Below are 576,716 nucleotides of genomic sequence, written 5' to 3'. Positions count from 1 at the left end.
AATATTAGTTTCAGACAAGCAATATAGTGATCCAGCAATTCATACATCACCCAGTGCTCACAAGTGCACTCCTTACTGCTTCCCACCTATTTCACCCATCCCCCCACCAGCCTCTCCTCTGGGAACCATCAGTTTGTTGCTATAGTTAAAAGTCTGTTTCTTGGTTTGTTTCTCTTTCTCTCTTTTTCTTCCCCTTTGCTTGCTTGTTTTGTTTCTTAAATTCCGTACATGAGAGAAACCACATGGTATTTGTCTTTTGACTGACTTATTTTGCTTAGCATTATACTCTCCAGTCCCATCCATGTTGTTGCTAATGGCAAGATTTCATTCTCTTTTATGGTGGAATTATATCTCATTGTGCATGTATCTACTACATCTTCCTTATCCATTCACCAATCGGTGGACACCTGGGCTGCTTCCATATCCTGGATTGAAATAATGCTGCTATAAACATGGGGTGCATGGATCCCTTCGACTTAGTGTTTTTGTATTCTTTGGGTATTTAATTATTATCATTATTTAACTAGTTTCTAACCCTGAGTTGTGACGGGAGAAAGAACTACGAGAATTCCTTATGTATAATTTCCTTGCATTGTGGACGTTTGATGTTTTCCCATGGGAGAACAGAAGATAATGTTGAAAAGAGGGTAATGAGGTTATGAAGAAAAAGAGATTATTTCCAATAATCAACACTCATTAAAGAGTGAGTTAGACTTAAAAATACAGGATCTAATAGTGTGAATGCTACCTTGAGCTAATGCCTCTTGAAGTCTGGTAGGGAACAGGCATTAAGCAAAGATCACATTCAATTATAATAATGAGGAATGCTGGGGGGGCGGAGTGGATACTATATGCTGGAATAATATACAGTTAGGCATTTAACCTAGTCTGGGAAGGATGGGGCACACTGAGGAAGTCACATTTAAGCTGAAAGATGAGAAAGAATTAACAGCCCTGCTCCCAGGACAAGAATATTCCAGGCAGCAGGCAATAGTGCGTTTACTCTTGAGAGAGGAAGGAAGCAGTTAAGTATAGCTAAAATTGTAGTCTCTAAAATGGCATATTCAATGGGTGTGCAAAGAACATGTTAGAACTTCTATTTCTATTTACTGATTGCCACCCCTAAAATGTTTGTTTTTATGTTCTTTTATAAGACGTGCACTGTATTAGTATATAAATAAACACATATTAGGATTTCATGCTCAAAATATTTACTGATAGGCATGTAGAGTAAATAATGCTTGAGAACTACTGGTTTTAGCAACTGCAAAAGGAACATGATGAGTGAACTCAGGAGCTGGTGGTGATGGGGAAGTGAAACAGGAAACTACCCTGGAAGACCCTGGAGACCATCCACACAGGGCCTGTTGGGCCAGGTCAAGGAGTCAAAGTTTAACAGCAAAGGAAAGCAATGGAGAAGATTGAAGTCAGGACAAACACATTTAACTGTCTGGCAAACAATCTCAGATGGCTACCAATTAAGACTATTTAGAAATAGGTTAGAGAAGACAAAAAGGTAAGCTTCATAGTGGATTCTGAATGTGTCTTTTAAAAGTGAATTTGTATGCCTTTTCTATCTCTTTCCGAATGAAAGTCATGTGCTATAGACTGAATGTGCCCCCTGCTCCTGGAGAAAAGAAAAAAGAAGGAAACTCCATACGTTCAAATCCTAATTCTCAAAGTGATGGTATCTGGAAACAGGGCCTTCAGTAATAATTAGGTCATGAAGGCAGAGCCCTGATGGTGTGATTAGCCCTTATAAGAAGAGAGGGGAGGGCTGACTTCCCCTTTCCGCTCTCTGCCATGTGAGGATACAAGGAAAAGACAGCCATCTGCAAACAGGGAAGCACATTCTTACCGGATACTAGATCTGCCTGCACTTTTATCTTGGACTTCCCATCCTCCAGAAATATAAGAGATCCATGCTTTTCGTTGAAGACATCCAGTCTCTGGTAATTTGTTACAGCAGCCCAGACTAAGATGCCATGTAAAACATGGTTGTTTCATCCATCACCTTTCTGCTCCTTTTATACAAGCTGTCATATATCCCCTTCAAACCGGCAGCAGAGTATCTGGCCTAGAGTAAATGTGCAGGAGGTTTGGTGTATGAATTACATGATGATCTCAGGCTTAACATATTCTGAATGGATTTGCTTTTTCCTCCCAAAACGTGCTTGTGCACCTATATTCCCTACCTCTATGAAGGGTGCATACCCACTCAGGACTCCAAGTTAGAATACATAGTTCTCCTGCCTTACATTTAGATTATATCTAAGGGAAGCCCCCTTAACCTCACTTGTCCTTGTGCCATCTCATGGCTTTTGCCATAGACCTCACAATTCTATTTAGTAACTCAAATCCAGGAAACCGGTCCCCTGCACTTCTTAACTGAAGTTTATTGGATTCCAAGTATGTGCCATACACGTTTAAAGCCTTAACTGTATTATCTTCTTTAATCCTCAGCATAATCCAATGAGGAGAGCACTGTTATACCTATTAATTTATTTTTAAAGGAATTAAAGTTTAGAGTTGAAGTAACTTTTCCAGGTTTGGCCAGTGGTTAAGAGATGGGGCGGCTCTTCATACAAGCGCTCTTACCTATGGCTCATGTTTCACCTACTCTACTCTTCTCCTCCCATCCCTGGTTTATTGCAACTGCAGCGGATTCACCAGGGTTGACTAGTATATAAATAAACACATCATGCATTCATTTCTTCCCTCCTTCTATTTTTTTACCCATTCACTTACATATACATCTAATGAATGATTACTCACTTTTATCTATTTTACATGTTATACGGCTCAGGTGAAATCTAGACACTTGTGAAGCTTACTGTCTAGTAAGGGGCAAACATTAAGCCAAAATTACTCAAATAATCATTTACTGGCAATAAATATTAATCTAGAATAAGATCTTTTACATATAAATCGGATAACGGCATTCATACCGCTGCCACTGAAGAAATAATTTTCTTTCCCTCAAAAACCTTTCCCTTTTCTCCACTTTAAAAAAAAAAAGTCATCTTTAAATACTCAAATGTCTCAAATGTACAACTTCCTGTCACTCCCCTGTCAGGATTCACAGTCTCCCCTTTGCGTCCTCAAAGATAATACTTATTAAAGCCTTTATTATAGTAATTATTGAGCATTACAATTCCTTAGGTAGGTTTATCAGCATTCTTCAATTTACTTGGGAATTTTAGTGGTATTTCATAGTTTTTTGGTTAATAAAAAAGATAATGCCTTGTAAAGCACCTGGTTTATTCTAAATTATCAATAAATGCTAACTATATATGTAATCTATTTTACCTATTAATATGTCAAAGCTCCTCATGGGTATAATTTCTGTCTCCATTCACACACACACAAAGTTATCTACTACACATAAGAAACTATAATCATAGATGATGTAGATAAATCTATGTAATCACTTTTGTTGAGGTGTCTACATTCCATTACCTGTTCTTTTTCTTTTTGTCTTTTCTATTCTCATACTAATGCTGACATCACAATAAGGGCTAGTTACTACAGAAGGTTGAAGTTTGGTTATAATCTCTCATCCCCTAATTTTCCTCTGCATCCCTTTAAATCCATCAGAAAGTCTTATGGCTTCCTAATAATTACATCTCAGATCTTCACTTTGGATTTTGGAAAGCATCTGATAAAAGCTGTGAAAAAGAATAACATAGATCCTCTTAGACTGGCATAAACACAGGTCTAAGAGATATGATTAAGGAAATATCCTTTAATTTCAAATATTATGTCTAGTATTCAATGAGACTGAGAGAATGCATGAGTAAATCTTTTTTTCTTTGCATCTTGATTACTACCATCTTAGTGCAGGTAGACGAGGATCTCTTCATATAACTGATTTCTATGTCCCTACTTCTACTTTGTCTAATATGCAGTTTCCCATCCAGTGATAAGAGTGATTTCAACATATAAATTAGATTATGTTCCTCCACTGCTGAAAACTATTCTATGACTCCCTATTCCATATGGAAAACAAAACACAACAAAAAGGTCTACAGATCTCTGCCTTTTATGGCTTCTGCCTAGCCCTATTACCATATATTGTGCCCCTTCTCTGAAATCATGCCAGTCTCAATTTCTTTCAATTCCTCAAAGATGCTGAACTCATCAGTAGTTTAAGAGTCTTTGTACTTGCTGTTACTGTAATTGTCCTGTAATAACTTCTGTGCTTCTCTTCAAATGACTAGTTCTTTTCTTCCTGCAAGTCTTGTCACCATGTCACCACATCACCAACTTAGAAAGAGCTTCTCTGATCATCCTACCCAAAGGAGGGAAACTCTCATCATCTTTTTCCACTGAAAGCTTTTATTTGTTACCTTACAGTGCTCAATACAGTTGGAAAATATTTAACCCATTCACTTTTGGTTCTTTTAAAATTATTTGCCACTTACTTTAGTTTGGGTATTCCCAGAAGTAGTAGAACCCGAGTCAAGGATATGAACTCAACTTAATTTGGGTATTATTCCAGAAAGCACCAATAAGAAAATGTAGATATGAAGGATGGAAACTAATTCATGTGCATTATTGGACAGGCTACTGTTATGGGCGAGTGATTCTTAGTCCCACAAAGGAAGTTTGGGGGAGAGTGTAGACATGCCTCAGAGTGGGGTGAGGAAGCTTGGATATTTATGTATTCAGTCTCATTTCACTAGTTGAGAGCTGATCTCTGACGATACAGGGGATAAATCAGCTCCAGTAGTTTTCATCAGCCAGAGAAATTTCTGAAGCAAATCACTGCAGTGCTTAAGTCACTGTGCTTGAGAATAATGAGTGTGGAGAGAAGATGGCTGGGGAATGAAGGCATCAGCTCCTACGTCTCTTGAGAGTCTAAGTTCCATGGAAGCAGTGCAGAAGTCTTGTTCGAGATTGCATACCCTGGTACTTGGCACAGAGCTGATGCTCCACTGATTTAAATGAAGGAATAGAAAACAAGGCTAATAGATACTAATAATTTTTTACAATATAGAGTTTAAAAAGATTAGTGAAATTGGGTTGGTTTTATAGCTTATCTAGATCCTGTTCACGAGAAGAGAATCAGACAATTCAACTTTGTGATGTAATAATCAGAGCTCATTCTAGTAACGACTCACTTATGTTACAAATCTGTATTCATTTCCTTGAGCTGCCATATCAAAGTACCACAAACTGGGTGGCTTTAAATAATAGAAATTTATTGTCTCAGAGTTCCGGAGACTGGAAGTCTGAAATCAAGGTGTCAACAAGGCCATACTCCCTCTAAAACTTATAAGGAAATCCTTCCTGTCTCTTCCCAGGTTCTAATGTTTGCTGACAATCATTAATGTCTCTTGGATTGCATTTGCATGTCTCCAAACTCTGTCTTTGTGGTCATATGGTGTTCGCCTATAAGGAACAGTCATACTTGATTACGGGTCCATTCCACTCAGATCTATTCTCTTTTTTACTTAACTAATTACATCTGCAAAGTAAATTTCCAGATAAGGTAATAATCAGTTATATCAGGATTAGGAGTCAGCATAAGCTTTTTAGAAAAGACAGTTCAACCTATAAAAATATCCTTGAAGTTAAAATCTAGGGAATAACTTATTACATGGTGAAAAATAGTGTTGTTGTGCTCAAGTCTCAAACCAGCCTTCAAAGTCAACCAAAAAAGTGTGTGTTCCAGGAAAGGGAGGAAAAAAATATTTCAGGATATTAAATGGTCTATGCTCACATATAACGTAAGGGTATGTTGGTTGCATCTCTGCTTGCCAGGAGGCAATCTGGTCTGTGCAGTGAGTTCTGGTTCCAAAGGGACAATACAGGGAGCATGTGGAAAGAGGGGCAAGATTCAAGGGCAACTCTTGGATACCCCTGTGATCTCATTAAGGAGACAACTCCAGGGCTTTCTCAGAAAGAAAAAAAAAATTCTTTATTCCTAAATTCCCACATGCTTGCCATAGGTTTTCAGGAATCAGATATTCTAGTATTAATTTTCAAAAACTATTGCTTCTGCTCATGATAATTTGTAGATAATTACTCCATGCATGTAGTATCTATTAACTATCTGTAAGGCTTACTAGAGGAACAAATAGAAATATTTACGTTCAGATTTACTACATAATCAGATATTTTTCTATCCTTACAAGTAATTTTCATGAACTCTAAAAATAAAAGACTATTTTGTACTTAGCTGCTAAGACTCATTTTGGCACTTTGTATAACACCAAAATGTTTGATCATGGATCTCAACTTCTCTTAGAAATCAATGTGACACTTCAGATAAGAGATACTCAATGTAAAATAGACAACTATATTTAATATGCCAAAGCCCATTCTTGTTCTATACGGATAGCTGTAATGATTCTAATTTACCATTTAACCCATGATTTTCAGGCAAATGGAACTGCCTTCACTTCTTTAAATTATTATTATTATTTTTTAAAGATTTTATTTATTTATTTGACACAGAGAAAGAGATCACAAGTAGGCAGAGAGGCAGGCAGAGAGAGAGAGAGGGGAAAGCAGCCTCCTTGCCAAGCAGAGAGCCTCATGTAGAACTCGATCCCAAGACCCTGAGATCATGACCTGAGCCGAAGGCAGAGGCTTAACCCACTGAGCCACCCAGGCGCCCGAAATTATTATTAATTTTTTAAAGATTTCATTTATTTATTTGACAGAGAGCGCGCACAAACACAAGCAGGGGGAGTAGCAGGCAGAGGGAGAGGGAGAAGCAAGCTCCCGGCTGAGCAGGGAGTCAGATGCAGGGCTGGATCCCAGGACCCTGGGATCATGACTGGAGTGGAAGGCCAACACTTAACTGAGCCACCCAGGTGCCCCTTCACTTCTCTAACTTATTAATAGCAATGTTAAAAACAATATTAATGTGTCATTATATAGACAGAATGACGTGATGAATAAAACCAAATATAGCTAATAGTCAGGATTTAGGTTTTGTGTTTTGTTTTTAATAACTGAGACTAGTTTGGGTCAGATGGCTGATAGCTCTGCCCACATATTTATTAATCTATGTTTTATAAACCAAGTAACAAAATTAAACTTAAATTTGAGGAAAAAAATCTTGTAATATTTTAAATGTTTTCAACTATTTCAATAGCTTGAAAGTAATACTTGCATAGAAAAAATAAGGTTATATTTGAACAAAATTTTGCATGTAAGTTGAATGACTTTATTCAAAACCAAAATCTTCTATTTGTATACCACAGCTTTAAGTGTACAAATGAACAAAATGTTTATAGAAATTAAACAACCCTTACTAAGAATATGCTGTGCCATTATGTTTAAAAAGAAATATATTTTCTTCACGATCTAGAAAAACAGAAATGGGAGGTGTTGATGAATAGAGAAGAGAAAACAATCTTCTGTGTGATACCTACTGTTTTTCATAAAAAAGTTTAATGCCTCACTCTATTCTATTTTAAATATTTCACTTTCCATCCCCCAAAAGAATTTATATCTTATACACATACATATAAAAAGTGAAAAATCTCATTTCATTCTTGATCCCATAATAACCACTGGAATGGTTGGTCTATATTTTCCGGGATTAGGTGTACATGTGTGTCTATGCATATTTTAATGTGCATTTTGTAGGTTTATTATTTATATGTTTTACCAGATTTAGAGCAGTGAAAATAATGTTTGAAATCACATTTTTTCTATGTAACAACACATTCTATTTCCCATGTAGAGATTAAGAGGAATTATTTTGCAACATTATCCTCTACTTCACAAATTGTACACCATTCATTTTATTACATATGGATACTAAGGTTTTTTTTTTAATGTCAAACCACATTTGATTTTTCAACATTATGGGGAAGTGGACACAAAAGTTTACCTTGTTATTGTAATTGGGAATGTTGTTTCAAAATGAGAGTGGAGGGTAAAGCTTTAAAGCCATGGACTAAAAGGAGATAGTAAAATGAAGATATATATAAATTGAGTTTCCTGTAAAAGAAGAGGAACAGAGATACAAAGAAGGGGAGAGATAAGAGCTCAGTCTTAAGAAGAGAGAAGGAGCCAGGCAATAGGAAGTCTAGAGTCTGCAGAAGAAAATGATTACTCAAGAACTGACATTAAAAGAGTGAGTATAAGACATTAAGAACTAATATCTATAACCCAATTTTAAGTTTCATTTCCCTAAAATCTTCAGAAAGGCCTCCAGAAGGAGACATATCTGGATGAGAACAATGAGAGAAAGCAGAAGTAGGATGTGAAATCCAAGCGAGACCAAAGCTCAGAAGAAACAGAAACTCAAAGCTGTAGGCAACCATGAGAATTCAAGGGGGCTCAGAACTATCATGGAACACAAGGAAGCCTCTGTTCAATACTTCTAAATTATTTGATATTCCTAAAACTGAGAGTGACCTCACTGAGAACCTAGATTACAAAAACATTCATTGAGATTCAACATAAAACACAAATGCAGCCTATAGTATGTTGTAAATGAAAGAGCAGTGAGCTAAGAATTGGAGGACCAGGTTTCAATGCCTCATTATCTTCCTTCTGATGGCAATGTAGTCTTGAGACTCACTGGTATAGAAACCCATAACATCTGTCCCTCATTGGGTGGCTGTGAGCAATAAATCTAAACTTGTATGTAAAGTCCATATAAAACATGGCATCATTATATTAAAAGTATTACCACCAACAATAGCTAATTTTATATTTGTATTTCCTTATTTGCAGCAAAAGAACCTATATCTTCAACCATGTCTGGACAGAGTTAAAAGTTACTTTGAGTCCCCCTTCGCCCCTGCTATTGGCAGATCTCTAAAATAATAATAGACACACATCAAAGAAGGACCCAGAAAAGTTTTCTAATTAGTGCTTGCCTTCCACAGAACCACTGCCACCAACAACTGAGCTGTTTTTGAAGCCTGTTGGAGTAGGAGAGTCTAAATTTATCTTCTATACCCTATCCCAGGGTTAATCAACCTCAACTATTATTAAGCCTTTCTCCATTCAATTCAAAAGGATTGGGAAATATATCACACACTTTCAAAATTAGACTTTGGAACCAAATGGCTTCTATTTCCATCTTTATGCCATTTTCTTCAGTTTCTTAGTTTGAAAATCATGTGACAATCCTAGTTATGAAAGGGGATTTCTTTGTACAAGTTTAATATACAATCTCTCTTCCCCTCTGAGATAGCTTAGACTCTAGCTTTGTTTTCTAGATGTTCATATAATTGTCACAGCAACACTCTTGAAATTTGTTTCATCCCTGTACAAATTAAACAGAAACTAAATAAGCTCTGCGAAGTAAAATAGACCTTTGGAAATGTAAACACTTCCTGTGGGAATATTAAAAGATTTCCACTTTTTTCTTCAAAGCGGCATTACTTTAGATTACAATAAAAAATAAATGAGACATGGGATTTATTCAACACTATCAGCTCTGAAAGAAAAAAAGTAACTTGATCTCAAATGCCTCTCTACAATCCTCTCTGTGAGCTTTCTTTACCATGTCAAGAGTGATGACAAACTCTACTAGACATTTACATCCCCAGGGAGGGAAGACCATTCACACCTCTTCACAGTTGGGAGGAATTCTGAAGAAGTAGCACGTAGAGTTGGGGATTCCTCTCAGTAGAGTTTCCATCAACTCTGGGATGCATTATTCCATTGAAAGGATGCCTGAAGTTATAATAGATATGTCAAAAGATTGACTAGTTATCAGTGGAATAAGAGCAAATGCAAACACTATTTCTCTACTGTAAAGAGTGCTTTCTCTATTATATTGATTTTCTATTTTCTTTTGTATCAGTTAAGCTTTCTTGCATCCATTCTCCATCATCAGAGAAGGAAAAGGATTATCCAATATGGACATGTCTGAATGACCTCAGCCTATCTTGGAAAGTCCTAACTGTTTTATGAAGAGTGGCTTAACATTAGTGCAGAGTCAGCCTCACTAATAATGATTCCTATCTGTAAGGCATAATTCTTTTATACTACGGGAAATACTTTACATTGATCTTCTTTATCATTGATTTATCATTGATCCTTGCAGCATTTTTGTCAGAGGAATGAAACATTTCTCAAGGCAAAAAAAAAAAAAAAAAATGGTGGAGCTTTGAGATGCTGGACATAAAATAATTCATTATACCTAAACAGTATGATTTGTGCACCATCAGCGTTGGTGATAACAAGAATTTTGTGTTATTAAAGAATGTTATTACTCATTGCATAAGAGCTTTGTGTCAGTGTTGTTTTATAGCAAAGCCCTCCTGCTAACCACTGATTTTAAACAGGTTTATTTCTAAAGGTGGAGGTCTCCAAACTCAATCCCACTCAACCCCAAACAGTCTACTGTGAATGTAGTCATTGTCAATGACTGCAGCAGGCTCAGAAATTATAGATGCAGAAAATCTGCTCTTCGCCATGTTTGCTATTCCACTGAAGCTGGGGGTTGCTATTTTAAGACTTATGTTCATTTTTGAACATCATTATTTCATGAATGAATCATTGCAAATATGATAAGTGATGGCCATTTTGCAGTGCAATAAACATTGAGAATCAAGAAATATGGGTCAAAATGTTGGGCTATTTGGCAGGTGTGTGCCTTGAGAATTCTTTGGAGTATTCTTACAGTTTGAGTAAATGATCTCTAAGTTTCTGTGGAGGTCTCCAATTCCATGACTCAGATTCAACTTACTGGTTTCTGCCATTGGAAAGTATTCTCATGGGTTCAAGTTTTGTCTGTATTACACAGGGAAGATAAAAGAAACTAACAAACCCCCAATTCAATATGTTAGTCTTTCCCTTTGGATGGAAATAAAATTAAAAATACACTGGAGCAAGCAAAATAAGTATTTTTCCAAATAAAATCTTTAATTTTTGGCCACCTGCTCTACACCTCCCATTTACTAAAAATTTCTATGGTTTTTAATCCATTTGTAGAAGACTTGTTTACCTAAAGCAACCCAGTCAATAAAAGTGTCATATATACAAAATGGAGGGCACCTAGGTGGCTCAGTGGGTTAAGCTGCTGCCTTCGGCTCAGGTCATGATCTTAGGGACCTAGGATCGAGTCACACATCAGGACTGCTCTGCTTAGCAGGGAGCTTGCTTCCCTCTCTCTCTCTCTGCCTGCCTCTCTGTCTACTTGTGATCTCTCTCTGTCAAATAAATAAATAAATAAAATCTTAAAAAAAGTGGAAATAATCGGTTTAAAGAGCTGGTAATTATGGTAATTACACTGCCTCTTTTGTAAAGCCAGGAAGGGGTGACTTTTCAGAATATGTACTGGGGATTCAGCCATGTGTCACCCATTAAAGTTAATTGAAATCACAATCTAATCCCATCCATTACACTGAACTTTATTTCTAAGATTTACTTATAAGGCTGGTGAGTGATTTGCTTTTCATCAAAATTTTCTTTAATAATAGTAGAATATATTTTTAAATTGTGTGTGTACACACACACACACACATACATATCATTTTGGTCATATTGATTAAAATGATCCTCATTTATTTTCAGATTTTTACCTCAAACTATATATGCACACACACACACACACACACACATCCATATACAAAAAGAGTAACATTTAAGATATTATTTTAGTATTTAAAGGAAAGATACTAGAATAATTTATAACCCAGAAGCCATACTAAAAATGATTGACAGATAAGATTGTAAAATTTTAAAACTTTTATCTTGACCTTCATTTTTAATGTTAATAATTTAATCAATCAATCTTAGGAAAATTTAAAGTGGTAAAATTTTTTACATTTATTCATAAAATATGATAGTCACAGTCAACAAAAGACGATTCTAATAATTTTAAGTGTTTAAAATGAAAAAAAAACACTAAGAAAATATTACATCATAAGGATTTGTCAGGGTCTTATGCATAAATAATAAAGAATGCATGATATGAACAAGACAAAAAAGAATGAAAGTTGGAGAGGCTCTGGGATCTTGCTGGTAAAACTGCCAGACCATGCAAAAAGAAATATTAAACAAAATAAATTGCTGTGTGATAAAATATTTAGAAAAGGAATATGTGCTGGTATCCATTGTTTACTGACATACCGTATTCAAATTTCTCTCTTGAAATTCCCTTGTTCCAAAGGTGAATAAAAACCAGGGAGCTATAGAAGTACTAGAAGACCGACTCTATGTACATGAAATTGAATCAGAAATTAGAGGTTTATGGAAGTGGAGTGGTTTTCACTCCTTTGTTGGAAAAAGGTACAATGATAGCTACACACATATATGAAGGCATATAGATATATAGATGTAAATAGATACATATTTGTATATTCGAAGATAAAACTATTGTTTTCACTATTGTATAACCACATAAACACGTGATTCTCTGACTCATCTACAAAGGTGGTGATTCTCTTAAACACCTAAAAGAATTCCATTCTTATTAAGACAGTGCTAAAAGTGGCTGAAAAATTAATTAAAAATATAATTTCTTGAGACATGAATCTCACACTGTTTTTTCTTCACTCCTTCTCTAGAAATTCCAGTTACAAAATGTAAAAAGAGAAGCCAACCAAACTCTATTTGCATGCATAGTAAATAGGAACCAGCAAAAGATAGTGTAGCTTATTAAATTTGCAATGTCTTTTATGAACCGGTCTGCTCATTGTCTGTCTTGAAGAGCTTTGCATTTCCTGTAAAGGATGATAAATATAGCAGTAGGTTCCTTTTAAATGTTTTAGTTCTGGAGACCAATAAATAGCTTCTCTGTTTCCTACTGGAAATTATAAAAGTAATCATCATGCAGATATAAAAATGGCTGCATTTTTTCCTCTAAATGGGTTCTACCAGATCAGCTGCAGGAAGCTAAAGAAATGACAGTAAAATGGTGATTAAAAATGTATTTTTTTAGTCTAGCTCCACATACTAGCAAATCATCTCAAAACTAAGCCTTTTAAAAAGTTTAATATACATCATCAATAATCCCTATGTATTTCAGATAAAAATGAAGCAGAGATCACTATTTGTCAAGGAAAATTCAATGAGGATTCCCTCAGTGGCAAGGTTCGGAATTTTGGCAAGAACTCAAGGCCACTGAATATCACTTAGGAGCTGTCCGTGACAGGGTAGTAAACGACAGTTTAAAGCAGCAGTTCCCAAAGGGTGGACAGAAAGCTATAAGGCTCCTCCTGGTGGATTTTAACCTTGCATATAAACCAACTGGAAACAAAAAAAAAAAAACTTGGTTCAGATAGACAAGGATGCAAAACAGAGTACTGATTAAAAGAAAAGGCTTTCAGGACTCAGAAGACCAGGTTTGAATACCAACACCGCCACACTTAACTCTACATGTGACCCTGGAAAGGAATTTGATTCCTCCATATCTGTTTCCTCCTCTGCATAATGGGAAGAAAAATACACAGTACGGAACTCTTAGAGATTTTATGAGGATTAAACAAGATAATGAATTTATGGTATATAGTCCAGTACCCAAAACATAATAATTAATAACAGTTGTTGTTATTGCTCTTATTGTATAATTACTTATTACAAAGGGCTACTATCAAGTAACCTCTGAGTGAACTATCAGAATTATTAAATATATTGATTATTTAAAATGTAAAAGTCATTTGACTTTATGGAGGACTTCTTTCCTTCTTAAAAGTCATATTGCCATACATTTTTAGCACTATTTTGAATATGTTTACTTAGGTGATTAGAATATTCACAATTTTTAGTAACTTTATGATCATTATGGTGTTGTACTGATCATGGTTTTCCATTGTTATTATACATTTATTAAGTTTTAGTCATCATTTTTTAAAATTTCTGTGGTATTATTACAACAATGGTCATTGCAATTTCTCTCCATTTATTATAAGTCATTCTTTATTCCCACTAGAAAATGAAAATTGTGGGATAGATGGTCTCTGCATTCATTATCTCACCTATGTTTGTCTTAGGATTTTTGCTCTTCCTAAATGGTGGAAGTCAGAAAAAACTAAGAACCACTATTCCAGAGACATAAGAGAGTCAATGGATTTTCAGGTAACATTCAACTTTTTCCCTAGGAGAATCAACACAATGTGATCTAGCTACGTATTCCTTGAATGGAGATCTGTTGTGGGGTGCCTGGGTGGTTCAGTGGGGTAAAGCCTCTGCCTTCAGCTCAGGTCATGATCCCATGGTGCTGGGATCAAAACCCCAGCATTGGTTTCTCTGCTCAGCAGGGAGCCTGCTTCCTCTTCTCTCTCTCTCTGCCTGCCTTACTGCCTGCTTGTGATCTCTGTCTGTTAAATAAATAAATAAATAAAAATCTTAAAAAAAAATAGAGATTTGTTGTGACTTATTCAATTCTTAAAATTCATTCCACCTGCCAGTGACTTCATTTTTGTCCTCTTATGCTCTCTAAACTGAACTGCTACAAAGCCCCATCTTCCTTTTCCACTGCTAATCTCTACTTTTTCCTTTCTACCTATTCACAGGAAGCACTTTCATTTCCAAAGAGCAAACCCTTGATATTTCAGTTTGATGGCTACCATTATATATGATGAGTTTGGCAAATGCAAGCAGATATAAAAAATGACCAACAGATTTTGCTCCATACAATAGCAATTTTTACTCCATAAGCCAGTGTGTTGTGTTAGATATTCACAAAATCAATTATTAGGCAATCACTACTAACCAAAAAGGTGAGTGGCCATCTTCATGAAGAATATGAAGGTAGAATTTTTCTAGGTTACTAAAATGTTGCAAGACCATAGTTTAGTCCACAATGCTTAAAAAAAAAAAAATCATTATCTCTAGGAATTCTCTACTAAAAACTCTATTTTGTTGGGAAGAAAAATATGATACAATGAACCATTATTAGGCATTAATGTCTTACTTGAAATCAATTTCTATATTTATCAACCACTTAGCAATACCCAAGCAAAAAAGAATAAGATCTAGAAAAACATTTTAGAAACTCCATTCTAGAAATTTCCTTCCTTCTCTCCATCTCTACTTCCTTTACTTCCTCTTTTACCTAAAATTTTGCTTACTGAGCTCTAAAATGTACCAGCTATTTTCTTTGATTTTCTTTTCTTTTTTTTTTTTTTTAAGTAAGAACACATCCAAGTCATTGATTTCCAGGAACGTTTTTTGGGGGTTGAGAAGTAAAACAAAGATTACAGATAGAGGGAAGACTTCAGAGGTAAGGTGAGATTTTGCCTTAGTCTTAGAAAATGGCAGAATTTTCAGGTGGCATCAGGGTAAAGAATGTACCAGGTGAACAAAACAGCTAATAAATTCATAGTCAATTCTCTTATCTTGTGGACCCCTTGAAGGAATTTGACACTGTTTATCAGTCCTTCCCTTTCGAAACCCTTTGTTGGCTTCCTGGTCACTGTTCTCCCTTTATTCGCCCCTAATGTAACTGGTTGCTCCTTAGGGGTCTCATTATCTGTTTCCTCTTAAATGTTTGCCTGCAGCCCACACCTCTCCCCTAAACCCTCATCTAGGATATCCAAATGCCCACACCACATCTCCATGTAGATGCCTAATAGGCATCCTAAGCATAATTTTCCCCAAACTGAACAAATGTAAAGCCTCTAAGGAGAAAAAATGCTCATTACATTCAAGCAGAAGCAAGAAAGCCAGCTTTTTTGGAGCAAAGTAAGTGAAGAGTGATAGCAGAGAAAGTCTGAGAGTGACCCTGAAGCATGATTTTTCTCTACCCAGCCCATCCCTGCTTACATCTTCTTGATGGCTGCATATTACTGCCAAATTTAAGAAATGGTAAAGTCAGGTTTCCACGTGCTCAGGGAAAATGTTTGGAGATATCTTTGGGTCCCCAATTTCTCTCCTACTCCTGTCCTCAAAACATACAAACCAACCAACAAACAAAAACAATAGCATTGGTTCATCCTTTAAAATGTATGCAAAATATAACCGTCACTAACCACTCCACTGTTAATACTTATTAACAGCCAAAATTATCTCTTCCCTGGATCACTGAAATAGCCTCTTAATTGGTCTCTGTTTCTTTCTTTTTTAAGAATTTCTTTTTTTAATTTAAGATTTTATTTATTTATTTGTCAGAGAGAGAGAGAGAGAGAGAGTGAGCACAGGCAGACAGATGGCAGGCAGAGGCAGAGGGAGAAGCAGGCTCCCCACTGAACAAGGAGCCTAATGTGGGACTCGATCCCAGGATGCTGGGATCATGACCTGAGCTGAAGGCAGTTACTTAACCAACTGAGCCACCCAGGTGTCCCTTGGTCTCTGTTTCTATTCTGGTTCCTTGACACTCTGTCCCCTTCATACTGGCTGGAGAGATCTTTACACAGACAATATCAATCCATCCAAAACCTTGTGGGACTCCACTCAAAAAGCCAAACTCCTCATCATACAAGGCCCTATATGCTCTAGCCTTGTTTAGGTCACTAATTTCACTTCCCACCCTTCTTCCTGTACCAACTCTGCTCTAATCTTTAGGATCTCCTTGCTGGTCCATGACATTCAAAACCTTGGAAATTATCATCTCCTTGGATTTAATTACTCTTTCTCCACATATCTTGTTTTCATTCAAGTCCCTCTGAAATGCATGACATCCTGCATGAGAGAATATTACCTGTATTTCTTTATTCTGCATTAGAGAATATTACCTGTATTCTCTATCCCCTTTATCCTGTTTCATGGTTCCAAATAGCGCTATTGTCATCTGGCATATAGTTATAGTTATTTGTATATTGTCAGTAGGCCTATCACCTATACAGTCTATCAGGACATGGGTTACTCCATTCTCTGCTGTATACAGGCCCTGGGTCTTTGCCCAGCTAATAATAGTTGCAGGGAAAAAAAAGTGTCTGAATAAATCTTACCATTGTAGGCGTGAAGATATAACATGAAATTATTTGAGCAGTATTATAGAGTTTGGAAGCAGAGGGAAGGTCATTCAAGGCATGTGAAGCTTCAGTCAGTTAAGGAATCCATAGAGAGTTTTAGGTATCATGAAAATACGGGTTCAGTGAAAGTGGAAAGTAACAGGGGTACAAATGTAAGGGAAATAAAATAGGTATTGCTCATTTCAAGTTGTGCCCAACTTCACCACTAGCTGTTCTTATAAATAAATCTAGCACATCCATGATCATATGTAAGGGTAGGTATGCTTTCCCATCTTCTTTTTTTAATTTCTATTCGCCAGAATTATTCCTTTATACTAGTGTGGAAGATGATAAATGGAAATATTTCCAAAACATGATTTTCATCCTAAGAAACTTAACTGAAGATTTACAATTGGCTTGCAATAAAATTAATAGAGGCGATTTATTGCCAAACCCCTTCTTCTGTATTATGTTAGGCTGGTTATGATGGCTCTAAGGTCTTTGAACAATTTACTCTAAGTACCTCTTACTTTCCTATGGCTCATTTATTTCTACTATATCTTGCTTATGCTAGGAATAATTTGGTTTTCTTCCTCTGTACCTGCTGATTCTTTCACAATTAAAGCAGTTTCTTTTCTCTGTCACATCCTGCCCTAGGCACCTTCTCTTTGGTAGGTATGCTGACATTCTTCCAAAATGTCCATAACAAAAATATGATGCTATTATAGCCAATAGGTCAATTAATGTCAGAAAATTCTATTGATTTGTTTTTTTTTTTCATGTACAGATTGACATCATCAATTCTCATTCTTGAGAGCAAGAGGTCACTTTGAAAAAGGGGCAGTGAAGCCATATTTTTTTTTTTGTCATTAAAAAAAAAAACCAACCCTGAACCCTTATGGTTATGTTCCAACTGCCAAGATCTAGACACTCATTATGATATCTTCCAATCATAAAGTTATTGAATGAGAAGAGGTCATTTAGACTAATCCTCTCACTTGAGCTATAAAGACACTGAGATATGAAGTTACTTGCCCAGGGTTGTATTAAGAGAAACAAGATGAGAAAAGGGTAGCTTCAGATATGATAGCAGATACGGCATCTTTCAGGGAACTAAGTTGCTCATAGTGTTTTCAGATAAGAATTAGGGGTGCCTGGCTGAGTCAGACAGAAGAACATGTAACTCTTGATCACAGGGTTGTGAGTTTAAGCCCCATGTTTGATATAAAGATTACCAATAAAGATAAATAAAAACTTAAAAAAATAAGAATTAGAAAAATAAGAATTAGAAAGTCACCTTAATTGGAAATACTATGTTATTTATATGTATACACACACACATGCACACACACATACACACACACAAAATATATAAATATTTATATATATTTGTTGTTGTTGTTATTGTTTATTTATTTATTTATTTGACAGAGAGAGAGAGCACAAGTAGGGGGAGTGGCAGACAGAAGGAGAGGAAGAAGCAGGCTCCCTGCTTAGCAGGGAGCCTGATGTAGGGCTCAATCCCAGGGCCCTGGGATCATAGCCTGCGCCGAAGGTAGAGTTTAACGGACTGAGTCACCCAGGCATCCCTATATACATATTTATACATAAAGGTATAATGTTTGTATGTTTTCATATATTACTATATGTGTTCATGTGGTAGAGAACAGTAATACTAGTGCTATGACTGCACAGGCAAATGAAGAAGAGATTGCTGATCAATATACGTCTATATCCCAAGTCAATGTACTGTTTTCAGACTTTCAGTTTACTGTGGCCTTTAGGCCTATTCTGCATCCTGTGTGTCGGTCTGCATGAAGGAGGCTCCATGGGTAAAATCTGTTTGTGTTAACATTTAAATTTAAGCATTTTATAAAAGGAAAACAGTTTTATTTTTTCAATTTTGTATCTACTCAAGCCTTTTTACAGCTGTTGGAACTGCTGAGTATAAACTGTTGAGGTTCAAATCTATCCATGTATAAAGCACTTTTATATTTAGGTAGTCTCTCTCTCAAGTTTTAATTTTTAGTGCATATACCTATAAACTCTATTTGCAACTTTAATGACACTCATTTGCATTTCAAAATGACAAGACAAAATACCCTAAATTTAGCTTATACCCAAATTTAGATATACTTTTGTTTGAAGATCAAAGGACTGACAAAATGATCCATGATTCTTCAGGTAGTGTCATGTCCTTTGTGAACAAATTTCATTCTAAAATGGAAACAAGGGGTATGAAATGGAAAATCTCACACACACACCCTCAGAAGAACAGAACTTAAGAAATGAGAGAATGATTTTTTCTAAATGCCTGATTTATAGCAGATGGAAACTTGTCTCTTGGTCAATGAACATCCACCAGCGATTTCTGTCCGTCCTTAAGGCAATGAACTCACTGCTTGTACTCTGGCTGGGCCTCCCTGGTTTCTGTACTCCTTTCTAATTACAGTTTGCCTTACACCTTCAATGGACTCACTGTAGCTTGCTCCCAGCCTGTGTTTTTGGAGTTGCAATTCCTTTGTTATATTTCTGAATAAACTCAGTTTCTGGTAATTCATTCTTGCTTCAATTTTACTATATATTAGGTTGACATCTTATTTCTTGGTATAAGTTCATGAATCTTTCGACAAGGAAAGAAAAAATCCCAGCTGATGTGGACTGTGTTGACTTCAAAACATATTTGAAAATGTTTTAAAAATTGTTTTCTGAAAGTAAAATGGAATATGTGCAGAATAATAATACAACTTGGAATCAACATATATTAGTCTCTGCAGGAGTCACAAGAAAGCATCTCAGTGTAACTAACATAAGTAATTAAAAATTATTTCTAATATATACTTCCCTCAATCCTTATTCCCTCCTATGAATCACCTTATTCTCAGACCAGTTCTGGTCTTTCTTTTTCTTTCAACTTTTCATCATCTCTTTTCCTGATTTTGTATTCCAAAAGACCAGAGATTATATGCATAGATAAAATCCTCCTAATGGAGATAGGGAAAGGATAGGGGCTGAAGTCAAGGGATAGGGAGTAGAGAGTCATTTATTCCTCTTCTGTCAAGTGGATTTGCAAATGCTTGAATTATTATGCAAAGGAAGAGGTAAAAGACCTCAAATGGTATGTAAGAAAAGATTGTAATGTCACTTATAGATTTGCTAAATTGTCCCAGAATGGCAATACTTTACATGAATGAGTCAAATTCCAGAATAGGATTTCAAATGACCAATAATGAAAAAAATATAATAAATAAGTATATAGTTTGGGACATGAGATCAGCAATTAGACCATTGAACCTATGACAGGAATATGATTTGAGCAAGGTAATTTAAATGGATAAGAAAATGTAACTCTTTTTTATTGGCCAATGGCATGATTTGATTGGCAATACACTGTGACCAGGAAAAGTAGAAGAAAGGAAGGAGAGATGGCTGTGAGATGAGATCCTCTATCACAAACTGTTAGGGGTTGTGCCTACTTGTGTGAAAACATGAACACACTCAGTAGAGAGGTACTAAGATGCTGACTAGACTAGAAACCATGACAAATTAGAAAGCATGTCATATAAAAAGAGAAGACAGATTTAATAGCTGTTTTCAAAATCATATCTAAAGTTTCATCAGATGGAACTCAGAATAAATTTATTTTCTGTGGCTTTCATGATATAGAACTAGAGTCAATTAAAGAGAAAGCATGATTCAAATGGAGGGGCATTTTCTATTCCAGATACTCTAACAAGGAAAGATGTACATCGGGGAGTACTGAGTACCAGACACTTAATGAGAATGTTCGGTAAAGAGAAACAAGGTTGGAAGAGGAAGAACCTGAAAGACTAACAGTATCTCCTATTCTTGAGAATTTTAGATTAAGTACACTAAGGTGATCACATGGAATAAAATGTTCTTTATTCTAAACAGATTTTCTCTTCAAAAATATGTGCTTTTTTCTTTTTTTTTTTAAGGCTTTTAATAAAATTTTTTATTTTTTATAAACATATATTTTTATCCCCAGGGGTACAGGTCTGTGAATTACCAGGTTTACACACTTCACAGCACTCACCAAAGCACATACCCTCCCCAATGTCCATAATCCCACCCCCTTCTCCCAAATCCCCTCCCCCCAGCAACCCTCAGTTTGTTTTGTGAGATTAAGAGTCATTTATGGTTTGTCTCCCTCCCCCCCCCTAAAAAAATGTGCTTTTTTCAAAGAATTCAACATTTTAAAATTTCATCTCCATGAGAAAAACATATCCATCCAATTTATGCCATAGATATCTAAATGCATCATAACTGAAAATATAACCATAGCAACAAAAATAATAATAAAATTTATTATATATGGAGCCCCCAATAAATATACATCAGGCACTAAACACTTTACATCCATTTCCTTCATTAACCCCCAAAACCTCTCACGTAGGTAAGGATTAATGAATTTGACAGGACCCAAAGCTGGTAAGTAGCAAGCTAGAATTTCAGCTCGGGTTTGTCCAAATTTAATCACTACAGCTATTATATTATTGTTATTCCCTGTTCCATAACGCTTCTTTAAGTGAAACATGAATAAATGGAGCATGGAAGCCAACATTATAAAGCAGAGAATTTGTTATACTACCCAGATATCCCCAGGTATAGACCTGCAATTCATAAATTTTCAAAAGGCACTCAGTAACAATGTGGACACCTGTCTTTAAATAAGCCTCACAAGAGAACCAAATGGGCATTTTATGATATAAAAGTCAATTCCTAAGATATTACCTCCTAAGCTTAATGCTATCAATGCTCATATGAAAAATCAGGAATAATTTATTACAATTCCCCAACGAGGTGAACTAGTTCATTATAATTCATAAATATAGAAAGGTTTCTACATCTTTTAGACAAAACTAGTTGTTTCTCTGCATCCCTAGGAAGGAAGCTAGTCATGCCATAAAGATATCTTCATGGAACTTTATAGGATAAGGGGAGAAGTGAAAGAGGAGTACTTTTGCCATTTTCTGCTTCTTAAAAGAAATTCTTAAAAAAAAAAAAAAGAAAGAAAGAAATTCTTGTTGAACTTTTAGTAAGGTATAAGGGGCAGTGATTTTGTTAACGTAGATTTTTCTTTGAATTAAACCCTAACTAAAAGAGTAAAATTAGAGATGATGATAGCATGTAGATTGAACATAACACAGCCATTCAACAAGGCTTCATATACGGTAATTTTTCATGTATCCAGAAAGTAATTAGTAATTTGAAGTGTCAAAATGTAATTGAGAAAGTCAGAGTAACAACAACATCACCAGCAAAATGTGAGCTCAAAAATCTGCACCCCATGGCTGAGTCATTCTACCTAAGTAAACTTATCAGGTCCTCCTTAGATCCCTTTATGCCTTGAATACTGATTCAGAGCAGTTTGCAAGACAGAAAAGTATTGCTATAGGCAGTCAAATCAATAGTCTAAAATAAAGAAAGAAGAGAAAAATATCATACCGTTGTCCTCAACAACTTAAAATATTCATTTGACATAACATATTTTTGGAACAATAAATCCATATTGGCTGATGTGATTTTCCCTGGTCTCCCACCTCCCCAGAGCAGAGGGAGAGGCTCAAGACAACATTTCAAACTAAGCCTTCTCTGTTCTGGGACTGGAAGACAGGTTGTTGATTCACTTCAGTGATGCTGCTTTTTGGCACTGTGAAAGTGGTCTGTACATTGGCCAGTACACGAGTAAGCTGTGAGAAAAAACATCCACCATGTCTAAAGCACCCACCCACAGCCAGAGAGAAGAAGAAGAACATTCAGAACAAACATATCACAAAATTGAGCTGTAGGAAGCAAAAGATAACAACTGGAGCAAAAAAGTAGTCAGGCCAGTGGATGTCTAAACAGAGCACAAAGAAACATCTTAGAACTGTAATATCTGAATTTGGCAAAAGCAATCAGTAGGTGAACAGAAAGCCAAGTTGTTAAGAAATGGTAACAAGGACAAAAATAATTCAAAATAAACTTTCCAAAAATTAAAACAACTGTCACTGCAAATACATAGAGATGGATGGATAGAGCTCTGATACAGTGATATTTAAATGAGTAGGTTCAAAGCTTGATTCTGATACAAGAAAGCAAGTGGCTTCATTTTTTCATCTGAAAATGGAAACTGTATCTACTCTGTCTACACTACAGAGTAGTTGGGAGAATCATATGAAGACATCTCAAAATGCTTTGAAATTTGCAGACTGTTAAAAAAATGTGATGATGATGATGATGATGATGATGATGGTGATGACGATGATGAAAATATGCTGCACAGATGGGCAGAGCTCCTCATAGGAAAAAAAAAATGCTCTCTGGAAAGTTGAGTTATGCGGGTGGTATGAATGTAAAGCCAAGTTGGTGATTTTATTTATGTATTTATCAGCCATAAATACCACAACACATTCGAATAGAAATGAAATATCTTACAAAGCAGGGGGAAATAAACTTCAACAGTTTTCTTTCTTGATTGGGTGTTCATGTTAGTCAGAGTCAGGGCCATACGTCAAAAAATGTGTTTTTTTTTGTAATTCAAAGTTAGAAAATATTATTCCAGGAAATGAAAGATGAAGAGGAGTTTTTCTAAGAAATAAATGTGTTGGGAAATGATACTATTTTTTTTTTTCTTTCTTACGAATGTGCTTCTTGGATATGAGAAATTCTGTCAGGAAAAAGAAATATTTTAAATTTGAACTTTCCTTGATATAGCTTCTGTTTTGGGTCACAAGAAATGGAAAAAAGGTCACACGATTATTCCCTATTCCTTTCTCCTTCAATTGCAATTGATTTTTATTAGTAACTATAAGCATCAGAAAAAGAGTTTCTGTTTCTATTAATGAACTGAGGTGTGTAGGTGCATATGATATGTTCATATGAACCAGGGCTGTAAAGTGTGCCGATTCTCCCCAATTTTCTACAATATTTTCTGTTTCTTATCATTATGACTAAATAACGATGGCAAAACTAATGATGCCATTACCCTGTAATTGGGAATTGAGGCTGTTTAGCAATGATAAAGCATGCACTGAGCAGAGTTAATGGGCCAACCAGACAGCCCCACTGGGTAGCTAGTCCACAAAGCAAGAAGACTGAATATTTGCAAGGTAGGATGTTGTTCATAAAAGGCAGTGAGCATCAGGAAATGTTTCTTCCTCATTATTGTCTACTGCTCTATCAGCCTAGGGGAAGCTAAGAGAGCTCAAATAAAGATTTGAGGTAATTCTTAATATAAAATATACAGAGCCCTTTTCTTCATGATTCAATCATTTACAGATATCTCACTGAAATTACTTTCAATAAAATAATTCATTGTTTTAATCTAACCGTATTCCATACTTTTTACCTCCCAATTTGCATGGGGATGATGTTATAGATTTTAGGGTCTTAAGGCATATGTATTTGTCTATGATACTTGTTCAAACACAGTCCCTGGAACATAGTAGGTTAGCTATTGGTTCAACCAATATTCTCTCTCTCTCTCTCTCTCTCTCTCTATATATATATATATATATATATATATATTTATACAGGCAAAGTTATACCTATGCTCAGGAATATACCATTGCTCAATTTAGTGCAAGGAAACTGAAATTCTTTGAGGTTTTAACATTAAAAATATGTTTTGCCCACAACAGACAGGTTACAAGGAAAGCAGGATTCTGTTGGTTCAGAAATTAAGACTGGGAGCCATAGAGAAAAAAAGTACAGAGTAACTTACCCCTGAAACTCTTCCCATGATTCTGATGAAGTAATAGTAGGAAGCATTCCCCAAGGGGCCATCGCCTTTTTACAAACAAGACGTGTTCTATAATTTTTTTTTTTCCCAACCAGGTTAAGCAAAAAGTGAAATGTCACTAGCATTATTGAAACAATGCCTCCTGTTTAGTAATAATGATTACTTTTCGATGCCAGGTATTATGCCAAACACTCTAGATGAATTATTTTATTTATTTCTCACAATAATCCTGTGAGGGGAGTTTGATTAGCTTCCCCATTTTTCAATTTGGAAACATAGGGCTTAGAGAGGTAAAGTTAATGTGTCCAGAGATAAACTGTCAGTAAATGAAAAAGAGAGAGAGAGAGTGAGAGAGAAATACTTAAGAGAAGCCTGACTCAATTCCGTGGTCTTCCCATTTGACCATATCATAGCACATCATGCAAAGTGCTTGCCGTGCATTGTCTCAGGTAAGCCACTCAATGTTTCTTCAGTTAGGTTGACTGGTGCTTTAAGCTCCATTTTACAGATGGAGGTTTAAAGAAGTAAATAACTTGCCTATGATTTAAACAACTATCAAATCACAAAGCAGGTTACACAATCCATCTTTTCTCTCTCAGAAGCCAGTGTTCCAGGATGTAAAGTGCATTACATAACTCCTACACAATCCTCGGGTCAAGTCTTCAGCACTAAATGTTACAGGAAAGGTCTTCATACATGAAAGCTCTAAATGCCAGAAGCTTCATCCTCACCTCTGTGTCATTCTTTCCTTCCAATAAGAGAGGATGATGCATCCTGGGCCCAAGGCTACCTCTCTTGTCTCTTTCAATCTCTTCACTTGGTCCTTCTTGCACTCTCTTCCCACACACATCTGAGTCTATGCATTCATTTTTTCAGGTCATTTTAAGGTAGATCTGTTATCAGAGCTTCTAATTTTACAGAATGTGAAAGGACATTCTGCTCTCAATTATACCCACCAGAATGGTTGTTCTTCATCCTATAATCCCTGGGAGGCACCTCTCTGTGGTTTGGGGTTTCAGACATTAGAGGAAGCAGCTGTGAATACAGTAACATTCACCCAGTTGCTACTGTCACTCTAACAATCACAGAAGCAAGCTGCACCACATGCTACAGAAGCAGAGAGTCATAGCACAGATCCTGGGGACCCTAGGGGAACATGCAGCAGCCAGGGAAAACCCTATTAACCTTCTCCAAATTTTGTTTTACATTTTTTAATTTAATTTTTTTATTTCACTCAGAATTGCCTAAATTATAATAGTATGCTCCATACTCGCCAGAAATAATTCAGCCAAATATAACAGGTCAACACAAAACTTCTGACTAAACATGTCTCTATCCAGGGAGGAAATTCAAATATATTTTCCCTCCATTGGATTTTCTAGGATTTAAAAATTTTTGGCCTCTATTATAGACATGTGTAGACACATTCTGGGCATGTAAATAAAGAAACAGTGAGAGTATAATCAAGCACTCATGGATGTGTATGTTTGAAGCTGGGCATATAGATACCACATAGGAGATTTTATGATAGTTCTTTTTAACCTAGGAACCTTTACAAATGGAGACCTGACTGAGATTCCCAAGGAAGTGTCATAGATTATGACAGTAATACGCACAGCCCCAGGTCCATGCAGATAAAGGCAAGTCAAGTGTTGGCAAGGGGAAGCCTAAAAAGGTGACAGATCCAACGAACATGGTTCCTTCTTTTTTGGTTCTTATTTTTTTCTTCCTTCCTCCCTTTTTCCTTCTTTTCTTCTTCTTTTCTTCTGCATTTTCCTTTTCCTTTTCCTGAGCTAATGTTGATTAGGAACTTTCTGCCTCCTTTTTGCTTGATGAGAAAAGTTCATTTAAGAATGACTTTATAAACATTGGGGTACAGATGGCTCTTTTTTTCACTACATCTGTATTTTGGGGGTAAATACCCAGGAGTGCAATGGCAGGGTCATAGGGAAGTTCTATTTTTAATTTCTTGAGGAATCTCCACACTGTTCTCCAAAGAGGCTACACCAACTTGCATTCCCACCAACAGTGTAAGAGGGTTCCCCTTTCTCCACATCCTCTCCAACACATGTTATTTCCTGTCTTGCTAATTTTGGCCATTCTAACTGGCGTAAGATGATATCTCAATGCAGTTTTAATTTGAATCTCCCTGATGGCTAGTGATGATGAACATTTTTTCATGTATCTGATAGCCATTTGTATGTCTTGATTGGATAAATGTCTGTCCATATCTTCTGCCCATTTTTTGATATGATTGTCTGTTTTGTGTGTGTTGACTTTGAGGAGTTCATTATAGATCCTGGATATCAACCTTTTGTCTATACTGTCATTTGCAAATATCTTCTCCCATTCCGTGGGTTGCCTCTTTGTTTCCTTGACTGTTTCCTTGGCTGTGCAGAAGCTTTTGATTTTGATGAAGTCCCCCCCCCACAAAAAATGAATGACTTTATAAATTTTTTCTTATAAACACATTTTTCCCTACTCTCTTTCAATAAACTACATCAAAGAATCCTGATTATAGGTTACTATTCAGGATACCATGGAGACTTAGTTCCAACCATTCATGTGTCCCTCAAAATATTGATTAATTACCTACTCTATTCTGAGCACTTACTGAGCATTGGATAATGATTTTCGAACAAGCATTACTGACAGTCAATGAGTTTCTCATCAAAAACTTATTTTTGTGCTTATTTTCACTTACACATATTCCAGAAGCAATCATTTATTTACATTCTAGAGAGCACTGATATCATTTTATTAAGATATGCCATTCCAACAGGGGTAGTCTTGTCATTTTGTCTTATGATCTATATTCCAGTTGAAGGAATACTCTGACTCTGCTATCTTATTACTATGTTTTGCTGAAAGAAAAAAAATGCTAATTTAACAAGAACCCTACCATTAGGAAGTGTTCAGTTTAGAGCAGATATTGCCATCCAGATATGATCTTTACTCATTGTCTGACTTATCACAAGTAAAATGTGGTATGAAGTTTAATAATCTTTTTTCAATTGTAATTTACAGTGATAATCTTATTTGAGTATTGAAATAATTTTTTAAACTAGGGAAGGAAGTTATCATTAGTGGTGATAATAATGGTGTTAGTAATAGAAAATGGAAGCAAGAGGAAGAGAACTTGCACAAACTTTCACCTTCACAACTACCCCCATCCCCATGTGAGCAACTATACCTACCTTCTCTGCTTCCATTCCTCTTACTGAAGCTACATTGTCCATAGACCTAAGACTAATTCTCAACATGCATACAAGGCACCAATCCTTTTCATCTACTCAAAACCATCACTCCACCAACTTGCATTCCCACCAACAGTGTAAGAGGGTTCCCTTTTCTCCACATCCCTCCAACACATGTTGTTTCCTGACTTGCTAATTTTGGCCATTCTAACTGGTGTAAGGTGATATCTCAATGTGTTTTTAATTTGAATCTCCCTGAGGGCTAGTGATGATGAACATTTTTTCATGTGCCTGATAGCCATTTGTATGTCTTCATTGGAGAAATGTCTGTTCATATCTTCTGCCCATTTTTTGATATGATTGTCTGTTTTGTGTGTGTTGACTTTGAGGAGTTCATTATAGATCCTGGATATCAACCTTTTGTCTGTACTGTCATTTGCAAATATCTTCTCCCATTCCGTGGGTTACCTCTTTGCTTTCTTGACTGTTTCCTTTGCTGTGCGGAAGCTTTTGATTTTGATAAAGTCCCAAAAGTTTATTTTTGCTTTTGTTTCCTTTGCCTTTGGAGACATATCTTGAAAGAAGTTGCTGTGGCTGATATTGAAGAGATTACTGCCTATGTTCTCCTCTAGGATTCTGATGGATTCCTGTCTCACATTAAGGTCTTTTATCCATTTTGAGTTTATCTTTGTGTCTGGTGTAAGAGAATGGTCGAGTTTCATTCTTCTACATATAGCTGTCCAGTTTTCCCAGCACCATTTATTGAAGAGACTGTCTTTTTTTTCCACTGTATATTTTTTCCTGTTTTGTTGAATATTAATTGGCCATAGAGTTGAGGGTCCATATCTGGGCTCTCTACTCTGTTCCACTGGTCTATATGTCTGTTTTTATGCCAGTACCATGCTGTCTTGGTGATCACAGCTTTGTAGTAAAGCTTGAAATCAGGTAGCATGATGCCCCCCATTTTAGCTTTGTTTTTCAACATTTCCTTAGCAATTCGGGGTCTCTTCTGATTCCATACAAATTTTTGGATTATTTGCTCCAGCTCTTTGAAGAATACCGGTGGAATTTTGATCGGAATGGCATTAAAAGTATAGATTGCTCTAGGCAGTATAGACATTTTAACAATGTTTATTCTTCTGATCCAAGAGCATGGAATGGTCTTCCATCTTTTTGTGTTTTCTTCAATTTCTTTCATGAGTGTTCTGCAGTTCCTCAAGTACAGATCCTTTACCTCTTTGGTTAGGTTTATTCCCAGGTATCTTATGGTTCTTGGTGCTATAGTAAATGGAATCAATTCTCTAATTTCCCTTTCTGTATTTTCATTGTTAGTGTATAAGAAAGCCACTGATTTCTGTACATTGACTTTGTATCCTGCCATGTTGCTGAATTGCTGTATGAGTTCTAGTAGTTTGGGGGTGGAGTCTTTTGGGTTTTCCATATAAAGAATCACGGGAATGCAAGTTGGTGCAGCCTCTTTGAGAACAGTGTGGAGATTCCTCAAGAAATTAAAAATAGAATTTCCCTATGACCCTGTAATGGCACTCCTGGGTATTTACCACAAAGATACAGATGTAGTGAAAAGAAGGGCCATCTGTACCCCAATGTTTATAGCAGCGATGGCCACAGTTTCCAAACTGTGGAAAGAACCAAGATGCCCTTCAACAGACGAATGGATAAGGAAAATGTGGTCCATATACACTATGGAGTATTATGCCTCCATCAGAAAAGACGAATACCCACCTTTTGTAGCAACATGGATGGGACTGGAAGAGATTATGCTGAGTGAAATAAGTCAAGCAGAGAGAGTCAATTATCATATGGTTTCACTTATTTGTGGAGCATAACAAATAGCATGGAGGACATGGGGAGATAGAGAGGAGAAGGGAGTTGGGGGAAACTGGAAGGGGAGGTGAACCATGAGAGACTATGGACTCTGAAAGACAATCTGAGGGTTTTTAAGGGGCAGGGGGTGGGAGGTCGGGGTACCAGGTGGTGGGTATTATAAAGGGCACGGATTGCATGGAGCACTGGGTGTGGTACAAAAACAATGAATACTGTTATGCTGAAAATAAATAAAAAAATTAATTTAAAAAACCCATCACTCCAGCAAATCCTCTTCCTCTCTAATTATCACTACTGTCCTTTCTCTATTGAATCATGCCAATAAGTGTATAAATACTGTGTTGTTCCTGAATAAGCTTCCACGTTCTTGACACTGCCATTTTATTTGCTGTAATACAGCTTTTTAAAATAGTTTATATATTCTGGCTCAATGAGATTCTTACCCTTACTACCCTCTCCCTTACCCAAAGTCAGCTAGTTATGATAGCTGTGATTTCCTATTAATAAACCCAAAGTCAACTCTCAGCCATCTTATTAATCTAGCAGCAACATGTGCCACAGCAGAGATCCTTCTTCCAGAATACTCCTTTCTTTTGATATACTAAATTTCTCTTTCTTCCTCTTCTTCCCCATCCCTTCCTCTTCTTCCTTCTTCTCCTCTCCTCCTCTTCTCCTTCTCCCTCATTGGCAGCTCCTTTTTATTTTATTTATTTATTTTTCGGGTATGCTCCACACCCAACATGGGGCTTGACTCACAACACTGAGATCAAGAGTCATATGCTCTGCCAACTGAGCCAGCCAGATGCCCCATCATTGGCAGCTCTCTCTAACTATTTTTCTCTTTTCCCTGACCTCCTAATGGTGGATTCCACAAAGAATCATTTCTTGGACTACTCTATATATTCCCTTTGTGACCTCATACAGTCTGAAGGCATTAAACACTATTCATATGTTAATTATTAACAAATTTACAAATATAGCCTGGATTTCATGGGTGAACTCCAGGTTTCTTCATTCCTTTGCTGACTTGGTTCTTCTTGGATGCTAACATATACCTCAAGTATATGAGAGCCTAGATGAGAACAATTTGCTGGAACAATTTGTTTAACAAACTAACTCACATCTGAGTGTCCAATTTTCCCCTTAATACCTTCTTCAACTATATCACAGCTAATGAGAGGTCAATCTTTGCAGGTACCCCCTAAATTGAGTCGCTCTTGATACATCTCTTTTTCTCACACTAAATAGTCCATCATTATTTTGCTGGTTCTACATATCCAAAGTCAAATATTTTTACCCACTGCTAACAATATCAACTCTCCATTACAGTATCATAACCATTATCTCTGCTTCTACTCTTGATCATCTTTCACTGTTTTCAGTTTTTCCAAACACAACAACCAGTAATCCTTGCATAAACACCAATAACTCCTTTTTTCAGTCCCAGTAAAACCCAAATCCTTGAAGTAGCCACTAAATCATAAAATAATCTGTTTCCTCCCCTCCTCTGTTACCTCTCTAACCTCTTCTAATATTACTTTCCCCATGTTCATTCCACTCCAACCACATTTTTCTCTTCTTTGTGCCTCTGGCCCACAAGACATATTTCTATCCTAGTACTGGCTAATCCATCACACTGGAATAGACTTCCCACAGATATCAACAGTATAGAAAGCTCATTTCCTCACTTCTTTTTAAAATAAAATTTATATCTGAGAACAGTTTAAGATTTACAGACAAATTGTGAAGATAGTAGAGAGAGTTCCCATATACCCACACTCATTTTCTCTTATTAACATCTTACATTAGTGTGATATATTTGACACGATTAATGAACCATTAATGATACAGTATAATTAACTCAAACTCATCCTTTATCCAGATTTCCTTAGTTTTTACCTAATGGCCATTTTCTTTTCTAGGCTCTCATCTGCAATACCACATATATTTAGCTGTCTTGTCCACTTAGGCTCCTCTTGGTTGTGACAATTCCTCAGACATTACTTGTTTTTGATGACCTTGACAGTCCTAAGAATTTTATATCTGTAGGGAGTCCCTATACTGGGATTTGTCTGATGCTTCTCTTATGATCTGATTTGTGTTATGGGTTTTTGAGAGGAAGACCATAGAGTTAAAGTGCCATTTTCTTCATATCATATTAAGGGTATATATCCTCAACACAACTCATCATAATTGATGTTCACTTTGATCACCAGGATGAGGTAATAATTTTCAGATATTCCACTGTAAAGTTACTCTATTTTATCTCCTATTTGGTACTATGCTCTCTAGATGAAAGTCACTACACAGTACACACTTAATAAGTGGGAAATTATACTCTACTTCCTTGAGGGTCAAGTTTTCCATAAATCCTTTGCATGGGAGATTCTTTTGCACAGGATATTTGCTTCTTCTCCCTCATTCATTTATTTATAACAGTATAGATTCATGGATATTTACCTTCTGCTTTGGATTATAATTCAATATTATGTTCAGTTTGTTAAACAAATTGTTCCAGCTTTGTCCATTGAGAGATCTTCCAGTTGGCTCCTACGTTCCTTTTATAAGCTCCCTGTTTGTATTTATGTATACAGGTATGTGTGCATTTTGAGTCATTCTTTACTTTCTGGGACTACAAGATGCCCCAGTCTCCTCTTGTATATATTCTGTCCCAATTCCACAATCACCCATTTTTCCAAGGAGCCTTGATTCTTTTCATTAGAGAATCATATATAAACCAAAAAATGGGTGCTAGGTATATTTGCTGTTGCCAAGAGGAATGATTACTTCTACTCTTTTTCAGCTGACAGAGGAAAGAAACACATGTCTGTATATTAAATTGTGTATATGTACATATTTGTATATTTAACCATCTCTGTCTACAATAAAATGGATTAACTTCTGGCATGGCAACAAGAGGAGAATTGCTGACCTGTTTCATAGTGAAACTAGAAGCAAAAAACCCCCCAAACAACAACAACAAACCCCACAAAACTCTCTCAAAATAGTCCTAAGGGCAAATAGCAAATAAACAAACATCTATTTAAGGAACCCTATTAAAATTTAGTAAGAAAGTTGAGTCTGGAATATTTGGGCCAAGAATGTTACTTGCACCCTTTGTAGCTCAGCAACATAGGGATGCCACTCTAACTGTAGCCACAAACACAGGATTCCCTCACCTCCTAGCAAACTTTTGCAAAACTTCAGCATTTCTCATCCTGCCCCAGGTTCCTGTTGCTCAGGCTAAGTCTCAGGAATTACAAACAAAAGGTGGGTGTTCCCTTGTTTTGTGAACTCTCACTCAAGGAATAAAGGCTCTATCTTGGGTACAGTGCACTGAGAATACCACTGCCCCAATCTCCTGTGTCTTGGCTCATAAGATAGAGATTCCATGCAAAGAGGAGCTAGCCAAAAAGATCTCAGCGTCTGCTTCCCACCACTCCACCTGGTGCTCAGTGACTAGAGTGTGGGTGTCTCTAGGAAAAAATTTGCCATTGTTCCCATCACTGGCTTTAGAGCCCTAGCTCAGATTTTGCCTGGGTAAAGAAGCAGACCTTAATACAGATAGCTTTTATGTTCTCAAAGGAACAGACTTCATTTGCAATAGAGTGTAGGAAAGTTTAAGGATGCAGGCATTCTCAAGAACACTAGAGGTTGTGATGAAAGGAAATTAGGAAGAAATGTGTAGATTTAATGAAGATACAGCCTAGACTATAGTCTGGCTAATTTGCAGGGGAGAACCAGTGAATGAGTTGAGAGGGGCCCTCCTAGGGTCAGAAAAATTATGATGTACAGACTTCAGAAATTATTCCTTCAAAGGAGACACAATTTTATTAGATTCATTTATAGAGCAATTTATACTCCAGAAAATCATTGAAACGGTAGAGCAAACCAGTGCCCAGTGGAGATTCACATCTGGGTGTGGTCAGGAAAAGAGAGCACTACCCAAACCACTGTTATCCTAGGATGACTGTAGGCACACCCAGAACTATGCATCACAGGCTTACAATTGTATATTCCTGAGGTGAAGAGTTAGACTTCACTAAAACCATCCAGGCAGTCATTAAAAATAAATAAGCATATTATAACAAACCAAGGACCTTAACATGGACAGTGGGTGTGAGAGGGAGGAGAGAACCAACAATAAGTTATTACAATATATTGTCTAAAAATTTCAGTTTCCAACAAAAATTTATGAGTCATGCAAAGAAACAGAGACGTATGCTTTTTACATTTGAAAAAAAAAAAAAAAGAGAGCAGACAAGACAAACCGTCTGTGAGAGTGACCCAATATAAGATTTAATAGAAAAAGCCTTCAATACAATCATTATAAGCATGTTGACAGAACTAAGGGAAAGCAGATGTAAAAGAAGATATAATTGATGATTTATATCAACAATGATAGAACTTATGAAAAAGCTTCACATGGAACTTGTGAAGTTGAAAAGTATAACTCAAATTTTTAAAAAATCACTAGTGAAGCTCAACAATAGATTGGAAGAGACAGAAGAAAGTATTAGTGAACTCAAAAATAGGTCAAAAGAGATTTTGTAAGATTAGGCAAACTAAAGAGCAGAAGGAAAAATAATAAAGAAAAATGAACAGAATCTCAAAGGTTGCAAACATATGCATAATAGAAATAGAGGTAGAGGATAAAGAAATACAGGCAGAAAATGGTAATAAAAAATAATGACTAAAAACTTCTAAAATGTATAGAAGAACAATAAACAACACATCAAGGAAAACTCAACAAACTCTAAGTAGAATAAATTTTAAAAGATAGACAAACACATCATAGTAAAAATGCTGATTGTCAGAGACAAGAGGAAAATGTTGAAACCAGAAAGAGAAAAATAACATCACTCACAAAGGGACTCCAGTAAAATTAACAGCTAACTTCTCTGCAGAACAATGAAACCATCAGGTAGTGGAATAATATGCTGAAAATACTTAGAGATAAAAACTGTCCATCAGGAATCCTATATCCAGAAAACTATCTTTAAAAAGAGGAAGGTGAAATAGACTTTGCCAGATAAATAAAAACTTCAAGAATGTGTTGCTACCAGAACTACCTTACAATAAATACTAAAGAAATCTCTTAGGACTGAAATTAAGTGTTTCCAGATAATAAAGCAAATCCACATGAAAAAAGGACACTATTTAAGTAATTATATAATTACGAAAGACAGTATAAATCATATCTTCTCTTAACTGATTTTAAAAAGTTTTAGGGCACCTGGGTGGCTCAGTGGGTTAAAAAAAACTTTGGGGTTAAATGTACAAGTGTACAAGATATTTCTGGTCATATAAAACACAGAAATGCAATCTGGACAGCACTTAAGATGGTGGAGGAGTAGGGAGACCCTAGGCTTGCCTCATCCCTCAAACACAGATAGATAAATATCAAATGATTTTGAACACCCAAGAAATTGATTTGAGGACTGAGAGAGTAAAAATGCACAGCCAGAGCTGAAACAAACAAAGAAACAAAAAACCAAAAAAACAAGCAACAAGAACAAAAACAAGCAACAAAATGCCACTTTGTGGAAGGCAGGAACTGTGAAGAGTTCGGGGAAGAAGAGCTATGGGTGTTGCAGTGGGAAGGAGGCCCTGATCACAGAGAGAGGAACCAGAGAGAAAGAATAAAAAAGAGAGGGAAAGAGTGGAAGTACACCCAGGAAACTGCACAAGAAAAACTCTCCTCAACACCATTGATGGGGAAAAGGAGAGGGGTGGACCACCACATATCTTTATAAATAGCAAAGTGCAGAGTCTGAAGTGTTAGAGTCCTGTTACATCTCCAGGGCCACCCCTGTCAGACTTAGCAGTGCTCTGGTAGGAAAGCAGGGCAGAGACTCAGGAGCAGAAAGTGTGGTCTGAGGATGCTCTAGGTCACATGGGGAGAGGCAATTCCCCTGCTTAGAGTGCATTTGGGAGAGGGGTTGTGACCTCTCTGGGGACAAGAGACTTGGCAGGCATCAATGAGCTTCCCCACTCACTAGCATATGATAGGAGGTGCAGGCTGAGGGCAGTGAGACTTTGTACTGGCTTTCTGCTGTGCTTTGCCAGATATTTAAAGAAGGGTCAATACCTATTCTTCTCAAACTGTTCCAAAAAATAATGGAAGAGTTTCCATAAAACCAGACAAAGACCATATGAAAAGGAGAATTATAGGCCAAAATCCTTGGTGAACACGGGTGGAAAAATTCTCAACAAGATACTACCAAATCAAATCCAACACCACATCAAAACAATTATTCACCATGATCAAGCAGGATTTATTCCTGGGCTGCAGTGGTAGATCAATATTCAATAAATCATCCAATATGATATACCACATTAATAAAAGAAAGGCTAAGAACCATGATCCTCTCAATTGATGCAGAAAAAGAATTTTACAAAATACAGCAACCATTCTTGATAAAACCCCTCATCAAACTAGGGATAGATACAATGTACCTCAACATCATAAAGGCCATAGACAAAAGACCCACAGCTAATGTCATCCTCAATGGGGAAAAACTGAAAACATTTCCTACATGTCCACTCTCACCATCACTATTTAACATAGTACTGGAAATCTTAGCCTCAGCAATCAGATAAGAAAAAGAAAAAAAAGACATTCAAATCAGCAAGGAAGTCAAACTTTCACTATTTGTAGACAACGTGATACTCTATGTAGGAAACCACAAAGAATTCACCAAAAAATTGCTAGAACTAATACATGAATTCAACAAAGTCACAGGATATAAAAACCAATGTACAGAAATCTTCCATTTCTATACACAAATAATGAAGCAGCAGAAAAAAAAATCAAGGAATTGATCCCATTTACAATTGCACCAAAACCACGAGATACCAAAGAATAAACATAACCAAAGAGGTAAAAGATCTGTAGTCTGAAAATTATAAAACACTTATGAAAGAAATGGAAGAAGACACAAAGAAATAGAAAAACTTTCCATGCTCATGGGCAAACATAGTTAACATGTCTATACTGTCTATACTACCTATAGCAATCTATATATTTCATGCAATCCCTATCAAAATACCAACAGCAGGGCATCTGGGTGGCTCAGTGGGTTAAGCAGCTGCCTTCGGCTCGGGTCGTGATCTCAGGGTCCTGGGATCGAGTTCCTCGTCGGGCTCTCTGCTCAGCGGAGAGCCTGCTTCCTCCTCTCCCTCTCTCTCTCTCTGCCTGCCTCTCTGCCTACTTGTGATCTCTCTGTCAAATAAATGAATAAAATATCTTAAAAAAAATACCAATAGCAATATCCAGAGATCTAGAACAAACAATCCTAAAATCACAAAAGACCCCAAACTGCCAAAGCAATCCTGAAAAAGGAGAACAAAGGTGGAGGCATCATGATTCTGGACAAGCTCTATTACAAAGCTGTAGTCTTTAAGACAGTATGGTACTAGCACAAAAACAGACATAGATCAATGGAACAGAATAGAAAACCTAGAAATGGATCCACAATTATATAGTCAATTAGTCTTCAACAAAGCAGGAAAGGATATCCAATGGAAAAAAAGACAGTCTCTTCCGCAAATGGTGCTGGGAAAACAAGACAAGTACATTCAGAAGAATGAAACCAGACCATTTTCTTATACCATACACAAAAATAAATTCAAAATGGATGAAAGACCTAAATGTGAGACAGGAAACCATCAAAATCCTAGAGGAGAACACAGAGAGTAACCTCTTTGACCCTAGCTGTAGTAATTTCTTACTAGACATGTCACTAGAGGCAGGGGAAACTAAAGCAAAGTTGAACAACTGAGACTTCATCAAGTTAAAACACTTCTGCACAGAGAAGGAAACAATCAACAAAACTCAAAAGCAACCTTTGGAATGGGAGAAAGTACTTACAAATAACATATCTGACTAAGGGTTAATATCTAAAATATATAAAGAACTTATCAAATTTAACACCCCAAAACCAAATAATACAGTTAAGAAATTGGCAGAAGACATGACTAGACATTTTTCCAGAGAAGACATCCAGATGGTTAACAGATACATGAAAAGATGCTCAACATCACTCATCATCAGGGAAATACAAATCAAAGCTATGAGATACCACCTTAACCCTGTCAGGATGGCTAAAATTAGCCACACATGCAACAACAGATGTTGGTGTGGATGCAGAGAAAGGGGAACTCCCTTGCACTGTAGGTGAGAATGCAAACTGGAGCAGCCAGTCTGGGAAACATTATGGAGGTTTCTCAAAAAGTTAAAAATTGAACTACCCTACATGCCAGCACTTGCTCTACTAGGTATTTACCCAAAGGATACAAAAATACAGATTCAAAGAGGTACATGCACACAGATACTTATAGAAACATTATCAACAATAGCTGAACTATGGAAAGAATCCAAACAACTATTGATGGATGAATGGATAAAGAAGATGTGGTACATACATGCAATGGAATATTACTCAGTTACCAAAAATAATGAAATCATTGCCATTTGCAATGATGTGGCTGGAGCTAGAGTGTAAAGCTAAGCGAAGTAAGTCAGTCAGAGAAAGACAAATACCATATGATTTCACTCATATGTAGAATTTAAGGACAAAACAGATGAATATGGGGGGGTAGGGAAGGGAAACATACCATAAGAGACTTTTTTTTTTTTTTTTTTTGACAGGCAGAGATCACAAGTAGGCAGAGAGGCAGGCAGAGAGAGAGGAGGAAGCAGGCTCCCCGCCGAGCAGAGAGCCCGATGCGGGGCTTGATCCCAGGACCCTGAGATCATGACCCGAGCCGAAGGCAGAGGCTTTAACCCACTGAGCCACCCAGGTGCTCCCGTAAGAGACTCTTAAAGACAGAGAACAAACTGAGGGTTGAAGTATGGAGGTGGTTGGGGGATGGGATAGATGGCTTATGGGTATTAAGGAGGCCACTAGTTCTGATGAGGACTGGGTGTTGTATGTAAGTGATGAACCACTGAATTCTATTCCTGAAACCAATACTGCGCTGTATGTTAACTAACTAGAATTTAAATAAAAATTTGGAGACAAAAATAAAAAATAAACCCCAAAATGTTACTAAAGATAAAAAGGACATTTCACATGGACAAAATCTCAGCAGCAAGCAGAAATAAGCATTTGCTTATTATATATAGGCTAGTTTGGGCTGCAGCAGCTTCGTTGGGGGAAGGGGTCTGTACCACATGTTCACTCCTTTCCCTCAACCAGCAGACAGTCCTGGGTATGTTTTTCTCACTGAGCTGATAGAGTTGAAGCCAAGCAAGTGGTTTACACAAGAGGTCTTTTAAGGTGTTGATACAAAGCTAGTTCACTATCGTGTCAGTCTATATTTATCCAATCAAGTTACAAGGAAAACCTAATGCCCAGCAGCAAGAACTAATGAATATTAATTATCTTTATCTTGCACAAACTAAAAAGTTACATTGCAATGTGTTTGAATATAGGAAAGGATGAAGATTGGGGCCAACAACACAATCCCTTTTCCACAGTGCACCACCTCCACTATTGAAGTGGTAGTGGCAATGGAACCTGCCTGCTCCTTATGAATCCTCTTTCCCCCACATTTTTAAATGTATCAGGCCAGAAGAAAAGCCGAAAGCAGAGGGAAGCAAGAGAAAATCCAAAGCCTGTGTGAGGTTGGCAGTAACCAAGTGTCCATCAGGCTTGCTTACTTGTCCAAAGCAAATGATGAAGTTTCTTTATTTCAGTGATCTTTGCCCTTTGAACCTATGTTGGAGGCACCATGGTTTCCCCACAGCGGGCAATTTCATTTAGTGACCTCGTAACTCAAAGATGAAAACTTTCAGAGAGGGTGGGATGCTATTCCACATTAACAATCAATCTAAATGTATTTTCTTTTTAAGATTTTATTTATTTGTTTGAGAGAGAGAGTGAGAGAGAGCATGAGAGCTGAGAAGGTCAGAGGGAGAAGCAGACTCCCCATGGAGCTGGGAGACCAATGCAAAACTTGATCCCGGGAGTCCGGGATCATGACCTGAGCCGAAGGCAGTCACTTAACCAACTGAGCCACCCAGGTGCCCTAAATGTATTTTCTTATTACATAAAAATACATTAACTGATGCCATAAGCTGATATTTATTTTCAATATGTGGTAGGCAACTTTGAATATCTACTATTCTGTTAATCTAATTTTTAAACAAATAGTATAGTGTACAGTTAACACCTGAACAACACTGGGGTTAAAGGTACTGACTGACCTCCATTCAGCCAAAAATCCCTGTATAGCTTTTGAGCCCCCCAGAACTTGACTACTAATAACCTACTGTTGACCAGGAGCCTTACCAATAACATAAACAGTCAATTAACCTATATTTCGTATGTTGTATGTATGATATGCTATATCTGTATAATAAAGTACCTAGAGAAAAGAAAATGTTATTGAGAAGATCCTAAGGAAAATAATTTTATGGTATTGCACAGTAAAAAAAATCCATGTATAAGAAGACCTGCATAACTCAAACTTGTGTGGTTCAAGGGTCAGCTGTATTTCCTTTTAATCCATCTTCTGCAGATCTTAAATTTTCCAAAAAAGAGAAAAAAGAAAGAATTACAAGTATAAACAATGAAAAGCTACCCCTAACAAAATGACGTTTGCTCTCAAATGAACATCTCTTACTAAAATTGCAAAAAGCAGAAATATTATATTTTTCATATGGCATTTGATATTGGACACAAGTATCTGTTGTTACAAAGCAATATGGTTTGAACTTAAACTCTTCTTTTTTTTAAATCACATAGTTTTAGTTCAGCTTATAGACTATGAAAATGTATGAAGGTTACTCTGGTATTCTTACCAAGTATAAAATATGAATCTGAAACATTTAAAAGATAAGGCCTAGAGAATTTCATTAAGAGCCCACTGTATACTTCAAATGACACTTCATGTATTTGAAAGTGAATTGAGGCTTGGGTGTTACAGAAGTGCAAAATCATCCATAAATTATCTATGAATGTGGTAAAGCAAATGAATTCTCAGCCTTTGATTATTTTTAGAGTCTTCAACTCTACATAACATGCAACCATGAAACAAAACACAGGAACTTCCTAAGATATAGTTTTTCAGATACCATTTTAGAAACGTTGTTTTATACCTGGGACTTCTCATCAAGATAGAAAAGCATTATCTCAATCTACATTAACTTTGGTAATTTCTTAATAATGTCACCTATATTAAAACACAAGATGCCAATGTTTTTGCTTAACTATGTGATCTTGATGATTGACACAAACACCCACACAAATATGAGTAAAGGTTTCTCTATATACTTATTTTATCATTAGCCAGTGAAATCAATTAATTCATGGTTGACTAAATTAGATAGTTTGAGTTAAGAACAGATGCTTTTTCAGAGGTAGAAATGACTTAAATGATTAGACTCTCCAACTTTCTCATTTTACATTATGCAAATTATGCCCATGGATGGACAGTGATTTACACAACACCATGCCAGAACTACAATCTAGATGTTCATATCCCAATTCAGCTTTGATCTTTATGGATACAATTTATGTTTTGGTTAGGATTTTCCTTTTACATATTTAATGATTTTTTTGGTTAACATTTATAAATGAATGAAAGTAACTTAAAGCATCACTCTAGAGAAAAAAGCTAAATTCCCTTCCTCCTTTAAAAAGATCAATGACAGTAAAAATCATCCATAGTCCAACACCAGGCATTTGATTCAGATACTAACTACCCAGACTCTAGAGTTTACTTATTAAAGTGCCAGTCAGAATATGTACTCTTTATAATTATTACCCAACTTAATCAAGAAAGTGGTATTATATTAGATGAATGATGGCTATGCATGTAAAATTATTTTATGGTTACTGTTATTGCACTTGATCTATTTTCACTATTTTATCTATTCCTCCCACATATCGTAAATATATTATCATGTTATCTCAAATTCAGAAATTTTCAATTCTCTTTTTGGCTTGTGGTACTGCGTGATGCCATCCATGTTTATAGTTATTCGGTTCCAATCTACTTCAAACCTCAGATGTGAAAAGATGACATTTCTTACACATTAAGATAAACAGTGCATTCTTTCTATCACTTTAGGGAATATGTTATTCAAGTGCTATAATTTTTGCATTTTTCTCTTTATAATATTAATAACTATGCAATAAGAAGGATACTATTGAACTGTCAAAAATGATTTGTTCCCAGATGTTAGCATAATTTGCCAGCTGTCAAATTTTAATAATTTTTATTTGCCTAAAATGTGACACTTAACTTTCATGGTAAATCAAAACATATAGCAGAACTTATTTGATATTACAGAACCTGAGGGAAAACTAGTGTGTGGCTTGAATTGAGCATACACTTTGCACATGGTACTTCAAATGCATCTTTTTGTCATAAGTTAGGAAGTTTGGGCTATATGTAGAGCTAGACAACTTAGGTCTTCAATAGTAATAAAGCAACAATTAAAATATACTTCCAGATAATCTCATGAAGATACAGAAATAGAGAAAAAATTATCTCTTAAAATAAACATGTATTAATATTTCTACTGTTCAGCCTCCAAACATCTCTCAAATTCATCCACATTCTTCCTTCTCCACTGATGTCATCCCAAATTCAGCTCACAATTTTCTCAGTGTTGCTATTCTAACAGCTGCCTAATTTTAAGCAGATAGTTCACTGTTTTTATTGAAATATTCTTACTGTTTCTTTTAGTATATTTGAGTTATTTTTCTAATGGCTTCCCTAAAAATTAAAATTAACTTAATTCTTAACTTTCTGAATTCATAATTCTTAATTCATAACGTTCTTGTTTGGATAATTACCAACTTGATTTCAATAGTGTATAAAACCTTATTCCTCTATAGCTTCATTCCACTCCTCCTCCTTTGCTTTTTTTTTTTAAGACCAAACTTCTTTTTTTTTTTTTTAAGATTTTATTTATTTATTTGACAGAGAGAGATCACAAGTAAGCAGAGAGGCAGGAAGAGAGAGAGAGGGAGGAAGCAGGCTCCCTGCTGAGCAGAGAGCCTGATGCCGGGACTCAATCCCAGGACCCTGAGATCATGACCTGAGCCGAAGGCAATGGCTTAACCCACTGAGCCACCCAGGCACCCCCCCCCTTTTTTTTTTAATGTAACTACATTAGATACATTTAAAGCTCATCAACATAGTTTTATACTTACTGTTTTATGAAGTTATCTTCCACATAAAATAGGGTGGGAAGATTACAAACAAACATACATTTTTCCTATCTCTTATTGGTATAATTACTATTGCTTTTGTTTTTTCATGTGGATTCACGTTACTATCGAGGGTCTTTTAAATTCATCTTGAAGTATTCCTTTTATTACTTATTTTAGGGTAGGTCTATTATCAATAAATTACCTGTTTTTGCTTGTTTGAAACGCTTTAATTTCTCCTTCATTTTTTGAAAGCTTTATTTTTTTTTTATGTTTTTTATTTTATTTTGCCAAATAGTAAATTCTTTGTTCACAATCTTTTACTTCAGTACTTGACTATATCATCCCACCGTCTTCTGGCCTCTGTGTTATCTGAGAAGGTATCAGTTGTGAATTTTGTTGCCATTTCTCTCCTGTTATTTTCAAGGTTTCTCTTTGCCTGTGGCTTTAACAATTTGATTAGGATGTGGTTAGGTGTAGCTTTTTCTGAATTTATCCTATTTGGAGTTCAGTGAGTTCCTGGTTGTATAGACTAATGTTTTTCATCCATTTGGGAAATCTCTAGATATTATTCCTTCATATATTCTTTCTACATCTTTCTCATTCTTATGTCCTTCTTGGGACTCACATTTATGCTTATGTTGGTATTCTAGATTGTGACCCAGAGGCCTCCAAGGTCTTGTTCATTTTTTCTGTTCTGTAGACTACATCTCCTAACCTATATGCAAATTTGTTGTTCTTGCTTTTGCTAGAAAAAAAGAAGTCTGCTGTTGAATCACTCTATTAAATTTTCATCTTGGTTAATATATTTTCAAGCCCAGAATTCCTGTTTGCAGTATATATATATATAGTTCTCTCTTCATTGACATTCTCTGTTGGGTAGGGAATCATCCTCTTAATTTCTTTTGGCTCTGTAGGCAAGATTTCCCTCAGTTCTTCAAATGGCGAATTTAAAGTCTTTGAAATGAGTCCAGAAGATGGGGTCATCAGTGACACTTTCCATTGATTACTTCTTTTGTTGTATGTCAGCTCTACTTTTTCATTTTTCTGTATGCCTCATAAGTTTTAGTTGAAAACTGGATATTTAAAATAATGCTATATGGCCACTCTGGAATACGGCCACTGGTGTTTGCTGTTGTTCTCTGTTGTTGCTGTTGGTTTATTTAGTGACTTTCTTGGACTAATTCCGTAAGTCTGTAATCTTTGTCATATGGTATCTTGAAATCTCTGCTTAGATAACCTAGTGGCCAATGAATGATTTGACAGTTTTCCTTAAATGTCTGGAACCATTAAATCTACCATTCCTTGCCAGGTATTCTTAGTACTTGTTGAGGGCATGCCTGTAGGCAGGGAGTTTGCAGTTCTTCATTAGTTATCACTTCCTGCTTTTACAAAGCCTCAAGGTCAGCCAGAAGTGAGAGATTAGGCATCCTTAGGTCTTTTCTGGGCATTTGCACAGTCCTACTAATTTTTTTAACCTACCATATCTCCAGATATCTTGGAGTTTTTCAAAGACTTCTGTGGATATATTATTTCCCATCTTTTCCTTGTAAGATTTTGGTCAGTTTCATGTTTGCTACAACTGTTACCACCACCTTTAACAGCTGTAATACTGATTGTTTTAGATTTAAATGTTCAAATGCCCTAGGGAAAAGGTGTATTTAGAGAGTTCATACCTCAAATAATGACAAATTCTGTAAACTGTGGTTTCTAGGGAACTGCCAGATAAGTCAAATCATGACAATTTTCTGAAGATAGGGCTTTGGGGACAGTCAAAACCATTTACTCTTTCTAGTACTGTTATGCTGACTACATGTAATTGACTACAGTAATTGAAAGGTTGCTCATTTTCAAAAGTACTATTAAGCAGGGGAGTGGGGGATAAGAATAGGATGAGCTAAAATGCCACAAATTTCACGGCTATTACTAAGATTTTCTTGAATCAATGCTCCTCAGATTGCTGCCTTTGGTTCACTTCCAGAGTAGATTTTAACAATTTTTTGTTAGTTCTCATTGCTTTTATAGATGAGTAGGTTTTTGAGGACCACTTTTTATTGATATCACTTCTGTTGATATCACTTCTCTGCACGGTTCAATTTTAATCCACACGGCTTTATTTAGAGTGGCTGGGTCTAGGGTATCCACTTCCAAGATGGCTTCTTCACTTACTGGTCTGGCACTTCAATGAGGGTTTTATCTGTTTCTTCACATATCTTTTCATACTCTGGAGCCTCTCCACATCGTGTAGGCCTCCCCACAGCATGGTGATACAATCAGCTAGAAATTTCTGGGGGCACTCACTTGAACCCTGGTGAGCTTCCCACAGATACTTCCCCTGTCCAAACCAATGTTATGGCTGGGCTTACCTTTGGCATTCTTACTATGATTAAAAGGTGACCTGCAGCAATAACTGCTAGGAAACTCTGAAGGAAAAAAAAAATAGCTTAACTTTAATGAGCCCTGTAGTGTAAAAGACATGCCGGGGGCACCGCTGTAGAGAGGGAGAGGGAGAGAGAGTGACTGTGAATTTGAAGCTGTGGGATTAGGAAAAACAAGTGGCCCAATGGTCATTTATGGAAATCAACCAAGATCTCCAAAACAAAAAAGCCTTCAGGAGAAGGCAGCCTGGCTCTTTATCTAGTTTCAAGGCTGACAATGTGTTTATTTGAGATAGCTTTCATTGAAATGCATGCCTCTTTGAAATGGATGCCTCTTTGAAGTGGGTGCCTCAGCAAAGAAAGCTGAAGTGAGGCACTTGCATTGCAAAACAAAAGCCCTTGGTCAGGGCTTATGCTACAGGGTATCACAGTACTTTTATACTTTGATTGATGACTAGCTTTCACAAAACCAGGTCAAAAACTGAGAGCCTTTTTGAAAGAAATGCAGTTTCCATGATAACTTATTGGTTAATGCAGTTTCAGAATAGCCCAGATCCATGAGACTCTAATTGAAATTAATGGAAAGAGTAGCAAATAATTTGTGGTACTCCACAAATCTGCCCCACACACATTGCCAATTTTAATTTTACAAAATTTTATGGAATACATATTATTGTTACCACTTTATAAAAGCTTAAACTAAATTAAAATATATTTAAAAATGAAAAGTGATTCAAATCTATGTTAAGTTAACTAGAATTTGTGTTCTCTAGTGACTGTAGAATAGAGAAGCATTTTTCCCAAAACTTTTTTGCAGAACACAATATTTAAAATTTTTCTGAAAAAGAAAAGGGTTATGTAATGAAGTATTTCAAAAACAAAAATGAAAATCAGCCTAGTTGATTTTTAGAGGCTCACAATGTCTATTTTCATTGAAGGTCCCTCTCTCTCCACAAAATAACAACTGTGTAAATAACATCTATTATATTCTCATGAAAAATTCATGGAACACACTTTAGGAAAGGCTCAGTAGATGACTATTCTTAATATTTACTGAAATAGCTTTACGGCGGGGCATTAGCAAACATCCCTGAAGTTTTAAGACTTCAGAAAATTTTTATGTTTCTAGGAATAAAGGTGAATTATATATTTTTAAAAAGAAGTTGGAAAGGGTAGTGTTTATGCACATATTATTCATTTACCTAATAAATAAGCTTAGCAGAACTCGTTTATTGTGGAAAAGGATTGTGTTCTATGGGTGACTGGGAACATAACACTTAGGTATTATAGACTAGTAAGATAGTAACTGCCACTTCTCAAATCCTGGCTTCTCTGGATAGAAGTATTAGCATTGAGCAAATTATGTAGATTTCTGCCTTTTATTCCTTAGTGCAATATGGGGGTAAAAATAATACTCACTTCATAGAATATTTTAGAGAGAAAAGCAGACATCCTGTAATACTCTGGGCACACTGTAGATAGTCATTAAGTTTATATGACAGTGGTAATTACAAATTTGGGATATTCAAAAGTCCAACAATCTATTGTGTTTACAACACAATTAGCTTGACACAATAAAGTCAATAAACTAAAGCCAGGACAATTTTTAAGGCAGATTTCAACAAGCATAGAGAGAGAAAGGCAAATTAGTTTATTCAGTGGCCTCACACATTTCAAGATACATTTCATAGATCAAGAGTTGCTTACTCTGGGTGTTTATAAGAATAAATTGAAGACGTGAAATTAAAAAACAGAAATGACTTGTTTCACATTTAGAATAACCATGTAAGTTTCAGGCTATGCTCAAATTAACCAAGTATTTTAAAAATCCAATAATTATTGAATTTATTCATGCCTAAAATATATTACTAAATGAAAGGGATCAGCTGCAAACTAATATGTACATGTCACTATTTTTATTACAAAATAAAAGATGCATATAGTAAATAGTGGAGAAATACAGATCAAACTGTTTAAAGTTCTGTATCTTTGAGGAGAATAATGTGGAATCGCATGAAATTACCTTTGCTTATATTTTGAAAGGATTTATATTTTAATAATTATGTAGATACTTTTATAAGTTCAGAAAACATTTATTTTAAAAATTGGAATTTGTTAAAATAATGATTAAAAAAAAATTAAAACCCAATTGCATGAACTCAAATATTAACTAGCTGCACCCTCCCAATGTCCAAATAACTTCCTCTCTGTTTAAATCCAAATGTCTTTTCCAACACTCTGAGAAAAAAACAATGTTGATGTGTGATTATTAAAGAAGAAATTTATTTATTTATTTATTTATTTATTTATTTATTTATTTTTAAAGATTTTATTTATTTATTTGATAGTCAGAGACCACAAGTAGGCAGAGAGGCAGGCAGAAAGAGAGAGAGAGGAGGTAGCAGGCTCCCCACCAAGCAGAGAGCCCAATGCGGGGCTCGATCCCAGGACCCCAGGACCATGACCTGAGCCGAAGGCAGAGGCTTAACCCACTGAGGCACCCAGGTGCCCCAAAAGAAGATATTTAAAATGTCATCTTTATTATATGCAATTGGAAACACAGAAACCCTAAAATAAGTAAATTTAAAAATATGTTTAGCAAATATTTTGTGAGCCATATGAGGACCTACCTCTTAGGAATAATTAGTGTATTGGGGCACCTGGGTGGCTCAGTGGGTTAAAGCCTCTGCCTTCCGCTCAGGTCATGATCCCAGGGTCCTGGGATCACGGGGCATCAGGCTCTCTGCTCAGCAGGGAGCCTGCTTCCTCCTCTCTCTCTGCCTGCCTCTCTGCTTACTTGTGACCTCTCTCTCTTTTTCTCTCTGTCAAATAAATAAAAAATATCTTTTGGGAAAAAAAAAAAGGAATAATTAGTGCATAAAGTTTTTCTACCTAAGCAGCATCGTTTAGTGTCTTCAAAAAAAGATAATTCAAGTAACTGGTGTCAATAATATTATTTTAAACATTAAGTTGAGAAGCTATGATATTTGAATATTTCCTACACACAAATGGTTATGGAGTAACAGAAAAAAACAGAGACCTACTTAAAACAATTGGCTGAGTTCTATCAAATTTATTTGAAAACGATCAGTTTGCCCCCAAAGATTAAAGGCTTATGAATTCATCAATTTAGCAATTTTGTTTCAATTAAGTCAGGTTGAGATTTGCATGTCATTTTAATTCATGTCAGAAAGGCTCATGATAATGAAACTTAGAAAAAAACTCCAGTAGTGAAACAGTCTCAGGAACATCAAACATATTCATTGCTTGCCATAAAAATACAATATCATATAAAATGCAGTGAATATATTAAAAAGGCATCCTATTTATTATAACAATTAAAACAGCAAAAGCTTAATAACTAATAAACCCTCAGAGAACTTTGTCTTCTAATAAATTTTGTGATAACTTTGACAAGCATGTTCCCCATGAAATACCTACAACAGCTATTTATTGTACTAGGTGATGAAAAATACATTTCCTTATATACAAATAGCCTAAATATGCATTCTGCAATCATCTTGAGAAATTTTAGCAAAGTTTAATTAAATGTTTCTAATTAAAATTGTGTAGATAGGCAGGAAATTAATAGCTTTGTTTGAACTATTTGTTTATTTCATCGTCAAGTGCCTGGATATAATTGCAATGCCAAGAAGAAATCATCAAAATTATTCTTTACCCTGTTGATTTTCTGTTGTATCAATTCATTTCAGAACCTTCATTCTCCCAGCTTTAAAGGAAAACAGAAACAGCTAAATATAAGACCTTGACCTAAGGGATTTTTTTTTTTCCCCAAAAAAACCTATTAGCTAGAGATAACATGTATTCAACAAAATAAAGGTTAAACTTCAATTAAGCATTCTAAATATATTTAGTGAGATATTGAAAAACTCATAATGCTTCTATCTAAACAATTCATCAAAAGCTTAGAATAAAGTAAATTATAACAGAAGCCAAAAGAGTGCTCAGATGGTTTACTGTACCATATGGTTTTTCATAGTAAATTATGATTGTTCTTACAGTATATATGTAGTTGTTTCTATGAGAAAAAAAAAGTATTCTAAAAGTAAATATAAATAAATAAAAATAAATAAATAAACAAACAAATAAATAAATAAACCTGCTTCATACAAGCTACCAACATTGCAGAAAATCTTTGATGGAATAACTGAATTTAAATCCACATAAGTACTTATTTTGTTCTCCCCAGATGTAAAGTTTCTTTCCAGAACCTAAAACCTATGTGGAAACCAGCTCCTGGACTTGTTACATTTAAGCTCATTGTTGCAACTAGCATAGTGCAGGCTTATTCACTGCCAGAACTGTGGGGTTTAATCTATGGCTTCAAAATCAGAACAAAAACTCAGCACTAAAATACAGACTGAGGAGGACAATTTTCCAAGGAGGAAGTAGAGATCATCCTGTGGTCCTGGAGGGAACCATTGTTTCTCTCTGCTGAGAAAGATTCTACTTCTGAGAAAGATTCATGATACCAGCTGGAGCGCAATTTTCTGATTCCTAACTGTGAGCTGTCTTGGCATGTCTTTTTCCAACAAATTCTTCTCTCTGGTCTGAAACAGGTGTTGGGATTTCAGCTGCCAGTCAGAGTGTAGTAGAAGGGCTTCATTAACACAATAGTTTCTGAAACAGTGGCTGAGCCCTTTACTGAAGTTACTCCCCTCTCCAGTTAAGTAGTTAAGATAATTTTGACCAAAATTATCTACTAAACTACTCCCCTCTCCAATTGCTTTGGGTATGTGTTTGTGCCACTCCCCAAACTGCACAACTCTGTAATTTTGCTAAGATTATCCAATAATTTCATGGGGAAAATGATCCAAAGAGTTACTTGGCATCTCATATCTTGCTCACTCCCCCTCTTATTCTGGTGCACTTACTATTGTTGTAGGTGTGTCCAAATAGAGTTTAAAGAGGTTAAGTCACATATCTAAAATCCCGTAAGTAATAATCAGAGAGCCAGGGCTTCCAACCCTAGTAGTCTTATTTTAATAACTGTGCTTTTGCCAGTATATTTTATCACCATAATTAAAGTACTTTTCCTGTTATATGTGTATGTGTGTGCATATGAGAAAGAGAGAGAAAAGGAGAGAAAGAAAAAAACCTTTCCTTTTTCCTAATACTTGGATTTTCTATACTTTTTATAACTACATCTGGGTATCTTTAAAATTTATCGAATTTAACTTTTAGAAAATATGTTGGTACCTGGAATCCTTGAATCATTAGCTTTCGAAGACACACTCTATTTAGATGTGGCAGTTAATACTCTAACATGTTGTGGCGGATTTATTTTGTGTCAGTTTAGCCAACCTGGGACAATGTTTTCCAGATTTTTGTCCCTCACATGTGTAGTATGAAAAAAAGGAGACATTTTACATGAGATTTGAAAGGAAAATGTTGAGCTGTGTGTGTGTGTGTGTGTGTGTGTGTGTGTTATCGGACTTCATTTTTTAGAACAGTTTATGTTCATACTGAAATCTAGTGGAAGGTCCAGAGATTGGCTAAAATCTGTCCCCACATATGCATGTGTGAATCTCCTTCCTTATTATCAACATCCTGCATAAGGGGTTGTTACATTTGTTAAAATTGATCACTCTACATAGATTCTTCATTATCATTCATAGTTCACAGTTCACATAGGGTTCACTCTTAGAGTTGTGCATTCAATGGATATAGACAAATGTCTAGTGACAAAGATATACCATTATAGTATCATACAGAAAAATTTCACTGCCCTAAAAATCCTCTGTTTTCCATCTATGCATCCTTCTGCTCCCATTAGCACTTGAAAATCACTGTCTCCATAATTTTGTTGCCATACATTTTTCCTACACGGAAGTTTGGTGCAGGACATTTAGAACAGTTGTAGCTCCCACAGGCTGTTGCATCTCTTCTATCTACCTTACTTCTTTGGCTTTAAGCAGAAGCAGAATTCAAGTTCCTTCAGCAGGTGCATTATTGCCTCCTTCAGCTTCTCTGACTCCTGGGCCAGGTGTGTGTTTAGATCAGAGAGGAAGGGCACCAAGTTTCTCCTACAGGACGTTCCCCTGATGAAATGTGGAGGCTTGGGAGTGGTGAGAGCCTGATGTCTGTTCTAGTCATCCCTCACAGGTTCCTGTTTGTCCATGCCTTTCCTACATCATGTCCGTCTTTCCTCCCCAACTGCCTGTCCTGTGGATTGCAATCTCCCGCACCAGACATAGAAACAGCAGTTTTGAATAGAATGTTAACCAGGCCTCACAGCACAAGGTCAAATCCAAACAACAGATCTCCTACTAGATGGGGTTGGGAGGTGGGGGGAGTGTGGGTGTGGTGAACACACCGAACACAAGCACACCTACAAGAAAGAATAAACTATCCCACAGTGATTCCACTTCTCTGTCTATTCATCTCTCCATTCCTTATCCTTACCTCCATCACATACTTTGGTTGGTTTTATCACTATTTTTTCCCTCCATACATGTAACAGATTTATTTTCTATTTGGTTTCTTCCTCTAGGGAAATTCAATTTTTGATATGTTTTCTCTCTTCTATCTTCTACTTCTGTTATTTTTCCCCTAACATTGTAATTTTTCAACTTCATATCAATTTTCTGACGCTGATGTTGTCAATCCTTGCTATGGTTTGGAGAGCGTCTTCCATTTTGTTTTTTTCAATGGGACTTTGCTTTCATTGCTTATATCTTCCTTTTCTTCACTAATCTCTTTCAGTTTACTTTTTATGTTCTAATTTTGTTGTTTTATTCTCTTCTTCAAATTTGTTGAAACTTTGAAGTTCTAATTTTCATTATTTTTCAGATATTTTAAGTTATATATACATTATTTATTCATAACTCTTTTTTTTTTGATATTTTATTTATTTACTTGAGAGAGAGAGAGAGAGCATGAGCAGGAAGGGAGAAACAGAGGGAGAAGGGGAACCAGAGTCCCACTGAGCAGGGAGCCTGACCTGGTACTGGATACAGGAGTCCATCCCAGCACCCCAGTATCATGACCTGAGCAGGCACTTATCCGACTAAGCCACCCAGTTGCCCCTCATAATTCCCAATTTAAATCTACTTTGCTACACAGCTTTCATAATTCAAATTGTTTTTCTTCCTGCTATTTTCCATGTCTTTTATTTCTTGCATAGACATTTACATAGGTTCTCTGCATTTGTTGTTGTGGTTACTCATTTTTAAATGAGAGTACTTTTTGTTCCGGACCAGATAATTTTTGGAGAATAGTGTCAGGGAGTAGGTGGGTGTGTGAGGTAGATCAGCATCTTGGGACTTAGTCTGTTGTTTTAGAACACATTTTCAGAAAAAATCTGCTTGATCTCTATTCTGGCTTTGCTCAGAGTGAAACCTCATTTGTTAAAGGTCCTTCTTGTGACTTTGACTGCTAACCACTTTTTAAAAATTATTGTTTTAACGTTTTTTTTTTTTTCTGAAGTACTCTCTATGCCCAATATCAGTCTTGAACTTATGACCTTGAGATCAAGAGTCACATGCACTACTGACTGAACTAACCAGGTACCCCAATTGCCATCCACGTTTAAGGATACTCTGCCATACTGACATTCTGATTCCTGCCATGACACCTTATCTGTATCATTCCTCACTTGGCCCCTGACACTCACATACTATGGTGTTTGAGGGTAGAAGTCAGTAAGACTCTATCAATATAACTAATAGTTTGATGTTCAATAAAAGGAATTTTTTTCTCCTGCAGATAATAAGATAGTTTTGGAAAACTCTGAATTCATCTAAAATATTCATAAACAAAATTCTGGTGTTTTCCCTTGTCTAGTTTTCAATTTTGAAAGGATTTTTAGCCCTTTCTTGATTGGGTATTATTTCCATTTCCTATTTTATGAAAAAAAAAATCTCACTGTTTTCTTTCCTTTCTCCTTTTTACTATTAGCTGGTTTAAAAGATGAAAGCTAGGGGCACCTGGGTGGCTCAGTGGGTTAAAGCCTCTGCCTTCAGCTCAGGTCATGATCCCAAGGTCCTGGGATCAAGCCCCGCATTGGGCTCTCTAATCAGCAGGGAGCTTGCTTCCTCCTCTCTCTCCCTGCCTGCCTCTCTGACTCCTTGTAATCTCTATCAAATAAATAAATAAAATATTTTAAAAAAAAGATGAAAGGTAGACAGAGACTCTTTACTTAAAAATTTTGATGAAAGTTCATGCTATTCTTAACCATAAAATAGAAATAATTAACATGGCCAACTGTTGAATGCTTCTTATCCTTACTATACATCCTCACTAGGAGTCACTTAAGTCCTTCAACCAGCTGTTTTTGTGCCATTTAATCCAATTAAAATGAAAACTGATAAAAAAATTAAGAGTTCAAATTAACAAGAAATTAAGCTCCCAAATTAAAGTCTATGATATGCCTAGAGATGAACTACTTGTCCTTTCTAGAGCCACTCTTCATATTTCTGATTGTTGGCTAGGATCCTGCTTTCATACAACCAAACACACAGCTGGTAGGCTTGTCTATCACAGAGTGTTTAATGGAAACCTGAAATGAATGAAGATGTTGCACATGACTTGAAGAGTATCATCAATATTTGGAATCTTCTGTTGACATGTCTTACCAATCTCATCACTAAGTCTTGGAGAGCTCTACAGAAGTTTGCCCATCAGAAATTGTGACTTAGCCTGCTTGTCAACATCACTGGAAAGACCGATTCTACAACCAAGTTGTATCTCTCACTTCTGGCCTATCATTCCCTTTCTTCACCAGCTATTTTCTGAGGTTCTTGGAATATCCTGCATTAAACCTAAACAAGCTATATCTACTCTATTGTAATGGGGGTGGATCAAGATCAGAGTTTTAATATCATATAATAGACACCAGGTAGAAAGCAAATTCTCTACCATACAAATGTTACTTCTGATAAGAAGAAAAATGAAAGTGATGAGACCAGTTTGGTATTATTCTATACAAGTTGGGAGTTCACCTATATCATTTCTTATGAAAAGATGAGTTGTTTTAAGTCATTTCCTCTACAATGCTAAGGGCTAACCCAGTCACCTGTAACTCCATTCTCGCAATTGCTTCTTCTTCTTCTTCTTCTTTTTTTTCTAGATATAAGGAAAAGGTGATAGAGGACTATAAGTGGTGAATTACTTTTTTCCAGAAAAGCATTTGAATAGTATTAAACTATGTATACACACATATACAGTATCTCATTTAGTCTGATTTGAGACTGCCTGGAGCTGGCATGGATTACCCATTCATGATAAAACTTGTAAGAAGCTCAGAAAGAATTTCTGTTAGCTTAATTAATATATAACTACTTCAGTGAGAAAGACTGTTATGATAATATGCATCCTTGTCCACTATTAAGAAATTTTAATAAGTATTATATTGGCTAGGATGAGTGATAAGGTCCTGATTCCTGCATATGTTATTCATGTGAATTTGCCAAATTTCATTTAATTTTTCATCCCTAGTTTCTTTCATGTTAAAAAAAAAAAGGCATTCTTGACTCAAGGGTTGTGTCAATGGTTAAAGAAGATATTTTGATTAAAGAATAACCATGTATCATTAAGGAAGTATAAATCAAAACTTGGAGAAAGTCTTCAAACAGGAGTTGCCATCTGAACCAGATCTTGAAGGATGAACATAATTTATGCAGATGTAGAGGTTTGGAAAGGGGAAATCGGGCAGATAGAACAGTCTATGCAAAGGTGCCAAGGAAAGATAAGAATGGGTAAAGGGAAAATTTAAACAGCTTGATGTGAATTAGACTGAAGTGTATATTCAGAAGAAATGAGGGAGTTAGACATCAGATAAGTAGAGTCAGAATGTCCCCTTATCTCAAGCCTACTCTTTTAGACCATTTTTACAAATCGTGTTCAAATGTTAATATATTTTTAATTAATTAGTTTTGTATTGTTATCTGTAATTCCAATCTGGTGATTTGTGTGTGTTTGTTCTACATCTAGTACTTTTGTTTGGTATAATTTAAAGACATAAAAGGAATGCTGAAGCAAAGTAGCTATAGGCAGCAAAGAGTTGGTTCTTTCTTTCTTCTTTTTAAATCCAATTTGACAATCATTGCTTTTAATTTGGATGTTTCACTCATTTATATTTACTATGATTACTGAGAGACTTTGGTTTCAATATACTATATCTTGCTTTTTTTGTTATCTATGTGATGTCTGCTTTTAAGTCACTTTTTTCTCTTTTATTGCTTTCTTTTATATAAAGTATAATTTTTATAATTCTATTTTATTTATTTTGATGGATTAACAACACCTCGCTTTGGAGCTTACAGCATAAATTTGTATTATAATAAGCCTATATTTAAGTGATATTATGCCACTTCAGTATATTATTTAAAAATACAATGGACATATTAAAGAACTTAAAAAACTGAACACCCAAAAATGGCAGAAGGCATGAACAAACATTTTTCCAAAGACGACATACAGATTGTCAACAGACAAATGAAAAGTTGCTCAACATCACTTATGATCTGGGAAATGCAAATCAAAACTATCATGAGATATCACCTCACATCTGTCAGAATGGCTAAAATCAGTAACACAAGAAACAACAGGTGTTGGTGAGGATGTGGAGAAAAAGAAACCCTTGTGCATTGTTGGTGGGAATGCAAACTGTTGTAGCCACTCTGGTAAATAGGAAGCAGGTACTATTTACAAAAAGGTGAGAACAGAACTACCCTATGATCCAGTAATTGCACTACTGGATATTTACTCAAAGAATGAAAAAACACTAACTCAAAGGGATACATGCACCCCAATGTTTATAGCAGCATTATTTATAATAGCCAAGAATGGGGAAAAACATATATATAGTGTAATATTATTCAGCCATAAAAAGAATGACACCTTGCCATTCGTAATGATATGTGTGGAGCTAAACAGTACTATTCTAAGCAAAATAAGTCAATCAGAGAAAGATGAATACTGTATGATTTCACTCATATGTGGTATTTAAGAAACAATACAAATGAGTAAAGAGGAAAAAAAAAGAGAGAGAAGCAAGCCAAGAAACAGACTCTTAACTATAGAGAACAAACTGATGGTTACCTGAGGGAGGATGGGTGGGGAGATGGGTAAAACAGGTGTTGGGGATTAAGGAGTACCCTTGTTGTGATGAGCACTGCGTGAGGTATGGAATTGTGGAATCACTATGTTGTACACCTGAAATTAATATAGCACCACATATTAACTAATTGGAATTATTAATAATAAAAAGCATATAGTGGTCTGCTTTCTTTACCACTCTTTGTGCTATTTTTTACATATTTTACTTTCACGCGTTATAAACCACACTCTATAGATTGTTACTATTTTTGCTTTAAACAGTCATCTGTTTAACAGCCTTTAGAAATAGGAAACAACATAATACATTTACATACAAATTTCTATTTCCATCGATTTTCATTTCCCTGTGAAGACAGATTTCTACATGGCATCATTTCCCTTCTGCCTCTAGGATTTACGTTCATGGTTCTTTCAATGCTTGTGTGCTAGTGATAAATGCTCTCTGCATATTTATACCCAAGGAGTCTTTATTCCATCTTCATTATTGAAAAGTATTCCTGCTCTGTATAGAATTCTAGGTTGGCAGACTTTTTCTTTCAGTCCTAGACGCTGGTGCTCCACTGTGTCTGGATTGTTTTGTTTCTTCTGAGAACTCTTTGGCCATTCTTACCTTTGTTTCTCTTTATGTTGTGTGTATTTATTTTTCTCAGACTGCTAATTAGATGTTCTCTTTATCTCTGTCTTCCAGCGACTCGATTCTGATGTGCCTTGGTGTACTTCTCTCTCCATATCATGCCCGTGGGTTTTGTTGTGATTCTTAGATCTGTTTACTTTTAGTTTTGAGCAAGTGTTGAAAACTTCAACTACTGATACATATTTTTCTTCTGCAGCTCTTTCTCTCCATTCTTCTTCATGACCACAATTACACATACATCAGGCTGCTTTAAGTTTTCCCAAGATCAATGATGGCATGTTTTTTTTTAACTTTTTAGCTTTTTTTTTTTCATTGTAAGTAGTGGTTGTTTCTGCATCTACATTTCACCAATCTCTCTCTGGCATCCTTGGACTTCCACCTCCATTTTTCCGCTTAGAGTGTCCACCAGACTCTGTCTTAGTTTCCTGCTCCTCTACGGCTAGGAGCACACACTCTCTATAGAGTCAACTGTTGCCATTTGGAACTCACTTCACTTGTTCACTCTCTCAGGGGTTGCTGCCCTGTGATAAATGATGCTCAATGCAGGAAACAGTTGTTTCACATTTTGTCCAATTTCCTAGTCATTTTTAGGAGAAGGGTGAATGCCTTAGCTGGAAGTAGAAGCATTATTTTAAAACCATTTAAAATGCACAGATTGGCTAACAGTGTAAGGATAGAAAAATAGATATCATTCCTACATTAATCAATACAAAACTGGAGGACTTATATTGATATCAGACCAAATAGATTTCAGAATAAAAATATTCTCTGGGATAAAGAGGGTTTTTAGATTATGATGAAAAATCAATTCAATAAGCTGATGTAACAATCCAAATATTTATTTATTTGGGTTGGAAACAACCCAAATCTCCATGAACAGTAAATGGATAAACAAATTGTGGTATGGGATATTTACTCAGCAACAAATATGAATGAACAGATACATGCAACAGCATGGATGGATTTCAAAATAATTAGATTGCATGTAAAAATCCAGGCCAATAAACCCTACACATTTTTTGATCCCATTTACAGAAAATTCTAGAAATGAAAACTAATCTGTAGTGATAGAAAACATACTAGTGTTTGTCTGATGATGTGTGTGTGTTGGGGTGGGGGAGCAAAGGAGAGGAAGTGACAAAGTGGCAGTGGGGGGAGCACCACTGTTGTGCTCATTATCTTAACGCAGTGATAATTTATGTCTGCATACATATATCAAAAGCTGTCAAATTGTACACTTTATGTGTGGAGCCACTTATTGTTATTATTAATCACAACTCAGTAAACCTGACCAAAATTTAAAACATATATGTGAATAGTTTCAGAATGTCACACCTCTTTGTATTCCCCCCATCTCAGCTCCTTATCAGTAACCTAATAATTCAGACTCATTGTGAGGAAACATTTCACTCCCTCATTCAACAAGTATTTATTGGTTCCTGCAATGTACCAGTCCCCGCTACAAGGTCCTAGACTGATTAAGATTATATTTTTTTGGGAAATAAAGACAAAACCAAGCAAAAATAAAAATACTTGAAATGAATGACACATATAGTACAGTAATAGAGAGGAGATTTCTCTGACTTTTTACTTCTCTGAGTAGATGATGTTGGAGTTGAGCTCTGATGTTTGATGAGTCATGCACACAAAGATAATAGAAAAGTCCAGGTATGAGGCTAGAAAGTATTAAGGTTTGCAAGGAGAATAGGCTAGGCTTTTTTTTTTTTTTTTCCATAAAATGAGAGTAGGCCATTGTGACTCTAACTCTAGCAGCAACACCTACAAGATCCTGATTCGATGTTAATTATTTCATTGTAATTTTGCAGACTGGGCCCTCTTCTCAGAGGCATCCTAAGTACCTTGGGCAACCTTTTATAATGTTGTCCAAAGCATACATTCCAAGCTTAAGAAAGTCACTGTGAAAAACTGGAAAAAAAAAAAAAAAAGATCCAGATCTCTGAAATATTAATAATGTTAAATATGTTGAAAGAGAAAAAAAATCTTGTTTTTATATCATTTTTGCTATACCTGGTGTATAGCAAATCTTAATTTAAAGCAAGAACAAAGATTATTTAATTAAACCAAAGTTCTTCTGGGATTAGTTCCACTCTTAAATTTCTGTAGGGCATCAGAGCCAATACTGGAAAGGATTGAAGGAAGGTTAGAAAGAAGGAGAAAAAACATCAAAGATAAGATTAAAGGAATATATTTACTTTGAAATACATCTTTCAATATTGCCCATAGTACCTTACAATTACCTTTACAAGAAGTGCTAGTAGGTGACAATGGTGTAAAACAGCAGTCTATCTATATGCCTTATCAACAGGAAGGAAGCATACTAAAGCTATCAGCACTTGTGTTCCCACTAGAATAATCAAATATTCTTCATTTGTGAATGGGCTCCAGGAAAGACGAGGATGCTAAAACTGCCTGCCAGTATTGTAAGGTACAATTCAAGGATGCCAGGTGGGTGTTAACAGATGTAAAGCAATCTATAAAGTCCAAAGGTTGCCTTCAAGGAACTGAAGTAATGATTATAAATATATGTCCCAGCTGCCAGGGAGCACGATCTGCTAGACTCACAGGATTGGCTTCCAGAGCAATGCAAAGATTGATATAACCGAGAAACATTTCTATAGAGGAATGACACTACAAGATGAGTCATTTCTAAAAAGTTCCTAGATGTCCCTTCATTTGGTAAAACTTGATCTTAACTATTGCCCAAATCTAAAGCTAGTAAACTGTGGTGAGAAGTCAATTATCAAACGAGGAATCTCTAAAACAGCCATTCGTGTTGTCTTCCTTTGAAATTTCTCTTAAGGACTAGTGCCATAAGATCCTCTGTTCCGGGCACCTGGGTGGTCAGTGGGTTAAAGCCTCTGCCTTTGGCTCAGGTCATGATTCCAGGGTCCTGGGATCGAGTTCTGCATTGGGCTCTCTGCTCAGTAGGCTCTCTGCTTCCCCCATCTCTCTGCCTGCCTCTCTGCCTACTTGTGATCTTTCTCAAATAAATAAATAAAATCTTAAAAAAAAAAATCCTCTGTTCCTGTTAGTTAGCTCAGTAGGGACAGCAGTTTGGAATTACCAGTTAATCCGGACTGACCCCTTACTCAATGGTCAACAGACCAATGATGTCCAACCCAAAGTGGTGATACCAGCCCAAACACGGTATGTGGGCTGGTATGATTCAAATCACTCCTACTATAGGCAAAAGTAGAACCTCCAACACAGCACATGCCAAAAAATAAAAAAAAAAACAACAGTTGGAGTTTCCCACAGTTATTAAAAGAAGCGTAGTAAGAATGACAATGTTGAAGAACCATAGACAAGTCACATCAAGTCACACATACCTGTTTCATTTTTAAAATGAGGCCACGTTTTCCTACTTTACAGTTATATTGTAAGGATTAAATAAGATAAATAATATAAAAGGACATTGTAAATTGTAAAGCCCACACAGATGTTAGTGATTGCTGGGGTCATACAGCCAGGATGGCAGAGTGTTCTGCTTGCCACTGCAGTACTGTGAGGAAAGGTTCTGGCTCAAAATAAATTTGGATGGCAACATAGTTTAAGTCAACCAGTACAGTGGCAGAAAAACAACAGCTGGTTGTCTATATTAGTCTCTTTCGCTGTTTTCTTCAGTACTGATTTCTATCACAGATAATATAGCCCCTAATTATCAAACAGCATGTGGCTTAGAAGGGCTCAGTGGTTCATGGAATAAAAACCTTCCTGAAGACTCACCATGGTCATAAGCTCAAATGGATCCAGAGGGGCTTGTCAAGAGGCAATACATGCTTTAATAACTTTTTAATTTTTTTTTTTCTGCAAAAGAACTGGATTCTTGTGTCTCATCGAGCAAATAAGACTTTGAAAGGAAATGTGCCCCCCCCCCACCACACGCTTATTAAGAGATAAAGAAAAAAAAGAGATAAACCTGTCAGGATGAGCTATATGTGGTTAACATGGCAAGAAAACTTAAACTGTGCCCCAGGATTGAGACCTAAAAGCGATCATGCTATGAGCACTTTTGCATTTTTATATAATTGGAAACCCTATCAAAGCTTTAACCCTATAACATTTTTAAGGCTACATGAGATATTTTTCCTTAACCAGAATTCCTGTGATATTGGGATATACAGGTGGGAATTGATAGAAAGGCTAGGTTAGCACACATCATAACCCAGTATTTGATATCTGCTTCTGTATATTCTTCCAGGTTATTAAATACCAGTCTCAATCAAAGAAAGCTTAGGTGATTTTTATCTATCACATTTTGCTCATTTAAACACATTTTTAGCACTTGATGTGCCTAAGATCCTGAGCCTTGTATGCTTTATTCAGGGGTTAGAAAGACAACAATGCTTAAGTGGCATCCCACAATAAAAGCTGATTTCTAACATAATTTCTACTGCTACCTTGTCTTGGGTGTATAGCTAACTAGTGTGAGTCAGGATATAAATCCCACATCATTACCCAACCCATGAACCTAACTACTAGGTTATCCTGCTTCTCACATATTCTGGAATATATTATGGACAGTGAACCATTTATAAGATCACCCGTGTAAGGATGCAATGGCCAAGCATAGCTATAAAATAAGTCAAAATCTTACCAATCAACAAACATTCATATAAGCATAACTTACTGGTAGAAAGGCTATTTGTCAAAGGGGAATCCCTGAAAATATAGCATTGTTAAAAATCACCAGCACCTGGCTAATTATCCAAGAGAAATCATACCTCAAGGATACTATAAGATTAAAATCAGCATTACCCCTTTCTAGCTGTGTGCCTTGAGACAGAACAATGCTTCAAGCTTCAGTGTGTTGTTACTTAACATGGGGGGCACAACCTCAGTTAACTATGTAAACTACAATATACATGTAAGTTATAAGTAATTTTAAATAAGATATAAAAGGGTAAACATATAAAGGTACAAGTAAAGTGATACTGTAGTCTAAAATCGGTATGGATTTGTCTCGAGTGATAAGTAAAAAAATACCCACATAAAGGTGACTTAAAGATTCACTCTCTCTATGTAATAGAAGTTCTGGAGGAAGGTGGCACCTAGATTGGTTAAGTGGCTTAATAATGGTAGGTCTCTGAATGGACATTTCTGAGATTGTCTCAACAACCCCATCAGAGTGGCAAGTTGGATACAGAAGATCCATATGATGGTGTCTTAGTTCTACAACTGGAGAAGTAGGGAAGAGAAAGGGACTTTCCTTATGCATGTTAATATTACCATGGAAGAAATTCTTCCCTAGCAGACTTCTCCTCATGATCTGTTGGCCAGAAGATGATCACACAGGTAAATACCCTAGTAATAAAGAAGACAAGGACAGTACGTATCTGAAATATTCAGTATCTTTAAACTGGCCCTATCCTTAAAACAAAGGTGAAGTATCAGCTGTTGGTGATGCTATCAAAGCTCAGAGATAGGTGGGAGGTATTCTGAATCATCAAATCATAGAGGCAAAGGTACAGATGGAAAGGAACCACACAGAGGCAGGGTGGGGGTAGTATGACATAGGAAGATAAACATGATGGTTTAATTGGAGTGTGTGTAATTTGAAGGGAAATAACAGAATGAGTTATTTGTTTTTTCTTTCAGTTACCAGTTGCTAATTCTTTTTACACATAGTATAATTGTACCTATGGTCAGATCATGGAAGACCTTAAATGCAAGGTGAAGGAGTTGAAATGATTGTGTTGTTAACGTAGCATTTAAAGTTTTAAAATACAGAGAATCCTAAATACCAGGGCACAAGTGTCAGTTGATTGATATCAAGATGTATTCAGCAATTAGCGACAGATGCATGACAAGACTCAAAAGAAAAAAAGGGGCATGAAGGTTAGTATTTATAACCACTATTTTCTCCAAAGAGCTAAAACTCTCTCAACATTCTCAGTGTGCTTATATATTAGACAGGACTGAGCCGTGGGGCACGCATTGTGTAAATATGCTCGCCAATGCCTTATGCTGTATTTCCCTTTTCTGTTGTTTCCTGGGAGACAGCTGGCTTCTCTGCATTCCACAGGGACCAAACTACACCTGTGGTTGCAGCATGCCATTTTGTATATTCATGAACTTTGTCTCCGGGAGGACCAACAAAAGAGATACACTCACACAGATCTGTCCAGACTACCAGAAACATTCAAAAGATCTTGACTACACTGATGATAGAGTATAATATTTACAATATAAATGTTGTGAGTTTAGACACTTCATTTGTCTTGGGCCCTGTTATAACTCTAGGGCATAGAAGGCAAATAGCACGTAGTAGGAAGTCAGCGAGTGAATGATAAATATTTTATTAAGAGAGCTATTTACTAGTTACTAGTTTCTAACTCTGATATTTTAAAGGATGGAGAACTGCACTGAATGATGATCTCAAAGTGAGCTATTGCCTGGGAATTTAGAGGTATGCGTCCTTTTCCTAGTTCTAAAATGAATTATTTGTGAACTCAGTCCTACAACTTAGCTTCACTGGACCTCAAAATCCTATCTATAAAATAAGGAGATCTGACCAATGATTTCTATATTTGCTGAATTTCATCAAACAGGTAAAATTTATAAGGACGTAAAGGAGTCTCATAACACTGAAGGGCAGAATTTCTGCAGGGCTTCTGAAAGCAACTAAACCAAGGCTTGGGAAACTCAGCAAATAGTCTTTCTTCTTTGAACATTTATTTCCTTTCTCTCGTAATTGTTGATCTGCCCTATCTGTTTCCTAGTTCATAAGCCAAAAAGCCTGGTCACTCACAGATTCTGAACATAATAAGAGGCAAGCACCTACAGAAATGGATTTAATCACTGATCCCACATGCAGAAAATGTTTAGGAAAGAGATTATCATCACATCTAACTTGAATTAATTACCCACATGAGCATCAGAAACGAGGGCTTGGAAGATAGAGGATATATTGTGCGAAATGGCAGGTTGGACTCCACTTGTGCTCAGGTCTGCACAATCACCAAGGAGGCAGGGTTGTTAAGAGCTGATACTTGAATACACTAAGGTCTCCTAACACTAAGGTCTCCTAACCCAAGTAGCTGAAAATACAGGATAGATTTCTTGTGTCCAGCCTGTATCAGCTGTCCATGTAATGCTGCGTTAATCATCACAGAAAAGTAAAAGGAAGAACATGTGACAATTAAGAATTTATAACCTCAAGTTATAACAGTGTCAGCCCAGAGATTATTTTACTCTTGATTATCAAGTAAATGAGCCATGGCATTACATAATCTAAAATATCTGATAATACAGGTGATACATATTTGTCTTGGGGAATGCATTATTTATTTTATTTTATTTTTTAAGAGAACATATTCAACCTTCTAAGTATTTGTTCAGGCTAATATTAAAATTAGTCTGCATTCCCTAAGCACATATCAATTGCTGGAACAGAGTGAGATCAGATGTGAGATCAGGCAAAAAGAAATCAGTCTGAGATTAACCAGTTCTGAATAATTCATACATGGATAATTGAGAGATGATTGACAACTGACAATTGACTGGCAAATAACCTTTGCAGGTATTTATAAAACTTCTGTTATAAGCACAAGATATATTTGAAATGGTGAAGTACCTGGTGACATTTCCCCCATTTAACACCCATTGTATTTCTCAGGGTTCTCTAGAGAAAGAAAACTGATAGAACAGAATCTCTCTTTCTCTCTCTTTTTTGTCTCTGGCTCTCTGTCTCTGTCTTCATTTGTCTGTCTGTCTCTCTTTATATATTTAAAAACATGTATGGTGTTTTTATGATGTAGAGACAGAGAGAGATTTATTATGAGAAAATAACTCATGTGATTATGGAGCTAGGAAGTCCCATGATCTGCCATCTATGAGACGAACACCCAGGAAAGCAATGGTATAATTCAGTCTAAATTTGAAGGCCTGAAAAGCAAGGGAGCCCATGGTATAAATATCAGTAAATACCAGTCTCAGGGTAAGAGAAGATGAGATGAGATGCCCCAGTTCACATAGTGACACATGGATAAAGGGGGGCTAATTCTTCTTTCTTCTGCCTTTTGTTCTATTCAGGTCCTCGATGTGTTGGAAGATGTCCAATCACAATGGAAAGGACAATCTACTGAGTTACATTTTTTTAAAAAAGATTTTATTTATTTATTTGTCAGAGAGGAGAGAGAGCAAGCACAGGCAGGCAGAGGTAGAGGAAGAAGCAGGCTTCCAGCTGAACAAGAGCCCGGTATGGGACTTGATCCCAGGACCCTAAGATCATGACCTGAGCCAAAGGCAGATGCTTAACCGATGAGCCACCCAGGCATCCTTACTGAGCTAAATGTTTATCTCACCTGGAAACACCCTCAAAACACACCCAGAAATAATGTTTAATTTGGGCATCCATGGTCAATCAAGTTGATCTATAAACTAACCATCAAACGAATGGTCCCAGTCTTCTAACACATTAAAGCAGAGGTTGGATAATTCACTGGTTGCTCAGAAGTGCAGGGCACTTGGCAAACTTTAAGCCTTATATGACTTGGTTTTGTTTTTTGTAGGGGAAGTATTTCCATAGGATTGTAACGCCATTTTAGAGATTGTGTGGGTTTACTACGGCTGCTATAACAAAGTACAACCTGGGTATCTTAAGCAACTGAAATTTATAGTCTGGATGTCAGACATCCTGAAATCAAGACGTGGGCTGGGATAATCCTTTCTGACCACTGTGAGGAAATCTGTAGTATGACTCTCTCCTTGGTCTGTAGATGGACTTCCTCTCCATGTGTCTCCTAACTTCTTCCCTTTACGTGTTTCTATATTTCCAAATTTCCTCTTTTCATAGGGATACCAGACATATTGGATTAGGTCCTATCCTAATGACCACATTTTAATGCGATTGTTTCTTTGACAATCTCCAAATAAGATCACATTTGGAAGTACTAGAGTTTGAGACCCCAATATATCTTCTTTGGAGGGACACAAATCACCTTATAACAGAGGAAATTAATGAATCAAAATAAAAACAAATAATGAAGCAAAACAAATATCCATACAAAGTATATAGTCTAACGAAAAATACTTTCAAAAATCAACTCCATGTGCAGCACATAGATAATGTAGGGCATATATATATATATGTATATATACACACACACATATATATGTATATAATATTTCAACTCTGCCCTCAAAGAGTTTATGTATGTGAAAAGTAAAACAATAAGGCTTAAGTTTTAGTTTAAGACAAAGGAATTTTAAAAAATGGGACAGGAAAGTTCATGTATAATAGACTAATTAAATATGCAGCAGTGGATTGCCAGAGTTCAGAAAAAGAGAAATACCCTGTTGATTGGAGGGTGAGATGTTCAGATGCTCTCCAGTAGGTTATAAACTTTTGTTATAGAATTCTAAAATCTATAAAAAAAAATTATCCAGCTGTCCAGTGATTGATGCTGCTGCTAGACTGACCTGCTTAGTTTGCTTGCCAGAGTGTCCCACAAGAGCTGCATTCTAACTTATTTCTTTGCCTTTGCTCTTATCTTTTCAGATTAAGACGTCCTTTTCCATGTCTTCTCATCTCTTCCTCTTCCTGTCCATTTTCTTCATCTTCAAATTCAAACTCATTCTTTAAATTTAAACTTAGAAAGCTCCAACTGATTTCCTCTTCACATGTTTTGTGATTGATGTTCTACATCGCCACATACACCTCCCATCAGACTAATCTAATTATTAGTGATATAATAGAATATTATACTAAATAATGTATTATAGATAAGTAGTTCTCAATTTTAGTTGCCTTAAAGTTAAGGATAATGTTTCACTTGTATCTCCAAATCTTAGCATCCCATTGGAGAAATGATTCTAAAACATAATTTTTAAATACTCTGCATGGGAAACTGGAGAAGCAAAAGTTCCTTCAATTCACAGTTAGATTAAAATTCCACTTTTGAGGTCTTGGAGTGAGCCTGGAATTGTCTACATATTGGCTGGATGAATCAAAGCTCTTAGGCTGCTATTGGCTTGAAAGAGATCAAATGGCCCAAACTCAAAAATCCTGGTTACTAATCCCAAAGCTATGCACATGCACAAGAATGTCTGCTCTGAGGGAAAGTGAGTGATAAACTGGTCTGTTTTGTAACAATCACTGCTCGCCTTTTTTCAAGATTAAGGAAAAAGAAGAAAATCTTTGAAAAATTAAAATTTCCCTGTGAGATATGGATATATATGGATATGGATATTCCCATATGTCTTATCTAGAATCAGACATGTAGCTAGAAATATATTGAGCAAAGAGTTCAGAAAAGGAAAATACATTTAGCTTATTATGACATGTTATGTGGATCTAATTCAGCTCCCTTATTTCCAGATAGTGATAATAACTAACACTTAAGGGCCATTCTGTATGCCAGGGAGCATGCTGAGTGAGCACTTTCAGTAGATGGAGAAAACGCTCAGATTTCATAAAGCTATTTGCAAGCATGTGATTATATGCAAATGCAACTTTAAGAAACATTTTCCATTTATACAACACTATTTCTTGTTACCTGTTGATCAAAAGTGTAAGAGATATAATAAATCAGTTAAAAAATGTTGCCTCATTTTTATATATCATTAAATTCTATCAAGAGAGAATTTTCCTGTGTTTCCCAAGGACCAGATGAAGCTTTCACTAGCATAGTAAACTGAATTTCAAAAAGCCTATGGAAATGAAATATATTTTTTTCTTATATGCAAGCTATAGCATTCTGGAACTACTATTTTTCAATATTAGCAATGTATTGGAGGTAAAACAGATCAATACATTATAATTTCACTGTATATCTCTGCTCTGATGTTTCTGACCTATTAAATCACATATATATTCCTCTTTATATTTACCATATAACACAGTTTCTCTAAATTGGGAGTTTTATGACTATAGTATTTTAATGGTGAGACTGTAAAGAAAGGGGGATATTGATAATTCATCAGACTTGGTCATCTCAGTGAAGATGACCAAAAAGTACCAGAGAAAATCAGGTATGTTTCCAATGCAGATTTTTAAAAAATTAACTAGACCCATTCTAAGGTATATACTAATAAAGATAAACAGAGGGACCAGGTCATCGGTAATTGATTGAATCTATAGTATTCACCTGTTCTGTCATCATCATTTTAGATTGCTTAATTTGAGCAAGAAAGTGGTTATGTCCTGAATTATTTCACCTAATATAAATAAGTCAAAGAGTAAAAAATATCTGCTAAAAATATTTCAGCAGATTTTCTAAGGAAAATGTTTCCTTAGAAACAAGAAAATGTCTTTCCTTGATTTCAAATTATATAGTCAGATACTGTGAATTATTATAAAATCATTTTCTAATATTTTCTTCTTTCATAACTGGTTTAGGTTTTAAATAAAAATGTATGGTCACTCATTCAATTCTTAGATGACCATACCCAGTTCAACTGATCGTTAGAAAATAAACTAGACTTGAGTACCAAATAAAGACATCATTTGAATAGTGAGCCATCAGAATACTGATAGATACATTACTTAGATCTCTTGACAGTGTGGAGTTATTGTATATGAAACTGAGAGCATTTACTGGCTATGACATACAAGAAAACAGCCAAAATAACTTGATAATGCTAAAGGTAGCCCAGATATAGGTAAGGTCAAAGCCCACACAATTCCTGAAAAAGTATATCATTAAAGGCAAGAGCTTCATGACTCAAGCACTTACACTTGGGTAAGTGACTTCCCTTCTCTTGTTTTCTTGCTGCAAAATGAGGAAATTCAAATGAATAAAACCAGATTATCTCACAGTTTGAGGAAACCACTGAGAGCTCTCAACCCAATTTACAGCTAATATAGAAGGCAGACTGTGGATAACCATCATGGCTCAAGCTAAATATAACCTCTCACTTGGTTAAGTGGCTTGTTTCATGAAGAGACAGTTCTAATAGGTATTAACATGTTTGAACAAAGCATTGCAATTTAAAAGATGCTTTCATCCATATTACTTTTGATATTCATCATTTGGATGGATAATCATTTGATTTGTTTTAACATAGCCAGCTTTCAAATACAGGCTTGACAACCCAAGTGTCCATCCACAGATGAATGGATAAACACACACACACACACACACACACACACATACACACAAACACACAAACACACACACGCTGGAATATTACTCAGCCATAAAAAGAATGAGATGTTGCCATTTGCAACAACATAGATTTACAGGTTATAATGCTAAGTGAAATAAGTCAGTCAAAGACAAATGCCATATGATTTCACTCATAAGTGGAATTTAGGAAACAAAACAAGTGAACAAATTAAAAAGAGACAAAAAAGAGACTCTTAACTAAGAAAACAAACTAGTGATTATCAGAGAAGAGGTGGATGGGGGTGATTGGTGAAACAACTAATGGGGATTAAGATTACGCTTATCATGATGAGCACTGAATGTAATTGTTGAATCACTATATTGTATACCTGAAACTAACATAACATTGTACATTAATTATACTGGAATTAACTAATTAACTTTTTAAAATAGGGCTTGATTCACTGACGGATCTCTTCAAGGATCCATTTCCCTGCAACATGTAGATAATTTTTGATATGCTTATAAACATGTTTAATGGAGAGATTGTGGTGGGGAAAGGAATTAGAAGGGAAATAACAATCTTATGTATAATTTTTAAAAAGGCATTATTAATTATAAATACATGACAAATTAAGAAGATTCCATTCTGAATGAGATGTTTAAGAAAATATAAGAGTAACAGTTTCATTTAGTCTAGGAAAACTTCATGGCATGGATTAATATTTTGGGGTATTTGAAATAGAAACTATTCCATGCAGTGACCTGTCTTTCTTATGAACTTTGCAATCTTATTGTTAGACTTCAGAAAAAATTTGTCAGACATAGCCAACAAACTGAAAGAATCTTTCAGGTGTGATGAAACTGGAAGGCTGCTGCCACCTTGCTTCTACCTGTTGCCATGTACACAAGAGAGAAAACTCCATGATTCTCATCGATGACACCTCGACTTGGTGATCTTTTTCCCTCCTAGAAGGTAGTCCAAACAAATGTAACCCTTGTCCATTTACTCTCCAAATACAAATGTAACACCTTTTATGAGACAATTCTGTCACAGACAGTTAGCCAACAACCAAAATTTATGTTACTCCTCCACAGACTAGAGTAATGGCTGGGAACTGTGTGTCAAGGCAGAAAGCACATTTCCCAGCCTCCCTTGCATTTAAATGGAGTCATATGAGTATTTCTTGCTAATGGAATGTGAGTGAAAGTGGCATTTATCACTTATGTTATGACGTGGTTAAAATGTGTGAATGCCTTCTCCATCCTCTTTTTTCCCCTTTATTTTGCTTGAGCATACTAGACTCTGGAACATTAGAGAATAAGAAAGTCCCCAAATAGAAAAATCTGAGTCCCTAAATCTTTAGGTGGAGTAAAGCCATATTCTGAGTAGAAATACCTGCATTTGAACTGTTATTCAAGCAAGAAATAAGCCTCAATTGTGTTATGTCAATGAAATTTTGATGTTCATTTGTCTCATCAACTTTTATTACTCTAGTTAATATAAGAAGACCCTATATTAAGTTGAGAAGACAGGGGAAAAAGTTCTAGGTTTTGTAGATTATTTACTCAATAGGTCATTATTTCTTTTGATGAGTTTCCCAGTATTCAGATCATTCCATATTATATTTTATTTTTTTAAAATGCCAAATCAGCAAATTTTTAAAGTTTAAACTTCTTTTTTGAAGCTTTAAAGGTGAAAACAATTAAACATGTTCCATTATTTAATTTGTCTTGTTCAGGTCCTATTGAAATTTCACATGCATAAAAGCACCAGAAAAGAACATGAATTCACACTTGTCTACCTTTCATTATTTCACCCAGAAAGCATTTGTACCATGACCTATTCCACTAACTTTGGATTCTTTCCCAGGTTTGCTCTCCTACTGTTATAATATTGATTACTAGAACATTCTCCTAATACACTCATTATCAGAGAAGCGCAAAAGATTCTGAAAACAACCCTTAATTGTGTGAGCATTTAAGGTTAATTTGGTCTTCATTACTCCATTTTAAATTAGGCTTCATTTTCATACCAAAATTATTCATACCTTGATTTTATAATGTAACTCCTTCATCCCCTTAAAGGAAAATATGTATTTTATTTTTTAATTTTTTAAATGTATGATCTATCAAGAGATTCCCCAAAGTACAGCAAATGCTATTTAACATATTATTGGCCACCTGTCATTCTGTGAATGGTAGTCAATAATGATTTGTCAAACAATTAACAAAGATAATAAATAGTCACAGAGTAACCTAATCTGTCCGCCACCAGTAGTCACTAGTTGGAAATTAATGTACTGAAACTATTCAGCATCACACCTGATACCCAACCAGATGGAGAGCAAACATGACATAACAGATGATGATTAATGATAAGGATAATATAATTCACTAATAGCATTTTAGGTCCTGGAAATCCTTTCTCTTCTCTCTTTTCATTAAATTTGTAAACATGTATCATATAGTAGAGACTAGGCAGAATGGTACACACTCCTAGCAGTTTTTGCAAAAACATGTATTAATAAAAAAGGGGGAACTAAATTATTATATATTATTATATTATATATTATATAATATGTTTTATGAGGTCTAAATTATTTGGTTAGCAATTCTCCACTTGAATTGTCCCATGATAGGAAAAATTAGAATGTATATTATTAAAAAAATTAAAATTTTATTATTTATCCAAGTCACAGGGGCCCAAGAGTTCATGTTCATAAAACTAAGATTGTTTACAAAAGAAAACAATCAAAAGAGTAAAATCTGAGAATGGGAGAAGAAAGAATAAAATTGAAGAATTAGTCCCTCATCAAACCAGTTACTTCATCTATATCATAGAATCAGAGTTCAAAAATACCTTCCAGATTATCTAATCCAAATAATTCTCACTAAAATAATTTCTCTCAGAGCACCTTTGAGATACATGTTATGTGTGTGTGAGTATTTATAGACGGGGAGTGGGAGTGGGAGAACGGGGAGTATTGCTGATTATTCAGAGACATGGGTTTTTGATCAGACTATCTCAGTTTAAATCCAAGTTCTGCCATCTTTGCTATGACCGTGGGCAAATTATGTGTACTCTATCTTCCATAACAAAAAAATAAAAATAAATAATAATTATCATTATAATTAATAATAATAATAAATTAAGTACGTTAATACATGTAAGTGTTAAGAAGATTGCCTGGCATATGAAACGTACTCAGTGTATACTGTTATCATCCAAACTCCTGAACATTTACAATGCAGAGAACGTCATTTCTTTGCAAGGCAGATTATTCATGGATGAAAATCCCACGTTGTTAGACACCTCTGTCTCATGCTGTGTTTAATATTTTATCCTTGTTAATTTATACATGTTGACCCATGTTCTATCCTTTAGTAAAGCAATTCACAGTGAGATCCCCGACCAGCAGCTTTAGTATCACCTGGAGACTTGTTAAAGAGGTAAATTCCCAGGTCCCACCCAAATGACTGTACCAGTCATGGTTCAACCAGCGAGGCATGTGTATGCTTTTACGTATATATACATATATATAATTTATATTTATTTATATATTACATATACTATATATAGAAGTTGGTTTATGCAATTGCAGGGGTTGGCTAAGCAAGTGCAACATTCTTAGGGGAAGGTAACTGGGAAAGTAAGATCACACACAGGCTGGGAACCCATGGACATGCGCTGAAGTTGTCCACACTGGGAGTCTCATTCTCTGTGTCTCTTTCTGTGCCCTTGTCTTTCCCCTTCCTTTCCTCGCTCTCGCTTCATCTCATGTCTAAATGCTTTTTTGAGGCCTTGCAGCCGAGTAGGTCAGGCCCATCCCCAAATAATCTCCCTAATTCAGCCATCTAGTTAGAGTTATAATTACATCTGCAAAGCCTCTTCACAGCAGTACCTAGATTAGTGTTTGACTGAGTCACTGGGTAAAGTTTTTGTGTTTGGAACAAGTAAACTGCTGCTCCCATTCCTTCCTCCTCCTCTTCCATGCTATCTGTTGTAGCCCACCCTAACCAGAAATATACACGAAAGGGATTCTGGAGGAGGCAGTTTAGCATAGTCAAGCTGACGCTCAAAGCCTGTCTAGTGATTCAGGAACTCTGGAGGCGGCGCCTAGCAGACTTAAACCCTCCAGGTTTACAGGATGAAATTTGAGAACTTGCTTTAGAGCAATGTAACAATGTCCAGTTCTTATTTTCTATGACAACTATTAAATTATTTGAACATGATTAGTATATGTTCTTAAACTATGTGCTTTGACATTCTGTTTGTATGTAAAATCTTTCTGAGCTAGTCAACCAGGACAACATTTTGTCATTTGTTTCAAAAGCACAGGTTTTTTTTTTAAAAAATACTATTTTTCACATATGCTCTCTGATTCACTCTGTACTCCCTACATATTACTTACAGTATTTTAAAATTAGTTAAATTATGTGTTTCCAAGAATTCATGATAATGTAACTCTATTATTTTTTCCATAACAAATACATTATTTGAATTAAATTTCATGCATTATATAATCTATGTTCCTCTAATCATATATCCAGAAATACCAGTTTCAAAAACAAAAATACATAACTGTCTTCATTCAAACATTTGGAAATGATTATGTGTGCCCTATTATATGCTAACATATGGAGGTAAGGCTTTATATTTTAAATGAGAATGACAGAGTCTGTTGAAAAAAAGGAGTAGCCTATAACCTGATCAATTAACAACACTATCCTTATTTTTGAGATAGATCTATTAGGCTGGATTAGTTTGACGCTTTTTAAGCATTAAACTCACATAATTGATGTCTCCTTGTTTTATTTTTATGTTTGCCAAGTACTTTTCTGGTTATAATTTGTCATCCTTTACAGCATTGCCTATAAGGAAAATGTATTATACCTACTGATGTAAGACTGTGGTACACTTTATAGTTATATTTCTTATTGGCATTTAACAATTTTCATAAAGTGATGAATGAGGAACATCTGACTTTACTAAAAAACATAGGAGTAGGAAATGAACTCAGATCTATGGAGAGATTATCAGTATGTTATTTATAAGAATCAACGGAAAATATTCACATGCAAATACTTGCCCTTGTGCACCCAAAGTGTGGGAACTGTGGCATTGTCTTTGATGTTAAGAATGAGACAAAACCTAGTAACTGTCAAAACATAAGTGGCTTATACAATAGTAAACCATACCATGGAATATTATCTTTCAGCTAAAAAGAATGAGATAGACTCACAGAAAGATCTCTAAAACATATTTTTACATATGAATTAAGATATTTTGGAAAACAGTTCATTCTATATCAAGGACTGGCAAACCACTTCTTAAAGGGCCAAGCAGTAAATAGTTAAGACTTTGCAGAACAAGAGACAAAATTGAGGTTTTCAAGTGAGTTCTTATATAACTATTTTTTAAAAATATTTTATTTATTTATTTGACAGAGAGAGAGATCACAAGTAGGCAGAGAGGCAGGCAGAGAGAGAGAGAGGAGGAAGCAGGCTCCCTGCTGAGCAGAGAGCCCGATGCGGGACTCGATCCCAGGACCTTGAGATCAAGGCCCAAGCTGAAGGCAGAGGCTTAACAACTGAGCCATCCAGGCACCCTTTATATAACTATTTAAATGTAACAATTCGAAAATGTAAAACCACCCTTAGCTCACAGGCTATAAGCAAACAGAGGGCTGAAAAGATTTGACTCAGAGGATTTAGTTATCTGATCCCTATTCTATATGATCCCATTTCTACATCTACATAAATGACACATAAATGTCTATAAATACACACAAAATTGATAGTATATGTATCAGGGGGCATAAATGATCCTGGGATAGGAATGTGGTAGATATTGCTTTTTCTATATTATTTGAAATATTCACATGGATTTTACACAAACACCCACACACAGATCAACATTGAACATTCTTGGGAGATGAAAGAAACAAGTAGTAAGCTGCCTGGCTACTGCACAAATCCCAGGGAAGTTTAGGGCATTAAATTCAACTTTAAAGCTTTACCTCATATAAGGGACCTCCTACAGCAACAAAGAGCAGAGGGGAAATTATGTGAAGATTCAACTTCCTCCTTCATTACCTACTCTGATTTGATAGTGTCAAGAGGGAAAGCAAAAGTCAGGAATTGGCAAAATCTCTCTTGAGGGCAAAGACTTAAATTCACCCCTGGGCATGTAACACAATTCCTTCTCTCTCAAGATAGCCTTGTTTCTCTGGAATATAACTCCCTTTCAAAATCCTTTCCAGACTTTCACTCAAGATGGTGGTAACTAGACTATATGCAGCGGTGTTTCTAGTTATTGTTTGTTTCATCTGCATGATGTTATCTTTAATATATTTCTATGCTCATGAGTTAGCATTTGCCCTGTACAGCCTTAACTTAGATTTAACTCGATTTGGTCAGATTTCTGCTGTAATTTCAGTCTTTTTCACTTTTGTGATTAAAAAGATGCACACTATTCAACAAGTTTTGCTTGTTTTTTTTTTTTTATGGTATTTTCCACTTCTCCATAAATTTCTTTTGACCTATAGGTTTTCTCTGAAATTAACTAAATTGATTTCTCTTATTTCCAGAAGCTAACCATAATGCTTTCTCCTTCTCTCAGGCAGCAGATTTTTCCATTGTCTTTCCATTCTAAACAGGATTTCATACTTAATATTGCAAAAGTTTTCTATCTTATGTAATGAGCTATAAAGACAAGAGTTGGTTACTTCATGGTTCTTCCAAGGTGTCAACATATAACATGGTACAGATCGTCCAGAGAATGCCTTCAATGGCTTTTATTTTTATTGTCATCTGTGGTTCTCTTAAAGAAATTTCAAGAGAGAAAAAAAAAAGAAATTTCAAGAGAATTTGATTGATGTTAATTCTAATAAGCAGGACTTATCTTTACCCCACTCAACTTAGTTTATACTCCAGTTCTTTCCAACATTCCATCAGGATCTCTATTATGCAATCTTACCTCAAACTCATTCATTCATTCATTCATTCATTCTCAAACTCCAGTATTTTTTTTTTAAAAAGAATGAAACATACATGAAGCAACAGATTCTTTCCTAGCACTCTCTGTTAAAATTACCAATCACTACAATGATTTCAGAGACACTATGACAGGCTCCTGGAATCATAAGAAAAAGGCTAAAAATCTCTAGATCATAACTTGTATGAGCAAAAGAGTTTAAAACAAACAAACAAAAAAACAAAAAACCCCGACTCCTCTGGATCAGTGCTTCTCAAGCTACATGTGCTGAAGAATCAGGATGTTAAGAAACAAAATCTATGAGACTGTCATGTTCCTTCATGTGCTATGCATGAACAAGACAGCCCTCTATTTCCCCACTATCTTTTCGAGGATGTTTCTACAGTATACAGCCTTGTTGGATAAAGATAGAGTCTCCTTTTGGAATAAAGTACAAGTTTGCTTACAATCTGGACTACAGAAATAGCATTTTCCTTTGGAACAAAGGAGAGGTATGCTTATTGTTCATTATAAAAGATTTAGGTTCACTAATTTCAGAATTCCTGTAAGGCAATCTGTAGCATGTGCAAGTGTAATCTGACACTCTTCATAGATATCATCTGGCAAAAACTGAATCAATAAAACAATAATAATAATAATAAAAACACTAATGCTCTGGCTACTCTCATTGCTTGCTACAAGCAATAAATTGTCCTTAGTCTCTGAGCCCTTGGTCTCTTGTCTTCCTATCAGATCCATGAAATCATAACAGGCTAACCTGTTAAATGGCATACAGACAGAGAATAAAATCTCAATCCCTTCACAGTTCTTACCACAATATTGTTTTCCACTTTAAAAATTTCTATTTGATCACATACTGGTATATTTGTAAAATATAAACCTATCATAGGTAACTTCTAAGATATTTCCCAATGATCCCTGGCTCCTGAGTCATCTTCCCAAAAGGTAGGCCAGATGTTGTGATTTTTCCCTAATGACTGGAACATAGTAAAGGGATATGATGTGACTTCCAAGATTATGTGACAAACAGATTCTGAATTCCGTCTCGAATACCACTTTCTTTCTCTCTTGCTTGTTCACTACAATGAAACCCAGATGCCATTTTACGATTTTCTTTATAGAGAGATCCACATGGCAAGGAACTAATGATAACCTCTGTAATACGGCCAGTGATGCACTGAAGTCCTCAGTCCAATGACCCTCTAGAAACTGAATCTTGCTTAAAATTCTTTGAGTGGGAATGGAAGCAGAGCTCCTTGCACTTGAGCCTGCAGATGAGATTGGAGCCTTGACTGAAATTTTGATTGCACCCTGGCAAAAGACTCTGAAACAAAAGACCTAGCTCACCAATGCCCAGATTTCTGATCTGTAGACATTGATAATAAACATGTGCAGTTTTAGTCTGATACATTTCAGAGGTAATCTCTTAAGCAGTTACACAGTTCAAGGAGTAGCATCAGTTCATGGAGTACCCTTGCCCTTGCCTATAGACAATAAGCTCTGTGAGGGGAGGAATCTAATCTTTCTTGCTCATAAATGTCTCTCCACATACTGAATGGCAGATGAAGGTTACTAAAAATTATTTTTGAAAAGATTAATGAACCACTGGTCAAATTCAATTATAGCGAGCTTACTCGTTAATGAGATATAAACCGAGGATTGAGAAGTATGAGGGGAGGTGAAAGTCATGTGGAACAACTACAGCATAATTAAGAGGTTGGTCCGTGACATGTTAATGGATGGAAGAGGAGTCTGGAAGTAATTGTTTAAGGAGTAATGCATATACATTCATTTTTAATTTTTTTTTATTTTTGTATGAGCTGTATTTTTAATAAGTTTTTCTACTTTTTTTTCTTTTTAAATTTTATTTTATTTTTTGTTTCAGTGTTCCAAAATTCATTATTTATGTACCACACCCAGTGCTCCATGAAATTCATGCCCTCCTTAGTTTGTTTCTCAGAGTCCACAGTCTCTCATGGGTTGTCTCTGCCTCTGATTTCCCCCAACTCACTATATATTCTTGGTGCACACATAAGCATTAATGAACCTAAATACACATATGAGATTTGGCTCAGATACTTGTATCTTTATATTTAAATAAGCCCCTTGTCCCACTTCTTAATTTTCTATCACTTTTAACCTCCATTTATACATATAGCTTTCAGAGATTACTATTTTGGCTACCATTGGTAAAAATCAGTGCTTAAAAACAACTAGAGTTTCAGACTGTTGCTAGTGATTGTGTGACTGAGATTATTTAAACTGTGTGGCCCACAGTGACTGCAACTGTAAAAAAATCACTCAGTTAAATGGTCTCTAATGTCTCTTCTAAAAAGTAGAAATTCTAAGAATTCCTGATCCTCCTACAAAAATTAAAATACACACTGACTTACAAAAATATTTTATGGAACTCTTTAAAAAGCAGGTGTAGGGGTGCCTGGGTGGCTCAGTTGGTTAAGCTTTTGCCTTCGTCTCAGGTCATGATCCCAGGGTCCTGGGATAGAGCACCTCATCTGGCTCTCTGCTCAGCAGGGAGCCTGCTTCCCCTCTCTCTGCCTGTGTCTCTGCCTACTTGTGATCTCTCTCTCTCTTTGTCAAAAAATAAAATAAAAAAATAATAAGAAGCAGGTGTAATTCTAATGTAAGGCAATCCCATAAATGTAATAAACCATGTTTTAAAAAATATATCTAAAATACTTAAAATTAGGGGTGCATGGGTGGCTCAGTTGGTTCAGTGTCTGCCTTTGACTTAGGAAATGATCCCGGGGTCCTGGGATCTAACTGGCATCTGTTTGGGTTCTGGTTCCCTGCTCAGCGGGGAGTCTGCTTCTCTCTCCCTTTGTCCCTCCCCCTCAATAAATAAATGAAATTTTAAAAAATTAAGATAAAATACTAAAATTAGTTCTCAAGGTTAAATGAACTAGTTTCCAAGAAAAAGTAATTATTCAGATCACTACAGTTTCACTGATTTCACAGAGTCACAGGGAAGAGCTCATTAAACTTGGTAACTTCCTTAAAAATATTATCATTTAAAAATTTTAATTCAGGGGCGCCTGGGTGGCTCAGTGGGTTAAGCCGCTGCCTTCGGCTCAGGTCATGATCTCAGGGTCCTGGGATCGAGTCCCGCATCGGGCTCTCTGCTCGGCAGGGAGCCTGCTTCCCTCTCTCTCTCTCTCTCTCTGCCTGCCTCTCTGCTTACTTGTGATCTCTCTCTGTCAAATAAATAAATAAAAATCTTTAAAAAAATTTTAATTCATAACTTATTTTGTTTTAATTTCATGTCTTCTGAGGGGTTTTATGTTTACTTCAATTTGATTTCAGAGAGATTGTCATTTTAGATTGCAGTTTCTTTATTGCCTGATACCTATTCAAGTGAATCTTTGACTTGTAAATAATAAATCAACTAAGAAATTCCATTATGTATTGGTGTATTTATAAAGAAATGCATATTTTGTTGTAATAAAATTATACCTTATTTTCAATTTTCTTTAATGGATTTTCTTATTTTATATATTCAAGTTTTCCCCAGTGGATTTCCTTGATGTAAGATACAACAATACACTTACTCATGCTGAAAGTGTTAAAAAAAATGATGAAGAAGGATGGATAATGTGCTACCTAGGAAAGAAAATCTATTTAGGTAAAAGGCTTAAAAACTGAAATGGACTATCACATTCTAATTCAATAAGAAAAAAGAATATTTATGCTTTAAGAAGTAAATTACTGATTGTCAAGTTAAGAAATATTTCAAATTATCAGTGAACCAAAATTTACAAATGAAACAACAGTAATTTTTTAGGAAATACAACTCACAAGAGAAAAGAAAAATAACAAATTTAAAAGTCTATAAAAAATTTTGTTTCATTAGTGAAAGCTTGTAAATTTTCAGGATTTAATAAATCATAGAGTGAGAAGTGCTGATTTAATAGTGATAAAGGCACTAAAGTTGTAAACCAAAGAAGTTTCTATGATTTTACTTTCATAAAAACAGTTTTTGTGCTGATATAAAGTAAGCAAGCATTGAGAATTTTTATATACATAAAATGGCAGATTTTGATTCTATCCACAAAATTCCTCAATGTGTTGGTTAGAATTTATACAAGGTGCCTTCACTGGGTCCCTTTTCTTTTTATGGCAATGCAGTTATTTTGTAGGTCCTACAAAAACACATTCCCTTACTAGGATATAATTGGACAAACTGAATTTGTGACTGCGAACACAACCAGAAATGTCATATTTTAATATAAAACTCAGCTAATCTGCTGTGACAAGCTCACCATTCGAGGGCCTGGGTTGTACTTCGTATGTGGAAACAATGCTTTAAAAAAAAACCTCTCAAGAAACTCTAAAGCATTAAATATTACCTCCTGGCAGATCAGGGTCATTGGCAAATTTGGAAGGCCTTGGCAGAAAGGGCGAAAATCCTCTTGCAAATGCTAAAGACAAAAACTGGTGGAGATGGATGGTTTTCTGTTCTCAGAGATGTTGACTTTATAAAACTTTATAAAGGGAAAGGAAAAAGAGAAAGACTCTTATCATACTCAGACTCACCATATGGATATTCTATAGCACTGTAGATTTATTGATCATAGACTTAGGGGCTTTTGCGTGTTAATTAACACTTTTTGCGCCTATATGGATAAAATTGGCCACAACAGATAAAGCATACCACACAATGCCACCAACTCATAGACCATATAAAATAGCTACTGAGATTATTTTGGAAATTATTCCCAAATGTGGAGAAGTTATTCAAAGGAATAATGTAACTATATTTATTAAAATACATGTTTTATTTTCAAAATCAGGTATGAAAATGTAATATAATGAATGCTTTAAAAAGTTCTTACAATAATTTAAAGGAGCCAGCATAGAAAAAAAAAAGCAATGAAGAAACAAGTCTATAGAAAAATCTTATCACTAGCGTAGAGTTCCTTTCAAAGCTTGGATTTTAAGGTTTCCAGATGGTTGAAGAGCAAATTCTGTAGTGGTTAAAGAGTAAAAGTCTCATAATATGAAAAAAAGAATTAAATGCCATCCTGTGGATAAGCTGTCTTGTGTGAAAAGAATTTGAAATGAAAAGAAATGAAGACAGGGAAAAATAAATGTTCTTAATTATATTACAGTTTAAGATACCCCATATGGTCAAAACTTCAGGTTTTAGATACTGTGTTAGTTTTTTAGATATTGTGAAAGTAGGGCTTTCTTTTACTTATTAAACTATAAAATTGTCATAATATTATTGACCATTAATGCATTAATAAGAACAGTACAGTTTATTACCCTAAAATAAAACAGTGGAACTGTGATATATCTGCTCAAACAAACCATAGACAATTAGAAAATTGTACTGAAACTGATTTCTCTATTTACGGCCCTCCTGCAATTTATTTCAGTTTTTGGAATAGAAATGCATACTTATTGGGATGCCTGGGTGGCTCAGTCAGTTAAGTGTCTGACTCGACTTCAGCTCTGGTCATGATCTCAGGGTCCTGAGATCAAGCCCCATGTGGATCTCTGTGGTCAGCAGCAGGTCTGCTTGAGATTCCCTCCCTCCCTCTCTCTGTCCCTTCCCCTGCTCAGTATCTCTCTCTCACACATAAATAAATAAATCTTTAAAAAAAGAAAGAAATACACACTTAAAAAATCTTTATTTCTCTATATCTAAATTAAGGCTTCCAAATCTTTTGAAAATGAATGCAACTCTCAAGATAAGCTTATTACACAAAATACAAAAACTGTTTCCTGAACTCCAATGATACCAACAGACCTGAAATGGATTCATTGCTTGACATAAAAGAAAAATGACCAATTCTGCCTCTTGGGAACTCAAAATGTTGCTAAGAAGTTTTGATGTACATGTATAAAACAATACAACACATAATTGAACATTATTAATCTAATACTGAAAAGAGCATTTTGATTACATTTTATGATACACTTAATAAATCACTCAATGAAAAACAAGTAAAATATAATTGTGAATTTCAGGATTAGAATTATTAATTAGTACATTAGTCATTTACTTCCACAAAACATTGTTTTATGAAGCCATTAAACTTACATAGAGCAGTAGAATCTATGATTGTAATGTGTTTTTGAGATATTTGAATGAAATGCATTAAATCACCATCAGTAATGAGCATAATTACTATTTGTCTTTTTTAAAAGTCTGGGAGCATATATGTGAGGGTTTAAAATGAAATGAGAATTGAAATGAACTACAGTGACCACTAGAATATATCACATCTCTCCATACTGTCTCCTCCCCATGTTCAAACTAGGAATCAATATAAAGTTGAGTGGTTTACTATTTACATGATGAATGATATTCAATTTTTAAAGATCTTAATGTCTTACCACAGCAGTTTCTAAAACTGTATTTCATAAACTAATAAAATAATATTATTGAATGGGTCTTACACAGCCTGAACGTTGTGTCCTCTCAAAATGCATATATTGAAACTGAATTCCCATATGATAGTATTTGCAAGTGGGGCTTCTGGGAGGTGATTAGGTCATGAGAGTGGAGCTCACAAGAATGAGATTAAAGCCTTTAAAAAGCTATTAAAAAGGCTGCAGGACTCCCTCAACCCTTCCTTAATGGGAAGACAAGGCAAGAGAATGGACTCTGAGCCAGGAAGCAGGCCCTCACTAGATGTCAAATCTACTTGTAACTTCATCTTGGGCATCCCAGTCCCTAGAACTGTGAGAGGCAAAAGTTGTTTATAAGCCACTCAGTCTATGGTAGTCTCTTATAGCAGCCAGAGCTGACTAAGACAGGACTGTTGTCACAGTTTTGCTCATTAAAAAAATCATCAAGCAAAAACATAATCTAAAAACTGAAGGCACTTTTTAAAATTAAACAAATTTAACTCTATGGGAAAACTTTCACTGAAGGGTCCTTATTTTTCTTTTTGCTGCAAACCTGACTCCCCTGGGGCTGGATTTAGGGATTCTACTGCTTAAGTAGAATTTCTCCCATAATCCACATCTTACCTTCCTTTTTGATGAGGACCAGGCTTTTCATTCCTGATTTATGATGCACAATTAACCAGGGATTTCTGAATATTAGGCAATGTGAAAATGCACTTGAGCTTTAAAATCAGCACTACAAAGGGCACAACTCTAGGAATCACCTTTGTATTGTGTTCTGTGTGAATGCTTCCTCTACTCCAAGAGCATGGAAAGTAAACCATGCCAGCAATAGTTTTGAATCTGAGCAACAATGAACCCATCCCCACCCCTTTGAAATGTAGGGCACCCTGGAATGTGGACAATATTGCCTAATTGATAGATTTGGATTATTAAGAAAGAATACATTTCCCTAAAGACAACAGAAATCTTCATATTGCCTCCCTCCCCTTTTTTAAAGAACACAATGGGACAAATATGATTGAGAAGCAAAAGAAAAACAGTGGGGAAGAAATTACAGAAGATACAGACAACCCTCAAACAACTCAAATTTGAACTGCATGGGTCCACTTACACATGGATTTTTTTTTTTTTTAATATAGTACTGTCGATTTTCTCTCCCTTTTGATTTCTCAGTAACATTTTCTTAAAATTTTTTTCTTTTCCCTAGCTTATTTTAAGAATATAGTAGGTAATACATAGAACATACATAAATATAACATAAATACGTTTATATTATTAGTAAGGTTTCCAGTCAACAATAGGCTATTAGTAATTAAGTTCTGGGGAAGTCAAAAGTTATACCCAGGAAGGAGGAGTTTGGTGGTTCTAATCTCTTTGTTATTCAAGGGTCAACCATATTTTGCAAATGCAATATTGAGATTTTCTATTATAGTATTATTTGTACCAGCCAATGAAAGTGACATATTCTTTGTTCATGATATACTCCCAGGTGTGACTAAATCAGGGGAATTCTCAAAGATTCTGTGAACTGGAAAAGGTTTTATCACCTCAGTATTATCCTAGTGGTTTAAAAACTGATGACATCTTATAGAAATTGTCTAGTAATACTATGACCACTGTTTACATATTCAGCCAGGTAAGCATTATAACATGTCATTAAACTACTAAAAGAGATGGGTCTTTATGACATCAGTAACAGTCTGAAGTAGAATTGCTAAAAATCTTCTATCTAAAACCAAATGGTTTACATAATCTGAAACCCTAATCTTAGAGTTTATATGTGTGAATATATCTATTTCAGAAAACCTAGGTTGCTTAGTAGACTCTCCTGCAACATTCTAAGAAGTTCTAATTAGAAGTTACTATTGGATAACACTCAGTTATAAAAATGATTTAAATACTTAACTGAATTTTAAGTAGAACACCAGGAGAGAAAAAAATTTAAACAAATGCTCTCTTTTTGTCAAAAATACATAAACCCTTTGAAATAGTACCAAACAGACTCTTTAAAACATAAATCCCTGAATGCAGTGATAAACTCTAAGTGTGACTGGTTTTGGTCTGAAGTTGAAAAAAAGACAGTGCACATTAGCTATTAAATGAATACAATTCTTCCATCATGTAATAATAAAGTTATCACCCACACTACCTATACACATTTCAACATTAAACTTTACCTGACATTGGAAAGGATATTTTTGGGGTATTATGTGGACAGGCAAGTTTCAATGCTTACATGTAGGGCAAATCTACACCCCAATTTGTGGATGCTTTGAATGAAGACAAAAGCTATCACTGAGGTATAAACAACTTGTAGAACCTCATAAAATATTTAATCCTGTTTTCTTTTCAGATGTAGATGATTAAAAAGTAGATTCTGCAAATATCACTACAGTCTTATGTAGAGAATTATCCAGAAACAATAATTTAAAAATATAGTTCATGTAATCTACCCCAAGGATGTCCTTGGTCACTTCATTTCATTTCCATTTCCAACATTTTTATTTTTTTGTAGAATTTGTCTGGTATGATGAAAATGCATTGCCAACTCAACTGAAACTGAGAAGTCTCAAAAACGTTCATGAATAAATGCCCAACTTCTTGATCAGAAATAGTCTCCTACTGAAAAGACTAGCATGTGGCATTAAGTCCATAATTTCTCCATGAGAGAAACGAAATAAAGATAAATAATCTCTGGATGGACCCAAAGAGGATGGAAGCAAATGATGTCAGATGACTTCTGAATGCATGGGAGATAAAAGAAATTGAATCCCATTATACGATTATTGCTAATGTACACAAGTGAGAGGAAGAGAATAGTAGAGGACGAAGATGGCTTGATGAAGAAGGATGATTTGAGGCAAACACTGTTGAATTGAATTGGAAAGAACTAAACCAAACAATGTCATACATCTGCTGCTTAATAAATGAAAAGTGAATGAGAAAGAGCTATGTCAGAAGACAACTGCTGAGCAAATGTGAATCAAACCAAGATAAATAATGTTCAAGGACTGTTACTGAGACCAGCAGGGTGAACCAAGACAGATAATATAAAATACCAATCCACAAATGAAATAGTGACAAACAAAGATCAATGTTCCATATGTAAAAATAAACAAAAAAGGGAGTATCCTGTGGTGGAATTTTGAGAGGTGCAATTACAAAAGCTATATCTAGTGGCTCTTATTGACTGCCTACCCCATACGTATCCTCTATCCTCTTTCCTAACAGAGCTTCAACCCAATTAGCTTCTCCACTTCTGGCCAACCCTTCTTAGGTTGGGAAACAGAAGACCTAATTTCCAAAGACCCCATAATATGTGATGGATTAATGTTCCCTATTCATATAGAACTGTACTAGCTATATCATCTCTGGGAAAACTGAGAAATTGTTCATTCAAATTAATTACTGTAGGGTATATATGTCTCCCACTGGATATAAATCGGGAAGTATATTTCTCTAGTAGCTGTGGGCAGTCATCTCAAAACCCAAAATACACCAGCTTTAAGATGAAGCCAAGAGTAACTAGGGCAGAGTATTTACACAGAAAGTATCATTAGCCCTGAATTAACCAATCTGAGCCTTTTTTTTTTTAAAGATTCCATTTATTTATTTGACAGAGAGAGATCACAAGTAGGCAGAGAGGCAGGAAGAGAGAGAGAGGAGGAAGCAGGCTCCCCACCGAGCAGAGAGCCTGATGCGGGACTCGATCCCAGGACCCCGAGATCATGACCTGAACCGAAGGCAGCAGCCCAACCCACTGAGCCACCTAGGCGCCCCAATCTGAGCCTTTTAAGAAAGTCTGACTTTGTGAATTTTTTGTTGTTATTTACAATAGAAAAAATTCTAAATTCTCTCTCCTGAAGTAAAAATAAACCACCTACTGCCACCCTCCAAAACACACACACACACACACACACACACACTCACACCTCTATTTGAATACAATGCTTTTCTTTCAATTTCCTCAATTTTTTACAATGCTTTTCTTTCAATTGCTTAACATTCTTTCAATTGTTTAACATTAAGTCTCTTAATTTGGGCCAATTCTTTAAAGCCCACCAGTATAAACTGTGAAGTCTACAGCTTAGACCTTTTGAGACAGACAAGAAAATTATTTAGAAATAATCAATTTCTGATGACTATGGTCCAGGATATCCCATCCACTAGAAGACCACACTGTTACATCTATTAGGAGCTAACCATCACCACTCCCTCTTTCAAGGCTTTGATTGAGCAAAGACTTTATTAGAATATTTATCTCATACACTTAAGGAGCCAAAGTTATCTTTAGAATCTTATTTGTCTATATGCTTTATGATGAGCTATTTGTTCATGAACAGAAATAAATATCAAGCCAAAGCAATTTTGAGAAAGCAGAACAAAGCTGGAGGTATCACAATCCCAGATTTCAAGATATACTACAAAGTTGTAGTAATCAAAACATTAGGGCATTTATACAAAAATAGACATATAGATCAATGGAACAAAATACAGCATCTGGAAACAAACCCATACTTATAAGGTCAATTAATCTATGACCAAAGAGGCAGGATATACAATGGGAAAAAGACATTCTCTTCAATAAATGGTGCTAGGAAAACTGGACAATGATATGCAAAATAATGAAACTTCCACTTTCTTACAGCATACACACACACACACACGCGCGTGCGCACACACACACACACACACACACACACACCCTCAAAATAGCTCAAAGACTGAAATGTGAGACAGGAGACCATAAAACTCCTAGAAGAAAACATTGGCAATAATTTCTATGACATGGGCCATATCAACATTTTTTAAGATATGTCTCCTCAGGCAAGAGAACCAAAAGCAAATATAAACTACTGGGACTATATCAAAATGAAAAAGCTTCTTCACAGCCAGAAAGATAGCAACAAATTGAAAAGGCAACCTAATAAATGGGAGAAAGCATTTGCAAAGAAATATCTAATAAGGAGTTAATATGCAAAGTATATAAAGAATCCATACAACTCAAAACCAAAAAATAATCTAAATTAAAATGGACAGTGGACCTGCATAGAATTTTTCAATTTTCCAAAGAAATTTTCTAAAGAATACATCAAATGGTGGCCAATAGATATATGAAAAAATGCTCAACATCACTAATTACCAGGGAAATACAAATCAAAACAGTAATGAAATATCACCTCATACCTGTCAGAATGGTGATCTGTAGAGAAAAAGGAACCCCCATACACTGTTAGTGGAAATGTAAACTAATGTAGCCACTGTAGAAAACGGTATGGTGGTTCCTCAAAAAATTAAAAATAGAAATACCATGTGATTCAGTACTTCCACTACTGGGTATTTACCCAAAGAAAATGAAAACACTATTTAAGAAATATATATGCACTCTTTTGTTTGTAGCATCATTATTTACAATAGTCAAGATATGAATAAACCCAAATGCTCATCAGTAGATGAATGGATAAAGACGATGTGATATATATACACAACGGAATATTATTCAGCCATAAAAAGAATGAAATCTTGCCATTTGCAACATGGATGGACCTAGACAGCTTTATCCTAAGTGAAATAAGTCAGGAAGAGAAAGGCAAATATACTATATGATTTCGCTTATGTGCGGAATCTTAAAAATAAACAAGTGAATAAACAAACAAAAAGAAGAAATAGACCCATACAGAGAGCAAAATGATGGTTGCCAGAGGGAAGGAGGTAGAGGAATGACCAAAGGGGTGAAGGAAGTGGGAGATACAGGTTTCTAGCTATTGAATGAGTAAGTCATAGGAATAAAAGGTACAGTGTAGGAAACACAGTTAATAATATTGCAACAGCATTACATGGTGACAGATGGTAGCTACACCTGTGGTGAGCACAGCATAACATATAGACATGTCAAATTACTATGTTGTACATCTGAAACTAATGCAACATTGATACTTCAATTAAATATATATATATCATAAATATCTTTCCATAATAAATAAATTTCTGCATAGCTTTTCGTGATGTAGAAATTTATTAACTGATCCTCTTTTCTTGGACATTTAGATTTTTCATTTTTTCCTATTTCTAATGGTAGTTCCATAAATATTCTTTTTAAAAATTTTATTTAAATTCCAGTTAATTAACATACAGTGTAATATTAGCACTCATCACAACAGGTATCTTCAATAAATATTCTTATATCTCATATACTTCTACCTTTTCTGCTGAGAGATACATTACTTACAAGTAGAATTCTTGGATGAAATGCCATTAACTACAAATACATATTTCTTAAGCCTCCAAAAAAAGGGAAGTAAATCTTAGCATAGGCTCATTGCAGGAATCTTGGAGTACACCAGTACTTCACACTCTTTAGACTCAAAAATCTATTCATAGTCCAGGAATTTTCCACAATTTATCAGTTATACTGTTCTCTTTCATTTTCTTTAACCACACCAACATCTGAAACAGTTGATGACTTTATTGAAATTTCTTTTTCTTTGGAGTTATGGTGAAATGTAAAGAACCTTTGCTTAGTTAGAGACAGAAGGTTTTGCATGCGGTCCCATTTCTACCATCCTAGCACTATAGCTTTCAGGAAGTTTAACTGGAAGACTCCCAACCTATGATTCCTCTTCTGAGCTCCAGATTCATAATTCTAATGAGCTGGATAACTTCAGGGAAGAAACTAATTTCCAGAGCCTTAATTTCCTCCAGTGACTTGACAACTTTACAAAGTTGCACCAGGTATCAAAAAGAACATGCAAATGTCATCTGAAAATTGTAAAGTTCTATTTAGAGCTATGTGAATATTATGAAATACTTCCTTGAAGCTATATTTCCTCTTTTTCTCAATTCTGATCACAGATTGGGTTCTTAGGAAGCAAATGCTGAGTGGAGTTTGGAGTGCAATATATATATATATATATATATATATATATAATTTTTTTTTCATGAATGAATACCTGTGAAGGGAAGGAGGAGGAAGTAGGATTGTGCAGAAAAACCTGAATTGCAATTCAGGCCTCCCTGACCTTGTCTTGGCCAACCATATGGAGTCCAGGAGGCCCTGAGTTGAGTATTATCTGTTGCAAATACCCCCTGTATAGCAAAGATGGCAGGTGTCTGTATGTCTGCCTTGTCCAGTTACCATGTTTGGGCTATTTTTGGCATGTTGTGACGTTGGGTAGACCAGCTTTCCAAAGCTCTGGCAGACCTTAAAGAAGCTGACAGCTGAAGGCTATCTTCTGAATGCCTGCCCACAAAAGGACACTTTCTTTTGAGGAGGGGCTGAGGGACACATCACCAAAATATACCTCTTACATAAGTTTGTTATATCTTTTGTATTCTCTGACATCCTTGACACGGGTCTCTGCAACTCTGAGTCTTTATTTCTCTCATTCTTTGTTTTCTTCTGTGAAGGTCTCTTTCACTTACTGTGTTTGAATTCTCTAAGAAGATGACTCCTAATCAATGTCTGCCCTCTTCCTTGGGTTCCAGTCCATATTTTACTAGTAGTATAAACACCTTTAATTTAACAGTTCCTTCCCATCTCTTTCCATTTCTACCTTTGTCATCTAAATTGGTGCCAAATACTATAGTAAAAAGCCCAACTTATCACTATAGTAAAAAGCCCAACGATCTTATCACCCCTTTTCTGTCTCCATCTATAATTCCCAACAAATTCTTCCTGCACAAGTTTAATTTTCCTATTCGTTAGTTTGACTTAGATGACCTTTTGGATTCTGATCCAAATCTTCATATTCAGAATTTTCCTAAAAAAAAAAAAAATTCTCCAGTCTGAAAAAAAGAAAAAATTCTCTAGTTTGATCAATCTGGCCCAGATACTATCACCTGGAACAACCATAATTTTACATTTGCATATTGGTTCTTGCACTTTTTTTTTTTTTTTTTTTAAGTAAGCTCTGTGCCCAACATGGGGCTTGAACTCACAATCCCAACATAAACAGTCACATGCTCTACTATCTGAGCCAGCCAGGCACCCCATTGCCCTTCTTGTTATGTGAAGTCTTTACACATTCTTCTTTTAGATAACTTTTTGTCTTCATTATCCACCTTAAAAATGCATTTTGGATGCATATTTACCCTTTCAATTTTATATGATTCCTTAATTCTCTAAATGTTGGTAACATTATTTTTACTATTCACTTGAAACAAATGAAGAGCATTTTGATTTTGAAATCAAACCCATATTTTAATAATTCTAAAAACCCCTGTAGAATAATTATAGACCACATGTTATATTAGGTCTCCACATTCTAAAGTGAGGGGGTAAAAAGTCAGTGTACATGTACAGAGTACAATCCAGTGGGTAGAGAGACAATCGATAACCTGATAAACATAATATTGCTATTATGTCATTAGAATGATATGCTCTTAGTACTCTGAATGTACATTAAGAAGGGAATTTGACAACATCAAGAAGGCCAGAGAAAGCTTCCCTAGGAATCAATTATTGAACTGAAGTCTACATAATAGATAGGAGTGAACTGGTTGACAACAGTAGGAAAGAACAAGGGTAGAGAAAATCATGCATGTAAAGATACTGTAATGGAGGATAGCATGAGACTTAGGGGGAATACACAAAAGGTGGTAGAAACAGAAGAGCAAGAAAACTAATGTATGAAATTAGTCTGCATGAATAGGCAGGAGCCAGTACATGGAACACTTTATGCAATACACCAAAAGTTTTTGTTTGGTCTTAAACTAAGGGTACTAGGAAGCCAGTGGGGAATTTTAAGTAGGGGTATAATAGCAGATTTTCAGAGTATAAGTATAAATGGAACAAAACTCACTCACATCATCTCTGGCTCTGGTATGGAGAATAGACTGATGGGGTGCAAAGATGGACCTGAGAAAACTATTTAGGACACTATTACCTTGTATTCAGCAAGTGACGATGGTATCATGGCTTAAGAGTCGAGATAGTGGAAAGAGAGGGATGCAGGTAGATCTGTGTTTGTTTGTTTCTTGTTTTTTAACATTTTATTTATTCATTTGACAGAGATAGCACAAGCAAGGGGAGTGTCAGGCAGAGGAAAAGGGAGAAGAATGCTCCCCATCAAGTAGGAAGCCTGATGCAGGACTCTATCCCAGGACCCTGGGATAGGGACCTGGGCTGAAGGAAGATGCTTAATCGACTGAGCCACCCAGGAGCCCGATTTATGTTGTATTTAGGAGGCAAAAGGTCCAATTGTTGGTGTTCTGTTGGCTATGGGAGTTGGGGAAATAGAGATTCATGAAGGCATTACATCATGAAGATCAGTGTAGAGAACCAACGAAATAATGATCAGGGTTACAAAGAAGATCAAGAGATAAGATGTATGCTTCTTAAGTAAGAGATGCCTTTATGTCCTACAATAAGAGATTTTAAGTAACACAGAAGAAATGATTAGTATGGAGCTCAAAAGAGAGATAAAGCCCAGAGATGTAAATTTAGGAGTTAACTACAGACAGAAACAACATTTCAAAATTCAACTGCATTATTACTGTGAAACAGTGAACAAATATGGCAAATGAATGCACTCCCTAAATCTATGTTTCCTTATGCTTGGACATATGGTCATGTAGCTAGTGTTATGCTTTACAGACCCTCTTGTATCTAAGTGTAACCATATGAGTAAATGCTCACAAACAGAATGTGACAGAATCAATGAGGCCAAATTCTAGGTGGTTTAACTTACTTATTTATTTATTTAGTTTTTCTTCATAAAAATACTTGCCCTGAACTTATTTATCCTCCTCATTCGAGTCGCTGAAATTAAGTACAGGGAGTAAACAGAGCTGACCCATCACCCATTGCTGAGATCCCTGAATGACTTTCTGGAGCAGAGTCTGCTTACCTGCCACAGCCCCTTTAGAGAAATCGACTTTTATCTTGGATCCACTGCAATTTTGCATCTTAGAGGCATGCCTGTTTAATTGTTTACTTATATTTTCAAGGGCTCAGTATAATATAATGAACCTACATATTTGGAGAAATGTATAGGTGTGGGCAAACTACAAGTGATATTTTTAGTTTATGGCACCATGTAAATAATTGCTTATATTTATATCAGTTCTGCAAGTTAGGTTTCATTATTCCTACTGTATACATAGTAAAGTTAAATTCAAAGAATTTTAGTCAATTGCCTAATTCATGGAGGTGATAGGTGATCCAGGATTCAAATACAAGCCCAACTCCAAAGATAACAATGTTTCTAAGACTTTGCATTATGGGTTTATATCTCTGACTCTTCCAATACCTGGAGGGTCAGTACTATGTCTTTTGCTTTGTATTTTCCTGAGGGCCTAACATGAGGACTCACACATGGTTAGAACTCATTAAATATTCATTTGTTTCTTTAGAATACAGACCTAACAGTCCAACTAGAGAATTCACTTCCTTCCATAAAATTCAGTGGTGAGAAAGAGCCCAGAGAGACTTAATTTTATTTCAGAGAATCTATATCTGACACTACATCATTATATATTATAATCATGGTTTATTTGCAAAAGGAAGGCTCTGTTCTAATCTGTCTGAACCCTCAGCTTTTCCACTTTGCTCAGGCATGTAAATCATGCAAGCAAACAAAAAACTTTCAGTAACCTACATAGTTGTACTGTTGTATTATTTGTTCTATTTTTATTTTAACCAACAGGCCTCATTCCCAAGAAGCACATAAACACTGAAATCAGCATTTCTCCAAGCCACTCACTCAACAAAAATAATTAAATAAGTGCTCCTCACCTTTGAAAACTAACCATTTTAAAGAGTAAATCATTTACATACTTATTATTAATATCCGACCACTGCATTTATTGGAATTATTATAATTCCATGTGGGGACTACTGAAAACCTTTCGGTATTAGATTCTGCATGTTTACCCATCTTGACAGCCCTTTGCTTTCATTAGTATTCATGCAGCCTTGCAAATGGAGAAATAAGGTAATGAAAACTTAGCCTAAATCAGATCCATATTCACATGGGCAGGCATGGACTAGGAAGTTCATTTTGGCTGAGCACACAAGCTCTCTGATTTGCTTCTTTATTAATGTTTTCCTTGTAATCATTAATATACTTTTATTGCATCCTGGGAACAATGTGGGAGTCAAATATGGTCGTTAAATAAATTGAGGCATGTGGTTCAGCTTCCTGCTACTGTACAGATGGCAGGAGAAAACACAGAAATAGATGTATAAATCACACGCGTGCAGTTATACCTGCTTCTTTATGCCAATACCATGACTTATCAACAGTTCACAGTGGATATTTAGGGGACTTTTTTTCAATAGCGTACAGTGAATTAGCACATCCTTTATACCCAATTACTAAAAACACTAACAAAAAGGTGTCTGGTAAACAACACACACAAGAGACAAATGATTGCCTATATTGTTTGAACACTGATGAAAGTTGCTTTTGATAGTCTTTCATTTTTTCATTTATAAAAAATGTAGTCACTTTTCCAACTTACACAAAGAGTGTCAAATATTGCCTGGTTAATAATATGAGTGGCATAAAAGAAACCAAATTAATTAGTAGTTTCAAAGAATAATTGCAATCAATTGGTATCTTTATATTCAAGTTGTAGGATGATACCGTGTTGGTCTTACACAAACACTCTCATTTTATCCTCTTAGGCCAAAGATTAATTAAGAATCATATGGTATGATTCCTCCAGTAAGAAAAGTTACCAATGGGCCTGAACTCAGTTTCTTTTAAAATCAATTAGATTAAGACCACTCTCTTATGAGAAGATCCCAAGAGGCAACAGATTAAGTCACCCCCAAAACCCATAAACTTGGTAAAATGTAGCGTAATATTTGAGACTGCATAAATCCAAGGAAAATCATCAGTATATCAACTAAAAAAAACCCCAAACAATTATTAATAGACTAATAACAATTTTACTATTACTGTTTTACTGTATTACTGTATGTATTACTGTTATGAAAGTGTTATGAACACTTCATAACAGTACTCTTCTTTGTGCTTTATATATACTCAGATTTATTCATTAAATATCTAAATTGACCAAAGGGGTAGTAGGTAGGTACAATTCACATGCCCACCCCACAGCTGATGAAATCAAGGACAGAGACCTTCACTAATTTTCCTTGAGCTAATAATTGATAAAACAAAGATTCAAACCCAAATAGTCTGGTTCAAATGTGTGTTCTCATTCACTCTTTTTTCTTTCTTTTTTTTTTTTTAAGATTTTATTTATTTATTTGACAGACAGAGATCACAAGTAGGCAGAAGGGTAGGCAGAGAGAGAGAAAAGGAAGCAGGCTACCCACTGAGCAGAGAGCCCAATAAGGGGCTCCATCTCAGGACCCTGAAATCATGATCTGAGCTGAAGGCAGAGGCTTTAACCCACTGAGCCACCTAGGCGCCCCTGCTGAGCAGAGAGCCCAATGTGGGCCTTGATTCCAGGACCCTGAGATCATGACCTGAGCTGAAAGCAGAGGCTTTAACCCACTGAGCCACCCAGGTGTCCTCATTCACTCTTTTATTAAAAAACAATAATAATAAGATAAAATAAAAAAAATTATTAACATATAATGTATTATTTGTTTCAGGGTTACAGGTCTGTGATTCATCAGTCTTACACAATTCACAGCACTCAATATAGCACATACCCTCCCCCATGTCCATCACCCAGCCACTCTGTCTCTCCCCATTCCCCTCCCTTCCAGCAAACCTCTGTTTGTGAGATTAAGAGTCTCTTATGGGGGCGCCTGGGTGGTTCAGTGGGTTAAGCCACTGCCTTTGGCTCAGGTCATGATCTCAGGTTCCTGGGATCGAGTCCCGCATTAGGCTCTCTGCTCAGCAGGGAGCCTGCTTCTCTCTCTCTCTCTCTCTGCCTGCCTCTCTACCTACTTGTGATCTCTGTCTGTCAAATAAACAAATAAAATCTTAAAAAAAAAAAAAAGAGTCTCTTATGGTTTGTCTCCCTCCTCGGTTCTCATTCAAACTTACACTTCCTTTTCTTTTTATACAGTATGCATCCTACTATCTCAGTGATTTCAGTGATGGCCACATCCACAAAGAGCGTATATCCATGGATTTTCATAATCTATTATGAATTCGAATGACTGTACAGATCACCACTGAGAACACAAGTAACTGCAGATGCCATAAGATCAAGAATCAGAATCAGGGATGCATGTTTCAGTATACACTGGATTTTGAGACCGCAGATACACTTAACTATTAGGAAGAGAAAACTTTCAGAATAAATGCATTTGGTTGTGTGAAATCTTGACAGCAAAAAGAAGTCTTCCTTTTCCCTTAATGGAGGCAATGACAAAATGTAACCACAAAGTGCATGAAAAGTAAAACAGAAAGAAAAAAAAATGTTTTTCCCTCTTCTTTGCTCATAATGGCTTTTTCAAAAACAAGAAGGAGAAAGGGAGGGAAATGAAGGAAGGAAAAGAATGTATGCTGATGAAATTATAGAATAAATACTAAACCAAATTGGTTGTTTAGTAAAGAAAATATTTATACTTCATTATGTTGGCTTGATCTAAATGCAAATGTATTAGGAAAGTAAAATTTAACATATTTATTCAAAGAACCTCATATAAAATTTTTTCAAAATATATTTCCATGATTTATATTTAATATGCACAGATAAATCTATGCCATCCATATACTTTTAAAGTGTAATCATAACATAACTGACAAATGGAATGGTAAAAGACAAGTACCTTTCAGCCTATTGGTTTCAGATCTATTTCCACCTTCTGCTTTGGGTGAAATATTTGTAAAATAAGAGTTTGAACAGCAGAATTCCTTTAAAAATCTGTGCCCATGTTAGTACTCAGAAATATATACATATATTTGTGTATTTAATGTGTGCCTATAGGTATATACGTATATGTATACGATATATATATGTATATATATACACACACAATCCTATTCTAAAAATATATTATTATTTATATACATACACACAATCATATTCTAATAATAGGATATGCACTTCTCATGTATTGTTGATTCTAGTTGTCTTACTTAAGGCCAGGAAAATAGGCAATAAGTTTAAATCAGTAATATTAAACAAGACTAGGTAGATAAGAAATATATGCGGCATTTAAAAATTCTGTTTTGAGATACACTGTTTTTCTCTGAAATCAGAAAGTATTTTTTTGACTTTCCTTATCTATCTCTTGACCACTGCTTATCCTTATTCTTATCTACAAGAGTATTTCAATGAAACACACAAAGGCTATCTAGCTATTTTTCATTTATTTTGGGCCCTGTAGGTCTAACAGGGCAAGTTGCTTATAATGGAAAGAAGCCTGGATTTAGAATCAGACCATCTGGAAATAAAATTCCAACTGGAACAATTACTAGCTGTGTGATTTTTTCAAGTTATTTAAAATATCAGAACTTCAGTTCCCCTTATATAAAACAGCAATACTTTCTACATCTTAGCATTATTGTTAGGATTCTCTGAGATGAAGTATGTAGAAATTTAAAAGAAACTTTTTTTCAGACAGATAATGTTAAATAAATATCCATTGACGAAAATCTAAACTACATAACTATTTATAAATGATATTGGATTTCATTGTTTGAATTAAAAGTTAGCTGTTTCCACTTATCAAAGTGCTGGAAGGATTTTCATAATGTAATCCTAGTGTCTCTTTTGAAGATTCAATATGTTGCATTCTCTTACTCTTCTTTTGGGTCTCTGTCTGTATAGGACTTAATGAGTGTCAGAAATACTGTCCACTTCATGCCTTTCTATTCTGATAATTCTGCATTCACCTAACATAGGAAGTTCATCAGGCCACTTGTCTTCTTTGCCACTCTCCCGCATGGGCAAATTACTTTCAACTTTCACTTTTTATTAAAAATCTTAAATCAGATGCATGCTTTCCTATTGTTCTATACTAGACCTTTGGTAGGGCTGCTATCTCAAGTCTAAATGAAGATTGAACAGTTAAACAAACATTACTGAAAGTTGCACATTTGAAACCACTTTCAGAAACACAGTAGCAGAAATGCTTTGGCAACATGATTTATAACAAAAACAATGTTAGAATAAAAGTGGAAAACAAAACTTTAAGATCAAAAGTCCCCCTTGTGATAAACTAGGTACAAGCAAAACCGAAAGAGAATATGGAATCAAATTAAAAAAAAAAAAAGAAAAAAGAGAAGAAAAGAAAGAAAACAGAAATAAAAGAAAATTTGAAACTGCTTAATAGCAAATGGCTTTTTAGAAATGGTACTCTCTTAGGATATGTTTATGTGCATTCTCTGCCAAACTTCAAAAGCTCAGCATACTTTTTAATGCTTTTGAAGTCAGATCAGTGTTCAGGAATGGTTAGAGTGTGGCCAGAAGCAAAACTGCCACTTTGTTGTTGTTTTAAAAAAAAGTGCAGAAGGCCACAAAGGTACATCCCATTAAAGTAGTTGGGAAATTTTTCTAAATGAAGAATTTTATATAGGTCCTTTAGGCCCCACTCTACTGAAGCAAAAGGCATAAGCAATTAAGTATGACACCTTGTACTATAGTCATAGAGGCTAAGGATATAATTTATATTATTAAAACAAAGCATATCTGGATCGAAATTATACTTCGTTAACAGTCCCAATAAACCTTCTTCCTATTTTCCACTAAAATGTCTTCAAAGCTTCTAGAAAAGATGAACACATTAAAAACAAAACATCATGGAAATAGTGTGATGGTCTTCTGAGAAAAATTCCCAAAAAGAACCCAGAGCCTAAGCAATTTAATAGGAAATTTTAAAAATTCAAAGATGAGACCTCTGAAATACTTATCCAGACACAGAGCAACCTTGATCATTTGAAAGCTGTGGGGAGGGGCACCTGGGTAGCTCAGTCATTAGGCATCTGCCTTCTGCTCAGGTCATGATCCCAGCACCTTGGAGTCAAGCCCCATATCTGTCTTCCTGCTCAGCGGGGAGCCTGCTTCTCCCTCTCCAGCTCCCCTGTGCTTGTGTTCCCTCTCTCACTCTCTTGCCCTGTCATAAATAAATAAAATCTTAAAAAGAAAGAAAGAAAGAAAGAAAAGAAAAGAAAGAAAAGAAAAGAAAAAAGAAAAGGAAAGAAAAGAAAATAAAAGAAAAATTAAGTTGTGGGGAAGATGTTTGGATTTCGTTCATTCACACAACATATACTGAAAACCTATTATTATGTGCCAGGTACTTCCTAGGTACTTCCTAGGTAGTCGAACAGAACAGATAATGTCCTGGTACTGAGGGTTTGCATTTGGTGAAGGGTGGCTGAAAATAAATAGTCAGTTCTTTGTGCAAACATAAAACAAACAGATACAACTGTTCCGGTGAGACTCATTCAGTGAAATCCCCTAAGTATTGTTCCAGAATCCACTTTACTCAATGGTCACTAATTTTCAACTTGAGAACTTCTAGCATTTGTCCATATAACGATGTCCCTATTTGGGGGGCAGGGTTCTCCTGAGCCTGTTATACAGGGATATTCTTTTGTTGACCAAAAGCCTGTTCTTCTGGTTAAAAATTATTTTATTTTTTCAGTTATTAATAAAAACTGCATGTCTTCTAATACCCCTGTCCAGTCAGAGTTCTTTTAATGGCGAGTGGGGAGGGAAGAGAATGGGGAGACGAGGGGACAAGCTCGTATGTCCCATTCACCTGCTGATACACAGAGAGCTGATGTTTATTGCCTTACTTCTGAAGCCTCAGTTACAAGTTAAAAAAAACAACAACCCTAAAAATGTCTTTCTTTTATAATAAGAAAAATTAAAACTACTGGGTGTTTTCATAATAATTATTTTTAAATTTCAGTTACATTTCATAGACATTTGCTCTTACTTCCAAAAGCAATGCAAAGGACAAACAGTGGGTATGTTCTCTTGCTAGTTTTCCTGACAGATAACATTTGTAAAATATTTCAAATAAAAAAATGAAAGCTATGTAAAAATGTAAGATCATTCAATTGTATGTTAACAGATAACAACTATTAAATAAATACATGGTACAATATTAAAGTCTTGTTAATAAAAAAATTGCAAAATAAAACAAAATTACCCCGTTTAGCTTAAATGATCAAAATACATCCTTTAATTTTTAACTTAGTTGTTCCTATTTGTGAAGCTATTAAAACCACATACAGTTGATTAGAAATGCAGCTTAATGTAACACTTGAAGAAAGCAAAATCATTCAAATTTTCATTCCTTTGATATTATGTCTATTTTCATTTTTCCTAAAATAAGTATTTTAAAAAGAAAAATAAACAAATGTATAAAGATACCGCTATGTTTTTAAGAAGAAAAAGATATACAACTTAAATATTTACCAAGAGAATGGCTAAGTAAAAAATTTCATGGTATTTCATTTCAAGGAATAGTAGGTAACTATTAAAATAATAACCATGTAGAGACTACAGAGTAACATGGAAAATTTTTATAAATTACAGCTAAAATTAATATATAGGTATGTATGCTCATATATAAACATATATGTTCACACACATAAATTTTAGGTGAACATGATGCATGGAAACTAAAGGGGAGACACATGAAAATATTTATTTTTCATCCGAACATAATTATGGGTGATTTCTCACTCTATTCTTGCCTATTATTCCTGTTGCTATATTGTCAGAATGTTTATATAACTACACTTTACTAAAAGGATAAAACAAATGGCAATGTATGCTAGCTTCAGGGCCTGTGCTCTCTATTCCCTCTCTTGACTCCTCACCCCTCAGGTACGCACATGGCATTGTCACTCACCTTCTTCAGGTCTTTATACAAAGGTCACCCCCTTAGTGAGGACTGCCCTGATCACCCTGTTTAAAATAGCAAATCTTGCTACCTGCCAAAGGTTCTTGATCGCTGTGTAACTTATTACCTCTTTCACTTGTTTGTCTGGCTTATTTTTAGTCTTCCACATGAGAATATGAAATAACGTCTGTACTTCTTAATCAGGAAAACAGAGCCCTACAAGATCATACCCTTGTCTACTTTTCTGGATGCATCTGTCTCTAAAACACCTTACCTCCTCCATTCTGGTCAAATATTTTTGGAAATCCTCAAAAAAACAAGAAGAATTGGATAGAAGAATTCCTGGATAGATATTTCGTAGACTACCTCTAATATAGGATGTTAACTGCTGAATCCAGTTATAAGTATGTTCGTCTTTTTTTTTTTTTCCCCCATCAGCTTGGTAAGTTTGAAATTTTTCATGTAAAATGCTGGGGAAAATCCCATAAAGAAATGTCATGAAGAGAACATATTTTGACCTGACAGGAACAAACTAACTACAACAACATTGTTTTAAGCAACCAGGGAAACGTGAACAGTGACAGTATCTTAGCCAATAGTAAGAAAATAATGTTATTAGCTTTTTAAGGCATAATCATTTAGCAGCTCTTGTGGTTTTTATTTATTTATTTATCTTTAAGGATTCCATTTATTTATTTGAGAGAGAGCACATGAGTGGGAGAAAGAGCAGAGGGAGACTCCATGCTGAGGGCTGAGACCAACGTAGGACCCAGTCCCATGTTCCTGAGATCATGACGACCTGAGCGAAATCAAGAGTCAGGTGCTCAGTGGACTGAGCCACTCAGGTGTCTCATTTAAGACTTTTTTTTAAAACTCATCTTTTAGACAAATATATTGACATTTTTAAAAAGAATATTTTGTTTTAGAGAGAGAAATAGCCTGTAAAAACTGGTAGAGGGGCAGAGGGAGAAGGAGAGAGAGAGAGAAAGAGAAGCAGACTCCCTACTAAACACAGAATGTGAAGCAGGGCTCAATCCACAACCCTGAGATCAGGACCTGAGCCAAAATCAAGACTTGGATTCTTGGGGTGCCTGGGTGGCTCCGTCGGCTAAACATCTGCCTTTGGATCAAATCATGATCCCAGGGTTCTGGGATCGAGCCCGACCTCTGGGCTCCCTTGCTCAGCAGAGAATCTGCTTCCTCCTCTCCCTCTGCCTGCCACTCTGCCTACTGGGCATTCTCCCTCTCTCTGTGTCAAATAAATTAATAAAAAAAAAAAAAAGCTGGGTACTTAACCAGCTGAGCCATCTAAGTGCCCCTATATTGAAATTTTTAATGGAGGAAGTGCTATTGTGTCTAGGATAAGGTTGAGGAGAGAACAGAGGGTAAAAGATAAAATGAGAGTTTACTATATACTGACAATTGAAGGAGCTGGGTATTGGATACCTTGGTGTTTAACTTGCTATTCTATTTTTGTGTTCATTTGAAAGTTTCCATAATTAAAAAAATTAATCAATACTGATATTTCTCTTCTTTATCATGTCACACAGAATCATACTTAATTCCATCTCTTTTGCAGGACTACAATACAATTACTGTATCTCCAATCCCTGGCAGAGTATCTGGGAACTGTGAAGTAGAGGCTCAGTGAATAGTCATCAATTACTGAATTTGAAATATCAACAGCAGTATAGCATTGTAAATATTAAATGATGTTCTAGTAAAGCTACTTCAAAAGTTTTCATTCTTCTCTCATTAAGTAATACAGATGGAAGTCACTTTGCTGATTTAGACTATTAATAATCCTCAGAATTGTCAGTGAGTATAAATATGTTAAGAACCATTATATAAGGTTTTTAAAATTCTTGTCCAGTACTTCCCCCAGTGATCCTTTGACTTCATAACCACTGTGTTAGCTTTCACAACATATCTTTACTAAGAATCAATTAGTTCTTGATTCTCTGTACTTCCCTTGATAAAACTAAATTTTTTCTCATGTTTTCCTTTCTCTTTTCCCCACCTCCTAGCTAAGCAGGTATACACTATCGAGCTGCACTGGGAAAGTCAGAGCTAAGAGAAGTGCAGGCTCCTTCCCTCCAAAGCTACAAATGAGCAACTATCCTTCCACCTCCTGGATCTTAAACAGGTGCCGGAGTTCACAAACAAAGAATTACCTTGACTCTCAGAAGAATTGCTTCCTGAGAGCTGCTACTACACACACAGTGTGTCTTTATAATGCATTTGACTCTCTCCTCTCTGAGTTCTGCTATACCTTCTGCTCAGTACATACCTGAAGCCTGCAAAGAAACCATGCCTGAGTAGCTCTAGGGAAGCAAATATAAAACAAATTATGTAACTGCATCATCACGAATGATATAGCACGAACAAGTTACATCAGTCAGCCTTAAGGTACAGTTGGTTGTTGATATGTACAGTTGGTTGACAGAAGATCCTGACTTTTCTTTTTTTTTTTTCAGAACAAATAAAGTACATAAACCTTTCTTTAAGCCTGTGTGGCTAGAATGGAAAATTCTAACAATAATGTTTTTAGGGAAAAGAAAGTTGCTTAAATCCTTGTATGACAAACAAATTTACAGCATGCAACTTTCTGCAAAGTATGTTATTTCACTTTTAATTACACATTTCATCATTTGCCTCAGATGTGCAGTTTTCTAAGACATATAACTTTAGTCCCTCCAAGTAAATCAGGAATTAACTTCATGGTGCTGAAAACTAGAAATTATAGAACCAGATGATTAATGAAAAACAAGTAGTGAGCATTAATACAAAACCTTTATGACCTTCCTCACATTCATAGGAATGCTTCTGAAATGAGTTCTATCCTGAAGACCTTTATAAATCTCTAGTGAACAAACAATTGGGATTTTTATTTGGTTGCTGGCACATTTTAGAGACTTATGGAATGAAGTGTGTTGTCTGTTTTCTCAACTGAGCAATTCATAAAAATGCTCCTTTTATTACCTTCCCCTCCAAAAAAAAAACCCCAAAACTCCAGAGAGATGAACTTTATATTTTCAGCAAGTTATAAATTATAACTGGGAAAAATTATCTCTGTCTTGAAGTAGCAATATTTAACATCTAGAGAATACACACTATTATATGATGTTATATTTTCCTTATTCTGCAAATGGAGCTAGTCATGTCTAAAAATTTTAAAATATATCCCATCCATCCCTGTATCTTGTCAAATGACCAGATGTTCAAATCAAGCAAGAAAATATCAACATGACTGATTAAATTTTAAATTTTAATCAGCGTTTGATATTTTATAAATACAAATATATGTTATCCTATCCTTATTACATATATACACTGCATACATATATGTGCAAAGACATAAGTCTTTATAGGTAGGTTAAATACAATTTGGAAAAAATAATTTTTTTTACAAAGAGAAATCACTTTTTACAAATATTATTGGATTTACTATAACAATCAAGGGCATAAAAACAATCACTAATGGAAAGAAGAAACTTCGTCATCATATGTATTCGTGAGGAAGAAAAAAATTACCCTACACCAAAATTCATGTTTAAAGATAAGACAAGCTTTTAATGACTGGTTTGCAAACTTAGGAATGTGACCATGTTAATTCGAAATTGCATATAGTTGATTTAATAATTTTTTGGAGGGGATGGAGAATATAAAATTTGCATTCTATTGTCCTCTATATTATTTATTAACTTTCAAAGACTTTGAAACCATTGATAGGTGGACAGTAATTTATTCACTGGTTTATCATAAAAAAAGAAAGAATTCACACAAGTAAGGTTGTCGTATCTCAGCCTTTAAACCTATAATGAGTGCATGCAGGAGATTATAATCACTAGAGCAGGATTCTCATCTGGAACCTTCTGTGAAACTGCTGTGAAATCTCAGCCTTACTTAAGGAGAATTCAGAGGTATAAGTTTAGTTTGTGACTTTCCTGTCATAATTTCAAGCTGGCTTAAAGATTAAATTTTCCTTTAAGCTAGAGAAGGTAACGAGTTTAGATCATGTTTGTAGGAAAGCAAAATCTGAAAAGAATGGAAGGAATGTGGCATTATAGAACACAAAAAGATTAACAGTATTGTTTTCTAATATCTAGAAAGTAATAAATATTATTTAAAATGTTACCTTAAAGGAACAAATATTCCTTTAAAAAAAAACCTACCACTTTCTGTGTATATATAAGCTATGTGGATACATAAGCTATAATATCATTACTGTTACCTAAGAGAAATTTGTAACTATAGGTCTTTCTGCACACGGAACTGTTTAATTTCTGATTTGAATTATACTGCCATCATTGCTAAACTTAAAAACATTTTAAAGAAGCTTGCAATTGCAAAAGAAAAATGTTCTACTCTACCATTTATACTAGTAGTTACTTTGCTTTTTGTCTGAGGAGACTTATTTTTACAACTGGAGAAAATGTTAGGTCAAATTATAAGTGAGAAAGATGGAGGATGGGGGAGGGAGGAGGGAGACAGAGAGAGACAGAGAGAGAGAAAGTACAGGTGAATGCCGAAGAGGAGTACAGTGTGTCTGAAGGAAATGGTGTTTCATCATTTGTGATTTGATATCATATTTTGCAATGTCTTTCCAAGGGACCATGACTTTCTGAATTCTTGATGGCACCATTAAACAGCTGTGCACCACTCATTCTGAAACAAAAATGCTCAAGCAGGAACACTGGAATTAACTGTGGAGAATACAAATTAGCTAACAGATTTATTCCTCATCCTGACATAATAAACAAATATTGATGGCTTCCTGTGGTGTAATACATCCTTATTCATTGCTTCACAACTCACTCATAGCTCCTTCATTTTCTCTTCAATGCTTCTAAATGGGTGATTCATCCTATGCTTCTCGAAATATTAGTCTGTTTACAGTCTTCAGATAGCTAACAGATTGTATATCATTAAAGTAGTTCTGTGATGGCTCTCACTGTAGATCATTGTTCTCTTTCTATTTATTTGATTTTTTTTTCTTTTAAAAGTTTTTTAAAAAGAAAGGAAAATAAGTGGCATATTTTTTTTAGCAATAATGTTTTCACTGTACATAGTGGTATGACCTCTTTAATAACTTTCAGGTTTCTAAATACCTCTTGCATGGCTAACATAAACTATTCAAAGTAAAAATCCATAACCCAAGTGAGTGTCTTTTCCTCCTTTTCTATGCAATATCATAATCCTTCCCCAGTTGTATAGTCAATTTGGATGGAAGAGCTCTATCCATCCTTCTATTTAGAGCAGTGTTGAGATTGAGAAAATGCTCCTATTTCCCTCAGGATTTTTTTTTTTTTTTGTATAAATGAAGTTCTCACATTTCTACATTAAGAAAAAGAGTTGGCAATGGAAATATGTATTATATTGGCCATCCCTGAATGTTTCATAATTCATTTAAGTTAGAACTGCTCTCTTAAAAATTGGAAGGCATACCATAAAGGGATAAGATGACACCAAAAAAGGGATGTATTATGGAATTATGGAATATTGTCTGATGATTTATATACAATGTATATATATACACTTTCAAACTGTTTTCACATCAATAATTTGTCTTTAAAAGAACTCTATCTTACAGATGAAGAAACTAAAGCCCTGAGTTATTAAGTAATTTGCTTACGTCACATAACTGGTGAGTAACAGCAAGATATCAGAACCAAATTATTTATCATTTTAGTTTTTATTGTGGTATGTTACTAGAGCTTTTGAAAAATCTTCAAGATTATCATGAATGTAATATCATATATAAGCAGCATATAATATATAATACATATTTCCAAAAAAATGTGAAAATCCAGATTTAGGGATAAAATAAAATTAACTGGTTTATTTACATTTTAAGAATTTTCAATGCAATCCTTTTACCTATAAAGACTTTCTAAACTATTTAGTTGCATGTGTTTCAATGTTTCTGCTACAGTTCTATATACCACCATTAGGATTTCATAATAACTTTTAAATACTGCATCTTGAAGTGAGGAACATGTGTAATTTGAAGGTTAATGACCGTTGCTAACAAAATCAATTTGTTCAGTATATTGATTAGTTTATCTACTCAAAGAGCTGATTCCTTTTAAAAGTCACTTTTTAAAGTGAATAACTTTATTATAATTTTAGCTCTGTTATGACATATAAAGAAAACAGTTATAATATTACTAGTTTATTTATTTATATAACTCCTATGGATTTAAAGAATACTCAGTAAGAGCTAGTTGACTGAATAGTGCTAATATAGCAATAGATCCACCACTCCAATCTTGGTTCAAGCCATGATTATCCTCTATCTAAATTATTTCAAGTGCCTCCTAACTAGACTCTTTATTCTGTCCTGGCCCCATTCAGTTTTAAAGATTTTATTTATTTATTTGACACAGAGAGAGATCACAAGTTGGCAGAGAGGCAGGAAGAGAGAGAGGAGGAAGCAGGCTCCCTGCTGAGCAGAGAGCCCGATGCGGGGCTCTATCCCGGGACCCTGAGACCATGACCTGAGCCAAAGGTAGAGGCTTACCCCACTGAGCCACCCAGGCGCCACCCCCCATTCAGTTTTAATTACAGTAGCCAGAATGATGTTTTCTAACCCTAAGACTGATCACGTGCCTCTTTTTCACCAAACTTTCCCCTGGATTCTCATCTTCTTGGAGTGCCAGGCAAGGTTCTCACTTTCACAGCCTCTAATTAGGTCTCCATTGCCTTCTATTCCTCATCCCCTCACCTATTCCAGCAATAGATGCTACTCTTTTCACTACTCCTGGAACTCTTAGACACAGCAACATCAGGACATCTACACTTACTGTTCTCTATACTTTAAATGTTCTTTCTTCCCAGGAACCTTATGGCTCACTCATTTACCTCCTTCATGTCTTTTATCAAATGTTACCATCTTATTAAGACATTCCGTGGACACTGCATTTAAAACTGTACCTCCATTATGACCTTCCTTTTCCCCTATTTTGTTTTGCTTTTTAGTCTAAAGACTCCTGGAATATGTTTTCTTACTTAGTTTTATATTTTCCTCCCTCCACTAAAATGTAAATTCAATGAGGACAGAAACTTGTCTATTTTTGTATCCTCGACATTCAGATCAAGACCTGATACATAGTATGAACCCAATATTTACTGAGTAAATAAATGAATCAATCCACAATATGGATTTATATAAATATATTAAATACACACACATGCATATATAAAATCCAGATATTTTATGTGTATACAAGCCCTAATACGATGCTGGGGGAATCTTCTCAGAAGTTTTGATCTGAGACAAAGTTCCAGTCATCATCCTTTATTCTTACTCTGCTGTCATATGGGCACAAACATTTCAACAGCTGCTGTGTAGACTCTGACAAAATACTTCCTAAGCTTCCCCACAATCTACTGGGAAGTCTGTTGTTCAAGTAGTTAGGGTGGTTCGAAATCCTGCTAAAGTTGTTATAATTCCACTGAACTGATTAGGCTTTTGACCTTTAGAGTTATGCTTACATTGCCATGGCTTGGCTCACATATGATCAGAATTTTCCTAATCAAGAGCATTCATGATTAGCTCCCTCTGTCTCCACTTCAATCTTTATGCTCCTTTCCAGAGAAATCCACAGCACCTATGCTCTAAGGCAAGTTCTCTTACAGAAGCAACATCATTCCTTGTGTATCCCCTCAAAATCAAAGGTTGTCTTTAAAGTCCTATAAATTATAGATAATCTAGCTCTTGTGTTCCCCAGAGAGTTAGTTCTGTCATTGCTGTTCCTCTTTGAACTTCTAAGGTAGGCTCCACATGCCAAGCCATAGCATAGTATCTCTACAGCCATAGCATCTGACTCTCTGGCAGCCATTTCTGCCATTGTCTTGGCAGCCTGTATATTCCCTCCAGGTCCCCTCATAGCCTTGGTGTCTCTATATGGCTGCTTTCTTGGATGAATTTTTTTTTTTTATACCTTTCTAGGCTTTCAAATATGAGGGTCATCCTTTTTTCTGGACTACGTATGAAAGAACCAAGCCTATTTAATCTTGCACATTACCCTAGAGATCCCGTCCTCAGACTGCCATTTCACCTCCTAGAGTTTTAGCCAAAATTTTGCTCTGTGGGCCAAGAGGCACACATTACATTCTGGGCATGTCACATAAATCTGTCTCCTGCCTACTGGGTCACTTTCTAGTTTTAGAACAGGCATGGGGCAGCTTGCTTCTCTATTAAATTTAAGTGGTCCTCATCAAAGTGCAGAACCTCTGCTGTGAGTGAAATTAACAGCACATTTGATGCATTGCTGGCACTCCACTAATATGGATTTTTGACCACACAGCCAAGTGAATATGACTGAAGTGTTCAGAAAGTAAACCCTTTATGCAAGTTCTGTTCTTGTGGTCAGACAGGATCAATATCTGTCCTATAGGTTAAGCAAAACCCATGAGGTTGTGACTGTCATGGTTTCAATTTGGGAGTATGATTTTTTTTTTCTTTCACAGTATATAATCAGCAATGTGTTCATTAAATGCTATCTTTGTACCTGAAACTGGTGATTTTTTTTTTCTTTCACAGTATATAATCAGCAATGTGTTCATTAAATGCTATCTTTGTACCTGAAACTGTAAGAGACTATTTTTTAAATATAATATTAGGTCTCAAGGTGTTCTGAATTTCTTGAGAGATATATAATGAACCCAGAGCCAACAGTCAGAAATTGAGACAAGATGAATTGTAATTAAGGCAAAAATCTATGTAAAATTATAAGGGTATCTTAATAAGGAGACGTCATTTTGAGGTACAATAGCAGGAAAGGCTTTATTAAAGGTATAGGATTTGAATAGATCCTTGCGTTGGTGAAGCAGTGAATTCTGAAATAAAGGGTATGTACTCTTGAAGTCAAATGAATAATTCCAAGTCCCATTGGTCTATTCTCACCTATTCCAGTTTCAAATTTAGCCACATTTTCATGTACACATATCTTTATCACTTCAAACTGCTTGGGGCTTCCAGAGTCCTGTGCTTTCTTACCTTTGTATTTGTTCCTCACCCAAAGTCCATACATTAATTGTTCAGCCCTACTTTTTCCAAACTCAACTTTTTGAAGAACTCTTTCTAAATCACTTGAATCTGAGTGAATTTCTTCTCTCCTTATGCCCATCACATTCAATAATATTCCTGTAAGACTCCTTGCATTTCACTTGGCAGGACATTCCTTTGGTACTGTTTTCCTCTGACCAGATAAAATGTGTGAGTGTTTGTGTTTCTACTGTTTTTAGAGAAGATTGAAGATTTTATGCATTTCTGTAAAACAATACATCCTACATATGCAGGAAAAATAGGGATCTCCTTAGATATTAAGCAAACACAGCTTTTCCATTTCTAATCTTGTGTACCTAGAAACATTACATACCTACCATCTTCTTCTGGAAAATGGCTACACAGGAGTAAAAGCACAAGGAGATTTACAAATTGTGTAAGGAAAAGGCCACCACCTCCTGCCTTTTCCTAGTTCTGTTCCATGATGTAAATGGTAAAGATGAAACATTTCCAATAACAATGGAATTTTACAATGTCCATTTCTAATACTCTCAAAACCTGTGTGGTCAGTAGTCTTAATGAGGACCTTTTTCCAACAGCAAGCTTCATTTCATTTCATGATAGATAAAACAGAATCCTTCTATCTGTGGAATTATCCTTCAAAGAGGCAATCTCTCATTTTGCTTTTGAGACCCAGGCACTGGCCATTAAAATCTAACCTAAGATCTTGTGGATAGATCCTGTTCTCCTAAATGCTGGGGCATATCAGAGTTCACTCTGAAAAATCAGTCATTGCTTTGGTATACCCAAAGCGTATCAGAACAAAGAAATAAGGATCAAGCATGCAACTTCTTTTACTTTTTTTTTCTCTTTTTAGGTCTGAGGTAGACTCTTTAACCTACATTAAGATGTAATGCCGCAAACAAGACAAAGATTCAGCAGCCCCATCCTAATAGATCTTTGGAGCTATGTCATGATATCATTGTCAACATAAAAATATTTTCAAAGACTTGAAAATAAAATAGGCTTTCTTTTTTGTTAATTTTCAAAGTAGGTTAAATTGGTATTAATAATAAATGAAAACTTCCAGAATCTTTCTATGAAGCCAGCATTACCCTGATCCCCAAACCAGGCAAAGACCCTACCAAAAAGGAGAATTTTAGACCAATATCACTGATAAATATGGATGCTAAGATTCTCAACAAGATCCTAGCCAACAGAATCCAACAGCACATTAAAAAGATTATCCACCATGATCTGGTGGGATTCATCCCTGGGCTACAAGAATGGTTCAACATTCGCAAATCAAACAATGTGATACAACAAATTAATATGAGAAGAGAGAAGAACCACATGGTCCTCTCAATTGATGCAGAAAAAGCATTTGACAAAATCCAGCATTCGTTCCTGATTAAAATGCTTCAAAGTATAGGGATAGAGGGAACATTCCTGAACCTCATCAAATCTATCTATGAAAGACGCACAGCAAATATCATCCTCAATGGGAAAAAGCTTGCAGCCTTCCCGTTGAGATCAGGAACAAGACAAGGATGCCCACTTTCACCACTCTTGTTCAACATAGTATTAGAAGTCCTAGCAACAGCAATCAGAAAACAAAGAGAAATAAAAGGTATCCAAATTGGTAATGAAGAAGTCAAACTCTCTCTCTTCACAGATGACATGATTCTTTATATGGAAAACCCAAAAGACTCCACCCCCAAACTACTAGAACTCATACAGCAATTCAGCACGGTGGCAGGATACAAAGTCAATGTGCAGAAATCAGTGGCTTTCATATACATTAACAATGAAAATACAGAAAGGGAAATTAGAGAATTGATTCCATTTACTATAGCACCAAGAACCATAAGATACCTGGGAATAAACCTAACCAAAGAGGTAAAGGATCTGTACTTGAGGAACTACAGAACACTCAAGAAAGAAATTGAAGAAGACACAAATAGATGGAAGACCATTCCAAGCTCTTGGATTGGAAGAATAAACATTGTTAAAATGTCTATACTGCCTAGAGCAATCTATACTTTTAATGCCATTCTGATCAAAATTCCACCGGTATTCTTCAAAGAGCTGGAGCAAATAATCCTAAAATTTGTATGGAATCAGAAGAGACCCCAAATCGCTAAGGAAATGTTGAAAAACAAAGATAAAGCTGGAGGCATCATGTTATCTGATTTCAAGCTTTATTACAAAGCTGTGATCACCAAGACAGCATGGTACTGGCATAAAAACAGACACATAGACCAGTGGAACAGAGTAGAGAGCCCAGATATGGACCCTCAACTCTATGGTCAATTAATCTTCAACAAAACAGGAAAAAATATACAGTGGAAAAAAGAAAGTCTCTTCAATAAATGGTGCTGGGAAAACTGGACAGCTATATGTAGAAGAATGAAACTTGACCATTCTTTTACACCGTACACAAAGATAAACTCAAAATGGATAAAAGACCTCAACGTGAGACAGGAATCCATCAGAATCCTAGAGGAGAACATAGGCAGTAATCTCTTCGTTATCAGCCACAGCAACTTCTTTCAAGATATGTCTCCAAATGCAAAGGAAACAAAAGTGAAAATAAACTTTTGGGACTTCTTCAAAATCAAAAGCTTCTGCACAGCAAAGGAAACAGTCAAAAAAAACAAAGAGGTAACCCATGGAATGGGAGAAGATATTTGCAAATGACAGTACAGACAAAAGGTTGATATCCAGGATCTATAATGAACTCCTCAAACTCAACACACATGAAACAGGCAAACATATCAAAAAATGGGCAGAAGATATGAACAGACACTTCTCCAATCAAGACATACAAAGGGCTATCAGACACATGAAAAAATGTTCATCATCATTAGCCCTCAGGGAGATTCAAATTAAAACCACATTGAGACTCCACCTTACACCAGTTAAAATGGCCAAAATTAACAAAACAGGAAACAACATGTGTTGGAGGGGATGTGGAGAAAGGGGAACGCTCTTACACTGTTGGTGGGAATGCAAGTTGGTGCAGCCTCTTTGGAGAACAGTGTGAAGATTCCTCAAGAAATTAAAAATAGAGCTTCCCTATGACCCTGCCATTGCACTCCTGGGTATTTACCCCAAGGATACAGATGTCGTGAAAAGAAGGGCCATCTGTACCCCAATGTTTATAGCAGCAATGGCCACGGTCGCCAAACTATGGAAAGAACAAAGATGCCCTTCAACGGACGAATGGATAAGGAATGTGGTCCATATACACTATGGAGTATTATGCCTCCATCAGAAAGGATGCGGGGCGCCTGGGTGGCTCAGTGGGTTAAGCCACTGCCTTCGGCTAGGTCATGATCTCAGGGTCCTGGGATCGAGTCCCACATCGGGCTCTCTGCTCAGCAGGGAGCCTGCTTCCCTCTCTCTCTCTCTCTGCCTGCCTCTCCGTCTACTTGTGATTTCTCTCTGTCAAATAAATAAATAAAATCTTTTAAAAAAAAAAGAAAGGATGAACACCCAACTTTTGTAGCAACATGGATGGGACTGGAAGAGATTATGCTGAGTGAAATAAGTCAAGCAGAGAGAGTCAATTATCATATGGTTTCACTTATTTGTGGAGCATAACAAATATCATGGAGTACAAGGGGTGTTAGGAGAAGGGAGTTGGGGTAAATTGGAAGGGGAGGTGAATCACGAGAGACTATGGACTCTGAAAAACAATCTGAGGGGTTTGAAGTGGTGGGGGGGTGGGAGGTTGGGGTACCAGGTGGTGGGTATTCTAGAGGGCATGGATTGCATGGAGCACTGGGTGTGGTGAAAAAATAATGAATACTGTTTTTCTGAAAATAAATAAATTGAAAAAATTAAAAAATAATAATAATAAATGAAAAAAAAATACGTGGGTGAAAAAACAAAAGTACACACACACACACACACACACACACACCCGGCTCCATCTTAATAGCCCTCATTCATCCCCTCCAGAGCTGACAAAATTAAGCAGGACAGGCCCATAGTGGTTACTGTGATATACATCCTAGTTTGTATCTTGGAGAGGTTGTCTTGGCAATTGATATATTTTCCTTTGTATCCTCTCCCTGCAGACTTTAAGGAAGCTCTCTGAGGCTTTGTAAACCCCTCCTTTACATTTGAGGAAGGCTCACGTGATGTAGTCTATAGGCTTATATAATGTTAAAGCAGGAAAGCCTCTACAAGTCATTAAGCCAACCCTCATTTCAGAGACAAAAACCAAAGCTCAGTGGTGGGAGGATTTGCCTAAGTTAACCTAACAAACTGATGACTGCCCCTTCTGGCATACTGACTCAAAGCATGGCATTTTTCTGCCATTCCTATGGCTGCATCTTTGCAGAATTAAGAAAAAAGCTGGCCTTAAATACTTCCTACCCTTTCTCAAAAGCGTAGTGGTTTTTTACACTGTATTTGTTCCTTGTACAAATTCCCATATAAGAAATCCAAGCAGGTTCCTATATGTATCTGACATTTATTTCTCTGCTTTTCTTCAAAAATATCTAATTTGGGTTCCATTCCCTCAGGATCTTATTAGATGACCACACACACCCTGCCCACAAAACCACTCACATCTCAGTAGAGTGCAAATGACAATATACCATATCATCTCTAAGTAAGCATCCAGCCTTTTAACAAAGCCCTTACACAGACTGTGCCTTAATCAAGTATTAACATAACCATGGGAATTTTGAGCCGTTAATTCTCTTGTTTTGTACTCAAAGCATACTTTGTCTATCACCAGCGTGTAATTATCAAGTTCCTTCCATAGGTTAAACCCTAGGGATAAAGTAATGAATGAGAGAGCTATAAATCTTACCTGTTTGGAGTTTGTATTCTAGCTGGAAGGACTGGGAAATGAGGTGGAGGCATGCTACACCAGCCAAGGATATTAGAGAAGGCACTTTGTTATGATAATGCATTTCATTAGAGATCTGAAGAAATGCAAGGGAGGCAATCATACAAAATTCTGGAAGAAGAACATTCTGGAGAGAAAAACAGAGTCAACAGCTTGAGCTGGGAGGATGTTGGCTCCCTGACGGACCTAGTGAAGTCTGAACGCAAGGACATATGCATAATAATGACAGGGGTGCAGAGGGAGGTTAGGCTGGACAGAGAAGGGATGTTGAGCAGGGTTAGGAGTTTAGACCAGATTCTCATTGCCGTGAGAACACTATCTGGAATTGGAAGAATAATTGTCGGGGAGTTTTACTCTTTTAAGAGAAACTTCAGTTGCTGTGGAGGAAACAGCATCTAAGAGGACAAAAGTAGAAGTGGAGAATTAATCAGAGGGTTATTTCAGTGATCCATTGAGAGATGTCAGTGGCTTTGTCTAGGATTATATCCTCAGAAATGGAGATACATGGGCAGGGTCATTATCTAGTCTGAAGAGAAATCAACTTCTGTTTTGGGTGGAATGTGCAATTTACTGATATAGGGAAGATAGATGTTATAATAATCCAGATGATTTTTTTTTTTAACCCTATGGCCACAGACACTTACTCATGTAATAATTTCTTACTGGGCAAGCCACTATAGAGAGGAGAATTATTCTTTATAAAGAATTCATTGGCTCACAAAAAATATTATTTTTAAAGATACATTACTTATTAAGCATTTGTTATGTGTAAGCATTGTGTGAAGCATTTCTTATGGGGTACAACTGGTAGTTACTGGCTTTTGCCTGCCCAAAAATCTCTCCTCTCTCTTTCTGGTAACTTTCCAATGATAGTCAGAAGTGGGTCCATGACACAGAAAGAAAGACAATAAAGTCCTTCCCTGGGATTTTTCTGCTAGAGTTGAAGGGAAGACAGATTCTTCTTTTGGGAGCCCAGTTGTCATTTTTTAAAAAGATGTGGAAATTAGGAGCCCATGGACGCAGTTCCATTGGAGATGAGCTCAGAAATACCTGAAGACTCATGAGGTTCTCTGGACTCTAGAGTCCTGTGATGTGTGAGCTGTCCTAATTCCAGTCCCGTTGCCAAACCTCACTCTCACCACCTCCACATACATTTGCTTAAGAGATTTCAAGTTGTATTCCTATTCCAGCCAACAGAGGTAGGACACACACATCTCATTTCACTCTACAACAACCCCGTCACACTGCAATTATTCTCTCATTTTACAGGAGAATACGCAGAATTAAAAAGGCCAAGTCACAGTCTAAGATGAGCCTAGTTTTCACATGGTGATCTAAACTCTGAATTTTGGGTCTTTCTCTGCTCAGAGTCCATGTTACTGATAATGTGCATGTTACGATGCCCTGTATCCTAGGTGAAAGGTGGGTATGTGTGTGTGTGTGTGTGTGTGTGTATGGGGATCAGGGACTGGAAGCAACAAAACACAGTCAAACCTAGGTCCTGTCCTCAAGGACATTATAATTAAAATGTAATAAACATAGCATGTAAATAATAATAACATGAACATGAAATAAATGTTCTAATAGAGGGACAATGGAAGTGAAGAGGAAGGATGATTAATTCTGATCAGGGTATGAGGAGAAGGTCTTTGAACTGGATCATGAAAGACAAACAGTCCATTTATTACGCCTCCCCAGTCTATGCAAATCGCCTCTTATGTGGCTGTTTTAACTCACATCCTCATCCATCGTTCATGGCTCAAATACAAGTTTTCCTACCAATCATTATTTTCCAATATGGCTCACATGCTTGAATCTAAATGTATCCGTACGCCCCACACTGAAACTCAAGAAATTATCCAGTTCATTTGATCCATAGAAATAAGTGACAGGAAAACATACTTTGATTCAAGAACAAATTAAACTGATACTTGTCAAAGCTGTGCTTTATGCTGTATTGCCCGGTGAAATCTCAGTTGCCTATAGACCTTTATAGTTGTTTCCCCCTAGCCAACTCCTTTTTTTTTTTTTTTCATTTTCTACTGCTAACTATGCTTTTTCCACTCTGCCTTCTTTCTGATTCTCATTCTCTATTCCAACCCTTTTTCTAGCTCATGATAACACTCTTGGCTTATTTGGAAATCGCTTCAGGAAGACAGCACTGCCTCTGCTCCTGTATACTATTACTTAGCACTGAGGAGGGAGTAAAGAGCTCATGAATTCAAAACTTATTTGGAACTCTCTCTCTTCCACATCTGACAGCATGTGGTTTTCAAACATTATCAGTGGTTTTTGTTTTGTTTTGCTTCTGCGTGCATCAGTGATTGATAAATCTCCATTGAACATCACTTCTCATTTCACCCTTCCTGGTGCTCCCATGGGTGACACTATTTCTGTACATACATTTCAGATTGTCCTGAGAGAGAGTAAGACAGACCAAGATATGAATTGCTGGGGCGCCTGGGTGGCTCAGTTGATTAAGCATCTGCCTTTGGCTCAGGTCATGATCCCAGGATCCTGGAATCCAGTCCCAGGACTGGACTTTCAGCTCAGGGAGGTGCCAGCTCCCCCTGCTTGTGCTCTTTCTCTCTCTCTCTCTTTCTCTGACAAAGAAATAAATAAAATCTTTAAAAAAAAAAAAAAAGATACGAACTGCTTCTGTCACTCCTGAGAAATCACTGGGAAGGAAACAGTGTAGACATTCCATACCCTGCATGATCTTTTTGCCTGTTCTCTCTGACTTTTTTGCTACTCGCCTTTTTTTCACCTCTCCAAGACCTTGATTTCCCTTCATCTTCTATCCTTATTTTGTGTAATATTTGTCCTCATCTTGACATTAAACCCAACTGAAAGATACTTTGAAGACAGGTTCCTAATAAAGGTTTGGAATAAGAAAAGGGCACTGAATGACATCGGGCATTTCCCACCGTATCTTGAATATCACAGTTTCGTTTGCTATCAATTTAATATGAAATTCATGAACAACTAGACTGCTTTGAAGCTTCATTAACAACATTTGGTGGTTGTCAGGTGGCCTAAAAAAAGTTAATATGCCTTTCACAGTCTCTCAGCTTTCAAATTGACAAAAGTAACATGTTTTCCCCCTCTGCTCATTGCACAAAGAAGTCAGTTGTTTTTATAGTACTATATCATTGTAATGAAATAGAAAAGAGTGGGAATTGGATTACTCTGGATCATCTTTTCTTATTTTTATTTTTTTATTGTATTTATTTATTTGACACAGAGAGAGAGAGACAGCGTGAGAGGGAACACAAGCAGGGGGAGTGGGAGAGGGAGGAGCAGGCTTCCCGCTGAGCAGGAAGCCGGATGAGGGGTTTGATCCCAGGACCCCGGGATCATGACCTGAGCAGAAGACAGATGCTTAACGACTGAGCCAACCAGGTGCCTCTGGATCATCTTTTATACATAATTACAATCTAACCCTTTTTCCAAATCCTTCAGAAATGATTCTGAATCTGATTATCAAATAATTCAGCAGTCTTATTACAACTGACCAACAAACAATCCTCATTTCCTATAATGGCCTCAACATAAATGGCATCTCTTCATCAGTGGATGAAAAACAAATATTCTCTAAGAAAATTTTCTTATAAAGCTTCTCTAAAATATTTATTTAGGACTGAAACACAAAGAAGATATTATTTTTTAAATACCCACAAAACTAAACACGCAGTGGAGTCAGCTTTAAATACACACACCTCCTGGTTCCTTTCTTTCCAACATTTAACACTGCTTAGTATCAGACCCCCAAGAAGCACTTTCTGACCACCCTCCCTCACCTGGATCAACTTTCTTGCCTCTTGTATCAGTAGGACCCTCTCAATACCTCTAAAATAGCCCCTATCATAGGATGACATTCTCTATTTAAATACCTCTCTCTCCCAAAGAGAATAAAGTATTAGAGAGTAGGAAGTGGGTTTTATGTATTCACTTCAAAGAAAATCACTGACATGAACTTGCTCATTCGTTTCTCACATGAAGTTTGTGCTATTAATCCTACTTTACAGAGAAAAAAGTTAAAATTTTGAGCCTCAACCCAGCCATGGCTAGTAACAGCAGTTACTGAACCCAGGACTCTCTGACTACAAAGTCTACACCTCATCCACTACAAGGCATCACAGCTATCAAGGGTCAGAAAGATTAACGCTACTTTGGTCTGTCTGTGATTCGAAGATACCAGTTGGTAAAACACAAGGCCACACATCAGATAAAATATTTGTATCTACAATGTATAAAACTCTGATAATTTTATAATAAAAAGATAAAAATCCAGGGACACCTGGGTGACTTTTGGTAATGTGCCCCACTTTTGATTTTGGCTGAGGTCATGATCTCAGGGTCATGAAATCAATTCTTGCCTCAGGCTCTGGGCTCTCAGCATGGAGTCAGCTTGAGATTCTCTCTCTTCCTTCCCCTCTGCCCCTCCCTGAACTTGTGCCTCCACACACACACTCTAAATAAATAAATGAATCTCTAATCTTAAAAAAAAGAAAAAGACAAAAATCCAGTTAAACATGGGCAAAGGATTTGAGTATACATTTCACCAAAGACAATTTATAAATGGTTATTAAGCATAAGAAACAACATTCCTTGCTATTAAGAAAACACAAATTAAAAGGACATACCATTTTATATCTACTAGGATGGTTAAAATAGAAAGGCAGATAACAACAAGTGTTGGTAGAAATGTGAAAACTGAAACCACCACAGCTCACTCATGGGAATGCAACATGGGATAGCCACTTTGTAAAACAGGCAATTTCTTAAAAATTTAAGCAACAACTTACAAGACAATGAGCATTTCCACCCACAGGAATCTACAAAAGACATGTGAAAATACCTCTTAACACAAGAACTTGTTAGTGAGTGTTAAAAGCAGGAACACCATTATCCATAAAAGCCCCAAATGGAAAACAATGCAAATGTCCATCACTGGTAAATAGAAGAAACATTGTATATCTGTATGATGAATTACTATTTAGTAATCAAAAGGAAGAAAACATTAATCATGCTTCTACATGAATGAACCTTAAAAGCACTATCCTAAGTGAAAGATGCCAGATACAAAAGGTGAAATATGATATGATTCCATTTTTAGGAAATGTCCATAAACAGCAAACTTATGGAACTATAAATGAGCTAAATAGTTGCTTGAAGCTGGGGGTGGGCCTAGGGTTTGAATGCAAATAGATATAAGGGAATTTTTCAGGGTGAAAGAAATGGTTGAAAATTTAATTGTGGAGATGGTTGTGAAATTCTATATATAATTATGTGAATGTATTATTCAATGATGCTTAAAACAGTGAATTTTATTGTATGTAAATCAGTAAAGCTTTACTAGAAATAAGTGTGGCCTTTGGGATAATTTACTCTTTATGAACCATTTTCAAGATAAGTCTGTCTTTATTTTTAGCGTTACATTTGAAGAGGTTCTTCCCAACAAAACCTATTCTTAGAATTCATTTATCTGGGGTACTGGGTGGCTCAGTGGGTTAAAGCCTCTGCCTTCAGCTCAGGTCATGATCTGCTCTGCAGGGAGCCTGCTTCCTCTTCTCTCTGCCTGCCTCTCTGCCTACTTGTGATCTCCGTCTGTCAAATAAATAAATAAAATCTTAAAAAAAAAAAATTCACTTATTTTCCAAAACTATAACTGCATCTGCTATAACTAGGCTTATCCAACTTATTCTATAAAGGGATAGATAATAAATACTTTAGATTTTATAGGCCAGACTGGCTGTGATGAAACTATCCAATTCTATTGCTGAATATTGATTACATATAGTAATCAATTCTATTGCTGAACAAAAACCAGCCACAGATAATATATAAACAAATGAGTGTCACTGTGTTCCAATAAAACTTTATTAATGAAAACAAGCAGTGGGCAGGATTTGTTCTGTAAGCTGTATTCAGTACACAGATGCTATAGACTAAGTGACCTCTGACCTTCTAGTAGAACTTGGAGTTGCAGTAAATTATATCCTAGAACATGAGGAAACAAAGTCCTCAAAGGATTGTAACTGTGCTTTGTCTACTACTTTTGATCTGCTCTTTGTTAAAAAAAATTATAGTATTTTAATCACTATATTGCACACATAAAACTAATATAACATTATATATTAATGAACTGGGGTTAAAATACAAACTTTAAAAATACATAAATAAAACAAAAAAATCATAGAATTCCAAGGCTAAAATAACAATAGCTATTAAAATTATTGAGGGTGCCCTTTTGAAGCTGGCTCATAAGGAGAGAGGAGCCCCGCAGGTCGCCCATCCCTCAGTAGGCTCCTCTGTCCTCGGGGTCCCTGCCCCGTATTCATGGAAGCAGCATCGAACACGGTGCCTGGAACATCACGGTGGCCCAGCTAATGTCTGCACACTGAATCATCCCTTCCTTCCATAAACTCTGGACTGTGGGCTGGAGGGCGATGGAGAGAGGAGAGAGGAAGAAGACAGTGCCCAGGTCCCAGGACAAAGAAGAAACCCCTCATTATGGAGCAACTACTGTTGACCAGTGCTGGGACAAGTCTGGCACGGAACAAGACAATCCCATAAAATAATACACATGTAAGCAGCCGGCACGGTGTCTGGCACACAATGACTGCTGAGTATCAACCTCACCGAGAAGTGGGTTGACTCAGTGTCAACTTCTGCTCCAGTGTCTGCTTCCAGAGCAGTGGCTGTGTCTGCCCCTGGGTCGCTGTGGAGGGAACCTTCAGCCAGACGCAGTTCCCATGACCTTGGGCAAGTCTCATAAATACTCCGACCTCATTTCCTCACAGCGAAATGAAAAAGCCAGAGGACTTTTTTTCTAACTCCAAGAGGCGAGGGGTCACTGAGTGGTAAAGAACAAGAAAACAAAACAGGACCACATTTTCCTTATCCATTCGTCCATTGAAGGGCATCTTGGTTCTTTCCATAATTTGGTGACCGTGGCCATTGCTGCTATAAACGTTGGGGTACAGATGGCCCTTCTTTTCACGACATCTGTATCTTTGGGGTAAATACCCAGGAGTGCAATGGCAGGGTCATAGGGAAGCTCTATTTTTAATTTCTTGAGGAATCTCCACACTGTTCTCCAAAGAGGCTGCACCAACTTGCATTCCCACCAACAGTGTAAGAGGGTTCCCCTTTCTCCACATCCCCTCCAACACATGCTGTTTCCTGTCTTGTTAATTTTGGCCATTCTGACTGGTGTAAAGTGATATCTCAATGTGGTTTTAATTTGAATCTCCCTGAGGGCTAGTGATGATGAACATTTTTTCATGTGTCTGATAGCCATTTGTATGTCTTCATTGGAGAAGTGTCTGTTCATATCTTCTGCCCATTTTTTGATATGATTGCCTCTTGTGTGTGTGTTGAGTTTGAGGAGTTCATTATAGATCCTGGATATCAACCTTTTGTCTGTACTGTCATTTGCAAATATCTTCTCCCATTCCGTGGGTTGCCTCTTTGTTTTTTTGTCTGTTTCCTTTGCTGTGCAGAAGCTTTTGATTTTGATGAAGTCCCAAAAGTTTATTTTCACTTTTGTTTCCTTTGCCTTTGGAGACATATCTTGAAAGAAGTTGTGGTGGCTGATATCAAAGAGGTTACTGCATATACACTATGGAGTATTATGCCTCCATCAGAAAGGATGAATACCCAACTTTTGTAGCAACATGGATGGGACTGGAAGAGATTATGCTGAGTGAAATAAGTCAAGCAGAGAGAGTCAATTATCATATGGTTTCACTTATTTGTGGAGCATCAAAAAGCATGGAGGACATGGGGAGTTAGAGAGGAGAAGGGAGTTGGGGAAAATTGGAAGGGGAGGTGAATCATGAGAGACTATGGACTCTGAAAAACAATCTGAGGGGTTTGAAGTGGCGGGGGGTGGGAGGTTGGGGTACCAGGAGATGGGTATTATAGAGGGCACGGATTGCATGGAGCACTGGGTATGATAAAAAAAATAATGAATACTGTTATGCTGAAAATAAATAAATTAATTAAAAAAAGAAAAAAAATTATTGAGGGTTTTCCAGAGACCAGGTGCTATTCTAAGAAATTTACATTCATTGTCTCATTTTATCCTATCAAAAACCCAATGTGGAAGACACAAAGAGGAGTTGTGCTATTGTGTCCAAGGTGAAGATAGAGTATATCAGACCCAAGAGATATACTCAGGTGGTCTAATTGCAGAGGTCACATTTTTCTTAACTACTATGCTGTGCTGCCTTTAACTATAAGTCAGTAACTGTTTTTGAAGAACAAACTGGTTCTGGTTTGTTGGATAGGGATGAGTGTGAAAACAAGCAGCTCACTATGATATCTAGAAATTCAGATTACATGCTACTTTCACTCAGAACTAACAACACTCAATACAAGTAAGATTCCAGGTAAGTGGGCTTTGTTCCTAATTAAGGTTCCTTTTATCAGACTAATTAAAAGGGATTTAAGTTCAATTTTTTTAAAAAGACATTGAACAGCAATTTCAATAATCAGAATCAAACTTTGTCTTCAACGATCTTTTCTATTATTTTTTTCTGTCACAGTATACCTTAATGACAGCACTCCCCATCTGCAGATATATGCTATATACAATATATTCAAAACCGTGATCTGCTTTGCAAAATGAGTGACATTAAAAAACAACACCAAAATGCCAATTTACTCATTTTGTTTACCAAATGTAATCAGGGCAGCTACTTTGCAACTCACAAGAGAAGTGAAGCATTTCTAATTCTACAAGTTAATCCTGTGATTTGAGGGATTTGAGGAGAAAAGAGGGAAGTGGTTAATACACTGTGTTAGTAAGACAAGCATCCATGAAAATAAAAGGTTATTAAACTGTTCAAATGCAATATTAAAATGCAATAAGTTTATGGATTAGAGCAGAGTGATTTCAAAGAGAGAGAGGTATACTGTTTCCAAAATATATAGTGCTAGACAGAGAACCAAGGTAGATGCCCTAGGATATAATGCCAATCCCTACAATTTTTGGAGATGCTGAAGCTTTCTGACCTATTATGGCTATTTTAGAAACTGGAGTAGCCCTCATCTTATGGGGGGAGATCATTGGTGAATAAATTGTGATAATAACAGGATCGTGGAAGTTTGTAGAACACTCTTTATGTGTTGGCCTAATCTCACTGGGGGATATCAAAGGGAAGGTGATGAAAGAGGGACGAATATCTTCAGTCCTGTCTAAGTGTCCATCATTTCACTTGTTTTGAATTTAAATTGAAACAGATAGTATGGGATAATGGAGAATAGATTGCAATTAGAGCCTGGAGATTTGAATTCTAATCTTCTCATCTTAAGTAGGACAATTCTCATCTGTGGTGATAATTAATGGTAAATTTTTTTTTTTTAATTCTTAATGTAAGATTTAGCCTGGGTGATCTCCAAAAGTCCTCACAGATTTATCATCCCTGGATTGGATTGTACGATATCAAACATGAGCTGTCAAAGAATGTGTTGTTTTCTCTATAAAAACCTGAAAACTCCATATAAGAAAAACCTCCTCCCACTTCTCTTTATCACATTGTTTTTCTCATTACTCATGATGTAGAAAAACAGTCAAGTCTTTATTGGCCATATTTAGATTATTCTTTAACAATGTTTAATCTCAGACTTGCCTTTTCCCTAGCCTCACTAGAATTGATTGATAAATACCAGGGCATAACATCTCATGTTTAAATATAACCTTAGGCAAAGAATTCATCCTGCCAAATAACATCACAATGACTTTGGAAAAGAGTTTTTGAGTGATCTATGGAATTATTTATGAGCATTTATAACCATAGGTTGACCTGATATGATTCTTATGTTGACATTTTGTCATGCTTAGGAAAGATACATTGTTTTTAAAATAGATTAATACAGAACAGAAGGGCCCTAATGTATTGTCTTAGTTTTCTAGGTAGCAAAACTTTTCTTTTTGCATTCAGAGTCAAAATTATCATAAACAGTACAAAAATAACATTCCTTATTAACATCCACCTTGAATTATGAAATAAAGACCTTGCCTGTATCCCAAGAGATCCAGTGCTAATCATACTGAGCAGTTAATTTTGCAAAAGTTCAACCACCACATAATGCTCTGCTGGCTGAGGGACTGTCAAAGCCCCCATGAAAAGATTCCCTTCAACCACCTTGTGTAATATCATTATAATTAAACACTGGCAAAAAAGGAACATGTTAACCAAAGTCTATACAGGGCAGTCTAAGGATATGACATTTACCACAGCTTTTCTTCTAAACTGTTGTTCATTTCAGTCAAAAATGTAACCACATTGACATTCCACTTACACAGCTTTACCAAGGAAATGCTGCACTGTATTAATGAAATGTCAGCTGCATCCACACCAGTGTGTGGTAGAAAACTTCAGATTTAACAACATTGGAGTCTTGTTACCGGCATGAGTTTCTTTGGATTCTGCACATCTTTTCTTTTTCATTTTAGAGTAATGGGAGATGCCCAGGACAAAACCATGTGGGATATAAGAGAAACAGAAACAAATGTGACAGTTTTCAGGAGCTGCCAGCAATTGTTTCCTCCCCATTTTCTTCCCTTCCTGTTAACCTTTTATTTGACAACATCAAATAAAAACTTTTGCAAACAGCATTTCAGTAAACACTTAAAAAAAATCTACTTTTTTCATAGCCCCTTCAATTGATTACAGTTTCTACTTCTGGCTCAATTTTTCTTATTATATGCTACTACAAGTCAAAAAGTTTCCAGAATCTTGCCCCATAGTTGAATCTCAATATCTAAAACTCCAACATTCACAGTTTTTTATGTGTCCTCCTGTGAGTGGACTCTTTGAGAAAGCCACCTGCAAGGTGGTATTTTTTTTTTTTTATTAAACTCCTGTCCATTGTTAATAAAGTGACTATTTCAAGGGTTAAAATGTTTTCTTTTACTACTTGAACAGTTTTTTTTTTTTACTAGTTATATTTTTATTTATTTTTTATTTAAATTCCAGGTAGTTAACATAATGTAATATTTATTTCAGGTGTACAAGATAGTGATTCCACAATTCCATACGTCACCTGGTGCTCAGCACTACACGTGCCCTCCTTAATGGCCATCACTTATTTCACCTACCCGCTCCCACCTCCCTTCTGGTAACCATCAGTTTGTTCTCTACAGCTAAGAGACTGTTTCTTGGTTTGCCTTTCTTTTTTCCCCTTTGCTCATTTGTTTTCATAAATTCCACAGATAAGTAAAATCATATGGCATTTTTCTTTCTCTGCTTAGTTTGCTTAGCATCATACTCTTTAGCTCCATCCATGTTCTTGCAAGTGGCATGATTTCATTCTTTGTATGAATATACCATATATATATGTATGTGTATATATATATGTACATATATATCCATATATATGTATGTGTATATAGAAGTTAAAAAAGAAGTTAAAATAGTTAAAAAATAAAATAAAATAGTTTAAAAAATAGAATATACATATATATATATATGTTTCTATTTTTAACTTCTTGAGGAAATTCCATACTGTTTTCCACAGTGGCCATGGAGCTTACATTTCCACCAGCAGTGCAAGAGAATTCCCCTTTCTCCACATCCTCTCCAATACCTGTTGTTTGATTTTAGCCATTCTGACAGGTATGAAGTGATCGCTCATTACAGTTTTGATTTGCATTTCCCTGATCATAAGTGATTTGAACATTGTCTTGTTTCTGTTGGCCATCTCTTTGTCTTCTTTGGAAAAATGCCTATTCATGTCTTCTGCCCATTTTAAAAACTAGGTTATTTGCTTTTTGAATGTTGAGTTTGAGGAGTTCTTTATATATTTTGATATTAATCTTTTATCAGATATATCTTTTGCAAGTATCTTCTCCCATTCCGTAGTCTGCCTATTAGTTTTTCCGTTTCCTTCATTGTGCAAAAGCTTGCTATTTGGATGTAGTCCCAGTAGTTTTATGTTTCCCTTGCCTCAAGACACAAATCTAGAAAGAAGTTGCTATGGCCAATGTCAAAAGTCACTGCCTGTGTTCTCTTTTAGGATTTTTACTTTTTCAGGTCTTACATATAGGTCTTTAATCCATTTGAATTCACTTTTGTGTCTGGTGTAAGAAAGTTGTCCAGTTTCATTCCTTCGCATATTGCTGTCCAGTTTTCCCAGCACCATTTGTTAAAGAGACTGCCTTTTCTCCAGTGGATAGTCTTTTCTGCTTTGTCGAAGATTAATTGACCATATAATTGTGGGTCCTTTTCTGAGTTTCCTATTCTGTTTCATTGATCTATGTGTCTGTTTTTGTGCCGGTACTATACTATTTTGGTTACTATAGGTTTGTAATATAACCTGAAGTTTGGAATTGTGATGCTTCCAGCTTTGCTCTTCTTTTCAAAGATTGCTTTGTTTATTTAGGGTCTTTGCGGTTCCATACAAATTTTAGGATTTTTATTCTAGCTCTGTGAAAAATGCTGTGGGTATTTTGATAGGAATTGCATTAAATATGTAGATTTTTTGGTTTTATGACATTTTAACAATATTTGTTTTTCCAGTCCATGAGCATGGAGTGTCTACATTTTTTTGCATTATTGTCAAATTTTATTTTTTCAAAGAACCGGCTTCTGGTTTCATTGATCTTTTCTATTGTTGTTTTCACTTTCTATATCATTTATTTCTGCTCTAATCTCTAATCTTTATTATTTCCTTCCTTCTGCTGGCTTTCAGCTTTGTTTGCTGTTCTTTTACTAACTCCTTTAGGTGTAAAGTTAGGTTGCATATTTGAGATTTTTCTTCCCTCTTGACATAGGCCTGTATCGCTCTTTATTTCCCTTGCTTTTGCTTCATCCCAGAAGTTTTGGACAATTATGTTTTCATTTTCATTTGTTTCCATGTACCTTTAAAATTTCTTCTTTGATTTCTTGGCTGACCCATTTATTATCTGGTAGCATGTACTTTAACCTCCATATATTTGTGATCTTTCCAGATTTTTTTCTTGTGGTTGATTTCTAGTTTCATAGCTTTGTGGTCAGAAAAGATATATGCTGTATCTTCAAAATTCTGTATTTGTTCAGGCCTATTTTGTGACCTAATATGTGATCTCTTCTGGAGAACGTCCCATGTGCATTTGAGAAGAATGTGTATTCTGCTGTATTACATTGGAATGTTCTGAATGTATCTGTTAAGTCCATCTAGTCCCATGTGTCACTCAAATCCATTGTTTCCTTGTTTATTTTCTGTTTAGATGATCTGTCCACTTATGTGAATGGGGTGTTAAAGTCCCTTCTTATTGTTGTACTACTGTCAATTAGTTCCTTTATGTTTGTTATTAATTTTTTCATATATTTGGGTACTCCCATGTTGATGCATAAATATTTACAATTTTCATATCCTTTTATTGGGTTTTCTCCTTTATTCTTATATAGTGCCCTTTGTCTCTTGTTAGACTTTGTTTTAAAATCTAGTTTGTCCACTATAAGTATTGCTATTTCAGCTTTCTTTTGACATCCATTTGCCTGATAAATATTTCCTTATCCCCTCACTTTCAATCTGTGGGTATCTTCAGGTCTAAAATGAGTCTCTTATAAGGAGCATATGATGCATTTTATTTATTTATTTTTTTATCCATTCTGACACCTTTTGTCTTTTGATTGGGCCATTTAGTCCACTTACATTCAAAGTAAATATTGATAGATATGTATTTATTGCCACTTTATTACTTGTTTTGTGGTTGTTTCTGGAGTTTTTTTCTGATTCTTTCTTCTCTTTCTCTTGTGTTTTGCTGATGTTCTTTAGTGATATATTTGGATTTCCTTGTCTTTATTCTTTGCATGTTTATTAATGGTTTTTGATATATGGTTACCATCACATTTGTATCTAACTTATTCTACAAATAGCAGTCTATATTATGTTGATGGTTGTTCAAGTTTGAATACATTCTTTTCCCCTCTCCTCCCCATGTTTTAAGTATATGTTATTATATTTCATATCATTTTTTGTGTGTGAGTTGACTTATTTTTACAGAAATACTCATTTTTATTGTCATTTTTGATCTCTCCTTTCCACCCAAATTTTCCCCTTTAAAATTTCTTGCATGGCTGCTTTAGTGGTCACAAACTCCTTTAGTTTTTCTTTATCTGGGAAACCCTTTGTTTTTCCTTCTATTCTGAATAATAGCCTTGATGGATAGAATGTAGTTGACTGCAATTTTTTCCCATTCAGCACTTTGAATATATCATGCCACTTCCTCTGGCTTGCCAAGTTTCTGTTGAGAAATCTTCAGCTAGCCTTATGGATTTTCCCTTGTAAGTTAAGGACTTCTCTAGTCTTGCTGCTTTTCAGGTTTTTCATCTCTCACCACATTTTGCAAATTTAATTACAATATGTCTTGGTGTTGGCCTGTTTTTGTTGATTTTGATGGGAGTTTTCTGTGCCTCGTTGACCTGAATGTTTGTTTCCTTCCCCAGATTAGGGAAGTTTTCTATGATTATTTCTTGAAATAAATTTTCTTTTTCTTTTTCTTCTGGGACCTTTAATATGAATGTTATGTTTGATGGAGTCACTGAGTTACTAAAGTCTATTCTCATGGTGTATAATTCTTTACCTCTTTTGTTCAGCTTCATTGCTTTCTATTACTTTGTCTTATAGGCCATTAATTCATTCTTATGCTTCTTCTAGCCTGCGATATATTGCATCCAGTGTGTTTCCAGTCTCATTTATTGCACTCTTCACCTCTGATTATTTAGCTTTTTTATCTCCATGGTAAGGGTCTCATTGCTATCTTCTATTCTTTTCTCAAGTCCATTGAGTATCCTTATGATTTTTGCTTTTTTTTTTTTTTAAAGATTTTTATTTATTTATTTGACAGAGAGAGATCACAAGTAGGCAGAGATGCAGGTAGAGAGAGAGAGAGGAGGAAGCAGGCTCCCTGCTGAGCAGAGAGCCCGATGCGGGACTCGATCCCAAGACCCTGAGATCATGACCTGAGCCGAAGGCAGCGGCTTAACCCACTGAGCCACCCAGGCGCCCTGATTTTTGCTTTTTGAGTTATCCATCAGACATGTTACTTTTATCTGTTCTGTTTACATCTCTGGCCATGGCCTTATCTTGTTCTTTCATTTGTGATAAATTCATCTACCTTGGCATTTCATTTGAGTCTCTGCCTTCTTCTCTGTGTTAGAAAACCAGTTATGTCTCCTGATCCTGAAAATAATGGCCTTATGAAGAAAAGATCATGTACTGCCCAGAGCCTGGTACTTCAGGGAGTGTCTCTGGTGTGTGCTACATGTGCTCTGTTGCTGTTTTGGCTGTTCTATCCTTTGGTCCAGTTATCTGCAGAGGCAGTCCTTGCCTGCTGTGTGCAATCTTTGGTCCCTGGCCTGAACGTGGCAAATTTTAGATAGGTGTGCTCTGGTCTGCTTGTGAAATGAGATCTGTCATCACCTCCACCAGATCTGAGGCCCTATAAAACTCTCTGGTCTGAAGACATGGGGTAGGCTGAGGTTTGTGTCAGTCTTCTGGGTCAAGGGACTATCACTCTGGGACATGCATGACTTACATGGGCATTTCCACCAGCCACAGGGGATGGGGCTTGTTGTTAGCAAGTTAGGCAGCCAGTGTAGCCACTGTGCTGCTCTTACAGGTGGTTTTGGGTTTATGCTGAGGGGTGGGGAAGGGAAATGGCATAGGCCAGCTTCTTTCTTCCCAGAGAGGTGTCTCTCTGAATGCTGCCTCTCAGAAATGCACTCTGAGAAGAGCAAATAATCTCCCCACTATGTGCCTCAGGGGCTCTTTAGATCACTGTTTCCATGCTGTCTGCCCCTGGGTTACCTGCCTTCTCTCAAGGAGCAGTGCAATGTCCTGTGGGCTCTATCCTAACTAGGTCTACTGATCTTTAAATGTCATGGTTTTAAGACCCTCTGAGAAGAAGAACTCATGAAATTCAGCTCCTTTCCTTTTCCAAGCCAAGGGCTTTGGGAAAACATTCTCGTTAGGCACTCCCTGTGTGCTCCTCTCTCACCCTTTTTTGTAACCACAGCTTCATCCCCTCTGCAGCAGCTGCAATTTGTCTTTCTCACAAACCATGTCTCTGCACTTCCATCCTTTGATGTGGCCTCTTGTCTCCTTTATTTATTTTTTTAAAAGATTTTATTTATTTATTTATTTGAGAGACAGAGATTGAGAGAGAGAGCACAAATAGGAAGAGAATCAGGCCCCTCACTGAGCAGGGAGCCTGATGCAGGACTTGATCCCAGGACCCTGAGATCATGACCTGAGCCAAAGGCAGAGGCTTAACACACTGAGCCACCCAGGTGCCCCTCTCTTTTCTCCTTTAGTTCTATTAGTCTTAAGGTCGATTTCTGGGATATTTAGGATGATTTGGTAGTTATTCATAAGCTGAGCCTAAGTTACTCCTACTCCATCATCATATTCCTGCTCCACTATTTGAAAATTTTACTTCTCATTTATTGTAAGAGGGTGAACTAAAGAATATCATGAGGGAATACACTGATTAAAATATTCTTAGTGGGAGAAAAGAAGAATAAATTCAATTTCCAAAGCAGATTTTAAGCTAAAATCATTTAATACAATTAAATCTTCAGCTTTAAATGTAGAATTTAAATGAGAATTAAGAGCTTGTGAAAATTACAGATCTTTATAAGTCTGCTAAATGTTGCCTACCTTGAAAATGCCTTCTGGAAATAAATAAATAAAACTAAATCAAACAAACACATATCCCTCAAAACCTAGTTCTGTCAATGTAGGTCAGCAGCATTTATTTTTTTATTTTTATTTTTATTTATTTATGTTTTTATGTTTGAGAGAGAGAGAGAGAGAGAGAGTGCAAGAGTGAGCATATCATTGGAGGGGTTGGGGCCTAGTGAGAGGGAGAGGGAGAATCTTAAGCAGGCTCCATGCTCATCTTGGAAGCTGATGTGGAACTTCATCTTACAGTCCTATAAGCATGACCTGAGCTAAAATCAAGAGTCAGATGCTTTATCAACGGAGCCACCCAGGTGTCCTCATCAGCAGTATTTAGTGAATAGGTCCTAGAAACTATAAAGTGTTTTTGACCAAGACAGCCTTAACATATCCTTCAGCTTAACTAAAACTTAGATAGGTTTCTTCTTGACACTGGACTCTTGGTCTCCTTTTTCTCAAAGCATTAACTTCAGAGAACTTATCTTTGCAAGTCCTTTCTCTCCTCTTTTGAGATATCAGTCCTCTCTCAGCTTATTGCCAGTTTCTCAACCCCGTAATTGCCTTTCTCAAGGACCAGGCACTCTTCCTTTGAACTGTAATCATCAAGAAAGATAGTGCTCCTATTTTCCAGTCTAGGGGAGGATAGAAGCCTAACTTCTATAAGCACCATTTAGCAAACACAGATGTCCAATCACAATGACCAACGTCCATCCTTCCCAGAGCTTACAAGTTTTCTGACCTTTCATTTTAGTAGAGTTGCATTTATTCTCCCTTCCCTATTGCAATGAACCTGAATAAAATCTTCCTTGTCTGTTTTAACTTGTTTCTTGCAATTTTTCTCTAAGAGTCTGGGTGGCTATGTTGCATTTTCTTCTGCTTTGGCTTTCATTACTCCCCCTCCCTCCATATTCTTTCCATTTTCGCTTAATAATGAGAGAAGGGGAGGTAACAATTCAGATTTGGCAAGATGAGCAAAGTGGAAAATATTAGTGATGTGCTGTAAAAATAAAATTGAAAACTCTTCAACAACATTTATATAGTAGAAAGCAGGACAATCTTCCCCTAGAGCTATGTGTGATCAGTCATTTCCTGACCTAATACTTTCTACCTTTCCATTTCATCTCAAACTTTTTTATACATCCTCAAATCTCACTGGAGTTACCTATACTTTCATGTGAAGGTAGTGTCGTTCTTTTATTTTTATTATTATCATAAGTGTAAGCACTCATCAATGTGTAAATTTCAATTAGTTGTTTATACAATCAAGCTTCTTAGGAAATGATTTACAACACAAAAGGATTTTGATCATTCTAGATACTAAGAGGGTTGATGTGGTTCTAATTTGCTAAAAGTGAGGATAGTGAGTGAGCAGGCTTTAATTCCCACAAAATATTTTAAAGAGCTTATTAAAAGAATGGTTGGTAGGGACAAGAAGTACCTCTCTCCTCTACATGGAGTGGAGAAAAAGTGTTACCTGATAGTTTTACAGGCAAAATGTATCAAATCTGTGAGGAATGGGTAATTCTTATGCCATTTAAATTGGTGAATAGCATAGAAAAGAGAGAAAGCTGCTGTACTCATCTAGTAAATTAGTATAGTCACACCCCAAATCTGGTAAGGCAGCAGAAGAAAGAAAGCCAGAGATATACTGTATTTGTAAGAGAAATAAAACATGAATAAAAATAGCAGCATGTTTTAAAAAATACCCTATGACTAAATTTAAGAAATGCAAACATGAGGGGTGCCCGGGTGGCTCAGTGGGTTAAGCCTCTGTCTTCTACTCAGTTCATGATTTCAGGGTCCTAGGATCAAGTGCCGCATTGGGCTCTCTGCTCAGCTTCCCCCTCTCTCTCTGCCTGCCTCTCTGCCTTGTGATCTCTCTCTTTCTCTCTCTGTCAGATAAATAAATAAAATCTTTAAGAAAAAAGAAATGCAAACATGATTAAACTTAAGAAAAATTATATTAATTTAAAATTTAAAATTTAAATCAAAAATTATCTTGATTTATATTGAAGAAGTTTTGATTAGCTTCAGCATCTACTTTAAAATATCTTTTAGCCAATTAGGAATGGAAGGATATGTCCTTGACATAACAGAGCAGGCACACAGAAACCAAGAGTGAAAATTCTTAACAGAACCTCATTAGAAGAATTCTCTTTATTTTTGACCTATTGCTCACTAAAATGGACTGGAAAGGGGCCAAAATGAGCAGAATAATGCTCATCTAGATTTTAGGTCAACCACGAATTTCTCTCCTTTGGGAACAGGTATCTATTTGTACTATTTTTAAGAATTACAGACTTAAAATCCTTATTTCTGGCTACGTTACACTAGTTAGAAAGATCATATAAAACATCCTCACTGTTTCTAGACCTTTTTCAAAAACTTCAGACCAGTGACTAACTCTTGTGATTTTATATATGCATATTTTTTCTCTGTTTCTCTATTAAAAAGTACTTTGGTTTTAAATTTATTGTAAGCAATACAACAAACTTAAATATAAAAATATCAACTATAGTTACTAAGGCACTAATGTAATTCAGTGCCTTTCCGGACCTTTTTTTGCGATTTATGTTCAGTATGAATAAGGAAACTCTTCAAGTTCCTTTGACCTAATTAACTACAAGCTTTACAAATGCCAGTTGAGGATATATGGACAAGTGAACAAACAGTTCATGTGATAAGAGTTTAAATTCCTAGACATCTGTTATTTAAAGGTCCCTGAGATTTAATTGTTTCTTTGAACTCTCTTAACCTTCAAATACTTCCAGATATTGCATGAAATATATTCTGTGACAAAGTTTGACTTCACATGTACATTTGGGAACCAAATATGGTGATATTTTGCCACATGTGAACTTGTAAGACCACAATAGGAAAAAAAAAAGTTTTGAAAACATATGTTTAATTTTTAGGAATAAAACTTTTAGTGCTACAGAAGAGAGTAGTTCACCATTTTATTTTGACTCTACCTCTTTCTCATCTGAGAATATAGATTAGTTTTGAAGTCCTAATCAGGTAAACTACTTACCTCTGTTTCATTAGATTTCCCCAGCCCCTAAGATTTTTGTCTTGTTTTCGATTTGGAACATAGTCCTCTGTTTCTTCATTTTGCTTGACTTTGTCTTGGTTTCCATGCATTAGATGAAACAGTAGCCCCTGCCCCCACCAGGCTTGAAGGAGTGGCCTCCTATAGGAGATGACTCTCATCTTTCAATCCTGCCCCAATTCTTGGTTATTTCTCAAATCTCTGTGATTGTCCAAGAAGCCTCTATTATTTTTAGTGGCTCCCAGTAGTGGAGTGTGTGCCAAGACTGGTCAGTCCCACAGGCGAGGATCTCAGTCAGTACCCATCTTCAGTCTAATTGGAAGCCAGACTTCCAGGCACCAGCTCTTTAAAAATATAGAGTCTAGCGGAACTACAAGTTTAATCCCTGTGGGTTACAAGAGCCAGGCTATCTGGAGGTCCCCCCTGGACAGTAATCACAGAAATTGGACCTCCAGATGAATGTATAAGTTTCCTTCTGAGAGATATTTGTGAGCTATAGTGAGCTAGGGGAAGGGCAGAAAAGGGATGCCCCCCCCCCCATATTATCTGAGAGCCCTCCTGTAGCTTCTAGATATGTGCCAAACCTGAAACCTGCCTTTTAGGCCAGAGCTCCAGGACACACAGAGCCTCTTTCTCAGGAAAACTGGAAGATGTGTATCTGTCTGTTGTCTGTACAGTGGCATGGGCTGGTAACCTGCCAAGAACAGCCTGTCCTGCTGTGATCGTCCCAGGGGACCAGGAGCACAAGGCCCCCTGATCACTAGTGCCAGTCGATCAAGGGGTATCCCCTGGGGAGACACACAAAAATGGGGTCACCAGGTTTTAAAAACTAGGACACCAGACGTGTGTAGAATTTCCCTCTGACACACATTGGCAGAGACATGAGTGCTCTAGAGCCCAACAGAACAGGCAGGGAAAACATGGCACCCTCCGGAAAAGAAAAAAGAAAAAAAGAACAAGAAAGGAAAGAAAAAAGGAGAAAAGAAAAATGAACTCACCAGCTTTAACCATGCAGACAAACAGCAGGAACATGACTCCCACCAGCCTTTTGTCCTGCAGGACATCCCAGACCAGGGCTTCAAAACTCGCAAATGAGTCTCTTTCACATAAGGACAGGCACTTTTCAAAGGGTGGTTTCTGCCGTGGGCCCTGAGGTGAGTGAGAAAGGCGGCCCAGCAGCCCTTTATGAGATGGTTCTCAATTTGCCTCAGGCTTGCGGGTCTCGTGGAGCTGTCCTGCTGTCTGATGGTTTGTAGGCTCCTCTCAGGTGCAGGTCTTAAAACTTGATGATGTGCAATGTCTGGTTCAATGCCTTCCATCTTCAGGGAAGTCAGTCCTGGTTTGGACTTCCTCTCACTTGTGGGCTGCTGTGCTGTGGTGGTATTTATGGCAACATTGTGTCCCAGCCTCTCCTGCCCACTTTGATTTGGTCTTCTTCTCATTTGACTGATGTGAATGTGTCACTCTGCCAGTTCTTAGTGTTTTTTTTTTTTTTTTTTTTTTTGCAGAGAAAATTTTTCCATCTACAGTTGTAGATTCCTTGAGTCTGTGGGAGGAACTGAGGTCAAGATTTTCCTAGTCATCCTCTTAAACTGAAACCAAGAATATAAAGTATAATTAGCAGAAGTATAATTGTTATTCGTATCGGAATAACTGGTTTATTGGTATGAAACCCCAGGAGCTTCCTGGGTGAAAACTGAAATTGGCCCCCATACACAGAGGGCAAGGAGAGACTGAAGAAGAAAGCAGACCACTTCGGTTCTAGGTGGCAGATTTAATAAGCAGGAGGGCTTAACATAGGAGGTTTGATTTGTGGCTGCTGGAAGAGTGGATTTCTGTACCTGCCTGCCGGAATTTTAAGTTTATGCAGATACTCTAAATGGGTTCACTCTCATATACCGCAGATGTTTTCAACAACACACTTACTATCGTAAAGCTTCATCCTGGGGCAGCCTCTAGTGGAGGGCAAGCACTGGGATGCACATTCTAAGGAAAGTGGGTGAAGAGCCTCTGATTCACTGGGTCCCACTCATGGGTCACCCAGAGTCTCAGGTTTCCATGATCTCCTCCAATGTTTTAAAATATTACAAGTATGTTTTTGTGTATTTTCTTTCTTCTTTCAGGCTATAGGAACTCCGAAATGGAGAGTGTGCCTTATTCATATTTTTGCAGTTCAATACATTTAACCTCAGCTCTTGCTTTTCAGACATTTTTATATAGTTTCCATATTAAAACCTAGTATGGGAGTTGCTACACAGTAAATACAAATTAACACTTACTGGATGAATAAAATTAGAACGTGAACCAATGATTATTGAGTACTAATTTGTGCCCCTCAACAAATGAATAGTTACAAGATTCAAATATCTCTTTCTAGATATTAAAGAATACATTAACTTTCTAGTAGCCTTCCAACATATGAACTAGACTATAAGAATTCACATTTTTATCAAGAGGAAGAAGAAAATGTGACATGAGTGTCTCAAGGTACAGGAAAATCTCCTGATAGGAAATTTCAAAAACTAAAATAAGTTGTTTTAAGATAAGAATCTTCTTCTTTAATAGCAATATTCATTCAATCATTAAATGTAATTGTGTCAGGCTAGATACATGAACATTTTCTCTCACTGTCCTTTTTATCCTTTGGTTCTATTATTACCATTCAATGCTTTCTACTCAGTTTTCACTCTAGAATGTTAGTGATGAGAAGATGATGTTTCCCATGATTTGCAGTGTGGATTGTCTCATTGAAATGTAGTCCCTTACAAGTATGCAAAAAAAATTTGAGATGTGAGATCTACACTCAGACGTACTGTACAAATTTCACTCAATGTGTAATTCCTATTATAGTAGTCCCTTCATATCTGTTGTTTTGCTTCCTGTAAATACTGTTACCCATGGTCAAGGGTGGTCTGGAATTAGATGATCCTGCCATATCATCAGAAGATCAGTAGTAGTTTTTTGTTTGTTTGTTTGTTTTAAGGATTCCAAGTACTTATTTGACACAGAGAGAGAAAGCACAAGCAAGGGAAGCAGCAGAAGGAGATGAAGAGGCAGGCTCCCTACTAAGCAGCGAGACTAACTGGGGGCTCAACCTCAGGACCCTGGGAACATGACCTGAGCCAAAGATAGATGCTGAACCAACTGAGCCACCCAGGTCAATAGCAGTCTAATGGTACATCACAGTGCCTATATCCTTCGTCTCAATTCATCTCATCGCATAGGCATTTTATCCTCAAACATCATCAGAAGAAGGATGAGTATAGTACAGTACGATATTTCGACAGACAGGCCACATTTACATAACTATTACTATAGTATATTGTTAAAGCTGTTCTATTGTATTATTAGTTTTTATTGTTAATTTCTTTATGTACCTAATTTATAAATTAAATTTTATCATAGGTATGCATGTATAAGAAAAAAATATGGTGTATATATCGAAAGAGGAGCTACTGTGTTGACAGTCTTTCTCTTGACTTTCCCCAAGCAGGGCTCAAATTAAGTGAAATCTGTCTTACTCATAAAATGATCATTGAACACTCATTTACAACAATTTTATTGTCACATGCATTTGTACGATATTCATAACAAATATCTTATTGCAGTATAATTATGGGCTATATCTGATAGCAATTATTCCTATATTTTTAATCAATCTTAAAAAATAATCAAACACACACACACACGTTGTTTTATTCTCCAGGGTACAGGGTATGTTAATTGCATCTACTATTCACACTTCTTCCCTGAATTCCTCTTCCGTATTTTTTGCTCTCTTTCCCTCTCTTTACTTGCTGAACCCCAGCTGGTCACAGCATGGTTATTTACTACTTTGGAATATTCACATCATTTTAATTCTTTCCTGAAGAACCAGATTTGGGATCAAGTTTAACCCTGCTAGAGATTTACACAGGATTGAGTGGCATGGTTTAAAATTTCTTAGTGAAATAGGTAAGAAATATGCTGCCTTCTTGGATAGTTGAATATGTTTGCTGTGTATGTGAAATATCCTAAACAGCACATCAGTCTCTAGTACTATGACCAATTTTACCCACAATATATATATGAATTTTATGTTAAATACATTCCAATTACTTTTTCTAACATGTGATGTTGACTGCATGTATGGGAGTGAGATAATTTTTAAGATATTCTTGAACCCTGAGAATAGTAATAATGCCACTTTTAAAATAAAGATTTCAGTCAGTATAAAAAAATAAAGGAATAAATGCAAACAATATTCCTCCTAGGTTATCCACTGATGCATTACTTTTAATAGTAGAATACTGCAGCAATCTAAATGTCTTTCTATTGAAGTCTGGTTGAGTAAACCATGATATTACACATGGTAGAACATTGGGCAGCTGTAAAGAAAATGAGTGATCCTGGGGTGCCTGGGTGGCTCAGTCGGTTAGGTGTCTGCCTTTGACTCAGGTCATGGTCCTGGAGTTCTGGGATGGAGCCCTGGATCAGGCTTCCTGCTCAGCAGGGAGTCTGCTTCTCCCTGGGTCGGCTGTTCTCCCTGCCTGTGCTCTCTCTCTCTCTCTCTCATTCTATCACAAATAAATAAATAAAATCTTTTAAAAATGTGATTTCTATAATCTGATAAGGAGTGATTCCCATTACATAATATTGAATAACAAAGTAAAAGTAAAATGCAAAGAAGTATATAGAGTAAGCTACCTTCTGGGGAAAAAATAGAGAAAAAGGTGACTTTGTATACACACACACACACATATATACATATATATTATGCGTGATATAATAAATACATAAATATATATTACATATATATACAATCAGATTTCTTATGTGTGTTTATATGTGTTTGTGTAGCTATACACACCTGTTACCTATTTTATAAAGAAAAATGGAAACAATAACAAAATCTACTTCAAATAGTTACCTCTAGGTGGGTCAGTGGAAACAATGTAGAAGGAATAGAAATGGAAATGAAGCTTCAAGGAGTTTACCTTTTTATATTGTGTTGACTTTAGGATCAGGTAAATGTTTTACATATTCAAAAACAAGATAAAATCAAGACAAATGCAAAATAGGGCACTCCTAAAATTGAATACAAACAAAAGTAAATGAATATATATTTTTATAGTATAAACACAGAAGAAAAAAGAATATTTCAAGTTACATTTCATCAGAGTATAGACTTAGGTTCTTTGAAAAGAAATTTTGAACTTAATGAGGGAGGTTTACTGTCAGTAAAAAGAATGAATGTATTAATTTTGAAAGTATTTTGTATGAATTAAGTGACAGACCAAATGAATAAATACATCATTTTGCTTTGAACCATTTTTTTTTTCTTCCCAGTATCAGAAAAGAGGAGAAAAAAACTGTTGTTAGAATTGAATTTGCTGTGATATACAAATTTGTGGGTTTTTAAAATTTTTAATTTTTTTTTAACTTTAAAGATTTTTATTTATTTATTTGACAGAGAGAGAGAGGGACAGGAGAGAGGGAACACAAGCACAGGGAGTGGTAGAGGGAGAAGCAGGCTTCCCGCTGAGCAGGGAGCCCAATGCGGGGCTGGATCCCCAGGCCCCCGGATCATGGCCTGAGGTAAAGGCAGATGCTTGAAGACTGAGCCACCCAGGGGCCCCCAAATTTGTGTGTTTTTTTTTGTTTGTTGTTTTTTTGTTTTAAATAGAAATACTTTGTAATCTTTACCCTGAAAGGTCTAGGTGAAATGAAATTCAGTAACAATAAGGACACGTAGTTTCCAGAACTTGATTTTTAATGTCCTTCCCTGTAGTGGGAGAAGGGTGGAAGGGGCTGGGAATAGAAAGCATGAACCAAACCTTTTAGGGAAAGTGGTGGTTTTGTGCTTGAACACAGAAGTTACACACTGAGACTGAATTTAGGGCCAGTTGGGACATGTCCTAAGGACAGAAGATACCATCAAAACTTATCATTACAAAAATTAATAGAAAAGCCACGGTGGGATAAAAAAGATCCTAATACATACATCTGACAAAGGACTCCACTCCAGTCCATCTATTCAACAAAGGAATATTTATATAACTAAGCAATGCCTTCAAATTAACAATAAAAAGGAGAAAAGCACCTTAATTTAAAAAAATGAGAAAAGAACAGACAGTTCAAAAGAGAAGATACAGGAATAACCAATAAGCTAAAAAAAAAAAAGGTTCAATATCATTAGTCAATAGGGACATGCAAAATAAAACCACAAAAAGTTACTCCCTGTATCTACTGAAATAGCTGGAAAAGAAATTTAAACAAACAAACAAACAAACAAAAAAACAGAAAGCAAAAAAAAAAAAAAACCTTGATAATATATTTGGGGGAGGTGAGGAGGAACTTGGATCTCATGCACTGCAGGGATGAAACCATTGTTTGGTAGCTTAACATGGAAAGCATCTATCTGTCCTATCCTGCGACACAGAAATTCAACTCTGAGGTATTTGGCCAAGAGAAATGAAAATATTTGTCAATAAAAAGATGTGTAGAGGAGGGGCACCTGGGTGGCTCAGTGGGTTAAAGACTCTGCCTTCGGCTCAGGTGATAATCTCAGGGTCCTGGGATCGAGCCCCACATCGGGCTCTCTGCTCAGCAGGGAGTCTGCTTCCTCCTCTCTCTCTCTGCCTGCCTCTCTGCCTACTTGTGATCTCTGTCTGTCAAATAAATAAATAAAATCTTTTAAAAAAAGTATTTTAAAAAGATGTGTAGAGGAATATTCATGACAGCTTATTTATAATAATTATAAATTAGGATAAATACATATGTCTAACAGGATAATGGATTAAAAGTTATGTTATATTGACATAATAGAACACTACACAACAATAAAAAAGGAGCAATGTATGGATACATGTAATTGACATGGATACATCTCAAAAATCACTACATTGATTAAAAGAGGCAGACACAAACAAGTACGTGCTGTATGATTCCATTTATATGATATCCAAGAACAGGCAAACTCATCTGTAATGGTAGAAGTCTCCTCCCAGGGGAAGTAGTTGGGGGGTCAGCTTGTCTACACAGATGTTTCCACCTCAATGTTGATTACTTCCCCTGGCATCACTCCAGACGTACCTTCTGTTGTTGGTGATGCTAAGTTTGCTCATTTGAATAAGTTGGTGTCTGCCAGATGTATACAGTGTAAATGTAGGATATATAAGAAGAATATATCAATAGAATATATTAGAAAGTATGAGTCTTGAGTAGTTATTACCTTCATTTGTACTGTAATGTACTTATTCATAAATTAATATAATTTAACAGTTGGTAACGATCATGTTCAGCCACTCACAACATTCCCAATAATTAACAATAACTGGCTCTCATGAGATGGTTTAAACTGGCTTCTACACACTACCATGCCTATCCCAATGTTGTCCCACGTAGACACATGAATTATATAAGAACATTGAGAAAAACAAAATCAATACTTATAGCTCAAAGATTTAATAAATCCTGCTTAGAACCTCATACAGACCAAAATATGCAAAGATAGACTGTATGATTAACATGACAAATTATGTCTTCTAATATGTGGCTACCATTCTTGGTGAATAGTCAGAAAGAGAGAGAGAGAGAGATCATTACATAAAACAGAGAAAAAACATCATGCTGCTAAGGACTGTGGCCCATTCACAAAAAGGCAGGCATTTCAATTTAACTCAGCCATACAGAAAGTCTCAGTAAATTCTAAAAACTCAAAATGAAACAAAACACCAACAAAAATCTCTACACTGATTGTTTTCTTTTACTATATTGCAATAAAATTAGAAACAAATAACAAATTTAATAACAAATAAAATTAGATATGGAAATTTGTTTAAATTATATTTTAAAATAATTCTTGGCATAAAGAGAAAAACACACTCTACAGAAAAATATATTTTAAATACATTTGACAGAAAAAAGTCTGAAACTTTTCATTTTCAATTAGTAAATGTATTAAATTTTCAATTTTTAAACCTGGGGGGGGGAAACAGGGAAGGAAACAACAGGTTTATTTTAAAAAATAAAATTTAAAGTTGAAATATTAAAAAAAATAAAAGCAAAAATTAATCTTAGCTTGCAATAACAATAGAAATAACTATAGTACAGACAATCCTTGGACATAACTTAGCAAGGAAAAAGAGAAAAAAGATGCATGTACTGTGCAGAACAGGAAAAAGAGCAGAAAACCAGGTATAGATTTAAAATTTTAAATATTATAAATAATTGCACGCTAATGCACTTCAACACTTGGAATAAATGAACAACTTTCTTGAAAACCATAAAATGTTATATTTAACCACCCCCCCAAATAAAATCTTAAACAAATAAAAAGCTATAAAAGACACTGAAGTAGTGGTCTAAAGTTTCTGTCTTGAAAAACTATCAAGCTCAGATGACTTCAAAGTGATCTGTACCAAAATTTTGAAAAGCCTATCTTATGTGAGTTATTTCAGAATTTAGGAGATGAGATGAAATGAGACCCAATTTCACTATAAACAGATTTTAAAAAATTAAATACAGTATTGGCCAACATATGTCTCTATATCACTGATGTAGTTTGCAGCACTGATAATTCTGCTTAACCCTGCTTCCAATGGTGTTCTAAGTATGCTTGTATGTTTTTGGTTTCTTTAGGAGTCTTTCTTCTTTTTTTATCTCATGTAGCACTTTCTCCTATCAATCTGTTTCTCCTTTGGCTTTCTGCTCTTGTATTAGAAATCATCTCTTTTGAATCCTATTAAAGGTATCAAGCCCTGCTTAAGATTTTTCTTTTATTTCCTACAGTAACTCTTAATAGTTCACTCACAAAAGTTCATCACTTAAAGGATTGGCCCATGAAAAAAGAATGTAAAAGAATAGATGGGTTTGCTCCAAGAAATCGTTAGTGCTAAACATAAGAACAAGATTTAAAGAATATAATTTGTCTTTGAAAGCATATCTTTCAGTAATATGATAATGATTATTATTACTAAAATTTAACCCCCCTAAACTACCAGTTTTATAGTACTCCTTACGTTTCAGAAACAGCTTTGTTTGTTATTCATATTTTACATGAGAACATTGAAACTTAGATAAGGACCCTGTTCAAGAAAGATGACTAGGGGATGTCTGGGTGGTTCAGTTGGTTAAGCTGCTGCCTTTGGCTCAGGTCATGATCCCGGAGTCTTGGGATCGAGTCTCGCATTGGGCTGCTTGTTCAGCAGGGAGCCTGCTTCTCTCTCTGCCTCTGCCTGCTTGTGCTCTCTGACAAACAAATAAAAATAAAATCTTAAAAAAAAAAAAATCAGCTGACTAGTTAATGGTGAAGCCAGAATTTAGATTCATCCAGACCTTCTCAACACCACACATACTCTTTACTACTAAATAATGAGCTCCAAAGTATCATTGGACATATAAGTTTCTTACTCTAGATACATTATAGAGTTACCAATATAAATTCACATTTCTTTTTTTTTCTTTTTAAAGATTTTTATTTATTTATTTGACAGACAGAGATCACAAGTAAGCAGAGAGGCAGACAGAGAGAGGGGGAGGCAGGCTCCTCACTGAACAGAGAGCCCAATGCAGGTCTCCATCCCAGGACTCTGAGATCATGACCCGAGCTGAAGGCAGAGGCTTTAACCCACTGAGCCACAAAGGCACCCCAAATTCATATTTCTAACATTGATTCTTTTTCACCTATTTTATACCTTTTGTATTATCTTGTTTTCCCAGAAGCCTCAGACAATTTTGAAAATGAAATCTGAGATTTTAACATTTTTTTCCCTTAGATTAAGTGTGTATACTTTTAGATAGTGATTCCATACATGGGAGTGTATAATAAAGAAATAATGATGAATGTTAAAGAAAGATAATGCTGCACATTTTTAAAAATATTATAAAATATATCAAAAACATGATAAATAACAAATGTCTTAGAAAGTAGATTAACTACAGTATTGATATACAGTCATTGGAATACTATGAGAGCATTAAAACTGATTTTGTAGGACTTACGTAACAACATGAAAAATACTAATAAACAACTAGGTTAATGTTTTTGTTTAAAAATATTCTTCATTGAAATGTACATTTTGAATGGGTGACTTTTATGATATGTAAATTAATTTTTGATTAAAAATTCATTCTCCTATGGCACAAATTAAAACAAGGGAACATTGGTTGAAGTAGATCTTTTCTTTACCTCTGAAAATCAAATATATACTTCTCTTTACTTATACCTTCTGAATTAGCCATCAACACAATTTCTCAAGCATTTTTGTGCATGAAATATATGTTATCCATGAAATAATGAAATATCCCAATAATGACATTAGCTACCTGTTTGTACCTCTACCCGTGATTATTTTTTGTATTTCCACTTAATGCACCTTCTAATTTTTCCACCTTAAGTGTTGCCTTGCTTTTTAAAGTATAATCTTAAAAATTCTATTCTTTACATAACTGCCAATCCTTCCCCGCAGAGTGGTAGTTGAGAGCAGGAGTTCTCAGCTATGGTTATCGTTTGTTTATTTTAAACAGATTTCTCCTGCTTTGCATAAAATAATAGGCAACACTTACTTATTATTACTAGTGGATTCTTAATTGGCTGGTTGGTTGAGACTCTGCTAAATGTGGCCCGTGGATGTGGAAAGTGTAAGTGTGGGTGGATATGGGCAGGAACAAGGGTGGATGCTCATAAATTGTAACAATACATTTACATTGCCAGGCAGAGGTACACCGTTTGGCTTTCCTTTTCCATTGGACAAATTGAAACAAAGGGCAGTGCAGTGAATTATTTCTTATTCCTGCTTGAAATTAATCAAATACACTTTCCTCCTCATCTACAAAATGGGAATCAAATAATACCAACACAAGAATGATGTGAAGATTTTATAAGATAATGTATATATGAGACATATCTATACTTTTTCAGCATTTATGAAAGAAATCTCAAATAAATATTCTATAAATGTGAAAAGATACTCTTAAATATTTTTCTGTGAAAAAAAACTTGACTAGTCATTAATGGAATAAATGACCCTTAAACTTCAGTCAGAAATGATCTGTGTGTTTATAAATTGAAACATTTATCTTCTGACCTGGTAATACTGATGTTCAGAAAAATCTGGATTGCATGTGGCCGTGAGTGTTAGGATCAGCTTTCCAGAAGTAAACTTATTAGGTAGGTAGCCCATGATTTCCAGGTTGCCTCTGCTAATCTCAATCCCCAAGATTTCTTTTTTATATCAGGAAAATTTAGGAAACCATTTATTCTGGGATTAAAGAGATCGATGCTGGAATCAGAGGAACAGGCTGGATGAGACTTCCTCGAGCACTCTTTTAATGATTTTGGGTCTCAGATTGTTTATCTCTAAAATGAAAATTTTAAAAAATCTAGATGATTAGGTAATTGTGAGGATGGAATTAATATACAGATAGCACTTAAGATAGTACTTATACAAGGTATAGTCAATCAGTATTTGCTACATTGATTACCGTTATTATTACTTTTTTAGCACGTAAAGGAAGATTATTGTACCATTTGCTCTTTCTCAGGAGGTATTCGTTATGGAATGTATTACAGTAACAATGGCAGTTAAAGTTACCCTATCTATGTGAGGCCTTTCATATAAGGCATCCCATGAAATGATTAACTCTTTCATGTTTATGTCTTTAAAAGTTCCTGCAATTAATGTGTGCTAGTGGCAGGTCCCTAAATTATACTTTAAGAATGCTTTATTGTATCTCAACTTCATCTGCAGAATCATTTAAAATTCACAAAGCCTTGCTTTATCACACATCAAATGTCACAGTCTGGCAGTTAATCTTATTGAAAGGTTAGTTATGTGTAGCACCTGCAAAGGTGTCTGAACTGAAGATTCCCAGGATTTGATGCTAAATGGGGATGAAGGTAAAATTAAATTGGGGATTGGAGTGGCAGCTGCGTATTAACTGACTTTTGGGTACGTCACTGTCTTAAAACTTCCAGTGTATTTTTCATTCGTTTTTGGTGACAAAACCAACAATAAATACATATAAATATCAACCTTCTCTCTAAAAACAAGGTAGTTTGGGGGTTTGCTTCTTTCACTACATTACCAGAATAAGCTTGAAAATACTTTTAAATGTGTTTGCCCATAGAATATTTTGTTCTTATTCATCCACTAAACTAAGAGCTTTGTAAAAGAAGTCTAATGCCATAAATACTCAATTAGATATGTGTAAGTTATCTCCATGGTGCAGACAGATTTAAATATTAGTGTATTCCCACTATGCAGAGCATCTGTGACCAGTTTTTGCAAGGATGTGTGCTCAGAGAGTGTAATCTTTAATATCTAACTCAATCCAAATATAATTATGAAGGACAAACTGCTGGTAAAAATGAAGGGAAGATGCAGCCTCTTTTGGATTACACACTTCTGATTAGACATAAATGCCTAGAAGGACAGACAAGGCAGTTAACATCAATGAGTGTAACAGATGTATGTGTTCAATTCAGTGGGACTGGCTGCCTCCTTTGCCACTTCCACTCATGGTCACCTAGCGGGAAAATTAGACCAGCATTACTAGTACCCCTTGATGTGACTCATTCCTTAAAAACACACCAGGAGGGCCAAACCAAAGCTATCTGGAGATTGAATGCGGCCCCAAGGTCATTCATTTATTACTTCTGGTAGAGACTGTGAGGGCTAAACATAGGGCAGGTGCTTGATTTTAAAGAAAAATGCACTCAGACTCCGTAGAAAACTATTGTTCTATGAATATGACTATAGCACAGTGTTCTTGGGAGGGCTATTTGTAAAAAGACATGCTGCTTATGTCTTTATGTGGCAGCAAGTGGTCACTAATGGCATCATGTGTGTAACAGATATTCAGAAATAGGGGGTTTGGCTTACTACTTTCTAAGGGACTCACCAGTGAAAAAGAGTAATACAGAGAGGAATGTCAAGGCATTTCTTGTTCAAGTCCATGAAGGTAAAGGGTTTATTTGAGGTGGGATGTATTTTCTTTTTATGCCAATGCTCCTCCTAGCCACCACCAAACCCATGAATCTAAAATATTTTATGGCAGGGTGCTTGGTTAGGGTGTGGTTAAATGTCTGACTTGTGATTTTGGTTCAGGTCATGATCTCTTGGGTTATGAGATCAAGCTCCATGTCAGGTTCCATGCTCAGTGGAGAGTCTGCTTCGAATTCTCTCTCTACCTCTGTGCCTCCACTCAGATAAATAAATCTTTAAAAAGAAAAAAAAAAAGGTCTTTTTTTTCAAGTGTTCTAGGTCATTGAGGGGTTGTCCAATATTTTGGTGTTGTAGAGTCTATAAACATAGTACAGGGGCAGTGTTTTTTACTAAAATATCAAAAATCAAGCTACTATTACAGGGATTCCCTTCTCAGAATCCAAGGTGAAGTGTGGCCAACAGAGCTCTTCTGCTGGGGCAATGTATGGAATTCACTAAAATTGTGATGGTGGATTTTTGCAATAGGCTCAGGTCCTGTCATCATCACTGAGTCCGGTTTTGGAATTGGTTGCTCTTGCTAGCAAGACTTGAGTGGTTTCAACTTGGTTTCTCCAGATCCAAGAGTTCCTACAAGCACTGTCTTTATATTCCCCCTTCTCTTAATTCATCTAGCAAGAAATGTTCTCTTCAATCTGTTTTTCAATGTAGTGGTTATTAATAATCCTTATATCCTGCTACCTCAGAGTTTGTTTGTGTGTTTGTTTTGGGCAAAAAGCATGGGGGTAGGTTGCGGGGAAAAGAGTAAATGTGTTGAGGAAACCATGGATTGTGCCACTGTGATCTCTCTGAGGAGAACCACCATGAGGAGCATAGCCGTCTGTGAGCTCGAGGCTCACTTCAGAAGGGGCGGACTCCTAGGCTTCTGGGGTGGGGTGCTGCTGCCAGACAATGACTGAGGAGGGCAGGAGTTCAAGTGTCAGCCTACTTCTGCTCAGTAGAAGATTCTGCCATCAGGCAACTCACTTAAGGACTCCCCATTGTTCTGGCAAAGAATTTCTCAGACCTTAGCTGTGGCTTGGGTCTCTTCCTACTCCATGCTTCCTCCACTTTCTGCTTCACAGAAGTCAGACCTGCGTGGTAATCAAAAGACTCTCTCTGCCTCCTTCTCCCTTTCTCCAGTGAATGTCTTAATGAGGCATCTGCTTCTTGTAGGACATATGTGACTGACATATGTGTCTACTGTATATGTAGATATGTGTTTATGTATGTGTACGTGTGTCTTTTCTGTCACCATGTATGTTTCTATAACATAAGCTAGATCACATACAATTCGCATATAGCAGGGGGGAAAAGAAAACCCGAGTAAGATGCAGAAATTGCATTCGTGTATATTTGATTTTCCCAGCATGTGGATATTTTGAAGCCATCTGGGACTTGCTTTTCCAGAATTAAAAAAGGAACCAGGAAATAGGAAATGCCACATAAGTGCTTTCTGTTAGTACCCATGGTGGCTGGCTGAGTGGCTTCAAGAACCATTAGTGTTTCCACAATTTCTCTGCTGAAACTACAAACACAAATGAATCTGCAAAGACATTTCCCATGTGTTTAGAAAAACAAACAAACAAACAAACAAACCTGATTGACCCAGAAGTCTATATTGTACATCACATATTTAATTTTGATCAAAGTGTTCTCAATTGGGAGTATATCCCTCTACCTGAAAGAAGAGGCATGAGCCTTGGGAAAACTGATTATCACCTCAGGTGCCAAAGTAAGTCAAGATTTAACTATGTTAATATTTATATTAGGAGTTTTATTGTTTTTATTCATACCTTGGTTACAAAGTTTAGATAGATTTTAGTATTTTGCCTTTTCTTATCTCCTAGCAAAATCATCTTGCTGTGTGGTTCCGTAGAACAAAAGGTTTTCCCCACATTATATACCCACTCTATATCAACATAGACGTAAGTTTGTTCATTCGTTTTAGAGAGCCAGGATCTGACAAATTAAAAGCCTTGTTTTGCTAAAATTATCCGCGGAATGAGCCTGAGGGCCTAGTTTGGAATTCGAAAGGTGAATGCTGAATTTTTCTCTCTCATTTGTGCTCTAGCAATCCCCTTGCCATGCAGGCAATGGATAATCTAACAGAATTCAGGAAAGAGTGGCATTAAAAGTACAAGGGAAAAGCAAATAAATACATTCAAAGATATGCCTTTACATAAGTTTGTTGGCAATGTTGACTAGTCACTATTCCACTCTTACTCACCCTTGAGCTCAGAGGAATCAAATTTACACAGCAGAAGGGGAGAATATGTAGAGAAGAATGGTAGGCAGTAGAATCACTTGAAGGAAAATGGAATCGGGATCACTTGATAAGCTGACATAAGTGAACACCAATAGTCTCCTGTTTTAAGCAAAGAACAGGAGGAGGGGATAAAAAACTTAGAAAAGCGAGAATGTATTTTATCAAATTCTCCTCACTATATTTTCACAGATACAAAGTATTTTCTCCTCCAGCCATTTAAATGATGATCTTTCTCTAGAAAATTTTCATTCTTTACCTAAGAGAAGTATCAAAACATAAATACATTTTTGGGATTGCAGAAAAAAATAAATTTCATATATGGATTCTTGTATCCTCAGATAAATTGTATGTCGTCTCTAAGAGGGAAGTCAGAGGTGCAACTTCATTAAAGTAAAATCTAGTAGTGAAAAATAGCTTTTCTCTTGCTTCAGTGATGACAAGAGAAATAAGGGGCATATATCATGACATGAGGGATTTGGGGAAAATATAAGGAAGCGTTTTTTGATGGGATAGTCATGAAATACTACAATATTAAAAAGGATTACCAAGAAACAAAGTCAGACATTACAGTCTACAGCAATGTGCCCTAAATGAAGATAGAAGGAAAAGAGAATGGTCATGGCTCACGTGGTCTTAGCACTTAATAAATCTTATCTATCTTCTCTGACTTTAATGATGGGTTAACGTTCTCAAGACCTCTGCTGTCTCATTCTGTTCATGAAATATTTGTTTCATCATTTATATTTTCCTATCCACATGATTAAGAAAAGAGAAAAATTAAAGATGAAATAATTCTCCAACAGTTAATCTGTTAAGAGCAGCTCTGAAATAATGGTAGGCGGTAGAATCACTTGAAGGAAAAAAATATCTATATATCTATATATATAGATAGATAGATATCATGGAACCTTACCCAGCACTTAATAAATCTGATTTTCTGGGTTTGAGCCCAAGCTTCTATCTTTACTTGTTTTTACAGCTTAAAATTCTGTATTTTTCCCCCAAAGATTGAGTTGAAATGCCTATCAAGAACAAAACAGTCATTTTAATTCCCTCATGCAAAATTAAAGAGAAACCATACTATGAAAATTCAAGGCCATCTGGAGCTTGTAAGTTGCATGATGGTCACCTAAAATCCTTAGTGGAAGAGTTAGGGCCTGAATCAAATAAAATTAACTTGGAAGTCACCTTGGTCTTTGTAAAAAACGGACATGACAACGGAAATGTCAAGACCGGGTATCTTAGGAAGAAATTTAAAATGTTTTTAAGGCTGTGATTCATAATCAATTAGGAGTAGGCTTCAGCAAAAGTAGTCACATTTCTTCATGAAAGAGGTGGAATTAAGCATTACACTACAAAATACCTCGTCATTGAGTCAGTTGAGGATCTCTAGAGTAACTAGAATTTACAAGGTCAGTTGGAAGGCGGGGCGGGGCCACTAATGCGAAGTCTCAGGCTCAGAACACTGTCCACGGGAGTATAACTACCTCCTCCAACCCCTCAAAGTAATTCTTAGGTCACTGAGGACGATAAAGGAAGACTTTGGAATAACAAATATTTCAGTAAATGATTCTCTCCTTTGCATTTCGAACATTTGTTCGAGGTGAAACAATTCCCAACACGTCGTCTGAGGTAAACAGTATCTTAATGTCTTTCGTTTTCAGGAAAACCATTCCTGCATTCAAGAGCTGCAAGGAAAGACTACATCAATAAAATGGGAGATGACAAAAATCATTAATTATCTATGGTTTTCCCCATATAGGTTTCTCTTAGAAAGCGAGTTTCTGCATTGCCTTTGGTTCTGGTTATTGGAAGTAACGCCCTGGGCCCGGACCTGGGACGTCTCCACACCACACCCCCATCCACCTCTCCCCCCACTCCCCACCCTCCCCTGAACTTCAAAAGGTGTTTGTAGGATGGACAGTTGCCAGTATGTAGCCTGCTTCCATCCTCCTTTAATATTAGTTTAACAACTGGAAGGATCAGGCTGTTTAAATATTAAGCACATGTTCAATTATTAAAGAGTTAACATGCTTTCCCTGATTATTAAACCTGTATGGAGAGAGCAAGGGCGCTAACGCAGGCAGTGCTGCCAGTTCGGCAGCCGGCGTTGTCACATATGCTAAATTGTTTCTCTACCGTCTGGGGCATCACAACAAGGCTCAGCAACAACAAAACCTAATGGACATGCAATTAAAACTACTGCTCAAAGTTTCCAGTGGGCACAATGGATCATTTCCAAGAGGGATGTTTGGATTATTGCTCAAGGCAAAACGACTACAGATTATTATTTTGCCATTGATCTAACAGGAAAGAATTCCCAGCTAATGAACCTCAGGAAAGAGATTAATTAAAGGAATAAAAGATAGCACCCACCCCCACTCTTTCCAATTGGGAGCAAGTCTAACAATAGGATGTGAGATTCATTAAAATTGGACAGTAAGTCGGGCACCTGGGTGGCTCAGTGGGTTAAGCCACTGCCTTTGGCTCAGGTCATGATCTCACGTCCTGGGATCGAGTCCCGCATCGGGCTCTCTGCTTGGCAGGGAGCCTGCTTCCTCCTCTCTCTCTCTCTGCCTGCCTCTCTGCCTACTTGTGATCTCTCTCTGTCAAATAAATAAATAAAATCTTTAAAAAAAAAAAAAATTGGACAGTAAGTAAGGAAAAATAAATGTGATAAATGCTGAATTTCTGTATGAGTAACAGCATGCCATAAATACTAAGTCAATTAGCTAATGAAGTTCAATACTTTATAACCTTCATGAAATTTAAATATTCAAAGACTTTAATTAATGAGTCTTAAAATTAGGTTAGTAATATGGATTACCTCATTGCAATTGTCGATTGGAGTAATTTTAGGCCCCCCTCCTTCCTGAACAGATAATTGTGATCAGTGTAGTTTACCTTTTTTATTCTCTTCTTCTAGAAACCGGGAAGGGACACAGAAAGGAAATTCGGTAGGACTAGATTTGGAAATAAAATGCCTTGATGTTGCTGCCCAGCCTCCAGCATTTCCTATACACAGGAGCATTCAGCTACCTGTCTAAATAACTACACATATATTTTCTTAAACACTGTATAGGCTAAGCCCAGCAAACATGATAAAAATTCTCAAACATTAATTAATGACTTGCTTACCTTCAAAACATACCCCAGTCATTGTTTTAGTTACTACATGATAACTTCCTATTTGCTGTGTTTCATGATTACTGCTAGGCTGGGCCATGACATACAAAGAATAGCAACCTAAGAAATGTTATCCACCTCTCTGAAGACTGTATATATTGTCATGGGTGGGACAGTCATGTACTGGGGGCAGAAGATACCCACTCCAGTCCTTTGGCCTGTGTTATGTGTCTCTGGGCACACCCTGTCACCTCACTCACAAAATGAGGTGCTGGATTAAATGCTCTCTATTGCTCCTTTTCCCACTAAAATTTTATAATCTATAAATTAATAAAAGGAAATGTGGCTGAGATAAGGTGACTGCCTGGAAAATAATAAGTCATTGACATTTAGCCTTGGGATGTAGCAGTTACAGGAAATTACTTTCATATTTATATTCTGCTTGGGTTTGTATTAAAACTAGTTTCCATTCCCAAGTCGCATCACGTGATGAAGTCAGATGACTCAGCTTTATGCTGGGAAAAAGGGTGAGTCAATCTAGGGATAATTCAAAAGACAGGTGATAACATAATTTAGAGATGGCATTTTATGGGTAAAGAATATGAACTCCCATGTACGATGTGGAGATTCAGGTACAGTCTATAAAGCAAACATTTATTGCCTATTTCGTTTCTACCAATTGTTTTTGAAACTGTGAGACCCAAACAGAAATTAGAACTTACAGTCCTTGCCTTAAGCACATTTACAAATTACTTGAAAACACTCCAAATGTCAATACCGTATGTTATTCAAACTATACACTACAGTTAATTAAGCAAGAGTTAAATTGATAAGCTGGACAGTAAACTCATGTTTCTTAATGTAGAAAACAAAGATGCAACAGAAAGTAGGAGTCATCCTATTACTACCCAAAAGGAAATATCTTGAAATACAATGAAAAATTAGGAAATTAACTGAAAATCTGAAGAATCTTGAAATGGTTGAGGTTGTTCAGATAGTAGAATCACAGATCTGTAATAAGGTATAGACTCAAAGTGCCTGATTCAACTTAAAATTTACCTCTTAAAATAATTTCTTTGTGTGGACTGTGATATGAATTTGTTAGAAATAGGAAGAGACACAGTATAACCTCTACCAGAAGTGGAAAGTTACAATGTCTACAAATAACATAAACTTATATGACAAAATCCTCAAATACTAATTTATCACTTGCTTCCCTTCAATGACAACCCCAGTCATTGTTTTAGTTAATACCTGATGAATTCTTACTTCATCCCCACATTGGTCAGAATAAATTTTGGTTTTGCTATGGCAACAAAACCCTAAACCTAAAATGACAGAGGTCCATTATTTGCTTCATATCTGCTTACTCTGGGACCCAGGCTAACAGAGCAAACTTAAGCTGGAACGTTGGTACATGTCGTGACAGAAGAGAAAGAAAGGAAACCACATGTTGGTTCTGAAATATTCATCTGTCAAAGCGAGTATCATGTTCTAATTTAAGGTCAAAAGAGAGAGGTGAAGCAAATATTTGTAAACAATAGTACTCTTTACCACTGCCTTCCATCAATTGCTTCTTATACAATACTTCTTAATTAAAACTTCCTTCATGAAAGTAATGCATGTATGTACTTCAAAAGAACAATGCTATGAGAGCTTTTAAATGGTAAAAATAAAACAGATAAAAAATAAGGGTTTCCTGGGGCACTTGGGTGGCTCAGTTGGTTAATGGCTGTCTTTGGCTTGGGTTATGATCCCAGGGTCATGAGATCGAGTTCCATATCAGGCTCCCTGCTCAGCGGGTAACTTGTTTCTTCCCTTCCTGCTGCTCCCCCTGCTTGTGCTTGCGCACTCTCGCACGCTCTCTCTCTCTCTGTCAAATAAATAAATAAAACCCTTAAAACACCAAAAACCAAACCAACCAAAACAAAACAAAAAAACCACAAGGATTTTCTGCCCAAACTTCCCTTCACTGAGCCATTTTTCAAAGGCAAATATCTTGTGCTTTCTACACACTTATTCTAATCTATGTCTACATCTGTATCTGCATCTAAACATTTATCTATATATATCTCCACATTTCTAAATAATGAACATCTTAATAATATGTTCATTTTTAAATTGATTTATTTTATATTAAAGGTAGTGTATTTGTCTTCTCTTTCACAGGTTAAGATTTATCATCTTTTTTTAAAAGATTTTTATTTATTTATTTGTCATAGAGAGAGAGCACAAGCATGCAAGCAGGCAGAGAGAGAAGCAGGCTCCCACTGAGCAGAGGGCCTGATGCGGGACTCGATCCCAGGACACTGGGACCATGACCTGAGCCGAAGGCAGTGGCTTAACCAACTGAGCCACCCAGGCGTCCCAAGATTTATCATCTTTAAGCCACCCTGCCGCTTTCTCTGCCCAGTACTTCTCCTTGCAAGCTCTACAGCACAACTATCTACTCAATTGTCAGGGCATTTTTACATCTACAGAATTAGCAGTCACTGTTGGGCAAACCAGCAACTTATTATGTTTCTTTTTTACGTGATACCTTCTTTAAAACCTGGATTAATAATCACCTCTTTTTAATTTTGTTTGCTGGGTATACTATGCACTAATTGATGACCCCCCCAACCCATAATTCTCCAGCAGATACATTACATGGTTATAAATAATTCTTTTGAAATATTCAAGACAAATAATGTATTTCTTCCTTTGCTGGAGACTTTCTTCCTGGATATCCACTTATAGATGCTTCAGTTTGAATAGTTTTCCACACTGGGGCAATTCTGGAATTGATACTTTGGGACTTGTCTTTGTTTCTCTCTTATGATGGATTGCATATTTCCTGTATCCCATGTCCTTCCTTTCTTGTTTCATTCTTCTGTTTTTCTGACACTCACTTTTCAGCTGCTTCCTTAAAGGGGGAGATGGGCACATGAGATTTTCCTGGTTTCTCTTTGTGTATGTCTTCAATATTTATATAAAATGTCAAAACAATTGATTAAGAATTTAGCTGGTTATATGATTCTAGGTTCAAAGTTATTTTGATCTATTGTCTTCTGGCATCCACTCTTACCCTTGAAAAGTCCAAAGCAATTCTGATTCTGATCCTATGTATATGATTTTTTCCCTCTGTGAAAGTGTATTTGAATGTTCAGGCTGCTAAACAAAATAGCATAGGCTGACTGGCTTGAACAACAGAAATTTATCCCTCATGGCTCTGGAGACTGTGAAGTCTAAGATCAAGGTCCCCACCTTGATCTCACCTTTCTGGTGAGAACTCTCTTCTTGGCTTGCAGACAGCTGTGTCCTTGCCCTGTCTTCACAGAGCAGAGAGAGAGAGAGAGAGAGAGAAAGAGGGAGCTTTCTGGTAACTCTTATTGTAAGGACACTAATCCTGTGAGGTCAGAACCCCACACTTACAACCTCATTTAACCTTAATTATTGCTTTAATCCAAAGATAGTCAAATTGGGGGTTAGGGCTTTAACATAAATTTTGAAGGTATCCAATTCAGTCCATAGCAGCAACTATTTAGACTCTTTCCTTTATCCCTGGAATTATGAAATTTTCATGATGTGGGCTTATTATTGGCTAATCCAATTCTGGAGCACTATATATATATATATATATATTTGTTTGTATTTTTTTCCTTTCTCTCAATTCCTCTACTATAATTTCTATCCCTCAAATGCTGTATCTCTTGAATCATCTTTCTCATAATGTCCCACTGACTTTGCCTTTTTTTTTTTTTAAGATTTTATTTAAATTATTTATTTGACACCGAGAGAAAGAGAGAGAGAGATCACAAGTAGGCAGAAAGGTAGGCAGAGAGGGGGAAGCACACTCCCTACTGAGCAGAGAGCCCGATGTGGGGCTCGATCCCGGGACCCTGAGACCATGACCTGAACCAAAAGCAGAGGCTCAACCCACTGAGCCCACCTTTTGTCTTTTTATTCTGTTTTCTAGTCCTAAACTATTATTCAACCTTAGTCTTTTTGATTATCTAACTTTTATGTCACAAGAGCTATCTTTTATTCGCTGACTCTCTCTGTCTTTCTTTCTCCTCACTATCTCATTCTGACTTTTCCTTACTTATGTGAGGATGTTAATTTCAGCTTTTGGAAACATCTTGTCTCACATAATTATGTTTGGTTTTGCCTTCCTTTTTTCTGGTAGTTTGTCCTTAACTCTATTCTTTCTCACGTTGGAGATTTTTATTAATTCTCTGGACATGAGGGGCGTCTGGGTGGCTCAGTGGGTTAAGCTGCTGCCTTCGGCTCAGGTCATGATCTCAGTGTCCTGGGATCGGGTCCCATATCGGGCTCTCTGCTCGGCAGAGAGCCTGCTTCGCTCTCTCTCTCTCTGCCTGCCTCTCCATCTACTTGTGATTTCTCTCTGTCAAATAAATAAATAAAATCTTTAAAAAAAATTCTCTGGACATGATTGCAGACCTGTGAATATTTAAGAACCAAATAAGGAAAATATGACTAAAATGTTGGAGGTCAGTGAGTATTGGTCAGTTCATGGTTTGGTGTGCTTCACAACTGAATTACTTCATGATCTGTTAGCCCAGAAAGTTGTTTTTCTAGGACTAGGCAGTTGTTCAAGAGAAACATTCTCTAATTTTCACTATGTTAATGCTTATATTAAAAGGAAGACCATTAACTTTTTTCCAGTGTCCTGGGAGCAGAGTCTTATGGTTTGGCATTGAGACTCCTCAGGATTCTACTATCCTCGCTCTTCTGACCCCCTACTTCACTCTGGCTTCCACAGTATGTGGTGTCCTCAGACCAGGAGTCTATGTTAGTATCTCCAGAAACTACACATCCTGCTTCCTGTTGGGTAGAGGTTAGATGGACCATGATAACCTTGTGGCACACAGAGTGTGGCCCATCACTAATATAATATTCTTCTTCTTTTTTTTTAAGATTTTATTTATTTGACACTCAGAGGTCACAAGTAGGCAGAGACAGAGAGAGGGGGAAGCAGGTTTCCTGCCCAGCAGAGAGCCCGATGCAGATCTCCATCCCAAGACCCTGGGATCATGACCTGAGCCGAAGGCAGAGGCTTAACCCACTGAGACACCCAGGCACCCCTGATGTAATGTTCTTGAAACCAGTTATCTCCTGGCTTTACTTCCATGTCTTAGTTCTATATCCTGTAGGCTTTGAGTTGTCACTTATTTCACCTTGTTAATTCAGTTACCACCTGTCAGTTTATTTTCTTTCTTTCACAAGTTTGTTTGCATTTCTTATCCACTGTTTTCTCTTCTCTCCAGCCTTTTTGTAGGTTTGGTTGTCACATAGTATTCACATAGGGTGTAGTTTTGGTAAAGTTTTCTTCAGGGATGCTAAATGAAGATATTTTCATTGTGTGTGTTACCTGAAAATGTACTAATTATTTCAATGGCCGTAAAGAACCTATCATAAAACAATCCTCTATCTCTTAAGTAATATGACTTCTCAGTATCATACTTATGCTTTCCTTTTCAGTGAGCAATTAATCTTAAAAAAAAGTCACCTACTTTCATACAATGTTTGATCCTTAATATCTCTTAGTTGTTATATTGTTTTCATAGATAGAAAAATTTATAACTAAATGTATTAAGGGAATCAAATAAAATAAATATATTTAATAATAGCTAATATTTGTGTGATATTTTACCACCTAACACTAAAGATAAGATTGATATACTGATAAGTTCTTAATTATTATAATATGGAAATATATTTTTCATGTATTTGGAAGAAGGCAACTTGAATACATCAGTAACTGGAATGATTAGGGAACTGAATTTTGGAATTAGACAATCCTGGCCTTGAGTGCTTTGCAAGATGAGTGACCTTGGACATGATACTTAAATATTATTTCTTTGTTCAGTTTTTTTTTTTTTTGTTCTAAAATGGGGATAAATACAGGTAAGTATTTTCTTCATAGAATTATACTGAGAATTACTGGAGATAATCCAGGTTCATATCAAAGCATAGTGACTGACATCAAATGAATGCCCAAGGAATATTTCTAACATTAAAGTGATTATAATTAATATTAACAAACTATTGATTGGTTTAAGAGTCCTGGATCTTGAAAAGAAGATCCAGAGAAAGCTTACAACAGTCAAGGGGTTCTGCAGAGTAAAACGTGAAATAGAATTTCACAACAGAATGAGTGTCTAATTCTAGAGCTATGTGGGATGAAGAAATACTAGATATATAATGGGAATGTCAGGACACTGAAGATCAAAAAGAAAGAAAGCCCTAAAGTCAAAGTAACTTTAATTATCCATACTTTGCAATTTGTTAAAAATTTCTGAGTCTTAATGCCTTCATCATTTCACAGATGAAGTTTTCCAACTACATGGTTATTTGAGGAATAAAATTCAACTTTACATTAAAAAACTGAATACTCACAATTTTACAAGAACACCAGGCCTATGCAGAGCTATTACTCAAATATGTATTATATGAACAGAGCATCCGCAATGACTATGTAAAAAGAGAAGCATTTTCTTTGTTTAGTTGACACTTTCATTTATATGGAAAATTCAGTGCTAAGCTTCTATCTATTCATGTTGTGTCACCTTTTGATTCATCTCTTGTAAAAGTCAATATGTCACCATTCCCTGTACGTCAGTGTAGACTGATTGGAGTGCTGACTTTAAAGATAGGTCAGAAAGTCTTTGCAAAAAAAGGGCAACAACCTTTATGGGAACAGAATGATGCTAAATGTCAAGAATAAAAGATTTAGATGCAATCTAAAGACTGACATGCAAAATGTTTAACTGTATTGCTGGGATATCTACGTCATGTCAAACTGACCGAGGCTCATGGGACAGCTGTGCAGAGTCACTCTGGAATACCAATTCCTTCCCAGTTTCTCTGGAAGAGGGATAGAAAGGAGAAATACCCGGGTATCATGAGAAATCTCAACACAAAGGGAAAAAATAATTCCAAGTTCAGATTCTGGGTTTTCCATTCTGTAATCAAGTTTCAAATGAAAATCAGTCAGTCCTTTCTCTGGAGGAGCGGGGTCATTAATGTCATCTTCTTCTTTTTGTAAACACTATACTCATCAAAGATTCATATAAAAGAGACATAATATCTCTAATGTGGGTAAAATTATTGTGTTAAATTTATGGCACTTGGAAGAAGCCTTCAGCCTTCAGTGAAACTTTCCTAATGATTCCTGGAAAAGGCGTTCAACTTAGATCATCCTTGAACCTTCACGCTTTTTGTAGACTTGCCCTGTGTTGAGTAGGTAATGATACTGGAGAACCAGAGTGAACATGGACTGAGACTGAAAGGTAATGTTGCAAATGAGTTATTGTTACATTGATACTAGAGCAGACTAACCAAAAGTCAGGTATATCTATGACTTACATTAATTTTAAAATTTGATATGATTATCTTGCTTAACAGTCCTAACAGGATTGCCTTGACTCTTTTTATGATTTATTCCATTTTAACAAATATATATTAGGGTCCATCCTACATGCCACATACTGGTACAGAGAGAAAAACAAAGAACCAGAACTTTGAATCCAAAATTTACTGTCACATAGGAAGTCAGGCATAAAGCAGGTAATACTATCATCACAGGTACAATTAGGCACAGAATGTGTTAAAACCATGTAGCTGAACACCAGAGTTCAGAGTTGCCTTCCTCAGGAAGGTAACATCTTAGCCAGGTCTTAAAGAATGTGTAGTGGTTATTAAAGAGCATTCCAAGCAGAAGAACTACAATGAACAAAGCTACAGAGACATGAATATGCATGATTCACTCAGATACTACAAGTGATTCAGCATTATTGTGAGAAAACAGTTGTATAGTAAACAGATGTGAGACCACAGAACAGCAATGTTTTATGTTCTATTAGAATTTTTTACAATGATGAAAATATTCTGTATTTGTACCGTCTGACACATAACCACTAGCCACATGTGGCTACTGAGCACTTGAAATGTGGTTAGCAAGCTGAAGAAATGAATTTTTAATTTTATTTAATTTTAATTAGTATCAGTTTAAATGGTCACATGTAGCCGGTAGCTACCATTTCAAGCAGCAAAATTAGAGAAGGTCATGCTATCCATGTACAGCAGGCAAAGGCCCTTGGAGATTATTCTGACAACATTTGGAAAGCCCTTGATGATTTTAAAACAAGGAGGTGGTATGGCAGAATTTATGTTTTAAGCAGATTACACTAACAATAGCATAGAGATGGATTTAAAGGGAAAAGTCATGGGTCAGGAAGAATAATTTTAACACTATGGTTTTTATCTAAATGAGAGACCATTAACAGGGATAAATGGATTGATGGGGAAAATATTTTAAGAAGTAAGGGGCTTGGTGGAAAGGGGAGATGACACTAAGATTCCGGGTTGGGGGACCATGTTTATCCCAGTGCCAATGGCATTTAAGAACTCCATGGTGACTGTGGTAAGACCATAGAAAGGCACTTATATAGTGAGTTTGCTGAGAAGGGGAGAGTATCGAACATTGATAACCACAGATCCCACAAAATAAAACTGTCATCAATCAAAGAATCACAGCACACTAGCATCTGATATTTCATCCTGCTTTCTTTGGGTCAAACTATCATTTACTTATGGGCGATGTTATTCCTTGATCCCATGGACAATGTTCTGAAAATACAGCTAACATAGAAGTACGGCTGAGAGAGATTTCTAATGACTTTTTTTTTTTAAATATCTAAATCTAGTGTTGCTTAAAATCAGACGTTTATAGAATTTTTAGTTGCATGACTCAATAAATTTCCTTTTGTGTGTGTGTGTGTGTGCCTATTTTTGGTTAGATAATCTGTGTTGGCTTTGAGACTCTCAAAAATGAAATTCTCCTGTCTAAATTCTGAACCTTAGTCAGTTGACAGTGACTATTTTGCGGCTCCCATTCCCATCAATGCAAGAAATGATGCTTTGGACACTGTAAAGTGTTTCCCAATATTTTCCCTGTTTCTCTTTGGTGTAGGGCATTTTTGGAGCAATTAGAGATGCTGTTATTTTTGATCAGGATTAGATGCCCATGAAGAAAATTTCCAGCAAGTCTATCTCACCTACAATTGCTCAGTAACTGAGACAACCTTGGCATCTGGAGGCAGGTGATTTTCCATTGTAATGAAATTCAGGTTTTTCTGTCATACTAAAGAAGAGAGTAACTACAGCGAAATCTCTCTTCCTTCCTCTCTTCTCTACTTTTGAAAAAGGCTCAGAGGGTCTCAGGATGATGTTTTTCAAACACAAAATTTAGACCCAAACATATAATTTCTTTAAAACAGCAGCCCTGACATTGTCTTAATATAAAATGACTTTACTCATGCTTTCAAAACTGTTAACAGTTTTAAAAAGTCATTAAATGGCCAAATGAATATTTGAGATATGGTGATATTCCAAATGTATAACTGTCATGTTATCACCCATTACTAGGTTCAAAAGATAGGATCTGGAGTCCTATTGTCTAGATTCATACTTTAGGTACCACTTACTATGTGATATCGGGCAGGTTCCTTCACCTCTCTGTGAGCTATATGTTAAATGAATAATTTTGAATAGTGCTTGACAAATAGAAAGGACTCAAGGCATACTGGTTCTTATACTAAGTACCTTATAGAGATTTGCCAATGAGATAAATGTTTTTATAACTATGCAAGTTGGACATATATAGGTATTTCTGATTTGACTACTTTGGGAGATAACAGATGTAGGGCAAATCATTTCAGTTCAAATAATCAAATAATATGCCTAGCAAGTTAAAAATACAAGGAAAAAATCCTGCCTTAAAATAAAAGGAGCTAAAAGGATAAAAATCTCACCAGTCATTCAGCGATTAATTTAAAAATTCTTTCTATGAGTTATGGTTATAATGTGACTAATGAAATCAAAAGGCAGAGAAGATTCTAGTATACCAGTAGGCAACAGGTGGTCACAACAAGGCCTTGCCCCTTCAGTCATCAACTCAGCGGGTCTGCTTTTCAGTTTCTTTTTTGTCAAGAAGCGTTAGTATCTGATGATCTGTGTGATGATTACTCGCTGGTGATCTCAGTGCAATGTGTTTGCTGGCTTTCTCTGGTTTTAATTGATTGATGTTCCCGTTAGAGGAAACTCAGCTGCACTCCATCCTAAGTGATGTACTGCTGGCAATGTTTGTACAAAGGCCAACGAGTGAATGGACCACAGAGATAGCCTTTTAGTCCAGACGTTACTCCATTCTTCCTGGGCAGGAACAGGCTCGCAGGTGAAGAAACAGAACACATCTGGCTGCTGCAGCTGCCTTTGATGTTTATTTTGTAGTTGGCAAATTTCAAATACAATCAGGGATTAAAATACTTGCTAGTGTCTCCTCTCTGTCATTACTTGGCAGGTTCCGATGGTATTCCCGGATGCCCTTTATTTACATGTTATATATGGAAAATGTGGACCCACTGCATCACTTGAAAGCAGTTTGGTTTTTTTGTTTGTTTGTTTGTATGTTGTTTTTTTAGAATGCAATTCCTAAGTAGTTGGGCTCAGGACAGAGACTTTGAAACCTGGCTCCTAGTTAGCCTGAGCTTACTGGTTAATTAATGGAACCTCCCTGAGCCTCAGTTAGCTCATTTGTTTTTGTTTTTATGATTTTATTTGTTATTTGACAGAGAGAGAGAGAGAGAGAAACACAAGCAGGGAACAGGAGGAGTGGAAGGCAGAGGGAGAGGGAGAAGCAGGCTCTCTGCTGGGCAGGTAGCTGGATGCAGGGCTTAATCCCAGGACTCTGGGATCATGACCTGAGCCGAAGGCAGACGGGTAATGGACTGAGCCACCCAGGTGCTCCTAGCTAACTCATTTGTAAAAAAAGATCAAAATTACAATACCTGCTTCCTAGAATGGCTGTAGAGTTAAATCAGATAAGACTTACAGATGAATGGCACACAGTATGGCTAAATAAATGGGAGGTAATAATAATTAGTATCATCATAAATTACAAACACACTTTCATACAAGAATTATTACATGTTTCAATTTGGTAAGAGTTGTAAAATGTTATTTTTTAAAATGACATGGCTCAGAATTTGCCATTTCCTTTGTCATGCATCAGAGAAAGAATGATATAGAAATTAATAAAAAGAAAGAGAAAAAGATGAAAAAGAAGTAGATATGACTTGGTCATTTTCTCCAATGTTTTATTATAAAAAATATAAAAATTCAGTGCAGTTGAATTTCTCAGTGGACATCATATCACCACTACACATCAGTTTTGTTAGAAATGAAGTATTTTAAAAGGTATTGGGATTGGAAGGCTCATTCTAGTTCAAGGAAGAGCTAAGTCTTAGAAGTTAATGCCAAAACTGCCTGGCCAAGTCTGGGCTGAAGAGCGTGCTTTGGCACAACCTTGGGAATCCACATTGTTAAATATGGGGGACTTCCCATGTTACATCAAACCCAGATCCCCACAACCACCAGTGGAAGGCGAATTTCCAGCTGTGTGGGTGTGGAGAGTTAGGGTCGCCTACACGCATGCTGGAATAATCCAGTAGTTATTTATCTCTGACGGAAAATAAAACAAATGAGTCAGCAGAAGAGGGCAATTCACAGTCACTCTGAAAATGAGAGAGCAATCAGTCTTACTTTTTATTTGCATTTTTAGAAGCACTTTCTCCTTATATTTTTCAACTCCTGCCTACTCGATTTCTGGTTCCTGCCACTATTTACTCCAAGTGGACATGCTACCTAACCCTTGAAACTCTTGTCCAACCATAAACAACCCTTGCCCCTTATTATTGTCTAAGATAGGCTGGTATTTTCATATTCATGCTGATAGTTTTTTATCTGTGTCTGTATCTATATATGCTGATGTATGTATGGATGGATCTGCATAGTTATTTATTTTATTTACCTAGACCTGCACACCATTGTTGTTTTCTTAAATTAAATACCAAGGGAGAAAATTAAAAATGCAAAGAGCTCATATGCAACAAAGTAGATGCATTGACAAGCATGAGAGCTGCTTCTCCAATAGTAATCAGGTGCCAGGATAAATCACAGTCATGCCTGCTCCGAGTTTCCTAAAATAATTACTCTCCCAGATCAAAACCTTATCATGTTTCATTGATACCTTGCCAAGCTTACTTCCTTCTACATTTCCTTCCTATTAACCATGAGAGACCTCTACTTTCTTCCCACTTGTGATTGTCTAAATTGTTTAAAAGACAAACTTCTTCTTCTTTTTTTTTTTTTTTGGACATGCTAGAGGATTAACTTCGTAGAAGTGTCACTTGCAGATTTTCTTTAGTTTTTTATAGGGATGAAAACTGAGTAATTTTCTTAAAAGAATTTTTTTAAGGTTCATTTATTTATTTTAAAGAGATACTATGGTGGGGAGGGGCTGAGGGAGGGAGAGAGAGAGAACATCGAGAGAGAGAATATCAAGCAGATGCCCAGCTGAGTGTGGAGCCTGATATGGGACTCAATTTCATAACCCTGACATCGTGACCTGAGCCGAGAACAGGAGTCAGACACTTAAACGACAGCCACCCAGGTGCCCCCAAAATTGGGTAGATTGCTTACACTGGCAAAGAGCAAGTACAATAATGAGTTATATTTTACCATTGATATAATTTATTTCATAACATGTTTGGCAATTCTATGTCATTTTTCTGAACCTTGAGAAATGTTTCCCAAGGGGCTGGTGAGGGGCACACCAGACCCTATGCATGGGCAACAACCTCTTTGTCCCTTCACTGATGACTTCAAAAGACCACATTTCAGCCTGGTCACACATCAGGCCCTTTAGCTGAGAGTGGGTTGCTGGCACCATTAGAACGTGCACCGTAACTAAAGTGGCATTTCAAGTTCTCCACTTTAATTGTTCTATAGATAGAATAGCAGCTTTCCCTTTAATGTGTCCCAAATATCTGTCTCCACCGCCAACACAAGGATAGCACGGCTGAAACACATGCTTCGTGAGTGGATAAGTGTGTAACAATAGCTTCAGCATGACCTTTGTAAACCCATGTAGTTCTTGCTATCACAGGTTAACATGAGCTCATCGACTCAAGACCCTATTTGGGGCATCCCAGATTTCTTTACCTTTTCCACTTTCACCACCTTACTCTTCTCCTTTTACCTTTTTTTTATCCCCTGCTGTGTGGTAACTATGTCCAGAGCATGGTTCCTCCTTGGTGGTTCTGTAGAACCTCCCTCCATCCCTCCCCAATCCTGCAACAACACTCCTCCCAAGCTTTCTTTCTACTCTCTGAGATTTTGTAAGTGACCCCTATGATCCTTGTGCCCTTGAGCTCCTTGGAAGGCATCATCATGGTGTTAGCCGCATTATCTTTCCCTCAGTCCTGTGTGTGAAAATGAGGAAACAATACTTGCTGTCATCCCTAGACAGATGATGGACTGGGGTAAACAACAGTCACTTTGTACCCAAAACATGATAAACCAGCACTAGTCAGATTGGTCCTCTCCTCTGACCTTAATTCGCATCGATTTTTCTCTTGCTTTTACAAATAACTGAAAGGACTTCAAGTTGTCTTGAAGATAAGGAGCATGATCTGGACATGAGCGTTTCTTTTTTTCCTTTTCTTTATCTTTGATCTTTTTCTGAGCCTGACCGAATTTCCTGATTTACAATTAAGTGGATGGGTGGAGAGTGCCATTTTCCATATTGCAAAGTCAAACTAGATAACGGATACAGACCCGCCTCCTGTGTGGGGTTTATACTAGAGGAACAGAGGGACACGCATGCCTTTTCTATGCTCGTGTGTATTCTGTAGCCTTGTGGCAGATACATTTTATCAGACTGTAGCTTTCAGGACAAGGTAAAAAGCAAAACTTGAAAATTAAAATTTAGTTATCCTAGACCAAAGGATTGGTGAGATGCCCGGGATGGACAGCAATACCTGCACAGATGGATGAAAGTTTACTCCAATTTGTTGGAGTTTATTCCAGTTTGCTGTGAAAGAGAGAAGAAGGCAAGGGGGTCAACACTCGGAGACTGAGACCCTTTGATCTTCTTTGCTCCTGCATTTCTTGGTCCTTCAGGATAATCACAAATCCTTATCGCCATTTCTCAAGCACGTGATGTCTCAAGCACGTGATGTGTGACAAGGGATCTTACTGAAACTGGGAGCATCTGTTTATGGGAAAGATACGATATGCTAAGCTGTGTGTTCTACTAAACATAGCCAAAGGCACAGTGCATGCATCTCTTAGATCGCAGGGTGGCTGTTTGAGCTAAGAAAGTCTCGGGGAAGGCAACTCCATGGGGGCATTCCAAGGGCAGAGTGGTCCCGATCATGCACACCTTGGCATTCCAAAGGCCTCTGCCATTCTCTGAAACTGTCCTTTGTCCCCAAGGGCCTCTGTGTTATATTTTAGCAAGCCAGGTATTATGGCTGATTTCATGCTCTACATTAAGCCCAGCAGTTAGATGTATTACATAATCTCCCTCGTTCTCACCTTAATGTGGGAATGAATGAATAGTTCATTCAATAGTTGAATGAATAGTTTATTTTGATGATTGCTTAGTTAGCAGTTATTGAGTAAATGTCCTATATTAGTTATTTCAATGAATTTCACAGTGCAGAAGACTTAACTTGAATCACTTTATATTATACCCAGAGGTAGGTCTAGCTTTAGGTCAATCTGGAGAAAAAGGTTCCAGATATATCCCCCATAATACAACATTTCTTCATCTCTTAGTGTTCCTTGAGAGACTTTTCCCTCGTGATTGTAGGATAGTTACCAGAAGATTGCTACATCTACACATTTACAGGTTTCAAGTCTAAAAAAACCACTAAGATTTATCCTATGAACAGCTTAGGTCATGCACCCAACCTAGAGCCAATCACCATGGCTTAGAGAATGGGACACACAGGATGGCTTAGACAGAGTCCCTAAACCTTAGAGTTAGGCCCCCTAAGACCACGTGGATTGAGACTGGGTTGCAGATTTTCTCAGGGTAGAAGGAAAAATTGAAATATTCATGCCATTACTTACTATGTTTTGAGATGTGTAGGAGGTAAAGATGAATCCAAAATAGTCTCTGCCCTTAAACATAATGTAAGTTACAAAGAGAAAAACTCCATCAGAGAGTTAGGAAAATGTGTTATGGAGATCTGGGAAAGAGACACTGAGAGGAGAAAGGCATCAGTGAAAGCTTTGGGGGAATGCCATTTCGATGGCCTTGGTAGGATTTCTACATTCAGGAATAAATAGCAAAGACAGGAAAAACAGAACACAGCTTGGACTTAATCACACAGTAAATGGAAGACTGACAGAGAGAGGTGTAAGGCATAAGCAAAACCATAAAGGGTGAAAGCAGCCAACTTTCAGAAAACTATGGAGTTTTTGCCCGTCTTTAAAGTATGTAAAATGAGGGTGGGTTCATCAGAGGTAAGTTTATGGAGGGCTTGGTACCTCTGCATAAGGGGCACTTAACCTTAGTCTGTAGGCAGCGAGAATCACTGAAACTCTTCAACACAAGAATAGCGTGATCAGAGCTGTCAGTGAGACTGATCTAAAAGTGGAATGTAATAGCTTAGAGGGGGAGACAAGCCAGATAAGAAACAAGAAATCAGTGAAGAATTAATGAAGGCTTGAGAGGATTATTTCTAGTTTTTTTTTCTCTTTTCATGGCTACTAGTATATATTTGAGAGAAAGTATGCCAGAAATATTTGAAAATATTGGGTAAAGCAGTGTAAGCTAGAAGGGCGCCTGGGTGGCTCAATTGGTTAAATAGCTGCCTTTGCTTGAGGTTATGATCCCAAGGTTCCCCTGCTTGTGCACTCTCTCTCCTGCCAAATAAATAAATAAAATCTTTAAAATAATAATAATAATAATAAAAAGTAGGAGCTAGGAACAATGCCACCTATGAGTCCCGGCAGATCTGAGTTTGATTAATTTGGAAGCAGCCTGGTAGTGTGGCTGATTTTGTAAAATGATCCGCTTTGCACTGTTTGTGTCAAGGTCAGTGGTTCTTAGCACTGACATCTTTGGATGAGCAAGAAATAATTAGTCTGAGCTGGGGCCCCAGGTAAGGGTATTCCTAAGATGCACCCCCCAGGTAAATCTATTGTGCGGCTGGGGTTGAGAATCACTGATCTAGTGGGAAGGATATTTAATTGCTCACTTAGAAGCTCCAGTTCTAGCCCCTGCTCTGCCTAAATTTGCTATAACTGGGCACAAAACATTTAACTTGTTTGACCCAAAGTAATACGTACAGACATGCTACATAAAGCAACTTCTTGACATTGTAGGAGGACAAAACACTCATTTTAGAATCAGACCTACTTGAGTTGAATTCTAGCTCTACTTCCTAGCTGTGTGACCTTGGATGAATGACTCAACCTTTTTGAGTCTCTCTAAAAGATTTAGGAACTCACCCCGCATCATCTAAGAAATAAGAGGTAGAGTTGGAACTTGAACTCAGGTCTGCTCAAAATGCCCCTACACTCAAACTTTCTTCAGTCAAAGGGAGAGCAAAAAGTGGACTCCTAACAGCCAGAACATGTAAATGGGCTATTTTATCTTTCAGCCTCAGCTCACCCATTTGCACAACGATGAAGCTTGGGCACATGATCTCTTCCAGATTTACAAGAGCAGCAGGGAGCATTTACGGACTGCTCAGTGTGTACCAGACACTATGTAACATGGAAAGCGTGCATAAACTTGAATAATAGGAGCTACAAGCTTGGCGTTGTCACTGTCTCCGAAACACTTGAAAAGTGGTCAAATAACTCACTAAAGATCACACAGCATGTAAGTACAGATTTTGAAGTTATGTGATCTGTTGCCAGAACCCTCACTTTTAATCACTATGTTTAGTTTTAAAGCTTTTGCTACTGCGTATATGTTGTATCAGGTGAAGTCCATTTGAACTGGGAAATGGTATTAGAAGAATGTGCTTTTGAAATAAAATGCTTCTGGAGGCAAGAAATGCCTCATGAAGGATCTGAACACACTAGGCTCCTGACATGACAAAATTTCAGATCATTTTACAGAGTAACCCAGCTCCTCTTCCTGGAAGGTAGCCTCTCACTTTCAAGGGTCGTGGAATCAGAGTCTAAACCGGTATTAACAGAAATGTGTAAAGAACAATAAATCTGCCTCCTGTGCACAGATAGGACAGAAAAGGCTAGTATGCAATGGCAATCTCATAAAAACATTATTAGCAGATAAAACAGCACTATGAAATCTAGTGGGATTAATGGATGGGCAGTAAATCTGACAGATCTTGAATGAGGAGAATTTGGATTTAATGCCATTTAGAATTTGCCTACATAGAAACAGAATCCCTTTGATAAATTATACTCCTGTTAAATGAAGTTTATTCTCCATCTCTCTAGGAAAGGGACAGACAGAATGCTCTGTAGGGAATTGTTTCTGTTTTTGTTAGGGGAAACAGAATGCAAACAAGATGAGAAAAGAAGAGAAGGAATTGCTTGTTCCATCTTTAGGCTAACTGACCCCCAGTAGGCTGTGGTTATGGAAATACTCTGGTTTTACAGAGAAACAGATTCATTGGTGTTCTTTTAGGGGTAGAGACAGAGCATCTTAAAGACCTCATATGAATTCCCTTATTGACTTCCCCAGTTAAAGAGAGCTGAGCCATTAAATGGAATTACAGGTATGAGGCAGGTGCGACAAACATAACAAAGTCAGGGCAGGGAACTCAACTCTGTATTCTTCTAAGAAAACAGTGCTTATGAGCAAAATCCACAATCAGCATCTTAATAGTTTACAAGAATACTTTTGGAAATATGTCATTCATGACTCATGCTATACTTTTAAATGTCCAAAAATACATGTTAAGATGCTTTCTTTTAAGATAATAGGCATCTTCTCAGGTTCTATTAGTGACACAGAAAAACACTGCAGAGGCATCAAAATTATAATCATTTTCCCCAAGTCCCATCAGCTGATGGATGTGAAAGAGAAAAAAATATATATGTAAACATTTTATATTATATATAAACATAAAATGAATTATATCATCCCACTTAGAAAACAGGTGCATTCCAGGTATTTACTCCAAAGATACAAACGTAGTGATTCAAAGGGGCACCTGCACCCCAATGTTTATAACAGCAATATCAATAATAGCCAAACCATGGAAGGAACCCAGATGTCCATTGATAGATAAATGGATAAAGATGTGATATAAATATATATATATAAAAAGATATACACACACACAACATATATACATATATAATATAGATATATATTAGTCATCAACAAGAATGATATCTTGCCATTTGCAGTGACGTGGATGGAACTAGAGGGTATTGTGCTAAGTGAAATGTCGGACTCCGGTAGGTTTTGCGGGCCGACAGGCACGAGGAGAGCGTCGGGGCCAGCCGGTAGCTCCCCTTGGGGCTGAGTGGGATGGCGAGTGTCGCGAGTCCAGGCGCATTAACGAACCACACCAGACTCGGGGGATCTGTCGAAGCAGGATCTCACTTTATTGAGCGGGGTTGCAGCTTATATTGGGTGTTGGGCGAGAGGAGGAAATATCAGAGATATGCGGAACCGAAACCGCCACGTTGGCGCCAATACTGCCACGGTGGCGCCTTTTCTAGCCGGAAGAGAAGGCAGGCCAGCGCCATCTTTGCTGTGCCCAACAGTGAAATAAGTCAATCAGAGAAAGGTAATTATCATATGATTTCACTCATATGTGGAATTTAAGAAACAAAACAGAGGAGCAGAGGAGAAGGGAGGGAGAAAAAAACCAAGATGAAATCAGAGAGGGAGACAAACCACAGGAGATTCTTCATCATAGGAAACAAACCAAGGGTTGCTGAGTAGTGGTGGTGGGGTAACTGGGTGCTGGACATTAAGGAGGGCACAGGATATAATGATATAATATAAAGGATATAATGAGCACTGGGTGTTATAAAAGACTGATGAATCACTGAAATCTACCTATGATACTAACAATACATTATATGTTAATTAAATGAATTTAAATTTATAAAGATAAAACAGGTGCAAACACTAAATTTAAAATTTTCCTTTCTAAGAAAAGAAGGTACATTGAAACAAAATTATTTGCAATTATAACTATAAGCACTTCAAGCCTGAGGTGCATGTCCCATATATCTTTAGGGCCAATGGTGCCTTTGTATACCAAGTTCTGAGTAGATGTTTTGGAGTTTTGTTAAGTGGAGGCAGTTAGGAATTAAATCTACATGTCAGTGCTTGATTACTTAGAATGAATAAATAAACAAAAGAAAACTCCCAAAATTTGTATTTTAATAACCTGACAAGGGTAAAACATCGTAGATGACATTAACATACATTTAATTCACTGGACCACACAAAATATAAATCAATAAGAGAAAATTTTATACACTTCCTCTGACTCCTTCCTGCTATCAGTGCTAGCCAAGTGCATCTCTACTGAGCAGACTTTATAGCATTTCTACTCTAATTAGGCTCTATCAATTTCCTCCCACAGTGAAATGACCTTGAAACATAGAAAGCTCTTTCGTTGCTAGCTTAAAAAATGCTTTCTTGTGAGATTTCAAGCCCTTCTTCATTTCTCAGGCCTAATATCTTTCCAGCAAGGGCATTCTTAAGAATACTCTTTGGAATGAATATGCCATAAATAAACATGTCTAAACTTCACCTCTTCAAAACATGAGAATTTCTGAGAAAAATGTTGTGTTTTTTATCTGAACACTGGAAATTTTTGAGAGGGAGCCAGGAGGTCGTTATTATTTTGTCTGCTCTGATTGACCTAATTTAAATTCTCTCAAAACTGATAAGCACAAGCAGAGATCAGATACGTTATAAAATATTGGTTTAAAATGAAATCTGCATTTAAAACCCTGATCGAAGTAGTATGACCTTAGTAAATATAAAGACTAAGATTGATTACAGATTCTTTGTAAGTTTCTTAATTCCTGGAAGAAGACATTTATTTTTCAGTATAGTATTATGTTTTGTTGCTAGAGAGACAAAACTTTAAAATTTTATGAGTTATAAATGCCAAATGTCCACTTGTCTTCAAAAGAAATCCAAAATAGATTATTTTTTAAGGGATAAATTGAAGAAAACACCCTACATTCTCAAATCTATTTTTTCCTGAAATATATAATTTTTATGTTCCTTTGTAAGTCAATAAAATAAAATGAGACTGAAAATCTCTTGCATTTATTCATATAAGTACAAGATTATTATTTATTGACTTATCAAAATATGGGTGATTGAAAAGCAGAAAGCAGATTTTGCTTAGGTTTTATATGGTAATATATGGATATAGGAAATCATTCTTTCAAAAAAGATCAAGGAGGGACGCCTGGGTGGCTCAGTTGGTTAAGCGGCTGCCTTTGGCTCAGGTCATGATCCCAGCATCCTGGGATCGAGTCCCACATCGGGCTCCTTGCTCAACAGGGAGCTTGCTTCTCTCTCTGTCTCTTCCTGGAACTCTGTCTGCATGTGCTCGCTCTCTCTCTCTCTGACAAATAAATAAATTAAAAACAACAACAACAACAACAACAAAAAAGACCAAGGACATCTTTTTCTCATTTTTCAAGAAGGGGGAATGCCGTCTTGTTCCCTCACAATATTCACTATCATGAGAACCCATGTGCTTTTGCTGGAGCAAATAATTGAGAATTAGTACAGCTTGATATAGGTTCTTGAATTTGAGAGACAACAAATGGAAACAGATACTGGCATCTCCTCCTGGTCTGAAGAGTCCTGAAAGCAAGTAAAAATACTGAAGTAATTTGTTCCAGCAGGATATGAAAAACCCTGTGTGCCTGGGAATGGGAAGGGAACGAGACCCAACACATCCTAAATCTTGCAGGCATTTGGAAGATATGGAATGGATACCTAAATGGCTCTAGCAATTCCATAGAAGTTAGATGAGGGATAAGATCCAGGTATAACCAGAAGGACAGAGAGAAATTACTAACGTTGAGGCTAAATGTTCTGCCCATTTCAGAATACCCTGTGTGTGTAGTGGATAAAGCGAGGAGAAGCTAAAGGCTGCCTGTGAAAACACACACACACACACACACACACTGATAGCAGAGGCTATCAGTTAGATGGAACAGAACAAACTAGAGAAAAGCCTCTTTACCACTGATTAGAGTCTCCATGTTAATTAACAATATCATCCCCAGAGAACACTCAGTTTCTCCTACATACTATTTCTTGTCTAAGAAGTAGCATATATTTCACCATATATTGTGTTTTAAGATAACACAATATGAAAATTACTAGGAAGCTTAGAAACAATTTGACTTTGCTTTTTCCTGAATGTCTTACATGAAAAGGTTTCGGGTTACAAGATGTAAGTAACTATTTCAAAAACAAAATAGTTACATTGCTGTGGCCAAATAATCCCATTAAACTATGGGATAAACAAAGTTAGAAAGGATTCTTAAACAATTAATTTAAAATTATTTTTTGTTAACATGCTACTATGAATTGGGATCCTCCAAGTTATTGATTATTAAACTGTAATGTACATAGGAATAACTTGAGGACTTTGTAAAAGTGAATTAGTAAGCAGTGAGGCCTAGGATCATGAATTTCTAACAAATGACCAGGTTATGTTGGTGTCTGGGAGCTGCAGTCTGAACACCAATGCTCAGAGGGCTTTGAAGGAAATGGTTATCTATTAATCACCATTTCTAAAATTAATTTCAGCACAAAACTCATTACTATTATTTTTGTGAACACCAAGGTTCCCTCATATGCAATCTGGAAGATATCTATATATCTAATCTTCTGGTTAAAGCGGAAGCTAATAAATCTCTTTTACACCACTTCCAGTTCATTTGTAAGTTTGGGTCTAATTCTGGTGAAAGTATTTTAATTTCTATTTTAGTAGAATCTGAATGAGCGAGGTGTTCTGTATAATTAACTAAAGACAGGTCAACAAGAGACATTATAAGGTTGGAGTGAGAATTTTCTATCTTATTTTTTTAAGTAGGTATTTTAGTTTTTATCAAATAGGAAAGAGTTAAGCTCTGTTGAGGGCTCATTCTTTTCTCTGATGGAAAATAAATAACTAGTATTCCTCAGGGCAGAAACTAAACTCTAACAAGGAGAAAGAAAGGACATGCTCCTACTTTCTCATCTATGTAGGCATTCTGATTGATCCCTGGGGACTTTGCTTCATCTGGGCAACTTTAATTGGCCTCACTTGGAAATTCTTTTCCCTTCACCTGGAAGAGAAGTCAGGTCTTAAAAAAAGAGAGAAAACATTTTTTAAAGGGAAAAGAGAATAAAAAGAAGGGAGAGAGAGAGGAAAGAAAGGGCAAAAGAGAAAAAGGAAGGGAGATTGAAAGGGACAGAGACAAAGTATATGATTGTCATTTTCCTCAGGGAATGTGTACAGCTTCCTGATTCCCCGGGATTACCAAAAGTTAAAGGATTATCTCAGGCTCTCTCAGAAAGATTTAAAATAAATAAATAAATAAAGAGGGTGGGGGAAGAGGATTATATACTCCGCCTTCTTAATGATGGTATTCTATTCCATATCTTACAGTTTTAGCATTGACATTAGAGACATTTTTTCAAAGAATCCCTCTGCTCGTTACTATTAAGTAGAACCTACAAGAACCCTTTCGTTCTAAGCTGAAACCCTTGGCCTCATTGACTTTTCATTTGTACTTTTAACACCAAAAGACAAGGAAGAGAAAAATGAGCATTAGAAAGAAGTGATCAAGTGCCCATTCTTAGAATATGTCGGTGGATTTTTTGCAGAGGGCAAATCAATGTGATCATGCATGAAAAATATACTGTCCAAAGGGCTGGTTCACAACCTTGGCCGCAGAGTAGAATCACCTGGGGAGTTTTTAAAGTTCACGTTGCTCAGACCACTCCCGGCTTATTAAATCAGAATCTCTGTGTGGGGACCCCAGGCATCATTGTTTTTGAAGCCTCCCTGCCCCAGTATTATTGTGTAGTCAAGGAAAACCACTGGAAAAGAATGAGGTATCTGTGACAGCTACATATATAATGCATATATAACAATAGTGTTGGTCACTGTGCTAAGCACTTTATGTAAATTATTTTACTTAATCCCTCAAAAGAAGCCTATAAGACAAATTATTTATTATCTTCATTTTAGAAATTACAAACAAAGACTGGAAAAGGTTAAAGCATGTAGGTTTGCTAATATTAGCAAACTAGAGTAAGCACCCTGGTCTTGTCTCTCGACATGACATACCCTCTCTCCATAGTTCTGGTGGCCCTTGACTTCAAACAACTCTGGAAGAGGATGTGGGATAATCACATTGACCTCCGTTGTTACTGCTCTATGTGGGATACACCTGTCTTTACATTTTGACCCTCATGAGTATGCATGTCAGTCATGATTTTTCGGAAAGCTCAGTTTTTCCTGAAACACAGTGTGTCTTATGAAAAGCCTTCTGATATTACTGTAACATTGGTCCATAAGCAGAGATTCTACATGGAAAATTAAGTCAGCTAAAGTGTCAGTTTAATACTTTAATGGTACCAAGTTTGTATGATCTCAATGTTAGTTCATCACTGATGATTTTCCTATATTCCTTCTCCCCAACCCTACACATAAATACTTTCTTTAAACTTTACAGAAAAATAGTGACTAAAATATAAATTCTGTACATTGTCAAAGAAATTTCTTTAGCCTAGTGATGAATTGAATTTTAGAAAATTGTTATCGCACTGCAAAATCTCATCTCTAATTTTAATCGTTTACTTTGAAAATGAGCACCAGAGAAGAATCTCAGTCTTTATCCTCAAGTGTGAGCACATTTGAAATACCTTGAACTATCTAGTCTCTGCAATTTCCATGATTAAAGAAAAATCATTCTATTTTGCCAGGGTCTTAAAATATAAATGGCCTCTTCTAAAAACCCAAGCAATATTAGCAATATTAGCTTTCAGCTATCAGCCTTAGCGTCCTCCAGTGCTTTGTTTTGTAACCAATTTGGTGTTCAAGGATGTTAACGGATTTCTGTTACAAAACAGCAAATCTCTGCCATCCATCTATTTAAAGACTCAAGGAAAAAAGAAGATATTCCAGAAGAGAACACATTTAGCCAGTGATAGCAGCTCCTGTTGTTTAACTAGTGCTAACATTACCTCAGCCCTAGGGCAGCCGCAGTAGTCCACCTGGCAGCTAATTGCCTGATTTTAATTTATGCACCTATTTATTTACAAACTCCGTGGCCCCACAGGGAGGCGAAAGGGATGGTGACTAGAAGTGTGCCAGGACTGAATTTTCCCTTTTGGCTTACTCTACTGTTTTTCTTTTCCTGCTGTTCGCCACTTTCATCATCAACCTGGATTCCAAGCCGTCCTACTTAGCAGGCATTCACTTAACATTTGGCCCTTGGCTCCATTCTGCCTTGGCCAAAAGGTTCGATTGTGGGAAATAACGGCCAAGCCATGTATCAAAGTTGTTTTTTCGGCGACTTAAAACAACCCCAAGTGTGCTAATAATAATTGAAATACACTTGTGTTGAAAGTAGGGATTCCCCACCAGTACATTATACACCTTTCGCCATAGGGTTCTGCAGAGCGTCCCTGAACCTTTTTTGTCCTGTGTTTGACTAGTGCCTGAAGGAGAGAAAGGTAATGGGATAATCCCATCATCAAGCAGGCAAGAATAACTGAAACCCTGGTAAATTTCCTACGGATAAAAGAAAACAAAGTTTCTGAAGCTACAAAAGCGACCCAGTAGGTCCACCTGGCCCCGTTTCCCAGCAGTCGTGGAACACAGGTGAGCGGGACACCTGCCCGGAATATCAGGGGGAGGCTTCGGGAACGTGTGACATGAGCAGTTGTGCAGGACCCAAATCCGTTTAATGCCCTGCTGTAGCCGTCTTAAAATTCCTAGTAACTTTTGAACCAGGGGCCCTGCTTTGCACTGAGTCCCCAAATTATGGAGCTGAAAACAAAGAGTGCTGAACTGTCTCAGGAATAATCATAAATACAGTGTCAGTTCACTTAGCTTTCAACACTGGTCGTCCTTATACAGTGGGTGGAACAGAAGACGCCATGACAGAAAAAAATGAAAACCGAAACAAATACGTCCTTGCCAGACCTGACCCGATGCTGATGTTCACATCGGGATTCTGAAGGTTGGATGGTGATATTATTGGACACAACACTGCAAATGTGTGTCAGTCTTGAAGTCCTGTCAAATTTTGAAACTAAATAATATCGAATAGTGTGTTGTTTGCTGAAAGGAGTCATGACCCCCGTGCTTCCCTAGTTTTTTTCAGTAACCCCAGGACTCCCTCAGCTTCCCACCAGGGTCCCCCAGAACCCTCACACTCTCCCCGGACCCTCCCTCCATTATCCCAGGGCTCCTGTGGAACTTATAGTGTCTCCAGATCCATCGACTTCCCCATGAGATCCTTCAGGCTCTTGAAGGCTCACTCAGACCCTCCAGGCCCCTGTAGCCTCCTTCAGAGCTGCTCAGCTCCCCACAGGCTATCCCAAGTTCCCTGAAGGACTGCAAAATTTCTTCAGTCTTCTCTGGGCCCCGAGAACACCCTGGTCCCTCAGCACCTCCCAGCCCAAGGTGCCCCAGGCTCTCTTCCTCTACAGAGACTATAGATTCTCTCCAGGTGGGCAGCAATGTCCTTTGGTTTGTTAACAAGAGAATGACTAATGTTGAGTGAGGGAGGGGGGCAGTTAAAAAGAAAGGACCACTATTTCTTAGGGCTTATTTGGACTTGGGATATGGAGTAAGCTGCTCTTGAGGCTTTCAAATGCAATGAATGAAGTGTGGCAGGACTGAATTTTCCCTTTTGGCTCATTGTTGCCTGAATGGGGTGTGTTTTTCTGAATCCCCAGAAAACCTTTCTCTTGGAGCAAGGTGTTAAGGAGTTGGGAGACGAAAGGGAATCAGGTCAGAAAATCTTCAAAAGACCTATATTTAAACTTTTGATATTTTTTCCCAAACATTTTGTCAATTATGGGTATGTTTAATATATTTAACATGAACATTTAAACTACTTAATTGTTGTGACCCAATTTTGTTATTTCTTCATTTGTAAGTATCTACTGGAAACCTCAAAGCTGGAAACTGCAGAAATTTTTGGCCATTCTCTACATCTGAGGGACTCCATCAACAAATTCCAGTGCTTAATTACCACTGACTTACCCTTAAGAGCACCAACTCCATCCACTCACTCATTTACTCTTCCTTTCAACAGGTAAGCCCTGAGAACACACTGTCAGCAACAGTACCAAGGCCAAGAAAGGCTGCTGGCATCTTTCCACACATAGCACTGTGGCTGAGACATGCAGTTATATACTGTACTGAGAATTATGAGAAAGGGCTTGGCAGGAGCACTTAGAAAGAAAAGCCAACCTAGATTTGGGGTACTATGTCTTACCAGAGAAGATTTGGGGTACCATGTCTTACCAGAGAAAGAGATGCTAGGTCTGAGACCTGAAGTCTGAGTGAGAGCTTCCCAGTGGAATGGGGTGGGACAGTTACAAGTGAGAGAAAAGACTGTTCATGGTTCCTACTCAAGAGAGAGCATAACACCTTCATAAAATGAATTGTTCATTATGTCTAGACCTTGGATGTTGGTTGGTTGGAAGATGAGAAAAAAACTGGGCTAGGGTCATATGTCAATCTAGGAAAGCTTGGCTTTATTTGAGGGCAATACCCAATGTATTTTGTTTTAAGCCAGGGAATGAACATATTCTCAACTCTTCAGCAATCAACTCTGGACTCGGAATCGTAATTGTAAACGTGAACAACCACAAAATAATAAAGAGGGCTTTTTGACTCAATCATTTACAAAGTTGTACTGCACGCCTGCTTGGGGACAGAGACGATGATAAACGTTGGGCATTACAGTGTGAGCCAAGATATCCTGCCTCTTGCTCTCATGCTGTTGCAGAGCAGGTAGCTTCTGCGCCAAGTGACAATGGGAAGAGATTGAAGCCTTCTCAATGTCTTGGTGCTGATCGCCCCAGCTGGCCGTTAATAGCCAGTTTTGCTCCTCTGTATTGCACAGATCGACGGAAACTGGAGGACTTTCTGCCTTAGCTACCATAGTTCAGAATCAACTGAAGAGCAACTGGCATTCCCTGCTACCTTTTTCAGTCTGGAGAAAAATTTCCCGTGTCGAAGAACAGCTAAATGATTCCTTTTGTGTTTGTCTGATTGTGGACAGCAGGGACCAACACTGTGAAATCAAACCAGAGGGAAACAAGCAGACTCACCAGTGAACTAACAAAGCATTCACAGTGGGTACAGATGACAGGGCACATTTTCAGCACAAAATGAAATCCTTACACCCCACCCAATAGGGAACCTTATTTAATCCCTGAAGTGTTCTATCTCTTACTTCCTTCTGATCAGACTTTGGCAATTTAACTTTGGTAGAAGGATCATTGCCACCCTCTGAATTTCTCAAAATATACTTCTCCTCGGGTCACCAAGTGAAGATGACCACCAGATATACAATAAACCAGCTTTTCTACTCTTGTATGGATTTTTACTATTGTTATAAATATTCATTAAAATACACCAACTTAAATAGAGTTCTACTTATTTAATGTTGAGAAAATAATTCTAGGCATATACAGTGTAATGATACATGAGGTAATGTCCGAGCTTTGGATTTCAAAGAAACCTTTTCAGGCTTTTAAAAAAGAGAAAAAAATTATTACATGAATATGCAAAGAGACTAGTCACTGAATCATAGATACAAAAGACTTTTGGGATTCCAAGTTTCAAAATGCTATTTTCATTATGATTTTGGTGTCAGCCCACAGCAATTCTAGGTACTTGAGTGCAGGTGTGCATTTGTGTGTATATGTGTGTTTGTGTTCTGAGTGCAACTATTTCTGAAATTGTAAAGTATTAAGCCTTTTCGTTCTAAGTGGGACAGTGGAGAAAATTATCTGACGAGCTGAAGGAGAAATGCACTTCATCTTTAAAAAAAAAAAGACAAAAAAACCCAGAGATTTCCATCTTTACACTCAGAGTACATAAACTTGGATTTCAAAAACAAATTATCCACAATTTGCTTTGCTTGAGTTACCAGGATATTGAGAGAGGAGAAAAAAATTAAACTGGATCTTACTCCCATTTATTAATATTTCAGATACTGAGGGAAAAATATTTTGATCTGAATCTTACAGTTAGATCTTGATTTTCTAGTGAGTGGACTTAATGTTGGACTGATAAAGTATTTTAAGTTCTCCACTGACAAAGCTGCATTTATGCAACTTATCCATCATTATTTTCAAGGAATGATTCTTTTAATAATAAATGAAAATTATATTAATAATAACTGGTATTGACTTCTATAAATGAATGACTCATCTTAATTCTAATATATCATCTTAGTTACCCAGAGAACTGAATTTTAGTCTCTGCAAAAATGGAAACATTATTTTTTCTGAAAACCCATTCTGAGAACATTTGCAAACACGTCGTATAGTCCAGATAATTCAGCTCTTCAAAAGCCATATATAGAAATACCAGCTCTTTATTAGGTAGGGGCTTCTAATGAAAACTTTCTACCCTTTACTATATTTCTTCAATAAAGACGTTTACCAAGAAAGTGTTTTCCAGTTGTTTACTACATTAACTAAAATTGACACTCTACAAATATAAGTACTTTTATGTTTCTGTTTGTGTGTGTATGTGTGTGTGTGTGTATGTGTATGTGTGTATATATATATAAACACATATATATATTTTTTTGGTCTGTTGTATTTATTTTACATACAGAAAAACAGAAGTTAGGGTATATTTCACTGAGTCTTGGTCAATATGTATGTGTTTATTAGTGTATTGCTAATTTGTTCTTGGTTACTTTTGCTTAACATAGTATTTTTTTTTAAAGATTTTATTTATTTATTTATTTGACAGGCAGAGATCACAAGTAGGCAGAGAGGCAGGCAGAGAGAAAGAGAGGGAAGCAGGCTCCCTGCCGAGCAGAGAACCCGATGCGGGACTTCATCCCAGGACCCCGAGATCACGATCTGGGCCGAAGGCAGCAGCTCAACCCACTGAGCCACCCAGGCGCCTTTAACGTAGTATTTCACAAATTGCTCTATACTGCATGACTGGGACGTATTTTCCCTATTTTCCTGAATAATTTCCTACTGTATGAACATACAACAATGAATCTATTACATGGACGGTAATTTGGGATGTTTCAATCATTGGGTTTTTATGAATGAGTCTCCTATCAAATTCTTGTACAAATCTTTTATGTACATAGGCTTTCAAATTCCTGGAGTATTATTGGATCATAGATATGATGTATTTAACTATATTAAGAACAAAGTTTCCTTATACTGTATTACTTTATACTCCACCTTCATTATCTAAGTTCAGTTTTTCACATCCTCCTTAACTCTTAAGTGTCAGACTTTTTTACTGTTAACCATTCTAGTGGATGTCAAGCAGCAACTCATTTTTGTTTTAATTTATATTTCCATTATAATTAGTAATGCCAAGCACTGTATGAAGTGTTTATCAGCTTTTTATAATCTCCATGAACTATCTATTCATAAGTGTTTTCCCCACTTTTAAAACTGGGTTAGTCTTACTATAATTGGTTTGTATTCTGGATTACAGTCCTTTGTCAAATGCCTATTACATTTTCTCCCAGTTTATGGTTTACCCTTTTATTTTCCTATCTTGACCTGAGCAAAGATTCTCATTTTGATGAAGTCTGATCTATCAAAAATTTTGCATTGCTGTTGTTTACAGAAATCTTTAGTCTCTGCTTATGCCACAGTTATGAAGATACATTTTCACATTTTCTTCCAAAAGCTTTATAGGTTTAGCTTTTATGTTTAGGTTTATGGTCTAAAATTTATTTTTCTGCGTGGTGCGAAGTAAAATTTAAGATTCCCTCCACCCCCAAATCCCATAAAAGTTGCTTTGGCATCAACTGTTGACAAAACTTTTCATTTACCCATAGAATTGCATTGACAGGTCAAAAATCAAATTACCATAGGTAAATTTCAGCACTTCAAATTCAGCACCTTTATTTGTGTAACTTACATGAACACCACACTCTCTAATAATTGCAGATTCAAAGTGAGTCATGAAATCAGTTACAGTAAGTCCTTCAGCTTTGTGGTATTTCTTCAAGATTGTGTCAGATATTCCAGATTCCTTGGGTCTTCACATAATTGCTAAAACAAACCTGTTCATTGCCTTAAAAAAAAAATTCAAACAAAAAACTTTGGGGATTTTTATTGGGTCATATTGATTCGGTAAATCAACTTGAGGAGAATCAGTATCTTAATATTGTATCTTCTAACTCTTGTCCAGGGAGATTCTCAATTCTGTATTTGTTTTGTCTATCAGTAACATTTTATAGTGTTCTGTACAAATATCTTTTTGCACATGTTTTCTTACATTTATCCTTAGTATTTTTGTTTCTTTTTTGATGTTATTGTAAATGGTATTTTGAAATTTTCTTTTCCTAATTGTTTGTGAACTCTGTGTGTGTGTGTGTGTGTGTGTGTGTTTCATTGACTTGCATTCTGTGCCTATGCCAAATTCACTTATTAGTTCTGTTAGTTTCTTGGTAACAATCACGTTACTGTCTTTTAGCATTATTTGTCTTCTATTTCTTTTTCCTTCCATTACATTAAGCAGGACCTCTAGCACAGTGTTGACTAGAAGCAGTTTGAGGAAACATCTTTGCCTTGTTCCTGATCTTTTTGATGGAAAATACCTGATTTCTCAAATTTAAGTATGATGTATCTTTTAGGATATTTGGGGATGTACTACATTTGAAAGATGGTCTATTTTTTGTTTGCTGAACATTAGTATTTAGTATGAATAGGTGCAGAATTTGTCAAATGCTTTCTCAGCATCTACTGAAATGATACAGTTTTCTCCTTTATTCTGTTAATGGAATGAATACCATTGACTAATTTTCAAATATTAAATTCAACATTGCATTCCTTACTTGATTATAATGTATTATCTGATGTATGTTTTGCTACAAATGTGTGTGTATATATATATATATATATACTATATATATAAATATATATATATAGTGTACACACACACACACACTTTTTTAAAAGACATATTTATTTATTTTAGAGGGAGAAAGAGCACAAGAGCAGGGAAAGGGGCAAGCAAGACAGAGGGAACCTTAAGCAGACTCCCTGTTGAGCAAGGAACCCAATTGTGGGGCTTGATCCCAGAACCCTGAGACCATGACCTGAGCTGAAATCAAAAATTGGATGCTTAACCATTAGAATTACCTAGTGACCCTATATGCCTATATATATATTTTAAAGTTTTTATTTATTTATTTGACAGAGAGAGAGAGATCACAAGTAGGCAGAGAGGCAGGCAGAGAGAGAGGGGGGAAAGCACTCCCTGCTGAGTGGAGAGCCTGATGTGGAGCTCAATTCCAGGACCCTGAGATCATGACCTGAGCCGAAGGCAGAGGCCCAACCCACTTAACCACCCAGGTGCCCCCCTATATGCCTATATTTTTAAAGGAATTTAGTGTCTGTGTTCATAAGTTGTATTGGTTTGTAGTTTTTTTCTTTTAAAATCTGTTATATTTTATTACAGCATACATATTTGTATTATTTACGATGTATTTATAAACACATTATTTACTACATAAGATCCAATGAATCTTATATATAAATATATATATTTCCTTTAATTTTTGTTTTTTGGTATGATATTTTTATCAAATCAGGTGGGAAATTTTCACTTTTATCTTATTGTCTGAATAAAGTTAAAATTAGTATTATGTCTTCCTTAAGTATTTGGTGAATTCACCAATGTAGAAAAAAAAAAAAAGAGAGAGAGAAATAAGCAACCAAAATGATAGGAAGAACACTAAACCAAGCCATTCAGGAGGTCAGAATGAAGGTCTTGGTTGCAGAAAGTCGTAAGTAATCTCAAATCTCATGATGACTCTACCCATTTTTAAATTGTGCCCCTTTGTTCATGGTCTAACTTTCTAAGTTGTTATTACCCATGTTTAAGTCAAATGCCAGGCTTTTGGTCAAAGATTAGGAGGGGACAGGAAAAGGACTGAGATTGGTATTTCCAAGAGGAAAATTTTGTACGTTGGAAGGCTATCCTCGCTGCCCCCCTCCCCCCAAAATAAGTGCTATTACAGAGTTGAAAGAAGGAGAAAGGAGTGAATGAGCAAAACAGTAGAAGTTCATTATAACTCCCAGTTCGTGTGGAGTTCTTTTATCAAGATGCTTGAATTTCATTACTGTAGGATCTGAAAAGAGGGTTGAAATCCACGTGTAGTTGGGAGAAAGGTTCATTTTCTTAATTCTAAAGTGTTCCTATTACAATCTTTCTGAAAAGCAGTTTTGATAAGAAATAGTTTTGGGTTCCCAAAGAAGGTACACTAGAAGTAGCTATACATCTTGAGTAGATGAGTTCCTCTTAACAACCTGTATTTTTTTAAACCTCAAAGTACCCTACAAGCATTTTAATTGCTAGCCTTGTTGGAGTTAATCCTCCAATCACTTTCTAGGCATTGTTGTAAATAATAATCTTCATTAATGCAATGACACTAAACACTAATCTTCTAATTTGCAGTAAGAAGTACAAGGAAAGCATAAAGATCATTACTCAATAGAATAAAATAAAAGGAAAAATATCACGCAATTTAAAACTTTATAGCTAAGAGAGCCTCACACATTATTTAGGATACTTAATTTTCGCAACATGCATGGATGCTAACTTTTAAAACTCTCATACACTAAATGGAATTTTAACTCTCTTTCTGTGTTCTTTCTCTCTGGGATTGTAAATTAACTTTTCCATCAAGAAATGGAACTTATTCTCTTAATTATTTTTCTTAAGCAATTTGAATTGTTCAGCTTTATACAAAATATGAATTAATGGTCCTTGTATGCTGAATTATAAACCTTAATGGTAATGAAAAAGACAGTTGGTGATGGCAACAAAGAGTATTCTGATGTTTGAATATAATTGTTTGAAGTTCATATGTTACAGAAGTTACTGACTTTACCCATCTTCAATCCAAGATTCACAGAAAGTTCCTTCTAGGTGAGATAAAATACTTATTGTGGGCAAGCACAGATGAAAAAAGCATTTGTTCAGTGTCCCAGAATCATAGCATTTATGAGTGAAAATGGATCCTAGTGATCATCCTAGGTCAAACCTCTCATGTCATCAAAGAGAAAATAGTTCCTGAAATAGTAAATGATTTTTCCATTTTATCCAGTTAGCTACTGGATTGAGAACCGAGAACTTTAGATTTTCTCTTCAATATTCTTTTCCCTTGACCTTTGTATGGATCATAAATAATAAAAATGACATCTATAAAATGCTTTTAACATGGTAGGCAATGCGCTAAATGGTTGATATGAATCTCTAAATGAGTCCTCATAATAAGCTTAAGACTTGGGAATGCCACGTTTGCAGATACACATATTCTGTACCCTCCACTTCCTCACAAATGCAATCTCTTCCATGGTCCAGTGCCATTCTCCCCCATGAAGTCTCTTTTTTTTTAACCTAGCTGCAATGATCTTTTAAAAAATTCTGACCTGCTATGAATGACTTTTAACACATTTTTGTTGTCTTTTCGTATGAGGTTATCACATGAGAATAGCACGCTGCTCCATCTTTTTACAGGGGTCCCTTTTCTGCCAGCTGGAGTGTAAGCTTCCTGAGAGTGACAGGGACTGTTACTATATCTCATTAGTGCTCTACACAGTGCTTTCCCTGCATGTGAATTCCCTGGCAATTTCTCTTTGTGGTTTTAAAAGATAGCATAGACAAGAAAGCCAATACAATGAAACTTGTTCTTTTAGACACAGTAGTTTGTTACCTTTCACATGTTTGATAATGTGGCTCAGCATGAGATAGGCTAATTTCCAAGCTCAACTTCCCTTATTCCCCAGCATCTACTCCAAGGACAAGGAATAGGAAAGGGAAATGGGGTAGGCATGAGGAAGAGGCTTTCTGGTAAATAGCAATAATTACTACCAATCTTTTTAAAAGTATACTTTAAGGTCACAGTTTTAAAAAAACATTCTGGAGAGCTGGGTACTAGGGCACAAACCACTTAGCATCTATTACCTAGTTCCATCTACATGGACTGGGAAATAATTTCTTCTAGAACTAGTTTTAATCTAAACACTAACTTTTTGTCAGCTCGAAGAATTGACTTATCTCACTGGATCTTAGTTTCCTCTGCTGTGAGATTAGGAATGTGAGCAAGTCAATCCAGCCTTGTATGGCTCCTTTGAGCCTACAGCTACAAAAGAAATCAGGCACTGCACTGAGGGGGGAACCTGGGATCCTACTATGCTTTGAAACCTATCTCCATATCTTCACACCTGGTCCAAGGCAGCTTCCAACCTCATTGGCTGGCAACCCTGTTGCCTGGTTCTCATTCTGCAGCACAAAGCTGAACATGATCTGTGGTAACTGGCACTGAGTTGAAATTTAACAGGGTGAGTGATTATGTTCCAGGATGTTATCTCAACTTCAGACAAGGAAGCCAATATTTAAGTAGAATCTCTTTGGCAGTCACTTATTCTCATTTATTCAAACAAGGTTTCTCTGAATTGAAACTTCTTTGAAATATCAACTTTCATATCACCTTGTGACCATTAGCACTTGGTAGGAGTAAGTGTTTTACCATGTCAGCTACTACATGATGGACTGAAGGTGGAGATAAACTCTGAGTGGGTAGGAGTTCTGTTTTAAGTATAATTAAACCTTCCTTTGTTATTATAACATAAAAGAATACAATGCAAATTTGAATTATTCCTCATGAAGTGATTTGAAGAGTGACAGGACAATACCCTTATTTCGTCCCTACTTCCATCTTAACCTGTTCTACAAAATTTGTCGTCTTTCTTTTTCTTCCTCTCTCTGTGATCTTTAGGAAAAAAAAAAAAAAATGTTCCGCTTGGACTTAAGTTCTCAAGCTATAAACTCCTAAGACAGATGAGCAGTTGAACAATAAGACATCTGGTATGCAAAGATGCTGCTAGCCAGGGAATCACCATGGAAACCACCAAAGACATGGATTATGAAGATGAACAACTGTGAGTTAATTTCTTCTTGGGGTTGTGGCATTTTGGTTCATTGATTCATATGTTGAGGTGTCTTTTAGAGGAAATGCTGTCAGAGACACAGAAGAATCTCTCAAGATTCATTATGGAGTAAAATTCAGAACAAGTCAGACTCAAGTTCTTCAAGTAAGAAAAAACAACGTTCAAAATATCCCAAAGAAGCATAAATTCTTGCTAAGATATAATCATGTGTGACTTGGAAATTGAACCATTAAGTAAATCCCAAGAAAAGCATTATCATGGGATTGCAATAATTTCTGTCATTTTAGGTGTTAGGTCATAGAATTCTTCCATGTAACAAATCATCAGATGGAGTCCCCTGTCCAACTCCTCATGCTTATGAAATAGCAGTTAAAGCTAAATGCAAAGTGTAGGTTAAATCCAGCTATAGAGTATCACACCTAGTTTGTATTTAGATTATATAAAATGTAACTGATGGCAATGACTTTAAAGTTTAGAAATAAGCTATTCTTTAAGAAATACAGGGAATCCCTTTTGAAGACTGGAAATGTTGTGAGATGGAATATAATTGATTAGTAAGAAAATGAGCTGGAAGGGACTTGAAAAATCATCTGATCCAGCTGGAAGTCTTTAATTTGTACTCCAGCAGTTAAATGTCTAAGCCTTCCAGAACAGAGAGACGCCTGTTCTCTACCTGATGTTCTCTAGGGAGGGAGTCTCAACAAGTTAATTCAATAACCCTTGCCAGAGTTTTATCACCTTGACAGTCTAGAAATTCTTCTTTATATTCCACAGAAATCTCTCCTGTTTTCTGTGGGTGAGTTTTTGGTGAACATAAAACAGGAAATGTTCTGTGTCCTTCTCAGAAACATTGCTCACATACCCAAGTTGTTGCCTCTTAACAGTATCTTCTCTGGGCTAAATTACAATCATCTCTTTGAACACATAGGATATATTTCCGGGTCCCATGGAATTCCTTTTTCCCTGACCATGAATTCTTGAAATGGGAAATGGCTTTACTCTGTCTTATGTGAAGCTCCAGGGAAAATAATAACAGCTAAATTTGTATAGTACTTTGCAATATACAATCCATTTCACGTGCATTATTTCATTAGATCTACAACATCAACCCCGTTAATTAGGCAGAGAATGAAATCCTCATTTATATTCTCAGGATTATGTAAACTAAGTATTCATGTAGATTAAAGTACTGGTAAATAAACCCAACTGAAAATATTGGGTCCCTGGAACATTCCAGACATAGGGCTATCTACTTTGCCATATTAGTTGAAGTATTCACATATTACTTCATGTACTCATCAGAGACTGTACATGCATTTTATACTTAGCAAAGTTGCTTTTATTGTATTCATGGTATATGTTTCTTATAATATTGTATTTATAGTATATGTTTTTCCTAAGCCCATATAGCTGGCAAGCAGCAGAGCTAGGATTTGAACTTGTGTTTCCAGGATTAAGGGGCTTCTAAACAGCTGCCTCTTTCTTGGCATTCTTTCATGGTAGTGAGATATAAAACATAACAAAATAATAAAGTACCATAATGACTATATTAGACAATGTCTGAATCAATGCCTACCATAAGACACATTACATAGTAAGTGTTCAATTAGCATCAGTTCTTAGTATTATCTTAGTTCTTAGTATTATCAGAGCTAAATGCACAATAGAGGAATAAAGCAGTTAGAGCATTAAAATCAATAGAGGTGACTATATCTAATGTTAGTCCAGTAACACTTCAGTAAATATGGAAAATACTTATAATGCAATTCATATTACTTAGGAAAAACCAGATTGACTTAGAGAACTACAATTCAAAAATGCAACACGGGAATTCTCCAGGAACCGAAGAAATTTTGATATTAGGAATAACCAGGAGTCTATATTTCCAAGTGTAGGGCTGCAGATAAATTAGGTAAATTATTATGGTGGACATTAGATACAAATGTCTACTACTGTGAATGTCTAATATTTCAAAGTCATCTCTTTGATATTCTCTCAAAAAGAATGATGAATAATTTATTCATCTCTTGACTATGATCATCATTATGTGATGCTTCTGAAATACAGCTGTCTCATTTTTAACCCCTTTGCTTTTAAAGGTACTCAATCTAATGTATAAATTCTTTTCCTTTCCATTAAAGACCTGCAATTGCATTATTTCTTTCTCAAAAAGTATAACAATCTCTTCTCTCCTAGTACTGAAAATATAAGTAGCTCTTCATACTGTATTTACGGAGAACAATGAATTGAGTTTAAGGATTATGGGTTCTGAATTCTAGTTCAGCTTTGCCACTTGGCTGTTATACCAAAAAGTTGCTTAAATAGTTTCTCAGTCCCCTTAGTGCTATGGACAGAAAGTTTGTGTCTCCCCCCATCCACCACCCCCAATTCCTATGTTGAAACCCAATGCTAAATGTGATGGTATTAGGAGGTGGGGCCTTTGGAATGTGCTTCGGTCATGAGGGTAGAGCTTCATGAATGAGATTAGTGTCCTTGTAGTAGAGACCCAGAGAGTGCCATTATCCCTTCCTCCACAGGAGCACACAGCCAGAAGCTGCCTTCTAAAAGCAAGCAAACTCTCACCAGATACCAAATCTGTTGGGGCCTTGACTTTGAAATGCCCAGCATCCAGAACTGTGAAAACTAAAATCCTGTCATTTAGAAGCTACTTAGTCTAAGGCATTTTTTACAACAGCCCAAACAGACTAAAACATTTGCCAAATAGAAATGCTTCTATACACAGGGTTTTGCCAATCAGGTAATGCAAATGAAAGCACTTTGAAGATAAACCATTATCTTCCCCTGCCCACCCAATAGATGGAGTTTTATAAATATAAAGCACCTTTTTTTTTTTTTTACTGTGCCTTTTATTTTTAAGTCTCCTTATAAACATGTATGTTTATGTTGATTAATTGGCACATACCCCTTTTCTTTCTTCCCTGTCCTTTATTTGACACCTCTGTCTGCAAAACTCTTATACAATTTTCAAGTTTAGTCAAATGTTCCCTCCTCTGAGAACTCTTAATTAGGTTTCCAAGTCTGAGATGGTTACTTCCTCAGTTGGTGATCTCATCTCTGGTCTAATAGTAATGCTGCTAGAGTTCACATCATATATTTAAATATTTGTTTCTTTTATTACACTGAATGCATCATGTTGATCATATCATGTTCCTCTCAAGTATACCTAATGTTACAAGGGCATTTTAGGAGTCATTTATTATAAATGCTAACCTTTACTTACCTTCAGAAACATACATTTGAATTTGAATTTGAATCTCACTCTCATTCCTTCCCGAAATAAGTGTACACCCATGTTATCACAGTCAAAATTAAGTTTATATTATGCAGTAATTATCCCACTGCTCCAGCCACCTAGCTTCCAAGACCTGTGCCGCTCGAAGATCTCCCAGAGATTCCATCAACCCCTCTCCATGATCCGTCACTAAATGTCCTTATTTGGGGTGCTTGGGTGGCTCAGTGGGTTGAGGCTTCTGTCTTTGGCTCAGGTCATGATCCCAGGGTCCTGGGATCGAGCGGGGCATCAGGCTCTCTGCTCAGGGGAGAGCCTGCTTCCTCCTCTCTCTCTCACTCTCTCTGCCTGCCTCTCTGCTTACTTGTGATCTCTGTCTGTCAAATAAATAAATAAAATCTTTAAAAATAAATAAATAAATGTTCTTATTCCCTAGATACAAATGAGGCTCACATGGGCTGCGTAGGTAAGGGCACACATTTTCTGGTCAGATAGTCTTAGATTTGAACCTTGACTCTGCCATGTGTTTTTGTAAAACCTTGAACAAGTTAACCACTTTGGGTCCCTGTTTCCAGATCTGTAAAATGGGGCTAAGGACAGCAGTGTGTTTAAATTACATGTATCTTTGCAGTGGGCTCAATACACAATAGTTATCTTATAAATATGAAGTATTATTATTACGGGCTTTCGAGTTTGACAATTATGAGATTGAACTGATATCCCCAATAATCAGCTGATTTTGGATAAATTCAATTTCTGCATATGTGCTACATACCTATGTGCTACATACATACCCTCTACCTTGTGTGCTACAGTACAAAGAGGAATAACACCATTATATATGAGGAATTTATCTTTGGGGGCGCCTGGGTGGCTCAGTGGGTTAAGCCACTATCTTCAGCTCAGGTCATGATCTCAGGGTCCTGGGATCTAGGCCCACATCGGGCTCTCTGCTCAGCAGGGAGCCTGCTTCCCTCTCTCTCTCTCTCTCTCTGCCTGCCTCTCCATCTACTTGTGATTTCTCTCTGTCAAATAAATAAATAAAATCTTTAAAAAAAAAAAAAAGGAATTTATCTTTGAGTGTATGGGTACAGGGTACCCCCAACACTTTTCTCAATGCTTGTTCCTTGCTAAATGTAATCTATTTAGCATCTCATCGGATCCAGGCTTGCTAAACAGAGGTGTTTGCCTAATAGGAACCCGTTGTTCCACTTCTTGTAGTAGAGATGCACCTAACTTTTAGCCTGAAATACTTTTCAACTCTGTATTTGCTGTCATGTATGTGCTTATTTCTTTTGAACCTCCCATCCACCAACAAGGTGAAGTAGGAAAGAAAATTTATTTATGTTTACTTAAATAATAAAGTCCCCAGAGTTCAAGTAGTTTTAGAAATTTGCCTAGGGTTACAGAACTACTAACAGAATACTAGCAAGCAACCTCAATTATCGTTCATTGAGTTTCTACCATGAGCTGTCCAGCATAATTGGTGTTTTAAATGTTTTGTCTCAATAGTAGGAGCTAGGTATTATGTCCATTTTAAAGCTAAAGCCACAGAGGTTAACATTTGTGAAGTGCTCTGCCCCAAGGCCCAGAGATGAGATTTGAAACTAACGCTGATACCAAAACTTATGTACCATCAAGCATTCTCACAGGCAGCGATGTCCCATAGACTCGTGGGCTCCCATGTGGTTGGAGTGCAGCTGCTGTGATTTGAGTCCTGACCCCATCACACAAGCTGCATGACTGTGGGAAAGCTTGTTCAATTCTGTACACATCTGTAAGATAGCGATATGGTAACAGTCTCAGTCTCAGGGTTTTGGAATAATTCAACATGATAATATGTGTTTAGTAAATAGTAACTTAATAAAGGGTTTAGTAATTAGTAATTTAATAGAGTGTTTAGTAATTAGTAATTTAATAAAGTGCATATTACATTCTGAATAATGCTTTTTCTTCTTCTTCTATCTATTGCCACACCAATTGTCATCCCCATTTCTTGTCCATTTTCTTTCTCATAGACAAATGGCTTTTCAATTCCTTGGATTAATACCCTTGTAGTAAGGCAGAAAATCGTGCTATCATACCTCTCAAGAAGCAGGGAGCAGGGAGCAGCGAGCAGAGAGCAGGTTGCTTTTAAGCACTATTCTTCCCAGTCTGCCCCAAAGACCACTGCTTCTCTCCAGAATTCTTCCACGTGTGCACAGATTTGATTGTTCATTAAAGTTGCCTTCCTCTGAGGAAACTTGCTCCTCTTAAAATGGAAAAGAGGATGTCTATGAGAATGATAATAAAAATGGAAAAGATTATGGACCATGTCTCAAAGGAAGATATCCCTTTTATTAGAAACAGATTAAAGGAAAGGAAATCAATCTTGTGAGATCATGAAAATCTGGAAGAGTCTAAAGTTGATTTATTTATTTAAGATTTATGCCCAGTCTACTTCCATAAAGGATTCAAGGTAGTGGCAGACTGGGCTAAAATCATTTTCTTGTAATATGTTTCAGACTGGAATTAGAAGTTCGTTTTCTAGCAGATGAAGTTAAGCTGATTATACCAAATGAGCTATTGAAAATCAATACCATAAAACCATTCCATTAGTACCTGTACAATCATCCCAGGATTATAAGTAATATTTATATTCTCAAACATTGACATTTTCAGGAAATGAGATGCAGAACATTTGCACGGGGCACAGTCATCTGTGGTTCCTTGGCTTTGATGATTAAACCATGTTGCTAATGAGGCCAAGGTCATGGGCTCACACCCTATATAGCCCAATTATCTCTCCTCTGCTCCCCTTTGTTCAACTATGAATGGAACCCGATTCGTGCAACAGCTGCCTTGCTATAATGGGTGTGGGGGGGGTGGTCACTGAAGCTAAAAGAGCATTCCTGGATCATGAAATACATCCCCACTGTTGGACCAACACTCAAGTACACGGCACAATGGTTATGTTCTTCCTACGGAAGAGATGAAGTACACACACACACACACACACATACAGGCACATCCCACTCTGGGAGATGCAGGTTGATACAGAGGAACAATACCTGGAGGAAAAAACATTCACTTTGTGCAGTCAGAAGGAATTCAGATCAAGTTCCAGCTTTGATATATATGGGCAGCAAAGCTTTGGATAGGTAACTTGACTCCATTTTCAAAATCACAAAAATGGGTGGTATATTTACTTCAGAGGGAAGAGGGTGTATTAAAAGGTATAATACACACATGACATGTGTATTTGACACACCAATGAGTAAAAAACGTATTTTACTGTTAGTATGAACCAGGTATTCTAGTAAGTTCTTTAAATGCATTATTTCATGTAATCTTCGTAACATTGCATGAGGTAGGTTATTGCTATCCTTTTCTTCATGGTGAATTAAAGCAAGAGTTAAAGATTCTCAGTCACTTGCCCAATGCCACAGAATGAGAAGAGTTTGTAACTAGAGTCAAGATCTAAGCCAATCTCACTCCTGAGCCCGCACGCTCATGTACTATCCTATATCCATGCTGCTCTCCCCAAGGATGAACTGCTATTATTATTCCAGACTCTATTAACTGGCCTCTAACAATGTGGCCCATTCTTTGGCACAAAAATATAATTTTGTGTTGTCTGGGATGCCTGCCACTTTAGCACAAATCCTTTAGTGGGTACCATTCCTATCACTCTTAAGGAATCTGCTAGAGTCACTTGTGGTGGTATGTTCCCTCAGGGACCTTGGTAACATAAATTTTCCATCTCAGGAGACTCTTACAAGGAATCTAATGCTAAATATATAAAATAAATCAGAACCACAGATTACCCCCTGCTCTATTTGTAAACATTTATTTTTACCTCTGAGAAGTCTAACAAGATGAATTTTCTAAAGCAGATTTACTGGGAAACTGCACAAACTCTAGGCCATGGCTCATTATCCAACTATGCCAATGACTTGAAATTGCTACTTTTGTTTTTTCTCTTAAGTAGGCTCCATGTCCAATGTGGGGCTCAAACTCAAGACGCTGAGATCAAGAGTTGCATGACTGATTAAGCCAGCCAGGTGTCCCTGAAATTTCTACTCTTGAAGGCCAAATAAGTTATATCACCCTGATAGCGTTGAAATATGCTACGATTGTGAACATAATCCTTTTTTTTTCTCAGAGAAGACATTACAGCTTCAGAAAAACTTTTATAGAATGGAAATTAAAAAAAAAAAAAAGAATGGAAATCCAGAGATTCCCAAATTGACAGAGTTTGTGCTCAAGAATATTGTTGGTTAATAAGAGACTCTTAATCTCACAAAACAAACTGAGGGTTGCCAGGGTGGAGGGGTGTAGGGAGAGGGTGGTGGGTTTATGGACATTGGGGAGGGTATGTGCTATGGTGAGTGCTGTGAAGTGTGTAAACCTGGCGATTCACAGACCTGTACCCCTGGGGATAAAAATATATGTTTATAAAAAATAAAAGAAAAAATGTAAAAAAAAAAAGAATATTTTTGGTTAGCTATTAGAACTAAAGTTTTGATTTCTGAGATGGATTGATGAAGTGGAAAGAACATGAGTATTGGAGTGAACAGAGACTGATGTTTGAATTCTGAACCTGCCACTTACTAGCAGTACCTCTCCTGCTTTCTTATGTGCAAAACTGACCTATTAATTATATGTAATTCCAGTCCACAGTGACAGCTATTAGAGTTATTAGAAGTAATATAAGCAACATGTTTGATGTCAAGTGATTGTTATATAAACTATTAACCATTATAGTTAGAAATTCCTAAAGAATTATGTCTGTTGATTCAGGAGTACGAGGAGATAGAGAATAGGCCAGTCTTCTTCCAGAGAAGTCTCTGATTATTTATTAATCTGCAATGGTAGGAGAGTCAGCCAGGGTCCAGATGGTGTACTCAAAGACAGACAATTTGATGAGGGTTTATGTAAAAATAGACTATTGAAAAAGACACATAACTGGTTAGTTACTTTATTAGTCAGCTATTGCTACATAACAAAAATACCCTAAAACTTAGCGGGGTTTTTAAAAAAGATTTTACCTCTTTGAGAGAGAGAGAGAGGGAGATAGAGAGTGTGTGATTGAAAGAACAAGTGGAAGGAGAAGCAAAGAGAGAAGTGGACTCCCTGCAGAGGAGGGAGTGCAATGAGGGACTCAATCCCAGAACCCTGGGATCATGATTTGAGCCAAAGGCAGACACTTGACTGAGTCACCAGGCACCCAAAACTTTGTGTTTTACAACAACCATCTGGGGCGCCTGGGCAGCTCAGTGGGTTAAAACCTCTGCCTTTGGCTCAGGTCATGATCCCAGAGTCCTGGGATCGAGTCCTGCATTAGGATCCCTGCTCAGCAGGGAGCCTGCTTCCCCCCTTCCCCATCTGCCTCTCTGGTCTGTCAAATAAATAAAATCTTAAAAAAAAAAAAACAAAAAACAAAAAACCATTTATTTTTTCGAATTTTTGTGTAGCTATTTAAACTGGAATCGGCTAGGCAGTTCCTATTCTGGTCTTGCCTGGGGTCATACATTTAGATGCAATGATCTGGCAGATTGAGTAAGATTAGATAGTCCCAAACAACCTCATTCACATTCCTAAAGGTGAGTGCTGGTTGTTGGTTGGGTCAGCTGCTTCTTGTGGCCATTCATGTTCAAGGAGTCTAACCAGGCTTCCACATGTGGTGCTGTCAGGTTTCCAGGAATAGGAGTAGAGAAGCTACAAGCCCTCTTGGGGTTGATGCTCTGGGACTTACTTTTAAAATGCTACTTTTACCACATTTGTGTGGTCAAAGCAAGGGACCAGTTCAGACCAGATTAACAGAATGGGGGAATGGACTCCACCCTATATTGGAAGAGAGAAATGTCACATTGCAAAGGGGTATTCATACAAGGACAGGAGGAATATTGCAGCCAATTCCTAACACAAACCTTTGGCTCAAAAGGAAGAGGAACCATGCGAGAGATAATCACATAGGATCAGTTGCCTTGAGAAAGGCAATGATGGTAGACGGACCTTCTTCCAATTTTCTTACAGTGTCCCCTATTGGTGAAATTTAACAGGAAGTCAGAGACAAATCAGCTAATTCACATATAATTTTTAGAGCTCATCCTCATGGAACAAAGAAAAGGGCAGGATGGGGTGCCTGGGTGGCTCAGTGGATTAAGCTGCTGCCTTCGCTCAGGTCATGATCTCAGGGTCCTGGGATCGAGTCCTGCATCGGGCCCTCTGCTCAGCAGGGAGTCGGCTTCCCCCTCTCTCTCTGCCTGCGTCTGACTACTTATGATCTCTCTCTCTCTCTTAGATAAATAAATAAAATCTTTAAAAAAAAAAAAAGGAGGGGGGGCAGGAAAGGGTGGAGAATGGGTCTGGAGGAGCAAATGGAAGATACCCAGCACAGGAAAAGGACGTAGTATACTACAGTGGATATGGAATATAGATTTTGTAGTTGGCTGGACCTATTTGAATTCCTGGTTTGATCATTTTCCTACATGGTATTTGTAGAACCTTTTCTTCTCTATCAACTTTTGATTTTCATTTATAAAACCATTCTAAAAGAATAATTTACTTGAAAGATGACTGTGAGGAATAAATGAGATTATACATATGCTACTTAGCACAGTAAACAGGCAATGCACAGTTAGCAATTAAAGACTTCTGTGTTGATAATCACTAGAAAAAGCCATCGCATACAGTTTTTGCTAAAATCTACTTATTGTGACTTCTGCAGGTTGCTTAGAGGTCGGGTTTCAATTTCTGACTAACTGTCTCCTTTCTCTTTTGAACTCTGTCTTATCCTGTCTGGTCACTTCAGGCCCAGCAACCTACAGAGACCTCTTCTGCTGCTCATTGCCAAGGTTCACATCCGCTGGCAGAGGCTGTTGCTTCCTCTGGCCTGGTAAGAGAAGCTGATAAGCCAGGGCCTTATATAACCTTGTTTATGCAAAAATCATTTGCATATCATTTACCAGCAATTTCTCTTAGCCTCTTGCTCCACATGAAGGGAGCACATCAATCCCCCACCCTGCAGTGGCAAATATAGACACCCCAGCTGTCAAGAAGAATCGGTGTGTAGCAAAACAAAGAGGAAGCCCTTCTTTTTCTTTTCTTTTCTTTTTTTTTGAAGATTTTATTTATTTTATTTATTTGACAGAGAGACATCACAAGTAGGCAGAGAAGCAGGCAGAGAAAAAGAAGGAAGCAGGCTCCCTGCTGAGCAGAGCCCGATGCGGAGCTCCATCCCAGGACCCTAGGATCATGACCTGAGCCGAAGGCAGAGGCTTTAAACCACTGAGCCACCCAGGCGCCACAGAGGAAGCCCTTCTTTGTGAAAATGGGTCCCCTAGAAGCAGCCTCTTCCCTCCAGTCTATTCAACCTGTACTCTGGTCCCGTACACTAATGGTCTAAACCACTCTTTTCAGTGGAGGTTGAATAGTGCTATCAGAAAACAAGGCTTCAGTCCTGAGGACACAGAGTCGTTAAGCCATTCCTGCTTCCTTCAAGGGAGCCATATATGCTCTGGGAATGACAGCGGTCTTGGGCAATTGGGGTATCATCTCATGCAGCATTTCCCTCATGGGTTTGGGGACATTTTAAGGGACAGTTCAGTGAGATTTTTGTAAATTTATTGTATATAGTGGTTATCAAAGAATTTGGAAAATACTGTATTAGACCAAGTTAATATTTCTTTATTGTAGAACTTCTAGAATCTTTTACATTGATAAAGTGCCTTGTGACACTCCCAGACAGGGGAGGAGGAGCAGCACTTTCTAAATATGATTGACCACAGACAATACCCTTTGGAGAAGGCTCTCCCGGGTTCAGTATTTCACAGTTAAAATATTTGGGGAAATGGTGAATGAATAAAATCAATTACTCTCTCTCTGTGTCTCTATCTCTGTCATCTCTGTGTCTCTCATTCTCTTTATCCAATATGGAATCTTGTAGAGATACAGAGACCTCAGTGAGGTTTTCTAACAAAATGTCGGGAGTTACAGGACAGATGGTCTTATGACTAATTTTATGCTAGCTTATCTTAACGGATTAAAATTCCGTGAAAAATTTAGAAGAGCCTGTGTCCCTAATGCAGCAAACTCTACTTGCTCTTTAAATGTAGGACATTTGTTCTAAACTGAATTATTTTCCCACAGAGATAATCGGGCTGTGTTCATTCATCCCCAGCCTCTCACCTTGCAGCCTCTGGGGCCAATGGTGCATACTTTTTCTTTGCTTTGACCTGCCAAGGCCTTTAGGAGCCATCAGCAACATTCCTTTCACATGGTGGAACAAATGGCAGGTCAGAGGGTGCAACGATGTAATACTAATCTCATGCTTGTGTGGCGCTTTTCACTCTACATAGTACTTTTGCATATTGAGTGCAATTTTATCCTCATGACTCTCTGTAAGAGGAAAGATACAGGTCTAATAAAGTTCTTTAGATACTAAATATTTGTTTTCAAATCAACACAACTGTGAAATAACAAAGATATAGCTCCACGTTCCTATATCCTGAAGCTTCATTCTGTTTTTGTTTTTGTTTTTGTCTAAGTGTACACTTTCATTGAATTTATCTCATAGGATTCTCTATGAAAAAAATTATGTTGTCTAATAAAATTTGGAAATTCTCCTTATTATATAATGTATATCCCTCGAAGAACCATAGAGAGACTATCATACTGAAGGCTCTCAAAAGTCCTGCAATGAAGAAATACCATTAAATTCATTTAACACAGTTTATTAAAAAACAGATAGAAACCCTACATGGTATGTCATTTAAAAGCAGCTTATTTGGGGCGCCTGGGAAGGTCAATCTATTAAGCATATGACTTTGGCTCAGTTCATGATCTCAGGGTCTTGGGATCAAGCCCAGAATCAGGCTCTCTGCTCAGCAGGGAGCCTGCTTCCCCTTCTTTCTCTACCTGCCTCTCTACCTACTTGTGATCTCTCTCTCTCTGTCGAATAAATAAGTAAAACCTTCTTTTAAAAAAGCAGCTTATTTGACAAAGCAAATTTAAGGATATATTGCTTTAAAGCATATAAAGTATCAATGGAGACAGCAGGGACAATGAAAGGAAATAATATTTGTTGAACACTGACACTGTCCTAGGTGATTTACATGCATTGGCTCATTTAATCACCACAACGGCCTCGTGTGGTAAATACTAATGTGTTTAATGTGTGTGTGGTTTTTTTTTGTTTTTTTTTGTTTTTTTTTTTAATGAGAGGAGAATCAAGTTCAGAGAGGTTAAGTGTATGATTCAGTATCATCCAACTGGGAAATGATGGCATTGCAAATTGATCTCTCTTCTTCCTGGCTCTAGGAAGTGGACATTGACTCTGATTCTCTCCAAACATTGTAAACATTTCCTGTAAATGACTTCAAAGCCCAATTTTCAGGAGAGCTTCCCCACCTTTCCATTTATACGTGTTATTCTAAGCTTGTTCTTGGATTAGGACATCCTCGTCTTGATCCTTCACACATTTCTCAATTTCTGGTTGTCACGTTTTGCCCGGTACCACTAGTTTTGATTTCAAGATTTCTCATACATAAATTATGAATAATTTATGAACCATCATTGGTAGCAATTGCAGTCACAAACATTCTCAATACTTTAAAAGAAGGTAGGTACGTACACAGACACAAATACACTCAGAGTAGAAGAAATCCATGATCCACAATCGACAATCTAAGGATAATGCCAGTAGAATCATAATTTCTTTTAAGTGTTACGTGTGTAGCATATCCTCAGCATCTCATAAGACAGGCTATATAAACAGTATTCAGTAGCACTTTGAAACCAAGTTTATCTTAGCACTTTCATTATCATAAAGCTTCGCTAGTTCCAAATAATCAAAATGAATGGAGCAAAACAGTATTGGACGTGTATGTGCATGTACATATATATTACATATATGTATGCATATATATAGTTGTGCATATACATGTTTGTGCTATGTTTATATATTCATCTGTGTGTCTGTGCATGTGTATATGTACATAATTTGGGGGTTGTTTTTACATTGCCAATTGCATAAAATGGGTTTCCTTGTTAGACTGTCTGGATTTTATTTCTAACCCTCCATTCACTGTTTGAACTTGGCAAGGTTTTAACACTTGTTATATTTGCTTCTTATTATTGCTATACCACAAACCTAGTGGCTTACAAAAACACAAAATGAATCTCCATGGGCTGAAATCAAAGTTTTGGCAGGACTTCATTCCCTCTGGTTTCTCTGGAGGAAAATCCATTTTCTTGCCTTCCCAGCTTGTAGAGGCTACCTGTATTCTTTGGATTGTGGTCCCTTGTATCTCCAGAGCCAGCAATGACCCATGTAGTTTTTCCGACACCAGATAACTCTGATTCTGTCTCTTCTTCTTGCCTCTAGCTTCCACCTTTAAAGATCCTTGTAATTTCCCTGGGCCCAACTGGCTAATTCAGAATTACCTCCTTGTTGCAAGATTCATAATCAATCACATCTTCAAAGTCATTTTTGCCATGTAAGATAACATATTTACAGGTTCTGGGGATTAGGATATGGAATGGGACAGAAATGGGGGAACAGGGAAGCTTATTCTGCCCATCATAATGACTTTCTAAGATATTGTATCATCTAAATGATGGGGCCCACATTTCAGAATTTGTATTTAAAATACCTGGAATAACTGAGATAATATCTAATATATATTATGAGAAGAAAGAAATAAACATAAAATTTTTATGTGAAAACCTTTTCATAACAAAACTACAAAAAAGGGGCACCTGGGTGGCTCAGTGGTTTAAGCCTCTGCCTTCAGCTCAGGTCATGATCCCAGGGTCCTGGGATCGAGCCCCGCATCGGGCTCTCTGCTCAGCAGGGAGCCTGCTTCCTCCTCTCTCTGCCTGCTTCTCTGCCTACTTGTGATCTCTGTCTGTCCAATGAATAAATAAAATATTTAAAAAAAAAACTACAAAAAAGTTTTTTAAAGCTATTCTTAGGGTATAGTTGTAACCAAAGTAACATGGTAATTAGAAAACATGTTCTTCTCATCATAGTTGCCCAGAAAAGTTTGTCTTACTGATAACAGAAAAAAAAAATGATGCTTGTTTTTGCTCACTTCTTTAGGAATTACCAGTCAATTTTATTTCATGATGCCAACAAAGTTAGTAGTAATAGCCACCCATGGCTTTCAGTAAGAAGGATTCTGATGTTCAGCAGGAAGGATTCTCTTGTGTACAAGTTGGGTTATACATGCCACATATTGCCACCTTTATTTCACTGGTTTGATGGGGGGAAAAAGTGTAGGTGGATATAAGATAAAGAGACATTGTAAACAGAATTTAATGAAAACTTTTCAGATTTCTCATTTTCTCTTCTGTTAGAGTGATGAGGAAATCTGAAACCTACCTACTAATTTTGATGAATTAGTAGCACAGCAAAAGCTCATGGATGTATTCTATGAAGAAAAAATCTTCTAGAAAAGATTGAAGTAATGATCATTAACTCATTAACTTAACCTCTTAGAATTAAATAATGTGTTTATTAGATACTTATTAGAATTTATTGTTACTCATTTGTTTCTAAATAAATTCCATTCATTGAGAGCTTCCCATGTGCCAGAAACTGGGTTAGGTTCTGGAGATATAATAATCAACCAAAACCAACATGGCCTCTATCCTCATGGAGTTTACAATTTATTAAAAATTATAGGAATTTGGGGCACCTGGGTGGCTCAGTGGGTTAAAGCCTCTGCCGTTGGCTCAGGTCATGATCCCAGGGTCCTGAAATTGAGTCCCGCATTGGGCTTTCTGCTCAGCAGGGAGTCTGCTTCCTCCTCTCTCTGCCTGCCTCTCTGCCTATTTGTGGTCTCTGTCTGTCAAATAAATAAATAAAATCTTTAAAAATATATTAAAAAAGAAATTATAGGAATTAATTTAAAAATAATGCAAATAGATTTTTAAAAACTTCTGGTTTGATAAATGTTAGGGGTTACTGTACTATTGGAATGGGGGAATATATAAGAAGAGGGTTTTATTTACTCAGAATGAATAGCAATTAATTTGGTGAAAGGAGCAAGAATAGATGCGTGAGGGCAATAGGAAATTCCAGGGAGAGCTAATACCATGTGCGGAAGTCTGTGGTGAGATGGGGCTCATCATGGTTGAAGGGGAATGAAGTTCTGTTGTGTTGGCACCCCAAAAGCCAAGGGTACAGTGGTAACAGATGAGTTTAAAGAGATTATTTTAAAAATAAAGTAAATAACAGAGTGATAAGGCAGGAAAATTCTGCAGAAGAATGAAAAAAACAGTATATAGCAGAAGGTGTTTCTCTGACAAAAGAGATTTTGTTCATGGGATGCTCTTTCCCTACAGTTCTTTAATTCCCACAACCTGGATCTTACTTTTCTACATCTCTCTTGTTTTATTGGAGATCCTGTCCCACACCATGAAAGATACTGTACCAAGTGTGGAGGTCATGGTGTCCCTGTTCTCACTAGGAAGTTGCAGATATGAGTGGAGGAAGATGTGCTTCTTATAAGTCAAGTAAGAAACCTTACGCATTTTCTCAGAGAATCATGCTTTTATCCTAAGATTTCGTTCTTGAGTACCAACAGTGCTGCAGAAGGGACCACTTCCAGCAATATTTCTATGAAAAAATAAAAGTGAGCATTATGTCTGAACAACCAAATGATGGGATTCCTAGAACAATACGATTTATTCATAAGCTGGTGACAGTCTGTACCTTGAAAGTGTCATATTTTATCCTGTCTGGAGACTAAAGTTTTGAAACAGCTAGAATTATCCCCACTAGGAATTCACCTAACTCTCTAGGCATGCTGAATGCCAAGAGTGTATAGACAGGTCAGGAGGGGAAAGAAGAATCCATTTAGGAGAATAAATTAAACATTGATCTTGGTGATAAAGATGTCTAAATCATTTTACCTTTGGATATTAACTTGTCTTCTGGACAATGGAGGAAATTGTGGGCAATTTTTTTTTTTGCCTTGAAATATAGGTTTACAGAAAAGAACTGCTTCTTTAATTGTCACAAAGCCATGAGAATTGTGTTATATACAAATTAAAAAAAAATAATTCATGTACAGTCACTTGTCATGGTATCTTAAAATGTTTGTTCATCAGCTTGTTTGAGATATACTAATAAAAAATTCATGTTGATAATAGGCTTTTTTCTTCCTATTTCAAGAAACTCTTTTTATAGTTATTATAAAAAATATTTTGCAGGCAAAACAGAGTATTTAATATTATAATTTTATATTCTTGTATTTAGATCAATCTTGTGCTAAAATATATAGCTGGCAAAATACTCTCAGACGTGTTAGCAAGCAAACAGAGAAATAAAACTCTTTTCATTTCCTCCATGCCCTCTTGTCTCCCTTGGACATTTCTCAAAACCCTACTATGTGCTCAGCATGATCGTTATGTGCCGGAAAATTCAGTGTTCAATTAGTTCACCATTATGTGAAAGAAGATAGAAAGTAAATCAGCAGTTAAAAGACCAAGTGCCAAATGTTGTGACAGAAGTGTATGCAAGGGGCTCAAAGGATAAATGAAGGAGAGAAGTGCACTCACAGTCTCAGAAGGCATGTGGGACAGAGTGGGAACTCGGTGCCAGTGAATGGCATTAGGGCTGGTTACTGAAGACACTGTCAAAAGGAAGGAGGGCATTCTGTGAAAAAAGAAGAGCATAAGCAAAGGTCTACAGGAACAAAATAAAATGCCAGGGAAAAACAAATCATGTGGTTACCCAAAACTTACTAATTCAGAGTTTGAGAACTCTTTTTGAAATAAAGTCAAAGTAATTAACAAAAAAGAAAGAAAGAAAGAAAGAAAGAAAGAAAGAAAGAAAGAAAGAAAAAGCCCACACCTGTAGACATTCTGTTGACTTCCCAATTGGAATTTGGCTAAACCTAAGGAATCTTCCTGTTCTGAATCAATCAGTAATCCCTCTTATTTGGCCAAAGTAGTCTGCAAATGGGCTTTCCCAATTATTTTGAATTATAGTTAACTTTTAATATCATAACTTTGTGTTATACCTGCCAACTAAAAATAATGTCCTCCCCCCTCCCTGAAAATACTCCCTGGTTAAATATATAGATTTAACATTGCAGCATGACAAGATTACTACATGTCATTATAAGATTATTGCATTTCATTATAGTGTATGGTCAGATGTACAGCCTATAGTTAATTTGTCTACAGGCAGAATAGTTACAACGTAGACCTTGGAATGATCCAAATGGCTTCTTGACACTAGCTTGACTGTACAATTCTGAGTAGTGTTTCTACAGACAAACTTTTGAGTATTTTGCCCAGTAAAAATCTTATAGTGGAAGGAGAAGACTTTGCATAATTCTGTAGTGATTTTGACTGAAAAATACTTAAAAATTATTTTAATTTTAGAAGATTTGAAAAAAATGTTTTATATGCAGACAGAGCTACATCAATCATACATCACATTGAATTGCAATATTGTAATATGGACGCTTTACTAAAAGACAGCATTATTAAGGTAAACTTTGCCACTGTTGTAGGAGTGGTAATGAGAGTCTATCAATTTATGCTAACAATGTATGCACACCAATTTATGCTTCCTTTTGGTTGTTTATTCATTCGAAATTTATATTTTGAGCAACTATTAGATGTCAGACACTCCATGGGGTGTGATTGATGCAAGAGGGAATACAAAGATAGGGTCCAGCTCTTCCGGAACTCATTTTATACAAAAGTGAGAACAGGGATAAATAATATAATATATAACATAATACATAATAATAATAACATATGCTATATAATATGACATAAGGCGATGTGAAATAATAGAAACTATGGGAAGTTTTCTGGTGTAGAATATAATTTCACATGGACACATCCAGGATCTTAATTTTTATCAGCAGGTATGGAGTGAATATTAATTCTTCTCCTTTCAATTAACAGCAACAGGTTGTAGGCAATTCAAATTTTCTTTAATTCATTACAATGCATTCTCCAGCAATCAACCAGATTGAAATACCAAGGGATTCCAAATACTGGTCCAAATAATTTAAGCCGCATCCCTGTTTTGCTCTTAAGAGTCTCTTTGGAAACTTTTATATACTCTTTTAAGAATTTAGGATTAAAGTAGCCCCATATGAGTTTGCAAGTCTAAATATAATAGTAATTTAGGATGATAACACTTTCACTTTTGAACAAATAGGGAAAAAGATCTGATTTAGAAGGCCTGTGATATATTCAATTATGTTTTGCTGTCAGCAGAAAATAGGCTGAAGTTAATCTGCTCAAAGTTGGAAGATTTTGTAACTACTGCACTTAAAGGTAATAAAAGTTGCCTACACTCATTATTATTAGCATCTGAGGCCCTTGAGAATACTTGAGGTTTGTTATGAGTAAATATCATTTGAGAAACAAATTCTGTTGCTATGACATTTACTTCACACGCTGAAAATTCCATCATGGATGGAAGTAGATCATTTTGTTTGAAAGAAAATTATGTAGTCCACGCAGGCTATTGTGAATTTGACTAGAATTTCAGTATCTCAAAATTATTACCTTTCAAACTTTCCAATTACTGTTTTCCTCTAGGCATGGTACCTGGTCTCAGTCACTAATGTATGCTTTTTCAAAGTGCCATTGCAAAAAGTCAATATACTTCTGGGAAAAAATCATCATAATAGAAATTATTAGAATTTACGAAATGCTTTCCATCTTCAAAGTGATTTGCAAACATTAATTAATCACCATCCAAGAACAGGGACCTACCCAACACACCATTTAGTTCCAGGAATAAATGATAAATCATCCAAGATTTTACGCAGCATACTTTCCAGTCTTTGTTGGGGATGGGAAACAAAACATAGGATTTCTTTTTTCCCTCACTGAGTTGCGACATACTGCCTTTATTTAAAGTCATCAGATTTGCTTCTCTCATGAGCTATGGTCTGGACAAGGTAAGTATCTTCTAAGGCATGCCTATCCAGATTGTAAAGTATATGTTTTTCAAAACAGGAAAATAATTCTGATGCTTTCTCAAAATTACCATATTCCACAAATTTTATTTTTATTTATTACTTCTTCCAAGAATACCCACCCAAATCTGGAGTTCAGGCCAACTTATTTTAGTCAGGCTATAAAAAAAATACTTATTTTCCTTAGGAAACTGGGGGAAAACAAATCGCCCTAACAGTTGGCTGCATAAATCTGTCCAGAAAGCAAAATATGTGTTGTAAGCATCATTCTCTCTGCCCAGGACTGTACTGAGTGCTGTCAAGAAGAGGAATATTAAAAATAATGGAGCAAATTTACCTTTTTATAAAAATTATTTTGTATATAAAGAAATGAAAGAACTCCTAACAGCTATTATATATATTTTCATGACAGAAAAGAATGTTCATATGGATAAATAGAAAGCAAATAACTTCCAAACTTTAAAATATATCAGAGGAATGCCTGGGTGGCTCATTTAGTTAAGTTTTGAACTGTTGACTTTGGCTCAGGTCGTGATCTCTAGGTTGTGAGACAGAGCCCCCTGCCTGGCTCTGCACTGGACATGGAGTGTGCTCGAGATTCTCTCTCTTCCTGTGTCCCTCTCCCTTGCCCCACAACCCTATGCAGCTCGAGACCATGTGCATGCACTCTCTCTCTTTTTCCAAATAAATAAATAAATAAATAAGGAAATAAGTTAATAAAATAATGAACAAATTCAGGATTTTGATATTCTCTTTTTTTCATTATCTTAATTATATTAATACCTTGTTATAAAAGGTTGACCAGATTTCCCAAACCTGTGTTTTATGTATATAAACAACAAGTCCATAGAACACAGAGCCTTGCTATTCAAGGGATACAGGAAAGGCTGTGACATACAAACTTGAAGTCAGTAAAAAAAGCCAAACCCACTAATTTGATGATAATGAGATAAAGAAGTAAGTGTAAAAAAAGATAGACTAACCATCTTTATTTTCAATTTGATTTTTCTCCAAAGATAAAAGCTTTAAATAATAATAATTGAATTAATTTATATAAAATAACCTACTCTTTTCTGCTAAGTACGAATATTTTAAAATTGAACATGTATAGCAAACCAGAATTCATACTCAACTTCATGTCATCAAAGAGAGGACATTTTACCACAAAAAGGAAAAGAAAGTCGTAATCTCTTAAATAGTTCACAAATTATTCATTATTAAAATCTCATCATACTGTATGAACTTTTCTCATTTTTCACTGAAGAATGAAAGTCCTATCACAGCTTTGCACTTGGGGACCTCTGAAACACACCAGCAATTCTCAATGGAGAGTAGAGATGGGTCAGAATTTCCAAGAGTTCTTTGTGGCTTGAAAAAGCATACTCAATATACCCATTGTTATAGTAATGAAAATTCAATTAACTCAGAGTTAAAGAAATCTCAAGAAAGCTCAACACAATTATTTAGGCTAGTGAAAATATAGAAGTAAATTGGAAAAGCTATACAGAGTGGGTGTGTGTCATGAAAGGTAATGATATACTGCCTCATATTAAAAGTAGTCCACTCTGCAGCTTGAGAGAATTGCAGGGTTTTAAAGGAACTCAGAGATCTTGTAATTCAACATCTCATTTTACAGATGAAGAAACTGAGAAGAATATTTCAATAATTCCATTTCAAAAGTTGATGAGGTTAGAACTGAATTATTTAAATAAATTAAATTATGTTAAATTAAATTAAATTAAATTAAATTAAAAAGTTAAAACTATGAAAAACAACACTGGAATGGTTAATTTTATGTATCAACGTACTGGGCTGCAGGGGGCCCAGATATTTAGTTCATATTCTAGGTGTGTCTATGAGGGAGTTTCTGGAGGAGTTTGAATCAGTAGATGGAGTGAAGAAAACTGCCCTTTCCAATGCGGCAGGACCTTATCCAATCCACTGAAGGCCTAAGTAAAATAAAAGGCTAAAAAAGAATAAAAATCTTTGTGCTAAAACACTCATCCTCTCCTGACTTCATACTCAGAACAATAATTATACCATAGGCTCTCGTGGTTCCCAGACCCAGACTGGAGCTATGCCAGAGACTCTCCTGGGTCTGGAATTCTTCACCTCCATAATTTCATATCAATTCTTTATAATCTCCTCTTTCTCTCTCATTTCATATATGTTTATACATGTGTGCAATTGTGTATACACATACCTGTCCAGACAAACACACATCCTACTGGTTCTGTTTCTCAAGAGAAACCTAATTCAAGTACTGAGTGCAATAGTGATGTGATTACCGAATTCTTGATTCTCTTGAATTAAATATTTAATTCTATAACAAATAACATAATAATTATGGCATATGGGGAATGTTTAAAAGATAACATCTCAAGAAGGAGTCTAGACTGATAAGATATAGAGGCTTAATAAAAGTAGAGTCAATTACAGTAGAGAATAGTTATTTTACTGCATTTGAAATATAGATGGATTCCAGATCACCTCTCACTGCTTGGATTTTCTGTTAAAGATATAGGCATGTTCTCTTATGGGCCACTTTCTGGTGTACACTTAGAAAAGAGACACTGACCTGGGACAATTTTAGTATGAAGAATAGGAGCTCAGAGGACATGGAGCTGATCTGAAGTATTAACTTCGGTATTAATATTACCTGGAAGCCCACAGGTTTATAAAGTTATAATTCTGCTGTGTCAAGTCTCCTAGTCCTTAGTCCCTTTTCCTCCTTAAGCTGTTTCCAGGCGCAACCACATTTTTGCTCCTTCCTGTAAGAAGTATGGAAATAAGTTATCGTGTTTATAAGAGTTTTTAACAGCAATGTACTTGTGGTCAGTAAAGGGGTCGACTAGAAATCCCTCCTAAATATCAGGCAAGTACCTACATCACATGGATTATCTTCCTGAAATGGCTTGATGGAATCATCATTGGTTCCATTCTTCATTTACTCCCATTTAGTGTCGGGCGTAGGTGGACTACTCATTTTTCTTGTAACATTTTTGGATTTTGACATAAATATAGGCTGAATCTCTTTTCATAGTCTATTGGGCACTCAAGGAAATACAATAAATTCTTTCGTTAGGGGTCTAGTTCATACCAACAGATGACAGCAGCTCCATTTGTTGACAGTTTTAAACATTGCATGCATCACACTAAATACTTGTGCACATATGTCCTTTAATCCTAATATTAGCAATAAGGAAATGTTAAAATATGTGTCCAGGCCTCACTCAGAGTAGAGATTCAAATCAATCAAGAGACAAAGCAGATGTTATTGAATATTAATGCTAAATTGGATTCCAAAAATTTTGGTATGGGATAAATATTAGATACTGAATAATGCATACTTTTAATACTCCTACAATCATGAGTGAAAGCACAACTTCAAACCTATAAGAGTTACTGATAAGAACTGCTTTTGCCTTCAGACTTATACACATGACTATGTATCAAATTTATTTAATCAGTGGAAACAAAAATCTCAAAGTATTTTTAACTCTCAGTATCTGCTTTGAGGAGGATGATACAATCTTGTCTCTCACCAAGTTGAGGAAACCACTGAGACCATGTGGGCCTGTATTTCTGGTCAATACAGCTGTGTCGTGGACAGGCAGCTGTTCACATGAGTGTGCCAAACAGCATTTGCTATTGCTTATTTATTTTGCTCCATCAAAGCACAGCCATATCTTAGGGCATGGAGGAGAATAAGGCTCATTAATTTGTACTGTATGCTTGACACACTATTCAGGCAGGGAGAAATTCTGAACTATGAAAAGTCATTGTCCATCTGCTGCCGACTACACTGGGTATTTTAAACAGCTCTAAAATACATCAGAAATGAAAAGGACAAAATCCAATTTTGAGGACTGTGTGATTTGAGGGTTGTGAGGATAATTCAAATATTTCAACATAATTAAGAGGTCGCACCATGTGAAGAAGGCAAAACTAGTGTGACCATTTCTCAATCCTAGCTCCCCAGGACATCAAGTCTGATTGGCTGGCAGTGAGGGCAGACTGCCAGGAGGCCAAACTCCTCAAGGCTGTTCGTGAAGGAAATGGATGGCCCCATGGAATGGCATTAGCCTACTCATTAACCTTACCTTCTCTCATACTGCTTTTTCCAGAATGCAGTTCCAAGAAGTAGGACCACTGACTCAAATAGGTTCTAGAGAAGAGTCAACCTGCAAACATCTTTTTAAGTCTTGGACAGTGTAGGATTATTTTCATAGTTGCAGGGAAGATGGAATATATATATATATACCAAAATGTCAAAAACTTGGTTAAATAATTCTGTTACTAGATTTACTTATTGTATGAAAACAAGCCCAGTTGCATTGCTAACAATTTGTAATAATTACCTGAGATTTGGTCAGGAAACATTTTCCATAGGAGAATTCAAAATTGATTTAAAAAATTAAATTTTGCAGTGAGAAGATACCTGTTATATACCAGAGTTGTTAGATTGTTTTAAAGATTTTATTTATCTATTTGACAGACAGAGATCACAAGTAGGCAGAGAGAGAGAGAGAGAGAGAGAGAGGGAGAGAGAGAGAGGGAAGCAGGCTCCCTGCTGAGCAGAGATCCTGATGCGGGGCTTGATTCCAGGACTCTGGGATCATGACCTGAGCAGAAAGCAGAGGCTTTAACCCACTGAGCCACCCAGGCGCCCCTGTTAGATTATTTTAGATGGGTGCTTATTTCCCTTCTTTTCTCTTTCTTTGCCATAAAGCACTTTTTCCTGTCATTATTATTCCTGAACCTCCTAAAACAGTGAGTCAAAAGGAACATCATGTATATACATTTTTATTGGGTACGAATATTGCCTAGCCTCACCTAACTTAGAGGTAAAAGCACATCATCATCACCATTTGGAATAGCTTACATTTTTAAGAATCCCAACTATAAACAAATAATGACATTTTATTTCCAAGTAGGGTGAACATTTTTAATACTGAAGTAAATTGCCTGGAGCATATAAAAAAATATACATCTTCCCTATGATAACTGCAACCTATTTCATATTCATCATCGTCATCGAGGGGAGTTATTTATATTTCCCATAGAAGTCACTTAAAAGCCACAGCAGTTAAAACTCCAGAGATTATTTGGCACTTTCTGAATGTACGTAATCATGTATGAACTTTAAAATTCAAAAGTTTTTAAAACTGTTTTATTAATGTACCATAGATATTTACAGGTTCTTAATAATATACACTTTTTTCCCCCTTTCCAAACAAGTTTGTATTAATCATGTATTTTGTGATGGGGGCTGGAGAGCTTATTTACAGAATGATTTGCTTTCAAAAAACTCTCAAAGAGTTATGGTTTCATTCATCGTGTAAGTGGCTGAATTGTAAAACAGTAAAAAATGATGACAACTGACAGGAAGTAGATGCTAGGTTCTAAGGCTGGAATTCCTCTGGAACTCAAACCTGCAAAACATAAAAATGAAATAAAATATCTTGAGAAAAAAAAATTGCTTGTTAGATTAAGTTTTCATGCATACTATCATTTCTCTTCTAATAACGTGTGTTAGCACACTTGCTGCATTTACATTACATTTAATTTTAGGAAGTGTCACTAGCTCTCGGTTCTAGGATATCTGTTTTAAATGTAAACATGAACAAGAAAAATGCCTAAACTGGCCGAATCTGACTGGAGAGCAGCTTAGGATTTGCCAATGTGTGGTGGCTGATGATTTCAACCAGCTACAACTTCAGGCAGTTGAGAAAGTGATTCCTATGAAGCAGAAATAATAAACGATTATTACATGCTAAATCTGACTGATTGGTGTTACTTGCTTAGAACACTGTGTTGAGAGGATTTGAGATTTGTGACTCAGCTTGGTATGCATGTCATGATTGATTAGTGATGCCTGCCACAGAAATGGGAATAAGAGTAAATGTACATGTGTTCCATATTTTCTATCCTTACTCCCAGAAGCCTGTGAGTACCCAGAGAAAAACTTTCTGATTTTGGTGCCAATAGAATGAATTCTGCACCAATGACAAACAGTTGTGTGTGTTTTCTTTTGCTTTTTTTTTTTTCTTTTTGAGATTCAAATGAAGAAACATAAAACTGTTTATAATATGTAAGCATGTTGCAAATTTGAGGGATTATTTAAAGAAAACTTGACTCATCACCTCTTGTTCACAACTGAAAATGGAAACACAGACCTTTTATTTTTTTTCACCCAACATTCATAGAGCCTAGATTTCATGCTGCAGCTGTCTAGATTCAAAATCTACAACACCGATGGTGATTCAACTTACTTGACATTTTTGGAATTCTAATTTCCTCACTGCTGCTTCCATCCCCACCATCGCTAACTGTTCTTATTTCAATCAAGTAGTCTTCTTCAAATGGAACCAGAAGCTCAGCCGAGGTATTGTTTGTTTCCAAAATATGTGTTTTACTCTGTCTGTTTTGCCGGTACAGAATCTGAATACAATGGTGAATCAAGTTAAATGGACATGTCACTTTTTTAACGTCCAGATTCTCATGGAACACTATGAGACATAGCAGAATAAATGCTGTACTTTTTGAATGGGAATATCCAGTCTGTGACTTTTCTTTAAATTCAGTCATTAAAAAAAAAAAAAAAAAGATTTTGTCTTTGGCCAATGCTTCTGAAATGAGAATAGATTTCTTCTCTATTAATTAAATAGCTTGAGGCTATTATCCTTGGAGCTCACTGTGAAGTCACTGGTTAGTTTGGACCCATTTCAAATGTCTGAATATGTATTTGCCAGGAGATGTTGTCTATTACCACTGATAGAAATAATTTGCTCTGGGTCCTTGGCTATACTCTTGGTAGATTCTTCTATTGTTATTAAAAGCTCACATCCTACTGCAGCCTAAGTTCTAGAAATTCTATTTGAATATATTCTTGGATTTCATTCTCATCTCACCTTACTACCCACATACACCATCATATTTTGATGGTGAGGGGAATCACTTGAAGAAAAATTAGTGCATATTATAGTTTAATTCTTATTGTTCCATGACACATTGCTGTCCTCAGAACATAAAAATTTTTAATGAAGAATCTGAAAGCAGCAATGCTAAGTATTTTTCAGTTTTTTTTTTTTTTTTAAGATTCCTGTATTTTCAGATGCATAAATTTGTTTCTTATTTGGTTGTAACACCCTTGGTTTCTTAGTAACTTAAATGATATTATTAAAAGAAAAACAAAATACTTACCTTGTAGCCCAATACTTCGGACTCATTTTCCATGGTTTTTACATGCTCCCAATTCAGGCATAATTTAGAGTTTGTCAGCTTCCAGGCAATGTTAGCTGGTGGTTGGCTTGGAGCTTTAAAGAGATAATCAAAGATTCAAATGAATATTAATTAGCTCATGGTTACTGTATGACCCATCAACAAGAAAAGGGAAAATAAGTCCTGGATGATTATCATAGAAGTGGCAAAAATGTTTTCAGTGTCATTTGAAATAGCATATTAATTCTAGTCAGAATAAGCAAATTCATTTAAATTCTGGTCATTTGGGACCATCTTTGTGACAAACTTATAAATTAATAATGGCTTGTTGCATGTCCAGTATTAATTTATTAATCATTGCTGCTGAGTTTGTTTACTTTACCACACATAAACAGATGGAGGGCTCTGTTATCTAGTGTTCCATTTGGTCATCAATCAATGACCATATCACGCAAATTCAGGCTGCAAACCTTTATACATATCAACACAGTAGTGTTAATTCCTAGTAGTCTTTTCCTTTTATCTTGTATTAGTTAGGACTCTTTGGCTTTAAGTAATACAATCAACTCAAGATAGGATAAGCAAAACAGTAAGAGATTATGAGGCATATAGGAGAATTTCTTAGAACTCTTGGCAAAATGCAGCAGAGCTTTAGGAGGGATAAAATTAAAAATGTCAAAAAGCCAAGTTCTTCTTTCCGCTTCCCATGGTAATGTTTGCTGCACCCTCATCTTGCCGTAGACCACTTGTTATTCTCAGTGAATGCGGCAAAAATCATGACTTTCTCTGTATCTGACATTTGAAACCTACTCTGTTCAGAGATAGTCCAGGCTAGAAGTCCCAGGAGAAAGATGAAGATTGACTTAATTTGGCCATGTTTATCTTAGTCTAGTCAGTTGTAGCCGGATAGTGAGAAGAATGCATGTCATTTAATACAGAGCTGTTGGAACCCAGAAAAGAGAAAACCGTCACAAACTCAGTGATCATACCAAAAGGCATTTATTTTAAGTCCAAAATGCAGTTTTTAGTTCCCTGAAATTAAGTTTGTCTCACAGAAATACGGTAAGTAAAAGGGAAGAAGACTTTAGAGTCAGTCTTTGAAGGTAATGGACCTAGTGCAGCTGGAGATTTCTACATACAAGAAAACTAGAGTCCAGGCTGGGAGGCCACTTATCCAAAAGCAAGCAGTTAAAGGGTGACTGAGTCACAACAGAATCCCGGTCTCTTAATTTCCAAGTTGGTGTTCCTCTGTGACAACATGCTGCTTCCCAAAGTTTGAGTCCACATGATTATTTTTGAGATTTAGGAAACTGGAGAGATTAAAAATAATTCAGCTGGAAAGCAGAGGCAAAGATAAAACTACCCAGCAAGATGTTTTTGGCATCTTATTTGAATTTGTGAGGCTGAATGAGCACAATATTTAACTCATTATAACACTGATGGAAATGGAAATGATTTCTTTTAGAGCTTTGGCTCAACTGCTATTTATTCTCTTATATGTCACTGGAAAAGTCTCAGGATGTCTTACATTGCATTATCATATATTCCCTGTTATCCCAAACCTACAAGGACATTATTCTGGTTCACCTAGTTACTTACACCTCAATGGGGACACCGTCAAGAGATAAATGTTTCCCCCTCTGCTCCCAGTGGGGCTCAGTTCATATTTTGTAATGGATTTGTCACGTTGAATTATAGCACAGTGCTTGGCATATAGGAGACATATAATTCATACATGTGGAATAAATGATTATAAAAGATGGCTAAGGAAAAACCACTCAGAGTCCTGAGTGATTTTCTCAGACTATATGACTATGTGCTGTGCCATGTGCAGGCACATAGGTGACACAATTGTGGCCAATCTATTCATCATGCTTTCCTATAATCAAGGTCAATTGCCATGGCCAAACCTACAGCAATTCATATGATTTATAAGATAAACAAGCCAATTGGATTAAACATGCCCTAGGACATTTTTTGTCAATATAAGCCCAATCTTAAAGGCCTAAGAGTTTTGCACTTAGTAAGCACTCAGTGCATGTTCGTCAATATATTTATTTCTGAAAGACTAGATGTCAACCATTGTTTTGTAACTATTCCCCCTGAACTATCCCAGAGTGCCTTCTATAATCTTTTTCTCTGTTATAAAAGAGATAATATAAAAATTCTCACAAGACATCATAGATCTAGCATGCTCTTGTGACACATTTCTTTTACCTTTGTTCTTTAAAATGAAGCACTAACATTAACACCATCATAGAATCAATGCAGAGAAAATATAAATTTACTCCTTTGATGTCACTGGCAGTGATGGACTCTGAAGTTTTCATCTATGTCTGTGTCTATTTTGTTTGCTTATTTAGAGTAAAAGCACTGTTTTCAACACTATGAATCCACTGGGGAAGCTCCAGGCTGGGAGATAGAACTGGCCTCTATCAACCATGGGGACAAGGAGTTTATGACTATGGCCATGACATCAAAATGTTTATATTTGTTTCTTCATCTACCAAAGCATACATAAAATATTCTATGGACATAAAACGAGAGGAGTTTTTTCAGGAATGAGTTCTTGGTGTGAATGGCCAATGGCACAGATCACTTAGAATGCTTTTCTCTCTTGCTATCTAGGAGGTGGGAAGTACTGGCCTTCAAAGTCAGAGAGAGGTGAATTTGCATCTAGTCTCTTCCAAGAGGCCTGGCTTTTCTATCTTTGGAATGAGATAAAAATCTCCTAATTTCCAAGATTTTTAGCTTAAATATACTAAAATGTGAAATGTTCTTCACTTGGTTAGTGGTACAAGTTAAAAAACACAGTAACTGCTAATTCTCCTTCCTTAGAGTAACAATTCTCCACTCCGGTCTTATGACATGATCAATTTTTCAATTGTGTTCAAAGCAGATGGTTAGTAATAATACAATTCCAAAGTCTGCAAATGATCTGCTTCTTAACTCTAACTAGGGTACATAAGATTTGCCCTTAATCATATTGCTCTTCTCAGGTTCTTTATATGCTTTTTGAAAGACAGATAAACTGGTAGAGTTTTAGCTAATTATCTGATAAATCATCATAGTCTATCATCTTCCATATCTTTGTCCATGAGGATGATTCCAATGCCAATGCTTTTTGTCCAGTATTTAAATAAAAAGTTTCTGAAAGCTGCTTTAGAAAGTTGCTTAATATGAACAATATTAACCAATCTGGTTTCAAGAGCTTAATGTACTTGATTAAACTGGATTTCAAATACCTATTATGACATTGAGATTTCTATCACCTTGAAAATCTAAAACACTGTCACATGGATAACATCAAACACAGGCCATGGATGTTTGCATCACATTGGCCAATGGTAAACTCAACAAATAAGCATTTTTCTAATTTAAAAAATCTTTCTGGGCAATTTCCAAAGACTAAATAATTTTCTATTAATCAAATGACAGAGCAACATTAGACTAGCCCTCTACAGCTCTAATGGTTTCCCTGTGATCAATTTTTCTGTAGATGGCATTTATATTCAACTGTAGTTCACACTGTGAACTCAATTCAAAAACAACTTCTTATGTTACACTTCTAAGTAACAGCATGGGGTTGACATTTGGGCAAGAGAGAAAGAACATAAGTGCAAGATGAAATAAAAGCTTAATGCTTCCTTTATGTCTAAATATGGATTGATTGCAAATTTACAGCAAGAAAAATCCAGTACAGAGTATTAGTCCGTCAATGACAGGGACCAAATTGAGCCAAAATTTGCAAACACTTTGTGTTGCTGGGTCTGAATATTTCTTTCTATGTAAGCAGTGTTGTTGCTGTGGATTTTTTTTTCTTTTCTTCTTGGAATTGATGTAAATATTTTTATCCCTTTGATTGTATATCTAAATTCTGTTTAAGTGATATCCCTGTGGATCACAATATATTTGCAATGCTTCTCAGTTGTCTTTGGAAATATATTGTTTTCACTAAGCTATGATACTGTTACATCACTGATAACTACTTAAAAACAACAACAACAACAACAACAAAGCCAACATCAGCGCTAGAAACAATAGTAACAAAGATTTCAGAAGTTTGCATATGCTGTTCTTTCTGTTTGGAGATCCCTTTGTCCACTAGCTCCTTTCATGTTTTATATCATATCAAAATATATGCCCTTCATCACATAGGTCCTCTTTTTTTATGTAGATCTCAGCCTCTTATTTTCTTTGCACCATTTTCCATAATCTATGATGAAATTTTTTTGTTTTGCTTTGTTTTGTTTTCTTTTAGGTTGCCTCTCCACTAAAGGAGAAATTGCCTAAAGGCAGAGATCTCGGCTGTTTTAATCTCCATCAGGCACTAACCTATGCATAGCTCATGGGAGGCACTATTTTCTTGGGTGATTGACTGAATCATCATATTTCAAAAAAAAAAAGAAGGCTCTGTTTTCTGTTAAGCTTACCCAATCAGAATAGGCAGAGATTTTGGTAAATGTGAACTTTCTTTCTGAGAATTTACAATGGATGATCAAGTATCAGACTGAAAATCTAGACATGACAGTATGAATGTGTGATGGATGCAGAATTTCTTGCTGTCACCGCTATTCTGAGGTAATCTTGATGTCATCTCAAGGACATGGAAAATCAAAGTTAGATCCAGGGATAGTATTTGGAATCAGAGCTATCTTCAATGTTTCATTAAAGCCATTCCTCATCTTCACTTTGGCTGTCCTTTCATGACCCTTGAAGAAAATTTCTACAATGATTTATCAAGAGAAAGAAAGCAAAAAGTGCTTTCCAGCTTTAAGAAATGCAGAGAGTGAAATCACTACAGAAGAAGTATAATAATACATGTTACCATGCCCTAAGCTCTCGCTGTAAGGCAGCCTCTGGGGCACCTTGGTGTTCATAATATCCTTTAGTTCTCAGAGCAAACTCCAGAGGAAAGTACCATCATCTCTGTTTTTCAGATGATAAAATGGGTTCTGAGTTATGGGGGAATTAGATCTGCTGTACAGGTAGTACATGGCTGAGCTGAGACTCACAGCCAACCTTCTTCCACTCAGGAGTCCTTGTCTCCTTCCAACATTATCTCACGATGGGCCAGAGTCATGGAACATCCAGAAAAATGCAAATACATGAAGCAGGAGAATATGGGAAATTTACAGATCGGGAGGAAAGATAAGTGACTGTTGACAGGTATAGCAGCAGCATGACACACAGAGAGTACATGCAGTGAGACGGGGCATGTTAAACCATAGTCACTAAGTCTGGGGCTGCCAGGGCTGGAAGAGGAGAGAAAAGGAGTTTCGAGAGACGGTGAAAGATTCTCTTAGCTTTTGTTCTGTGGCGTAGAGGGGACAATGAAATTTTGGAAGACGAATAGGCAGTGATTCCATTTTAGGAGGAAAAATCTAAAGACCATTTGAGGTTTGGACTGAAGATTTGAGATCTGGAGAGAGAGGGACTATTTAGATGGTTAGAGATGAAGATTACAAACTAACACAGTGTTCATGGGATGAAGAGATTCAGAGGATCCATGTTCATAGTGTCTGGGTCTGACAGATGCCCTAAGAACTTCTCTAAGCATTTGTTTTCTTATATTTAGGAATTAAAATACAAAATTCCTTGATTTGTTGTTAAGAATTAAGTGAGATAATGTATGTGGAAAATTAACGCAGGGCTCAGGATATAGACATGCTCAGTATTTTGTAACTGTGATCAACAGAATAAACATTTCCATATACTAATCCCCGGAATTTGTGGGATTAGTATTTTTAAGCATCCCTCTCTTTTCTTGATTAAATCAAAGAAATAAAAACCCTTGTAATTCCTCATTTTTTTTTTTTTTTAAGTATGAGAAAGGGGACTGTGTAGATGCAATTAAATTAAGGCTCTTTAGATGGGTGAACAAGAGAGAGGCAGGAGGGCCAGAGTCAGAGGAGATATGATAACAAAAGCAGAGGATCAGAGTCACAGGCAGGTTTGAAGACACAAAGCTGCTGGCCTTGAAAACAGAGGAGGGGTCACAGCTAAGGTATGTAGGTGGTCTCTAGCTTCTACAAACCACAAGGAAACAAATTTTGGGGGGACACTCTGAAAAGACCACAGGCTATGTCAACACTCTGATTTCCAACCACTGAAACTCATTTCTGACTTCTGACCTCTAGAAAGGTATGATAATAAATTCATATTGCTTTAAACCCTTAAATCATGGAAATCTGAACAGCAACAATAGGAATCTAAAACAGTTTGTATCCCATTTTCACAATGTCAGTGACATAGAATGATACAGAACGACATTAGAGGTTTAATGTATACTCAAACACGATGAGATGGAGACGTGCAGAACTTCTTATTCTCAAGTCCTTGTTGGCTATTTTGATCATTACACTGAAGCATACAGACTGGTGAAAGCCAAATTCAAGAAATATTGAAACAAAATTGCTATCAAGAAATTGGGAATTATAAGGGTTTTTATTTGTTTGACTTAATCAAGAAAAAAGACGAATGCTTAAAAATACTAAACTTCATTTAAAATTTTCTGAATCTCGGGGGGAGGAGTCAAGATGGCGGAGAAGTAGCAAGCTGAGACTGCTTCAGCTAGCCGGAGATCAGCTAGATAGCTTATCTAAAGATTGCAAACACCTGCAAATCTATCGGCAGATCGAAGAGAAGAACAGCAATTCTGGAAACAGAAAAACAACCACTTTCTGAAAGGTAGGACCGGCGGAGAAGTGAATCCAAAGCGACGGGAAGAGAGACCCCGGGGGGAGGGGCCGGCTCCCGGCAAGCGGCGGAGCAACCGCGCACAAAATCAGGACTTTTAAAAGTCTGTTCCGCTGAGGGACATCGCTCCAGAGGCTAAACCGGGGCGAAGCCCACGCGGGGTCAGCGTGGCCTCAGGTCCCGCAGGGTCACAGAAGGATCGGGGGTGTCTGAGTGTCGCAGAGCTTGCGGGTATTGGAACGGGAAAGCCGGCTGCAGAGACAGAGCCGACAGTAAGCTCGCAGCTCCGTGTTACCTTTGAACCGGTCGTAGGCTCGGTGAGCTCGGAGCGCGGCCGGAGGTCAGGCAGACGGGAGTAACTGGGCGCTGTTCTCTGAGGGCGCACTGAGGAGTGCGGCCCTGGGCTCTCGGCTCCTCCGGGCCGGAGACCAGGAGGCCGCCATTTGTATTCCCGTCCTCTGGAACTCTACGGAAAGCGCTCAGGGAACAAAAGCTCCTGAAAGCAAACCCCGGCCCCGGGTAAGGGCGGCGTAATTCCGCCTGGGGCAAAGACACTTGAGAATCACTACAACAGGCCCCTCCCCCAGAAGATCAACAAGAAATCCAGCCGAGACCAAGTTCACCTACCAAGGAGTGCGGTTTCAATACCAAGGAGAGCAGCAGAATTCCAGAGGAGGAGAAAGCCAAGCACAGAACTCATGGCTTTTTTCCTGTGATTTTTTTTAGTCTTGCAGTTAATTTAATTTTTTCTTTTTCATTTTTTTTTTTTTCTCGCCTTCGGGTAAAATTTTTTTTTTAACTGTTACCTTTTTCTTTTTTAACGATTTTATACTAGTTTATCTAATATATATATTTTTTCTTTTTTACATTTTCTTAGGTGTATTCTTTTTTTTAAAAAATTCTTTTCTTTTCTTCTCTTTTTTTTTTTTTTCTTTTTTTTTTTTTTTTTCTTCTTTCTTCCTTTTTTGAACCTCTTTTTATCCCCTTTCTCCCCACTCACGATTTTGGATCTCTTCTAATTTGGTTAAAGCATATTTTCCTGGGGTTGTTGCCACCCTTTTAGTATTTTACTTGCCCCTTCATTTAGTCTTATCTGGACAAAATGACAAGACGTAAAAATTCAACACAAAAAAAAGAACAAGAGGCAGTACCGAAGGCTAGGGACCTAATCAATACAGACATCGGTAATATGTCAGATCTAGAGTTCAGAATGACAATTCTCAAGGTTCTAGCCGGGCTCGAAAAAGGCATGGAAGATATTAGAGAAACCCTCTCGAGAGATATAAAAGCCCTTTCTGGAGAAATAAAAGAACTAAAATCTAACCAAGGTGAAATCAAAAAAGCTATTAATGAGGTGCAATCAAAAATGGAGGCTCTCACTGCTAGGATAAATGAGGCAGAAGAAAGAATTAGTGATATAGAAGACCAAATGACAGAGAATAAAGAAGCTGAGCAAAAGAGGGACAAACAGCTACTGGACCACGAGGGGAGAATTCGAGAGATAAGTGACACCATAAGACGAAACAACATTAGAATAATTGGGATTCCAGAAGAAGAAGAAAGTGAGAGGGGAGCAGAAGGTATCCTGGAGAGAATTATTGGGGAGAATTTCCCCAATATGGCAAAGGGAACGAGCATCAAAATTCAGGAGGTTCAGAGAATGCCCCTCAAAATCAATAAGAATAGGCCCACACCCCGTCACCTAATAGTAAAATTTACAAGTCTCAATGACAAAGAGAAAATCCTGAAAGCGGCCCGGGAAAAGAAGTCTGTAACATACAATGGTAAAAATATTAGATTGGCAGCTGACTTATCCACAGAGACCTGGCAGGCCAGAAAGAGCTGGCATGATATTTTCAGAGCTCTAAATGAGAAAAACATGCAGCCAAGAATACTATATCCAGCTAGGCTATCATTGAAAATAGAAGGAGAGATTAAAAGCTTCCAGGACAAACAACAACTGAAAGAATTTGCAAATACCAAACCAGCTCTACAGGAAATATTGAAAGGGGTCCTCTAAGCAAAGAGAGAGCCTACAAGTGGTAGATCAGAAAGGAACAGAGACCATATACAGTAACAGTCACCTTACAGGCAATACAATGGCACTAAATTCATATCTCTCAATAGTTACCCTGAATGTTAATGGGCTAAATGCCCCTGTCAAAAGACACAGAGTATCAGAATGGATAAAAAAACAAAACCCATCTATATGTTGCCTCCAAGAAACACATTTCAAGCCCGAAGACACCTCCAGATTTAAAGTGAGGGGGTGGAAAAGAATTTACCATGCTAATGGACATCAGAAGAAAGCAGGAGTGGCAATCCTTATATCAGATCAATTAGATTTTAAGCCAAAGACTATAATAAGAGATGAGGAAGGACACTATATCATACTCAAAGGGTCTGTCCAACAAGAAGATTTAACAATTTTAAATATCTATGCCCCCAATGTGGGAGCAGCCAACTATATAAACCAATTAATAACAAAATCAAAGAAACACATCAACAATAATACAATCATAGTAGGGGACTTTAACACTCCCCTCACTGAAATGGACAGGTCATCCAAGCAAAAGATCAGCAAGGAAATAAAGGCCTTAAACGACACACTGGACCAGATGGACATCACAGATATATTCAGAATATTTCACCCCAAAGCAACAGAATACACATTCTTCTCTAGTGCACATGGAACATTCTCCAGAATAGATCACATCCTCGGTCCTAAATCAGGACTCAACCGGTATCAAAAGATTGGGATCATTCCCTGCATATTTTCAGACCACAATGCTGCTCTAAAGCTAGAACTCAACCACAAAAGGAAGTTTGGAAAGAACCCAAATACATGGAGACTAAACAGTATCCTTCTAAAGAATGAATGGGTCAACCGGGAAATTAAAGAAGAATTGAAAAAAATCATGGAAACAAATGATAATGAAAATACAACGGTTCAAAATCTGTGGGACACAACAAAGGCAGTCCTGAGAGGAAAATATATAGCGCTACAAGCCTTTCTCAAGAAACAAGAAAGGTCTCAGGTACACAACCTAACCCTACACCTAAAGGAGCTGGAGAAAGAACAAGAAAGAAACCCTAAGCCCAGCAGGAGAAGAGAAATCATAAAGATCAGAGCAGAAATCAATGAAATAGAAACCAAAAAAACAATAGAACAAATCAACGAAACTAGGAGCTGGTTCTTTGAAAGAATTAATAAAATTGATAAACCCCTGGCCCTACTTATCAAAAAGAAAAGAGAAAGGACCCAAATAAATAAAATCATGAATGAAAGAGGAGAGATCACAACTAACACCAAAGAAATACAAACTATTATAAGAACATACTATGAGCAACTCTACGGCAATAAATTTGACAATCTGGAAGAAATGGATGCATTCCTAGAAACATATAAACTACCACAACTGAGCCAGGAAGAAAAATAGAAAGCCTGAACAGACCCATAACCAGTAAGGAGATTGAAACAGTCATTAAAAATCTCCAAACAAACAAAAGCCCAGGGCCAGACGGCTTCCCGGGGGAATTCTACCAAACATTTAAAGAAGAACTAATTCCTATTCTCCTGAAACTGTTCCAAAAAATAGAAATGGAAGGAAAACTTCCAAACTCATTTTATGAGGCCAGCATCACCTTGATCCCAAAACCAGACAAGGATCCCACCAAAAAAGAGAGCTATAGACCGATATCCTTGATGAACACAGATGCGAAAATACTCAACAAAATACTAGCCAATAGGATTCAACAGTACATTAAAAGGATTATTCACCACGACCAAGTGGGATTTATTCCAGGGCTGCAAGGTTGGTTCAACATCCGCAAATCAGTCAATGTGATACAACACATCAATAAAAGAAAGAACAAGAACCATATGATACTCTCAATAGATGCTGAAAAAGCATTTGACAAAGTACAACATCCCTTCCTGATCAAAACTCTTCAAAGTGTAGGGATAGAGGGCACATACCTCAATATCATCAAAGCCATCTATGAAAAACCCACCGCAAATATCATTCTCAATGGAGAAAAACTGAAAGCTTTTCCGCTAAGGTCAGGAACACGGCAGGGATGTCCATTATCACCACTGCTATTCAACATCGTACTAGAGGTCCTAGCCTCAGCAATCAGACAACAAAAGGAAATTAAAGGCATCCAAATCGGCAAAGAAGAAGTCAAATTATCACTCTTCGCAGATGATATGATACTATATGTGGAAAACCCAAAAGACTCCACTCCAAAACTGCTAGAACTTATACAGGAATTTAGTAAAGTGTCAGGATATAAAATCAATGCACAGAAATCAGTTGCATTTCTCTACACCAACAGCAAGACAGAAGAAAGAGATATTAAGGAGTCAATCCCATTTACAATTGCATCCAACACCATAAGATACCTAGGAATAAACCTAACCAAAGAGACACAGAATCTATACTCAGAAAACTATAAAGTACTCATGAAAGAAATTGAGGAAGACACAAAGAAATGGAAAAATGTTCCATGCTCCTGGATTGGAAGAATAAATATTGTGAAAATGTCTATGCTACCTAAAGCAATCTACACATTTAATGCAATTCCTATCAAAGTACCATCCATCTTTTTCAAAGAAATGGAACATACAATGCTAAAATTTATATGGAACCAGAAAAGACCTCGAATAGCCAAAGGGATATTGAAAAAGAAAGCCAACGTTGGTGGCATCACAATTCCGGACTTCAGGCTCTATTACAAAGCTGTCATCATCAAGACAGCATGGTACTGGCACAAAAACAGACCCATAGATCAATGGAACAGAATAGAGAGCCCAGAAATAGACCCTCAAATCTATGGTCAACTAATCTTCGACAAAGCAGGAAAGAATGTCCAATGGAAAAAAGACAGCCTTTTCAATAAATGGTGCTGGGAAAATTGGACAGCCACATGCAGAAAAATGAAATTGGACCATTCCCTTACACCACACACAAAAATTGACTCAAAATGGATGAAGGACCTCAATGTACGAAAGGAATCCATCAAAATCCTTGAGGAGAACACGGGCAGCAACCTCTTCGACCTCTGCCGCAGCAACATCTTCCTAGGAACAACGCCAAAGGCAAGGGAAGCAAGGGAAAAAATGAACTACTGGGATTTCATCAAGATCAAAAGCTTTTGCACAGCAAAGGAAACAGTTAACAAAATCAAAAGACAACTGACAGAATGGGAGAAGATATTTGCAAACGACATATCAGATAAAGGACTAGTGTCCAGAATCTATAAAGAACTTAGCAAACTCAACACCCAAAGAACAAATAATCCAATCAAGAAATGGGCAGAGGACATGAACAGACATTTCTGCAAAGAAGACATCCAGATGGCGAACAGACACATGAAAAAGTGATCCATATCACTCGGCATCAGGGAAATACAAATCAAAACCACAATGAGATATCACCTCACACCAGTCAGAATGGCTAAAATCAACAAGTCAGGAAATGACAGATGTTGGCGAGGATGCGGAGAAAGGGGAACCCTCCTACACTGTTGGTGGGAATGCAAGCTGGTGCAGCCACTCTGGAAAACAGCATGGAGATTCCTCAAAATGTTGAAAATAGAACTGCCCTATGACCCAGCAATTGCACTATTGGGTATTTACCCTAAAGATACAAATGTAGTGATCCAAAGGGGCACATGCACCCGAATGTTTATAGCAGCAATGTCCACAATAGCCAAACTATGGAAAGAACCTAGATGTCCATCAACAGATGAATGGATCAAGAAGATGTGGTATATATACACAATGGAATACTACTATGCAGCCATCAAAAGAAATGAAATCTTGCCATTTGCAACAACGTGGATGGAACTAGAGCGTATCATGCTTAGCGAAATAAGTCAAGCAGAGAAAGACAACTATCATATGATCTCCCTGATATGAGGAAGTGGTGATACAACATGGAGGCTTAAGTGGGTAGAAGAAGAATAAATGAAACAAGATGGGATTGGGAGGGAGACAAACCATAAGTGACTCTTAATCTCACAAAACAAACTGAGGGTTGCCGGGGGGAGGGGGTTTGGGAGAAGGGGGTGGGATTATGGACATTGGGGAGGGTATGTGATTTGGTGAGTGCTGTGAAGTGTGTAAACCTGTTGATTCACAGACCTGTACCCCTGGGGATAAAAATATATGTTTATCAAAAATAAAAAATTTAAAAAAAAAAAAAAAAAAAAAAAAAAAAAAAAAAATTTTCTGAATCTCATCTCACTTTTTCTCTCAGCAGATATATTCTAAAATTACATCTTGGGGAGATTAATCCTCCTTAATCAAACTGTTTTCAAAGGATATGTTCCACACTCTTTGATGAAGATGATCATGTGTTAACACTCAAACAAACCACCAATAACATTCTTGGCATATAATCCACAGTTCAGTTAAACCCACTTGAAGTATCAAGGACTGAAAATAGGTCAACTGAACAAACTTGAGATCACCACGTCAAAAATGAATTTTTGGGCGCCTGGGTGGCTCAGTAGGTTAAGCCGCTGCCTTCGGCTCAGGTCATGATCTCGGGGTCCTGGGATCGAGTCCCGCATTGGGCTCTCTGCTCAGCAGGGAGCCTGCTTCCTCCTCTCTCTCTCAATCTGCCTGCCTCTCTACCTACTTGTGATCTCTCTCTGTCAAATAAATAAATAAAATCTTTAAAAAAAAATGAATTTTCTACTTAAACATGTAGGATAGGTTAGCATAAACTAATACATGGCTGATTTAAGTTGTATGAACAATCAAACTAGCAAATTCTAGTTACAGAAAAGCATTATTTTTTTAAGTTTTTAAAGATACATACAATGCTTTTAAAGTAGTTAATTGGTCAGGTCTCAGTCCACCTTCAACTGGTCAACAGGAATACATGTAATCTTAAGCCGACTTAAGACTGCTTCAACAACTGCATTATCATGTCTATTTATCATGATACAAATCCGTGAGGTTTTTAAAAATACTATCTTTACACATTTCTAATCACCCTTGATTTTGCCCAAGATAGAAACTGAATGACACACAAGATGTTCTGTGAGTTTGGCATCTCTCAATCAGCTAGAAGGAAGTGCCTGGACAATCTTAAAACTACTGAATGACTGGAAATTTCCATCCAGATTTGCAAATGAGCTGGAAGAGGCCAGACTCCAGAAGGACTCCAGAAGCAAATCATCCATATCAGCATATGGCAATGGCGTCACTGATTTGGTCAGCATGGGATAAAACAGGAAGAGGAATAGAACTATATTTCTAGCTAGTCAGTTCTTGAGGATTGTTCATGACCTAATTTCTCCCCATCTGGGTGGATTGGAAAAGAGCTGGGTTAAGAGCTGTTGGTTGCACATACTCTACCCTTGAAATGGACTGATCCCAGAGGGTTTTTGTTCATCTGTTTGGTTCTTTCTTAGCAAGAAACTGTATTTTCCAAGGTGCTCCTATAATCAGTACCTCTTTTTTGCCTCATCAATGATCTGGGGAGAGTGAGGGCAGAGAGAATTTTTACTTAGCAGATAGGAAAATTAAAGAAGAAAAAGTGCAATGTCTTATCCTGTTTTAGGTCATGAGTCAGTGAAGTATCCAGAATTAGAACACAAGTCTTTGGCTGCTGGCCTGGTGATGTGGACAAAAGTGGATTGTGTATTCTATAATCAAAGATTTAAGAACTGAGATGATTTCTAATTTCTTTTTGGATTGGACAGTATAATGTACACGGGGAAAAAGTTTATATCACTTGATTTACAAATTATGCTCCACCTCCTATTCTTTTTCAATACATAAGAGAGAAAAGAATACTGCATTTAAAAGCAAGATATATTACTCCTGTGTGACCATTTAGTCTTCCTCAAAATTCAGCAACTATATTTGAATCCTCTTTTTTATCATGGTTCAGAGACCAAAGAATGTGTTTTTAAAAGCCTATGAACATGGGGCACCTGGGGGGCTCAGTGTGTTAAAGCCTCTGCCTTCGGCTCAGGTCATGACCCCAGGGTCCTGGGATCGAGCCCTGCATTGGGCTCTCTGCTCAGCAGGGAGCCTGTTCCCCCTCTCTCTCTGCCTGCTTCTCTGCTTACTTGTCATCTCTGTCTGTTGAATAAATAAATAAAATCTTAAAAAAAATTTTCTCTTCTTTAAAAGCCTGTGAACACAATAATTTATGTTCATCTACAAGATGTAAGAAATATACAAATATATAATCATAAATATACACATGGCAGCTATTACTACATCATGTTTGATCACTGTGCTTCATATTATAGAATACTTGTCTGATGCCAGACTCACTCATAGGACAAACACAGCAACAATCCACTATTCATCCTTTATTCAGTAGGCTTTGCCTATGTAAAAGACAGCTGGCTGATTATTAAGGGAGTTAAAGAGAAGCAGAATAGTTAATTCTTAAATGTGAGGGACTTCGAAGTACACTACAGTAATAAGCTACCCTATAAAGAAAGATCTAGACATCTGGCAGTGCTAGGATCACCTCAGAGTACAGTCTAATACTTAGCATGTTCTAAAGGATGTTTTAGATACTTTATATCTTTCATTCTTGAAGAGAGACCTGTGAGAAAATAGGTACGATTTTTCTCTCATTTTCCAGGTGAGGATATCAAGACACTGAAAGTTTAAATAACCACCCAACAATCCAAGGATGAGAGATCAGGTTTTGAACTCAGGTTGGGGGAGGGCATCAGAACCCATGCTTTTAAACATTACACTCTTCTATCTTTAATCTATATATGCAGAATATTTTCTCTTTCAGAATTTCAAAAACATCAAAATGGTTTCTTTTAATTGTTACCAGAAAGTTTCAACAATTGGCAGTATTTAAAAGACAAACTAGCCAAACACTAAGATGATGAGGTGGGAGGAATGAAATGGAGATTGAGCAAATATGTTTCTATTTATAGATGAGTATTAGTCCTTGTTGTGGGATGAATACTTACGAGACTTTTTGGTAGTAACATTGACTGGGGGGCTTGAGGGCCCTGTTCCAGCAGTGTTATAAGCTCTCACAGAAGCAAAGTAGATGGTATTGGCTTTTAGCCCTGTGATGTTTTTGGTTGTGACATTCCCATTGACTCTAATTTTCCCAATTATGGATTCTTTGGAGTCATCTGTCCAGTATAACACCTGATCATTAGAAACAAAAAACAAATAATTCATTATTTCTCAGCAACTATTAACCAAGATAGGTTATGGGAAGAAACAGGAACATAAATAGAAGAATATTTTTTAACTATATGCTTATAAAAACAACAGCAAAATAACCAAAGTTCTAATTTAAAAATACAAATTCACAATAGAAATTAGAAAATCTAGAGTTTTTTTTTTTAGAAAACCAAAATAAAGTGGGGCACCTGGGTGGCTCAGTCAGTTAAGTGCCAGACATTTTATTTTGGCTTGGGTCATGAACTTGGGGTCATGAGACCAAACCCTACATTGGGCTTTGTGCTCAGTGCTTGGGATTTTCTCTGTCCCTCTCCCTTTGCCCCTCCCCCTGCAAATAAAATGAATAAATAAAATCTTTAAAGAAAAAAAGGAGTACCAAAAGAAAGTATTTCATGAGCTATCTAAAGGTTATCAGCTTTAACAAAAGGTATATAATAACTTGGACTAAAAGAAGATTCATACCTTCAATGAAGGACTTTAGTTATGATGTTTTACCCTTGACATTTCCTCTAGAGTTGTTTAAATGACAGGTTAATTAATAATTCAACTTATATCAAGCTCTTTCTATACATTAGTACTGACTTAGGCACATAGAAAAAGACAAAAGAGAATAAAGCTTGCTAGACAGGATTCCCTTACAATCTAGTTAAGAGGTTAGAATATATAGGTGAACAAAAAGCAGAGGATGCATTCCAAAGACGTGATACTGGGGGAAAAAAATGCTCAGGGAACATGAGGAATGACAACATCAGGGAGTGATTAGAGAAGGGTTCAAAGAAAAGAGGAGACTAGAGATGAGGTTCCAGAAATAAATAGGATTCAAATAAGAGGTAAGGCATTTCAGGATTACAGTAGGAAGAGAGACTTATCATATGAACAGAACTTTCTTTTTTTTTTTTTTCCTTTCCCCTTCCTCCCTCTCTTCCATTCTTTCTTCCTTCTTTCCTTCCTTTTTCTTTTACTTTCTTTTTGGATGAGAAGTTGCATTAAAAACAATAACAACAACAAAAAATGTACAAAGTAAAATTTAAAAAGTTTAGAATTGTACATTTATTTTAACTCCAAAAGAAAATAAATGTATTATCCATTTGGGGAGCCACTGGATTTGCAAGTTAAAGAGTAATAAGTAATTGATAAGTCTCATCGCTTGACTGTGAGAGTTAAGGCCCATAAATGTGATTTACTGTATGCTATACAGACTAAAAAAGACAGAGTAAGGAGAATCTGGGGTTTTTTTCTTATCACTTAACTGCCCTTTCCAAGATGACTGTATCTATTCAAGTCATGCTCCAATTCAAAGACAGCTTTCCCAGTAAAATTCTCCTATGGCTTAAGATCATTGAGGATTAGACATTTATTATTCCCCAAGAAACAAATATGATGGTGATTTGAATAAATAAATAAGATAACTACTCGGTCACCTTAAAAATGGCTACCATTTGCTAATTTGCTTGCCTGAGATCATCTAGAAAGATCCCCGCTGCTCACTTCCCTTGATAGCTATAGACATACAATGTTATATGCTAAGAACTAGGTTGGTAGTATAGGCTGCTTAACAAGAACTGCTCTGTGGTTAGCTGGCATATTTACAAGGAAAAGTGAAATTAATGTGGACTACCTCATAGCCCAACACTCTTCCAGTGTTTCTATTCCAGGCAATAGCATTCCATGACACCTCCATTTCCGAAGCAGAAAAACTCTGGACAGAAGTTCCCCTTGGGGCCAGTTGAGGTTCTATCATTTAAAAAAAGACAAAATCATCTTCATGGAAATCAATGCAAAATATGCATACATGCCCAAGTATGACCATTCCATGGCTAACCACAACTTACCATCTTCCCCAGAGTAGACAATGGACACAGTACTCAGAGATCCTTCTCCTTCATTATTATATACACCCACTTTGACTTCAAAGGGAGAGAGGGGGGTGATGCTTTCATTTCTATAAACAAACCTTGATGATTCTACAGACGGTACTCTTTCCTTGGTCCAGGCTGTTGAGCCAACGGGCCGCAACATGATGATGTACCCAAATTCCTCTCCATTCTGTAGTTCTTCTGGAATTGACTTGGGCAGAAGTGATCAATTACTGAGTATTTACAAAAATATTTTATAGAGCTATTATAATTTTTATTGATTATTTGGCATTTCTTTCAATAGACAAACACGGATATTAACCCTGTTTAATGAAACATTGAAAAAACAATAATACTTTTATTTGGACTGACAATTAGGAAAATGATCCCAATTAAAGATATTCAGATAAATAAATGAAAAATTTAAATGGAAATGTAAAACAGGTTTTACATGCTAGTATCTCCATGATTATTCATTAAGTTGCAATAATAAAATGTAATAAAGGTGGTTTAGAAGATTGCAATATTTTATAAGTTAAAACATAATTTGGATATGAATTTTTAACTCAGCACAAAATTAACTTATTAACTATCTCAAGGCTAGCTATGTTTTCTTTTCATGAAATTTTCAACAAATTCTTATAAGACATAGATAATATAACTGTTATATAATAATATTTGCTTTAAGAAATATAGAATATTTCTCAAACACGAAAGGATAAAAGACCTCTCAGTAATTTTTAATACACATATTTTAGTAGTAATATCAGTGTGCACTTTTCCTAACATTTTTTAAAAAACAAAACAAAAACTTTGTTTATTCCCACAGAGACCAAATTCTGTAAGTTTCATTTAAAACCTAACTTATTATTTTTAAAATTACAAAACAAAAATCGATATAAGGTCCTCAGAACTCTACAGATATAACATATTATAAATAATCACATAAAATAAATATATACAAAAATGAATTTCTGCTTGAATTTAGACAAATATTCCACCTGTTTACAAGAAAGTTGTATTCAAAAAACTAAAAATTTAGGTTTTCTTAAAGAGAAATATCTTTCTTTTCTTTCCTTTTTAAAAAATTTTGATAGACTAATAAAGGCATACCTGATAGGACATTAATGCTTGTGTCCCACCTACCTACAGCTCCTTTTCTGAGGTCTTCCTTTACCCATACATATCCATTCATTGTACCAAATTATCCTGAGACTTGGACCACATCTGCTTACCCAGCAATGGGCACCAGAATCAATGGTCCTATCTTAATCACTGTCTGGATGGTGTCCTGGTGCCAAATCTTCATGTTCTAGAGTGGCTGACAGACCCCATCAATTCCTCTCCCCTACAGAGTTTGAATATGAAACACAGGTGGGGGCAACATAAACTTAGAGTAAGCAGTAAAGAGAAAACGTACAGTGAATACGGGAGGGACAATGAGGCAGCAAAAGCCAAGAGAAAATGGAAGCCATAACTCACGTAAAGAGACAGAATGGAGCTGTTAGTGAAGTAGGAAGTCATAAGAAAAGGAAACAGGTAGAACTAGGTGCAAGCATGAGGGACTACTGGAGCAGGAGCTGGATGACCAGAGCGGCTGGCAGCAAACCAGAGCCACCGTGCTCTAGACAATGATGAACGATGTTCCATTTCTTCATTTGACCTGCCTGCCTGGTTATTGAGACTTCTTTTCATCCTCATTACCTCCCACATAGCTTTAAAATAAATCCCCATTAACTGAGATGACCTGAGCGGGTCTCTGTTTCTGGCCATGTGGAACAGTCCAACAAATACAGAAAGTGAAAAGAGGAAGAAAAATATAGGTCCTGAAGTCTGGGGAAAGAGGATGTTCCCTTGTATTAGCACTTTCACGGGAAGATCAGAGTTAAAACTGTTAATTTTTAGTGGAATCGAAGAGATTTATGAGAACTTAAGCTACTTGCTAGAGCATTTGATCTGTTTTTGATGCTTCTCTGCTCCCAGATTAAATCAAGATGTTTGGCTCATCTGAGAAAGTTGAAGGACTTTAGTTTTTGATAGTCAAGTAAAACTAGCGTTTCTCACAATGTTCCCTCATGAAAGACCCGAATCCGACATACACAGTTTAGAAAGGGAAGAGGGGAAGAAACTTACTTAGGGTCTTCATTTTTTCTTCCCATATGCGCAGAGGGGAAGATGATGGAAAATATATATATAGCTGTTTAAGATGGTCAGGATGAAAGTCTCCCTCTTTAAGCAAAGAAAGTGTTTAGTAGAAAAAAGAAATTCAGAAATTCTTCTGGTAGTAAAATCTATTAAGTTGGTAAAGATTAAGAACCGAATCTTTGGTTTAGACCAAGGGCAGCAAACCATGACCTAAGAGCCAAATCTTGTCTGCAGCCTAGATTTGGAAATAACATAGTCACAACTGTCCCTTTATCTACAGTATGTGGGTGCTTTAGATGACAATGGCAAGGCTGGATGTTCTGAAAGAACATGTGGCCCAGAAGCCTGAATACTTTCCCTGACAGACACTTTACAAAATACATATATATTAACTCCCACTATAGGTGTTTATCTCTTCCTCCACAGTATTTTATCCTATTATTCCTAACCTTATCGTCATATTTTATACGACATAGTCACCACAAGTATCTCAAACTTGAGAGGACCTGGGAATATAAATTATGATAAGATGTGAATAAAGATATCCTTAAAAAGGAATTGGCATTTACTACATTCGGAAACAAACCAAATCAAACAAACAAACACAAAATATGCATTACTTTGGCACTGGAGAAAACACAAGGAGGATATTTATTTCAGGCAGATTATACCATGGTGTATTTACATGAGCAGTAACCTGGGATGCCCCGTGAAGTTGTCACCTATAAAGCGTAATGGTAGATTCTCACTGAATTTAAAATGGGCATTAGTTGTGCATTAGTTTTGAAAGCCCGTCAGGTACGATCTTATCTACAACAGGGGTGACTCGGTCCTGGAATGGTCTCTCCACATCCGGTTTCTTTTTCAAAACCTAGTTCTGAGAAGCTAGGGTGGTACTGTCCCTGACCTTCTTCCAAGCTGGATTAAGACTATCTTGTCCTCTTGGCCTCTGAACATGCAGACCTTTCTATAAAATGTATTTTTGGACCCCCACTGCTTGGAACAGAGTAGCTCCTCTTCCGTGAACTGAAAGAGTTCCTGAATGCCTTCTGGTGGCTTGAACTAATGTATGCGTCGCCTTCTAAATATATATAACCTATTCCTTAAAAAAAAGTTTGGGCATCAGAAGGATTTGGCTCAGTAGCTGCATGTATGTGATGCCAAATGTAAGCGATACATGGGAAACTGCATCCATTAATGTAATTTCTGCAAGTATCTATCTATGTATCTGATACTCCAAGAAAAAACACACAGAGCAAATGACTTGGATTAAATTTTTTTTTTTTTAAACAGACTAACAAATGTTTTCTGTAGAAGGCGAGATAGTAACTATTTTAAACAACGGAGAGACATATGGTCTCTTGCAACAGCATGAAAGCAGCAGCACTGTACACCTGAGAGGATGGGTGTGGCCGTAGGGGAATCTGTGTATGAAAACAGGGAGCAGGCCGGGTTTGGCCCACGGGTAATAGTTTGATGAAACCTGCTTTAAAAAAAGGACATTATAAATCATGGAAATATACATATTACATATATGTACACGTATGTGTGTGTGTGTGTATATATGTATATATATATATATATATATATATATATATAACTCACATCCTCTCTTTAAGAATAGTAGACACAGGATTTCCCATTCCTCTCACATACTGAACATGCAAAAACAATTATTTACTAACCTTTAGTAATTTCTGACCTTAGAGGAGAAAAAATAGTGCATGATATCAAGCAAAATTCCCTACATACTATGATGAAATGCTTACTTGGCCTTTGAAATAAATAAACTAATAACCTACTTACCATTATACTAAAGAAAACCTCTTGTAGGCTTATGTGGGAGTCATTGGTTTTGTGGGAAATGTGTTTGGAGGACAGGAATAATTGATTAACCTACTGCCTAAGGCAGATCTATAGGGACTCGTCCACCCTAAACCATGACATCATGTAGGGATAAGTGAAATTCAAATTTAGGACAAAGTAAAAGAGTATGGAGTGAGAGCCCTGTGTTCAAATGCTCCACTGCCCATCACCCAAATCTTTTTTTAAGATTTATTTATTTTAGAGAGCAGAGAGTGGGAACAGGGACAGAGAGGGGGAGGGAGAGGAAGAGGGAATCTCAAGCAAGCTCACGCTGAGCATGGAATCCTATTGGGGGGGTGGATGGGCTTGATCCCACAACCCTGAGATTATGACCTGAGCTGAAATCAAGAGGTGGATGCTTAATGGACTAAGTCACCAAGCAGCACCCCCGCAATGTCACAGTTCTAAACCTGAAAGTGACATTACCCACCTCCTAGCATTGCTGTGAGGACTAAGTGACATGAAATGCCCAGCACAGCTCAGAAACTCTGTAAGTACTCCGTGAGTGTAGTCTCCTCTGCCGCAGGCCTCTGAGAGTTTTTCTCTCTCAGTACCACCCACCCATCCAACAGGTACTCCCATGGCCATGCCACATTCCAGGCACTGTGCTGGGCTTGGAATGTCTATGTGAAACTAGATATCCAGAAGAAAGGACGACTTTTAGAGTAGCTACGCCTGGTTTCCGGCCCTGTCATTTACAACCTTGAGAAAACAGCATCTCTGTGCCTGAGTTTACTCACAGATAAAAAGAGGTTACTACCACTACCACTCTTTCTCTCTCCATCTTTAATGGAATTTTGTAAGGAATAAAATGGACCTTTTACTACTGCAAAATCATTTACAGATACAATGAAGTACTCTTACTCAACAACAGTGTTTCTAAACCTCAGCACTATTGACATTTTGGGCCAGATAATTCCTTGTGGTAGGGGCTGTCCTGTGCATTATAGGACGTTTAGCAGCATTGCTGGCCTCTGAACAAACACAACTCTCTTCCAACTCAGTTGTGACAATCAAACATGTCCTCAGATATTGTAAAATGTCTACCGAGGAATAAAATCACCCTGCCTCCCAATGAGAACTCCCTTTGTACATGTCAGCTGGGATGATTTTTAATTAAAACACCCATGGCCATCATGCTCTTGGTATAACATTAAAATGTCCGAGGAAGTGGATGTTTTGGCAGTATGAAAGTTATTATCAAGATGTCAAAAACATGAACCCAGGCAATGAAACAGGGCAGGGCTCTTTTATCAGTTAAGGCTGGAGCTCAAAGCTGACAACAAGGGTATGACATGATATGCATTCCAAAGAGAGACATCAAACCATTTATAGGCAAAATTTAGCCTCTCCTCTATGACAATGGTCTATCAAAGGAGTGTTTGTTTTTTAGGGAGAGAAGGGTAGGAAAATATTTCTTTTGCGAGAGTTGTGGAAAAAGCTGTGCACCTCCCTCTACCAAGGGAAAGTAATGGGGCCACGAGAGTCCTCTGCCTAACCAGTGAAGAGGCCTCACAAAGAACTACTTGGTATGTGCTCTCTGGAATTTGGGACAGATAGGTCCTTTTAAATGACAATGCCTAATACTTCTAAAGGAGAGAGAGATCTGGACAACACATGGTCGCAGAGTGAAGAGAGAGGCTAAGCAGGTATGCACTATATTCCCACTGAACATGGGAACAAAAGTATGTTTGCTGACGATAAATGTGGATCCCATGCAAGAGGCCTGTCCATGAGTAGCTTGAAAGGAACTTTATCCGCAAAGACCATCTAGAAGAAAAAGACAACCTCCACCAGAAGGGACTGGACATTGTCCACAAGACTCCAGGAACTAAGGAGACATTTTAGCAGCCAGTTGGGCTTGCATCAAGGAATTGTAACTAGAAGTCCCTAGCGAGGGATCTCTTGGATGCCTATCCCCCAACCAAAACACAAAACCAAACAAAAAACAACTACCCTATAAAATGACAGCATCTGATGGTTACTAGAAAGGAAGTGGATTTGGGGATGGGTGAATCAGGTGATGGGGATTAAAGAGCACACTTAGCATGATGAGCGCTAAGTAATGCCTAAATTGCTGGGTCACGACACTATACAGCTTCAACTAATATAACATGTACATTAACTCGACTGGAATCAAAATTGAAAACTTAATAATAAAAAAAAAAAAAAAAACAGTGTCTGGCCATTTGCCACTTGTAGAGTACACCAAAGTCAAATTACAAATGTACTAGCAATCAGAACCTGTTCAGTACTCGTGCTCCTCTCTCAGTCCAAACCCACCACAACTCTGGAGGAGCAAGAGGTACCATAGGGAGTAGGGAAGGAAAATTCAGAATGAAGACCAGATAGAGAACTGACTACACGTTCCCTCTCAAAATGTGGAATCCTTAGACTGAGGCAAGACCAAGCTACTGGAAACGAGAAACATTAGGTTGGAGAAAAGTCTAAAGTTTATGATAATAAAGAAGACTAAATTTTTTAATCGGTATAAAGATGGGCCTATATGTTAATTTGTAAGAATAAGAACCATAAAAGCTATGCCACCTGCCCAAGTTTTTGTCTGGATTCAGGGAAGTGTTTAAAGAATAGTGATAGGAAAAGAATTGTTTCCACCTGCACTCTACTGAGGCTAACTCATGTGCAAGAAAATAGTTCTAGAGGTAATAAATACAAAAATGTCTGGTCCATCAATTGACAGTTGAAATGCTACTGATAAACCTTCAATAGACCATGAAGCTGTTTTTTTAAATTTGGGAGAGAATTGTGTTGAGTTAGTTATACTCTCTCACATTACTAGAAATAAAAGTTTCTAATACCTCCTCTAAGTAATTTCATCATCAGGAGTCTTTCTTACCATGTATTTTTATATAATCTCAGTAGTGATCAAATAAATCTTTTTGTTTTTCAGTATTCTTCCTGGCCAACTAGATCTTTTTCTTTCAAAATAACTCAGTTGGACAGAAAATTACCTCCCACGTAATGACGAGTTCCGACCGACTTCCTCCACCTCCATTGATGTTTGTTGGTGCCACAACAGGGACTGAAAGCAACCAAGAGAAATGTGGGATGGCAATTATTAAAGTACATCTTCATCAGGAAAAATTTTGTTTTTAGATTTCACCTTTCAAAATCTCATGCTGCACATTGTGAGAGTCTTGCATTTTTAATGAACATAAATTATGTTTACACATATCCAAATTTCTCAGAGAGAGGACACAGTTGTGTTTGATACATGAGCACCCTGGCTCCAAAATTAATTAAAAATCGAGTAACATCGTGTATTTGACATTATTATGCATCATCTACTAATTGGCAAAATGATGTTCCATTCAGATGGTAACAGTGACATTGCTGATTTAGTGCCTAATTATACAGTTGTGCTGTAAACAAGTTACCGAGGCAGTCTATTAATTAATTCTTTTTTTAATAAACAAACTAAAATGAGTTTTCTTTTTTATTTTTAGTCATCAAGAGAATTTAACATTTAAAAATGCACTTTAAAAATATGTAAGTATATAAATTCTTGTTATTATAACTCTGTGTTTGAATCTCACATTCTCTCAGTATTGAACAGGAAGGACTTTTCCTCTAACCTTTCACTTGCCAGCTAAGAAGATGGACCCCTGTCAGGGATGTAACAGAGGTGATTTTTTCTGTTTAACTCCATGACTCTAAGAATGTTCCAGACACTGATCATTTTTATGAATTAGAAAACAATTATGCCCTTCAAATATACTGTTAAGAGGACTGATATGACAAATAATGGGTAATTTGAGGTCAATTACAAAACTGATGAAAGTATGTGTTGATCTTGTAGTATAAAATCAGAATGGGACTTTATATATGTGGAAGTACTGAAATGTAATCCTTTTCATGAAATAATGGCAGATGCATCTTAAATCTGTGATAATGAATATATCTGCATGATATATTTTTTAAAGATTGAATTTACACATAACTACCTAGATTTGGCCATTTTTGATCAAGATCCAGAGGTGGGGGGTGGAAGTGCCCGGGTATGTTTGCTGACTGATAGACAGGAATTATAATACATAATATTTTATTGTCCATTTCAAAAATTTCTCCCACTGTGGAGACCAGTCAGACAAATTTAGAAAACTTACTTTAATTATTGCCATTTGACACAGATGTTCAACTTTATAAACAACATAGTGATATGAGTCTAATTGTTCTTCTTAATAATAGCACCTATCAGACATTACCCGTTTTCATATTCAAATTTTCCCTTTATCTGCTTTGATCTTCACAATGAATTTAAAAGACTGCCTTGTACCTACACCCCATTTTTTAAGTCTTCCATGGCCTTTGGCCAAAAACACATAAATCCATGTGGGTTCTACAGCTGCAGGATTTCTGGTACTTGGCAACTTAGAGCGACACTTTTTTAGGACCATTAAAGAGTGTAGATACATAAAGAAATTATTTTAAATTAGACTTTTATTCACTCTCTACAAAGCTTCCAAAGGTCTGGACAACAAAATTCCTTTTTTTTTTTAAATTTCTTTTTCAAATGAAACATACTAAACCTAAAACATATCGAGAAGAAGCTACAGGGGGGAAAAAGGACACACCGGCATGATTAGGAAACTTGGGATAATTATTATGAACACCAGGTCTCATCATGCTACTGAAACAAGAATGTTAGTGGTTAATAGAAGGCAGTACACACTCTTTACTGTAAAACTTTACAGTTAGAGTCAACCCTGCCCAAAGCTACCATGATATCAATCAGCGGTAAAAAAAAAAAAAAAAAAAAGCCTAAAACTCAAGGTAACAGTGATTCATAGGCCACACCACAGAGATTCTCCTCCAGCCAGTTTATGGTAAGGTCTGGGACTTTCTATATTTATACATTTCTTTATGCCAATCTCTTTCTCGTCTAGGCTAAGACCCCTGGTTACGGAGAATGCTGGTGCCCAAGTCTGAAGGTCTGAGCTCAAATCCTGACTCTGTCCAAAACAATCAGCTAAGATCCTGGTCCTCCTTCTCCTCTTCTGTAAAATAAAGGACTCTCCTCTCAGCTCTAAAGTTCTAGGATGATCTCATTTAAGATCTTACAGTAAAATATTTTGTTTTTCAGTCCCAATCCTATAATGAAAATACTTACATTATCTTTAATTTGAAAAGAGACTTAATGGTATCTGACAGTTGTGCACTTAATTGACGTACTTTGTGCTTGTTAAGCTAAACCAGAGACAACAGAGCAATCCCTCATTTATATGACTGAATAGGAAGGTGAACTTTGTAGCTGCATGTAGCAAGCAGATCAAATGTTACCCTGGATGCAAAGTTTAAGAGAAGAACAAAGAGGATCCACTGAATAAAGCTTAAGAAGGGGTGATTTCTGAGCCAGGTTCCACTTGTATTTTGCTGTTCAGTGAACCAACTGATGCTCAATTAGTGCTTCTGTTAAATGAGCTTAGGATTTACCTCATTTGCATGGGAAAGAATTTATACTATTGCTCAATGAAGCTGCAACTAGGTCAGAGTTGAGAAATAGATGGAAATATGTGGCTGATTGCACCTACAGAGTCTCAATTAATTCTTGGCTACAACATTTAATAAAACAAGCAGTAACTCATTTGCATGTAGAAATCTACAGATTCTCTGTTGGAGTTTGGCTAGAAAATTGATGAGATGAGAGGACAACTTCTGAAAAACTCTTATTTTTGACATGCCTGCTTAGCTATAATCATCTCTTATTGAACTTATATTGAGGAGAAAATACTCCCTACTTTGGGTACATAAAAATGTGAAAATGAAAGCTGCTGGTTTCCTGCCTCTGACTTGGGACCCAAAATACTATAAGACCCATAAAAATACTTCTTACTTGTATGCTTTAAGAATGATACCATAAAGGATCTTCCACGTGTTTTAGAAGACACTAATATCTTACCCGATGCTTTGGTTCTTAACAGTTCTGATGCTTTACTTGGTTCTCCAATCCCAATGCTGTTCCCAGCAACGACGCGAAATTCATATTCCACCCAAGGACTCAAACCAACCACTGTTGCATTGTATGTCTTGCCACTGAGAATTTCTGGAACTAAAAAAGAGGAGGGTACTTAAGGCATCAAAACTGGCACTACTTAACATCAATCAATCAATCAATCAATATCGAACATCTGTTTTAGAAAAAACACCTGAAAACATTGGTGTCACTTACCAGTTGAAACAGCCTGCCAACCCACAGAAAATGGTGTCCGAGCCTGTACAGTAAATATTTGAATGGGACTATTATTATCTGAGCCTGGTCTCCAGCTTAGTTGAGAAGTAGTACTGGAAATGTGTTCCACTCTTACATCCTCGGGGGGACCTGGTGGACCTTGAAAAATATGTTTGATGATAACTATATTGAAAATTATAAATTCATTGATTTGAGATGGGGCAGTTCATTCTTACTGGTATACTTAAAAAATAAAATATTGAACATAATGTACTTTTAGCAAATTATTTGAGATAAAACTTTTATTAATTCAGTTTACATGAGGAGAGACTAATTTAGAAATCTTCCTTTGAAGATTAGAAAATTCAGTCAGTTAAGCGACCAACTCTTGATTTCAGCTCAGGTCATGATTTCAGGGTTGTGAGACTGAGTCTTGCATTGGGCTCTGCACTAGGCATGGAGCCTGCTTAAGATTCTCTCCCTCCCCACTAACTCTTAAAAAAAAAAAAAAAGAGAAAGAAAATTCCAATCATGGAATTGTTGATTATCATCCATCACGGAGCTATCCTCAAAAACTGAAAACAACTTTAATATGTTCCTTTTTCAAAAGGTAACTAAAGTAAATGCAGTTTATATGGAGACCTATAGGAATATATGACTTTGACCCTATTCTGATGAATATGGTTTATTATAAATAGAAGGCATGCCTAATTTTTAGGGACTGACACTGCACAATGAGTCTGACCTTTCCTTATAAATACACAAAATCTACTCAATTCACTATCCATATCCATACTACATATGCCCTGGAGTCTTAAAGTTTAGAAAATAAAAAAAAAATCTATATTTTTATCTCACTTCTTTATCATGATGTGGTTGGTTATTCAAAGATTTACCACTTATTTATTAACATTTCTGGATTGAATAAATAATGGCTCATTTATTTTCACTGTTATGCTCACCTCTAACAATGATATCAGCTACAGCAGATAAACTTTCTAGAGTTGTTTTTACCGTGCATAGGTATTTTCCTGAATGATTTAATTGAATATTCCTTATCATCAAATCCCCAACAGATTCCTGCAGATAGAAGATGAAAGGGGGATAAAAACACAATAATTCCCAGCAGGTCCCATTTTTTTTTACAGCTGGATAAATATTAAATATGAGACAACTCTGAAATTAGGAGATATACTAGTATCATTGTATGATCCCTCATATATGATCCCTTTCTCTATCCCCTCTATTATAATTGCATCTAGAACACAAGCATTTGTATGAAATACAGTAAACAAAATAAAACAAAAACAGATGCAGCTTCAGAAACAGACAGTGGTTATCCATGCAAATAAATATGAGGAGAATATTTAAGAAAGATGTTGATTCATGTGAAAAACTTGATTTATCTTAGTAAGTACTTGAAAATTTCATCAACTTACTCCTCCAATCCTTTCAAAATGAGTCACTCCCTTTTTTAAGTCTATGACATCTCCATTGAAAGACCATATAAATACAACTTCAATGGATGGGTCATGGGACACCTGGCATGGTAGGACTATACTCTCTCCAACTGTAACGTCCATTTTGGAAGGTGGAATGGTAATAACAGTCCTCTCTGTTGAGAAAAAATATTATTATTAGAAAAAACTTTTGAAATATGACATATGGCAGCAAAATACATATTTTACATGCCTTTGCAATTGCTTGAAATTATATAAATATAACTTGTAGTTCTCCTATATTCCATATGAATAATTCTATTCCCCCTTTTTCAAATATGTCTGCAGTAATCAGTATAGCTTATTACTTGTAATAAAAGGACAGTTTTACTCATATTTTATATAAAAATAAATAGTTGATAGAAAACTGTGGACTTCAAAAGATAGTATTCCATACATGAAAAATGCACCACACAGTTTTTATTGTTTTTTTTTTTTTTTTTTTTTTTTTTTATTCTGAAGTTCTAGGTGCAACATTACAATCCAGACACTGGTTGCAGCTCTAGTCTGTGTTAATTTTGTATACTGTGAGAAAAATAATTCCATTAAGATCTTAAATACAATATTTTATATAGAGATTTATAATCACAAGTATATATTTGCTGGTGTGAATATAATATCTATCCCATATCTGACATAGCTCTGATAATAATTTTCTGTTTTATCTAAAGACACAATGTGAAGGAGAAAGATGTATGTTGCTCCTCTCTTACCCAGATTTTCCAAGGCTAGAATTCTACATATATCATAAAATACTTCCCATTAGAAATATTAGTCATAGTGTCAACTACTGTTCCATAAATCCTAGCATTTCACTGACCAGAGTTTCAAAGGTCATTTCCAAAAGTGTTCTAGTTGGACTCGAGAGTCCTATATTTCTCTGATTAAAAGAGACTCATAGCAATAGATCCTATTTCTCTCTCTCTCTCTCTCTCTTTCTCTCTCCCTCCCTCCCTCTCTCTCTCTATATATATGAATATATATGTATTTTCTCATAACAAAATGAATAGTTTTCTATTTTAGAAGGTTTATAATTGACTGAAAGGGGAAAATCAGTAAACACAAAGAAGCCCTGGGCATATGTTTGGATTCAGATAGGCACTATTTTACTAAAATAAAATACATTTTAAGGAATTTACATTTAAGAATTAGAAGTTTAGGCAAATTATACTGAAAAAATACTGTACATAAAGACGTTTCAAAACTGTGAAATAAGAACCTGGAGAATCTCTTTCTCTAAAGATCATTTGTGAGATAAAGTTGAACCCTGTAGAAATTAATAATCTTGAGTTTTAAGGTACATATTGATAAAAAGAGGCATGGAAAAATAAAAGCACATTTTATATTTCTGCATATAATGCAGAAAATTGAACTCAACCAACATCAGGTATATCTTTATGCTTGCGTAATTTATTCATTTTTTACATTTGCATAATTTAAAAATGCTCTTTATGAGATATATACACTTTCTAATTATTTTTGGAGAAAAGTTTGAAGAATGATTTTTATGGACTACAACCTTTCCTAATTCCAAGCCCTCTTCACTTCTCTCCCCTAGAGTAAGGGTTTCAAGAACACTTTTTAGAACTAGAAAAATATTTTTCTTCTTGTAGTTTTTGGGAAAAAGAATGTATTGCGAATGTCTTATTTACATTTATGGGAGGATGAGTTGACTAATTGGATGTGTTAGTGCGAAACCACTCTGATTTAAAGTTTTAGATCATGCAATTAAAGTAATTTTCAAACATTAAAAATGACAGCAACTCCTTCCATTTATGGCGCCACAAAGTAGCAAAGTTAGACAAATCATTCCCTGCATACATAGCTCATTGGTAGTATAATAATAATGACTAAGAATTCATGAATAAGAAATATTTATTATAATTTTTAATGTTTAGATGTCATCACTAGTTAATTCATTTATTAAACTAGTATTTTACTGAGCACCTACCAAATTCCAGCCATCTGTCAGGAGGAAAAAAAAAAACAACAACAATATCAAATATAAATCATACAGTGCCTGCCTTCACAGAGATTTAAGTCTAAAGAGAGAAGCTGACACTAATCAAATCATATTAATGGATATGTAGTTACAGCTGTGATAAATGTCATATATTAGAGGTAAATGACCCCATTAAAATGGGGGACCCTGCGGGGTCAGTTTATTGCAAAAGAGTTGCTTTGGCTGAGGATAAAAGGCAAATAGGAGTTAGCTAGGCAAAGATGGCAGATGGGGGAATGATATCTATGTCCGTGACAGGTAGGCACATTTACAAAGGGTCTGTGTGAAGAAGAAACATGGATGGTAGATGGAGAGCAGTCGTTTTGCTGGAAATCCTATTATTAGAGTATAACACAAGAGTGAAGATGGGAAACCGGAAGCTGGGTGATAGTCACAGTAAAAGACATAACTGAGATATCTTTAGGCTCAGCTACATAATCTGTGGGTCGCAATGTGAAATGAAAATGTGGGGTACTTTGGTCAAAAAATAAAGAAGTTCTCTTGAAGATATTAAACATAAAGCAACTTGCTTTAGAAATGTGGCATAACTTATAAAATGTAAAAGAGTAATGGTGATACATGAGTCACAGCATAAACTTGCAAATTGCAAAAAATGTATTTTTGGTGTCAGTTTTATATAATACATGAAATAATGCTTTATTAAAGTTCTATCTTGCTTGCCCTAAGATTTTTCTCACATTTCTGTAAATTTACTTACTGGAATTTGTTTTAAGCAACTTCATTTTCAATTGATGTAACTGGCATCAGTTGGAATGTAAAACCACAAATATTTTTCAATAATTTTTGATTTTGCAAAGGATCTTTCTCTGCTGATATAACTGTTACTGAACAGTAAAGAGTAGTTTATAGCATGTGACAACACTAGAATACAGTTCTGATAAGTTATGTTGAAATACAAATTTTAGAACATCTAGCGCTGGTAATAACACAGAACAATTTTTTTTCTAGAAGATTTAACTCTTCATACAAATCCAGTTCGTGTAAGTCTGAATTAAATTTTAAAAGTACATTTAAACAATGGAACTACAATGTTCTTCTGACATACTCTGTAACTTCTGAGGCCTTACAAGAAACTGAAAGTGCCTTAATGACTTGCATATAATCCAAAATGCCTATTTATGCATTCTATCGCCTTATCTTCAATTACAAGGAAACACTCATTAATAATTGGTCCACCTGGAGCTTCTTCTAAAAATGGTGTTCTTTTGCACTGAGTGGAAAAAAATCTTTAAATTTAATTTCTGTTTCTAAGCCTCTGGATATTCGCAATGCAATGCTGGACAAATTTTAAAAACCGTGTACGCTAAACTCTTTGAAGAATGTGAATAACTTTGTGTGGTGCCTCATTGCGATGCTCCTGCGCAGGCTTTTATTTTATGTCTTTACTGACAAAGTTTACTGCCTGAACCCTGGCAGTTCCTGTCTTGGCGCTCAGGTTGAAGAGTTACTATTTCTGCACACGTCACAGAGATCACAAGCACAGACGCTGGGGACAGTTGGGCAAGTGGCCCCTTCACATTAGATCCCAGCACTGGTCACTTTCTGAGTCCCTTGTTCTCCTGAGACACTTGCAGCAAGCCACGGAAGCTTCTGGGCTGCTGTGACCTTCAGCGCCACCAGTCTGGGCCCAGGTCCTGAGGCCCACCTTCTCAGGGCCTCAGCACTCCTGCCACGACGTACGTGGTCCTGGCACACGGTACAGACTCCTGCGCGTGGATGCTGTCTTTTTGGTGAAGGGGCCCGAGCCCGTTTGCACGTGGGCTGCTGCGCTGCACCATAAGCAGGTGCACGTGCTACCCCCCAGCATACCCCTCTGCTCAAAAGCATGCTCCGCGGTCCCGCACAACTTCAGAGACAAGAGGACTAAGAACTTCAAGACAGTGCCATCAAGGTGATCTGCCAAAATGGGGCATTTCTCAGCACAGGGTCCTGTGTCACTGAGCCACGCACCAATGAAGCCAGTCCTGGATGACATGTTAAGGAACCTATTCTTTTTGCTGACAGAAAATGGGAAGCCTTGAAAGTAGGAGGCAGAGGCAATGGTATAAAGACATAGCACTATCTGTAGGGTGAAAAAATACATTATACACAGAAAGATAGCTTCAAGGACAGTCGACTTTTTATCCAAAAGAAGGGGAGACATTATCTGAGCTTAGTTCCCCGTGAGTACTCTGTGTAGGTAAGGGGGTGCTTGGGCAAGGAATCTTCTAACTACTGTATCCTCTCGCCACACCGCACACAGACCTGTCCTAATCCTGTGTGGGCAGCTCCGCAAGACCCACAAGGCTGCTGAGTGCTTCCCTCAAGCGTTCTCTTCTACAACCACGCATAGCTCCGGGCTCAGATCTCGAAGTGGATACTCCACAGAGACAAAAATCACACTCGCGGAGACTGAGAGTGGTTCTTGTGCAGCAGAAATATACAGAATCTTCGATGCTATTTTAGGAAAAGAACAAGGACTGTGCCTTAGTTCATTAACGAGTCCTCCTGTGCAAACGCTTAAACTCTTAAGAAACGGTAATAGCAGAGATTTTTTTTTTTTTTCTTCAAACCATTCAAATCAGTCTCAGGGAGCAGAGGGATGTATATACACGTATCGACTCTACTCCTTTCCTGGACGTCCATATATACCGGTAGAGTAGGTGTAATAACATGAAGCTCGTGATTAATACGGAAGCATTTCTTGGTTTTTATGGATAAGTGACATCATTAGGGCCTGAAGTATAACAAATTAGAAAGGAAAGAAGTCAACTCTGCTAAATACTATCATCTATGAAACTTTGAAACTTTTTAAACTCTTTCTCTTATAGTTGTTACTTTTCATTCAGTATCATTTCATTCTTCTCGCAAATTCCTTAGGTATTGGTGACTATATATATATATATATATATATATATATGTCTATATATAGGTATATAGACTAGAAATTCTAGTCTAGTAATTTAAACGTTTTAGCATGCATAACAGCTTCTCAGAGAACATGTTAAAAATGCGAATTCCTTGACTCCTACCAGAAATACTAATTCTGGAGGTCTGTGAAGGAAATGGAGAATATGGATATTTAGCAGGCCATTTTAAAAGCTGATTTTGATATGCTTAATCCAGGGACTACACTTTGAGAAATACTGCCTCAGGTTTTGAAATTTGAATCTGAAATTTCTATTAAAAAAAAAAATCAAGTTATGTAAATATATAGTCAGAAACTCCCTAATGCTTTAGATCCAGCAAAACATCCTATGGAGTAAAATGTCATTGATCGGTAACGCTTCAAAAATAAATACACAAAAATGGACTTTGGAGGTTATTTAACTGTAATTAATTCCATATACTGTAACTGCTTTCAGAGTTTCACAGTACATTTTAGCATATTAAAAGCTCAGGAAAATTCTGGATTAAAGAAACTTCTTAAAGTTTCCTACGCTTACTAGATATGAAGGAGTTTTAATCCAGGTAACACCCCTTATTACACCTTGGGAGATAAGAGGCGCGCCTGGGTGGCTAAGTCAAAGAGTCCAACTCTTGATTTCTTCAGCTCAGGCCATGATCTTAGGGTCGTGATATCAAGTCCCAAGTTGGGCTCTGCACTCAGTGGGGAGTCTGCTCGAGATTCTCTCTTTCTCCCTCTGCTCTTCACCCTGCTCACACACATGCATGATTGTGCACACGTTCTCTCTTTCTCTCTCAAATAAATAAAGAAATATATACATATATGTGTATATATATATTTATTTATTTATGTACATATTTATATACATATGTGTGTGTGTATATATATATATATATATATATATATATATATTTCAAAAGGAAATATATTTTGGGATATAAGAGATCCTGAAAAACGATGTTTGAAATTATGACTGTCATGGTGGAAGAGGATTAACACACATTTGTATACACATACATATGTGCTTATCTGTGTGTGTTTATTTAGCACACATACACATATAGAAACACAAGCTCATGAGACAGTCATGTTAACAGGAACTCTAATTCTGGAATAATTATTAATTTTGTAATATAAGAAAGCTACTTTTATTGTTATGTTAAAAAGAGTTCCTTTTCTGTTAAAGACACATTATGAAATATTTACACATAAAATTATGGTGTCTGTGATCTGCCTCTAGATATTTGGGATGGATGCTGAGGAAGTAGTAGGTGAGGGTATGGATCAAACAAAGTTGAGTATGAGCTGATAACAACAACCCTGACTGATGGGTACATGGGAGTTCCTTATACTATTTTTTCTACTTTCCTGTTATTCTCAATAATAATAAATGAAAAAACAGAAAATGATGAGATTAGTAAATATATAGAAAATAAGGAGGCACCTTTCCCATTCAGTTTCTAAAGTGATGAGGATATATTACTTTTTGAAGATTATTCTATATATGAATGACATTCATGAAGAGTTCATAAAACTACAGAATTTTAATGTTTCCATTTTCAATCTATTTTAATGATATACAAATCATATAAAAATAGTTTGACCTAACAATTCTATTCCTGGGGTGGTCCAGTGGTTAAGCATCTGCCTTTGGCTCAGGTCATGATCCCAGAGTCCTGTGATCGACCCCCATTTCTTGTACCCTGCTCAGTGGTGAGCCTGCTTCTCCCTCTGCCCCAGTCCTGCTTGTGCTCTCTTGCACACTCTCTCTCTAACAAATAAAATCTTTAAACAAAATCTTTTTTGAAAATCCTATTCTTAAGTAGTAGAAGGAAAGGTTTAATAAGATATATAATGCTTTTGATGAATAGCCTTACTCAAATTTACATGGTCATAATAGCCAAAGATGCTTCCCAAACACATCTTTAGTTATGAGTACCTCAGGATACATGAGAACTGATATTAAAACTTTTGTCAGAATTGTTCAGCATGATTTCTTTAAACACAAATGAGACTTGACCCTTGTATCAATGGCCAAACACATTATTACATATTTTGATCCCTAACTACAGTTTTAGAAACTAGAGGATAGCAATGCAATATGTAACTGGCCTTTCCTGACCATCCAGAGCATATTCTTTTTGGTACCTTTTAATTTATTTGTTTCTTTTGTATCTTTAACTCAGTTGAAACCTTCACCCGTGAGTAATAATCTTTCAGTGTCACTGTTCACAATAATAACTTCTCAAGTATTTCTGAAGTTACCAACTTCTTTCAAACAATGGACAAAACAGAAAAAAAAAATCACCAACCCTTTCTTATTCAGTACAAACATGAGGTTCTGCCTTCATTTGTCTATGACATTATAGAAAATGTTGCTAAGATACCAATATAAAGAAAACTAGTGTATAAATGGCTTTTCAAACAGGTGACAAAATTCTCTGATATTTTCTCTCACTAGTTAATTTTTGAAGACTACAAATAAATACTTTAAATTTGGTCCTCTTCCTAATTCCTCAGAATCTCAATTTAATGTACGTATTAACATACTAGTTCTTTCCATGGTTGTTAATTTCTTCTTCCATTTACATGCTTCAATCTGAGATCATAGTTTTTCTAACTATAGGAATGTCATCAGGATCATCAGCATTTCTTTAAGCGTGGACTTGATAGTGATGGAATCTCAGAGATTTTGTCTGTGTGAAAACATCTCTACTTTGTATTCATTCAGGAGGACATTTTTGCTGGAAAGAGAATTCTTATCACTCTTGTCTTTTGGCCCATTAAAAAAAGCCATTCCACAGTCTTTTGGATTATCTTATTTCTGTTGCTATCACAACTGCCAGTCTTATTGCTGTTCTTTTGGAGATAATGTATCTTTTTTATCAAGACAGTTTTTCTTTTCTTTTCTTCTTTTGGTTTCACTACTATGTGCTTATTTAAGCTTTCCTTTATGTTTATCGTCATTAGGAGTCATAGAATTCCCTGAGTAGGAGGGCTGCTGTCATTTTCAGTTGTTCTTGTTTGTTTGTTTAATCTTTGGCAAATATTTCTTCAAATACTGCTCATCCCTCATTTTCTTTCTCTCCTCTCCACTCCTTCTGAAACTACAATTTCACCTATGTTGGAATTATTCATATCCAATATACTCCTTAAGCTCCTTAAGAAATTCTTTTTTTTTTTTTGGTCTTCTCCGTTGCATTTGCTCTCCATGTTACAGACTGGATATTTTCTATTCATACATCCTCCATTTTACTAATTCTTTTCTCTGTCATATCTAATCTGGTATTAAAAATCAATCTCTACTGTTCTTAATTTAGCTTTTGTATTTTTCAGTTATAGGTTTCCAGTTGATTCTTTTTAATTGCAGTAGGGTTGACACACAATAGTATACTTGTTTCAGGTGCACAACATAGTGATTCCACAATTCAATGCTCAGCACAATAAATGAGTCACCAACTGTCACTGCACAATGTTATTACAATATTACTGACTATATCCTCTATTCTGTACTTTTTGTTTTCATGACTTACTGGTTTTATAACTGGAAGTTTGTACCTCTTAATCCTCTTCACCTATTTTGTCCATTTCTCTGTCTGCCTCCTCTCTGGTTTGTTCTCTGTATTTATGAGTCGGTTTCTGTTTGTTCCTTTGTTTTATTTTTTAGATTCCACACATAAGTGAAATCATATGGTATTTATTTTTCTCTAACAGATTTTTAATACATGCCATCTTCCTCCTGAAATTCGCCATCTTGTCATTTTTAACATGTTAATCACAATTATTTAAAAACCCTTGTCTAGTAACTTTCATATTCCTATCAGCTGTGACTTATTGCTAATGTCAGATGTTCTAGGTTTTGATAATTTGGTCCTGGTTCCAGCTTTTCCTGATAAAATTTTACCGAATACCAGCATTATGCATTGAAATTTGTTTTATTCTTATTGCTATTGTTTCATATATATATAGTTATAGATATATATAGTTATATATAGTTATATGTAGTTTTATTGTTATATTTTTTTCCAAGAAGATTTCCTTTTTAAATCAGGCAACTAAAAAGAGCAGAGTCCAGTTGGGAATGGATACGAATGGAATCTGAATGTCAGTCAATTTTGTTCTGTTTTCATTACCAGGATAAAGTGCTCTAGGTGTCTCCACTCAAGCTCAAATTGTGTAGTAGGCTTCATTTTATCTGGCTAATTCTGAGTCCCAATTTTTGTCTTCCTTGCACTATGAGGCTACTAAAATTTCTGCTTGAGGCATTTTCTGCTTTCTATTTTTTCTTTTTCTTTTTTATTCCTAATTTGTAGTGCTTGGGAAGTGGCAAGTTTTTGGAGAAAAACACTGGGGAGTTCTGCTTTTCTTTTCTCCAGAATATTGTCCTTCATGTTGCAAACCCCTTGGTTACTGTCATAATTCCTTTGAACTGCTATTTTTATTTATTTTTAAAAGGTTTTAACAATATTTTTGGCTGATAATAGTCTCATAAAGCTGCTTCAACTAGTCAGGACAAAAGTTTCTCCAAATATTATTAATGTTTAATAACAGATTGTGTGTAGGGTTGAAAATATTTAGGCAATTTATCATTAGGATTTTAGATAATACCTTGAACAGTACAATAACTGATAACAGTTGGAGAAAGAATTGAGTATTATTTTCAACAGAAGTAGAAATCCTTAACATAAAAATAACTAATTGCTTATTTGATCTTTTATTCAAAACCACTCAATTAGTATCAAATCCTTACCTTCTTCCAGGTGTACACTAGTATGAATACTAAGCAAATGAAACAACACTGAACTGAGGAGCTATTAGAGGACTTCCATCATGAAGAGGCAAAAAAAAAAAAAAAAAAATCTCATTTACATTTTACCAGGAATATTCTAGTTTCTAGAAGGGAGGCATGATGGAATCAAGATAAATCATAAGGTTGTATGAGTGGGTTTCTCAACCACAACATTATCAACGTTTTGAGCCCGATAATTTTTCGTTGCCTTTCTGTATGGGTGGATTCAGAATAAGGTGAGGAGACTGCCCTGTGCATTCCAAGATACTTAGTGGCATCCTTGGCCTCTTCCCACTAGATGTCAGTAGATCCTTCAGTTGTGACAACAAACATTATCTCCACACGTTGCCAAAGGTCCCCTTGGAGGCAAAATCAACTTGGTGAAGCACCTCAGTGCTGCAGAAACATACCAGGAAAGAGATAGTGGTGGATTAACTAAAGTTTTGTAAGTGCAGCGGTGAGAAGTAGTTAGATTATGTACATTTATTGATGCTGAGGGCCATCTGTTGGACAGTTGGAAATGGTGTTTGAAAGAAAGCAAGGAGTAAAAATGACTGAAAGGATTTGGCCTGGCTAATGTCACTACAGACTGTTATTAATATAAAGTGAGGAGAACCTGGGTGGCTCAGTTGGGTAAGCAGCTGCCTTCGGCTCAGGTCATGATCCTGGAGTCCTGGGATCGAGTCCCACATCAGGCTCCCAGATCCATGAGGAAGTCTGTTTCACCCTCTGACCTTCTCCCCTCTCATGTTCTCTCTTACTCATTCTCTCTGAAATAAATGAATAAGATCTTAAAAAAATATATAGAGGGAAAGACTGCAGTAGGAACAAGTTTTGGGAGTAAGAATTAGGAGGCCAATATTAGCATACAGTAAACTGGTAAGTGAAGATGATAAATTGGTGAGGGGATCTGGGGAATGAGGCAGGTATTTGAATGGAGTATATCATTTTGGAATTAGCTTGTGGATGGTATTTAACATGACGAAACTGAATAAGACACCGAATGAGAGGAAGTAGATATGGCAGAGAACAAATTCAAGAAAAAAATCCCTGGCACACTCCAAATTTAGGAAATGGGTAAGATTAAAAGGAAACAGCAAAGTAAATAGAAAGGGAGTGACGTAAGATGTGGAAGGAAAAGGAAAACCTGCCACATGTAGTGTGCAGGCAGCCAAGTGGGGAATGTGTTTCAAGAAGGATGTGATCAATAGTCTGACAGGTTAAGTAAATGAAGATGGGGAACCGACTGCTGGATTTCACAACATGGAGGTTACTAGTCACCTTGTTAAGAGCATTGTTGATGAAACTGGAGGGGAAAAGCCTGGTCACGTTGATTCAAAAAGAAGTCGGCCAGAAGGGGTGGAAAAAGCAAGCTCACATAGAAAACTTTTGATGAGTTTTGATATAAAGGAGAATAGTCAACTATGGCAGTAGCTAGAAGGGAAGCAGGGTCAGAAAAGGTCTTTTATTAAATGATGAGAATAATAATATGAAAGTATTCTGGTGAGTATGGTGTGTTACACAAAATAAGAGAGAAGAAAGAGAGAGAGAGGTAGACTGAGACTGAGAGGCAGAGAGAGGAAATTGTCCCTAACATGAGATGGAATCATATCTAGAACACAAGTGGAAGACTTGAGTTCATGACCCGTTATCTACCAAACTGTGATTTGTTGATTTCTTGATAAATTTTGTCCAAGTAAGAAATAACTAAAGTTTGGCTTTTTGTAAGTGTTAGTAGAGAAGAATAGTATCAGTATAAAATATGATATATAATATCCTGATGAAGATAATTGATTAATCACAGTCTTTTTTTTAATTTTTTTACAAACATCTAAAAAGTGAAGCCAAAAGAAATTTTTCCGAAGTCCTAAATCCACCAAAACAGAGATCCAAAGGGGAGACAAAATTTGAGAAACTGGAATGAAATGAAATGATTTCTAACTGATCTACCATAAAGCCCAATCCTATGCTGGCTGTGAAGAAGGCCGAGAAGAAAATTCATTGAACATGTCAACTCCCCTTACAGACTTTATGAATAGGAAGCATTTTGGTCTCTGTAGTGTTTTCTCATTTCAGTAGAAGATTAGCAAATTATTCTGAGAGAATACGAAATGGAGAGTCTCTGAACTGCTCCGTAGGAAGCATAGTTGAAGACGAGGGAATCTTAACTAAAATCAGGGAAATTAACAAACATGTATATAGTAAGGGCTGAGATCCATGTCTTTTAATGTCATTTAGTTCTGAGGGTGCTGGCTGCTGGGCCTTCGCTCTCTGGGCAGGAAAGTGGGGTGAGAAGTGGGAGGTGCTTTTCTTAGGGATCTGATAAACCTAAGAGAAAATCCTAACCATAGTGTGTTTACGTTTTCCAAGGATATATACTGGCCAGATCATCTTAGTGTGAAGTCCAGTATTAAATACTCGCCTCATACATACACTTGATCAGAGCTTTCTGTAAGATTTTTTAGTGCCCCATTCTTAAATATGAGCAGATAACTAAGATTCACAAAGTATCCTGGTATACCTCTTAATAAAGTGTAGGGATTAAAACAAAAAAAGAGAAGCAAGCAGTTGGGAATCACAGAGGTCATGCAGGAAAAATAAGCTAGATAAAAGAAAAGCTATGAGCAATATTTTCAGAGGGGGGGAGAGAATGCAAGGTATTATATAAAGAACAGTCAGAAAATAAAAGACACCTAGATATTTTTAAAAAAATAGCAAAGTAAAAAATTCCCAAAGGTAGAAACAAAAAGATATACCATAGATTCTAGGAGAGAGAAACAAAAATATATACAGTTTATATACACATGTACAAAAACTGTATCAGTACCTAAATATAGAAGTATATAAAATATAATAAACTACACACACAGAAGGGAAGCAGGGTCAGAAAAGGTCTTTTTTTTTAAATGATGAGAATAATAATATGAAAGTATTCTGGTGAGTATGGTGTGTTACACAAAATAAGAGAGAAGAGAGAGAGAGAGAGGTAGACTGAGACTGAGAGGCAGAGAGAGGAAATTGTCCCTAACATGAGATGGAATCATATCACATACACACAAACTAAAGTTTAGGAAATCTAGTTTGTTTGTTTTTTTAAATATTTTATTTATTTATTTGACAGGCAGTGATCACACGTAGGCAGAGAGGCAGGCGGGCGGGGGGGGGGGGAGCAGGCTCCCTGCTGAGCAGAAAGCCCAATGTAGGGCTCCATCCCAGGACCCTGGATCATGACCCAGGCCGAAGGCAGAGGCTTTAACCCACTGAGCCACCTAGGTACTCCAGGAAATCTAGTTTTTTCAACAGTTTAGGAAATACAACATTTTCAGTAATAGGGATTATAGAGAAAGCAATGGAATGAATTATTAAATTACCCAGGAAGACATTCCAGGATAAAGTATGAGTTTTCAGGATGACAAAGTATACCAATTGCCCTGTATAAAGGCTGAAAATAGATTTACACCACAGCACATCATCAGGCAATTGTGGAACCCTGGGAAAAAACAACCAAGAGAGACAAGCAGACAGACAGAAACAATGTCATAAACAACAGATCAGAAATCAAGATGGTTTCAGCTTTCAGAGCACAGTAACATCTCCATATTGCTAAGAATAATGATTTCTAATCTAGAATTCTGTTTCCAACTAAGCTATCAATCAAATGTAAGCATAGAATAAATACATTTTCAAACATGAAAAATCTCCAAAACATTGCATTCCTCTTGAATTCTTTCTCAAAAATCTTTTGGAAGATGAAATTCTACCTTTTCAAGAAAGGCATGATGCTTAGACAGCTGGGCTCGTATACAGAAGGACAGGTTGATAGTGAAGGGGGACAACAGAGACAAAATTGAGGAATCAATTATCGTCAAGTCCACAGAAAATTAAGCAAACAAAACAAGAAAATTGCAAACTCTAGGGAAAGCAAATAGAGGAAAATCAAAGCTAGTCTCTGAAATAAACTCTTAACAGAGATAGCAAAAAAACCCAAAAAACAAAAAACAAAAAAAACAAGGAAATCAGTGTGATGGATTCCTCCTCCAGCAAGCCAGAAATGGAGGGGTTTTTAATCTTTATGTTTTTTCTCTTTGCACATATACTTGCGTAAGGCTAAGGTGTTTTCTATTCTCTTAGTCAAGTGCAATCTTTATCTGCTCAGACATGTGTTTTACAGATTAAAATCTGCATGCAGCACTTGGTATATTCCAATACAGACAGAGTATAGTTTTTCATAATTTCAATTATGCATAAAGTAACCATGGCCAATATATCTGGCTTACCTGCAGGTACCATTACCCATTTATCTTTCACCTCAGTATTGAAATGATGTGGAACAAATATGAAAAGACTACCAAAACCCCAGAGTAAAAGAAATAAACAAAGAACAGTCTAGAGAAAGTAATTGTCTAAACTGGAGTTGTCTAAATGAGAAAATATGTCTAAGTATCATGCAAGGTAACACTGAGAAATTCCCTAGCAAGTAATAATGTAAAATGTAAACACAGATCTTCTATATTAACAAGTAATCAAAACAGGGTCTGACATCTATTTAGAAAGAGCATGCACCATAGAATCTGCTTAATGAATTAGATATGCCAACTACTCAGTTTCAAAGCTGTTAATACATAATAGGCAGTGACTATTTATGGCATCATATTTATATCTCTTATAAACAGATAATGTTCACTCTGTCCTCCAACTGTAACTCTGTGCTGGGCCCTACTAAAACATCAGGCTGGAGAATTCTGTAGTTTTCTAGGAAATGGAATGAGGAAATTTTATTTTGCCTGGCTACAGGATCTAGCAAAAAGATGATGTTTTCTTCTGAACATTTATGTTGGAGGTGAGGGAAGACAAAATGGAAAAAAAAAAAAGGCAAGAAGATGAGAAGCAGAGTAAATTGTATTCTTCTGATTCCTCTTCTCTGTTTCCCCACCGCCCTCCTCCACGCCCATCCCTCACTTGGGCTTGAAAGAATTTGCTAGCTGCTTCCTTGAGTATTCAGGATCCATAAGCTGAAAACAGAACTTGCTCCTGAGGGTCTTGTACATCCTACTGATACACATTATCCCTAAAAAATGGCACTAGAACATAAGTGACCTTCGTGCCAGTATAGAAATAGAAGGTTCAAGCAAGGGAGGAGTCTAACAGTTTCTTTTAGCATTAGAATGGAGTCAAGGACATATTATTAAACTTCCAATTCCTAACCACATACTCCGGGCACACATGCAGGCTGGAGAAGGAAACTGAAGACAAAAACATGGACAGTTCAAGACATGTTTTTACTGCAGGGACTAAACCTGCTGTTGGTTAAAGTTTTGTTTCATTAATCTTTAATGAAAAGAGAAAGTAGATACTAGTGGTGTAAGCCAACTGAAAGAAGCCAGATAACAAAGCATATATACTGTATGATGGCACTTGTATGAAATCAGTAACAGAAACAGAACAGTAACAGACAGTTAACAGTAACAGTAACAGAAACAGTAACAGAAAAGAATCCTAATAGTGGTTGCTTCTGTAAGTCAGGTGGGAGCAGGAATTGAGGGATGACAAAGGGCCACAAGGGAAAGTTCTACAGGCTGATGTTAATGTTCTATATTTGGTAGAGTTTAGGATACACAGGTATCCTACACAGGCATGCACTTGCCAAAATTCAGCAAACATTCACTTAAGATTTGTGTATTTCATACCTGTAAAGTTCACCTCAAATGGAAAAGAGTATAAACAGATACTGAATTCTAATAAATGAAAAGCTGAACTATTTAGGAAATGTACTAGTTTTTGCAAGATACTCTGTTTTTATTTCCACTGGACTTCAAATAATGTCATGTGAAACTGAAAGTGTCTCAGGCAGTTATTATTACATAAATTCAACTGGAAGATTAAAAAAAAAGGAAGGAAAAAAGTTCTGTCACTTACTAATACAAAATCCATGGTCAAGTCGTTTTAGCAATCTGTGCCTCAGTTTCCCTTTGTGTAAAAGAGATAATGATTATTTGCTTTACAGTGTTGTGAGGGATCACTGAGATGATGGACATAAAGCACCTACCACAGTGCCTGGAACAAATATTTACTTATTTGTTAATGGTGGTTAATAATAATAGTAATAAAGAATACAACACCAGTAATAATAAAAACAAAAACAAAAACAAAAAACAAACCAAAAAAAAACACAAACCTCTTCAAGGTCTTATGCTACTCAATAATAGAGCTAGTTAATTTAATTCCAAAGTCTGTGCTCTTCATAACTTTGAGGAGTGGTGTATCCTCATCTGTCTGTCTTCCTCCACTTAGCTTGAAAGACTAGCAATATGGTCCCTATTTTTATTAAGAATAAACAAAACTCAACAAAACTTTGACCAGTTTAGGTTTAATCGTTCAATGAAAAATGTCTGGAACAATAAAAAACAAAAGGTGAAAACCTAAAATTCATTGATATCTTTCCTTTACACTATATATTATAAAATACATATTCAGAAAAAACAACTGTTTAACATACCTGAAAAGTTTATGGGAGTGGTGTGTGCTACATTTTTAAAAAGACTGTGGACTGAATTGTTACAAAGACCAAAATAACACTGATATTGTATTTGCTTAAATAAATGTTTTGGGGGTTTTCTTTGTTGTTGTTTATCTTCCTCCCTCCTGCCTTTCTTTCTTCGTCTCCCTCTCTCTCTCTCTCCTTCTTCTTTCCTTCCTTCCTTCTTTCCTTCCTTTTTTACTCGAAGGGACTATGGAATTCAAGTCTCAAGAGTTCACTCAGCATTATTTTCAGTATTAGTGAGGGAAAGAAAATTCCTGGCCAGTGTATGATTTCACTATGTATTTTTTCACCTGAAAAGCACTTCCACTCATAATTTTTAAATCAAAACCTTCTTTCTATAAAAATGCTTTAAACCATTCTTTGTAGAAAACTGGGGTGCGTGATTAAGCATTCTGAGGAAAATATTAGCAGTACTTGGAGACTACTCTGCAGTGGTGTTTTCAGCCACTAAAATATTACTGATGTATTCCAACGTGCCTTGTCATTTCTGTGAAATTGTACTTTCGGTTTACTCAATAAAGCTGAGCTTCTCAATAAAGCTGGGCTCAACACCTCAAATCCTTTAAACTGCCTTTTGAAGCCACAAAGCCTCCAATTATCTACCTATCTTGGTATTTCTCTTAGTAAATAGAGAACCATAATGGTGCACACCATCACTCTGTTGGAGAAAACGGATAGGCCACTCTCCATGCTGGTATAATAAAGACTTCTATCACAAAGAATAAACAACTAAATGAGCGGCAATAAACTTAATTTGCACATTAGATATGCTTTTCCAAGTTCCGACATTTCAGTTGAAAATAATGCTGAAGCAATGAGGCCTATAATTGAACATCCAAAACTTCTCCAGTGGGGAAACAAAAACAAATGTTGCCTGCAAACAAGATCATTTTTATAGCCTGCTGTTACTCTGCTTTTTAATAATTTTTCAAATGCCAGATCAAATCATTTCCCCTTTTACGTGATTTTCATGTACCTCTTAAGTGTATGTACACACTGTAATTTTATGCAAGTCCTCCAAAATGAAAACACCTAAACTCTCTTTTTGAATCCTTGTTTGTGCCTATGGAACATGTCCTCAGATTACTCTGGGCATCGTCCGAGGCTCCGGCAAGGCTGGCGCTAATTGCACTCCCAAACTCCCTGTTTGAATGGAAAATGGCTTTCTCCTACTGCATGAGTGAAATAGAAATCTCTAACATACAGTGCAGATAACTTCAGAATCCTCTTAACGCAGATAAGCCATATCAGCTAAAAACTAAGCTGGAAAATATCTTACTCTTGTAACTATTATCTTTTTACATGTTATCTAACAACAACATTTCTTGCATGACTGGGGCTGATAAGTCAATTCAAAGAGAGATGATTGTTTCATCAGCTTTACTGAAATTTCTCATTTGCTCTTTACCACCTTATTACCAGTAAGGTCACTATATTCTGATTTTGGTGTGAGAAACAAAATTATATTTGACTCTGTAATGACAATCAGATGAACACCAGAGACTAGAAAATACGAACACATACACACACACACACACACACACACACACATTAAATCATCTTAAACAACCAGATGACTATACTCTTAATAGCCAGGAAAATGGTTGAATCAGTGCATATTATTATAATTCTTTTTCAGATTAAAGCTTCAAATTTGTAGGTTGTAAAATAATAATTCTTCATCAGGAATAGTTTAAACATTCTTACTTGAAAGAGAATTAGCGATAGGAGTCCAGTTAAGAGGATATGCTAATGACAGACTTATCTTGGGCCTGTATTTACACAGCAATCCCACAGTTTAATAAAAAATCATAGAGTACATATCAATAAAAAATAAAAAATTCTAAAGATGCTTTTATTTGTAATGTCCACATTTTTTGTTTATGTGGTTATTTTTAAATGTATGTTTTTATGTTACTCTATATGTATTTCTGTTTAACATGGTTCTTGTTAATGGCAAAGAAGCATAGAGATCCCCCTTAAACTGGAACATGGGTATTTCATGAAGATTAAAAATAACAAACACAATTTCCTTCTCATTATTAGATATAAATGAGTGAAAATTACTTGATATTCATGCATACTGATATATGCCCTGTTTGCATATGTAAATGATTCTCTTCTTTGTGCTGAAAATATTGGAACAGTGAGTTCTCTTCATGAAGTCTGTAGGATTTTCATGTACTTCACAATTGATCCTCCTTGCAGAGTAAGGAGTTCTCTATGTATTATAAATACATAACTACAAACCCTAAAATATGGAAAGTGAAAATATTTTAGAAGTTTATTATTTTCCTTTGATGCTCTTTATTGCAAAGTATCCTAAGCTTAATCCCGGAGAAATAGAAAACCTTCATATTTTAGAGCAAGGAAGTCAGAACAGAGATTATCTAAGAACTAAAGAGTGTAGGATAAAATCATCTCACTCAATCAATAATTATTTATTGAACACATACAGTTCCCAGGACTGTTCTAGGATTTGTGACATTTCTGCCTTCTTTATGCTTCCTTCTAGAAGAAGGGAAAGAAGGAGAAAAAAACCATAGACATGACAAATAAGTGAAGTATATAGTATGTCAGAAAATGAAAAATCCTACCAAGGAAGGAAGAGTGGTAAAGATTAAGGCGACCAGGAATGCAGATTAGAATAATTTTGTTCCAATAGCCCCAGTAAAGAACACTAGAAATAAATAAAACTGCATGGAGTTTTTGTGTTTTACTTTGTTTCATTTTGTTTTAAACCTAGCAATCTTATTTATTTCGTCCCTTGTATAGAGAGTTGATTGTGTGTTTTATGGACTATCCCAAATTACAGATGAACTTGTTTCTATCCAAAGAACTGGGAACCTATCTAGAAAAAAAACATGTCTGTGTTAGAAAGCTGAAATATCCAACTGCCACCTTGAGAAATAAGCACAGTCCAGCTTCTCCAGTTACATATTTATGTGAGTCCTCTTTTTTTCTTTTCACCCATTTTTTGCTAGAGGACATCATCATGATGCCAAATGTTTGAAACATTTGAGGAAGAGAAAGTAGTCATTGCAGTCCAATATATAGAGTAGCTTTTATCACTGGAATGTAGGTGATGAAAGGAAGCCCATTACTGTATTTTAGCAGTTAAACCAATGGTCCACCAAATGGATCACCAGTATTCTGCAGAAACTTCCACTGAGAAACTACATTTCCAGCATCAGTACCTGTGATCCTTTATATTTGTTTTAATTCTCTTTAGATTTCTCCGTTCTTGGAAAAATTAACCGTGATGCTGTCTTTCGCTATGTTTTAACCTTCTTCATATTTTAAAATGAATGGCTACCACCTGCACCTTCTTAATTTGAAATGAGGGAATAAATCTTTATTTTTTTTTCTCTTAATGTTGTTTTTCAGTATATGGGTAGTACCAAACATTTGCTGGAGAGATATCCTATCATTAGATATAGCTACAGCACATTCCTTGAAATGTTAAGTCCATCTCTGTCTTAAAAATCTGATGACAGTACAATCTTAAGGAAGTAAAGTTTTTCCAAATGTGTCACACTGATAAGATTTTGACACAAGTTACATCAATCACATTTCCCCTGAGTGTTTCAGACAATTGTCAGCAGGCATAACATAATATGTTTAAGACAATGTTGGCAAAAATATCTTCCAGGGATAAAGGTGGGTATTTTTTTTTCCTTGAGATATTTTAAAGAGTAGTTGAAGTGTAGTAGCTAATTACTTTTTATTTAATGTATTTATTTTTAATAGAAATGATGATAAAGCACTGATTGATGAATTTAATTATTTGGGCTTAATTAGCTGTTCAAACTACTTTATCAAGACAGTCATTTTAATCATCCAGGAGGCAATGAAATGATAAAAGTGACATGTCTTCCAGTAAACATACTAGTTTTATGAGCTGAGATTCAACAAAGTAAAATAGCAAGGATGGGGAATAGATACTTGAATACTAATTATGTCCCTTGGTGATAGATGGAGGTACATTTGTACTGATAGTAGCTTAAAAGTATGAAGAATAGAGTATGCAGTTCTATCATCATAAATTATTTGAGCTTATAGGTTTACCATGATGGCTATAATAATGACTTACACAGACACAGATATTTTAATTTTTTTCTCTTTGAAAGAAACTACTCATTAAAGTGTATGCAAGAGGGTCTGCATCTCATGAGCTATGCACCTAGAGTTATATAAATAAATGAACTGGTTATGAATTTGGCAACCTTATATCCATGGTAAAAATTTCATACAAAATGAGAGTTTCTAAAGGAAACTTAACCAAGAAAAATATTATGATCCGATTTTATCAAAATGTCCATAGCTTCCTACATTAAGGCATTTGTGAAAATTCAAATGTTTTAGGTGCCGGTTTTAATTCTGTCTAATTACCCACTGACAGCATTTCAACTGCTGAAGTATTCACATCTGCTGTGGTATCCCACTGGCAGAGCAAACATACTATTAATGAATATGGGAACACAATTCTTAAATAAATTGTGAAATCAAATATTTCACATATACAACATGATACAAGTTTCACACAATGACAGAAGTTGTGATAGGTACATATATCTCCAATGATCATCAAGCACAAATGAAGATAATAAAATACCTTTTACGACTAGGCTGCCAGTGTTCTTTGCAACGCCAAACTGATTTGTAGCTACGCAAGTATATGATCCGGCATCTGACCTAGTAACGTTATATATCTTGAGGCTGCCATCCTCTGAGAGAAACACTCTAAAAAGAAAATACATAATTAACAGAAGTAGGCTCTTAAAATAAGCCTTAACCATCTATATTCATTTTAAAACATTACGAAGACCATAACCATACTCATTTCCTTTTATCCTATATCCTTGACTGTGAGCTATCTCTGAATCCCCATAGTAGAATAAATGATGTTTGCTCTTATTCTGACACAGTATTGATAATTATCATATTACCACTTGAATTATCATTGTTGATTTTGAAGCCCATTAAAAATAAAATGGATGCTTGATGCTACAATGCCCATTTGCTTGATTAATAACAAATGTAACTATCCACTATGCATTTTGAAAAGTCAACTCTGGTGAAAATTGAACTTGGCATTAGAGAAATGCAAGCTAATTTTCATGATGATTAGTCGTAGCTTTAGGAACCTGCCCTTATTTAATACTTTCAGCCATCAAACAACAGCGTTCTCAATGACAATATCTGCCAGAGCTAGGGAATTGAAGGAACCATCTATATAGTTTTATAGCCAAAGGGCCCAGGCTTATCCTTTTACCCATAAAAAGGGTAAAAACAAAAAGATAATGAATCCTTCATTAATCAGACTGAATTAAACTGTCCTAAAATACATGCAATCATTTAGCACATAATGAAAGGATAGGTGTTTAAGAAATTCTAATCTTTCATAAAATGATTCTTAACTTTTCTCTAGAACTCAGAAGTAATCAAAAGCAAATATCACACCACGGCTATAATCAGGGAAAGCCCAAGATTGGTTTCTTGACAAAATCACTATTCAGTGTTTTAATAAGGAGAAAAAAAAAAGGAAAAATTAAAGCATGTGTCCAATTTTATGTCTTATAAATGTAATTAGCAACTTTCTAAAAACACGAATCTTAAAACACTAGTAGGTAGTCAGGGTTGTACAAAAATAAGTGATGAAAACTAATTTGTCACAACAATAATTTTAAAGGAAAGAAAGATATAACAATTACCATGTATGTCATATCCATTAACAATACTAAACAGTATTTGTTTCATTGCAAATAATATCATTGTGCCTAATATGTGTATCACACAAAATGTAGCTAATATAATTAATTACCTAGTTTGAAACCAAGAGAATATCAGCCAACTACAATTTGTATGAAGCTAGCTTCTGATACTGAGTTTACTATTAGTGATGTGTTCCACATTCTGTCAAGTGTGAAGCTGGGGCCACATCTGAGTTTAGAATGCTCCATGACTTATAATGAGATTTTTGTTTAAACCATTATCTTGGAGTATTTCCCCAAAACAGACATTTGATCTCTCATTTATTTTCTGAAATGTCTAGATTTCTTGGTTGCAATTTACATGAACATTGAATCATACTGTTAATGACACAGTAGTAGTAAAGCTATTCTAATATGCAACAAACTGCTGGCCAAATATAATTCTGTATCTGATTTAATTAGAAGAGATCAATGTGAGAAGCATCTCAGTGTATCATATTTAGAATTTAGAATATCATCTCTAGAATTTAGGAAAAATCAGGAATTTTCAGGAACACAGAAATGTTAAATTTTGGCCAGTAAGACAATTTAAGTGATATAAATTATATATCTGCTGATATCTAAAGGCCACCAGACAAACATCTCAGCTAGAAATGCCAGTGTTTATATGTTATATAATTTTTCACTTAGCTTTCAGAAAAGAACAATTCATATAAAAAGTGGTTTAATATTACTACCCTTCTCAGGCTCATGGTATATGTTCGACAACCTTAATGTTTGTTAAATTGAATTGAAATTGTCATCATTGAAATTGATTATTTCTGTTGAAATCTTCATCAGCCAACCGGTATTTCTCATGTGCCCAGCACTGTTTAAAATACTGAGAATGCAGACCAAGAAAAATTACAATCCGTCCAAGAGTAAATAGCTAATAAGTATTAGAGAATGAATTGAAAGTTACGTATCTCTATATTATCTCTATATTATCTCTAGCACTCATCCTCTTTCCAGAACCATCTATAGTTACTTGCTGTAGACTAATTCTCCATGTTTATTTTGATGTTCAAAAAGTTCCTGTTGAGTCATGATTAGATGCCCTTAGAAGAGTCATCAGTGTTTGCTTCTCAAAATGTGGTCTCATCCCAGACCTACAGAATCAAACTTTGCATTTTAACAAATATCCAGTGATCAGGATGAACAATAAGATTTGAGAAGCACTGATCAATTAATTATAAGTTCAACTTTGGTCTGTAAAGATCATTTTTATTTCTAAGCAAGAATGTATACTTTTTCATAAGATCAATATGCAAAAATAGATAAAAGATTAAAAAGGTTAGATTCAAATATTTTATGAAAATAACCAAAATAGTAATCAAATTGATTCACCACTTATTAAAAACATGATTAAAAAAATAATTCTCCACAGCAACCTAGGATATAGAAAACCAGAGATTTAACTATAACTAAAAATTTTATAACATGGTAAATAGTATATTTCAAATTACCATCTAATTTTTTAAATTAGTAAGAGATGGTAAAATATAGTAAGAAAACTTACTCTATGATAACATAGATGGAATCAAACCACATAATCATAGCCCTAATTTTATGCAGAATAATTATACAAAAAATAGTTTAAAAAAGTGAGAATTTCAAGTTCTGTCACATATTAAAATATGGCTTAGCAGAAATGATTTAAAAAAAAAAGAAATGATTAAAATAAAAGAAGGAAAGAAAGAAAGAAAGAAAAAGAAAGAAAGAACAACCAACTAAAATCAAACTGTACTAAACAGTGAAAGCACCTATAAAAATTAGCTGAAACATTTTAATTCATGGTTTTGTTAATATTCACAGAGAAATATAAGGACTGGCTTTTTTTTATTCTTCTTTTGGAATATTCTAAAAGGTAGTTTAAAATGGTATCTGGAGGAATAGAAAGGACATACTAATGAAATATATTAAAATATTCTATCTTGATTTCATGTAAGCTTCTTTGGTGTTTAAAACAAAACACAGCCACAAGCACTGATAAGCTTGACTATCAAAAAATTTGAGAAAACATTCTGGTAAAAAAAATAAAGATTTTTGTGAATAATTAGTAAAGAGAATATAGTTATAGAGACAGAAGCATAAGGCAATCAAGTGATTACATAAAATATATATTTATATGAATACTAGGACCTAATGCAGACATTATACTACTCATAGACAATAAAAGCCTAAATAAAAAATGTGAGCATCATTTAATGTGGTATGGTTTCTAAAAATTCAAAAGCAATTTAGAAACAGAATAGAAAGCACAGAAATAAACCTGTGATTATAGGTCAAGTAATCCATGCCAAAGGAGGCAAGAAGATTGGGAAAACTGGAGAGCTATATGCAGAAGAATGAAAATGGACTACTTTCTTACAAAAACTCAAAATGGATTAACAACCCAAATGTGAGACTTGAAACTATAAAACTCCTAGAAGAAAATATATGCAGTAATTTCTATGACTCTAGTCATAGGAACGTTTTTTGCTATATGTCCCCTGGTAAGGGAAACAAAAGCAAAATTAGACTCTTGACCATACCAAAATAAAAAGCTTTTGCAAGGCAAAGGAAACCATCAACAAAATGACAGGTTAACCTACTGAATGGGAGAAGATATTTGCAAGTGATATAATCTGGTAAGTGGTTAATACAAATATTTATAAGGAACTTACACAAATCAACACCAAAAAACCCCAAATAATCCTGTTTAAAAGTGGACAAAGGACCTGACTAGACATTTTTTCAAAGAAGACATACAAACAGCCAACAGGAACATGAAAAGATGCTCAATATCACTAATCAACAGGGAAATGCAAATCAAAACCACAATGAGATATGACCTCACACCTGTCAGAATGGCTAAAATGAAAAAGATAAGAAATGACGAGTGTTCGTGAGGATGTGGAGAGAAAGGAACCCTCATACAATATTGTTGGGAATGAAAACTGGTGCAGCCACTGTGGAAAACAGTATGGAGGTTCCTCAAAAAATTAAAAATAGAATTATTATATGATCCAGTAACTCTGCCACTAGGTATTTATCCAAGAAAACAAACACACAAGCGCAAAAAGATACGCAACCATATATTTATTGCAGCATTACTTCCAACAGCCAAGACAGAGAAGGATCCCAAGTGTCCACATCTAAGGGGGTGTGGTATATATGCAATGGAATATTACTTGGGGAAAAAAGATCCTGCCATTTGCAACAATAGGAATGGATCCACAGAATATAATACTGAGTGAACTACTCAGAGGAAGCCAGATATCATTGATTTCAGTCATATGTGGAATGTAAGAAACGAAAGAAAGAAAGAAAGAAAGAAAGAAAGAAAGAAAGAAAGAGAATTGAAAAGAACATTTAATAGCAATTGAAATATATAAATGGAAATGGAGCAATGCTAATACTTTCTTCCTTCTAAACTTACTCAGCAAATACTTATTAGTATCTACTGAGTTCTAGGCAGGATGTTAGATGTTATAATAGAAATAAGAGTAACAGGGTGTTAATTACCAAGAACACACTTCTCTATGAATAAACTCAGTGGTCAAAATCCAAGGAGGTTATTACTACAGGTCGACTCTACACAGGCCCTCTACTAATTGTATAATAAATGTCAACTCAGTGAATCCTTAAGTCAAACCCCTGGGCTTACTATTGGTATCATCCCCAATTTCCTGATGGGGAAACTGAAACAAGGGAAGAAGCAGGAGTGTACTCAAGTTACTCACTAGGTAGTACGGGGCCCAGATTCCAACTTGTCTTTCTCTTTGGATCAGGAAACAACTATCTGGGCAAATCACTTTCACTTCAAGTTTCCAAAGCATAGTTTACCAACAGTATAGTTACTAAGAACACCAACTTGAGCAGTTTATTCATTTTACGTATGCATTCCTTTGTACAGAATAACCTTTAATATTGGAGACTCTACTCTCCCCTGCAGAAAGTCCACGTGCACATTTTCTCAGGGTTCTAAACTGTTGTGACACCTTAAAGGCACGTTTGATATTCTCTACTATGTGAGAGTTTAACCCTAAACATGCAGCAATAATGATGGCAAGACCGATACTAACAATTATTTTTCTTCTTTTCCATGCCATCCTATGCAATAGAGTATTATTAGCAGAGTTATTAGCAAACATGGAGTTTCAGGTCAAACTGCTTTGCCTGTTACTGAATCTGAGCCCTAACATTTAATATTTGTAACCACTGGGCCAAGTTACTCAACATGCCAAGTCCTCAGTTTCTCCTTTGTACCATGTGGATAGGGATATTACTTGTGTCAGAGAGTCATGAGGAGTGAGTGACATAAACTATTTAAAATGCTTAGTTTAGCAGTAGGCCTGACTGCTAGTTAGCAGTCAATAGGTAGGTTCTAAATGAACCAGCTTCTCATTCTGCCAAAGAATATAGGCACTTCTCTACCTCCATGAACAATGAAAACATTGTTTTTTGTCACATTCCATTTTGAAAAAAGAGAACTGAAAGATATATGTCAGGCTCTTTGAAAGGGACCTAATGCAGGGAGACTCTTCCCAGCAGTAAGTTTCACTGCCTGAGACCCTTTACTGAATTCATGCACCCTCCCAATTGTGTTATTTGTCAAGTTACTCTTCCTGACCCACAATGTTCTCATTTTTATTTTGGGAAGGAATACAGAGTTGTTATGATAATTGCATTAATGAAATGTTAGTGATTAATCTCATGCTTACTCTTCATTGGCTTTTGCTCTCCTCCATGACTCAGAGTGGGATTTTTGATTCTCATTTTGGCTCTGACTCATGCCTGATGTCTGAAAACTCTTTTGTCTGATTGGATTCAGCAGTACTATCATGGTTTTAGGTTTTAGGTTTTTTTTTTTAGGTTGTAACTATCATGGTTATTAGTCCTGGACTGTGTTGGGCTTGGTGTCACTGGGTTCTGAAACTCACCTTTCAGGATTTGTATATTTCTTCTTAACACTTCCAATGTAATCAATTCACAATTAAGCGATAAACACCCTTCCTCCCCAGTCTCTATTCTCAAATATTCACTTAATTAGTATGTTTCAACTGTTTGCACTATTGAATAGAAAAATTTCCCCCAAATTACCAAAGCTTAGTACTCTAGATGATTAAATCACAAATTAAGGCATTTGCATTTAAAATATTCTGTAAAAACTAGAATTTAAAGACATTACATGTGTAGATGTATCATGACCATTCAACATTTGAAAAATTAAAGCTGGCATTTGTAATGTACTATGCTATTCGTCTAATTGCATTGTGGGCTTTAGATAGGTAGAAACTCAGTAGCTCAACCTGTGTCTGACAGTTAGGTGACATTGGTAGATTTTATGGTGGCATTAGAAAATAGAACATGTGGAAAACTGAACCACCAACACATGTAAGAATTTCAAGGTTAACTGATAAGTTGAAGGAACACTATATTAAGTGATTGAACATCCAACATTTCAGTCTACCTACTGTCAGGGAATGTTAGGAGCATAAACAGAAAACAAAAGTAATAGTCTACCCATTTGCCTCATTTCATACCTGTTGCCTTCTACTTGATGTGTTATTATGAATGAAATACCAGGAAGATGGACTATCAATGAAATGAACTTGTGGGACTCTTTCATCTGAAATGCATGTCAAATTTCGTGTCATTCTGAGGAACTACAGAAAGACTAATGTGGAATGTTTTTTCCTGTGTTGCGTGTGATAAGCTATCTATTATAAACCTCTTAAATATAATAGAGATTATAATTCACATCTAGTTATGACTACAGTGAATCTAATATATATCCAATCTTTGGTTAACCTACATACAGAAAACAAATCTGTATACGTAGATCCCACATGAATAAAAAATGATGAAGGCTCTATTTTAATTTGTTTGATATTAACCATAGCCCAACACCAAGTTTGAGGATGCAGAAGATTAGCAATAGCTAAATTTCTTAAACTACAAGAAATTAGGACATTGGGCAATTATAATTTCTTATTGCTGAAACTAGAGCAATACTGCTATTTTTATAGTTAGATTATTAACTGGAGTATTGCTTCCAGTTCTGTCTAAAGATAATACTGTAGACCATGAAATTTTAATTGACGGTCTAATTTTACTGATATCTAGAAAATGTAAAATAGATTGGATTAAAATGAGTTAGATATGAAGTAGAAAAGTGTGTATGAATTCCGACTCGACACAATTTAGGTTTTAAGTAAAATGTCCCACTGGAATTCATTTTAGATCAAATATTGATATTACGTTTTAATAATTTTAGCACCCGATTATCATAGCTAAGGTGTGATAGGTATGCCGATTTCATTGCCACTTAATAAACTACCTCTTAAAAACTCCTTATTTTAACAAGCTACAAAAAATGACTGACATGATCTACAAACAAGTAAATATCAAAGCTAGCTCATTTAAATCAAAGTAAAGGTTCTCATTCTCCTCTTTGCAAGGCAATAACTTTAAATGACTCCACTGGTAATTATACACAGGAAATAGCTCACTCCTCTGGCCAAGGGAAATTTAAAGATGTAATCAATGGATTAATGCAACCCTATTTTATCATTCTTTAAAAGACCATCCAAGCAGTAAAAATAAAGCAAGAATGAGATCACATACACACGAGAAAGAGATGAAGATAGAACAAAAATGAAGTCCTATCTTAAGAGATGACTGCATGGGTGATAGAAAATAAAATCTAGTCTCTCTACCAAGTGATATAGATCATTTTCAATACAGCACAACACACAATCTTCAGTCAGCTCTAAATGAGAGGAAACACAGGCTCTTCCCCAGTACCTAGCAGAGGATTTGCCCTCCAATCTGCTTACCTGAATCCCACCCATCTTCCCAAGCCTACTCTGGATTCCCATTGTTAAAGGCCCACCTTAGGTATTCCCTCAGGTTCTCTCAGTACCACTGGCTGTCAGAGGTCCAGATAACACAGCCCCATCATAAACTAGCAGCCAGCATATAAGTCCCTTTTTCTTTCTTTCCAAAGACTGTTCCCACATAGCTTCTGTCTAGAGATAGTCTGTGTGGCTGACTAATGCCAACCTACCAGCTGTGTGTTTCTGTTCTTTTTTTTTTAATTATTTTTATTAGCATAGAAAGTATTATTTGCCCTGGGGTCTGTTCTTAAAATGAGTCCATAGCCCATGCAATAAAAGATGATCCTATATTGTTGCCTCTGTGTACCTGCCTTAGCAGTTCCCCAGGGAACCTGGCTAAAATATGCAGCTTCTTGACCACAAACTGCAGTAGTTTCTCTTCCTTTTTCTCCACATATTAAAGATGAGTAATTTTCTGCACAGCAATAAACTGATATGCAAGGAGGTTTAATACTTTACTTAACCACAGCCAGGATGCAGGTCTTCTGATCCTGAGTCGGTCCTTTTCCTATTGAATCATTATCTGAATCATTATGATACCTTGTATTTTGAATTTAAGTTTGTTTGTTTGTTTGTTTTTTTAAGAGCAGTTTTAGCTTTGCAGTAAAATCAAGAGAAAGGTACGGATTTCCCATGCATAGCTTCTCACGTTATCACCATTCCCACTGATAGTCCATTTTTTACAACTGAGGAATCCATATTGGCACATCATAATCATCATACTCACCCAGAGTCCATAGTTTACCTTTGGACTCACCTTCGGTGTTGTACATTCTTGGGATTTGGAAAGATATGGAATGACATGCATCCGTCATTGTAGTATCACACCAAGTATTCTCACTGACCTAACATTCTCTGTGCTCCACCTGTTTATTCTTCCCTCCTCAAACCCCTGGCAACCACTGATCTTTTCACCATTTCCATAGTTTCATCTTTTCCAGAATATCATATAATGCAATCGCACAGTATGTAATCTCTCCAACAGGCTTCTTTCACTCAGTAGGATGCATTTAAAATCCCACCATTTTCTCTTCATGGCTTGATAGCTCATTTCTTTTTAGCACTGAATAATATCCCATTGTCCAGATGAACCCCAGTTGACTGATTCATTGACTTTAGAGTATCTTATTTGCTTCCAAGTGTTTGCAAATATGAATTATGACACTATACATTATAGTGTGCAGACTTTTGTATGGACATAAGTTTCAAGTCCTTTGAGAAAATATTAACAATAGTGATATTTGGATTGTATGGGAAAAGTATGTTCAGTACTGTAAGAAACCTCGAAAATGTTTTCTCAAGTGCCCATACTATTTTGCATTTCCGCTAGCAATGAAGAAGCATTCCTGCTGCTCCACATCCTAGCCAGCATTTGGTGTTAGTATTCCAGACTTTGGCCATTCTACTAGGCAGGTAGCAGCATCTCATTTTAATTTGCATTTTCCTGATGAAATAAGACGCGGAGAATCTTCAAATACACGTTTGCCATCTCTGTATCTTGTGTGATCTTTGGTGATATGTCTCTTAAGGTCTTTGATCCATTTTTCTATTGGAGTTGTTTTTTTATGAATTTTAATCACTGCTTGCGTATTTTAGATAACAGTTCTTTATCAGATGTATATTTTGAAGGGATTTTCTCCTAGTCTATGGCTTGACATCTCATTCTGTTGGCATTGTCTTTAACAGTGCAGTTGTTTTTTCTCTTTAATTTTAATGAAGTCCAGCGTATTATGTGTTTCTTCCACTGGTCTGCTCTTGTTTTATTGGAAAAGTCATGGCCACACCAAAGGTCACCTAGGTTTTCTATTTCCTTATCTTCTGGAAGTTTTATAGTTCTCTGTTCTACAGTTGGGTCTATGGTACATTTTGAATTAATTTTGGGGAAGGGTGTAAGGTCTGTGTTTAGATTCATTAATTTTTTCTTTTTTTTTTTTTGTGGCTGTTCAATTGTTTCAGTACCATTTGTTGAAAAGACTATCTTTGGTTTGCTGTATTGCCTTAGATCCTTCACCATAATTTTCTTTTTGAACAAGTTTTTACTCCCTAAATAGACTGTACAGTAAAGTTTTTTGAGGCGTGGGATATAGGAGTTTTAAGGCAATCTAAAGTCAGCTTGCCTTTTTTGTGTTCTGGCTCCCCCTTTTTGAGTGTGGTATATTGGAAGCACTTGCTTGATTTTCTTGTCAAATTTACATGTAAATGGGGATAATGGTAATAATAACAACATTGGTTGGTTTGGGAATTAAATTTTAAAATCGAACAAGAGCCCCCAAAATGGTAACTATCACTCTTGATTTCTTTGTATTCTCTAAGAATATCTACAACTTATAGGTACTTAGTAAATATGCTTTCTGACTTTATTTATTCTTAAGTCCTTAGTCTTTTCTTTGTAGTCTATGGGTATATTTATTAATATTATTAGTAAATTCAGCAAACCAATATGAAGTCCCTTAGCCAAATAACCTCTTTGCTTAAAAATAAAAATAAAAATAGGTATAAGCAAACTGCTTATTTGGCCAATCGACTTTCTGTTAGTTTGCTGATACCATATAAAGCAGCAGAAGAACTGAAGAGATATATTTATTTATTTATTTAAAGATTTTTTTATTTTATTTATTTGGCAGAGAGAGAGATCACAAGTAGACAGAGAGGCAGGCAGAGAGAGAGGGAGAAGCAGGCTCCCCACCGAGCAGGGAGCCCCATGTGGGGCTCCATCCCAGGACCTGAGCCGAAGGCAGAGGCTTAACCCACTGAGCCACCCAGGCGCCCCTGAAGAGATACATTTAAATTAATCTTACCAGGGTTAAGACTTGACTATATAGAGCAAACCTTAATCTTCTTTTGTACAATTCAATTCATGAAAGTGAAGGATTAACAAGGCCATCATGAAAACTTTGAAAGTTATTATGTGGATATGGACCCTGTTGGGGGTGGAGAGGGCATTCCTAATTAACTGATTCACAGAAAATACACCAATTATGCCTGTAATATTTTCTTAGCTCCAGACAAATAACGGTGTTTCTTTGGTGTCCTGAACTGAGTTCCATGAAGCACAGTGTGTTTAAATTTATATGTGCAATGGGAGGTGGGTTAAGCATGAAGAGTAAAGACAAAAACCTACATGAAGGGGCATCACCGACTGGCAGCACAAATACATTCAATTTTGCTATGTCTTGTCAGAAAACATGTTTCTCTTGGTGCCTAGGGGAAAGCAGGCATGCATGGGTGCCCTTAGGTTGCCCCTTTCACACCATTCTCAACAAATGAGACGAACATCTATTTTAAACACATTAAATAATAATAAAGAAATGCTTCCCTAGAACTGATTAATGAAACATGATTTGGGGGTCATTACACAACTAACTGAAAGGGTTTACCTTGCAAAGAATTGTTTAGAAGTCCAACCGGCAGATTAAAATGGACTCAAACACCTTTTAATTTACATGGAAATAAAGACATCACTGATGCCAGTGTCTGATTTTTTTTTTTTTTTAATTTCTGGTTTTGGCAGTTGTATTTTATGCCTAATGTGTAATTAACTGGTGTGAACAGCCAATGTTTCAAAAGTTAAGTCCTTGGTTCAACTGTCCTAAATTCCAAAAGCAGAAACCAAGCATCAGATATTCAGACCTTAGAATTCATCAAAATGTGACTCCTTGTTCAATACGCCCAAATAATTTAAGCTCCAGCTTTGTAGTGGCTGACACACAACACAAACACAGATTCTGGGTGACTGAATTGTGACACAAATTAGGAGACAGCAGATAAGAGCACTTGCTAAATAACATAATTATTTGGTGTCATGATGTGTCTTTATTCCGATCGCATGCCAGAGTGCGCTGCTAGGCTGATTCCCATGAAATGTGAAGGAAATGTGATTTAACATTAGCAAAACAGCATCAGATGGAAAGCTTAGCTAAATTAATCCAGTGTAAGAGGCCTAAGAGGAGTATTTAGCTGTTCAGTAGAAGAAGGGAAGGAAAGATAAAAGAAAGCAAAGTGTCTCCATTTGCTGCAGTATTTTGGGATGCTGGAGGAAACACAAAAGGGAATTAATACAGATTCAAATGCTAACATGCCTTACAACCCAAGCAAATCAAAAGAAAAGATGGGAAATTATAAAGCTGACAAAGGACAAAAAAATTTGTAACGTAGGACTTAAGAGATTTTTTTTTTTTAAAGTAGGCTCCTAAAATAACTACAGGAGAACCCATTGAAAACACAATGGGAGAGAGAGCTGTTTAGAAAGGAATGGAGAAGTTCAAACATTGTCAGAACTTTTGGCTACACTTCCATTACATTTATGATGATGAGACTATTGTGTGATTTTTGTGAGACTTTGGAAGTTTGCAAATGTAATGTTGTATCTGCAGCATACTTTGAGATAGACAAGATTCAAATTCAGCCCTGTGACCTTAAACCTGACCTATCCCTGAAGTCCTTGGTTTCCTTCAGGCATTAAAAAATAAAAAAACGTAAGGGACTTGGGCTGGAACATTTATGATTATCACCCCTTTTCATTTTAGCTCTGTCCTTTGTATATTTAGAATATGGTGTATCTGGGAAATGCTTTCCCTGCCATCTTGAATATGGTTTTGGTGATGGATGTGAGCGGAGTTTCCAATTCTGGATCCCTTTTGGCTATTGAATTATTATATTCTTCAAAGTCTATGGAACTAAGCTTGGCTGCTGCGAATGGAATACCAACTTGGATGTGACTCTTCGCTAACTTTAATGATTTCTTCTTCCTAATTATAATACATAATTTCATACCTAGATCATGTCCTTCATGGTACTTTGTGAGTTTATCCTTATTTATTAAATTTGCATATCTATGTCTATATGTCACCAAAAATTATATTGTATGTTACATTAAAAATCCAATCTGTCATTTGAATATTGTAGGTGTAGGAAGCTAAGCCACTAAGAGGACTGATTTATTTTATTGTTGCGAATTAAGTCTCCATCTATCAACACTATGACAAAATATAGACTTATCCTATACTTTTAATTGATGTAAAAGTAGAATTTGACTGTATATACCACTGTTTTGGGAAGAGTTGTAGTTTAAGCAACAACAACAAAAATGAACAAATAATGTGTATGGTATGTTGGTCTGCTTTTAGCTCCACAGACGGGAACTACATGATTTTGGAAAACTCAACTAAAGGCTTACATTGTGGTGTTGAAGATTACACAGAGCTTTGGAGTCAGAACCTCCTGGAATGGAATGCATTTCTGCTACTCACTAGCTGTGTGATTATAGGTGTGATGTTTGACTTTGCTAAGCCTTAGTTTTAACCACCTAAAAATACCAATAAATTTAATACTCCCTTAATAGGCAACTTGTAAAAAGTAAATGAAATGATGTATCTGAGATCTTAAAACACTATTCATCCATGACTGGTCCTATAAGTTGATATTATTACTATGGTTATGATTATTATTTGATGAGATTCAGGGTCAACAATGAGAAAGACAGATTTCTGACTGTATTGTGTAATTTGATCTAAGATAGAAAGAAAAAAAAAATGTGTATAATTCAGTGTCTAAGCATCCCTAAGCAGTCAAAGAATCCACCATTGGATGGCTCACAAAATGATTTGTGTCTGTCCTTAGAGGAATCCTATCCTGCACTGAGGAAGGCAGGTACCTATCCACACCTTTCACCTGGCATCATGTAGGACACTGACTATGCAGTAAGACAGCCCACAGGAAAAACCAGGTCTTCCCACCTCTGTTTTATAGGAAAAATTCCTACATACCCTGCCAGTGCCAGCTGAGTTACCTCCAACCTGCTGAAGGCTTTCTGAACTCCTGTAGCGGAGTCAGTCCTCACCATCTTCTGTCTGTGATGACACACACCCCACTGCACTGGAGCTGTTGACCCGTCTGCGTCCCCCATGAGACTCAGAGCTCATTCACATTTATAAACCCAGAATTTTTTCACAAGGCCTGTCAAATTGGTTTGCAACTGTGCTTATAAATAAATGAATAGCTTGACAAGTCACACTTGAGAATCAGATTTGTCACTCGAAATCAGCAATTCTCTAACTGTGCTCTCAGGAGATCTAGGGCGTTCTTGGGGCACACCAAGGGCTGCTGGGAGGAAGGCAGCTGGTGGAGGCAGGGGGAGTGGGTGGGGCTTGGAGGGGGGCTCTGGTTTTCCCTCTAAAACAGGAGCCAGACTGGTTCAGTTTTAGCCTGTTTTATGAAATGGGCTCTAGCCTAAATTTCATTTGGAAGCAAAACAAAAACACAAACATCCCCCTGGACCCCAAACACAATTCTACTGTGGGGAAAAAAGAACAAAAGATAAAGGAAAATGGGAAATAATAGCCAGTGACTAAAAAAATGCTCCAACAAGCCTGACTCTTCACTATGAAGATATCAACAAGACAGAATTTTACACAAGTGGTTTGGTTTTTACGTCTTCAACTGGATCATAATTTCTATAAGATAGCAATTCTATCCCTCCTATTTATTTCTATGGGTTTATTTTCCATATACCCATCAGCGTCTGTGAGGGGATGAGGGTGTAACACAGACCTGTGGAGCAAATGTTTTCTTTCTAAGCTAGGAGCATTGTACTTTAAGCAAATCAAGTAATCAGATCTCTCCTCAAAAGTCAAACTAGAACAAAAGGTCATTTGTATAAATTGCACTAATAACTGACCTTTTCTGTCTACAAAATTATTGCTGTTGAATATTTATGTAAACTTTGGAAGATATAAATGTCACTCAGAAATTAGAAGCAAACACTAAAGTAAGTAGATATTATTCCAAGGAACTGGAGTCATATTTTCAAAAAGTAGCTGAACTGAGGATTCATATCTCCTTGGCTGTGAGATAAGATGAAGAATCAAGCATTTTAATATAGGAAGCAAAGTTCTAGGGGGAAAGGAGATAAAATGAAGTTTCTATTTTTCAAATAATGTGTTTGCATCAAATCGGTGTTTTTCTAAGGGATATTCAAAAATCTCGGCTTCTCTTGAGAGCAGAGGGTGTGAACTTATGTTAAAAATGCAGATTTCTTGGGATGCCTGGGTGGCTCAGTAGGTTAAAACTCTGCCTTCGCTCAGATCATGATCTCAGGGTCCTGGGATCAAGCCCCGCGTTGGGCTCTCTGCTCAGCAGGGAGGCCTGCTTCCTCCTCTCTCTCCGCCTGCCTCTCTGCCTGCTTGTGATCTCAGTCAAATAAAATCTTTAAAAAAATAATGCAGATTCCTCAGCCCTGCTTCCTACCTACTCACTGAAAATCTTGGACATAGCTCTGAGAGCTGCATTTTTCACAAAGATCTTATGCATGATCAAGTTTGAAGCCTACTGATAAAGACTACGAATTCATAGCAACTCCATAACGAAGCTTATGAATTTCTCGTTTAAAAATACACTGAGTACAAGAATATAAGATGCCATTTATTTGTGAACTTTTTCACTTTGTCATATTTGCCCTTGGTTTAAAGCTATAGGATGTTATTACCCATCATTAAAATACTTTAAATAGAGAACTACAGCAATAACAGTCTAACCCAAGGCGGTAGTGGAAAAGAGCACACACCCAGCTGGGCGGGCTGAGTTTAAGGGCAGGCTTTACATCTTTAATGAACCGCAGCTTTTTCCGACCATGGCAGGCAGGTGGTTTTGCACGCATTGTGTTAAAGGGTCACTGCTCCAGATCGGTGGAGGCCAGTGGGGATAAAGAAAGGAAGATTGGATGCCAAGGGGGAAAAATGAGGGCAAGACTGACAGGGGCACCCAGGATTTCAGCTTGTTAAATCTTTGCGTGACAGAGGCAAGAGTATCGGCTGGCTCTTGACATCTTCAGCATGTATTCCCTTGGAAAGGCTCACCTTAACAAGGCTCTCAGGAGTTGAGTATGAACAATTTAAAATTTTATTACAAAGAGGCAGCACAGAAGGGAGATTGTAATAAGCCTGGCATTATGCAGACTGTCATTCTTCCTTAAACATGGGAACATATGGTTCATTTGCCTATTTGATACTCATGCTACCTGATGTACTAAGCACTATTACATTAAGTAGTTGGTGATACAAAATGAAATTAGGTTTATTTGCTTGTTCCATTAGGAAGCTTTGCAAGGAGGAGGAAGAGATGGAGAAGTCTGCTTGCAGGATGCTATGTTCTGGTTAAAGTGGCACTGAATGGACTTGTGGAGGGGATGCTTTCAAGGTTGAGCACTTGGGAGTAAAGGTAAAAGGAAAAGGAACAGTGGTGATTTAGAAAGCAGACAGTGAAAGATACATAGAGAAGGGTCGAACAGGAAGGGAACATCATATAACTGGCTCCCTTATATTCAGGCAGATGGACTCCCATTAGCTGACGCCCCACAAGGTCAGATGGTCATGAAAAGTCTCCAAGGAGAAAGAGGAATTGGAGCAAAGTGTTGGGCAATGGGCTACGCAACCAAAGGAACTACTTTGTCTAGCTCATTAGCAAAAAGTGGAAAGAAGACAAACTAATTTTTATTCTGCTCATCTTCTGTGTCACTCTGCTAAGCGCTTTCAAATAGATCCTCCCAAGGGTACATTTTTACTCATGAAGAGAATAAAGATCAAATGACTTGCTCAGGAACCATCAATTCTTTCTTGGCACAGAGAACACCCGGTTCCTCTCTTTCATCCTTCTTTGTCTTCTTCCTCTCTCCACTGATTCACTGCCACCTTTCAACTCCCCTTGCTCTCCCCCCAGCCCTTTCCCACAGCTAACATTGTGTTCAGGAGGGAGGTCTCAAGGTGCTGGAGTGGCATGCACATGGTGGGCCTGCTAAATTTTGGGCTAGAAGGCAAAAGTACTGATAAGCACCACTATTAGATTTCCTACTATCTGAGGGGTTCATATGCTCCCATAAAGTACATGCATTGTGCCAAAGGTCCAGGGCCACACAGGGTTTAACAGTATCATTACTAAGGGATAAAGCACACAAGATTCATGGATTTGAGAAGGTCTGTTTGTAACTCTGCCCCTGTCTCCACCGTCTCTCTCTCTCTCTCTGTCTCTGCAACCCCAACTGGATAGAGGTAATAGAATTGGTCCTAGGGCACTCAGCAGTTTTTTAATATCAAATTGGGGAAATATGATCACATTTGGAGAACAAATGCCAAGAGATAGAACCTCTACTTTTCAGCTTGATATTTAGTGAATTAGAAAGCATCTTTGTATTTACCTCTTTGAAACTGCTAAGGTAAAAGTGGTAGAAACATAACCATATGTGACAACCGTGTTCCTCAGAAATGTATCCGCATATGAAAAGAAGTAGCCGGTGATGGGTATTAAGGAGGTCACGGATTGCATGGAGCGCTGGGTGTAATATGCAAACAATGAATCATGGAACACTACATCAAAAACTAATGATGTACTGTATGGTGACTAACATAACACAATTAAAAAAGAAAGGAAAGAAAAGAAGTATACTTTAATTTGGAGAGGTATAAAGTATCTGCTATACTGCTTGACATATAGAAGGTGCTTAAAATGGTTATTTTCATTACTAATGACCACTTGTCTGATATATAACTGGATTTTATTTTATTTTGTTTTGCTTTATTTTATTTTATCTTGGGACACGACAAATGTGGTGGATGTTTTCTTTTTCTTTTCTGACAGATGAGGAAGAAATGTGGTAGATTACTTATTAATTCAGCTATCTTTCATTAATAGGAAAAACACTCTATCTCTTTATTTTTATTGCTCAGAGACTGTGCACTCTGACAAAATCTCAGGTGATTTAGGCATTGTATTTAATGCTGCCCGTCAGGGGACAACTTTGAGCTGTCTGTCCAGTGGGTTAACATTTCCTATTAAATTCAGGAGGTGAGCCCTGAACAGGCAGCCAGCAGTCACAGAGCACAAGGAGATAAATCTAGGCCTTTGATTGCTGTCAGTTCACTTGCTAAGTGGATCCACAAGGAAAAAAAAGAAGTGATTAATCAAACTTAGCAGATGTGGAATTGATTCCCTCAGTCCTGCAGAATGCCTTACAGAAATCAGCTTAATCTGTATTCATCTTGACTTTCAGTGGTCAAGTTTGTGGTTTTTACCTTGGCTGAAGAGGTAAGAATGTGTAACTGGGATTTACATAAAGATTAGCATCACAGGGGTGCCTGGGTGGCTCAGTGGGTTAAAGCCCCTGCCTTGGGCTCAGGTCATGATCCCAGGGGATCATTAATTAATCATTAATTTAGCAACACAGAAAATGTTTATTGAATGTCTATTATATCCCGGGTTGGAGCTGGGTGCTGGGTCTGTGATGGTGAAGGAGAGTGGGGCTCACTAGGCTGTCTTGCTTGCTACAGTTCAGCTGCCAGGGTTCTCTAACCCCTGATCTCTGCTCAGCGGGGAGCCTGCTTCCCCGCCCCCCCACCCACCCCTGCCTGCCTCACTGCCTACTTGTGATCTCTGTCTGTCAAATAAATAAATAAAATCTTTAAAAAAAGAAAATAGGATCACAGCAATAAAGGCAGCCAATGGCAGGAGAGTATACAGATCACCCAGCCTTTCCACACATGCTGTCTTTTCAGTGTCATACAACCATATGGGAGAGACAGGTACTATTTTCCCTGTTTTTCAAGTGATTTAACTGAGGACTACTGAAGTTAAAGGACTTGCTAGAATTTATCAATGATATGAGAAGTAGGGTTGGGACTTGAACCCAGATCATCTGAGTCCCAATAACTAAAAAAAAAAAAAAGTTTTCTTATGGAAGGAGAATATGTCTCACATTCTTGACTAGCTTAACATTTTACTCACAATACCTAGTTTAGTATTGGAACATATAGGGTGTTCATTAAATATTCATAGAATGAGCACATCACGGGCCTATAAATTATTAAGTAAGTTTTGTCTTAAGTCAGGTAGATACAAACAAAGCAAAGTAAATTTTAACCTTCATTAATTTAGCAACACAGAAAATGTTTATTGAATGTCTATTATATCCCGGGTTGGAGCTGGGTGCTGGGTCTGTGATGGTGAAGGAGAGTGGGGCTCACTAGGCTGTCTTGCTTGCTACAGTTCAGCTGCCAGGGTTCTCTAACCTGTGAACCCATCCAATCAGATCGTTTGGGCTGTTTTGACAATTTATAGCAATTACAATTGTCTGGCTCAATCACTTGGTCACCTGAGGAAATCGGTGAAATATATATAAAATTATAACTGTGATAGGAGCTGCAATTTTAACCTGGCACACTAATGTTTTACATTGATTTCTAATATATAATCTCTATGCTGGCAGTCACTGCATGGGGATAGTGTTTAAATAAATCCAGAAAACAGCGACCTCAAAAGAAACAACAACAACAACAAAAAAAACCCAAAACCAAGATTATGCTAGTGGTTTTATCCAAGGTCAGGTCACTCATCAGTGATAGAACTGGGATCAAAATTCCTGTTTTCTAACTCCCAAGGCAGGGCTTTTTGCAATACACCCCCGTTTTCCCCGTAGGAACATACCTTTGCTACTAGAGATGCTATTGCTAAATAACTTGTAGTACCAAAAGAATGAGGTGATGTCATAAGACCATACATTCCCAGCAGGAAACCAGGCAGCCTTTGGACTCTGTAATGCTATCCACCTATTTTTAGTTGTAGGAAAATTTTTCTCCTTGGACAGCATGCCATGAATACAGGCATTTACAAAAACAGAAATCATAAAACAGTCAAGACTTCAATTGTTGCATGCAGACCCATTAGAAACATGTTAATTTCTCTCAGAATTGTTGCTTGACTTAAATTACCAATACATGAAATTAGGTTAAATCATGTGAAAATAGCCCTTCAAAAAATAAAGAATCAAATATGTTTTCCATTATCTGTTGAGTGGAAAAAATCTGGCAACAGAGATGGGCAACTTGGCATAGAGTCCAAGCTTTATCATTTACTACCTAGGTGATGTATCCTGTCTCAATCCACGTAAGAGTGGAGGAAATTGTCAAAATATATATATATTGCCACTATTTTTTTATAAGTAGATAATACAGTAAGATTACTTTGAATAGGCTTCTTTAGAGTCCTTTCAACCATCTCTAGGTAGTTACCCTTTATTGAAAGCAAGAGGTAGTGACAATGAAATTTCAAAGTAGACAGGACCATATAGAAGTTTTATAACAGAAAGTTAAAATGTGCGTTTTCCCACATGGGTATTTCCAAGGTCAAGAACTAAAAATTATTCCTACCTGGAATCATTGTAAATATTTAAGTGTTTTCCATTTGTGACTCTTTAAATCCTTCTACGTATACAACTGTGTCATGTTTTAACGAGATATGAGAGGGTAGGAATTCCATTTATTTTTCTGCTTAAGTGAAATAAGCAGTGTGGCGTTTAAAAATGTATATTGGGACTCAATGTTCTGTCTTTGAGTTTAGGACCTGGTTCTATAAAATTCCTTCTTTCTTTCCTCTCCTAGCTCCCTCCTTTCTTTCCTTCTTTTCTTTTTATCACAACTCTAATTTTTACCTTCAATGTCTTTGGAAATCGCTACGATTAGACGACAAAAAAAGCCATTAAGTCAACACAAACTGAAGCCCAGGTGCTGCATTTCCCAGTAAGCAGCATGAAACCATGCACTTAATGAAACCATCAGGTCAGAAGGCAATAGAAGAGGGGACAGGACAGAAATCATGCAGAGACACAAAGTCTCACCGAACTGGCTGTGTGACCTTTGCAAATTACTGCTTAAGGTAATCTATAACTGGCAGAGATATACCTCTGTAATTACCATGTACTTTGGGGCTTAACTTTATTTTATTTCCAATTTTTTAAGATGCATGTTCAGGAGATAATTTTGTTTGTTTGTTTATTTTCTTTTGTTGAGACCTGTAACGAAGTCCTATAGCAGTGAGAGAACAGAATTACAGAAGAAGCATCTGTGAATAGAAATCGCACAGATCACTCCTTTAATTATAGTGAGACAATGCTTAATCTGATATGCTGTGAGTGACTATTCACACACTGAAAAAAGATCCCAATTCATTCTATGTGGGGCAAAGCAAAACATAAACCTGAAAAGCCATTTTAAAAGCAGTTTTCCTCATACTCTACAAAACTATTTTCCTCTCTTTTTCGTATTTTATTCCAATCCTCTTTCCTCTCTTTCTCCTCCCCACATATACTGTGTTTGAGTTTTTAAAGGTTATAGAAAGTAAACAGCAGTCTTCCCTGCTTAGTTGTGGACCTTCAGTCACTTTAGGAAACAAAGTAATCAATTTATCTCAACTCTCAGTACAGACCGCGGTTTGATACTGTGCTATCTCTTGGGTTGTCCGGTTCTACCACAGTGTATTCAAGCCTCAATTCTATTTCAGCAATCAAAGAGGAAACATCTAAGAGGAATCCATATCCAAAGCTCCTGAGAATGCTTGCAATGATCTGGCCTGTCTGCACCGCGGAAGGAGCCCAATCAGGGCCAGGGCAACAGATCTCCCTTCATCTGTCCTTTCTCCTTAGCTCTGAAGCTTCTGTTCTTCGGTCTCAAGGTGTCTCCTCTAGAAGAGCTTTTCTCTAAAGCTGGTGACATCTCTTACATATTCAAACTTTTTTTTTTTTTTTTGACACATTCATTCATTCCACGGATATTTTTGAGTTTGGGTTCTATGCCAAAGGCATACAGCACGTGCAGATAAATTTGACAAAATCCCTGTCCTGGGAAAAACTTCAGTGTAAGGCTATAGAGACCACTGGAGACAGAAGACAATAAGGGAAGAGAGTGCCCTAGAAAGGTCTTTCTTTTGTGTATCTTGTCATGTCAGGAGAGGGTCTCCGAGGCACCAGATATAACTCCGATAGCCCTCTATACAGCCAGCCCCATTTGTTTTAACCTCCTTTTCTCTACCCCTTAACCATAAAAGCAGTCCTAGGTCAGAAATAACAAGATGGTGTCTCTGCATCCAGTCTTTGGGCATTTTTACTGGCTCAGAAAATTCAATGCCAACACCCCGGTTTCTAGTTTTTCTTGAAATGTTTGAAGTTCTACAACCCTGTCTGAAGTTCTACCCTCCCACAAAACAACATGTGCCTGAATTTGGAGTGACTATGTAGTTTTGGTGCAGAACTCACTCTCCTGGCCATCATAGCTTTGTCTTGTAATGTAAGATTGGCAGACTGCCATTTCTCATCACACTTCAGCTGTCCCTTCTTTTACCTGGCCTGCCTTGTTTGTTGATGCTACCTTCCTGGTCAGGGACGCATGGGAGTTAATGGTACATATAATGCTGGCAAAGAGCTCACTGAAACATTTTCACATCTTCAGCACAATGTCTCATCTCATTCCACTGCGCATCTGATCACACAGTAGTGCACGTGGATCATTACAATAGAGCTCAACTACCCACTAGTCATCTCTAGGTGTACAAGGTTCTCCAGTACAACTCAATGAAATATATTCTAAGTAGAGAAAAACACCTGTTTTGCTCTATCTAAACTCTCCTAGAAAACATGCCAGTGCTGATCCAGGATTTCTCAATCACATCCAGAATAGACAGAAACCTCTCTTCTTTCTCTACAGGAACCTCTCTACATTTTTTTCATGTGGTGAATTCATTTTGTCATGGGGCGAACACCTGTGTGACTATTTAAAGACCACAACACCAGGTGTGTGAATATAAGTGTCTCTCTCTTTTGTGTAATGCTCTTCTCACTGATTTCTCAGCAGGCTGGGTCAGGAAAAATCTTCAAGCTGAATATAGAAAAAGGTCTTAAAGGATTTTAAAAAATATATTACAAGTGCATGCACTAAATATATTGCAACAAAATTATACAAATAGGCCTTAAGTTTATAAGGTTCTTTAGTTTTTGCTACCATGTGGAAATGTTTAGTATCTGTGAGTACCCAGTTTTAGGTTTATCATAAGGGAGAGAATTTTAGAAGACTTAAGATTTGGAAGACACTGTACCACAAAATAGTACAAAATAGAACAAAAAAGAGCTTTATTTACCTTTTGCTTTGTCTCAGGCTCTCCATTCCTCTTTTCCAGGAGATAGTTGCCCTAGGAAAGGCATTTGGCTTGCATTCGATAGTAATATCCCCACCAACTTGAACAACTGAATTTTTTTTAATGGGAATTTTAGAGAAATCAGGAGCTGAGGCTAAAAACAAAATTAAAAACAAAATTGTTGAGTTACATCCTTAATTAACATGTGGTAATGTGATGTGGTATACAAGACAAAATTTGATATTTGTACCCAGAACTCTCAAACTATTTTGCTCACACTGTTCTAGGGCCAGTTACCAACTTGGCATTTTGGAGTTCTATTTTTCATTTGAAAAATGAAGATGACAACAGATAGCACCTCAGAAATTCACTGTGGAGATTAAATGATACAATATCTGTGAAGAAGCATAGCATACTGCCTGGCACAGAATACGTATTCAATAAATGAAATCTGTTTTTGTTTTGGTATAAGTCATTGGCATTAACAAAAGCCAGGTGGACTGAGGGAAGAAGCGAGTTACAAAGAGTCACATTCTTAACAGTGTTTATAGTAAAGAGGGTGAAGATGGTTCTGAAGAGCCAGAGGGGGGATCTGAACCCTGATTAGGGAAATCACCATATCTATTCCAGTCAAAGTAATGATCTTAAATATGAAATATAGAATAGCAATGAATTAGATCATGAATACTCTATCACTATGTCAGATTTCTTCAGGCAAACCTTTAACCAGCAAAATGGAAATACTCTGTCTTCTGTAGAAGTAGGCAGGCTGAGCAGAAATTAAGAAAAAAAAAAAAGTCTTTGTCAGTTTCAACTTTGTCCCCATTCGATAAATGTTGAACAGATACTAGTTCATGAGAGTGAGAAATTATTAGACTGCTCTGAGTTTTTCCAGCTTCATAAATGGGGGAACCCATGTGTCTAATCCCCATCCCTAGTCTAAAGTCTAATTGAGCTGAAATTCTCTCAGATATGCCAAACTCTTTTGTCTCTGGACATTTCAAGTATTGTTTCTTTGCCCTTCCACAGACCTGTGTGTGCTTTTTTTTCAGATCTCAGCTTAAAGAGAATATCCTCAATTTAGGGTTATATTCAACTTGCCATGTAGTCTGACAACAACTACTCAATTATTGACTGTAATAATCATATTTTAAATTTTAGGTTTCTTTTCTCAGTGAAGCTATAGGTTCTATGAAAGTAAAGATCACTTAAGTATTGATAATTATATTTTCAGTGCTTAGTACACATAAATGTTCAATAAATAGTAGTGATTCAAAGAATAAACAAACAAATCAATGACCATTGTCCAACAGCTCTTGAACCCTTGCCTCTTTGCTGGCTCTGTCCTGTCTTTCCTCTCCTTTTTTCCTACCATGAAGAAAAATCTGTGACTAAAGACACTAATGGTTATTTATTGTGACAGATACCACTTAGATTATCATTCTCAAACGGCTTCGATCCCCAATTTTTCACTACCAGGACTTATCTGCCCAGCTTTCTTTGAGGTCTGGATGATCATGTGGCAGGGTTCTAGTCACTGGCATAGAAGGATTTTACTGTAAGGATGGAAGACGATTTTGCATTTTCTAATGAGAGGTATAAATTTGGTCACTTTTGTCCCTACCTTCCCCTTCTCCTTTAAGTAGGAACTTTATTTCTGTAGCAATAGCAGTCATCCCCTCAAGGCTATACGCATGAGGGAAAAGTGTAAAGAAGAACATCATCGATCACAGTCGCATGGCTCAGCTACCACCCCTGAACTTCTTGTTAAGAAAAAAAAATAAATACCTGCTTAAATCATTATAAATTGAGATTTTCCTTTCTTTTCTTTAATTGGCAGGTGAAAACATTTTTTTTTTTTTTAATTTGAGAAAGAGAGACAGAGATATAGTGAAGTGGGAGGGAGCATGAGCAGGGAGGAAAGAAAGAAGGAGAGAGCCCAATGTAGGGCTACATCCCGGGACCCTGGGATCATGAACTGAGCCGAAGGCAGCCATTTAACAGGCTGAGCCATCCAGGCACCCCAGGTGAAAACATTTCTAATGGAAAATTTTGAACTGTACTCAAAACATCATGTGCTAGGATCAGCTTTGGAGGAGACTTTTTCTGGTTTGCATGTACCCAAAAGTGGGCTTCTCTGGAAGTCCTAATGTATTGCTCAAGTAGAATAATAATTATGATCCTGCATTTTTTTAAGTTAATTTAAACATTTCCCATTATGTCAAGGGAAAGCAATCTCTAATTTACAGAAAAATTGGATTCATATTATGTATAATCATAGCTTGCTAAAATGTCATTTTGAATTTTTTGGTTATAAGTGAATGACTTACCTAATACTCTCAATTCTGCATTTGCATAAATTATCCGATATTTGTTTTCTGCAACACACTGGTAGACACCCGAATCTGACACATCCAACATAGTTATGTTAAGTGTCCCATTTTCTATTTGAATTCTTTCCTAATAAAAGAAAAGTCATGTAAAAATGCTAGTATGTTAATGTAGGCATTCTCTTAACCAGAATACATTATTAAACATTTGTGCATATCTACAAGATAGAATATTTTCGTGTATGAGAGCTGATGTTTATGAAGATGAAACTTAATATCCTGTAAGATTCTCAGCAGCTTTTTGAAGTTAAAAAAAAGAAATATCCTTCATATAATTTTAATGGTTAGTATATTTTATGTTATCTCATTTCTTTGAAAATTGGCATTGTCTGCATAGAGTATATGTTACCGTTCTATTATGAGGTATATAAAATAATTTGGAAGATTGTACCATTCCAATTATTCTAGAAAATATGGTCAATAATAATGCTAGACAAGAATATAATGGTTAGAAATTCCCTTGGCTTTCCATCATAAGGTCTCCAAAAGACTTGAAATGTGATGACTTGATAATGTTCTAATTGAGTCATAAGTTGGAGAAGCTAAATTCTCCTTTTCTGCAGCCTGCCATAGTATGCTTAAACAGCCAAAAATCTGTTACAGAGTCCCATTTGGAGGATAGAAATACAATTTTGAGTGCACATAATGAAATAGTTTAATAGAGCAAATATAATTTAAAAAAATATTTCAGTATACCTATTACCATCCCTTAAAGATAATAAAAGTAGGCTGGAGGAAACAGAAAAGGCTCTATGCAAAAGGTATTCAGGAAGAAAATCCCACTAAAACCAAAACAAAGAACAGCGTTATATTCAGCTTCTAAACACCAGATGTTCTTTGTGTCCCTAGCTGTGCCTACAAATACAAAGTAAAAGGGAGAATTAACACAATTATTTGGATAATTTGATGAAAAAAAATCTGTCTCATTTTCAGTATACTCTAGAACAAAAGTATAATTTAGGCTGAAAATGTGGATAACTGCCTCAGTTCTCCACTTCCTATGGGTTTAGAGTCATTAGTTTTCAGAAAAGCAAGATACTGGATAATGTTTAAGATCTTGGATCCTGTAATCAGACTACGTTTAGAATACAAATTCTAACAATTACTAGCTACTGTGTGACTTTGGGCAAGTGACTTAACCTCTCTGAAACCAATCTTCATCATCTATAGAAGAAATAATACTAGCATCTCTCTTACAAAATTGTCACGAGGATACAATAAGATAATGCATGGAAAAATATGTGCACAGGACCTGGAACATACAAGACTTTGGTGGATGTTAATTATGATGACAATGATCCTGATAATGATGATGGTGATATCTGGATGTGAATCTATCACTGACTAGTGTGTAACCTTAAGCTTGTCTTCTCTACCCTTAATTTTTCTCATTTGAACAATGGAGATAATATTAATAGCTACTTTTATTAAATATAATATAAATTAGTATATATGAAGAGTATACTACATTTCCTAACACTGACTAAGCATTCTGAAAACATTAATTGTTGCTGGTAGTAACAAAATTTCCCTAGGAGAATAGGTGAATTTTTAATATTAGCATTGACACTTACCTGTGGATTGAGGCGTTCACCATTCTTTAACCAGGTGTACCAAGGATTTGGCTTTCCACTAGCTTTGCATTCCCAAAACAAGTTGTCATAGATAGACAGGTATGTATTTTGGATTTTTTGTTCCCATTCGGGTGGGGCTGTTTCAAAAATCGACAAGAACAACTACTTCGTAAGTCAATTATCCAAAATACTGTGCAACATTCCAAGGTCTGTACAAAGCAGAAGGACAAGGCCTCCTGGGCTCAATAAGTGCTGCAAACACATGATTTGATGGAAGGGAAATACAGAAGCCTCAATGTGGAGTAACGGAAGTCTTGATATAAATATCAGTGGTCCTTTGGCGTAAGATAAATATTTGCCACTTGTCATTTTGATGCACTTTTACACCAACTTGGGAGTTGTGGGGAAAAGTTCAAATGCAGAACAAGGCCAGAGAATAATTTCATGGCAAATATTAGTGGATAGGTCAAGTTAGAAAATGTATACAATTCTGAGTCCACTGTGGGCAAAAGGCCTTTGATTATATTTTGTCTGAAATGTTGTAACTAAAAATAAGTGTATCTATATCAGATATAATTACAATTCAGTTTGAAGCACTATTCAAATATGAGTCTCATCACGTTTTAGTAGGATTACAGTCCAATTTTTTTTAACCCTAGATAAAACCTTTGATAGACAATGAGTACTGAGGCATTTATAGTAAAGTGCCATTTATGGATAAAGTGGTAATATCCTTACTACCATTGACACCAAAAAGTGGGGTACAGATTAAATGCTTTAAAATTAACATTTCTTCCACAAATATAATATGGGGCTACCTGGCTGTGTCATTTAATCCCTCTCTTTTATTTAGGTCTGGCCTCAGATATGTAAGAGTAGATGAAAAATCCTTCAGAACTGCAGGCTATTACAAGTTAGATGTCTTATATATCTAATTGCAGGTAATTCCCCCTCCAATATTGGTATAGGATTTTTTCAGGGATTTTAGGGAACCTTCTCAAGAAGACATAGTCAAAAAAGTACAGAAGCCCTGAAAGCACATCCTCAATCAAGGGGTTGTGTTCAGGCTGTCTGTTTGGGAATGTCAGCCCTAAGATGGGGGGTCAGGAAAAGGAAGAGTCAGTAAGGAAGGAAGGAGGCAATGCAAGAGTCAGTTACTGAGTTGGCCACCGAGATGGGCCACTGTTATTCTAGCTTCTGTGACATTCTAAGGGTCTTTATAACTGCCTACCCGGGGAAAGGAAGAGGAAGAATTTGTTCACTGGCTCCTGTCCATAGTCATTCAAGAGTGGTAGAGACAGTATGTATTAGAACACCCAGGCTATGGATGCTTAAGTGCTGAGCAGGCTCCTGAGAACAAAGAAAGCTGAAGGGGAGAACAAGGTGGACTTTGTGTGGCACCTGAGATGAGACCCTGTCAGGTTACACCTACAAAACATGGAGCTGCTCACTGCAGTGGTGGCTGAAGTAAGAAGTGGGACTGAGAGTCTTTGAAATGTTATACAAGTATGTCCGACTTCCTGGATTTTCCCACTGCAACATCTGGTTCCATTAAGACCAAAGGACTTTTAGGGAGCTGGTCACTGAGAAGAAGGAAATCAGGATGTCTCACTGTAGTAAAAACTAAGCCTGGGATTATCATCTGTGGAAATAAGGGTGACTTCCGTTTACAGATCATGCTCATCAGTTTTTTTTTTTTTAATAATTTTTTATTGCTCATCAAGTTTTAAGGGACAAATCAAGGGAAGACTTAGAAGAAGTAGATGATGGATGAAATTGAATCATGCTTCTGAATATTAACAAAATTTTATAAATTGTAGATGATTATTTAGAAATTGTCTTAACATATGTTTGGCCTGGGAGAAGAAATTCATATCACATAAAATTCATATAGCTTATAAAAGTATGAAATATATATGGATTATTGTTTAATGCAGTAATTATAACTTTAAAACACATTTATTTATTTTATATGTAAATCCTTTGGATGCTTCAGATTCTGAAGACCAAAGTTTTAAATCTTCAACTACATAGTAAATGCATGAAAGGAAGGACTTAGGATTTCAGGTCAAACATATGGGCTTGGCTTTTAGATTTTATTTTTTTTCCTTATTGAATGGTTATGGGAAATCATTTAACTTCTCTGAATATGTTTCATTTTCTATAATGATATTAATACTTTAAGATTTCTTTTGGAAGTTTCAAAGACATAATATAGAGAGATAGCCCTGAATTATAATTTAAACACAGCAATTTAATAAAACCAATTCTTTTCTTAAAAAATTCAGGTCTTATGCAATTCTCAGATAATTGAGTCAATTACTGAATTGCTCCTTTCAATTACAATGACAAATAAATTAATAGTGAGCAAGAAACATAATATTTGTCTTATTGACCAATTATTCATTATTACTCCACAAGAACCATTTGGACTCATTAAATGACTGATGACATGTATTCCTACCTCTTATTATTGTTAAAAATTATATGAATATATGTTTATAAAATCTGTTGTGTAAGTTAGCAGTTTTTGTAGAGATGTGGAAGGAAGCACTTTATTATTAATTTCTGGTTTAAAGATACACTCATTTTCTGTTTAATCATTTAGATATATCTTTGATTATTTAATAGAAAAATGAAGTATCTATTAAAAACTAGCCAAAGCCTGTAATACTTTGGGGTCACACAAATACTTCCCGTCACATCCTTAATATTTTATTTACAACAGATGCTAGATTCGAAAGATTGTTCCTTAAAACTTAGTACGTGTGTGTGTGTGTGTGTAGCTACAATTGTAGAGAAATAATAAGCAGGATATCATATTCTATATATAAAATAGTACTTTTGATTCAAGGTTAAAATTGGAAATTCTAAAGGAAATGGAAAATAATATAACCAAGGCATAATATGTTCTCCCCATAGGATACTCAATCGCCATTCCTGTGAGGTAATTACAACATCTTAGACTTTTCCAGTTACAAAAAAAAATATTTCTTCAATTACTTTATCATTGATTGTAAACATGTCACGCAGAAGCATGTTACATAGGAAAGTATTTTTGGTCACGTATAAATACAGTCTTAAAGTTCTCCAGTACAGATAAATTAAATTTAGCAAAGAAGTTAAGAATATCTTAAAAATATCAAATATTTTGATATTTCTGGGTGTATTTTGTGGTTTGTTTGATGTAAAAGAAAGAAGTAAATTTTATGCAAGTATGTATTTTGGCCTGGATAAAAGAAGACACGAAAACAATTTTTATATAATACATGCTTTCATTTGAGATTCTGCTAATTGAGACGAACATATATTTTAAGTGAAGTAATGACTATTTTTCTATTATCTACATATGAATAGACAAAATCTGGAAAATAGAAACAAAAACTGAAAACTACCATTCAGTATTATGTTTCTCCTGTCATTTTCTCCTTCTTTTGTGAATGCTACTTAGAATTATAATTAAGATTGTCATGGGCTTTTGCTGCATGTTTTATGGGAAATATATTGGATTCTATGGTACTTTGTGTTATAAACTTTTATTGCTTTAATGTGACACTGCTGATACTTTCAAGGCAATTATAATAAACAATAGCATGCAAAGGCCATGATGGAATTAAAGCTATATTTTAAAAATGGTCATTCCCACCCGTTAGCATCCTCACCTAGCCATGTGTCTTCTTTATTTCTCCTATGGCACTTCTACAACATGCTAATGACTTTCACTACTTACTATGAAGGATATTACCAAACATTTCATGTACTTTTTGAAATCCTATTAGCTTACCATAGAAAATGAGCTGACCCTTTGCAAGGTTTCTTCCTCGAAGGTTGCCTGCAATGCACTCATAGAAGCCTTCATCTTCCTGTTGAAAGTTCGGGATTTCAAGAATAGCTTGGGATTTGCTGTACTTGACTTTCCCTGGCAACGGGTTTCCATCCAACCTCCTCCAACTAATATCAGGAACTGGACTAAACAGTTATACCTCATTAGAATAGAAGACGATTCAGTCTTTATATGATAGCAGGATAAAATAAGAGTGTCCTTAAGAAAAATTCTTAAGGAAAAAATTTTAATCAATCTATTGTATTGTGACTAGTTTTCAGGTCATTCAATCATTCACCATTCACTCATCCAGCAATTTATAACGCTTTATTAAGTGCCTGCCACGTGTAAGTCTTGGTGTTATAATCAGGGAATAAATCAATAAATAAAATAGACATGTCTTTTGCCCTTGAGTCGCTTAAAGACCAGTGGAGAAACATACAATAAATAAATAATAAAAAATAATACATTTGTAAATTGCAGTAAATGAAAGAAAGGAAACAGTCCTTTTAAAAGGAAAAGGAAACAGAAATAGTAACAAGATTATATCAGTGTAAATATGGTGGTCAGGAAATTCTTTATAAGCATGTGACATTTAAGAGTAGACCAGCTTTTTCTATACTTATAGATACTTATAGACAAAAATACAGATTTCTCTATAGTTAAATTGGTACTTAACAGATAACTGAAGACCTATGCGATGGGCGATCTAGATTATCAAGGAGAACCAATACTATATAACAGACCTATATAAACTGGGAGCATAGGTTTCACGGTTTTCAAAAGAATGTACTCGTTTTTACCTTATCTAAAGCAAAAATAACAACAGCAAAAAATCCCCCACAAAAGATAATTTTATTTTGTACCCTATTCCTGTTAGAATTTGTGGAGTTCCTTAATATCTTATATCTGATACCTTTAGTCTAATATGAGTATCTTTTAAAATAGCAAAAATATATTTAAAATAGCTGAACCTAAGTGTTATCAATAAGGGATGAATTTAGAAATTCATAGTGAGAAAGACCTTGCTTCTACAGATATAATATAAAGAAATGCAGGCTATCTGTAAAGTTACAGCTGGAAAGTATTTCTTAACAAACCAATTGTTTGTAGTATCAACCCTCAATCTATTTACATTAACATCTTTCCTTTCCTACTGTCAAGTCATTCTTCATTCCCTTACAGATTTACGGATGATTTAAATGTTTCTATTCTAAATATATTTTAAATTAATAATAATGATAAAAGTAAATCATTTTGCAAAGCCACGCTGTAAACTTTGTCAAAGTTACGGGATTTCTTCAAGTCAACAAAAATAATGCGGGAACTATCCCGTCAAATGCAAAATTGCTGACAAAAATCTGTTGAGTTTGAGCAGTAAACTGCAGAATGTTGGTGATGGTGACTTAGTAGAGACTTCAAATAAAGCAAAACTGATGAACTCCAAGGGATTTTTTTTGTTGGCAAACGATGATCCTTCTGTGCAAATCAAAGGTATATATAATATAGAAAGTCATACCTGTGCTCACATATATTTATCAGAAAACATATCCCCCAATCACTGTGTGATTTGTCTATTTTTCTCAGGATTAGTAACCTGTATTTTGTTAAACACAAAATAAAATAAGTATTATGATAAACTGTAGTTTTTGTCCTCTTAAAAAACTGTGCCACTTACCACAAATTTAGGTTGACATTTCAGTAGAATGGCATATTCCTGCCAACAATTAACCTCAGATAACTGGTTTTCTTATTCATTCATATTACGGAATACAAAACTACAAATAAAAATGAAGTTTTAGAAGAAAATTTATTCACATAGAAAGATCTTTGCCAATTCGGGTGAATTTTATAGTATATGCCCTAGCACCCAAATTTTTAAAAAATATATATGTAGTGCATATGTGAAGATAGTAAGAGTTAATATCTGTGAGTAGTAAGAATATTAATGTCTTTAATTTTTTCTTTCTGCTTATCTCTATTTTCCATTATTTTCCTATAAAAGTATACATTACCTCTGTAATAAAAATTTCTAAGAAAATTTATTTACAAAGAGAAAAACAGAGGCTCTGACACCTGTCTAAATTCATGATCCTTTATTATTTTTATAACAATGTATCTCTGAGGTTTATGACAAATATATGCAGAGTAACCTAAAAAAAGTTTTTAACCTAAGGCATTCAGACAAAAAATAAAATCAGTAAAGACTGAATATATTTCCCATAGTTATAGCATAGCTCTTTATTTTGATTATGAAGACAAAAGTCAATTTTTAACATAACTAAATATCTAAATCTCTGAGTCAGTCTGACACTTAATAATAATAGTAATTATAATAATATCTTAAAAATAGCTTATTAACTTAACTGCTTATTAACCACAAACTATGTGCTCCTTATTATAGATGTGTGCAACATGCACAGATAATTTCATTTGCTTTTCTTACAACCAAAGGTGGCAGAGCTAGGATCTGTTTCCAATTTCTTTGCCTCAAAAGCTATGTACTTACTCATAAGGCAATAAAAACCCACGGCTATTATAAGATCCTCTTCTGATAGCTTTAGTATTTGTGGTTTTACAAGAGTAGATGTCCATTTTAAATGTCCAAATTAAGTGGGAGCAAAAAGAACAAGTCCGACCCATCCCAGCTATTCCTACTTTCCCCCAAAAGAACCCAGTGATAACACTGAAGTCTCTCTGGATAAGCTTATTTCCCTAAATGGATGAGACACTATATTCTATAAAGATACAGAGGTCTAGAGATATACCTTTCCAATAGAAAGAATGCAGCAGAAAATATCAGTACTCTACCTGTGTGCCTTCTGATCCCTTAGCCACCCCAGATCAAGAAGTGTTATTACCTTCAACGGTTAGTATCTATATCTCTTTGTTGACAACTACCCTCAAAATGCTGTAGCTAATTTTCCCTTCACAAAGAAAGAGGTGTAGGCAGCTAGGGATTTACACAACCCTAAGTGCAGCTCTTAATCAACAACTGACCGGGTGCTGTGGTACAAATAGTCCAACTCCTTACCTCTAATGGTTGGAAATCTCTAGGGTATGACCTGCACCCTCTCCAGAGCTCCCCTACAGGACTGAGGCAAATTTAACTTCTTTTGAATTTTGCATGATACCATACTCGGCTTGGCTACTCTCCCATCCCTGTCCCACTTCTCCATTCTCTTATGAGTTCTTTCTAAGAAATCTTCTATCAAATCACTTGCAAAAAGATTATCCTTTCATGGTCTGCTTCTTGGAAAACCCATTTATTAAAATTCCCAATATGCTCTGACCCTTTTTCTACTTTAATTATGGTATCAACTGTAAGGAACCCTTAAATAATTCTCAGTATAGTATGTCCATGGAGCCATTAGACAGACATAGAAATGGTATTCTGTGGTATTAAACATTAATGGAATATGAGACCAAAACTGAGCAGTAGAATCCTTGTGGAAAGCCACAGACTGTGGAACATACAAGGTCTAAATTATACCAGCATAACAGCAAAAGGCAAGAAATGTAGAAAATACACAAGGCTGAACAGAGATAAGTTTCTCACTTAAAAAAGAAGACACTCTAGATTTTTTTTTTTCCTTATCTCATTTGACGTTGGAGTGATAAGTGTTCTTCCCTAAACCATTTAATTATGAAGAAGGTTATAAGATTCAGTGTATTGGCTTCTAACATAACAACTTTCAATTCTGAAGAAGGGTACTGAATTCTCAATCTGCAGTGGGCCCATGTTTATTTGTTTGTTTTTGATTTGTATTTTAATTGTTCTTAAAAACAACAACAACAACAATGCTTCCTATCTTTATATGATTTGAATTGGGAAGACTATTCCTCTGGCTTCAGGAAAGAATACAAGATTCAGGTCTTGCCATTAGAAGCAGGTACACCATAGTCACTGTGATTTGTTAACTGTGGGAACCAAGGCCACCTATCAGAGACAACCACACTCAATTCTGGTACAGCTTTTGGAAGAACTGTTGAAGGGAGAATCTTTCTTCACTGTGGTTTGCTCAGACAGTATAATAGAATCTTAGAACTTTTGGGCAACAATTTCCCACCAAATGGAGAATCTTTAAAAGCCAAAGTTACCACAAAGGAAAGAAACTTGGAGTTCTTTACATGACTAGATCACGACTAACTAGATGGATGCCCATCATTCCCCAAATCTCTCTCGAACAATTCTGTAAGTCAATACATTTTTTCCCCTTCTTTTAAAAAAAATTAACATATAATGTATTATTTGTTTCAGGGGTACAGGTCTGTGAATCATCAGTCTTAACACAACTCACAGCACTCACCATAGCACATACCCTCCCCAATGTCCAAAACCCAGCCACCGTCTCCCCGCCAGCCCCCTCCCCTCCAGCAACCCTCAGTTTGTTTCCTGAGATTAAGAGTCTCTTATGATTTGTCTCCCTCCCTGGTTTCATCTTGTTTCATTTTTCCCTCCCTTTTCCCCATGACACCCCTGCCCTGACTTGGGCTTGTTTGAGTTATTTTCCTGCTGCTTTCAAACCAATCCTCCCACCAAAAAAAAAAAAAAAAAAAAAAAAGACTCAGCAAATAGTTCTGAATGCCTGGGTCTAAATGCTACCTATGTGATTGAATTATACAATATGGAGGATTCCCTCTGGATATTAAGTTTTACACTCCATATATCAGAATTCTCAGGGCAACTAAGCTGTCAAAAAAATTACTCAAACATTTTGAAAAAGTTTTAAAAAACAAAAGTCTTATCAAATGTATTTTATCACTTCATTTTATGTTAAAATTACTAATAAGAGACAAATCAAGCAGTTTTATACGATTACACAGTTACTAATTAAATGCTGAGTTTTTTTCAGATTTGTTATGTCACTGCTAAACATGAATGCCATGATCCTCCTGATTATTACTGATAATGTGATATATACAGACAGAATAAATGCAAAATACAGACTACATAAAAATGTATATGCATTTTAATGAAAACTTCCCATTTTGTCCTGAAACTTCTTATGAAGATACTAAATGAACTGCTTTAGATTTCATACCCTCTGTCTTTTCTGAAGGCATCCCAAATGGACAGTGGTGGGAAGAAAAGGAATCATAACAAAAGATGAAATTATTTTAGCAATGAGCATAGTTTTAAAAGATTTTTATTTATTTATTTGAGAGAGAGAGAGCAAGTACATGGGTGGGGGGAGGGGTAGAGGGAGAAAATCTTCAAGCAGACCCCACTGAGGGTAGAGCCTGATATGGGGCTCCATCCCATGACCTATGAGATCATGACCTGAGCCAAAACCAAGAGTCAACTGACTGATCCACCCAGGTGTCCCAATCGGCTTTAGTTTTTAAATGCAAGTTCATTTTTCTAAGGCATGTTATTCTTTGTAAATAATAATTATAATTATAATTATAAAACCATCATAATAGAATGCTATTTATGCAGTACAGAGCAGAACATAGCTCTTATCAGCTATATTTTGTTCCACTAAATATGAATTTCCTCATTTATAGAATGGGGAATAATAATAGTACATAAGTCACAGAACTGTTGTGAGGTTTAAATGATACAATCCACGTCACATGTACAGTATGCTGTCTAGCACCCTAACACTACATTGGACTGTTAATGATAAATCAATAAAATAATTTAAAATCATTATTATGTTATTGTTATTATTTCAAAAGCAAAAACCCTAGCTGATATTTGTTTTCTGTTCTCTGTTAAGGACTCCATTTGACTATGCATTCAACATAAACTGATTTATGAATCATTTGTCAATTAAAATTAGATCTCCACACTGTGAATGAAATGGGTACACAAACATCCCCATATGTCTCTCAAAGTAAATTTCTTGCTTTTCCCTGCTTTATATATCAACTGTTAAGATGCTATTACCCCTGGTCATAGTGCTCATGTTCCTTTCCTCATCATGACAGCAGAGCTCTCTCAGGAAAGACACTACATGATTTGCTGTGAGGTATCTTTGTTTTTCAACCTGGTTAATCACCTGGGACCATGGCAGTGGGGAGGAAAGGAATTTGTATACAGAATTCTACAAAGAGAAAAATAGAATGCTGTGTGACACACCACTGAGCATGAATATTAATAATAATTAATATAATAATAATATATAATAATAAATAAATAATAAATAAACCAAAATAACAAAAAATAATAAATAAATAAATAAATAAATAAATAATAAAAATAATAAATCATATGAATATTAATATCATTAATTGAGTGCTTACTATGTACCAGGCATTGTGACAGATGGCTTCCACATGTCATCTGAGTTAAATACTCAGCTGGCAGCTATTAACACTTCTAATTGCCTTCTTGGAATGGTATTCACGTTTAGACAGGTAATTTCTGCTAAGTTATTACCTGCCAATTCTTTTCCACTTAGAGTTTCAGTACAGGCTAATTTATTGTGATTCACCTTCCAATTCTTTGAGTTACCTCCCATTCTATTATAAACACTAGTAGACTACTTCTTCTACTGGGGCTGAAGCATTCTTTTCAGGTTCTACCTAGTTTGGCCATGTTGATGATGTAAATGATGCAATATTAGCTGGCTATTCAGTCTAGTCTAAAGTAAGTGGTCTACTGAAAATGTACAGTTAAATATAAACACATGAAGAATGTCATGGAGCGAGGCAGATCTTCGAGGGGTCTTCAGAATGGAGATTATCGTTAAATCTCTTGAAACTGTGCTATTACAGAAGGAAGTCAAAATAAATGGTGCTATCATCAAAATAAATGGTGCTAACTGCAAATATCAGCCATTTCTGACAACATTTCGCTTTTAGCTCTAATTCCTTCCTACCCTCTCCTTTTTTAAGTCTTCTGAAATATGATGTGGAAATAGAGCTTGGATATAAATCTCAATAAAGAAAACTAATCCAAAGCAAGTCACTTACTCAAAGCTTCCTCAGACCATAGGAGATGCACTCATGAGCGTTGTATTTCAAAAGAGCTTTGCAAAAACCTTTTCTGATTTTGTTACTATTTGTTAAATCGAGTTTGCCTGGAATGTGGGTCCTCACAGTTGTGAAATACCACATAATAATAGCAAAGTTTTCTCTCTCTTTGTTTGACTCTCCACCCTCTTGGTTTCGTGCTTCTTAAATAAGCATTGCCATAAATAAGGACTTTTACTCCATTTTCTCTCGTCATTATGCTTTTACGGAGTGAGCATCCTATTAATTTTATCTGGAGACAGAGTATATATTTGTTAGCTATCTGGCCTAGTTCCAACCTGAATTAGAAGTTAAATTAAAGCTCTTCACACACTAGCAGAAACTGTGCTTCAGTTCTATACTATTAGCCCATAAATAGAATTTTCATTACTAGTGCTTTTTGAGAAAGCTTATATTTCTCCCCTGGATTTCTTAAACCTCATTATCCACAGTTTAAATCCAGGCCATACTAAGTTTTTAACTAGAAACTGGTACAGAGAACCAGTTTCCTAAAATGCTCATATATGGGATTATTCTTAACTTGAACCTCATTTCAGAAAATCCCGTCAGTGGCCAATTTTAATCGAAGACAGTGAAGCAGAATAACAAAACTAGCAAAGAGTGCCTTTGTTAAATTTTCAGACTGTTCCACTAGCTGCTTTCATTTCCCCAAGTTGAAATATTCATACAAAGAGCTTGGAATGTGAGACTGTCCTAGGGGGATACAATGTGGATACATTCATGAGTTCTGCAGAAGAGCAATCTCACTGTTATGGAAAAAAGGAAAACATTTTTTTCTGAGCGATCTAAATGCAGTCACGATCCTTTTGTATTGGTCAGTGTCTACACCAGGTTTCTCTCAGGGAAAAATCTTATGGTGCGCATGTATTAGTCTGGTATATTTGACACTACAGTTGTTGGAGCCAATTGAGAAGCTACAAATGGTTTGGTGATATTAGCCACCATAGCATAATGACGCTTGCAAATAGGGTAAAAGGACACAGGCAGGTTTTTGTATGACTGAATGCAAATTGTCCCATTTTTCTGAGCCTTGGCTTTTTCATTGTAACTAAAGATACAATGGGTACATAAAAGGCTTCTTGAGAGGATCAAATAAGAAAATATGAGTGAGAATTCATGGTGAAATAGAAAGTTTGAACCACAAATAAGGTTTGCTAAATTTCCTTATTACCATGATTGTTACCACATTATTATCACATAGGGACAAGAGGGCCCTGTTATCTAAAGATTCCCTAAGAATGTTATTGCCATTTTCTAAACCTTTTAACTAAGGTAAAATAAGCACTAATTTGCACATGAAGGATAAACTGGAGACGGTTATTCCAAGGTGAAAATGACACTGCATTTAGCAGCTAATTAACAGCTTGTCCATAGCGTTTTTTTATCAATACATAATATTAACCCTAAATAAATACCTCTCGATCACATGAACATTATGCTGCTCTAAAGTAAAGAAAATGTTAATTTGGTTATGGTACGTGAGGTTCTGGAGGCCTGTGTTCCATCAAATTTCAAGGTCTTGACTTTAGCTCTGCTTATAACCATATGCTTTCGGATAAAGAAGTAAAGGAAACATTACATATGGTGTGCTAACATTTAATCATTCTACCATTAATATATCTAATATGTATTGAGCACATATTAGATGCCTGGCACTGTATTAAGTGCCTCAGTGAAACCTTGTAACAATACTAGTAGACACAGGACTACTGTTACTGGTATTTTGTAGATAAGGAGACAGGGTCTAGGAAAGGCTGGACAACATGCCCAATATCACACTGTGAACTTAAAAAAGTATTTGAACCACAGTCTGTCTTTTCATAGAGACTGAGCTTTAACCATCACGCTTTGCTGCTTCTACATGAACTAATCAGATATAAAATGAGTTACCTTACTAGGATGTATTAGGATATGCTGAGAAATACAATCTTCATCTAATGAACTAATTTGTTTCACAACTAGTGAATAGAGTTCTTTTTGTTCAAGGTTCAGAAGACAAAAGGATAGAGTTGCTTTATTTTGTTTTTGGACCTACTGAGATGCCTCCAGATTCCAATAAAGGAGTTAAAGTCAAGACCTAGAAATTTCATGGGGCACAGGCCTCCAGAACCTCACACACCATAACCAAATTATCGTTTTCCAGGTCAGCTGGAAAAAAGGAAGCAAGTTACTTCTTTTCCTTTGGCTCAGTACCATTTTGGACCTGAAATCTCATGCAATTGCCAATTATTTAAGAAGGAAGAAATGTAGGTCTCCTGAGAAAGGTGGTGATAGACTGGGACGGGAAGGATGATAAGTTCCTTCCAGAAGCACATATATTCTTCTTGGATGAGTTTTAGAGCCTTTACATTAGTTTAATTTTAGAAACAGCACTGTCAACTCCAATTTATGGCTATGGGGAAAAAAAAAAAAAAAGGAAGGTTTGACACTGCATTCAAAGTAAGCCTGTAAAATCAAAAGAGGCCCAACTTGTAGGCTGGGTCCCTGATCTGTGAAAGTGGCCCATTTACAAGCATTCTTAGGAGAATTTGGCAACACATTTCAGAATCCTTATCTTTTTAGATTCCTCTAACCCAATAATTCTAACTTTCTAAAAATATACCAAGGAAGTTCTTATGGGCATGGGTAAAATCAGCCACAAGAGTATTCATTACATCATTATTCGTGGCGACAAAAAATGGAAACAAAATAAAAGGAAAATAAGTGCCCACCAGTAGGAGGCTGGCTGAAAACACACATTCACATGTCCCCATTGTCACAAATGAGGGTAAAGACAACGGTTTAAGGACCTGCAGATACATTCACAGTTTATGGTTTTAAGATTTAAAAAAAAAAAACATTTTACAAAATAATTTATAGAAACAATATGAACAGCACAACAAATAAAGTAGTTCTGGATTATAACCCAAAGTATAAAATAAATATCCACTAATCAGTACTGATATAAATAAATGAGTAAATGGGGAGCGGAACGTGACAAATCTCCCATACAGAGGAATGCCAAATAAATTGTAAGGATTCAGTACCTTACAGGAGGTGAAGCATGACTCCCTATTCATTAAGTGAGGATGGTATATACTAACCTCATTCCAGAGAGTCAACATGGAAAGAGAAAAATCAGTAATTTTACAGAGGAGCATCTTGACAAAAACTACTTCGGCAGAGTGATGAAGGCCAACATCGGCAGTCATAAATCTCTTTGATAGAGGAGTAACCTTGATATAATGTGGTGAAATGGCACTTTGCCTTTGTGTTCTTCTTCCCCCCAAACCCATAACCTCAATCTAAATATGAAGAAAATATTAGACAAATTTCAACAGAGGGTGATCCTGCAACGACACTGACCATCACTCCTCAAAACTGTCAAGGTCACTGAAAACAAGGAAAGTCTGAAACACCGTTATAGCCAAGAAGAGCCTAGGGAGACAAACAAAGAAACAAACAAGAAAACCTCAATGTAACATGGTAGCCGAGATGAGATCCTGAAATTAAAAAAAATAAAAAAAGAAGTAAATAAAATAAAGTGAGGATATTAGACAAAAACCAAGGAAATTTGACATAAGGACTCTAGTAAAACACTGGTTCATTAACTGAAACAAATGTACCATCTTAATGTAAAATGTTAGTAATGGGGGAAAATGTGTGGGATTATATGGGATTTCATGGTTCTATCAGCTCATTTTTTTTTGTTCTAAAACTGTTATTAAAATGTCTATTAATTAAAAGAAAGTATTGGTGAAAGGAGGAAAAAGAGAAGCGAGAATCTCCTATTTCTCAGAGATACAAAGGACCCCTTAAATAATAGCTTAGTATGAGTCTCCCAAATCTTCCTTCACTTAAACTTTGCAAGGAAAGAGCAGATCCCAAGAAAAATGTGTTATTATGTGTTGTTTCATCTATCCTATTTTCAGTAGCCTGCAAGCTCCCCACGGCCTATACATAATCTTTATCTCCCCAGCACATAGTTTGTCTGCTGCTTGGAGAATTCCTTCTGACTGGCTGACTAAATAAATGAAGGAATAAAGGAATTAATGATTGAATGAGGTATCCTAAGCATATTTCCTGAGTTAATATATAGTTATGTTTGACTTGCCAAATGAGTGATTGAGGGGATAACAGTAATCCTTATACACATTATTAACCACAGAATTTTGAAATGGTAAATCCATTATTCTGAGCAAGTCCTTGAGAATTGTGTTAGCACAAAAATATAATGCAGGGATCTCTTGTTTCCTTCCTGTGTGTTCCTTTTTACCTCCTCAGATAAAGTAGCACTGACAATGTCTGTAATAAATAAAACTGTTACTATTTACTGGTGACCTTTTGGGGGCCAGATACTTTGGTAGGTAAGTAGGTAAGTTTAATAGTATTTTCAGTCCTTAAAACAATTCTACTCTATGTATCTATGTATCTACATATCTATGTATATATGTATCTAGCTAGCTAATTTTGCCTTTGTTTTACAGATAAGCAAACTGATCATAGCAGCTCAGCTATGGGCAGAAAAATTTAGGATTTAAATACTGAACTTTTTGAATTCAAAGTCTACACTCTTTCCAGAACACAATGTTGCATTGAAATGTTAGTGAATCCACTAATAAGTCATTCAGTCCTTGGGTGAGTACATATGAATGTGCTTGTTGAAGATTAATGTTTTTCAGTTTCTTAATGATTGGCTTGAATATTTGTCAGTTCCCAGATTTGCATGCACAGTCAACAGAGGGGGGTATTCTGTGGAGTTTACCTTGGAATTTGCCAGAGTTTACTGGTTTATGCCAAGCAACCTAGTATTCTGATAATATGCAAAACATTTAGCAAGTACCTGGAGATTGCATTTCAGTGTGGGGCAAATGGGACAAAACAGAACAAAACAAACAAACAAACAAAAACCTATACATAGAAATATACAGAAAAAATATACACAGATATACACAAAATATTCTGCTCTCCAGATACTCAATTCAATGAGGAGAAAAAAAAAAAAGCCAAATTACTTACAAGACATCCAAATAGGAAAGGTTTAAGATACCCCTTTGATTTCATTTAAAGCTAACTGTTAAAAGTCTAGAAGATCTGAACATATCTAGTTTGATTTGAAAATACTATTGTCATCCTGCGATACCACAGTGACATTTGGGGGAATAATCTGCAGTGATGTCCATACATGTAAGGAAAAAAGAGGGTATTAGAATCTCTTCATCTGAGAGTTCTGGATTACCTATAAATATCTTGGTGAAACTTCACAATTTATTGCTTGAAATTAATAGTCAAGCTGGGTATCTTTTCCTTCATAAATTAGAAAAAAGAAATAAGATATACATGTTTACATAAATATAGTCCTGTGTGAAGACTCCTGGACACATAGAACATTCAGGGCTGCTACTAATTTTATTCATATTTCTGAGCACTAACAGCAAAGTTACTAAATTCAGGTTAAAAAAAAAAAGAAGGAAAATATGTTTGGTTGTTTATAAGAGCAGGAGAAGTTTTATGAGGGATATCAGTTTAATTTCTTCACTAAGAGCAAAGGCCTATATTTTCCTAACAGGAGACACTGAGATCTATCAGTCAATCATACTACATTTGCATAGCACCTATACACAGAGTTTCTCAGGGTGTTTTACAATACAGTTAATTTACAGCTTAGATAATTAAGAGTCTGCCATGTTAAACAAATGAGACAAAGCTGAGAGTTGAAAGCTGTGATCATGTCAGCTCTGAAACCCCAACATAGAAAGTGAGTTACATATTCCCAAAGTCATGGCAATTAAAGTTCAAGCAGGTATCTGAAGTTATGTTTTAATTATTCTTTACTCATCCTAGTCTATGGTGGTTTAAGATGGTTAGGTTCTATGAGTAAATACTCTAGTCAGCTGTCCCTATTCCTCACTCTCTAGTGTTCCTGCCTGCCTACTGTAGCAGCCTCCCACATGAGCTGCTGTGACTGAAACTATGCTTTCTGTTTTGTCTCTAATCATCTATCCCAGATTTTTATAAGTAGTAGATATTGCCATCATCTCATACAGAACAGTACAGGTATGTTCGTCAATGGCCCTGATTGATTTTTTTGGAAATACTGCTTCTCATTAAAAAAACTGCCTGAATTTTAAAAAGGTTAACTTTTGAATATTTTTTTTTGAATATGTAAAGATAAAACTCACTTGTTGCTGAAATGTTAGTAATTACAGAGACTCTAAATGGGAAATAGGTTTATGATTCCATTCCCCAGGTAAAATCTTTTAAACATTTTACTGAAATTTTCAAGCCTTTTGTTAGGAAAACATTTATAGCATTGGGGTTAACTGCCTCTACACACAGGGAATGAATTCATACATTAAAAGATAGTTTGATGTAAATATCAAATGGCTATGAGTATGAGTTCTGAAGTCAGAATCAGTGAGATTTAGATTTGAATTCCAGATCTAAAATTTATGTTGATCTAGTCATTTAATTTCTCTAAACTTCACTGCATTCACCTTCACAATTAGAATTAATAATACCTGGCTTCTAACTATGTTCAAGTCACAGGGACTACACCCAGCCTCCTGCTGAAAACAAATGAAAAAACTGGACAATTACACAGGAAACAAACTTGATTTCAGAAATATAACAATGAATGGTATAAAACTATGATCCCTGAAGGAAAGGAAAGACATGAAGCAAGACCTTGGTATCCTGGCTTTCTATATACAGGTGGGCACTTTTAAGAGGAAAGAATAAGGAAGGGGAATCTAAAAAGGACATTAATGTTTCACTGAGCTGAGGAGACATATAAGACTGAGGGACTAGGACTACAGAGTATTGGAGAAGATGGGATTATGAAAAGAAAGTACATAATTGTGTCACATGAGACTGGACATAGAACAATTTTCAGAGCTCAAACAGGGTTACAAGACAGTTGAGTTCCTTTGAGCTTTCAGAAAAGAGATTTTGTAAACATTTGGCCCTTCAGTAGGGGGATGCATATTACTAGTTAACTAGACTTCAACTAAAATCTACTCTATAGCTAGTCTACCAGAGCTTAATAATAAGACATAGAAAGATCAAGCAGATTTACAGTAACTTAACTCCTGTCAATAAAATCTAATACTTTAAATAAATAAACCACAACCCAGCACATAGCAACATAACATCCATTCTGTTTATAATTCAATCTAAAATTACCAGCTAACCTAAAAAGCATAAAAATGAGAATCATGACTAGGAAAAAAAGAAGTCAACAGAAACAGATTCACAAATTCACAATTATGAAGATGATAGAATTAGCAAGCAAGGACTTTCATATCATCAATAGGGATCCTGCATAATAGCAGGGGATTACAGCTGAGAGAACCACAGACCTCAGACTCTATACAAGGAAAGAATCTCTAGAAAAACCCAAAGAAACCAAGCGAGACACAAACAAAAACAATCGAGAAAATGTTAGCCTCAGACACCACAGCTGTAGCAAACAAAAGTGGAAAACAGTAAACACACATTAACTCCTTGCTAGATAAACATAAACCTCACACATAAATCTAGTAACCTCAATTCCTTTTAATTGATAAACCTCATCTCTGGATTCACCACCACAATAATAGAAAGCATGTTAATAAGCAGTATGCAGAGACAAAACAAGCATTAGGACCACACTCAAATATGGCAAATATTCTGGGATTACCAGGCTAGAAATTTGAAATTACTATGATTAATCTGCTAAGGGCTCTAATGGAAAAAACAAAACAAAACAACCAGAACATACAAAGACACATGGTTAATGTAAGCCGAGATAAGAAATTGTAAGAAATGACCAAAAGGAAATATTAAATATAAACACCATTGTAATACAAACAAGAATTCCTTGATAGACTTATCAGTGGAATGAACATGACTGAGGAAAGAATAAGTGAACTAGAAGAAACATCAGTAGACACTTCCCAAACCAACATGCAAAGAGAAAAAAAAAAAAAAAGAATGAGGAACAAACAAGTAAACAAACAAAACCACAAACCCAGAATGTCTGAGAATTGTAGGAAACTGTAAATGGTGCATCAGACGTCTATTAGAAATACCAGAAAAAGAACAAAGAAAAAAAATAAATAGAAGAAATAGTGGAAGTGATGATGGTTGGGAAGTTTACAAAATTAATGACAGCTACTACATCATAGAGTCCAGAAGCTCAGAGAACACCAAGCATGATACAAGTGCCAAAAAAAAGCTACACATTCAAGAGAAGGGTATTCCACAGGAATAAGGGAGATATTGCCCAATTATGAAAGTATGTATGTGCTGCATTCCACAAACATCTAATGAAACCAGTCAGGGGTAAGATGGCAGAGGAGAAGCAGAATGAAATATCATTAGGCACCAGGAGTTCAGCTAGATAGTGATCAAACCATTCTGAACACCTACAAAATCAACAGGGGGTAGAAGAGAAGAAGATAGAAGAGAAGAAGAGCAATTCTAGGAAGAATTATAGAAGCAATTCTACCAGAGCAAAGAGTTATCAAACCATTCTGAACACCTACAAACTCAACAGGAGATATAAGAGAAAAGGAACAATTCTAGGAACAGAAAATCGACCACTTTCTGGAAGGCAGGATGTACAGAGAAGTGAATCCCAAGCCCGGGAAGAAAGGATGTGGGGTGAGGGGCTGGCTCCCAGCAAGTGGCAGAGGAGTGGAGGACAATATCAGAACGTTTTGAAGTCTGCTCCACTGAGGGGCATTAATCCAGAGATTAAGAGGACTGAAGCCCTCGCAGGGACAGTATGATCTCAGCACCCACAGGGTCACAGAAAGACTGGGGGTGTCTGAGTGTGGCCGAGCTGCCAGGTATTAGAAAGGGGAATCCAGCTACAGAGATGGAGCCAAAGAGTGAGCTCTCAGCTCGGGGTTACCTTAAACTATGATCCAAGGCACAGTCAGGTCATACTCTTCGAGCTAGGATACCATAAGTGGCAGATCTGGAGAGACCCCCTCCTTTCTCCTCCAGGAGGAGTGGCATGGCAGTGTGGGAGGAATCTGCTGGGTTTGGAGACTCTAAATGAGACTGTGCACCAAAGACAGAAATGCTTGGTCATAGGCTGGGGGAGCTTGGAGTGTGGCTGGAGACCACGCAGATGGGAGGGATTCACTGCTTTTCTCTGAGGGTACACTGAGGAGTGGGGCCCCGAGCTCTCGGCAACTCCAGGCTGGAGACTGGGAGGCCACTATCTTCATTCCCCATCCTACAAAGCTATATGGAAAGCATTCAGGGAACAAAAGTTACTGAGAGTGAACCTGAGCAGATACTTAGCCTGGCCCTCGGCAAGGGCAGTGCAATTCTGCCTCAGGCAAAGACATTTGAGTATTACTGCAACAGGCTTCTCCCCGAAAAGATTAGCAAGATCACCCATCCAAGACCAAGTTCACCAGTCAATGGGAACTGCAGAACTCCAAAGTGAGGGGAAAGCAATGCATAGAATTCATGGCTTTTTTCCCATGATCCATTAGTCTTGCAAAGTTAAATATTTTTTAATTTTATTTTTTTCTTATTCTTTTTTAACCTTTCCTCTTTTAACATTTTCTAACTATTTTATCTTAGCAATAACTTTTGTGAAAAAATTATTTAAATTTTCATTGTTATAGTCATATTTTATCCCTTCATTTTATTTAACTTTACTTTTTGTAAACATGTAGGCTTTTTTTTTCCTTTAAAATTCAGGGATACAATTTCTTCTAATGGGTCAAAATATACACTAAATCTAGCACATGTCTTTGTTCCAGTCTCCAGCCTGATCACATGCTCTCTCTTTTTTTTCCCCCCAACCAACTTATCTTATCAATTCCTGTTTTAGAATCTTTTTTAAATTTTTATCTTTACAATCATATTCAATCCCTCATCATGTTTACCTTTATCTATCTATCTATCTATCTATCTAAGTTTTTCTTTCTTTAAAATTCTGGGAGGTAGTTTCTTCTAAGAGACCACAATATACACTAAATCAAATGGGTGGCTCTTTTCTATTCATCAATGTATTCACTAATGTGTGTGCATGTGTGTGTGTACTTTTTTATTTATTTATTTTTATTTTTCTCCCTTTCTTCTCCACCGAGTTTTGGGTCTCTTCTGATTAGGTTAGTGTATATTTTTCTGGGGGCTTTGCCACTTTTTTAGTATTTTAGTCTCTCATTCATATATTGTTCTCTGGATAAAATGACAAGGCAGAAAAATTCAAAACCAAAAAAAAAAAAAAAAAAAGAACAAGAGACAGTATGGATGGCTAGGGACCTAATCAATAGGGACATTGGTAATATGTCAGAACTAGAGTTCATAATGACAATTATCAAGGTGCTAGCTGAGCTCAAAAAAGGCATGAAAGGTATTAGAGAATCCCTTTCTGGAGAAATAAAATCCCTTTGTAGAACAATAAAATAACTAAAATCTAATCAAGTTGAAATTTTAAAAAGCTATTAATGAGGTGTAAAAAAAAAAAAAAAATGGAGGCTCCTAGTGCTAGGACAAATGAAGCAGAAGCAAAAATTTGTGATATAGAAGACCAAATTACAGAGAATAAATAAGCTGAGCAATAGAGGGACAAACAACTACTGGACCACAAGGGGAGAATTTGAGACGTAAGTGATACCATAAGACGAAACAATATTAGAATAATTGGGATCCCAGAAGAAGAAGAAAAAGAGAGAAGGGGGAAGAAGGTATACTGGAGCAAATTATAGTAGAGAATTTCCCTAATATGGCAAAGGGAAAAAACATTAAAATCCAGGAGGTACAGAGAACACCCCTCAAAATCAATAAAAATAGGTCAATACCGTATCATCTAATAGTAAAACTTAGGAGTCTTAGTGACAAAAAGAAAATCCTGAAAGCAGTTTGCAACATACAATGGTAGAAATATTGGAATGGCAGCAGACTTAACCACAGAGACCTGGCAGGCCAGAAAGAACTGGCATGATATATTCAGAGCACTAAATGAGAAAAATATGCAGCCAAGAATACTACATCCAGCTAGGCTGTCACTGAAAATAGAAGGAGAGATAGAAAGCTTTGAGGACAAAAGTTAAAGAAATTTGCAAACACCGAACCAGGCCTACAGGAAATATTGAAAGGGCTCTTCTAAGTAATGAGAAAGCCTAAAAGTAGTAGACCAGAAAGGAATGGAGACAATATACAATAAAGTCAACTTACAGGCAATACAATGGCACTAAATTCATCTCTTTCAATATTTATCCTGAATGTAAATGGGCTAAATTCCCCAATCAAAAGACACAAGGTATCAGAATGGATAATAAAAAATAAGTCCCATCAATATGCTGTCTATAAGAAATAATTTTAGACCCAAAGACACCTCCATATTTTAAGTGAGGGGGTGAAAAATAATTTACCACGCTAATGGTCATCAAAAAAAAGCTGGGGTGGCAATTCTTATATCAGATAAATTAGATTTTAAGCCAAAGACTACACTAAGAGATGAGGAAGGACACCATTTAACACTTTAGGGTCTGTCCAAAAAGAAGATCTAACAATTTAAATATCTATGCCCCTAACATGGGAGCAGCCAACTACATAAACCAATTAATAAAATCAAAGAAACACATTGACAATAATACAATAATAGTGGGGACTTTATTACCCCCCTCAATGAAATGGACAGACCTTCCAAGCAAAAGATCAACAAGGAAATACAGGCCTTAAATGACACGCTGGACCAGATGGATATCGCACATATATACATTCTTCCCTAGTGCATATGGAACATTCTTCAGAATAGATCACATCCTGGATCATAAATCAGGTCTCAACTGGTACCAAAAGATTGGAATCATTCCCTGCATATTTTCAGACCACAAGGCTCTGAAGTTAGAATTCAATCACAAGAGGAAAGTTGGAAAGAACTTAGATACATGGAGACTAAAGAACATCCTACTAAATAATGAATGGGTTAACCAGGAAATTAAAGAAGAATTGAAAAAATACATGGAAATGAATGAAAATGAAAACACAACTGTTCAAAATCTGTGGGACACAGCAAAGGCGGTTCTGAGAGGAATATATAATGGTACAAGCCTTTCTCAAGAAACAAGAGAGGTCTCAAGTACACAGACTAACCCTACACCTAAACAAGTAGCAAAGAAAGCCTAAACCCATCAGGAGAAGAGAAAAAATAAAGATCAGAGCAGAAATCAATGAAATTGAAACCAAAAGAACAGTAGGACAAATCAATGAAACAGAGCTGGTTCCTTGAAAGAATTAATAAGATTGATAAAGCCCTGGCCAAACTTATTAAAAAGAAAAGAGGAAGGACCCAAATTAATAAAATTACAAATGAAAGAGGCAAGATCACCACCAACACCAAAGAAATACAAACAATTATAAAAACATATTATGAGCAACTACACTCCCTCAAATTTGACAATCTGGAAGAAATGGATGCATTCCTAGAGACATATAAACTACCACAACTGAACCAGGAAGAAACAGAAAACGTCAACAGACCCCTAACCAGTAAGGGGGTTGAAAATATCATCAAAAATCTCCCAAGAAACAAGAGCCCGGGGCAGTCGGCTTCCCAGGGGAATTCTACCAAACATTTAAAGAAGAATTAATACTTTTCCCTCTAAAACTGCTCCAGAAAATAGAAATGGAAGGAAACTTCCAAACTCATTTTATGAGACCAGCATTACCTTGATCCCAAAACCAGACAAAGACTCCATCAAAAAGGAGAATTACAGACCAATACCCATGATGAACAAGTATGCAAAGATTTTCACCAAAATACTAGCCAATAGGATCCAACAATACATTAAAAGGATTATTCACCATGACCAAGTGGGATTTATTCCCCAGCTGCAAGGTTGGTTCAACATCCGCAAATCAATCAATGATTGATTAATTATATATTAATAACACATTAATAAAACACATCAATAAATAACACATTAATAACACATTAATAAAAGACAGAACAAGAACCACATGATACTCCCAATAGATGCTGAAAAAGCATTTGACAAAGTGCAGCACACTTTCTTGATCAAAACTCTTCAAAGTGTAGGGATAGAGGGTACAGACCTCAATATCATCAAAGCCATGTATGAAAAACCAACAGAAAATATCATTTTCAATGGGGAAAAACTGAGAGCTTTTCCCCTAAAGTCAGGAACATGGCAGGGATGTCCACTCTCACCACTGCTTTCAACATATTCCTCAAAGTTCTAGCCTCAGCAATCAGGCAATAAAAAGAAATAAAAGGCATCTCAATCGGCAAAGAAGAAGTCAAACTCTTACTCTTTGCAGAAGATATGACACTTTATGTGGTAAACCCAAAAGACTCCACTCCAATACTGCTAGAACTTGACAAGAAATCAGTCAAATGTCAAGATATAAAACCAATGCACAAAAACCAGTTGCATTTCTATACACCAAGAATAAAATAGAAGAAAGAGAAATTAAGGAGTTGATCCCATTTACAATTGCACCCCAAAACACAAGATACCTAGGAATAAACCTAACCAAAGAGGCAAAGAATCTATACTAAGAAAACTATAGAGGACTCATGAAAGAAACTGAGGAAGACACAAAGGAATGGAAAAACATTCCATGCTCATGGTGCTCATGGATTGGAAGAAAAAATATTGTGAAAATGTCTATGCTGCCTAAAGCAAGCCATACATTTATTTATTTATTTATTTTTAAAGATTTTATTTATTTGACAGAGAGAGAGAGATCACAAGTAGGCAGAGTGGCAGAAGGAGACAGAGGGGGAAGCAGGCTTCCTGCCAAGCAGGGATCCCAATGTGGGGCTCGATCCCAGGACCCTGAGATCATGACCTGAGTTGAAGGCAGAGGCTTAACCACTGAGCCACCCAGGTGCCCCGCAAGCCACACATTTAATGCAATCCCTATCAAAGTACCATCAATTTTTTTTTTCAAAGAAATGGAACAAACAACCCTACAATTTATATGGAAACAGAAAAGACCCCAAATAGCCAAAGGAATGTTGAAAAAGAAGGCCAAAGTGGTGGCATAACAATTCGAGACTTAAGCTCTGTTACAAAGCTGTCATCATCAAGACAGTATGGTATTGGCACAAAAAGAGACACATAGATCAATGCAACAGAACACAGAGCCCAGAAATGGACCCTCAACTCTATGGCCAACTAATCTTCGACAAAGCAGGAAAGAATGGTCAATGGAAAATAGTCTTTTAAAACAAATGGTGTTGGGAAATTGGACAGCCGCATGCAGAAGAATGAAACTGGACCATTTCATTTCCTTACTCCACACACAGAAATTGACTCAAAATGGATGGAAGACCTCAACGTGAGACAGGAATCCATCAGTATCCTTGAGGAGAACACAGGCAGCAACCTCTTCAACCTCAGCTGCAGCAACTTCTTCCTAGAAATATCGCCAAAAGTAAGTTCCTTGCTCATTAAATTTTTCTTTGCAAGGTCAAAAATAAACTACTGGGACTTCATCAAGATCAAAAGCTTTTGCATAGTGAAGGAAACAGTCAACAAAAAACAAATGACAACCGACAGAATGGGAGAAGATATTTGCAAATGACATATCAGAAAAAGGGTTAGTATTCAAAATCTATAAAGAACTTACCAAACTCAGGACCCAAAGATCAAATAATCCAGTTAAGAAACGGGCAGAAGACGTGAACAGACATTTCTGCAAAGAAGACATCTAGATGACCAACAGACACATGAAAAAGTGCTCAATATCACTCAGCATCAGGGAAATACAAATCAAAACCACAATGAGATACCATCTCAAACCAGTCAGAATGGCTAAAGTTAACCAGTCAGGAAACGACAGATGTTTGCAAGGATGCAGAGGAAGGGGAACACTCCTACACTGTTGGTGGGAATGTAAGCTGGTACAGCCACTCTGGAAACAGAAAGGAGGTTCCTCAAAAAGTTGAAAACAGAGCTATGCTAAGACCCAGCATTCACACTACTGGGTATGTACCCTAAAGATACAAATGTAGTGATCCGAAGGGGCACAAGCCCCTGAGTGTTTATAACAGCAATGTCCACAATAGCCAAACTATGGAAAGAACCTAGATGTCCATCAACAGATGAATGGATAAAGAAGAGGTGGTATATATATACAAGGGAACACTATGGAGCCACCAAAAGAAATGAAATCTTGCCATTTGCAACAATGTGGATGGAACTAAAGGGTATTATGCTGAGTGAAATTAGTCAATCAGAGAAAGATAATTATCATATGATCTTTCTGATATGAGGAATTTGAGAAGCAGGGCAGGAGGTTGGTGGGTAGGGAAAGAAAAAAAGAAACAAGATGGGATTGGGAGGGAGACAAACCATAAGAGACTTTTAATTTCACAAACTGAGGGTTGCTGGGGGATAGGGGTAGGGAGAGGGTGGTTGGGTTATGGACATTGGGGAGGGTATGTGATATGGTGAGTGCTGTGAAGTGTGTAAGCCTGATGATTCACAAATCTGTACCCCTGGGGCAAATAATACACTATATGTTAATAAAAATATATTTTTTTTTAAAGGAGATATTTGGTAAGAGGAAGTGGGGGAGGAGGAGGAGGAGGAAAGAAAAGAAAAGAGAAAAGAAAACCAGTTCATATTTTAGGAACTGTCTTATGTCCTGAAAATGAAAAAAATTAAGAATAGCATATAGCATTGATCTGTCATTTTTTTCTCCCTTACATTCACCTATTCACCTACTATTTCCTTTTTCCTTCCTTCTCTTCCTCCTTCCCTTTCTCTATTTATTTCTCTTATCAAAACATATAAAACCCTTGCTTAATGAAGATATAGTTTCTAACATAAAAAGTATTCATCAGTTATTTAACAAAAGTATTTAAAAACATTGCTAATAAGAAAGAGAACTTTGACTTCATTCCTCCTCAAATTAGTTTTGCTCAGCTTTGTGTTTATTGAACATATTATAAAGAAGTGTGGCACCTCAGAAAGTGAACTAGAAGATTTAAATTGATTTGTACAAAGTAAGTCCTACATTTGGGGGGAAAAAACCCAACAAGTCCAAATACAGCATGGCAATATAAAATAAAAAATAAAAATTTTTTAAAAAGGAAAAAAAACCACTTTAATAGAGTTTATAAAAACACTGCAAATAACAGGTTTATAATTTATAAAGCAAGTGGTTTGATTTTTAACATGTTCAGATTGTTATTTTATGCCAAGCATATAATGTATTGTGGAAAGAATGTGTTGTTTTCTATGTTTACTAATTGTGCAAATTTTAAAAAGTTGGTATAGCATTTGGTAAATATATTTTATAATGAACTACAAAAGCATGTTCAGTATGTTTGCAGTGTTACAATTGCCATGTAATTTGTTCTCTGAAAATCACTGGCAAGCATATATAAAAAACTGTTAGTAGCTCACTAACGTATAATGTTTTCCAAATGTATACAAAATATTTTCACATACATATTGTCCATCTGAAGAAATGAGAAATGTAGCTCCACTGGAATTACACAGAATATGTGTTTCTTATCCAACGTATTTTAACACTATCACTTCGACCCAGTGGATGCTTTGGACTTTCCATTTTTAACCCCAAGGAATTTCAATCCCATGTTAGTGACTTAATTTAATAAAAATAATCTCAACATTGATTTTATCACATAAAATCTTATGGATTATATTCCATTAAATCAGTTATTTCCTTGGCAATTTTTAATGAAGTAATTCTCATCATTTTCCATTTTTCTTCATTTTATTTCATGTACAGCAATGGACATACCATAAGATTTAACACAGTAAGAGAGTTTGTTTGTTTGTTTTTAACTATTATTTTTTCAACTTTAATTTTCCTTAGTCAATTATCACTAGTAAAATTATATCAGAAGCTTAGGTATTCCCACATGTTTTTAACATAATAAATTTTACCATATGCAGCTTGACCACTTGCCATGTTTTAATGTCCTGATTGTTTTCACACCATGAGGTTATTAAAGAGAGGATTTAATTTATTTCTAAATCATTCCATTTGAGAATTTTCAACAATTTACCTCATATATTCTAAGGTTTTGATTCCCCTGTTTGGATTATTAATCTACTCCTTCCATCTACGCCCAGTGAATTCTTATAGCACGTATCCATAACAGTTCAAGAGTGAAGTTGTATGGTGAAGTGGGAAGGTCAATATTTCCTGACTTTACCTTTTTCCTTTCCTCCACTCCTCCATCTCATAGCAAGCTGAGCCAAAAATGGAGTGTGGATCTTAAGCAACATTTTGAGTGGCATATCCCTCTAAAAAATGCAGGCCAAATGGGGCACCTGGGTGGCTCAGTGGGTTAAGCCTCTGCCTTTGGCTCAGGTCATGATCTCAGGGTCCCGGGATCAAGCCCCACATTGGGCGCTCTGCTCAGTGGGGAGCCTCCTTCTCCCTCTCTCTCTCTGCCTGCCTCTCTGCCTACTTGTGATCTCTATCTGTCAAATAAATAAAATCCTTTAAAAAGTCCAGGCCAAGATATAACTTATCACCCATCTGTTTTTTGTTTTTTTGTTTTTAAGAATTTGTTTATTTATTTGACAGACAGAGGGATCACAAGTAGGCAGAGAGGCAGGCAGAGAGAGAGGGGGAAGCAGGATCCCCGCTGAGCAGAGAGCCCGATGTGGGGCTCGATCCTAGGACCTCGAGATCATGACCTGAGCCGAAGGCAGAGGCTTTAACCCACTGGGCCACCCAGGCGCCCCCACCCATGTTTTGATGCATGGCATGTGTGTGTGGGTACAGGTATGGGTGTGTGTGGTAAGAGGGGACGAGACAGAGAGAGTGAGCATGCAAAGGACAAAACAAGTTAAGGAAAGGTGGCAAAGATTTATACTTTGTTGGTTCAGATGAAGGACATATAATTGACATGATTGTCCAGCTATTACTCTTTCAACATTGCTGTAGGTTTGAATTCTTAAGAAAAAAAAAAGTAAACATAAATAAAATTAGGAAATCCGATATGTGAGCAATTCAAAGCCTATACTGATCAACTAAGTTTTCTTCTTGTCTGCTCCTCTTTTCGACTCCACAACTGACCCTCTTTGTTGCTCACTCTTATACTGCCATCCGTATGAGACAGAGAGAAAAGGAATGAACTGCAGAGCTGAGAATTGTAGACCCTCTGAGGTACCTCTTTCTAGTCCCATCAATCCCACTAACTCAAACACTGGTTAGACAAAAAGATAACAGAATTTGTATTTTGGGTTCAAATAATTCAGTGTTCATTGCCTAAATGCAAAGCTTAGTGCTAAATGTTTTTTATGTGTATTATCCACCCCATACTTCCAAATAAACATAAAAGGCAGAGATCATTATAACACCTTTTAGATGAGTATATGGAAATTCATAGAGGTTAAGAAGTATGTTTGCTAACAGACAACTCTTGAGAATATTGTGAATTGAATCTGTCTTCACTGGTTTCACAAGCAGTTAGCTTAATCATTTATTTAAAAGTTTCTAAGTTCAGAACTTAAAATCAGGTGGGACTAGGTTTGACTTGCCCTTGCATTCTCAACAGGAGCTTGAAATTGAACAGGTTACTTATTCAGTCTGAGCCTCAGTATTCTCATATATAATGAAAATATGATATACCCTGAATAATTATGAGGATTATACGTAGATAGAATATATACATAAAATCTAACTTCTTACTTATAAATGTTTAACAAATGGAATTTATTTACATAAGACTCTTGAGAACCAGGCTCAATTAGTTTTCAAAGTTATTTATCATGTAAGAGTATATTTTAAATTACAGGAATCCATATTTCCCGATGCCAAATATGATAGAATCAGCTATAAATATTCTTTTCAGATGCTATCTTTCATTGGTCTTTTTAAGTAAATTGTCTAGTTCTCAGAGTATTTTGCTGACATTTTATGTTTTTTTTACAAACTTTAATTTCAGAGAAAGCTTGAAAATGGTGAAAGTTCATCATATCTTAAAAGGCTGTGACAGAAAGTCCCCATTTGTCACTTTCTTAAGCATGATTTAATCAGTAATTATTTATTGGACAAACACTATAGGACCAATACTGTATGAAAATAAAATACGGCCTCTTAAAAACCTGAAAAATGAGTAACTTGAGAAATGTAACTTAAAGAACTACAAAATTTCATGTATAGAAAGGAACTTAGAGAGATTTTGTAACCAGCATTGTTTGGATGCTCAGTCTGTCTGAAAAAGGGACAAGAGAGAAGGGAACTGACCATACCACCCTGCCCTAAGGGTGGGGACGGGGGTGGGAGGGGCGGCTTTTTTAATGACATTCACCTGTGTCCAACAAAGAATAAACAGACCCTAAAAAGAAGTAAGCCATTAAAGATGTTATCGCTAGTCCTGCTTACACAAAAATGCTGTCAGTATTAAAAAGATTTACGTTCCCTGGTCAGCTTTCAATAAAAGAGCAACCTTCAAAGCCCTCAGCCCAAAGCTACTGTGACCCTCCTCACTCCTGGGAGCTTTATTCCCCCTCTGTATCCTTGCTTAATAAAATTCTGTTGTTCCACTCACTTTTCTTTGTCAGTGAGACTCATTCTTTGACTCTGTGAGACAAGAACCTAGCTCTCCCACTTCATATTTACTTAATAACAAAATGGGAACTTTTCAAAATGTTTTTCACGTCTTGGAACGCAAATTACTTTTCCTAAATGTGATGACCACTCTGGGAAGACACTCTGTATTTATAAGTAAACCCTCAAATTTGATAGGGTCGAGTTGCTTACTATTCAAAATATGTTTTATAGGAATGAAGAATCATCATTACCTGGAGGCATGTTAGAAATGGAGAAATCGAGCCTCACCTCAGACCTCCAGAATCCCAATTTAACAATGTCCCCAGGTAATTCATATGCACACAGTTTAAAAACACACATCTAGTCTATCTATGTCTTCGTTACTTGAGTACTAGTATTTAGAGGCATAAAAATGAAGACTGAATATAGCCCAAAGGCTAAGAGATGTCTGCATATTGTATGCAAAATTGCAAATATTTGGCTGGCTTCAAAGCATTCCAAACCTGTTGGCTGATAAACACTTATCTGAGTAAAACATAGTGCCTCCACTTCCAGGGCAGGTTTTGCTCAATTCTAATGATTCACTATGAACAATGGCCTTTAATTAGTTTTATTTTGGAAATCTGCAGTGCAGGTTTTTTCCTTTGTGAGAACTGCTGATTAATTAAGCAAGAGGACACTCCAGGCAATATATTTCTGGATGTAGGATGAGATGGAGTGAAGGATATGTTGGAGATTTCGTGACTTGTTCACCATCTTATACAAGTACATATATTCCTCAGCAAGATGCTGCCCAAATGGGACTCGTTATGCTCAAACTAGAGGAAACATCAGCACGTTTAGGGGAGAACTGCAGGTCCAATCATTTTTAGAGTATTAGGCACGTTTGTTTAAATTCCAATCAGAAAGCTCCACTTTTGCCCAGCATTTGAAATCTATTTGGTAATTTACCTTACAGCAATGTTTGAATAACAAAAAGGTTAAAAAAAAAAATTAAGCAACCAGAAACAAAACAAAACCAAACAAAACAAAAAACCTTACTTTCCAAGGGCAAAGCATTCCAGTTTTACAGATGAATCCTTTGCAGCTTGTATAGTTTCAGGAAAACGCACTTCAATCTTTGGTTCATATTCCCCCATCACACCTGTTAAATATCAAAAGAGCTAGCAGCATTTCTGGAGAATAGAAGTTTTCTGTGAAGTAAATGCTTCATTAACCAAAAACTGATTATTTTGTACTTCAATTAACAACATTTTCATAGACTTAAATGAGTGATAGAGGGCAAAGAAACTACATGATGCTATTTAAGGAATTAGTTGATATTCTTCTTGCTTAAAAAAGCAATATCTAAGATATATCAGAGTGTCAGAATAGAGGCATCCCAAATTTCCCTATATTCCACATTAGGATCTTACAAAGAATTTGTCTTCCAATTAAGAAATGAATGCACCTAGATTCTAAAATGTTTCTGAATTATCAAGAACATTTCTTCTCTAGAGATATCCAGATCTATTACGCCTTCATGGAACTCACTGGGGCAGATCTGTTCAGGAATAAGGAAATTTTCATTAACACTGTAGGAGGTCTCTTAATAGAAAATAACAGTATTTCTGCAACAAAATCTACAAATTAATAAAAATAATTGAGATAAAGACATAAATGTTCTCATGTCAGTTCATTAAGGAATTACTGCTAAATGAGTTTGCTGTTCACTTATAAAGACACATTTGTTTTTATAGTTTTAAATTTTTTAACAAGGAATTGTGGATATGGGCTAAGAATAAGATAATAGTCTAATGTATATAAATATGTTACCTACCAGAGGTGTAGCAGAAATATATCCCTAGGCTATCCTCATTAACTTAATTAATGAAATAAGTGGCAAATCAAGATTCCTCAAAAAACTGATTTTTTTTTTTTTTAATTTATAAACCAAATGCCAGAGTAATCTATTCCAAAGGTAAATGATTTACTGGTGGCCAGTACAACTGCACAGAAGATAAAATTTACAAAATATGTATCAAATAAAAATACTTGATTTTTAAGACCTGATCATTCCAAACATTCAAAGAAGCTATGGTTGAGGTAGTACAGAGTACTAGTTCAGCGAACTAGTTAAATTTTCTATATCGTATTTTCTTGACATCTGATTTTTCTTGAGTGTCTACTTTTAGAAGAGGTTTGATATTTCTTATATTAATACTATTAACATTAATATAGTATAATTCTTCTGATCTGTTTTTACCGTGTATGCACTAAAGATAATAGAGGGGATAGAAGAATGAAGGACTTAAGAAGGGGAGAAGGAGAAACTAAAAGTAGACCAGGAAAAGGAAAAATATGGTAGAATTTCTATGCATATTATTGGCTTATGAGCACTTTCTTTCATGAACAGAGTACTCACTGGAGGACAGAAATTGGACTTATGAATAAATCTAGTGGTTGCTATATTCTGAACTAAGACTATCCAAGTATATTTGGGTGGTTAGTGATTATAAAAGCTCTGTCGTAAGAACTCCCCGCATGGAGCTAGTTCCATAATTCTGTTAGCCATCATTAGCATTATGTTCTTGCTCTTAAAATCCTCAGAGAGAAGAAAACTCTATGAGGTACTACATTTCTAGTCCAGATCTGATCATAAAATGCATCAACAGGTTTTCTATCTTTACATTTACCACTGTGAATATTTAATTAAAGAATCGACTAGAGGATTATTCTACTTCGATGACTTCCCTAAGTTTTCTAGTTCTCTAAATCTTGTGCCAGCTATGTCTTGACTAAACTAAAAAACTCATCAGAGACCAATTTGAATTATGTTCCTTGGAGGAATATAATTAGCATGAATAGTGTTTCATTCCTCTTTGGAATGCTTATAATTAATGTTTGCTTGCTTTGCTTTCCTTGGATGTGAATTTTTTTCCCCATTTTGCCAGCCAGGTAAATAAAGGGTGAACAAAAAAGACAACTATGGAAAAGGAAGAGGCATTAAAGAAAGGCTGCATCATATGCTCATTGAAAACAATATTACTCCATTAAGAAGTTTGGCAGCACCCACACGTGCACACACACACGCCTATTCCCTCAAACAAACTTTTTTATATAAAATGCTCCTTAAGCAAGGAAAGGATCTGTTCCAATGCCAGTGAAGAAATGGCATGATATACCCAGAGTCATATAAACTATACCATGTAAGTGAATTATAGAATTTTCTATTATATTTTTTTTACAGTATCTGATTTCCATCGTATTTGTAAATTGAACCTCAACTCATTGATGATGTGGCTCCTCTGAACCAGAGGGAAGCTGAAAACTCAACAGATGTCCCCAGGCCTCAGAAGCGAAAGTATATTCCCAAGATAGCTCATCATCTTACCATCAGTGCGCTGCACTAATGGAGTGGGCGGTCCTTGAACACTTCTCTGTGCTTCTTTGTTTGTTATGAAGCAAGTGTAGTTGCCCACATCTGATGGTTCCACTTTGGCAATGTATAAGTTTCCTGTCTCTTGGGATACAAACCGCCTGTTGTCCTCTTGAACATATAAGGGGTTATCATTGAAGGTCCATGCATAAGATAAGTCTGGGGAACAGAAAAAAATAAGCATTATCCTTACTGTATTTATTCTTATCTGGAAGTTCTGTGCCCTCTTCTCCATAATTAGAATAAAATTGTGCCCCAGTTGATGCCTGCTGTCCTAGTATAATTGTAATATTCCCTTATATTCAAATTTGGATGATACATGACATAGTCATTCTGCCCATCACTGGCTTTGTGTATTTAGGGGTGCAATGAGGGCATGCCAAGAGAATAAGTGGATGAATGTATTAAGAACAGCTGTAACATATATAAAATATCACGGGGTTAAAATACACATGTATTTCTCCAGTAATGCTCACATGAAAACAGTTCTCTCAATATGCAGTCCAAAGGATGTCCATACTAAACTGTTTTGTGTCTGATTTCATTTAACATGGATTTTTTTTAATGTTCACCTATGTTGTGTGACTATCAGGTACTTCTTTGCTTTTTATTGCTGGTAATACTCCATTTTATAAATATACCACAATTTGTTCAGCCACTTTCTTGTTGATGAGCATTTTGATTGTTTCCAGCTTGGGACCATTAGTGGTATTAGTGGAAATGACTATCTGTTGACATTTTCATTTCTCTTGGATAAGGCCCTAGGAGTGAGAAATAAGGTAGACAGATGTATGTTTAACTTTATAAGAAACCACAAAAGAATTTTTCATAGTTGTTGTACCTGCTGACCTCTCCACGAGAGATATGTGAGAGTTATAGTTATTCCATATTTTGTACAAATAACATGTCAGTCTAAAAAAAAATTTAGCCAGAAATCTTCGACCAGAGACAAACATTCTTGTGGATTAAGGTTTTTAAGTGTGGTACTATCTGAAGACTAAGAAATTGTATGAATCATGGAAACAAGGTAGAACTGAACTTACTTCTAGGGAAATGGAAGACTATAACTGGGTCTCCTGGGACTCCAAAGTAAGTGAAATGCACAGAGGCTGGGGGTGAAGAAGGGAAATACACAGGTGGAAAACACCTTCACGTACAGATGAACTCAGAAATCACATAGTAGGAAATCACAGCTCATAGAAGAACAATCGAAGCAACTAGGGGCCCCAGTTCAGGCAGAGGCTATGGGTCATATTTGTCATCTGCACTTTTATTAAAAATGGGTGCAGAAGAAAGATATGATAGACCCAAAAATGACTAATTATTTCTGATACATCCTAGCAATCTACCCCAGGTGGAAGCAGACTATCAGAAACATTTTTTCACTAACTCTACAGTATTTAAATTCTCTAAAGGATGAGGAGGCAATACAGATCAATAGCTATTCTGACCTTAAATTTGATCTATATAGAAAAACTTATGAGGAAGTGGGGATGTTGCCATCTTTATCATCTCTTTCACATAGGGAAAAATAAAGCACAGACGGTACTTAGGGAACAGATTTTAGAAAGCACAAAAGGAGAGAAGGAAGGGAAGAGGGAGAAAGAAAAAGAGTGAGTCTACAAACAGACCATTAATAGTGCTGAGGAGCTAAAGTATTACATTCTAACAACAATTCATAAGTTATTTTAGTGAAAATGAATTCACCTATATTGACAGAACTCTGATATAATTCTCAGGAAAGAAGAAAATAGGATAGGATGATATGTCAGAGAACAATCAACAAAAATGCCACTTACATGTAGAATGTGAAAATGTACAAAGTGGCATTAAACCTATAAAAGTAGTGTTCAGTTAGAAAAAAAAACAAGATGTATGGTAATGTGAAAAGCATGCTGCAAATCAAGGTGGTTAATGCTGTGTATATGTATGTGTATGTATGTGTGTGTCTTTATACAGATCTGTGTGTCTTTATACAAATTATTAAATTTAACAACCTAGGAACGTATATAGAGGTTTTCTTAGGGTGAGGGGAAAAATTTTTATTCTCTACATAGTATGTTTCTGTCACATTATAATTTTTAACTACTATGTATTATTTGTGTAAATGGAAAAAAAAAAAAAAACAGGATGGGAATAGTGTCAGGAAAACCAAACACTAGAATGATTTACAACTTGTGAAACAATATAATGAATAATATTTTTCATTCTTACTCTGAACTGTTCAGAATGGAGTATTATGTTTTATTCAGAGCACATTATAATCACTAAGGAAGCTTGTTAAAATACAGATAGCTAATCCTATGCCTAGCAATTTGGTTTCCATATATCTGAGTGAAGTATCATGGAATCTGTATTTTTAACACCCTATGAATGGCTCATATAGCTGAATTGGAATATTATGTTCAGAGCACACTTTACCAAAAGGGGAATTCAAATTCTCAAGTTTATCAAGAGACAGATAACCAATACAGCAAAGACCAGAAGTTATGTCACAAAAGAAAATGATAAAAACTTAGATTTTTACCCTGGGGGCAGGGTGAAGAATAATTGAGCAGTCTTCATAGATCTGAACTGCTGTCATGTGCAGAAAGGGTTAAAAAGAGCCCTTCCTATTGATGCCCAGGAGGCAAAAATAGGACTTTGGTTGTTGGAGGTTACAGAAAGCCCTATGGGCCTTAGTATCAGGAAGACCAATCTAAACTTCAGAGCTGTAACAGAGGTGATTTGTGAGGTAATGAGCTCTCTATCATTAGAGATGGCCAAGCAGAAGATGGATGAGCTATGTTTGCAATGAATGGGAAGTTAAACCTGTTTCTATGAACAGTCTACTCTACCCTCAACATTCCTTTGCTCTTAAGAGTCTAATGCTTTTAGATCAAGTATGCATAAATAAAATTCACTTTTTATTTTTGAAAATATGCTTTGACATTCTCATCCTGTTCCAGGGTATTGAAACTTCATTGCTTTTGCAAGTCCCTACTGGAGTCTTTTATCATTTCATGTGGTCTCTTGCTTCTAAGTTTCCTTACTGATGTCCTTTGCTGCCTCACTTCTAAGCCTGTTACTCTGTCTCCACCAAAGAGATGCTCAAAGGGTTTTTGTTTGAAAGTGAGAGGTATCTAGATAGTAAATTTTTCTTCAGTATATAGAGGAAGAAAAAATGTAGTTCAGATTCCCTTGTTGTCAGTGACTCCTCATCTTTTTGAACCTTTTGTGAAATAAAGACAATCTTGAGCAAATTCCCAGGGCCATGTCTCAGTTTAGGGATCTTTATTCAGTGCTGATTTGGGAAGAAAAATAAGCTCTAGCTCTCTGAAATCCAAGGTTAACCCTTCTCACTGAGAAATTACAGGTTGCCATTAATGCCTAAGAAATCTTCCTATTCTTTACCCTACAATCTTGAGAACTGAGACTGTAATTTTCATTTCTCCCTTGGTGAATTCATTTTCACCTTAGTTGCTAAAACTTTCTGATCTAGTCCTTCTCTAAGAGTGGAACATTTAAAAGCTGCCAGAAGAAAATGGTCTAGATATAAGGAATATTACATAAAGAATAATAAAGAAAAAAATGAGTACTTCTATTTCATACCTGTTTCATCATCCCTAAGTTTTGTTTTATGGAGCTAATTGGCTATTGATAATATGCACATTTAATAGGAGAAGGTACTAGAGCTAGGAATAGAAAAGTAATTCTCCAAAATCACATTGTTTGCATGTAGAAAGGGGAGGACTTGAACCTAGATTTTTCAGATGCCAAATCCTTTGCTCTTTTCCTAATACCATCTTTCTTCTTTTCTATTATTTATAACTGACCCTTTTCTTCTATGTCAATATGATCCCTGTGGAACATTCTTCCTTACTCTCAGACTTCTTTCCAAACACCCAAATTCTGTGCGTATCAAAGCCTACTCAGAACTAGGACAACTTTTCCTGGTCATCCGTCCCCTTCCTGCCATCAGCACTGTGTGTCCTGTGTTCAGTTTCCTCAGAATCTTATAGAATGAAAGGTCAATCTGTCATTTCAATTACTTCAATGTGTTTATAGCTACTATTAGCAGGGAATAGAATGTATTTGTCAAACCATTACGAAATAATTCTTTTCTCCAAAATGGCCTCACCAGGGGACAGATCTTCAAACCTCAGTGTGCATAACAATCACTTAAAAGACTTGGTAAAACACTAACTGCTGGGTTCTACACTCCCCATTTCTCCTTCAGTAGATCTGGGAAGGAGCCAAAGAATTTACATCATTAACAAATTATCTGGGAATGGTAATACTGGTGGGACCTGGAACACTTCTTTGAAAATCACTAATGTAATGGTACTTCTCAATCTCCTCTGCATAACCATACCAGAAAGGAAAATGGCTCAGAGTTTGATAAAATGGTGGCCATCTTGTATATTTCTCTTCAGGTGGTATGTGGGAACCTGAACAAAAGGATATTCTTTAGTTCATAGATGCATGGCATGTCTGAGATGGAAGGGACCTAATGATCTCTCAGCCCAATCTTCTCATTTTATAGATGAGTAAACAGAGGGGAAGATAGAAGCAGCTCTGTTACTAGAATCCAGGTACCCCTATGTGCTCCTCTGTGAACTGATGAATGTGTTAACCTGCAAGCCCTTCCTGTCACTGTATTTTTCATCCTTCCCTTCTCCCTTCTCCCCATGGGCTCCTATTCCCACCCCAAATAGTCAGGCTGAGTGGGGGCTTTTATCTATTTTGTTCCATCATCAGCTACTGTCATGCTTAATCTGTGTATTTTTAATGGGGAAAGAAAAAAAAAACTACCTTACAAATTGGAAGTTTAAAATTCTTCCCATTTGGCTTTTCTTAATTAAATGTATAATTCATGAGCCACTTAAGTTGAAACCATTGAATTTTTAAAATATTTTCTCCACCATCTATGACATTTATCTGTTATTAATGATTGTGATGCATTTTCCCTATGATGATTCAGCAGTAACATTAGAATGAATGATAATTGGTCTTTCCTGAAGCATTGCCTGTAGTTTCACATTGACACCATCCTCTACAATTTTAATGTTATTAGGAATGGCAGATCTGCAGTAAGCAACTGAAGACTCTATCTGCTGCTCTCTCAAGCATACAACAAATCCTATTTTCCCTAGAGCATGATTGTGTTTTGACATCTTTTATAGCCCTATATCTTGCACTGTAATATTTAAAGTACAGACACAAGAGATATATGCAATTGTACCCATTATATCGGACATAATTTTTATTACAGGGGAAGTATCCCACGTGAAAGAGACCAGTTGTGATAAACACTGACAATGAGAACTTCTATTGGCTCCGTAAAACAGGCCTCAAAATGGGTAGCATGTTTCTAGAAGTAGAAAATAAATGAGAAGAATAAAGAATCTGAAGCGTAGTGCTCAGATTTAGTGGATAAATCTCCCCTTTGGAATATTCTGGAATGAGTGTACTTTACTGCAAACCTTGTGCAGAGCTCTAGGGTTAAATGTGACTGCCTGCCGGGTGGTAAATCATGGTTATGCTAGCTCAGTGGCAAAGACCTAATCCAAGAAAAATAATTCCTTTTCTGGAATTGAAGTCATTGATATTGGTGTTGAGCAAGTTTATGATGTAACCCAGAACACTGCCCTGACACCTTTACAACCACTCCGATTTCTGTTCCCATTTGTTCCACAATTACTGCTTAACCACCTAGATTTTATTAGATCCCTTTTGATTTACACATCTCCTGTTCAGAATCATGGAGATAGCTGCATTTGTGGCCTACAAACAACAACTAAGGAAAGGCCCTCTGAGTTCCTGCTATTGCTAGCTTACAAAGAACTCTAGGGCTGCATGCGTACCAGTACTTCCTACCTGGAGAAGGAATGAAAACACAGGCAGCTTCTGAATGAACTTCTAAGAAACCTCCAGTTTTAAGGAAGGCTGGGTAAGCCATGGGAGGCAATTACAGAAGGACTACACTTCCTTTGTTCCTCTCAATTCCCATCTTCTACAGGTGAGCTAGATATAAAGAATGTTAAGTGAGGGGTCATTCCAGTGGTTCTCAACCAAGGATGATTTTGCCTGAGAGGGGATATTTGGCAATGTCTGGAGATGTTTTCCTTCTCCCTATTGGGAGAGGGGGTGCTATTATATCAAATGGGCACAGGCCAGGGATGTTGCTAAACATTTTGGCAACACAGAGGACAAACCCCATAACAAAGAATTACCTCACTGTAAATTGTCAAGAGTGTTGATGTTGAGAAAACCTGGGCTATGCAAATGGAAATAGATGTAACATGAGAATTCTATTTGACGCGCTAGCAAGCAAGGGAAAACATTTTTACCGGGAAAGAATAAGATTGTGAAAGTAGAAGAGGAAATGTGGAGCCCAGGACCTAGGAAAATGAACTATGGGACTCTGGTCAGCTACATGATCTTTCTGGTTCTAATACAGTACACTTATATTAGATAAATCAATTTACGTCTCTAGGTGGTCTTTACATATTCTCTAATACAGATACACTTGCTGTTTCCATTTATACTTGATTTAGCAATTATTTTCTGTTGTGGGCCAGATTATGCCAGAACAAATTAGATAGCAGAATAAATGAAGTGGTATTTAAACCCAAGATATGTCTTCTTGGTCAAGTTAACACTAACTTCTTTAACACAATTACTTAATTTATAGAGTGGAGAAATTTTCTTTGACAGCGTTAAGGCACCTAAGATGCTGAACTGAGAGTCCAGCATATAGGAAGCATTTGTTACCTTATCCAATCATGTGGCATTAAATACTATTTATATGGTGATTTAAAAAAAAGAGAGAGAGAGAGAAAGAGAGAGAGAGACAATGGTCTCCAAAAAGAGTCACTCTCCTAAGTGCCATGTCCACCAACCAAAACTTAACACCAAACACAATTCTACTTTCAACCTCTCTCAGAAATGTGACCCTTAACCAGTTAATTTGGAATTACTTGGTTAGCAGGTCTCCTTCTATCAGGTGAGCAACCTACCTGACAGACCCTACCCATCCTCCAGACTAAGGTGACCTTGCCTGAAACAATCTATTCTTTGCTGGAACAACTTCCTTATCTTGCCTTTTTCTGCCTATAAAAGTCTTTAATTTTGAACCTCTTCAGGATTCCTTTCCACTTTTTTAAAGATTTTATTTATTTGTCAGAGAGAGAGAGCACACACAAGCAGGGGGAGGGGCAGGCAGAGGGAGAAGCAGGCTCCCTGTTAAGCAAGAAGCCAAATGTGGGACTTGATCCCAGGACCTTGGGATTATGACCTGAGCAGAAGGCAGACTCTTAACCAACTGAGCCACCCAGGCATCCCATGGGTTCCTTTCCATTTGTAAGATGATATGCTGCCCGATTCATCAATCATTGAATAAAGCCAAATAGACCTTTAAACTTATTCAGTTAAATTTTGTATTTTTAATAATGGTAACTACCAATATTAGTTCTCCAAACCAGAACTTTCCCCCAGATATATAAATCTAGTTGCCTACGCAAAATTTTCATTGTTCTATCTAACAGATATCTGAACATTAAAATGTCCCAAAACAAATTCCTGATTTCCTCCATTCCAAAACCTGCTCTCCTGTTATTGGTATCAACCCAATAAATGGCACCGCTTTCTTCCACTTGCTCAACCTAAAACCACTTCTCTCTTTCTCTTTACACTCTACATCTAATCTTTCAGGAAATCATCTCAGCTATACGTTCTAACTATATACTGAAGATGGTTACTTGTTCACCTGTCTGCTTCTATCATCCTGCTTCAAGCCACATTACTTCTCCCCTGAGTCATTATAATCACCTTTAACTCCTTATATTATTGCCCCTTTATGGTCTACTTAGAATAAACTTTTTAAACTGGAACTCAAAGAAGGCACGTCAGTCTTTTGCTCACTACCACACAATGCATTCTAATCTCACTCCCACTAAAAATCAGAGGCTCCATAATATCTTTTAGGTAGTGCTTACAACCTCATCTATGCTCCTGTTTGCTCACCTTTCTTTATCCACACTGGTTTCATTGCTTTTCTTCCAACGTGCCAGACACAGCCCTACTGCCAAGACCTTTGCACATGCTGTTCCCTCTGTGCAAACTGCCTTTGCTCAATGTCTCACTCTCATTCCTTTAGTTCTCTCCTCAAATGCCAACAACACTTTCTTTGGCCTCAGAATATACAATGGCAACACCCACTATTTCTTACCCCATTTAGTTTACTCCCTAGCTTTTATTACCATCTGCCACATTTTTATATTGTTTATTTTAAGATTCATGAAGGTAAAGACTTTGTCACATTGCTCTCCACTATATCCTTAAAATTCACTAAAAGGAGTGGCATTTAGTATGTACACAATAAATATTTGTTGAGTAGATATATAGTACAGGTTCAGTAATGATGGTTGTTACTATTATACCAATAGACAACTGTTCTGCTATCTGCCTTTTACATATTGAAGCAACCTCAAAGTACACACACTGCTGATCTGAACAAGAACAACAACAAAAACTAATTGGCGGGGCACCTGGGTGGCTCAGTGAGTTAAACCCTCTGCCTTCGGCTCAGGTCATGATCTCAGGGTCCTGGGGTCGAGCCCCACAGGGAAGCAGGGAGGCTGCTTCCCTTCCTCTCTCTCTGCCTGCCTCTCTGTCTACTTGTGATCTCTGTCAAATAAATAAATAAAATCTTAAAAAAACATTATTGGAAAGAAGGGCATATGAAATTTAGCACTTTTTCTCAATGTAACTTTCCTCTTTATTCTTTAACACAATTTGGAGTTTTTGCTGGAATGATTTTCCATTTCTGTTGAATTGTCAATGTTTTTATTGATGGAAATACAAATGCTGGGCTCAAACAACAGTGCTATCTTCCTACCACAGACATAGACATCCAAACTACTGGCATAAATTCAATTGTTCTACCAACCTAAGAGTTATATCTTTGAAGACAATGGAATATTTCCTCTATAACAAATTGTTTAAACCTATGATTTTTATGAGCCCTGGATTGAGAGTTTTATATCCAGACAATAAAGGGAAAGAATCTGCTTTACTTTAGATATGGTGAAACTATTATTTCACAGTGAAGGTGATCTTACTTATTTTAGACAACATGTATCATTTCTTCACTCTGCCATTTTTAAAGAAAATTTCATGTGAAGCTTGGCTAACTCACTGCACCCATGAAAATCTATTGACAACTTATTTTCATATGGAACCTAGAGCCTTGGCTTCAAGAGTTTCATGTCCATTAGAAAAATTAACAGTCTGAAATTTTGCTTTCAGTGCTGTTGCAAATGACTCATGCAGAATCTCTGTTACCGGTGACCAGTGCTCTTAATCAAAGCTCATCCTGGAGGTGAGTGAAAACCCATGGTAGAAAGACCTCTCTGCATGGCAGTTCCAAGTCTACCTCCAGGCTCAGTGACCCTCCCCCAAATGAATAAATAAAATAAATAGTGTATTGCCTCTTACTGTCACATAAACCCGGATGTAGAGAAGAGAGCTTAGAATCGTCCAGAGACCTAGCAGAGGAAAAGAAGACTTTACTTAGCGGACTACCAAATTTTACCTTTGCCAAGCACCATGAGGCTAACTAGGAGACATGTATTTTTCTGACATGGGTATCCAAATTAAGGATAATAACTATAATAGACAATAGAAGGGATTGCTGGAGATTGTGTGGAGATGAGATAAGTCATAGACTACTGTTAAGAGACTTTAGGAGAAAGGAAAGTGATGTCTAATAGGGAAAAAAGGGTTTCAATCAGATGTGCATTGTAGCACTCTCTGTGTTCTCCAGACAAAACTTCAGTAAAACTTATATTTCTCTGTAATATTTTAGAATTATATTCTTAGGAAGATGGAAACAAGGACTTAATCTGGCTTTACTGGCATTCAGTCACATTCATGGGGTTTATCTCTAGTTAAGCAATAGGATTAAGGAAACAAATATACGTTTCTCCTCAGAGTATAGGGAATAGTTCTGGTTTTATGTCCAAATATCACATTTATAAGAGATAAAGCAGAATGTGCCAGTTTTGTGTTCTGGAATTATTGCCTGGGTTTCTTTTCTTTTTCACTATGAGTACTTTCCTCTAGAATAAACTTTATCTGTAAATCCTCTCTTTCTAGAAGGATAGCAAATTTGTGGTTACTTTAAAAATTAGGTAGGAAACATCCATGAGAAAGCTATTCTGGATTCAGATCTCCTTTGGTCTCTTCAGAAAAAAAAATAATAAAGGACATCCATAAAACAGCATCTGTTCAGTTTGGCTTATGTTGATTACTCTATTTCACTGAGTTGTCACTAATCATTTCTATGGGAAATCCATCTACACACGTTTTTCTTTTGTTTTGTTCCTGGAGCTATTATCCCCACGCCCCTGGGTAAATTTATAGGATTCAATGTAGTTGATAATTTTTCTTACTCTCCCATAGTTCTTGTTTTTTGATTTTTGGTTTTTGTTTTATAAAACACACTAAAATGTATATGATAGGCCTGCCTTGTTAAGAAGTGTTTTCCATTTTTTTTTTTTGTGATGATACTAGAGAGAAAATATAAAGAACTCACAATGTTCTGATAATATCAAGTTTAATATAATTTCTCCCTTGCCCTAGCTAAAGACATTTGAACTATCAGAGGGAATTGATGTGAGGGATATTCTTTGCTGCTGGCTCTGAAGATGGAGGGAGACATATGGTAAGAAATGTGGGCATCCACTAGACGATGACAGTGGCCCTTGACATCTGGGCAGCAAGGAATAGGGGACCTTAATACTACAATATCAAGGAGCCAAATTTAGCCAACAACTTGAGAGAGCTTGGAAATGGATTCTTCCTTAGACTTCCCAGAAGAGAATGCCACCTGGTCATGACTTTGATTTTATCCTTGTAAGAGTCTGAGTAGAGAGACCAATCACATCATCCTTTGGCTTCTGATATATAGACCTGTGTGTTAATAAATGGGTGTTGCTTGAAGCTACTAAGTTTAAGGTAGATTGTTATATACTAAAGAAATATATAGATAGATACACATACATATATTCACACACAAATACATATGCATATATACATACACGTGTGTGTGTGTGTATACATATATGCACTAATCCAGAAAAAAAATCACAAAGACAGAAATGTCTATGTGTAAATTTGGCTCACTTTAAACCAGCTGTCCACTAATCCAGTTTGAAGGTTATCCAACCAATATGTTTCTCTGCATTCTTGAAGTCTTTCTTGGCACAATTCACTTTCACAGGAAGGTGAGAATGGAAAAGGAAGAATAAGGAATTGTTTTAAATGAGCCAGTTAAAAACACTCATAGAACTCTTAGCAAACCCAGGAGGTGTAAGAGTGTTTAAATTGATAAACAATCTGAGGTTTAACCATTAACTACAGAGCTTTCTCTACAAAGGTATTTTTTTTTTTTTAAGTCAGAAATTCCTGCTTTGGAATCTTGCCTTCATTTACTAACTGAAAACTGATCTACTTAGTTTATCTGAGTCTTGGTTTCCTCATTTTAAATTTATTGTCCTTAATTATTGGAATACTGGGAAGGAGAAAATAAATGGAAACTCTAATAGGGCTTGCTCATGATAATAATTCAATAACTGGTAGCCATTGTCACTATTATTAATACTTTCTCCTTCTAACTAATTGATGACTATTTGTATAACTGAGTCAAATGGCATCTGTCAATATTCCCCATAGTTTTGATCTGGGACAGCTATAAGGAACAGAAGAACAATATTTCAGTATTTCTGCCCTTGTGGAGATGAGGAAGTCCATGACACATCCTAGAGCTCTCTGGATAAAAATTCTGTAATACCTGGATATACCCAAATACCTAAAAATAGTTGGATGAAGTCAATATTGACAAATACCCTTGGGATCCTGCTAAAACATTCCATATGATATAATCAAATTTGGCATCAGACAAGTTTGTCATAACTTGCATGCAACAGGCATTAGTTATTCAACTAAAAAGATCTTAACTGAAGGCAGTGTTTGTCTATCTGTGACTTAACTTCATGGCATAAGCAGAGGTACACCGTTATAAGGGGTACATGCTCTAAATAATCAACTTATACTTTAACAGTGGTAGGTAACAAGGTAACAAGGAAAGCTTCTACTTGGCTGCCTTTTTAATTTTTATTATTTTTTCTAAAGATTTTATTTATTTTAGAGGCATAGAAAGCAGGGGAGAAACAAGAGGCAGAGGGAGAGGGACAAGCCGACTGCCCTGAGCTCAAAGCCCAACTTGGGAGTGGATCATGACCTGAGCTGAAACCAAGACTTGGATGCTAAACCTACCAAGCCACCCAGGTGCCCCATTGGCTGCCTTTTTAAAATATGTGACTTTCATTTACAAATATTTGACATTTCTGCTTCCTTTATTTAGATTAAACAAAGGTGAAAACAATCTTCAATCCTGTCAAGATTCTTTGACCAAAGTCAGCATAAAATGACACAGACAGACAGCACAAACAGACATGGCTTTGTCTATCTTGTCATCTTAAGTTACAGTACTAAAAGCTAATTTCCCTATGGTTAAAAAATAAGCACCATCAATTTTTTTTCAATGCTCTGGAATAATATTTTATCTCAGCATTAAAAATAGTGTAACTCTCACCTAATATTTCAGGCGAGCATAATGCTATACTACTCTAATATTACTGAATAAAGTGTTGTTACCTTCTAATGAGTTTCCTTTTCTTTTGTATCAGCAGTTCAGGAGATTGTGTAAAAATGAAAATAATGGAAAAGTGCTTCCAAGTTTTTAAAAGATTGTTTAATATAGGGATATAATTGTTTCTGTTTTATTTTAAAAAATCTGTTATATTTGCTTTCAAAATCCTCCCATTGCAGAGTGGAAATAAAGTATAAAAGGCTGCTCTGAGGAGCCAGACTGCCGGGATTTGAAGCTTGGCTCCGCTGCCTATCAGCTGTGTTATCTTGGACTGGTTACTTAACCTCTGTCTACCTTATTGTTCTCATTTGTAAAACAATAATCATAGTTTGTCTTTCATGAAGCTGCTGTGAGAAACTGAAAAGTTAGTACATACAAAGTATTCAAATCTCTACTTCGTAAGTACTTGCTGTTATTAAGGTAACTGTCATACAATCAGTATGATATTGAATTGAACCAAATGAAATGACTCCATGGATATTGTGATATTGCCTCTTCCAGATTCATTGTTGCTTGAGAATCTACCAAATTTTATCAAATCATTTGGAATTTGACAAAATGCAACCCCAAGGGAATCAGTAGGTGGTTTAGGTCCCTGGCAACAGGTTAATTCCCAAGTCAATCCAGATTCTTACAAACCAGAGACTGTCATTGACTGCATGATTTTACCATTGCTAGGAGATACTCTGATTTTGTGCCATCCAAAATTTGCTTCTAACTAATGGAGTAGCTCTCCTCTTCCAATAGTTAAAGTGAGGGTGCCAAGAGGAATGCTGGAATTTGCTTTTCCATGGAGGTCATTAATAACAATGAAATAACAATCTCAGCTTTCTTTTCTGAATAAATACGAGCCATTACACTGATTGGTTTACATTCACTAGCTCACTTAATATTCACGAAAGCACTACAGTGCAGATATCAGTGTCTCAATTCTACAGATGAGGAAACTGAGCCTAAAGCGCTTAAACAAATTGTCTCTTGTTATACAGGGTGACAAGCATCAGAATGCAGCAGCAGTCAATTTCACTTTGTACCCTGGCGCTTATGCTGGGTGCCAGGCTGCAACTCCTTAAGGCCATGCTTAAACAAAAATTTCTTTTAAAAACATTTAGATTATACTGTTTAGATACAGGAGGATGAACATGAAGAGCCTTCACGGTCTTTTTGACTTGTTAAAGAGCTACCATTGACTTCAAGACATGATGTGCCTTCTTTACTCCTCCAGTGACCACATTGATGGTGTGACCCAAACTATTCCCCACCATACCTCCAAAGTGTGGTGGTGGACCACAGAGAAGCACCACACCTTGACCTTCTCGGACGGACACTGCACTTCTGGTTTTGGTTTCAAAGTCTTCAATATCTTGGAAAACAAACAAAACAGCTTTAGAATTATCTTGCAGTAAATAACATTTTAAAGTAGAATTTTGAACTTATTTTTATTCTTAACAGTAAGGGACACTCATACTTGACTGACCAGAAGATTTAGTTGATGGTCAATTTATATACACTGATTATTATCTCTAAAACTCTTGTTTCTTCTTTTCTCCTTTCTTTTTCATATAGTTAAATGGAGCATGTGATGAAGACATTTATTAACATTACCTACTATCTATTTGCTTTTATTCTCCCTGGCAGTTTGTAGCCTAGCGGGAAATCTTTAAAACTCAGCACATACTTACTTTCCTTGCCCAGGGAAGGTGTGATTTAAAAAACAAAATAAAATAAAACAAAACAAAAAGTATGCAGCAAGTTTGCGGCAGTCCTCTAGCCCTCTTGATTAATGGTTGGTATTTGATGTGCAGATGGAGTCTGAGAATTTAGGATGGAATGGTGTGAGGTAGAGGGTTCTATGTGATTGAACTGTTGAGAGAGAAGGTCTATTTTTAAATGTTCTCATTCTACTCCTTCACAAAGAAGCTTCATGATCTGGTTTAGAATGCTGTAATGTCCTACAACATCAAAGAAGAATAGAAATACACTGTTAGCAGAAAGCTAACTAGTTACATTGTTAAACCATCCATATGAAGTACAAATCCTTCCACATTCCTGGACTCCTCATTCAGTCTCCAGGAACAGGTAGTTTTTGACTTTCCTGAACTTAGTTTTTTGACCTGTAAAATCCCATTATACTCTCATTTACTCTTTTAACACATTTGTTTTGAACCCCTACTAAAAATATAGGAAGTGTACTAAGGAGAGAAGACATATTAGTAAATAAACCAGGCATGTACCTTGCCTTTATTGTGCTTATTATTAAATAGGAAAACTAGAAGACAATTTAAAAAATAAGTGAACAAATGTACCTTTACAAATTGTAATGATTATTGTGGGGTGAAGACTGCTATTGTCTATAAAAATGTGTTCTCCCTTCTTCCATAAGAGTAGATTTATAGAACAAATACAGTTTTCTAAGCATAGGATACATGTCTCAGACATCCTTACAATGAATGTGGCAAGCAGAAACAAGTGAAACTTCCATATATGATGTGTGAAAGGAAATCTCCACAGATTTATGTTCTCCACCCATCCCCCCAGCACCCAGATTGCCAATGACATAAAAGATCTTCTTGATCTGGATACTTGAGTGGCTGCATGGAGTACAACTCCACCTATCTGGAACATCCACTCTGGATCATTAGAATAGAGACAAGTCAAGTCCTATCTTGTTTGAGGCATTTATTTTGGGGTCTCTGTGTTATAGCAGTTTAACCTTTTAACGCCACTGACATAACTTGTGAGTGAAAAGAATAGAACGCAGATTTATTGGATGAGAAAGAGACAGCCATGCAATGGTGATATGGAACAGGGAACATATTCCTTGTGAATAAACAAAAACCAAAAACCAGGTTTCAAAACCTAGAGGTAGAAAATAACAGGGAAATGCCACAATACTGAAAGGAAGCACTGTTCATTGGCACATAGTGGACAAGGGTCAATGAGAAATTGCAATAATCAACATTTGGGGCTATTGTATTACATTAGGATTATATTAAAAGTATAAAGGGAATGACTAGAAACAAGTGAATAATAAATCAGTGCAGAAGTTGAGTAATATCTGTAATATCCATAGAATGGAAGGCTATCAATGATTAGAAAGAATGTGTTAGATATAAAGGACTGACTAGGAAAGCTCTTAGAGAGTTATACTTTTAAGTTTAAAAAGTGCTAAATATTGCTATGTCATTATCCCATTGTGAAAGAAAAAAAGTAAAAACCTAAATATGACCATTTCCTTTAACTGGTATAGGTAAAATAATAGAATATATATTTTTAATATTCACCTTGATTGTCTCAAGGGAGTGAATGGGACATATGGAAGTAGAGATTATTAAATCTTTACCTACACCTCTCTATCTTTAAAAAAATATAAAGATTACAATTTGTGTAATTTTTTGCTCGTTTTAACAACTTTATTGGAGTATAATTGCAATAAATTATTGGTGTGATTTAGAGAAATTGAAGACTTATATTTTGTATATATTATGTGTGTCTTATCCATGAATTACTTAAATGACAATGCCATGTATGCTATATAACATATGAGCACTGAAATCAGAGGAGAAGCAAGGTCCAGATTTATAAGAATAGAATTCATCAGTATATATATAGTATTCAAAGCCATAGGAATGGATGTAATCCCCATGGGATGACTCTAAAATTTTTGGCGTGAGCAATTTGACAGTTGTCTAGAATCAAACTTTAAAAATCTCCAATGTTTAGAAGTGGAGTAGAGGATTAGGAAGGAAGGAAAGGGAAGGAGGAAAGAAGAGAGTAGGACAGAGAGAAGAAGCAGAAGAAGGAAGAAAGCAGGGTCTACAGCATGGGATAAGATGTGGACAGAAAAATGTCATATTAGGCAACATGAAGGTCACTTGTAATCTTGACAAGAGAAGTTTAAGTGAAATTATGGAGAAAGGCCAAAGTGAATTGAGGGATAAATAGTAGATAAGAACATGGGGATCACAAGTGTGCAAACTCTTTAGAGTTGACTATGAATGGGAGGTGAGATTTTGAGAATAGGGAAGAATTTAGAGGGCAGGTGTGCTCTACTGATGTAAAAATCAGGTAAAGAAAGAGATGAGAATTCTAAGACACACATTATGGTAAAGTTCTTGAAAAGTCAGAAAGGTGGTAATCAGAACCCCTATGAAAGTGCTGACCTTTGTAAGGAAGGCAGAATTAAGACAAAAGATAAATTATTGATACAGGATAGACTGTACAATGATCTGCTGGTTAGATGAGAAAGATTTTCCCGGTGGTTTCAAATTTCTCAATGAAATGGATGGCAGTGTTGGGTAAATCACTGAGGAAGGGAAAAGATGCAATAAATATACCTATTTATCAGGGTTGTTATGGGGATTAAATAAAATAATGAATCAAAGTGTCTAACCTACAGCGTGCTATAGAAGAAGTAATTAGTATGTGGTAATTATTATGATAACAACACACCAAATGATTAGGTCATGCTGCTGTATTTTCCTCTGACTGATACAGAGTTCAGATACATGAATTTGCAAAAAATGATTAAATAGCATATTTTGGTTCCCATAAAAGTTTTTGTGCATGGATGTTTCCATTTGAAGCATGCATGCTGTTTACCTATGTTATTTACCAAATGAGTATTCTTTCTTATAGAATTGCTCTCCATCCATGAAAAGTTCAATGAACTAGAGGTATTAAATCTGATACATAAATTTAGTAACTCTTATATGTACTCTACTTTTAATAATACAAATATTTGGCCAAAATAAACTCTACTTATCCCCAGCTACACCCCCTTTTCTTCCTCCAGCTGTTTTGCTTAGTCATTAGCTTTACACTAATTCAGGACCTGGAATGCCTTATCTGTTTCCTAAAGATTTTTAATCAAATACATGTCCTTTCTTCTTTGGCCATGGAAAATACTAAATCAACCTACATATGTTTGGTACTGTTGATGTGAACTATTGCCTTGACTTGGGAGTCCTTTGTGACTTGGGTTTGCATAATTTTAAATGTGACTCAATAAGAATCAAGGTAACAAACTCTTTATAAAACCAAAAATCAATATATTGTATTCATTGTCTCTCTTTCTATTAGTAATAACAGGTGAGGATTTAAAAATGTTTTTCCTACTATCATTATTGAAAGGTCCCATCAAATTGTCATTACTTTTTAATGGTCACAAAAACAAAAACTGTCACAAAGGAGTAATGAGAAATTGAATGATTCTATGAAATTAACAAGCTTTGGATTGAATTTTCTCAGTGTCACATTGTCAGTGTGCCATATTCCCAGTAACATCAATCATGTTCTCAGTGTTAATCAGAAGCCATTATAACACACTGTTGATAAGACCACTGATATCTTAATATATTCTGTGTTCATTTCCATTTATAATAGGATCTGCTGGCAACATAATTTCTTCCTGCCTTTTACGATTACAATGGGGTATTTAATAATTTCCATATATCTCTCAAAAGTCATACAAGTCCTGTTAGCTATCAGAACACGGCCATTCCAAACTGGTACTAGTTCACAGGTTTTAATTAATAATTCAGATTTTAAAACTGTTTAATAGCCACAGATGACAGACAAGATATAATTCTGCCTTATTTAAACTAAGTGCCATCTCACGTGAATATACTTTGATCAAGATCTGTTTTATGTATCCAACTTCTACCTCAAGTACCTTTTTGCTAGCCAGAGACATGATATAATTCAGGTATTTTGAGGCAAGGCTGACTGAATTAGGTAGCCATTTGAGCACTCAATGCGATTTTCTTTGCTCTGTAACACCTTTCAAGACTCTAGATTTATTCTTCTATGAGGAGAGGCTAAAAAGAACTACCAGTTCCTATTTTTGTCTTATCCATTTTTGCTTAAGGGAAAACAGCTTAGTGTGAGATCATTCCCTGAGATGGTCTCAAATTCTGTATTATTTGGAGAAACTCCCATAAGCTACAAAGGTGACCTGCCCAGCCCGTCCTTGTGCTCAAGGTATAAGTCCTGCAGAGCAGGTTGTTGTGAAAGACCCCGATTGTTGCAGTTGCTCTCATTAAGCCATTCTGATGACCGTGGCTTATCGGATCCTGTGGTTTTATTGCTGGTTTTGGAGGAAGCATTTGGCAGGAATGTAAGCAAAAATGCAGTCACAAACAAGGCTCTGTTCCAAAGGCCAGCAGGAAGTGCCTGAGAATGGCCCATAAAATAAGCTTTAAAGGATTACAGGGCCATATGCTCTCTCCTGGAGCAACCAAGGTGCTGAGGAGGGACAAGGGCCACCAAAATGTACTTAAAATTAAGTCCAAGCAAGTATTGCAGTGTCTCATTGTAAGGAGAATACATCTTTGCAGCTGCCATGTGTAGGAATGAATCTCAGCCTAATTAAAGTGAGAAAACTGTATTATTTGCTGCCAAGGCCTGAGGATCACAATCAGAGGATGTGCTTGGCAGCACCAGTCCCTGACACAGAAGGAGGCCAGGGGTCTGCCAACTCTCAAACTTGGAGGGAGGCTGTGGGTACTGGGGGTTCATTGACCCAGACCAGGAGTACGACACCTATGAAGTCAGGGATAGGAAAAGACATTCACCAGGAAAATGTGCATGCTTCATGCAGTATATACTACAGTTGAGTTGTTCGAAATCTGAATAATAATATTAACTGGATTTTTATTCACTTGCTCTGCATTATATTATTGTAATATTTTAAATCTTTATTTTTCTTTCTATATAACTATATAGTTATAGTTTTCATTCTTCCTATATAACTCTACTTTATAGCTTTTCATCTATATAACTATTACGTTCCAGACACTCAGTGAAGTAGTTTCATTGAATTCTCATGATGACCCTGGAATGCAGGTACCACTATCACAGTCACTTAACAAGGAAGGAAACAGGTTTATAAAGGATCAGCACCAGACCAGCGGCCACACAGTTTCTATATATCAGGACAGAACCGAAGAGGAGGTAGTCTGCTTCCAGAGCTCACACTCCCAAATGTGATACTCTTCTGCTTTCCAAAGGTTAACTGGGGTGTTGCTGCCATACATAAGATATAAAACAGGCATAAACTGCCGCTCCATGTTCAAACAAACAAATGAACAAACAAATAAAAACAAAAGCTTAGTGCCTTTCCAAATTCCTGCAAATTCCTGGACTGGGGAAGGAAATGCTGTATTTTCAGGTTTAGAAAGTTTCATTTCTGATGTTCTCACTTTTCAGAATCCTTGTTGTGTCCTTTCCAGGTGTGTTTCCTAATTTATCTCCACCTTCGTGTCCCTGCAAACAGGGAATTTGCTCCTTATCTTGATCTACATACAGAGATAGACACCAATCTCCACCTCGGTCCCCCCACTCTGCACTTACAGGGAGCACCACCACGGCCATATTTGTGCCTCTGCTAATCTTATGGATTGAATAAGATGCAATCCAAACACCTTGAAATCAAATATTGGATATTTAGTTCTTAAAAGCCTATAGCTCTCCCCTCTGTTGGTTATGTCTGCTTTCTCTCTTCTACAAACTTCCCGCTACAGTCCTGTTTCTGGAGCAGGGAAAAACCCAAATTCTCCCCCTCCTGCAAAGTTCACCTCCCTCCTTCTACTACTTCCATACTCAGAAACTGAGAAATCTGCCCTCATTGTAAGTAAAGGAAGTAAAATTAAATTCCGAAGACCATGACTCCAGAGGCCATCTGCTTAAGCCACACTCTTACCATCCTAGAGCTTCCTCACACCACGACTGTATGATCTGTCCCCAAACCAGAGACAGTGCTCCTTTCCCCCTCTCTGCACCTCAAAAACAACTTTAATAATTTGTTACTTTGACAATGTTGAATCTGATTTTAAATTCCAACATTTCTTGCACTGTACTTTGTTTTGCACCAGTAGAATACTATTACCCCTTTGCAAATTCTGCAGAAGTTTCAGCACTGAAGGTTTGCATTGAGGAGTGTTCATCCTCCTGACGCAGTTTCCACATCGGAGGTATGTGCTTTATTTTGGCCTACGGCAAAAACATTTTGCCAGGTGAGAAAATGCTGACCCCCTGCCCAGCAACAGGGAAATGGTGAAGATACCAAGAATAATTCCCTATCTCTGCATTAGCCTCACGGAACTCCGTGATATGACATATGTAACTTTTGAAATCAAAGTACTCTTTAAGAATATCAAGACATTATAGTAAGGTTTTTCCAAATTCACATCTGTCCATCAGTTGTCTCCTTTGAAGAGAACCACTCATGGTGAATATCAGATCGTTCATGTTACCATTTCCTATTTCTTGGGTAGTTTGGAGTAAGCTGAAATTCTTGATGCTGTTAACTAATTTTCCTTGCCCTTTATTAAGTGGCATACAAAAATATTTCTACTTAGACTGATTTCATTTTATATCATCATTTTTAGGATGCTATATACTCAGTTACTGTGTTTGTGATATTATTGTGTTTCCTAGCATAACTCGTTAATGTAACATGACATAACCTAATAAAGCACAGTGCTATTGTCAAATTCTGTAAAAGAGGCAATAGCTGAGTCTCAATATTGAACATATATTTGGAATGCTAATATCTAAGCAAGAAGTAAAGGGATATTTTAAGAATTTCTGGTGTTAAATTCATTTATATTCCAAGTTAAAATTCCTTCCCCCTTCCTTTTTTTTTTTTTGATGTAAAAGGAATTTTATAAAACTTCATAAATAAGTGGAGAGCAAGTAAGTTGTTTCTTTGTTCCCTGGGAATAATGAATTCACTGAGAATCATTTCCTTATGGTGCTTAAGAAAATAATATATAGAGTAATAGTGAGGCAGGGGTGATATATTCTTTTTTATCAGCTGAGCATCCAGGTTTTCAGAGAGATAAGCATTTATTACATAGGTCATTGTAAGCAACTATGAAATGCCTACTTGGTCGATTAAAATATACATGTACAACTGAGTTTGATTTTCTATAAAGGACTCATTTGTCTGACTAATGCTGGGAAAGCAGTGACATTTATGACCAAAAAAATTCAAGTACTAGATATGGCCTATTCCCAAACTTGTCTCTTACTAAGTTTGCACATTCCCTACAGTTAAAACTAGCTGAATGATAGAGAAGCAGAAGGGGACAATGGAATGATATAACTTTGGCAGTGTAAGATAGACTGAGATGCCAGATTACTTAACTGCACACTGAAGTGGAGCTCTTCAGTGTTTCTGGGAAGAAAAGAAGCAATCTAAGTAGGCATGCAAAAATTAGACAACCCACTAATGAATTCTGTACAGGTTCATGATGAAACAACAGGATCTGGAGCACAGGTTTAGAGTCAGACTCTGTGGGTCCAAATGGTTGCTCTGCCATGCATTTGCTCTTGATTTAGGGCACCTGAATTCATCTCTTTCTACTTCAGTTTTCTCTACTTTTACAATGAAGCTAATAATAGCCCCTGTCTCACAGGAATAATGATGTAATGTCTTTAACATATTAAACGTATGAAGTACAAAATAAATGATAGGGGGGACTTTAATTATGTCATTGATCATATACTTGCACATCACCAACAGTTGGATGTTTAGGATTTTCAAATGGGTTTTATTTTCAGTTTTTATTTCAGTGCCTGGTGATTTAACGAAACATGTTTTCTTAAGTACAGAGTCTGGAACTTCCTTCTCTGCCCATCCAGTGGCCAGCTCAAATGCTGTGTGAATAAATGAATTTTTTAAAAATGGCCTGAAGTCAAAAGCATGTGTATTTTATTCCAAGTAATGCCACATCACATTGCATTTTATTACAGAGCCTGTTTTGCCAACTTGACATGAGCTGTTAGATGGAGGGTCATTGCATCTCTCTGCTCAGAGAGCACCACAACCCAGCTGGAGGGAGAAATAACCTCTTGGCTTGGTGTTTGAGTCACCAGAAAAGTCCTAGACTGCCCTGTTTCTTCCTGGTCTTGGCCTGTGCCTTTTGGCAAATATTCATTTCCCCCATCTTTTGTTCTGCAGGGAGGGCAGCTCTGGTACCTTTTTAGTCAGTAAAGAGATTTCTTAGGGCTGCTTATATTTCCTAGCATTAATGAATGACACAGATATTGCTCAAATGCAAGAAGGGGAGGATCAGAATGGGTCAAATCCTCAGATGAATAAAGATGCGATACAGCATGTGGAAGATGGAGACTCAGCTGTGTGTGTCATTACGGTATGTCTTTCTACCAAAATGAACACTGAAGGATTTTGCTGAGGCGCCCTGTGTGGCAGAGAGCAAACCTAAAGTCTAGTGTGGACATCAAACTAGCTAATCCAAAAGATAGTGGGTTTTCATTAGATTTTGGTTGAATATTTGAATGGATCAACTAAGAGCTATGAAAGTGCAGCAAGGGGCCATCCGGGAAGAGTGGGGAGGGGAATGCTTATTTACTGACACCCCTCCCAGTTCCTAGGGCTTTATGAACATCATACCACTTAATCTTCACAGTGGCCCTGACTTGTAGGTCCTATGGCTCCCAGGTCTGAGGCAGATTGGCCACAGGCTCAGATGTTACAAGCTCCCATGCCTGGACATCAGCAAAAAGGGCTGGACATGTAAGTTTTGGTGGCAAATGAGGTGAACTTGTGTCCTTTCAGGAACAAACTTTCTCCTAGCTCCCTCTGGGCCCACTTCTGTGCTGGGCATTAGAAAACAAGGGAGTGATTCCCACAAAGCAAGACTCCTGGCCCTTTGACAGCAGTGGTTAATGTGACCCATCCCACAAATGATGGTTCTTTTGAGACATGGCCCATAATAAGCCCTTTAGTTCATTTTGATGGTTTAATCAGAAAGTTTAATTTCAAACTTTGCAACCTGTATAAAAAATAAAAGATAGGGTACTCAAGGTAATGGGGCAGAGCCCCTGGTTAAATGTTACTACTCCTGTTTTCCTGTTTATATAGGAGTGTGGAATGAGAGCACTTCTTCAAAGACTACCCCCCCCCCCCGCCCCGCAAACCAAAACAGACTTTCTATCCTACTGACTTCACTTTGCAGGAACTTGCAGTACTCAAATTAGGGAGACTGACTTTCAGGGTTGTTGCTAAATACTGTTATTTTTCCATCAAACTGTTTTACTCTGAGCAAGGACTTTGGAGTCACATCTGCAATCTGCATTTCCTTTGCAGATTTCTCCAGCTCAGCCCTCAGGATAATTAAGGTCCAGTGATAAGGACTTTTGCATACATTGTCATTTAGAGACAGAGAAAAAGACACACACACACACACACACACACACACACACACACACGGAGAGAAAGATACATAGACATAGAAACAGAGACAGAGAAAGAAAGACAGACACAGAAAGAGACCATTAGAGGCTATTTTAAAGAAAATCCTGTTCTTTTCTTTTTTTCCACCCCAAAGATTTTATTTATTTATTTGACAGACAGAGATCACAAGCAGGCAGAGAGAGGAAGGGAAGAAGGATCCCTGCTGAGCAGGGCTCGATCCCATGACCCTGGCATCATGACCTGAGCTGAAGGCAGAGGCTTTAACCCACTAAGACACTCAGGTGCCCCAGAAAATCCCATTATTTTCCAAAGCAGTTTCACTTTTATCATCTTTTTTAAATATTTACGTAATCTTGAGAGATAAACAAGAGAGATTACCAATGTGTGTGGCAGGTATAATTGGTTGCATGGCAATGCACTTAAGCGTTATAGAAATGCCCGTTTTTAAATTTTAATAGGTACACAGTACTTTTTAGAGTTTCCATTTATTTATGATAAATTATATTAATTTTCTTGATACAGTGGTTAATAAATATGTACTTCCTAACATATTTACTTTTAAAAAAATCAAAGCAATTTGATTGGGAAAAAATTAATAGTACAGGTGGTATGTGGATATTTTAAACCCCACAAAGGCAATATATAGATAGATGCCTGAAATTTGGGAATCTGTCTTAGGAAAATGGTGGATGCAGAGGATATGGTGGATCATGAGGCAGGATATATTTGAAAGGACCAAAGTGGTTTGTGTTGACAATCAGCAGGGACTGGCTGGGGGTGGGGGTAGGGGTGGGGGAGACAGGATGGCAGGGCAGCAGGATAAGAACACACACACACACACACAAAAAGGGAAATCAAGTTACAGAGTGCTACAGGACTTGAAGAAAAAGTCTATTCAATGTAAAATGCTTTATGTTCTTCTTGTGTCCGTAATCCTCTTCTCTCCTCAAACTTCCACAAATGTTCTGATACAAAGCACAGACTACATGAATGAGGTTTTACTTGAACAAGTGTGTTATCTGGGGCAGAAATAAGAAGAGCTCCTCTTTGAGATCAAGACTAACATAGAGAAAGAAATATCTGCAAGCACTGAGCAGGGACTAGGACTTAAGCAGAAGTAGACTTGGGAGTTAGAAGGGATGGAAAGAATGTCTCTTCACTGGGATATGCAGGAATGAGGACACTGATTTTCCTGGAGAACAGTGAGTAGATTGTATCTAGAGTGCAGAGTGCACCGACTGAGGGGAGTTTCATAGAAATGTAACTGGTCTTAGCTACAGTTATTTCTGTCAAAGGTGAAACTGGGGCTGTCAGTCTCAGACCTGCAGCACCAGATCACACAGCCTGCATCTCACACAGAGGTGACCCGAATATATCGGTGGATTTAATACATTAAAAAATAAAAGGTAAATTGCTTGAATTAATTATCATTTACCATAAGATCCTTGGAAAGGACCCTACTCTGATGTTGTAACTGTTTGTATGACTTCCTTTTCCAAAATGAGTATATGGGCTTGTTCTGCATTCCCAGAACACAGCACAGTGCTGGGACACAGTGTATATACTCAGTGAGTCTCTGATTAATGAGCTCAGAGAAATAAAAATAACTTGAAAAAGCTTGCTAAGCTATTTCAGGCTCCCCATGATATACTTCTATCACTCCTTTGCTCCTGTTGTTCAGAAAACTCCAGACACAATGAATACTTCACTTTCCTGTTTCTCAGAACATGCTAAGTTTCCTCCTTTTGTGGTCTTTGGCCTTATTTCTTCTGCTTGAAAACTTCTTCCCAGATCCCCACATGGCTGGATGCCCCTGACATTCAGATCTCAGCCTGTGTGCTAACTTTTTATGGAAGCCTCTCTTGGCCAGCCAAGACAGCCAGCCAATCTAAAGTAGCAGCTACCTTTCACTCCCCCCACAAAGGTCTAATCACTGTCAGAAATGAGTATTGTTCTAATTTACTTTAATTTTTCCTAGATAGTTTATAAACTTCAGGAAAATAGTGACCTTATTTTCCCCACAGTAACTAGGTCAGTGCTTACAAAAGCAGATATTCAACAGATATATGTTTAAGGAATTAAGAAACGGTTATAACTTCAAAGTGAGTGAGTGAATAGAAAATACCATGTATATAGTCCACAATATTTTCTTTAGGAATTTCCAAGAGGATACAATTTTTTTTTGGATCATAGAGAAGAGGCTAGGATTTATTCTAAGAAATGATGTAGGAGCCAGATTCCAAAATGGCCCCAAGTGAAGCTGATGGTGGTATCTACTGCCTTCTCTCGTCCCTTCCCACTGCCCTGTGCCACGATTGGTCTGTGCAGTCAACAGAGTAGGGCAGAAATGATGGCAGGTCACTGCTGAACTTTGATTATAAAAGACTGTGCGTGGCCCAGGAGAGAGAGGCAAACCCGCGAGCAAAGGGAATGTACTTATTTTATTTAAGAAGAAAGAGTGGTCCCATAGCTGAAGGAAAACATTTGATTTTGGATTCCGATAAGCCTGTGTTTGATTGTAGCTCTTGGATCTGTACACTATGAGACATTGAAAGTTTAGTTTTCAATGTTCTCTAATATGTTGAGTGCATGATACATAAAGGATATCCAAGAAACATTTGCTGAAAAAAACAATAGATAAATCAAATCTATAAAATATTTCTTAAAAAATACTTGTATTGTTGGATTATTGTGAGAATTAAGTGAGATGCCTAAAGTGACCTGCTTAATACATCACATCAAACAGCCCTCAGTAAGTTATAATTGTCACAAAATTTATAGTTCATAAACTTACATGTAGAATTAATTTTATATATATTCTTATTTTATGTTGTTATTTTTTTCTATTATATTTATTATTTTGTATTTGTATTTATATTTAATGTTCATAAAATTTACATGTGTGGGCACTATATATATAAAAGCACATATTGGGGTCTAAAAAGTATGCACTAGAATTAAGCATACTTTACACATGAAATGCTAAAACAGAAAAAAAATTAAGAAAACTGCCAATAAGTCACTAAACTAGTAATTAGTTGATGGAGCTAAATTTCAAATCCCAAGGAGTGTGACCTACAGTTTTTATCACAATGCCATAAGCTTAAATGATCAACTAGTTGATTTTCTAGTTTATTCCAGTTTCTACTGAAATAACAATCATGTGTTCATTGTTTCCTTTGGGTCTCTGCACACCAGGGACAGATATTCACTTAAGGGAGTCTGAACTAAAGCAGGGGCCGTTAAAGAGGCATGGAGAGAAAGCTCAGGCCAGCAAGTAGTGGAAACATTGGACAACAGTGAGGTTCACTGCTAGCTATTCTCTTTCCATCTCTCTTTTTCCCTTTTCCATGCACGGCCTGCGTTCTCTCTGCTTCCCTTCGAGCCTCTGCCCTTTTCTTCCCTGCAGATTGGTCTCCTTGTGTTTATTTATAGTTCATGCACCTGTAAAATCTCAGCCTGTGTATCATTTGGCCTTGTCCTAGCCACTCTGCAAAGTGGTCAGCTCCTGACCCTGCCATGAAGTTCCTTTGTGTCTTTTACTTGAGATTTTTAAGATGATCAATGATCTGTCACGGTAGAAAAGATGTTACCTATTTAGCAACCTAGGCCCACTCTTTTATAAGACAAGAAGAGACCATTAATTATCATCTTCAATAAAATGATTAATCAAGGACATCACTGTCCAATAATCTCAATTAAGTATTTTGCTTCTTTTTTTTAAAATTTTTCAATTTATTTTCAGAAAAACAGTATTCATTATTTTTTCACCATTTTGCTTCTTTTAAGGATAGAATAAGTTCAGTCTAATCACTTATTCAGTAATCAAGTGGAAACAACTGAAACATACCCTGTTTACTCATAGAAATACTAGAGCCACGAATACAAAATGCAAAATTCCTGAACTGCCATCTTTGAACTTTTATAAATTCTCTTGCTTATTAGGTAAGAAGTATCTGTGACCTTTTTAATTAAAACTATGTAGCAAATGTAAATATCAAACCAGTTTCTTAAATTTTCTCACATTTAGGACTGCCACTTAGAAAACCACAAGTGTTGAGGTTCTTTTAAGGGATGGTTGTAGTAGCCACAGTAAATATCCCATAACCACTCAGACCCGCCCTAGGAAGTCACCGAGCATTTGGGGCGGCAGTTAATAATTGAGAGCTTGCTATCTTCAGTGCCCTGGCCCCTTTGCCCAAGACTTTTGTGAGGACCTCTTTATTCTACGGGCACAGAATGCCTCAGACCCCAATATGTCTGGTGGGGATTTAATGTCCTCAGCAGTAAACCTTAACCAAAGAATAAGGGAGTTGGTCAGTTAATACCCCAACTTTCTTGTCCTAAGGTGGAGCGATCCTGAGGCATGTTTTTAAAAGTCTGTAGGAGGGATTGGGAGGGAGACAAACCATAAGCGACTCTCAATCTCACAAAACAAACTGAGGGTTGCTGGGGGGAGGGGGGTTGAAAGAGGGGAGTGGGGTTATGGACATTGGGGAGGGCATGTGCTATGGTGAGTGCTGTGAAGTGTGTAAACCTGGAGATTTACAGACCTGTACCTCTGGGGATAAAAATACATTATATGTTTATTAAAAACAAACAAACAAACAAAACTAAAAAGTCTGTAGGAGGGGCACAGCCATACCGAGGCACAGTTGTCCACAGTAATAATCCACTCATTAGCCTTCTCTTCCTGGGTTTTCTCTCTTCCCTATAAACTTCCCTACTCTTCCCCCATGCTTCCCGAGATTACTTCCCAAATGCACTACTTAGTCCAAATCTTCATCATGAACTCTGCTGTTAAAAAGCAAATCAAACAGAGTGTGCTATGGACATTTAAAGCAGGTCTCATCTGCCAATTTATTAAGCAGCTACTATCTGCCAAGCAATGCTCTAGGAGCTATAAATGCAGCAATGAACTAAACAGACAAAATTGATTCATCTCCTGTGGGAAATCAATGTTTCTCTAATATTTTTTCCATGGCACACATGGAGTTTTCTGAAGCTTCACATCAAATTTGAGCTGTTTCTTTAATTATTTCTTCATAAAGTAGAGAATGTGATATATTATGGAGACAAACCAATTTTTGTTTTTCTTTCAGTGCGTTATTACCTAAAGCACCAGTGATAAGGGGAAATTTTTGTGTTTTTGTTGTTACCACTATTAAAATGTCGAAGAGAGGTAGAGAAACTCACCATGGTATTCAGCAACCCAAACATGTGGCAACATCAAACGCCTGCCCTGAATCCATCTTTGGGACTACACAGTTAACGGTATAAAATATTAAGGCTCACCTTTGGACTGTAAGAGATGCTGTGCTGCATAGCAAATGTGGTTGGAGCCTCTGGATGTTTTCAGCCTGGACCCCCATCTGGAAGCCACAGGCGGACAAGGCCATTCACTTGCCAAAACAAACAAAATATTTTCAATATTCTGTGTTTTTGAAAAGTTCTCTTGCTTGTCATCAAAAAGTCACTTACAATCAGGGAGTCAATTTGTATTCAAGAGGTTCTCCTTCTATCAGCAAACGGTTTATAGGCACTTTCACTAAATTGCTTCTCTAAAAGAAACAGACGGGGATCTCATCTGCATTGGCTTAAGAATATCTCTGCCTGAAGACAGAGGAATGGACTAGATGACCCTCAAGAACTCTCTATTCCTCAGTATCTAAAAATTTCTTGTAAAATTTTGCTTCAAAGGTACAGTATTTTTGGTTTAGATTATTTAAAACATAGACTTTTTTACTCATCTAAAGAAAAAGTGACTTTTTGACATTCACTTTGATATATATGTGTGCAAACATGTTTGTATACGTACAGCTATAATAAAACATAATTCCATTTTGTCCTATTTATATGATTATTATATATTGATACATCACTATGTATATTATTACATATTGATGCATCAGTATAACATACTTCTCCATTTAGTGTCTCACTAGATACTCAAAGTAATTTCTAATATAGCTATACAGCTAGTTTCTCTAGTGTCTAGTTTCAGAATTAAGGCTCCTAATGTAACCTGCTCAAAATTATACATATTTTTAAAGTGATAGAGCCAGAATTTAAAAATTCAGCTTATTTAACTTTAGATTCCTATCTCTTTTTTTTTTCCAGTTCATGCTGACTTTCCATATTTAATGTTCTCTCTTCTGCATATTTTCCTTACCAATAAGTTAATTTTCTAGAATAAAGATTTAAATGGTAAATAAATAGTAATAGCAACCTAACATCCTATGAATAATAAGCTGGAACATAGGTGGCACTTTATGTATTAATATTTTTAAAAAAAGGTATTCACACATGAAAACATTTCACCAAAATGGGTTTTCATGGCTTTTCCCTTTCTACTGATGAATTAGGAAAGTATTATGGCATAGTGGTTAGAAGCCTGGGACCCCAAGTGAGCCTAACTTCAAATACCTTTCTACCATGTACTGGCAAATCACTTGATCTTTGTCTGTTGATGTTTACTGAACTATAAAATGGGTTTCCACTAGTAGCTACCTATTAGTTTTGCTAAATGATAAGAGAGTTTTAAGTGTATGTTCAATGAATGTTAGCTGTCACTGTTGGCAGACTACCTCTAAAAATATATTCTAAATCTACCTGAGGGCCCAGTAAACTGCAAAGACCTGTGAGCTACATCGAGCCTACTGCCTGTTTTTGTAAAGTTGTACTGGAACACAGCCACACCCATTCATTTATGTATGGTTGCTTTCACGCTGTAATAGTAGAGACCTTGGCCTGTCCATCAAAGATATTTACTCTGTTACTCTTCACAGGAAAGTTTTGCTGACTCATGGTCGATGGCGTTTAACACCACACCATGAAACTAATATTTCAATCAAGACTGCTTGATGGATATGCGACAGCCAAGAAGATCTGAGAAAGAAAACTGAAGGTACCCTCCGATGAAGGTAATTCTCCACAGAACAGGTAAAGCCTGAACCCAAGAGCATCAAGATGAACGAGAGATTGAACACCTCAGGAGGACAGTGATATTAGAAGGGTGCTATGAGAGGGAAAAGTTGAGAAAGTTGACTTTTAACAGCTCTGATCCCCTGACACAAATGAAACTTCTTTTATTTGAAAAACTAAGCTGCTTCAACCCACACTTTTTTATTAAAAGTATTTATGAGTACTCTTGCAATCCTTCACACATAAACCACGTACCACCCCAGCCAGGCCACTGCACGTTCAAGCTTTGTGACTCATATGAAGCAAGATTTACCTGCATTACAACCGTGAAAGGGAAATAAATTGGGTGATTTCATTACTTTCTGTTCAATGAAATCCTTATTTTATTGCTAAGCTTTGACACTTTTTCCAGAACCTCAACTATCTTTTCTCTCGCCCACTAAGAAGTAGCAGCAGCACCAAAAAATCATCCAGACATCTGGATATTGCATCCGATAATTTATAGGAATCTCAGTCATACTGCTACAATGAAAGTAGAGGAGATAAAAGGAACTTCACCCACACTACAAATAAAGGAGCTGGAATAATAGCCTTTTTTTCCCCCTCCCTTCAAAATATTAAATTTTATCAATCAGAATCTAACAGTTCTGGGACCAGTACATGCTCTGTTGTTAACAATGTCTCAATCACACATATTGCTTTTCCAATATGACCTGCAGGGGACTGATTTGTGATAAAGCTGATATAGGAAATGCAGAGGGGGATAGACGTATAGCCAAATAAATCAGGTTAAAGTGAATTTGATGGAATGGACTTAAATGCAACTCTTCAGTCACTTTCTCCAGTTTAGACTCTGCATTTGATCTTAATGGTTGCCTTTGAAACCTTTTTATCTGACCCATTCAGAGGAAGAATAAAGCACCAGAAACCACTAGGATCTAGGCAGTGCTGTCATTTTAAAAGTTTGTCTTTAGATGATAAAGGGGCTTTCTCCAGAGAAACAGCACCCCATAGTATAGCTTCGTGCTCTGTAGAAGAGCTTCCTAGGAACTAGGCAGTATTACATCCTTCGAAGAGGGACATGATGTGTATGTGTTGGGGGTAGGTAATTATTTAGGTAATTGAAGACTTTACTCTTATCTACTACATTGTACTGCCCTCACAGCAAAGAACTACTTGGATTCTAAGCAAAAAAACGAGTTTTGTCAACAATGGACTATTTGATAAATAAAAATGAGAAAATTTTACAGGATGAAGGTGGGAAAGCAAAGCTAGGTGTTCAACCTTGAACTCATTACAAAAATAAATTCTAGGTGAATCAGAGATCTAAATATAATAAATGAAATGACAAGAGTACTAAAGGGGAATAGTTTCATGATCTTGGGCTTAAGAAAACTTTTATACATGTGTCACAAAACAAAGATTTTTAAGGGAATGAGAAATATAAACTTAATTATTAAAAAAACCTATATCAGTTTTACAGGCTAAAATGCCAAAAGCAAAATTAAAATAAAAATTGAAACATTTTATATAATTTATAATAGAAAAATATTAATATACTTTAAGGAAGTACTTAAAAATCTGAATCCCTTAGTACAAAACAAGACAAAGACCATGTCTAGGAAATTTGAAAAAGAATTCCAAATTTCCAATAAGCATATTAAAAGGCTCAATTTTATTAATAACCCAAGAAATCCAAATTAAAATAGCAAAAATTTGTCACTCATCAGATCTTAAATGAAAAATGATGTGATATATAATATTGAGAAGGGTTGAGGAAACTAGCATACTCATTCCTACTCCAAGTATAATTTGGCATAACTGTTTTTCAAGGGTTGTTAATCAAGATGTATTCACATTTAAAATGTAAAATCTATTTTCCCTAGCAATTCAACTTCTTAGTATCTACTTTAAGGATATAATTGGTCAAATGAGTAAAGGAATATATAATAGACAGTGATTATAGCACAGTCTAATGAAGTCTAGAAAAGTCCGTTAACAGCCAATTATTTACAGTAATATAGTAAAGTCATATAATCAGATAGTATATAGCCATTTAGAAAGCATGAATATCTATCTATGTTCCTTGATGGCTCATAGTTGGAATTATATTGGATTTATTTCTGGGCTCTCCTCTTTTCTTTCAAAACTTTCCCTTTTAGTGGCTTCAAGTACTCCCATGGCTTCAAACAACATTTATACACAAACCATTGTCAAATTTGTACGGTTGGCCCAGATCTTCCTTCTGTAATGCATACCCTTGTATCTGACTAGACGGCATTTCTGAAACGGAACACTTAATTCCTTCCCCAAAGTAGTTCTAGTCTTCCTCATCAAAGTGAATAATAAATGTCAAATCCATGTGACTAGTTTTGCTATCATCCTTTCCCTTAAAATCTACATCGCATGTAGCAGCAAATGTTAACATCCAAAATTCTCAACAGTATCTCCACTTTCCTCATTCTCTACTGCTACCCTCTTAGCTGTGTTTTCAGCATCTAATATCTGAATGACTGCACAACCTCCCAAAACTGTTTTACTATTTACTATTTACAATTATTTTTTATTTACACAATTCAATATCATACATATTAGCCAAAGAAATTCAATTAAAAATAAATTATATAATCTATTACATCTATGTAATAGATTAAATTGGATCACACAGTCAATTAAAATGACATCATGTGATCTATTTCTTAAAATTTTATGGGTCCCATTCTTGCAATACATTTCAAAAATCTAGAACATGAGCAATGTGTTCAGCATGATCTGGTTCCTGCTACTCTCTCCAACTTTCTGTTGGAGAAAACATTCTGTACTTTCTACACTCTTTTTTTTCCCCCCCTAGGTTTTGAATGTCTTAGCTTCTTCCAGATTATAAGCCTTTAAGTATGTGTTGTTCCCTCTAAATGGAACATTCTTCAACTCCATCCCTCACATCATTTACAGCAGATTGACAGCAAGGTAGCCCCAATTCCCCACCTCCCACCCCTCCACATCCCTGCAGAGTGATGTTGTAGTTCTCTCCATCACAGATACAGTCTATTTCAGCACTCTTGCTTCAACTAGTCTGCAAACAAAATACAGCAGGAAGTGGAAACAAGTCACTTCTGAGCCTAGGCTTCAAAATAGCTCCGTACACCCTGTTGGTCTTTCTCTTTCTCTTGGAATCCCACTTAGCCACCATGGTAAAAGCTTAAAGTAATCTAGAGGATCAAAAGAAACTGTACAACAATTGAGTTAGGCCAGAAGCTCCAGCCTGGAAGGAGAGAGACCACAGAATTAGTAAAGCTGCTTATTTGACCTCCAATATGTGAGTGAGCGCAGAGTCCAGAAAAAACACCTGGTAACCCAAAGATTTGAGACCAAAATACAAAGTTTACTGCCATATACCACAGGCTGTTTCTTTCTCATTGTTTTTTGCACATTATTATGGAACCGATGGGAAAAAACCACAACAGGTAAATGAAATTGCATGAACTCTAATTTTCATCCCTCAATGATTTCATTCATCCTGAGTTCTATTTTCCTGGGTCCCCAATCAATAACCCCTGCATTTTAGTCTCTCAGAGTTTCTTCAACTACTGATATTTTTAAAATTCTGTATATATTTATGTGATCCCTTTTCCACTACCTACACAGACACATGAGGGCTGAGGAAATTTTTTTTTTTTTAAGCAGTATGCCCTTAAGATATCACAGTGTCTACCACACGATAGTGGCTCAATAAAAACAAGTAAAACAAATGCATAATATGTGACAGAGATATCTTTACAATACATTATTCTTGAAAAAAACCTATTAAATGTTGTATATTCCCATGTCTATATTGAAATGGAATTTTTTATTTTTGTAATGAAATATTATACATCAGTTAAAATGAAAGAAGTAAACAAACATGTAGAAATATGGCTAAAATTTGAAAACATGATGTAGAGGGAAAAAATGTTGCAAAAGAAATTGCATTCTGATATTATTTATATACATATTTAAACCAAAAGTCACCACTGATAGAAATGTTACTGCCAACTTCAGGAAGATGGATACATCTGGGAAGCTGTAGGGGATGAATGAAGTGAAAAGTGGCAGTGTCTACAACATTTCATATGTTTAAAAAAGTGATCTGAAGTGAAAGTGGCAAAACATTAACATAAATTTATATAGAATTATACTTATAATTTTTTTCTAGGTATTTCTGTATGCTTGAAATTTTTTATAATTTAAAATTATTAAAGAAAATAAAGTAGGATATTTGGAGTAATCATATTTATATAAATGTATGTGTGTGTATGTGTGCATCTGATTAATGTGTAGATAGATGTGCCTTGTGGGTTTTTTCAAACTTAGTTCTAAATTGTGTTCAATAAGCATGAATTATTTACAAAACAAATGTAATAGACTTGTGCTCATTTGAGGGAAAGAGAGTTTGATTGAGATTAAAATCATACCTTAGATAACCAGGTAAAAGTTCAATATTTTTGATAGGTCAAATCTGTTGAAAATGATTTTGATATGCATAACTGATATGCATAACTGCTTAAGAAATTTGTTGAGAATTAGCAGACAAAATTACCTTAGCAGGTTTTTACCTTCAGTCTGCAGTAACTGTATGACCATTTATCAATATATCATAATTATAGGGAGAATATAAATAACAATGACTGTATTTATATCAAGAGAAAGAGTGACAATCTACTTCAATATTTGTTAAGATCTCAGTTTTGAAGAACAAGGCTACTCAGATAAGAGAATATGTAGTCCAAATATAAACACTATTTCTCTTGCATTCAAAGATAGAAGGATAAAGAGTATGGTGTCCCAGTGGTGGACTAGGTAAGGTATGAGGACTGAAGAAAATGAAACCCTCTGATGAAAAGCAAGATGGGAACCTGGAAAAGTAATTAAATATGGTGTCAGAATTTTGCCTACTGAGAACATAAGGGGAATGACTGAAATACATTAATTAGATTTGTACATCTACATGGAACCCATTGTTGTACCTGTCTCTAAGTAAAATCTTACCAGTTTAGGAAAAGAAAATGCAGAAATAAGCATGGTGACTTTCCAATTTATCTGTGTGACACTTTCTTCTAACAGGGGATTTTGTTAAGGAAATGTCTTGGGCTGAGCCAAACACCAACAGGATTTAGAATGGACCAACTTGGAAGTTCTCAGAGATGCATCGTATCACTATCTCTCCATCTCCTCAAGTCAAACTGACAGGAAGGGGCCTCTATTTGTGTGGAGAATAGCCCACTTTTTACCTCAACTTAACATCTCCAACAGCCTATTTCTCAGGAGTAAAATGAGCATCTTACTCAGGAGACTTGAATTTTAAAACAAAGATCATGACAAGCAAACTGAAAATTCTGAGATCTTGGTTATTCTCCATATTTTATTATTTTTGTTATGTATTTTCTTTCTCTAAAATAACTGGCAAGGGAAATGCTTTAAAGTGCTATTATAATATTTTTTTAAAGTGAAAAAGTAGTCTACAAATCACAAATATTCATTTAGGGGTGTGTGTGTGTGTGAGAGAGAGAGAGAGAGAGAGTGTATAATTACTGTAAGAAAAAATTCCAGAAGGATTTACCAATAGTGGTTGTCTCCAATACAGGTTACATTAATAACTTTCATTTCTAATTTTTATATGTATTCAAGTATTATGATTATAGAAAATTGCATCACTACTAAGAAGTAAAAATACCACAAAACGAAGAAACACATATCTTGTTGCTTGTCCATGAAGGGCAACATGCAGTCAGACTTAGGAAAAGTGAATCTCAATACAGAAAACAAGTATTAACAAGTGTTGAAAGGGGAAGGCAAGCTGGGTGATGTTTAAAAAGTGGGTCTAGGTTGTGAGATAAAAACAGAAGGTCAACACTTTTAGAACTTTGTAGCAGAACAGAACCCTACTAGTATATTAAGTCTGCAATTATAAAAAGAAAGACGTTGCCTTTATTATAGGATTCATTTGTAGAAATTTACTCTAGACACAGGTAAGTGTATCCCATCTAGCTAGTCAGAGTGCCAGGTTATCTAGAAAACCCCCAACATGTCAGGTATAGGCAAAGTCCATCCTGGTCCAGAGACCACGCAGCAGAATTTGAAGGTACAAACAGGACTGAGTCAGGACTGGGTAATCAGTCCCTAACACAGAATAAATTAAAGGTGGGGGAAAATGCTGTTTGAGATATATTGTGAGATGAATTAGTTAAATAAAATAGTGGAGAAATACTAGCTAGTACGTTTCTCCTTCCAACATTAAAGACTCAGGTAATACAATAACATCTTTGAATTTCATGATTATTTGCCTTCCTAATCTTAATGTCAGGGAGCATTAAGGTCCCATTTGATGTAAGCACTTATGAATTAAAAGTGAGATGAGGTGTCATGGTTGGGTTTTTTATGAGGTGAAAATTTTGCTTTGGATTTCACCATGGATTGGGTTCTATCAAATGAATGAAATGAAGGGAAAAGTGAGCAACTGAGTCATGAATGACTGGAAAGATGTTTCAAAGGTAAGCCATGGAAGTTAGTCTCATTAAGGAGAGAACAATGGCAAAAGGGACAGGGGGTAAATTGTTAGGATTAATACATTGTAGGAACCAGTAAGTCAAAATATTGTTGGAGTTCATGGTCTGGAGATAGCCAGCTAGACAGTTAAGAAGTGGTGTTCTACAGTTGAGAAGATTGAAAATCATATATGAGTGAAGCTTGACATTTTAGATAATTGACAAGGTCTTGGAGTCAGCTTGGTAAGGAGGTTTTTGGCCAAGTTAGGGTAACGAACAAGATCAATGGAAGACAAGAAATCAGGGAAATAAGAAGTCAAGTTATTGAATACTGAATGTTGATTTCTGTGAAAGCTGAAATTATAAAAAATATGACAGGAATATTATAGAAAGATTAAGAGTGAGCTAGGAGATGAAGTCTTCATGGAACTATGGGGGTGATCTCAAGCAAGAACATGACCGCCGTAGCATAGTCTGATGGCATGGTCATAGTGCCCAAGGCATTAGATATGAGGGAGGAAGAATCATCAAGGAGAAAGGAGGACTCCATCTCTATTCACAGACCAAGGAGTAAGAGGGTACGGGAGAAAATAGTCACCAATTTAGGGAAATACAAAAGAAGCAGTATCCTCAGATGAAAGCCAAACTTCTGTCAAAGCAATGAAGTGAGGGAGAAGTTAAGAGCAAAAGATAAGGATGGAAGGATTCAGCGGATAACTGATCGTTGGTTTCAGAAGGCCCAGGGAAGAATCTCAGCAGGTAGGGAGTGTTGCAAACTGGGTTCAGAAGTGGAAACATACAGTTATGTGTAGGTCAGTGTTAGGGCAATGGGGGCTGATCTTGGAACTCTAGGCTTATTACAGTGCCTTCTGCACATCATAAGGAAGGCCTAACACATCAGAGACTATGACGTCAAAGCAAACATGTGGGCAAGGATGTGTGTGTGTGTGTGTGTGTGTCTGGTTGTGTGTTTATGGGATATTTTGTCAAAACACCTTCGTCATTCCTGCTATGAGAATGTGGAGTTGAAAGGAAGAGACCATTTTCTCCAGAGCATCACAAACTCTGACATTTCTTCCTGTTAAGTTCAGAGAGGTGGAATATACAGGTAAGATAACTAGGACCGCAAACAGGACAGACACTTCTTTAGAATACCTGCCATTAGGGATGCTTTGAAAGGCCATCACTGAGTTCAAAGCATGCCTTCTGTTGCTAGCCAGAGCTGGGTTTAAGATCTTCCCTTTACCACTAACTCACTGTGGGAATATAAGCACAATGGAACTGTTTTGCCCAGTGCTTGGCTTACTAAATACATAATAGTTTTTATTAAAACTAATATTTATATTGATAACAATTGTCAGGACCTCTCAGTTAGCCAGACTGGCCAAACAGGAATGTCATAAATCCTGATGTTTGACTCAGCCAGATTTCATGTCTTTTTAAATGAAAACAGTCAGATAACTTTCTAAAAGAACACTGAAAATGGTACAAAGATCCAAGAGCCTTCCAGTAGGCTAGGAGGCTGGCAGGGGCATTGCCCTCCAGCACATTTGTTTACTTCTGATTACTTTTGCTTAAAACTGATGAAATAATTAAAATAAATACTTTGTGTTCAAGGGATAGAACACTAGTAAGAGGAAGTCTAGTAGCTCTTATGGATGGAATTTCTGGGAGAATTAAACAAGGGTTACATAATCTCTATTCACTCATGAACTGATTTTTGCAAAACAACTAAATATGTATGTGAAAGTTGGTTTTTCAACCACACAATTCTTGAAAAAGGGGGAAAACACTCTGCAGTGGACTTGTGAAATCATGTCTGTAGATCTAGTCTCATCCTCATTTGCATTTCCTGATGTCATGAATAGAAATATTGCTTAGGGGGATAGTCTTTCTGACAGGGGAGTATAGTTAAAAAGCCTATTACTTTGGATAATTCTCAAGCACATTTTTTCCTTGTTCTTTATTCCAGTGTTATATACATATATATGACAAGCTCTTAGTTATAGTTAAGCAAAGGCATAAATAGAGAAAATAGACTTTATTTTGTTTCCACATGCGTTAGGCACCCAGTAGGTTCAAGAAATATGCATTACTTGAATGTATAAATGAATATACTGAACAGCCATCTTCGAAATTGAAAATATAGATGAACATTTCCTCTAGCTTCATGTACACCATACCAGAGCTGCCTCCTTGTATCACCTTGGGTTGACCCCTATAGTAATGCTACTACTGGATTGTCTTTAGGCAATGTCCTAGATCTTATTTTGAGACTTTGTTTTCTACTCACTCTGGTATTGAGGTTGGCAGCATCTGTCTCCCCTGGAAGCTTGCTAGAAATGTAGACTATTGGGCCCCACTTTAGGCCTATTGAATCAGTACTTGTATTTAATAAGATCCACAGGTGATTTCCATGCACATTACTATTGGGCAAGCACTCAATAAATGATTAGGAAGGTGGGTTAAACCATCAGAATAACTGGAATCACATCTCAGCTTCACTGTTTTCTAGTGCCTCTGGACACATTTCATTTCCCTGATCCTCCTTTTCTTTATCTATAAAATCAGGATTATAGTTTTACATGGTAGTTTTGAAGACTAAACTATGGATTATTCTCTTTAACTAATAAGTTTGGTGGGATTTATACATCTTGATGGTAATAATGGCTACAGTAACAGCAAACTGGGCACAGAGTTTGGGAGGCCTCCCCACAAATGTTATAGAAAAGGTCTGAGAAGTACTTAATGAATGTTAGCTATTATTCCTGAAATATAAGAAGACACCATAGGAAATCCAGTATTGTAAGTGTATGAGCACATTTGTGGGGGGAATGTCATTTACTGAATCACCCACTTAGCTCTTGATGAACATTCACAGGAGAAACTTCTTTCAGGTTCTAGAGTGACAGCAATTATGCTTACAGAACAATGACATATTTTCATCCCATTAAAGATGTGAATGCTTCTTCGTCTTGGCCACTAGAAAGCTCAACTTGAAACTGGATATAACCTTATCCTATTAATTGTTATTCTTTTTATCCTCTTTGGGTTTTATTCTCCTTGAGTTTAGCTTATAGTTTGAGCCTCATTTTTTTCTTTATCCATTTCATCTATTCCAGTAACTACCAGACATTGAGACTTATTATAAGACTTCAGTACTTAATACAGTGTGGCCTTTGTACAATGGTAGACAAATATATAGATGAAAGAGAGAATAGAAAGAATAGAGAACCTAACAGCAGTCTCAGGCATACATACTTGATTTCTTTCAAATTAAGTACTATAGAACAGTGAAGAAAGATTGCCTTTTATTAAAAGGGCTGCATTTTTAAATATATCTGCTGATTCAGCTGGATCCCTATAGGAAAAAAAAATAGTATATACTGAACCTATACTGAACCTACCTTTTACCATGCAAACAAATAAATAACTTTGCAATTTTAGGTCCTTTGCAATTTAAATGTGAAGGATAAAACAATAAATTATAGGAGGTAATATAGGAAAATATCTTCATGAATTCAGGGCAAGGAAACATTTCTTAAAATTTTACAAAAAGCATCATCACTTATAGGAAAAGATTGATAAATTGGACTTCATGGAATTTAAAATATTTCTGCTTATCAAAAGACACAAGAGAGTTAAAAGGCAAGTCGCACAGTAGGAGAAGCTATTTTCCTATAACAAAAGCAACAAAGTGCTCAGACCTAGAATCAGTCACTATGAAAAAGGAAGACAACTTTAGAAAAATGGAAAAATGACTTAAATTTGTTTTGAGATTTTATTTTTAAGTAATCTCTGCACTTAATGTAGGGCTAGAACTTTTCACCCCAAGATCGAGAGTTGCAAGCTCTACTGACAGAGACAGGCAGCACCCCTAAAAAAATGATGTAAATTTTTTAACAGGGAGGAGGGGAAGGGAGTTGCAGATAGCCAATACACATTTAAAAAGTTGCTCAATTTAATTAGTTATCTGAAGAATAAATTAAACCAAAATGAGAAACACATATATATGTTCCCCAAATGGTAAACTTTTTAAAAACTGGCAAATTAATAAATTCAAAATGGATGAAAGACCTAAATGCAAGACAGGAAACCATCAAAATCTTAGAGGAGAACACAGGCAGCGATGTTTTAACCTCTGCTATAGTAACTTCTTATTAGACACATCTCTGAGGCAAGGGCAACAAAAGCAAAAATGAACACTTGGGACTTCATCAAGATTAAAAACTTTTGCACAGTGAGGAAACAATCAACAAAACTAAAAGGCAACCTATGGAATGGAAGAAGATATAAGCAAATGACATCAGATAAAGGGTTAGTATCTAAAATCTATAAAGAACTTAACAAACTGAGCTCCCCCAAAATAAGCAACCCAGTTAAGAAACAGGCAGAAAACATGAACAGACATTTTTCTAAAGGAGACATTCAGATGGCTAACAGACACATGAAAAGATGGTCAACATAACCCATCATCAGGGAAATACAAATCAAAACCACGATGAGATACCACCTCACACTGGTCAGAACGGCTAAAATTAACCACACAGGGAATGGCAGGAATTGGTGAGAATGTGGAGAAAGGGGGATCCTCTTACACTGCTGGAATGAAAACTGGTGCAGCCACTCTGAAAAACAGTATGGAGGTCCCTCAAAAAGTTAAAAATAGAACTACCCTACAACCCAGCAATTGCACAACTAGGTATTTACCCAAAGAAAATAAAAATACTGATTTGAAGAGGCACATGCACCCCAATGTTTACAGCAGCATTATCAGCAATAGCCAAACTATGGAAAGAGCCCAAATGTCCACTGACAGAGGAATGCATAAAGAAGATATGGTGTGTGCGTGTGCTCACACAATCACACACACACACACACACACACACACACACACACGATGGAATATTATTCAGCTATCAAAAATAATGAAATATTGCCATTTGCAACAATGGGGATAGAGTATATTATGCTAAGTAAAGTAAGTCAGTCAGAGAAAGATAAATACCATTTGATTTCACTCATATGTGGAATTTAAGAAAAACAGATAAACTTGGGGAAGGGGAAAAAAGAGAGGGAAACATACCATAAGAGACTCTTAAAGACAGAGAACAAACTTAGGGTTGTTGAAGGGGTGGTGGTGGGGAATGGGCTAAATGGGTGATGGTATTGAGAAGGGCACTAGTGATGGGCACTAAGTGTTATATGTAAGCGATGAACCACTAAATTCTACTGAAACCAACACTACACTATATCTTAACTAACTAGAATTAATAAAATAAAATAGGCTGTCAATAGCAAGTTTTGTCAAAGTATTGCTGGTAGGAGGCTAAATTAATAAAATCACTATGGACAACAGTTGGCATTATCTTGTATAGTTGCAAATGCGCATGCCCAAATGCCCCGAATTCCATTCTACATTATTTACAACAGTGAAATGTATGCACAACTGTACCAAAAGAATATTCATAATTATTCATCTTTGCCTCTGGAAACGATCCTGAGCTCCCTGAATAGCAGATGTCATATGTAAACTGAAGTCTGTTTATTTATTTATTTTTACTTATTTTTTAAAGATTTTATTTGTTTGTTTGACAGAGAGAGAGAGAGAGAGCACAAGTAGGGGGAGCAATAGAGGGAGAGGGAGAAGCAAGCTCTCCACTGAGCAGGGAGCCCAATGTGCGGCTTGATCCCAAGACCCTGACATCACAACCTGAGCCAAAGGCAGGTGCTTAACTGACTGAGCCACCCAGGTGTCCCTGTAGTAAATTTATACCATAAAATATCATATAGTGGTAGAAATGAATGAACAGTGATAACCTACAACAACGTGGATGAGTGTCACAAACACTGCAGGCTACAAAGCCAGACTGGAAGGAATGTATGTTGTATGATTTCATCCATATGAAATTGAAAACGATAACATTTAAATATCAATTACAAATAAGACGGTGGAGAGGAAGGAGGAAGAGTATACAGGAGAGGGCATTCTGAGGTTTGGCAATATTCTGGGACTGGCTTAGTCATGCTTTAATTGAGCTGTGCATTTATGTGATTTATCGTTTTCCATATGGGTTATACCTCTTGGAAAATATAGGGTATAAATTAATACCTTAAAATATGATAAACATTTCCAGGAGTTGGCATCAACTTCTTTATTTTTCTATTTACTTTTTAAAACACTTGATTCTAATTTGCTATTAGGTAACATTGGATATATATTAACAATAAATCTCAAAAATTATTTCATCTGATTCTTTAACACAAACAAAAATTTTGCTGTAATTCTCAACCCGTTTTATAAATCTCAGAAGCAAAATCTCTGTGGGCTCTACGCGTAACTTCCTCAAAGCCATTTGTCAAATAGCACAAGAGTAACGAATAAACATTTCAGCTTTGGGTTTCTCTCTTAGTTTTATCAATCAGAAACTCTCAGTTTTGAGAGGATGAATACCTTATTTTTTAACATTTCCCTCTCCTATCCCAACTCAGTCTGGCAGCTTCAATGTGCAATTTTATTCAACTGGGCCAAAAAAGACAAGGTCCTACTGAATATAAGTAGAGGTAGGAGCGGGGAGGAGGCCTGAATTTTGAGAATATCATTTCTGATAAGGTACATAACAAATAGATGCCCAGCAGTGATGGTGAAGAAAAAAATGAGGCTAAACATTGGATAGTCTGCTTCCCTGTTGATTTTAAAAATGTAATAGTGGCTTGCTATAATTCAACCACGTCACTGCTCCAAGTCCCCTGTTTAAGACATGAATGTTTTTAAAAGCGAAGATGAAGTTTTCTCCTTGATATATCAATTGGTGGTTATTACTACATTCAGCCAAATTCAGAATGTTTGTTTCATTAAAACATTGTGTAGTGCTATTTCCCAAATGAAAATGAAAAACCAATACTAATTTATCAACTTTCTTTTGAGAAATTAAAGAAAAATTATGCATTTTCCCACTTTGTTTAGCTATTTCTTTTCTAATATTAAAAAAAAAGGTTAAAAGCCATCTAGCATTTTCATTTGTAATTAGATATGCATTACCCACTTAACACATACTTTACAATTATCAGAGACTTTACAATTTCCAAATGAGTTTGTAAGTGTTATTTTTAAAGCTTCTTTTCCTGGTCTTAATTTCTTTTTCAGATATAAATGTACTTTATCACCATATCATCAGGATCGTGTCTGGTTTTGCATATGTTATGTATGAAAAAATTTTAAGGATATTTTAAGTGGATCAAAAACATCTAATATTATGGCTTTTACCTGGGTACCTTTTCTGTTGTGCTGTGACTGTGTTTTTTATTCATGTGCATTCCGTTTTACTTCTCTGTCTAAAAATATATGCTTAAAAATTATTTTGAGATGGAGATATGAGAAATTCTAGTCTTTTGGAGGTTAGGTGACCTTGGACAAGTAAGAGTTTCCCTACCTTGAATTTCTCCATCTGTAAAGCGCAGTTTAGAATAGCTTACAAATACAGAATAAAGATGAACGGCATTGTAGATATAAAATCCTTTGCATTCCTCAGGGAAAAAAGTTATGATTGTAAATGCCTATATTTTTAGCTCCTTAAGATGAATTATTATTGCATTTTAACCTTGAGTCCTCTAAAATCATCCCTCTGATGTGGAGCAAGAATTCTTTCACCCCATGGTACGAGTGTGAAAACTTAGATTTGGAGCATCCCTAAATATGTGTAGTGTGGTTTTAATAATATTAGTAATATCATTAATGTAGGAATATTTTTATAGGAAAAGTGGCATTTTCAAACTACATTTTATAAACAACTTCAAAATCCTTGACTTTGTTCAAAATATTTCCATTGTTCTGGGGATAAAGACTGATGTCCCAACCATCTATTACATGATGGTTACATAGCCAGGTCTCCACGAACAATCCATTAACAACTCACAGTCACCCTTACCATCTCTCTGTGTTTAATAAGTATTTGTCTTGATACCAATGCTATATGAAGTAATGTTAACACCCATTTTATGCATGAATTAACACTTGTGCGCAATGTCACATTGACTGGAGAATATTCTTCAAACACAGGCAGTTTGCCTTTGGTGTCTCTGCCTAAAAGCCTCACAGTGTGATGGATTTTTGCATGTTTCTTTGGCATTTCATCGTTTCACTCAATTATCCTATTGTTTAAATTGGGCTTGGACATAAAGGGCCTCCAAAATTTGGATGTACCTGCCTCCAAATTATTTTTCAGCCTTTTCCTAGAAAACTAGTCATTTTATAAAGATGGCCTTTTGCACTTCTCTTATCACGCCTGGTCTTTTGTCAATATATTTTCTTCAGTATTTGGGCTCGTTCACACTCCTGCATTTCCTCTTGGATCTACTTTCGACCTGTATGTTCTTCCATGCACTTGTGTCAGGAACGCAAACTAGTATTTCATGGCTTAATTCAAGCCACATTGCCTTTGGAAGACTTCTATTGCCCCTTTCCCAATCCAGGCAAACCTTACTATACCCTACTTTGGGCTGCACTATAGGTTAAATCTACTTCTTTCACTTCACCTGGTATTTTTTTAAGGGGGTTCAGTAGGCAGCAGGGATGTGGACTTTACATTCTGACTGCATGGGATTTTATATATATATATATTTTTTTTTAATTTTATTCATTTATTTGACAGACAGAGATCACAAGTAGGCAGAGAGGCAGAGAGAGAGGAAGGGCTCCCCGCTGAGCAGAGAGACCTCGATGCAGGGGGGGTGGGGGTGGGAGGGGCGATCCCAGGACCCCAGGATCATGACCTGTGCTGAAGGCAGAGGCTTTAACCCACTGAGCCACCCAGGGGCCCCCTGACTGCGAGGGTTTAAATTCTGACTCTGCCACTTAACTAATTGTGTGATATAGGGTGAGTTACTTAATTCTTCTATGCCTCAGTCTACTCATTTGAAAATAACCTCATTGGGCTATTGTGAGGCTCACTAGAGTTAATTTAGGTAAAGAGTCGAACAATTCCTGCTCTATAATACGTGCTATAGAAGTGTTAGCAATTTCCTTCTTTCTTTTCTTTTTTCTTTTCTTTCTTTCTTTTTTTTTTTTTTTTTTTTTTTTACACTGTGCTTAAGGTTTCAGCTATCTGCTCTATAAAGACAGGGAATAGCTATTTCTTATCTATCACTTAATCTTTGGGCCCTAGCACAGGGCTAGATGCATATAAATAAGGTGTTTTCTGCGTGGTTGGTGGATGAATAAATGAGTGGTCAGTTAGGAGGTTCCAGTGTAGCTATCTTCCCCTCTGCAATAATGGGACAACCTTATTTGAAATGGTACCTGTGATTAAATATTAAATAGTGCGTAACCAAAAACTCCTATTCATGAGTAAGTTTTATCCCAAATGTTTATCTATTCATTAGTAGAGCTGAACTATTACAAGAATCTCAAAAAAAAAAAAAAAAAATGAAACCAGCTCAGTGAAATCATAGGTTTATTTCAAAACACCTATCTTTTTTTTCTCAAGCCTGACATTTTAAACAGCAATGACAGATGCAATGTTCTCTCACACAAGTACAGAGTAATTCATTAACATACATATGAAAGGAAGAAGTCTACATTCAACCTTTACTACCAAAGTCCTTGAGAAATAAAAGAAATTCAAAGCAGCTACAAGTGTAGCTTGTAAAAAGTCACACTGGTTTTATCATTCAAGAACACCAGGTTGGTAGCAGGAGCTTTTGGTAACTAGACACCTGCTGAATTTGCTTTAGGGTTGAGGTTGGGGGAAGAAGAGCTTAAAATAGAAATTTACCTGACAATCTGAAATGACAGAATCTTATGTAGAAGAACTAAAGGGGACTTTTGTAATCAAATTATTCAAAACATACCTTTTATAAGTCCACAGGGATGAATGTCTTGTCTGGGTCACATAGCTGGTTAAGGACAGATTTGATTTAGGAATACATTTTATAATAGAGAGTTTTGTATATATGGGCTGCATTTTCACATGGTTTCATGGTGGGATGAATCAGGATGAGGCAGAGTGTTACAGTCTGAGCCTAAAATAAACTCTGAGGGTGTTTTTGAATTGCTGAACATCAGGATAAAAGTTACAAACAAAAGCCATCAATTATCTAGTGGTATGTACCTACAGAGCCTTTCTCAGGGACAGGTTGGGTTCTGAAAGGCTGTTCATAGTTCATTTGTTCTGAAGGTCAAAGTGACACTATGCAATTGACTGCCAGTCAGTAGGAAGCAGAGTGGTTGATACAATTTTATTTTGATGTATAGCTTTGTTCTTACTATAGAAATTCATATGAGTAGGGCTTCTGGACCTAATTTTTTTTATCAATAATTACATCAAATACCTTATATTAAATGATTAATGTTTGTCTTACTTTGGGTCCCTTAGAGGCCGAGCCTAAGGCAGACATCCAAGTATATGATTTAGGGGGCGAGCACTCCCATGAGAAAGGGAGGGAGGGAAACAGAAGAGAGCCTGGGAAGGAGCTAAGCAAGAAGGGGTTGGCTCTCAGCTCTTGTCTGGCTTCAGCCTGATCCCATAGGGAGTCTGGGGTGTAAACTTTAGACCAGGTGCAGCTCTGGTCATTAAAAGCTGAGGATGGGCACACTGTCCATTAAATAGGATCTGGACAGGGTTTCAATAGCATCTACCACCAGACTTATTGTGAAGCTAACTGTCCTGAAGATATGGCTTAATATTTACTTAATTACTATGCCAATGGCAAATTCAATTAAAAAAAAGCAGCACACAGGTTTTGTGTGGGGAATGTTTGGGAAGGATACTGTAACATGAAAGGCATGCCCTCAGGAATCTCAACTTTTATATTCAAGTTTCATTTGGTTCTCTAACAATGGACCTCTAAAAAGCCCCAATCTCAGTGAGCCTCAGGCTTTTAATCTGTAAAATAGGAAAAACAATAGCATCTATCTGCTATGCTGGTTGCCTGGCTCAAGAAAGTTAACATACATCAAAGCACCTAAAAGTCCTGAAAACAAGAGAAGGAACTAGTTCAGAGGAAGTTTTAAAATGTAAATTAGAAGATTTTTCTAGGGGCGTCTGGGTGGCTCAGTTGATTAAAGCCTCTGCCTTCAGCTCATGATTCCAGATTCCTGGGATTAAGCCCTTCATCCGTCTCTCTGCTAGGCGGGGAGCCTGCTTCCCCCCACCCTCCTCTGCCTGCCTCTCTGCCTATTTGTGATCTATTTTTGATAAATAAATAAAATCTTTAAAAAAAAAAAAGAAGAAGATTTTTCTATGAGTAACTATAGCAGTGTGAAATATATACATGTTTGGTCAAATTGAGGGAGGTAATTAAAAGTAGCAGGAAGAATTAGAGCTATCATTTCACAAATGCCTATAAAGTACTGGGGCTTTGCAATCCAGGTCAGTATCTTGTGGCTGAAGCTGTAATTTCTGCTGTATACATTTCAGAACAGAGTTTACTTCTGTTCAGAAGTGGCCTGATTTTACCACTAGATATTTGACAGAGATAGAATTTGAACTCAGATCTGTCTGTATCAAAAATCTTAGTATTCAGCTACCATTGTTATACAACCTACCAAAATCCTTTAGTACCAAAATGGGCATTGTTGCAAATTTATGAAGGCGGTGGTGAGAAATTCAAATTAAACTGAAGATACAGGTCTTAATACTTTAGGAACTTTCAATTTGGCTAGAGATTAGCATTTAGACTCTATTTACTGTGTAAAAAGAATCAGAACAAATACTTAATAAGAAAAGCTTCTCTTTTTCTTTTCTTCTTTTAAGAATTATGATGGAGAAAGAATTCCACTGAATTCTGATGATATTATTTTCAAAAATAGTAATAAAAGACACATAACATAAAATTTACCATTTTAATCATTTTATTTTTTATTTTATTTTTTTTTTAAAGATTTTATTTATTTATTTGACAGACAGAGATCACAAGTAGGCAGAGAGGCAGACAGAGAGAGGGGGGGAGAAGCAAGCTCCCTGCCGAGCAGAGAGCCCGATACAGGGCTCGATTCCAGGACCCTGGGATCATGACCTGAGCCGAAGGCAGAGGCTTTAATCCATTGAGCCACCCAGGCGCCCCCATTTTAATCATTTTAAAGTGTACAATTTAGTGGAACTGAACACTCAGATTGTATAATCATTACCACCATTCATCTCCAGAACTTTTCCTCATCTCAAACTGAAACTCTGTATTAATTAAACGCTAACTCCGGATCCTTCCCTCCACCCAGTCCCTAGCAGTCACCGCTCTGCCATCTGTCTCTATGAATTTGCTTTTCTAGTTACATCAGATAAGTGAAATCATATAATATTTGTCCTTTTGTTTCTGGCTTGTTTCATTTAGCAGGATGTTGTGAAGTTTCATACATGTTGTATCAGACTTTTATTCCTTTTTTTAAAGTTGGATAATATTCTATTCTATACACACACACACACACACACACACCCATACACACTACATTTTCTTTATTTATGTTGATGGATATTTGGGTTGTTTCTACCTTTTAATTATTGAGACTAATGCTGCTGTAAAAATGGGTATACACATATCTGTATGAGTCCTGCCTTTAATTCTTTGAGGTACATCTACAGAAGTGGAATTGCTGTGTTATGTGGTAATTCTGTTAAATTTTTTTGGAGGAACTGCTATACTGTCTTCCACAATAGCTCTACCATTTTACATGCCAACCATCAAAGCACAAGCATTCCAATTTTTCCACATCCTTGCAAATATATGTTATTTTTCCAGTGAGTGTTTGTGTTTTAATAACAGTCATCATAATGGGTGTGAAGCAGTATCTTTTGATTCTGATTTACATTTTCATAATGGTTAGTGATGTTGAGTGTGTTTCCATAGGAAAACTTATTCTTGACCAGGCATATCCCTTCTACCATTTTTTCTCTTGTTTCTCTCTCTCTCTCTTCCCTTTCTCTCTTTCTCTAAGAATAAACATTTCTCAAATTGTCTATAAGTTTATATGTGGATACAAATGTAATTTCTTTGGATGAAATTACAGAAAATCTATATTGCAAAAATAATACATTATATTTTAAAATGAGATTAGAACAAAGGATTTGTAAATAGAGGCTCCTGGGCCATAAGTTACCAACACTTTTTTGATTCATTTCTAAGATCCTCATGTAAACCACCTTGAGGAAACTGCAGAGAGCTATACAATACTATGTGGCAAAGTTAAATCTGGCATTTTCACCTTTTCTAAAGCTGTACTTTATTATGCAGAATGAACAACTGACTTAAGTGAGTTCACAGGGTACTTACAAGACATAGGAGATGGAGGGAAATAATTCTAAATTACTAAAATGTGCTGGTTATGCTTAGGGTGGTTCAAATGAAGAGACGTAATAACACTCAAGTAAATCTCTCCCTCGACCCGGCAGGAAACATTTCAGGCATATTGGCACCACAACAGGTTCTGGACAGAGAGACAGGATGGTGTGGTTTTTGTTTTTGTTTCCCTAAATTTCAGACATGGAACCTAAAAATTCCTTCCTTAAGTTTGCAGAAGAAACATCAGTTAATGGATATAGGCCAGAACTTATTTCTCCCACTCATCCAAATAAAAGTATATAATTTCTTCTTAATATAAATTTTTTCTCTCTTTTTTTATAGCAGACATATTGTGACATAGGCTCCTAGTTACATGTTTTTTTTTTTTTTTTGAAGATTGATTTATTTATTTGAGAGAGAGAAAGAAAGCACAACTGGGAGGGGCAGAAGGAGAGGGAGAGAGAACCTCAAGCAGACTCCATGCTGAGTGCAGAGCCCAACGCAGAGCTCCATCCCATGACCCTCAGATCATGACCCCAGCCAAAACTAAGATTTGAACACTTAACTGCCACTCAGGTGCCCCTAGTTACATATATTTTTTAAAACAGAAGAAGGGTAAGAAATAATAATGTAGGAAATTTAAAAACACATTTTTCTTTAAAAAGGGGAAGGAAAAGAGGAAATCTAGGGTTTCGTTAAGCACAGTGCATTAACTTCAGGTATAGGTATTCAGTTATTGTCATGAACAGATAGAATCCATAGCTCTAGAGACACTCAAGGCAAAACAAATAATTGTGCTGTATGAATTTTCCTCTACCAGAAAGTCCAATTGATCCTTTGGGGTCTGATCCAAGTGATGTGTATGTTCTAGAGTCATATCCTATTCAAGAAGGAGAAATAATCACTGTGGCAGGATCATTCAAAATGTCTGCAGCAATTATTTATTTCTACAATGTAAGTTTCTGATCAGCATTTTGTTCTCTTTTGTTTTTCCAACTGATGATCTTAGGCAAAATGCAGAAATCAAGTATTGTGATCACCTTTATCTCAAGTTTCAAAATTGCCACCAGCCTTTGTTCATATTTCACTTAGCTCCATGAACTTTGGTGTTAGCTTTCTATTCCCACACATATAAACACATTCTGATACATTTAGCAATGCATGTATGTACACACATGTGTGTCTGTGTATATATGACCCATACATATACGTGTGTGTATATACCTATAAATGCTTGTGTGTATATACATATAACTGAATACACGCATGCACACACATGAGCATACACACACACATATTCAGAAATAAGACCATTCCTAAAATGGCCAACATAAGGGGAACTGTATGTGAAGCAAGGGATCTTTGGAACACAAGACCTGCAATGGGAGACAAACTTAATTATTAATTTGTGTATCTACTGATGACTACAGTAGTTCTGCAAGATAGGATCTGGATATGTATTTTATTAATAAAATTTCAAAACAATTACTTTTTCAAAGTAACAGCAGAATATGCCTTTCCATGAGCACCCAAAGGGTTAGCTTCTAACTCTTTGGCCTCCTGATATATCCTCTCAGGTGGGCGGGATGGAGGAGAGGTAGGGGAGGAGGTGTAAAGAGAGAAATTGAAAAAAACAAAAAGAGAAAAATTCAAGGCTTCGCTCCCATCTACATCAACAGATATAATTACTTTCAATCAAGGCTATTCCTGGATCCAGTATGAAACATTTCAGTCCCTGGAAACACTACACATAAAGGATATAAAAGGCAATACGTCTATTGTTCATCTGCTAAAACCCTCAAATGTCACCAAGGTAATTACCTGGATGACATTTATGTGATGCAGCTGGACATTGTTACAGTTAATATAAAGCCTGCCTTTGGCAACCACTTTATTTCCACCTACATCAAACTGTGGGTACATAATCACCTTTCCTGGGAGAACACCCACCTCCCCCAAAAGACATCTCTACCCTTAGCTTTTTCTTCCTGTGCTCTGAACACTAATATATAATGCAAAAGAAGAAGAAGAAGAAAAATAAAAATAGTAATATGTCATATATCTTTTTCTTAATATTTATATCTGTAACTTTTAGAGATGTTTCTAAACATAATTTATAAAATATAATAACACTAGTATTTCCTTCTTTTTTTAAAAGAGGATTTTGACTATCCCCAAGAGTCTAAATTCACAAAATGCAGTTAAAACTTTTTACCTCCATAAATCAATCACTCTCAAAGAACAGATGATAAGGAAAGCCAGATATTTTTTTCCTAATATGAATATAAAAAATATTGTATTAAATATACACAGGGATTAGATTTTCCCCCACAAACTCACATGCAAATTGGAGCTTTGCCTTCCGACTCAGAATAGTCCCCAGAGTGTTGGTGGCCAGGCACTGGTACATGCCAATATCTTGATCTGTATGGGGGCTACTGATTGCCAAACTGCCTCCATCCAACCTGTGGTGATAACTCATGGTAAAATCAATATCTGTGCCATTTTGTTTCCACCTTCAAGGGAAAAAAATTAAATCATGTTATAATATACAGAGTTGATCACTCCTAGTCTTAAAAAACATGCGGTTGTGACTGCTAGGACCATTTACATATGTGTGTATATATTTAATTGCTAGGACTATTTAAAACAACAACAAACAACAAACATGGTTACACATGGAGACAATTCTTCAGTTTCACCAAAGATGATTGTCTTCAGGAGCTCAGTGATATTAATAATTAGGTTGCTTGAAAGATCTTCCACTCTTTATGAATTATAAACATTCACTAAGTGTGTACAAACAGGCAATATAACTCGACATGAGAAGTAAAACTGAAAGATTCAGTGAATAATACTGGCCATTCTATTACTTCAGTAACCCGTCAAATAACAAACCATACCTGAACCTCCACAACTGATACTAAAAAATTGGACTTTGAAAATGATTTAGAGATAGAAATCCAAGAAGCATTTATTACAAATGGGATTAAGAAAGCCAGCAAAGATTTTCCAATGCCAATTTGAGGTTGATAACAAAACAATAATAACCTATTTTAGAACATGATTGTCTCTGTTCATCTCTTACTTGGAAAACTAATCACGCTGAATATATTTCAACAGTACTTAGAAATGCCAACCTAAAATTGTACTTTAACAAAACAAATGCAATTTGGGAGGTTTTTATTTTAGGCAGCAAAAAAGTCTCTTGGCTTACCTATTAGTCAACAATCCTTTAGTACATGAATTAAGTAGCAGAAGGGTCTTACAGTTATATTTATTTTTGAAGAACTGAAAGATGTTTTATAAAATTCCATTTGGTCATTTTAAGATGAATGAATACCTAGTAATTATCTCTAACCAAACCTACTTCCCCCACCTTTCACCCTTTAACTTTTAGAAAAACAAGTGAAAGGCTTTACTTGATAGAACATAGCTAATTTCCAAACTATGTGTTTTCAGAATCTATGCCAGCTTTGCTGTGATTTTTTTCCTTTCATGCTAATATCATATTAAAAATATTTTGATGAGGGTGGCTAACTATACAAAAGAAATTGCATCTAACAATATTGTTCTGAATGTCATTGATTTTCTTAAGAACATCTTGAAAAATCCGATGTAGAGAGTATGGCAAATGTCTACCATAGTAGAAAAGAAATACAAACTTAGGTAATTCTCCACCCTATCAAAGATGAGAAGTGACTGACCAAATATCAGATCAATCAGAGGTTTTCAATCAACTTTAAAATTGTTTAGCCGATTCTTATGTACCTCAGTTTCCATTTAATAAAGAGAAATTGAAAGACAACAGCCAAAGCCCAGTGTATTTCATGTGCCTGAACTTTGTCAAATTTTTTTTCTAGAGAAATCTGTACAGTTTTTTTGTTCTCAGTGTTAGGAGGAAAAAAAAAATAGAGACATTTTCTTTTTTAGGCCTATTCCAAGACTCTAATATTCTTCTCACCAGCTCCATAATGCTGTCTTTCACAATTTGCTTATAGGCCATGATCTTTGGACCTCCATGTTCCCTTTCATTTTCATAGCAAAGGATATACCACACTTAGTTTGCCAGCTCTCTTTAATTTTGGAATCAATCGCTGAAATAACTGCTGTCATCATTACATGCTCCTAATTAAGCTTGGTAATTGTTTTTCAACACAAATTCAAAGTTGTTGGCTTAGCTGCAGCAAATGAATTTTTCACAGTATCCCCATAATCATTCTAATCACTATGGTACAATGATTATTAAACTGTGCATATAGATCAGGGGTTCAGCCCCTGGTGTGGGCTTTGTCCTAATTAATATGTTTAAATCAATGGAGAAATAGTATTAATGAATTCAAGTGATTGTCATAAACACGTTACTGATAGGATTGCATACCCAGGAGAATTTTCCTACAATGCAAAGTAGGAAATATGCTTTAAATGATTATTTTCAGCGTCTGCATTAATATCATATTAATTCCAGGAAACATAATGAATTTGAACTAAAATCTTGACCTTTTTCTGGAGAACCTCCTTCAATATTAAGTAGTTAAGCCCTGTATCAAGAATATAATGGCTGGAGGCTATGTTTGTTGTTATTAGATGATGTGTGTGTGTGTGTGTGTGTGTGTGTGTGTGTTTCAGAACTAAGCCTTGTTTTAGAATTATACTGAGTGCTTGTTAAAAGTGCTTCTTTCTGAGCCCATCCCTAAACTTATGAAGGAGACATCCAAAAATCTAAATTTGTAACAGTCTCTCTGGGTGACTAATGTGCACTAAATTTGACATCACTGCCCTTGTGAAAAGAGTCCTTGGCCTAGCTTTGACATTCCCTTCCTATATATCCCTGGATGAGTCATCTAATTTCTCCAGAAGTCATAGCTATCAATTTTAAATTTGCACAATAATATATATCCTGCTTTATCCCTTGGGGTTGTTAAGAAGATGAAAGGAGGAAATGAATGAAAAGAATAGAAGGGCAGAGTGACTACAGCTATGACTTTTAGTCAAAGATGCCCAGACCTTCTCAGACTTAAGAATGTCTTCATGACTAAGGTAGAGCTGACTAAATTAGAGAAAGAAACTTCCTGTGCTGATCAGGTCAAGAGGAGATCTGCCAGAAATCTGCTATGACATTCAAATACTTTCTTCTGATAGAATATATCCAGCACAGAAATCAATTATGTGTGTGTTTCTACATTTTCCCAAATAAAATAAATATTCTGAGCTGGAATAAGCTCACTGCCATCTGATTATATTTCAAGTATAAGCAATTCCACCCATGTACCAACTTTGGGTAACCCATTTTCCTTCCCTTTGCAAAGCTTCCTCTTTAATTCTCATGTGTTACCTGGTCTTTAAAGAAATTAGGAGCAATTCTTTCCATCGAAAGATTTGTTCGTATTTGCCTCCCATTTCTGTATCTTTCACACTTGCACTAAAATCCTGTTTGTGAATGTGTTCACACCACTGGAAGTAAGTGACTGGAAGACAAGTTGCTTTCAAACTATTTCCAAAGTTATGCTTTAGATATTGCTTCTTTTCCCTCATGATATTTCTTTTCCTAAGGAGAAATTACTAAAAGAAGGAAAACATGTGGGGGTGGAGGGATGGGGTAACTGGGTGCTAGACATTAAGGAGGGCATGGGATGTACTGAGCACTGGATATTACATAAGACTGATGAATCACAGACCGTGCCTCTGAAACCAATAATATGTTATATGTTAATTAAAACAATAAATAAATAGGGCGCCTGGGTGGCTCAGTGGGTTAAGCCGCTGCCTTCGGCTCAGGTCATGATCTCAGGGTTCTGGGATCGAGTCCCGCATCGGGCTCTCTGCTCAGCAGGGAGTCTGCTTCCTCCTCTCTCTCTCTCTGCCTGCTTCTCTGCCTACTTGTGATCTCTCTCTGTCAAATAAATAAAAATAAAACCTTAAAAAAAAAAACAATAAATAAATAAATATATAAACTTCATGAGGATGGGGAAAAATAATAAAACAAAGTAGAAATAATTAAAAAAGAGGCCTGTGGATCTCTGCCAGCCAGCAGCAGACTATTTATTTTATCCACTTAAACACTGACCACCTTTTCTCACTTAGTTGAACTGATGTTTTGATTCTGATTCTGCTTTTGTCCCTCTCTGTGAGACTGTGAACCTTGGTATTGAGTTCTTTCCAGTCACACAATCTTCCTTGCTATTTTTTGGACATTGTGATAACCTAATTTAAAAATTGATTTTGGGATATCTGGGTGGCTCAGTTGGTTAAATGTCTGCCTTCATCTCAGGTCATGATCCTAGGGTCTTGGGATCGAGCTCTGCACTGGGCTCCTTGCTCAGCGGGTAGCCTGTTTCTCCCTCTGCTTGTCACTCACCCCTGCCCCCACAGCCTGTGCTCTCTCTTTCTGGCAAATAAATAAATAAAATCTGTTTAAAAAAAGTTTAAAACTTGATTTGAATAAGCCAACTAGAAAAAATATGTATGAACCAATCTGGAAAGGTTGAATACTAGGGAATATTAGATAATATTAATGAATTATTAATAAATTTTTAAGTATGATAGTGATATTCTACTATATCAAAGAAAAGTGTTCTTTACTTTGGAAATAATATACTCAATATTAAAAAAAAAGACCATATCCTTCCTTTATGGATAAGGAAGCTGATGCCAGGAGAGAGAAATTATTATTTCAAAGTCATACATTAAATATCAGAACTGTGACTTGAAACGGTTAACTCTTCATTCTAATCAAGGGCTCTTTCATATGACTTCACATCATATTCAAATTCTCTCAAATAATTCAGAATGTCTATCATAATGATTTTCTCTCTATTACACACATGTGTGCATTCACACACACACACACAATCTAAGGTTAGGAGTGAGTCCTTTTAATAAAATTTAAGATAGAAAGGGTCATATTAAAACTAAAATTTCACATTTTGTTGCTAATGTGCATTATCTGAAATATCTTTGCCCTTTGCTTTATTATTATGGAAAGTAGGTCTGAGTCTGACATTTAAGCATTAAAAACAGTTCTTTTTTTCACTCTTTTCCCAAAACCTATGAGTGTTTTATGCTGTAATATTAGAGATGAGCTAAACCAGGTTAAGGGGATTGAAAGTGAGAAGCTAAATTACCTGTCTTTAGCCTACTAATTTACAAGTCTCTTAGAAACAGAACCCTTTAACAACAGTGAAATATACAGTCTCTTCATTCAGAATATTTCTTCATAAGTAAAAACTAATGAGCGAATTGTCATGAAAACCACTACTTTACATCTTTCTGCCTGTTATAAGCCAATTATATAACTATACGACTGACTGATGATTTATCTTATCTATACTTAGCTAATATTTCCTATTTTACAGGAATTCAGATACACTTTTCCTCTTCTCTAATAAACCCTACCAATTAGCTCTCAAAAATAAAATTACAATTTTAAGTATTAAGTAACTGTGAAAAATGTATTAATCCAATTTTTATATATTCAACCATATGTTGAATTAAATAATACCAACTACTGTTTAAGGAAAACAAACAAACAGACAAACCCTGAATTGAGAGAACTAATTTATAAAGTAAATGATCTTTAACTTCATTCGTTTGGGTATGTTATAGACAGGCAAGCTTTAGTAAGTAATGAGAAGACATAGCTTTTCATTTCTTTTGTTGTAAAAAAAAAAATGCAGAGGTAAGCACAATAAAATACAAGGTGAGAGTTGTCTCTAACTTTGTGCATTTAAGCCATTTATTAAATTAACTATACATTTTAAGATCAAAGTTATTATACATATAAGTATGATATTTCTAATGCAACATAAAAAAGTAGGCAAAACCAATTTCTTTTGCTAAAATATACTGAAATTGTTACTTTCCATGTGCTTTGATTTACTTTCACTATTAAAAATTAAGACTTCAGAAAAAATGCTTTTAGAACACAAAACTATTATAGTCATTTTAATATTTATTGTCTTTTCTGATATTCACATTGTATATGCAGTTCTTACCAACAAAATATCCTTATTATTTACACAAGCATGGTGTATGTGTATATATAGATATTTATATTTAATATATGTTATATATTTAAAATATTATATTCATATATTTAAACATATATTTATGTTTGTTCTATACATACATATTTTCATATTTAATTTTGTGAATTCTATTAACAATGTGGATCAAATTCTGCCTTTTTTTTTTTTTTTAAGAGAGAGAGAGCAAGTGCATATGCATGCATGCTCGGTAGAAGGGCAGGGCAGAGGAGTAGGGAGAGAGAATCCTAAGCAGTCTCCATGCTCAGTGAGGGGACCCATATGGGGCTTGATCTCATGACCCTGAGATCATGACCAGAGCAAATTAGAAGTCCAACACTTCGCCAACTGAGCCACACAGGCACCCCTCTGTTTTTACTGTAACCTTGTAAGAAGAAAAACATCACTGACTTTTTTCTAATTATTCTACAGGTAATATGTGAGAAACAAACACAATTTTTTTCTACTTGCCCAGAAAAAAACATCTTTTTCTGCCTTAGAGGTACATCACTGTCTTCAGCATATATTTCTAAAATCAGTGTTTTTTGGGCAAAGTGACTGGCCAGTGGAGTCACAGGAATTGACCTGATAAAATAAAATGTATAAAATTGAAAAAAATCTAAAAAAAATAATAAAATAAAATAAAATTGAAAAAAGTCCGATAAAAATTGTTTAGGAGAACATTTTCATAGTCACTGTAAATGGGGCAACTGAGCCTGTAGCCCCAAATTGGGGGAATAAGGCAGCTTCTACTTCAGAGCCTTTCAAATTGAAGAAGCAAATTTTTTCTTTTCCTTGCTTTTCCTCCTTTCTATTTCTTTTTCTTTCCTGCTTTCTTCCTATTTTCTTGTGATTCTTTCTACTTGCCTGTTTTTCCCTTCCCCCTCTCCTTCCGTCTTCGGGTTCCATTTCTTTTCTGTTTTTTCCCCCTTTCCTTTCTTCCTTTATCCTTCTTTCTGTCTCTCTTTTTTTTTTTTTTTTCCTCTCTCAACTCTAGCCATAACACGGCGCTCCATGACACCAATCTCAAGAATGACTTTTCTAAGTCATCTAATGAATAAGAAGAGTCCTGGGCTGGGGGGTAGGGTGGTTATCACCTGGAAAGTGTCATGAAGGAAGAGTTGAGGATACTGAAAGTGCATGCATCTTTATTTGAGTGGTGGGCGCCCAGCTGTATATCTATGTAAAAAAATCACAGACTGAGCTGCACCCTTCAAATCAGGCAAGTCTAAGCACTTTATTGTATGTACATTTTACATCCAAGACAAAGAAAAAAAACAGTGTGGTGCCCAGAGCTAGGACTTTACCTATAATGGGGTGAAGGATTACCACTGGCAGCACAATTCAGGATGATTTCAGATTTTGATAAACCCAAAGGAAAAATAACATCTTCTGGCTCCTGGGTAAAAACAGGATGACTCAAGAGACCAGCACCTGAAAAAAGAAGAGTGAACACCATGTGAAAACATTTGATCCTGGTTTGAATCCAACTCTGTATTCGATATTAAGACAATATACATTTTTTTTAACTTTTATTTTGAAACGACCTCAAATAAATAGAAAATCTTGTAAGAATAGTACAAAGAAATATTTTTTCTGAACCATTTAGAACAATTTTGCAAACCAATGCCACATCATCCCAAAAAGCTTTTATATTTTCTAAAATGGACATTCTTGTACATAACCTCATTAAAACCATCAAATTAAAAAAAAAATTGAGCCCCATTTCAACATTTCCCTAATGAAATCTTTTATAGCAAAAAGGATCCTGTCAAGAGTCACAGTTTTCATTTAACTGTATCTTTTTAGTCTTCTTCAGTGTGGGACAGTTCCATACTCTTTCCTTAATTTTTCTGCTTTGACATCACTGAAGATTACATGGCTGGAATTTGGTAAAGTTTCACTCACTCTGGGCTTGTCTGTGCAGTCAGCTACCAAAAACAGGTAGTAGACCTGGTAGGAGTTGTATGTATGTTGAGGGTACAGGTAATAAAAAGGTTTATAAAGACTTTAAAAAAAATAATAAAACCAGTGAAAATTGGCTCTTCTTTTAAAAAACTATCACCTTTAAGAAGAAATATTTGCAGCCAGGCAAAATAAATCATTTTGTTAGCTTTATTTTCAATTATAATTTCAGTTTAGTCCATAAATAACCGAGAAGTGAAGACAGGTTTTAATTTTAGCTTAGTCAGTTATCACTAGGTAATAGTGGACAATTTACTTAACTCTCAGCTGTAAAATAGCAATATTCAGTCTTTTGTGTTTGTATTATTGTAAAAGCTAGTTAAGAAAGAATGGACTGAAGATGCAATACAGACTCTTTTTACTTCAACAGCTAATGAAACGGGCAAGAAATTATAAATGTAAATAAACAACAAATAAACAACAAAAATGAACAATGTCTGAAGAAGAAAAGGCACAAATCCCAAAGCCATTGACTTTAATCAAAACAAAGAAGCAAACAACACAACAGTGGTGTAGTAAGAAGAGTTTGCCCTGCTCACAGAAGTGAATTTTTGACTCCTTCATCTCATCCTCACCTCCAATGAGATTTACTGGTGAAATGACAAAGTGCTGAGAACTCTCATAATGACCTCTAGTTCTGGAGTTAAGCACATTTATATAATGTATTTTATATATATTTTTAATCTTTATAATCATATGTAATGTATCTTAATCTTTTTCCTCTTCTCCCAGAAGAGGAATGACAGAGCTTATGGTGAGCAGAGAGTAAAACAGGAAAGTGTAAGTAGTAAAGCTGACTATATTGTACAGACTAATAGTTTCATGCCTAAACACTCACTTGGAAAAACTTCTAGAGTCCAGCTCTAATAAACAGTATATCTCCTCAGGGAAGTACAACCATGACTCCTCCACCAATAATGTTGCTACACACCACTTAGAAATACATAAGCAAACAAACAAATAAATAAAACCCTTAAAATAGAGAGAAGTACCTAAGTCTTCTAATAAACATTGAACTTCCCTCAGTCCCATTATTCCCTCAAGTTACAAAATGTGGGTACTCATGATGTATCCAGCTTCCAAACTGGAGCTAAGAGGGAGAAAAAAAAAAAAAAGGTCCCCAATATGATGAGACAAAAGTTACGAAATATCCCTCTCTAAAGTGATACATGAATTGTCTGTACACATTTCCTCAAATATGAGTAAATGAAAAGGGAAGAGTAACTATGCAAATATATTGCAGTAATGAAAGTGAAAAACAGAGTATGCCAAAAATAGACAGAATACCAATCTAGGAAATTTCTCAAAATTATTTCATGCTGTAGAGTATGAAAATGAATTCAGAAAAAGCTAACATAACTCAATGGCAATGAAAATACAAACAATAGAATCAGATAAAACAGGAGGTTGCAAATATAAGGATACAAACTGCAAACCAAACAGCATCACTAAAGAACTAATAAATCAATTAGAATATGTAAAAAACAAAACAGACACTCACTGAAGTCAAATTACTGACATAAAGGGACATTTTGAGGTAACTGTAATTAATGAAGTTGAAAAAGAACAGATAAAAAGCAACTTAAAAATTGGCAATGAACAAGAAAGATAAAGATGAACAAACATAAAATCTTTGATGTCATTGAGATAGAGAATAAAACAAGCTTATCAGCAGCAGATATTATAACAAAAATTTCCCATATATTTAAAGAATATACCATGTTTTAGGGACATTTAAGAGAAAGCACTTAATACCAAGGCATATGTTAGTTAAGTGATCTTTAATGAAAAGCTTAACAAGACCAGGTTGAAAGAGAGGATCAACTAAAAGAGTGAGAGAAAATATTAAATTAATCTAGATTTTAAGATGGTAGCCTTCTATACCAGAAGACAGTGGGCAAGAAAGTCTACAATATTCTGAAAAGGGTGACGCCTCTATTACCATCCACCATATATCTATTACCATTCAACCATTATACCTGGAACCCTCAGAGGACTACTCTTAAATGACTAAATGACTACTCTTAAAGAAATGACTTAACAATGAAATCCATCCAATTAAAAATGAACCAATATATAAATCTCAAGAAAGGAGGAATAGGAGGCACTTTGAATATATATAAATATAAAACTAGTACTTAAAACCCATGTTACTTTTAGTTATAGAACAGAATATGAAAGCTATAAACTTGGATAATGTAAATATAATAATATGTTTAGAAAAATGAAGGGTCATGACAGATAGAAATGTGTGAGCGCTAGGGTGCCTGGATGGCTCAGTTGGTTAAGTGTCTAACTTTTGATTTCAGCTCAGGTCCTGATCTCAGGGCCCTGGAATTAAACTCTGAGTCTGGCTCTTCACTCAGCATGGAGTCTGCCAGAGAATTTCTCTCTCCATCTCCGTCTGCCCCTCCCCCTTCCTCTATCTCTCTCACTCTGTTTCTAAAATAAATCTTCAAAAAAAATGTGAGTGCTAATATCACCTTTTATAGCAAAGAGTTAAATGTTAAAAATACATATATAAGAGTATACAATTTTTAAAAGCATAAACACTCTAACCATTTAGTATTATTTAGTGCATTTTAGAGAAATCTTTTAGAAAAATAGAAATATATATATACATATATATCTTTGTTGACTGAAATAATTTATTAGAAGTTCAAAATTCTCTACATTTTTATTTTTACTTTTACTTTATTCTCTTCATTTTACTTTAGTTTTACTTTTGATAAACTAAAATTTAATTCTCATGTTAAAAGTAGTATCTATGGTATGATTGCATTTTTATAAAAGCATTGTTCTATGCATTTATCTATCTACATATTAATCTATATTCTCTGTATTTAGATGCACAAAAAGATTGCTACAATTTTATCAAATTTTAATAATTTTTATTTGGGGCGAGAGTTTTATTTAGGATAAAGGTTTCCATTTTGCTTGCATAATTTTTCATAGTTTGAACATTTAAACTGAACATGGAATACACCAAAGAAAATACAGTTGACTCCTGAACAAGATTTTCAATTGTGTCATCTACTTATATGCAGGTTATTTATAGTACAATATTGTAAATGTATTTTCTGTTTCTTGTAATTTTTCCTAATAACTTTTTTAAATTAAAACAATTTTTGAAATTTATTTATTTGAGAGAGAGAAAGAGAGAGCACAAGTGGGATGAGGGGCTGAGGGAGAAGCAGACTCCTTGCTGAGCAAGGACCCCAATGTAGGACTTGATCCCAGGACTCTAGGGTAATGACCTGAGCCCAAGGCAAACACTTAACCAAGTGAGCCACCCAGGCACCCTAATAACATTTTATTGTCCCTAGCTTAGTTTATTGTAAGAATATAGAATTTAACACATATAACAGACAAAATACATGTTAACCAACTGTTTTTTTTTTTTTATCAGCAGGTCTTCTGGGCAACGGTACACAGTTGCCCAATTAAGTTTTGGGGAATCAAAGTTACATATGAATTTTTAAGTGCATAGGGGGTCGGCAACCCTAACATCCATATTGTCCAAAGATCAACTGTAACAGGTTTTCTTTTTAAATGAAGGAAACTGAAAACAAATAAGTTGAGGTGGTAATCTAATTTTTAATGGTAGAATATAAATGGCTTTTCTGTTCTTTTTGTAGAAATTTCCAAACACCTTCCTCCCCCGCAAAAAGAAACCTGCCTAAAATAATGCATATTAACCACCTAGCAGAGTGCCATGCACAAAAGAGGCAGACAAGAAATTTTTCATTTACTTACCTTCCTTTACTTTCATTCCAAAGTAAGCACTGTTCAAACTTCATATAAGCAAAATTTGGGGTATAACTTGACTTAATAATACCTTATTTTGGGATAGTGATTTGTGGTTTTCAAAGGACCTTTATACATACCAATTAACAAACTAAATCCCTGTGGTACCTTTTGTAAGACACATTTTCATTCTCATTTGGTAGAGTAAGAATTTACAACTAATAAAACAAGGCATTTTGTAACAAACTGTGATTTATTTTGGAAGACACAAAACTTGCCGTAGTGAATTATCATCACTTGGTATCTTATTTATTCATTTATATTTGCTATGATCAATATTTTAGAAGCTTGAGTTCATACCAGTGAAAAGTCTAGCTTGTCAATTAATTGTCTCTTTTAGTAAATTTTCATGTTTTTTTTTTCCCAAGACTGTAATGGAATGGTTAAACAATAGCATACTTTTGTTGCTTTGTTTATACTGTCAGAAAGCAATGACAACATTGGTTTCTATATAAGAACAATTAAAACTGTGACAATATGATATCAAAACCAAAAAATCAAAATGCTTTCTCAAATACTTTTACTTTAAGAAGGTACTAGAGGTTAGAAAGAGTGTTGACAATAATTAAATAATTGTATTGATAATACCTACTATTATAAAATCACATGTGATTATAAAGCTACTAAAATTGCTTTACTTGACAGTAAAGCAAGAACTCTGCAATAAAGGTACACTGAAAAATAAATACTTTGATTTTTAAATTTTTATTTTAAATTTAATTTTAATTTATTTAAATTTAAATTTTAAAATTTAATTTTAAACTTAATTTAAATTTAATGTTCAATTTTAATTTTTATATTTTAATGGTAATTAAAAGAAGACCATACAGTTGTTGAAAATTACCATAGGCTTCCATCCCAGTTTTCTTCCTTTTTCATCTCCGGTGGAATTAAAACATGTATATTCTGTGATCTAATACTAGATTAAACCTACCAGTGTTGAAAGTTCATTGTTATCCCCCTGAATATTAAGAACATTTTACTGTATCTAAGGCAGTCACATTCTCACATTTGTGAACAGTTACATGAAACTGTTCATGGAAAATCAGCTCTTAACCCATGTTATAAGTCATGTCATCTTTCATAGCAAAAAGTCAATTTTTTTTTTATAGCAAAAAGTCCTGTTTGATTTACTTTACCTTTGTGGCCATGGATGAATATTACCTGCTTGGCTGCTGTGTTTCTCTCTGGTAATAAGCAAATACTAAGACATGGTAGTCATGGATTGTTACTTGAATAGAGATGAAGCATTTAGAAATATTAGAGCAATCCATTTTCTATAAAACTCATGAAGAGTTACAGAACACTAGTCTATATAGACAAACTGAGACAGACAGAAAGACAAGCAGTAGAATGACAGAGAGAAAGAATAACTGAATAAAGAGTGGCTTTATTCTCTGAGATTTTTAATCTTTCGTTCCAGTTTTCGGTGAGTCCAGCCTTTGGGTTCTATTAACCATCAACTCTACTAATTTCTGTTTTTGCAAAGAGATTTTAGAAATATAGAGTCAAAACAATAAACAATAGAATGAAATCACTGTTGTGCTGCTTCTCCTCTCTCTAGGACTATGAAAGCTTAAAAACATGCGTAGTCAACCATTTGTTTTCAGACGTTATTAGGGGCAAGTTCAAGCACATGAGAAGCCTCGTATTTAAAAGAACACAGAATTCAAAAATGTATTATCCATGGTTTTACTTAAAACTCATTGTTTGGACTTGGGTAAATTTCAGATTTCATGGAGGGGCAAGGTCACACCCAGTTAGAAAGTTCCTGGGATTTTTGTGTCGCAATCTTATCCCTCCCAATATAGCTCACTACCCAGGCTCCTGGGTATCTTATCTCATCCCTCCCAATATAGCTCACTACCCAGGTTCCTGGAACTCCCTAGATGTCTTCTACTACAGAAGTTTGATTTCTAAAATCATTTTGGGGGCACCTAGTGGATTCAATCAGTTAAGTGCTGACTCTTGATTTTGGCTCTAGTCATGATCTCAAGGTCGTGAGATTGAGCCCCATGAAGGGGCTGCATGAGATTCTCTTCCTCTCCTTCTGCCTCTCTCTCCTACTAGTACACAGGTGTCCCCCCTTCTCTCAAATAAACAAATAAATAAAATCTTTAAAAATTTTTTTCAATTCACTAAAAATAGAACAACACAAAAAATAAGTAAAGTTTGATGATATGTTACCTGGTTTTACCAAAGAGGAAACGAAAACCAGGGCATGTAACCAATGTGACTGCACAGGGCTCAGCTTAGAAGGGCCCTGAATTTCTGGTTTAATGTTCTGAAGCACAGCCTTAACAGTCTTAATACTGTTAGTCATAAGTTTGAGTTTTGTAAGTAAAGCCTGATGAGTCTGGTGAGCACTGAGTGCTTGGTGCCTTGGCTAACACTTAGTGCCTCCTACCACCACCAAGTCTGCCTCTCCAGAACCCTATATTTTCAGAATGCACCATGCCCTGCAAATTACGTAGTTGGTCCTGACTAAAGCTTGTAGAAGTTCAATGATTTTCTCAAGACCACACTGCTAGTGAAATTCCAGAGCTAGCACTCAAATCCAGGTTTGACTCAAAGTCCAGGGTTGCACATACTACAGTATAACCACTTGAGTTCTGCATACTTTCAGGACTAAAGAGGCTCTGTACTCTCTGGCTTTGTTTTCTTTCCAAGCCTTCTTGTTAGTTTCCAAATTAAGTCTGTTTAACCTAACTTAGACTACAGTCAATTATGTCTTCCTAGAAATTTAGGTTCAGAAGGAAAAAACATTAAGGATTGCTCAGAAATTTGGTGTTTTTCAAAATGAAGGAAAAAAGAAAGGTGGTTTTATAGCTAAGAAATACATATTATTCCCACTTGCAGATTTTCATTTTCAAGAGTCTTTGTGGCTTACAGGTTTAGCTGTCCAGTAAACAGATACACTGCGGTGGCTGTAGAGTGAGGGCTGGGTTGGAGAAACTGAGTTTTGGAAACATTGGCCTTTAAATTCTAATGAAAAGAGAATTTTGCTCTAACAATGTTTTGATGGTAATCATTCTACTAATATATTTTAAATTAGTTCAAAAGTAGGTTCCCATGTTCATTGCAGCATTATTTATACTATCCAAGACATGGAAACAACCCAAGTGTCCATCAGTGAACCAACAGATAAAAAAATGTGGTATATACATAGATGGAATATTATTCAGCCATAAAGAAGGATATAGTATAGTTTGTGACAATATGGATAAACCTTAAGATCATTACGCTAGGTGAAATAAGCCAGACAGAGAAAAACAAATGCTTATGATCTCACTTACATGTGGATTCTTAAAGGACTGGGAATTCATAAAAACAGAAAAGGTAGGAGAAAAGGGTGGAGGTGGGGAGGAGTTGAGAGAGCACGGAACTAGATGAAGGCTGTCAAAGGGAACAATTTCCTATTTTATAATAGGAATGATAAATAAGTTTTGGGGATAAAATATATAGCATGATGGCTATAGTTAGTAAGAGTATATTGTAGGGGTGCCTGAGTGGCTCAGTCAGTTGGGTGTCTGCCTTTGGCTTGGGTCATGATCCCAGGTCCTGGGTTCCTTGCTCAGCTTTGGGTTCTGTGCTCAGTGGGGAGAACTGCTTCTTCCTCTCCTCCTCACTAGTGCTCTCTCTTGCTCTCTCTGTTGCTTTCTCTGTGTGTCTCTCTCTCTCAAACAAATAAATAAAACCTTAAAATAAAACAAAACAAGAATATATTGCATATTTGAAAATTGTTAAGAGAATAGATCTTAAAAATTCTCAACACAAAGAGAAAAAAATGTGTTACTATGTGAGGTGACGAACATGCTTACTAAATTTATGTAGTAATCATTTTACAGTATATACATATATCAAATCATTACATCATAAACCCTAAACTTACACAATGTTATATATCAATTATATCTCAGTAAGTTGGAAAAAAAAAGGCAGAGTTTCAAAATAGTTTTAAATTCAAACCTTAATTAGAATCAAATCATACTTTGAAACTGGCATTCATTTTACAACCTGGATAATCAGTGAGCCCCTATTCAAGCAAACATCAAAAATGAGGAGGAGGAGTTTAATATCTACCTGACAATGGCCATACTTGATATTCTTTCCTACAACAGACATTTGGGAAGGCAATTTTTAACTGAGAAACTACTTTGAGCATAACAGAATCACTCTGGTTATTTTTCTATCAGACACTCTAAGCAGAAAAAACTAATGGTATACACTCGGTATACAATGTGTGTACATGCACACCTACAGTATTTGGTCCTATCAGACATTTGCAGTGACCTAGTGATTAGAAGGCTGAGCATTAAGCCTGCCTGGGAAGTATATGACACATCAGAAGTGGTACACAGATCATAAAGTAAATCATAGTAAGAAGTGTGCATTACCATACATTTTATATTTTGTTGATCTCTGCAGCTTAAAACCAAACCAAAACATAATTCTACATTATTGCTTATTTATATATTGCCAGTAGACAGTAATAAAATGTAACATAAATAAATTCAATGAAATTTTATTAGCTCTAATCATTTCCTGAACCTTCTTCAGGTGCTGATAATATAAAAATAAATAAATAAATTGCACTCAAGGAGCTTATAATCAAATAAAGGCAAATGGGGAATGTAGTAAGTGCCAGGGATAAAGTTGAACTTGTACATGAATTATCTTACTTTATCTTTACAAGAACTCTGACATGTAAATTCTAATATCACCAATTTAAGTGTAAAGAAATTGAGGTTTAGAGAATTAGGTAATTTGCTCAATACTGAACAGTTAGAGAGTGGTAGTATCCAATTCTGAATCTAGGCAATCTGACTCCAGAACACACACACCAAGTCACTGTGATACATAGCCCAAAAAGGGAAGCAGACATGAAAACAAATAACTGACTGGAAATATTACAGGATAAGTGTTATACCAAAAGCATAATTATACTTTTAAGGAAGTGCAAAGAGGAAGTGATTAATTCTGCCTAGAGGTTAAGAAAGACTGACAAAAAAGGAATTATTTGAGCTATGTGTGAAACAATTAGAATGAGAATGCCTTTGAAAGGGAAGGGTGTAGAAAGGAAATTCTAAGACTAGCTTAAATAAATATATGAAAGTACCTGTCACTCAAAAAAATACAACTAGTTTGGAAGATAGGAAAATAATGAAATACAGAAATGGAATGGTATATTTAGAATATTTTGAAGGCCCTTAAATGACATTACAGAGGTTTGAACTTGATGTGTTAACAGTTAGAAAACATGGAAGTGTTTTCAGTTTTAAGCAGGTATGTGACATGCTTAGATCAATGATTAACTGGAGGAAGGATGGGGAAGAGAACCACGAGTCAGGGAAATTATTTATCAAACACTTGAAAACACTGAGATAATTGTGGCATTGTCAGTAGGAATGAAGAGACTGAGAACAATGTCAGAGATCTTTTGAAGTGTTTCGAGGCAATACCAACAGAATGATGTAACTGCTTTGAAGTTAGAGATGAGGGAAAGTGAACATTAAAGATTCCTCTGAGCTAGCCGTGATGGATGAAGGCAAGAATGCACATCTGTAGGCTTCTTTAACTATTAAAGGAAGAAGGAGAAAGAGAAGGAGAAAGATGTGGGCACTGAGGATGGATGAAAGGAGATGAGAAAGCAGCTACAAGTTCAACCCATTATTTATTTATTTATCTATCGAACAGGCATTTATTTGTAGGATTACCATGTGCAAAAACTATCTTTGGGTCTGGAAAATATAGCAACGAAAACACCTGCTGATAAGCTGCTCTAATTCTAATAAGCTGATAAACTGCCCTGTATTCTAATTGGGGGAGGCATAAACTAAGTCAAGAAGTAAACATGTGGTCCATGAGATGGTATTAAGTGCAATGGAGAAAAATAAAGAGTAAGTGAGCTAGGAATTCTGGGTGAGTTGGGGTGTTATTTTATAAAATATGGCAAAGGAATATATCATTTATTTGGTACATCTGAACAGGGAGTGGTTAGCTTTGGCAAGTAGGGAGAATGGGCCAAATAAGACAAAGGGGAAAACATACCCGTTACATTGTAGCAATGTAGGGATCACTGAGCACTTAGCAAGAATTGAGTAGAGTATGGATCCTGAAAGGAGTATAGTCAAGGAGCAATGTGAAGAGAGGAAATTGAGACAATAAGCATGAAAAAAAAATTATAAGGAGTTTTTCCCTGAGAGAGTCCAGAGAATTAGCATAGAAGAATGCAGGGTCGAGGGCACATTTTGTTGAGATAAAATATGACAACACAGGGCGCCTGGGTGGCTCAGTGGGTTAAGCCGCTGCCTTCGGCTCAGGTCATGATCTCAGGGTCCTGGGATCGAGTCCCGCATCGGGCTCTCTGCTCAGCAGGGAGTCTGCTTCCTCCTCTCTCTCTCTCTGCCTGCCTCTCTGCCTACTTGTGATCTCTCTCTGTCAAATAAATAAATAAAATCTTAAAAAAAAATATGACAACACATTTGCATGGTTCTGGACATGATGCAGTACAGTGTGAACAAGATGATCCACAATAGGATGCCTGGGTGGCATAGATGGTTAACTGTCTGCCTTCAGCCCAGGTCATGATCACAGGGTACTGGGATCAAGTCCTGCATTGGGCTCCCCTCCCTCTGCTCCCTGCTTATGCTCTCTCTCACTATCTCTGTTGCTATCTCTGTCTCTCTCAAACAAATAAATAAAATCTTAAAAAAAAAAAAAGGAAAATACTGTATTTAAAAAAAAGAAAAAAAAAAGATGATGTACAACAGAGGAAGATAGTATCTGGAGTGATGCTGTTGAAGAAGTACCAGAGGAGGGATCCAGTCTCTTTGTAGCGAGTTGCTTTAGAAAGAAAGTTTTCTTCCATGGTAAAAGGAGGGAAGGCATAGTGTATAAAGACAGGTAGAAAATATACTGATACATGTGAGGTTGAAAGCATGCTAAAATTATCTTCTGATGGGGTTGCCTGGGTGGCTCATTCAGTTAAGCAGCTGTTTTCTGCTCAGGTCATGATGTCAGTTTCCTGGGATCGAGCCCCACATCTGGCTCCCTGCTCAGCAGAGAGCCTGCTACTTCCTCTCCCTCTGCCTTCTGCTCTGCCTATTTGTACTCTGTATCTCTGTGTCAAATAAATAAAATCTTTAAAAAAATTATCTTCTGGTGGTGCCTGGGTTTAGTGGGTTAAAGCCTCTGCTTTCAGCTCAGGTCATGATCTCAGGGTCCTGGGATCTAGCCCCACATAGGGCTCTCTGCATGGCAGGGAGCCTGCTTTCCCCCTCTCTCTGCCTGCCTCTCTGCTTACTTGTGATCTCTCTCTCTGTCAAATAGATAAATAAAATCTTTAATAAAAAATTATCTTCTGATATTTTCCATATTTTCTTAGGAAGGAGGAAGAAATATTATTAGCTGAGAGAGATGATGGGAGAGGAAGTGCGGGAAGTTTGAGAGGAGATGACAATGTATAAAATGATCATCAGGAGAATGGAAAAGTGACAGAGCAGAGAGATGTGATAGGCCATTATTAAAGGCCAATCGTTTTTGAAAGATTTCAAAGCCAACACAAGATTATTAATGGGTATTCTGTCCAGTGCATTTTTGGGGGTTAACTCTGCCTTTCAATGGCTTTCATCCATTTTACAATTAAGGAAGAGAAAACTGTTAAGAATGCAAATGATTCTTAAACACTGAAATGCACATTGTTCCCAGTACAATGATATCATTTTTTTCTCTTTTTTTCTTGTGGATAAACCAGGCTTCTGTTTTATTTTTTGTATCATTCATGAGATATCATTGGCATACCATGAAATTTAGCCATAATAAAACCACTTTGCATCCATTTATAAATCCATTTTACCATTTCTTACTGCCTATGCAAACATGGTTTTTGAATTCTACTTTGAACAAGTTGCAACATTTCACTGGTTCCCACATTAATTAGTTTGTTAAACAAAATCTTTCATATGGGTTCATTTATATTCATTTGAGATTCATTATTTTGCTATTTTAAAAATACCATTAAAACTCACTAAATATGAACTGCCAGTAAGACTCATATATGTAGAACCAGTAGCGAGCTGTAAGTAGGAATTGGCTGGGAAGAAAGGCAGAGTTGAAGGGCATTGCTCTGTAAAGTAAGTACCAACATGGACATGAGTAAAAGAAAAACTGAAGATGGAGAACTAGTGATTATCAACATCTTTAGAGCTGACAAAAGAGAGAAAAGAGCCAAAAAATTCCAAGAAGGTCTATTTGAGAAATTGAGATTATTTTACCCAAATCATTTTATTAATTATCTATTGCTACCCTAACAAATTATCTCAAACTTGGTAGCATAAAACTACATGAATTTATTATCTTACAGTCCTATAGATTAGAATTCCTAAATGGGTCTCACTGAGCTAAAACCAAGGTGTGGATAGAGTTGCAAGCCCTTCTTGAGAGTCCCCAGCATAGAAGGTGTTTCCTTGCCTTTTCCAACTTCTGGAAGCTGCCTGCATTCCTTAGCTTGTGGACTCCTTTCTCCATCTTCAAAACCAATGATAGTACATTGGGTCCTTTCACAGCAGATTACTCTATTCCTCCAACGTCACATTACCCTCTGATTCTCCTCTGCCTCCTTCTTCCACTTTTAAGGACCCTTGTGATTACACTGGGCTCAACCAGATAATCCAGGATAAACTTCCTCTTAAATCAGTTGATTAGCAACCTTTATTCCATCTGCAACTTTAATTCCCCTTTGCCATATAACCTTTCATAGTCACATGTTCCAGGGATTAGGACATGGACAACCTTGGGGCCATTATCCTGCTGATACCAAGAAAGGAGAGTTTTTAATGGAAGACATAGTTAAGATTGCTAGTGTTAAAGAATAGTGAAGAACAACACAACCTTACTTGGTAATCAGAAAATCTTTCATTTTTTTTTTCTTTTAAAAATTTCATTTATTTATTTGAGAGAGAGAGAGAGAGAGATATCACAAGTAGGCAGAGAGGCAGGCAGAGAGAGGGGGGAAGCAGGCTCCCCATGCAGCAGAGAACACAACGCGGGGCTCAATCCCAGGAACCTGAGACCATGACCTGAGCCGAAGGCAGAGACTTAACCCACTGAGCCACCCAGGCGCCCCAATCTTTCGTTTCTTTAGTAGGAGAAATTTCATTATCAAAGTCAAGATGGATTGGTACACAAGGCCAAATTTAAGGTAAACTGGAGGCTGAAAGAAAACTATGGCATGGAATAGAAACAACACAGAGGTCAGTGGCAAAGAGAAAGAAAGAGATAAGTGAGTGGAGTCTAGAGGACCTGTTTGTATATGTGCTTTTCAGTTTTGATTATTTGTAATTTCAGGACTAATGAGAGAAGCTGATTTGTAGGCTGATGCTAAGGGACCAACTGAGAGGCAAGCTCAGACTCTCTCCTTTGAACTTCTGGGTTTTTGACACTATGACTTCCATAATTTAGAGCATTTCAACATTTATAACCTCTGAAAAGTAACAGCACACTGTCAAGTACACAAAGCACCTAAAAGCACTTTTCTATAATGCCCCACAGTGAAGATGTTAGAAAGTCCCACAAAACCAAGTGTGATCATTGACCCCACTGGATGCTCTCTGAGCTAAGATTGTGTATGCCTGAAATGGCATTGATTCCATGTGTATACCAATAACAAACTAAAAGGAGAACATTTGGAAAAAGAGAAATAAATGAGAAAAGCACTCTTAAAAATCTTTGAATAGCCAAGATAGACACAAACCCCAAATGTACATTACTTGGTGATGACTGATATAATTTTGGTAACAGAGTATGACAAATAAGCATGCTGACCCATCAGTCCTGTTTTATGATTATTGCCAACATGCATATCTTAATGAAATCTGTAGGTTTGGGGTGAAATGTCACCCAAGGGGCCTCCTTTGGAAAGCTGAGATTATACCTCATTCTCATGTATGTCTTCTATGCCTTCCTACTTTCTCAAGTTGAATTGCATCTCCCATTCCAGGCACGTACTTCTCCTGCCCTCTGTGCCATGCAAAAATGCCAACAAATTTGTCAGAAAAGATTTGCCCTTTGTGAAACTAGCCTGATTAAGTTTTATCAGCTCATATCTCTCTGGATGTTTGGTAACCTCATTCCTTATTACTGTCTCAGAGATCTTGCCTACAGCCAAGGGCAGATCTGCTCATTTATAATTTCCTGGTTGTTTCTCAACTCTTTTCTCACAGATTGGGGTGAGGTGTTTTTGGTTTTGTTTTGCCTCTATCTCCCTCTGTGAAATATTTGTGCTAAGGTTTCCTCATTTTAGTTTAAAACTTATTTAGACATAGATTTATATGTTTTCCAATTTACCACCATGAAGATTTCTTATAAATTTAAATTATTGGTTGATAAAGGTCTTTCATCCATTCCCTCTACTTGCCAATGTGATCTTTCTTATGAAGAAATGCTCCTTAGAGTAGAGGAGCAGTTGTTTTATTTCTCTCTTGCTACATCGGTTTAAACTTCATAAACACCATAATTACACTAGACCAAACTCGAATATGAAATAAGAAAATGAAATAGCGTCCCCTGATTCATTATGCTATATTGTCTTCCTCCCAATATAAAGATTAAATGACAAGGATAGTTTACAAAGATGACAAACATGAGCTCGAATTTTTTTTTTCCAGACTCATAAGCAACAAAAGATTTTTTTGTTTCTTTTATGGGTGAAGAAACTCATTGGTTTCCTGTGTGAGAGAAGCTCTTGACATTTTCTGTTGATTCTTTCAAGGTTCAGACAGTTCTAAATTTCGGTTCCTGTTTTTCCTCACTTGAATATTTGAACATAAACAGTCTCTCCAGTGATGCTGTACTGACTTTGTAAACAATTCACAAAGATGAGAAAAAATCAGGCTTTTCCTTCTCCTCCTTCCTATTCATGTTCTTCCTTCGCATTCTTTATCACCCTGTTTCCCTGTACTTTACCGTAGGGGAAAAGTTAGACAAGAGAAATACATGACACATCTTCCTGGCATGGACTGCTATGGGGAGGTAGGAACCAGCATTTTATTATTTTATGCCAGATAAAATAATAGATGCTTATTATAGAATATTTTTAAGTCTCAGAAAGGTAAAGAGAAAAAAAATACCCAATTTTGGATACTGGTATCTATAATTCCTGAATTTTTTCTGTACTATGGTGTCAATTGTTAATCTCTACCATTACTCATGTAAAAAATGTAACGAAATTTCCCTACTAATAATGAGTACTTGTGAACTTTTCATTTTAATGGAACTACACATTTTGAAAGTTTCTTAATAATCCATCATATATCTAAATAAAAAGTTTACATTTGTCTATATTTTGTTTTTTATCATAAATAAATGCAAGAAGAAATGCTTTTCCTATACTGTATTTATAATTATTTTCTTAACATAATTTTCTAGAATTAGAATTGACGGATCTAAAAGTATTAATATTTGGGGTGTTCTAATAATTATTATTAATTTCCATCTAATTGAATCCTATAAAGTCAGGAATGCTTTTAAGTGCAAATTTCATACCAACTGGGATTTAAAAGATAATTAACAATGATAATGACATTTTCAACAATTTACTAGCTGTCACATGTACTAACATGGCATTAATTATCTAAGTCTTACCACAAACTCTATAAGGAAAATGCTAATCCTCCCCCAGTTTACAGAGGTTTGAACCTGAAATTAGTCAATCTGACAACAGAAACCACAGTCTTACCAACCCCAAACTACAGGAATTAGGATGGAGAGACTCTTTAGAAAGAGGATGAGGTGAGTAAATGCAAATACCTGGAATTGAGATAAACCACCAAACATTTGGAGAGCTTGAGTAATCCTTGTCAAGGAAGCCAACAAGAGAAGAGGCTAGAAGACAGATATCTGAAGCTACATCAAGAAGTCGCTTTTAGCTACCTTAAAGAATGAGGAGCTCATCTTAAGGGCTAGGGAAGCCATAAATGTGACTTAAGTTTGTGATCACGTTTTCAATTTGAAAAGCATGTGCAAATTCTGCATGCAAATATGCCTAAGTGGTAGCTGCCAGGCTTGCATGCAAGGAGCTTAATAGGGAATCCTGAAAGGAAGTGTTCTCCAGATAAGACGGAACCAGACTTAGGGCAAAACTACTTTTTTCTTTATTATCCTATCAGACCTCAAAGGGTCTAAATGCTTCTGGCTTCTACAGATGCCATAACCTTGGCTGTTCCTTCTGTTGCTTTGGAGAAATAACAGTAGCCCACCATCAAGTGTGACATACTCGGAGACTCAGGTCAAACACAGCTGAGTGGATGCAGCTCTCTGAATGGCTGAATTAAAAGTATATGCTGTTTTGTTTTTCTAGACAAAGAAAAGAAAACAAAATCCTATTCAGCTCTTGATCTTTGAAAATGCAGATATTCATAATTTTCCATGCTGATTCCAAAGCTAAGCAGAGAGACTGATATAAATTTAGCAAACATTGCTATCATACATAGGCTATTACTTACTTTATTATTTATTTTATTTGTTTCTCTTGGCACTAGCATGGAAGAACCTATTTTATAAACTCTTCACAAACACTAACAATTCACAAGTGCCAAGTGATTTTGTTGACAAGAGTGCAAGTGATAATAACGGAGAGTTCACTTTCAAGCCACAAGTTAGCTCATAATCAGACTTCTTAGCACTGGACATACTGCCTATCAGTAGCATGTACAATTTCTCCTCCTGCCCCTTCAATGACCAAAAAAATGGAACCCAAACAAATGGGCAGGGAAGAGAAGAAAGCTCTTATCGAGATACAGTTAATGGCATTTTTCACATTTCAAATTGCCATTTTTGGAATACCACATCTATGTATTATCTATTAGTTTCCTAGGACTGCCATAACAAATTATGACCAACTTAGAGGCACAAACTAATGACTTTATTCTCTTACAGTTCAGAGGCTTAATGTCTAATAGGGTTGATTTGTTCTGAAGGTTCTGATGGAAAAACCATCCTGTACCTCTATCCTGGCCTCTGGGGTTATCAGCAATCCTTGGTGGTCTTAGGTCTGCATCACTCCAGGCTCTGAATCCAGCTTCACATCGTCACCTCTGTATCTCTGAGTACTGTCTTCTCTTCTCATAAAGACGCCAGTCATTGGATTTAGAGCCCAATCAGAATCAGGATGATTTCATGTCAGTGGCTGTAACTAATTATCTTTGCAAAGGCTTATTTCCAAATAAGATCCCATTCTTAATTTCGAGGGAGACATGAATTTTATGGAGGACACTGTTCAACTCACAACACTAAACCTCAGCATTTTTTTTGAAAGATGTTTTGTGTGGTAACACAGGTGATGTGGAACATTTTGGAGGGGACAAAACCTCTAATTAATAAGTCAACTAAAAGGATTTAAGGCTGTCCCTTTATTCCTTTCATTAGAGCTCTTTCAAATTTCTCTGACTCTTCAACCCTAAAATAAAAATTGTGTATCTTCAAGGGGTAATTTAATATTGTGTGTTTTCAAACTACTTTGATGGCAGATTTTTGTTGAATTTTGGTAGCACCTCATTAATTTATTTTGTTTGTTTCGGGTTTTTTGTTTGTTTGTTTGTTTGTTTTGTTTTCTTATATACAGTTCTTTGGAAATACTGGAGAAGACAAGCCTCAAGTAGTTCGAAAATGGAGCCCACTTCCTTCCCTGTGTTCCAGTATCTCTTGGAATTCTGTCCTAAACTCTAGCACAACTGGACTACACATCTTGAGAAACCCAGTTGAAATAGTAAAACTGTCTGTCTTTGGCTTCTACCGTGATTTTTCTGGAATCCTTATAAAACTGGAGCAATCACTTTTTAATAAAATTATTATAAAATGTTAATTGCTTTCTTTTATGAGTTGGGAGAATGAGGTGGTTTCCCAGAATAGTAACTATCATGTAATTAGTACACATTACTGAGCATATTGAATACCTTATAAAATATTATTTAGTGTATTTTAATCCATAAAAAAACCCTGTAGGTGTTACTATTATTACTATTTGACAGATAAGGAGAATGACATTCAGAGGGCTATAACATAGCCATGTTCAAAGAGCTGGTAAAATAAGAAGCCCATGCTCTTTCTCACCATATAAGTACACATTTCACTATTTTATCACATTGTGCGTGTGTACAAGCACACATGCATGCTGGATTTACATCACTAAATGCTATAGGTGTTATTTATTTATTTATTTATTTATTTATTACTTTATGAATTCCTTAGGTTTCATTAAATGTGTGTGTAATTGATTTGGAGATAAAAATGTCCATATATGTATAACCTCTTATAACCATTTGACTTTGACAATTGAAACACTAGTACCCCAGCAAATCACAGGTTTCAGGCTGATGACACCTCTATTACTGTTACATCCAGAAAATGTATGAGGTTAGAGATAAAATGGTCTAATTAACCAGGAGCTGCTTCAATATCCTGAATGACTGGACAGAGATTAATCAGAAACTGGAACCTAAGCTGAGAGATGATGCAGAGATGTGTGTCAATGAACAATGACACCAGAATGACTAATAGCCAATTATGTCTATAACCTGAAACAACTGGTTGAGATATTCTCTAAGGCAGACATGGGAAATAAAGAGGGGAGTCTCTGAATTATCTCTTGTCTCACAGAAAATGCTTTTGTAGCTCAAGAGTTTCAAAGACTCTGACAGATATAAAAGTGACAGAAGATTAGTAATAAAGTTAATGATATAAAAGCTCTGTTTTCATGACCGACCCATAGGTTTCTTCTTCCTCAGCTACTGGTCACTGACAGACATGTGGGAACTGCCCTAGGGTGGGCAGAAAGTATCATGGCTGTCCTTTATGTCACTATTTTTGTTAGCCTCTGAGTTCCCAGGACTTCCAATAGTACTTGTGCATGTGATAATCCCACAATATATATCTGGTGCTTAAAAAAATGGACAATACAATTAGGAGTCTAATATAACTAATGAATGTCCCATAAACCCATCACCACACACTTCATTGAATAGAAAGGGTTTAATCTGTTTTTATTTTCATGGTAATGAAGGATAGTTGGAAGAAAGGCACGCAGGGACAAGAGGCCCATCCTAAGAGGAAACCAGCTGTCAAAGGATTTTACACCACCCTGGAAGGAGCTCTCCACCCTTACGTATGTGATGAGCATGTGTACAAAAACCTGATTGGGTGACATGTGCATGAGGAGTTAACCAAATTAAAATAGCTCCCCAGCATGCCCACAAAAACTCCTAGACTTAGAAACTGGTGGCAACCTCTCTCAGGTCCCTCCCTCTTCGGAAGCTTTGTACTATTGTTCAATAGGCTTTACTATTTCTCAATGAACTTTACTCTGCTGCCTACCACTCTTCCTCTGCTCCACCTCTTCATTCTCAGAGTGGCATGACCAGGAACTGCAGTCACGAAAGAAAAAGCAATCCTGCAACAACTGTATGTTTTTCAAATGAGTATTCACTCAGAGCTTACTATGTACCAGGTTCTAGTCTATGGGCTTTTCATGCCTGATGTGTATTTTTCTTCATCACAACCATTTGTTTGTTCCTTAAGAAGTATTTATTGCTTCCTCTGTGCCTCTTTTAGAAGCATAGCATACAGCAGAAAACAAAACAAACAAAAGAAATCCTCTCCTCCTGGATCTAAAAAGAAGACGGTGATATTACTACCACCCCTTTTGAGCAGAGCAGTTAAGCTATTTGTCTGAGGTCCTCAAGAGCCAGGTTCCAGGGTAGATTCAGATACTTAGAGAGCCCCCACTGCTAATCAGAGCATACTGCCTCTATACCAGCCACCATATAAAGGTGTTCTGCACCACCTTTAATATTAAATGTAATATTTCTGCAGCCATTACTCTATTAAAGAAAAAAAGAAGACACAATCTTTCTGGATGACTATTCAGCCTGAACAAATGCCAAAAGCTGTGAAGCAATGCCTACTACTAAAACAAATTCTTTCAGATTGTGTCACCAAGGTTAAAGGAGTTATTTCTGTAACTACAAGCAAATTAATTTGGAGTTTTGCATCAACAATAATGAGATGGGGCAATAAGAATGTAACCTTTCATGTGTCTTTTTGCTTTATAACAAAGAGAACACCTTTCCAGGCTGGGAAAAAAAAAAAAAAAAAAAAAAAAAGAATTACTTGCTGCTGAGTTTTGTGCAAGCCTTTAATACTGCCTCATAGTTTAAAAAAATAATAATCAAAACACTTATTTGGCTGCTGAAACAATGGGTATCAGTTCTTATGTAAAATATAGGACATTACAGTGATGTGTTCTCTAATAATGTAGAAATAAGATTACACTAAAGGTGAGAATAGTAAGATTCAGTATGTAATGAATGAGATCAACTATCTATCAAAATAGCCCCAGGGATTGTCTATAAATATGCACCTGAAAAGGTCTGGGAATACCTAGGGTTATTTAAGGGGTAAACTAAGAAGGCAGAACTACAGTAGGTCTAACCGAAGGCTGTAAGTCTTAATCGGGTGCATGTTACCATGAATGAATAAAGAGCCCATTATCAACATAAAAATGTCTGTACAGATCCAGAAAAGAAAAGCAAAAGGAATGAGAACTTGGGAGTGTTTTTAAAGTACTTCAGGCACGGGAGATTTTAGGATGATAACTAAGATAATAACAATACTAATGCTGATTATGCATTTAATGGGTGTGGCAACTAGTCTAAGTGCTTATTTAGGAAGAAAAATTAAACTTGCCCAAAGGCATATTTTTCCTTTGCCCAAAGATGGAATCTGTAAATCTTTGGAATGTCGTAATAATGTATATGATAAGAGTGTCTATTTACCTGGGGCCTTGCACCATGCCAGGTAGTCAATGCCCACAAAGTGATCTATGGTGGGTGCTTTGGGCTATACTGCACAGTCTATAGTAATAATGTGATTTATGGTGCAGTGTGTGAAAGGTAAGGGGAAGCTTGGGCTTTGTGATGTCGGCTTGACCTCTAGAGTGACTTGAGACTAAGGTAAGCCACATGGGCAATTAACCAAATCTACATGATTGACCATCAACAAAAATCCAAATCAGGACTCAAGTGAGCTTTCGTGCATATTGCTCTGCATGGTTCCTGGGAGAAGTAAGCACTACCTGTACATCTACTGGAAGAGTACAACTGTAGCCCTGCATGTGGGATTTCCTAGGCTCTGTTCTATGTGCTTCTGTCCTTGGCTTATTTGTATCTGTGTACTTTCATTGTGATAAACCATAACAGTGAACATGATGGCTTTGTGTTCTGTGAATTGTTCAAGGGAATTGTCAAGCTTGAGGGTGATCTTGGGTCTTGAGAACTTACAGTTAGTATCAGAAGTGAGGATGGTTTTGGGGCTTCCTAAATTTTGCAGTGCATTACACATATTGTTTAGTACTCATAGCTAATTCATCAAGTTCAAGATCACATAGCTGAGGAGTAGCAAAGGTAAGGTTTGAACCCAACAGTCTGACTGCTAAGATCATACATTTATCACTTTATATTACTCCCCACTAGCATAGAGAACCATAAGGATGGTACTTTGTAAGGAACAGGGAGAATATACATGGCTTCACCCTAACAAATATCTCTCAAGACATTTTGGCAGACAGCCTCTCCTTTGCTATCCTGCCGGCCCCTCCCTTGTGGTGTCTTTAATAAACTTCCACATCCTTTAAAAAAAAGACTAGACTATCCATATTGCATGTTGACCAGCCAACTTCCTGATACGTAATTATTTTATATTGTGGGTTTTATTATTTAGGTATAGTGAGCACAATTGATTGGGAGATGGCTGCCATTGGAAAGATAGCTTGCTATAGTTCCCTTGAGGAGGGGAGATGCCACATCATTCAAGGCCACACAGGGGAGTACTGGGACCAGTCAGGAAGCAGAGGAAAATGTAGGTAAGAGTGGAGGAACAGGCAAGGCAGGTTAAGAAGTCTTAGGATTGACTAATTTCTATAATATCATCAGCCTCTGGGGTGTAGGGACTATCCTTCATTGTTTATAACCTGGCCCTGGAGTGATCCAGGCAGGAGAATAAGGCCAAAGTGTACGAGTGGGGTCTGGATTGGTTCATTTGCCCATAAAAGACTGCTCAAAGGTGAGTCCTTTAATATCTGTAGGAACCAGCTAGATTTGGCAGTCTCTCCATGTCCAGCAACACTCAAGATGGCAAAGTATCAGAGATACAGAAATTAAGAAGCTATGATACAGTAATTCATAGTGCCAGGTAGCAAGAAAAAATAAATGGGCATACATCTCAATGAGGTCAATATCAATCCCCAAGGAAGTAAAAATTGGCTTCAGAGGGTAAAAAGGGTGATGAAAAATCTTACTTTTTATGTATAAAGTACAGAAATAGATATATTATATAAATAAGTAAAAAAAAACCATATATATATGGTACTAAAATTTCATGGGTAGAGGGGGGAGGAGCAAGACAGCAGAGGAGTAGGAGACCTAAATATCAGGCAGGAGTTCAACTAGATAATTATCAAAGCATTCTGAACACTTACAAACTCAACAGGAGATAGAAGAGAAGAAGAACAGCAATTGAACACAAAAACAACCACTTTCTGAAGGCAGGACATGTGGAGAAGTGAATCTGAGGCAATATATGGCAAGATAGACTGCAGCGGGGAGGGGCTGGCTCCCAGCAAGAAGTACAGCAGTAGAGCACAAAATTGGAACTTTTAGAAGTCTGCTCCACTGTGGAAAGTCGCTTCAGAGTTTAGTGGGGGGTTAAGCCCTTGCTGGGACAGTGTGATCTGACCTGCGGGGTCACAGAAAGACAAGGATGTCTGAGTGCGCTCCCAGGTATCAGAGTGGGGAAGCTGGCTGCAGAGACAGAGCCGAGGGGTGAGCTTTCAGATCGGGTTATCTTAAACCATGATCTGAGGCACAGTCAGACCACTCCACTTTGAGCAGGGACCCCATAAGTGGCAGATCTGGGGAGACTCCCTCTTTCCTCCTCTGGAATGAGTGCTGCAGGAGCACGCTTCAGGAATCTGCTGGGGTGGAGACTCCAAACAGGACCATGCATCAGAGACAGAAACACTGGGTCACAGGCTGGGTGCGCATGGAAGGCAGCCGGAGACCAGGGAGAAGGTAGGAATTGACTGCTTTTCTCTGAGGGCTCACTGAGGAGTGGGGCCCTGAGCTCTCATATCCTGTGGGGCTGGAGATTAGGAGGCCGCCATCAGTATTCCTGTCCTCCAAAACTATGGAAAGTGTTCAGGGAACAAAGCCCGGGAGCAAACCCAAGCAGATTACTTAGGCTGGCCCCTGGCAAGGATGATACAATTCTACCTCAGGCAAAGACATTTGAGAATCACTGTAACAGGCCTCTCCCCCAGAAGATCAGCAAGATTATCCAGCCAAAACCAAGTTCACCAATGAGAACTGTAGAACTCCAGAGCTAGGGGAATGCAACACATAGAATTCATGGCTTTTCCCCCATGGCTCTTTTAGTTTTGAAAAGTTAAATATTTTTTTAAGATGTTATTTATTTATTTGACAGAGAGAGATAGCGAGAGCAGGAACACAAACAGGGGGAGTGGGAGGAGAAGCAGGTTTCCTATGGAGTGGGAAGCTCAATGTGGGGCCCAATCCCAGGACCCTGGGATCATAACCCGAGCTGAAGGCAGATGCTTAATGACTGAGCCACCCAGATGCCCCCCAAAGTTAAATTTTTTAAATTTTATTTTTTTTATTCTATTTGAAAATTTTTTCCTTTTTCCTATTTTAACCTTTTTTAAAACTATTTTATCTTATCAATACCTTTTTAAAAATATTTTTCAATTTTCATTGCTATAGTCATATTTTATTCCTTCATTGTATTTAACATTATTTTTTGTATAGATATAGACTTTTTTTTCCTTAAAATTTTGGTATACAATTTCTTCTAATAGAACAAAATATACCCTAAAACCAGAGCATGGCTTTTTCTAGTCTCTACCCTGATCACATTCTTTCCTCTCTTTTTTTCAACCAACTTCTTATCTTTTTAATTCCTTTTATAGAATCTCTTAAAAATTTCATCTTTGTAATCATATTCCATTTTTTCATCATGTTTAACCTTACTTTTATATATATGTAAGTTTTTCTTTCTTTAAAATTCTGGGATGCAGTTTCTTCTAACAGACCAAAATACACCCCAAATCATTATAATATATATATATATATATATATATATATATATATATAATTATATATTATTTTATATATAATATATTATATATTTTAATATATTATTTTATTTTTATTTATTATTTTATATACATATATAAAATAATATAATAACAATAAATAAAAATAAATATATATATTATATATATGTATATATATAGATATATTTTTCCTCCTTCTTCCTTTCTTTCAGGTCTCTTCCAATTTTGTTATTGTATATTTTTCTGGGGTCATTGCTACTCATTTAGTATTTTGTTCTCTCATTCATCTATTCTTATCTGGATAAAATGACAAGGTGGAAAAACTCACCTTAAAAAAAAGAAACCAATGGCTAGGGACCTAATCAATAAGAACATCAGTAAGATGTCAGGACTAGAGTTCAGAATGATGACTATCAAGGTGCTAGCTGAGCTCAAAAAAAGCATGGATGATACTAGAGAATCCAATTCTGGAGAAATAAAATCCCTTTCTGGAGAAATAAAAAAACTAAGATCTAACCAAGTTGAAATTAAAAAAGCTATTAATGAGGTGTAATAAAAAATGGAGGCTCCTACTGATAGGATAAATGAGGCAGAAGAGAGAATTAGTGATATAGAAGTTCAAATTATGGAGACTAAAGAAGCTGAGAAAAAGAGACATAAAAAAACTACTAAACTACTGGACTATGGGGGGAGAATTTGAGATATAAGTGACACCATAAGATAAAACAATATTAGAGTAACTGGGACCCAAGAAGAAGAAAAAGAGAGAAAGGCAGAAAGTACACTGAAGCACATAATGGCCGAGCGTTTCCCGAATGTGGCAAAGGGAGCAAGTATCAAAATCCAGGAGGCACAGAGGACTTCACTCCAAATCAATAAAAATAGGTCAATACCCCATCACCTAATTGTAAAACTTAAAAGTCTCAGTGACAAAGAGAAAATTCTGAAAATAGCTCAGGACAAGAGGTCTGTAACATACAATGGCAGAAATATAGATTGGTAGCAGACCTATCCACAGAGAATTTGCAGGTCAGAAAGGACTCATATGATATATTCAGAGCACTAAACAAGAAAAAAATGCAGCCAAGAATACTATATGCGACTAGGCAATCATTGAAAATAGAAGAAGAGATAAAGAGCTTCCAGGACAAACAAAAGTTAAAAGAATTTGCAAAAACCAAACCAGCCCTACAAGAAGTATTGAAAGGGGTCTTCCAAGCAAAGAGAGAGCCTGAATATAACAGACCAGAAAGACAATATACAGTAAAATCACCTTACAAGCAATATAGTAGCACTAAATTCATGCCAGGGTCCAGTCTTGGCAGGTCTAGGAGTCCACGAAAGAGAGGTGGTGTCAGTGAGATGAATGGGAGAGCCACACAGAGTTCTGGTCGGTAGTTAGGCATCTACATTTTATTCTGATTATCGAGTATCGAGATTCTTATATAGGCAGTTTAATTGGGGTAGGGGGTTACAAGCACTCATCAGAAAATTTCTCTTTGTTCACCACATGTTATTTTAGTTAAGCAATAATGGTATAGACTAGTGCCAAGGGTGGGGGATAGGGTCTTTCTTCTTGAGTAATCATGTCCCTCAGAAAGCCATGGGACGTAGCACAAATATGTGCTTTTTGGTAACTTATTCTGGGGTCTGCAGGAAAACAAGATATAGGTTAATGGAAAATGAAAAGCTATAGGGATGAACTAGATAGTAAAGAACTGTAGGAAAACAAGGTATAGGTTAATGGAAAATGAGGAGCTTTAAGGATAAACTAGACAGTAAAGAACTGTAGGAAAACAAGAGATAGGTTAATGGAAAATGAGAAGCTATCTAAAGAAACTAAGTATATAGGAGAGAAGTAGGAGTGAGAAGGTGATACCTTTGCAGGAGGCAGGGTGTATTTTAATGGCTCAGCTTGTGAAAGCCTTGGACAAACATCAGCTTAGGGAGGAGACCATCTATTGTGGTACACATCTAAAGTTCTCCATGTCCTAGGTACAGAGTAATTTATCTCCTTGGAGTTGCTCTGGCCCATAAGCCTGAAAGATGTTTGCAGCAGATTAGCAAGGGGCTTTTTATTTGAGAGAGATACTAGGATCAGAGGAAAGGCAAGGGATTAACAGACCATGCTTATCTGCAGGGGCAATCCCACCCTAGGCAGTCACCTGAGGGGCAATCCCGCCCTCAGCAGAGTTAGGCCTGCCTTAGTTCAAACCTTAACCTAGTGGGGCAATGCCCTTGACCAGGGCTCATGGTTCCCAACAAATTCATATCTTTCAATAGTTAGCCTGAATGTAAATGGGCTAAATGCGCCAATCAAAAGACAGGGTATCAGAATGGATAAAACAAACAAACAAACAAATAAGACCCATTAATATGCTGTCTGCAAGGAACTCATTTTAGACCCAAAGACACCTCTAGATGTAAAGTAAGGGGGTGGAAAACAATTTACCATGCAAATGGACATCAAAAGAAAGCTGGAGTGGCAATTAAATCAGATAAATTAGATTTTAAGCCAAAGACTGTAATAAGAAATGAGGAAGGACACTATATCATACTTAAAGGGTCTGTCCAACAAGAAGATCTAACAATTTTAAATATCTATGCCCCTAACATGGGAGCAGCCAACTATACAAACCAATTAATAACAAAATCAAAGAAACATATCAACAATAATACAATATTACTAGGGGATGTTAACAACCTCCTGACGAAAATGAACAGATCATCCAAGCAAATAAAGGAAATAAAGGCTTTAGGTGACACAGTGGACCACATGGACATGACAGATATATTCAGCACATTCCATCCCAAAGCAACAGAATACACATTCTTCTCTAGTGCACATGGAACATTCTCCAGAATAGATCACATCCTGGTCACAAATCAGGTCTCAACTGGTACCAAAAGATTGGGATCACTCCCTGCATGCTTTCAGACCACAATGCTGTGAAACTAGAAATAAACCACAAAAGGAAAGTTGGAAAGAACTCAAATACATAGATGCTAAAGAGCATCCTACTAAAGAATGAATGGGTCAACCAGGAAATTAAAGAAGAATTTTAAAAAATTCATAAAAACAAATGAAAATGAAAACACAATTGTGCAAAATCTTTGGGACACAGCAAAGGTGGTCCTGAGAGGAAAGTATATAGCAATACAAGACTTTCTCACGAAACAAGAAAGGTCTCAAGTACAAAACCTAACCCTAAACTAAAGGAGCTGGAGAGAGAATAGCAAAGAAAGCCTAAACCCAGCAGGAAGAAGAGAAATCATAAGGATCAGAGCAGAAATCAATGAACTAGAAACCAGAAGAACAGTAGAACAGATCAAAGAAACCAGGAGCTGGTTCTTTGAAAGAATTAATAAGACTGATAAATCCCTGGTCAGACTTATCAAAAAGAAAAGAGAAAGGACCTAAATTAATAAAATTATAATTAAAAGAGGAGAGATCATAACCAACACCAAAGAAATACAAACAATTGTAAGAACATATTATGAGGAACTATACCAGCAAATTTGACAATTTGGAAGAAATGGATGCACTCCTAGAGACATATAAACTACCACAACTGAACCAGGAAGAAATAGAAAACCTGAACAGACCCATAACCAGTAAGGAGATTGAAACTGTCATCAAAAAGCTCCCAAAAACCAAGAACCCAGGGCCAGACGGCTTCCCAGGGGAATTCTACCAAAAATTTAAAGAAGAATTAATACTCATTTCTCTAAAAGTTTTTCAGAAAATAGAAATTGAAAGGAAACTTCCAAACTCATTTTATGAGGCCAGCATTACCTTGATCCCAAAACCAGACAAAGACTCCATCAAAAAGGAGAATGACAAACCAATATCCTTGATGAACAAGGATGCAAAGATTTTCACCAAAATACTACCCAATATGATTCAACAGTACACTAAAAGGATTATTCACCACACCCAAGTGGGATTTATTCCCCAGCTGCAGGCTTGGTTCAACACCCACAGATCAATCAATGTGATATAATACATTAATAAAAGAAAGAACAAGAACCACATGACACTCTCAATAGATGCTGAAAAAGCATTTGACAAAGTGCAGCACACTTTCTTGATCAAAACTCTTCAAAGCGTAGGGATAGAGGGTACATACTTCAATATCATCAAAAAACCCACAGTGAATATCATTCTCAATGGGGAAAAACCGAGAGCTTTTCCCCTAAAGTCAGGAACATGGCAGGGATGTCCACTGTCACCACTGCTATCAACATTTTCCTCAAAGTTCTAGCCTCAGCAATCAGGCAATAAAAAGAAATAAAAGGCATCTGAATCAGCAAAGAAGAAGTCAAACTCTCTCTCTTTGCTGATGATATGATACTTTATGTGGTAAACCCAAAAGACTCCACTCCAATGCTGCTAGGACTTATACAAGGAATCAGTCAAGTGTCAAGATATAAAATCAATGCACAGAAATCAGTTGCATTTCTATACACCAAGAATAAAATAGAAGAAAGAGAAATTAAGGAGTTGATCCCATTTACAATTGCACCCCAAAACACAAGATACCTAGGAATAAACCTAACCAAAGAGGCAAAGAATCTGTACTCAGAAAACTATAGAGGATTTATGAAAGAAACTGAGGAAGACACAAAGAAATGGAAAAACATTCCATGCTCATGGATTGGAAGAACAAATATTGTGAAAATGTCTATGCTACCTAAAGCAGTCTATACATTTTATGCAATCCCTATCAAAATACCATCACCTTTTGTTCAAAGAAATGGAACAAACAATTCTACAATTTATATGGAACCAGAATAGACCCCAAATAGCCAAAAGAATGTTTAACAAAAAAGCCAAAGTTGGTGGCATCATAATTCCAGACTTAAGCTCTATTACAAATCTGTCACCATCAAGACGGTATGGTACTGGCCCAAAAAGAGATGCATAGATCAATGGAACAGAATAGAGAGCCCAGAAATGGACCCTCAACTCTATGGCCAACTAATCTTCGACAAAGCAGGAAAGAACGTCCAATGGGAAAAAGACAGTCTCTTCAACAAATGGTGTTGGGAAAATTGGACAGCCACATGCAGAAGAATGAAACTGGACCATTTCCTTACACCACACACAAAACTGACTCAAAATGGAAGAAAGACCTCAATGTGAGAAAGGAATCCATCAAAACCCTTGAGGAGAACACTGGCAGCAACCTCTTTGATTTCAGCTGCAGGAACATCTTCCCAGAAATATCACCAAAAGCAAGGAAAGCAAGGGCAAAAATGAACTATTGGGACTTCATCAAGATCAAAAGCTTTTGCACAGTAAAAGAAACAGTCAACAAAACCAAAGATGACCAACAGAATGGAGAAGATATTTGCAAATGACATATCAGATAAAGGTTAGTATTCAAAATCTATAAAGAACTTATGAAACTCAACACCCCAAAAATAAATAATGCAATCAAGAAATGGGCAGAAGACATGAACAGATATTTCTGCCAAGATATCCAAATGGTCAATAGACATGTAAAAAAGTGCTCAATATGACTTAGCATCAAGGATATACAAATCAAAACCACTGTGAGATACCACCTCACACCACTCAGAATGGCTAAAATTAACAAGTCAGGAAATGGCAGATGTTGGCAAGGATGCAGAGAAAGGGGAACCCTCCTATACTGCTGGTGGGGAGGAAAACTGGTGCACCCACTCTGGAAAACAGTGCAGAGTTTCCTCAAAAAGTTGAAAATAGAGCTACCCTATAAGCCAGCAATTGTACTAATGTAGTGATCTGAAGGGGCATGGGCACCTGAATGTTTATAGCGGTAATGTCCACAATAGCCAAACAATGGAAAGAACCTAGATGTCCATCAACAGATTAATGGACAAAGAAGATGTGAATATAAGAAAAAAGAATTTTATATATATATATATATATATATATATATATACACATACATATAATGGAATACTATGCAACCATCAAAAGAAATGAAATCTTGCCATTTGCAATGACGTGGATGGAACTAGAGGGTATTATGCTGAGCAAAATAAGTCAATCAGAGAAAGACAATTATCATATGATCTCTCTGATATGAGGAATTTGAAAGGGAGGGAAGAAATGAAACATGATGGGACCGGGGAGGGAGACAAACCATAAGAGACTCTCAATTTCAGGAAAGAAACTGAAATTTGCTGGGGGGTTGGGGAAGAGAATGGGGTAGCTGGATGATGGACATTGGGAATGGTATGTGGTTTGGTGAGTGTTGTGATTGTGTAAAACTGATGATTCACAGACTTGTACCCCTGAAGCAAATAATACATCACATGTTAATGAAAACAAAACAAAACAAAAAAGCCAAACTTCAGGGGTAGATCACTAAAATGGCTTCTTTAGTGGAAAAAGGAGGGTAATAATGAACTATAAGTTGAGAAAGACTAGAATAGAGTTTCTTTGAAAATGGATGTAAATATTGTACTAAATGAAAAATAAAACAATTGATTGTAAATATATTATTAATGTATTAATGATACATACCAATATAAACTATTATTTTTATATTTATATAACTTATAAATTTGCTTTTAGCACAAGTCTACCCTAAAGTCATGATCAACCCTGTGCTAAGAAAATCAAATCTCTCACTTCATAGGGCTACGAATCAGACAGAAATGTACTGACTACAACTCCATGATGTACCAATTGGGTACCGTAACTCCTCTATGAGATTTCCTGTCTTCTACCTCTAAAATATCAATAACATCAGGGTGCATGGGTGGCTCAGTCATTTGGGCATTTGCCTTCATGGTCCCTAAGTCCTGGGATAGAGTCCTGAACTGTGGTCATGGTCCCTAAGTCCTGGGATAGAGTCATGGTCCCTAAGTCCTGGGATAGAGTCCTGAACTGTGCTCCCTGCTCAGCTGGGAGTCTGCTTATTCCTCTCCCACTGCCCCTTCCCCTGCTTGTGCTCGCTCTCAAATAAAATCTTTTAAAAAAACAATAAAATACCAATAATGTTATAAAGACATCATATAAAACAGAGACTTCTACCTTTAAATAATCTGGGGGTCATGTTCACCAAGACTTTCCTGATCTTAAACTGGCTCAAGAGGATTTCTGGATGAATTGTTCTTTTCTCTTTTTTAATAATTTCTGCTGGATCTGAGGGCATAGGGGAGGTAATAAGAAATGCAGTGGGCACCACCCACTTTGACAGAATGAAGTAAAAATGGCCCAATACAGAGAAAATTATCATAGGGCCTAGATATGGATGACATAGGTTTTTGAGGGATTCCATTTTTTTTTTTTTTTTTAGTTGAGAAAAGACATGAGAAATTCCCTAGGACAATAGAAATGTTTTATATCTTGTTTTAAGCAGTGATTTCATGGTAAGTATAATTATTAAACCTCATTGAACCGAAGAACACTCAAGATCATTGTATTTTACTGAATATTAATTATACTTTGTAAAGTGAGCACAGTGGGAAGACTGAATGGTGACTTAAATCTGAAGTTTAGAGGGTTGATTCTTTCACATATAACTAAGGTGGAACAAATAGAAAACTAACCATAAGCTTGTTGTACTTTACGCAACAGATGAAACTGCACTGGAAAATCACATTATTTGTAAAGTGAATCACAGAGTTTATAAAAAAATGGAGGCCCAGAGAAGAAGGTGACTTTATAAATACAGCAACCAGAAGAGTAGCATTAAAGAAAAAATATTCAAGAATATGTACTGATTGTTCACCACATGCTAGGTACTCTCTTTGCATGTTACACCTTTCATTTAATTTACTGTTCATAAACTAACAACTGACCTATTTGTATTTTTAGAGGCTGTTTTTAGTCATTTAAGGATAAAAGTACCTATAATAGTAAAAGTAAGATAGTCTCAATGAAAGAGATGTAGTGAGAAGAGACATTATAATATAGTCAAGAGTTTGACAGTCTGAGTTTATATCATAATTTTGTCACTGATTGTGTGACATTAAATTTGCTAACTCTCTTAAGCCTTATTAATCTGTAGAAATTGGGGGTAGAACACATCCTGGGAGTTACTTTACAGCAGAAGTGATAGACCTCTCTATTCCGTTAGCTTAGTAGACATTAATATTCTGTCACAGAACTATTTCCCATTGAGTTCATATGTAGCCACCAAGGGATTTTCATTGCACTCAGTGTGAAATGTTGGTAATCACAGCTAACTGATTTGGAGTTGACTTGGAGAAGACAATATAGCACCAGTTCAGGTTTAGATAATCGGAATTTCCTGGCTCCAACTGGGTCCAGTTACTTAGATTACTTTACAGTTATCTGTAAAGTACAGTTACTTAGATTATTTTATATATCCACTCAGTAAAAAGATTACTTGCTAAGCACTCTCAGAACATGCAAGTCAGTGTGGCAGGCACTTTCAAGGATACAGAAATAAACTGGACAAATCCAAAGGAGTCAGAGGTTAGCAAACGTGATGATGCCTTTACAACTACTTTACAAAATAAGGTAGACAGTGATAACTGCAGTGAAGGATGTTTAGAAATGAGGTTGTGTGTGTGTGTGTGAGAGAGAGGGAGAGAAAGAGAGAGAGAGAGAGAGTCTGTGTATGTGTGTGTGTGTGTGTGTGTGTGTGTTAGGGGAGGGGCAACAGAGTTCATAGGAGATAATGATTTGGGTACATTTTGTTTAAGTCATCAAAAATCATAAACTTGGGTCACAGTGCTATATAATATACCAATATATATTTTGTTAAGTCATCAAAAATCACAAACTTGGGTCACAAGGCTGTATAATACACCAACTCTAGCTACACCAGGCTACACAGCAGTCAACCCATGCTGAGTCTTGCCTTTTACAGCAAATGCCTTTTTCAGCCTCTTCCTACATCACCTACAGACATCTGCATGCCAAAGGCGGTAGTGCTCCTGCCAGATTTGTGATCCCAATTGAAAAAAGTAGCTCAAGCCAATTCTAAACAGATAGGCAATTACACATGTGCAAAGAAAAAAAGCCAAAACCAAAACTAACCTGTCCCTAAATGCCAGGGAATTTGGCCTATAAAAGAAAACTGAATTGAGATTCCTAGTAGAAAAATACTGGTAACAATTTCACATCATATTTTTCTACAGAAGTTTGGGAGGAAGCCTATCATTCTCTGGAGATAACTGAATATTCCCTTTTTTCTAAATTTAAATGAAGAATTCTAATTGAATTTACGGTCATTATTTATCTTGGGTACTGGAAATATTAATTTTTACTCTTACAAGGTACAGCCATTTCTCTTTTTCATTTTTAGGTTCACTGAAATAGAAAGGGTTTTAAGGGGTGCCTATATGGCTCAGTTGGTTAAGCACCTGCCTGTGGCTCAGGTCATGATTTTGGAATCCGTGCATTGAGCCCTGCACTGGGCTCCCTGCTCAGTGGGGAGTCTGCTTCTCCTTCTCCCTCCATCTCGTTTGTGCTCTCTGTTCTCTCTCATGCTCTCACTCTCAAATAAATAAATAAATAAATAAATAAATAAATAAATAAAATCTTTGAGAAAGTGAAAAAAAAGCTTTTTGAAAACTTCAATTGATCTGTTTTGTTTTGTTTTTTTAACAAAAATCTAGTCCTAAGAGACCACAGAAAAACCAAATGTACAATGCAATGGCTAATTCTGTATATTCCAAAATCTTTTAATATTATCAAACTATAAACTTCCAAAATGTTATTATCAACTCCTGGAAATTCTAAAGGAGTAAAATTCTTGATAATCCCATAAGCAGAACATAAGAACCGTCAATATTTTTGACATAAAATCTCATTTTGGGGGAGGTAGTTTATAAGAAGTGGTATCTTATAGAAGTCTTTCAGTCCCCTCTGGGGAGGAAGAGAAAGATAAAGATGAAGAAATTAAAACATTGCCCTCCAGTTCTGAAAGTACATACCAGCTACTGCATTCATGAAGACTGACTCCTATTTAAGGCGTGCATTAATATTTTTCAGTTGCTACTGATCATTTACTGGCTTATTTGCCTTGGATTATTGGGTTGTTGCTATGACTTTTGCATGTGTGCATGTGGCATGGGGAGTACACTGATTGTGGATAAATGAGCACTTAAAGAGGAAGGTGAGGAGGAAGAGAAAATGAAGATTGGTGGGAGTGGAATCCAACAGAGATACATGTTGTCCAGTCAATGGAGTAGTATAGTGTGGGGCTCCTATTTGGGGAACGGATGGATGAAGTGAGGTAAGGGTCATCATAGGAGAGGAACCTCATGGAGTCAGAGATAGACTGCACTCAACAACTGTGAAGACTTTGTGTTCCAAAGAACAGCTATGCACTGGATTTTGTTATCCAGGTGGCCATGGACTGATATGGCAACTGCACAGTGCCCCAGACTTATAAAGATCCACACAAGAACTTATGAACAAGTGATCCTGCATTTTCATTTCTACCTTGGCCTCCCAAATTATGTAGCCAATCCCAAGCAGGGGCAATGTTGGATTCCTACTACCAATCTTCAGACCACCCTACCCTCTCTACTGCTGTCCCCATGAAAACTACAGGGAGCTGCTGGGCTATAGAAAAGAAACTACTGAGTTATACTTGGGGAATAACAGGAGGACTCAATATGGAGAAATAAAGCCTCTGTCTCCTGACACCATGGACGATAACTGTGTATATAAACATACTATATTTTCTATAAAAGATCAAATGAAAATTATTTGAAGAAAGATTTTTGTACAACATACACAAACTTTAATTATTTAGTTATTTCATCTCTGCTGGCTTCCACAACTTAAAGGAATGTAAAGCAGAATATAAAAGGGTAGAAAAGAAAAACACAAAAGGAAAAAAAAAATTGTATGTGTGGCTAGAACTGATCAGCTACTGAAGAAGTTCTTCGGTATACATTAGGCAGCTTTTTTGAGCTTGTGGAGCTCCCTGTGGAAAATTCCAACTTAAGGGGGAAATTACCCATTGAAATTGATCAACAGGGAAGATCATAAAGACTGTGAATTGTCATTCTATGTGGATAAAATAGGTAAAGCACATATTAAGGCATTTATGAGGACACACTGGTCTTACCTCTTCATCTGCCTTGATTGGTTTCACCCTCAACTTTTTCTCTTTTTCTCTTAAACAACATGGAAAAGAGCTTTATAGATGACAGTATTTCTTTTATGTAAGTATTTGCACAGGGATAAGGGGGAGAAATCACACTGAAAAGGGCATTTTATCATACCTCTTTCCCCCTCTCCTGTATTTAAAAAATATGACTAGATTGAGTGACTTTAGAAAGGCTACTGAGTAGAGCAGACATTTAGCCGTTGCAACTGGGGCTTCATACTGTAAAAGGTCTCCCACCAGCAAGACTGAGCAGTGCTTCTCGCCACAGCCAAGTTCAGGTTGTCTTTTCCACTCCAAAAGCTAAATTAAGAGTTAAGAGGTACCAATTTAGCTTTTCATGCTGCACATAAAAGATGAAAGAGCCCTAATTCATATATTAAAGAAAAAAGAAAAAGAAAAAGAAAAAACCTAAATGGAAAGCAGGGTGGCTAAATGACTTGCATTTGGATTTTATTTTGCTGGTCATGCCATAATACTCGACATTTGGTTCATTCTAAATTAAAGAGGTCTTTGTGAAAGTTTCCTAAAATGATCAAAATGAAACAGGTCATTTTCTCTCCTGAGAATCTTCATTGAGTAGGCGGAATTTGTGAAGCCATCTGTGAAAACTGGGTTTATATTCACAAGAAGGTCTGAAGGTATGAAACATTTTCATATATAAACACATCTGGCAAATCTCTTCTCAAGTGATAGGTAACCCTCCAGGAACATCAACCATCTTTGTGGTTCAATTCTAACACCCTCAAAATGATTTATTCTACAAATACATAGAAGTAACTTCTTTTTATTAATTTATTTTGACAATTTGGTATCTGTTATCTCTTCCATTTCCTTCAATATACTACTAGCATATACACAAATATCCACCTTCTACATTAAACAATAAATACTCCTATCACAAAAATCATCTTATTACCCCCCCCCCTTTTCTTTAGGATTTTATTTATTTATCTGACAGAGACATCAAGGGAGCACTAGGAGGGGAGACAATAGGGAGAGAGAGGGAGAAGCAGACTTCCCACCCGAGCAGGGAGTCAGATGCGGGGCTCCATCCCAGGACCATGGGATCATGACCTGAGCCAAAGGCAGATGCCCAACCATCTGAGCCACCCAGGCGCCCCCATCTTATTTCCTTTTATATTCTTCCTATTATTTGGTATAGTGCCTTAAAGTTGGCAGGTAAATCACTTAATATTTGTTAAATGACTGAAAATAACACAGGCCTAAAATTTGATAAGATTGTCTCTAGGAACTAGAAAATAGTAAGGACAAAAAATAGGACAAAGCTCCTAATCTATACAAGTCACTATTTTCTTAATTTATATAGTCCTCATAAAACTTTGAGATGTCATTATTAATATTTCAATGTTTCAAATAAGAACAGGGAGACACAGAGATTAAGTGATTCAAGTTTACAGAACAGCAGAGCAAGGATTTGAACCAATGCAGTCTCCAGTGTGCTTTTAATTACTATGCTATATATAGCTTTCCTAAAATATTATATTTATTGTGTCTGTTTTAAGTGCTTTAGAGGCACTAATTCATTTCTATCATGAATTCTGTTTAAAGACGCTGGCTATATGCCAGGACGGGATATCTTAGCACTTTAACTGGCCTTTAACAATATCAAACAAGGGTGAGAATTTTATACTTTTGTGGTTTTATTCTAATGCAGTGGTTATCAAAATGTCCATTGAGAACCCCTGGGGGTTTCTGACTGCTTTTTAGATTTATTGTGGAATCAGAGCTCTTCTTTTTTTTTTTTTTAAGATTTTATTTATTTATTTGACAGACAGAGATCACAAGTAGGCAGAGAGGCAGGCAGAGAGAGAGAGAGGAGGAAGCAGGCTCCCTGCCGAGCAGAGAGCCCGACACGGGGCTCGATCTCAGGACTCTGGGATCATGACCTGAGCCAAAGGCAGAGGCTTTAACCCACTGAGCCACCCAGGCGCCCAGAATCAGAGCTCTTCTTGACATGAAAGTGTTTTATACTTTTCTCTTCTTTTCTCTTCACATGTTCTAAAAAACATTATTTTAAACAAATGGTTTTCACTGTGGAAGAGATAATCTCTAAGTGTAAAAACTATAGCAAATAAATATAAAATTAAAAAGGAAATCATGGATCAGCTTCTTAAATTCATTGATTTTAAGCAGAAGGGATTTTGAGGTACCTGTATCCCATAGAATTTGCTCTATTAACTAACAAACCTCATGAAATTCCTTATTAGACCAAAATCTAACAAGCAATGATTATTCAACAAATTTTAGGAGTGATTCTTCACTGTCTTTCTATAATGCAATGATGATACTTTAAGTGTGTGTGTGTGTGTGTGTGTGTGTGTGTATAAAATTTTTAACTATTCCTGGTAGAAATACTTATTGATCTAATCTACACCAGAAGTATATTAATATAATGCTAAAACAAGCACTAATTGTTCCTGATTCTATAAACATAAGCAATATAATCTTACATATAACTATTAACTTTACAGTCTCATGTGATTCCCTAATTTGAACTTCTTGTGAAAAATACCAAGAGTGAAAATTTTCTAGTAATTAATACCTAATTTCATAAGATTTGCTGTACACATACATGCTTAATTCCTAGGCTATGTAAATTTCATGTAGTTTGCAGTTAGTTGTTTGAATTATATCCCAGGATCATTGAAATAACTATTATGTATTTTCAGATGTTCATAAGGGAAGTCACCATTATATTCCAGTGAAATCAGTATATTATAGTACTGTAGTGCAACTATTTCCAAATTTGGGCATTATTATTATTATTATTACTGCTTTAACAAATCTAATCAACAAAACAAAGCAGAGGGGATAGAGTGTCACATCCATGATTAGCTACATAAGACTGTAATTTCTATCTTACCAGAAAAGTGTCTCTACTGGCTACTCGTACACTTTACCAAAGTAAGCAGTTGTTGGAGAAGCCCATGTGGCAACAAATGGAGGGCAGCTTCTGGGCCACAAACTGCTAGGAGATGAGGCCCTCAGTCCAACAATACTTAAGGAATTGAGTCTGCCAACAATCTTAAGTGTTTGAAAGCAGATCCTTTCCCAGCTGAGTCTTCAGATAAAAACCTAGTCATGCTTGATACCTTGAGTACCACTTTCTAGGAGATCTTGAATCAAAGAACCCAGATGAGCTGTGCTCAGAATACTGACCCACAAAAAACTGTGACATGATAAATGCAGGTTGTTCTAAGCCACCAAGTTTGTGGTAATATTTTGCAGCAACAGAAAATCAATACAGTGACTCAGATACCATTTCTTTTTAAAAGTTGCCAAACACAGAATTAGGGATTTGATTCTAGGAGGTACTGTTATTTATAAAAAAGTAAGGAAATTTTATGTGAAAATATGTCTAAAATACCGAGAAAATTAGTGACACTGAGGATTATAAAAATATGATATCAAATTGTATACTGTACAATTAGTAGAATATTGACCCTTGTGAGACATTTTAGTACTTAACTACTGCTGAAGGAAAAAATAAGACCATGGCCAAGAATCTCCTTACACTAGCTTTTGATCAATATATTTTTTTAAAATTTATTTTCCATATACGTGAAATTACTAATTGACTAATAATAGATATTAAACCATGGTATCTCTTTGAATCAATTGAATATTTTTTTTAACTAACCTATGATTTTTACAATTTTTTTTCAAGATTTTATTTATTTATTTGACAGAGAGAAATCACAAGTAGACGGAGAGGCAGGCAGAGAGAGAGGAAGGGAAGCAGGCTCCCTGCTGAGCAGAGAGCCCGACGCGGGACTCGATCCCAGGACCCTGAGATCATGACCTGAGCCGAAGGCAGCGGCTTAACCCACTGAGCCACCCAGGCACCCTCAATTGAATATTTTTTAATAGAAGAATTTGGCACATTAGATCTTCAGACTCACTTTCTTTACTCTGATTTTTATTTCATCACATTAATTTTTTTTCTGATCATAATCTTTATGTTAGGATGATTCTATTTCTCTGAGAACTGTAAATTTCAATATTAACTTAGCAGATTGTATGTTGCCTTTAAATTCCATACTCATGTATGTAAAATATCTTATCTTGTCCTTTTTAAAATTCACAACTTTAACCCACACACGAAGGACAAAAAAAGACATGCCTGTGAAAATTGTACTAATGTTTTTCAGCAATTTAGGGCAATGATAAAAATAAAATAATTATTTGAGATAATATATTTTACGCATTGAACTTGGACTCCTATAGAGCTGATCTTTAGTTGTATCTTTTCAAAAGCTATAAAATGAATTTTTCCAGGATTACTTTTAAAGAAAGAAATTAAATTGTCCATGCAACACCATTACATATGCAAGAAAAAATATTCACAGATGCATGATAAACATTTCAATTGGATTACACTTTTATAGCTAGAACTGAACTATAATTTTAAGCCACAAGCATTCAGGCATGTTTCATCAATTTTCTGTTCCTTTGCCCATATGAAATGTGTGATAAATGATATAAATATATGCATACTTTGTATATGAGTTACACTTTTGAGGTTAAAAACAAAACAAAACAAAAATAGCCAGAGAAAATGGCAATAGAAATAAGTGAGTGCTTATCTTTATATTTTTAAAAAGATTTTATTTATTTATTTGACACAGAGAGAGAGAGAGATCATAAGAAGGCAGAGAGGCAGGCAGAGAGAGAAGGGGAAGCAGGCTCCCCGCTGAGCAGAGAGCCTGATATGGGGCTTGATCCCAGGACCCTGAGATCATGACCTGAGCCGAAAGCAGAGGCTTAACCCACTGAGCCACCCAGGCACCCCACTTCTTATCTTTATTTTAACAAAGACTGCAGATTAATGATGGGCTTTAAACTAAGAGAATGCTCATAATGACGACGTATTTGGTCCTTGCTCAGGAGGATAACACTATTTTGAAAGGGGAAAGAAATCAACAAGACTTCCTGAAAATGAGCTACAAAGTAACTATAGTTCTACAATGACTTCAGAGAACACTGCACCCTGATATCCATGTTTCACTTTTCTAGGACTCTAGAAACAAACGATGTGGAAGTCTGTTAACTGGAGTACTTCTCTGAAAACTGGAGAAGAAAGATGCTTATCTTCAGACTCTAACCCTGATAAGGAAAATATCATCATTAAATGTTCTTGCATAGAAATGCTAAGCTAGTTTTATTCCTCTCTCTGGGATAGGAGGATAAAACATTGAGTAGATATGTCACATCCCTAAACAAAAGGCTTAGAAGAGTAGCTGGAAATAATTAAGGAGATATTAGTAAGTGAATGTCAAAAGGTCTTGACATCTTTCAAATATACCCTGTGTGCTTTGATAATATAAAACTTTGAGAAGCAGAAGGAAAAGATGTTCTGGAGTGATTGGAGTGGTGATAAGTGTAATCCTGGTGGGGTTGCTGGAGGTGAAGGCTGATGGTGGACAGAGATGGTGTTTTGCTATGGAGTGTGTGGAAAGCACACAAATGTGTGCAATAGATACATACTGAATATTCAGCAGTCTTTTGCAAATGTTGCTAGTTTGATTCTTTATAAAGAATAAGCCCAACTGAGCAGAATAAAATGCTCTCAAATATCAATTTTCCACATTCATGAATAACCTAGTTGTTTAAGCCATGAATCATTAACATGGCACAAACAAATCACAAGGATAAAGTACCCTGTGTGCAAGACACTCACTTAGCTAGAAATAAGTCACCTTGCAAACTCAAAACTGCGTAAACATAAACACCTATACACATAATGTTTAGAAGTATAGATAAGTTTGTGTCTCAACAAGATGTAGCACAAAAGTTTAGATGTTTGTATATCCTAAGCACTTCAAAAAGTAAAGAAACAAAATAAAGTCATATATCTTGTTTAAAACTTTATTATTCCATTCTTTGTGTGGGTAAAACAAGACAAAACATAAAAAACCCCACAAAGGTTTGCAATAATAACAAAAGCAGCTCACACAATTTGATGATACATATATAATCACAACATTTGAGAAGGGATTTCCTCTTAATATAACCTCCATATAGAAAGAACAACTCCAAGTTTTCTTCCCCTTCATGGGGATATGGGTAAGTAAGTATGTGCAGCAATGTATTTTATTCATTGTGCATCTCTGGAGAAAATCAGGTCACCTTCAATGATCTTATCAGTCAAAGAAAATAGGACTGCTTCACAAAGCTATTAAAATGGAAGAGAATTAGAATGTATAAAAAGCTTTCAGATGCCAGGATCAAAGGGGAAAAGGTCACAGACTAGGCAGGGATTGTTGCCTTTGCTGAAATTCATGGTTTTGATTAACTTGAAGTTGTAAATTGCTATAACATTGTAAGCAGTCATAATAAAATAAAGTAAGAAAGAAAGGCCAAGGACATTATAGAAATGTAGAGGAAAGAGTGAAAAAGAATAATTCTAAGGTGAAGAAAAATAAACAACTAGAATAGAATTGTCATAACATGCTTTTGGTAATTTGCTTATAATTCACAAAATGCTTTAGCATATACCAGGGAATTTAACCATCACAAGTGAGGTAGGTATTATTATCCATACTTCAGAGAGATTGAGACCAAGGTTAAGATGGTATAAATTTGTGCAAGTTCAAAGAACTATTGGCCGCAGAGCTACTGTTCTCTTCCAAGCATTTAAAACAATCAGTAGAACATTGTAGGATCTCCACAATATTTGTTAAATAAATACACTTGTACTTAAGCCTATTTTTCTAATTCTAAATCTTATGTTCTTTCCAGTTAGCTGACTCCCTCAGTAAGTGATAAGTTTATGCAAAACCATTTTTATTCTATTAAAAACATTGCTGAGAGAGAATTAAATAAAATATTTAGTAATAGTCTAATTTTAAAATAGAATTAGCTGAAGTAGTATCTTAAGTGACAATGTCCAACTAGGATGGAAAAAAAAACGACTCACCCATTTTGGTTGTGGCTAATAAGAATATCAAATTATCACTCAACAGATTATGCCTTCATTAGATGTATGGTAACTAATTAAGCACTTCCTGTGTGTTAACACAAGAGAAATATAAAGGTAGGTATTATGATACCAATATTTACTTCTCTTAGAGTCACTAATTATTATCTTGCCGTATTTGTACTCCCTTACTCCCTTTCTTTTTCTTTCTTTCTAACTTTTTTTTTTTTTTTGCATGCTCTGTGTCCTTCTTTCCAGCCCCCACCCCCCGCCGAACCATCTGAAAGGCAGTTGCAGGGAACCAACAATTTTTGCTTAGGATGAACAAAGATAGAAAATATGCCAATGTCTTTTTTTTTTTTAAAGATTATTTATTTATTTATTTGACAGAGATCACAAGAAGACGGAGAGGCAGGCAGAGAGAGAGAGAGAGAGAGAGGGAAGCAGGCTCCCCACTGAGCAGAGAGCCCGACGCGGGACTCGATCCCAGGACCCTGAGATCATGACCTGAGCCAAAGGCAGCGGCTTAACCCACTGAGCCACCCAGGCGCCCTGCCAATGCTTTTTTGAACCAACTTTTCTTGAACCAGTCAGAACTGAGATCGCAAGAATACCAACTAGCTCCAGATCTAAAGGAAAACATGCCTACAAGGAAAAAGTTGGTAAGGTACCCTTTTCTGCTTCTTTCATAATGAACTGGTAAAGAAGAGCATGGGGCTGATGGCTGCAGATAACACAGAAATTCTCTCTCATTTTCAGGCTCTCACCACAGAAACGCTTGGGGCAAGAGCTATAAGGAAACTTTGTACCCAATCACAGGCTCCTTCTTTGGACCCCAGCAGAAGCTTATAAAAAATTACTGTAGTATAATCCTTATAATACAGACAAGGAGAGGGGAAAACAGCCACCACAGAAAAGGCAAGAAACCCCATTTATATCCTTCACCCCTCTCTCTCCTATGGAAGGAAAGCTTCAAACTGCAGGGAGAAGCACTTTCAGCAAGTGGTGAAAACACACTGTAGCTGGAGATAGAGAATGTAAACAAAACAAATCAGAACCTATACCTCTTTCCCAGAGTTACTGGGAAGAGGGCAAGAAGACTGATGCAGCCATGTTCCCGAAACCTAGGAACACAGTGTTTGCCTAAAACTGAAGCTTCGCCAGAACAAGAAAATCCCTCCATCACTGTACGCTGAGGCTGAATAGGTTCAGTGACTTCTAATAGTGGAGTACAACTTGGGGGTTTCAAAAACATGTATAAAGACAGTCTTTGAGGTACAATGCAAAGAGAAGACCCTAGAGAAGAGAGTGGAATATACACTGAGAAGAAAATTTCTGGCAAACCAACCCTCACCCTAAACACCACTGTCCTAAAGGAAATTGAAACCAGTGGTACCATGAGGATAATCATAGCAAATCTAAACCCAGTACCCCTCTTGGCTAGATTGACTCAAACTCCTACACAGGAGGCTTACCAGAAGTAAAACCATGCCTACTCCCAGGAATAGAAACTATTTCTACTGTTCCATCCAAGATGTTCAGTTCTCATCAAAATATTATAGAGCATATGAAAAAACAGGGGAAAAAATACTACCAAGGGACAAAGCAATCAACAGAACCAGAATCAGATATAACATAGTTATTGGAATGATCCACAAAAAATTTAAAATAACTGTGATTAATGCATTAAAGCTCTAATGAAAAACAAAGATAACAGGGAACATCAGTGGGATAATTTAAACAGATAGATGGGAAAAATCAATTGGATATGTTATAAATTAAAAACAGTGATAAAGGAAATCTTCATCAGTTTCATCAGCAGACTTGACACATTTGAGGAAAGAATGAGTGAAATTGAAGATAAGTTAATAGGAATCCCTAAGCTAAATCATAAAGAATATCAGTGAAGGAAGCACAGCAGAGCCTCCAAGAGCTGTTAGATAATATCAAACTGTCTAACTTAAGCGTAATTAGACTCTCACAAGAAGAAAGTGAGATCAGGGCAGAAGGAATACTAATCAAGACTAAAAATACTTAAGTAAGTCATATTCAAACAGAAAAAGTCAAGACAAACAGAAAATCTTAAAGGCAAACAGAGAGAAACAACACATACATATAGAAAAAACAAATACAAAAATTGCAGACTTACCTTCAGAAATCATACAGGTCAGAAGAAAATGGAGGGTATCTTTAAAAGGCTGAATGAAAAATCTGTCTACCCACAATTCTATACCCAATGAAAGTATCTTTCACAAATGAAGGAAAAATACGTATTTTCTTTAGACACACAAAAACTCATAGAATACATTGTCAGCAGATCTGCACTAAAAGAAATATTGAAGAAAGCTCTTCAGGTAGAAGGAATGTGATGCTAGACAAAATCTTGAATACATATTTGAAACGAGGAAATTAGGTGTGCTGGAAATTGTAAAAATGTGATTTACTGCTGTAACAATAAGTTGCAGAATATTACATTTCATCTCTAAATGTCTTAGCATTTATTTTCTAATAAAAGGCTATTATTATTCAATAATCATATTAGTATTATCACATGTGAAACAATTAACATGGATACAGCATTTCATTACAGTCTAATTTTTAACCCTTAGATTAAGTCCTCAATCTTTTAAAATAATTCTATTGCTAGATTCCTATACAAAACCATGGATTTTTTTTTCACCTTGATTACTATGATTGCCTTTTTATTTTTTTTGCAGTTCATATTTTCTTTTTTGTTTTATTTCTCATATACAATAAACGCACATAAACTTTGTAGAAAAAATATTTTTTATAATAAAAAACAGTTGTCTCATTTAATATCATTTCCTAACAAAGCAACAATCACCATTTAACCCATTTTGTCCAAGGTGTCTCTTAAAATAATATTTATTTATTATTATTTTTTTAATTTTTTATTTTTTATAAACATATATTTTTATCCCCAGGGGTACAGGTCTGTGAATCACCAGGTTTACACACTTCACAGCACTCACCAAAGCACATACCCTCCCCAATGTCCATAATCTCACCCCCTTCTCCCAAACCCCCTCCCCCCAGCAACCCTCAGTTTGTTTTGTGAGATTAAGAGTCACTTATGGTTTGTCTCCCTCCCAATCCCATCTTGTTTCATTGATTCTTCTCCTACCCACTTAAGCCCCCATGTTGCATCACCACTTCCTCATATCAGGGAGATCATATGATAGTTGTCTTTCTCTATGATTGCCTTTTAAGTCTTATTCTTTCCATACAGTTACCATTGAGGGGCCAATGTGGTCATGTATCAATGTACTATATACACAAATTTGATCATGTTTTTGTTGTTTCTCTCCCCTCTCCTATTTCCCTCTTCCAGCTGGAAATCACTTAATGACTCGATTACTTTTGGACAAAGGGAAAAATACTTGATATTTTGCAAAAGGACCTACAAAGTACTTAATGACTTGATCCCTGCTGCTCCCTGTTGCCTCATCGGCTGTTCTATTACTCATCTGCTGTTCTTGCTATTACTGTCTGTACTACATTTCTGTTGGCCTTGAATTACCTGTGTGTCCTTCTATCTAGTTTCTTTGTTGTTTATTTTTGCCTGTGTCCAATCTGAAAATACCTTTTCTCCACTTTATCTAATTAATGGTCAATTATTATTGAGATTTCAGAAAGTCAATTCTTCACAGCAGTTTCAGTGAAATCCTCAAAGAACTGAGTTTTCCCTATTACAAATTCTTAAAGACAGGTGTCTTTTCATGCACTAATCACAGGTGTGTGTGTGTGTGTGTGTGTGTGTGTGTGTGGTGTGAGGATAAAATTATTGGCCTATAAGCTCTGTAAGGATTGGCCCCATGTCAGTTTTGCTTAGTACTTTACCTATAAGCATACTGCTTGGTATCTTAATTTAATTTTATCTGAATTTCTCCTGTGTGCCCATCACTGATTTAGGCATAGGGATTCAGAAGTGAGCAGTAGGAGACATATGACTAACAGTTGCTGAATGGATGCCAGAGGTTTTATAAGATGACAGTGGACCCCAAAGTCCAAACAAATAGTTACTAATGTACTTCCCACTATAATTAAATCTGGAATACAAAAAAAAAAAAAAAAAAGGAATAAAAAAGGAAAGGTTTCAGTGATTGTCATTACCATCATTCAATCTATAGGGTAGCATTTATGCCAGAAAACCTGACAGGAGAATGTTTTGTGATTGGAAACCTGAAAAGTCCATAAGATGCAGCTAAATAATTTCAATATGAGGCAGAGTCCACTTTAATGCATAAAAAAAAAGATTCAATCTGAAAACATATCCTACATAATTGTGTATTTAAACAAATAATTCTTTTCATTGTCTCTCAGAAGGCATTCTATAGGCTCCCATGCCTATTAAAAGACATTTAGTAAATTGGGTGCCTCTGAAGAGATGTACAAATTTGTTAGCTTTTCCTCTGGCTGTAGCTAAATGAACAGGAAGTTCTTAGGGGAAAAAAAGGAAGCCTTTGAATAAAGTAAATGTATTGTGTAGGTACCAGAGAAATGCCTCAAGCAGAGATTTGCAGAGAAGACCCATTTTATAAAGGGCTATATTAAATTAAGTAAGTGCTCCAAATCTCTAGGGAGAGACACTATGGAGATCCCTGAATGAGCAAAGCTAAGCAGGCGGGGATGCAGAATTTCCTATTACTGGTGTTGTCTGCAGTGTATTTTACAAGTCCTTTGTGAGGCAGAAACACCCTATGCATCAGGGGCCCCTGGGTGGTTCAGTGGGTTAAGCCTCTGCCTTCAGCTTAGGTCATGATCTTAGGGTCCTGGGATGGAGCCCTGCATCCATCAGGCTCTCCGCTCAGCAGGGAGCCTGCTTCCCCCTCTCTGCCTGCCTCTCTGCCTACTTGTGATCTCTCTCTTTCTATCCAATAAATAAAATCTTAAAAAAAAAAAACCCCATGCATCAAAAAATCAGACAATATCAAAAGGAATTAAGAATTCATTAATCTTGGGGTGCCTCGGTGGCTCAGTGGGTTAAGCCGCTGCCTTCGGCTCAGGTCATGATCTCAGGGTCCTGGGATCGAGTCCCACATTGGGCTCTCTGCTCAGCAGGGAGCCTGCTTCCCTCTGTCTCTCTTTCTGCCTGCCTCTCCATCTACTTGTGATTTCTCTCTGTAAAATAAATAAATAAAAATCTTTAAAAAAAAAAAAAAAAGAATTCGTTAATCCAACCCCATCAGCTTACAAATAAAGAAACTGAAGTCTAGAAAAGCAACATAACTTTTCTGGTGTCAGCAAGTAGAAACATATTTTAGATTGGAATACTGCTACAGTCCATTATTCTAGGTTTCTTATACACACACACACACACACACACACAAAATATTAGGAAAGGGCAAGTTCCAGAGATTGTTTTGTTTTTAATCCAATTTTTCTATCTTAGAAGATTCTACAAAGGCATTCATTTTATCAACAAAAAATACAAAAATGAAAATAATATTACTGATCAAGTAATAAAATAATCCCAAAAGAAACTCACTGGGAGGCAGTGTGATAAATGGAACATCCTTGAGTCTTGGGATTAGATAAATCTGGGTTCCAGTCCGAACTGCACCATATACTAGGTACGTGAAGTTCAAAAGCTATTTAGCTGTTCTTCATTAGTTTCCTCTGTCTAAAATGGGGATAACAAAATCTATTTCCCTTTACAGTTTTCTGAAAATTAAATGAAATCGTTCATGTAAAGCACTTAGCACAATATTGGGCACATGTTAGAAAGCTTAATGAAGACAGCTATTTTTATTGGAGCATTCACACTAAAGGCTATGCAAACTGCCAGATGATATAAAAGCATTTAGCATAAGGGTTAGATTTCCAAATGAAGAAGCCAGAGATGAGTCAATAATAAGCAGAACTGGACTGATTAATTCCTATTGCAAAGAAGAAAGAAGACAATATATACAACCACTCCCTATGTCTATAGCAAGAATGTTAAACTTTTCTAAGATGAAACAAATAGAGTAATCCTTAAAAATGTCCTCTCCTTAAGGCTCGCCTGGACTGAAGTCACAGCTGGCAGGAAGGCCAGAAGGGAAAGAACATCTTTAGATAGGAAGACAAGTAGGTTAAATGAGCAATGGCACAGAGTCAGCTCGAGTATGATATAAATAGTGCTGAGATCTGTCTCTATTTCACAAGACGAGACCTTGGCCTGAACCCATCCACTTCTGGAGAAAGATCTTCCAGTAGGAAGACACATACCTTATGTGAAATGGGCAGAGATTCCTGACTCTGATGATGAATAGCCAAGCTAGACACTAACAGACTAGCAGACTGGAGGCCAACTGCCTCTAAATCATTTTAAAAAAGAGACAGCTTGCCTTATTACAGGTCTGTAGATAGAAACCTTTCTTCACTCTGAAGGGTATGAGTTGTTCATCAAAAAATCCGAATATTCACTTAAGCCTCCATGTTGCATCACCACTTCCTCATATCAGGGAGATCATATGATAAGTGGGTAGAAGAAGAATAAATGAAACAAGATGGGATTGGGAGGGAGACAAACCATAAGTGACTCTTAATCTCACAAAACAAACTGAGGGTTGCCGGGGGGAGGGGGTTTGGGAGAAGGGGGTGGGATTATGGACATTGGGGAGGGTATGTGATTTGGTGAGTGCTGTGAAGTGTGTAAACCTGGTGATTCACAGACCTGTACCCCTGGGGATAAAAATATATGTTTATAAAAAATAAAAAATTAAAAAAAAAAATCCGAATATTCTCTTTGATCTTCTGGGACATAGTTGAATCAGATTTTAGAGAAACGATTAACATTTTAAAATAAGGCTTAAGCTTTAAGACACCAACACACACATGCACACACACACACAAATATGGTTACACCAGCTGTTTCCACTTTTCACAGGAATTCCTGAACACTATTACAAGGGTATATTAAAGTGGGCACACAGTACTGAGTCAGGCAGAACAATCTGGAACAGCCAATTACTTACAGTACACTGTTGAAACCTTAACCTGCCTCAGTCTCAATTTCTTCATGTGAGTTTTTACTGTAAAAGCTAGATGAGAATATATACAGGCTACTTAGTTGAGAGGCTGGTATGTGGTAGGTGTTCAATCATTGACAGTTCACTAATTCTTATCTTCTTCCTTCCTTCCTGATTCACTGTTTTATGTTAAAAGCCTGTTTTGTGTGTTTTTTAAAATATTTGTATTACCAGAAGTATCTGCAGAAGCTAATACAATCCTGTTTTTGAAGACCCTCAGAAATTGATGGAAAAGTAAACTAGGGTTTAGAGCAGTGAAAAATACAATTTTTTAAAGCACCTCTGAGGTAGTAAATGCAAAGAAGTATGAATTTCATGCAGTTGTTTTTTCCAGAGAGCACAGGGGAATGCATTTGGCGGGAGATACTCCTAAAGTAGCTGTCTACCTCCATGCAGAGATGATTCAATAGGACAGGGTTGGAGTTCCCAGGTCTGAAGACTCAACAACTATTGTACATTTGAATGGTGTGAAATCAGAGGCTAAGTCTTCACTGGAAGGCAGAGTATAACGAATAGTTGCTTGGAGATTCGGAGATTTCTTTAGTCAAGAGCATACAGGAGTTGTTTTCAGCTGGAGGTACTTCTGCTCCCCTAGTGGACTTTTTGAGTCTGGAGACATCTTTTTGATTGCATGACTTAGTTGGGCGGATACTACTGGCATCCAGTCTGGAGGCCCAGCATGTTGCCAAACATTCTACAATGCACAGGACTGTCCCATATAGCAAAGGATTATCTGGTTCAAAATCTGATTAATTATCAGGTCACTGGCATTAATGCTGAGAAAATCTGATTTATGGGTAGCAGATTGATTCTGTAGCCAAAATTTTGAAATGAAATTTTGAAGCAAAATTTTGAGTTATGCAATCTGAATCTTCACAGTTCCTCCCACCTCTTTCTGGTACCCATAATTATTCCTTCATTTAAGTTTGGGATTTTGTCTGCGGTCACCATACCCCAGTTAGGATAATGGAGGTCGAACATGGCCTTTTATCCATTTTAACACTGACTGTAACTCAGTGACTCAGAGAAGTAAGAAGCACTAAGAAGTAGCCAGCTAAAGCCCAGGGATCAAAGGAAGACAGTAAATTTCCCAGTTGACTGAGTTTAAAGATCTGCCTTTAGAGATACGAACACAAACTAGCAGTCATGAACACTGGTCATTGCTGCTACTTCAACTCTTACTAGTTACACAGCTCTTAGCTCCACTCAGACTGTGATCACTAGCTATCATTTAATGGGCACGGTGCTAAGCACTCTGTATTCTTGTATGTCCACAGTAATGTGAATGTGAATAGTAACATGTCAAACTCACTCTATAAAGTAGTTGTTATCTCTATTACAAAGTGAAGAGACTGATGCAGAGAAGGGTAGGCAATTTTAGGGTAGCCTACTACCTGAAGGGCAGCAATGGGATTCATATATGGGTATGTCCTTTTCCAAAGTCCACATTCAATGCTAAGTACATGGCACTGTATATGAGGAAGGAATAAAGGAAGGAGCAAAGAGCTGGTCATGGGATATTTTACTTCTGACACTCTTAATTTGATTCTCTATGTCTCCTGCATTAAGATTTTGGTAATACAAGCAATACAAAAAAAGAAGCATTTTTGAACTTCATATAAATGTTTTAAGTTGCACTTTGATTATTCTGATTTATGCTAAGACCTCAATCTGTATCTTCTTGGGATATCAAATTCTTGAAATCAAAGGGCTCTAGAGATCAAGCATTTCCCCTCCCAAGGAAGTTTGCAATTTAAATAGACACTCCGGATTTTAGACTCGGCTCTGCTATTAACTGAGAGTCTTGGGAGATAGCTTTTCTGATTTTTTAACACATAATGGACAGACTAAAATTTTTCCTTTTTACTTCATATCTTTGTTAATTGTTATGGTATAATTAAAGAATTTAGCAGAGTATAATTAAGAATATTTAAAGTACTCTTTTTGAATAAAATTTAAGATGAAATATAACTTGGGCCACATATATAACCCAATAGTTCTAAGAAAATATGCAAAAGACCTAAGTATTTGATTATGTATCAGAGGCAAAATTCTTGGTAGTATTTGGAAATTTAGAATGGCCAAGATTTGTCAAATAAAATGAAAAGTTTGGAGAGTAGGTTTGGGGTCACTGTTGACCAGCAATGTCAGCAGTTGGAACAAAAGCTGGATATGAAGAAAGAGACTGAGCACATACTCTTATTTATGTCTCTCTCACAATTTATGTCTTATTTATGTCTCTCTCACAATTACTTACATGGAGCTCTCAGAAAAATGTGTCATTTCTATCTTCTAAATTTCACCCAAATTTCCTTTTTGGTCAACTCTAATCTAAAACCGTACAGGAAAGGGAAATTTAGGAAATGCAGTTTTAGCTAAGTCAAGTTTGTCAGTCCTTCTTTTTTCTAGATTCAGATTTCTCCTGATCATCACTTGGTTTTCTGCTGAAAAGCAGCAGTCATGTAAATTGAGAAGAATCAAATGATTACAGAGTGGCTGTTTACATTCTTAACACATCCGCTGCTAAACATGTATTTTAGTCTGTCTCCCCACAGTAATAGTTTGTTTGGAGTGTCTGGGTGTCCCATTGAATTAACTGATTGACCACATTGACAGACAGGCAGACTAATCAATGAGCTCTGAAGGCTGGGACAGGAGAGTATAGCACAGACTTAGCCATGAAATTGTGGCATTTGACAACTCAACCGCGGCATTAGAGTTTAAAAATAAAAAGCATTATTCATGTGTGACTATGCTCCATCAGTGATACTCTTGAAAATAATCTCAAAATAACAATCAGAAAATGTTTGACAAAAGAACAGCACAGAGCAATTCACTCATAATTACCCAAGGGAATAGAATAAGATGGATAAATGAAATTCATAGATGAGTCCCAAAGTGGTTTTTAGCTGAAAGAAGCAGTGCTGTACTTGTACATACTTTCACCAGAACTATTAGCAAACAGTAAGTTGTGTAATGCTTTTCATTTTTGAATCACTGAGTATCAAGGCTATAAAGGGTTGTGGTCATCTTCTGGTACATTATAAACTCAAATGTCATCAAGGGCCAAACTAAATAGGGAAAGAGGCCAGTCCTCAGGCACAGATGATTGTCCCTGGTCTGACTTTACTTCTACCTTCTTTGCCTATCCCTGTGGTCTCATTTGAAATGATTTTGATGATGTAAAAATAAAGGCAATAGGCAGACACAAAGAGGCAGAATGTCCAGGTAGGTGGTAAACAGAAAAACTCAGCAACTGATAGGAGATGATTTTTCTGGAACCAGTTCTCTAAAAAAAAAAAAAAAAAAATCCATCTGCTGGTTATAGTGAACATACCCTAATGTATACAGACTTGTGGAATCACTGCATCGTACAACTAAAACTAACATTATATGTCAATTCCATTTCAATAAAAATAATAATTTATCTGTTAAAAAGATAAATTAAAAAATATCAAACCCATCTGTATCATCAAACCCATCTCATACTTTGGACTCCAAAAATGTGTTCTCCAACACAAAGCATGGTCCAGCTCCCACAAATATTTCATCATGCAACAGAAAATCATTTGGAAAATTGTCAGCTTCTATTTAAGAGAGTGTGAAAATCTGGGTAAGCAAAATAAATATATGTCCATGAACTTACATATATCAAATTATACTTATGGCCTTAGATTCAGTTAAGAATATTACATAAAGAATACAAAATGGAAAGAACAATTGGCAATTATTAAGAGATACGGTGGTGATGAGGTTGATTCAGATAATTTGCCCACAGAAAGCACTCTTCCTTCAATTATTGGTGATTTTGAATAAGAATTCTATGAAGACGATGAGGGATTGGTACCTCCTTGTCCTCAGTTGTACAACTGTGGCTGCGCAAAGCTCCAATCACAAATGTATCAGTTCTGTGTTCTTTTATATTACTGCTTTTTACAATTCTCAGGAATGCAAATACAGGTAAAACACACAAACAAAAACAAATCTTTCTGCCCTTTTGATGTAAGAAATAATCATTGTTTCCCAGCTCAATATTGTGAACCGATTAAAGAGCTGGTGAGCACTTGGGGAGGGTTTTGTTCTTTGTTCAAATGTTGGTTTTTTAGTTCTGTATGTACCAAATCTCTCCACTGTGAGCTTCTGGTAAAGTGAGCAGACAACACTTGATGTCAGCTGCAAGCTTTAGGAAAATGCAAGTTTGATTTATTAAGAAAAGGGAAAGAAATTCTCTTCATCTATTTTCTGATAATCTATTAGGTACATTTTCAGACTGAGAGATCTTTTTGAGCAGCATTAAAGTCTATTATGCTTGTTTCTGAAATTAGTACTAATTCCATAAGGTAAACAAAATATTTTGTACCCTTTGACTCTGTGCAGTGATGGATATCTTAAATAGCTTGATTAAAGGAGACATGTCACAATGTCTAAGTATATGCAATCATCACACGGTACTCCTTAAATATAAACAATTATGTCAATTATACCTCAATAAAGCTGGAAAACTAAATTAAAAAATTAAAACATATAACCCCCAATGCCGATCAAGACTAGAATAAAACATAAACTATGAAAGACTCATACAACGGAATCATAAAATGGAATACACTAATGGGAATTAGAGAACTCCTGCTATACACAACAATGTGGGTGAATCTCACAGAGCTAATGTCAAATCTAAAAAGTAAAATGGGAAAAGTACATACTATATGATTTTATATGTATTATAATCACATGTACACATGTTTATAGATGTATACAACACAGAGAAGTTATATACTATACGAACTTAGCATACAAAATATAAAACTAATCTATGTGGCCATTAAGTCAGGTAATGGTTACCCTTTTGAGTCTCAGCTGTAATGGAGGAGTTTTGGGGATGTTGGGAAAATTCTGCATCCTGATTGGAGTGCTCGATATCTTGGGTGGGTTCAGTTTGTGAGAATTTGTAGAACCGTCACTTAAACTTAATCCCGATGACCAAACTCAACATGCTTAAATCTGAATTGCAGGGGTGGGTTTCTGGCACAGTATTTTGAAAGGTTCTCACATGACTATTTAGAACATTACTAAGGTGTTTCTTTGAAAAAATAAAAGAAAGGAAAAGAAAAGGAAAGGAAAGGAACAAAGGGCAATATAGCTGCCTCAAATCCACATAATACAGACATTTTTTTAACAAAATCCAGCCCCTTATCATGACTTAAAACACCCTGAGTAATTTGATCTCTCCCTTCCTCTGTCCAATCTTCCAGTTTTCTCTGATTCCAACTCAGGGAAGCCATACGAGAGGAGAGAAACAAAGTGAAATCAGGAGAGGAAATATCCAGACCAGCTGCAGAATTACAGAATTAGTTACTTGGCAATAGGTAAATGATACATCTACCTACAATTTTAAAAATAATGGCTCTGTAGGACTGCATGTGTGTTCTTCAGGTTTGCACAATATTTTAATGAAATCAAATATAATAAATCTACTTTTTCTCAATTTTAATCTACTTTTGCTTTACTCACAATTTTTCAAATATGACTACTTTTCAATTCCAAATACTCCCCATTATTCTAGTGAGTTGAGAACTGCTGTAAGTGCAGGTAGTTTTCTATTTCCCTGTGACTCTTCCACATAAGACATACCCTTTTCTTATCTTTAAAATACATATCTCCAAAGTGGGGCACAAAGAGTATACGAGGTGAACTACTGATAGGAAAGAAAATGTTAGAAATTCTAAAAGCGTGTCTTCTGTCTGTAATTTTAACTGGTATATTTTTGATTTTTAATGTTTATAAAATACATACCCACACACTGGATTTATATGTTTATAACTACTATTCCTTTGTTTGTTGGTCATCAAATTTGAGACTGCTTCTTTAAAACCTACTACACTCTGAGCAGAAGCTGTCCTCTACACACAATTGACATTGACTTAAAAACAAACAACAACAACAACAAAAACAACCGTTACATAAATTTGAGTCTTTGTCAAGAAGTGAATGTTTTGAATAAATACTAACAAAATTTTCATTTGAACTTTGGATTCTCATCATAAAATTTGCTATTTTCTAGCCCTATGGTCCTTGATAAGTCTTTTACCTCTGAATTTCAGTTTCTCCAGCTAGAGAAGAAAGATAGCAATCTTTTCTCTGCTTACTTTCAAGCACAGATGAAACACTGCACATAAAACACTTTATAAACTATAAGGCACTAGATATAAAGTATAAATAATCAAATATTAAAGGTTAGTTTTTATTTTCCCTTTAGAACAGAGCATTACATCATTATAAATTTATTTTCAACAAGAGTAAATATAGTCTATTTCTCAGAATGAGCAATTTGAGCAGTTTGAGAATTTGAGAAAAATGACCTCTTTTTAAACAAAGTATGTGGAAATAAAATTCCACTTCATGGCATAAGTATTAGGAAAAAAAGAAAATTATTTGTTGTTTGGAAGATTATTCAGAATGGAGGTCACATTTGAACATGGCTGAGAAAGACTGGATTTTATTTCATTGGAAGGAAGTGGATCCAAAGAAGGACAATGCAGGTGGAGACATTCATATGAGGAGTGGAAAAAATGTGCAGAGATCTCATTGGTAGTACAGTCTAACTTAAATGAAGGATACATGAAGGAGAGAGAGAGAAGATCTGGCCCAGGGCACAGGTTGAATTAAATTAATTGGAGAACTTTCAATATTTGTTGAAGGAAATTGAATTTGAATGCTTGATTAGATGGTTTGAACTTCATAGGAAATGGGATCTGTGGAGGTCCTGACACAGAGTAAGGACAAAATCCTCTGTGCTTGATGAAGATTTGCCTCTATAGGAGTCTGTGTCAATAAGCTATGTCTTGCGAAGGATATAGGGGATGACTTGAAATAGGTAGAACACATAGGAGGCTACTACAAAAGTCTAGAGGAAAGGTAATGGGGGATCAAACTGACTGATAATCCTGGGACTGGGAAGGAATGGACAAATACATTTTGAGATGAAATACAGCTCAAAGGTTTTAAATATTCAGATTATTTGTGACACAGTATCAGTGGGTATCTGCTACCCAATAATATTAAAGTACCACTGGCTGTATGTCAAGTATGCTGGTCCTTGAAGAAACAACACTGAAATTATGCCTGCCCAGGTCAAGTGTGCCTGGGCAAACATTGTGTGTTCAGTATACACCATGAGTTTTTTAAAGAGTAAAAAAAGTGCCTGAAACCAAATGATATATTGTGATTAAAATGCATATGTTTAAAAGTAGATTCTAATAATATACATAAAAATTCTAAGTGTTTGGGGATATTGGATTACCCTTGAGTAGTTTTGGGTACTTACTTTGAGAGGTAAATCATTTATTAATTTATTTAAAAAATATTTATTGAATGCTTACTATGTGTCAGACATTCTACTATGCATAAGAGATGGAGCCACATACATGGGTGGAAATATTTTTACCTGCATAGCATTTGTATTCTACTAGATATAAATAGAAAATGGAAAAGTAATAAACAAATGTATAAGTTATTCCAGATAGTAACAAGTACACTAAAGACAGTAAAAAAGGTTGCTAAGAGTGACTGGAGCCAGCAGTGGGATCAAGTGCTGGCTACCTCTATAGCTGGTCTCTTTTCTTTTCTTTCTCTCTTTCTTTCTTTTTTTTTCTTTTTTGATAGGTTTCTAAGAGATCATTCCATGGAGATGACTAATTGGAGATGGGCATAAGGGAAAGAGCCAGGCATAGAGAGATTTGAAGAGCGCTCCAGGCAACTGAACAGGAAAGGAAAAGTCCAGAGCAGAGAATAATCTTGATATTTCTGGGAGCATAAGAAAGAATTATGGCTCAAGTGTAGTGAGCAAAGGGGAGTTTAGTATAAGTTGAGATGAAAAAGGCTGAAAAAAGTCAGATTAACTAGTTTCTTGCTAGCCATAAGGAGGTTGATTTAAGTCTTGGGAAAGTTTTAAATAGAAGAAAAATTTTATCAAAATGCCCATGTTATTTTCGATTTGCGGTTAAACTATTTACGGTATCATTAAAATAAAAATATTACCCGATGTTATCACCTCTAAAGAATGGTTGACCCTCTCCTTCAAAGACTTGAAGTTAAAAGAACTATGTTCCACATTCTCATCTATTAAGGGTCAAACATTCCCTATAGAATGCCTCATCTGCATACCAATCATTTCCTTCTAGTGCTGACAAAACAGAAATTTTTTTCTACATTGTTATCGGTCTTAAAAAACAATTTCATTTAGGTTTTAAGAATCAATTACTTTGCAGGAAGATTTTATAATCATATAAACACCTTTATCAGTAGGCATTGCATAAAAATGGTGTTTTCAGCATTTCTAAATTGGGCCATCTCTATTAGAAATTGCAAAGATGTCACTTGACTTAAAAATATAGCCTGGTGTTCCATTCCTAAAGGTGCTATTATGCTAACAATAAATCTGAACAAGACCGTAGGCAGAGTGTGGGTTGTGATGTACTCAATATTCATCACACTCTGACCCAAAGGAATATCCATTATGTGCTTCTGGGATCCTTGAGCAAAGCAGGTTTATTACACCTGCCAATTTTCATGGATTTGCGGTGTGATACATCGTCTACTTTGAAGAAATCTTGGTTACAGTACATATTTCCATTCTTGCAGCTTTCTCTCTCAGGTCGTTCATTTTCTCTGGCTCTCAATTCAATAGAAGGCTATGCTTGAAACAGAGTAAAATTTAAGCAATCATAAATACTTTTCAATGTCTCCTTATCGTAGTTCTCTGATTGTGATTGTTTAGGAGGAGGTAGATTTTCTCTCAGATTCAATTTCAGGCTGCTCCATTTGCAAAACAGCAAGCTATGTAAAAACACTGACACACAGGTTGTTGTTTACTTTTTTGGTATAAGCTCTAAAAACAACTTTATTCAATTTTAAAAATCGATTACTTTGGGAGTTTGGATGATAATATAAACACGCTTGTCAGTAGATACTGCACATAAATGGTGGCAGAAAAGACATAACTCCTAGTCTCAGTTTATTCCTCAAGAGTAATTAATACAGAGGGAGAAACCAGCTCATTAGATCCTGATGACACAATACAATAGTTAGAATGCCTAAAGGAGGCCTTTAATACTACTCTGCCAATAAATGTACTAGCTCCATGTAGACTTCCTTAAATTATTCAGTTTCTCTCTGAAACACAAGTAAGTCTCACAGTGAATAACCAGTACTACTTCAGGACTGACCAAATAGGTTTTCAAGTCCATAATTTTGTAAAATATGTATAGAATGCTCAGCTGTAGCAAATAAATACAAATGGCACACAGATAAGCCTTACATTCATGAACCAAGTGGAGTGTTTAGAAAAACTACCAGTTAAGTGATAATATTTTGTTAAAATAACAAAGTTAAAAATAGAATAGGCAGAACTTCTTAAGATGATATGAATTTTGATTGCCATGGAAATAAAATTCCTTAAAACTATTAAGGGTTGCTATTTATTATGTTCTATAATATAACACCAGCCACTGATCTTCACTGGCATATTCTTAAGAACTGCCAAGCACGTTATTAGGCACTGGGTTTAAAGTTATACTATCTCTAAGCCCAGATGACCCAAAACAGACACAGCACAGGATTCAGCTGATTAATACTTTTATCCTATTATTTAATGTTTTAAAATGTTTTACAATTGTCTAGCCAAACTATGAAAAGAACCCAGATGTCCATCAACAGATGAATGGATAAAGAAGATGTGGTATATATACACAATGGAATACTATGCAGCCATCAAACGAAACGAAATCTTGCCATTTGCGATGATGTGGATGGAACTAGAGGGTTATGCTTAGCAAAATAAGTCAAACGGAGAAAGACAACTATCATATGATCTCCCTGATATGAGGAAGTGGAGATGCAACGTGGGGGGGTGCTGGGGGGTAGGAAAAGAATAAATGAAACAAGAGGGATTGGGAGGGAGACAAACCATAAGAGACTCTTAATCTCACAAAACAAACTGAGGGTTGCTGGGGAGATGGGGGGTTGGGAGAAAGGGGGTAGGGTTATGGACATTCGGGAGGGTATGTGTTATGGGGAGTGCTGTGAAGTGTGTAAACCTGGCAATTCACAGATCTGTACTCCTGGGGCTAATACATTATATGTCAATTAAAAAAAAATTTTTTTACAATTGTCACATTTTTAAATGTGAAAACTTGAATTTTGCAGTTTGCCTATAATTTATCAAATTTTACACAAAAATCATAGTAAAGTGAAAGATTTAAAAGAAACCCATTTCTCACACTTGTGATATTCTGTTATCAACAGAATCTGATCCTACATGGCTTTTCAGCTTCTTCATTACATCCACTATAGATTTGCTCTAGGTACTTTGTTTAATACTTATCCTAAGAAAAAATATTTCTTTGTGAAAACTTCCTGTGTATTGTCTAAAAGAAAATTAGAGTTTTCTTCCATTTATCAATGTGGTCTCCAAATTATCTCATTAATATTTATGTTGTCCCTACCCTAAAGACATGCACATGCCTCAGTAATTTGGGGGCTAAAAATCAAACTTCCAAGTCTATACTAAACCTGTTGATTTTTTTTTTTCCTTCCAGGAAAAACTGTGTCTTTTCCTTATTCCTTTATTTATTCTGTTCCTTATTTCCCTGTAGTGACTTGGCATTAATTCCAGGTGGAATTTCATGTTTAGCCTAAGCTTAGCATCTTCAGAAATTTATAACAAAAATAAATTTCCTGGGGCACCTGGGTGGCTCAGTGGGTTAAAGCCTCTACATTTGGCTCGGGTCATGGTCCCAGGGTCCTAGGATTGAGCCCCATGTCAGGTTCTGCTCGGTGGGGAGCCTGCTTCCTCCTCTCTCTCTCTCTCTGCCTGCCTCTCTACCTAATTGTGATCTCTGTCTGTCAAATAAATAAATAAAATCTTAAAAAAAAAATAAATTTCCTAACCTGTACTAGACAAGATTCTTTCCATCACATGGGACAGCATCTCAATATAAGTTAGTCTTATATGAAAAAGGGACATCTTATTGGCTTATCTTACTTAAAGTTCCAAAGGTAGAATTTAGATCATGATCTGAGCCGAAGGCAGCGGCTTAACCCACTGAGCCACCCAGGCGCCCCCAAAGGTAGAATTTAAAAAAAAAAAAAAAAATTGTGCTTTTCTTCCCTTGGATTGTCCTACTTCTGTGTTAACTTCATTTTCAGACAGACTCTCCTTTATAGTGGCCCTGGGTATATCCTTCCACTAACTAGAACAACACAAATGCAATGCCTCCCTGTCATTTTATTTTAGTAAAAATCTAGATTTGTGAGATAAAATATATAAGTAGATTGAAGATTGAAAAAAAAGCAGCGTATGTCCTCTTTGAACACTCCCACATTAAGTACTCTTTACTGTGTTGCTCGTGCAGCAACTTGTACTTTACTGCATATATTGACTTACTTGCTTGTTTCCCTTTTTAGACTGTAGGGTGAAGGGGGCAGGGACCAGGGCCTCTTGTTTTTGAAGGTCAACATCTAGCTCAGTGCCTGGAACATATGAGCTACTAACACACATCTGTTGAATTGAATGAAACTGCTTTCTTTAGTTTATTTGATAAATATTTCTAGACCATCTGCTAGGTGGTGAAGAAACGGTAGAGAATATAGCAGATGGAAATCACTGCCCACATGGAGTTTCCATTCAAATGGTTTGAAACTTTTAAATATTACTAGAACTTCATCTCAGAAACCCTATGACAATATCATTATAGCACACATTTATTGGGATAGACTAGACCAATTGTTTCTCAGAGGAAATGATAAGACTAAGGTTTTTTTTTTTCTTTTTTTTTCAAAGATTTTATTTATTTATTTGATAGAGGCAGAGAGAGAGGGGGAACCAGACTCCTTGCTGAGCAGAGAGGCCAATGCAGGGCTCAATCTCAGGACCCTGAGACCATGACCAGAGCTGAAGGCAGAGGCTTTAACCCACTGAGCCATCTAGGCGCCCTCCAAATTTTTTCTACTTGGTGAAAATGCAAATAGGACCAACAACACTGAATCTTTCATTCATTCATTCATTCATTCATTCAACAAATGTTTACTGAATCTCTGCCAAGTGCCAGGAAGATATAGTCCCAGAGCCCTGGAGCGTAAGGTCTAGTAGGAAGAAACATTTTGCCTTGGTTTCCTACAGCTCCTATAAAAATTATAACATCATAGCCTGAAACAACACACACTAATTTTCTCACAATTCTGGAGATCAGGAGTCCAAAATGGGTTTCCCATGGCAGAAACCATGGTATCCACAGGGCCACACTCCCTCCAAAGGTAAAGGGGGTGAATCCATTGGTTCCCTTGTCTTTCTAACTTCTAGAGCTTCATTCCTCTCATTCATTTTCTGATAGTCCCCTCCTCCATGCTTAAGGTCAACAGCACAGTATCTTCAAATCTTTTTCTACTGTTTTCATATAGCCTTCTGCTCTGTGTCTAAATCCCCCTTTGCCTTCTTCTTATAAGGGCACTTGTGATTTCCCACACGGATTTTTCAGAATAATCTACCCATCTCAAGATCTTTTTAACTTAATCACATCTTCAAAATCCATTTTGTTATTAAATATAAAATTCAGTTTCCAGAAACTAGAACTTAGATATTCTTGGGGCTGTTATTTAGTCTATCAAACACATAAATAAAATAATTTTAAAATGTATGATTAGTGGTTAGTATCCTAATGAAATGGGCCTTAGTTTTCTTACAATATTGAAAAAATACTAAGATAGAACAATAGATCTTTTAAACACTCACAATTTAAAAAATGTGCCAGAATCATAACATACACCTACATGGACTATGATTTATAGTAAAGGCTTAAGGACCTATGTCTATAATAAAGGTGGTAGAAGAAGTTGTAAACTTAATGAAAACAAACAAATCAAAAGAAAACAGGAGAAGAGTTTGGGGGCAAAATTTTGTTTTACTTTAGAGTCTAGGAGTGCCTAGTTGGCTCAGTGGGTTAAGCGACTGACTCTTGGTTTCAGCTCAGGTCATGATCTCAGGGTGGTGAAACTGAGCCCCAGGTCCAGCTCTGCACTCAAGGCAGAGTCTGCTTGTCCCTCTCCCTTTGCTCCTTCCTGCCACTTGCTGTCTCTCTCAAACAAACAAATAAATAAATAAAATCTTAAAAAGAAAGAATCTGGGAAGATTCAAAATACCAAAAGTTTCAAAAGATTTTATCAGTGAAAATAGGAAGGAAAAAATTTATTACAAAAAGAGACATTATTATTTAACTCTGAATCTTTGTTACAGAGAGAAGTGACATGAATCAAAATAATGTAATCACTGGAATAAATATGACTAGTACTTCTAAACACCTTTATTTATATGGTTTTCTGATTCTAATGGTTTATTTCTAAATATTTTAGCATTTTCATAGCTTTCAAGATTAGTGTTATCTTTCCATTTCTTGGAATTGCTATTAAATATGTGTCTCTTCTAATTGCTGCTTTTCTGGCTTGTAAATTACTATGTTAGTTTCTGTGTTCTTCCAGTATATTACTGCCTTTTTTTTTTTAAACAAATATATGAACTTCAAAAGTACCCATTATTACACAGTTGGTGGGAAGCAGCATGGCATGGTAGAAGGGCTGCTCTGACAGTGAGATAGTCTAGCTGATGTCCAAACTCTGTGACAACTCAAATATATAAACTTGACAATTAAGAAAAGAACTCTATGATCTTAACAGACCAGGGCTGGTGATTTAGAAGAAATGGCCAATATTACTCCCTTTTTTATTTCTGTGCCCCTTTATATTATAGCTTTGCAGCTTTTCCATCAAGAGATGAAGTACATTTCTAAACCCCTTGAATCTGGACTGGTCTTGTGACTTAGAGTGGTTAAAAGAATGTAGCAGAAATAACACTGTGCCAGTTGCAAGTCTCAACATCATGGTATTTCGCATGCTCCTGATTTCTCCAGGCACTCTAAGCAGTCACTATGTGAAAAAGCCCAGAGACACAGAGGATGAGTTACCTGAACCAAGGTCAATGCAGCCTAGTTGTCTCAGCTATGAATATCCTCCACCAGCCTAGTACCAGATGACCTACGTGCTAACCACAGATGTTATTCACCCGAGCCAAAACTAAAAGAACAGCCCTGAGTGAGACTATCTTAAGTTGCCAAATTTCAGACTTGTCAACTAAATACATGGTTATTACTTACTTTAATCTACTTAGATTTGGGATGGTTTGTTACACAGCAAAAGCTAACTGACACAGCAATATTAACAGATATAGTTGAGTAGAAGAATTCATATCATTGAAATGGGAAGAACAATTTCAAAGGTTATTTCTAGTTTTGATATAACATTCTTTATTGCATTTTCTTCTATTTCAATATAGTTTTATACCAGATTTTAAATTTGAGAGAAAATAGATATTTCAACCTTAATCTGCAATGACTTCAATACACAGGAAACTAAAAAATAACTATTCTTCATTGTTTATTGATGCAAAAATCATTTAATTGCATCCTTCCACAATAAAAATTTCATATGTGACAATTTATAACTAAAATATTAGTTCTGTTTAAAAATAGGGCTTGATATATTTTTTAAGGATCCTATATTAGCCATAGAAATTACCTTAACATGTTTGTTTATCACTTAGTAATTCAAATAATATAAGCATTAAGCATTTGAAAGTTGTTTCACATATGAAAAAAAGTAAAATGCCAATAGATTATCAATCAAAATTCATAATAATAGGATACATTACCTGCACAAGTATTTATGAGTGGCAGCAGAATTATCAGTTTCCATAGCAACCTCATTTCCACTTTCTGAGGTCAAAATTTCTCCCATACAATCAGCAGGAAAAAAAAATGTCTATCTTCTAGTCAGTATGTCAAGAGTCTGAAAAAAACAAAATTGTCATGAAATGAAAAATATACAAATATGAGTACTTAAAATGTATATGCATTATTGGACATTATTTAATCTATTATGAATATATTATTATTCAAAATAAAGCAATCTAAATGTCTACCTTTTATGTATATATATGTTTTGCAAAGTTTCTACAATTTCAACTCATATTTCCATAATTTCAGTTCATACCTTTGATATACATGTTATTTGCTATGAGATTTGATGTAGTAGATAATGGGGTGGGATGCAATTCAATTGAATGAATGTATTATGTAGATTAAAACTTTCACTATTAGAATTTTGAGTTTAATTGCTTTTGAAATGTTAATGAGGACTAAAAACATTCAACGAACTCCTGTAATGCTGTTGTTTCCCTTACTTTTTATTCTATCCCATTAGAAATAGGATAAAATATTACTCTATCTTATATGTATTAACAGTGATTTTACAAATTTCATGGACTTTTCTAAGTTTTTTTTTATTACTATTTTTGAGAATATATTCATTAAGAAACAGGACCTTTCCTAACATTATGAGAACTAGAACTAATATTGTACTACAAAACATGCAAGAAATGAATTTCTGGAAGTATTGTCTTTCAAATATGACACATGCATTTCCTATGGTGTTACATCATAATTTTCTCTAAATTATTTTGACAGTTAAGCTATCCAGTGATAAATGAAATTAAGGTGAAGTGTTTTGTGATTTTTAATTCAAAAGAGAAATCTAATAAGGAGACTCTTAAAACTCATGATCTCAAAAATATATATGTGGAATAAGTTCAAAATAGATGCAACTAGGTTACATTTGATAAAATGATTACATAGAAATGATAGGACCCTTTGGGAATTTTTAACTTACATATATATATTTCTTGTAACTTCAAATATTTTTGGAAATATGTGAACACTATTGTGATGCTAGCAGATAATGACATTTTGAACGTTTCCTGATACGTTTTTAAATTTTAAAACCCTTTCTTTTCTTTCTGTTGCTAATTACTTCAACTAAAGTAAAAAACTGTCTATATTCCACTTTAAGTTTTTGTGAAATCTAAGTTAAATGCTTTCAAATTTAATCAAGGAATAAAAAAATCCAAAGGAAAATAATATTCAGTTCCACCATCTTATGAGAGGTACAAACATTTAACAAAACAACAAAATCAAACACAGATATATACATTATTGAATGTTTATGTGTGGTAAGTATGGTAAATGTTTTGAACTGAAAAATGAAATCTGGATGTATGGGATGAGGTTCAAGTAGCATTTCTGAGCTGAAACTTGAAGGACAGGTAGCTCTTAGCCAGTCCAAGAGTGGGTGTACAAGGTATGGGGATGTAGGGCTGTGGTGATTAAGATGGGTTAAGAATGAGGAATGAGACTAGCAGTCTAAGCAAAAGGGAAAAAGTAGGACATGGTCCTGAGGCAGGACTAAGGGTGCATTTTCAAAGACCTAAAAAAGAACCAGTTTCATGACATCAGAAGGACAATGGCACAAGACAAGTTTGGAAAAGGAGAAAGAGGCTCAAATATGCAAGGCCTGTAAGCCATGTAAACAAGTATGGGTATCATACTTTCAAATTATAATTTAGGGTTTTAAGCAGGACCGAATCAATTTAATTTACATCTTACAAACATCACTCTGGCTGATGTGGAGAAAGGAAGGGATAGACTGAAATAAATTAAGAGGTTACTTTTGCAGTCTAAGAAAGGGATAATGATGGTTTTGATCTAGAGTAGTGGAATCTAAGATAAAGATAATGTGATCTGTGAATAATCTTCCTTCCTGTAATCTCTTGTCTTTTCCATGCATATTACTATTACACACAAAATTATCTTTCTAAAACAAAGATTTGGTTTGATTATGCCAGCATTCTCAAATCTTTGATGATTCTCTATTGTATAATCATCTAAAGTTTTTGGAATTGTATTCAAGAACATATATAATGAATTTCTAACTCTTCTTTTCCAGCTACATTACTTCGTAAACACCTCCAGTATAGGCTTAAGTATCTACTCCCTATTTACTTTGCATATGTATCATACATTATCTCCATATGGATGCTCTTTGACTTGCACAGAATTCCCCACCTGAGCCTACCTCTCCTTTAAAAGCAATGCAATGGTAACATGACAATACATCTCTATTTTTCCCTGACAGTTTCTGTTTATTGAAATGTCAAAGCACAACTCAGAATAGTACCCTTTCCTCCTCCAAAAATGTTCTAGTATACAAGATCAATTATATGACCCACTTATTTGATGGACATTGGTTATTTCTCCAACGCAGCAATTTTTTCCCCTTCTTTCAATTAAAGCTCTGAGACTTTCTTTTGAGGAACCACTTCCCTAAACACACTCAGTCCATATTACTGGAGTGGGATTGCCTCCACCTTCCAGCTTCAGAGATGAGGATGTAACCAGGGTTTTGTCAATCAGAAATCCATTTACCTCACTACAGTGTTTTATAAAAGGAAGAGCACATAAGCCAAACCAATCACAATCAAAACCATGACCTCTGTCAATATCATTAAGATGATTAAGTTGCAGGGGCGCCTGGGTGGCTCAGTAGGTTAAGACTCTTCCTTCGGCTCGGGTCATGATCCCAGGGTCTGGGATTGAGCCCCACATAGGGCTCTCTGCTCGGCAGGGAGCCTGCTTCTCCTTCTCTCTCTGCCTGCTGCTCTGTCTACTTGTGATCTCTCTTTCTCGCTCGCTCTCTCTCTCTGTGTCAAATAAATAAATAAAATCTTTAAAAAAAAAGATGATTAAGTTGCTAACATAAAAATTTGTTGATGCAATATAATATAATATTTCAGAAGGGCTGTCTTAACCCAATTTTGTAAATGTGGTTAAAAACTCTCAATTCCCCTTGGAAGACAGTTTACTAAGTCTTCACCCCAACTATTTCTTTTATAGGATCCAATACTCCTGGGTTATAGTGCACACAAACCCAATTTCTAGCAGGGTCTGGATACCTAACACTCAGGAATGGTTCCTTCTTCCTTGGGCTGGTATAATTATTCAAAACATGCAATGACACAGAAGCCCACAAAATCTAGCTAACCCCATTCCACCCCACCTGATATCCATGAGTTGCTTCCTACTCTCCCAGCTGGCTTTTATCCTGTCCCTTGGTACACTCCCCTGCAAGGCTCTTGTCTCATCTCAGTCTGTAAGAAAAAAGAATTCTGCTTCATCCATTACAGTTTTATATATCTGAGTATTATTGTGTTTTGTTTTGCCATTCAAAAAACCTATAATCATACCTGATACCATGAAGTTATGAAACCATCTGTCATGCTTACATCCCTGGAATTTCCAGATGTGAACCAATAAAATGAAATTTTTGCCTAATCCAGTTTGTGTTGTATGTTTATCTCTTGCAACCAAAATCATTTGAATAGTACCTTCATTCTTCACCCTGAATTTATATGAAGTGTTTCTCAAAGACACCAGAACAAACTGATAATCCCCGAGACTTGTATTTATCAAAGTTTCCATTGCATTGCCAGAATTTTCATCCCTTACCTTGAAGATAACACCATATGTCATACTTGCTAATAATACTTGGTATGGTATGTAATGTAGAGCTCACAGTTATTCCATAATTTGTGCTTGGTTTGTATTTGATAGCCAAACAATCTAGTACCACTAAGAAAAAGACTAAGCTCGGAACCTAGAGACATTGCTTCTACTATTGTCTCTTTCACTTAATCAGCTTAGTAATGTTGAGTGATTCATTTATAATCACACTGACTGCCATTTTCCCCTTATGGAAATGGAGGGGTTTAACCTAGAGATTACCTTTATGTTTGTTCCAGCTCTAATATTCTAAAATTGTTTTATTCAACCCAGCATATAACTTCATAGCAAATATTTCTCTTTACCATCCTGTATTGAGCAAAAGTCTAGGAAATATTTTATATGGCAAAACTCTATAAAGATAGATTAATAGCTATTATTTATACATTGGTTGTCATTTGTACAAGTTCCATTTTTAAGAGTTTAAATTACATGAGGAAAGAGAGTACTCTGACTCAATGAAAGCCATCTGAATTAGAAGGTTCTGGTTATTTACTCACAGCCAAATAGCCTAGAAATATTCAGTAGGTAAAATTTATGCTTGTCACTGACACACAAAATAACCACAGGCATTATTTCTAGGTTCCTAGAACCCTAAAGATCATTTGAGGCAAAATAAAGGAGGCCAATATATAAACTTAAAAGAATTTCCAGAGCTCTAAAAAAGTTTCATAAATGCATCACCAGCATTTCATTTTAGGTGAGGTTTATTTGGCCATGTAATCTTAAATATCATTTTGACCTGGAAAAATGGGAGTCTTGGTTCATGACCCAATTGCTAAGATCACTATTGTATTTGTACTGAACACACTTTGTCCTCTCTAGGCTGTGTATACTTTCTTTTGCTCTCATGGACTTTCTCAATGCATAAGTATTAATTTCACACTTCAACAAAAGAATATGCGTAAGTTCACAATTCATTTCTTGTAATTCCAAAATATGTATTTTTTAAATCTCTGAAAGTTAAAATATCTTTGTAAGTTGGATGGGAAAATTCACTGGGTGGTAAAACCTGTCCTGAGTTAATGTGAGGTTGTTCAGTCTGTTTTATTCAATTTATTATGAGTATTTACATGTTTTGCTGCTGAATCAGAAATGGTTGACAGAGCTGTTGCTCACTGGAGGTATTGTCTAAATACATATAAAATTATGCCACAGTGTCCTTTATTTTTTTTTTTAATTTTACTTATTTACTTGAGACAGAGAGAAAATGATAAAGAGAGGATGAGAGGGAAGAGGTCAGAGGGAAAAGCAGACTCCCCGTTGAGCAGGAAGCCCAATGCAGGACTTGATCCTGAGACTGCAGGATCATAACCTGAGCCAAAAGCAGTTGCTTAACCAACTGAGCCACCCAGGCACCCCACAGTGTCCTTCTAAATGCTAAAATAGGGATCAGCAAACTACAGAATGATGACAAAATTTGGCTTCCTGTCTGTTTTTGTAAATAAAGTTTTCCTGGAACCCAACATGCCTGTTTACTTATGTACTGTATATGGCTATTTTTGTGCTACAAACAAAGGCAGAGTTGAATAGTTAAAACATATGAGACCAAAATGATCCTCAAGAAAATATATATTATCTTGCCCATTACAAATTTAGTTTCTGCATGTTTTTCTGCTCAACCTTACTCTAATACATTGTAAGCTCTAAAATATATTTGGCTATAAAGATTTCAGGTAAAGGATTGTGGTACTACACTTTTTTAACCCTATGTATGTACACTCAGCAAAAATATAATCTGTTTAGCAGAAAAAAATGGGTCCTGTATTTTGAAGTAGCTTCAGCCAGTGAGTGTCCTGCCTTAAACTGACCTCTTTGTACTATGTGTTGTTGACAAGCATCTGAACCTAAAAAGCAGGTAAGAGAAGAATCAGAAACAATTGCTGTGACTGTGAGGTCACACCCAACATTAAGTATTCTTAACTCAGACAACACTAACAGTTTCTTTGAATGGTTCAGAATGACTGCTTTTTTAGAATTGGAAAGCCATTACTCAATCCACTCTTAGCTATAAAACCGTTCACCAGTCTATGAATTGCATATAATTGCCAGTAAACCAGGAATTAATTAGGAAAGCCAAGTATTGGCTAAACTGCAATCAGAAATTGGGGGGGTAGGGGATGTTGTCATGTTCAACTGTGGCATTCCAGCAGATATGGGAGACAATAGGATTTATCAAAAGAGAAAGATTCTTTTCCTTTTAAAAAAAGAGGTTTCCAACTTCTCTTTGCACTGGGAACTAGGGACAGCAGCTTTAAAAAAAAAAAAAAAAAAAAGTAGGGTGAAGGAACCCCAGGGGATTCAGTTAGTTAGGCATCTGACTCTTGGTTTCAACTCAGATCATGATCTCATGGGTGGTGGGATTAAGCCCTGCATCAGGCTCTGCACTTAGTGGGGTATCTGCTTAAAAATTCTCTTCCTCTGTGCCCTGACCTCTAAAATAAATAAGTTTTTTTTTTTTTTTTTTAAAGTCAGGATGAGTGTGCATGTGTAGCTCTCCAATAAGCCTTTGAAAGGGGCTCATATAGGATTCTATCAGGTATTCACCTACCATACCCTGGAGCTTCAGAGAGTGCTTAAGATGACTTAACATATCACACTGAAGGACAGAAGGAAAATATGGGAAGTTATTCTTGTCCAACTCTCAATCTGATTCTCTTCAATAGTAAAGATAATGTAAGTCATACCGGTCTGGTGATGGAGAATTATGTTCATTAATACACTCTCTATAGAAATTCTCAAGTCAATTACAAATTATAACTGTTCCTTACCCCTTCTGTACTATCTGAAATGATTTTCTCACTTTGATAGAAAAACAAAGTCCTGATACTACTGAATGGCTTGGTGATTGGTATGGCTCTAAATACAGGGTAATAGAATGGCCCATGCAGGAATATTACTTAAAATATTGGCCAACTTCTCTCTCTAATCGAGTCTCACTTATGTTGCTTTAGTATGAAAGAAAACCATTGTTGAAAGTGCATTAGTCCTAATGGGCTTTATTCTTTCTCTACTTACAGCAACACTGCTCTGACATTAAAGAATTTTGTAGCAGAGATCAAGATCCATTATCAGATTGTGTGTTCATCATCAGAACAAATGTGCTCAGCACTAATTGCCCTTTTGTTTTTAATTGACCAGTTAATTAACTGTATCAGATAAATTAAAAATCCCAAATCCATTTTCTTCAGGTACATTCACTGTTGTATTTCAGTGTGATCAAATTCCACAGACGGACAGAAGAGAATATGCTTAACAATTTTTACAACAGATTTCCAACCTCAGCATTCATGGAGTTATTTACTATCAAACTAAATCAATAATAAATTAAAAGATGAAATATTTATGATGTGAAAAAAATCTGGCTTGGAATAGGAAACCCTAAATGCCATTAAGTCAGGCAAAGTAGCAAGATAAATTGTACCATCACATTCTTTGTTTTCAGAATATAATGCTATCACTTATGATAATTGTTATGCCAGCTCTCAAAATAGGCAGTCATAATAGATGATAGATTAGTAGAAAGATATAACACAGCGTGTTTAATGCAATCACAGAAGAAGTATTACTTCTTTTCTTAGAGGAGGCATGATTACATGTTAAGTTGCTAACAGCATGAAATAAATGCAAATATGTTTGTTATGAAAATAGAATCATTTGCACATTTTTGTTGTCGTTATTAGAGCAACCAAGCTGTAGAAGTCAACTCAGTCTTCAATATAGTTGATCTCAGATGACTTTTGGTTGAGGAGTCTAGCTGAAAGAGATTAGTGTGGACAAACTGATTTTCTAACTACTAAAAAATCATACTTTCAATGGATGCATAATTTAAAGAAACTGTATAGATGAAATAGGCCAGCCCTTTGCTTGTAAGGATGAGGACACTGAGGCCTAGAGCAGGTAAATATTAAATTTCAGTTCAGTTCAGGTCCTAGAACAGACTTGGGACTTGCTGGCAAACCCTGCCAGAGGGTTCTCTTTACTAGTTATTCCTCTTGATCTATGACTCAGGGCATGCCATCCAAATCTAAGTAGCTTCAGCTTCTGTGGGTCCATTTTCCCAAATGTAAAATGTGGTTAATTGTACCTCATAGGAATGCTCTTGGTGTTTACATTAATCAAAATAAGAGAATACAGGAGGGGTGATACTAGTTTGGAGGCTTTGTAATGTCCACTCTCCCCTCCCTTAAAGGGTGACAAGAAATATCTGTTCAGCCAAATCCAAGTTTATTAGACTTATTGCAGAAAAGGAGAATATAACTTGACACAGTCTTAGCACTACCTCAAAAGGGGAAGTTATGGATGATATATATGTAGGATTTTGTGGCCTGAGCTGAGTGATTTTAAAGTTGTTCTTGCAAGACGAGAATCTGAGTAGGACTGGGCACAGTTTATGGAATAATAGCTTTAGATGGATGGGCACCAGGAGGTGAGACTCTTGATGTGCGTCTTGAAATGTAAGCTTTATCCTGTAGAAGCAAATACTTCCTGAAGCAAATAACTAAATGATTTTTTTTTGCTTTTGCTTTCAGTAACATTTAACACAGGGATAGGAGTATGCCAGTTTTAGTTCCTGTATAATAGAACGGATGGATTGCTAACCAACCGTGAAAACAGAAGTTGGGAAACTTTTTCTATAAAGGATCAGACAGTAGATACTTTCAGTTTTGCAGATCATTTGGCCTTTGTCACCACTACTTAAACCGACTATTGTAGCATAAAAACAGTCATACACAAGACAGTCACAGATGGAGTGGCTACATTCTAATAAAACTCTGTTTACCAAAAAAACAATCAAGGACAGAGTTTAGCCCGAGGTTGCAGTTTACCAATTCCTGACTAAAGAATGATGGAGAGTAGTGTCTAGTCATTAAGGTATTAGCCCAAGTCTACTGAATATTTGGCTAATCTCTGGAATGAGAGAAAGCTGAGAGGGATAGTAAACATATCAGATACCAAATTTCAGAAATACTGGGATTACAAAGAATGAAGTGCATGCATTTATTCCATTATTTTTAATCCAGATATTTTTGAACTTTGCTACTGTATAAAATTTACATATAATAATGGTATGTATTATTTTACACACACACACACACACACACACACGCACCTATACATACCCACATATATACATGTTAAACAGACAGGAGAAGATTATTTTTCTTTTCATTTTTTGAAACTTCATTACAAATTAGCCAAAAAAATAATCAAAACAGGAATATTTATAAGAAGATCCCATTAAAACAGATATGGGTGTGAAGTATTTTTGTTTTGTTTTGAGGAAAGTATAAAATCTGGGGAGCAGTATTAGAGCAGCAGAGACAGAAAAAAAAACAAAAACAAAACTTTTACTTCATTCTGTGCCTAAAAAAAATTCATTAGAATATGAGAATTTTTTCAAAAAATAAATTTTGTTTTGCTACATTTTTCAAAGTAAAGAAAACAAAACAAAACAGATCAGTATAGGCCAAAAAATTACCTAAATCTAATAAATCATATTTAATAAGATATATATTATGTCTTATATTTAGGTTTAAAAATTGATCTACTTTCTTAGAATTGGAGTGGGGTGGGGAAAACTGATTCTATATCAATTAATGCTTATAAAAGGACACAACATACACTTTGGGGTGATTCTGGGGAAACATTTTTATTTGCCTATTTTTTTACATAGTTGTCAAAAATCAAATATAACCAAGATTGCATTAATAAAAGCATAAGTGGTCAAAACAGGGGAGGTGTTATTTCTGTCTTAACCTGCATTTATGTAACCACATAGGGGGACTGTATTCTCTTCTAAACATCCTGGTTGAAGAGGAATTTTGACAAATTGAAACTCCCTTCGGGGAGCAGGGCAAGGATGATGAAGTGCCTAGCAACTTACGAGGGTCAGAAAAAAGAAATGAGTGTGTTTAGCCTGGAGAAGAGAGGTTTAGCAGGCAGAAAAGAGCCATCTTCAAATATTTGAAGGGCTGTCTTGTGGAAGAAGGATTAGACTTATTATTTGTGTCTCAGGAGAGCAGAACTGTGACCAAAGGGTAGACATTTCAGGGCAGCAAATTTCAGCTTAGTATCAGCCCAGAGCATTTTAACAAGTAGAATTGTTTAGCCAGTGGTTAAGTGTACTGGCTTTAAAACCTAGACAGTCTGGGCTTCTATCTCACAACCTACAGATACTTAATAGCTTTGTGACTTTAGAGAAAGTAAAATAGCCTCTCTGAGCCTGAATTTCATGATAATTGTAATCGAAAACGTATTATCTACTGCGTGGGGTTTATATGAGTATTCCACGAAATTGTTTCTACAAAGAGTAAAAGTAAAATGTTTTCTCTTTGAGATACCAAGTTCTTTATGACTAGGAGTATATAAGAGTAGCTGGATAACACTTTTTCTGGATATTATAGATGGCATTTTTGCATCATGGAGAAGGTTCAATCAGATGGCCTCTTAAGCCCTTCTAAACTTGTAGCTTTTTAATTCTGTATCAGAGTGGGAAGCCAGAAATCTTCTGGACCAGGGTTCCTTAGTTCATGGTTCAAAAGCTAGATTATTGTAGCAGAATATTTACACAGGGGGAAACCCCTATAAAGATGGACATTTGGGTTTCTCTTTAAATATCTCAAGAGATATTTAAATTATCTCACACCAGTCCAAATGGCTAAAATGAACAACTCAGAAAACAGCAGGTGTTGAGGAGGATGCAGAGAAAGGGGAACCCTCTTACACTGTTGATGTAAGTGGGAATCCTGTTGGTGGGAAAGCAATCCAAGTGGCTATATACAAGATATATCCACTCTGGAAAATAGTACGGAGATTACTCAAAAAGTTAAAAATAGAGCTACCCTATGACCCAGGAATTGCACTAGTACGTATTTATCCAAAGGATACAAGCATAGTGATTCCAAGGGGCACCTGCACCCCAGTGTTTATAGCAGTAACTTCCACAACAGTCAAATGACAGAAAGAGCCCAGATGTCCACCAAGAGACAAATGGATAAAGAAGGTGTGGTACATCTATATAAACTAGAATATTACTCAGCCATCAAAAAGAATGAAATCTTGTCATCTGCAAGGATCTGGATGGAACTAGAGGGTATTAAGCTAAGCAAAAGAAGTCTGTCAGAGAAAGACAAATACCATATGATTTCACTCACATGTGGAATTTAAGAAACAAGATAGATGAACATAGGGGAACGGAAGGAAAAATAAAATAAGACAAAAATTGAGAGGGAGGCAAACCATAAACTGAACTCTAGGAAACAAACTGAGGGTTGCTGGAGGGGAGGTGGGTCAGGGGGAGGGATATTTTGGGTGATGGGCATTAAGGAGGGCACTGGATGGAATGAGCACTTGGTGTTATATGCAGCTGATGAATCACTAAATTCTGCCTCTGAAAGTCATAAAACAGTATATTTTCACTAAATTGAATTTAAATAAAGAATTTTTTTTTTTAAAAATCTAAATATCTGGCATCACTGGATCCACTTTTCCACACAGTAACAATACAAGAAAAATGCACTAATGACAACCAGGAGTGCTTGGTCCTTTTCCATTGTTTGTCTGTGTCTGGGGGCCCTCGATTGTTTCAGACCTATCCTCACTCTACCACCTGCTTGGTCTCTACCGTCTCTGCCTGACACCACCTGGGTGAGATAGCTGGAAGCAGAGTCCTTTTGGACTATATGACTGCACAGAGAAATAGAAGGAGGAGGAGAAAGAATGAGATACCAGGAGGCTGGCTGAAAGGGAAGATCACAGGAAGAAGAGTAATAGGACTTTTTGAAAACTGACTAGGCTCTATGCCAAGGATTGTATATGCACTGTCTCATTTAATTTTCTCAGCAGTCCTACAAGATATGTACAATGACTGCTTTCCCTGTACAGTTGGGGGGACTAAAGTTGGAAGGGGTGAGGAATTGAACAAAGTACAGCCAACTAATCAGTGGCAGAAAAGTCCCTCATTTGACCAGTAACTGGTTTGAACCTTGAGCCTGTGCTTTTTACCACAATGGTTAATTTTATAGACTTTACAATTTTGCCCAAAGCTGGCTCTGGGAGATGCAGCTCAAATTTCTTTGCATTGAAAAAGAAAGATCTCTCCCTATTAGAGTTGCAAGCAGATGATTCTTCCTTCATTGTGAGTAATCTGAACTGTTATAAACTGTTATAACTGGTATAAAGCACTGGGCAAGGGTTCCCACCATGTGCTTTTCAGGCTTAAAAAAAAATAGCATGCAGTAAAATATTATGCAAACTACAAGGTTAAATAAGGTAAACAAAATCCTGCAGGATTTTTCACCGTCTCTGCTACTCGAAGGTATATACATTTTGAAGAGAAAGGTATGGTACATAGTGTTGCTAAGACTTCCAGGACCTGAGATTCTGTTTTCTACTGTACTTTTCCTAGGGTGAATGCCCCAAAGAAGCACTTTGGGAAAGCTTGATCCGGGCAAAAGAGCCCTGGACCAGAAAAGGAAAGGTCTCTAAGTCCCATCTCTGCCAATAGCTACTGATACAATCTGAGTTAAGTCTTAACAACCTCTGTTCCTAGTTGCCCACAGTAAATATTGGGACAGTAGTATCTGTCCTCCTGACTGCTCCTAATTTTTGTAGGGATCAACTAAATAAAGGATTTGAGAGAGCTCTCTCAATTGGAAAAAGTCCAAGATATACATCAGGGATTAAATGACTGAAATGTCACTCTCTCCTGCATAACTGATCAGGAAAATTGGCTGGATTCTAATCACTTTTATGCCAATCAGTGATTTCTCTGACCACATTTAATCGCATGTCTTCTCTTTTTAATGTCTGGATGTGTGAATTTTCCGACCTACCTTTAAGAGAATTATGAAAAGAAAATCTATATATTCATATTATCATGAATACATTAAAACTATGCAGTTATAGGCTCTCTGCTGAGAAAGAACATACTTTCTTCCAGGCTATCCATTAAGGGAGAAAGGGTGAAAAAATAGTGAACACTCACAGCAGGATGTACACTGATTCCATTCTGTTCCCTTTGACTAAGGTTCATGGTCCCTGGCCCCTGGACAATTGGACCTTTTGCCTTCTCTTCCATCAACCTGTCCCCTGATATGTGCTCCTATTGGCAGTCCTGACCTCACAGAAATAGGAGTCGACTCAGGAGGAAAATGCAGTTGCCTGTCAACACTGTTCCTGCAAAAGTCTGGGAAATTCCTCAGCTTCTGAGAGGCTAGAATTTTGAAAATAATAAAAATAAAAAGGAAAAAAGGAAAAAAAAATAACTCATTTGGGAACAGGCAATGCCATTACACCTCAGTCTCTTAAGGGCTCCATTCTTTGCCTTTTTGAAGTTACAGAAATGGGGATCAGGTTTTTTTGTTGAAGGTGTGTTATTCTCATTAAATACATGGTCTTGAGAGGAGAGACTGTGGCAAGAGGCATGGGGGACCGACCTCATTCCCAGCCCTTGGCACCTTCTATTGCCTTTGGAGATAGCATTTGCAGGTAAAACAAATGCACCTATTGACCTGATCAGACATTTTCCCAAGGGGAGGGCATTAAGATAGTGACACAAATTTCCCCCATTTCACGTATGTTCCTTGCCCCCTTACTAACAGGACTTAACTGCCTTCTAATACTTAAAATTCATGTTCCTTTTATAAACTGATCTATAGTGTGAAAGGTGCTCTCTCAAATAAAATGTCTCATCTTAATTTCTTAAACTACCAAGAAAAAGAAAGTAAGGCTCAGAGAGATTCACAAACTTTCCCAGACCCACAAAGGATAAAGTGTGCATACTCTTTTAAAAGCACTGTTTTCTATAATGTACCCTGTGGTGACTTGGGACAAAACTGTAAGCCTAATCTGTATCCAGATCTATTCCACTGTGAGCTATTAACAATGGGGAGGTAGTTAAGAAAGGACATGAAAAACCATACTCAGTGCCTTCTGCAGAAGGGTAGACTGGCCCAGCTCAGGGGCGGGGTGGGGTGCGGTAGGGGCAGGGGGGTATTGAACCGAGGAATCTAAATGGGTCAGAGAGAGTTCACCACTGCCTGTAATCAGTGACGTAATTTCAGTGAGTTCAGCAACATTTTGAGTTTCTGAATTCTAAACTGAGATGAGAGAGCAGGCAATTCAACAGAGGGAAACTTCCAAATAATGTAACAGTTCTTCAACTATTATTAGGTCAAAAGCATATAGATAGATATGCCTGAGCTGGAACTTGTACGCAGATCTTTTGATTTCAAGACAAGGGCCCTTTTCATATTATATACAGGAAGCACAGGATTGTTGTCAGCTATCTGGATAGATGTGCTTGGAATTACTCTGAAAAGAATATTAATTGGTTTCTAACATAGTAGACAGGTTGAATGTGAAGGTAACTTGGGGAAAAGGTCTAAGGAAGGAGGATCTGTAGTGAGAATAAAAGTAGAGTGAGTGTTGTTCTTAAAGATGGCATTGGTTCTGTCAGACCATCCATGTCTGAAGGGAAATAAGAAAAATAGTCATTGACTCAGTGGCTCTGTGGGCTCCTCAAGAGAAGGCAGTAGTAGATAAGAGTCCACACTTTGCAGCCAAGCTGCTCATTCTAGTCCACCCTCTGCCTCTCACTAGGGGAGGCACTTGGTACAGGTTACTTAACTCTTCTGTGCCTTAGTTTCCTCCTCAATAAAATGAGGATAATAATAATAGCTTCTTTCCAGGTTTTAGGTGAGGACATCTTAATTCTATAAACTGCTTAAAAGAGCATCCCAGGAACGCCTGGGTGGCTCGTTGGTTGGGGAGCTGCCTTCGGCTCAGGTCATGGTCCCAGCATCCTGGGATCGAGTCCCACATCGGGCTCCTTGCTCGGCAGGGAGCCTGCTTCTCCCTCTGTCTCTGCCTGCCATTCTGTCTGCCTGTGCTCGCTCTCTCTCCCTCTCTCTCTCTGACAAATAAATAAAATCTTAAAAAACAAAACAAAAAAAACTTAAAAAAAAAAAAAAGAAATGTTTATAAAAAAAAGAGCATCCCAAATGAAGTCAGGGCTCAAACAAATAATAGTCACTATTATTACTGTCATCGTTATCATCATTATTAAGTACCAAAAAACCCCAAATTTGAAAGATCGGGTCATTTCCCAGGATGCTTCTATCTTTGATTATGTTGGTCTATCTTCCCAGAATTTTCTAACTTAAGCATTCTGCCAAGAGCTGATAACTTTTATTCCATGAAGATTTTTATTATAACTTCATTTAGAAATGCTTTCGTTTTCCTTTCAACTTCTAATTGATTTATCTTAAATGGAAGGAATAAATGAGGCATTTAAGGTCTGTCTGCTTTTTCATGATGTATTTTGCACCATCTATCTTTCAGGGTTGTGTCTGTATGTGTATATGCGTGTACATTTGTGTCCTTGTAAACAGGAGGGGTTAAGTTACATTAACTCACTGAGTGAGTGGGTGATTTGTTGGTACTTATGAACGCCTTAAATGTATTTCAGGGTGTTATGGAAAAAGCGATCCATAAGGAATAATAATTTTGAGTTACTTTTCTCTTTGTTATCTTGATAGAATTTAGCACAATCTCCTTGAAAGGTGATACACTAGACCTTTTAAATAAGGAGAGTGAACAGAAGTAAGTAGGCTTAACCTGGACTACATGCCTTCAAGTAACTGAACATTTGAGAATGAGAATATAAGTGAGGAAGAATTCTTTTTTTTTTTTAAAGATTTTATTGATTGATTTTAAATTTTATTTATTTATTTGACAGAGAGAGATCACAAGTAGGCAGAGAGGCAGGCAGAGAGAGAGGGGAGGAAGCAGGCTCCCCTCGGAGCAGAGAGCCCGATGTGGGGCTCGATCCCAGGACCCTGGGATCATGACCTGAGCCGAAGGCAGAAGCTTTAACCCACTGAGCCACCCAGGCACCCCTAGTAAGAATTATTTTTGCACTAAAGTGACTCCCAGTAAGATGGCATCACCATATCTTTTTTTACCCATGTGTCTCATATGACATCAATGAGACAATCGATCTTTAGGTCCCAGAAGAGGTGCATAACTTCCAGAAAAAACAATGATTTCAGATTCTGCATGTGGATTTCCAGTGGCTTAAACCTGCCTTCCCAAATGTAAAATGGTACCCAGGTACAAGACATTTTTGGCTTAATGGTTACAAACAGAGTTTAAAAGGATATGAGTTTGAAAATGTATTGATCGTGTTACCCGATGTTATTCAGAGGTGTTAGCGTCAAAGAAAATATAAGCACAGATGCATATCTCACAAATTTCAGGCCCAATCTGGTTGTCAATTCCCAGAACATTCTAGTTTTTCAGGGAACGTGTACATATAAATAAGCTAAATGCATGTGGAAAAGCACATACATCTTTTTTTTACAAATCACTTTCCTTCACTCTACCTGACATAAACTCCCTGATGTCCTGGCCAGAGTAGTATTTTTGGCGCAATATTTTTCCTGATTTCTCTATTGCCTCCTGGGGATCTGCCTTTCAAACATCTAATATGAATTTTCTCATGAATGCCAATGATATACAGCTACATTTTTCCTTTAAACTTTTCATCCCTCAGGCACTCCAAGTACTCTGTGACTACTTCCAAGATATCTGTAAGTAGATGAATAGCAATTACTTGTAATAGAGGGTAGAAAAGGCAAGGGCATTTTTATTGGTTCTGGGAAGATTTAACTATGTTGATACAGCATTTACTGAAAATCCCCATCACCCCCAGAGCATGATGAATGACCACCTCCACCTCAGTTCTGCCCCGGGAGATTCCTGGGTACAAAGTGCCCTGAGGTCTTCCTTGCCACACAGAGAAGTTTGTCTCCATTCATTCTCACATGTTAACTTCACTTGAGTTTAGTGAGCAGTGAACACTTTATTCACTCCCAATTCAAATCAAAATAAAGGTTTAATTTGCTTCCCTGTCTTCTGGGGCTAATTTCCCTTCATTGAACACTCATACTTCCATTAACTCAAGGAGAACAACCCCCTAAGCAGCCTTTGATTAGACTCTGAAGGACTAACTGTTCCTGTGGAAGCTTGCACATAGCTCCCACCAGCATTTACAAGAACATCCCTTTGTGTACCACATATCCCCAGGCAGAACAGGCTACGGGACGTGACCATCAGGCTTTATGTGACTAGTGGCTCATAATTCACACTCTACCTACTTCTGAGCTCTTGTGCTGAATTTCTAGGATACCTACCATAATCCTCCATCTCCCCTACAGACTTACCATTCACAGGTAGAATACCAAGACATCAATTCCTGCTAAGTGCCAAGAACTTTTATCACATAGAGCAGATATCAGAGCAGGCTTTAGCAAAACTCAGTTTTATGGAACATTTCCAGGGTCTGCCTCTTATGTTAATGGGTCAGTCTTGCAGCTGAGAAAAGCAGTTCTCAATTCCTTTGCTGTTCTTTAAATTCTATGATTTCGAGTTTATTCTTTATATTCAAAGAATCTAGAGACAGAGCAAAATAATAAGTTCTATCTTAAGAAAGGACTTAATCTCCTCAAATCTTAACTGAGTTCCATTTGTAACAGATGTTATAAACCTGCTTAGAGAAAGATAACATATTTATATGTTGACACAAAGAGGCATAGGCTTACCTGTATACGTGTGTACCTTTTCATATAGGTGGATTAATTTCTTTATCAAACATTATTTTCTTGTTTAGAGTTCCCCTCAAAGTAGATCATGAATTAAGGATTTGAACTCAAGAAGATTTTTGGGGAGGTGATCCCAAGAAACAATAGAAGAGAAACAGATGATTCAGAAAATGAGAACAAAGATTTGTTATCAGGCCTATTATCATTGTGGTCAACTGAATCTCAGTGTCTCTGGGAAATACTGGGTACAGAACAATGTACAGTTATCCCAACTGAAGGGCACAGAAGATAGGTATTTATTTATCATTTCCCCATCCATTATTGATTGAGGGTTGCTTCTGGGAGCATTAACTCTCAGGCAGTTCTAGTTTGTCCTGCATGGAGGAAAGCATGTTTCTCACATGAGAAAGCAGTCAGAGATAGGTTTCCACAGTATTAGCTAGTCATCAAGCTTGTAGTGGTGAATCTTGAGCATGGGTAGCAGTGTGGGAAATTCACTTAGCAAATGGACAGCATCAACTATAATTATTAAACTTCTGCCATCTGTTAGACATCAGGTTAGCTATAAAGTACAGTCGGTACCTTTTATAAAGATTGGACTTTAGCAAGGATTTTTTGTACTAGCACACCAAGTTTATTGCTATTAATTAATCTTCTTGTTTTGCAATTGGCTTTTTCATTAACTAAAGAAAAGATAGAGGAGACAGGACTTTTAACAGATTAGTCACACTAAAAATTAAGGTTTGGCCTTTCAAACCAATTTTTAAATGCCACATAAGGAAACATATCTCTGTCTACCTAGACGTGTGTGTGTGTCTGAGTGTGAGAGAGAGAGAGACATATGTTTATTATATATATTTATTCAAAATTATTTAGTATTTAATAAAGGTAATGATGAAAATTGAAAAAGAAGACAAAAGTTATCTTACGCAAATAAACATGGCCTGATGTAATTAGTTTCCAAAAGCATGACCTGGGACTTGAAATCAATACTGATAAATACACAGAAACTCAACTCTGAGAGAGGCAAGATGGCGGAGGAGTAGCAGACTATAATGACATCAGATCCCAGGAGTTCAGCTAGATAGGTATCAAACCATTCCAAACACCCACAGGAGATAGAAGAGAGGAAGAGCAACAATTCTAGGAACAGAAAAATTGACCACTTTCTGAAAGGTAGGATGTGTGGAAAAGTGAATCCAAATCTACAGGAAGATAGACTGCAGGGGGAGAGGCCAGCAGTGAAGCAGTGGAGCACAAAATCAGAACTTTTAGAGGTCTGCTCCACTGAGGGACATCACTCCAGAGGCTAAGCAGGGGGTGGTGCCCTCATGGGGACAGTGTAGTCTCAGATGCCATGGGGTCACAGAAAGATCGAGGGTATGTGAGTGCGGCAGAGCTGCCAGGTATCCAAGCAGGGAAGCCCACTACAGAGACAGAGCCTAAGAGTGAGCTTTCAGATCGGGGTTACCTTAAACCATGATCCAAGACACAGTAGGGGGACCCCACAAGTGGCAGATCCAGGGAGACTCACATTCCTGTTCCAGAAGGAGCAGCACGGCAGGATATCTGCTGGGTTTGGAGACTTGGGGTGGGGCTGTGTGCCAGAGACAGAAATGCTCAGTCACAGGCCAGGCAAGCTCAGAGTGTGGCCTGAGACCAGGAAGACAGGAGTGATTGACTACTTATCTTTGGGGGCGCACAGAGGAGTGGGGCCGCGAGCTCTTGGCTCCTCCAGGCTGGAGATTGGAAGGATGCCATTTTCATTCCCGTCCTCCAAAGCCATAAGGAAAGCATTCAGGGAACAAAAACTCCCAGAGTGAACCCAAGCAGATTTACTTATCTGGGTTCCTGGCAAGGGTGGTACAATTCTGCAAAGACAGTTAAGAATCATTGCAACAGGGCCCTCCTGCAGAAAATCAGCAAGAATATCCAGCCAAGACCAAACTTACCAATCAAGGAGAACAGTGGAACTCCAGGGCTAGGGGGAAGTCATGAATAGAATTCATGGCTTTTCCCCCATGATTCTTTACTCTTGCAAAGTTAACGTTTTTTGTTTGTTTTTTTTTTTCTTATCCTATTTTTTTTAACTTTTTGTCTTTCCTCTTTTAACAATCTTTACTAGTTCATTTAAACAACATCTTTCTAAAATAATTTTTTTAAACTGTCATTGTTATAGTCATATTTTAACCCTTCATTGTATTTAATGTTTTTGTTTGTATACATATAAGGTTTTTCTTTCTAAAAAATTCTGGGATAAAAATTCTTCTAATAGATCAAAAAATACCCTAATATAGCACATGGCTTTGTTCTAGTCTCCATCCTGAACACATTCCCTCCTCTTTGTTTTTTCTTTTCTTTTTCCAACCAACTTATCAATTCATTTCTTACAATTTTTTAAAAAAATTTCATCTTTACAGTCATATTCCATCCCTTCATTGTGTTTTCCTTTATTCATCTGTGTGTGTGTGTGTGTGTGTATGTATTTTTTTTCTTTCCTTAAAATTTTGGGAGGTAGTTTCTTCTAAGAGACCAAAATACACCCAAAATCAAGTGGGTGGCTCTGTTCTATTCACCAGTTATATATGTGTGTGTGTGTGTGTGTGTGTGTGTGTGTGTATGATTTTTTTCTTTATTTTTTTTAATTTTTGTTTCTTTTTTCCCCCTTTCTTCTCCTCCTGGTTTTGGATCTCTTCTGATTTGGTTAGTGTACATTTTTCTGGGATCTTTTCCACCCTTTTAGTATTTTATTCTCTCATTCATATATTCTCATCTGGATAAAATGACAAGGCAGATAAACTCACCACAAAAAAAAAAAAAAAAAGAACAAGAGACAGTATGGAATGGCTAGGGACCTAATCAATATGGACATTGGTAATATGTCAGAACTAGAGTTCAGAACAACAATTTCCAAGGTGCTAGCTGGGTTCAAGAAAGGCATGGAAGATATTAGAGAAACCCTTTCTCAAGAAATAAAATCCCTTTCTGGAGAAATAAAACCAAGTTGAAATCAATGCTATTGAGGTGCAATAAAAAACGGAGGCTCTTACTGTTAGGATAAATGAATCAGAAGCAAGAATTAGTGATACAGAAGACCAAATGAAGAATAAAGAAGAAAATAAAGAAGCCGAGCAAAGAGAGACAAACAACTACTGGACAATGAAGGGAGAATTCGAGAGATAAGTGATACCTTAAGACAAAACAATATTAGAATAATCGGGATTTCGGAAGAAGAAGAAAGAGAGAGGGGCAGAAGGTATACTGGAGCAAATTATAGTAGAGAATTACCTAATACAGCAAAGGGAAAAAGCATCAAAATCCAGGAGGCACAGAGAACCCCCCTCAAAATCAACAAAAATACATACACACCTCATCATCTAATAGCAAAACTTAGAAGTCTTAGGGACAAAGAGAAAATCCTGAGAGCAGCTCGGGACAAGGAGTCTGTAGCATACAATGGTAGAAATATTACATTGGCAGCAGACTTATCCACAGAGACCTGGCAGGCCAGAAAAAACTGGCATGATATATTCAGAGCACTAAATGAGAAAAATATGCGGCCAAGAATACTATATCCATCTAGGCAGTCATTGAAAATATAAAGAGAGATAAAAAGCTTCCAGAACAAACAAAATTTAAAAGAATTTGCAAACACCAAACCAGCTCTACAGGAAATATTGAAAGGGGTCCTCTAAACAAAGAGAGAGCCTAAAACTAGTAGATCAGAAAGGAACAGAGACAACATACAGTAACAGTCACCTTACAGGCAATAAAATGGCACTAAATTAATATCTTTCAATAGTTACCCTGAATGTAAATGGGCTAAATGCCCCAATCAAAAGACACAGGGTAGCAGAATGGATAAAAAAAACCAAAACCCATAAATATGCTGTCTACAAGAAACTCTATTTAGACCCAAAGACACCTCCAGATTTAAAGTGAGGGGATGGAAAACAATTTACCATGCTAATGGACATCAAAGGAAGGCTATGGTGGCAATCCTTAAATCAGATAAATTAGATTTTAAGCCAAAGATTATAATAAGAGATGAGGAAGGACATTATATCATACTTAAAAGTTCTTTCCAACAATAAGATCTAAAATTTTAAATACCTATGTCCCTAACATGGGAGCAGTCAATTATATAAACCTGTTAATAACAAAATCAAAGAAACATATAGACAATAATATAATATTAGTAGGGGATTTAACAACCTCCTCACTGAAATGGACAGATCATCCAAGCAAATAAAGGAAATAAAGGCTTTAAATGACACAGTGGACCAGATGGACATGACAGATCCCAAAGCAACAGAATATACATTCTTCTCTAGTGCACATGGAACATTCTCCAGAATAGATCACATCCTGGGTCACAAATCAGGTCTCAACCGGTAACAAAAAATTGGGATCATTCCCTGAATATTTTCAGACCATAATGCTCTCAACCAGTACCAAAAGATTGGGATTATTCCCCACATATTTTCAGACCACAAAGCTCTGAAGCTAGAACCCAATCACAAGAGGAAAGTTGGAAAGAGCTCAAATACATGGAGGCTAAAGAGCAGCTACTAAAGAATGAATGGGTCAACCAGGAGATTAAAGAAGAAATAAAAAAATTCATGAAAACAAATGAAAATGAAAACACAACTGTTCAAAATCTGTGGGACACAGCAAAGGTACTCCTGAGAGGAAAGTATATAGTGATACAAGCCTTTCTCAAGAAACAAGAAAGGTTTCAAGTACAAAACCTAACCGTACACCTAAAGGAGCTGGAGAAAAACAGCAAAGAAAGTCTAACCTCAGCAGAAAAGACTAATAAAGATCAGAGCAGAAATCAATGAAATAGATACCAAAATAACAACAGAACAGATCAATGAAACTAGGAGCTAGTTCTTTAAAAGAATTAATAAGATTGATAAACACCTAGCCAGACTTATTAAAAGAAAAGAGAAAGGACCTAAATTAATAAAATCATGAATAAAAGGAGAGATCACAACCAACACCAAAGAAATACAAACAATTATAATAACATACCATGAGAAACTATACACCAGCAAATTTGACAATCTGGAGTAAATGCATTCCTAGAGACATATAAACTACCAAAACTGAACCAGGAAGAAACAGAAAACCTGAACAGACCCATAACAGTAAGGAGATTGAAGCAATCATCAAAAATCTCCCAAGAAACAAGAGCCAGATGTCTTCCCAGGGGAATTCTACCAAACATTTAAAGAAGAATTAATTCCTATTCTACTGAAACTGTTCCAAAAAATAGAAATGGAAGGAAAACTTTCAAACTCGTTTTATAAGGCCAGCATTACCTTGATCCCAAAACCAGACAAAGACTCCATTAAAAAGGAGAATTACAGACCAATATCTTGATGAACATGGATATGAAAATTCTCACCAAAATACTAGCCAATAGGATCCAATGGTACATGAAAAAAATTATTCACCACACCCAAGTGAGATTTATTCCTGGGCTCAAGGTTGGTTCAACACCCACAAATCAATCAATGTGATACAATACATTAATAAAAGAAAGAACAAGAACCTTATGATACTCTCAATCGATGCTGTATTTTGACAAAATACAGCCTCCTTTCTTGGTCAAAACTCTTCAAAGTGTAAGGATAGAGGGTACATACCTCAATATCATCAAACCCATCTATGAAAAACTCACAGTGAATATCATTCTCAATGAGGAAAAACTGAGAGCTTTCCCCCTAAGGTTAGGAACATGGCAGGGATGTCCACTATCACCACTGCTATTCAACCTAGTATTAGAAGTTCTAGCCTCAGCAGTCAGACAACAAAAAGAAATAAAAGGCATCCGAATTGGCAAAGAAGAAGTCAAACTCTCACTCTGCAGAAGATATGATACTTTATGTGCAAAATCCAAAAGACTCCACTCCAAAACTGCTAGAATTCATACAGGAATTCGGTAAAGTGTCAGGATATAAAATCAATGCACAGAAATCAGTTGCATTTCTATACAGCAACAGCCAGGCAGAAAAAAGAGAAAGTAAGGACTCAATCCCATTTACAACTGCACTCCAAACCATAAGCTACCTAGGAATAAAACTAACCAAAGAGGCAAAGTATATATACTCAGAAAACTATAAAGTACTCCAGAAAGAAATAGAGGAAGACACAAAGAAATGGAAAAACACTCCATGCTCATGGATTGGAAAAACAAATATTGTGAAAATGTCTATGCTACCTAAAGCAATCTACACATTTAATGCCATCCCTACCAAAATGCCATCAATTTCTTTCAAATGAATGGAACAAACAATCCTAAAATTTATATGGAACCAGAAAAGACCCCGAATAGCCAGAGGAATGTTGAAAAAGAAAGCCAAAGTTGTTGGCATCACAACTCCAGACTTCAAGCTCTATTACAAAGCTGTCATCATCAAGACAGTACAGTACTGGCACAAAAACACACGCATAGATCAATGGAACAGAATAGAGAGCCCAGAAATAGACCCGCAACTCTATGGTCAACTAATCTTCGACAAAGCAGCAAAGAATGTCCAATGGGAAAAAGACAGTCTCTTCAACAAATGGTGTTGGGAAAACTGGACATCTAAAGGCAGAAGAAGGAGATTGGACCATTTTCTTACACCACACACAAAAATAGACTCAAAATGGATGAAAGACCTCAATGTGAGAAAGGAATCCATCAAAATCCTTGAGGAGAACACATAACTTCTTCCTAGAAATATCACTAAAGGCAAGGGAAGCAAGGGCAAAAATGAACTAATGGGACTTTGTCAAGATCAAAAGCTTTTGCATAGCAAAGGAAACAGTCAACAAAACCAAAGACAACTGACAGAATGGGAGAAAATATTTGCAAATGACATATCAGATAAAGGGCTAGTATCACAAATCTAGAACTTATTAAACTCAACACCCAAAGAACAAAGAATCCAATCAAGAAATGGAGAGAAGACATGAACAGACATTTCTGCAAAGAAGACATCCAGATGGCCAACAGACATGTGATAAAGTGCTCAACATCACTCAGCATCAGGGAAATACAAATCAAAACCACAATGAGATACCGCCTCACACCAGTCAGAATGGCTAAAATTAACCAGTCAGGAAACGACAGATGTTGGCAAGGATGCGGAGAAAGGGGAACCCTCCTACACTGTTGGCGGGAACACAAGCTGCTGCAACCACTCTGGAAACAGCATGGAGGTTCCTCAAAAAGTTGAAAATAGAGCTACCCTAGGACTCAGCAATCACACTACTAGTATTTACCCTAAAGATACAAACGTAGTGATCAAAAGGGAAACGTGCACCTGAATGTTTATAGCAGCAATGTCCACAATAGTCAAACTATGGAAAGAACCTAGATGTCCATCAACAGATGAATGGATAAAGAAGCTGTGGTGTGTATATGTGTATACACACACACACACACACACACACACACACACACACAATTGAATATTATGTAGCCATCAAAAGAAATGAAATCTTGTCATTTGCAACAATGTGGATAGAACTAGAGGGCATTATGCTGAGCGAAATAAGTCAATCTGAGAAAGACAATTATTGTATGATCCTCCTGATATGAGGAATTTGAGAGGCAGAGTGGGGGGTTTAGGGTGTAGGGAAGGAAAAAATGAAACAAGATGGGATCAGGAGGGAGACAAACCACAAGAGACTTAATCTTATAAAACAAACTGAGGATTACTGGGGGGTGGGGGGGCTTAGAGAAAGTGGTTGGGTATGGACATTGGGGAGGGTATGTGATACGGTGGGTGCTGTGAAGTGTGTAAGACTGATGATTCACAAACATGTACCCCTGGGGCAAATAATACATGGTGTGTTAATAAAAATAATTAATAAAAAAAACAAAACTGTAGTACTAAAAAAAATACACAGAAACTCATATCTAAAACCAAGTCATGTACATTTAACATTCAAGTTACAGCTTGAACGTGCTTCTAGCAGTTATCAAGTAGAAAGTGTTGTATGTACCAACACTGATGCTACATACTTGTCGGAATTAATAAAACATTAAAAAAATAAAAAAGTGTTTTGAATATCAGAATACGTTTCACATTCATATTTTTGCTTAAACTTCGTAAATACATGTGAGAAAAGTATTATTCATATTTTAGGGGAAAAATGGAAGTGAGAGCGAACAGTGGGTGATTTGCTTTAGGTCACAAAGCTAGGAAAGACTGAAGTCAAAAATCAGCCCAAATTTTCTTCCATCTTGTGCCTACATACCCAAAGACAATGCATTCCTGGCTACTTTTTCACTCAGAACTTTTGGTCAGACCAACAGGATGAAATTTCTTGAGCTGCCTGTGTATGGAATGTTTCTCAGGATGCAATATTTTGAGTTCTACAATCAGGACCATCCCAGGCCAACAGAAAAAGGGAAGCCCTCTGACACTCAATACATGCACATAATTTTAAAAGCACATGCTGAAATCTGTGGTACTCATAGTGCTCCGTATATATTCTCCAGAATCACAGTTTTAGAGAGAACACATTGCCGATCTTTTAAGGTTGGTAATATTCTATAACTTTCTTTTTTAAATGAATCCTTTTTTCCTAAATGGTTCCCAAGAATGGCATTAGATATATTAGTGTTCTAATATCCTTCCTGGAATATATTTTACTCATTTTTCACTTACATCCATTTACATAAATGCTAAAAAGAAAACCATAAAAATAAAAGAAGGCATATATCTAGTTGTTCCAATACTGAAGTGAAGATTAGATGAGATAAGAAATGAAAAACTACCTATCCAAAATAGCTTTGTACAACTCAATAGTGCACAGAAAGCTTAAGTGATTAGCAGTCCAATATCTTTCAATTTATAATTCGAATATATTTGGGTTACTAAAGGGAAAATCAGAAGTTCTAAGCTGTCATTCGATAAAAAACTTGAGAAACAAACAGCTAGCACAATGTTGCTGTGTAGTAGTATATATATCTGTAGAAGCCTGTTGACATTCAAAAGGAAAACAATGTTAGGTCAGTAGCTGGTGACTTTATCTCCTCAAAACCAGCACAGCTAAATTCCTCACTTCTAAACTCAGTGATTCCATCCCTTGAGGCTTCTATAGTACAACTGTTTATATACCTGAGTTCTGCTACAGGTACTGTCTCTAATGTTCTGTGTGACTTTAGGAATGTATTTTGATGCTAGTTTTTTAAGTGACAAACTGTGGAGCAGAAAGTCAAACTGGACTGAGTTAGAGAAGCTGACTTGATGACAAGGAACATGACAGTTGGCTCTAGATTAATGGGGAATCACAAGATGGGGGTGGGGCCCCCTCTGTATCTTGGCCACACATATAATCCTATTTACTTCAAGGCATCATCATGCAGGCATGAATGCAACAAAGTAAGCATTATATAACAAAATGTCAAAAATACATTTATGGTACATAAGTAATGTTGAAAGCTGTGGTATGAAAAAATATTCTGACATGAGAAATAGCCAATTTCAAAATGATAGGGTAATTGTAGGACACTGTCTTTATAATTCAACCATTAATAAACTAAATAAACCTTTTTGAGGTAAAAATCTAACAGTAGCTAAAGGGAAAGCAGTTACATAAACCCCACTGGTACATACTTCATTTAGAATATTTCTTGTAGATAATCATTCCCTGCTATAAAATTTTTGAACTTCTAGGCCCTGCAGTAAGTACTCCCTCAATTAAAAGAAAAAATACCCTTTGGTACCTTTCTCAATTTTTTTTTTCTTGAACAATCTATGTTTTACGTATATACACACTCACATAAAATTGAACGGTCATATCAAATGTTAGAGTTCCATGTACTGAGAATATCAGCTCAACAACTGCTTTAGCTTAATGGAAGGCCCTAAAAAATTCGGGGAAAACAGAAAAGGTCCTCTCATTATATGTTAGGTTGTCTTACCCAGTGGGCAGTAATTAAATAAAAAAAAAATACACTGAATGATGAGAATACTTGATATCAAATAAGAGACTAAAAAGTGAAAAATTCAATAATTGTATTGTTTTTGTATAAAAGGCATGAAACTAATTTATTGACTTGACAAATTTCCTCTGGTTGTGTCAGCTGAATCTAATAACTGGCCCTAACTGAATCCCATGATTATAGAGGAATAAAGTATAGTCAGAGAGGTCCATGTGCTTATGTCTATTTTTGACAATACATCACATACAGATAAATTTGACTTGAAAAGTTTAGAACTCAAAGAATTTATGTCACTGAAAATCTACTTGGTTTATCATACACAAAGTGTCAACCTTACATAGTTTTCCTCCTTTAATCCATTATATAAAATTATTATTGGCATATAGTGAGAAACATTTCTATAAAGTTCTAATTAATAAATATTTTATTATAAATGACAAGTGGTCTTTTTTATGGTTGTGTAATTATTATCAAACTGTGCTAGGTATGTATTTGTTATAATTTATTTTTATTTGCTTTAGAAGATTTTATTTATTCATTTGAGAGAGAGGAAGAGAGTACAAGCAGGAAAAGAGGGCGAGGGAGAAGCAGACGCCCTGCTGAACGGGGAGCTCAATGTGGGGCTCAATCCTAGGAACTGGAGATCATGACCTGAGCTGAAGGCAGATGCTTAACCATCTGAGCCATCCAGGTGTCCCTAGGGTATATATTTTAAGCAACCATATTTCCATATCTCTTAGTAAAGTAAAAGGGGCATTTTTAACTTTTCAATTATATATGCAAATAATTACTTTTATAAAAGTATATATAAAGTATATATAGTATATATAAAATATGAAATGCAGATAACAATTCAGTATATTTTATTATATATTGTATCATATTATTTTAATAGTTATATATTGATTATATATTTCTATATTATTTAATACAGCTTATATTATTATATATATCTATATTTCTGATGTGTATAATACATATCATTTGGAATGGTTAAGCTGCCAGTGATGTATTGATGACATATCAGATTATTAGAAGACAAGAGAATTCAGAACAGCAAGAAAAGAACTTTTCCCCAAATGGATTTCCTTCTATCCTTTCTTTGGTAATGTGGGAAGTTTCTAGTTCGTTTAGGAGAAGGAGAAGGCATGCAGAACATATACACAAAGCTCTAAATGTAAAGATTATGCAATCTTGTAAAAGCCTTTCTCATTTCTTCTGGCTTTACCTAGCATAGTGATTTGTCTCTAAAATGTAATATCTGCAACCAAAAAAATCCAATTTAACAAATTTTGGTTGATGACCTACTAAATGCTAAATCACGTCAGTGATTTAAAAAAAAAAAAAAATACTAAACAAGCCAAACACAGCCCCTGTCCTTCCAGAGCTTTTATTCTAAAGATGGTGTTGTCAGAGGCAAAAAGAAAGTAGGCAGAATCACAATAAATAAAGGTTGCAGTAATTATGGAGAAGGAAATAAAGGGAATAATAAGATCGTGACCTGGGGTATAATGAAATGGGGAGTCATTGCCTCTACTTTAGATAAATTGATTAGAGAGGATCAAATCTCTGAAAACCCTTCCAGCTAACTGTACTCTTGCCTTACTGCATGTTAAGAAAATGCATGCTAAGAAAATTCATACAAAAATGAGGAATGAGTCTGAGGATCACATTTACCTTAACCAGAATAATATGATTTATTTTAATAAGCAACTATAATCAGTATATACTCATATACATGTATATCCTTTTCTTAATATCAAGTACTGAGTAACTTTCTCTCCAATTCCTTATATTGCAGATGAGGAAATGGAAGCTCAGAAAATCTGTAAGCAAAATAGGCAATGAAATCCAAAACTTCTCCAAATAATTTTCAATTTAAACATTTGGACAAACATATGAGAAAGACAAAGATACTCTGAGGAACATAATATCCATTAGAAGATTGTCAGGCCTTAGTAAACCCCTAATTCTAGAGGTTTTGGTATGTAGTTAATGGTAAAAGAAGAAATAATAATTTTGAAAAATGCTAAGAAACATAAAAGCAAACAAACTGAAAACTATAATCCCCCAAAGACAGAACATATCTAGCACACCATAGTAACATGGTAATAGCTTTTGTTTTAAATCTTTTCTCATAAGATGATACTATCCCAGTGTATTGGGGCATGCCAAATAATCATTAGGATATATTATCATCACTTTGATTAGATGAAGTGAAGAAGTAGCCTTTGATTTATGGATGTTCACATCACAGCCAACTCCTACTTGAAACACTTATGGTCCTTTAAGCAACACTGAAACCTGAGGCATCTTGCTGACAGTATGACTTATTTTTTAATATTTGTAAAGGGCAATAAGTGAGGATAAGTCTTTATATCATTTTACAAGCTAGATAGCTGGTTAGTAGTCATTTTTATTCTGACCTGGTTTGAACTTGCACAATACTCACATTGCCCCTGGCATCTGACCGCGTGCAGATTACATTTTGTTTCTCTCTCCAGAGATTGGACAATGCCTAGGAAATCAAAAATTCCTAGAAAGCCATACTCCAACCCTGCTAATTTAAAAGGCTGACACGAGCCACCTTCTTTTGCCCCAAATTCTACTTTCAAATCTTGCTTGTACATGTGATAATTTATTCAAGAACCAACTCTAAAAACTAGTACTCAAACTCCTCATCTTGGTCTTGATCTTTGAACAAATACTGGATCAAACATTTGACAATTTTAAAAAATCAGATATATTAATAACTAATTATGGGTTAGGGAGAGTAGCAAAACTTTAGATAACAAAAATTAAAATAATTGGTTATTTTTGTGTCACAGACATATCTGAGATGTATACACATAAAACACTAACTTACATTTCTTAACGCCCACCCTTCTTAAATGTTACAGATAAAGGAAAATGAGTTTGGGCTCATTCATTTATTCCTGCGACTTAAAAAACAAAACAAAACTACATAAATGGCAAAGATGTGTGTCATGATGATATAGTACTTAGGATCGATAAAAAGAGAACAAACAGGATTGGATATGATCCTCTAATACTTTACAGAAATTAACATGCGATTTTAACAAGTTCTGACAACGGCAATGTTATAAGCAGTGCTAGCATTTGGGAAAATGATGCAAGAGTACTTTTCTTAGTCTAAGGGGAATCAGAAAAGCATTCTGGAGGAAGTAACTGAGAGCTGAAGAATGAGCAGACGTGAAACCTGTTGATGGTGTTGGGAAGTAAGAGAGGGAAAGCAATGTTCTGATCAGTGGGAAATAGATGTGTGGAAGATAAAAGCAAAATATAACTTGGCTGACAGAAAAAAAACGAGGTTTGCTATGGCTAGAGCATGAAAGAAGAAGGTAGGGGTATGGTGAGGTATTTTGAGGAGGCTGAAGAGAGTGAGATCAAGTAATAGGTTAGAGAGAGAATGGCTGCCCACTCTGAAGAACATAAGCAGGGTTGGCATAATTAAGAGTTTCTCACCCTGGACAACAATTAATATGCTGTCCTTTCCAGTGCAGACTGTTTAGCAACACTCTAGCCACCACATATCAGATATCTGTAGCACATCCTTCCGGTTATGATAATTAATATCTAGACATTGCCAAGTGTCTATCCAGAGGACAAAATCACCATTGGTCCAATAGCACAGTAAAAGGATTATACAACAAGACCAACTGGGATTTATTCTAGGAATGTAAGGATGGTTCAACAAAAGAAAATCAATCAAGGAAATAAACCACATTAAGAGACAAAAGAGAATACAAATATGAAAATGTTAATTGATGCATGAAAAATGATTTAACAAAATCTATCCCTCTGTCATGATAAACACATTCAGAAAATGAGGAATAGAAAAGAACTTATTCAAAAATGATAAAAACCATTTAAGAAAAACTATGGTTAATATTATACTCAATGGTGAAGGAGTGAAAGCTTTCTAATAGGATCAGAAACAAGACATGTACACCCTCCTTCACAACTGCTTTTCAAATTGTACTGGAAGGTTCTTTAGTTAAGAAAACAAAAGATACAAATCGAGAAGGGGAAAAATAAAACCATCCCTTTTTGCAAATGACATGATCTTATATTAAGAAACAAAACAGTCAGGGGGCGCCTGGGTGGCTCAGTGGGTTAAAGCCTCTTCCGGCTTAGGTCATGATCTCGGGGTCCTGGGATCGAGCCCCTCATCGGGCTCTCTGCTCAGCGGGGAGCCTGCTTCCCTTCCTGTCTCTGCCTGACTCTCTGCCTACTTGTGATCTCTCTCCGTCAAATAAATAAATAAGACCTTAAAAAACAAACAAACAAAAAAAACGAAAACAGGAGCACCGGGGTGGCTCAGTTGTTAAGTGTCTGACTTCTGCTCAGGTCATGATCCCAGGTTCCTGGGATCCAGCCCCACATTGGGCTCCCTGCTCAGCAGGAAGTCTGCTTCTTCTTCTCCCACTCCTCTGCTTGTGTTCCCTCTCTTGCTGTGTCTCTCTCTCTGTCAAACAATTAAATTAAATCCTAAAACAAATTAAACAAAAAACAGATGGACGCAGGGGAAGGGGGGGGAAATAGGGAAAGGCAAACCATAAGAAATAAGGTTGATGGAATATAAAGTTTCTAAAAGTTGAAAAAACACACCTAAATTCATCCTGGGATAGAGCCACACATCTGGCTCCCTGCTCAGGGGGGAGCCTGCTTCTCCCCATCCAGCCTGCTTCTCTCTCTCCATCTCCCCCCATGCTTGGGTTCCCTCTCTTGCTATCTCTGTCAAATAAAGTCTTTATAAAAAAATGAAAAGGGTAGGAAAATAAAGAAAAAAATATGCTTATCTAATACTTGAATTTGTGTGTTTATGCACATTTGCAATTCTCTTTTAGGCTTGTTATTGGTTTTGGGGTTTTTTGTTTTGTTTTGTTTTGTTTTGCTACAGCCTAACATTTTTCAATTGAACATTCAAAAATGTTAAGCTACTAGATGTAGAAATCTGTTCTACTTACTCTGTTTTTCAAAATTTCTCAGAACTTGGTAAGGACACCTCAGTTTAACCATTTCTCAGATTTTTAAAGAAATAACATAAATATCTAAATATATATAATTGTGATCATGGAGTTTTTAAGTTAGAAGTGTTCTAAGACCTGAGCTGTGCCAAGAGGACATTCTCTTTGGATTTTGCAGTTTCCTATCTCTCTTACACACACACACACACACACACACACACACACACACACACACACAGAGTTTTTCTAACGTTACTCATTCTCTTTCTCAAATATGCCTAGACTTTAATGTTCTAAGGGTGAAAATCAGACCATCAATAGATAAATAAAATGACAGTCATGTTATGTTCTGTAGCCACAGACTTAAAAAGAATTGAAGTCATCAGTTTACTAACAGGTTAGCTTAAAAATGTATATTATAATATTTGAAAGAGGGAATCTGAAAGCGCTGGTGACACACTCTCCAACAGCTCCCTCCTTCACTTCTGCCACACTGATCTCTTCAAAAATCATTTCCTGAGTGGTGGAAAGATGTGAAATGGATCAGTGAATTTTACCCTTTATGTATGCTTCTATAAAACACTAGCCACTCACCATTCTCACCTTATAAATTTATGGATCAGAGATCACATTTGTAAATAAAAGAAAACAGGGAAAGAGAAAGACATTTTCTATAGAAGAATTGGAAAGCAGCCATCTTATTAACACAAAGGTCGTCAGACTGGCAGAAAACGTTAATAACACAAATGCTAAATGTAACTCTCAGATGTCTCTTGGAGTTGCCAAAATCATTTCCATTAAATAATGAATTAGAGAGACCTGACTATATGAAAGACAAAGTGGCCAGTACTTGAATTGAGGAAAACAACATGAATTGGATTGGTTTGGGAAATAAATAAATATTCATCTTTTCAGCAATAATGCTACCTATATTGACCACCTGTCCACCAACCACAACCTCAGGAAGAGACCAGAACTAACAAAAGAGACAGTTGGAAAAATGATAATAAAAAGTAACTTATCTAGAAGGTCTTATTTTATGCATTTATGAAAGCAAGACTTTAAAGTCCCTGATCTCTTGGTTTGGGAATCTGTGTTGACCCTGACATCCAATTTTTGAACAACTCTGATTTTTCTTCACTGAAACCTCTATCAAATAATTATTTAAATATCTCAAAGTTAGCCTGCTCAGTACATTCCTTAAAATGTTAACTTGTTTTTAGGAGGGCATTTTATCTCAAATGAAACTGCAATTTCTCTATTCCTCTTCTGGTTTATTGACATGACTATTACATAAATCATACAAGCCAAATACTTAGGAGTGATTCAAAGTCCCAATCTTTCTCTCCCACTCCCCACATATTGAGTTAGTCAAAGTTTAATCTTTACCCTTGGGATAATGCCTAACCTGATAACTGAGGTGCAAAAGACTTTGCTTATATTCTGGCATTTAACAATAATGATAATAATGGATTAATAATTAATATTTAGCAAACACTGCTACGTGCCTGGAGCAGTGTCAGTGATTAGCTGTGCTGAATATGGATCATACCATTTAATCCTCCTGAAAACATGGGTTATACATTTGTTTAGATTGGCCTTCCTCAACTGCAGACCCTGAGACAAGGACTTTTTTTTATTTGGGAAGCAATTATAAGAAACACAAAGAAATGACAAAAGCCTTTTGTCCATGATAGTGGATAGGGGCAAGTATGGGAAATGGGAAACAGAAGAAAACCTAGTAACGTTTCACACTGTTTCTCTCCAGACCATCTAAGGAACCATACAGTATGCACCTCAGGACTATTCCATGAAGGGATAGAAAAGATGGCATATTATTGACCTACTCCTTTACTTCATTTGAGGACATTAAATTCCTGGCACTTTTGGTTAACACTTACAGTTTGCTTTATGTGTTGATGAAAAACTCCTTGAGGCTCTCAGAAGAAGCAGAGAGCAACACAGGAACTTGAAGAAGGGAAGCTTGGGTTTCTCCTGTGCCACCTGTGGGTAAGCTTAGAGGTATGTGGACAGGATGTGGATTAGTCTCCTACAGTACTAATTAATGTCTCCAATTTTCTTTTTTCTTTTCTTTTCCTTTCCTTTCTTTCTTTCTCTCTCTCTCTCCCTCCATCACTCTCTCTTTTCCTTTCTTTTATTAGACAGACACAGAGAGAGAGATAGCAAGAGAGGAAGGGGCAGAGGAAGAGGGAGAGAGAATCGTAAGCAGGTTCCACGCCCAGTGTGGAGCCAGTGTGGGGCTCTATCTCACAACTCTGAGATCATGAACTGAGCTGAAATCAAGAGTCAGACACTTAAGCAACTAAGTCACCCAGGAACCCTCTCAATTTTCTGATATGGAAATCAACATAGAAACTTGGGTTAACAAACCTGACCAAGGACTTAAAGCAGTTGTGTAGCTGTAATACACAACAAAGATAGAGTCAAGCTATAATACAAAAACAGGAAGATAGACACCTTAACCATTATGCCACATTGCATCTCTGCCTCTTAACTTTAGTTAGCCATATTGCAACTCCATGGATAGGGCTTATTATTTTCAGTCTTGGCTTTTAATCTTCCTTATCTCTCGGGCTCCCATGTTCTGTCCTTGAACATCTTGAAAACACCAAACAGTATTCCAAATCTCTATCAGAAATCCTTTCTTTTTATTTTTAAAATTTGTTTATATGCTTATCAAAATAACATACACATATATATTTATGAAGTCAAAAAGTGCAAGAAGTCTGAGAACAATAACATCAAGAAATAAAGATCTCCCTCATCTATACTCTATGTAAGTACCCACTTTCAGTCTTCCAAATGCTCTCACAGACATTTACCTATCTATTTTTAAAAAATATGCATCTTGTGATTCAGAAGACAGAATTCTCCATTGACCTCCAGTGACAACAGGTGACCATATGACTCTTTTACATCTTTATTGCCCTTTCTGGGTCCCCCAGCATAATCCTCTCGACTTTTCTTTTCTTTTCTTTTTTTTTTTTAAAGATTTTATTTATTTATTTGACAGACAGAAATTACAAGTAGGCAGAAAGGCAGGCAGAGAGAGAGAGAGAGAGGGAAGCCCGATGCGGGACTCGATCCCAGGACCCTGAGATCATGACCTGAGCCGAAGGCAGCGGCTTAACCCACTGAGCCACCCAGGCGCCCTTGATTTTTCTTTAAATCCATACTCAATGTTCTAATGATTATGACTACCCAAATAATGTCTACTGCAGATTCAAATAATATGACCACATTTTCTTTTTTTTTTTTTTTGAACAACTTTTCGTTTCTTTAAGGGTTAATAATTTTTCCATAGCTTCATTCCCTTTGATGTCTTAGTATGCATGAATGAATCTTCCTTGTTTTTAAAGAGATCTGTAAAACGCTTTTGCTACAAATGCCCTCCTGGTCAGTCCTGCCAGTAATCCCTCCGTTCCTTTGATTTTCCTCGAGTTCCTCTGAAGTCCTTCATACATTGCTGCAAGATGCGTTTGTTCTTCTCTAGGCTTGTGGAACTGCTTGTTCTTCAGGGGCTTCCCTCAGCCTCTCTCATCAGTCTATTCCATGGCTTGTGGAGCATTTCCTGAAATGTCTGATTACAGGGAATAAATTTCAAATAATTTCCAAGTATGGAAACGTTTTCATTCTACTCTCTTATTTACTTAAGATATTCTTTCAATTCCTACTATGCCAAGATTTGGGTCTTTGCATTCATTGTATTGGACACTGGAATCCTTTTTTATTTTATTTTATTTTTTTTAAAGCTATTATTTATTTGACAGAGAGAGATCACAAGTAGGCAGAGAGGAAGTCAGAGAGAGAGGAGGAAGCAGTCTCCCTGCCTAGCAGAGAGCCCAATGTGGGACTCGATCCCAGGACTCTAAGATCATGACCTGAGCTGAAGGCGGAGGCTTAACCCTTTGAGCCACCCAGATGCCCCGGACACTGGAATCCTTTGAATCCTGAAATCTATACCTTTTGCAACTGGGCTATTTTTGTGATAATATGTCTTATGTTATTTTCTTCTCCACCTTTTTTCTTTTATCTTGTCTATGTTTGAGAAATGTCCTAGAATGTTGAACTTTATACATCGATTCTTTAACTTTCTTATTGCCACTCTGATCAACTTATTTTTATTTCTAATTTCCTTTCTAGATAATTCCCCTAACTTTAGTCTCACAACTTACAAATTATAGCTTACATATTATTTTTAATTCTTGTATTGTTTGTGTCCTTTTATTTAACTTTCTTTTCTTGGGTGAAAAAGGGCTTTTATAATCTTAATTAAGAAATTGGTGGGCCCCTGGGTGGCTCAGTGGGTTAAGCGGCTGCCTTCAGCTCAGGTCATGATCTCAGGGTCCTGGGATCGAGTCCCGCGTCAGGCTCTCTGCTCAGCAGGGAGCCTGCTTCCTTCAATCTCTCTCTCTGCCTGCCTCTCCATCTACTTGTGATCTCTCTCTGTCAAATAGATAAATAAAATCTTTTAAAAAAAATTGGTGATTTTTTTTTTTTTAGTTTTTTTATTTGTTTCTATATAACACCATTTTAATAGCTGTTATTTAGTTGTAGGCCTCACTCTCCTAGACCGAGAACTTCCTCAAATGTGTAGTAACCCTAGCTATTCATTCATTTATCTGTACTTATGGATGTGGTTTATGGGCTGGTGCTCTTAATTCTTAGGTTATCAAGGTTGACTCTATTATTCATTGAAAAATTCCTAAACATAGATATTTATGAGTCTATAATTGGAGTCTTTCCATTTTTCTAAAGAAAGATCAACTAAATTCTCAGTTTATCTTCAGTTCTATCTGAGGTCTCATGCTATTTTATTTTCTGTCTTACATCTGAAAGTTTACAGCCTCCCTTGCTCAATTTCTCTGCAAATAGTCCTCTAGTTCCATGTAGGTTGTGTTGGCGGGGTGTATGTATGAGAGAAGAGAGAGACAGACAGAGAGTTCACTGATGGGAGAAGTGGACACCTGGAAGGCCAAGTGGAAGACTTTCATATAAGCCTTCTACTTTCGACTCAGCATCCCTCTACTACTAACTTTCATATTACAAGGTGGCTTCTGCTTCTGATCCTTTTTGGGGAATCTGCAGGTAATTCGCTTACTTATTGCAGCTTTCTTTCTGTCAGGGCATTTCAGTGTGACTTTTTTCTTCTCCGCATTTCCTTTCACCATGTATCCTTCTGTTTTTTGTCCCTGTATTTTTGAGTTATACTTGTCTTTGTTTCATTAACAATGGAATTTTTGTTTCTTCTGCTGGTTCTCCTAGCTTTTATGAGTCTTTCAAGGGAGGACAGAGGGTAAGAAATCTCATTGCTTAACATCTTGAGACTAAAATTAACGCTTCTGTGAAGTTTTCCTTCTTGACCATCTATCGCAATTATCTTTTAACTCTTCCAAGCGAACATTTTACTATGTCTATATTTATGTTCTTTTATTGATTACATTTATCATGATTCTTTACTGATTCCTGTGTTTCTGTTGACCTATGAGACAGGAAATTTGTCTTTTCTTAAATTTACATCCACATAATTTCACATAGGACCTACCACATAGAAGGTGCTTAATAACCATCGGTCAAATTGAATTAATAAGGCAGGAAACAAGAGGACGTCATGACTTCTTTTCATTTCTCCCTTCCTGCAACACACAGAAACTCAGCTTTCAACATCTCCAAGGCTTGATTCATCAGGTGAATAAAGCAATAGCTAAGAACAAACTGCTTTCAAGTTATGTGATAGCTAGATGGGAAAAAGGCTTACACCGTGAATACAAATACAGAGCTCTTCAATTAATGCTATCACTCATCCTGCTATTGCAATCATTCCTTTCCTCTCTTTTAGTTTACTTATACCCTCTTGTCCTGCCAAAGTCTGTGACTAGAATACTGAATACTCACATAACCATACACAACCAAAGAATCCATTCTTTAGTACATAGATTGTATGCCACTACCTTCTTAACTTTTCCTGGGTTTTCCAGCTGGAAATCATCTGCTCTTTTGAATTCTGTAATACTTTTGCTATCATACTGGCTGGCTGTGAGCATTCACATCTCCATTGAATGGACAAAAAAAAAAAAAAAAAAAAAAAAAAGAATGGTTACTGTATTTGAAGAGAGAATTGTTCTAGCTGTGCATCCATACCACAGAGAGCTATCCCAGAGAGATATTCTCTTTGCCCACAATGTACATGGGGCTTTTGACTAATGTGTTTTAGTAACATGATACCATTACATATAATTATTCATGAATTGCTGTGTGTAACCTGAGACAATCTGCAACTTAACAGAGGTCTCCAGTTAACACTAGAGCACTGCTGACAAAGGAGAGTTACCACTGCATCCTAACCACCTGAGCCAATCCTCTAGGACAAACATTCATAAATTTACCAGCGTTAGTGAATTTGTTTATTGAATTTGATTACTACATCCTGCAAATATTTTTAATTATCTCTTAATTTAATCCTTAAGATTTTTTAATGTTATTATCTTTCTTCAGAAATCAAGCCCTTTTCCTAGAATTTACAATGAAGTTGTTCACATATTGAGCAATCTATTTTATTGCATTAATTACTCCCAGGCTCATATTTTTCATATGATAATTTGTTATTTACTTATCTTCTCAACCAATAATTAGACCATAAACTGAATAAGTCATGATTCTGAAAAAATATACATATGCCTCTCATTTATTCAGCAGGAGGGTACAAAAATTTGGCATCTTTTTTCAGTAAGATGACGCTAATTTGAATAATATCAATATTTGTGAATGCATTTGGTTACTAGTTAATCCAAAGTAATTAGACCCTCTATTTATTATTCTAAACATCCTCTGCCTCTTCAGAAGTTAAAAGCAATACATTACTTCCACCCAAATCCTTCCCTTCTAATCTCACCTTCTATCACTAACTTGAACTCAGTTTTGTTGTCAAGAATCCCAGGAGATATTAGAGCCTGAGGAAAGGCACTCTGACTTTCATCTTCACAACCCAGTACCACAAGTATTGCCTGGGAGCACATAAGTATTTAATAAGTGATAGTGTAATTAGTAAATTCTCCTTATTACTGTATTCATTATTCTAAAAATGCTGTACATTTAGAGTTCTCTCATTCATTTATCTCTACTTATGGTTGCTTTTCTACCTAACGAAATTTCTTCCCAGTTTTCAATGCCATGGTCACTCTACCTTAAATCTTTATGAGACCTGCCTAGGAGGATGTGGTCCTTCTGGCATTTAATACCATACTCTCCTATGAACCTTTATGTCTGTTTTCCCTATTTTACTGTGAGCTCTTTGAGAAGGGAATTTCTAAGTACCTGAGAAATTTTAGGTGTATTAAGGTTTGACTGAACTGATCCCTAAATTTCAAATAGAGTTTTCCTGGTGCAGTGCAGAGGTTCTGTAACTTTTTCTGATCATGGTGCTCTTACTGTCTCTGTAATTTCCTTATGGCATCCCTAGGCCAAAACAAATATCTAATGATTTTATTTATAAAGCAGTTTGGTTCAAACAATTTATGTTCTAACAATGTAGGGAGCTGTTAAAAAATCATAACACATATACATTGGAGGAAAAAAAACACTTTTATTCCATTTATTAATAACCAGTTTTACTTATGACAAAACACAACTTCTCAAACCTTGGAGTAAGGCTCTGTGTTATTTCTTGTTCTATACTGACTCTCATGGGGAATTTGCTTCTTACCAAAACAATTGCTGGAAATCCAGCTTCAACCAAGATATGATACTGAAAGGAAAGTAGTACCACATATAGTTGAAAGAAACCTCATAGTAGTGGTTCATGCAGTAACTGACAAATGTCGAACATCAGGAGTCTTTCTCCGAAACACTTTAATTCTGCCCTGTGATGCCTCTCTGAGTTCACTGAGGTGCAATGGGGTGCCTTGGTTTTCAGTTTAGGAAGGCAGAGTATGGTGGTAAAACCCATGGATTTTGGCAAAAGACTGCCTGGTTTTGAATTCTGGCTCCACTGTTTAATGGCTGTTTGACATTAAATAATTTCTTTTACCCCTCTGGGTCTCATTTTACTTATCTATAAAATGTGAAGTGATATCACTTATCTCTTAGGGGTTTTTATGAAAATTGTTAGTCTATGTAAAGAACGTGGAAAAGTGCCTGGGAATATATAAGGTGGATAGCTAGTCTTGCTACCATTACTAATTTGAACTGAGTATCACACATTTGCAAGAGAGATAAGTCAGACACTGTATGGCATCCCTATATGTCTTCAGTGGGCTATACTGTCAATAGCATTTTTTTATTCATAATGAATCTAATGAAACTACACTATTTGAAACACACCGAGTAATTACTATTTGTCAGGCACTCTGCTAAACCTTTAGATTCATTAATACTAATTAATTCTCCAAACAACCATAAGAGACAGGGCAACTATTATTTCCTGTTTCACAAGTCAGAATACTGGTGAGGCTAGAAAACTGAAAAATACGTGCCAGTATTCAAATCTAGATGTGCCTGACTGTCATTGTGAATTCTTCACTACTCCCTCTTCATTTGGACCAGAAGGGAAAGACAGATTCTATCTCTACAGTAAGAATCTCAGATCTTCTCATGACAGAAGAAAGAAGAAGAGGTCATGAAACCAGGAGTAGGTTTGGGCCAGGATCCAGGAGGCCTCATATTCACATCATTGACACTGTTAGCTTCATCTCAATCAAAGTCCTGACAACTCTGTCAACCTGTTCATCATTTTTTCCCTGAAGTACTGATTTAGAGTAGAAGATAGAGAAATCCTCAGGGATGCTGAATATTAAGTGAAAATCTTAGTGGCGTCTTCATAAGACATGTCACCTTACTGCAGGATTCATCTATAAAAGGAATTTATTTTTCCCAAATTTGCTATCTTTGAAAGAAACTATTTTAGAAATGTTCAGAAGCTGGAATGTGTGCATAGTCCACCCTCTAAGAAACAATGGATGGTATTGATTTCTTTGAGCCATTCACACCTCTATATGAGTTTATGGGATCCTAAATCAAGAAGCAATTTTTGTTTTTTGACAATGATATAGAAAGTACCTGCTTTCCCCATGATAGTATACCTGCTTTATGTGATTTTTTTTTTCAATTAAAAAAAGGTTATTCTATTGTGAAGAGCAGAGTTGTATATGTTTTAAAGTCAAACTTTTAATAAAAGTGAATATTTACATATCCTAAATCAAAAAGCAATTCTGCTTTTTTGACATTAATATTTAAAAATATGATCCAAATGGAGAGTTTTAGAAGGGAGGGGGCTGGGGGGATGGATGAGCTTCGTGATGGTTATTAAGGCAGGCACGGATTGCATGGAGCACTGGGTGTTATACGCAAACAGTGAATCATGGAACACTGCATCAAAAACTAATGATGTATGGTGTGATAACTAATATACAATAAAGAGATTTAAAAAAATAAAAAGATGATTCTTCCATCTATCCTCATAAGACTCTGTTCACTGCTTTTTTTTAATGCCTCTGATATACGTTTCAGATGTAGAGAACATAAAGCCCTTTTTCTGAAGAAGGACATTGGTTTGGTACATTTTTGGCCATGTAAAATATCCAAGGGTGACATAACAGCTAAATATAAGTGCTACAACAGTTTTAAGATACCAGCCATAGGTAGTTTAAAATTGACCTATTCTTGAAAATAGCCATAAAGGACCTGTGTGGAGAAGAAATGTATGAAAATAATTTAACATGTAAAAAATTAAAGGAAAAGAATGAGAAGAGGCATTAACAATTTTTGAATCTGTGGTTCCTTTGTCAAAAAGTTGATACAGGTGTATAAAAATACAAAGCATGTGTGTACACATGAATAGAAAAATAGGTCCATTTGCTTTCCATTTAGATTTAGATCACAGAATCAACAAAACTGGTAAACGGAAGAGAATAAAAATAGATACCATTTTTGTAGATATTACTCAGATCCTCTTTTCAAATCTGTTCAAGGGTCAATAAATCATGTAAAATGAATCATTATACATTCTAAATAAGAATATAGTGTGAATATAGACTCAAAATAGTTATGCTGTTTTAAAACATCAACAGGAGGGGCACCCGGGTGGCTCAGTTGGTTCAGCGGCTGCCTTCAGCTCGGGTCATGATTCCAGGGTCCTGGGATTGAGCCCCACATCGGGCTCCCTGCTCAGCAGAGAGCCTGCTTCTCTCTCTCCCCATCTCCCTGCCGCTCTGCTTACTTGTGCTCTCTCTCTAGCTCTCTGTCAAACTAAAAAAAAAAAAAAAAAAAAAAAAAAATGTCAACAGCAGAGGAACTGCTGGTTCTGTTTTGAGTTAAAAATCATATCCAAGAAGATAAACTTCTTTTTTAACGGGGAAGAGAAAAACAATGTCAGATAATATCTTACAGTATTATGACTTCTTTTAATGTACTGTAGGTTTATTTTCTTTTGACTTTAACAGATTTTAAACAAGAAAATTAACAATAGAAGATTACATATTGTTTCAGGACATGACATTGTTTTACTCTAAAATTTTGCCCATGTCTATTAAAAGCTAACTTTTTTTTAGAATGAATATGGAAACCACAGCCACTGGATTCACATATTAAAATCGGAGTCTCAGTGTCTGCTCTGTAGTCTTGGGCAAGTCCCTTTATTTCCATAGAACTCAGGGTTTCAGTGCTCAATGAGGACTTTAAATTAATATCTACTTTACTGAGTTTCATGTAATGCTATTTTCTTCTTAAAATGTCAAGCTTAATTTATATGGCTATACTTTTATAATGTTAGTCAAATAAGAAAAAACTTCATTTTTTCCATGATTAATATTCAATTATTTCAATTTGAATAGATGAAATATAAACAACCAGGCTCACTGACAACTTAGTTTACAATTTCTTTAATATTTTGAATGTTATTTATAAAATTGAATTATTCTATTTTATTGAGTGTTTTAAATGTCTGACCAATCAACTTTAGGACACTAACAAGGAAAATACTTCTAAGAATTTAAATCTTATATATTACCCTCATAAAATACTAAATATTAACTTCTAAATATTTCTAAACTTTAAAAAATAGTAATTAGTAATTTTTAAATAATTTTTTATTTAAACTGTCATGTTTTAGTCAGTTATTTATTACAAAGGAGCAGAGGCTCCTTCAGAGTTTTAAGTATTACACGCACTTTATACACATACACAGAAATGGTTCTAATTAGCACAGACTTAATTCTAAAACTTAAATTCAAAGTTTAACTCAAAACCCATGAATACTATGGGTTTTCTTTATGTCATTGTCTATATTTCATCCTAAAACTTCCAGTACAGGAAGACTTTACCCTCTGAGGAGTTTTACCACATCAAATGAATTAAAACTTTTGGGGTGGGGGCAGAAATTTGAGGACAAAGTGTAGATTGGGAACCTACTACATCTCAGGTGATTTTCTGTATAACGCTCACAGACACACTGAACCTTAATTATAATTATACCTACTATAACAACTGGAGACTTCAAGTTTAAACCCTTCAGAAGGAGGTGGATTTTTGTGGGTCCTAGTTACACTTAAATAGCTTCTTGTGATTCAATTTTGCAATCCCTGACCCAGGTGGCAGCTAACTTTGTTCAGCAAACTCTTTGCAGCTCAATTAATTCCATATCCATTTAATATTATTCTCATGTGGCTGGACCACAACTCTTATAAATACTTCTCTGCCTTAGGGGTCACAACTCTGAAATCAGGCTAATTACACACATTAGCACCTAATATAAAAACTGAAAGACTATAGAACAGAGAAGTACACCATCTTCAGAAATTCGCCAACACACCTGGAGCATGGTCAGACATTACTAAACTACTCAGTGTTTATCACTCAGGAAAATTTAAAATTCTGGGCCATTTCATTTTGATCTTTTAAAGTCTAAAATATGATTAATGACATATTTAAAAAGCAATCTAATTTTAAGCAGGAAAGGTTATTTATTTTGCCCTTTCACAATATACACAATAAAAAGTGGCATTTTTGACATCTACATGAATGGCAACTGCAAATGAATGTTCTTAAATTTGTATGAATAAATATGCAGTCACATCATAATTATATAGAGAATCAAATCAATTTAATGTTTAGTTTTCAAATGAACAATGGAGCTTTTAGGGAAATAGAAATGTCATGGGTATAATTTTAAAGCAACAAAGATATATGATAGTCATTTTCCTGGCTTTCATCTGTAAAGTACCTGTTTATTAACTAGGGCAACTGCGTTTCTCTTACCTACTAATAAGATAACACTTGAGGAAATCAATGTAGTTTTATTATTATCATCATTAGTGACCATGATGATATATATTAGCAAAACAAAATAATCATGATACAAAACAAAAATCCATGTGGTAATATGCATTGTAACAATAAAATTATGCTTAAAAATATGAATTTTCTGGTTATAATTTTTACCTCTAAGTTGTTCTATGAGCTCAGAGAAATACATGATGCTCATTAGAGAAACTTCTAACAAACAATATTTACAACCTGATATAAAAATAACACTCAAGTCCACAGTGCATTAAAGAAATCACTTAAGAAAATTATAAAGATTTTCAAGAATGAAAAAAAAAAAAGTTCTCCATATTCTTGACCTAAGTATATGGGTATTTGTGAAACTGCTTTATTGTTCTTCCTGCAACCCACCTCAAAGCCCCAAAATAGCATACATATCTTGTATTTTTGTCTTGGTTCAAGTTCTAACCAACTCTGCACATATAATACAAATCAAGTTGAAAATGGTTCTAACAGAGAACTTGTAGGGAGGAGAGACAGAGGGGGAGAGAGATAGACACACACACAGAGACAGAGATAGAGACAGAAAGAAGCAGACTCCCTGCTGAGCAAGGTGCCTGACACAGGGCTCAAGCCTAGGACCTGGAAATCATGAACCAAGCCAAAGGCTGTCGTTTAACTGACTGAGCCACCTGGGTGTCCCAAATCTTGGCATATGTTTTTTATTTAATAAGGATGTATAAATTAGGGGTCTGCAATGTACAAAACAGGAATCTTTAAGATACTCCATAGCATTTTATTTTCCTTGTAAAAATTAACCAAATGATTTTAACTGTTTCACTTATTTAATGCTACATAACAAACCACCTCAAAAATTGGTAGTTAAAACAATTCATTATTTCTCAAAATTCTGTGGGCTCACTAGATGGTTCTTTGGATCACTGACACTGCAACTGGACTGGAAGATCCAAGAAAAGCTCTTTAAGTTTCAGCACAGACTCTTAGCTGGGGAACAAACATTTCTCTCTCAAGCACCCTCTCTCTATGTATAGTATTTCATCATTTAGGGATTCTATTGTTCTTACAGATACCATGACTTCATATACCACCATGTTCAGATACAAGTAGAAACTGTCTGGTTGTTCAAGGACTAAGAATTGGCATGGTTTCACTTCCACTTTTGGCCAGAGTAAGTCATGAGTTCAAAGCAAAAAGTCAAAGCATAGTCAAGGGGAAGATAAAAGACACCACTTCTTAAAAGGAGGGATGGTAGGGCACCTGGGTGGCTCAATGAGTTAAAGCCTCTGCCTTCAGCTCAGGTCATGAGCCCAGGGTCCTGGGATCGAGCCCCACATCGGGCTCTCTGCTCAGCAGGGAGCCTACTTCCTCCTCTCTCTCTGCCTGCCTCTCTGCCTCCTTGTGATCTCTGTCTGTCAAATAAATAAATAAAATCTTAAAAAAAAAAAAAAAAGGAGGGATGGCATGTACATACATGGTGACCATCCTGAAAGATTATCTACCACGGTGAGAATCTTACATGCCTAGGAAATGTTAATACAATTTTAGGTTAGAATGAAAATACTACAACTCTTGTTATCCATAAAACATTAAAGTTTAAGGAAATATTCTGGAGTAATTTTCAGAAGATATATTATTGATTGCTATTTTGTTATTTTATATATTTTATGAACTTCCTACTTTGGACCTATACTTAAAAAAATTAGTGAACTGGGAGCACCTGGGTGCCTCAGTCAATTGGGCATCTGACTTTTGATCTCAGCTCAGGTCTTGATCTCAGGGGTGTGAGTTTGAACCCCACACTGGGCTCCACACTATGTATGGAGATTATTGAAAAAAAAAAAGAAAATTTTAAAAATTAGTAAACTGTTATTTTTCTTTTTTTTCTTCAAATGTTATAATTGACCATTGTGTGAAAAAGTTAACAAGTGCAACAAACAACCAAATTTCAGAATTTGTGAAATTCAAAACAAGGTTTGCTTTATTATTAAAGGAAAAAAAAAACAGGTGGCTATTTTCTCCCTTGCCTATGCCATTCCTTCTTGACATCCATATCTACCTGATGCCAAATATTTGAATAATGAAAGATCAAGTTTCTCACAATGTACCCAGGATGATTATTACAATATCTAAATTTGACGATATTACTTCATTCTCAATGGTTTTCAACAGTTCCTCCATTTTTTTATGAAGAATATTCAAAGTTTTTACCTGAGGTATAAAACCTCTTGGTTAGTTTCTAGTCCACTTCTCCAGCTTCCTCTAGCACCTGGACCTTTGATCCCGCTAGAACTCAACCCCACATTTTTCTGTCTCTCATCCCCGCCCTGCCTCTTCCACTCATCTGCTCTTCCTTCTACATGAACTTTTCCCCGTCACAGCCACATAGTCAACACCTAGTCAGCATTCACCCATGGAAGTTTTTCCTGGCTTTCCTTACTTGATCAATTTAGGTTCTTACAGCACCATGTAGCTGTTCTTCTGGAAAGCAGACACAGGTACTATTTTATCTGATGATTTAATTCAAATATATCTCCCTGAAATGCTCTATGATTCAGGAGTACAAGGCATGTTTCTCTAAGCCATGATATTCCAAACAAAGTCTTGGACATGGTGGATAGATGATCCAGATAAATAGTTACTGACTGTGTGAATCAATGAGTGAAAATGCAATTAGTGCTGATTAGTGCATAGCAAACAAAGAAAAGTTGATCACACACTATACTCATTCCTCAATATGTACAAAGAGTAAAAATGCATCTCAATAAAACAAAATGAAAGAGTTACCTGAAGTATTGAGTGAGACTGCTTAGCACAACTGAAGTTAGTGAGCAAATGGGCCAGGCAGAGAATTTCTTATAGCAAATTCCAAGTGGGAAGTATTGCTGCTACTCACCAACGTTTCTTACTCTCCTCTTTTCAAATATGTAGGTGATTTCAGTTTTTCATTCCCCTGAGTGATTTGCTTCAGCCAATTAAATGTGAATTCAAGTAATATGTATCACCTCTGGGTGGAAGCACTTAACTGCCACTGCAAGACACTAGAATTCTCTTTTCTGTAATTGTGGAAGAGCTTATTTATATGAAATTTAACACTGAACTTCCTCCTCAAGCATAGTTTCCTTAGAGATGCACACTGAGAACTCTTTGTGGATTCAAACTCCCTAAGATATAGGGGTTGTTTCCCTCTGTACACTGTTGGTAGAATTGTATATTGGTACAGTCACTATGAAAAACAACATGAACCTTCCTCAAAAAATTTAAAACAGGGCTTCCATATAATCCAGCCATTCCAGTTTTGAGTATATATCTGAAGGAAGTTAAATCACTGTCTTAAAGAGATATCTGTTTCCCAATAGTCACGGTAACATTATTTATGATAGCCAAATAATCTATATTCAACAAAGGGTTGAATATAAATTCTTTATGTATAAAGAAAATGTGGTATGTGTATAAACATACATACATATACACATACACAATACACAGAAATATTGGAATATCTTCCAGCCATAAAAAGAAAGAAATTCTGCCATTTGTGACAACATGAATGAAATTTGAGGGCCTTTTAGTGAACTAAAACAGAGAAGGAGAGACAAATACTGTATAATCTCACTTATGGAATTAGTAACCTAACACACAGAAACAGAGAGCAGATGAGAGGTGCCAGGGAAGGGTGTGAACGTGGAGGTGGGGGAATATGGCAGACAGTGGTCAAAAGGAACCAGCTCCCAGTTATAGGATAAACTCTGGGGATGTAATGCTCTGCATGGTGACTATAGTTAACAATACTGTATATTGTATATATGAAAGTTGCCAAAAGAGTAGATCTTACAGCTTCTCACTATAAAAAAAGAAAAAAAAAGTGATAATGTGAGGTGATGGTTGTGTTCACTAACTTTGTTATGGTAATCATTTTTCAAAATATACATTCATCAAATTATTATATTGTATACCTGAAAATAACAGGTTATACGTCAATTATATCTAAATAAGGCTGGAAGACAAAAAACAATGTGTAAAAAGAACACTTAGAACATGCATATAATAATATTTGATTTTTATTTGTTGTCTGTGCTCTTTTTGCTTAAAGTAGATTATATTGACATTTCCTGAATATAAGTCATTGAATAAAATGAGCAAGAGCTCTTGATTAAAAAAAAGAAAGAAAGAAAGAAAAGAAAGATTTAGAGGTTAATTTTTACTACAGCATAACCTTATTTAGAAATGTCCTGATCCTAAACAGAAATAAAATAAGTTTATTTGATGACTTTTATTTTATTAAATATGCCAAACAAATGGATATAGTCAGGTCCAAATCAAACAAAAATTTATTCCTAAAATGCTGTTTGGCAAAGCCAAACATCTCATTATTTTTCTCCAAAATAAAATAGCATCATATATGAACATAATAAGTTATACTAAGTTAAATGCAGGTTAATACAAAAATAAGTTCTTCTGAGCATCTGGAGAAGCCAATTATGAATCTCATATTCTTTGAGATATCTGAAAAAGAAATTATCACACACCTCACATATACAGTCTGTCTCTCTGTATATAAATTGTTGCCGGATCCAGAGATATTTAAAATTACAGGTAAAACTTCAAAACTATTTTCGAGTACCTATATGCACTTCTGAATTATCCTAATAGGCCAAATCCCTGAAAGACCACAACACACATCAACTCCAAAGATGGGTCAAATACAATTTGTAGTTATATAATAAATAACTACTTTAATTTTCTGATTGCTTCATCGTGGACTAGATTATAGTGGCTGCCAAGGGCAGAGACATAAATTTAACATTAATTATCATTTTAATGTATCTTATTTTGACACTATTAGATTTAGATGACACTATAACAGCATATTTGGAATAAGCACAAATATATTTAATTTAATGCTTCTCTAGTATATTTAGAATCTACATTCATTAGAGCAAGCATTTGTTAAGTACCCAACACATGCCAGATACTGTGAGGGGCTGGAACTATAAAGTCAAAAACACAGTCTCTCTCCTTAGTAACTTCAATTTTTTTCATTTAGATTTTATGACTTAATAAACAATCTATATTAAATAATGATTTAATTTAATAAGACTGAGAACAGTAATTTTATATCAGTAGTTGTATGTCACTGCAACAAAAACATATTTGGACATATTAACTCATTCAGTTTTCATGTAGTTCTTTGACTTTGTGGAAGTCAGGCTACTGTATACACATTGAAACTGAGGTTCAGATATTATTTCACACATTTCAAGGTTTCATGCTTAAAATTCAATTATATTATAAACTTAGAAAAAAGTTTGAAATGTGTGAAAAATAAATGTGATCTTCTAGATGTATGATGAACTTCTTGAGCAAAAGAAAAAAAAAATGTACAATACCAATGGAAAAAAGGACAAATGATATGGGCTGACCTTAACAAAAGGAGCAGATACAAGTGTTCCATGAACATTCATGAAATACTCAGACCATATTTATGGAAAAAGGGTGATTTAGAGCAATATTGGAATGGAGTTTATTTGTGTGTTTATTTTGCCAATCCAACAGGAGAGTATTCACGATACACACATGTACTCTTTACAAGTATGTGGCAATAAGAATTCAGCTTCCTGGAAGTACAGATGGAACTGTCTTCCCCAAGGACAATTAAGTAATATACATACTGTCACCTTTAAAATAATACACACCATTTAACACTGAAATTTTAATACTATGGATTAATTTTTTAATGTAATCAGAGATGTATATAAAATATTTAGCTATAAAGATATATATAGGTAAGCATCATATTTTTTTCATAGGTAGTAAATAATTCTAAAAAACTAAATATCCGATGATACATTATTGGTTTGTGAAAATTTATGGCACACCCATCTGGTGTGATTATCCCTCAGATTTAAGAGAATATTTATGAAATTTGAAAATGTTCATAGTACATTAACAAGAACAAGTTATAAAACAAAACATATAGATTCACCCCAAAGTTGTATTTTATACACACAATCACAAAGATGACTGAAAGGATGCCATAGCTTGATAAGATAATCTTGATAAGATAATCAGTAATTTTTCTGCATTTTCCAAATTTTGCATAATAAAGGCATATACCTTTCACGAACTAAAAGAAGGATTAAAATAAATTATATTCTTCAACAACAAGACAGAAGAAAGAGAAATTAAGGAGTCAATCCCATTTACAATTGCATCCCAAACCATAAGATACCTAGGAATAAACCTAACCAAAGAGGCACAGAATCTATACTCAGAAAACTATAAAGTACTCATGAAAGAAATTGAGGAAGACACAAAGAAATGGAAAAATGTTCCATGCTCATGGATTGGAAGAATAAATATTGTGAAAATGTCCATGCTACCTAAAGAAATCTACACATTTAATGCAATTCCTATCAAAACACCATCCATCTTTTTCAAAGAAATGGAACAAATAATTCTAAAATTTATATGGAACCAGAAAAGACCTCGAATAGCCAAAGGGATATTGAAAAAGAAAGCCAAAGTTGGTGGCATCACAATTCCGGACTTCAAGCTCTATTACAAAGCTGTCATCATCAAGACAGCATGGTACTGGCACAAAAACAGACACATAGATCAATGGAACAGAATAGAGAGCCCAGAAATAGACCCTCAACTCTATGGTCAACTAATCTTCGACAAAGCAGGAAAGAATGTCCAATGGAAAAAAGACAGCCTCTTCAATAAATGGTTTTGGGAAAATTGGATAGCCACATGCAGAAAAATGAAATTGGACCATTTCCTTACACCACACCCAAAAATAGACTCAAAATGGATGAAGGACCTCAATGTGAGAAAGGAATCCATCAAAATCCTTGAGGAGAACACAGGCAGCAACCTCTTCGACCCGAACCGCAGCAACATCTTCCTAGGAACATCACCAAAGGCAAGGGAAGCAAGGGCAAAAATGAACTATTGGGATTTCATGAAGATCAAAAGCTTTTGCACAGCAAAGGAAACAGTTAACAAAATCAAAAGACAACTGACAGAATGGGAGAAGATATTTGCAAACGACATATCAGATAAAGGAATAGTGTCCAAAATCTATAAAGAACTTAGCAAACTCAACACCCAAAGAACAAATAATGCAATCAAGAAATGGGCAGAAGACATGAACAGACATTTCTGCAAAGAAGACATCCAGATGGCCAACAGACACATGAAAAAGTGCTCCATATCACTCGGCATCAGGGAAATACAAATCAAAACCACAATGAGATATTACCTCACACCAGTCAGAATGGCTAAAATCAACAAGTCAGGAAATGGCAGATGCTGGCGAGGATGCAGAAAAAGGGGACCCCTCCTACACTGTTGGTGGGAATGCAAGCTGGTGCAGCCACTCTGGAAAACAACATGGAGGTTCCTCAAAATGTTGAAAATAGAAATGCCCTATGACCCAGCAATTGCACTACTGGGTATTTACCCTAAAGATACAAACGTAGTGATCCAAAGGGGCACGTGCACCCGAATGTTTATAGCAGCAATGTCCACAATAGCCATGCTATGGAAAGAACCTAGATGTCCATCAACAGATGAATGGATCAAGAAGATGTGGTATATATACACAATGGAATACTATGCAGCCATCAAAAGAAATGAAATCTTGCCATTTGCGACAACATGGATGAAACTAGAGCGTATCATGCTTAGCGAAATAAGTCAAGCAGAGAAAGACAACTATCATATGATCTCCCTGATATGAGGAAGTGGTGATGCAACATGGGGGCTTAAGTGGGTAAGAGAAGAATCAATGAAAGAAGATGGGATTGGGAGGGAGACAAACCATAAGTGACCCTTAATCTTACACAACAAACTGAGGGTTGCTGGGGGGAGGGGGGTTGGGAGAAGGGAGGGTGGGGTTATGGACATTGGGGAGGGTATGTGCTTTGGTGAGTGCTGATTCACAGACCTGTACCCCTGGGGATAAAAATACATGTTTATAAAAAATAAAAAATTAAAAAAAAATAAAAATAAAAAAATAAAATAAAATAAATTATATTCTTAATCCAGTTAGTCCCACTACTGTATATTTACCCAAAGAAAACAGAAACACTAATTTGAAAAGATACATATACCCCTATTTTTATATAGCATTATTTACAATGGCCAAGATAAAGAACCCAAGTGTCTATCAATAGTTAAATAGATAAAGATGTGATACACATACACACACACACTTTGCGATATTACTCAGCCATAAAAGAAGAATCAAATCTTGTCATCTGTGACAACATGGATGGACCTAGAGGGTACTATGCTAAGTAAAGCAAGTCCGATAGAGAAAAACAAATGCCATACAATTTCACTTATATGTGAAAAATAAAATACAAATGAACAAAGAAACAAACACACAAAACAAACTTTTGAATACAGAGAACAATCTGGCAGTTGCTGGAGGGGAGATGGGTAGGTGGACGGGTAAAACAGAAAAAGGAGATTAAGAAGGAAAAACTTCTAGTTACACAACAACATACAAGAGATGAAAAAGACAGCTTAGAAAATATAGTCAATAATATTGCGATGACATTGTATGGTGACAGATGGTGACTATACTTATTGTGATGAGCACTGAGAAATGTATATAATTACTAAATCAATATGTTGTACACCTGAAACTAATATAACATTGTATGTTAATTCTGCTTCAATAAAAATAGTTTAAATAAATAAATGTTTGTCTTTTATTTTCTTTACTTGCTATATAATTTTCCAAAGTTACTTAAGTATTTGATGTAGTTTGCAAATTCTGAACAGATTTCATCATCCCAGTAAGTCTGTAAGTACTACTTACTTGATGAAAATGAATAACATTCAGGCAAAAGAGACAGGATATGTGATTAGACAATTATGGGGACATATATATAACATGAGATGCTACTTTCCATTAATCTACTCTTTTTTTTGGCAGATTATAAATCCTTTGCATAACCTAGAATACATCACTATTTATCACAACTGAGAGATAATTATTATTCCAAGCAAATACATATACCTTTTAATGTAGTCCTTTGCTATTTCTCACTATATCACAGTATTTTATTTTAAAAAAAATTATCTTGGAATCAGATAATTTATTAACTTCTAATGCTCATTTCTCAAATAAGATATAAAATTAACAATATTAGCCACCAACTGGTAGAAATGAATGCTTAACTGAGTTTAAGAACACATATTGAAATTATAACTTCACAATAGCAGAACTCTTCTCAATCTTATTCAGAGTTAAACATCCCCATGCCTGGAATGGCATCAATCTCACAGTAAGTATTCAGGCAACATTTGTGGAATTAAGATATTAGTCGAGACCACTGTCTACTACAAATGGGCACTGGATATACAGAGAGGAATAAGCCAAGGTCCAAGCTTTCAAGAACTTAGACTCTGGCACAGAACAAAACCACAGTTAATGAAACAAGTCAAAATATATGACCCAAACTTCTGTGAATACTAAATATTTTTTTAAAAAGCTAGGAAAAACCCTTTAAAACTGTTTATAAGAGTGGCAACTAACACTATGTATCACATTTTTCAATCATCTATAAAGATGAAATTAATAAATTTTGGTGCTCTGAGAGGTTATTTAATTAAACTTTAAAATTACTTCTACTATTGCTTTATTGCTAGTACATTTTATTTAGTTATTAATATTGGTAATTAAGTATGTTAAATTATTCATCTAAATTAACTAGAAGTTTTGGATAGACACAGACACAATTTGCACAGATATAACTTGCACAAAATATCAACTTAAAATAAAGTAGGCACTCACCTCTGAAAAATACATATATTACAACCACTACGCTAATATTTTTTAAAGGATTTATTTATTTATTTGGGAGAGAGAGACACAGAGAGAGAGGGAACACAAGCAGGGGGAGCAGAAGAGGGAGAAGCAGGCTTCCTGCTAAGCAGAGAGCCCGGCCTGGATCCCAGGGTCCTGAGATCATGAACTGAGCGGAAGGCAGCCACTTAAGGACTGAGTCACCCAGGTGCCCACCACTATGCTAACTTAAAGAGAATCCTTGGGTATCAGTCGTTTGTAGTGCCATTTTCAAATATCTTCTGGAGGAGATTGTGCTAAGTGAAATAGTCAATTATCATATGGTTTCACTTTCTTGTGGAGCGTAAGCAATAACATGGAGGACATTGGGAGAAGGAGAGAAGTGAGTTGGCAAAAACTGGAGGGAGAAACAAACCATGAAAGACTGTGGACTCTGAGAAACAAACTGAGGGTTTTGGAGGGAAGGAGGATGGAGGGTTGGGTGAGCCTCGTGGTGGGTATTAAGGAGGGGACATATTGCATGGAGCACTGGGTGTGGTGCATGAACAATGAATCTTGGAACACTGAAAAGAAAGTAAATAAAGAGAATCCTTGAATATACACTTTTGTGTTAACTTATAAATAGGAATGTCAGAATTAGCTTATCTGTTAGCACCACATATTCACAATTAAGCATGTTTAAGAATTTGCTAACAGTAAATACCCAGAAAATATCTTCATGTTATACTGTAAACAAAATTACCTTCAAAAAAATTACTTTCTATCAACACTTGAGTAATTGTAACCTTTTCATCCCAACAAAACTTTAAGGACTTTCTTTAATTTATTCTTATATCAGCTGACAGAAAATTAGCAGCATGTCTGATTTCTGACCTTCTCTTTCATTTATTGCTCTTTACTGATTGGAGGACTTTGATAGGTGCTAAAGGGGAAAATTATGTTCTTTTGCTAAGAGCTCTATTCCAACAAGTATATTATACTCCTGATATTTACAAAGATACTACAAAAATCTCCTTATACAACCCCTTTATCATACAAATGTAAGAGAAGCCAGATTAATTAAACTTTGAAATAATGGACAAATAAAATCACTGAAAATAAAATGTCCATATTGGCCTCTTACAAACAAGGGTGATAAATTACGAGGAACTTTGCAGAATGTCTTATTTTAGTTTCTCCTCCCCTTCTTATAAAAAATCCATCCAAAATTCTCACTTTTAATCAACAGAAGTCATCTAAAGGAAGAGTGGTCTGGTTAAGTACTTGGTTTAATGTGTTCTTAGGAATTATTGTGCTTATAGAAAAAGAGAAAAGGGCACGTGGGTGTCTCAGTTGTTAAGTATCTGACTTTGGCTCAGGTCTTGATCCTAGGGTCCTGGGATGGAGTCCCACATGGAGCCCTGCATTGGGTTCCCTGCTCTGCCAGAAGCCTGCTTCTCCCTCTCCACCACCCCCAACCCCTCCAGATTCTGTTACCTCCATTGCTATGTCTCTCTCTGTCCAAACAAACAGACAAACAAAAAAACAAAAACTTAAAAAAAAAAAAAAAGGAATCATTGTGCTGACAAACATTTTGAATAATTTCCTCTACATTTTAAGAACTTGTACACCATTAAACATAGCAATTAATATAGCTACCATTCTTAGAGAATATGTAAACAACACAAATTGGCCAGTTTTTTTAACTACATCTAGAGCATTTCCTAGCATACTGTCTCATCGAATGAACTGTCCTTTCAAACTAAAACAGCACTTCAGTACTTTGGTAAATTAAATTGTTTGAATGGAAACAATGGAAAGACATATACAATTGACTAGTGAATAACTTAAAAATTAAGAAAAAACGTTTTTGGTTTCTGTGAAAAATCTTATTTTAACTCCATAATTAACTTGTGGTTCACAATTTTGGAGTGAGTTTATGCCTTGACCTCTAAAGCATCACTAAACTGACAGAAAACACAGCAGAGGAAATATATGAAATTGTAAGAATACCAGGAAAAAAAAAAGTATCAGCAAACCAGAAAATTTGATGACCTCCTTTTTGGTGGGAAGCAGATGAGAGAAACTGCAGTGAACATGTATGTATACATGTATGTATGTATGTATGTAGTATATGATACTATGCAATATGATGCAGAAAGAGTCTACCATAGAGACAGAGAAGGTTATATAAGAATACTTTAAAATATGCATAATTAAGGTTGTAAACAAGAAAGATAAATTGTCAGGGACCCAAAATGAAGAGGAAACTCAAAGTTAGGTTGGTGAGGACCCAAAATGAGGAGGCAACTCAAAAGGAGCTGGAATAAACCAAGGAAAAGAGGACCCTCCACAAAACATGGCTTTTAAAAGATTCTGCTTATGTGCTGGAAAGAAAGGGTCTTCCAGAGATAGGCTGAAAATCAAGTTTTTACCAAGTGTGGTTGTAGAAACTAAATTTATTCTCTCTGCATGTTAAGATAATTTTAGGCCAAAAATTACCATAGAAGCTAGTACAAATGGGGAAATTATAGAGCAAATCTAGAAGCAAAAGTGAAACAATGATGTAGCAAAGCATCTTCAACTATGATAATGCTGGTCTCTCATGGGAATCAACAACTGCTAAAGGTGGGTCTTCATAAAAGAAAGATTACAAACATCAAAAGGAATAAACAGCCATGAGGAAGACTTGGCAAACACAAATAATGAAGTAATTTGTCCCTGAAAAAACTAAAACTAATTGAATAACCAAAAATCAACTTTAAAATAAGATAATTTTTAAGATAAGTAATAGAAATTAGAGAAATCAAAAAATATTTTCTGAAAAGAAAAATAAATTTATGAAATACATATGACAGGAAATCACACAGAGTGAAACATAAAAAAGCAGAATATAAAAGTATATAAAATAAGACAAAAAGGAACAGAAGTTTTAAATACTTAATGAACATGTTAGAGAAAGTAAAGATGGAAAAGGGATAAAAGTAAATATATAGTAGCTGAGAATTTTTCAAAATTGAAGTTAGACAGATTTAGGAGCTTGTAGAGGCCAGAGTGATATAAATTTAAAACAAATCCACACCTACACACATTGTAATGAACCCAAAGACATCATTGCAAAGAGAAATTTTTAAATTCTACCAGAATGAAAGACAAATATATCTTCAAAGATGTTATAGTTAGACTATGAGCAGTCTTCTCATGAGCAAAATTCTATTCCAGAAGAGCAATGAACAAAATATGCAAAAAATGTCGAGAAAAAAAATTATTGGTCATCATGGAGTTCTGTAACCAACTGCATTATAATTTTAAAATGTGAGAAAAGTAAGTAATTTTTAGAAGGTAAACTGTAAGAGAATTTAAGACTTTCGATAATGATCTTTAAATGGTCTTCAGTAGACAGGAAATGAACCCACAGGTGTATGTCTGTAGTAAGAAGAAATGGTTAATAAATAACTCAGAAAAAAGATGTCATAAATTTAATATTGATAAAATATTTAGAGAAATTTAAAAACAAAGTAAAAATAAAATAATAGAAATATGGACGTTGGCAGGAATATCTTGGAGGAAATTTAAACAAGCCATTGTCCTGTTTGTGAAAGGATATATATCATCTTTAGCTTTTTTTGGAAAATATAAAGATTTATTTTATGTTTAAATATTTATGTTCACTGAAATGTAACAAATTATCTAATTTTTAAGATAGTAAAAGTTGGAAGAAATGAATATTGAATGCTTACTAAATCCAATAAAGGACAATAAACAATAAATACATTAAAATAAACTGTTGAAAATATCTCTGGGAAGTGGGATTAGAAATATGTGGGATTAATTTTTTATTTTAGTATTTTTCCTATGGGCTCAAATTTTATTGTTGTTTCCAGGCTGACACAGTACCTTTTTAGGATATTAAAATTTTAATTAAAAAAAAAAAAGAAAAACAAAAACCATTAACAACAAAAGAAATTCACAAGTATTTTGTGATGGTTTTCTTTGGCAAAAGGAATTATGGCTTATTATTTTCTTCTGTTTTTCTGTATATTGTTTTTATAGTCAGAAAATTAAATGAACTGTTTTTCTTGATCAGCTCTGATTGTTTATTCCATGAAAAACTATTATTTCTATTTTTAGGCTACGTGAATCTGAGGACCAGCATTTCTGAATCTTCTCACAAGATTCCCTGAGCTCCATTTTCATATCTAACTATAATTTACACCTCCAAATTTAATTCTCTACTAAATACTCATTATAAATGATTAGATGATTATAATTCTTATTTTTTCATTGTTTTATATTATTTTTTCCCAATCAATCCCAAGTCTCATAGACAAAATGTTATAATAGTAACACTAATATAAAAATAATCAAGTAACTAACATAAAGAGTGCTTATTAATTTCAAGCCTTTCTCAAAGGTATTTTTACATGTTAACCTACTTATTTCTCTTGCTATTACGATGAAATCAATTCTACTATTATCCCCATTGTGGATGGGAAATGGAGGTACAGAAAGGCTGTTACTTGCTCTAAACCACAAAGCTATTCTGTGCCAAATGTAAAAGAGCAAATATTTAGATGGTATGTAGCCCTTCATCACAAGAAGCCTGCTTCCAGAATCTTGGTGTCATTTTATACACACTCCAGAGAATGGAACTTCTTTTACTAGTTAAGATTGTTTTGTACTTCATAGGATACATGACTCTCTGATGGCCTCTTTAAAAAATCTTAATGTCTAAGTAATTTCATTCATGTATTCATTTAATTTGAAGGTTGTTCTGTGTAAATTTTATGTCCACCCTACTGCCATAAAATATTTGAGACTCCTAATTTTGATTCATGTTACTAGGACCCAAATTCACTCTATATTACTCTAAGATTCCTTGCAAGATAGTTAAGTAGGCCATAAACTTCAGTGTTAAAGACTGATAGGAGAATGAAAAATAAAAGAATAAAAAATGAAAATATAGTAATAATAAAATGATAAATAAAAGAATAACAAAAGAGTGTCCAATGACTGACTCGCTTTTTCTTCTTCCCTAATATGCCCTGTGTTATGCCTTCATCACAATAAGTATTATATAGTACATACTCCATTTTGACTGGAATAGATCTTTTCAATATGAATAATGGGAATAACTTCATTTTCCAATGAAATTTTTATTTAAAATAATTCTCATAAACTGAAAGATTTTTATTTGAAGTTCATTTAATAAAGAGAATTTAATTCCTCTCGATATACAGAAACAGCAAAGAGAAAGAAAAACACAGTGATGTTGGTGGGATACAAAATCAAAATAAAAAGCCTTCTGTCTTTAATAAAAATGCTTGCAAACACAACATAGATTCTGAAGCACATTTCCACTCCTGCCAAATACTAAAAAATCAAAAACAAAAACACAGACCTACATGAAGTGGGTGGATGGAGGCACATAGGAAAGCTGACAAGTACCTTCTCCTTCATTTACTTTAAGGAGGATACAGATTTCCCCCAAATCTGATACATTATACTCTTTGTCCCCATACATACACAGCTTCCCCTATGATTAACATCACCAAGACAGTGTACACAGTTTTATAATTTGTTAATAATCAAAGAACCTACCCTGATACATAACTTTCACCCCAAGTCCATAGTTCATACCAGGGTTCACTCTTGATATTATATATTCTATGGGTTTAGACAAATTCATAGTGACAAGTATCTGCCAGGACAGTATCACACAGATTGTTTCACCTAAAAATCCTCTGTACTTTCTCTGTTCATCCCTCACGCATACATTTTTGAATAAAATGATAGAAGGGAAAAAAACTAAGAGAAACACAGTTAAAAATGTAAATCTCAAGAAGAATCAGCCACAGTTTGAACAAAGTGCTAGACAATTACTCTTCTATAGATTAAATATCTCTAAAATATAATCTTTCCATGTACATTTTTAAAAAGAAAATCAAAATGAACTGAAAAAGTATAAAATTAAAAATAAATTTGGATAAAATGATAGATGTGGAAGACAGACAAATGAGATCCAACATGCTCATAAGTGGTGATACAGAAGAAAAGGAAAAAGTAATATAATAACAACTAAAAAATCAAATACAGAGTGTAACAACAATAAAATTGAAACATAAAAATCTTGAATCAATGCAGTACATCATATTTAAGCAAATTTGATGAAAACTGTCTAACTCTAGAATATACTATGGCAAAAAACAAAGAAAACAAAACAAAACAAAAAATCCAACAAACAAACAAATCCCAAAAGAATCACGTGGACATACATCAAAAAGAGCAACTTATATTCAAGGACGGAAATTTCAGACATACCTAATAATTAATGGACACCAACATTCAGTATGGGAAGAGTCTCCAGTATTGTTTACAAATATTTGCAAGTTTTTAAAGGGGAAAAATACGTTTGATTCAAGAAGATTAATGTGTCTTCCATGTATAAGGTAAAAGAAGATGTTCTATGTAGGCACATAGAAAATATAGCATCTATGACTGTTTCTTTAGTGGAGAGGTACTACTTATCAGTGAAATCTAACAATCTAAGAAATATTTCAAAATTAAGAATACAGGAGTGATTAATTGAATAGTAAGTAATTGGTAAGGATTTTTTTCAAATTCCAAGTAAGTCTAACTAAGATTGTGTGAATTAAGCCAGAATGTAAATACTATAAATCTCAATAATGTAATACTGGTAATATAATTGAGGTTCAGGTGGTGTACGTAAGGAAAATAACCATAAATAACCAAAAAGTTAAATTTCTTTAACTATCACAGCAAAGGCTTACAAGAGATTGCTTGATATTTAAATATGAATCAAAAAAATGGGTGACCTCAAACTACTAATATTTTCTTAATTTTTGTTTTTAATTCATGTGTTATTTTTGTGGACCTAATATCCCTTTATTGGGGGGAGGGGTAGGAAACAAATACCTGAAATTCAGCAAATTCTTCAGTTTCATATCAGCTCTATTTTTTTCTATTTAATCCAAATATAAAATAAATTTAATACTTTTTTTTTAAAGAATAAGGTAGGATCATCTTCTTTTAATCACTTCTTTTCTATCACTGATCACATTATCTAAATACTTATCTGCCACAAACAAATAAAAATGTATGATAAGAAAGAATTTTTCTTAAGTCTCTCCCTCTCATTTTGTTATTTGAATTTTGGCATAGGATGCCTACAAATATCATGATTTTTTTTTACAGGTGACAAGATGTCTTTATTGAACTTTTATATTTAGCTTGAGTTAATTTTAAGGAGTATAGCTTATGTTATTGCATTCTAATTAATATGATGTTAAATATGTAAGTGAAAAAAATAAATATTTCATAACCCCTCTCCTTCCACTAAAATAAAAGGTACAAACTTACTTTTGTATTACTGAGTGTTTTCATTTGTCAAAAACACAAAAGAATGCAAACAACTTAATATACCTCATATTCTTTTCACAAGATAATTGAGTTTGTTTTTTTTGTTTTTTTTTTTTTTGTCTAAGCTAAAACCAAATATGTATTAATTCTCCAAATGACAATGTGAATTTGTTTTCATTAGGGCAAGTTACATATGGAATACTAAACAAACTATTCTGGCACTTCACTAGAAATGTTCAAAGGAAGTAATGCAGTGCAGTTTATAAATGACAAGCTTTCTGGCTAAGATGTGATAAGTTATGCATTTATATAACCTCATAGAAACCCTTATAAAAATTGCAAATTTATATATTTGAAATCTCTGAATTGCACAGCCATGATATTGCTTTAAAAAAATCACTGAAGCATCAAAGATGAAATGACTCTGGATTTCTGTTTGTTACACAAATCATGTCAGTATTGTGTCTGTGTATGTTTGTTTTCTGAATTTGTGTAGGTTTACACATGTATGAGGGGGGTGGGACACAGGAGAGTGTGCTTAAATATCTTATAAAATACAATACACATAAACCGATGAAATCTTTAACAACAATAACGATAAACACATCAGATAAATGAAGATTGCTCAAAACTGGAATCTCAATATTTAACATATGGCTCTTTCTCTTACAAAATTTTTAAAAAAACATTGCTACTATAGATACAATTATGAATACCTCATTTTCCAAATTGATTCTGTGTAATTCTACTGTTCTCCCCATTTTCTCTCAGTATAACTTCTGTTTAGTCATTCTGTGAATATTTCCCAGAAGACATAGTCAGGATGCTGATTATTTAAACATAAGTAGTTTTCAGTCGGAGAAGCAAGAACTATGAATTCCAATTTCTCCCCAAATCCCCCAAATTGACAGTATTTCATTAACATAATGGGTTCTACATGGCTAATCTTAGAGCTCTTATAAGTTTTGTTCCCAAGTTATCAACTTCTGAAACTTTTCATAAAGTATTATGGGTAGTTTAATACTGACAAGCTTAACTATTGTGAATGGAAACTCCAGAAGCTATTATCTGGAAGCTGGGTGAAAAGCAAAATGCCAGACAAAATTTGGGGGGGGATCATGTGACCTCCAGTCTTACACTGCTCCCCTCACCAAATCCCTCCCCCAGGAAACTTTTTATAACCATTCCTTTAAATCATCTGTCGGACACTGCAAACCCCACCCCTCTACCCTTCGATGAAAAAAAAAAAAAAATTAGCAATAACATTTCCCCATTTGCCATTACAGAAAGGGCGTGAAGCCATCCTAAAGTACCAGAATTAGCACTGTCATCCCATCTTGCCCATTAGTTTTACTGCAGCAAAGACAAGTGAAACACTGAAAAATGTACCTGTAGTCTCTCTTTCCCTGGTTTGATCCTGAGCTCCCCAGAATACAGATTCAATACATTTTCTCTTACAAGGAATAAATGCATTTTAAGCATCAACATCATAGAAACATAGCATAAATAAAGCAGTCACTGCTCCCCCAAACCCAGCTTTTACCTGTAATGCTAATACAAAGACATTGAAAGGAAGAAAAGCTGCAGCTTGCCCAGGAAAATTCTCATTGCAGCAGACAGCACAATTTTGTACTTACAGATCTTACCAGGGAAATGTCTCGGGATCTTTACAATTTTTCTGCAGAACTCTGTTTCAAGCTCTCAGCCAGGCATGCTGTGCATCCAGGCAGAACCAAGCCGTATGGAATGTCTATGCAGCTGGGAGATAATGGGACTCTTTTTCCCAGCTGGGACTGCAAGCCTTTTATCCACTGAGTATTGCGTGGCTCTTCTCTGGTCTTAAGCATAAAATACGCTCCTCTCCTGCTGCATTCCTGACGGAACCTAGACAATTAGTTCTTGAGGCACATGGGCAAGTCTCCCGTTTGGAATATTCAAAAGGAAAATGCTCCCTATACCGAAAAAACAGCTCTATCTTCAACCATCCTTCACAGAATCAGAGAGAGCTGAGAGCAGCTGCCATTCCAGTGGCATGAAAGATTAAATTCACCCTCCCCTTCTTTGACTAGAGATAGTCACTCCTGTTGGGTCATCAGAAAATCTTATTGAAAACTGGGTCAGGCTAACTATTTATTAGGTTTCCAATACGAAAGGAAGTCAATTTTTTTTTTCTTCCTCTGTTTTCACTGCATTGTCATTTGCAAGCGAAGATTAAGTCAGTCAAGGGTCTGCACTGATTTAGACTGTATTCAAACGCAAGTAAGCTTTCTGAAGCATGCCAGTAACTCCCGCTACTAGTTAGGGTGAACAGAAAAGGAAAATAAAATCAAAGGATCTTATGCACTGGCACTAAATCCATTCTAAATCATGTTTTTAAAATATGTGCACGAGGCTCCTAAAAGACGGAAAAGTATGTAAAGAAAGTGGAGTCAAGTCCAAAAGAGTATCGCTGCTCTCCTAGGTAACATATTTATAATCTCCAGAGACCAAGAACAAGTGTGCATGTATTTGCAAAACAACTCTGTAAGGGAAAGAATGCTGTTTGTGTTTCACACCCAGCCCTCCAGCTAAACTTTTTAATATGTTTGAGTCTTGCCACTGGTTTGCGAGGGACTAACTTCTTACTGAAAAAAAAGCTAACAATAATTTAAAAAGCTAAAAATAGGAAAAATAGCTGCGTACATACAGAGACACCAGCACATACAAGCATGGCTGTAACATGAGAGCAGAATATTGCTTGGACTTATTTTCATGTTGTAATGAAAAGAACTTACACTCTCAGCATCTTAAACTGAATGGAAACTGGGAAGATAAACCCACAAATAAAATGTGAATAAACCAAAAGATATCGTTCAGACTCAGTTTGCTTTTTTTATCTGATGAGCCAGAAGGTTTCTATGGCTACATTTTACGACTTTATCTTACAATTTCCATGAAATTCTTCTGTAACTATATCCATCATATTCTTCATTTCTACATAGGGTCTAACCACCATCGTAAGAGGCCCGAGAGAGCAATTACTGTTTCTTGACATTAGGTGAACTCAAATGAGTTCCAATTCATGAGAAGGCAAACTGAATGAACTATTTTATAGTTATGATATTCATCTTAATTGAACGTCTAATTTTTAATTAAAACCATCTCTGCCCCTTCCAAAATAAAATTTTATTTATTTATAAAAATGCCAAAACGCTGAATTTTTCTACTGAGATATGAGAAAAATAGTCACCATGTAGAGGGTTTCTTCCTTAAAAATGGATTTATCCAATTTAAAGAGCACTCCTTTAGTTAGATCTCCTAAACTTCTAGCCCATATTCCAAGACTTTGCTACCTATTTCACTGATAAGAAAATAAGAATCAAAAGAGACCTTCTATAGCTCCTACCACTGCAGCTAGTCATGTGTATGCACTGGACCCATACACTCTGCCTTCACTCTTTCTGAGTCTGGGTAAGCCACACTCCTTCCTCAAGTCAAGCTCTCTATTGTGCTCCAGTGACCATGCTCTCTTTTATATGCTTTCCTACATACTCAAGCGACGGTTCCAGGTATGCGTACTTTACTCTTCAGAATCAACAGTTCTCACTTTTCTTTGTATCATTACAACACAAAGATCTGCTGCTATTTTGACCACCTTAAAAATCAACAACCTTTTTGACTTCACATCTTCCTCCAGCTACCAATTCATTTCCCTGCTTCTTTTTACATTAAAACATCTTAAAAGAATTGACTACACTCATTGTCTCCAAATAATCTTTTCTCATTCTATCTCAAATGCGATTTGGTCGTTCTTCCATCTGTCTTTCCTTACATCACTATAGCAGCTCCTTCTTATGAACTTCTGCTGATGATTTCTCATTCTCTTAATCTTTAATCACTACAGGGCAATGGGATGTGAATCAGGCTTCTAAATTAAGATCTAGGGGCACCTGGGTGCCTCAGTGGGTTAAAGCCTCTGCCTTCAGCTCAGGTCATGATCCCAGGGTCCTGGGATGGAGCCCCATGTCGGGCTCTCTGCTCAACGGGGAGCCTGCTTCCCTTCCTCTCTCTCTCTACCTGCCTCTTTGCCTACTTGTGATCACTGTCAAATAAATAAATAAAATCTTTTAAAAATAATAATAAATTAAACTATGCACTAAAAGCGACAAAGAATTATTGAGATAAATAAAATTAACTAAATAAGTGAACAAATATACCATGTTCATGGACCAGAAAATTCAATATTTTTAAGAAGTCAGTTATCTGCAAATAGGTCTATAGATTTGAAATAATTCCAATCAAAGTCCTAGTAGGTTTTCTTGGGACAGTTATCAAATGATGCTGAAATTTATATGGAAATGAAACCAAGAAAGTAAAAATACATATGGAAATGAAGTAAAATTAAAATGATAACAAAGTTGGAAGAATTATACTTTGATTTCACCCATTCACTAGCAATCTAAAGTGACCAAGTTAGTATGGTATTGCCAATACAGGCCACTAGAATATAAAATATAATGTCTAAAAATAGACATGCACTTATAGGGTGAATTGATTTTAAACAACTGTGTCAAGACAGTTCAAAGATAAAAGCATCATATTTCACGAAATAATGCCTAAAGAAATGGATGTTCATTTGGAATAAATTAATTTTGAACCTCACCTCACACCATATACATAAAAAAGAAAGCTTGAAATCAATCACAAACCTAAAGGTAAAACTTTAAAACTCAGGGCGCCTGGGTGCTCAGTGGGTTAAGCCTCTGCCTTCGGCTCAGGTCATGATCTCAGGGTCCTAGGATGGAGCCCCGCATGGGGCTCTCCGCTCAGCAGGGAGCCTGCTCCCCCTCCCCCTCTGTCTGCCTCTCTGCTTACTTGTGATGTCTCTCTCTGTCAAATAAATAAACAAAATCTTAAAAAAAAAACCAAAAAAAAAAACCAAAACAAAAAACCCTTTAAAACTCCTAGAAGAAAATATATAAGATCTTGGAATAGGCAAAGACTTGTTAAGACACACACTTACACATACACCTTCACATACAAAAACATAAAACCTACAAGAAAAAAAATAGAAATACTGGGCTTCCCCAAAATGAAAAATGGCTGATCTCTGAAATACATCATTAATGTATTTTCACAGCTCAAAAACAAAACAACCAATTAAAGTAATTTTAAAAATATATGAACAGACATTTCACCAAAGATATCTGTATGACATTTAAACACATAAAATGGGTATTCAACATCATTGTTCATCAAGGAAACAAACATTAAAGCCACAATGAAATACTACTGCACAGCCATTAGAAAGGCCAAAATTAAGAATACGGAAAATTCCAAAGGTTTTTGAGGATATGAAACAACTAGAACACTTACACCTGGCTGGTAGAAGTGTAAAGTGTTAAAACTGCCCTCAAAAGCAATTTGACAGTTCTTAAAATATGCAGCTCTACTAAATACTTCCCCAAAGGTACTGAAAGCATATGTCCACATAAAGATCTGCAATAAGAATTCATGACGACTTTTTTGTAATAGGCAAATATTGAAAAACAGCACAAATGCCTATCTGTATAATAAATTTTAAAAATTGTGATATATTCATAAATGTAAAACTAGTCAACACTAAAAAAATAAAAATTACTAATATTCACTATTTGAATTAGTCCCTTTTTAACAGAGATTTCATTATTTATTTGAGAGCGATAAAGAGAATGAGCATGGGAAGGGGTGGAGAGATAGGAAGAAGCAAAGTCCCTGAGGAGCAGGAAACCCTAGCGGGGCTCTATCCTAGGACCCAGATATCATGACCGGAGCTGAAGGCTGACACTTAACACACTGAGCCACCCAAGCACGCTACTATTTAAATTAATCTTAAAAAAAATACCAAAAAATATCTTGAAAAAAAGCCAAAGCAATTTTATACTGACCAGAAAACAGAGAATGGTTTCTTATGGCTGAGATAGGTGAAGATTAAGTGCAAAAAGGCACAGGGAATATTTTAAAGTGACAAAAATATCCTGTTTCTGATTGTGTCAGCAGTTACATGGGTATATTCATCTAACAAATCTTCTCAAACTGCAAAAATGAGTATATTTTATTTCATGTAAAGTATATCATATAAAGTTGAGTTTTAATAAATAATGATGATTATGATAGACCGACAGATGACAGTAGATTCTCCTAAAGGCTTTGGAAAAATTAAAAAAAAATTGACAAGCCTTTCATTCATTTCATTCATTCAAAAATTATTGTTTTGTTGTTGTTATGTTGTTGCTCTCATTGTTATTAAGGATTTTGGTGGACAATGAAAACCACCTCTCCAATCTCTTCTATGATTGTTAGTCATTTCAAGATTTTTAGATCTATCTGGGTCAACCTGAATGAACTATATTTTTCTAGGGGAAGATGATGAGGATGAGAATGAGGATGAGGATGATGTGATGGTGATAATGAGAGGTAACTTCTAACAGCTCAAAATATGTGGTAGGAAATGTTTTAAGTATTTAAACTGGTAATCCATTTAATCCTCACAACAACCTGATTAGCATTATATTATTCTTTTCCACAACTAACAAACAAGGAAACTGAAGCACCCAGAAGTTAACTAAATGGTCCAAGAGCATCCAAACAAGAGATCAAGGAGGAATCAATCCCAGAAAGTCTGGCTGAAGCATCTATAAAAATAACAATTTTATTATTCAAATCTTAATATTTATATTTTATCTGCTTAACATGTCAAATTCTGTGAGAGGCATATAAATGTCTCCTATAAAGATTTTTAAAATCAAGTAGTCTTAATTTTTAGAGAAGTTTAGCACTATGTATTTTGCAACTATATTGCTTAAGGGATTATGTGTGTGTGTGTGTATATATGCGAATTTGTATATACATATATACAGGACTCTCTATATATCTCACTATATATAAACTTACAGTGAATTATATATATAAACAAATAGTGAATTATATATATAATATATGTAACAATACACATGATTGCATCTTTATGATTTTAAAAAATCTTTAGGAATTTGTAAAAATGTGTTTACATCTCTTAGAATTTTATTTAGCATCCCTGCTTTCTTTCTGGTTTGCATTTCCTTATATATGTCTATATGAACAAAACTTTTTTTCTGCCACTATGTTATAGGTATCTTTGTCATAACTGTTATACAGCTGGATTGTTTAAGACAATTGTTTAAAACTGTTTAAGCTGGATTGTTTAAGATTTTATATTTTTGACAGGGTACCTTAATGTTAACTAACATTTATATTAAAATGTATTTATTTCCTCTCAGTTTTACGGAGGTATGGAGTCAGGAGTCTCACTAGGTGCAAGGAATCCTCACATGTCCACATGGTCTGGGAGACACTGAAACCAATAGTTCCATATGCACCCTGTGCAGTGGGACAACCTCATTCAGTGGGACAACATCATTCAGCAGGACCCCCAACATCAGGCATAGGCTGACTGGACTGGAGTCTCTCAAGGGATTCTGTCAGAAAATTTCTCCAGCAGTGAAACCAACTTCAGGGAACTATGAAGCACCACTTTTGTTTGTTTGTTTGTTTGTTTACCCCTGCAGGCCTCTAGGATAATTTGCCTTTGTGGCTGCTATTTCTTCGGCTTTCCCGCTATCAGGAAATTCTGCTTCAGTCTTCCCCGTAATTCTGCTTCCCCCAAAAATCTGCTTCCTACTCCCCATAAGTACTGGAAAGTATTGGGCTCACCTCACCTGCCAGTTCTTGAAGGGGGCCCCAAGAATTCTATAGGCTTTAAACCTCACTAAATCTTGATCTACTTCTGCCTCTTGCAGGAAAAAAGTATGACTAATAACTATTACTTGTATATTATTGCCTTATTGTGAAGAGCATTTTTTCCTCTGAAGGAATTAAAAGAAAGATTAACATACAATGTTTTCTTGAACTTATACAATCATATTAAAGTTATATGATATACCAACAAAGACTGTATTTTGTTGTTGGTATTACTTTTTTTTTTAAAGGTTTTATTTATTTAGTTGACAGAGAGAGATCACAAGTAGGCAGAGAGGCAGGCAGAGAGAAAGGAAGGGAAGCAGGCTCCCTGCTGAGCAGAGAGCCCAAAGCGGGACTCGATCCTAGGACCTGAGATCATGACCTGAGCCAAAGGCAGCGGCTTAACCCACTGAGCCACCCAGCTGCCCGGTATTACTTTTTTGATTGATTTAATTTTCATTCAGATACACAACAGTTCTGAATAACTCGTGTTTAAGACATACTATTTTATGAGATATTTTTCCCCTACCCACCATAGGTGATTCTTCCAATATCACTAAATTATAAACAATTTTACATAATTTCCTGAGTGCTTCCTGTGGGCTAGACACTAACTCTAAAATCTCACTTGATCCTTACAACAACCTGATGAGGTAGGTACTATCACCTTTGCTTTACAGGTACCTGAGGTTTGGAAAGATTAAATAGTATGTCGAGATCACACAAACTGTAAAAGGTCAAACAGATTTCAATGCAGGTCAGCTTACTCCCCAGATCTATTTTTCAAACCTCTCTGCCAGGAGCTCTCTGCCATATCCATTGCTATATCAAATGGAAGGCAAAAGTAACTGGTTTAACTTTTATGGTTGTTTCCCCTTTTAAAGACATAACTAAAGGTTTCTCTTGACTATAGTGTTTTAAGCCATTACTACATGGAATTTGACAACTAACTAGATAGATAGCTTTGAAAAAGACAGAAGTATTAAATGGTCCCAAGAAATCTAAATTATTTTCTTTCCTTCCTTTTTCCCCTTTGGTAAGGGAGAGGTAGGGATCAGTGTTAGGAAGGGAAATCTGTGACATGTATTTACCTCTCCTCAAAAAAAAACACATTGAAAGATGGGTGATACATTTTTTAGGCTTTTGCCCCAACAAAAAATTTTCTTTTCATTTGAGACCACATATATATAATTTTACAGATATTTGAAAATTTACTTCCTTCTGGAAAAAAAAAATAACATTTTGCCATGAAATGTATTACTTTCCAAAGTAGTAATAGTGAAATGCATGTAGTCTTCTACCACGTGTTAAATAAATACATATTTTAGAAAGCTATTGAAATAATCCAGCTTGAGTTCCTTGATTATATTCATATAAAAATAAAAGACTTGTTATACAATGATAACTTACATCAGGGAGTAAGACCTGGCATCTTCTGACACAAATTGTTTTGCTGCAGCCATAGAAGGACACTGTAAAATTGTTTCATGGAACTGCCTGCCACCTGCTGCTTTCAATACTGAATTTTAATGAGCACCAATTGCTTTGCAAGACTTTCATTTTAGGAGTATTATTTACTGTGAGACCCAGTTGTGATCTTTCTAAATTATAAGGTAAATTGTTTGGAGCCCACTGAAAAGAAATGTATTTCATTAATGTGGCTCCTCTTCTACTCTAATCTTTTTAATCCTAAATATTGAGAAATTTTCCCATGTGTAATAACTATTGTATCCTATTTCCTAGATACAGTAAAGACATCATATAAGTTCTAAAATCTGGACTTTCCTCAAGACTTTAGTGACTTCAACAAATTTCTGCCTTTCCCATTCTTGTCCTTCTTTTCTAAAATATACAACTATTACATTAAGTTTTAGTGTGGTAAGCCAAAGAATGTGAGTTTCATGAGGTTTTTTTTTTTTTTTTTTTTCTATTAAATAGCATTTACCTATTGGCTTACTGGCATTATTACCAGAGATACAGTACAGGTTCTTTTCTTTCACAGACAATATACTGCAATTCCTTTCAAAATCACACAGTAGATTGATATCACCTTCAATCCTTTGTTCTTCCATGTATATATACTTTTGCTATTGCTTTATTGTAGATGGAGTATACTTTCCTGCCCTTTGATTTTGAACTTGACACATGAATTACTTGGACCAACAGCATGTGAATTGAAGTAGGTATGCTGGTTGGCTATAGGGCTAGCTTTTAAGTGCCCTTATGTGCTTCTGTTTACCTTCTTGTTTCTTTGGTATTGCCACAGAAAAACATGTTTTGGTTACTTGCAGTCCAAGGATGATGAAGGATACTTGGAGCAGAGCCACTTCAGGTATCCACACAACTGGGTAATAAGAAAACTGCTTAGCTCAGTGTAACCTAGATGAGCTGAACAAACCTCAGCTATTGTGCAGACATGACAGAAAAAACTGATTTTAGTATTTAAAGTCCCTGAATATTGGGGCAATTTTTCATTCAATAATAGCTAGTGAACAGAGTTATTGTTACTTATTAAAACTGGGTCAACAAAGGCTGAATCTAAAACAGGGACTTTCTGCCTTTTGTCATGTATGAGTTATTTATTTGAAAACGTCACCTATGCCTGAGGGACAGAGAGACTTAAAAAGTCTCTTGGGGAGCAGAAAACGCCAATAAAGGGTGCAATACTGAGTTTTCTAATACTAAGTATGAATGACTGTTGAATACTGTGGGGACATCTCAGGTTCTACCATATCAAACACCTCTCAGGGCCAGCCACCTAGATAGAACATGGAAGAAGCTCTTCTTTTCTGACTCTCATACCCGGTGATAAGACAACCATAAACTTGATTATGTAAAACGGGACAACTGTGACAGGGAAAAGAGAAAGTATTAATAGCAATGCTGGCAGAACTGATAGAACTCAGATCTGTCCTGGGCTAATGAGGATGTATGGCTACCCTACATATTGGTGCAAGAAAGTTCTGGAAGAAACTAACTCTCTCAACATGTGTGGTACATACACATGAGTGCCAGTCAAATTTGTGTGGGTCCTTAATATCATGGAATCAGAGAAACTACTGACTAGAAATGAGATGAAACAGAGATGAAGGACTGTCAGGTCACAACTATATTAAGCTACTTGAAATAGTGGCTTGGATATTTGGTCAGGCTGCAAAGATCTGAAATTGGGCACAAAAAGGTATCAAACTTAGTTCCCACTTTGAATCACTCAGATCTATTAAAGATCTTCATTAAGTACTATTAGCACAGTCAACTTCTGGATTCAGCCAGGCAAATTCCCTGTAAGAGTTTTTTTTTTTTTTTCTTTACTTTTTTTTTTAAGATTTATTTATTTACTTGGATGGGGAGAGGTAGAAAGAGGGGTAGAGAGAAGTCTAAGCAGACTCTGTGCTGTGCATGGAGCTTGGCTTGGAACTGGCTCTCAGGATCCTGAGATCAGGACCTGAGCCCAAACCAAGAGCGGGATGCTTAACCAACTGTGCCACCAGTGCCTCTTGCCTTTTTGTTTTTTTCCTTTAAGTTATTTTATTGGGAGAGGGGGAGAGAGAGAAAGAGCAGGGGGAGAGGGAGAGACAATCTTAAGCAGACTCCATGCTGAGCACAAACCTGATGCAGTGTTCGACCCCATGATCCTGAGACCATGACATGAGCTGAAATCAAGAGCGGGACACTTAACCAACTGCTCCTCCCTGCAATGACTTAAAGGCAAAAGATTTAGTGAAAATATCTATGCCCCACCGAAACTCATCTTAGGACCGTAACTGGTATCCACAATCTCACCCTGTAACACCAAATATAGATGTCCTTCATCCTCAACTAGCCATTTGGCTGTTTATCTGTTCAGGTAACCCAGACCTTCTTCCCTGGGGAAGTTACACCTTTAGATCCCTTGCTCTAGTGAAACTACATTGCTGCACTTGCTTTTTCACAACTATTAGTTTTCACATAAAATTCAGAAGATATTCCAATGAATAGTCAACATTATAGATATACTCCTCCAACATCCCAGTATATAGCAGCAATGTTGCTTCAAATGATATTGAGGGTTAACTAGTCCAAGCAATATATTAACTTCTTTCTTTTTGTGTGAGTCCCTGAAAATAAAAAGATTCATGAGATCAAGTAGATGTCACAGAATATTTATTATGTCCCCTAATCAAGGTTTTCTTCCATTAGGATTTAGGACCTCTAATCTAAGTGATCTGAAGTTGGGCTGTGACACAAATTTTGTGAATGGGTAATTGGGCATGATGGTAAGAATAACCAATTGCCCTACTCCTTTTCATTTCTTAGATCCATGTATTCCACCCAGTGTGGACAACACTATATATCAAATGCACTTTTAGTATATATCACATCCTAGGTGGGCTCTAATTCTGCAGGCTGTGTTCCTGGAACTGTCAATTTGGCTGAGTCCTAAACAGTTTATTCCATCATTATATTTGACTAGGTGTCTCTGAGTGATAAGGTCTCATGGTACGAATGTTGAAATCCCATTGTCATTCGCCCAGTGTCACTCATCCTTTGACATAAAATGGATCCTTGAGGCTTAAGCAATGATTTGTAGGATACCATAATGATAGATTAGGCATCCCAACAGTTTCCAAGGGTAGTGCTAGCAAAGGAACTACAGGCGGGGCAAGAAAAATTATATCCTGGGTAGCTTTCAATTCTGATAAAAATAAATCATATCTTTCAGGATTGATAATGTTCATTATAATCAACCTGCCATCAAGTGGGTACCTGGATCCTTGAGGAATAGTGCAATATTGAGGAGTCATGATTGGTCTCTCTTGCCAGTGGACTTGGAAGTCAGCAGTGGCAGTGGCTAGTCCTCTATCTGTTGAGGAAGGTCATGTTGTTGAATTCACACATAAATCCATCCTTGAAGCCAAGGCCACTCAATCCATGGTTCACTGCACTAAGGCTTGTGCAATCAAGGAGAGACAGTGACTGGCATTCAAGAACAAGTTAACTCTCTTCAATTTAGTGGTTGGGCTTCTCTTTGCAGTGGATAACCTATGTTGGGCATTAATATGAGGCACAAACAAGTGCATGTATTATGCTTGTTCCTTTAAGCCCATGACTATGACTCTTTGTTTCTTGTATCTGATTTTCAATGCTTGTTCTTTCCAGACTTACTACTAGGTAGGCAAACCATTCACTATTGCTCAAGATTCTCATTTACCCCTTTGTTTAGAGCCACCCAGAAATGGATATAATGATAAAGTAGTCCATTTTTGGTTCATCCCAATCTCTCACACCAACTGAATTGTTATGTAAGCCTGAAGTAAGTTTTCCTCTTCTTTCAGTTAGTAAGTATTTCTAGGTACAATATATGTCGGTTGAAAAATACAGAATATGCACAAAATAATATGTCTCTTTACTAATGATAGAGGGTACCTGGTGAAATAAATAATTCTATATTAGACGGGATGTCTCAGGATGCCACAGCTATTTAGAAACTTAAAGACATCAATGTGTAGCAGTCTCAGAACCTTTATAGGTTTATTTCCCATCATATGGCATATTTATTTTACTAGGACATCTCAGTTACTTGTCCTTCTTATTGACCAGATCAATCAGGATAATCTTTAGTATAGTGCACCAGTGTGGTATTCTGCACAAGTGCAAGATAACTAAGGGAACTGCAGACTATAATATGAGAACAGTGCAAGAGAATTAACATAGCCCATAACAAGAGAGTAAATATGTACTACTATCCTTCACATGAAAAGACAGTCTACTTTTGCTGATGCAGATTGAGGAAATCATATTCATTAGACCAATATTAATATTCTAAGTGTCAGATATTGTGTTGATGTGTTTCAGTAAAGAGAACACATTTAGCTTTGTTCAGCAGTACATTTGCAAATGTAGAAAAGAGTCCCAAGTACTGGGAAGTCCTAACACTCTAATCTGTGTGTTATCTTGTTGTTGTTAAAAGAGCCACATGGTCAGTTAAATGGAAATATGATAGGACAACCATTTCTACATTCTTTAAGTCTTTGATAGTGATGCTAATTTCCTCAGTTCCTCTTAGGATGTGGTATTTCTTCAGATTTGTTATTTTTGCCATGATGGAGGGATAAGAAAGAACACATAGGGACCTTGGTTCTTCCTACCATAATGCCTCTTCTGCTACAGGATGGGAGATAATTTGAAGGTTCTGCTGGCTGGCTGTTAAATATATTTATTCAATTTTATACTCAGAGATTGGGAAATAACCATATAATTCGTGCATATATATACTGGACTTGGATCCGTCTTTTTATTTTTTAAAAATCTGGTTTCCAAAGCCTATACTCTAACTAGTGGATTTCATGGCTTGCCATGCACCGAAGTATCAGTTCAGAGTTCATATCTAACAATTCCCAAAAATTCTAGGCATTCCCCTTCCCAGGGCACAATTACTCTGGTAAATAGTCACTGTCCTCTTTAAGAATTAGAAGCATATTTAATGTGTGCAACTGCAGTGTCCTTAAAAGTTCTTTCTGTTTCACTTTCTATCAGTGGGCCTTGGGTTAAGACTGACATCTGGAAACTTAGATCTTATAAACACAGTGGTTTTTTTTTTCATTTTGATCTTTGACATAAGAAATGTGGGTTTGTTTTTTGTTTTTGTTTTTTTTTAGTATTAAAAGTCCAGTAATTCATTTTTTTCACTACCAATGTGTTACATTTGAGGACATGCCAAATCTATTAGACATTGTCATTCATCTCCACAGTTTAGGAATTTTGATTGTCACTCAGGCTTGCTGCCAATTATAGTAATCATATCTGACTTGCCTTTACAAGTAAATTGCTGCCAAATAAAACCGCCATTCTGCAATTCATTACTCCTATTGATACTAAGAAGCCCTATAATATTGTAAAATCTGGTTACAGAGGACAGTCACCTATAATTACATGTAATATTGTTAAATCTGGTCTACAGAGGACAGCCATCACCAAATGACCAAGGTTCCTCGTTAGGATATTCTTTATTGCCTTCGTGAAAGGATTCTCGCCTTGGTCCTCCAAGGAAACATGGTAAGAGAGAGTGGGTTTTCCTGAACCACATAATAAATCCACATCAACCTTCTAACTTTCTTGAGTCTTCTGATTCTCAATACAGTGGCAAGACAATTTTATCATCTAACCTCTTTTACTAGATATATTCATATTTTATCACCCAACCTCTTTTACTAGCTGCATTAGCATGTCTAAATTCCTAGAAGCTGTCATAAAAAGCATTAATGACTGATTCCAGATGTCTTTCTCAGAATACAGAAAAGGGATTCACAGATGGGTACTCCTGCAGCAATTTACTCTCCCCTTATATATGACCTGGGTTGTATCCTTGGCTCCCTTCAAAGCAGAACCACAGTGGTTACAACTGGTTAAATCAGGAAGATGAACTTGGAGCAGAGATGAGGGATGGGGAAAGAAAAAAAAGGAGTCAATAGAAAAGTGAAAATACTGAAACTGTCTATGGGTAATTGGTTCCTTCATCCCATTGGACTTTGAGATTTAGTTCAGTCTCAGAATCATCTATCCATAAGCTCCTGACCCCCAGTGTTCAAAGTTTGTCTCATGGGGGGCATGAACTCCTCCACATCCATGTTTTGTGCATATGTGAATACTGAAAGGGTACTCAGGGCTATCCCACTGCCATAGGGTCAGAGAAGCCTTAGAGCAGAAGATGAAGGGTATATCATAAAAAATTAAGCAAATGACATCAAATGGCACCTGCATGAATCTGGTTAAAGACTGCATGTAGTCAGATGACACAGGAGATGAAGCTGAAAAGAACTGAAGCACTGTCCATGAGCAATTTGATAGATAAGGTTCTAAGAAATAAAAGGGATGAAAATAAAATTGTAGTTTTTATTATTTAGTTTCACTTTTTATTTAACTTTTATTTATTTATTTATTTATTTTTATTGCGTTATGTTAGTCACCATACAGCAACTTCTTTCAAGACCCGTCCCCAAAGACAGAGGAAACAAAAGTGAAAATGAACTTTTCATACTTCAACAAGATAAAAAGCTTCTGCACAGCACAGGAAACAGTCAATAAAACAAAGAGGCAACCCATGGAATGGGAGAAGATACTTGCAAATGACATTACAGACAAAGGGTTGGTATCCAAATCTATAAAGAACGTCTCAAACTCAACACCCAAAAAACAGATAATCACGTCAAAAAAAGGGCAGAAGACATGAGCAGACACTTCTCTAAAGAAGACATACAAATGACTAACAGACACATGAAAAGGTGTTCATCATCATTAGCTTGCCATCATGGAAAGTCAAATCAAAACCACACTGAGATACCACCTTATACCAGTGAGAATGACAAAAATCGACAAGGCAAGAAACAACAAATGTTGGAGAAGTTGAGGAGAAAGGGAAACCTTCTTACACTGTTGCTGGGAATTCAAGTTGGTATACCACTTTGGAAAATAGTGTGGAGATTCCTCAAAAAATTAAAAATAGAGCTACTCTATGTCCCAGCAATTGCACTACTGGATATTTACCTCAAAGATAAAGATGTAGTGAAAAGAAGGGCCATATGCGCCCCAAAGTTCATAGCGGCAATGTCCACAATAGCCAAAATGTGGGAAGAGCCAAGATGCCCTTCAACAGATGAATGGATAAAGAAGATGTGGTCCATATACATAATGGAATATTACTTAGCCATTGGAAAGGATGACTACCCAACTTTTGTATCAACATGGATAGGGCTGGAGGAGATCATGCTAAGTGAAATAAGTCAAATAGAGAAAGTCAATTATCATATGGTTTTACTTATTTGTGGAACATAAGGAATAGCATGGAAGACATTAGGAGAAGGGAAAAATGAAGGGGGAGAAATCGGAGTGGGAGAATTGTGAGAGACTATGGACTCCAGGAAACAAATTGAGGGTTTTAGAAGGGAGGGGCATGGGGGAATGGGTGAGCCTAGTGATGGGTATTAAGCAGGACACGGATACCATGGAGTACTGGTGTAATACGCAAACAATAGTTTCACTTTTTAAAAAAAAGATTTTATTTATTTATTTGTCAGAGAGAGAGAATGAGAGAGGGGAGAGGCAGAAGGAGAAGCAGTCTCCCTGCCAAGCAAAGAGCCCAGTGTGGAACTCGATGGGAACCCAAGACCATGACCTAAGCCAAAGGCAGATGCCCAACCTACTGAGCCACCAGGCATCCCTAGTTTCACTTTTTTAAATAGGTAATTAGTACTTTTGAATGCACAAGGTTAGTCAAAACTTACTTTGTATTTTGTTAATGGCTGTATTCTTTGCCTCCTCATCCTCCGTCATACCTCCGAGATACAATTTTAACTTTATGTTATCCATTATTTTGAATTTCAGTTTCTAAATTCTTTATTTCACAAATACGTATTTATAGTCCTAAGTTTGGTTACATAACTTTAGACAGTATCTTCTGACTTCTTATAATGCAAGTATTTGTCATGTAATATCCCTCTTTCTATCTCGAGGGTTTTTGTAATCTTATTATTTTTAGATATACTATTAATTATCTTTTAATCTATGAATAGAAACTTTTTTTAAGATTTTTAAAACTATTTATTTATTGGACAGACAGAGATCACAAGTAGGCAGAGAGACAGGCAGAAAATGAGGAGGAAGCAGGCTCCCTGCAGAGCAGAGAGCCAGATGTGGGGCTCGATCCCAGGACCCTGAGATCATGACCTGAGCCGAAGGCAGAGGCTTTAACCCACTGAGCCACCCAGGCACCCCTATGAATAGAACCTTTAAGTCTTTTATCATCTTATCAAATTAGAAATTATTTCTATAGACTATGCCATATAAAAATATATATATATTAGCATTCCTATCCCTCTCCAACACTAGGCAACTCTCTTCTTCAGCGGTATCTTTCCTTTCAATTTGTCAATTGTGCAAAGGTTCTTTCTTTGGTCCAATAAACATAATTAAGACTTCTGTTAATTTTTTTGTCATTGATTTGAAATACTGAAAACCATTAACAGGATTTTAACTATTTTGGATTCACTTTTCTTCCCTGGGGTTCCAATGTCACTTACTTCTCATTTGATAAAAACTATTCTTGGAGTCATATCAGATAAATTCCTTTATTGTCTTAACTTACCAATTTCTTAGGCTCATACTACACTTCATTGCACTTCATAATGGAAACTTGGATGCCCTTAGTGTTTTTGTGATTTTCTTATGCTTTTATTATTTTTTCTTGTTGAGAGAAAAAAAAAAATTCCCTTTCATATATTAGTTACCAGTTAGCAATCATTTTTTAGGTTCATGTTCATTCTTTCACTTGAAGACTCTATATAATTTTTTAAAGACATTTGACTTAGATCTACATAGAACTGTCTTTATGGAACTAGACCCTTTCTGGACATCACCCTGTAGCTTATTTTCACTGCACTGGTAAGTTAACTCCATTTGTTTTTATATCTCTCATCTTCTCGTTTTTCACCTTCATTTTTTTCTGGACAAACCACATGTATCCTGTGAATCTTCTTGTCTGAGCAATATTTACCTTGGTATTAGTTCTTTGACTGGTGAAGGATTTATAGTTAAAATAACTTTCCCACAAAATCTGAAAGCATTGTCTTCTAGAAACTTGTTTTATGATGCAGTATCTGGTGCCACCATGTTACTCAATATTTTAAAAATTAACTTTGTTCTTCCAGGAGGTTTTAGCATTTTTTCTTGGTGTTTTGAGGTCTTATGATGGCATGTTTAGGTAAAATTTTTTTTTTTAAATTCCCCTCACTATTAGTTTAGATTATTTTTATCTCTACATGTGTGTATCTCATGTTCCGGGGCATTTTATTATTTCTTGATAACTACTTCTCCTCCTTTTATTCTGCTCTTTATATCTGAATATTATAATTGTTTTGTGTTGTGTTTCTTTGACTGATCCTATATTTACCATATCATTTACATCATATTGTCTCTTTTTTAAAACTTATGTTTTTTATCTCTAGTTATTGTACTTAATATTTTTGTGTTTGTGGGTATATATTTAATTGAGTGTTTGATATTTTCAGTTTTAATGATTTTTATTTCATAGTGTAGCTTAAAATTTGACTTGTTTGAGAAACCTCACCTCCTCTCTGGAAGCATTATTCCTTTTCTCAATGATTCTAAATATACAGCACTTAATTCCTACTTCTAGAAAAATACTTTCATGGACTGAATTCTGCTCTCCAATTCATATGTTGAAGCCTAATCCCAATTGTGAAAGTATCTAGAGATAGCATCATTGAGAGGTAATTAAGATTAAATAAGATCATAAGGGTAGGCCTTAATCCAATATGACTGGCCCTGTAAGAAGAGGGAGAGATATTTTTTTCTCTCTCTCTCTGCCATATTTGATCACAGCAGGAAACCAGCTGTCTGTAAATCAGGGAAAGAGCCTTCACCAGAACCCATGCTGGTACCCTGAACTTGGCCTTCCAGCCTCCAGAACTGTTTTTATCATGATAACACCAAATAACATCTGTTTATTGATTTGTAAAGCCAAGGAGTTTTTTGGCTTAGAGAAAAAGAATACTATTTCTGTCTATAATTACATCATGCAGTATACTACACTTAGTCAGTACTCACTAAATAGAATTTTGCTGGCCTGATTTTGTCGACCAAGTGTGATGTGTGATAACTTTTTTTTCTTAAAGGTTTTATTTATTTATTTGACAGAGAGAGAGAGAGAGACAGAGATCACAAGCAGGCAGAGAGGCAGGCAGAGGCAGAGAGAGAAGCAGGCTCCCCGCTGAGCAAGGAGCCCTATGCGGGGCTCCATCCCAGGACCCTGATCATGACCTGAGCTGAAGGCAGCGGCTTAACCCACTGAGCCACCCAGGCGCCCCGTGTGATAACTTTTTTTTGGTCAAATCTTAAGACATGCTATAGTCAGGTGATATAAGGCCATGTCATAGTCACAAATAAACCTAGAAACCCACTTGCATAGCATTACCCAAGCCCAGTGCAGGTTAGGCAGCTTATGCTTATCTTACAAAAAGGAATTCAGAGACTAAGCTACTTCTATCTCACAACTTTGCCACCTTATATTCCTTTGTTTATACCGGTTCCTCGGACAGAGAAAGCTGGAGGAAGATACATGCGCATGTTTTTGTCATGACCAAAGAGACACATCAACTCTGTTCATTCTCCACTGTGAAACTGAATCATTTGACTCTATCTAGATTCACGGGACCCAGGAAATGGATATTGGGTAAGCAATAAACTGTGTATGCCAAGTGTCTTCTATAATATGTTGAGAATTGAGTTTAATAATCATCATGTCTACTTTCTGAAGAATTTGCCAACAAATCTACTAGAGTAGTGGTTTACCAGCCAGCAAGCAAATCTTGTGATTTCACTTCCCTTTAAGTTAATTCTTATGAGTTTGAGTGTAATATATATCCTCTATAATTAGTGAGAAAATAATCTTACAGAATTTGTCTAAAGTATCAGTTAATTAAATAAAAAAATGGAAGAAACAGAGCAGCAACTATAAATGTCTCTGCCATTGTACAGTAAGAACAAAATAACCATCAAACATCCATTTAGTTATATCTGTTTATCTAGTAGAAACATTATTCTTAGAAAAATTATATGATATTTAATTGTTCAATATATCCAATACTATTCTTATTATCTTAGATAGCTAAGTAGCTAAGTGCATGTAGTCATTTGGACAAATATAAGTTAAAAAGAATTTAATCTAGGGGTGCCTAGGTGGCTTAGTCTGTTAAGCATCTGCCTTGGCTCAGGTCACAATCCTAGGGTCCTGGAATTTAGCCTCACATCTGGCTCCCTGCTCAGCGGGAAGCCTGCTTCTCTTTCTCCTTCCCACTCTTGCTCACTGTTGCTCTCTCTCTCTCTCAAATAAATAAAATCTTAAAAAAAAAAAAAAAACTTATTCTGAAGGAAAAATACAAATTACTCCAAGGTAGTTATCTAAATTAGTAGCTCACACTGGTGGCATTCATTAGACAATTATTCCATGTTTACTTTATTAGTTATGATATGATCTAACTAGTGATAAAATCTGAAAATTTCAAATTAACCTCTTAGCAAATGAAAAAAATTAAATCAAGTTAACATGATTGATAGAAAACAAACAAACTGATTTTGAAACCTAAAGTTCAAGAAAAGTCCACTAATGATAAAATGTCTGAGTTAAGCTAAGGTCTCAAGAATGGGTAAGAATTAACTGCAGTAAAGGGAAAGAAAAATATGACCAACAAATGGGACTGGTTGGGACAAAGGTCCTGTGTCAGAAGGAAAGCAGTGAATATGCAAAACATTCAAAGAATGCAAGGCTGACTGAGAGGCAGCAAGGTGGGGAGAGACACCTCTCCCCAGCTTCATTCCAGGTGAAGCTGGAATGGCTTTCCCAAATAAATACATAATAATTAGTCTCAGTTTATCATCTACTCACACATTTCATCAGCATTATTCCAACAATTCATTGTGATATAGCTTTCTGAGGATAAGGAGACAATAAAAAGGAATTTTTGTTTATATGTTTGTTTGTTTTACCCTGAGGAGCTTACATTAAATCTTTTCTACAACAAACTCATTAATCTGCATGCCTACAAATTAGGCACTTTGAATTCTATCTTGTACAATGTCCTTCCTACTAACTGCCACAACGTCAACAGAGTTCTCTAAGGCCACTCTGCATAGACCTTGCTTTGTAAGCACCTTCCATGTGTCTCTACTGAACACTTACTGTGTCTCAGAGTTGTGTGAATTGCTCACACTTTGGTACATCCTTCCCCATCAGATTAGCATAGGCCCAGCCAACACAAAGATGTCCAGTGAGGTAGAAATTTAGTAAACAGTTTTGTACATTCATCATTCATCAGTCTTTCTCTGGAATCACTTCTTTTCTGCTGTGCGGCAACAGATTTGAACATTTTTAGCCTACCATGGTATCTCAGGCCAAGGAAGTAAATATCTTTAAGATAAGAGCTTGGAATTCCCACCTCCTTAACAAGACTACTCACTGGCAGTACTGATGTGAGATTATAGGATATGTTTGGGGAAAATGGGGGAAAGGTTTTACTCTGAAGTCATTTAAACAAACTATGTTTTTTCTGGAGAGTTTCAGATAAGTAATCATGCATAAATTATAAACCATCATGCAACTGTACCATCTTAAGCTGTCCTTGGTATTTTTTTTTTTTAAGATTTTTATTTATTTGACAGACACAGATCACAAGTAGGCAGAGAGACAGGCAGAGAGAGGAGGAAGCAGGCTCGCTGCTGAGCAGAGAGCCCAATGCGGGGCTCGATCCCAGGACCCTGGGATCGTGACCTGAGCTGAAGGCAGAGGCTTTAACCCACTGAGCCACCCGGGTGCCCCTGTCCTTGGTATTTTTATAGAAGATTTGTAGCTAGTCAGTTTCCAATTATTCACAGCATATATTTCACAACTTTTCTTTTAACAATCTATATACTAGAACAAATTGTTTCCTAAAATCCAAATTTGTGTGTGTGTGTGTGGTTGCTGTTGGGACTGCAACTTCACTGAATCTAGTAGCAGGTAAGTTGGTTACCTCTTAAATTGACTTTCTAAGGGAGAAAAACCTAAAAAAGGAAAAAGAAAAGAAAACTAAAATGGCAGTGGGTTTGCAATGTTGTCCTTCTTAAGTCTGCAAAATGATCACTAAAACTGTAAGGGCCTATTTAGCCAGAGCGATTCCATCCTGTTAAACAGTGATTTTGCTGTTTATGCAGTAAAACTTAAACTGACCCTGCTCCCCCCACCCCCTCACCCCGCCATGTCCGCCCCAGGGGAACTTCCTTAAAAGCAAGTCCAGGAAACCAGTCCCAGGTAACAGAGCCAAATACAAGGGCAGGTCAGGCCAGGTAGAGACATCCAATCAGTGGAGCGTACATACTATCTCCCTAGCTACCAAGGAGTGTGGGCCCTGCCCTTTGGGCACCCTTTGGGCACCAATTCTGACCAAGGCGATACACTAGTTCAAATATCTACTATAGGGTGAATTGTAATTCAATTGCCCACCTGTATGTGACCTAGCATGACTATGCAACTTTCTCTGTGTGTTACAATCTCTGGTTGGCCAGGCTCAACCACATGGCCGATGCCCTTTAAAAGTTAGTCTGTAAAGCAGGGAGGGGTCGCCTTCTCTGTAAGAGGCGGCCCTGAATGGTCGGTTTGATTCTCGATGATTGGCGCAAAAGAAAGCTTTGCCTGATCTTCACTTTGTATCAGTCTCTCTCCTTTGATTACGGACCTCTCAAAACCATTTCCTTTCTGAACAATGCAGGATAGAGAGGTGTGTCAAGACATAAATCCACCAGGGGTATCTGAGTAGCTCAGTTGATTAAGTGTCTGACTCGTGATTTTTGGTTCAGCTCATGATCTCAGGGTTGGGAGTCTGAGCCTCATGTGGGGCTCTGGGCTGGGTGTGAAGCCTGCTTAAGGTTCTTTCCCTCTTTGCCCCAACCCCGATTTAAAAAAAAAAAAAAAAAAAAAAAAAGACATACATCCACTAATAAACCAGTAGCCCTGGGTATTACTTAATAGCTAATACCATTAATGTAAATATCACTCAATATTTATTCAATTATCATTATAGGAATTTGATATGTGTCAGGTATTGGGCTAGGTAGATAGCTGGAATATAGAGATACTGCTTTAACTTGGTTCCTGAGCAGAAAGTCTGAGAGAGGAATTCTTGTTCGAGTGATTTATAAGCTAACTGCTCTGGATAAAGCGAGGGAGAAAAGCGGGATGTGGCAGGAGAAAACAGCTGAGGAGCTGCAAACTAACATCAGCTTGTCCCAGTGGAAACCTAGAGCTTGGACTGCACCACAGAGTTGACTCGATTTTTTGCAAGGAAAATGGCCTCTATCTCATCAAGTCAGTCCCTTTGGCTGTGGGCTTGAAAGAGAGTGGGTGAGGGGCAGCACTCTCTCTCAGGCACAAAAGCTCCAGTTTAACTGAGAGCACATATCTGGAAAAAAGCAATGTAAGCCTTTAGCAGCCAAGTCTCACAGTGGCTGGAGGGCACATGCATTGGCCTGGAAAAGCAATCTGCATAGGGTAACACCACTATCCTCTACAGAAGCCTCTGTTCTGATAATCATGTGACAGCAGGAGACTTTAATGTAACCACAGGAATAATTACTCAGCATTATAAAGGCAGAAGAGTACCCTATATAAACAAGCAAACAAATACATAGTTAAAAGAAAACAAAAAGTTACCATTAGTATTTTTCAAAGATTCTCCTTAAAAAAAGTCCTTTGAACTCTCATAACCAATATCAAATTTTGGCCTTAGAGCTGGCTTGGTTGTTTCACTATTTAAATTGTTTATTTTTTATCTGGCCATGAAATAAGTTTGAAAACTCATTTCCTCTCTGCACTACCAGAAAAACAAAACACAACTTATACATCTGCTTTTCTTTAAAATGTGCTAGTAAATATATACATCTTTACCAATTTATTCCCTAATTTTCACTGACTTCAATTAATAATTTAGCAAACACAAATGAGCTCTAAATATATATCCAATGGAGATATATCCATTGGAGATTAAGGTATATCTTCATATATCCAATGGAGATTAAGGTATATCTTAATCTTAAAGGAGAAATCATAACTAGTTTTTCCTCTCACATCACTTTCCAACTTTTTCATGCTTTATTAGCATGTTTTTTATCCCAATATTAAACAGTATCACTTTTTACTTTGATATATCTGTACCACTGAGATAGCTCCAAGAACGAGCAGTTTCTGATTCTTCATGTTTTCTGAATGGACTGGTGCTTTGAATACAGGAGATGCTCAATAAATGTGTGTTGAATTGGTAAATAGACATTGACGTTTCATTTTATGAGGCGGTCAGTTCATCAAGACAGCAAGAAAAGCAACAATTTCATAAAATTAAAATTATCCTTGAAAAGCTTATAAAACTCCTATTAAGAAATATATATGTTTTGTGTATATATTCCTGTGTCGGCTCTTCTAATTCAATTTACTCAATATTTTTTATGCTTCTCAATCATTCTTCAATTTCTTCCTCCAGGATAGTGCTGATTTGTCACGACCTACTTAAAGATCACTTACACAACACACTTAACTCTTTCTAATGGTCAGGAAACCCTGGAACAATCTTTATATGTACTTGCTGTAAATTTTAATGGTTTGGCATTGGTTGCTTTTGGTGTGATATACCCACTACCTATTTAATATGAGTAAGGAAACAGGGGCATATCACATGCATAAAATTAAATTTCTGTAAGATAAATACATTAATTATACAATTCCATTGTATTGCTTCTCAAGTGAACATAATTAGCTCATCAACTTAAAAAAAGGGCCCAACTCCCACTGGTTTTTATTAAAACTTCCAAATTCCCTCATATCTTATTTTTTTCACATTTATTCATCATCTTAAAAAGCACTTAATTGCTTTCTCTTAGACCTTTCCACTATAGTCACACCCAAGAGCCACAGCATAGTAGCCAAATCAGCATGTACCCATTTGCTCCCTTAACAGCGATTTGCTTTTTTCTATATGCAGACTGTCATATTGTTGTGTTTACAGGATTGCTTCAAGCAGCTAATTACTGTAAACAACATAATGCTATATGGTACTGACAAGAGTAAATATGATAATGACCGTGCATACTCATCATAGCTTCATCTTTGGAAAACTATTTCAGAAAGTAAGCAATTGATGATAGTTGCAATACAAAGCAAGGGAGAGGGGGGAAATTTGATTAGTACGTTTTAGAGGTTTCAATTTGCTGAAAAAGTAAATCTCTAACAAAATGATATGCAAGAATGTGGAAGAAAAGGCTCCATTACCACTTGGACAGCTGTTTACATTTTCTTCCATCTGGATCACAAGTGAAAAGAATAAAATTTTGTTTGATTCGAGAGACCCAGGTCAGGGAATTAAAAATGCAACAAAATTCCCCCTAAAGTAGCAGGGTCCACAAACTGATTTCCCCGAAGCCAACATAAATTTCTCTCTTCCCCAAAGCAATCAGCAAGGTGGACATTGAATAAGATGGAGATTTTCCAGCAGTTGTTTTCCCCTTCCCCCAACCTCTATTGTCATGCATTGTTTCTTCTGAGGTACCATTTCAACCAGAAGTCCCATTTCCATGTAGTAGGATCAAAAGAGAGCATTCTTAACCATAGGGAGAAAACAGATATTCTTTGTCCAATCATATACAGTAAGATAGACACTGATTTCTGCTAAGTAGCTTAAAACAAAATTGCATTAGTAGAGAAATACAAACCACACAAAGAGACATTGCTCTATGGCAAAACCTAATTTTACTAGGATATGGGACACAGATTGAGGTTTCTCTAAGGCTTACTCACCATGCTAACCATAAATACATTAACATCTACAATTAATTCCAAAATCATAAACAAACATATAAAATTAAGAGTTAACTTGTGAATGATCTGAAAATTTGACCTGGAAAGAAAGCCTTTACTGATAAACAAAATGACAAAGAAGCTTCTAGCTGAGGAATAAAGTATCTCTATGATGTTTCCATATTGTATTACAAATCTCAGAGTATTTGTATACCCATTACTCTGGTCTCATTTCATACTGCAATAAAATGAATTAAACATAGTTTGAAATTTATAGAGTAATTCCATATGTATAAAAATTTAAGTGCCTTACCTTGGCAGTGAAAAATAGAAATATATAATACTTTTTGGCTTTCATATTGACTTTTTTTTTTTTAAGATTTATTTATTTAATTTAGATGTGGGGGAGGGCTGAAGGGGAGGAAGAGAAGAGAGAGAATGTGAAGCAGACTTACTGCTCAGCACAGAGCCTGGCCTGGGGCTTAATCCCACAATCTTGAGATCATGACCTGAAACAAAATCAAGAGTTGGATGCTTAATAACTTAGCCTCTCAGGTGCTCTTGTATTCTTTGACTTTTAATCCAAATATTCTGTCATTTTCAGTCTTCTCCTTTTACATAAATATACCTGGGTATATTTAGACCTCTATTAGTTTTCCATTGCTGCTGCAACAAACTGGCACAAACTCCATGGTTTAAAATAACATGAATTTATTAACTTATTATTAGTTCTAGAGGCCAAAATTCCAAAATAGTCTTGTTGGGAAGGCTGCATTCTCTATGGAAGTTTTGAGAAAGAACACATTTCTTTGTCTTTTTCAGCTTCTTGCATTCCTTGACTCTTGACTCTTGTCTTCTTTATCCAACTTCTTGTTTTCAGGGTCACAACTCCCATTGCCAGCTCTGATTTTCCTGCCTCCCTCTTATAAGGATACTTGTCTCTAAGAGGACCCTTTAAGAGGTTCACCCACTTAATATAGGAAAATCTTCCCATCCATCTCAAGATTCTTTACTTGATCACATCTGAAAGTCCCTTTTAGCAAGCAAGCCAACATACTGACAGGTTTTGGGGATTATGACAAGGACATTTCTGGGGAAGGGGCCCATTACCCAGCCTATTGCAACACCTTATAATTTAAGTATGAACTGATTATTTCCCATATCATATAATGCCTGTAAAATCACATTGATTTTTGCTTATTACTCATCTTTCATTTTTAAGGTGCTTAACTATTTTACATTAAAGTATTTTATTTCTATGCTGTAATAATAAAACCTCAGAGCAGGTCTGCCAGTCCATTTTATAAAATCTTCATTTAAAATTATTTTCCTTTCACAAAAATAGTAAGTCATTTTATAATGCTTTTCACACAGAATATACACTATATATATATATATATATATATATATATATCACTGTATGTATCATTTATTTTAAAAAAGCAAATTTTCTCTTCGAGGTGTTTTTTTCATGTGTGATGACCAATTTCTTGCAGTTTGGAGAGAAATTAAATTGCTATGTGCTAAAAATTAAAGCTCTGTAATTTTAAATTATCAGAATAAAACTCTAAAGGTAGATACTCTTATGTCCAGTTCAAGAATGGCAAAACTGAGACTCAGAATGAACTGGTAAATTCTCCAAGGCTATGCAGGTGATGAATTATGGGCTTCTCTCTAAATCCAGGAACTGGTCAAAAGGAGACTACATCAGTCGGAAATAGAAAATTCCATTCTGCAGGTAATATCATTGATAGAGTTTGAGGTAATGGTTATTCTAAAATATCTTATTGTATGTATTCTAGTCTGGCTTCTAGGTTCTATTATTAAAACAAGGGCATGGTAAGTGAAAAGCATTATAACATGAAGTAGACTTCAAGTTCCCACGGACATCTGAGAAGTTATTTGTTCCTTTGTCATTTTTCTTTTCTCCATCTTCAAAGGTTGTTTTCATGTTATTTTCTCTAGGAGGCTGTGCCACATCTACTCATCCTTGCACAAAGTTAGTTGTCATTGATTCATTGATTCTGTACACTTCTTCTTTTTTCTTTTAAATAGATATTTCAGAATGTTCTATTCTAAAACAGCAGAATACACATTTACACATTCTTTTCAAGGGCACACAGAACATTCTCCATAACGGATCACAGGTTAAGTCACAAAACAGGCCTTAATTAATACAAAAAAAAAATGTGAAATCATGCTATGTACCATTTCTGGCCACAATGCTATGAAACTAAAAATAAACCATAAGAAAAAATTTAGAAAGACATGGGGTTTTATTTATTTTTTTATTATTACTTTTGCATCCAGTTTTTATTTAAATTCTAGTTAATCATAGCTCTGCCCTCCATCACACTGAGCAGTCAGTGTGGTTCTTCCTCTTTATCCCTCTGCTATAAGCTCAGGGAAAGAAGGGCCTTGCCTATCTGTTTTAAAGGCTGCATCACCATAAACTAGGGCTTGGGTGCTAGAATACATCTCATAGGCACTAAATTCTGGTTGGTACTAGATATATAACAGATAACAGAGTGAATGAACAAATTGGTTAATGAAATGTGAGTATTGCAGGAATTTTGAAAATGACTGCTAGAGTTTTATGTTTAATTAATATTTGATGGTATCTAATAATTCTTTTCATTTTCAATATATATTCAACATACTCCTCACATAATGCTGCATTGAATCTAGACCTGCTTGGTTGGATTAACACTTCTAAAAACTTAGATTGATTAAAAAAAAAGTCTTACCTTTGGCAGTAAGAATTATAACAGTGTAGAGATGAAAAGCACATCTGTGGGACCTGTTCAAGAGACATAGCAAGGATGTAAAACATGTACTTTAACAACTGTATGTATTCAGAGGATGATAAGTAGGAATTTTTGTTAGAAAACAACAGATTATATGATAGTTGTCTTTCTCCAATTGACTTATTTTGCTAAGCATGATACCCTCTGAGGGGTTAAAGGGGTAGGAGAAGAATAAATGAAACAAGATGGGATTGGGAGGGAGACAAATCATAAGTGACTCTTAATCTCACAAAACAAACTGAGGGTTGCTAGGGGGAGGGGGGTTGGGAGAAGGGGGTGAGATTATGGACATTGGGGAGGGTATGTGCTTTGGTGAGTGCTGTGAAGTGTGTAAACCTGGTGATTCACAGACCTGTACTCCTGGGGATAAAAATATATGTTTATAAAAAATAAAAAATAAAATAAAAATTTTTTAAAAATTAAAAAAAAAGAAAATAACAGATTGTTTATGAAAGTGACCGATTAATTGATTTTAGTTCTTCTAATTTTTAAATTAATATTTATGTATCTCCCAAAGTGGAAACAATCACACTATGTAAAGGTACCACCATTTGTATGTTTATAGGAATCTTTCCTTCATTGACTTTGATAAAGTTACAAATTCTTACTCTAAAGCAAACAGTAAGCCAAAATTAATCTTTTTTTTTAAATCTATGTTTTTATATATAGAATTTGCTCAAGGCAAAGTATACCTGCATTAGCAAAAGCCATTTTAATTTTAAAGAAGAAAAACAGATAAAAGACAATTTTTTAGGAGATGGAAAATAACAGAATATTCACAATTGAGTGACTATAATGCAAACAACCTACTAGGTTTTTTTGCTCCCTGGGAAGATCAGTGGTATTTTTTCTCCCATTGGAAAAACCCACTTGTCAGAAGAGAATTAAAACTAAATCTAGTAGAAACTCCATGCTCACATGTTTTTATGCAACAAAATCTCAGTATTCTTAAAATAAATTGGTACTTTTTCTTTTATCAAGCTTTTATTTCAAGAAGCTTGGTTAAAATTTTATCTGAATTTGCACTCAACCCAAATGATGGCCCAGAATTTCTGAACCTCATACTGTTGACATTTGAGTGGTAGGGGAATGTCCCTGGTCTCTGCTCATTAGATGCCAGCTGTAATCAAAAGTGTCTCCAAATACTGCCAGATGTCCCCTGAGGTTGACGGGGCAGCAAATTCACACCTATTCAAGAACTACTGGCCTAGACAAATGGAAGAGCCAAAGAGAATCAAAGCTATGTCAGTTAAAGAGAGAGACATATTCTCTGATATTTCTATACAATACAGAGTGAAGCACCTCATTCAGTCATGATCAGGGTCACTGCTTGTGTCCTAAACTGGATTTTATGCTTGACTTTGAAAACTCAGGTATACATTATACTTGGAAACTGGGCAGAGGGCACATACAGAACATGTCCTGGAAACAGAACTCACCCATCTGATTATTTCTTTTTTTTTTTAATATTTTATTTATTTATTTGACAGAGAGAGAAATCACAAGTAGGCAGAGCAGCAGCAGAGAGAGAGGTGGAAGCAGGATCCCCACTGAGCTGAGAGCCCAATGTGGGCCAGGACTCCGGGATCATGACCTGAGCTGAAGGCAGAGGCTTTAACCCACTGAGCCACCCTGGTGCCCCGATCTGATTATTCCTATTTTTGAGATTTATGACTTAAGAGTCAAAAAACCTCCCCCAACATTCCAACCCTTAGTTATGAAGGCTGTACTAGTAACCCCAGTGAAAGCACCAGGTGAATTCAGCCATTTTAACCCTACTGCATATAGTTCCTGGCTTTTCTCAACAAATTCCAAAGGCTGCTGAACTGAAACTGCTGGAATATTAGTCAGAAACTTACACAGAGAAGGAACAAGAACAACAGGAATACACATGTAAAACTCTGAATTAAAAAGAATATAATATATGCCCCTGTCCTTTAATATTACCCAACCTACAGATACACACACACACACACACACACACAGTGACTTGAACTTTCCTTCTCCCCATGATTCTATTAAATTGAGTTGTTTTTCTTATGTTGGGGCCTAGTGAAATATGTTAGCCTTTCAATTCACCTGTCTTCTTGGTGAGGGGCTGCTTTTTCTTCAGTAACTGACTATTTCCACCAGAAAGAAGAGCTCTGAAAGGAATAACATGGCAAAGCTTCTGGCTTTTGTTTTGTTTCATTTTTTAAGTAAACAGAAGTTGGAAGCCAATCTTTCCCAAAGGGATTTCAAGTAGGATCTCAAGAAAAAAAATTCTCTGGATCTCCTTACCTTGTTCAAGGTAAGACAGTATGTATTGTTGGACTGGCAGAAAAGATGGCAAAAGTTCCCGCCACAAAACCTGAACTTGGACAGGAGAACAAAGGCCCAAGATGGCGAAAGTTCCCAGCACAAGACTTGAGCTCGGACAGGAGAACAAAAGCCCAAGCAGGAATCTGAGACCCTCCCACCACTGGCTTCCATGGACCAAGGGAACCCTGACAAGCAGGAATCTGAGACCCCCGCCCCGGGCTCCAGTGGACCAATGGGACCCCTATGAGCAGGCGAAATATCCAAATAAGGGAAACTTGCCAAAAGACCCCTGAGCTCCCCTCGAGACCCCTTAAAAGCCCCCTTCTCCCTGCCTTGGGCGCGACTTCCGCCACTCTGCTTTCCAGAGTCACGGAACCCCGCCAGAGGGTGCGCACCTCCTCCTGGCACAACTTTCCTGGCTCCCCTTCTCCTGAGCCCTGAAACTTCGCCGGAGAGTGTTTTTAATAAATCTTGCCTTGCACCCACTTTGCCTGGTGTTGTGTTTATCTCACCAGAAAAAAACTTTACATTTGGTGCCGAAACCCGGGAAAGAGATTGAGCCCCCACACAGTGGGGAGGCTCTCTCCTTTCCCTGGCCAGACCAGACCTGCCTTTCCGAAGGCCACTTCCGAAGCTGTGGTGAGTTTCCCCGATTCTGCATCTCCTTCCGGAAAGCCCTGCCCTAATCGGGGCCACGTCAGGGCGGACCCCGCTGGTCACCAGGTGACCTCCGTGACTCCGAGAGGCTAGGAGACGTCCTAACCTCTAAGGCAGTCGACACAGTTTTTCCGCAACCCAGTGGTGGATGAGGGGACCCCTTCTTCCAGCCCTCAGGTTGCCCGGCAACGAATTGTGGGGACCTCCCAATCCAAATTCGACCCTAAAACATCCCGGGGGTGTTTTAGGCCTGTTGGCCAATCTTAAAACCCTGGAACTGGACCAGGACCTGTGAAAACAACGTTACTATACTGTCGCTTGGCCACAATACCGATTAGACAATAGGTCCCAGTGGCCTCCAGAAGGCACGTTTAACTATCAGATTTTCATGGACCTAAATAACCTCGGCAGACACCAGGGCAGATGGGCCAAGGTCCTTTATGTCCAGGCTTTCTGGACTCTGCACTCTCGCCCCTCCCTCTGCTCTCGCTGCTCCACCTCACAGGTCCTCTTGGCCCGCTCCCCTCCCCTACCCTGCCACCCGCTGCTCCCAAAGACTCGGACCTCTCCTCCCTGTCTCCTCTCTCTAAACCCCTGGAGAGCTTCACCCACCCACTGACAGAAAGGCCCCTGGTTCCTCCTCCTCCTCCTCCTTACTGTGCTCCCTTACCCCAACGTCCCTTAAGTTCAGTATTTCTGAACCGGTGCCCTCGTCTACCTCTCCCCCTCTCCCTCCCCACTCTCCGCACGCCTGACAAATTTATCAGCAGTAAACGGGAAACTCCAATCAAAGTTAACTGAAGGTCAAATAGGCTCTTGTTACCTGTAGCCTGGATGGGTTCCCCTTCCCCCACTCATTCCTATGATTCCTTCTTGCCCCATCTCTCTACTGGGGAGGGACATTCTCCAGAAACTGAGGGCAACTATCTGCCTCTCCCCTTCCTCCCCTCCATCCACCTCAACCTGTCTCATCCTACACCTCTCCACTCCCTCGACCCTCACTCCAGATGACCTACCTACTGTAGATCCTCAGGTGTGGGACATCTCAGAGCCCATCATTGCTTCCCACCTTACCCCAGTTAAAGTACAGCTTAAGGATAACTTCAAGTTTCCCTCTCGAGCTCAGTTCCCTATTTCCTTAGCCCACCGCTGGGGCCTGAAACCTATCATAGAATGGATTAAACGTCAGGGACTCCTGATCCCCATCAGTTCCCCCTGTAACACCCCATCCTCCCAGTATGCAAGCCCTCAGGGGCTTATCGACTGGTACAAGACCTCAGGCTTATCAACGAGGCCATGGTCCTCCTCCACCCAGTCGTTCCTAACCCTACTGTCTCGTGTTCCCCCAAACACCTCTCACTTTACTGTACTGGACCTAAAGGAGTCTTTTTCACCGTCCCCTTGCACCCTGATTCCTATTTCTTTTTGTCTTCATCTGGGAGGATCCTGACACCCATGCTTCTGGACAACTAACTTGGACTGTCCTACCCCAGGGGTTCAGGGACAGCCCTCATATTTTCGGCCAGGCCTTGAGTACAGATTTACAGCAGTGCGTCCTTAAGGCCAGTACTCTACTACAATATTTGGATAACTTCCTCTTCTGTAGCCCCTCCCTCTCAGTCTCCCAGAACGACACCTCCGCCCTACTTACTTCCTGGGGGCCAAGGGATATCCAGTCACCCCTCACCAGCCTTCCTACTCCCTCCAGGCATGGGGAGGAAAGATTGGAGATAAGGGGTGGATCTACATTCAGGACAGGATTTCCCTGCCGGGCCTTAATTACTGACATCCACCGATTCCTCCATATTGGCCCAGAGGCTCTCCACCAATTTCTTCAGCCATTGTTCTATCATGCTTCCTTATCTAAGGTAATCGAAGTTGTCCACAGGGCTTGCAAAACCTGTTCCGCCATGAGTTCACAAGGAGGAATCCGCAGACCAGGGCCTAACCATCAGCTCCAAGGTCATCAGCCGGGGGAAGACTGGCAACTGGACTTCACTCACATGCCTCGCCATAAAACCTTTTGCTACCTATTAACCTTGGTTGATACATTCACAGGCTGGATTGAGGCATACCCCATGGCTCGGGAAACAGCGGACGTGGTGGCTACAATACTCACCGAGCACATCATCCTGAGGTTCAGATTGCCCCAGACCCTCCAGTTGGACAACGGACCCACCTTCATCTCCAGTGTAACCCAACAGGTAGCTGAGAGCCTCAGCATAACCTAGAAACTTCACACCCCATACCACCCACAGTCATCGGGTAAGGTAGAGAAGGCCAATGGGCTGCTCAAAGCCCAACTCACCAAACTTACCCTAGAAACCCGTCTTTCCTGGCCCACACTTCTGCCTATGGCTCTCACCAGACTCCTGGCTATGCCCCGTGGGCCTTCGGGCTTAAGCTTATTTGAATTACTATTCGGCTGGCCCTTTCTTAGAAGTCATAGCCTTCCAGCCATTTCCCCGCCTCTTTTATCCTATCTACCTTACCTCACTCTACATCGTAGGGATACCCCTCCCTATTGACTGGCCACTCCCCAACTTCAGGGCCACAAATAATACGGTCCATATCGGCCCCATTGGGGAAAACATACCTATTATTAATGTGTCCTCCCCCCTTACCACCACAGCTGCCAACATCACTAACTCCTCCCTCCCATATTGTACTCCCTCGGGAATATTTCTCTCCTGCCCTCAGGGAACCTATCGCTGCCTGACCACTAATGACTCCCTGGGATATATATTCATTCTACTATCTCCTTCTACCACCATCTACTCTGAATCCCAGCTGATGTCCATCCTATTCCCCCAACACCATGGAGGAAGGGTTGCCTTCCTCCCATTCATAATAGGGGCAGAAGTAGCCACAGGGGTGGCAACCGGAACAGTGGGGATAGAAATTTCCATAGACTTTTTTTACAAACTCTCCCAAGCCCTGAATGATACACGGAACGGGTTGCTGACTCCCTCACAGCCCTACAGACGCAAGTCACCAGCCTGGCAGCCTTAGCTCTACAAAACCGACGGGCCTTTAGACATTCTGACCGCCAAAAAAAAGGGGGACCTGCCTATTCTTAAATGAAGGTTGTTGCTACTTTGTTAACCAATCAGGTATAGTTACCTCCAGGATCAAAGAACTCAGGGATCGGATCCAAGCACAGCGGCGAGACACGTCCTCCTGGGGCCTGGACCCCTACACCTGGGTAACCTGGCTGCTCCTTCTGGCAGGACCTATATGCATAATCCTCCTTCTAGTCTCAGTTGCTCCCTGTCTTTTCCGATACTTGCAGGGTCGCCTACAAGAACTTGCCCGAGTGTCTGTCAATCAACTCCTCCTCCAGCTCTACTCTTGCCTGCCCACTTCCGACTACCCCTATGACGATGCCCCTTGTCAGCAGGAAGTAGCCAGAACTGAGTTAACGCCCTGACACCATTATATTAAGCAAAAGGTCGGAATGTTGGGCTGGCAGAAAGGGCTACTTAAGATGGCAAAAGTTCCCGCCACAAAACCTGAACTTGGACAGGAGAACAAAGGCCCAAGATGGCGAAAGTTCCCACCATAAGACCTGAGCTCGGACAGGAGAACAAAGACCCAAGCAGGAATCTGAGACCCTCCCACCACTGGCTCCCATGGACCAAGGGAACCCTGACAAGCAGGAATCTGAGACCCCCGCCCCGGGCTCCAGTGGACCAATGGGATCCCTATGAGCAGGCAAAATATCCAAATAAGGGAAACTTGCCAAAAGACCCTTGAGCTCCCCTCGAGACCCCTTAAAAGCCCCCTCCTCCCTGCCTTGGGCGCGACTTCCGCCACTCTGCTTTCCAGAGTCGTGGAACCTTGCCCGAGGGTGCGCACCTCCTCTTGGCGCAACTTTCCTGGCTCCCCTTCTCCTGAGCCCTGAAACTTCACCGGAGAGTGTTTTTAATAAATCTTGCCTTGCACCCACTTTGCCTGGTGTTGTGTTTATCTCACCGGAAAAAAACTTTACATGTATGTGTGCAAAATATTTCCAAAAGTTACCAGAAGTAAATAGCTTGTAATTGCTAACTAATTTGCTAACATAGAGGGATAACTGGATTATGGATTAATTATGCATAGAGCCTAGATTATGAGTTTTGGGTCTGATTTGTCAAGTTCAGCTGGTTCTCTCAATTTAATAAAGCAAAACATGTCTACTGCTCCCTTGTAGTAGCCTGGTAGGGTACATTTTTTGGGTACAGTGAGAATGAGGCCAAAATTCTGCCAAAACACTTTAGGGGGTAAATTAAGTTCAAACAAAACAAGTAGTATTCTACTCACCTCCTTAAATCTCCTAATTTACCCATGAAAGTGTAGAGTATCAATTTTCTTTTTCTTGAGGGCCGACAAAAATTCATAATACCCATTGAGATTTTCACAATTTATCTGTTTTTGGATACATGTTGCTTCACAACTTATGTCAAACTCTATAATAGCTTCACCCTCAATGCATGGGTGATGTTGATACCCTAAACAATAGGCAATAGTAATTATCTGACACTTTGAAGTTACCTTGTGAAACAAAGTGTGTATTCAATATTACAAAGGAGTTTCAGTCTAGCTAATGATGCACATTAGCATATCATTTCCAATTTTAAAGAAATCAATGGCTCATCTCATTTATTCCTAACAGCAACTAAATGGGGTAAATGCTGTTAACCCCATTGCAGCATGGATGAGGAAACTGAGTCTTAGTTTCATAAACTGCACATGGCATGGAAGCTGGCTCCGGTTTATATAGCTTCAATATGTAGAACTGAGACTCAGAACTATGTTTATCTGAAATCAAAACCAGACCCTCATCTAAGAATCCCTTCCTTTCTTTTCAAACTATTCAAACTATTCGAAAGTAGGTCAGTGTGACTATCTAGTATTAAAAAAAAATTTTCACAGTCATTAACAGAAGAGTTCTATATTCGAGTATTAATTTTTACCTAAAAATGATTTTATAAAGAAAATCATTTAATTAAATTTGCATAAAAAGAGTTTTATACTTGCATTAGACATGGTCCTGTAGACAGCTAAAAAGACCAATATTTGTAATTTATTCCCATTGAACAAAAATTTATTGAATGAGTGCTAGGGACAAGGTAACAAATGTCATGAGGCTATAAAAATGCAGTTTATAATCTATCAGGGAACAGAGGGAAGGGAGAATGAGGTAACTCTAATATAAGAAATCAAAACATTACTATGAGATTTTTCATGAAAGTATTAGACAACACAGAAGTTTAGTTTTGTTTTGTTTCTCAGTAATCTTAGAGTGGGAAAGACCTAATTATGATATCAATTATAAAATCCATAAAAGAAAAATTCATATATTTAGCTACATAAAAATAAATTCTGCATGACCAAGAAAAATTCACAAGCAAATTACATCCTTGGATAAAAACATTTAGTATTGGGGTGCCTGGGTGGCTCAGTGGGTTAAGCCTCTGCCTTCAGCAGAGGTCGTGGTCTCAGGGTCCAGGAATCAAGCCCCACATAGGGGCTTTCTGCTCGGCAGGGAGACTGCTTCCCCTCTCTCTCTCTGCTTGCCCCTCTGCCGACTTGTGATCTCTCTCTTTGTCAAATAAATAAATAAAATCTTTTAAAAAAATTTAGCATCTACAGATAAAAATCTAATATAAGGAGTCTTAAAACTCAATAAGAAAAAGATATCTATGTACAATGTTATTCATTACTGTATTGTTTACAAGAGCAAAAGTGTTGGAAATATGGGCTCATCACTGGTTACATATATATGTTACATGTGTATTATATCATTATGCATCCTTTCCAAAAACAAGTTTTTAAAGGGACATAAAAACATTCTAAAGACACTGAAATCCCAAACAGGATTTGTCTTAAGCTAACAAAAGTATGTGTTCTTGTGTATGTATATTCTATCTTTATTGGGTTAGCATACCAGAAACTCAAAGTAGTGTTTGCCTATACTAGGTAGGGAACTAGGAGACAGAAATGGGAGGGATACTTTTCACAGTTACAAGTAAACTCATTATCTAGTCAAATTTTAAATTAAATGAAAAATTTTTTGGAAAATGAGTATCTTCTAGAAGCCCATGAGGAGGCTCCCAAGCAGTAACCATAAAGATCTGAACAGAAAATTGGGAGATAACTGACATGGCAGGAAAGAAGATCAGTTCAGTTTGGGACACACTGAACACACTGAGTTTCAGAAGAGGTAAATTCATCATGCTGAGGTATAAGTATGAAGAGTTCTGTGGCAGAGAGTTAGATGTGGGTCTAGAATTTTGAGAATGTTTAGCTTCACATTGGTCCAAACCTATAGCACTAAGCTACTTGCAGTCCTTTCTAAAAGCCCAACCCAGTCTTAAGTACCCTAGCCTAAACTATAAACCCTGCCTCATTCTGCTGAGTCAGGAATTCTGATGACAATGCTGGAGTTGAGTGACCACTGAACTGTGTAAGGATGAAGCACCTGGGTGGCTCAGTTGGTTAAGCATCTGACTGTTGGTTTTTGCTCAATCATGACCTTGGAGTCCTGGGATCAAGTCCCGCAGTGGGCTCTCTGCTCAGTGTGGGGTCTGCCTGACATTGCCTCTCTCCCTCTCCCTCTGCCCCTTCCCCACACTCTCTCTCAAATAAATAAATAAATAAAAACATTTATTAAAAAATTGTGTGAGTTTCACAGACCTCAAAATTGAAGTTAGAGGATAGTAAGGAAGACCATAGCCAGGCGTAATGTCATACTGTATAATGTTCCTTTTATTTCTTCACTACTCTGTTTCTGAGTATCTGTGGACATTGGCTGCATTGGCTTCTATTAAGTTTTTCATCCTTCCTCTGGAATCAGTACCCTGATGTTTCAGCACAATTCATCTCCATGCGCCAAAGTCAGAGAGAATAAATGAGTTAAAAGAAAGTATCTCAATTCTGGGACCATTTTGTTATTCAAAACAGAGCTTATCTCTTTCACTAGGGATACTGGCTAAGATAAAAATGTGTAAGCCTATGATCTGTGGGTCAACTATACAGAGTGAATGGAACTATATGTAGTTGTTGGAGAATGAAGCCAACACCAAGTGTGTGTTGCATCTATGTGTGTGAGAAAGGGAAAATATCCAGGTTACATCATCTGAGTTCCTGTATTAAAGCCAAAGTCCCTCTAAAATTTTATTTCTTAAACCAAAACATCTATCCGTCTATATCCATCATCACCACTCTATCCCTTACGCGTTCTCAGTTGAGGTTTTAGTATTTATTTATTTATTTATTTATTTAAAAGATTTTATTTATTTATTTGGCAGACAGAGTTCACAATTAGGCAGAAAGGCAGGCAGAGAGGAGGAAGCCGATTTCCTACTGAGCAGAGAGCTCAATGCGGGGCTCAATCCCTGGACCCTGGGATTATGACCTGAGCTGAAGGCAGAGGCTTAACCCACTGAGCCACCCAGGTGCCCCAAGGTTTTAGTATTTAAAAGAAATCTTACTTACAAATTATACTTGCCAATATGGTAGCTATAATTATAAAACTCCATGATCCAAATTCTTTCTCGATTTCAGGTAAGACCCAATCTCATAAAATATGTAAACACTGAGTATATAGTTTTTGTCAAATAGTTCTAAGAAGCTCAATAAACACTTGTTGACTGATGGCTCTAATGTCTCTCTTTCAATATACAATTGGCTCTTGAATAAAATAGGTTTGAACTGTGCAGGTCCACCTATATGTGGATTTTTAAAATATAAATAGAGCACATTACTATAAATGAATTTTGTTTTCCTTATGATTTTCTTAATAATGTTTTATTTTCTTTAACTTATGATAAAAATACAGTATATAAGACATACAACATTAAAAAGTATGTGTTAATCTATTGTTTATGTTATCAGTAAAGCTTCAGATCCACACAGTAAGCTACTAGTAGTTTTGGGGGGAGGAAAAAGTTATATATAGTTTTTTGACTATGTAGGGGGAAGTGGGTGCCCCTAATCTCTATGTTTTTCAAGGGTCAACTGTACTTCAACAAATGTGTTGAGATGCTACTATAGTCATAGCTTTGTTTCACTAAAATGAGGATTCTGATATATGCAAAGCATAGAGTCGGTTAACAGGCTTTATAAGGCTGAATACAAGATTCCAGTGCTTTCATTTTGATATGAGACAGGAAATCTATTAATAAGAAGGCAAATTTCTTGTAACCTTATTTCACTAATTTATCTTTCTGCAATATGTATTTTGAGTTTCTCTTTAGCTTTAGAAGAGAAGAACAATCTGTAATCTTCTCTAAACAAAGTATAAACAACATTTAAATTGAAGTGAAAATAACCATGTATTTTAGGACTCATGGATCAGATCTATGTAGCTTACAAGTTAACATTTTAAAGCCTAACCGAATATATTACAAATAACATATTGTTATGTTTGGCTTTGCCCAGAAAGCAATAAATAAAATCTATGTCTAAAGGCATTTACATATTAGTAGTGGCTGAAATTTTATAGATGCAGCTTTATTGCCAAAAGAAAAAGCAGTTATTTTGGGGTCTCTATAGCTATAAACCTGTACATAGATTTTTACAGTGCTGAGTAAGCTTGGATAAAATTAAAGCATAAAATTTCCCCACATGACTACTTTAGTTATCTTTGGGAATATTATTCATTTGAGGATTTTTTATTTCACATAGCAAATGTATGGAAGTACTTAATTTTTTTCTTTTGCTTGATGTGGACCAAATTAATGAAACTAATATAACAAGTAGACAGAAATTGTCAAAGACACTTGCAAGACATTTTGCATAGAAATGTCCTTGTGTTTTGACATTCTGATTTCTTGTTTTCTGACAGGGCTATAATTTGCTTTAAGAATTGTTTTAATCAGTTACCAAATGTTTCTTATGCTGCGCTGGATGGAAATAATTGAATTTTGTAAAGGAGTAGCTGAGTAGCTGGGGTGTGATTAAAAAATTTTTTTTCATTGACCCTTCTTGCTTTCAAACCCAGGGTCTAATTAAAAACAATGCTTCCTAAAAGAGGTTATCATCAAATATAGTTTTAGTAAAGCATTACAGTTTTTGATAACACTCTTGTCTTCAACGAGAGGCCTAACGTCGTTGCTTCGGTGACCAAAATCAGTAATTAAACATCTCACAGCTAGCCCATGTTTAAGCTGCAGTTTCTGAGAGCTTATAAATCCATGAAAATAAATCTCTCTGGGGCCATCTCAATGCCAGAAAGATAGCTTTAAATGAACTATATTACTGAACCTTGCTCTTTGCCTAAGTGTGTAATGCTTTGCAGAATGCCTATTTATAGAATGACTTTAAATACGATCATGACCTCTTCTTTTAAAAAATGTATGTATTTTTCACTATTTTTTTCCATTTAACTTTGGGATGAAAGCCATCTTAGTCTGGTTCTGAGATTCTATTTACATAAGGCAGGGTTAAACAGCATACCTGAAAAAAATGTGAAACACCAAATCATAATCTATTTCTAGAATTTTTACAATGCAAACAGGTCTTAGAGATCATTTAAAGAGTAAGACAAACATTATTGGGGAGAAACTCATTCTTTTGCCTGCCCAGTATCCATGATCTTTTCTATAAGGATAACTCAATTTTCCTTTGCAAAATCATTCCTCCCCTGACCCTGATAATACATTTTCTTCTAGTTCTTACCATCTAGTTTTCTGGAAATCATTGGCATTTGTTCCTTCCAAAGCCTGGACTTCTAGTGTCCCCTTCAAGCCTGTCAGGTATCCCAGATCCTTTGAATTAAGTCATTTTTGTCTGGTGAGAACTCAGGTTGGGTTTAATGAGGCTTGTTCTTGGAGAATCCTTGCTGACTTTAGCTCATAAGGTGAAAGCTCAGTCAGGACAAGAAAGTGTCTATTGTCGTTTCATGCACTAGTGTCTGAAACACAGTAAGTGCTCAAACAGTATTTGTAGAATTCATTTATAAAACTTAGAGGAATGCAGTAACATGTTAGGTTTCACCGGCAGATTATTTCAGAACCTACATAAAAGATTAAATTCCCTTTGATATTTCCTTCCATTATTTCCTCCCAATAAACAGCCTTCTCTTCAACTATGTATGCTCTGCTCCAGCTTTTCTGAATGAAGAGCTGCTTACATTACTGGTTTTTAACATGTGTACCATTCCTGTAATATGGTCACTTTATACTATTCTGATATTTCTGGATTTTTATCTGAGCATACAAGTATTCCAGAAATACCACTGGATGACACATTTATTCATGTTATAATCCTTTAAATACTCTTAAAGTCATAAATTAAAAATAAGACAAAAAATTGAAGACAGATTGTGACCAATTATTTTCTCATTCATTTTCATTCAACACAGTGTACTGTACACTGGACTGGAGGAAAAAAAAAACCCCAAAGATTATGCAGTTTAGATAAGAATACAGATAGAACAGGAATAACTCCTTGGGTTAAAGGGTAATTTTCTAAGGAGCAAAATCAAAGTCTTGAACATATACTGTAAGACTGCCTACTCTCTAGCCTTATTTTTTTCTTTTACACCTCAAGTCCAATGCTTGGAATAACCAGGGCTTTTGCCTACATTTCCATTTTACCTTCCATTCTCCATATACACTGAAATCTCAAATTTCTTTGACAAAGACGTTTCTCAAAGAAATTTGAGATTTCATATGGCTTTCTTCATCTCTTCAGCCATCCCATGGGTATGAGGAGGGTCTAGGAGGCTCAGTTGGTGAAGGGGACTGACTCTTGGTTTTGGCTGAGCGCATGACCTCATGGGTCGTGATCTCATTGATTGTGAGATGGAGCTCTGTGTGAGGCTCTGCACACATTGGGAAGACTGCTTAAAGATTTTCTCCCTCTGCCCCTCCTGCCACTCCACAAGCACACATTCTTCTCTCTCTAATAAATAAATCTTTATTATCATCCTTTGAGACCCAGAGAAAACATTAACTCATTCATGAGCAATTTTTCAGATGACTCAGATATATTTATGTCTCCATTCTTATCTCTTAAAATATGCTCTACAAAAATCCACTCTAGTATTAAATACATTTGGTCATAGTTATTTTTACATGTTTATTCCTTCCAATATTCGACACACTCTTCAATGATAAGAAATGGATCTTGTTCATTTAATTATTTCTCTGCATGCAAACTGATACATTGATTTGACAAATAGAAGCATAAATGAGGAGAGACAAGATTAAAAGTGAGAACACAACTCCCAGGCCAGCTCTTCTTTCCACTGCATGAAGCTGACTTTATCCATGACAGGCCAACATACTATATTATGATCTAACTATAAATTAATGTGATTTCCTCTAATTTCAAATATATCTGTGAGTAAATTATGTAAGACCAGAAAGGAGGACAAAGACAATATTTATTCTGTTGGTTTAGGTTATGCACTTGTGAATTCAAATATCTATGTTTCAGACTATATTCTTTCAGTTAAGAATACCCAATTATTTCACTTCTTTGCTTCATTTTGGATACATGTGAAACTTGACCTCATCTTAATATTGTGGTCTATATTCACCCTCAAATGTAAATGTATTTTAAAATAAATATATAAATCTCAACCCTCAAGATTTTCTTTGATTGGGTGATATGAAATAAAAATAGTTAATATATATGTATTTTTTTGAGCAAGGCCAGTTTTCTTTTTTAATGTATACTTGATATATAATGTTACATTACTTTCATATGTACAACATAGTGATTTGACAAATTTATATGTTATCCTAAGCTCACCACAAGTATAGCTTCCATCTGTCACCATACAACGTTATTGTAATACCACTATTTCCTATGCTGCACCTTTCATCCATGGAAATAAACACAGCTTGTAACCCTGGTTGACTGGGTAATTGGTACTGTGTAGACTTGGTCTGTGTTTCTTTGCAAGCGTATCTTCATGCTTGAGCCATAGTTTCTATTAGATTTAATTATGCTCCCCTGCTACTTTAAATCGAGGGTATCGTCAAAATGAGGATTGTGTCTCTTAAATTTAATTACTTCCCTCTGTGGATCAAGTGCCTAGAATGCTGCTATTAAAAGGAGGCTGTTGTTAAGAGAGGCTGTTCCTGAACATACATTTGTAAAACAATTCTCAATTTGGTAGCGTCATGGTTCCAACCAGCTGTGTTCCTTGCATGAGTTCATTCTTTTTTAGTAAACATGCCTAATGGAATAAAATACCCCAAATGGATATGCACACATCTCTTTTTTTTTTTGTACCCCCTCTGCATGTCCTCCAAACATCCATCATTTACTTCTACTTGATTGGTATTTCTTCAGGGAAATGGCGTATCTATTCTACCACATTGTGGCTAATGGCTCCTATACATGAACCTTGAGGCTATATACACTTTTGTAATAATCAATTTATTAGCAATATCACTAAGGGTATTGTAACAGAAACAGAAAGGTGAGGAAAAGAAGAAAAACACAACAGAGAATTATTCCAGCTGTGTACCAAGATCTATTATTACAAATAGTTAACTCAGATAATTGAACTGTAAGGGATGTCATCACTTGAATTTTCAATTTAGAATTCTCCCAACTTAATTCCATGGATCTTCAGATTCATATATGAGCAACCTTAATACTGATGATTTATCAAGAACCTCAAGTAGAGTGCCTAGATAGCTCAGTCGGTTAAGCATCAGACTTCCCTCAGGTCATGATCCCAGGTTCCTGGGATCCAGCTCTGTGTCATGCTGCCTGCTTAGCGGGAGACTGCCTCTCCCTCTCCTCCCTGCTCCCGTTCTCTCTCACTATCTCTGTCACTAACTCTGTCTCTCAAATAAATAAATAATCTTTAAAAAATTAAAAAAAATAAAGAACCTCAAACAACATTAGAAAAATGGAACAAAGACATTAACTGTTTTCTACTAATAAGAACACTAACATAGAGTTAGAATACCTATGTTCAAGTCTCTGCTGCCATCTACTAGCTGAGTGACTTTGAGTAAATTGCTTTGATTAAAAATAAGGTGATAATTATAATCCATACCTTACTTAACTTCTGAGTTTATAAGAATAATGAAATAAGAATTTTCATATTAAATTTCCATGCTAAAATTTAGCAATCGCTATTTACAAAAGTATATAAATTCAAAAGAGAAATTTAAAAAAAATAACAGAGAGAAGCCAAGATATTTGGGACATTCAGTGGAATATGTCCAATCCATAAACAGACCCTGTGTACATGATTTTGAACTGATTTGACTGAATTTTTGACCCAACAGATAGAATGCTTTGACATCCTGACATTATTTAAAACTGCAATTATTTTCTCACCCTTTATTATCTTCTCCCTGACGATAATATAGGCCAGGAAACTAATTATCAAAAGCAGTTTTCATCATGCAAGAAATGGGTGACCAAGTTACTTGGGTCAGTTCTCAAACAAGTATTTTTGTATGATCTAGACATTTAATTGAACTGTGCTCAATTATCCATTCCTACAATCCAATCCATATGTCCATGTTCTTCTGGTGCCTTCTGCCACCACTTTTAAAATTTTTGTCATATTGAGATAACTCTATATGACTATAGGACTATAAATCATTCAAAGCACAGTTAAAATGACAAGGCCGTTAATCTCTGACCTTGGATAGAAATTTTCTGTACTCTGTAAGGAAGTATTGAAGGATCTATTTAGTAAACAATAGAAAACTATGGTAAAGTAGAAAGGGTATGAGAAAAAAGAAAAACCTGTCCCATGAAAACAAGATTCTTTAATTCTACATAGCTCTTGAGAACACAACAGACATTAGGTATTGAAAATTTTTAAATAAATAAGTGAATAAATAAATATAGTAATAATGGCCATAATGACTAATATTTATTCAGTACTTGTACGTCCTAGGCAGTTTGCTAAATATTTTATATACATATTTTAATTATGTCCTTCAAACCACCTTACCAACTAGGACAATTATGTACCCTAACTTTACAAACGAGAAACCTGAGGCAGAGAAATTGAGTAAATTGCACAGTATCACATACCAGAACTCAAACTCAGGGCTACCTGACATCAGAATCCACTCTTAATCTCTTTACTACATTGTAAAAAAGGCAAAATCAACTCAATATAACTTTATCTGAGCTCTCCAATAACAGAATGAGCCTGTCAATAGTAGTAATTTCTATTCACTGAGAAGGAGCTTGATAGAATAATAAGCTTGATGTTATGCTATGGATGATGGAAATGAAGTCCGGAGCTATTAAATAGCATTTTTATTATTGTGAAGTGGTTAGAAGCAGAGCCAGGATGGGTGATCTCCTGTTCCCCACTCAAGTGATCTCTTCACCATGGACAATGATTTCTCAGTGTGATGCTGGAGGAGCAACTTGGATGATGGCATAGAGATGTTTAGGCAAGAAATAGTTCCTTGGACTGTGTTAGCTATTTTTCTGCCCATCCAGCTAGCTTTCTTAGACTTATTCTTATGATTGACACTAATTCCCTAGGATCAGCAATAGGACTTGGTAACTGTTATAACTTATTCCCCGGACAAATGTGATTGGCCCAAAAGATGGACAAATGAGTGCTCGCTTGGGCAGCACATATACTAAAATTGGAAAAAAGATGGACAAATGAGAGACCTTCCTTGTTATTAATCCATGGGTTTTAGGGACACTATGTGCTTTTCCAATGAAACTACTGATATGTGATTGTTGATTTTTGTTCAAAAGGAAGCTCCTCCAGTACATGAAAAGAAACACATGAGAGGTCAAAAAGAATCCTGAAGCCATTGAACCCTGGGTTCTCAGGTTTAAATCCATCAGTCTTTTGTTTCTTTTCAATTTTATGAACTACCTATATCCTTCCTTGACTATAGGAGTCAATTAGTTTCTCTTTTGTTTAAGTTAGTTAGAGTTGGGTATCATTTTCCTGCAAGCGGAAGACAGAAGCCTAACTACTCAAGATGGGGAAGGTGAACTCTTATTTCCCTTAAGGTGTCTTTTTGAATCAAGTCATTGTGAATCACTAATCTTATGTTTAACACATTCAGTCATTTAACACCACTGCCTATTTACCACCAATTTCATGAAAGCACGCAGCAAGTCCATCTGAGCCCCTTTTGTGAAGTCAAGTGAAAACCTCTCCAACATATAACCCTGTTTCCAAATGGCAAAATGGAGACAAAGTCCAAAAATGCATCCCAATTTTCACAAAATGTTTAGCTTTCCTTATGGGAATTAAAAACACTGTAGCTAGAAACCTTTCTACTAAAAAGAGGTACTTGAATGAAACATTTTATGAGAAAAATCTTGTTTACTCACAGAGAAACTCCTCTGTGACCTTATGCACTAGGTTATTTTTTCCCAAGCAGGTGTTTATTATCATGTAGTCATGGGAGCTGACATGACTATTTGTTGTGCCTGAAGTGTAATTATAATTCTCTGTTTCTCAGAAACAAGTCTTTGGAATTAGGAAGCCAATGGTCAATGCAGTTGAAAGAGATGAGCCCTTTCAAAATCTTTGCACAATTTCTTGCTCAGGACATTCAGTGACTTTGGGAAACAGTTTGTAGATAGGCTGATGACCAGCAACTCTTGTACAGGTGACAATGACCAAAAAAAGGAATCACAGAGTATGACAAGACACCTAAAAAGATCACCACCGTATTCTCATGAAATATAAAATTATTAGATTTAATGTCACCTGTCAATTAAAAAAAACACAAATATATGTTGCTAATTCTATATCATTTTTCACATTGAACTGAAAAGAGAGATGTGGTAGTGTTAAAGTTGTCATTAGGGTCAGGAAAAACCAGCAAATATATTTGAGTCATGACAGATATTACATTATCATCTTTTATGTTGAATCGTGATCACTTTGTCACTTAAGTTTAAAATGAATTCAGAGTCTTTCTATCTGTAATAATTCTTAGAAGCAAGGAAAATAGGAATTTCTAGGAGCTGTCAGATACTCAAGAAAGGGCCATCCTTAGATCACTTTCCAGTTGGTGAAATGGAAAATTTTCAAGGTCAAAATATTGAAGAAGCATCCAAGTAGATGTCCTATTACATGTGATGTGGTTACCCCGCTGTCTGTAACTTTAAATCACTGACTTTATGTCAAGACTTGCCAATATTGGAGTGACATTATAGAGGTCAGGGCATAGTGGGAATTACTGAATGGGTGGATTACGTATCAGGTTTATTGTGGGATAATGCCTAATTTTCTTAACTTTCACTTAGATAATAAATAGAAACTCATGACATACTAAACACTCAATATTTCTCTATTCAATCTTCAAAATATAGGTAGTCATGTAAAAAGTACTGTTATTTCAAAACTGTGACTTGGGGATAAAATTCTTTTTTCAGTTGGTTACCACACCAAAATGACTCTCCTCTGTAAGTGATTAAAACTTAATTTTTAAAGAAAATTATGTAAGTTGGAAAGAAAATTAAAAACTCTTCTATGCTTTTTAAATCTCCTTCAGGATTTAGTAATTAAAAATAATATTCAGAACCAACATATCAGCTTCATTTTTCCTGTGAATTCGCAGCCTTAAAATAGTGATGCCCTTTCAAGAAAACACTATTCAAAATGACAAGGGCAGAGCATCACTAGGCAAAGAACCATTAACTTTCAACCTTTTGTCCCTTTTCTAATGTTTTGTGAAAAATATGGTAGTAACAGATAATTTATCTACCTCATTCTAAACTATTTCTCACCAAGCAATCTACCCTTTTGGACATCTTACTTTTCTGCAGCTTCACACTTCTGCATATATTTCATGGATACAGCTTCCTTTGACTTTAAACAGAGATTCATATTTTTAAAAATGAAAAAGCCAAAGCAAGAAAAAAACTCTGGACTTGGCTGAAAACAGAATTAACAAAAATTGAGTCAAAATTGGGGTGCCTGGGTGGCTCAGTCTGTTAAGCATCTGCCTTCAGCTGAGGTTATGATCCTCAACCATGGGATGAGTCCCGCATCCTGGCTCCCTGCTCCATGGGGAGTCTGCTTCTTCCTCTTCCTCTGCCTCCCTGACTCTCTCTCTCTCTCTTTGTCTCTCTGTCTCTCAAGAACAAATAAATTCTTTTAAAAAATTAAATAAAAATTAAGAAAAATGATGAAAGTAAAACACTAAGTAACTTCAACTTGAATTATTAGGATGATCCAATTTTGTCCTTATGAGGTTGTTTCCCAACTTATCCATTTTGGTAACTACAAACATGTTATTTTCTGGTACAATTTCATGAAATACCAAAGGATAAAGTAGGTTATTGTACAGATTGGGAATTTTGTTAATCTTCGAGTAGGCTTAAGGGATAATGAAATTTTCCTTGGTATACAGTTGTATCACCACCATCATCTTTGTCCTCATTGTCATCATTGTCACCATCATCATACCATCTTCTATTCATTAGTTACTATATAGTAAGCCCTATGCTCAGCACTTTACATAAGTTATCTTTTTTTATTTTTAAGATTTTATTTATTTGACAGAGAGAGAGATCACAAGCAGGCAGAGAGGCGGGCAGGGGGCAGGGAGAGCAGGCTCCCTGCGGAGCAGAGAGCCCAATGGAGGGCTTGATACCAAGACCCTGAGATCATGACCTAAACCGAGGCAGAGACTTAACCCACTGAGCCACCCAGGTGCCCCAATTATCTTCTTAATCTAACACAGGAATAGGAAAAAGACACAGTAACTTCATAAGGTACATAGTAATGAAATTGGAACATTGCATATGAAGTAAAGAGAAGTAAATAAATGCTCAAATAGAAAGAACGAGTATAGAACCCAAGATTTGAACCCAAGCAGTCCGAGCGTCTTGCTTTTAATCCAATTTCTTAATTCACTTCCAGGAAACTTTATGTGAAAATGTCTTTATGTAACATTCTTCACTAATATGGGAATTATATGCTACTCTAAGGCTAAAGATTACTAAAACCTAGAAGATTCTCAACAGTCAAGAAGCTCTTGAGGACAGGGCTTCATTCTTAGCGTCATTTGCAGTAACCAAGCACATGCAATGGTTCTAATTTTTGATTAGTATTTTATCAAAGTAAAACAACAATATGGTTTAAAGAATTAAGTAGTTCTAACTATCTAGAATAAACATTATAATTTCCTGTTACCCTCATCTCAATCTTGGAAGAAGAAACCTTCTTCTGGATCTTGTTTCTGTCTTTCCAAATACCACGCTTTTATTGCTATCTCTCAATGGGTATCTAGAGATTGAGATGTATAAAATTTTGCATTTTGGCAGGTGAAGATTTTAGCTCTCCTACTCTTCACTTTTCCTACCTCTGTTCCCAAAATGTTGTTGTACTACAATCTTTGCTTAATGCCATATTCAGTGTTTTACTTATCATAACCATGTAAATATTGCTCACTATTGAGTCGTAATGTACTACGGTAACTCTTTCTTCTTATTCCTTTTGTTTTTCCTGGAATTAGGATTGCTCATTATTTTTTTTTTTGAAAACCCCAACTTTTGTTTTAAAAAACAGCTGGATAAACCAGCAAAAGCCAGTTTGTTGAAAATTCAAGATCGTATAAAAATTCTTCCAGGACATAGTCAGCATTTGATGTTCACTTGGTCTCCATTCAGATGAATATCACTGCTCAAAAGCACTCATTCTTCCTTTTGTCAACTTTGATCAGGAGGTACTAAAACAATGGATGGAGTTCTTTAAAATTTACTTTGAAAGAACAGATGATGCTGGAATTCTGGACCTGAGGATCTCTAGTATTTGAACAAATCCACAGATGGAACTGAAGGTAGGTGAAGACTTCAGTTTTGGTTATTTCCAACTTTTCTGCGAGGACATACATTTCACTAAAGCTTAGGCTTGTAGCCACACATCCTTTTGTATGCATTTTCAAGTTTAATGGTTGAAAAACTAGCTAACTAGCCCAAGACAGCTGAATTAGCCATAATTCAGAGGTTCACATGGGGAAGCCACAGGGACCTGGCTCTCATTTACCCCTAAGCCATCTCTTGGTAATGACTTCCATGTCTAGAGACTGGGGAAGCTTTGTGAGCAGCAACTAATCTACTCTAACAGTCCTCCTTGTGCTTGATGCCAGATTTCTTCCTGTGCCTACCTAAGAAATCCCCAATGTAAAACCACTTTTAGCTTAAACAAACAAACACACACACACAACATGGCCAACTTCTAACATCCTTTAAGCATTGCTTATTTTTTTTTTTTTAAGATTTTATTTGTTTATTTGACAGACAGAGATCACAAGTAGACAGAGAGGCAGGCAGAGAGAGAGAGGAGGAAGCGGCTCCTTGCTGAGCAGAGAGCCCGACACGGGACTCGATCCCAGGACCCTGAGATCATGACCTGAGCCGAAAGCAGCGGCTTAACCCACTGAGCCACCTAGATGCCTGCATTGCTTATTTTTATTGCTTAAGGGTCACTGAATCTTTTGCCAAGACTTCCCACACCCTCCAATAGATCTGAAGCTTCTCTAAACCTAGTATTCATATAATCAGAATTCTCAGAAAAATGTCAATTTCATTTTAAAAAAAACTTTTGTAGATATTTCTTCTGGAGTCACTTTCTTACCACTCCAAATTATACTAGTATCTTTTATCAAGGCCTGCAGTACAGATATCATGGGTTTTTCTTTGACCTCATCTTTGGAATTATCTTAATAACTCTTTTGTGATAGATACTCTGTTCCCTAGATTCAAAGCTTACCCTATTGTACTTTCTCATTACTTTTTTTTTTAATTTTTAAATATTTATTTACTTGACAGATAGAGAGAGAGAGATCACAAGTAGACAGAGAGGCAGGCAGAGGAGGAGGGGGAAGCAGGCTCCCTTTCTGAGCAGAGAGCCCGATGCGGGGCTCAATCCCAGGACTCTGAGATCATGACCTGGGCCGAAGGCAGAGGCTTAACCCACTGAGCCACACAGGTGCCCCTCTCATTACTTTGAAGAGCATCCTACATCAGATGCCCACAGAACAGTGATGAACACAAACTTTTTGAGACACTGAATATCTTAAAACATCTTTATTCTACCTTCTTACTCAATTTATAAATCTATATTTAGTCATACCATTTATTAGAATAAAAGAATAAAAAATGAATAAATAAAATATAATTTCTCTATGAATTCTGAAGACACTAGATCCAATTATCTTCTAGCTACAGTGTGAATGTTGAAGTTTCATGACAAGTTGACTTTTAATTCCTTATATGAAACTTTCTTACTATTAATATCTGGAAAATTTCAGAATCTTTTTTATAATCAATATTTTGACAAAAAGTGACCAAGAAAAAGGAAAAAAGGAAAAAAAATAACCATATGCCACAGAGTATTTTTTATTTCCTTTTTTTTTTTTTTTTTTTTTTTGGTGGGCACTTTTGGTTACTTATTTACTTCAGTTCTTTGATTTTTTTTTCCTATATTATTTCTTTGGTAATTTCCCATTATTTTGTCTGTTGTCTCTTTTTGGAATAGTATTAGAAGAATATTGGACTGCCTGACTCACTCAATTTTCTTATATGCTCCTCACTATTATCTGTTCTTATCTCCCTAGTTTCCAAGAGAATTACAGAATTTATATCTTATAAAACTATACTGATGTTTATCTAATCATTTGTTTATCTAATGTACAGATGTTTATCTAATCAATTTTTTTCTAATCATTTGTTTAATTTCTAACATCCTTATCTTGTTCTCTAATTGTAACTTGCATAGTTTTGGTAAAGCTTCCTCTGCTCTTATTCTGGGGTTTCTCTGTGGTTACTAATTTTATATATGTGTATATATATATACACATATATAAAATATATTAAATATATATATATATATGTATTTTTTTTCTTTTTGAGGTGTTATACTTTATGCCATCTTGTTCATCCTGAGTTAGGTTGTTCTTTTTTTTTTTTTTAAGTTTATGTATTTGATCATTATCCATCATAGAGAGGCTCCTCAACTGTGGCTACCTGTTTGTATCTTATTTGGTACTTCCTAATATCAATATTTAGCTGTTTCTTCTCTGGAGTGATTCAGTTTAGTCAAAAAAGGGATGTTCCTATATCTTTTATTGATGATCACAAACCTCTGTGCCAGGTTTATAAAAACTCTTTCTGGAAGAAAACGAGAGCTCAATCCCCATAGGTCAGTAAGCACCATCCCACCTTTTGAGGTCTGAGAGTTGGGAGTAGCTAATTTAATTACTTCAGAGATTAGATCTCCCATCTCCTGGGATATAGGTTTATCCACTTTACTATGAATAATGGAAGAGGCAATCTTGGGTTCTTCTTCATCTGTATACAAACTTTTTAATCTATATCACGTTGAAGCATATATACCATCAATCTCAAGTAACCTTTTTTCAGTAATCAGTGCCTTCAAATTGACAGTCTTCTAAGAGTTCTGTGGAGTATGTCAGCTTCCACCTTGTTAGCATTTCCCTCATCTACTATGGAGATTTGACATTTTCTTCTGCCCTGTTTATTCCAAAACCATGCACTCAACTCCTTATCTTTTTATATTGTGATTTAGAGATACGGATTTATCTTAGATTCATTAAGGCCAGAATATAGATCTCTGTTTCATGTACTTCTTACAGTATAAGGGGGAAAGGGGCCTAACAATTTCTCTACTACCTTAAAACTAAAAGCCTGCCAACTATAAGATGGCTTCTATAAATGAATACAGAGATTAATAAGCCATTAAAAATATCATTAGAATGGCTGGTCTGTTGCTCACTGTATAGGCTCAAATACTCATTGGACCTGAATATAAAGCCAAAATAAGACAGTAGAATCAGCTTGATTATATTTTCCCTTTCCAATAAAACTTCTCTCCTTTCTAATTTTATGGAGGATGCTGACATTGACCAGCGGCTGTGGAAATCTCCAGTGGGAAATTTTAAATAAAGGAAATTGATGACTAAATAAATATAGTACTTAAATTTAAATATATCTAAGAGCTCAGCTATTATTCTTAAGTACCTCAGCCATCTCCCCTAAGTCTATCCATCTAATTATTCAGAATGTAAGGAGATGCCACTGCTTAGTCCACTATCTTCAGTGGATAAATGAGTATATCTATAAATACAAAAGTATTATTTTACAATCCATATCACATTCTCAGGAATTTACTCAAAAAATCTGGGTGACTCAAGCAATGATATTTGGTAACTGACTAGAATTACTGATTGACTGGCCCTTCATAACAGAATTCTGTGTTAGGTTTCTCAAAATTTGAGAAAGACAAAGTACCTATAATAATTTTATTTGGTGTATTATGAAAACAGTCAAGCATTATGAAAAGCAAAATATAATGAAAAAAGCAAAAAACTTTATAATTGATTATATAACACAATTTGATTTTTATAATTTATAACATAAAACAATAATTAACACATGAAAACTATAATATGAACACAATATTTAGAAACTACTCAGGTTTGGAGAGTAAAAAGTAAGTAAATGTTAAAACTTTATAGGCACATAGAGCTCAAACATGCTCTTCAATGTTTTAAAACTTCAGTAACTTTACTGTAACTAACATTGTAGTATACATAATTGGTCATTTAATATTGAATTCTCTAAAATATCATCAGACTGCCTGTTAATAAGTCAAAAGCACTTTTTAGAACACACGGTAAATGAGAACACTATCTTGACAGAATCTTACCAGTTTCTTAGAAGGGGAAGTCATAAGTTAGGTATTTACAAATATCTGGGGTCTGAATTCAAATGTTTTAGGGCAGGAAAATGACTGTGATAAGACAAAATTTTAAAATAATAGTTAAGATTTGATAGATGTATCTAGGCAAGGTCTTTAAATGATCCTTGTTAAGTAAACCGGTATTCAACAAGTAAACAGGTTGCTCAGGAAAATAAACTTTTGTCTCAGATAAATTGATTTTCAAGACATTCTGGAATAAAATAATATTTGTATATAGTTTTACATTTCTTAGGCAAAGTTTTTCTGAAAAACACAATTAAGGCAACATAGCCTAAATGCTCTAAATTCATTTTTTTCCTGGATGAATCCTCCTGAATATAAAACTAAGTAATGGTGACACAGGTGGTTTCAGTTATACTTCTCCTTAAAACAATGTGCTTTTGGACTGATGGATAGAGCTTATCCCAAGCTCTAACAGATACATTCTGATTTTTCCCTATTACTCTGATGCCCTTTGGGCCAAAGAATAGAGAGAGAGGAGTGGCATCAGCAAAATGGCACCTCCAGGCCTCACTCTTTAACTGGCACGCTGAAATCCAAGGAAAACTATCAGAAGCAACTTCGTCAGAACCCTGCAAAGGAGTCAAAGGTTTACAGCACCCAAGCAGATATTGATGTTAAAATAGTAGAAAAGCTTTGTGGTATTTTTACTTGTACTTGTTCCGAGACATCACTCTTGTAGGGGGAAATCTATGTTCCCAGTGTGGAAATGACTCCTCATCTGGCAACAGTAGAGAGGACCTTAATCACAAATTATCACATATGTCCACTCTAAGGTGTCTATGGGTTATCTGAATGACTGATACAAGGCATTCATGTTTGTTTAACCTAGCTCAGAAGTAAGGCTGGAAAAGTAGTAGGGATTCATAAAAAACAGTGGAAGGTAAACTAACAAACCACAGAGATTTGGAACAAAGGATTATAGTTAAAACATACAATAGCCTACCTAAAGTCCAGAAGAAAAAGCTGGAGGGGATGTCGTTGAGAAATTAGGACGTTGCATGCATAGGAAGTTAGAAGTCAATTTTGAAAGTTTTCCCAGGGTAAAATGGATGCTCAGAAAAGACTGGAGAAGACTTTTAACTTTTACGTTAAGCTGGACCTTAGGCTAAGTGCAAAACTGGCTAAGTGATGAGAGAGTACCTTGACAGAGAACAAAGATGCAAAGACTAGATCAGGTATTTTGACCTTTTGTTTGTTTTGGCACTTAACACAATTTAAACAATATTTGTTTCAGCAGTTAACAAAACCACTGCAAAAACACCTGAACACAACCTAAGAAAAAGAGACAATAGTGATCACATACAACAAGGAATATAGTCATTTCAAATATAGTTTGGGAAAATCAGTAAATGGACTACTATAAACATCAGCAATTTTTAAAAAAAACAAAGCAAAATAAAACAGAAAACTGGGCAATGAGAATTTTTTTTTTTTTTTTTTTTTTTTTAAAGATTTTATTTATTTATTTGACAGAGAGAAATCACAAGTAGACAGAGAGGCAGGCAGAGAGAGAGAGAGGGAAGCAGGCTCCCCGCCGAGCAGAGAGCCCGATGCGGGACTCGATCCCAGGACCCTGAGATCATGACCTGAGCCGAAGGCAGCGGCCTAACCCACTGAGCCACCCAGGCGCCCAATGAGAATTTTTATATCTAGAGTTGTGGCATAATAACATTCAAATGTCTACAGAAAATAAAACCAAACCAAAAAACTAGTACATCTATGGCCAACTGATTTTAAACAAGGATGTCAAGACCATTCAGTGAAGAAAGAATAGTCTTTTCAAAAAAGCTGTGCTGGTAAAACTGTATATTTTCATGCAAAAGTGAAATTGGACCTTAGACCATATATAAGAATGAGCACAGATTAGATCTAAATGTGGGCATTATACAACTCCTGTGGGATGAAAAGAATAAATCTCTATAAACCTGGATTTGGTGAAAGGCTCTTAGATATTACACCTAAAACATAAGCAACCAAAGGAGGACACTGTATATAAATAGGAATTCATTGAAAAGTTTTTTTTTTTTAAAGTTTGTGGTGCAAATAATACCATCAAGGCAGTAAAAACAGAGCTCCCAAAAGAAAGAAAATATTTGGAACTCTGTCTTAAAATTGGGACAGGATATCGTCAAAACTGGGAAAAATACAGTTTTAGAACCATCCTTACCAACCTGTAAGGATTTATTCACTTCATTTTGTCCTTCTGGGCTAGAGTTTCCTCAAAACTATGGCCCCTTCTAACCTAATATTTTATCACTTTGTAATTGTAAGTGATCAAATTTCCTATGGTTCTGTAACCTTTAACATGTATAATTAAAATATCATTTTGATGTTTTTCTGCCTGTCACTTCTGGGTGGTGATGTTAAATCTCCTACTTCTTTATTCTGCTATTTATATCTCATAATGGGTCACAATTTTGGTTGTAATCTTCACGTAAGCTCATCTTTAGTAGGTTCTTCCCCACCCACACCCTTAGGAGTACTAGTGTATCAGCAACATTTTGCCATGGAATAATTTCTTTGTTGCTAAATCTTGAGATTGCTTTTCTTCCTTTCCTTATTCCTTCCTTATCCTTTCCCTTCTCTTCCCTATTCTTTCCCCCTTCCCTTCCTTCTTGTTTTTAGATGGACAATGTCATCTAAATTTCCTGCTTTTGTTATATTTTACCCGAAATTTTAAATTAAATTTAATTAATTAAAATTAATAATAAATATAATAAAATTAATACTTTTATTTCATTTAATTTTAATACTGTTGGGGGAGGGAGGATAATTTCACATCAGTTCAGCTTCCATATTACCAAAAGCTCATTTGTAACTATATATTATCATGGGAGTTTAGGTTTGCATTTGTATTGGGGAATAGATTGTTTATAGCTAAATCAACTTTTTTTTTCATCAAAACTAGATTACATTATAAAATTTAATCTATTCTATTTAAATTAGAAGATTTTAAAATAAGCAGGGAAAGCTATCTTTTCATGGTACTTCGACTATCTTTAGTCACTTACAATTCAGCATGTAATTTTTAAAAAGATTTTATTCATTTATTTGAGAGAGCTACTGAGAGAGAGAGAGAGAGAGAACACACAAGCTGGGGGGAAGGGAGCGGGAGAGGGAGAAGCAGACTCTTCACTGAGCAGGAAACCTGAAGTGGGGCTCAATCCCAGGACCCTGGGACCATGGCCAGAGCCAAAGTAGACATTTAACTGGCTGAGCCACCCAGGTGCCCCTCACATGTAATTTTTATTAAAATCCAAACATTTTAAAAAATCTAAATATTGTTAAGAAAATTCACAATCCCAGGATATATTATGTAATGAGAACTGGGTATTATGTAAGACTGATGAATCTCTGACCTCTACCTCTGAAACTAATAATACATTATATGGTCATTATTTGAATTTAAATTTAAAACATCTTTTAAAATGTAAGAAAAACAGAAAGAAAATTCACAACCACATTTAAGGGTACATATTTCATTTAGTTATATAATACATTTTCTTGTCAAATGTGATTTTTTTCATATCATTAAATAGATTTTCATTTCAACATAAAGCATTTTCTGAAAATCATCAACATGTGTAAATGGCAAAAGTTCCCCTTAAGGTTTGAAAACAATTACACTAAAGGACCAATTTTGACTGACTTTCAGAAATTCAAGAGTTCAGAAAATAAAGTAGGTCAAGTGTTACTCATACTTTTGCACTTGGCAAATGGGAGTGGCACTTGAGCATACTAATTTTTCACTGAGTTCTATGTTCTCAAATACACTCCATCATTACCTTTTGGTTTATAATTAATAAACATTTGTCCTTCAGAACTTAGCTTAAACATTACTTCATATTGGGAAACTTCTATGATCCCTTAAATTGGGTTATGACACATATTTATACCTGATCATAATGTATATTACACTTCCTTGGAGTTACATGTTTAACATCTTTTTTCCACCATCCTGTAAGTTTTCTGAGGGCAGTAAATGTGTAATCTAGTTCCTTCTGTATCTTTAACTCTTAAACTCTTTAAATCTGGAAGACGTTCAAGAAATAGGTACTGAATGTAGGAATGGATAAATAAACAGTTACATATTCAGACCTATTCCTACACATAATTTCAAGATGCAAATATTAAAAGATTTTAAAAAAGTAATTAAATTAGAATAATTGCAACTTTCAAATGTTCATCAAACATATTCTCTATAACCATGTAGTACTTAGTACTTAGACGTTACTATTTTTAAATGCTCTAATCTACCTTTTATTGTTCCAAGGTTGTTCAGCTTCTTTTGTATTAAACTTTATGCTTGGATTTCAATTTCTTTTTATATAAAGTGAGGACAATGCACTGGAATGATGATCTCTAGGAACATTTAGAAACTAATATACTAATCCAGGATTTTTATATTTGAATTTCCTGTTTTCTACAATGAATCTTGTTACTTTCTTTCTAATATTCCAGGAGGAACTTTAGTACTTCTTTAGAAATTCCTGAATTCCAAATAAATACTTTAAAAAAAAAAAAAGTAATAGCAGTAGGTCTTCATTTTGTTTCTCTTATTACAGGAAAAACATTTGTTTGATTTGACTGAAAATCTTAATTCATTGATTCAGCTTCTTTGAGTACCTCTAAAGGACCTCCTATGCAGGCAGCAGAAAAGGATATCCTGATACTTTTAATACTTATTTTATAAGCTAGAGCCCTAAATCTCCCTTTTGCTATGAAATTTTACTACTCTGTCAAAGTTTCTCAGAAAGACATCAATTCTGTTCAATTTTGTAGACATTATTTTGTCCCATCTTATAACATTAAGACCGTTTCTGAATCTGTTTTCTACTATTTCCATTGTTGCAAGTTTTCAGCAATTTTCTAGTCTATTTATTTAAACACCTCTTTTGACTATAGCCAAAAGAAATATGATGTGGTAACCTATAAATTAGAATTTACTTAGAAAATATAATGATTTCCAGCCAGGATTTTACTGGTATACTAAATTCTGTTGTAGCCTCAGATAATTGGGTTGTAAATATGCACATATCATTTAACTCCACCCCCCTTTCCATGTTTAGTAATACTTTAAATAGCTTTTTCAGGGCCTGGTTTATTCATTTGATTAAATAAATCTGTAAGGTACAGTTGCAAACCACCAATGAATCTATGATATTACATTAAAAGAGAAAGAACAGAAAATTTCTGTTTATGCACTCCTGGGAACCAATGTATTACTTCTGTAATATTCTTTGTAGTTAAAATTAATACCTGGACACTTCAGAGTTATTTAGTGCTATATAAATCAGCAATTGAATCTTATTAGTAATTCTATCCCTATTTTTTTTAATTACAGTTGTTTCGGTATGGTACAAAATACTTCAAGTTTAATTTGAATATTAAAGAGTTTTATGGCAGCATTTTGGCTGCTTCTTAGAGTGAGTTCCATTTGGAATTGCAGTCTTAAGTTTCATAGGGCTTTTTAAGAAAGTGATTAACTATTTTGCTGTGGTGCTATATAATGTATGACTCCCATTATTTCTGTGTTACATGGGGTCTAGCGTTGGATTATTTTTCATTTAGTTCCAAGGCTCTTTTTACTATGCTGTTTCTTAATCTAAAAATATAAAAATTAAAACAAACTAGTTTTAGATCATATGTGAAATGTAGGACCATATATGGATTTAAGAACTGAAAGCTAGAATGTTTAACTCTAAAATTTAGAGACATATAAAGAATCTTAGCATTTTAATGTTTAAAGGGACTTTAAAAATCATCTTGTTCAATCATAATACAATTTCACTTTGGGTCCCATATTTTGATATATCCTGTCGATCATATAAACCATATTTATGAACTAATCATTAATACACTTATAATATTTTATTCATTGAAGTTATATATGCCTAAAATTCAGAAATTGTGACAGTATATAATTATTATTGAAACAAAGAATTTTATCCCAAAGCACACAAAACTTGATATTTTAGGTAAGGTTTGTGCTTCATTATTAAAAATGTAATTTGATGTAGCCTGGTGGCTCAGTGTGTTAAAACCTCTGCTTTTGGCTCAGGTCATGATCCCAGAGTCCTGAGATCAAGCTCATCATCAATCAAGCCCCTCATCGGGCTCTCTGCTCAGTGGGGAACCTGCTTCCTCACTTCTCTCTCAGCCTGCCTCTCTGCCTAATTGTGATGTCTGTCAAATAAATAAATAAAGTCTTTTTTTAAAAAAGTAATTTTTTTTAATAATAAAAAAGTTCTTCACCTATTACTACTGTCAAGAATTTCATTTCATAAAGAACAAAGGGCTAAAGTAAGGAATCTTCATTACCATGGGTTTGTCATCCAGGTAATTGTTACCTTAGGAAACTCAGTCCAGAGGCCTGCATAAAACAAGGAATATCATAGAGATTCAAAGCTTGGGTCATTACTAGTATTTAAGTCCTTAATATTGTAGACTATTGTTTTATCCTCCAGATTTTGTGCAATGCCTGGCATAGGAGAGGCATCCAATGCAGGTTTCTTGAAAAACTGAATTAAACCTATTGGGAGTGGAAAAGGACAATCTTAGAAACCTAGATCAAAGGGAATTTTAAAATAATTTAGTCTGACTTCCTCCTTTTTCAGTTCCAAGGTACTGATATCATGTGATCAAGATCAAAGAGCTGGCTAGCCAATGATATTGTCAGATAGTGAACTTAATGCTTCCAGGTGGGATGGAAAGAATTCTGCTGACTTCATTCTTTACCTACAGTCAAGGAAGACCACTATATTCACACAAAAAGAAGGTGGAATCTCCTACCTAAGCATCGATGCCTAAAGATCCTTGTTTTATACATTCTGCTTCTATTCAGTTCAGCTTCAAGCCATGAGAAAGGTTGTTAGCAATCCTGATAGAAAAGGTTACAGTTGAATTTCTTGATCATGGTATTTATAATGCTTCAAATAATATCATTCAGCAGGCAGCTGAGGTGATACTGATTTTACTAAAGAGAAAAAATTCTCCATACAGCATTTCTGAATCATTTGTTGGCAGACTGACTGTTAGTCATGGTCTGTATCTATTAGATCTAACTCTGGCCAAATGGCAATGTTCGTGCAGTGGTTGAATTCTATCAAGGATGATGTGGGACATTTTTTAATGTAACAGAACTTATCTAGTTTGAGCCACAAAAGTGAAAATTGGGTATCAATGTACTGAATCTTCCGGTTATGAGGAGGTATCTTTGTTGGGGATTTGAAGCTAAGAACATAAAATGGTAGATCATTCTGCTAACTGCTAGTTGGTATCACTTATGCTATTGTAGCCAAAAGACAGAGGAACCATAAGTAGCTATTTTCAACCACTAACAGGGAAGGTCCTACTCAATCAAACTCAATTAATAAGAAATGGAAAACTTCAGATATCCCCATCTCTGTGGTTCATTTTTCATGTGTCTAAAAACATGTTTTACATCACATACATATACCATAAGAGATGTTTCTATGAAACTGTAATACTTTTTTTCTCCAATCTCCTTGGTATGAAAGAATACAAAAATGTACATTGAGTATCAACCATTCCACAACATTCCAGAAATGTGATTCTGAATAAGTCATATACTACCTCATTTGTCATATCAGAGGGGTGAAATATATGATCATAGGTACCTCAGTATCAATATCTATACGTCAGATTCAGTAAAACATCTTTACCCTAGGTGACCTCACTTAACTGTTATAAAACCTTAAATAAGTTATCTTCATTTTGTTGATGTGGAAGCTAAGGCTCTGCTAGAATTTGCTACTTAACTAAATTATGACAGAGCCACACTGAATTCAGGTGGTTGTGCTTCCAAAGACCATACTGCTTTTACTATATACTACTAATTTCCTGGTTGTAAAAGATACTCGTGCTTTTGTAAGTTGTTGAATGTATACTGTAGAATGGTGTCCTTGGATATCTATGCCAAAATAAGCTAAATAACCCAGTGATTTTGTCTAATTTACAAATGGAAAATGGATTCAAAAGCAAAAAACATTTGCAAGGTTAAAAATCTAACAGAAGATAATGTCTATATATGCTCTCAAATCTTAGAGTTGTTTTCAAAATGACTATGGGTGTGTGTGTGTGTTTGGGGGGCTCTGAAGGCTTCTATGATAATCCTTGTTTCAGACAAGATTTCTCTGATTTCTAATTGCAAAATTATCTTGCTTTGGCAGGCTTCCTTAAGTTTTCCCTATGATCTCCATCATACAATGTCTCCTCAAAGAAATTACTTTAGAAAAATCTGGCTCACAATAATAGATAATGTTAGTTAGCACCAACAGTTCCATTTTGTTTTTAAATCAGCATCAATTTTCCCTTCATTTAAAGTTAAAAGAAAATAATATTTATGTAGTGTAAGTAGTGTTTAAAGCTTCCAAATCCAGTCTTTTAATTATTAATGTCCCAATGGTCTTTTCAATTGACTTGAAGTTGTATAATTACCTAAGACTTATTTATGTATAATTAAGATTGTCAATTTTTAGTTTATTTTGTAATTAAATGATCTCTGATTGCACAAATGTGTGCATGCAGACACACATTATTGTGGAATCCAAGTTAGACAGATCTGTAGTTTCAAAAAGGGATAATCTTATTATTCACAAATGCTACTGGCCTAAACTTTAGCAGGCCCGACCTACAAAACAGCCCTAGGATTAGGGAGATTCTCAATCATAAAGAGAATCTCAGAACTAATCCAATTCTTACTGACATACAAATCAGATATATATTCCTTTTATATGACCCAAGAGAAAGAAATATTAGATTCACTGATTATGTTGCAGGATGATTAATCTTTTGATTGATCTGACTGAAAGATACAACTGGAAAGTATTTTCAGAATCATGCAAAATGTTGGCATATCTAGAACTTATATTCCTTTGAACATTCTCTTTCTAAGCAATATTTCTTACTTTGTTTAGACATACAAATAAGAACAGACAAAGTGTGATTCCATACCCACGCTATCATCCCTGGAAAGTTTCCCTTTAAGTGCAACTGTCTATGAACGTGCAAAGAGGGTGAGAGTCTTACAGTTATATTATTCAAAGAAACCTGTATGACATTCAGAACACAGCAAATTGAAAGAAAAAAGACTGAATTTAAGACAACTTTAAAAAATGAACAAGACACATAGGTCCTTTCAATAGGGTTGTTGGAAACCTCTCTTTTTAATAATAACTGTACAGATAAAAGAAAACTATCTTAAAGAATACCATTTTAATCTAAATGGGAAGACTGCAAAGCATGCAATTATAAGTGTGTAAAAAGTCAGAAAGTGAAAAAGCCAAAATAATGAGAGATTCTTGTAATATCTAGTGTCACAAAGTTGCAGCTCTGTCAGAAGTTTTAGTCTCAAGAGGTATCTTGGAAAGGGAAAAAAAAAAAGCCTCAGGAAATAATAACTAGAACTTGGCAAAGGAAGCTCTTTTATGAGAAGTGCCTGCAGGGCAGAAGTAATTGGAAGCAGAGGCTTCCTTTGCCCTGACAGGTGCCCCTTGGTTCCACCAGGAGTGGACTCCCTAAAAGACCCAAAATAGAGTATAATAAAAAATCATCTGGGGATTATCTCAGTATTGTATTTGGACAGAGGGAAAAGTGAAGAGAGACATTAACGTAAATGGACATTCAAACCATGTCCACCATGGAACTAGGAGATAATTATGGGGGTAGTTCAGGCCAAAACATACTTTAGCCTGAAGTATCTAGTGGGTACTTACGTGGAACTGAGATAATTTTTTACATGTCCCCATCCATTTTTTGGGGTGCTGAGCTAGAAACATTAGTGTTTAGTGGAAGGAAATTTCTCTGTTGGTGGCAGTGCAAACAGTGCCTTTCAGAATTTATTTCATCTACTGCAAAGTTCAACTCATAAGAGCAAAACTAAAAATACAGAAAAATCAAGTGGAAAAGAATGTATGATATCAGCTACTACCCTTTCAGGACAAATGCTGTTTTAGCTGCTAAGACAGAACCAAAATTTTGAATCAAGTAAAACAAAAGTCTGAATACTTTTTATAATTTATTTTACAAAACTAGCATGAAAACTTTAATATCTTATTATATATTGAAGAAGTTTGAAATTGCCTATTTATCCATCCATCTATTCATCCATCCCAGGTAGATAGCTATGGAGAGAAAAACAGAGGATGATCCAAAGAGTTGTTTTATGAACATATTCACAGTAAGGAGCATTGCCTATTTTTAAAAGGTAAGGTTGGGGGTGCCTGGGTGGCTCAGTGGGGGGGGGGGTTAAAAGGTAAGGTTGATGTGAGATGTTGAAGAAACAACTGAGGTTCACTGAGGCTCATAATAATCTTATGACATGGAAATCACAAAAATTGTGTTTTACACTATTCATCTTAGAACTTTGCTACTCTAAAACTAACTTAGTAGAATAATGCTTGAAAAATTTTACATGTAGGGTGGGTCAAAGGATAATTTGGAGAGGCTTTACTGTAACAGCATATGTTATGTTTGAAATCCATTTCCCAGAACCCCCTTCGCTAGATGGTTACAGGTTAAATTTGGCTAAACGAGGAACTCATGTGAGATTTGGAAGGTGTGAGTGAAATTGTGGATATAGGAAGTAATAGCTTTCTATAGCTTATCCTACTCTGATGCAGTTCTTAGGTAATCTCTTTCTCATCATCCACTCTGAGTCTACTACTTTTCCCAACTGAAGGTCTGTTGATCACAGTGGCCCCAGGTCCATCACCAGATGCTTGGCTGCATAATCAGGTGCCACAGCTTTCCATTGCTCTCTCTACCTTGTTTTCATTACATGTTATAGAGAAAAAAGTACTGGATTAGGAAATCAGCAGGCCTCCATTCTTATCCAGGATTTGCCACAGTTCCATGACCTTGGCCAATCACTTATTTTCTTTGTGCCTCAGTTTCCTTAATTATATAATAAAGGGATTAGACCAGATACTCTCAGGCCTTTTACAGGTCTAAAAACTGATCTGTGTCTTTACTAGCCTTTTATTACAATTTTCCTTTGCAGGAGGTGAAACAAGTAAATGATTTCATTATCGCCTTGGGTATGCATATATGCTTGGCCACAAAAAGCCTGCACCTCTTGAAATCAGTTTAGTGTTCCATGTTTTACTTCCTCTCTGATAGACAAAACACTCGAAATTCTGCTTTAAGAAACTTATTTTACTGTTCTGGTATTTTTTTTTTTAAATGAATGAAAACAAAGCTAATATAAGCAAATTCTTCCAAATAGGAAGGAAATAATTACATTCTGAGCATAGGGAAACATTAATGTGGTGCTTTTCTATATTTTTAGTTATTTTCAAACAAATATAAATTATGCCACAATCTGTATGTTCTGAGTTAACATAGCAAAAAAAGAGTTCTAAGGAAAGATTTAGAATACAGACAGATTGGAACTACTTTCTCATTTGGAGTCAAGTTGAGAGATAAAAGTAAAAAAGAAATTCCAAAGTGTTCTTAAGGTCAGGAAAGAAA

The 576,716-nt window shown here is 36.2% G+C and overlaps 1 protein-coding gene and 1 long non-coding RNA gene across 2 annotated transcripts; one reads left to right on the top strand and one right to left on the bottom strand.

Moving 5' to 3' along the window:
- Positions 1 to 210,941: 210,941 nt before the first annotated feature.
- LOC101672552 (contactin-6) lies at positions 210,942 to 512,696 on the bottom strand. The gene is given in 24 exon segments (XM_004738393.2): positions 210,942 to 211,626; positions 211,628 to 211,688; positions 212,529 to 212,697; positions 213,460 to 213,572; positions 229,144 to 229,330; positions 230,988 to 231,103; positions 231,202 to 231,436; positions 238,209 to 238,279; positions 241,157 to 241,306; positions 241,427 to 241,585; positions 242,389 to 242,506; positions 242,866 to 243,041; positions 263,781 to 263,908; positions 286,752 to 286,902; positions 289,079 to 289,208; positions 290,713 to 290,849; positions 294,497 to 294,681; positions 322,067 to 322,169; positions 324,399 to 324,602; positions 338,408 to 338,503; positions 377,422 to 377,597; positions 384,413 to 384,539; positions 448,882 to 449,018; positions 512,299 to 512,696. Coding segments are annotated over 23 exon segments (3,090 nt in total). The 5' UTR covers positions 448,937 to 449,018; positions 512,299 to 512,696; the 3' UTR covers positions 210,942 to 211,583.
- On the top strand, positions 339,076 to 355,619 carry LOC106005380. The gene is made up of 3 exons (XR_001178696.2): positions 339,076 to 339,219; positions 353,467 to 354,064; positions 355,153 to 355,619. It is a non-coding gene; the product is annotated as an uncharacterized LOC106005380 (long non-coding RNA).
- Positions 512,697 to 576,716: the final 64,020 nt, after the last annotated feature.

This window comes from Mustela putorius, unplaced genomic scaffold (assembly GCF_011764305.1).
Source record: "Mustela putorius furo isolate JIRA1106 unplaced genomic scaffold, ASM1176430v1.1 tig00003850_pilon_pilon_pilon, whole genome shotgun sequence".
Lineage (NCBI taxonomy): Eukaryota > Metazoa > Chordata > Mammalia > Carnivora > Mustelidae > Mustela > Mustela putorius.
This window is presented reverse-complemented; position numbering and strand designations above follow the sequence as displayed.